This window comes from Filicampus tigris, chromosome 4 (genome assembly GCF_054856515.1).
Source record: "Filicampus tigris isolate MCC_2025a chromosome 4, RoL_Ftig_1.0, whole genome shotgun sequence".
Classification (NCBI taxonomy): Eukaryota; Metazoa; Chordata; class Actinopteri; order Syngnathiformes; family Syngnathidae; genus Filicampus; species Filicampus tigris.
In genome coordinates, this window is record NC_141220.1 from 9735019 (window position 1) to 10201869 (window position 466851).

General features: G+C 40.8%; 4 protein-coding genes and 1 long non-coding RNA gene across 9 annotated transcripts; 2 read left to right on the plus strand and 3 right to left on the minus strand.

Moving 5' to 3' along the window:
- Positions 1 to 25672: 25672 nt before the first annotated feature.
- brsk2a (BR serine/threonine kinase 2a) lies at positions 25673 to 223644 on the plus strand. 4 transcript variants are annotated; one of them, XM_086027413.1, is made up of 21 exons: positions 25673 to 25822; positions 25919 to 26041; positions 140563 to 140657; positions 160879 to 160964; positions 164095 to 164235; positions 176790 to 176906; positions 184336 to 184369; positions 186671 to 186739; positions 187873 to 188019; positions 196652 to 196683; positions 199446 to 199610; positions 200783 to 200880; positions 202420 to 202570; positions 204511 to 204576; positions 208890 to 208950; positions 211039 to 211795; positions 211886 to 211934; positions 212920 to 213043; positions 214868 to 215048; positions 218007 to 218096; positions 221579 to 223644. In XM_086027413.1, the coding sequence occupies exons 2-21, from the start codon at positions 25948 to 25950 to the stop codon at positions 221713 to 221715; spliced, it is 2694 nt and encodes an 897-aa protein (XP_085883539.1). In that variant the 5' UTR covers positions 25673 to 25822; positions 25919 to 25947; the 3' UTR covers positions 221716 to 223644. The 4 variants fall into 4 exon arrangements, with proteins under 4 accessions (XP_085883539.1, XP_085883543.1, XP_085883541.1 ...); XM_086027417.1 differs by lacking the exon at positions 204511 to 204576 and adding an exon at positions 61810 to 61886 and having other exon boundaries at positions 25673 to 26041; XM_086027415.1 differs by having other exon boundaries at positions 25673 to 26041; positions 221825 to 223644.
- A 467-nt stretch (positions 223645 to 224111) lies between these two features.
- On the minus strand, positions 224112 to 266707 carry abtb2b (ankyrin repeat and BTB (POZ) domain containing 2b). The gene is made up of 17 exons (XM_086027412.1): positions 265313 to 266707; positions 239293 to 239442; positions 235148 to 235358; positions 231196 to 231348; positions 230792 to 230957; positions 230570 to 230659; positions 229896 to 229997; positions 229579 to 229675; positions 228557 to 228692; positions 226951 to 227228; positions 226346 to 226524; positions 226168 to 226273; positions 225667 to 225769; positions 225494 to 225581; positions 225341 to 225409; positions 225075 to 225188; positions 224112 to 224961 (listed from the first exon to the last, which is right to left on the minus strand). The coding sequence occupies exons 1-17, from the start codon at positions 266202 to 266204 to the stop codon at positions 224737 to 224739; spliced, it is 3159 nt and encodes a 1052-aa protein (XP_085883538.1). The 5' UTR covers positions 266205 to 266707; the 3' UTR covers positions 224112 to 224736.
- Positions 266708 to 268883: 2176 nt separating this feature from the next.
- On the minus strand, positions 268884 to 442000 carry b4galnt4a (beta-1,4-N-acetyl-galactosaminyl transferase 4a). Its single transcript, XM_086028668.1, has 20 exons — positions 440727 to 442000; positions 368934 to 369046; positions 331131 to 331229; positions 318432 to 318527; positions 317437 to 317527; positions 316629 to 316729; positions 310153 to 310220; positions 292548 to 292626; positions 283110 to 283176; positions 279625 to 279789; positions 278972 to 279081; positions 278503 to 278603; positions 277244 to 277317; positions 275686 to 277168; positions 273662 to 274041; positions 273306 to 273459; positions 273130 to 273202; positions 271620 to 271773; positions 271343 to 271469; positions 268884 to 270826 (listed from the first exon to the last, which is right to left on the minus strand). Exons 1-20 carry the CDS (start codon positions 440866 to 440868, stop codon positions 270712 to 270714), a joined length of 3792 nt encoding a protein of 1263 aa, XP_085884794.1. The 5' UTR covers positions 440869 to 442000; the 3' UTR covers positions 268884 to 270711.
- LOC147148427 (uncharacterized) lies at positions 379445 to 384308 on the plus strand. 2 transcript variants are annotated; one of them, XM_086028825.1, is made up of 4 exons: positions 379445 to 379906; positions 382493 to 382642; positions 382735 to 382814; positions 383340 to 384308. In XM_086028825.1, the coding sequence occupies exons 1-4, from the start codon at positions 379863 to 379865 to the stop codon at positions 383483 to 383485; spliced, it is 420 nt and encodes a 139-aa protein (XP_085884951.1). In that variant the 5' UTR covers positions 379445 to 379862; the 3' UTR covers positions 383486 to 384308. The 2 variants fall into 2 exon arrangements, with proteins under 2 accessions (XP_085884951.1, XP_085884952.1); XM_086028826.1 differs by having other exon boundaries at positions 382514 to 382642.
- On the minus strand, positions 420415 to 422727 carry LOC147148428 (uncharacterized). The gene is made up of 2 exons (XR_015086531.1): positions 422682 to 422727; positions 420415 to 420577 (listed from the first exon to the last, which is right to left on the minus strand). It is a non-coding gene; the product is annotated as an uncharacterized LOC147148428 (long non-coding RNA).
- Positions 442001 to 466851: the final 24851 nt, after the last annotated feature.

A 466851-nucleotide genomic window follows, 5' to 3' on the forward strand; every position in this document is an offset into this window, starting at 1 on the left:
TTCGTGTACTAGTATATTGTCTGTCGTTACTAGAAAGACACGTCAGCATGCCATAAATATTGCGTTTGTGGAATAAGAGTTAATCCACTAGACATCTCTGGGGCGGCTATTTTGTCACTTCTGTCTACTGAAACTGACATCACAGTTGCTTAGGGCTCAGGTCACCTGTTTTCTGAAGCTGAGCCGTAATTGGTCGTTACCTGAGCCTTGAGCAGTAGTGATGTCATTTTCAGTCAAGACAAGTGACAAAATGGGCGCCCCCTGAGATGGCTAAAAAGGGGTGGATTTTGCTGCTTAACTCATATCCCACAAATGCAATATTAATCAGGGAATCAACTAGTGGGCCTGCATAGAACATATTCTTAAAGAAATATGGTTGGGTTGACATCTCCTTTAAGTGTGAATGCCATCCATCCATTATCTGTACCGCTTATCCTCACAAGGGTCGCGGGGCGTGCTGGAGCCTATCCCAGCTGTCTTTGGGCAGTAGGCGGGGGACACCCTGAATTGGTTTAAGTATGAATGTAAATATAAATAGTTGTTTGTCTAAATGTTCTATATGAGCCATGGCGATCAGCCCAGGGTGTACTCTGCTACTCTGATAGATCTCTGATAGATAGATAGATAGATAGATAGATAGATAGATAGATAGATAGATAGATAGATAGATAGATAGATAGATAGATAGATAATGTGAGCCTATCAACCAATTGATCAGTACAAGCAACTTGCCAGCAGATGGTGGTATCGTAAAGGTAACAGAGAATATAGCTGTTCAAATGTAGTGTGATGATGCTTTCATTGATTGGAGAGCTTGTAAAAACTAACAGCAGAAAGAAGAATCCGTATAAACCTTTGCCAAAGCTATGATTATTCGTTTCTTTTCTAAGTTGGCCTAAATTCTGCAATAATAGCTGGATTCTGATATACTATAAATGCTTGCATTTTTTTGGTCGCATTTCCTCGACCTTTGAATGTTGCCGCTCTATTTGTCGTAGTAGTTGGCCACAATCCTTCACTTGCTTACCTTTTATCATGGTCAGACCCGTCACCAAGGGTGGGACATAGGAGGCCTTGCCTGCCTATCAAGATGCTCGTGGGCCCCCTATTTAAGGCATGGATTTCTAAAAATAAATAATTTATTATTTTTTTATTTGACCACAGTAGCTATTTTTGCATTGTGAAATACTAACGTTGAGTTTCTTATCAATAAGACATTAAGAATATAAAGACAAAGTGCTGTCATTTTTGTTTGTTGACGGCTAGTCTTATCTGCAACAGCCAATCACGGATTTACTGAAAATAATGTTCGGTACGCAGGCGTATATGCGGCGAATATGTCAATGTTTGCATGCGAGAGTCCTGCACATTTTTCAAAGTTTGGCATTGTGTAATTTGGCTAGGTATGTATGTAAAAAATATATTTGTAAATAACGAGAGGCGAGGATACTGAGACTGGTACTTGGGGCGGCAGTCTGAAACATAAAAAAAATGAAAAAAAGTCAGCTTAATATGTCAGAAAACTTCAACAACTCGTCCCCAAGATGTACGTGCAGCTCTGTACTTACGGCCACATCAACCTCTAAAAATATTTTGTGTTTTATGGGCGACATGTTTCTCTCGACAAAGGTTTTGTGTAGTGAAAAGGAAAACGGCATAAAATCAGTAATACTTGGGCGATCATTCTAATTTTCAGAGGTTGATGGTAAGTAGAGATGTTCACATTTTGGTGGCTATTGATCGGAATTTTCGCACATTAGGCGGCGTTTAGATTTCTACACTAAGCGTTTGGACTGTCGTGGTGAGTTGGTGTACGGCAAGTGGGGAGGGACATATTTCATTAGTTATTTACGATTGCGTTAATATTTTAATCATTGTCTTTTATCATTCACACACATAACTTTCTTACAGATGCGGCTTTGTGCAATGCTGTATAAATAAAGTCGAGTTCATTTTTAGCCTAACCATTACTGATAAAGCTATTGGCACTAATCACTCCACCAACAATCATTGCCTCTCTTATGCCAGCCGAAGAGCGAAAAGTGTAGTCTTCACTGTAGCCTGTCTGTAATGTGTTTGAGAAAGCAATGTTTAAGTGCAAAAATCCACCATAATTGTTCTTATCCATGTGGCCCGGGCTCCACGATCTCTTCTTGAAATATATTGAAGTGACTTCAATTTCCTGGACTCTCTCCTTGCTACTTGTCTTAATTTTCTTCCGCCTCCATCTGGAATGTGGGACAATTCTATCCCTACTAGCCTTGCGGGACAACAAACACTAGTTTGTCATGTTAGCACCTCCACTCACTCCACAGGGTCAACACTTTGCTATTGCACGAAACATTGGGACTACAGTGTGTCTGCTTGGGAGTGATAGTAAGCACCCCTCGCAGCTTGCTGTAGACCACACAGCAATCTAATCACCTCCACACACCTGCCTCCTCTGTTTAGAAATGGGGGCAATGAACACAGAGCCATCAATCATGTGACGCCCAACTCACGATGCATACTGTTTGCGGTTTCTTGATTAATTTGTCTCACTCCTCTTCTAGTCCTCCTTATCTCACCTTCCTTCCCATCTCCTCCACCTTCCTCACTCCCTCTTTTTTGGGCCCTAACGCTCTGCTTGCAATTGATAACATCCCCGCTGGAGCTCCTTTTATTAGCCACCCACAGCCAGATTAAGTGGGGTAATAATACAGCAATCAACAGCAATTACACACTGATAAGCCCAGGGAGAGGTCTGCTGTGTACAGCAACAAAAGTGACACTTTTACACGAATTGGATGTGTTTTAATGTAGGATGAAAGGGTGTGTGACTGTACATATATTTGCATGTGTTAGGCAAGTAGGGCAAATTCGTTGTACCTTGTTTTGCCTGCAGTCCCAATCCCTTCCTTATTATCACCACTAGCATAAAACCCAAGTTCCCTGCAGGTCATAATTAGGTGCTAATTAAAGCCCCGATTGGACAGATTGTATCCACATCTGTGAAGTTATTATTGAAAAATATGAGCAGCAGTGAAGTATAGCAGAGCAACTGAATGATGATGAAACATATCCAGTCCTGTGATCTTGTCACTGGTGGAGTCACAATAACTTTAATCTATGGGTGCAGGACAGCTGCGGCCTAACTTGCTTGGATCGCTTGTACTGAAGAGAATCTATTGCGTATCACATGCATAACTTTTAACAGGAGTGTGAGCCTCTTTGGAAAGTCAGTCAGCCTAACCTTCAAACCACCTTTCTATAACAAAAAGGTCATCAGGTCAAGGCAAGATGAATAGGTGTTTCCTTTCAAAAATGAGAAAAGACTACAGTGTTTAGAATGAGTAATTGTGATGTCATTTTCACTTGACAGAAAGTGACAAAATGGCAGACACTGAGGTGGCTACAAACGAGCAGATTTTGATGCTTTACTCATATTCCACAAATTAGGCTAGTGAAAGCGCATTGAACATATTATTGCAAATAATTTTGGGGGGTTGACTTCCTCTTTAACAAATTTAAAGTTACTATACACTTTAGGCTACTTCTATTTTGTTGTAGTTCTGATCTTGGTCACAGAAAGGCACTACCATAATTTAAATCGTAAGATATTAATTTCAGCAGAAATGTATTTATTTATTGCAAAATGTTCCATAACAGCAGAGATAACTGTGCTATCACTGTTCTGTTTCATACAGTAACTTGTAGAAGTTATTTCAGTCTTAATAAAGTGTTCACAAATTGATCAATAACCTAATATTCAACTGATAATAAAAATGTGCCTTTATTGGGACGAATAAGTGATCGTCTGCCTTTACAGTTCTGAGGTTTGACGCTCAAAACTGGGCTCCGACCTTCCTGCATAGAGTTGGTGGTTGAGTTGGTTTTCTGCGGGTACTCGGCCTTCCCCCCACATTCCAAAAACATGCATGTTAGGCTGATAAACAGTTGTTTGTCTCCGCACGTGCCCTGTGATTGACTGACGAGCAGTGAAGGTTGTACACCGCCTTTTGCTCCAAGTCAGCTGAGATGTAGAGTCCAGGTCACCTGAGGCTGTGACCTTAATAAAGACGCAGAAAAGAAATAAAAAGACAAATACATATCCATTTGAACAAATTTAAGTGCATTACTTTACTGCTAAATCCTCCCAAATTGTTGAGAGAAAACGCTGCCTCTCATGGTTCCGTGTTGTTAAAACACTTCAGTGACCATGTTGGCACTTGTTAGTGTCAGACTTAACAGCTGCCTGTGCCTGGCATTGTTACAGAGCAGCTACAGTACATGACGGTGAAAACGAGTGGAAACATTGATATGAGCTTCCAGCCTGTAGCCATTCACGCTCAACAGCCAAGTCGGATTTCAGGAACATCTGTGTGGTTTTGCTCTCAAAAAGCCCCACATCTGACCACACACAGCCTCCGCCCGCATCTTGTTTTTGGCCCCACATGTGAGCGCTAATTGAAAAGAACTGTACACACTAACCTGCGAACATGTGCTGACACAAACAGAAAACACACATTGGATCAGAGACCTTGGAGTAGGACGTCATTGGGCCGCTGGGTCCACCAGGCTCTTATATACGGGTTTAAAAATCATTGATGTAACTCAGCCTTTCTTTTGGAGCAGTTTCCATTCATGGGTAGCCATTTATTTACCAGAGTACATTGCTATTTTGTTGATGTTCAAGCATGCACACATTTTCTTCACGATAAGGTTTTAATTGTTCTTTGTTATGATAAATTATAACTATCTCTTGTTCTTCATTATTGATACACATACAGTATAGACAGTATACAGTATGTCTGTGTTATTAGCAATCATTGGCTAAGGCTGACATGCGACAATGACAACTTGTTGTGCCTAAGGGTATATCCTGAAAGTGTTTCCCACTTATTTCCTTGGAATACAATACAATACAATACAATTTTATTTATAAAGCGCATTTCATAACAGCTAGAGATGTAACAAAGCACTTTACAAACAATACAATAAATAGAACAAAAACAATAGATATAAAGCCCAAATAATGTGGTGAAGGTGAGGATGATAAACTGAATGGATTTCAAAAATAGTTGTACAGAGAAGGTTGATAGACTCCATTGCAGCTGGGACATGGTCAGTGTCTAAATTATTCAGCAATAGCAAGATTAAGAAATAGCAATTGAACAGAACAATCATGGCTCTGATGCAGCAATTTTGCAATTTTGATCTTTGTGCAAAAGAGACTATTCAAGCAATCAATTCAAATGGAAACAATTTTAGGAAATCTAATTACTGGATAACTTTTATGGTACATACAGTACAATATACAAAATCATAAGTAATTGGAGGATGCCATGAGGTACACAACATGGACATCTACAACATGTATTTTTTTGTTATTATTACCCCCCAAAAATGTCGAGTTTCCAGAATGTAAGGCCACCCACCATGTTTTATACATGGGTGGCCTTACATTCCTTTACGTATTGCTGGAGAAACTGAGTCCGGGGACCTTAACACCTGTGATTGATATGAGGCGAGTGGTATATCCATGGTCGGTGTGTGTGTGTGTGTGTGCGGGTGCGCTGGTGTGTGTGTGTGTGTGTGCGGGTGCGCGGGTGTGTGTGCGTGTGTGTGTTGTGTGCATGAAGGGGTAAGGTTAATTGAAGTTGTTAGAGTGAAAATGATTCCCTCTGGGAGGATAACGGGCGGGGGCGATGGGTGGGTTCAGCAGTGGGTGACCACAGGAGAAGGGATGGGGTAGTGAGGAAAACCGAAAAGAGGGGGAGGAGTGGGCAAGGGAATTGCCCCTTTCCCCTTATTGCTTCGAGGCAGTGACACATGATGATGGAGAGGCGAATGATTCATCTAAAGGTCAGGTGCGTCCATCCCTTCATCCATCAGCACTGTTTTGTATGTTTCTTTACTTGTTTTTCTTCAACTGAATGTGATTGTTTTGTGATTCCGTTTGAGGGGTCCTCTCATCCTCCTCACGTTGTCCCTTACTGCGTCTGTTCAGCTTTCGGCTGCTCGTCCCCTCTCGCGGCCTTTCCCCTCTTCTCCCATTCTCACTTTCATTGTCACAGATGACAGGTTGGCTCACTGTTTAGTCCAACAGATGCCGGGGCGAGCAGGCCTCACCAACTGTTTTAACTCCAATCAGCTTTTATTGCTCTCCTGAGGAACACCCACAACCCTTTGGCAGCCTGACATTTTCAGAGGGGGAGAGGAAAACACAGGAAAGGAGATACAAACATGGTTGCAAATATACACAGATAAATGTGTGAGAAATACTCAAAGTAAAAGTACTGATTTAGCTGCTGTACTTAAAGCGGAAGTCAAACCAAACATATTTTTTTTCAAGATTATGTTCCCAGTAGGCCCACTAGTTGAAACATGGCATTCTGATTAATTTTGCGTTTGTGGAATATAAGTTAAGCGTTGCCCGTTGTGAGCAGTTGTGATGTCATTTTCAGTCGGCAGAAGACAAAATGGCCGCCCCCAGAGATGGCTAAAAACTAGTGCATTTTGCTGCTTAACTTATATTCCACAAACGCAAAATTAATCAGAATGCCGTGTTTCAACTAGTGGGCCTGCTGGGAACATAATCTTGTAAAAAAAAAATGTTTGGGTTGACTTCCGCTTTAAGTAAGTAAAAAAGTAACAATTATGTTTTAATATCAGTTATATACAGTACAGTCATCCCTCACTATATTGCGGTTCGCTTTTAGTGGATTCGTTGCATCAACGTTTTTCCACACGGCATTTGCAGGTTCATGTAGCGATAAGCATGAGGCAAGAGGAAACAGAGTGTCCAAAGTTTGGGATCATTTCACACTCGATAAAAAAAAGCGAAAGTGCAATGTGCCTCCTGCAAAGCACAACTGCATATCTATGGTAAAGTAAAGATTGTTGTCTAATTTAATATAGCCTATCACTGCTAGTTAGAACCAACAGTAATCCATGACGGGTGGTAAGAATAGAGGGAGGATAGATACAGGTGGTGTTCTTTCAATTGAATGAACAAATGGTAATAAAATCCAGTAAAAACAAGCACATTTAGCCGACCTGCAGATCGTCTCGACTGACGCCATCACTCTACACACACACAACAGCTCAAGCCTTAACCAGTTAACAGCTGGCCAAATGCACATTCTCATTTGCTCACTTCAGCATCACTCAAGAGGCCAGGCATGCCTTTTAAAGGCAGTCATACTTTCAGCGTCATAGATACCACACTGCAGAAAGTGAAGATGGCGACCTCAAGTGGACAAAAACAATACCAGCACCTGACATGCATATGTTGGTCTTTATATGCATGAAAATTAAAAATATATAAAAATAATATATTAAATATTTGGTTGCTACTTAGTGGATTTCGTCTATTGCGTAACCACTGTGATTAAAAAAGGTACTGTATTACTGTACCTGTTTGGATAGAAACAAAATAGTGGGCACAAAATTGTTTCCTTTTATCCCCAGGCATATGTATTCAAACTCACAGTACAATTTTGTTTAAGAACTACAGTACCTACCGTTGGCTTGACTTTACTATGAAAACAACATGCATACCAGCATGTATATTTGTCAGATTAGACAGAATTTTTGAACACTAGAAGCCAATAGTTTCTAAGATGGCACAAGATGCAAAGCATTTGCCACGAGTCATTCTTGGATCCGGCACCACATCAAACAATTCTCTTAAAAAAGGCCAGGGATGGGTACGATCTTGCTTCTCTTGACTCTTTTTCGTTGTGAATGCTCCCTGGTTGACATTCCTCCATATCGCTGCAATCCCTATTTTTTCCTTCTTATAAATCCCCAAGATCTTGATTAATCAAGATCTCAACCACGGTTGACTACACCTCTCCCTGTCTTTTTTTTTTTTTTTTACTTTGAGTTGTCATCCTCTGAGGTTCAAAAACGCAAGGAGCCTGATTTGACAAAGTGAAGGCTTAAAAGTACAGAGGGTTTTGAAATGTAGGGAGTAAAGGTCAAAAGTCATCTCAAAAGGAAATAGTAATTAAAGTACAGACCTGAAAAATCCACTTAAGGGCATTGGTGAAGTATTTGTACTACACTGCTTGTGTATCAGTGTGTGCATTGTGCGTTGATTAAGGCAGCGGACTAATGGTGAAAACGGCGGACGGTCATTATGTCCTGTGCCTGGTGAGGGGCCAACTGCTGGCTTCAATCAACTGAGATGGCATGCGAGTGTGATTGCGTGTGCGACAGCGAGCGTGCGAGAGCGGGGTCCCAGCGGGGATGGAGACGTAATGTTAAGGCCGGCAGGTGATGCATCTGCCGCTGTCGCTTTCTGCCGACAGCCTGAGCCGCCCCCGCTTGGCCCACGTCTGTCGCCTCCTTCCCGTTCTCCATCCATCTCTGCTGCGGCATCTCACCTCCCGGCACGTCCCCCGCCTCCGTCCGTCCAACCCCTCCGAGGCAATGCCAAAAACGCTGCTAAAATTGATCACTGTATAATTTTAGAGTCACTGTTTGTGTAAGGTTACAATGCAGTGCTGTTGGCGTCTTCACGTGGAACTTTTTTCTTTTCTGAAATGTCATTGGGCTTAATTGCCGAATACGAAACATTACCTCAAGTAGCAAGAACATGAGTGATCACAGCTGTTACAGGTTTTCACTCAAATGTAAAGCTTTTATGCATCTTGGTGGAATTGTGTGAGACAGTAGTTTTGGGGTTCTAATCGCGCCAAGTTTGTACTGTCTTGTTCTCTCTGTGCTCATTCTCAAGCTTCCTCCCACATTCCAAATATATTCATGGTAGGCTAATTGAAGACTAAATTGTCCATCAGTGTGAATGATTGTTTGTGTGTTGTGTACCCTGCGATTGGCTGATGACCAGTCTCGGATGTACCCAATACTTCATGATTAAATCAACTGGCAGTTCTTATCATGAGAACACATCACATCTATATCACATCTCGTCACATTTGATGTATATTAATCAATCAAGTGCTTTGCTTTTTCTTTTGTGTAATCATCAAAACAAAATGAGAAAATGTGAATTAAGTACTTCATTGTCATCATGAAAACATTTTAAGTCACATTTTACTTGTACTAGATGTCATACAAATAATACAATTGGACACTGTAAAATAAAACTGTGATTAGATAATCTAATCTAATCAAATCACATTTGCACTCACACCTTACTGAAACGCTTTCATGTTAATGTAAATACAATTTCTGGTTTTGTCTTTATCATCACATTTTCCCCCCTTTATTATCGCTGGCCCCTTCTGTGGTGACATCACATAACCACCTGCAAAATCAAAGAAAATGAAAACGTAGTGGTTGGGTCACAACACTGAAGTCTCACAAGATGTGCCAACATCTCACATGATGTCTCATGATGATGGTCCTCCAAATTCATCAGTTCGTTCATTTGCAACAGCGCTTGTCCTCATTAAAGGGACGGGGGCCATCTCAATGTTCTCTCTTCACACGTAACGCTCTCACAGGGCTGATGAGACCTAAGCCCATGACAAGGTAATCATTGGGCATTGATCACATTAACCTTTCCGCAGTGAACAGCAGTGGCGTGCCATTAGGTCCTTCAATGCCTTTAATGCTGGCCTAAACATTATCAAAAGCATTGACCTGCTTTTAAAACTTTGTATAAATTTGTACAATATTATATACATTTATGTCCAGCAGTTTTTTGTCTTCATTTGATAGCGTGCGTTTTGGCTGCACAGTTTACAGTCGTTTGTGGGTGCCCATTATCATTTTTTGTCCAATCAGATTTCAGCTTCTATGTTTTGCTATATCAGCGTAAACTACCCAAGGCCTTTAGACAGAGGATTACTGGCCCGTACAACTGAAACAACACAATAGATGTTTTTTTTAAAGAATCGGAATCAATCAGAATTCATTCATCGGGGGACATCGAGACTTTTCCATCCTCTGTTCTGAGCAACTCAAGTGGAATTCATTGCGTGGAGTCGGGAGCGGAAAACTGTATATGACTGAAAATTCATTTTGAAGGTGGAACTTAAAAAACAAAATAGATGAAAAACTGGATATTGTGAGGATAAGTTGGGCAATGCTTGTAGCTTTACTGGGTCAAGGATTGTTTCGCCACTTTCACAGAGGTAACACAACGCCGCTAGCAAAAGAGGAGGGCGTTTGTTTATAAATGATAAACATCTCTGATGAGTACAATGTATTTTATTTTATATATACTTATGACATTCTAATTCAAACAGCGTGTCATAAGAGTACAGTTCACAATAATTTGTCAAATAACCTACTTGATAAATTATTGTGAACTGTTATGCTATAGTCTGGGAGTTGAACGTTGAACTCAGCATTTTGACCAGACAGAATTTAAGATACAAATTATTTCTTTATTTATTTTGTTTTGGTCCTGAGCAAACATTCTACCGATCCAAGTACTAAAGTATTTTCCACAAAAGCAAAAATAATGTTATGACTGGTTGTTTACGTGTTGTATCAGTTGCTCTGCAGATGTTATGGTCATTTTATTCTTTGTGCTTTATGATGTCGTATAGGCCTGAAGTCTTAGTTTAAAAGTTTGAGTTAAACACTGACACATTTGTCAGTACGTCAAACCTTCTTTGTGTGAGGAGGCAAACTCTCTTCCAGTCCTGATCTCTGTTGTTACTTTGTATTTTTGTTGATAAAGACTTTTTACTCTTCAACTTCTGTGTCATAACTGCGTATGGGTCCAAATCCCGATCCTCACATGAGGAATAATCTCTATTGATGGTGAAAAAATGAACATGCTGTACTGTGTAAAGGTCATGTAAGACAGCACAATTCATCATATTCCAGACTGATTCTGTAATTTATGAGATATGTAGGTTTTATGGCCTACATTCAACAAACATGATTTACACTCTCTAGACACAAATCTAATGAGATCCAACAGTGTATCTAGAAGTCTGCCTTTATAAAAATAGCAATGCCTTCTTTATTATTGTGATTGAATTTACCTTTTCATTGAGCTGTCATTACGTAGCAGTGTAGGTCGACTACAGTGCAAACCGTTCATCCATTTTTTATTGTATTTCTTCTCCTCTTCAGGGCTGCAGGGAGCTGGAGAACGTCCTTGCTGACATGAACTAACAATTCCCTGGATCGTCAGTCAGTCAGGGCACATAGAGAAATGGATAAGCGACCATTCACATTCACCGCATCACGGCGAGTGGGAACTGAACACACGCTCCCTGCTCTGAAGCCAAGCCGGCCCAAGGCATAAGTCAACTACGCACATGCTTAGGTGCGCAACCACGAGGGGGCCTTTAAGTGCGATTAACAGTCAACGGTGTTAGGAGTAGCATTTTTTATTTTTGTTTTTTTTTAGGGGGTCGGGGGGTATAGTATTGAGGAAAAACAGACTATCATGAACAAATTCAATGTTTTTCAATATGCAAGTTCATTTGATTGCTTTTTTTTTCTTTTTAAGGAAAGATTTGCACATTTTTAAGACCCGTCTAAATGGTCTTAGACTGGCTAAGTCAATCACCGAACCTTAATCAAATAGTGCATGCATTTTGCCTCTTGAAGTAGAGACGGAAGGAAGGAACCCCCATAAACAAATAAGATCTGACAGAGGCTACAGTAAAGATCTGGAAAAGCATTTCAAACGAAGAATGCAACAGTCTGGTGAAGTCAATAGGTCACATGCTTGATGCACTTATTACAAGTAAGGGTTATGCCACCAAATATTAATTGTTATTCACTCTTAGTTAATTTAATAATGTCAAGTCGAATTTAATTATACAGCCCTTAATGACAGAAAAGTTGACAAACCCCCAGGAGGGAAAGGAAAAGCTAAAATAAAGCCTATCTGGTGCGGCAGATGGGGGAATCCCCCTTCCACGATGACCAGGCTGCAATGGATTTTGAGTGGGCAACATTTAACACAACATGGTGCTACACAATATCCGTTCCAATATTTTTGCTCACTTGAAAAGTGGGTAACTTCAAACAAACGGTGCTGTGTCATGAGTTGTTGAACACATCTAGGTGTAATAATTGAACTTTTTGTCTCATATTCATAGTCATCACCAAATGTCTTCAGTACAACAAAAACAAAGGAATTGATATTGCCGTTCCAACACTTTTGGAGCGGACTACATCCACTGAGATTCAAAGCAGGATTATTTCCAACTGGCCAGAGAGGAAGGCTTGCATTAGAATTGGTGTGAGTCACTTTCAAGGTAGCCCGCAGTTGTGTGACTGAGTCTGAGTTAAAGGTCATCCCTGTTGCCAGTTGCACCTGCACACAAACTGTTGTGAGAAAAAGGCTGTTTATCAGGAATTTACATACTCTTCATACTGTATACAGTAGTGCCCAGATATTATGTTTATGTTAAAACAAGATAAGAATGGGTGCTTCTTCTTATGAGTTACTGTAGTGTTGCTTGACTGCACCAAAAGTTGGTTGACTGGAGACCAGTCCAGAGTTTGTGGTCTAGTCAGGACAGCTTTGCTGGAGGAAATTCTGATCCCGAACAATGCCTGAAAGAAAAATAACGGGTTCAAAAAACTAGTATGAAAAAAGTCTGCTGAAAAAAATTGTGGGAAACCACGCTGTTATTGAAAGTAAAGGCCATACTGACGCTATTGAACATAAAAAGATGAGTGCTTGGGCTTCCATTTGTAATGATGTCAATGCAAATGAAAATGTAACCACAAGAATGGTACAGCAACTGCCGGTGACATTTTTGTTATGATCTATATATCACAAAGTTTTGTGACACTGCCTGCATTGAAAGATATCTGTCTTTATAGACAGTGTGGAAGAACATCAAATTAGATTTGGGGGCGGGAGGAAAGTAATGCCGAGACGAGAAGAGAGAGATTTACTACCGGTGGTGAACCCCCACCAAGTAAAGACAAGACAGATGAGTTTGCTGACTTGTTGGGTGGAATAAAAGAGGACCAGCAACCTTTGGGTGGTAAACCAGATGATGACCATTTGGAGAGTGGACAAACACAATTAATACAAAAACAAGCCATAATCAATTATTTCATGGTTAGAAAAATCTTTTTTCTAACTGAAGTGCTGCAACATAAAAGCAGTTCTGAATGCAAGTGCTCGGTTATTTTCTGCTGCCACCGATTTCTGCTAGGACCGTTTTGCTGCTTCAGGAAGTTGTGCAGCACAGCTGTAGCAATGATCACCTTGCAACATCTTCTTGGCTCAAAACGAAGTGTATTACGTAAACATTGGGATCCATTTTTTCACACTCCAAATAGAAATTATCATGTACACACAACAATATGGTGGATAACTAGTTTTAAAATCAGAAGCCAGTAAATGGTTTGTTCAACTCTTTTTAATTTATCAGAAGTGAAGACAATTTGAAATAAACATGCCAAGTCAAATGTCCACTGATAGTGTAGTGGTACACATGCCTGAGTTGTGTGCGGGCAGCGTGGGATCGATTCCCGCTCAGTGACAGTGTCTATGTGTGCCCTGCGACTGGCTGGCGACCAGTTCGGGGTGTAGTCTGCCTTTGCCCGTTGACGGCTGGGATAGGCTCCAGCAACTCCCCGCGACCCTATATAGGATAAGCGGTTTGGAAGATGACATGACATGACATGTCAAGTCAACACATGACTCGCCTTTGCGGGCCACATAAAATGATGTCGCAGGCCGGATTGGGCCCCCAGATCTTGAGTTTGACACGTGCTCTTGAGTGAATATGGGCTCTGTTGTATCTTTGCTGCTCAGTTTAAATTGCACTGCAAACTTTGTGAACTATTCTACCCCCCCCCCCCCCCCACACACACACACACACACTGTTGCTTCACTGACACCACACAAATCACCAGTTTCCAGATGAAACGTTCCAGATGCCAAGAATCTCAAAGTGATCAGAACTTGGAGAAAAGTGGGGACAGGCCTTCCTCTTTGCAACATGGAGGAAAGTTTTGGCTCAGGTAGTGCAATTATGTACAGTACATCTTCTTTGTACATACAAAAGTGATCTCTGAAAGTTATTTTGTGAAATTGATTCAAAGGATTACTCCTATCCACAAGTAATTGCCTGGCTAGCCTCTGTAGTGTGTGTTGTTGTTCATTTAGCTATTCCAAATACTCCATGCTCCCAAACTATCTGTGCTCGCTTTTACAAACAGTTGAAGATGAACTAACCCTACCCTAACCCAGATGAAGTTAACCCTGCCTCTTTGCACGGTTAATAGAAACTTAATTTTAGTCCTAGAGTAGCTATAATCCACATTCTTGCAATTGGCATTGCTTAAACCAGAACAGGCTAACTCTATGACTATTTTAAGATACACCTGTGCAAGTGACTTAAAATTAGGCCAGCTCAAGCAGCATTTTAGTCCAGGACTGGATCAAAGTGGAAATCAACTCAACATTTTTTTTTTCAAGAATATATTCGATGCAAGCCCACAAGTTGAAACAAGGCATTCTGATAAATATTGCGTTTGTGGAATAAGTGTTAATCCACTCGATTTTAACCATCTCCGGGGGCGGCCATTTTGTCTTCTGTCGACTGAAAATGACATCACAACTGCTCACAACGACCAATCACGGCTCAGATTCAGAAAACAGCTCAGCCGTGATTGGTCGTTGTGAGCAGTCGTGATGTCATTTTCAGTCGACAGAAGACAAAATGGTTGCCCCTAGAGATGGCTACAAACTAGTGCATTTTGCTGCTTAACTTATGTCCCACAAACGCAAAATTAATCAGAATGCCATGTTTCAACTAGTGGGCCTGCTGGGAACATATTCTTGAAAAAAATATATTTGGGTTGACTTCTTTAAGCGTTTTCTGCGGCCTATATCCAGTAAAATAAAGAAAATGGATGGACGGATGTTTCTCCTCACAACAGGCCTAATAATAATGGCACGAGAGAGAGAAAGCACTGGTTATGCATGCATAATTAGTGGCCAGCAACGTAAATTACAGCTTCTGTAAATGTAGTTGTCTTAATCCAATGTACCACACGAGTGTTTTATCTTTCAGTGATTAGTGAGAAGTGCAATTAGCCTTGCCAACCTAATTGCCCAACGACATCAGTCCATCCCCATGATTACCAACTCTGCATTGTTTAACGTTATATTTATATAAGGTATTATACAAATGATCTTTTACATCCGGCAGAATCAAAGGTGACTGCTAGCTGCATTATGCAGAACCATTCTACATGTATTTAAATTAAAAAGGATATTTTACTGGGGTTGTTGAGGCAAAGCTTTGCTCTGCGGCAAATGGAACCAATTTTCTGTCTTATGACTCACGCGAGGATAGAGATGTCTATTTTACATATTTGGCTGTGAAGCGACGGTATGGGTGCACAACTTGAGAGCTGCGTAAAACACATGCAAAGTGGGTCAGATGAGAGCACGAAGAGATTTCATCATGCCAGTGGTGCTGCAGGAGCTAGCGTTAGTCGACAGAATGCTTGCTTCGCAACAACTGGATCAACTCATGCAATGACCATGTCTCCAGATGCTATTATTAAAAAACCTCTGATGTAATGGGGGGAGGGGGGGGGGGTGTTGGGGAATGATGCAGCCCAGCAGGCGGCAGTGTTGTGCTAAAGCGTCTTGGCTTGTGATTTGTGTGCGTTTGTCTTGATGATGTCCTCCAGTACATTTCCATACTGGAGAGGCTTGTTACTAATAGTTGGTGAGGGAGTCACACTCATTTACATACAGATGCCTGGTGGATCAAATGTACAGTAGGCTACTATACATCAAAGGGTTTTTTTTTTCATTCTCAGATATGCAGAAGTATCCTCAAGTGTAGGGATAATAATAATAATAATAGTAATAAGCTTCATGCCTGTGTGCAATGGCCTCTTTTGCGTATTTCAGCTTCCCAATTGCTTAGGAACAACTCGACTGATCAACATGTGCTGTGAACTGCATGAGAAAAGATAGACATGAGATCCACTGTAGAGCAGACTTACCGTCTTCTATATGACTCTTGAATAGATGAAGGTGACTGAGAGAGCATCATGTCATGTACTGTTGCCTGGAGTGTGCCCCTCTTACACCCCTTGCAAGCACACACAAACCATTTTGTGTCTGCTGTAGGCTACAACAGATGTCTTGAGAAATAGTGTCACCTGAAATCATCAAAGAGGATTTTTCCTCTCATCCATTTTTTACCACCCTCTTACATTCCTTCGCTTCTGTGAAACGCTGTATGACCCTAAAATGTTACAGACAGAGGTCAAACTGCACCGTGATCCATTTTTCATTCGACCCTTTCCCTCCAGTTTTGTAAATGTTTGCAGGTGAACACTGATAGCCTCCACTGTATGCGGATGACACGCAAATTAATCAAGCACACCATGCTGGCCAAACCACTAACCGCCGACAGCTTGCAGCTTTTAGCTAACTGCTCAATTTTGTACAACCCTGAAGGGCTGAGAGTTCATGTGCATCTGTTCTTCCTGGATAGACTTTCAGTATTGTAAAACAAGACGTTTGAGTGTGTTCGTGTCCGTGCGTACGTATGCATCATTGTGGCGGTGCATTTTGTAAGGTGACATCTAAAGTGACTTAGATTTTACCTGGTCAGATGCTGAGATTATTCCATTCATAGCAACACAGTGCACCGTGTACTTTTGGGATGTTTATTTCTTCCTGTCGATCCAAGTGATATAAAAAACATCAATTGTAATGAATTTATATTTTTTACATCATCATCTGCATTTAACCCATCACAGTAGTGAACATTGAGCCGCTTCATGTAAAGTATTCCATTTATGAATTCATTTTTCACTACATATGATAAATCAGACTGTAACTATCTCTGTTAATTTACACTGCAGTTGCACTTACAGACCAGATTTGTATCCACATATTTTTCTGCCTACATTGCCATGACACATATCGTAACTGGGTCACACAAGAGACAAAAAGCCTCAACCACGTAGTGTAAATCCAGCCTAAATCAGCATTCTCACTGTACTTAACACTGAGCCTCCTCCGGGTTTTTTTTTTGTGACTTTAAGACTTGTTTTATAGACTCTGATAATTTAGCATTTTGATTCTTCCCAGTGCGCATTGTTTTTTGAAAATAAATGATTTCTATGATATGCATACTTACATGCATTTGAGTCCTCTATCACTGAAAAATTTGCTGTTGAATTTATTATTATCATTTTATGACTATTTTATTCATTCAGGTGGTTGCATTGAATATTATCATCATGGATCCTGATGCATTTTTTAAGTAGATCTATAGTCTACTTGAAAAATGTATCTGGATCCAGATGATTTTACTTTCTGCAACCACCTGATGAAATAAAATTCAGTCAAATTCAACACACCATTTTTTTCAGTGTACCTTTTGCCACAACACCACACCAACCTGTCTACCCACTTTTGTGACAGAATGAACAGATAAGGCGAATGAAATAATGCTTTAGTGGGAGTTTGTAGATCTCAAATCTATCTCCAGTCTTCCATCTCATTACATGTCATTAAAGCGAAAGTCAACCCAAACATATTTTTTCTCAAGAATATGCTCCCAGCAGGCCCACTAGTTGAAACAGGGTATTCTGATAAATATTGCGTTTGTGGAATACGTGTTAATCCACTCGCTTTTAGCCATCTCCGGGGGCGGCCATTTTGTCTTCTGTCGACTGAAAATGACATCACAACTGCTCACAACGACCAATCACGGCTGAGCTGTTTTCTGAATCTGAGTCGTGATTGGTCGTTGTGAGCAGTTGTGATGTCATTTTCAGTCGACAGAAGACAAAATGGCCGCCCCCGGAGATGGCTAAAATCGAGTGGATTAACACTTATTCCACAAACGTAATATTATCAGAATGCCCTGTTTCAACTAGTGGGCTTGCATAGAACATATTCTTGAAAACAATGTTTGCGTTGACGTCCCTTTTAAAGAATAAACGGGAAAATAATTTGTGCTGTGCGAACAGTCCATGATTAATGGAAAGGCTCATTATAGCGCTGTTTGGTTATTGAGAAAATAGCATTAGCATTAGAGCCTGACCTGGAATTATGGACAGTTGTTGTTAGACTGTTGTTAAATAGGTCTCATCTGAGAGTATTCTCTCAAACATCCAGAAGGAATTATAAATTCTTTGTCCTGCATATTGAAAATCTAAATAATGTATTTTAAACATGCTCACGTTGAACTCCAAACACATACAAGCGGCACTTTTCATTGATTTCTTTACAGAGGGGTGGGATAGGGGGGTGTCAGCGGGGAAGCGGGGAGGTACAGACGAGCTGATTAAAAACTCAAGCTACAGATGTTCTTGGAGCACTTCAAAGTCGTACTCCTGCCAGCACCATTGCCAGCCGTGATGCATTATTGAAAAGATGCCCACCTGCTTGCACCTGGCACTGAAATCACATGCCCGGTCCACCTGCTATCAAGCAGTCACCTGTATGGCACTTTGGGTCACACCCCCCCAAAACGACCCGCTCATGGTGTGATGAAGGGCAGCAGGGGAAACGACACACACTCACATCATGGACCTCAAAGGCGCTCAACTGGGGCATGTACTTGTGAACTTTACAAATGAAAGGCTCAGAGAAGGAAATGTTCTTGTCGTCAAGCACCGCGATTGCATTTCCTCACTCACTCAAGGAAATATATGCACATAGAAATATTTTCCCACAATTTCAAACAGATAACCCATATCTAAATTAAAGATTTTTGACAATCAAAATACACAGTGGATAACCATCCACTTGTAACACATGCTTTCTGTCTGTCTAGTGTAAACGGGCCCCTGCTCTTCTGCCCCTGCTCCACTTTGTACAAGGCTGGGGGCGCACCAATGGCAGTTCAACTAGATGAACAACTACAAGTATGTAATATTTCTCAAACCGCCCTGGGCCTGAAGAGAAAATCGAGCAGAAAAACAGCAGCGGCAGTGGAGGAATACAGAAATTTTCGCTCATGGAGGCAGCACTTCATCACCAAGTTGCCAAAAAACTTTTCAATTAGTGAGACACGTGGCACATGCGCAGGACACATTGTGAACACAAATACCCCAGCAGCTTAATTTACCTTTAGGCTTTGCATGATATTGCTTCCGTCTAGTTTGACTTGAAAATTGTAGCTTTTTGCCCAGCCTAGCTGCTAGGAAAATGGGCGGAGAAGCTTGGTGTGTGGGTAGTTATAACGTAAATTAGCTGCACCACTACATCACACTCTGATGAAATTCAAAATGCCTCACTCCAAGACACATTTTCAGAACTAGGAAGCTAACGAAAGGCCTTCTTTGTTCATTAATTTCCCACTTAATAGGTGGGCAGGCACTCCAGATCCCCAACTACTTACAGACAAGCAAAATCAAAAAACAAAAAAAAAGGTGTTGTTTTCATAATATGTCCCCTTTAAATACTGTATATTCAGACCTGTGCTAAAGTCATTGTGGACCTCTCATGTTTTATTTAGGGTTTGCTTTTTGGATCATTAGGACACACAAACCCCTGATAGGGTTATGCCTCAAGGAGGGGTATTGTACTGTATTGGATTTATTTATTTAATTTATTTGTTTGTTTGGTTTTATGACTGTATAACCATCCATCACTTTCCTTTTCTACTTGTCCTATTCAGGCTCACAAAGAACTGAAGCCTGTCCTTTGTCAGGTCTGCTGTCTCTACACCCTGAGTTTATGTGTTTGCGTGTGCATGATTTTAACTTTTCAGGTGTGGCGCGTTGGACTGATCCAGCAGCTGGTCCTCATCTTCATCTTCAACTGTCCTACTTTAACCAGCCTTGGACTCCACAATGCTGCCAGATTGTGAATACTGTGATGAGTTTATACATTCAGAATGTTGTTACGTTGTTGCTTGGGAATTTTGATTACCCATCCTTACCAAATTTGATTTTCCAGTATTACGAAAAAATGACAAAAATATTGGATCCTCCCATGACTGGATCCCTGACAATCCCAACAGGGATAAGGTGACCTGATTTTGTATATTTGTTGGCTATGAATAATATTTTTAAATGAATGTCATTATTGTCAGTGTTGTGAATATGTGTTGCTGTTGTGATTTGGGTCATATATCACTTTAGCAAAATGAATTTAACACACATAGGGCACTATTCCTACACGTTCAGTACATGTGTGTGTACACCCACGCCCACACACACCCACACAGATCTAAAAACAAACAGTACTATGCATAATTGTTTTTTATTACAGGCACAATTTACAAACAGGCTAGTTAGCTGAAAGTATTAGCTAATGCTGGCCCTTTTAATCTCTTTGTCTGTAGATAACTTACTCCTGCTTTTGCAAACAAAGGAGCAAATTGTTGTGTGTGTCGAGTGTGCACGGTAAAGAGAGGATTTCTAGGGAAATTCTACATGAAAAGAAAATGGCTTCGTACTTGGGGAAATGGCATCACAAACTATACAAATGACTTTAAATCCAGACAGAGAGCACTTGAGATCGCCTCCTTAACCACCTTAAGTTTTTAATCTCAATAGGACATTCTTGATTAAAGAAAGAAGTTAAGTAAATAAATAAATGAATAAATATATAAATAAACAATTGAATCAACTAACTAAAGGGTCCACATATGCCAAGTCTATTATTAAGAAATGTATTCTTATAGTATAGAGTTAGAATTCCCACTATTGCTCCCACTTCTAACCTACATTTGTGAAATGCAATGAGTTATACTTCTGGAACACTGACGGCTGTTTATTCTCTTTGGAACGTCCTTTGTTTTGAGGGATATGACTTTGTGTTAATGATGCAATTCTTCCTACTTGCCATTTCAGACACTCTTAACTTTGTCCTCTGTTTAAGAAGACTTGGAGGTCAAATTGCACATTTGTGTATGAAAAAGCGGGCGTGTATGTGTGTCTCTCGCATGTGTCCCCTGACATCTGTGCCCTCTCGGGGTGCGAGCAACAGACAGAGGCCAGAGCCACACTCACAGGTCTCAGACCAGTGGGGTGTGAAATGAATTGGAAGTCCAACACACGCTCCACCCTGCTACACTCACACAATCACTTGAGTCTTTGTGTTGAGTGAGTGTGTGTGTGTGTGTGTGTGTGTTTGCAGAAGTGAGGTAAAAAAGCAGAGCACAGGGAGCAGACAATGACAGAGACAAGAAACACTTTACCAACAGTATAAATATTTATAAACACCTTTGACAGATGCAATGTTCAATAGTTGGTTCACTATTTTTTTTTTTCCAAGGCTGGATTCTCAAGCACAAACTCAAAGGCCAAAATACTTTTAAATCTCTCAAAGAATGTTCCACATGATGTGTTTAGTACTACTACGATTGATTTTTTTTTTTTTGGCAACATATAACTATAGTTATATGAAAGTTAAGTACAGAACATTCCTGTATGTTTAGCAGGAATGGAATTAAGATACATGCACAGTACACCCACTCGGTTTAATTTGTCACTGTTGTTAGCCAACATTGACATTACATCATGTGCCCACTAAGTATGACACGAGCTAAAATACAGACCTTAGAGTTCTTCAGACATCAGACAATAAAATATCCATATCACAATGAACGGTTTCTCCAAATGATGCATCCCACTCCACTGAGCGGCGAAGGTTTGCAAGTGTTTGCGAACGTAGTCAATGTTGATTTTTCGTCAGGGTTCGTTCAAGGTTGCAACAGTTGCAAAGATGTTCGCCGGACATCCGCCAACAGTTTTAATGGTTGCAAATAGTTTTTCTTGTTGCATTCTTCTCTCAGTGGGTTACGGGCTTTATCTGTTGACAATCAGCAATTGCTGTGTGTGGCCGAAAAAGTGGCGTTGCATTAGTTTAAAATAAAATAATATAGTGATGTAATGTAAATAATATAGCTAAGGCACACATGCTTCACTTGTATCACATTTCCTCCTGCTTCATATTATAAGCAAAACAACGTTTTTCCGTTGTGACAGTGACAAATAAATACTGTCGAGCTGTGGCCTATCTTATATCCAAACCAGTGGGAAAAGGCATCAATCTACTTCTTGTTTGGTCGCTTAGCAACCAAGGCCAATTATGGGCAAGCTTGTGCCATACCCTGTGTCGTCCCGCGACCTCCACTGCGGTGGCCGCTGCAAAAACTATGTGCAGTGTATAAGTGCCACAACAATATTTCCACTGACAATCGAGAGTTTCCTTTCCTGTAACCAGATCTCTGTTGTAGAACCAGGACAGACCTGTGAGCGGCAGCATGGTGCCAGATGGGCATTCAGACTGACTTAAAATACAAAGAAGAAAGAGTAGTAGTATAAGAAGAATGAGAAGACATTAGGAAACTAAGTGGGCACCATTAGTTGCCTGAAGTAGTTCAAAATGTTACTCAATTTGGAAACATAATCAATGCATGAAATCATGGACGTGTCGGTGGATGTCTTTCATACTTAAACCGGTAGTTTTGCTGAGTCTGAGTATCCAATTTTATTGCAAAAACCCACACTAAACATTGTGCCTTTTCTTCAAACATAGCTCTATTTTTGGGGGCCATAGTGTTTATTGATTTGTCAGAGATGTCGAGTGCTGTCATTGCAACAATCATTACCTCTCTCACTCCTCAAGCTAATTTGAGGCTTTGTGCTCGGCGCATCTCACAGTAGCGTGTACGTGCATCCATCCATCCATCCATTATCTATACCGCTTCTCCTCACAAGGGTCGCGGGGAGTGCTGCAGCCTATACCAGCAGTCTTCGGGCAGTAGGCGGGGGACACCCTGAATTGGTTGCCAGCCAATCGGAGGGCACACAGAGACAAACAAACATCCGCACTCACAATCACACCTGGATTTGCTTTTTATTTATATATATTTAATTCATATTCCACAAACGCAATATTAATCAGAATGCTGTATTTCAACTAGTGGGTCTGCATAGAACATATTCTTGGGTTGACTTCCTTCTTTAAGGCTTTTAAGGACTAGATTCAGCCCATTCTGTGGCTCCCTGTTAATAGTAAGATTCTGTGAAACATTTTAACAGGTAATAACTGAGCCCTCAATGGTCATGCTCCTCCATATTTGGTGGATGTCGTCGTGATTATGACGACAATTTCGGTCCGCAATGGATCGGCCGTTCGGGAATCTCCCAAATCTCTCCATGGCCACCAATATTGTTTGGAGGGACAACAAATAGATTATATAGATTTCAATACATTATTATACCATATCATTTAATTTGAAATAGGGCATGCCTTGATATGGGACTAGACAATCCATTTTTAAAGACACAACATTTAAAGCTAAAATAATTACTCTTCCCAACTTCAGCTTTGGTAGGATTAAAAACTGATATGACTGAAGTATCAACATAAATGTAACATTCCTGCGTGCATGCAGCATTTCAGGGTCTCTAATGTTCTTTTTTCATGAGGAGTACAGGTGAGGCAAGACAGCCTCTGCAATATGTTTGCGACTTGAAAGCGCATACCTCAAGTCAGACGTTTCTACCATGTCAATAAATCAGTGCTTTTGTGAGGTATAAATGGGCACCATGTCTTTGCCAATGTTCAGCGAGATTAACTGTGATTGACTTCCACCAGGCTCCTTTCTCGTCATATGGAAAACAGTGCAAATGATTGTTCTTTTTGTGCTGTAAATTTCTTAGTGTGCATTAAAATCTTGTTGCTTTTTTGAAAAATAGTCACTACAGAAGTTGATAAAGTTGCTAAATTTCGCAACCAAATCATTAAGTTGGCAACACTGAGTCTGCTTTTGTAAATTAGCTCCTCTCTGTTTCGCAGCTGTGTTGTTAGTGGAAGGACTGCACCTCAGCTAGTGACAATGCATTAATAGTTTCATTCTCTTGGACAGGTTATGATTATTTAGGTTGAAGTTGAAATAGATTTAGGTGGGGTGGCAGTAGCTCCTCTGTCACGGTTTGGAACCAGTGGATCATGGTTAGAGTCCCTAAATAACTATGGTTACAAAACTTGTTTCTTAGGGTTCGTTTTCAGTGTGAAAACTGGTAGCAAGATTTGAACGTTGCCTCACTTCACTAATCCCTCTCTCCTGAGTCTCTGATCAAAGCCGCGCCCCTCACTAATGTGCAAGAGACATGCGCTGTACAGTACATTACGCGCACAAGCCGTGATCCACAGCTGCAACATTGGAAGCATGACTCGTTCATAAGTGTTCCATTTTGTTTGATGTTTACTATTTTGGTAGGTGCAATCAATTAACAATAGAGATGAGGTGTTAAACTTAACTGACATGCAGAAATGTTGCTAATGCCGCGTCGCTTCTAATCCTCTCAGATGCTTGAAGTCCCGCCACCTCTAAAAGGAAACTCTGGCTTCACCCCCGTTTTGTCTTAATATCTGTCCAATTTCTTTGTTTTGTTGCTTTTTTTCTGCTTCCTGTTTGCTAGTCTTATACTCTGTTGAGATGTGATTTATTCAATTTTCCAGAAGTGGAAAATGGTTCAGCAAAGTTCCTTAAGTCCAAGGTTACAGATCAACAGGAAGATGTGGGGACCGGGTATATTGGCTTTGAGTGTGCCTGCAAGTACACAACAGGGGCGGAGCCAGAACGTGGCTAATGGGTGGGCCTGGAAAAATCAGTGTGGGCCTGAATATTTCTCTCACTTTGCACAATCCTCCTGTCCCGACACATCGTATATTCAAATAAAATGACAAACCGAATAATATGAAGTTCAGATCTTCCTTTGACAACAACAATTATGCCATTCTTAATATTCAATTAAAAAAAACACAAATAATTTCATATAATTTACTAAAAATGTAAAAGCATATATTTTTTCATGAATCTCACTGGGTGTGCAGTCTCTCAATGGCCCACCCATGGCTCTGCCTTTCCTGTTTTTTTCACTCTATTTTTTCAAAATCAAACTAGTGATACAAGATGGGGCCTGATGGGGCAGATTTTTCTTCCAGTCTTTTCTTCATAATGCCGGCATCGGGTGGAATCCTCGTACCGCCAAAATAATCACTTTTCAAGAGATCGCAAAAACGCCATATTTCTTCAAGCATTAACATTGCATCCTCATAGAGAGCCAGCCATTTTCAAACACTTTAGATTGATCGATTTGTAAAAAACAACAGTCACACGTGTGCGCTGACCAGTAGTATAGATTTGTGAAAAAATATCAAATTTACCAATGTGACATAGGAGGTTCCGGCCCGACGCCAGCCATATACTACTGTCAGGTCATACTGCCAGTTTTGAGAACTATGACAAGACATGATTCTGGAGGGCGAAATTACAAACTCCCCCATTGACTGAAAACTTTAAATTGTCCCATGTGTTAATGTGAGTGTGTACGCTCGCCCAAAGTCAGCTGGGATAGGGTCCAGGTTACCTACGATCCTCTTATGCAGTAGAAAGCGGTTGGATGAATGGATGGATGTACATTTTGCAATTTTGGGTTTTATATGTGAAGATTACTTTCACAGTTGGTACGTATTTATTAATTTATTTATGTATTTATTTATGTATTTATTTATCTATCTATTTATTTCTTGAGTGGAATTCTTATTTTCCCCATTTTATTTGTCAGGTATTAAATAAAATATATTCAAACGCCTCTGCCTGGATGCAAAAACTTTGAGAACCCCTGGTGTTTTAAATATGGTCCAACGACACAAATATGTTGGGGCTAAAAGACAAAGTCACCTCTCTGATTGGATAGGACAACCGCCAATCATCTTTCACGCCTCCGCAGCACCTCCCACAGTCGCTCGGAGGCAGCGCAGCACGCTCTGACAATGCTTTGAAGGCACTTGGCGCTGGTCTTCGGTGATTGGAGAGCTGAGGAGAGAGAAAGGGACAACCTCGCCTCCTCAAACAACGAGCGAGGTTGTGGGCAAAGGAGGCAGAAAGCGGCAGAAGAAGGGGAGCCACAAGAAGAGGAGGTGACGTTGGTGGAGTTTTTAAAAGCAAGACCTCAAAGCGGCTCGGACCTCCGAGGAGGAGGAGTGCTTTTCATCGCCCGCTCTTCTTCGTTCTAGAAAGTAACTGATCTCCAGCCGCATTCGTCATGTCATCGTCCGGCAAAGACAACAGCGGAGCCCCGCATGCCAATTACGTGGGACCGTACCGTTTGGAGAAGACGCTGGGCAAAGGACAGACAGGTTAGTGGGCAGGTTAGCGGCTTGCTCCGTGCACCGGTTGTTATTGCGCCCATCATTTGGGGGAGAGCTCGCGCAGTCATTTAAGTGTTTAGTTCGAAACCCCCTCTCGCGGCTCCTTGTGCTCTGCTGTTTCCCACTGAGCTGACTGTCATTGTTCACGCAGTGGGACAGCGGAGTGCATGGGGAGGGCTGTTGTGGATTGAGGTGATGCTGTTTTACATTGGCTGCCTTGGACAGCGAGTTTGTGCACGCGCGTGAGCGCTCATCCCCAGCGGACTGCTAGAATAAACTTTTGGGGTTATTCCTTATTCCCCTGTATGTGTGTGTGTGTGCGTGTTCAGGTTGGAGCACAGCACCGTTAATCCCTATTTGCCCGATGCATTGATCTATTCTTAGTCTCTAGGCAAGGCAAGGCAAGGCAAGGCAAGCAGTCAGTCAGGCGGTTCTCCTCTAGGCTGTGGCTGCATGACGTGGGTTTCCGCCAACATGGTGCCGTGGGTACCACCCTGACAGGTGCTGGGAAATAAGAGCTACATGAATCTGTCTTCATACACCTTGGGCATGTTAGTGGTCTCCCTGAAAAAGCGGCCCATATCTCACTATTGACTCCAATGACACTGCAGTTTGTTGTTGCTCAAGGTAATTCATGATAGAAACAGGAATTCTCTCAATCATATTTGATTTGAGGGAATGTTTGGTGATGCTAAGTGTGGATCCTGTGAGGTGAGGTATGTGCTGCCACTGGAACCATGGAAGGAAAAGAAGCTCTGATGCAGTGCATGTGACCCTCTCAAAAACCCATGTTTCTGCTGAGAGATTTTCCTCCCATCTGTTGTCTAAAACGCAGCAAATAGGCATTACTTGTTCTACCTGGCCCAGCTGGTCGTGCCGAGCAGCCATGTATGCGTGTAAATTGCATTTTCTCTGCCAGTTTTTTCTTCAAATATGCCTCTGGTCTGTTCATTTCCCAATTGTTCGCTTCTAGGGATTTCCTCAACCCTGGTATGTGCCGTGTTTCACCTTTCCCCAAACTTTCAAAAGCTATTTGAAATTCCTCATCAAATTTCAATATCAAGCTCCTACAGAAACTTAACATTCACAAGCAACAATAGCACCAGGTGCACAAGCGCAATTGAGCTACATCAAAAAGTCCAAGATCCGATAATAACTACGCTTTCTTTTGCAAAGTACTTATCAATATGCGGATTATCGTGGTTTTCTTTTCCAGTGCTGTTGAATTGCACTGCTTCATAAAGTGACGATTAAAAAAAAAAAACCCAACTAAAATCACAAAATAAGATAGCCAGTGTAAAACAGTGCGTTGCACAACTAAACAACAAACATATTGTTACATTAACTTCTCTGACTCAGAACTAGTCCATTGTAATCCTATTAATGACAATTCAATTTAGTTAGTCACAGTAATGTTCCAGTCAGGTACCCTGATCAGGCTTGCATTTCCATTCAAAGGATGTGAAGGCAGAATGACCATACAGTATATCTACTGTATTTCATGCTAGCATTTGCTGACACAAAACAACATAGAATTAACCTAATAATCAAACATAGAAAATGAACGTAATACAACACAGTGTAGTAGTTTGCTGATGGTAGCTATTAACAAGGAAACCTCTTTGAATAAACTTTGTTCTAATCTATATTACCGGTATCTTTTCTTTCCATCCATTTTCTATACCGCTTGTCCTCATTAGGGTGGTGGGGGAGCGGAATCTTATCTCAGTTAACATGGTGTTGAGAGGCAGGTTACACTGGTCATCAGCCAATCACAGGGCACACACACACACGCAAACCAGAACCATTCACACCAGTCGGTAATTTACAGTCTTCAAATGACCTCTATGTTTTTGAGTGCGGGAGGAAGCTGGAGTACTCAGTGAAAACCCCCACAAGCATGATGAGAACATGCAAAGTCCACAAAAGAAGGCGAGATGGAAACCTAGAACCTCTTTGCTAACCGCAAGGTTCCACCATGTTGCCTGTTTTCTATTTCTACTCCAAGTGTGTGACGTAGAGCCGTTGTGTTCGGCTTTGCAAAGGAATAACACGCCGTATGAACTGAACGGAACTGTACCGCTTTATGGAACCAAAGCTCAAGTGTTGCACAAGTGTCCCATATATATTGTGGTTAGCTTGTGCATAATAAACAAATGATATGATATCTGCTGCAGAATCCTACAGTAGAAATAAATGTTGCATGGTGTTTTCCACCAAAGATTCATTTTGAATAGATCACCACAAGTACCTGTGCTCTCCCTCCTCTCCTCATAAGCGTCACTCGCAGAACGACCCAGTTCAGTTTGCTCTCTGGAGAGGCTTTGCTGGTGGTGTGCTGCTAGCGCAGTGGTCTGCTGGGTACAGACTGGTAATGATACGGTGTCGCCTGGATCATCCGTGCCTCATGATGCATTAATGAGTGGATTTTGTCCCAATTTCTGGCAAGGCTTGTTTGTCAGACTCATGTAAGGATAGATAAACTCAAGTGTCAGATTAGCATCCTGAGCTGTCTGTGTTGACATTTCAACGGGAAAATTCAGAGTTTTGCTGAGACAATCATGACATAATTAATTTGAATGTGACCACTTTTGTCCTGCAATTTGAAATGACATTTACTTGTGATGAAGTAAAAGGCTCTCACATGGTTTGTGTATTCTGTTTGAAAAACAATTACATAACCGGTGCCCATGGAGCTAATCCACGCTAGACCTATTTAGATTAATGACATGCATAATATCCCATTTGACCGTTGATGAAATATGTCAGCTCTCTCAGCCAGGTCTTTCGGAAAGGGTCAGCCTGCAAATGTGCATGCCTCACGCACCGGGCCCAGTCATGAGTGACAGTAGGCACCTTCCACTGGGCTAAAGCTACAGTGGTTGGGCAGTATTATTAGAGGAGAGGAGTATGTGCTCTGGTTCAGCTGAGCAGTGGTGCTCTTCCCTGTTCATTAAGTGATTAGTCCTGACACAAACACACACACACCACCACCAAAGTGGTTCTGGTTTGGCTTCCTGATTTAATCCCTTACGTAGCCAAAGTCCCCAGCCACTGACACAATCACGTGGCCCAATGGGGAGGCCGGCTCGAGCTTAGCGACATAGCTCTTGCATGTTGGCAAATGCATACTCGTTGCACAGACTGCATTTTCTGTTCTGTAAACTGAAACATAATCATGTTTTTTATGGTCTAGTAACAACAGATGGAGATGACATTTGCTTGCACAAGCAGTTTTTGCCTGTCTTTGCTTCCATTTTCGCTGTCTTTCCTTGGGTTTTATTGCTTTCTATCAAGTGTGTGCACCCTTTCCGGGCCAGAACAGGGTCCTCTAATAAGTTGTGTCTGCATGGGCGACTGCTCATTAGGGCTGGAGTCACAGAGGCATGGAAGACAATCTTAAACCAGTGACAGTTATTGTGCTTGAGTGTTGGGAGCGAGTGAGACCTGTGTGTCTGCTAGGTAATCATTGCCGTCCTCCCTCATGTGAGAATATGTCCAAAAACATGCTTCTGTGTGGATGGATGTTCCACTGCGATATTGCCATTCCCATTTAAGAATGGAGTCAACAGCGCTTGCTCTTTGTGTATTAAATATCGATGGTATGGACACTTAAAAACATTTACACACTTGCACAACATGCAGATTGTGAGTTAAATAGCATATTCCTTGTATGTCTTATATTTTCTGAAACTTTAAGAAAGGTAAAACCTCTTCTTTTGTTTTGGCTTCAGAGTAGCTGAATCATCCTCAACTTTAGATAAAAAATAAAATCAAATCTTTCTTTCTTTCTTTCTTTCTTTCTTTCTTTCTTTCTTTCTTTCTTTCTTTCTTTCTTTCTTTCTTTCTTTCTTTCTTTCTTTCTTTCTTTCTTTCTTTCTTTCTTTCTTTCTTTCTCTCTCCTTCCCTCCCTCCTGTAGGTGCTTGATTAGTGGAATACATTTTCTTTTACTTAATGCTCTTGGTACTTGATTAGTGGAATAAATGCCGCCTATTGTTTGGCTAAAACAGCCTCTTAATCCAGTGTAAATCCTTGTTCTTGCTAGATTTAGGTATTGACAAGCTGTGAGCTAGGGGTTGTGTAGGCTCCTTGATTCCTCGATGGACATTTAGAGAGTGAAATCATCAGCTTTAAGGGCCTTTATATTGACATACGCACCCGACAAAATGCTCCCTTTGATGCGTTGTTGGTCTGTATCTCAGTTTGTATATCTGCTAAGGTGTTCCCTTTCTGTGTTGGCTGCATTTATTCCAGAATTTAGCGGTTGCCTTTATCTTTGTGTCAGCACTGCTCCCGTTGTGGTTCATACAAGGACTTTACAGTGCATGACTATGCAAGAATGAGCAAAATGTTATATCTACCCTTGCACACACACAGTCACGTGGGTTAGACTGCTACGGCATTGTGGTAGATGCCATGATAATGAAAAACCGTTAATTTGGTTTTGATTGATTGCTGCTGAGTTGGGGCGGTTCATTGAGATCAATTTCAAAGATTTCCTGTCTGGTGGAAGCAATCCATAGTGTTTCACACTACATGATATTCCTCACTGATGATGACAAGTGAGGAGGGATGTTCACACGATGCTGTCAATGGAAACCCCTTGGCCACAGCACGAAAACGCTTCCGTCACCTGTTGCCGATCGATTGAAGCCATGCTGGGCTTGAACTAGAGGTAAGATCGGGCCTTAAAAAATCCAGCCCAACCTGGCCCAGGCCCACGTGTATTAAAGCCCGACCCGGCCCGAGCCCGACGAATTAACTTGATTTGCGGGCCCGAGCCCGAAGCAAACCAGGAATGTTATATTTTATTTGTGACGACTCAAGATGAGGAGGAAAGGGAGGGGACGCGTCAGTCAGACCTGGACCGAGCAACGCTCCGGGAAAAGGGATTGGTTGCAATTTGTGTGATCGCAATTCAATATTCAATAAACATTGAAATCTTTTATATTTGTGTGTCTATTGTATCAAGTGTGATAGTTCATGCTTCATTTCGTTGGCAAAATGCAGCAGCCCATTTGACATTTATATTAATTTCTTTGAGTTGGCATAAAAAAAAACCCACAAGATTTCTTAATGTTAAAATAATCTACATATTTTTATGATCATTATAAATGCATTTACACAATGAAATAACACTGGAAAGGTTTGTTAAAGATATTTCTGTGTATGACTGTACGTCCATACCGTTACGCCACAGTCCCTTATATAAATATATATTTGTTTAAAAAAAAAAAAAAGCCCGCGAGAGAGATGCCCGGGCCCGACCCGACCCAACCCAACCCTATCGTAATAATTGACATTTTGGGCTATTTGGGCCAGGTCGGACTCTGACTCGGGCTCGGGCTTAAGATCTTACCTCTAGCTTGAACACGAGTTGTAACACCCACCCCAAGTGTTCACAAAATGACTCAGAATTTGTTGTGAGACTTTACCTTAGCCTGCTGAATAAGAAATAAATGGTAAATTAATGGTTTTGTGGGTTAGTTCAGCGAGTGTTACTCCTAGCTGGAAGGCTAAGTATGTTAGCACTCTGGAACCCAAGAGCGCCACAGGAAGCCAAGCCTGTCTGGGCCCAGCTGTTTGATTCTCAGGCCAAAGCCAAAGCGCAGGGCTCATCTTTCAGCTCTGAAATGGACCTTAAATGTTAGGATGCTAGTGCATGTTCACGTGTGCTTCATCTGATCCGCATGTTCCGACTTTGACTTGGATTACTTTATGATGACAATTTCCATCATAGGGCACACCTCCTCTCCCATTCCCTCTTGGCTTCCCCTGGCCAGTTGAGATTCATATAGGGATTCAACCATGTGGTAAATCAGACAAGACCTTGGTAGAATTGCATCGATTGGGAAGAATGTATGTAGCCAACGATTTTCAGAGATTAATGATGAGGCAAGAGGTGGAGAAGCATTGGGGAGTATAGTGAAGGATGAAGGCGAAGAGGAGTGGTAGTAGCAGTAGTAGAAGAAAATAATGGGCCTTGAATAGAAACACATAAAGAGGTTTTGATAGTTGTAAGTGCAGTGAAATGATTAAGTAAAGCAAACTATTGATCATTCTCTTCATTACGCTATGGCCTGGCTTTTTTCATTTCTCTATTGCTGACCTCCATAAGCGGCAAGGGCGTGATCTTTAGATTGGGAGGTCAGTGAATTAGTGAAGCGTTGCTGAAAGTCTCTCGCACTACAAAATTCTCGTATTCTACAATTAGGATGAAATTCCTCCGAGTCAAATACAACATTCTACATACATGAACACATACATGAACTTGCACATACAACGGTCTTTCTTACTTTTCCACAAAGTGGTCCGGATTTGTCCAGCTCTGTGGGCAGATCGCTTGTCACTGCGTCAGTTATGTAAGCGGTGTAACATCATACCGGGGCACTACAGTATAACTTTCTGAAGAAGAGGAATGTAACTGTATGTAAATATATGATCAGTGTTGGAAATGAAGTTGTTTTTATATATCTATATTTGTTCCATGGTTCATTAAGAAGACTTGCAACATAGTGATATTCACATTTGAAAATTGTCGCACAGAAGTTGTCTATAGCTCCATACAAGAATTCCAATGGCAGGGTTTCAAGGCTAGGCCAGTGCTGTATTTTTATCGGTGCAATTTTTAGCTGAAATGTAATATTTTATGATTATACACCTTTCTAGCTTGTTTTAAAAGGACATAGGCCTACATGAAAAGATTAAACAAATCTAAATTTTATGGGTGCTCGAATTCAATATAGCGGTGCTGAGAACCCCAAAAATGAGCTAGAAATGCCCATGGCTAACTATGAAAGGGTTCTGGGAAGGTACAGGTTATACATATTGGGAATTAACAATGGAAACACCACAAGTAATTAAAGCAGCAATTAAAACAACACATGTTTTTCTCCCTACTAGTGATTCATACAGTCCTCTGCATGCTATTCTTTTTTGTTTCATGCTCTCATGCCGTTTAGAATTTCATGGTGATTGTCCTCTAGTGAAGTGGAGAGTGTGTACATCACTTCTTCCCCCCCTGCTCCTCCAAATTGTTACAATAATACAGTATATCTAGTTTCATGTTCTAGCGACGGTCTAAATGCTCTTTGTTATTGTCACTTGCTGTGTTTTGCCTTGTTTGGACAGTCATTATAAGTCAGCTAGCATGTCTTTTGTGTCCGTTCAAATTAACCCTTGCTTAGCTGCCCGTCTGACTAAAACTGCGTGAACGCTGGGTCGGCTGCCAACATTGGTTGTCTGGTTGTCATGGTTTCTCTGCTTCTTGCTGGGTCTCAGTCTGCCTTCATGAAGAACGGAAGGGATTGCTCTCTCTTCTTCCACCTACTCGCTCTTCTTTTTCTTCTGCCTCTCCCACTCTCAAACTCTGCGAGCGGCTGCAATCTGAAATCAGCATCATAATATCTGAAGATTGCCTGCATGTTTTTCCGTGCGTGTTAGTTTAACTTATTCATACTGAGTGCATTATTTTCACCTTTTGTTCGGCTTTGTTGCTGCTGTATGTGATGTATGGTTCACATGTGCTTGTGCAGGCTGCATGCGCTTTGCGTGTACTCAGACATACGGCCATGGATCAGACAGGCTTGTCCTGCTCTTTGCTCTGCGCTCTGTTCTGTGTTCCCATTTTAAATCTGTGAGATTAGCACATGTGGGGAGCCTCGGCTTTAGTGGCTGTCGGCTCAGCTTGCCTTGGCAGGATGTCCTGTGATTGGGGGGAGCGCCGTCCTCATCCCCCCAGTGCTGGCTGTCCTACTCTACTTCATCCATTAACAAATAGATAGGTAGGCCATTGACCTTGACTTTGGTACAGTTTTCTCACTGCACCACCCTTACACATCCCACACTGCTCCAGAATCCATCATCGGCCCTCTATATAGGCCATTAATCAAAGCAATATGGTAATTGGAAGAATATTCTCATTTCCATCGATAATCATTGCATTACTATTATGCATAACTCAGAAAGATCAGTATAAAATTTACGGTGAGTTCATGCATGAGCTCAGACGATATGGATTTTTGTACTCATATATTTTATTTTCATTTGATTGTATTCCGTACTTAAAAGAGATGGTCATATGACTTAATTCTTTGATCGCCTTTGCCGGAAGATTCACGGCCATTTTATCAATTAATTGTCCATCCATCCATTCATCCAGATTATTTCCTGTACTATTTAACCTTACGTAGGGTCATGGCATGGTTGGGCTGGCGCCGATAGTCTTGCTGACATTGACGTCACGCATCTCACAATGCAATGTCAGGAGCAACTGGGGGTTCAGTATCTTGCTCAAAGATACTTCAACAAGGTCACAACGGCCAGGGATCGAACCCACAACCTCTGGGTTGGGAGACAACCACTCTACCACATGTCGCCCCTGGTAACCAGCCAGTTGTAGTGCACATAACAACAAACAACCATTCACATGGAGGTTGACACTAATGGCCAAGTTAGTCTTCAATTAACCTACCATGAGTCTTTAATTAACCTGAGAGTTGTCTTTGCATGTGAGGTGAAACCAAATTGCCCAAGTGGACACAGTGGATGAGCATCAAAAACCAGCAACCTGCGTTGAATGCGCGTGATTGTCTTTGTTACAACCTTGGTTGGACTAGCCAGAATCAATTCAATGATGGCTATTTTGATCCATGCCATATAAGTACTTTACACTGTCTTTTGTTAATGTAAGATAAGTGCCACTTTTACTTTTGAGTGCACTATCATTGCGTCACTGACTACGTTTACATGCAGTCAATATTCGGGTTAAGGTCAAAATTCCCATTTCTAAGTCATTCGGAATAACCCGTTTGCATGGATTGAGCAGGGAGAGTTACCCACACATTTAAATAACCCGACGCACGGACAGCATCACGCAATTTACGTCATCTCCGCTTGTTACTTGCTTCTGTCAATAAAACACATTATATTCATGTCACTCGCCGCACGAATGAGGCGGACGCTTTCCTCCTCGCTTTAAAAGTGTGGTGTCGTACTTACTTTTGCTTTCGCCATGTTTTGTTTATCACTAAATGTGTATTTCCGGTGGGTTGCGCGTCAAACAGCGCACATACAAGCACTTCCTGTACTACAAAGACCAAGATTCCTTGCGGTTGAGCATGCACAGAGTGTCCTGTGCATTCGGCATATTCCGGTCGCCGTATACATGCACGCATATTCGGGTTGGAAAGGGAGCAACCCAGGCATGATATCTGGAATTTTAAACACCGGAATAAGGGCATATTCAGGTTATTGCGCGCGTTTACATGTCTTTTAAAAACCCGAATACCGCCAATATTCGGCTTTTAAAAGGTTTATTGGCTGCATGTAAACGCAGTCACTGTACTCTCAGTCGTATCTATTTCCCTTACATTCTTTATGTGGTTTAAAGTCACTGTTACCAGCAGTACGGATCGAGCGGCAAAGCAACAAAGTAATATAATGTAAAAAAGGAACATTGCTGCTTCTTCATTCCAGATGGTTACTTTTTTATTCTAGGCATAAAGCTGCTTATTCACGACGGTGTTGGATGTTCGTGACGTACTTGTGAGTGAAGGTTTGTGTCTGTGCACTGCATCCTCCTCCTTCACATCAGTCTGATGATCCATAACAGTGCCAGAGAGGCATAAATCACAGGAGTTTTAGCACATGAGACAGGCGAGTGGACTCAGTGCATGCTCAAAAGAGGAGGAGGTTTCTGAGTGGGACAAAAAAAAACCTCAGCGCAGTAAAGCACCTCTCAGGGTCAGCGCCTCTATTATCATTCAAATCCAGGACACAGCATGGGTCTCTATCTCTCTCTCTCTCTCTCTTTCTCTCTGTTTCTCTCTCTCTCTCTCTCGCTCTTTGTCGCTCTCTCTCTCACACACCTCCCCTCTCACCCCCCCCCCCCCCACTACAATGAGAACTCTCTACATTCACACAATATTGTGGGAGAGAGGAATCCCAGCTATCCATTTGACTTCAGCAGGGATGTGACGTCGTAATGGACAAAATGCAGCCGCAGCAGGAAGGGCTGTACAAACGTTGCGCCTGGGGGATAAGGACACTCGCCTCTTAATTAATTGATCAACCAGGGCTAGGCCACATAGTTCAACCTGATTCTCAGTTATTTATTGCAGACAATTTCATGCTTTTGACTTTGTGGGGACAGTTTGGAGAAGGCACCTATATATGCCAACATGCCACGGTGCGCAGGGCAGGATGCATCAAAGCACAGCAAGATGCGTTGTGGTGTGGAAGAACAAAAATCTCTGATAGTCTCAAAAACCTTTGGGATGAGCTAAAACAGAGATTTCAATGCCACCAGGCCAACTGACCCAATACATGTTCTTCTGGATGAATGGACAGAAAGTCTAACAGATACACTCCAAAAACCTACACTGTAAAAAGCCCTCCCAGAAGAGTGGAAGCTCTACATGTTGTTCACTTTGTGCTTTTTAGTTTTGTCTTTCAAGTGTACACATTTCAGGAGGTTGTCCCTCGGCTTTGCAACCTTGTCCTCTGTTTCCCCTGAAACACTTTTACCTGTCATTGTTAGCAAGCATAATGTGACTCTGTTGAGTAGATAGGGACTTGGACGTGTGAGTGTATATTTGGCTTTTTAGTGGCAGTGTCTATTTTGATGTGAAGAGTTTGTTACTATAGCAACGTCGTTATACGTGACTGTGGCCATCCTTGAGCAAGTCATTTTTTTTGTTGGTCTGTTTTATTGCTGTCCTCAGCTCTACTTTGGTGTATTACAGTTTGCATAATGGGAGCATAAATAAATGCATGCCAGTAGTGGCCATTGGGCCATTTGTTTGTGCCTGTATTGGTTTAAACAAAACTGAAAACTTGCAGGTCAACAACGCGTGGTAGAGCATTACACTTGTGAGTGACTTGTGTTTGGAATGACCATTGTTTTTTTTGTTGTTGTTTTTTTTCAATTTTGGTTTAGATATTAATTGATCCCTTATTCTGTTTTAGTTCTGAGCTGTTCTTTTTATCTTGATTCGTCTGATTCTGATTTTGAATAAAAATATTGTGACACTTAACCATTTTTACCTGAAAAACTTGAATAACAAAAAAAATTAAATACCATATCAGGTCGGATTAGATATAAATTTAGGAGTGTCCATCCGTTCTCTCTAGCGCTTATCTTCAGCCTCAACCTATCCCAGCTGACTTTGGGCGAGAGGCGGGGCACACCCTGAACTGCTTGCCAACCAGTCGCAGGGCACAAATGGACAAGCAGTCATTCATTTCGAGTCGTCAATTAACTTACCATGCATGTCTGTAGAATAAAAAGGGCAAACAAAGGACCTGATGAAAACCGACACAGGGATGGGAAGAACTTGCAAAGACCTTCCACACAGGAAGACTGGAGCCCGGATTTGAACCCACATTCTATGCACTGTGAGGGAGATATCCCAATCAGTCGTGGTGTCTGTTGGCTTTTTTTTTGTAGATTCACTCGGAAAAAAAACAGCGGGTTAACAAAGTTGGTGAAGGTTAAGTACTGGAATTTACCATGCAAATTAATGTGATGCAGCAGCCATTTCACTGTCAAATCTCAGCTACAGTGCAGTACTAGTGCTAACTTGAGTAGGCTTAGGTATAACTAGTTCTGTCTTTATTTCTGTATTCATTGCTTTCTTTTCTTTCCTTCATGTCTTATCACCCCCTTTCTTCTCGACCTTTGCTCCTCCCGCTCCTTCATTTCCTCGCTTCATGCCTAATGGATATTTCCCTGCAGCCTCCAGACCTTACATTACCGTTCTGCTCAGGTAGGTCTCATTTCATGCGGAGGTGATTAGATCTCACCGGAAGCAATTCTGGTCTGATAAGCTGCAGTCTGGTGGACTCGTACAACAGCAGAAAGAATTAAGTTCAACCATTACTTATGCTCTCTTGCAAGGATACACCTGCCAATCATAAGGCTGGTAACTCATACTCATGTCCATGCATTAAGTGAACTTGACTACAAAAAGTCTAGTCCACACCTATTATAAATCCAAGTTTATCTGGGGGACTTAATAACAGAGAAACCATGTGTAAAGTGTTTACCCATTTATTACACTGTTCCATCTTTCCCGCTGCGACAAAGAGGAGAAAACAAAACGGTTATTCGAATAAATATTACAACTGTCACACATAACCATGTGCAAGCATGCGTATAAATGGGTTAATTTGATGCGGAGGCAGACTAATGGAAGAGGAACATACTGTGTTGTCTTTTAATGGGCCTGTGCTTGTGAATACTGAATTGAATACAGTAGAATGTATCATCATGCTTCATGTTACAAGCCACGGGGGTAAAAATAACAAATAGGTGGTCATACACTAATTGTAAAGCTTTCCACTGGAATAGATTAAGATCAAATATTTTTATGTGCTCCAACGGTGTGTTTTTGGGGTTGTTTTACAACGTGAGCTGTATTGTATTTTTAACCAGAATTATTCATTATTCTGATTCTGTTCTTGGTAGACTGATACTGAGTCACACAGAAATGCTATACAGTAAAGCCTTATTTAGGAGATACTCAAGAGTTAAAAGGAGTCTTTTAATAGAGGTGTACATCTCTCCAGTAAAGGATGATTCGATGCGTATCTCGATACATGGTGTCAGCAACGTCAAACCGATTTTATGCCTGGCATGCATCGCTCATGAAAGACAATGCGATTAATTTCTCAATACATGGGGTGCGATCGGATTCAAGGATGGTACAGTTTAAAATGTAAAAACATTTGATTATGTTTGGTTAAATCAACGAAATTTAAAATTCAAATCGGTTTTCAGTACACCTCGAGTATTTAGTAACCATCGTTGTTACCATTAATGTTTGGAACTAATACGCTAAAGCCAGTGGGTGTGCCTAAAACCTGGCCTGATTAGGTTGACAATAGCCAGAATTTATTACTCTGTCTTCCCCAGCGTCCCTCCACTGCAATTTTATTAGATTCTCTACCTAATGAGACTCGATTAAATATTCCAACCTGGACCTGGAGGAGCTGTACATTTGTTTGTATAGTACTTGTATATACCATTTTCATTCTGACAGCTAAAGTGAGTATGACAAGCTACAGACACACAGAAAAAGAAACACCTGACAGGAATTGGTATGATTCCAGTCAGCATAAAAACGTGTGGTATTCCATAATTTGCCAGATTCCTGGAGACTCATTAATCCCCAGAAAGACACGCTTGTAGGCTGGATGTGTGTATATTATCTTAGCTCATAGCTCGTGTGTAGCTCGCTCTAAAAACGAGCTGTCTTACCCATAAAAAGACATGTTTTATTTGCTCTTAAAACACTATCAACTGGGCATTGATGCAAACACAATGTCCACTCAGGATACACAGCATCTCCTCCTTTTCCATAGCATTTCATTTATATTATTATACGTCAAATCCCGGCGCTGAAAGAGAGGCTAAAGAACGTAACATCATTTCTGATGTGCTGAACGCTCCCATTTGTCCAAGAGTGGTGGTTAATGTCCCTCTCATTGTTTTGGGCTTTAAGAAAAGGTCCTCCCTCCTCATGCTCTTGTATCTTTTCAAGCTCTCTTGACTGAAGTGCTCTTTATTGTCAATTATACAACCGTGTCACGTAGAAATCACGTAAGTCATGTATGAAGGCAAGAAGAAAGATGAGCTCACAGAGGATCCCTCCTGGGGTCCGAGCGATGTGTCCATCCTTGGAAGTGATTCATTAGGCAGCCCCCAGGACGAGCGCCAGGCCTCTTGTGGTCAGGACACACTCCGTGCTTAACACGTTCCTCTTTTTGGTGCTCTCTCTACTGGAATCTTTCACACAGAGGGTGAGAATGATGGAGTGGCCATGCAGCACAAAATGTCTGTACATATATAGGCAGTTTTGCATCAAGTGCTTACTGCACTGCCTTTGGGCGCTTTCTCGGTAAAATAACAAAAGAACACAAATGGTGTTCATTAAGAAGAGCTTGTAGGTAGGCAATTTAGTGCCATTTTTATTTGAGTTTGTATGAGAATTTAGTGTAAGGAGCAGCGAGGTAGGGTTGTTTGTTTGTTTGAACACAAATATAGGTCTACATTCATTTCTTTAAATCTCAGTACTGAGACGGAATTACATAGTCAGGCCCATAAATATTGGGACATGGACACAGTTCTCATTTTTTCAGCTCTAAAGACCACTACAATGGATTTGAAATTGAACGAAAAGGATGTGCTTTAACTGTAGACGTTCAGCTTTAATTTGAGGATATTTACATTCAAGTGAAAGTTGTACTCATTACACTCATTACATTTTTTCAATTGACCCCTTGTCAGAAGTTGTAACGGGTGTTGAAATAACCATACAACTTTGGGGCATCTTTTGTTGGTGTACAAAACTACCACGGTATGTTCATGGTGGATTGCAGCTTGGCACATTCTGATCCAACTGCTTTTGCTATCCTGTCTCCATTTTTCTGCTGTGATACGGTTTCCAGGTCATGTCTTAATGTTCCTGAACTTTACCGCTTTTTGTTTGGCTTATGAATTCATTTGTAACCGACCAAGAATTTAATTTGGCTTTTAACTAACTTTCATGTTATTTAACATTTCTTATCTCAGCTTCCATTTTGCTTATTTATTATATCTTTATCTTTTATCATACAGCTTCTATATTTTTAGGTCTGCAACATATGTTTAAATTATTGCATTTTTTTTACAGTTTTAGTGCTGCTATGGTTTTAAATCATTTTAGGTACCTTGCCTTTACTGATCAATATCTTTGAGCAATGCTTTATTATTGCCAGTGCTTTCTTAGAGCGAGCCCTCTGCATGTTCTGTGTCCAATCTCAGGTTCTTTTTGGTCATTCTTTTTGGTCGTTACTGGACGATTTTTAAGAAATATGTGTGTGAGTATATGTCTTAGGTTGCTACGGGATCATTTTTAAGTTAGCAGAATGTGTATTCTTGTGGACAAGTGGTAGGAGGGGTTGATTTTCATTCATGTCAAACACTTTGTTTGAGTTGCATTTTATGAATGAAAAGAGCTATACAAATAAAGTATGACTGATTGATTTACAGATTGGTCTGTAAAGCAGTTGTGTCCAAACTACAGCTGGGGGGCCATTTGTGCCCCGCCATCCATTTTTCAGTGGCCCGCTGCATATACTAAAAATGACATTTGTCATGGCCCAAAAGGCCAAAAAACGTTAGAGGAAAGCAGAGATGCCACAACTATTAATAAAGAGGTTCACATACTGTACAGCTTTTCTAGATTTGCAAACATAGAAATAAACTATTTATAACTAAAATAAAAACAATTTCTCTTAAAAATACTAATGAATAAAGATCATTTAATTTTAGAAGCAAAAATGGTTTCTTCCACATTATGCAATGTCAAGATCCAGTTGATGACAAAGGTTGATGATTAATCTGATATGTTCATAATCACATTAATCATCCTCAAGTAAGTGTTTTAAAAATGGTCAGCTTACTACAGTTTGCTCTTGTTTTGCTTCTGAATGTGGAGTTGGGATTCGGCAGTACAGGGTTGGATCTCGACTAGTAGGATACATGGGCCGTTGGCCACCCCAAAATCTTAAAAAAAATCCTAAACAATTGTCTTATCACCTTTAACAGAAAGCTGTTCTGTAATAGTTTCCCAAAATAACTAGAAAATATAAACAATATACAATTGCTTGCTTGACAGATTTTTCTTCAAGTGTGCACATGTGCATGTATACATACCACAGTTCACTTGTATGTGATTAATCTCCGTGTATAAGAGGTGATAGGGTCGGTGTGGAGGTGCCTGTTGAAATGACAGTGATTAAGATAGGAGTTGGTGGGCTCTGACCTTCATTAGGCTTCCTCCCTAAAACACTACCCCCCAAGACATGCGTAACCTTATCACAGATGAGATGAGCGGAGTGCTGGGAGGGAAAACTAGCCGACTCACTCCACCTGTATTGAGCTGGCAGCTAGTGCAAGGAAGAACCAACACTTGCAAATAATTTGATTGGAATTATTAGGGGTGTGCATCCCTCCACAAAAGACAATTTGATATGGTTTTTGATATGTTGGGTGCAAAACGATTCAAGGACAGTTCGATTCGAAAGTGGAGCTATTCGGTTCGACTCAATGAGATTACGATTCGATTCGATATTGTATGGCTCAGCTCGATAGTGTATGACACAATTAACTTTGTTTTTGTTGTTATTTCACACAAATTTGAATGAATTTGTCAGTACTGAACAATGTGACAATTCCTTCTAAGATATATCGCTCCAATAAAAGACGATTTGATATGTATCTCGATACATTTCAAAGTGGAACGATTTGATTCGGTTCGACTCAATGCACTCGCACCTTTTAAATCAAAAAACGGTTTTCCGGCTCAAACCGGTTTTTGTTACACCCCTAGGAATTATCATCGTACTGATTTGCGATTGGCTTGATGTGGAAAGTCGAATGTTCCTGGAGTCATAAAATTCTATACTAGAACAAAATACGCAGGGGAAATTAGGACCGTAGTTACACAGACCTGAGTGTGTCGCATTTTCTTTGGCCTTTATCACTTCAAAAATATGGACTGCCTTCATGCATGATGCCATGCAAAAGGTTTTATTTTGTGTGTGTATGATGGAAGAGGTTCGACTGTAGTAGTACGATAAATTCACGTTTTAATATGTTTAAGAAGTATTTTATGGTACATAAAGCCCATGATAACTATTAACATTCGTCACTTGGATGAACAAATCTTATTCTTGCTACACAAATAATGGTGGGCACTTCATTCATTCAGTCTGTAATTAAAATTAGGTTAATTAAAAGCCAAGCAACTTACGCCTTTGCAGTATTAACAGATTCAAATAGCTTTTAAATTGCCTCAATGCTTACATAGTCCTTCTCCAAAATGACAAATCAATTGTATCATCTCTAAATCACCCTGCTCTCTGCTTTAAAGTGGCTTCCTCAAATTTCCCAAGCCTTTCTTGATATGAGCTGAATCCATATCTAAAATCCTGTGCTGAAGTGAGTCTTCCTTGAGAGGGGCCCCTTTTAATGACTTTTTATTCACGTCATTTGTTATCAAAGGTACTTATTTTCTGCTCAGCTTCTCCCCTTTCCACCAGCATCGCCCCTCTTTTCCCCTGCCGCGCCTTTCCCTGCCACCCCTCTTCACATAGCTTCCAGTTTCGCCCTTTTAATTGTCTCGTCTTCTGTCTCTGTATTCCTGCTGTCTCTTGTCTAATAAGATCACCACTGACCATGCCCCCCTCTCTGGCTTAGCTCTTCACTATATTCTCACTTATTGCTTGAAGTTAATGAAATCGAGTAACCTTTCTTCCACCCCCCATGCTCTTATTAATACCTTGCTCCTCCCATTTCTACGTGACGTTCAATCATTATTGCATGAGGTGCATGAAAATACCTTTTTTCCCCTTTGACTGCTGAATCTTCTTTCCACATACAATAATTAATATGGCTGTAAAGGTGTTTCCTTGTTTTTTATCAGAGTTGTTAAGTCACATAATTCTCTTTAAATGCGCATAACACAGTATTACATTATACAATAAGTGTAAATTTACACTAGCTTGCTCGTTAATGCAATGTAATGTATCCCATACAATAAACAATACATAGTGTGATTGACAAACCAATAATACTCCTTTCCCATATACAATAGTAGAATATACAAGGTGTGTCAGTAAGGTTCCACAATGTGGGTTCCCTTAATAACACCCTTTAGCTCTGGATAAAGGAAACAAACGCATAGAGTCAGATGAACTGACTCGAGAGGTTGCTCCTGTTGATGTTCTTCTTGGCCAGGAACTGTAGGATGCTCAGAGTTTTGTGAGCAGGTGTGATGTCATGGTCAAACAGCCATGAGTTTCCTTGCCACAACTCTGGCCTCTTCTTGTGCCCAAAACAAAGCAAACCCTGTAGAATCTCTTTGTAGACATGGTTGATTGCCGGGCCTTGTGGTATGAACTTGTTGTGGACGATGGCCTTCAGATTGAAAAAGGCAATCAGTATGACTTTGATATTGGATTACGACTGTATTGCGTTCTTTAGACTTTGGCGATGTCATACTTGAAAATCCGTGACTCATCCCAGTGATGAATCTCCGTAGCAAGTCCGGTGTCATGGTGTCATCATCACTCACTCCGCTCATTGCTTGACCACCCGACACAAAATTTCCCACAGAAATTGGCCCACTGTGATTGGTGGCCGAACAAAATTTGCATCGTTTCAGCAGCAATAGTGGCCACAGGAAATAATACAATAGATTGCAAGGAGGACAACGGGGTATGCACCCATTGTATATCTTCAACACACTAGAATAATCTACATTTGCATGTACTGTACACATTCAAGAAGGCAAAGCTGAAGTGCTATTACATATAAAGCGGCCATTAATATCGGAGTTGAATTTTCATCAAAGAAGACCTTCATACGAGAAACAAACACATTGCACTAAATTTAAAAAAAAAAAATAAATAAATAAATATTGTCTACGTGTTAACTGTGCAAGAGCAACACTTTAATGCTCACATGTTAACAATGTCATGAAAATGAGATTTTATTTTTAGTCCCGCATACCGATAAGAGCGCATTTAAAACTTACCGCACATTTGCGCACCAACTTCTCCTGGTCACATCAAACGCATTTTTCTAGAATAGTGTTCTGTCTCCGCTGATCACTGGAAATGTGTACGTCATTATCTTGTGTGACATGCGTGTAAGCAACGACCCTCTGTTCTTCCATTTATAACTGATTGTTATGTTCTCGTGCACCTGCCCCTCGTCCGTTTCAGAAAAGGTGTGGCTATCAGCAGGACCAGTCACACATAAAGAGAGAACAAAATGTCACATTTTTTCATATTTATTGGAAACGTTTTTGTGTAAACACCCCCTAAATCTTCAGTGTTTAATTTTGATGCACAATTAGTAAAGTCTTTACATTTAACATCCAGGAAGGAACTTTTTTTGCATGAGTTAAGGTGTCCTGGAATGATTCGATTAAATAAGCATAAGGGATGAGTGCAAAGTAGTGCATCATTGTGTACAAATTTGTTGTTACTTAGAACAATCCAAAAGAAAACACAAACAAGAACAAGAAAGTGTGAATACGGATGGAATGAGAGAATAGATGGATAGATAGCTTTATAGAAAAAGATTTAGGCTAGCTGCTGGGATTTAATCTCTCTCTGGCTCGGACCAGAGAGATTACTTGCAGAAAAATGCTACAAGATTAGGAATACACACACGTGATTGCACACACGCGGTGCCTTTACACACGCAGACAAACACACACACTAACAATGTGGTGTGTTAGGCCTCACGACTGACCCCAGGCCCAGGGTGAAGCAGATGGCTTGCTCTTTGGGTTGTTACGTAAACTAAATGACTAAATGTGGTATCTTGCCACATGTGCAAACTGTTGTTAGACTCTTTGCACTTCGTCTATAAACAATATAAATGTTTACTCACAAGTCTATGGAAATGAGAGAATCGGGGTGGAGTCCAATGCTGACAACCTGGATTTTAAAGGTAGAATGTGTGCTTGAGCCACTAAAAGTAGAAGTGTAGAAAGAAGACAGACGGATCGTCAAGAAGTGGGAGGGCAGTGGAATGGTGCCAGGGAGGACTAATGAGTTGCCAGATAAGCATCCACGCAGGCAGGCACACACACCAGTGACATCACTCGGGGTGGAGTCCAATGCTGACAACCTGGATTTTAAAGATAGAACGTGTGCTTGAGCCGAATAAAAGTAGAAGTGTAGAAAGAAGACAGACGGATTGTCAAGAAGTGGGAGGGCAGTGGAATGGTGCCAGGGAGGACTAATGAGTTGCCAGATAAGCATCCAGTCAGGCAGGCACACACACCAGTGACATCAGTCAGCCCCGTTGGCATGGCGACCCTCCCATCACTTTGTGCGGTCACCTTGTCTTGTCCCGGCGCCCTATACTCTGTGAGTGTGTGTGATGGAGTAACCCTTGACAAGCTGACAAGCTGAAATTAAGAATGAGTTTACTGTTGGGGGCTGTTGCAGGGCAAAACATCATTCAGTGTTGGCTCTTTATACTGGTATTAACCACCGCAAAATGTGCCTCTTGGTTGTTATGGGAAATAATTTACTCATCACATCCTCACTGGTCATTTCACTTGTCTAACCCAAGTAGAATTTGACAGTGACTCTGACTTGCTTTGTTTTAGCCTCACCCTGCTCATCCAAACACGGCTCATCATTAACAGGTATTGAGGCTAACAATGACTTAATGATATATTCCAGCCCTCCTCCCATAAGGTTGAAACTTCAGCCAGTAAAGGCAAGTAATTTTTCTCACTTATCACAGGCTTACATTAACCACATAGTGACTGTTGTGATCAAACAAACCGCCTTGGGTCTTAGCATCGGTCTTAGGAACGTGTCATTTTTGAAAATAATTGGTCTTTGAGTGACACACAGCCTATCATGTTATTCTACTGTAATCCCACTGTATATTCTGATGCTGTTTACATCATAACTTACTCTTTTCAGAGAATCATACCTCTCCTGATGCATTTCCATCAATGACCCTCGAAATTCAATTACAATTACACTCCACGAGGTCTATAAAGTGGCTCTTTTGCATGACACAGGAACCCCCCCATAAGAAATAAAAATAAATCTAAATAAAATAAAATAAAATAATGAGAACAAATGATCTGATTTCAAGAGGTCTGTAAATAGGAGGATGAAAGGATGGAGGCACAAACCTGTCATCATTTAAATGGGAAAATAGCGATACCTGCGGCTCAGAAGTAGAAATATGTATGGCATCTCAACTTTGGTGTATCGTTAAAGCCCTGATAGATACTTTATTCATCTACAAAGCTGTGCCATCAGTGTCGAATTTCCATTGCACTTTAACTCTTCCGTTTTATGGAAGCATGCACCATCACCAATCTGTGAATGACTGAACGAGGAATGAGTCTTAAAAGCACTTTGTGCAATTTGAAGGTAGGAAGGCACTATAGTCCAATCTATTGTTTGCCTTCGAATCTGTACCACCAGATAGGGTTTTTTTGGTGTATTACAACAGTGCATAGTATATCCATTACAGGGCTTTGTTTTTAATGAGAAACAACGGGTTTGTTTATTGAAGGATACTGTTGATGTTGACTTGATAACTTTGTTGATTATAGGGCATCATGCATTTTAAGACGTGTCTTGACAACATGTAGTATTTCATAGAATCTGAAATGTTTTTCTTTCCATTCTGAAGTGGAGGAAGGCACCAAAATTGTCCGGGTTTGAGCTGTTTAGTCTAATGATATCAGTCTTTATTTGTATCCTCGCACTAGTTATTGACAGCACAAACACACCAGCCTTTACATAGCATGTTTTCCTTTGTGTAGTGCTCAAATTTAAGAACTAATCTGGAATGAAAGTTAAATGAATCCACTATGCGTGAGGGTTCAGTGTTAAAGCAACACTGTGTCATATGTCAGATTTTGTTGATTATGACGGCGCGATGTGGACAAAAGCGCTAGTGTTTTGACAAAAATCAACCACATTTCGCATGCGTGCTAGCGCGTAGTGTCGTGAAATCCTGAGCCGTCCTTATAGCGAAAGGAGGAAGTGAGTATGCCGTAAAGCAATTCAGGACATTTGTATTTTTTGGTGTGCCAGGGTTAATCCCATCCTCCTCAAAGTTGCTTTGTGCCAGTAAAAACGATAAAGAACCCCTCAGGGCATGAAGTCCCATTCAACTACTGTACTTGTACTGTATTTTCCGGACTATAAATCACAGTTTTTTTCATAGTTTGGCGGGTGCGATTTATACTCTGGAGCGACTTATGTGTGAAATTATTAACACATTATATTGTATAAATAAAATTGTATTGTATTGTATTGTATCTCTTTCCTTTTCAACGTCAACAAACAATACACCAAACAACCACAGGAGGGCGTTCTAAGGCTGGATATAAACCTGCATTACATATTGACTTTACAAAGTGCAGAATAACATGTATACTATTGTATATCATTTCACATCTTATTGTAACCCACATAAAGAAACATAACGATAAATCCTAAAACCTATTAAAATGCATGAATAATTTAAACGGTTAAAATCTAACATTTTGATAAATAAGTAATTAAAATAGTATGATAAAGACAATTTGACTGTATCAATATATATCTAGACAAAATAGTGTACTGTTGCTTTAAGACACTGGCTGGGGTCTTGCATCAGCCACACGTACGGAGCTGAGAGCGAGGAAGAGAACGAAGAGATAATTACGACCGAATAGATAAACACGTTTGGAGACTTGGAGACATTCTACACGGTCGGGGATAAATAAAAGACTTATTTAATCGACCTACAACCGTTTTGGTGAGTTTAAAGTTATCTTACCGTAACTTTCTTGTATGCTACATGTGTGAATGTTAACTAAATGTTACCATCGTAGCTCGGTGGAAATGATGTGTACTAAGAGCACAATTAATTTTCTCCAAAAATGCGACTTATACTCCAGTGCGACTTATATATGTTTTTTTCCTACTTTATTATGCATTTTATGGCTGGTGCTACTTGTACTACGGAGCGACCTATAGTACGGAAAATACGGTGTTTCATCAAAAGAGTTGTGAAAAAAATGTATTAAGGTCGATGTCTTGCACAGTGCTGCTTTAAGATTGTAGTCGTGTCAAGTAAGTTGTCGAACAAAGGGCCTGAGTAGCAGGGAACCCGTGAAGACATTGTTGCAGCAAAGGTTACACGAAGGTTAGCTCATACTACAACTTGTCTGTGAGAGTTCTCCTGGGAAACAAGCATTCAGCAGAACCCCCCCCCAAGCAAAGCCTCCCCCCCTCCTCACTCTGACTCACTCTATACCCAGGCTGACTATTGACTACCGTGGGTGTCTGCTTAGAGTTCATTTCTTATTTATGTATACATAACGTGCATACTTATGATGTAGTACCACTAATGTGGAGGTATCTGGGGTTCACATTACTTGACTTGGAACCTGAGGCAGTCAAGCGGCAGGGTCGTGTTTGAAATCGGGGTGACAAGCTCAAACAGAAATGTACACTCATGCACTAAAGTGCCCATCATAGTGGAGCCTGCATTTGATTTTGGTGATCATTAGTGTCAATAGTGCAATCTAACCAACTTTTTCTTCATTATGTTTTTAATGCTCTTCCCCATGTGACTGGCGAATCCCTGACACATGATAAGAGGGTCCCCACCCCCCGCCCCCCATAGTTGGCCTGCCCCCCATGGCTGCCTGTCAACCGGGACCATGGCACAATTTGCCTTTTAAATAGGCAGCACTGCTTCTCGCTCTCGCCCTCTCTCTTGCTCTCTTTCTCACCCTCTTTCTCCCTCCACTTGTCTCTATCTGTCTGTCCGTCCGTCCGATTTCAGTGTCTTGATAATTTACAAAATTAAGAGATCTTTATTGTTAGTGTATTTTTTATTCTGGTGTAATTCCTAATATCACCCGAATGGTTCACTTTTATTTATTTTTTCCCAAAAATGTATCATTTACATGTCATCTTTTCAAAATAAACATATTTTTTTAGAAAAATCTGTTTTTTGTACCGAAAACATACCGAACCGAAGTTTCCCAAAAAACGAACCGAACCGAAATGTGATTTAGCGTACCGTTACATCCCTAGTATGTATATAAATGTGCGTGCCTCCCTCTCTCTGCCTCTCTCTCTCTCCCCCTCTCTTTTCCACTCTCTCTCTCTCTTCCCATGTCTCTCGCTCCCTCTCCCTCACTTTCTTTCTCTGACCCCCCCCCCCCCCCCCCCCCCTATGTTGTACAATTTGCTTATGGATCTTCTCATTCATCCAGGTCATTTCATTCTGAAGGCACTGAATCGATTGCAACTGGACTGCTCCGTTTGTGTTAGAATCCGTGTCGGCTTCATCAGTTCATGCAGGGAGTTTCCACCCAATGGCAACGACTTGATGACAGACAGAGGCCTCTCTGCAAGGCATCTTAACAACTGTCATTTGGTATTCCAAAAGTATGATACTAGGGGTGGGCGATATGGGCAAAAAAAAAATATCTCGATATTTTTTCAAAAACTCAATAACGATAATTTGACGATATTCTATAAAAAATATTTTAAATCTGTATTTGCTTCACAGACCAATTGTGGATGGACAGCGTTTGTGAACATTTATTTTAAATGGCTAAATACAGCTTCTGCAAAACAATGATTTTTCTACGACAATATCTAACATCCCTCCATCGATTATCTCTACCGCTTCTCCTCACAAGGGTCGCGGGGCGTGCTGGAGCCTATCCCAGCTGTCTTCGGGCAGTAGGCAGGGGACACTCTGAATTGGTTGCCAGCCAATCGCAGGGCACACAAAGACAAACATCCGCACTCACAATCACACCTAGGGGCAATTTAGACAGTCCAATCAACTTACCATGCATGTTTTTGGAATGTGGGAGGAAACCGGAGTACCCGGAGAAAACCCAAGCAGGCACGGGGAGAACATGCAAACTCCACACAGGGAGGCTGGGGCCGGGATTGAACCCACGACCTCCGGACGTGCTAACCAGTCGTCCACCGTGCCGCCTAATATTTAACAATAAAGAACCAAAAATTATATATAGACTTACATTGATTTTTGGGAATATTTATGTCATTGAAATGTCTCTGCTGTTATTCCATAATGATGTGACATTTTGAGCTGCAGTAGGTACTGGTGTACCACTGCCAACTACTAGAGCAATCAGAATGAGAAAAAGGTGTTAACTACAGCAATCAGAATGAGAAAAAATGTATTTGATATGTGACGTGTGACGAAGTGTCACCCAGCAAGAGGAAAAAAAAAAAAAGACGTTGTCATGACAACACCCGAAAAGTGCATTTTCCCACACATTCATCGATGTGATATGTAGACTTGTGACTTTATTCATGTTTGGGTGTATGCTGGTGTCACACTAATAAGCCGTCGTAGTTTGTGCAACAACATGCCTCGGGAATACAGGCTAGTTATGAATGATGCGGACTACAAGCGTATAAACTGAATGTTAACCGATCATCCAGGATGTCACGTTTGACTTGCTCGCTAAAGTACTGAGTGTGTGCGTGCGTGTGTTTATATTTTTTGGTTCAACTCGGCCACTGTTTTCTGAGTGTGTGTTTAAGCTTTTGTTTAGCGTGCTTGCGCGGTCGCAAAGTTTTCCGCTGCAGTGCGGACAGAGTCACGTGACCAGGTTCTGCCCGCTGATTCTGCGAATGATTATCACTTCCTCCTCCTCTGCCGTCAATGCACACTGATTTTTCAGCATTTCCTCCAACTCTGCGGCCGTCAGCTGACTCGCTTCGAGGCAGTATTAATACTCGAAAATGTAAAGTTACACATCGTGAAAGCAAGATTGATGATGATATCGATAAAGATATATATCGCCCACCTCTATATGATACCATTCGTACTTGGGGCGATCATTTCAGTGCCCTGAGAAAGCCGTCTCATTTGGTTAAACAGAGACTTTAGACAGGAAACATGCCAGCAGAGTCTTTCTCATCAATTAAAAAAAAATTGTCATGACTGACAAAGTTAAGAAGAACAACTTGGATGAAATTCGATCGGAGACTTGTTCACGTTGAATTTCAGCAAATTCATTTGAAGTAGTGCAACGGCTACGCTTAAAGTGAAAGGGGAAACATAAAGGTTGACAGGCATCCACCATTAACAGCACCAGACTTCATTCAGGGAGATAGAATTATATTTAAAAGGTCACTTGGGTTGAGCAAGGTACAGCTTCAGCTTTGATGCGCATGCTCTTAGTAACATATGCCAGACCTGTGGGTGTGTGCGTGCGCGTGTGTGAGCGTGAGAGAGAATGTGTCTGTAGGTACATGCGCTACCATGGGCTTCTTAAGGCTGAACGCTGCTCTGCATCAGGACTGAGGACCGCTTTAGGCTGGTTCTTGAGCGTTCGCCCCAGGCTCGTCTTCCTGAGTGGTCCCTGTGTGCTCCTCAAACTGACACCACTCATGCACGCTCACGTTCAAGCACTTACACTCGGGGGTTGACATGTCTGTGGAAATGCGCACACGGTGTGTAGACTATGCCAATACACAGGATAAATGTAGAGTTCTTGTCATGCCGCATGTACTGTACAACACACGTGTAAGTGTACATATGTGGACCCAGACATTAAAGATCTGGTTGTTGCATGGGAGAGCTCATCTCAGGTCATGCCTTTCAACAACAAAATGCTTAGACCTAAAAAATATCAAGACAAATAAATTATTAAAATAAATAAGTAAATTCCTTATGGACCAAACAAAATATATACAATTTGTTATTATAAAATAACAAATGTATAAATTCAAGTATTTTATTTTTATGTATTTTCAAGTAAATTCCATGTCCAAACAAACATAGTGTGTTGGATATAAATGAATACAAATAATCATGTTTTATGATTATGCCAATTTTGTAATCGTCGTGTGTAATAATCGTAATTTTAGTTCAATTTCGATGAATTTCACAGCCCTACCTCGAAGTGAGTTGATTCCTCTAAACCTCACTAAGATGTGGAACTTTGTTAACATTTCTTTTTTTATTTATTTTTATTTTTTATTTTTTTTATGGTAACAGAACACTTTATTCGTGTTGTGTTCAGTTGTTACCCATTCATTCCAAAGGGAATAATTTCAGTGTATTGATGTTAAATTTTTACATTTAAAATGTTTTATTAAACTGTATCGAGGATTGTGTTTAAAGAGCCATTTTCTCCAGGAGGTGGGCCTTTTTCCGCCACAGTGTCTGTTAATAATAAGAATATATACAGTAGTTCACATCTACTGTGTCTGTAGAAGTTGATACATTGCTTATCGTTTTTAATGTTTCATGATAATAATGTTTCAGCCAGGATAAAGCGAATCTGAGAAGAGGGGGAAAATCTGAAAGGCAAACTTGTTTTGAAAAATGATGACATTATTTGTTTTTTTCTGTTTATTGAAGAGGAAAAGATTTTAATCAGAAATGAGATTCTTTGGAAAAAAAGCTAATTGAATTTTAAAGCCATATCGCTCAGCGCTCCCTCAAGAGTGTTCACATTTAAAGTTTTCACTGTACAGGTTTAGCATGACTCTCAAAGGCTGAAATTTTCGGTTGGAAAGACCACAGAGCAGTATCCTTTCTTCACTGATGAATCAGCATGACACGGAATAATGACAATCTTTGATTTAACTGAACGAGGAGCCTCTGCAATTCAATTTCCATTAGCTTAAGCAAGAACTTTCAAAACAACTTTGTCCCTGTTTCTTGTGTTGGATTCCACTTTCTCATAAAGTGCAACATTCATTTCTCATCTACTCCTTCAGACAGATAGTAAACGTAGTGTGTGTGTGTGTGTGTGTGTGTGGCTTCATGCATGCACATGTGCCACTGGACCTGATGATTGTACAAGAGATGAGATATGATGTGTGTAGAAGTAAATCTGATGGGAGAGACCGAGCCATCAAAGTATAAAAGGGAGTCGCAAAAAATAGATTGGATGGCGAGGGTGTGGTGTTGCTATGGGTGATTGGCAGGGCAGATGGTTTGTGACTTGTGACGCATGTGTGTGGATGGCAGAAGTGTGTGTGTGTGTGTGTGTGTGTGCGCGCGCGTCTCTGTAAGACAGGGAGACGAGCAGAGCGGCAGCAGGAGCAGGATAGACAGGAGGTCAGTTTGATCTCATCGGCCTCTGCTGATTGAAGCTTTAAGATTGGAAAGAAACGTGCGCGTGTGTCCGTGTGTCTTTTGTTCGGTTGTGTACTTGGAGTCCCATGAAAGTAGGAGGTGGCAGGGGAATGGCGGACTTGTCACTTAAGAGGTCCGTATGTGATGTCAGTGATGGCGAACGCAGGTTTGGGAGCCGGCCCACATCACTGGTCCACTTTGACAAAGGCATCCTGTTGTTTGTGTGGGGGTGTGCGTGTGCGTGTGACCATCATGCATATTGCATACGTGTTTCACAAGTCTGTGTATTAATGTGACATTTTACATCCGGCTGCTACAGCAAGATTTAAATGATAATGGCTCCATTGACCCTGAAAATGCTGCAGTAGCGGGAGTACTATGCATGCACGCGTGTGTGCGTTTGTGTGGGTGTGTGTGTGTGTGTGGGAGGGTGGGGGGTTCTCGTCGGGAGCCTGTGCATTTGCTGTCGGTGCGTTTAGTCCTTTTTCCAAATTAAAATGGGCTTTGCTGTGAAATTGAGATGAACATCGGGCACCGATCATGATCGGACGATTTGCGTGAAAGATGACGTGATCGGAATATTCGATCAAAGCCTTTCATTGCCGATCAAAACATCCGATCACCCGCAGCTCATGCTTGGCTGCCGTGAGACGAAATGGCAAAAAAAGTTTGTTTATTACGCGACGACGTCCCTCCGTGCAAAAGCATCACTCGCGCCGCCCTGTACGCAACCGAGGCCGCCCAGCCGCCCGCGCGAGCTACATTGACTCCAATTGAAACGCGTCGCCAGACAGGCTCCCTAACGCAGCCGCGCCTCCGCTGCTCATTTTATAATTCACAAAAAGATTAACAGACTGACTGATAGTTTGTCTATGCACAAGACAATAAAGTTCCTGAGTCCTTTCAATTTAGGAACTCATTGAATAGTTTATTCAAGTGAAGCCTGCATGCGACTATTTTTTCTACTTTGATTATATTCTGAACCATGCAATGTTTATTTGACTTTTTGCATAATTAAGTCTTTTGAGACTGCTGATTATTTTAATCTGTTAAAAACTGTTACTAAAAGCTGGTAAATTTCTGTTTTTCAGTTATCTTTTTGACTGAGTAATTGTTGTATTGTGCCAGCAACGGTTTTGTATTTCTTCATGCCTTTGAAAATATATATAAATTTTTGTCAAAATGGCGGCAATAATATGGCTGTTTTTTTTTTCAGATAATATTGCATAATAGCAGCCACCATAAATAAATGGAAAAATATCCAGATTCCACGTGGTCGGAATCGGTATCGGTATCGGCCGATCTCACTCATGCATGATCGGTATCGTATCGGTGTCACAAAACCTGATCGGAACATCCCTACTTTGTGTTTGTTGAAAACATGTTTCTGCTTTTGACTGTCAACACTTTCTATCCACACGCACACGCGCGCACACACGCAAGCGCACAAACTTTTTTATTGGAGTAAAACACCCTTCAACCAGCTAGCTGCAGGACAGACGCAAACATAAACGAAACACTTATCTCTTAATATATTTGCCCCTCCCCTTGTGTGTGTGCATTTGTGCTATTTTGTGTGTGTTTGTCACACAGCAAGACACTCCAAGGTCAAAGTGTTTTTTTTTTCTCCCCCCCCACTTGCCACTTTTTTCCCCACTTTCCCATTTCACGTAGTTTCTGTCAATCTGCTCATTTCTATCTACTGCATGTTCTTATTTTCTTTATTACTTCTTTTCCCCTTTGTGGGTCTGCGCTACGTAATCTGTTGATAGATATTGCACTGTTCCCCCGCCCCCCTTTCTCCAGAATGGGTTGATCCGGCCTCCTTCCCAGCTGTGCCCTCCTGTCCAAATGATGCATTAATCCAGGTTACCCCAGCCTGTTGTTTATGCCACACAATGGCCTCGCACGCGCACGCATATTTGCTCACAAAGGCTGCCCTTGTTTTAGCCGTCACAACAGGCGTGACACGTAGCGGGCACAGAACAAAAAGTCCATTGGGCCACTCTGTGTTGTACGTAATCCCAAATCCTTAGGCGCAGGCGTCACTTACAATACATCGTTTCTAGTCATAGTCGATAGGAATGTCTGTAATTCTGTATTTTCGTGATCCATTATTGTCGGCGTGTTTCGGTGACCTCTCTGCTACTCAGTGCATCGATCTTGCCGTTATCATCCTTAAATTGTCTCCAAGATGCCTTGCTGCTGCTATTTGCTCATTTTACATCCTCTGATCTGTTGCCATACATGTCAGTTTTTATTTTCCCCCAGTCCCGATTGGGATTATACATGACTGTTGTGATTAAGCGTGATAAAGGTCATATGGATAAGAGACTGTGTGCTGCTTGATCAGGTATTGAATCATCCTTAATTAATATTCAAATTTAGGCTCCAGGGTATTTAGAAATCAGTTGAAATTATATTATTATTTGCAAGAGTGATTAATTTCCTTTGGAGCTTTGGAATTGAGCGTTTGCTTTTGTTGTTGAATGGCTCGATTGCTGAAACGACAACTTCATACGCTCGCCACTGAGATGCGGAGCTTCAGTATACCGAGATCAGAATGGGACCTCAAATGAAATTGTGTTCTCTTCATGTCAAGCGGCATGGGAATTTTACACCGCTCTTATGCGCTGCCATTTTGCCGTGAGTTAGGAAGGAGAAGACATGAACGTTACAGTGATAAGGTGACTATGAAGTGAGTAACCGCCTTATCGCTGTGTGTGGATAGTGGAGTAGCTCCCAAAATATATAGGCAGTGTGGCAATGCGTGTTCTGGAACGCTGTCTGAAATCACTCAGCTTTAAAAAAAAAAAAAAAGATATAAGCCGCATCTTTACATAAGACGCACCTATCTGTGATGACAAATTCTATACTTACTGCATTTACAGAACAATTTTGAATTTTGAACTGTAAATTTACATGTATGTACCTGAACAGAATCTTTCCTAACAGTGCCTTTTAACACAGCAGCAACTTTGCCGATTAAAACGGAACAGAACCAAGAGAAAATAATCGGTACTGATCTTCATTTCACTTCCCGCTGCCGCCTCCAACATCTCACCATAGATTCATTGACGCTACGCTTGCGTGCAGCAGCGCTGTTTCCTTTCTGGATTGTAAAATCAATGGCCTTCACCTTAAAACTTGCATCATACGAACTTCTTCGCGTGGGTCCCATGATGAAGGGGCAAGGATTTGAAAATAATTAACTGTAATATGTCATCCGTGTTCTAGAAAGAAAAAGTAGCGTATTTTTCTTTGCATTGATTTTTTTTTTCCAAGTTTTGTTTCTAATTCCAGTTTGAGCACCTCTAGCGGTGGAAGAAAAATCTACAGAATAGCCACACCTTTATATAAGCCGCATGCTTCAAAATCTAGGAAAAAAGTAGCATCTTATTGTCCAGAATACACAGTAATCATGATTATTTTGGAAATAATTGAAATCACGATTGTTCTAACGATCATTTCTTTTTTTGGTACAAAACGAAAAAAATATAAGGACAAATAAATGTAAATAAGTTCCTTTTGGACCAACCAAATTTATAAAATTTGTCATTATAAAATAAAAAAAAAAAGGTGCAAATGTATGATTTTCTTGTGTAAACTCACATAGTGTATCGGATATAAATGAATATTGATCATCTTTTTTTTATGATTATGCCAATTTTGTATTAGTGGAGTGTAATATCCATCCATTATCTATACCGCTTATCCTCACAAGGGCGTGCTGGAGCCTATCCCAGTTGTCTTCGAGCAGACGGCCCTGAATTGGTTGCCAGCCAATTGCAGGGCACACAGAGACAAACAAACGTCCGCACTCACAATCACACCTAGAGGCAATTTAGAGAGTCCAATCAACCTACGATGCATGTTTTTGGAATGTGGGAGGTAACCGGAGTACCCGGAGAAAACCCACGCAGGCACGGGGAGAACATCCAAACTCCACACAGGAAGGCCGGAGCCGGGATCGAACCCGCGACCTCTGAACTGTGAGGTGGACGTGCTAACCAGTCGTCCACCGTGCCCGCCCTTGGAGTGTAATAATTGTAATCAAATTTCAATTAATTGCACAGCCCTAGGGTGAACTGCATAATAGTCATAAATTCTGGATCAAAAATAGTCACGACAGTATTTCCTCTGTCCTTTCATGCCTGTGGGAAAGGTGGCAATGAAGTCAGAGACTGGAAGGACATCATTTCTGTTCATACATTTGCTTACATTTGTGCTCACCCCATCACATTCCACCCACCCACACACGCACACACGTGAACAAGGACACACGTTTCCTTTGGGCCCCGTTGCACTTTTAGCCGCAAGTCAGTCCTTACGAAACACTCTGAAACTATTTCTTCGCTTCATCCTCTTTTAGAATCAGTGCACACATTTTAAATGAAGTGCGATCTGACCTGACTACTTAAAGAAATTTGTGCAACTTTCTTTCTGTAGTCAGTGGAATATCAATATCAAAGTTGCTTCGGCAAAAGTTGGGCTCCAGCTGCTTCACATGAGTGCAGCCGACGCAGCTCTCAAATATGTTTGTCTAACGTTCTGATGATTTCACGGTGTCTCTGAACCAATTTTCCATCGCTTCCTTCAAGCGTGGGATGCTCCTATTATTCTGTTTTGCGAGCCAATCAATTCAGCGGTGCCATGGCCATGTTTTCTGCTCCAGCTGATATTAGAGATTCCACTACATCCATTTATGCTTCATTGTCCAATATAGTGCATGTCACTCCCCATCACTGCTCCTACGAAGCGCATCTTACAATTGCGTTCGCTCAGCCCGACAACACACCCCGAACACGTTTGTGATTATTTTTCCCAGGCTTCCTGCATACCTTGACAACTCCCTCGCTTAATTAGCTCCTCACATTCAGGCGAGCATCCCGATGTGGTCGTGCCTCAATGGAGGGATAAACAAAGTGATAATAGGGAATGAAAAGGGCTCTCAACGTGTGCATCACCCACTAAAGGAAATTGAAGGCTAATAATGACTGCACGTCTGTTCCACGCGTCTCTCAGGGGGCACGGTTCTTGGCGAGCGCTGGCAAAGCAGCCGAAAGGATCAGTAGTCCCTTTTAGTGCCACAGTTGACCGAGCCCCTGTAAGAAAATACAAGTCTCTTAACTTAATGGGCCCTACTGCCTCTCTTTTCATTGCTGCACTCACTCATTCTTTGCGAGCGCCGTTGTCGGGAGCCAAGCGCCGTTTTCGTCAAAGCAATAACACACCTGAAAAGGCCGTTCTGTGTCCATCACGAGCTCCCTAACCTGCCATGTCCCAAACCGGTTTTATCACGGCCTCTCAGATCGACAAAAGTGCGGAGTGTCATAAAGCTTGGATTAAACAAACAAACAAAAATGAAATGATCTTGTACTCCAGTTTCCTTTGTAAAGCATACCGCACATGGACGGAATGTTTCTTTGTGATGCTACTGCATTTCTGTTTCTATTTGCCCGTTGGATATAAAAGTGTTTGGTAAAAGAGATTTCAGAAGATTGATTTCAATAGGGAATTGTTTTTTTAACCTGAATAGTTTCCTTCATAAACACATGAGTGGCATTAGTACAAGTTGGAGTGGCATTAGTACATTTTCGAAAACATCGGCGCATTGGATACAGCACATTGGACGATTCGACAAATGTGCTGTCACCTTTAATACAGCCCAGGATGAACAGCGACTCGCTGATTAAACAACAGAGCGTTAAATTGTTTGTTTGTTGCCAAAGACAAGTGGGAAAAATCCTTTCATGAAAAAAAGAGTGCTCCTCTCAACTCTTCTTTCAATGAAGAAATGCCATCAAGTTTTTCAAAGAACGGCTGCAATGACACTGACGCATTCTTACATTCCTTCCTCAAAATTCAAAATAGGGCTGCTCGATTGTGGGGGGGAAAAAAAATATTCCTCATGATTGTTTTGATAATAATTCGTTATTCAAACAATCATTTATTTTTTTGGGTACAAAACAATAAGATGTTTAAATGTAAAAATATACAAATAAATGTAAGTAAGTTACTTTTGGACCAAGCAAAATATATGACATTAGTTATTATTTAAAAAAAAAAGGAAAAAAGGGGCAAATGTATGATTTCATTGTGTCAACAAACAGTGCGTTGGATATAAATGAATATTAATAATCTTTTTTTACGATTATGCCAATTTTGTAATCGTGGAGTGTAATACTCATAATTGTAATTGAATTTCGATCAATTGCTCAATGCACAGCCCTAATTCAAAATATTGGAAATTGCATCTACTAGATATTGACTCCTCCAAAGGCTGCCTTTTTGTTGTACTGTCATTTCATGTTATAAGCTGTAAAATGGATTTTGAATGGCTTTTACAGAGAATTGGCAAAAATTGCAAAACATCACAGGGGCATGTTATATTCCTGGGAACGTACGTACATTACTGGCACTACTCTGCTCAGTGTTGCACGAAACAGGCCTTCAAGAGAGAAATGACAGTGTGGCTGCAGCAGGAGATCCAGAAACAGCTCAGCATGTCCCCTTAGTACGACGAGCCTTTCTTTGATCATTACAACAGACCTTCTCTCTGGTCTAATTTGTAGCCATCCTACCTGCAACCAGAGGCTGGAGATCACTCTGGGTGGCAGTGCAAGGAAACATAGCACCTTTTGAACATATTGAAATGAGGGGAGGAACAGGCATGAAAGACCAAAACGAGATGGATACTCATCACCGTCTCGCTATGTAATGAAGATATTTGGTCAACCTTACGTTTTATCGAATAAAATCCGCTCACAATAATAATCACCATGTGCCTTGACGCTTTTGCTGAAGCCAAAACCTCCGCTTTAGCGTAAAAGCAGCCTATCCTTGTTAATGAGACGTCAGTTTGCATTAAACTGCTTGCTAATGTAATAGCGTATGGTTTATTCATCAGGCATTATTATTCAGCTGTCAGAAGCCATTGATTGCCACAATCCACCCATCATCCTGCTTGATGGGCTGCGAAGCACTTGACCCACCAGGAGTCAGGCTGATGTCACGCGAGCGCCGAGGAACTGCTGTCTTTTCGGACTGACCACGTTTCTTTTGTACGGCATATCACAGAATCAATCAAGCGAAAGCACACACACGCTTCTTTAAGAGCTCGGAGAGTGAGTGCTGTGAAGAAACGGGAGAATTTAGGGGGAAATCTTACCCACATATTATGAATTCAAACCGGATTATTTTTCCGTGACACGCTGTCGCTGTGCCTGCGCCAGCTCTGTACAAATTCCCGCAGCGACTCGCTAGAAAACAAAGGTGAGGCCTGCCATCCCATACTTGGGAGACGAGCTTGATTGAAATGCTACCATTTGACTCACCTGAATTTTAAAACTTAAGATCGCATAGCTCTGGGTTGATATAGTTGTTAAAAAAAAAACATACCCGAAACAATCTGTATGCACACACCCACTAAAATATACAAGAAATGCAAGTGACAACATTTGAGTGCGAAAAGACAGAAGTAAATAAACATTATTATATACGACATGATGATTACATTTGCTTGGGTGCTCATGTGTTCATGTCAGTAAACTGCAATCGCAGTGACTTGATTGGGATCTAAAATGGGCCACATTTTAAAAAAAATGTGACTTGAAACGTGTGCATATTATTTTCATTTAAGCTTTTTAAGTAACCTTCCAGTTCCATCGGTTTTATGTAATGAATGAAATGAATGAATGAACGTATTTGAACAGGTACATGTAGACAACACAAGGCATCATCAAGAAAAAAACCACAGCATCAAGGCTGTTCATCAAAAGCAAAACAAAAACCAAAATCACGTTTTACAGTCAATTGTCAATTAACATGTTCATTTCACTAATGAAATCTGACTAAATTCCAGTGATGACAGTCAGGATTGAGATGATAAGAGGAAGAGAAGCGATAGGAACCAAGGGTCAAATTTGAGTTCATTTTAAAGGCCATTTTTTTCCTCAAGGGACCATGTAGGAAAGAAAGAAAAGACAAGACTGTTTTTCACACACTGGGGGAAATGTAATTTTTTTTAAAGACAAGAAACACATAACTGTCCTTTTTTTTTTTTTTTTTTAGCCTGACCCAGCCAAGAACAAGACAGAGAATCATGTTTGCATCACTGGACACCGCCCGGTCTCCAACTTGAAAGAAATGTAAACCAATTAAGTATCATTGATGATCCCCTGTCATGCTGTCTGCGGATGCATCGTGCGTGACGACGTGTGTGAAAAGGTCACCGGGGTCACTGTGAGTCGGCGCTAACAAACGGCCGGCAACTTGTAAAGAGCATGAAAGGAGGACGAGATCGCCACTGACCTGCGGAGACGAATATTCAAAAACACATCAGTGACATATTTGTTCAGTCCTTCTCATTTGCTTTGGCATTTCTCTTGTGAATATAGATTGAATTTACCGAGGGAGGCAGCGGCGGGGTTACGGTGTACAGGTGCTTGAGAGAAAGGTGCTTTACTCTTAGATGGACCTCATGCAATTTTGAGCAGGGCCCACAGATGAGACAAGCTAGGTGGAGGCCAAAACCTATTTGCACCTTAATACAGGAAGTGCCTTATCATTCCAAAAGGGTTCATTTATTTATTTATTTATTTGTGCAGCAGCAGTGGCGTACTTCCTCTCTCTTCCCTTCAAAGCAAGAACGCATGTCAAGCGTGACGTCGGAAGTTGAACATCTCCACGGATGTCTTGATGTCTCCACGGTGCACATTTTCCAAACGGAAATCATATTAAGTGAAATGAATGCATTTAAACTATCGGAATCTCAAAAGCTTTATTGACTGTTCAGTGAATCTTTTTTACCCACAGCCAATTTATTGATGAGATAGGTTGTACAGTACTAAAGTTTTTGAGGCATGTTTTCCTCTAAATATTTTGTGAAAGGACTTTAGGGGTGTTTGATTTTGGAGGGTCCACTCTATGCAATCGAATTTAGTATTTGTATTGAGTAGGGATAGATCGGGATTATCGGCCGGGCCGATTGTCGGCACCGATATTCAGCGTTTTGACAAATATCTGCATCAGGCTTTTTTAAAAATCTGATGGACAATATTAAATCACTTAAAAAAACTGTGTTAACTTCAAGGAACTATTCCTTCAAAAAACTTTATAACAGCTTTTACACTCCCTGGGAACACTATGCACATTTTTTTTTTTGGTGTGAAATCAAAACAAAGATAAGCAAAATTTGAACATTTCTCTCAATTTGAAATTTTGGAGGACTTTATTTACAGTAGAAAACTACATGGAGCTATTGTTTCAGCTTTCATGGAACTTTTGAAGACACATGCTGAAGCTCCCTTTTTGTTAGACTTTTACAACAAAGATGTATAGTGGCAAAATGATAAAAAAATCAGTATGCAAATCTGAGAAAATGTTCAATAAACATTGTTAAAGACGTTTCAACAAAGTTAAGAATTTTCTTTTTCTTTTCTTTTTTTTTTTAGATTTTGACGCCAATATTTTCCTTTTTGCTGAAAATGAATAACAGCTTCAAAAATCGGTGATCCGTCTTCATGACTACAAATAATCTGTATCGGTATCGGGCCTAAAAAAAACATCGGCCTATCTCTAGTATTGAGCACATGTCTAAGTTCTCTTAATTAGAGTGTCAATATTTTGCACCTCTTCCTGACTGGCTTGCAGCTGTGTGAGGATCACATTTGATCAATGCTCTCCCATTACTTTCGAACAACGGCATGTGTGGATAAACGCGTCGGAGCTCTACGTATGCGTTTCCCCCAAATCTTTATGCTGCAGAATAGTTGCCTCCAAGCAAATATTTGTTTTTACCTGTCTGATGTAATCTTGACATATTTCAACACCATTGCTGTTTGATTCTGAGCTGTGCTGACAAATTCACATCCCTCAGCTTTAATATCGGCAGCATCAGCAGAATACTCCAGACTAGACCTTCTGGACCTGTGAGTGCAACACAGACTTCATGTGCAATTTACATGTTAATATGTGCTTACAGTGCTTTTATGATGGTGGGTATTTGTGACCACGTATGAAAGGGAAACCTTAATTAGTTGTGTAGCTGTGCAAAAATCTCCAAGCTTTTGTTCATTCCTGTTTTCTCCTTCCTGGTTTGCCGTTAGCAGCAAATACTTGCTTGGTTCTGCTTCGCCCGCCTTACAGATTTTTTCAGCCGTTACGCTGTGGATTTATGCCGTGATTTAGATTGCTGAGGGGAACGTAGCTGGAATTTGACCTGCTATAACTTGACACCACAGGCTCAGCATGTCTTGTAAGGCTGCAGCTTAGTAAGTATTCGCCATTTGGCTTTTTTGTGCCATCTGAAAAGTATACCAGTGATAGAAGAAAATATTGGCAAAAAGCTCAGTACAGAAAGTCAAAGTGGACAAACATGACAATTCTTACATAAGATATTGCAGCTGTGCAACTATTAAATGATTTATCATGACAGCAATTTGTAAACAATTACTTTTACTTCCGCTATTCCCGGTAGTCGAAAAATGTGCTGCCTAATTTCAAATAGTTTTGGTGGTAGACCAGCAACCTGAAAGGGATTGTATTTAAGCATGATAAATCAATATCATATTTCTCTTTTCTGTTCTCCTTTATTCTCACTTTGAAAGTAGGCCATTGTCATCCAACAGCGGTAATTGTCACACACGTACGCACGCGTACGCGCATGCACATGCACACACGCGCCGCCTCAAGGTCACAGTCCGCGCCTCTCCCCTTGGCTTGTCCCCATTTATCCAGTATATAATGGGAAGTGCTGACTGGTTTAGGACATGCTTAACAGCGCTGTGACTTGAAAATGTAACCTTGTCCATTGAAAGCTTTGCATCCAGTGTCGACTGACGCCAAAGATAATTCAATTGAAACCTTCAGCAGCTGATATGTTGGTGCCGATGCAATTATCCCACTGTGAGGTATTTAGAAGTTTTCATCATCTCGTAACTACAACGTCTGCTTTTGTGTGAACCAACGCGGTATTCTATGGAAACTCACCCTGGTATTGCGAGCAAGGTCTGAGGTAGAACATGGAGGTCAATAGTAGCGGTGGATGCACTTCAATTGGTTTGCCTCCTCCTTACTCCTTTTTCTTTATTAGCTGTGTGCGGCTGCATTAGGATTTCCCCGCGGGAGGAGGGAAAGAAATTAAAAATGGGTAGAGTCAGTGGACCTGACCGACATTCATATTTATTGTGCCTTCCTGGACTCAAGCTGCATTGCTGTGTGTGCGGGTGTGTGTGTGTGTGTGGATGTGGCGCGCAAATATAAGGTAACAACTCTGAAGCCCCTGGGTCTATAGCTGCTGTAACCCTGACAGTTAGTGAGGCCAGGTAATTACCTTAGAATGACAGGTCTGCAGGGCATTGTGTGTGTGTGTGTGTGTGTGCATGAAAATAGATGTTTGCAGGTTTGAGTCTGCATCCTCTCTTTATATATGCAGGATAGGCGCAAGTGTGTGTGTATTTTGGGGGGGTTGTGAGAGATAAGAGATAGATGGTGAACCGCAGCTTTTCCTCTTCAATTCAATTAGACAGGATAAATTGACGTGTGCAGAGGACCACCTGCTTGCGTATGCAAAGTGCACAGCGAGGGGCTCGGCTTGACATCCCCAGACCAAATGCAACCCGGTAAGCGCATATACAGTCCTGTAGTGTGTGGGAAGGTAATGTTTTCCTCCAAACAATCCTCATTCTATTTTTAGTGTCATCACTCACACTGCTTAGGTGAATGCACTGGAACCTGTGCATGATCTTTAATGACATACATTAGTTCCTACATGGGGATCTCTGTGTTAATTAAAACAATTCTGTTTTTTTTCTGTTTAATGTTTCCTTTGATGTGCATAATTAAACAGAAGAAAACGAGTGTGACTGACGTGCTTATATTAATGATCAGGGGCACTTCGTTGACAACCTCTATATGTATATCTCCACAGGCCATTTCTTTTCCCTCAATGCTGGATGCTCAACTCATTCATCAACTATTTTTATATCTTTTTTCTGCTTTTGTGGCTTGTCTCTAAATGTGTGTGTGTGTGTGTGTTTGTGTGTGAAGACTCAAAGCAGAGGATTTAAGCTTCTCAGCCCTCGTCATGGTTCCACTGAGGTGGGATTTGTCCAAGTATGTGTTCAAAATGACGCCTCCAGCACTGCACATTATAACACCTTAATCCATAGTGGTTTATACAGAGGAGGAGTAGAAGAGGAGAGGACAGAACGGGCAAGGATAAAAGACACAGCGGAAAAGGAAGGAATTTTCAAGGTCATGCAGAATTAGAAAGAAGGACGTAGAGGAGTTGATTAATTTAATATTCACTGTAGAAGTGCAACAATTAATCGACAGCTAATCAATTCTTGAATTATCGATAATTATTTTGATAACACTGGTCAACACGTTTTTACAACATTTTTTCATCAGCGATGCAAGTACCGGTACACTTTTCTTGATTATTTTTTTCGCTTTAATTTTGAAACTTCCCTCATCTTTCCCCGAACACATCAGGTTTTCACAATCATAATAATAATAATAATAATCATATATCTAGTAATATTTATGAATTAAGGTTTAGGTTCAGCAACAGGAGGATTTTTTTTTTCTGAAATGTCATATATCATATAAATGTCAAATGTCATATAAATTGCATGTTCAAATCCTTTTTGCGCAAGTTTTATAGGTCAAATTTCAAAACAAACAATAAAAATATCTCAAAAACGTGCTAGAAAAGAAAGAAAGGCACGTTCAAAATCAGCATCAAAAATGCTTTTAGGGACACAAAAAGCCATCTCTGATTCAAAATTTGCTGTTGATCAATGTACTCGATTAATTGCTTAGAGACCTTGTTTGAATTAAAATTGTCCAAATCCTCAAAATTTCAGCTTCTCACCAGTACATAATCTTTGATTTCTGTAATCCTCCATGAAAACAGACTCTATTATCTTTGTGTTTTTTCAAAATAAGACATTTATAAACATCCGCCTTAACTTAAAAGTGGAAGTCTACCCAAACATATTTTTTCAACAATATGTCCTATGCAAGCCTCATTAGTTGAAACAAGGCATTCTGATAAATACTGTACTGCATTTGTGGAATAAGAGTTAATCCACCTGTTTTTAGCCATCTCTGGGGGCGGCCATTTTGTCACTCAGGCTGACCGGAGCCGTGATTGGTCGTTACCTGAGCCCTAGCAGTTGTGATGTCATTTTCAGTCGACAGAAGTGACAAAATGGCCGCCCCCTGTGATGGCTACAAACGTGTGGATTTTGCTGCTTAACTCATATTCAACAAACTTAATATTGATCAGAATGACTAGTGGGCCAGCTGGGAACATGTTCTTGAAAAAAATATGTTTGAGTTGATTTCGCTTTAAGAAAACAATTATCAATATTTTTGCAGATTTCCTGATGGATGTTACGTACCAAACCCATAATTGAATCCTAATTTACGTTTGTCGTGTTTTTTCTGCACTCTCAATTTGAAGTACGGTAATGTCCTGATTTTCAATAAAGAGATGGAATTCAAAGTGTTTTTAAAATCAGATTAATCGAATAATCAACACATTAATCAATTTTAAGTAATCGTTAGCTGCCGCCCTAATACGCTATATGTATACAACTCATGGTATAGTAACTTGCAGTTTACCACTACCAGTAACAACAACCACAATAAACAGAGTGTTCTATGATACATCTCTTGTATTGGAGGCATTAGGTTATACAGCTGTACCTATGTTGTGATTAGTGAGTGTGCTAAATTATTTATTTCCACAAGCAATAACAATTAACAATAATGGCTTTTATATGCTAGCTTGCATTATACATTCATGGCGTCTGATTCAGACAGGACCTAGTGCATCTTGTTGACTCTTCGGTTATTGCCAAGGTAACAAGTCAATGGCAGTTGTTTCTGCAGCTGACTTAACTGACTTTGTGTGTATGTGTTCTCGCGGCCGTAATGTTTAAGTGTGTGTGGATGCCACTGGCAGAAACAGAGCAATGAAGGGGTGGTGAACTAGCTCATCCTGAAAGTCATTTTTTATAGGAATACATCAGGTAGCATTTCTCTCTCTCATAAAACACACAGTGATGTATACATTTTATAGATGATTTAAAGCGTATCCTATAAGATGGTGGTCCAATAGTAAATATGGCGTTGTTTTGTCAAATCGTGATCCATCCATTAGAGCTGGACGATATGGTTGAAAATATTACCACAATATTAGTATTTCATATCAGTGGATATCAGTAAACCCTTAACAATAATAATAAGAACAAATATTCATTGGACGCCCATTTTGCTGACAAATGACGGGAAACTCTAAAAAACTGACGACAGAGCAGTTTTTGCGATCCAGTGACTACATTTATATCCCATCAATATTCGCGTTAAGGTGAAAATTCCACTTTCTGAAACGTTCCAAATAACTGCATGCGTGAGCCGACACATTTACTACCGTATACATGGTGATTGTGATCAATTGGGATATCCTCATCTAATCTACAATGTACACACAACACCATAAGATAAGATAAGATAAGATAAGATAAGAAGGCCTTTATTGATCCCACAGTGGGGAAATTTTCAGTGTTACAGCAGCAATGATCGCAGAGGTCACACAGAGACGGCGGCATAATGTTGCCATTAATGTATAACATTAACGGCAAACATTCAGAATCAAACCTATGTAAATATACGCAGTAACTATGTGTATATACGCATGTATATACACACCAACATACATCTACATATTAAGTATGAAGAAACACTCATTTTAGCCTGTACATACTACAGAGGAAAAATACTCTAAGTAAGTGACAGTGCTGCAGTGAAACATAAACAACAGCATTGGATAAAAATAAAACTAGACTAACAGTAGTGGGGAATGTTGAGTATTGCACGGTATTACAGTAGTGGGGAATATTGGGTATTGCACGATATGAGCTCAGGTGCAGGACTGCACAATTGCACTAATGTCCGCCAGTTTGTAGAGACTATACAATGTTCTTGTTATAGAGTCTGACAGCAGCAGGCAAGAAGGAGCGGCGGAATCTCTCCTTTGCACAGCGAGGGTGTAACAGTCTGTCACTGAAGGAGCTGTGGAGTGCTGTTAGGGTGCCCTGGATGGGGTGGTCCGGGTTGTCCAGCATTGATGACAGCTTGGCCAACATCCTCCTGTCCCCCACCGAGTCCACAGAGTCCAGGGAGCAGCCCAGGACAGAACTGACCAGTTTGTCCAGCCGCTTCTTGTCCCGGGCCGAGACGCCGCCTGCCCAGGTGACCACTCCCTTGAAAATGACCGATGCAACCACCGAGTCATAAAGGTTCCTGAGGAGTGTCCCCTGAACCCCAAAAGACCTCAGTCTCCTGAGTAGGAAGAGTCTGCTCTGACCCTTCCTATAGAGAGCGTCTGTGCTGTCGCTCCAGTCCAGTTTATTGTTCAGGGAGAGTGGAGGAGGTAGATGATGGCATCATCCACACTGATGCCAGGCTGGTATGCGAACTGGAGTGGGTCAATTGAGGAGCTCACCAGGAGGCGCAGGTGGACGAGGCCCAGTCTTTCCAGGGTCTTCATCAGGTGAGACGTCAGCGCCACTGGTCCGAAGCTGTTGAGCTCCTTCGGGTGGGGGGCCATGACGCTAATAGCCGGTTCCGGTTCTTACATTCTCCCATTTAATAAAAGACAATTCAATTAAATTCAAGTCAATACACTCAGCAGATATGCCAACTTCCTCGCTCCTCATTCTCAACGCCAGCTCTTTTTGGGCTTGGTCCTCTCAAACCGCATTGTTTTTATTTCAACAAGTTGTGTGTCTGTCTGTGCTTGGGCTGCTGTGTGCGGCGTAGTAAGAGGAGCAGCTCCACATCGTAGCAGCATGAGTAGCCAGCCGAAGCTCGTCACAAGCTAGCTGGTGCGACCTAAGTAGCTACTCGAGCCTCAACCTCCTGACTACCCACAGTAGAAGTGGTGAGAGATGCGTGTGCGTGCGTCCAGCCAAGTGGAAACTCTTTTGGGACCGCGGTTGATTCTCAGTTTTGCTATTCAGTGTGTTTTGATAGGTGCAAAATGTCGCAAACTGAGATGCGAAACATTGTTTTGAATTCTTGACAGCTGCTTATTGTGGACCTGACCCCATACAATGAACTTAATTATTCAATTTCTTTAATTATCCCCCTCCCCCTTAAAGCAGGAAGTCAACCCCAACATTTTCTTTACAATAATATGTTCTATACAGCCCCACTAATCTAAACATGGTATTCTGATTACTATTTCTTTTGTGGATTATGAATTAAGCAGCAAAATCCACCTGTTTTTTTATCCAACTCAGGGGGCGGCCATTTTGTCACTTTCTGTCGGTTTAAAATCAAATCACAATTGCAGAATGCTCGGGTAATGACCAGTCACGGTCCATCTTCAGAAAACAGATTAGCCGTGATTGGTCAATACCCGAGCGAAGAGCAACCTTAATGTCAATTTCAGTCGGCTCAAGTGACAAAATGGTTGCCGCCTGAGATGTATAAAAATGGGTGGATTTTGCTGCTTTATTTTTCATTTTCCACAAATGTTTTATTAATTACAATGCCGTGTTAGGACTAGTGGGGCTGTGTAGAACATATAATTGTAAAGAAAATGTTTTTGGTTGGCTTCCACTTTAAAGCACTAACCTTGGCCATAAGCCACCGCAATATCACTGGGCATCCACCTCTTTTTCATGACACTGTTTAATATAAATACTATAAAGTTAGTTCCGCTAAACAGCCAGGTACTAATAATAAAGAAACACTCAAATAACTTCTTAGTTCTTGAAATTATTCCATAAGCTCTAGTTCTTAATTCTTATTTTAAATCCACATTGCAACTGTATTTAAAGCTATTAACTACATGCAAATTGTCCCAGAAATGTGATGTTTCTAGTGGACAGAATGGTTTTATTTTCCTCTTCAGCTGTGCCTTCTCCTCCTACATACTGTATCCCCCCCAGTCCGTCATCCCCCCAAGATTCGCTCTTCACCTCATATCCTCTTTATTGCCTGTTGAATTCTTTCAAAACTTATCGCTCCTGGCCACACCATCATGGTGCACTTTTCAAGCAGCTTCTCCTTTGGAATATGTGCAGAAATTCCTCCTGGGTGTGAACATTTTTTGTGCTTACTGACTGTTTGTGTTCCACCTTTTTGTCCTACACTCACTCTAAAGAAAAACTCAATTCAAGGGCTTTTTATGTGTAATCTTTTAAGCTACACCTCTACTCCATAATACCTCTCCTGTGGGTTGCCTGTGTGGGGCTACTTATGATCGTTTTTTTTTTACTTAAATATTTCATAATCGCTATGATCTTGTTTCATGGGCTTAGAATTCTTGCATTCAACTGAGCCTCAGATGGATGAAACAGTAGGCTTTTGTATTGAGGTTTAAAACTGTGACCTCGCTTTTGGAAACGTACTAAATAATAACAAATGTGCCAGGTGGCAGCATAACAGCACCAATAGTTAACATTTTATTTATTATACATAGCTTTGAAACAGTCCTCGGAACCCCAACCCAAATGTTTTGAAACTAGGCCACACTCAAGATTTATTGTGTTTTATTGCAGATGAACGTGTCCACCATGTTTGTGAGGTGTTTTGCTGCATGGTTTTGGGTAGGCGGACACAGCTTCTCGTATAGACACCATGGCGCTATGTTACGGAAAGGTCATTTGCGGTAGTCGACGTTATCATATTGATGCATTGTGATTCCTTCGGGGGCAGGATGTTAGGTTTGGCAATTCGATCCACCTCATGATTCGAGTCTATTCATTTACGATTCAAAGGGCTACGATTTGATTTGATGAACATGATCATAAATTGAAGCATACGGTTTTTGTTTATTGGAGTTTTTTGTTTCTGATTCTATGCCTGCAAACCGTGTGACTTCTTATTACTTACCTTTTATTGAAACAAAATGGAAAGAAGTATATAAATTACAATGTAACATGGAGGCACGGTGGTCGACTGGTTAGCACGTCCGCCTCACAGTTCAGAGGTCGTGGGTTCGATCCCGGCTCCGGCCTCCCTGTGTGGAGTTTGCATGTTCTCCCCGTGCCTGTGTGGGTTTCCTCCGGGTACTCCGGTTTCCTCCCACATTCCAAAAACATGCATGGTAAGTTGATTGGACTGTCTAAATTGCCCCTAAGTGTGATTGTGAGTGCGGATGTTTGTCTCTGTGTGCCCTGCGATTGGCTGGCAACCAATTCAGGGTGTCCCCCGCCTACTGCCCAAAGACAGCTGGGATAGGCTCCAGCACGCCCGCGACCCTTGTGAGGATAAGCAGTATGGATAATGAATGAATGAATGTAACATATGCCAACAGAAGTTTGCCAGCATTGGAAAAAGTCAACCGAAAGCAAAAATCTGTGCCTATGGAACATGAAGTATCCTTGTTGTAGCATGAATTAACAGACAGCTATCATCTCTCAAGTTTTCATTGTCTAGATCATCTTTTAAATCCAGGTTTGGATTTAAACACACACACGCACGCAGACAGACACCCACACACCCCCACTATACACTGTAAAAACATTGGGGTCCAAAATAACTCAATTTGGGTCAAAGAAGGACTGATCCACTAATTGGGTCAATTCGACCCACCATCTTGTTTTTTTGGTACAAAACATTCCAGTATTTTGGGGTTCATTTGTATGAAACAATGCATTTTTGGGTCGTTTTCTGCAAAAAAAACAAAAAAAAACAACCGAGAAAGTTGGGTCAAATTGACCCAAGTAGTGGGTCGGTCCATTTTTGACCCACATTGGGTTATTTTTATTTCTTCTTGGCATTTAAATGTGTTAAATTCTGTAATTATGTGAAGCACATTGAGTTACCTTATGTCTGAAAAGCTCTATATAAATAAATAAAGCTGCCTTGCCTAAGGAAGGTTTGACGTCTGCAATGGGAAGTTGCGCTACGTCCGCGCAGGCCCCCGCTATAGCAAGTCCCCCAGACAGCTTTGTTCTGCTTAATACTAATCTTTCACGTACAGAAAGAATGCTTCCATTGTTGCTATAAACGGGGGCATTAGGATCATTATCATCCTCTTCTATTACTTGTGGCAAATAATGAGAACAGTAATGTAGGTTGCATTACACATGCCCCCTCTACTGCAGAATGACTCACCCCTCGTCCCCCACTAAGTATATATGGGAGATGTGCTAAAAAGAAAGAGTGAAACGCTTTTATTTTTATTTTGACAGGAAAGAGGGGCTCTAATTCAGACTGAGAGTATCTCCCCTCCCCCCTCGCTCACTGCTGTTTCCCCAGAAAGATTACTGAGCTTTGAAGGCACCCGACTTTCAAAATGGGGGCTGCTGGATTGGATGGAGGGGAAATTCTGTGAGGGAGATGAGAATTGTTGCTGCAGTGTGTTGGGGGCTGAGATGGGGGTAGGGGAGGCGTGTCACACAGGGACTAGGGACTACCACAACGAATAGTCTGAGTCTTTATGTTCTGGAAGCACATGTGCTTTTATATTTGTGGGCATGGTCACACTCATCCATCGCTCTTTGCCTGCTGCTCCTCTGTATTATAATCACTCAGACATATTTTTCAATTCTTTCTATTTTCATGCTGGAACTCACCCACACACTCCCATTAAATCACTCCCGCATGCTGTCTATATTTTTCTTTTTCCCCAAGAGAGCACCACTTTCTCTTTATGAACTGCTGTATTTAAGGCAGCCATGATGGGAATCGGCGGTTGTTCTTTTTCATGATGCCTAGCTGTGTCTTCACTGGTATGCATATGATTCTGATTGTGTGTGTTGAGTAGGGCTGAACGGTTTCAGGAAAATTTTGAATGGGGATTTTTCTGACAGAAATTGCGATTTTGATTTGATTTACAATTTGTATTTATTATTATTTATTATTATTATTTATTCATATTCATCAAGCATCAGGGCAATATTCACTACGTCATTAACATGTACAAATATGACAGAAACTGACATCATACCATTTTATGATTACACCCATGGTACGGACGGGGAGACGAAAGAGGCTGTCTAAAAGTGGCTTTCTGATTAATATTGTGTTTGTGGAATATGAGTTAAGAAGCGAAATCCACCCGTTTTTATCCATCTAAGGGGGTGGCCATTTTGTCACTTCTGTCAACTGAAAATGACATCACACATGCTCGGGGCTCAGGTAACGATCCATCACTGTTTACCTGTTTTCTGAAGCTGAGCCATGATTGGTCGTTATCTGAACACCGGGCAACTGTGATGTCAGTTGACAGCAAGTGACAAAATGGCCGGACAGAAACGGGTGCTTAACTCATATTCCATAAACGCAATATTAATTTTAGAATGCCGTGTTTTGACTTGTTGGCCTGCATAGAACATATTCTTGTAAAGAAAATGTGTGTGTTGACTTCCACTTTAAACACAGTACAAGCCAAACTTCTGTGAAAAGTGTAATTTACCCTGAAGCAGTTTTTCAGGTGCTTGGTGACACAGTATTAGCTTAGCAATTAGCATTAACTTCTTGTGCTTTCTCTGTCGTGTTGCTTCTCCACCTTTAGTGATAACGATGTTTATTAGACGTGTATCTTAGTTGCTGCCGCAGAGCCAAGGATTAGTTACTTAGCGGAGAAGACCTGCACTCGGAAGGATGATGTTTAGTCTCGCAAGCTAGCAAACGCAGCTCGTAGCTTGTGCCTCAAAGTATTCACCCCAGTTCACGAGCAGTAGCTCGGAGTTGCTTGGTTTGCATGACCTGTCACAAGTAACATTCCGCTTGTGACTGGTGAGCTTGGCGGGAGAGGAAGGAGACCGCGTTTATGTGTGAGATCGTTGATACAACAGATCCGGGCAATTCAGGATCGCGAGAAAACGAAGCTGTGACCTTCACCTGAACGTGTTGTCTGGAATTGCGATTTTGATCCCCCTCCAAAAAAACGTTCAACCCTAGTTTTGAGCCAGATAAGTGTGTCAAGATGTATAAATGAAGCATCTACAGGTCATTGTGGTGGCTTCTTCTTCACTGTTCCTTCCCCAGACTAGAACTATAGAGTGTGATGTCAATAGGAGTAACTATGTCACGATTGGAGCAACATGTTTGTTTCCTACCAGTCATCACATTCTGTTTACATTGTCCATTCTAGTTACTTTTCCTCTTCATTTGTCCATTACCCATTCATTAATGCTGACTGACTAAAAACTAAATACCAAGGTCTTCCCTCCAGAGTGAACTGCACCTCCCAGGCGTGAGAATACCCACAATGCAACACATTGTTAATCCTATTGGCTGCTGACGAATCATTACCATTCTGCAGTATGCGTCACTGTTGAGAAGAGAGCCAGAACCAGACAAGGCTAAATGCTTAACTGCTGCTTAAGCTTGTCAGATATGAATGAGCGGGAGAAGCAACTAGGGCTTAGATTAGTTCCATTTTGTTTGCATGCACAAATGAAATGTGTGTGGTTCTCTTGCTTGTGTGTACGTGTCTGTGTGTCTACACTATTGCAATGTTTTGGTTCGTTTGAGGGGACCGCCACTCTCCTCCGGTGAAGTTAAATTAGTAGAGCTTATGGAATAATTTCAAGTTAATACTTGCAAATGCAGTTCCTTAATCTGCCATGATTCCCTGTGCAGCATGGACTTACTCACTTAAGAATACCCTGATTACTCTTCTATCGCATACATTAACTTTTGCTCCCCTCTTGAGTTAAAAGCGGGGGCCTAATTTATTTCCACTTGTATGGTAACGTGGGTGCTGCGGGGCGGTGTTCGGGGTGACGAACAAGAAAACGGGGGTAGAGGGGAAGGAGGAACATTCAGGGCCCAGGATTTAATTTCCGCTTTGCACCATGAGATAAGTCAAGTTTAATGAGCTGACAGAGTGAGATGGGCGAGGCAGGCGGGCAACAAGAGAGCCGGGGCCCACAGAACAGGGCAAGGGAGAGGAAGAATGTTAAACAGGAGAGTGAAAGACGGTGTGAAGAAGGGATATCCTGCAGATATATCTGGTACAAGGGTGAGGTGTTCACACTCATGTCAATTTGAATGGTTTAACATTTTCATTTTTACACACACACACCGTTCGCGCGTGTGTGTGTATATACCGGCGGCGTGCGGTCAGGGCCTTCTAGGCTTTCTCTGCTGGCCTAAACACTATCAGAAGCACTGACCTCCATTTATAACATTTCATTTCCTACAGTCTTCATTTCATAGCGTGTCTTGGCTGCCCAGCCTCCAGTGGTGTTAGATAATTTTGTCCAATGAGATTTCAGATTCTGTTTGTTGCCACTTTCATGGAGTCTTCCCTGGCACTTCAAACTCATGAATTCCACCCCAGACACATACACAGTTAAAACAATGGCTGTTTTAATTTAAAACATTTTTTTTTAGCCAGTCAGAGTTCAGATTCAGCAAATAGGGCTTTCTAGCAGGCTTAGAGTAAGGTCAGCATTTTCCGTCCTCTGATTGGTTGAGCTAAATAGCTTCACTCTACTGTAGGGCCATCAAAGGTTGACGTCGGCCACGGTAGTTTGTCGGCTTTGTGTAGTCATACGTTTATGGGGGAAGACGAATGTCAGACATGATTAAAAATTCATTTTCAAGCGGACTTTTCAAGAAAACCGTTGCTGGCTGGAGGATTTTTACCACACTTTCAGGGCCCTATTTTCGTTCCAGGCACAGGTCTAGCGCAAAGCGTCGTCTAACTTTCGCGTGTGGATTGATTTTTTTTTTTCTTTTGGTATTTTGCCTTTGCGCTGGTAAAAATGGATGTAACGGGGCATCTGCGCCTTTGTGCGCCATTGTGGTCTGATTCGCTTGCCCTCCATTGGTGTTTCCCTTTATTGACAGGTAGTTTGAAATATTAAAAAATGACAAGTAAGCATACCCAGTGCATTCGTACAAATGGAATGGCAGAGCTTTTCCATGTCTTTTGAAACAATTTGTAGCACAAGCCTACTTCCCTCGGTTCATGTTTCTTTGCTCTAAATATTGACGAGATGTTGAACTTCCCTTATCCATGTGCAAACTACCCTGCTGTCCTCCATTGTTGTTTCCATTTCACCGCACCACCGGTGTAGGCTGCAGGCAATGGTCCGTGTGTTTGTGTGTTTTTAATCCCAGCGTTGTCATTCATACAACAATGTTCACCTCTTGTATTTTTTGCACACACATGCCACAGTATATGAACGATCTGTCTCTCTTGTTGGACCTTTTCTTTAATTGAGTAACTATTCTTTCATCTAACTCCACTTTTTACTTGACTGCCTGTCCTGTGCAGGCATAAGTAGCTGAAACGGTTGGAAAACACCATATTTTCCTCTGTTTTCAGAGACTGTAAGTATATGGTGTCCTCACCAAAGCAGTAATAAAGAAATGATTACATATCTATGAAAAAAATATTGATCCTAAATATAAACCAGTGAAATGAAAAGCAGTAACTAGGGGGTAACTGAGCTTACCTCATTGTGCAACGTAACAACATTTTCTGAGGCTGCTGAACAAACTAGTTCATTGCACCTTTATTGTCACCTCAAAATGTCAAAATGTCGGGTGGTACCCCTATGCCAGTGACTCAAAATAAGACTTGAAAAAGCTTAGTTTCATCTGTGTCGTATCAAGCCAAACACTGGACTAAATTCATTCTAGGATTATGAATGCAGCATTTCATATGTGCCACTACAATTGATGTCTACCTGGAATACGGTGAGCTTGACCCCTGTAAGGGTTATATTCCGGTTGAAAGAGGGTGAAAGGTCACTCAGGGAGATTCAGGAGCTGTCCTAACTGTGGTGATTGCGTAAGCAGCCGGAGGGAGCTCTCCTTGGTGCTGAAAGTAGCATTGCTGCCTCCACTCGCTGTTGCTTTCTTTCTTTCCCTCTTAAAGACAGTTTGGAGTTGTATTGACAACGTTTCACATTATGGCAAGGTGCCAATAAATCCTCCCTTTATTAAACCCTGCGTATTGATCCCTTTTCTGTCCCCTCAGACCTCTAATTCTATCTGCCCATCTCTGATTAATCCCTGTTTTTCCCCTTTCTGCTGCCTCTTGCTTTTTCATTCAGAGCAAAATGTCAGGCTCTATCTCTGTCTCTTCGCTGACTGCTCTGTGGAGGAGGGGGTTGGTTTCATGAACCCATTTTGGTAGTTTCAGGTCAGTTTTTGGACTAAATACCATCAAGTCAGTGTTGGTGGCATCAATACCACTGAGACAAAGGTAATAATGTTTGCTTTTTTGTCACTGTGGTCTTATCACAGAAAGAGATCCAACCAAATCATGCAGGCCCACACCATTGATAGTTTGTGTTTGGGGTTCATATCTCTTCAAACACATTCATCTGAATGAATTATTTCCTTTGTCTTACTTGATACTGATACGATGTTACATTTAGACAGTATCAGGAAATGCTTAACAGGTGGAAGGTAAGCTTGAGTGATTTCCCACACGACATTGTGTTTGTGTACTGTGTGCACACCTGCGATAAAGTTCCCGAGAGATGTGACTTCTGATGTGTGATGACACGTCTAAGTGTGTGCGTGTGTGTATGATGGTGTGGCTGTGATGGTAATCTGGCTGTCACGCTAAGACCGAGTCCTGCAGGGAAAATCAAATGTCCTGTCTGGGGTTCTCCATAGGCCTTTCCAGAATGACTGCTTTCTTTCTATTTTCCTTTTGTTCACCTCTTCTTACCGCTACACAAACCTGGTGGTTAAAGATAAACTGGTACCTTGACTTATGAGTTTGATTTGTTCTGTGACCAAGCTTGTAACTCAATTTATGCAATCCGTCAAAAAATGGCAAAATATTTTTTTCCTAAAATCATTCAGCTCTATCCCAAGCCCAAAGCCCATCATAACAAACCACAATTACTCTTCTGTTTTTGATCAGTGGCAGGTACATAAAATAAACAATACTGAGGTTTGTTTTTTGGTGGCGTACAGCACAACAAATTACAGATGGGGCAAAAGTATGCTTTGCTAACGTTAAGAATTTGACTGTACTGTAGCAACTTGACAAATGCTTGTTCAGGGGATGAGCAGATCATACAACTTCAGTAAATATGTACTTCTAGAGCATGTAAGGTAAAACCCAACATCATAAATGCTAAACAGAATACATCAAGCATGACATCTGTTTATTACCTGTAATTACATCACCATCAAAACGTTTAAGGCCAAACCTGATTAGTTTTCTTGTTTCATCATGGTCGGGCTGAGCTGATTTTGTTTGTTCTGTACCTGACTTAAATGATCTGTTCACACTTGACTAAACAAACCCAGATAATGATTCAAAACATAACAACAGCAATTCTCTTACCTAAATTAATTGAAACGCTCTTTGCCAAATGTGTATCCGCTTGAAAGTTAATAAATTAGCTTAGCACATTTTACTCAACGCATGACCCAATGCAAGACTTTATTATACATTGGTGCCTTGAAATACGAGTCTCTTGAGCTCAGAATTTTTCAATATACGAGCTGTTTTTCAGCCGACTTCTTTGCTTTCACTGATTTTTGGCGAGTAAAATATTGAGATACAAGCACTACTGTATATGTTGGCGGCGAACTCAAGAGAACTCGCCTCTCCAAGCAGCCTTTTGGAAACCTGTGAACATTTCTTCCAAAGAAGCACAATGCACATTGAACTGAAAAAATTGTGGCATCTTAATTTATTGGTACACTGTATAGTTTTTTTGTTTTTTGGTTCAATATCAAAAGGTGCTATATTTCTTATTTAAAAACACATTACAATCATTTTTGTGGTCCACCTGACAACTACTAGTACTAATAAATTCAACTCATAGAGCTCTTCTAGAGATGCAACGAAATTATTTACATCTAAAATAGTAACGTTTCTCTTTTTAATTAAGATAAATGAATTTATAAATTAAATAAGTTGCTCAAGTAAACGCTACGCCTCAAGGAAAGGCTGCTTAAAGAAATTGTCATCTTCTTACCAATACTCTTGATTTGGTTCTGAATGTGGAGACCTGCTCAGGGCAGGTGTGTATCTATTCTATTCTATAGGGGTGTGGGCCACCCGCAAATCATGAAAAATCCTGAACTATTTGCCTTATTACCTTTAACAGGTGTTAAACACATACACACATGCAAACACAGACACACACTAAAATAACTATAATAGATGGATAACTGCATGACTAAATGGTTTGACATGTTTAAGGAAGTCGGACAATGACAAAGTGGCCCTTTGATTTTTCTGTATGTGGGCCTCGAAGGAAAAACAGTTTGAAATGCCACAGCATAATACTGGATAAAGGATCATTGTTGTTGTCATTGCATACTGTACATTGTAAGGCAATGACTGGTAATGTATTGATAAATGCTAACAATTAGAAATTGTCACTATCCACGTTGAACTGGATCAATAACAGGTAAATAACAGGTAAATGAGTAGCAATATTGTGAAATGAATACTAAGAAAGTACAGAGAAGAAACCATAGTCAACAGCTTCAATCGGTACCCTTTTCACACGGTATAGCTGTTCACACTGTGCATATCTGTACACCCCCCCTGCAGAGCCCAGAGGGGTGGTTGTCAATTGGACAACCTGGGCTTCACGGGCGGCTCAAACCAGAACTCACACACGTGAACACACTTGCACTCAGTATATTCTGTAAACACACACACAAACGCCGGCCTTAGGGCAGTCATTTGTCTTCTGTTATCCATTAGTGTAGATGGACAGAGAGAAACCGGAAGCCACAAATGAGAGGAAGTCCTACAGAAATATAGTTTGTGGGTTGCTGCGGGTTAGAAAAAGTATGGGAGACAGAGGAGAGATGTCTGCAGGAGTATGTGTGCAGCACAGTCTCCCCCGTGCGCCTTCCCTGCGTTGAAGTGAGTCGTAACAGACAGCAAGACCCAGTGTTGCAAAGGCCAGAAAGCTCTCGGCATTTGCATTATCAGTTGTCCGCTTGTATCTTCTTCACAGCTGTCAGGGTTACGCTCTACAGGGCAGATGCTGGCATTTCTGACTGTCCAGTTAGCCCTGAACACACACACACACACCCATGCCCGCACGAGCATATACACGCACACTCTGTTGCAAGCATGTACAAATGATCGCCTGTTTTGCTCTGTTTAAGAGTACATGGTACTCGATACACACATTGAGGTCCAACTATGGTTCCATCCGTTTCCATAGCACTCATCCCATTAGGGTCGTGTGTAAGATGGCTCCTATCTCACTTGACTACGGGAAAGAGGTTGGTTGGGTGCACCATGGACTGGTCGCAGGACTATCGCAGGACATTGAATGCGATTAGATTGCTATCTCCTTGTTTTCCATGGAAAAACGACAACCTCTGATTTTAGAAAATGGAAGATTAGGAAAACGGGTGGGAAATACCAAGACCATCCTTATCAAACAATAAGCTGTTTCATTCCCTAGAGTACTTTCTCTTTCAGTGCCCGTGCGTTCACGAGTGGGTATGAGGGAGTGAGTGATGAGACAAGCGGTTTTCAGTTGGATGTTAATCACACTCCATCTTTGACAGAAGCACTATGCTGCGGCCACCGCTGAGCTCTCCACCTCCACTGCTCCCCACTCGAGGCTGCTCTCCTGCCCATCTCCTCATTCACCAGATCTCCTTGAGCACATCACATCAACAGTCCTAATGATAATTTCCTCTTAAATCTGTCTTGGCCCATTCTTCTTGCTGTCTTCTTACACCTGCTTGCATTAAAGATTTGAGATGTGAATCATCCCCCGTAGAGCCCAAAGATGAATGGTTCATTTTGCATGTTCCTGTTGCTAAGCATAATCACCATAATTACTGTCATATCATTGCTCCAGCTAATCAAAGGTAGGTCTCCCTCATATGAATAATTGTATCAGTGAAACCTGTATAGTACAAGTCAGATAAAGGTAAAAGTATAGGGACACTTGGCCATTACACCTGTAGGAGTTGGAGAAGAAAATGTGCATTAATTATCTTTGCTATGGTTCCTTCCCTACAGGAAGATTTATATTGTAGTGCATCTGTGTAAGTTTCTTTCTATTAATCCAGATTCCAGAGCAGCGGTGTCCAAACATTTTACAGCGAGGGCCACGAAGATGTGGGTGCTACGTTAATATTGTTTACCTTTTGTTTATTGAATGTGATTAAAAAAACAATATATCGTCAAGCAAGATATGTTCAAAGATGTGACACACACGTCTTGGGTGTAAAAACCGGCGCATCTTAACTCTGACTGAGGGCTTTATTTATTTATTATTTTTATTTTTTTTACATGCCTCTACATGTTAGACCAGCTGAAAGCAGGTCTAAGTTGTGGCGCAGGTGGTTTAGCATGAGTTTGGTGGATTCGATCAAGGTGCGGGCAGACAGATTCTGTGCTCCGCACCGTGGCCCAGGAGATCTTCTTGGAGTTATAAACGTACTCTGCGCACGTCAATCTCCTGCATGGACTCCAGCGAGTCATTTTATGCTACCGCCATGTCGATCACGCTCCTCTCCTGAGCTGAATTTAAAGTGAATGAGAGGAGCCACTTCCACTGTTGGAGAAGCAAGTCATGCATGTTCACTCCCGCAATGGTGCAAACACTAACTGCACAATTAGACTGCACTGGGCATGAATATTGGCCCCACAATTTCTGTTCTAGTTCATCTTGAAGGTATTTGATGAGCACTCATGTTTTTCTACACCCATATCATCCAAGCCTGCTTTTATGGAGCTTACGTTGTGCCCTAGGACAGTCATGCTGGAACAGAAAACCCTTTTCCTAAACTGTTCTCACAAAATTGGACACATACAATTGCCCATAATGTCTGGATTTAATTAAAAACAATGTCAGACTTGTTACAGGGATTCCTCAGTTTACTTTGTAAGCAAGTCGGAATGCACTTAGGTCTATCACCAACATACGCAACCACAGTAGTAAAGTCATAACTGCATGAAATCTTTGCATGAAAAACACTGAAAAACTGAAACGGAATAAATGGAAAAACAATAATTACATGGGTAACTGATTAAGCTTTCTTGTGACGCGTGATGACATATTCTTAAATTGTATGTAAATGAGTTCATTGCTAGTCGTTAGTAACCTCAAAACGTCCTTTGTGGTTGTTACTGTGCAGATGTCAGTGTCTGACCCCAAAACAGCCCTGACGTGAAACCAAACACATCTACACTTTACTTCACTGACTCAAGATCCCACACTAGTCTTCCTGGGGGACTACAAGGTGTTAACGTGACATCTGCCTGGGCTCCATATGGCGCTGAGAAACACATGAACAGCGACACAGAGGGAGGGACGCACATATCGATGGCGAGGGAACACACATCGAGTTGCTCGCAGCGATGGCTGGGAGTCTATGTAAGGCTGATCCAACCTGATGGCTGACCTTCTTACCAAATAGCTACATGCCTGAAATATTTTTCCTCGTGGGCTCATTTGTAAAAAGGAGACTAAACATTATCTGATGTCACGAAAAGGTTGCTGTGACATCTTTTCTCGAAATAGTTTTCCAATGTGGCTCTTTATTTCAAAATAGAAAGTTTAGCGTAGTAGTTTAGTAGTCCACTCTAACTTTCAGTGAACTCCAGCATTTCTTTCCTCCTCCACCCTTTTAGCCGGCGGCTTCTCTTCCGTACCAGATGGTGTAGCCCATCCCTTTTAACAGGCAGAGACTGTGGAAAGAAGTAAGAGAGGTAGGAATTTCCAGGGAGGGGAGTGAATGTATTATTAATTGTGAGTAATAGGGGCATTGTATGGCTGTATACATTAGTGAGGGCACGTTCTTCTGAGGGCAATTAAGCTGAAGTGGCACTTGACTTAATAGATGGGGACATAGTCACATTTACCAACTGACAAGTTAAAGTTTACACGTGTTTATAACATGCTGCATTCAGACACCGCATAGAACAAAGATTCAAACGGAGTTGTCAATCCATGAAATGAATTACAAACCCCAATTCCAATGACGTTGGGATGTTGAATAAAATGTACAGTAAATAAAACCAGAATACAAAGGTCTGAAAAAGACAAGATATTTCAGTTTCCAACTGATGGACATTGCTAGATGTTTTTTTTTTTTTTTGCAAATATTTACTCATTTTGAATTTGCTGGCTGCAACACATTCCCAAAAAGCTGGGACAGAGGCATGTTTACCACTGCGTTATATCACCTGTCCTTTTAACAGCTCTCAATAAGCATTTGATAATGAGGACACTAATGGTTGACACTTTGGAGGTAGAATTCTTTCCCATTCTTGCTTGATGTACAATATAGTTGCTCAACAGTCCGGGGTTTCTATTTTTGTATTTTGTGCTGCATAATGCGCCACACATTTTCAATGGGAGACAGCACTCTTTTACTAGGATGCCACACTGTCATAACACATGCAAAATGTGGCTTGGCATTGCCTTGCTGAAAGAATCAGGGACATCCCTGAAAAAGGAGATCCTTGGATGGCAGTATATGTTGCTCCAAAACCGGTATGCACCTTTCACAATTAATAGTGCCTTCACTGATGTGTATGTTACCCATGCCATCGGCACTAAAACACAAGCTGACGTAGCAGCCAACCAGAAAGTAAAAAAAAAAAAAAAAAGACTCTTTTCCGAATGATTTAGTCAAGAAGTAGAGTGCACTTTGCCAAAATGTGTCTTTCATTGTTACTAATCTAAGCCCAGTCCGTCCTCATTTAAGGAGGAGCAAGAGGCGACAAGATGTATTTTTCATTGTTAATTCAGTAAATGCACTGTATTTATCAAGGCTAAGGCTTCCCTCCATTGCCCTCATGCCGTTACGTGTAAATAAATCTGCCAAAATAGCAGTAAATCACTCTCCTCTCCTATTTGCGCCACGACAGCCTCGCTCTAAAATAGAATATGTTTTAATTCCAGGTGACTTGCTGTCACAGAAGACGTCTGAGCCGCACAGCATCGTCCGGCACAGCTCCATTCCGTTGTCACCACCCCTCAACACATACACAATGAATGGGCTTGACAATGGTGCGCTGCAAAGTTCAGAGCTTTAAAGCGGAAGTCAACCCAAACATATTTTTTTCCCAGAAAATGTTCTACGCAGGCCCACTACTTCAAACGCGGCATTCTGATTAATATTGCGTTTGTGGAATATGAGAAATCCACCCGTTTTTAGCTAGCTCAGGGGGCGGCCATTTTGTCACTTTTGTGACAAAGATGACATCGAAGTTGCTCAGGGCTTAGATAATGACCGATTATTGGTCGATAATGACCGATTATTGGTTGATATCTGAGCTCTGAGCAACATCGATGTCATCTTCAGTTGACAGAATGTATAAAAAGCCACCTCCACCCGCCACCCTCCCGAGGTGGCTAAAAGTGGGTGCATTTTGCTGCTTAACTTATATTCCACAAACACAATATTAATCAGAATGCCGTATTTCAACTAGTGGGCCCGCATAGAAAATATTCTGGAAAAAAATATGTTTGGGTTGACTTACCCTTTAAGAACCGCATGAAACCAGGTCAAGAGCCGCAGTTTTGCCCAGGTATGGTCTAGGGCAGCGGTCACCAACTCCGGTCCTCGAGGGCACCTGCCCTGCAGCTTTTCCATCCATCCCTGCTGCAACACACCTGTTAAAATGATCAGCTCATCAGCAAGCTCTTGAGAAGCCTGATCCTGATCATTTTAACAGTTGTGTTACAGGAGGGAGAGATGGAAAACCTGCAAGACAGGTGCCCTCGAGGACCGGAGTTGGTGACCCTTGGTCTAGGGCATAGTCTTCCTTTTGGCTTAGGTCAGCTAGGATAGGTTTTGGCTTCCCTGGATGCCCTCAATCAGGATGAGCGATTGAAAATAAAATTAGCACGTAAAATTTGCATCTCAATTAAAGATAATCAAATTCCTCAAATTAACCTTCACTAACACGTGAAGGTTGCCAGTCATCAAGGTCAGGCTATCCAAGTGTTGAATTAGAAAAAGACAATTAACCTTAGCTAGACTTTGTAGCCTAAATGTTGAGTCATGTCAGTCATTTGTCAACACTTGAATTAATAACTATAGACTTGAGTGAAATACGCTTTCTCACAGATTACTCGCTGAGGTTTTTGGTATTTCCATTTCCGTTTTTGTCACCGTGGCAAGAAGTCTGTCCAAGGGGTGTTACCGCACAAATTTAGCTGCAGATTTAAGTCAACTCAAAAATTGTCTTTACAATATGTTTTATGCACCTCCACAAATCTAATCACGGCATTCTGATTAATATTGTGTTAGTGGAATATGAGTTCAGCAGTAAAATCCACCCGTGTTCATTTATCTCAGGGGGCAGCCATTTTGCCACTTGCTGTCGACTGAAAATGGCATCACAGTTGCTCAGATAACGACATGGCTCAGCTTCAGAAAACAGGTGAGCCGTGATTGGTTGGTTGTTTACCCCTGACATTTTCAGGATTAATTGCACTTGGGACAATGCACATTGAGCAGCGACGTTGCAACGTCAACTCTCCATTCTTCGCGAGTCTCCAGCGTAACCACTCAAACCAAGAAGAACCAAACTTTTACAATCACGACTCACCTGTTTTCTGAAGCTGACCTGTGATTGGTCATTATCTGAGACTTGAGAGTGTGTGATGTCATTTTCAGTCAACAGAAGTGACAAAATGGCATGGCTAAAAACGGGTGGCTTTTGTTGCTTAACTCATATTCCACAAACACAATATTAATCACTGCTGTGTTTCAACTAGTGGTCCTGCATCGAACATATTCTTAAAAAAATACATCTTTGGGTTGACTTCTACTTTAAGCGTGGAGCTTTTCGATAGTGCAGTTTTTAAATATTCAGGTACGGGGCCAGTTTAATACTGGGCCTTGGTGCCCAACCCTATTCATACTTAGGCTATAGCCTCACACCAATGTTCACATGTAACATCCTGATGTTTCTGTTTACTCTTATTATTCATATTTCTCTGCTTGAATGGGCAGTGACACCTACAAAGAATGTGGTATTGTGTGCTCATTGCACAAGAAAAAAAGCACACGTTCAGGGCTGTGCCTTTCATCTGGAGAAAACGAGATCTTTATATGCGACTCAGCGCCCTGTTGAACGGTAATAATAATCTGTCATATTTACTGTTTGGTACAATCTGTTTGCCGTTCACGTTGTCTGCTTTTAATACCTTTCACTGCACAGATCAAATCTGATATTAACGGTGTTGATTTCTAGGCCTGTTTTGCATGCAGTACCGGTTTTCTTCCCGTTTCTTATGAACCCATTCGAAAACACCCTGTTATAGACAATCCGATATAGAGTTTGTGGAAAGTGTTTGCTGTTGCATGAGTAATCTCGTATCAGCAGACTTCACATACACACACACACACACACTAAGCTGTGCGCAGCTAGGATGTGTGTGAATGTTGCTCTGGGGAGGGTGGTGTGTCAGGATCCTCTCAGCTTGCTGGGAGATGCCGTCATTGGAAAGAACTGTATCACTATGCATTTACATTATTAGACCTACTGGAGATTAAACTCTCGGCAAGTGCATGCTTGACTCCTTGGAATTTCACCGTAGACCCCACGCTTAAAACACACACATGCACATGCGCACACACACATGTGGTAGCCATGCTCCAGCGTTAATCTAGGACACACTCACCAGGAGACATTTCTCTGTCTGGACCACTTTTCTAATCGAGTTTCACAACAAGTCAATGGTGTTTTTATAATATTTAGTTTGCCGCCATCCACGGTTTTGCAAATTAATTGTTTTTTTTTCTTTTTGCCATAATTTGTTTTTAATCAACCCAAGTTGCCCTGGGAGTTCTTTAAAATGGAAACTTCAACAAGAACCAGCATTAATTTGTCATTTTCTTCCCAGAATGTTTTTCTTAAAGCAGAATCATCTTATACACAAATTGTGTAGCATAGTATTATGGTATGTGTGGAGGTCTCCACAGTAAGAAGGCATTTCTTACAGTTTTAACATGATGTACAATTACTTGTTATACAGTATTGTGGGCTCCAAGCTAGGGCTGTGCAATTAATCGAACTTCAATTAAAATTACGATCATTACACTCCATGATTACAAAATTGGCATAATTGTAAAAAAAATGATTATTAATATACATTTATATCCATTTATCGTGTTTCAAAGAAATGTGTCTCTATATTTTTTAGGTTTAAACATTTTCTTGTTTTGTACCCAAAAATAAATGATCGTTTGAATAACCATTTCAATTTTTACCAAAATAATCGTGATGAATATTATTTTCTTACAACCTTACTCCAAGCAGTGATAAACAGTCGATTACATAAACATTGGACTCTCACTAGCCTTAAAACTAGCGATTAATAAACAATGTATAAATAAATGCTTGTGGTTAGATTGTGCATAATTTCCGTAAAGAATTAGGTGAATATATGTTGACGTTACAACTAGGCATGTTTGAAGTAGCATGTCGTTCAACACTTTTTTCCAATAAGTCTCTGCACATGTTCATGTTTTCCAAAAAATGTCCTATACAACATTCCTATGAAATCAAAAAGTTCCATCACTGGTGAGCTACATTTGATATACTGTAGGCCATCTAGCATCCACAGTGTTGTCGAGTGACTTTATAATAAAATCAGAGGAACATGGAGGACCAGAGCAGAAGACAGTAATCTCAGAATTGGCTTTCTTGAATGTGCTACTGAGAGCTAAGAGTCAGAGTGATAGCAATCACTGTGGGTTCTTGTGATTTCATGGATGAGGAACTGCGAGAAAACAAGATCAGCATGAGGATACTCAGAGGGTCGCGGTCGGGCGATACATATCAGGATCTGAAACGTGTTCTACCGTGTCTGGTCATAGATGCACGGCGAGATGAAACTGAGAAAGCGGCAAGCACACAGGTCGCAGAGCATGAGCATGGAGAGGTGAAGAAAGGGCAGCAGAAGACATTTTAGTGCTTACTCTCAGTAGGAGCATTGGGTGCAGGGATCAGCGCTCGACATAAATGTCAAGGACTCAGCACGTTATACGGCTCAATGGAGAACAAAGCAGTTGGTCTCAGGCACATCGGTCTAATCTGCTTTCTGCAACTTCCACCCCATGTTTCTGTATCATGTAAAATATTCAAAGCAATGTGAAGGGAAATGAAGCGCAATAACACAGACGTTTAAATGCAAAGCCTGGCAACGAAAGTGTTCTAACCATGCATTCTAAAAACGAGTCCTACATCTTATTGCCGTCTTAAAAATGTCCAAACGGAATCATGGAAAAATCCATGCATTTCTCATTAAACACTGTTTTATGTTATGCATCATTGTTCAAGTAAGTGTGTGACACCTCGCATCTGCCGTAGTGTGAAATCAATCAAGCCGGCAACGTTTGATTGCTGCTTTGAGTTGTTGTGCTGTTGTTGAGATGCTGCGATAGTCTGCTGGCATCCATCCATCTATTCAGCCACGCCTCCTCCCTGTCATCCATCTCTGACCTTTTAAAAGGTGAGGAGGGACATTTCTTACTGGTTACTTCGTCCTCACCATTGAACTTGTCCATAGAAACCAAAATCATTATTTCGGATGACTATGTTGTGATCTTTAAGATCCTGCAAAGTCAATAATTTAACCTTTAGACTAAACCTAGTTTGACTTGCAAAGGTAAGCTACCCTTACCAAATAAACGCTGCATTATTTAATCAGCAGAAGCTTAACTTGATGCAAACCGATCAGGGCAAATTTCGAGAGCAGTGGGAAAATGTTCCTCAGCTCATAATGCTCCGTTTTACATTGACACTGAATGAGATGAGATGTATTACTTGAATATTTACTATTGTTGTTTGCAATGACCTACAGTAGAACTACACTTCATCGTATTGAAATGGTTGCAGTATGTTTTCCTTATGCTAGTGCACAATAAGATATATTGCATCTTTTCTAATGCAGGGCAAGATTTGAATACAGGCATTTACAGCTCAAGCGCGGCACCAAACCTTTTATTTCCACTCTAAGCCAGTGGGAGACATTGCCGGGTATCTCCCTGACACTTCATCACTGTTATTCCCAGTCTGTTGCCCCTGGAGACCAGTGGCATGTAGCTGCAGGTGGGTGTTGATGACGTTCAAGAACAAGGTCTGAAGATCACATGCTGATGCCTCCCTTGTTTGACAACCGGAGCCACAGACCCTGAAATATTGCCGAATAGAACTGAAATATGATCTCAATATAACCACAGATGTCATCAACTTTTTTTTTTTTCTTTTTGTTTTTCTCATTTCCACCTGTAACCGTGCCTCGTTGTTCCAATTACTCATGAGATTGTGTGTGTGTGTGTGTGTGTGTGTGATCATGTTACTAAGCAGAAGTCTCTTCTCAGACTCTTCATTGGTGGAGCTCCTCTTTGGCTGCTTTTACGTAACTGCTCTCTTCTCATCTGATCCTCATAAGCGGGAGCATAACTTTGCAGAGAAATCGGCAGTCGACATTTCGAGTGAGGCCAATCATTAGTTTTGATCAAATGTACTGTATTTTAGTACATGTTGTTAAAGAAAGCAGCGAGTTAATGGAGGAAGGAATTATACATACAGGCATTTGGATAAAATTACTCTCTTGTAGTATTTTATTGGGTCGGCTCAACTTTAGGCATCCCAACTCCTTAAATTGCAAAGTGGGGCTGTGACCTAGCTCCTGTGAGATTTGTTTGCTAATTAGCTATTGAGCTTGTGATCCGACTCTCATGCCGCTCGGACCAGACGCCCGTTTGGAAGGAAAAGAAGGCAACAAACATGCAAAGCTTTTAGTGCTGCTTTATCTACCTCTTTCTGTGCTTGTGTGTGTGGCTGTCAGGTGTGTGAACCAGCCTTAAAAGCACAGAAGCCTTAAGGCAGGAGGTGCATGTCACATCAGACAGACAGCTCCTTCAAAGCACTTCATAGTGGAGGGAAGCCCACACTAAATACAGGTTGACAAATCCATCAATACAAGCATGAGCTGTATACTGTAAAGACTTTGTGACTGGCCTAGCCTGATGCACATTCTTAGTTTAAAAGGTCCAACTTTAACGAGAGTTGACCTGATTTAATCCTGAATGTGCACCAAGATCTCAGTTTCTTAGGTTGTTTCAACCCAGCTTTTGTCTCAATTAAGGCCCTGTCTAACCCGTACGTCTTCCTCTGCGCTTCAGACAACGCGTACAGTCTCCTCGTCCCCTCCCTCTTCTTTTCCTTGTAGAAGCCTTTGAAGAATAATAGGTGTGCGCTGGGAGAGCTATTGATTTGGTCTTGTCGTGTTCAGGGGGGAAAAAAGGGAGCTTTATTTTCTCCAAAACACTGAGCCAAAAGCCCCCTAAAAAAAGTGTTTTAGAAAGTGCTCTCAAATCCAATTTGTGTCTGCTTTTCTTACATTTTTTTTTTTTGCCGTTTTCCTTGTTTGCCCAAGCACTTCGTCTTCCACATTGCTTTGTCCTTTCCCCTCACCTCTGTCTTATAATATAATTTATTTCATAGCTTGTTAGCTATCCAGTGTTCATTCACAAGGCCAAGTGCCTCATGATGACAATGGATGCACAGCGCTTGCATTTTGAATGGAGAATATATAAAATGTATTCTATATTTGAGTATTAACAGTCATAGTGGACATGTTTAGACTGAGAACCACTATTACCACTAGGACCTGACATAAAAAAATGTTTGTTGATATGCAGAAAAATGTCAACTATTATTTTATTTATCAGTTGTTCAATCATGTTAATGCTATGTTGACTTGCCACCTACTCAATTAAATTATCAAGGAATAAGTACCGGTAGTACTGGTAGAATGTGCTGTCTCAACTAGTTTGCATGTAAAAGAAGAAGATACCCCAAGTAAACATGAAGAAAGCAAAGCCAAGTTTGCTTTGGACGCATTTCAAGTTGAAATGAAGTTCACGGCAGCTATTTTATATTTACAGTTATTTGGGTTGCATGTACTGGTGAATGATTTTGAAAAATAATCTAACTGGGATGAGAGGTATGAAAATGTATTCATAATATTAATATTGATAATAATAATTTAAAAAAACGATTACATAAATTCAAGGATTGGTGATTGGGTCCCATTATTATAGGAATTAGGACAGTAGGATTATTGTTTGTTGGACTCATACAGTACATTGCACTTAAATGTACATTGTTGGGATAAGCCGAAACATACTCTTGTTAATGACACCGCATATACACATGCACGCAGGCACAACCGCACGCACACACGCGCACCCGCATGCAGTGCCTTTATACGTAAACCTGTGTCCTTACTGATGCAGCCTTTAGGTGTTCCAAAGTATTTTTGTTCATTTTTTTTTTTTTTCTGCTTGGTAATATGCTTCAGGCAGGATAACACGCCATTAATACAAACACACGAAATGCGAACAGTGCCACACAAATGCAAAATCGCACTGTGTTGTCCACCTCAGGCTCTCCTTTAAGCTACTGCTAAAGCTTTGAGCAAAGTCTTACCCATTGGGACAGAATGCGGCCAACTGTGCTAAATGAAATGGTTTTTAGATGGAAGATTAAAAAAATGTTAAGGTGAACAAGCTTGAGCATTGAGGTCGCAGGTTAAGTAAAAGAGAATATTTCGAGAGAGCAGTTTATACGATTCGGCACTGGAACTGTATTAGTATGTACTGATCCATGCATCTACACTCAGCAACCCCAAAATTAGTCATACCTACATTAAACAATGTTCATTTTTAGCCGCTTATTTATAGACTATGTCGATGTGTGTATAGATTTATTTTTGCTACATACAATACTCCTTTGCCCGTTTGCCATTCATATCCGCATGTATAGACTTTATTGTTCATGAACACTTGCCACATACACTGCACACTCTCACACATTCTCATGACCTGAAAATGGAAAGGGTTTCTTTTGTGATAGTCTTGTTCATATGTGCTGTTACTGTTCACTTTGCTACTCTGAAACTGGCATTTTTCCATTACAAGAGTAATAAAGTGTTATTAAACATCAATTTTATTATACGCAGTTGCTGTTCTGCCTTTGTTGTCTCTGGTGCTAACTCTGAAGGTGAAAATTTGCCAGGTCGACAGAGACCTCCCCAAAACGCACGTCAGTGTCATATATACAGAACAGCAACACAGAAAAGGGAAGAAATACTTTTTTTTTTTAAACAAACAGAGCGAAAGTAGCAAGTAGTTGCAGCGCAAAACTCATTGGAAACTGAAAATGAAATAAGAGCCATTAAAGTGTTGGTTAGTGCATGTTGAGCAGCATAAAGAAGTTGCAACCTCATCTCCTGCAGGCATCAATTTGATGCCTTCCTCCTCAAACTGAGCTTTCTCAACTCCTCATCATTGATTGTTCATCGTATCCTTTATTTTCCACCCCCTTCTCACTCATTGTCTTTGCAAATGACAGACAGACGTGTGATTGTGAAATCAGTTGTGTTGTGATCTATAACGTGCGACCGCCATACAGTGCGAGTGTGCCAGACAGTCAATATTGCGTAGATATGTGCACCGCTGTTAGATTTAACCTCATTCCCAAGTCCCATTTGTATGCACCTCCTGGCTCAGCCTGACACAACAGTACCAAAAATACTGCGAGTCAGAATGAAGAGCAACGTGGAGGCGGATTCAGTCATGAAGAGGGTGTTTTATTTATTTATTTATTTCCTTTTTGCTGAGAACTGTTTTATATGCGGCTACTTTCATCATTGCTCTGATTAAGTTGCATAAGCGAATTCAAGCATGGCCTCAATTTGTTCCCCCGAGACAGGCAACATGTGGAAAAGGTTCTGCAAAAAGAACAAGGTGGAGAAAGGGAAAACAAGGTGTTCTTGTGATCACATTGTACTACTTGGGAATCTTTCATCATTCCTTTGGTCAGCAGTTGAAAGGCTTTCAGAGCGCGTGATGGCAGACAGTTCTATAAATGGAGAATGTATTTAGTGCGACAACTTTGCAGTGCGGCCCTTTGCTGGAAGGAACTAACCTGGCCCCATGTTGTCTGAATTTGCACCTTGATTAAAAATGAGCGCCCCTTGGTGAGGTTGCCTCTGGGGGTGACTCGGGCATTGGAACGAATGCTGGAGACAAAACAAAGCGCATCGATCATAAAGATGTCTGATAATAATCGAGCGTTATAAACCTTAACCTCCATAGTAACATTTTTATTGGCACTTGTGTTGTGGAGAGCGACATTTGATATGGTTTACAGTGCAGCCCAGCTTGCAAATTGATAGCTTCCCATTTACATCTACCCCAGTTAAAGAGCAATGCTATCATTGCGATCAGCAGGTAGTGTGCAGTTACGTTTTAAACCTCTTTTAGTGTTATTGGATATATGATTTACATTTTACTTGGCCTGGCACCACAGTACTTGAATGCTCTTTTGATGTTTAAACCCTCCCTGTAGTCCAGTCTGTTGTAAACATCAATGCTCTGTCTCACTAGCCTGTTCTTCACACAGCTTGTTGTTATTGCTCAGGAGTGTTTGATACAACAGAAGGTCATTTCACATCAGGAGAGCCGCAGACTCGGAGGAGGTATGGTTCAGTATACAGCGCCTGCGCAGCATTTGACTCAGGGGTGTATCTAATATTGAGATTGAACCTCGGGGAGGGGTGGGGTTAAATTCGAGAAACCATTCGTAGCATTATGCGATACGGTTCAACACAACTTCAAACCAAACCCACACGAAAAATCGGCCTCACGTTCGATTCTAAGTAAAGAAAAGTAAAAGGGCCCAAAAATGTAAAAGACAAAAATAGCCTCAAAGGTCGAACAATGTTTCAAATTCAAATATCTCATAATACTGGAGACATTGTTTCACTGAGCACTAGATGACATTTTCGTCTTTGTAATGCCTCTGAAAACGTTTGAATGTTTGTGGTTTTATTTAGTTTTGTTATAAAGTGTTTAACTTCTGTTTATACTCTTATGACAGTTATGGATGTTCATACTGTATTGTTCAAATATTGCCTATACACAACAAAGGCTTTGTGATGGTGACAGTTTTGAATCTGGGATGAATGAATTGATTTCCTTTGAGGAAAAGCGGCATAGAATTCAAGCATGTCTTCGAGTTGCTTGTTGGTGTCCCTAGTGCCTTGCTTCTTAGTTTGTCCATTCAGTTCACTCAATTGAATTAACACGCGCCTTTGACCGACGCATGAGCAGATGATCTCCATTCCCTCTGCTGTGATGCCGCTTTCAGATAATCATAAATGGACAGCAGAAAGAGGCCGCATCGGCTGACCCTTTGACAGGATATTGCACTACCGTGCATTCAACGCTATGCATTAAGACACTTGGCCGAAGGCTAGTCTGCTTTGAATCTTTCACGTTAAAGCTGTATTTACGCACATAACGCACGCAAGTAGGACCGCTTGGGAACTCTATATTTAGCCAGACATGCAGTGAATGAGAAAGCAGTTTCCAGTTTGAAAATTCTGACGTGCATGGGCATCCATCCCCAGAAGACCTGGCTCATCTGCAGCCTGAATAGCACCGCACGCAGCAAAGAGTCAGCTCGCTGTCTAATGGTGATGGAAGCAACTTACAGTCCATGATGAGACACAGCGGCATTTCCAAGCCGCAGCAAATGAGGACACAAGTGTGTTGGCATTTGCTGTATTCGCATGCAGGAAGAAGCTTCCGTGGGTCTACTTTGATTAAGAATGGATGAATAGGAGTTGCTGGTCTATGCCTCAGTCTTTCTTTCATGCTTTCTGCGGAATTTCTGACGCAGAGATGTCAGAAAGGAAAACATGGAGCGGGTGACAAGAAACGATGACGCGTGAAAGCTGCTGAGCCTAGAGGGGAGGATAGATTGATGTTTAAAAAAAAAGAAGAAGAGCGACTGCTCTAATTTTCCACGTGTTAATGTTGGATTTCTAAGCCTTCTGCTGATGATAAGCAACTATGGATGCGCTGTTATACGACCCCCAGCCTCCCCCGCAAACCTCCATCTTATTATTCTTCTCTTAGCCAATCATCACACCACACTGCTGTATTTGGGTCACTGCAACATGTTGCTGCTGTCTCCACTGGCAGATTCATTGTACTGTAATCTCCCCAAAAAATAGAGTGGGAGAAAGTGGGGAAAGGACAATGACGGAACAGGAAGCTTTCTCTTTTCAAAAATGAACCTCCGTGTATTGAATTAAAAAAAAGCCACACATTTGTGACGGAACATTTTACTGCATCAATAATCCATCCGGTTTCTTTGCCGCTTGCACTCATTAAGGTCGTGGGTGAGTTGATTATACCTTATAACTTACAGTATAAAAAAAGTGATTCTCAGTTTTGCTATTCAATATGTTTTCATGAGGCGCAAAATACTTGACTTTCAAACTGTGACACGAAACCGCTTATTTCGAGGTGTGCCACTCACTGCATTTTTTTCCTCCTTTTTTATTCATGAGCTCATTCACTCGTGTACAAATCCTAAATAAAATCCTCTCACATTTCCTGCACTTGAGTATATCTTATAATTAGTTATTTAAATAATTAAATGTGTCTGAAAAGCAGAGCTGGGCAGTCCGTCCCTGTTAACGTTAAAGCTGTATTTAAATATGGCCGGAGGCCCATTTTTGGGGCGGATGGGTGGGGGTTGACAAATTTTTAAAAATGGCTGGACTAAGCATGGCCGGAAGTGGATTTTAGTCTGGCCCACTAATCGGCACTCGTGCGTGTGACGTGCTCGCGAGGCGGCCAAATTTAATCTCAGCCTACTCGGTTAAAGGCTTCTTTTTAGGCTTCTTTCAAAACAACTTGTGTCCGGGAGTATATTCAAGCTGCGCGCAGCACTCAAGTATGGCACATCATGCACTTTCCTACTTCCGGAAATACGCCGCAACAAAACTGCTGTGTAGTGGTTTGCTGGCTTGCTTTTATTTTGAAGGCCGGGAAGTGTGAAGGAGGGGAAGTGTGAAAAATAAGTAACTTGTTGAATGCTTGCAGACTTGTCGTCTGTTGGACCCAAATAATTATATAATACGACAAAACCAACCCCAGGGCTCGCAATGGAAGTTAGTACACGCAGCTGGATAAGTATGTGAGTAAGTGGCGCGTTTGAAGCGTGTCCACAGCGGATTTGAATAGTAAGTCAGCCTGCTAATTGTCTTTAAATAAAACTCTTCCGTTAGCATCCCTCCCGCGGGGGCATCATGCACGTTTTTTTTTTGTTTTTTGTGTTTTTTTGGGGCGGGAGCCAGGGGTTGGAACGGGGCGGGGGCCGACAATGTTTATGAATATGGCCGGGAGGGTACCCAGGTCAAGGGTGGAGGGTCGCAGCTGGACTGGCAAAAAAGTGTCAAGTGCCCAGCTCTGCTGAAAAGCATTTGCAGTTGAAGAGCAGCAGCAGCAGCAGCAGATTTCACGTTGACTCAAAGGCACATAGACGGAACCTGCTGTTGAGGGGAAACTTTATTTACGTCTCACACAGAGGCCTTCAACATCAGTGACTGAATGCTATGGATGAGTAAATAGGCACTATGCAAATGCATGCTGAGCTAGGGCTGCCAAGATTAGTCGACTAATCACGACGACGTCGACGATCAAAATTGTCGACAATTAAATTTGATGGTCGACCCGTCGTTTATTTATATATTTATTTATTTGGCCGATTGTGTTTCTCTCGAAACTGCCTCTTCTCGCACTTCTCCCGCTGGCTGTTTTCCCTGTCTGCAACGCACATGCGCAGTAGTGATAATCCGGGTCATTTGTGATGTAAACAGAAGCATTGTGGGTAAAGCAGTGTAAGGGCTAATTTCTGCTGGCAACATTTCACCAATGCAAACCTGCCTTTCATGGCAGCACGATGGGGATGCCCGATCATTTAAAAAAAGGAAGCAAGTTGTGTCTTATGCCTGATTTCATTTCTGACATAGGCACAGTCGTGTTTAGAAGCTAGCTGCAGTTACATACACACGTTACGGTGTGTTTGATGAAATGTTGTAACACAATGTCCTATTTGGAATGCTAACATATGGTAGCATCTACTATGGATTAAGCAGCAATTAGTCAGTGAACTCACGTTTATTAACAACCAAGGCAGTGTGCGTTTATGCCCGTGGTGGACATCGAACCAGGAAGAGCTTGCTTGCTTGCTCTCTCTTTCTCTTTAACTCACTCTCTTGCCAGAACAGAGTGATGCATTCATGAACTGGGAAATATCAGCACTCAACACAAAAATGACGTATTTGCCACTCATCTGCATCACATAACAATAACACTGATAATTAAGTTTGTTGCAATATACTATGTTATACTGCCAAAAAAAAACAACCTTATTCCTTGTTTTGTTCCAGGTGCTTACCACATTTTGATTGTGTAGATGAATTTATTACTTTTAAATTATGCATACTAGTGAAGGAAAACACAACCTTTTGGATAAAGGTTAAACTAAGACAAAATTAAAAACCGATACCGATAAGTGTTTATTTTAGTTTTCTTTAGCACAGTGCATTTTCCCAATTTAGCCCTCTGATTTCACTACCTTCTACTGTATTTAAAAAAAAAAAAGTCTTGGTGCCCACAAAGCATGAAATATGTATACAAGCATTTCTTTTTGTATTTATAGATCATTTCACTGTATTAGTGCAACTCTGCCTAATGTATAGTTTTGTTTCCATTTTAAAATGCACTATTGAATCACAGCTAAAAATGTTAAGGCCAGAGTATCGCCATCAATTTAAGTTGCTCCCTCATTTATAAACACGTCAGGAATGATGGCTTAAGTTGCAAAGTTTAATACAAGTTGAATGTACTATCATCTTAATTGTCTTTACGATTAGCTTGTTCCGAAAGAATTCAATCAGTAAGCAATTGATGGTTATTATGAGAGCAGCAGCTAGCTGCTGCAATTGATATATTATCCGATTAGTCGACTAATCGCGACTAGTGTTAGTGATTAGTCGACTAGCAAAATGTCACGTTTGTGGCAGCCTTAATGCTGACCATAGCGAACAAAACCCCTCACATTTTCTCTCTCCTCTCTCTCTCTCACTTTCATGTCTTTTTAGTCAACAAAAAGAAAACTGCAATCGATGGACCCGTCCATCCATTTTTGACCCCTTATTTTCTTGGGCCACAGGTCCGCTACAGCCGATCCCACTTTCAGAAAATGCGGTGCACCCTGGACATTGTCCATTGTGTCTATTGGCAGGAAACCAATAGACACACCAGTCACACCTATGGGAAACATCGTGTGCATCTAACCAAGGGTGTGTATTGTTTTGGAATGTGGCAGGAAGTGGGAGCACCTGGAGAAAACCCACACAAGCACGGGGAGAATATGCAAACTCCCCACCGCAAACTCGGATCCTTTTGACTGTGGTGCAGACGTACTAAGCAAATGTTCCACCGCGCCCCACATTATCATCACATCCTAAAAATATTATCAAAGAGAGTCGGATTCTCCAGGCTTCCCTTCAACCAGCCTTACCCACAATGCTTTGCTCCATTTAACCTCTCTGTGCACTGTCAGCAACACAGACGTCATCACATAACTCTGCGACACGATATAAGACTTTGCCAAACTTAACTTTGTCAAAGCTGTTTCTTCTAATAGGGTCATGAGTCACAAAGCGTTCAGAGTGAGGTTTGTGTGTCTCTTGTCTAACGTGGGCTTTGTGTGTGTTCGTGGGGAAGAAACGAGTGTTTGCCCGAAGGCTCCTTCTCGCAGGTTTTACACATCAGTCCCATAGTGACTGATGACTCCTATCCCCCCACCTTCTCTCACCTCCCTCTCCTCCTCCGCCTGTTCATGCTTGCTCCCTCAATCCCACCTTTCCCCATCCTCCCTCCCAGCAGCAGTAACAGCCGGGCGCTCTCTGCCCTGTATGATAATTTCCTCTCTTCAACATCCTCCCCTGCTGTATGTCTCACTCTGCTTGCTAGTGGGGTGTGGGAGGTGGGGGACCGCCTCACTGCTTTTCCTGCATCATTGCTATCTGGTGGCCACGATAATGACAACAGAAGAGCAGAGCAGAGGAACGGAGTGGTGGGAGAGAGGGAAGCGCAGTGCCTTCCACAGTGCCTGCCAATGACTGCATTAAGTAACCCACAAATGCTGCAAAGGGTCTGATCGGCGTTTTTTTTTTTTTTTGTCCCACCCCTCACTCCTCCCCATACACATGCAAACACAAGCACAGTTGTAAAAGTAGTCACACTCTACTTAAGTAGAAGTACAGATTAGGGATGCTCCGATCGATCGGGCACCGATCATGATTGGCCGATTTTCGTGAAAAATTACGTGATCGGAATATTCGATCAAAGCCTTTTATTGCCGGTCAAAACATCCGATCACCCGCAGCTCATGTTTGGCTGCCGTGAGAGCAATTGGGAGACTATGGTGAGTTTACGAGGCTCACTGCGTTGAATAAATTCAAGGCGGGCACGCCGCAGTATAAGTAGCATTATGCCACAAGGTAGAGCTGTTCGATTTTGCCTAATAAGAAAATCCAGATTATTTTCTCTCAAACCCGATTTTACGATTACGATTTCTTTTTAAAATATGAAATAATGAAAAATGAAATATTTTGAATGTCTTTTATTTCATCTGAATTTTTCTTCCTTTGAACTCAAAATGCCAGTCAATTTAACTTAAAACACACAGAACATTTTACTTACACAATAGATTTCAGATCTGTTCTTAATTAAACCAATAATGAAAGAAGAAAGTGAAACGAAATCATCAACATGAGAGAAAGTAGACAGTCAAGTCTGTAAACCAAACAGTCTGTCAGCAAGTCATTTTGCCAACCAGCTAGTGACTAGCCTTTCACCTTTCTCCCTGGTCTTACTTAAACATAAATCAATGATTAGTGCAAAACTGTCACTCAATAACACAATGCACTGTCAACCTTAAGTACAGATGCATAGTCATGACCAGAGGTCCGTTGTAGAGGAGAAAAAAAGTGACGCCTTTCAGACGTTGAGTTAATTGCACATGGGTTGTATTGTACATGCGGGGCACACACTGCACTACAGATCGATATTTGCCCGATTTATTAACTAAACGCTCACTTGCCTGAGCAAATAGCGGAATCGCTGGTAGCCATGGATGGTGTCGTTGTTTCGGACTGCGCGCTCGTGGGAGGAGGCGGAAATGCAGAGGAAACAACGGTGGCTTAGATACACCAAAAATAAAAACAATCGAACGTGCCGATTTTAACGTTTTTAACATCGTTTTATCCAGAATATTTGGTTACGGTTCAAAATCTCTTAATCGAGCAGCCCTACCACAGGGAGACGCATTGTAGGTCACTTGTGGGCAACAGACCCACTATATCATTTTGTAATTCACAAAAAGATTAACGGTGACTTTTTTCTCGTTGACAAAGGCACAAGATAGTTTGTCTATGCACAAGACAATAAAGTTCCTGAGTCATTTCAATTTAGGAACTCATTGAATAGTTTATTCAAGTGAAGCCTGCATGTGACTATTTTTTCTACTTTGGTTTTATTCTGAGCCATGCAATGTTTAGGTGGCATGTTATTTTTTTGACTTTTTGCATAATTAAGTCTTTTGAGACTGCTGATTATTTTAATCTGTTAAAAACTGTGTTGCTAAAAGCTGGTAAATTTAAGTTTTTCAGTTATCTTTGTGACTGAGTAATTGTTGTATTGTGCCAGCAACGGTTTTGTATTTCTTCATGCTTTTGAAAATATATAGAGATTTTTGTCAAAATGACGGTAATAATATGGCTGGGTTTTTTTTCAGATAATATTGCATAATAGCAGTCACCATAAATAAATGGAAAAATATACAGATATTCCATGTGATCGGAATCGGTATCGGTCTCGGCCGATCTCACTCATGCATGATCGGCATCGGTATCGGTGTCATAAAACCAGATCGGAACGTCCTTAGTACAGATACTTGTATAGAAAAGGACTGGGAACTATAGAAGTACTGACTCCTTTACTGAAAAAGTAAACAGTAAGAAACTACTCTGAAATGTATTCAAGTCTGTCAGTCAGTCACTTTCACGTCATCATCCGTGGAGGTTTAAAAAAAAGTCACAAACATATTTTGATAAGGGAAGGAGTAGAAACTACAAATGACTTTTCAAATTTCAGGTGTAAAAGTAAAAATTTGCGTGTAGAGTGCATATAGCAGCAAAATCTACTTAAAGCGGAAGTCAACCCAAACATATATTTTTTAAGAATATGTTCCGAGGAGGTCCACTAGTTGAAACACGGCATTCTGATTAATTTTGCGTTTGTGGAATATGAGTTAAGCAGCAAAATTCACCCCTTATTAGCCATCTCTGGGGGCGGCCATTTTGTCACTTTTGTCGACTGAAAATGACATCACAACTGCTCACAACGACCAATCACGGCTCAGATTCAGAAAACAGATCAGCCGTGATTGGTCCTTGTGAGCATTTGTGATGTCATTTTCAGTCGACAGAAGACAAAATGGCCGGCCCCAGAGATGCTAAAAATGAATGGATTAACACTTATTCCACCAAAAGCAATATCGATCAGAATGCCCTGTTTCAACTAATGGGCTTGCATAGAACATATTCTTGAAAAAAAAATGTTTGCGTTGACTTCCCCCTTTAAGTTGAGTTGCATCGCCGCACACGAGAAGAAAAATAGCTTTGGAAATCCTATTTGTTCACTGATGTGGATCACTACTACATGTTGGCCACTGAAAGGGGAAATCAACCCAAACACATTGTTTTTTTCAAAAATATGGTCCCAGCCGGCCCACTAATTGAGACAAGGCATTCTGATTAAGAGGGCTTCCAATTGTGTGGGCATGTGTAGGCGTATTCAAATTCACATGGTAATGCACCACAAAATGGGAGAACTTTTTTCCCAGATGTCGTTGCTCAGGGCGCCCCGAGCGCCCAGCAGTATTCTCCCAATGCTGCTTAACCTCTAGGATCCCGAGGTGACTCCGCCCCCTCGGGTTCATCCATTCCAGTATGCACAATCTGGCGTCCTTGTGTCCAATCCAAAATGTTGCAGTGGTAGTGTGCAAGAAGGTGCTTGACCCCATTTGACTGGGAAATGCTGCTGGCCTTGGGGTCAAGAGTGGAAATAGTTACTGCCAGGTTTGTTATTTATTTTTTTGCGCAATGGCGACAAGTGCTTGTTGCAATCATGATTTACAAGCTCTGCAATCCAGCATCCTCCCCCTCTCTCCTTTTCCTATCTGTTAGTTTTTCAGTAGTTGCAGCAGTTTGGGGAATGTTAACACAAGTGCAGGATCAAATTATTCATTTCACTGGTCTGTTTGAATATCATCGCATGTCTGTCTCATTTTCAGTTTGCATTTGGATATGGGAGAGCAGTAGAAGGAACGGAGCAAAAATGTGACAAGCAGATGAAGATGATGGGTGTTGTATTCGTGTCATAGCAGCGCTGGAGATATTTTTGAATTAGTGGGCATTGTTTTTTTGCCTTCTGTTGCTATTTGTTTTTCTCCTCGGGCTGCAAAGGCATCTGTTGTGTAATTTTATTGAAGCAACATTAGACAGCTAAAGAACAGGAAAAACAAGATGAGATTAATTAAGTCCACAGTGATTGCACTCCTTATTGTATGAGGTTTTTCGCACATCATTTATTAATTGATGGAAAGCTAGCATATCGCTACCAGCCTGTTTTCTCTTCTCTCCCCTCTCTGTGTCTCCTAGCACCCTATTAGTGCAGCTGCTTCATTCCTTATATTTCTCTTTTTAGGCTGAATATGCACCCTTTATCCTCAGCAGCCACAATTTTTCACAAGTGGATTGTGTGTGAATTTTGGCTTTGTAACAGCTCAATCTCTCCCAAAAATACTATTTCTTTTGATAAAGTCATTATATTGTCATCATAAGATTTAATGTTAATAACTTGATTTTAGCTGTAAGTGATGGTGATGTGTCCATTTGAGATTAGGAGCAAGACTGTCAGCTATTTGTGTTTGCAAGAGAGGTGGACAGCATGCGGTGAAAAAGCAATATATCAAATCATTTTGAACTGCTGCACCTCTTATTATTTTTGTTTTTGTTAAGGTTTATGGTTTTCATGCAGTATCATAAAAGAATCTCAGGGTACTTTGGGATACATTTTGGTTGTCTACAATTGCCACCTTTCAAAAGAGTTCCCTTATTTCATCTGTCTCCACTTCTTGTCGATATAAATGCGCTGTACATCTTCGGTGTCTTTGTGTATTCTTCTGATTTGACCTTAGCTTATTCTCTCTGCATCCCCTTGGCCCTTTCATTGGCTGACCTGGCTTTTGCTCAAACAGCATGGAAGCGTTTACAGAGCTGCTCAAGTTTGAACTACTTGATCCGGCTTTGGTTAACACAGCACAGATTTTGATTTCTTAGGTGTTTGGCTCTAAGAGTGTGACCATTCCATCCACAATCCCAGCCTCAATGACTGAGCGCAGGTTGAGGAAAATACATCACGTTTAATGCAACAAAGTCAAAGGAATGAAAACAATGAAGGAACAGAATGTGCAATTTGTTTCCATAGTGGCAGTCTTGTAGCATATGACTGCACGGGGAATAATGAGGTGGATGGATGAGCTGTTTGCTAAACATCAGGTGGGACCGCTTGGATCACATCTGCTATGTAGCAATTTTAAGCACATCAACAACAGCACTCTGTTAGCAATTGATTTTTATCTTCTGTGCTGGTTTTCTCTTGGCGCCGACACCTGTTTTCTTTATCTTCACATCAAAGCTCTTCCTTACGTTAGGTAGGAAATGTAATGTTAAAGTACCGTACACACATTTTTTTCCCCATTATATCATTATGTAACAAGGATAATAGCAACTGTCATTGCAATAGTGACTCTAAATCTCCTTATTTAGAGGTTTATCATATCCGTGAGCTAACCCAGAGTCCTCTCTTGTGTTAGTGTTGCATCAGTATGTGTTACTGCTGGTGACTTTAGAGAGTTCTGTTGCATATCTGTTCACTAGCCAATATTAAGCTCAGTTCGCATTTGTCAGCTTGAAAATATACCTCTTTTTTAATTTACCACAGTGGTTTTATTTTACATCTTTGTATTGCAAATACCATTGCCAATTGTCTGATTGCCCGCAATGATTACAACATGTGTGAAAGAATCGATGTGACCATGTTAAATTAAACTTGGGTGCTTTTGCTTCCTCCGGTCTAAATCAGTTGATGGGTTTGCAAATATTGTCTGTATGATTTAAATAAATATATGGACAATCTAGCTGGCTGCAATACGCCAGCTCATAGCGGAGTAGACATTAAACGCACGACCAAAGCACATTGCCTTTGTTTACCTGGCGAAAAGCTGTTTATGCTGCTATCAATCGTCGAAGCAAAACAAGGCAGCAATTATTGAGCATGGATGCAAACACGGTAAGACAAATACAAGTCTGTCAAGTCAACTGTCTAATCTGTTTACACGCAACCTAAAGTTACGTTACAAGTATGTTTTGATTTTCAATCATGGCACCTCACTTCATCCTGTTAGCTGCCGATGCTGTCGCTAACGTCGTTGCGCTACTGTTCGCACGCTGCATCACAGCATGCAGAGGTTATGGAGCCATTTAATTAATGTCCTGATATGATGATGTACAGTATGTTGGATGGCTTTAACGTCCCCTGTGAACCACATCGAGATTGTTTCATTACATATCCAACTATCCACCAGAGTTTATGTTCACACTTGTCCAGTGTCACTCGCTTGTCCACTTTTTCATTTTGAAATAACAAATTCCTGCCCTTTAACTGAGTTTGTGTTCACGACTGTGTGCAACAGGCCCACAGGTGGCGTTCTCTAATTAATTCCAAGGGGTCATGCTCAAAGTTGAGAGGTTTTGGACCACGTCCATATGATTTTGATTTACTACAGTCATTCTGTGTCCTGGGAAACAGCCAAAACCTAACCACATGCCCATCAGATGGAGTCTGCTCGGTGCCAAATAGACACTTTACTTTCACCATGTCCTCAAAGCTAAATTTAGCTTGCGTGGTTTATTGTGCAGTTTGGATGGAGTTGGGAAGCAGTCCTACAATATTTTCATCTGTGTTGACTAATTTATGAATTGAAAACGCGTTGAGTTTAATTAAGTGAAGTCATTTAGTTGCAGCAACATCATTCTTTGTGACTTTCAAAAGAGATTCAAAAGGCCCCCTTTAATCAAAACTTACTGTATTTTCCAACAATATATTATCTATTTCAAAGGGAAACAATGGTTAAAGACCGGAGATGTCAAATTGGCAGGCAATGCATAATGGTAGCCCATAAAAAAAACATTGCTAGGGAATGGAAAGTACAATAGTCACTATCACTAACCGTTATGTAAAGTATAATTAGTTGTTGAAATACCAGTGACAAACTTCTCAACCCTCGTGGCCACATCATTCTTACAGTGGTGCATGAATAGTTAATTTCTTTTGTAAAGTACCTTTCTCCTTTCAAGGTACTCGGCGCATTTTAAATGACCTCACTCCCATTCATACCGGCTCTGAATTTCAGAGGAGACGGTGAGAATGGAAAGATGGAGAAAACATCTTTATACTCGGTTCTTACATGAACGATAATTTGCGCAGATGTTTTAGGCTATCATGCATTTATTGAATAAATGCTGTCAGTTCTAAAAACATGATTGATTTCTGTGTTTTAAAATAGACAAGTAGACAGGCAGAATAAATACTGTAAATAGTAGGGATAGGTCAAGGGATCGGTTGCCTTGCTCGCGTGATGGCTTAGTGATGTGTATGCTTTTGTGCATTGTCTGTGTATGTGGACTCATTTGTATTGGACAACCCCCGTCGACCACCGTCTGGATGTACATAATTTCATTCATTCAATTCAATCATTGATTTCTGGCGGGACCGTTTGTCACCCACTTACTCAAGTCAAATTAGAAAGCACTCTTTGTAGGATCCACAATTCAATTGATTTGAATCGGGAAACCACTCCCAAATCAACACAATGAAAAGAATGCTTACTGGGAGGGAAAGCCATCATGGATTGTGCCTATTTGCCTGGAATTAATGGGAAATTTCCAGCTTGGTAAAGCATGAGTTATCCACCATGTGAGGAGATAGAAGGGAGGAGATGCACAGAACTGGTTGGTGTATTTTACATTAGTTCCAGTCACTTATTCTAAAAACACTCTGGAGATGTACTGCATTGATCTCAAACATTCGTGCAGAGACGGCAGTTAAAAGGTATTATATTCTGGAATTTGCTCCCACAAGTTATCAATCCTATTTATAGTGTGATTTTATACAAGAAATGTTAATAGTCCACTCAGCATTTGTCTAAAATCACAAAGTGTGTAAATATATAAAGAAAAATAATAACAATTACTGTAATTGACTGCACCAGTTAATTGCCTTGGTCAATTACAGCGATTACCTTTGAGTTGGCGTGTGTTTTGGCTCAGTGACTACATTAACTTTTCTGAGATAGATGTCATTTTATTTTGCTTATTTTTATGGTCTGTTGTCATTGAACACAGTCAATTATGAACCAGTGGAGCAGAAGTGTTTTTTTTAAACAAATTATATGCTTCAACAGTTTCAAATAATGATATGATCTGTGAGATATTTAAAAAGCTTCATATTCTTCACAATGATATAATCTCCCCCTAATGTTTATGATCTAAAATGTTATCTTGTGAACGACCGAAGCTTGAAGTATTGTTACTGTAACAGTCAATATAGACTCAGTTGGCCTGACTGACAACAATAGCTAGAAACACATTTTGGAGAGTCTGTTCATTTCTTAGGAGTCTACTTCCTGGTTTAATTGATGCCAATGTGACTCCATGCATCCATATTTCCTTTTTTTTATTGGATCATCAAGGTCTGGGTCGAGGGGACAGCGGTACTTAAGCATTTTAGAGTCTACAAGTGAGGGAAGGATGCAGCACAAAATCCTCAGACAGATCTGTGCAGCATCCCCAGTGTAAATTCTCACCATCATCAGGATCCCCACCCAAATAATGGTATCTTCCTTTGCCCATTGGCTACTTCTCGCCAAAGGTTTGTGTAATTTCACATAGCGACGCGGCATCCCATCCATCTATCCATCCATCCATCTGTCCTTCCTTCCATCCATCCATCCATCGCGCTTGTCCTCGTGAGCGTCACGGGTTGGCTGGAGTTGATCCCCGCTGACTTCTCAGAGACACTGGACTGATCACCAGTCAGTCGCAGGGCACATACAGTAGAGACAAATAATGATTCACACTCACATTCACGTCTATGGACAATATACAAACTTCAATTAACCTCACGTGCATGTTTTTAGAATGTGCATGCAGCCATATCACCCGGAGAAATCCCACACAAGCATGTGGAGAACACAGCTTCACACAGAAAGGCCGACACCGAATCCCACACTTGAATGGTTGGTGCAGCATGGTTGGTGTATAGCACCCGGTGAAACGTATACTATACAGGAAGTCCTCATTTTACAAACGAGTTCCGTTCTGACACTGGTGATGTAACACGAATTTCCACATATGTCGGATTTCACCGTTAAAGTCGAAATTTACGCCAAAATACTTTATATAAAAAAATTAAAATACATTAAAATAAAAAGCATAAGATGCTGTACTTAGCATTACTGCTGAGAAGTGGTTGGAGAAAGAGGAGAGGAGGGCGAAAAAGACAAAGATACTGCCGCCGTACACAGACGACGATCGTGGCACTCTGCGCATGCTCATTGCTCAACCGCAAGGAATGCTGGTCTTTGTAGTACAGGAAGTGCTTGTATGCGGAAGTGCGTTATTTGGCACGCAACCAACTACAAATACACAAGCAGAGGAAAACAATCTCAGAGACGCGGCACAAAAGAACACTTTTGGAGCAAAGAGGAAACCGGCTGCTTCATTCATGTGGTGAATGAAGCAGTCGAATATCAAGTGTTTTATTGACAGTTGAAAGTCACAAGCGGAAATGACGTCCATTTGAGTCATGACGCAGTGTGTCGTCATACGTTATTGAAATGCCGGGGCAACTCTGTCCGCTCAATCATGTAAACGGGATATTCAGAATGTTTCAGAAATCAGAATTTTGACTTTAAACTGCATGTAAACGTAGTCACTATAGTGTTGGTGACGAAATGGAGGAGGGGGCACGGGCGTCGTAAAGTCGAAAGGTCGTAGGTTGCGTACGTTGTAATTCGAGGACTGCCTGTATTTGTCAAACAGCAACAATGGCTTTCAACACAAAAGGAGAAAGAGAAGAGTGAGTCTCGAGTGTTGAACCTAAAAGAGTGCTGGCTTTTAGGGGCAGTGTGAAAGTAGCAATAGGGACACTCGTACTCACTCCTACAACATGAAAGTGAAAAGCAGTAGTAATGAACACCTTTCATGCAGTGGTCTTTGGGAAGGTGCCAAACACGGTCCCCATCTCCCACAAATCCATCCACCTCCTTCACAGGATCCCATTACTGCCAATTAGCTCAGCTCTCACAGCCCTAATGGACTGTGCCAAACACAACACACACCACTACTGGACAATTGGGGACATGGAAACCTACATTTAGCTGTGGAGCTATAAGGCTGGGACCAAAATAGTAGTGTAACATCATAACATGAATCAAAATTATATTAGAGACCTTTGTGTTAGAGAAGTAGTATGACTTTTTCCTTGAGATTTCTTCACAGGTGTGCTCTATGGTTATAACTTTATTTTCCTCTCCTAGAGTCATCAAACACTCATTGCACCTATGCCTCACAAATGTAAAGTAAGTCAAAAAATATTCAAGATGATGGCAGGACCCCCTTTGCACATCTCGCATACACATTTTTTTCAGAAATGGTCTCGCTGTGAGCTTATCCAGATGCCAGTTTCTCTAATTAAGAAGTCACACAAGCAAAAGGAAAGCAAGCAGTTTAAGGCCATGAAGTAGCATTTTAGCAAAGCATCTAGGAAGACTGACTGAAAGACTGAGAGACGAGCGAGAATGTAAAACAAGTCTTGAGAGGAGCAGATGAGCTGGACAAGGTCAGTACAACAGTTAAACATTGGAAAACTATAACGGCAGTAAAACTGTGATGGACGGGGATCGTCAACCATTTTTACGATGTGTGTTTGTGGCTAATCCAGACACAAAGCTGTGCACATGACCTTCACTCTTTGATATGCAAGTATCACTTGATAACCGCCCATTAAAATTGAAATGTTCTATAGATGAACAATTCACTGGGTGTTGCTCTGTGCTAAAATAAGAACACATTCAACTGAATACAGTCGAATACAGGATTGGAATAGTAGATGAGATACTGTAACATTTTGCACACCTTTTCTATCAAATTATTAGCAAGTTGTAATGCTATTCAGCCTGCGGTGTTTTGGATTGCTGGATTTCATATCAATACATTTGAGCTTCACAGTTAACCTCGGTTTATTGCAGGGGATACTTTCCAGAACCCCCTGTAAAAGGTGAAAATCTGCCATATAGAAAGACGTTTTAAAACAAGTTTTTTCCTCCCTTCCGAATGCTTCCTGTCATGGAAGTCTGCTGGTTTTATGCTAACTTAATATGAAACACCATAGGGCTAACATGAATTTGCTGGAATGTTATGGCAATTATAAACCTTCAAACATTTGCTGCTTAAATACACACGGTGCATCAACACATCCAAAGAGAGCATACACCAATACTCAAAGGTATTCATTCTCTCTGCTTTGTATTAACAACGGATATTACTGTTGCATAGTACAGGACATTCTCTGCCTCGTCTTCCTGCTTTTAATTGCATGCTGCATCTACAACCAGTAGAGCTCAGTATGCCGTAGCACGTGGTACTGCACTCAAGACACGCAACTCTAAATTCAAACTTGCCTGAATACTATAAAATCCCTTCAACGATTGCTTAAAAATCTCTTTACGTACCGGGGGCAAAAACAATCAACCAGAATAGCAGTGGCTCACTTTTCTGGTTTTAACAATAACTAGGTTATCCTCACAGATGATCAGAGCTGCACAGAGATTATGCGCTGTCATATAGGAACATTTACACTATTGACTTGTCGTAGTTCGTTTGCATTTCAATTAGTTGGGCATCATGCTGAACATTGTGTTAAGTGCTCAAAAGATTCATCCCACGACTGTTCTGTACTGACAGCCGCTGACCTCCCTTCATGACAGGCAAGGAAAGCACGTTACAGGCTAGGAGTCAGAGGCATAATCAGATGTTTCGAGAAATTCACAGCAAACCTGGAAGTGGAGAAGAAGCTTGAGAGATGTCCAGTTGCATCAAATCTTACCCAATCAGAAATGGGGGTACAAAGTCAATTTTAGCTCCCAATTAAACTTCCACTGATCTTGTCACTGTATTCAGCGTTACATGTTGTTGGTAGCATTACAGAACTTAAACATTCTGTTGCCGTTTGTTCTATACTTCATTACGGGAGCAATTTGGTGAGCCCCTCTCGACAGGCTTGTGCTTTTGATGCAAATCAAATTGCACGTGAACACCACCATTCTTTATTATCTCACATCATCAATACATTGATTTATAGTGGCCAACCCTCATTCTCATGCCCGAGCAGGTTGTTTAAACCATATCGGCAGATCCTCGTTGAGTGGTTGTGGTCAGACATTTCACAGCGCTGCTTGTTTCCCTTATTTTGGATTAGAGCGTGACGTCCAAGGCTAGGGTTGGATTAATCTCTAGAGATACAAGACTCATTTGGATTATGCGCCAACACGAACACATAACCATCAAACCCTGCCTGTGTACACATTTCTTGTTCGATACTCAAATATGCAGACATATACGGCCAGGGTCCACAGTCTTGCATATGTCCACTCCTTCTGTCTTTTCTATGTTGAATCCTTTTCGTGCACTCTTTTAGTCTGATAGCATCTTTTCAGAAGTTTAAGGGTAATGACAGTTGTGTTGCAAAAACCTCTAATACTGCAATTAGCCGCTGAAGGAAGGTTCCAGCCAAAACCGTTGCTGTTCTTGTGCCTACGAAACAGCAGCCCACATCCTGGCAGTGTTTTTCTGAATATTCACTGGGTGAAGCAAAACTCACTTTTAGGGCAGGAATAATCAAAGCTGGCCCAGTTTCACTCTGACAGAATCCTAACATTCACCAGCAGTCCCATTTAGCCACTTGCAGTGGTTTCACTGTTTTTTTTTGTTTTTTTTACCAACTCTGATATATAAATATATATATAAACATATTAGGGTGTATCTTGTTGTTTGTGCTGTTTCCTGTAACCGTTTTCAGAATGACAAACATTGTAAAACATTCCTTGACACATAAACTTTAAGCACCACATCACTGTCAATGACACAAATTTACAGGGCCGGGCTGACATCTGAACTCCCAACCTTCTCTCCGTCTCTTAATCTTATCAAGAACCTTATCGATCTGAAATAATCTTACACACGATGACAAATATAAATGAGATCAGGAATAATCAGTAGGGGTTGTTTTCAGCTCTGTAAGTGGTACCATTGAAGCCTATCTTAAAAAAAAAACCTATTATTAACCCGGTTGATTTTGAAGTGATGTCCGACAGTGTCAGTGACAGGACAGTTGAAATTGTCTTTCTTGACACCTCTCTTCCTGTTACAATCAATCACGTTGAAGCAGTCGGTTTTATTTTTCATTGAATATGATTGATTGTAACATGAAGAGCAATGTCCAACCTCTATCTGTTAAAACCAATCATCTCGAAGCAGTCCGGTTTCTTTTTGGCTGAGTAAGAAGACTTGTGATATTGAATATATGATGGAGAAAATACCTGACTCAAGATGTTTAGCTATCGTCAAAAGGAAATATCAGTTCAAATCATCTTTCTGTTCATTCTGTTGTCCTGTCTTTCTTTGCATACTTATTTATAGATTTCATCATGCTGATTCAACAAATGCCTTTTAGGTGCATCTTCTGATTGCCTTTCCTCTTGTGAGGAACTGAAGCAGAAAGTTTTCACGAGGCGACAGATTAAACTTCCTCATGATCATGGTGACAAGAAATATGGATGGGGGTGGGTGTGAGCGGGGTTTAGTTTTTGGTGGAAGGTGCCACATCGTGCTGTGCATGGTGGAAAAAAGACGAAAATCTCTCACATGAAATCAGGATTCTTAAAAAAAAAAAAAGAAGACAGCAACATCTGTGCCAGAACATCAAACAGCCTTTTGAAAGGCAAAATGTGATTCCATTAGGGATTCTTCGGCTTGGTAAACAGCAAGGTTTTGTTTGTCAGTTGGTTTGTCAGTGTGTGTGTCCAGAGTAGGGTATACAGTACTAGGTTTGATGACAGGTGACTCTAAGGTTTTCATTTTCTCAGATTCACACGAGGGCGCGCAAAATTGTATGTTCGCTTCAACACATAGATGGTTCTTGAACTTTTTTACACCAAGTGGGCCTACCACTTCAAAAAATACTGAGCTCTCGAAGTACCACCGTAGTGACCAACAATACAATACAATACAATACAATACAATACAATTTTATTTATATAGCGCATTTCATAACAGCTAGAGCTGTGTGGTTAAGCCAGCAACCACATGACCTTGTTTTGTTTGACAAACTCCAGTTCCATTGAAGTTGGCACCCTGTGTAAAACAATTAAAAAGACAATACAGTAATTTGCAAATCCTTTTCAACCGATATTCAATTGAACACGACAAAAACAAGACATATAATGTTCGAATCGATAATCATTATTGTTGTTTTGCAAATATCCATTTTGTACATCAATGGTTATATTCTTAATTTGATGCCCTTATTTACATTTTACATAAAATTGCAACTTTATAATTGTTCGTACTAGGGCTGAGATGATACACTTTTGTCCCAATCCGATACGGATCCCAATACTTGGTTTGCGCGCCAAGACATCTTGCGATACTAAAATATTACACAAATTTTTATTAAATAGAAAGAAAAAATGGAGGTATGTGTTTCCAAAGTTCTAAATTAAGTGCCATTTGACTTTTATTCAAGTTTCACGATTGAAAAGTGCATAAACTGTTCCAGTAACTGTTCCTGATACACAGAAGTGCAATTAAAAAAAATCCATTCACAAACCTTAACTTTCAGGACTTCAAATGTTCCAAAAGTATGTTATAGAATGTGCAAAACATAACAGAACATAACATATTGAAAGTAGTGATACTTCATCAATGTATCAATACTTGGTATCGGCATAAAAAGTATCACGATACAACGCGATACGATATTTTTTCCCAGCCCTAGTTAGTACTGTATTTAACTCGCCCTGAGTGCATGGTAATTGGATGTGCCCAAAGTTGATGTCAAAAGGAGTTTTGTCACAAGTGATGTGGCATGACTCCTGAGTCCTGACTGTCAGCCCTTAGATAATTTAGAAGCTCCGAAACATTTTTTTTTTGCATTTCCAAAATATTTATACAAGCTGAAAAGATCCATATTCCTGTCACTTCCCATTTTGCCTGCACTATGCTGGCTCAGCTTTACACGCTGGTTTGCACCTGCCTTTCAGATGTGTTAATTAAAGATGCAAAATCATCCATCACAATTCGTCTCAGGTTTGATGAAAAATATTGCGTATTCAAAGTTTAGTGATTTAATCTTTTCTAATTCTTCTCCCACAACCCGTAAACTCCATAGCCATTTTGTGTTTGACACATGCAGTCGTAATTTCGCTTTGTTAGTGGATCAGCTTCTGTATCTCTGTCCTTGTGCAATGATGATTGTTTCCGGTTTTGCATGTGCAAACCTGTTGTAAATCAGGCCCTAAAAAGAGAAGAGTCGCACAGTTAAAGGATGACAAATCCAAAAGCGACAACATGGTAAAATCTCAAAATTCTCTATTAATGAAGATACAATCTCTCTCTCCTATCTTTTTTTTTTTTAAGTTAGCCGGCTTCTTCTTTGTTCGGACAGTACCATTTTACTTTTTGAGTGGCCCTACGAAGGTTAAAATGCTCTGTTTTGTTCAACAGTCCAACTGGTTTTAATGAAACAATATATCTCTTAGCGTGGTTGTCATATTTAGTGAGACCATTGTAATTTACTGAGGGGTGAAAAAAAAGTAGAAAACATTCACCTCTCAACATTTTTTACAGATTTAAATTGATGTTATCTTCTTTGTAAACTATTAAAATATTCTGCATGATTGTTTCACTAACATTGCTTGTGTATTTTTCTGTTCTCTCTTTCTATGCCTGTCTCCGCTGGATATAATTACTACATGCATTCTACCACCCTCTACTATTAGGTAAGACAACAAAATGTTATATACATTTACATACATACATACATACATACATATATATATATATATTATATGTATATATATATATTATATGTATATATATATATATATATTATATGTATATATATATATTATATGTATATATATATATATATATTATATTATATATATATATATATATATATATATATATATTATATATATAATATATATATATATTATATATATAATATATATATATATATATATATATATATTATATATATAATATATATATATATTATATATATAATATATATATATATATTATGTATATAATATATATATAGCTATTATATATATAATATATATATATATATATATATATATATATTATATGTATATCTGTGCATTATACATAGGCAAATATGAATACCTGGAGATGTGGATGTTAACCACATTGATCTTATGAAGAAAAATAATGAGAGCATGCAAGCTCCTGTCTGCTATTATGTCATACTCTATTACAGCATGCAGTACAACAGAACAGAACCATTGATTGTTATCAAGGAATGTTTCATCACAACCCTCCCATCGTTAATGACTCTCATCAGCATCTTATAAAATGTTTATGTTCCTTCTCTTCACTCCCATTTTACTATTCCCATTCTGTCCTCCATTGTTCTTGTTTGATTATGACTGTGTGCGTGTATGTGTGCGTATGTGGAGCAAGGTTCTGTGGTGAGGCATTACATGTGAAATTCATTCTAGCGATTGGTTGGTAGGGTAGGGTAGGGTGATATAGGTGCTTTTCCCACAATGTCGTTGTCCTCTAATCGACAAGAGCAGCCTCTGTGTAGCAAGTCCCCCCTCACCTACATCTTCCCTCTGTGCAAATGTCTCTCTCCATCAATCGTCATGCCTCTCCACTTCAATCACCCCCCGTATCACCTCTCTTCTCTCGTAGCAACAAAAGTTAACCATCACGAGTATCGGGAGCGCAGAGTCGGATGTACCAGGTGTGCCTGTTTGTCCATGTTTGTGTTATTGGTGAATGATTAATGTTTTATACCTGGAAAATACCATTGTCAAATACAATGAATTAGTTTTTGATCAAACCCTGTTTCTGTGTCTCTTCTTTTGGCTGTCAAGCACTTTTGGCCAGTGCTCTTTTCCTCTCTGTCTCAGCAGTAAACTAACAATCTGGGCAGTATTGTAGCGCTTGCAAAAATAGCAAACATTAGAAGAGAAAGACAGAATGGGGCTAAGATTGAAAGTAAAAAAAAAATGGGTGGGGAGGCAAAAAGGCAAATGATGGTCTAGGAGCATCAAATACGCCGTTCCAAAGAAAATGTAGAGGTTTCCTTCTCAATAAATGAGCATTATTCTATAAATGAGAGCATGAAGGCAGGAGAACTTGGTCGTACTCAAGTAGTCGGCTGGAGCTGGTGCAGGTACGCCTCTCTTTGCCTGCCTTTCTCCTTGCCCTCAGATCTCTTACACTTTAAAGGGTTATAGATGATGCTCATGCAGATTAGTGGTAATCTCCATTTCGCCTCATGGCCTTTACTGCTTTGTGTTTATGTACTGTTTGTGAGACTCTATGCATTAAGGAAGTTGCAACTCCTCAGATATCGCTGGCCTTTTCTGTCTTGGTACTCTCTCTCTCCCTTTTTACTTCCTCATTAGCTGCACTTAATGGCTGCACCGAGCCCGAGTTATAAGGTGAATAGCGTCATCAGCTCCAGGCTGAGTGTGCTTGTGTGTGTTTGGGTTTTTGGCTGTCCGAGCATTTGACCTGAGTTTTTCCACACACAAGGTTTCAGCGTGTTTTCCGTTTTCAATTTTTAGAGGACACCATCATAAATAAGTACACACTTATATTGCAAGCATCACTTCAAGAGTTATTACCGTGACCTATCATTTTATAGAGTTAAGTGTCACGCAAGAGCATCTACAGTTCAACCACTACTTGCACAACTTTAGCATTTGATTTACAAATCAACCATTTACCCAATTAAACCCATTCTTAATTGATGACCAACTAAAAATGGAACCTTGGAAGTTGGGACCACACAGTTTCCATCGCTCCATATTTTAAAAATATGACCTCAAATGTTAACCGTAGTCTTTACTTTGAATGTATGAAATCTTGTGAATGGACTTTTGCAAGGGTGGCGTGTGGGTTACATGTGTGCCTCGGAGTCCAAGGTTCTGTGTTTGAATTGCTGCCTTTTCTTTTTGCCGTTTGTATGTTCTTCCCGTGCTATTGCGTTTTTTATTCTTGTTACTTCGGTTTCCGCGTTCTTGCAAAATATGCATGCTAGGTTACTGTATTGTCTATTGGTGTCAATGTGAATGACTGTGATTGTAAGTGATCTATTGACTGGTCACAATCCTCTTGGCTCAGCTTACCCATGACCGAGGGCAGCGGTGCTCACACTTTTTCAGCATGCGAGCTACTTATAAAATGACCAAGTCACAATGATCTACCTTCCAGATAGAGTATGTTTTGCATATTTGTAGTGGGTAGGTCCTACCCGCAACAAAAATGCAATACATATTTATTTTGAAATATATTGAGGATTCTTTATTTACAATGTATGTTGATGTACCTTGCATAACCGCATGAACCAATGTTGCACAATCATGATAGACAATGCAAAATAGTGCTGACCACTTTGGCCTGCTTTCAAACAACAGCAGTCTTCTCCCAGAGATATTCCTTACTGTCAAAAATGTGAAGCTTCAAAAAACTTGTTAGACTAACTTTGTATATTCACTCGGCTTTGGCAAAGCGAGGAATGATGAGGAAAAAGTAAGCAACACGCATGGTGAATGCCGCTATAAGTGCTTCTCAGTTTCTGCCTAAAGCGTAAGGTGATTCTGTAACATGCAACTTCCGGTATGACATTTTCAAAATAAAGGCATCGCATTTCAAAATACAGATAGCGGCCATTACAAATGTCATGCTTTGCGATCGACTGGTAGATCGCGATTGCGGTATTGAGCACCCCTGACCTAGGGTATGATAAACAACCAGCATCTGAAAAAGACCTAAGCAAAATGTAATCTTGTCTCCAACAGTCGTTTCCTTGACTTCTTTTCAGCTACTATGTATGTCATTTGGTCTGTTGATCAGATTTGCCAACAATATTTCTGTAAGTATAGCTAACCATCCAGCTAGCAAGATAGACTCTGGCGAAGAAAAGCTGCACGTTGCTCATGGTGTGACTATGCAGACAGATTTATGCCACAACGAACCATTTTCCCTATGCCTTGTTACCATAGCAGTGCTATAGCAACCATCTGCTGACCCATTCAGCTACAAGCAGAGCCCTTGACATGAACTCAAACCATTCCCATTGCCCTCACAACAAACCTCTTCATTTGTCATCAGGGACTGAGAGTACTGTCAATCCTCAACGCTGCCAAGTGAATTGCCCAAACATGCATGCAGGTTGATCTCTATTCATGGACAAGCATTGAGCATAGAAGATGATTTTTCCTTAAGGTTATTTCTGGTTCCTTAGCAAAAATTATGAAAATATGTCTCTTGCCATGACCCAACAATTGAATCGGCGGTTGGAGTGTCTCAGTGATGTCGTAAGCCCTGAATGGCCTTACGGAGATCCATCACAGAAATGCATCATGGATCATGGCATTGTGGCAGTCTCATTTATAGCCTTTAAGCAGGACACATCCATGTCTGGTGATGTATAGCATGTGATAAGATAAGCATGTCTGTGAGACCTACTGCATCTGAAAGGCACCTGTGACAGGTTCATGTGCATTACCAAGCTATATAAAAACTATCATCATATCTTACCTAACACTGGTACCCTTCTGCGATGGAATCACAACATAATAAGCCAAATACATTTGCATTAATCCTTTTGAGCAGAACTTCGCAAAGTATGGCCCGGGGGCCACATCTGGCCCGCCCACTGTCTCTGACCGGCCCTCACACTGACCATGAAGTCAAAGTTAAATATAGAATAAAATGCTATGACTTTTGTCTGCAATGTAGCCAATTTTCTAAAAACGAGACTCGCAAAAATGACATCAGTTGTCCTAATGCTTGCAACGTTCTTGTTTCCTGCACGGGCGGAGGGAAGAGGACCAAGATTTGGCCTGGTAACACTGTACACAAATCTACAGTGTCATACATATATCACTGGCAAAATTATTATACTTCCCGCTTACTGATATATTTGTATTTATATTTAGGAACGGCTAATATGAGTTGGCGGTTGGTGTACAAAATTAATGTTGTAATTTTTAAAGCTGAAAGATCAGCTTTCAAGTCAAATGTATTTATATAGCCCTTAATCACAGGAAAGTCTCAAAGAGTTTCACATATGCACCAGATCATATACATGACATCCCCTGATCCTAACCCCCAGGAGGGCAAGGAAAAACTCAAAAAAACCCATCTGGGGAAAAGTGAGAAACCTTGAGAAGGGACCACAGATGGGTGAATCCCCCTTCCAGGATGATCAGGCTGCAATGGATGCCGAGTGGGCAATACTTCGATAGTCTCAGAAGCTTGACTTACAACATACGGTTTATAAGTGATTGTTTTTATAAATTCCAACTCACCGTGTGCTAGTTAATTGTCTGTAACAAAAAGTAAAAGCTAATGAGTAGGGCTTACACTCTACGGCACGACTGAGAACCACGACTTGATCGCTCATACTATACATTTGAGTCATTGCTAATACTTTTAAAACCTCCATATGTTGGTAGCATGCTTTTGAACAGTTCCCGATTGTTTGAAAAAAATCATAAAGGAATTGCATGTGCCTGCGTCTGTGCCTATACAATGAGACAAGCATGTAAAGATTTTAGTTAGCTGTTCACTTATTGCAGGGTTGGGAACGTGAAAATCCAGTTGTAACTTCATTTCAGCTGTACAAAATTACTGTTGGGATCAGGGTTATTATAGTTTTGGAATTTTAATTATAGTTTTTTTTTTGTTTTGAGTTTTGTTTTTTAAACTGACATAGTATTATTGCCCTGCAATTGGCTGGCAACCAGTTCAGGGTGTACCCCGCCTGCTGCTCGAAGACAGCTGGGATAGGCTCCTGCACGCCTGCGACCCTAGTGAGGATAAGCGGTGTGGATAATGGATGGACTTAGTTTTATAGCGGTAAAGGGAGCGTGTGCAATTTCTCCACTGTGTGTGTGTGTTCATGCGTTTGTATTTGTGTGCGTCTGTGATTTGTGCATGTGTAGAGTGTAGTTTTTGTCTCTCTGTGTGTGCCCTCTCCAGCGGTCTTATATTTCGTGACAGGGAAACATCGTAGTAAAAGCCCCTGGAAGTCATGTTGAGTAGATGTCTCTGCGCTCTCTCGGTTATGCCAGTGGTGGAACACTCGGACACTACGCTCTTATCTCTTTTCTCACTTTCCATTCTGTCGCTCTCTCTTCTTTCCCTTTTATTACCGCCCTTTTGCTTGTGTTGAGTAACCTCTCCACATCCTTTTTATTCATGGTATCTTTTTTTGCTTTTCCCATTCAGCCAGTGTCTTGCTTTCACTCACACATCAGTCTTTGTTCAGTTAAAAGGCCAGTTGAAATTGACTCCTGGTGAAGTGCCCTTGTACCTCTGTTTCACAGACTTATTTATTTTTTGGGGTCAAGTTGTTTTCTCTTTGTGATGTATGTGTTTATTCTCTGTAGTTACTGGAGCCCTTTCTTTGATAAAGCAGACAGTCTTCAGCAGACTACTTCATTTCCATTTAGTTGTGCGTTGTTGCACCATGATATATTTGTGTATGTGACAAGCAAATACACATGCACACATACGCACACACACGCATACACGGAAACTTATGTCTTGTCAACTAAGCAACATTTTGCCTGATTTACAAAGATTACAATTGGCAAGCACTAAATTGCGTTAATTGTACGTGCTGTCTATTGGTGGGCGTTTTGCACGTGATTTTTAAGATTGAGATCTTTTACTAAGATCCCAAATAGCAGGCACTAAATTGCATGTTAACTCACGCTAGCAGTTTGCACACAATGCTGATAACAGGTAAAAGTGGAGGAGAGCATGTTAAAAGGGAATTTTGCTCCCGACACACACACACACTTTTGGATTTGGATGTATGTGCCCATCCTGCATATCATTGCATTTAACCCATTAGGGACGGGAACGCATAACCGCTTTCCTACCACTAAAGCCGGGAGCGTTGTTGCGTGTTTCTCCCTTTAAAGCCGGAGAGCGTATAAGTCTTTTTTTTTTTTGATCCAATTCCCGTTCTCTTAGCCAATGAAATGCATCAGAATATACATGTGATGGTGTCGTGAGTTGTTGGAGCATATCCGTAATTTTTTTGAGGAGTAATGGCGGACGCCGTCGTTCGCGGGTGCTCTTCTATAAGTGATATAGACGACATGCTCGCGGACTTTAAAGCCGTGAAACCATCCAAACGTGATGTATGGTTAAGATAAATGTTCGTAGACAGTGACGATTTCAACGTCTTTGTAAGAGAATACAACATGGTAATTACCACTTGATTTTTAATCAAAAATAGTGCTTCACTTGCATCGATTGAAACAGTAAAGATGAATAAACTCGTGCCTGTGTAAAAGCCACATGTCTAAGCCCTCAAATTCTTTTAGAATTATGTTTCTATCTGCTACAGGGGCTGAGATATTCATTATTTTGTAGGTGGCCAAAATGTCAGGTTTTCAAGGGTGACTCCAAAGACGACTGTAGGTTTTAGAGAGATGTGTCTGAGGGGCATCAGGTTTTAATGGGTTAAAACTTGGACCAACACACTTGCTCTGGGAGGGTCCAGCACCATTTGTTGTAGTGTCGTGAAATGACTTAGATGCAAGGAAATGTAGAGTTGAAATGAGTTGAGTCACAAGTGGTTTGGCATGACTCCTTCTTGTGACTGGCTTCAAATTAGCCCTTAGATCATTCAGACGTTCCAAAATGATATTGCTCAATTGATATGTCATGATTATTCTTCTTTCTTGCATTTCATAACTTTTTCAAGTCAGCCTCTCATTCTACCTGCACAACACTGGCACCATAAGGCCTGCCAGTTTTGAACTGCCTTTCAGACGCGGTACTTAAAGAAGCAAAATCAGCCATTGCAACTCGTCCCAGGTATGATAAATAACATTGCGTGTGCAAAATTAATCTATTTCCATGTACTCCTCCCAGAAAACGTCAAATGAATGATGCGGCAATATTGCCTGTTTGACAGACGTAATCCTGGGTGCACCAATTAGTAGATCAACTTCCACAATTCGTTTGCCTGCGCAATTTGTATACGTTTTTGCACGTGTAAAGCAGTAGTAAATCAGACCCATAGTTACTCTGTCCTTACAAAAGAGCTGTTTTTACTGAAGCCATTGAGGGTATGGTAATATTGCATGATGCAACCACAGAGGCATCTCACTCGATGTCCCATGGTGAGAAATGTGGACTGTAGCAGACCTCAATGAAGACAAGAAACGAATGTGCAAAGGACTGAATTAATGTGAAGGAAATAAGTACCGATAGCGGAGGGAATGAAGCTTAGGTCCCTCCAAAAAGAGAGAAGTGTAAAGAAAGAGAGATATAGTTTTAAGTAGCAAATAGAAATTCTCTTGTTGCCTCGTTGAGATGCAGTGGTGGCTTGCCTATTGAGGTAGCTGCCGCTGATGCATTGATTTAACCAGAGGACTTGCTCAAATTAACCCACTCTCTGAGAGAGATGTCAACAACCTCACCAATAGCTGCTGCAATGATTACCAACACATCCTCCCATCCTAAATACCTCCAGCTGCACTCATTTCTTTCTTAGCCTCTGTTGGCAAGCATCAAATAATGATTTAGAGCAAATGATTGACTGTGAAGTATGTAAAAAAGTTTATTCCTAATGGTGTAGTACTGTGCAAGCAGATTCTGCAGCCAATTATTTACACAAGTTGGCAAAATTCTTGGTTCCCTAAGATTAAAGTAAGAAACCCCCACAATTGTCAAATGATAACCTCAAAAAGTTGTGTGAAAACTCATCATCACCATCAATGGTGTCCAGCTCAGTGATTTTATTTATTTTATTTTTTAAAAATAATTCTGTTGGGCCACAAATCAAAGGGATGCCAATCAAACGCAGAGGGCACACATGAATCATTCACTTGCAGTTTCACACCAATGGACGATTCAGATTACTTTGCACGTAGGCCTGCTTTTGGAATGTGGGTGGAAAGCATATTTAGACAAAGAAAATTCAGGAACTGAGGTCCGATCCCACATTCTGTTTGTTGTGGATGTGCTAACTATGAGTCCTACTCTGTGTTGCCCCAATGTAATTCCATTTATGAATAATGAATGTCATCCTTTCGTTTCACAAATATTTTATCATGATAAATACTCGCTCCAAATATAATTACGCTCAGGCATTTGCAAGTGAACATGTACTTCCTTACTGTTAATACTTTGGCGAAAAACACGTTTTGGTTTCACGGATCAATTAATTTTAATGTGGAACACCTGCACATTACAATTTAATGAGGTCTGACACAGGAGGTGTATTATAATTCAATAAAGCTAATAAGCGAACAAGGGTTGTTGGACCTCCGTTCGGTATGTTGCAGGTAACACTTCAAACATGCTAACATCACCCCGATACAGTTACGGGGGGTCGAAAAAAGAAAGCCGCTCAACACCAACAACTTATCTCCGCTACTTTTAAGCAGCCTGGAGAAGTGAAAGCAGACAGAGCCAACAATATTCGTAATTACTGATGCAATCGGCATATACATATCTATGCGTCCATATGCTTTAGTCGAGGAGCCGGCCTTCAAACGTTTATTAAACATTCTGGAGCCCTGTTGCAATGTTCCTTCCCGGGCACATATTAGCAAGACTGCGCTCCCTGTCATATACAATCGCTCAAGAGCCGTGGTGGAGCATGAGCTATCCTCTGCTGCGCCCTAACTCTTAGAACGAAGTTGAAAGTGACTAGTTGGCAAGTGCTACCTGACTTTATCTGCAACCTGATTGTATCCATACAAGAAAGGAGGGTTTCCTGTGTTTAGTTATTATTATTATTACAAGTTTTTATATTATTTTGTGCTTTTATGAAAGGGAATGGTTTTATAGAAAATTGAATTGTAACTTGCTCTCTGTTAAAACAAAAAAAAAAAAAAAAAACTAGTCTTATGCATTTGAGACTTCTATGTATGTATATATATATGTATATATATGTACATATATATGTATATATGTATATATGTGTATATATGTATATATGTGTATATATGTATATATATGTGTACATATATGTATGTATATATATGTGTATATATGTATATGTATGTATATGTATGTATATATGTATATATATGTGTATATATGTGTATATATATATATGTGTATATATATGTATATATATGTATATATATATGTATATATGTATATGTATATATATGTATATATATATATATATATATATATATGTATATGTATATATATGTATATATGTATATATATATATATGTATATATATATATATGTATATATGTATATATATATATATATGTATATGTATATATATGTATATATGTACATATATATATATGCATATGTATATATATATGTATATATATATATATATATATATATATATATATATATATATATATATATATATATATATATATATATATATATATATATATATATATATATATCACCCTGTAGCTCCGCCCGTGCAAAAAGTAATACCTATTTTTTATGTTTGAAACATTACTCTAAATAACTATTGGATGTCACATGACTAAATACATACGGTACATACTGTAAATAATTGTATCGTATCAAATGTGGTATACCGTGCTTATCTCTGTAGTGTTTTTGAAGCTAAAGGGATATTACAGTTTACTTTTTTAAAATTCTTGCGTAAGTGGGCAGCAACCTCATTATCAAATAAAAGTTAATCAACAAACGGAGATAGAGTGAGACATTGGATAGCATCCAATATACTCTCCCATGCTCAAACTTGTGTTTGCGAGCCACAAATTAGCTTACAAATGAAGTCTGTGATCATGTGAGGAGACGAGCTGCCAGATAACAACTAAGTAACATCCTGCCTGCGTCTTGATGTGTCATTCCAACTTGGATCAAGCCTCCTGTCTGCTCTTGATGTGCAGTGAGTCCGATTTTGTGGTCATTTCCAGTACTAATCGGAAGTTGTCTCATTGGACTTTCCTGATGGAGCCATGCTTGATAATGAATGTGTATCTACTCCCCACAAAAACTTTTAATTAAAGAAGTAACTTGGGGTCTCTTCTCTTTTCTTTTGTACACAAAAGACTTTTTGATGTTTTTTTATTAAATAAGAAATTGTCGCTATGGAGTACACAGTATTAACAACACATGAGAGGCAGACATCCTTTGTTGCAAGGTGTTCCTCTCACTCATTCTGGCATAAAGTCATAGCCGAGGCACCAGCCCTTAGTTAGCCCTTGATTTGACTCCTTTCTCCCTTGAGGAACTCTCACATATGAGTACAAATTGAACATGCACACACACACACGCACACACACCCCCACAGACACACACGTGAACAACTCGTAGCCTTGTATCTATGGCTGTCCTTCCTTTCTCTGCATATACTGTAAAGGAACGTGTGTGTATGTCCACGTGCGTATGCATGTGTTTGTCCCATCAGCTGCGGTCTCTGCAGTGCGCCTGGTGTGGCTAATTAAAAGATGCCGGCTTGTATTATTCATGAGGCTGTAATTATACATTCCTTTTGCCGATCCCCAGTCAGTGGCATTAAAAATAGATCTGAGTGCCTCGTCCTCCTCTGCCTGGCTTTCTCTCTGTGTTTTGACTCCGTCTCCCCTGTATCGTTGTTTATCTACAGTTACCAGTGCGTCGCCCTCTCCTCGCACCGGCCACATGGTCATGCAATACCTCTCGGCCCTCTCATCTCTCCATTATCTGCCGTCCTGTTTGCTCTGATTTTCCCGTTTTGGGATTTTCACAGTACATCCCTCTGACAGTGTCACTGCCGCTCGACTCTGGTCTGAGCCTCCTATCACTTCAGGCCGGAAGTCAGAGAGGAATATTTTGAATTTGCTACGACATCTAGGCAATGAGATTTCAAAGAGAAGCGATATCGCTGACTATGATCAAGTTAATGGGGGAGATTGCATCCTCAAAAGAGACAGGCAGTATTTCAAACACTTGACCTAAAAATTGGAGACGCACTTACTCATTTCATTGAATATATGTTCACCATGATCTACGATTGAGCGGCAATCAGTCCAGGGTGTATCCGGCTTCTCGCCCAAGGTCAGTTGGGATACGCTCCAGCTCAACCACGACCCTAATGAGGATAAGCAGTATGGGAAATGGATGGATATAGAGTGTACATTTTGTATTTGCAGCTGTAGTAGGCGAATAGCCACTTGGAGCTCACAATGTCTTTTGCTCACTTTATTTCCATTTCAGAATTATATTGCCACCGAGCAAGGATATAAAGACATACCATCAAACCAACATAAAAGTCTGTGATAAATGATGTCTCTTCACCATCCATCCATCAATCCATCCATCAATTATCTACGATAAATAGATATAATTGATATCATAACTATAGTTTATATTACTTTTAGTAATTCATTAATAGTGTTGTGGTTTACGTGACTGACTTTGGTGCAGGTAGTGTGGATTAAGTTCCCACTCAGTGACGGTGTGAATGGTTGTCTGTCTCTGTATGTGTCCTGCAATGAATTGCGACCAATCCAGGGCATAGTCTGCCTTTTGCCTGAAGTGATCTGAGATTGGCTCCAGCTTCTCGCAAAAATATACATGAACAAACAAGTAGTATGGAAAATGGATGACTGTATGAAGTTTTCAATGAAATTTTACATTCACAAGGGAAGACACCACTGTGATGTTAGGTTTTATCATATTGGTGTTGAGCACTTTGGACTCTCATCAGTATATACATGGTACACAGCTCTTCACTTTTCTAGCTGTGCGTATTCTTCACCAGGTACGTACTCTGAGTGGGGCGACACTAAAATGTAGGCGTTCCTTGTGAAATCTGGCCCTCTGTGCATACTGCACGCATTCTCCTTTGGTTTAAGCACTTTTCCTCTTCTGCACTCCAAAGGTTGTAGTAAGTCTAGCGCCCTGTGAAGGTGAAACATCTGATTACAAGTTTTGATTCAGTTAACTGCCTGGCGATGGCCCAGCGACGACTGACTGATGATGATGGTGCGTTACACACCTGGCCCATAATTCTCACCATGCTCACCATGTGCTCACGGCCGACCGTCAACATATTATATCATATTAACTGGCAAAATAATTACGCGCTAAGGGAATTTTTTCACCTCTGCAAATTGCAACGCTTTTATTTTTCAATCTTGCTGCTCTGAGATTTTTGTAAGCCTTTTTTTCTTTTATATATTTTAGAAACGCACTTTTATTACTTTACTTTTAAAAAATAGTTTTAAAATTTTCTGTTAATGTGTTTAAATGTTGTCAACGTACATTCTGGTAATTTTTTCTCTGCTTTGCTTTTGAATGTTGTTAACTATTGTTTGTAAATGCTTGTAAGTGTTGTGTCTTTCCTTGTGTGAAGCACATTGAGTTGCCTTGTGTATGAAATGTGCTATATAATTAAAACTGCCTTGCCTTGCCACAAGGGCTCATTATTACAACAACTACAGTCATTGTAATGATGCAATGTTTATTTTTTTACGTTAAAGTGACACACCACCTCAGGGGTGCAAAGAAGGTTGCAGGGCACAGCTGATCTAAAGAACTGCAGGCACACACCCTTTTTTTACTGATAGACATCCAAACAAGTATTCAGTCATAAGCACAGTATTCCGAGTAAATTACTTTTATTGAATATATTTCATAGAAAATAAAAAAAAACATGCTCTCCTTCCAAGTGTAGTGTGTTTGACAAAGCAGTGCGCACGGTTCAATGGCGACGACACACCAGCTATGGAAGGTAGTTTCATATTTGAACTGTACTTTATTTTCCAAATGGATTTCTCTGACATTCACAAGTCTCAGTAAAACTCCATCCTCCCTGATTTATAGGCAGCTTCCAGGTTATGCATGGTGGGTGTGTCAGAGGTCTGGAAGGGAGAATGCACATAGATGAAAAGTGCGCAAGCCCAAAAGTGCACCCAAAAAATAAATAAATGAATTAATTAATTAATAAAGACACACAAACATGACATTATGGCCCTTTATGACTAGGTTCTCTGACTTTAAGTGGCATTACACTTCACCTTTCCTATTCGGACGTTTCCTGAAACGCAGCATTAGCAACCATTCAAAATGGCCAAAGTTAGAGTGCCTTTCTTTTTCTCCCTATATTTATTTGGGATATTGGCTAGTTGTCTTAAAAAAGTGAAATCTGGTTTAATGTGCTGATTGCTAACCTGGGACAGACCTACCGGTATTTATTGGCATGTTGACTAGTGTTTAACTTTTTGTCATTTTGGCTTTCCTGGTCAGCCATGAGACATAACTGCGGTTTGTATTTAGCAAAAATTGCATTCAAGAAATTTTTCCCCTTATAAAAGAATGCTATTTTGTGCTGTGCAGCCATGCATTCACTTACTGGGTCACCCCCGGCAATATTTTCTTTACTCCAAGACTTCCATGCACACGGTAAGCTTTTTAAGGAAGTGTTTGCCCATGTATTTGCATGTTGGTGAGATAAATGTAGACAGGGATAGGGAGATTCTGAGATCTGCCAATCAAAGAGCTTGTAAGATTAGTGTATCATTCATTCACAGTCCCTTGGCAATAGAGTTCATCATTTTCTTCTTGTTTTTGAAAAAAAAAAACAAAAAAAAGACAGATATCGTGAGAACGCATAGTGGCTTCATCTTTTACCACATTTTCTTGTGTTTCAATTATGTTTTGTAAATACAATTTGGCATTCCTGTGTTCATACTCTTCTAAAAGCTGAGTTCAAGAATTCAATCTGTAGGTGTACTTTAATTGCCATGAAAAATGGCAGAAAAAAAACATTATTATTTGTCAGGAGTCCTCTTTTACTAATGTTTTATTTTAAGCAGGCCAAGTAAACAGTTTCTGTATGCATGCGTCAGTGTGCCTCCAGCACTCTAGGGCCAAGTTGCTCTTCCTGCTTTTGAAGCTTTTTTGTTGGTCTGGGCTGCTGTTGCTCCTGATGTTTTTGCTTCGCCTGGTAGGCTTCAGAGCTTTACATGGAGACTAACAGGGTAGGCTATCATCATGCTTGGCTGCACATAGGAAAGGGGAGAGAGTTAAATGGAACCTCTAGCGCTTTTTAGAAATTAGAATTTAGAATGTACTCAAGAGCAGAGCTCCTTTTGCTTTGAACTTTTTTTTTTAGTTGTTTCTTGCCATTGTATCAAATAAACTGTCAAATCGTAGAAGAGTGTACTTATTGGAATAACTGTTGATGAGAAACAAGTAAAAAGGCCCAAGGACACACAAGACAGGAAAAAACATGACCCACAATCTAAATGGATGAACGAAGCAGTGAGTTAATCAAACAAGAGATACATCATATCAGTCACAAACAAACACCATAACAACAGCATCGTACTTAAGATTTTGCTTGCAACAATACAATCCCAGTCTCTCAGGCTGTCTTTATATAGTATATATTTGAAGCATTCAGAATCAGAAGGTTTTAAACAGAGATGGGAACATTCTTCTAACAAATTTTATCCAAATAAGGCAGAATTTATGATCATAGAGCATGAGCACCTGCCAAACAAACTTCCAGTTGAATGAACTGCCACAGGCACCGATTAATCCTGTTTGCATACACATTGGTGCCTACGCCAGTAAAGTTACCTGAACCAGAAGTCAGGATCCCTACATCGTACAGTCCCATCTGATATGAGGCAATTGAACTATTTAGCAAACCGACACAAACATCTCATCATTAGACCACAATGCAAGTGCATCTTGCACCGACAAATGACATCATTACATCTTTACATACAATAAGTACTTGGTTTCATCACCGCTGCATGAATGGAAATGCTCATTAAACCTGTTCTGAAATGGAATGGACTGATAGAAATGGATGGATGAAGGAAATGGTGAAGGACGGTGTGTTTCTTATGAAATTACTGAAAACAATTTAAAACATTGAAATACTTTGCAGTAGGGTAACTTACTGTTTGATTGGTAATTGGTGTCATGTACAATATGGACAGTGGAGCTGGCAGGCACACAGGGATGTTGTGGTTAATGATTGGTCTTAACTCCTGTCCTTTGGCCTGAAGCATGGGATTCCCACGCCCTACTCTGAGGGCTTTCCATCCGGTCAGAAAAAACTGAAGTAATAAGCCCAGTTTGCGCAATTTGTTTCCTTTCAAACTCTGATCCCAGGGCAGAGCTGTAGACCTCACGTCAAGTATTTGGGGTTAGAGCGTAGCAGTAAAAAAACAGCTCACAGATCTGTGTCTAAGGGCATTGAGCTTCTCTGAGCCAGCGCCTCTTGGGGAGAGAAAGCTAAGCCATCATAAGCTACTACCATCTGCCAGCATTGGCTTAGGGCTTCTCAAAGATCAGGATTCAAAGCAGCAGAGGTGCACAAGTGGAGCTTTTTCATTTGTCCTGCTCCTCTAGGTTGCAGTTACTTTCAGATGAAAATTAAGCTGTCCAATAATGATCCTAAAAAGCACATTAATAATTTTGTGGTGACTGCCTATATACAAGTTGTGTGCATGTGTTTGTTTGTGAAGCTCATAATGAACATCTCACAGTTTAGACATGTAAAATGATTTTGCCATTGTCCTGCTGTGCATAACCTCTTCATGTAAATCAGTGGCTACGTTTACATGGACATATTTGTTCTGATTAAATTCCTGATTGGAATAAAAGTGCTTCATGTAGACACGCCATTTGGAATATTCTGACACGGTCTAGCCCATTCCGATCAAGATTTTATTACGAACGTTAGGGTGGTTTATGTCAATTGTTAATCCGATCGGCGCGCATGAAAACACTTATTTCGATATTTTGGAACAAACCTTGTTTACCGCGCATGTCTGTGACGTCAGAATACACGTTTCTGTTAAGTTAGTAGAAACTGAGCGAGCACAAAGACATGGAGGGCGCGAGGCTGAACTGGTGCATTTGCAGCTCCAGGAGGAAGTGTTAACTCGACGTAACAGCGCAAATGGGAAAAATATGCGAAATAACACCAACGTTTAAAGTAGAAAGGGATGGAGCGATATTTTGTTGACACATAAGTCGTTACGGCTTCTTCTACTACTACTCCTTCCGGTATATTTGGTCAATCTGTGCATGTCAAAATAATTAGTTCCAATTGAAAGTGTGAGGCATGAACACACAAATCCTAAACAGATCAATATTTTTAGTGTCCACGAAAACTGTGCAACCGATCATGATTTTAATTCGAACTCTGACCGGATTAAAGAAATGTTATCCCTGTAAACGTAGCCATTGGCTGGACTCGTCCACTCCTCTGTGGATGTTCAACAACAAATCGACCGTTCCATTTCATTTATCTATTTATTCACTTATTTATTTATTTATTTATTTATTCACTAAAGCTGCAAAGAAAAAAGCTTTCATAAATTCACACAATGATTAAGAAACTTTTATCTCCTGGACTTGGGCTTTCCCTCCTCTTCTGTATTTAGCAGGAAAAAACAGAACCAACACAACTCCCACAGCAATCTAACAGATTGAAATTATTACCGGTATATTGTTACCAGAAAAGCCTTGCCCAATTTTTGTCTCAGTTCACAAGTATGTCATTAGAATGTAAATTAGCTTGAAGAAGCATTTTCCTGATAAAAGTTCAGCAGTGCAAGAATTGAATGAGACTCAGCAGCCTTTTCTTCCTTAGCTGTAAAGTTAGATGTTGCACAGTTGTGTTGCTCAGTGAGCTGTGGATCCAAGATCTCCTCCTCCCTTACTCCAATAGCCCCTCCACACACACACCATTCATCATAGAGGCGCACAGAAAGGAAGGCGTGCAGTGCTGGGATGAGGATGAGGGTCAGTCGATGGTGGCCTCTTCAGCCCACAAGTCCCAGGCTGGTGCCATTATTCTGACTTTGTGCATGAAGCCAAGGGCTTTTGATTCTATTGATTTGGGAGGAGGGTGAAGGAGGGGAGAGATTGATGCACTTGCTGATTCAGTGGAGTTGCAAACCCAGGTCAGCCTCTCTGTGTATTGTTCCTATGGTTGTAAATAAAGCTATGGAAGCGTAGTGCGTGACAGTGCCTGTCTGTGTGCATGTTTGCCCCCGGCTGTGTTTATACCAAACTGAGACGTTCAAGCGCAACATGAATAAGTGGGTTTTTTTCCTCCCCAGAGAGAATTCAGACACCGCTATGCCAACACTTTAACAATACAAAGAAACCACTTAAACAACAGGGTGCACTCATATGCTTGTGCAAATATGCAAGTTTGATTCATGCATTTCTCAATGAATAGCAAAAGAAGCCAACAGCATAAGAACAAATTCAAGCGAAAATAACTGCGTATTCTCTGCCAGAAAGGTCCCAGCGACAGAGCACTCAGCAACAATCAGAAGTTGCAATGTACATAATATCAGTAGGATTAACCTTTTTAAACTACTTCAAGGTAATGGTTCATTTAGCTTTCATCTGCTGTCTTAAATCATTGGTAAATTTGTGTTTCAAAGACAGCTAGGATTCTAATTAGTGATGCACCGATTATTTTTTTTCGGCAGTTACTGAAACAAGTACATTGCACTGGCTAAACAGTGTGTAAACCTCGGTCTCTGTCGTGACTGGTAAGCATGGACTGGGACATCATAGGGCACTGCCTTGGAGCTCGGCGTAAGTTTAGACTTAGAAGAGAAAGTGATGGAATGGGGGGGCCAAAAGATCTGGCCGGGGGTAACGGTGCGCCACGCCACTGTGGCCGCCCATGGTGCACCTTGGTTAGCCACACATGCGGCAACGTACTGCTGAACTGATCCGACATGGGTGGCAGGGAAATTACCCGCCGCCATTGGCCTGGGACGAGAAGGCTGCCTGGTCGCCGAGGATTGCCCCTCTGGGGGCCGTGACAGTGTGGGCATCGGTTGGAACCAGAGGGCTTTTACTTTACTGTTTTAAAAATTTGTGCAGAAAATAATCTAGCTGAGGATATTGTTTTTTTTTATTTTTTTTTTAGGTTTTTAAGGTATTATAATTTCTTTCGGTGTTTCCATTTTCAGCGTCTGTTTCTTAATTTTTGGTTTTCGGTTTTGGCCAAGAATTGTTGGTTTCGGTACATCGCTACTTCTGATTCTACTATTTGTGCTGGCTGTGATGTTTCCGAAAAAGCGAGTAGATGAAATTGAACATGCAGACACTCTGGTACCGAAGCTTTGTGTTTGGTTCATACAGTATTTACTTCAAACTTAAACAAACCACACCATAAGACATCATTTAAATGGAAAACAAACATCCAAACATCCATTATGCAATCCGCTTATCATGAAGTACAAACACTCCTTAAAGAGTGCACAGTGTGTATTCCATCCATCCTCTGCTTATCCGGGGTTGGGTCTTTGGGGCAGCAGACCAGACAGAGAAAGGCCAGATTTCCCTCTCCCTGGCCACTTTGTCCAGCTCCTCTGGGGGAATCCAGTGATGTTCCTACGGGCCTCCTTCCAAACATCTCACCAGGGAGGCGTCGGGGTGCATCCTCATCAGATGCCGGAGACAGCTCATCTGACTCTTGATGATGGATGACAGAGCTTCTCACCCTTTCTTTAAGAGAGAACACAGACACCCTGTGGGTGGGAAATCACTTCAACTGCTTGTGTCTATGATCTTCTTCTTTTTCTTGAGGTCACTAGCCACAACCCGTGACCATTGGTTGGGAGCGGTAAAGCAAGAGCTTTCCGTTTTGGCACAGCTCCTTCTTCACCATTACAGACAGATGCAGTATATGCATCACTGCTGATGCCGTAGACATCCTTGTTACGATCTTCACTGCATTCCATCAAGGCACCAAACCCGTCTCAGCTAATGGATGCTGTCATTGTTTGAGCACCCCATCACTCTGACATTTCTCCTTGAATACCTGCATGTGTGTGGTCTTCCTTATCAGCATATTGTACAATTAATATTGGCCTACATACTGTATTTTCCGGACTATAAGTCACTCCGGAGTCGCACCAACCATAAAATGCATAATAAAGTAGAAAAAAAACATATATGTCGCACTGTAGTATAAGTCGCATTTTTAAAGAAAGTTTATTTGATAAAATCCAACATCAAGAACAGACATGACATTTAAAATTTAGATAACGAACAATTTAAAATAAAAATAGAATAGAGACAACAGGCTGAACGGTATGCTTACGTTACATTGCACAACGCCCCCCTTCCACCACCCGGAAGCCAAGTTGCCTCCGTCGCGTAACGCTGATAAATGTGTCCATATAAATCAAAATAATAAAATTGTGCGCTAAGTACACATTTCCACTGAGCTATGATGGTAACATTTAGCTTACATTCACTATATGTGAATTTGGGGGGATTCACCGGAGCGTCTCATCCAAACAGTCACTTGAATCAAAGAGTGTGACCGGACACAGTGATAGGGAGCAATGTGGCTTCAGTTAGTACTCCAATCCATTCCACAGAATCAACAACTCGCTCAATCCCATACACGACGACGAAGAGGCGCGCATCTGCCGCTAGCCGCTAACGGCTAACAGACTCCACACGTCTCTCTTTAGGACCCCTTAGCTGTCCAACAATATGCCCGACATAAATCAACGTAAAGAAAGGACCCATTGGCTGCCCGAAAACATGTCTGGTGTAAAACACACAAGTAATACAGTAAACCAATGCCTGTATAAACAAAGGAGGAATTTACAAAAGGTATGTCAGAAAGACTGGTCGTAACCAAAGTTTAGTTCCGCCTTGGTGTGGAATCAATTGCTCTATACTACCCGCTCCAGCCAGTGTAAATTCTCTAAATTAATGTGGACAACACTACAAGGTAAAATAACTTTAAACTCACCAAAACAGTCGTAGATCGATTAAATAAGTCTTTTATTCATCGCCGACCATGTAGAATGTCTCCAAGTCTCCAAAAGTATTTATGTATTCGGTCGTAATTATTTCTTTGTTGTAGTCCGTTTGTGTAAGACCACAGGCAAAGCAAGTAGATGTATTGATAGTCAAATTGCCTTTTATCATACTAGGCTCTAGCACTCCCCGCGACCCTTGTGAGGATAAGTGGTATAGATAATGGATGGATGGATGGGTATTTTAATTACTTATTTAACAAAATAAGTTTGTTTAAATTATCCATGCATTTTGATAGCGTTAAGGATTTATCTTTATTTTTCTTTATGTGAAATGATATTACAGGTCTGCCCAGCTCTGCACTACAGGTATATTCTGCCCGTTGTAAAGTCAATATGTAATGCAGGTTTATATGCAGCCTCGGAACACCCTCCTGTGGTTGTTTGGTGTATTGTTTGCTGACCTTGAAAAGAAAAGGGATACAATAGAATAATGTGTTAATAATTTCACACATAAGTCGCTCCGGAGTATACGTCGCACCCCCGGACAAACTATTAAAAAAAACAAAAAAAAACGCGACTTATAGTCTGGAAAATACGGCATATAAAATTGCTGCCGACGGATTTAAATGTGTAATACATAAATGAAATTACATTGACACGAATATCCAGCCAGAACCCCCTTGACCTCGTACACCAGTTCACATCCCTCTTGCCCCAGAGTTTGCAGTTAAGGTTCAGGGTTCAGACTGCCTATGTTACCGCCTTTGCCCAACACTCAGCTCCCACTGCCATTCCCAAAGGTGGTGAGCCCATGGGAAGAGATGACCCACGTTGTCTCTTATTGAATGAGAGCAGAATCACTTGATGGTGGTTTGACTAATCAAATAATTACAACTACATGTAACCGTGTAGTATGTCATGGTTGATCCAGTCAAAGAGTTAATGATTTTCACAACATGGATGTCCAATGGGATGAATTTGTCATGTCCTTGAAAAACATGCATTTATAATGTATTTTCTGGACTGCACCTTTATAAAAGCCGAATCCACTCTATTCAAAAAAATAATAATAATGAAACAAGCGATATATAAGTTGCGCCGGGTTATAAGCCGTACCTATCTGTGTTGAAAAATTAGATATTTACTGCATTTACAGAACGACTTAGAACTGAAAATTTGCATGTATGTACCTGAACAGATTCTTTCCTAACTGCCTTTTAACACAGCAGCAACTTTGCTGATTAAAATGAACAGAACCAAGACAAAATAATCAGTACTTATCTTCATTGCACTTCCCGCTGCCGCCTCCAATGTCTCAGCATGGATTATTTGATGCTAAGATTGCATGCAGCAGCACAGTTTCCTTCCTTGATAGCAAGATCGATGGCCTTCAACTTAAAACTTGCATCATACGAACCTCTTCCCGTCGGTTACAGGGGCGAGGATTTGAAAATAATTAACTGTAATTTGCCATCCATCTTCTATCAGATAAAGAAAAAGTAGCGTATTCTTCTTTGCGTAGATTTTCTTTCTTAGTTTTGATTCTAATTCCGGTTAGAGCGTCCCTAGTGGTGGAAGAAAAATCCACAGAATAGCCGCACCTTTATACTGTATAAGCCACATGGTTTAAAACAAAAAAAAAGTTGCAGTTTATAGTCCGGAAAATACGATAGTTTTTAAATTTAATGTGAAAATGTTGCCTACTTATTTAAAGGAGTTTATTTGAATATACTAACAGGATCTTTTTGAAATCAGAGTGGATTTTCTGTGCAGACGTTTCTCACAAAAGGAAACATTAGATTTTAGAAGATGGATAGTCAGGCAATAATCTTGTTTGCTCCATGAATTTTCGGGAAGACATTTTGTCTTTAATGATTTTATCGTGACTCACATGAGCTTCTTTGGCACCCATTAGCATATGATCATCATCACAGGGCTAATGGTTTTGACTGCTGTTCCACGTCTTGATCAAGTGCCTTCTGCTCTCACCCGAATCTTCAAAGTTTTTATAAGATCCTCATCCTGAACTCTTCTCTCTCTTTCTCCTCCTCAAGCAGCTTCATCTCCAGCCTTGTGAACCCTTGACAAAAAGCCAGAGCCTCATTATTAGACAATGCTCGCCATTATTCCTCAGTGAATGCACTTTCTCAGACAATCAATATCTTCAAGCCTTTCACCTTTGTCTACCAGAGAATCTTTTGGATATACTTAATATTTTCTCCTACGTACACTTGTCCCTATGTCATTTTTCTTGTTCAAGCTTCAGTGAATTCAACGACCACCTTGAAACTCGTTGCCTATCAGGTTATTCAGCTTTGTAAATGGCTGACAAGATTGAGCCACAAGAAACAGCAGTAACAGGAAATCAAAACAATGCGATTGGCTGACGACTAGAACAGAGTGTAGCCTGCCTCCCACCTCCCAAATTCTGCTAGGATAGGCTCAGGCTGACCTGCGACCTGAATGAGGACCAGCGCTATAGAAAATTTGTGGATTGAGTAAACAATTATTTTCAAATCATGAGATGCTAGGTCCAAATCCCAAAATTCCAAAACCTTTAAAATATAATGTCACTGCCTGTAGGCGCCGTAATTGAGTGTTATGTCATGTGGTGTTTTAATTGCTATGGTAACGGGCTGGTGCTTGGGTCACATCTCGTAAGTGGTGAATGCCGGGTCATTTAAATAGCCGTGCTTACCAGCTGCATGGTAGAGAGACAGGCTGGGTAGCCGTATTTTTTGTTGACCGCTTCGCTTCGCTTTGCTATACGCTTCACTACTTCACTACGCTACAGTTTCATTTTGCCGTATTGTGCTACCATCAAACCATCCAAAGTGTATCTGTGAAAGCCACTGTTTTATTAAAACCGATCAAAGCGCATTTAAGACTCAAGTGTTTCAAGCCACCGTAACAGCAGCGCCTCAGACAAGTACCCAACGCACCCTCATTCTCTCAGAAGCGACAAGGCTGCTTGGAGTCGTTACACTGCCATTTTCAGAAAAAATACCTCATAAGTTGCGCATAATTGCCAACTTGCATGAAGTCATAGGCTAACTTATTCAAGTGAGTTTAAAAGGATTGCGTCTGTATGTGTTCTGTGGTCGTATTGTCTTTTTGTTACAATTTTTCAACACAAATAGGAGAAAATAAATAAATATAAATGCAGCAGATTGACAGTCTAAGCAGTAAAACTCCAGCAGCATCATAAGCGTCATCACCCGTTACCAAAGTTAGGTCATGCTTCTACATTTTTAGGATCGGTTTTTTTTTTGTCTTTGCATTACTATCATCATCAACTTTTTAGGCTTGTGTAACAAATTAAAAACTTTAAAATTTGAGATACTCACGTGTGTCACAATTACCTTTGCCTAATTCTATGACATTATCATCAGTATGAGCGAGTTTTTATTTCTATTTACTATTAACAGTGATTTACTTCTAAGTCGAGTCACTAATGGTGGATTGGTTCTATTGCCTGCCTTCTGTGCAGTTCCACTCAGTGACATTATCATAAATATGCTAGTGATTGCTTTTCTGTCTCTATGCCTGTGATTGACAGGCCACCAGACCAGGGTGTAGTCTGCCCCTGAATAGATGGACAGTAACTTTCTCATTCTTACATGACTGGATGACTGTAAACAATTCTGTATTTGACTGGAAAAGTCATCTGTAAAGTTGATTCTCAACAGAAAAATGAATGGATTGTTGAATGGCTGTTCATGGATTCTTGATTCAGACAAATGCACACTCATAATATGGCTACAATGTATTTACTTATCCATACTTGTTCTCCACTTTGCCATTGTTTGATGGCGTAACTAAGAACATCAGGAGACATTTATTAAGGTAGAGCGGACAGCCTTGAATTTTCATTGTGCAGTGAATCACAGGATTTAGTAGTACGGTAGTTTGCAATGCCATGTCAATAGTGGTAACAGTGTGGAATTGCTTTGGAACACCTGCTGAGAACAATTCACGTCTTCTCAAGTGAAGCCTTTTTTCTGTGTTGCATAATCCTTGAAGTGTTTTCATCACCTATTCTTCTATTTTTGTCTTTCTTTTCATAAATGTACGCATTCCAGATTTGTGATAGACTCTTTGGCTGGTTCTGTGTGTGCCCTTTGACTCTAAAGTTACTTGTGTTGTAGCTAACCCAGCACAACTGCATTGCAGCTATAGCACATTGTAGCAATCAATAACACAAATGGCCCACTCTCTTACTGTTTTTATGATTCAAATAAACCCCGGAGAGCAATTCAAGGAAGTGTCACTACACTTATATAGTCAATAACAGCATTATGGACTTAAAGTCACAAGCCATTTTACATCAGTGTGGTCAGTAAACAGTTTCTTCACAGTTCACTGATCATGATACATCACATTTAATTCAGCATACACAGGCCCATCAAAATCTCAGCAGACTCCCATAGTACAGGTACTTTGTTTTTATTGCCTGGACACCCACTGCCATGTCCAGTGGCCTTTCATTTGGTAAGAGGGCCTTCAGTTGGGATTTATCTGACTTAATTCACATTGCAAACATATAAACCCATCAACATTATGACCACATGATATTTGAGTTTGCATATTTTCTAAATTTCTGTTTCCTTCTGTCAAGATGGGGTGCTGTGTGTACATTAATGAGAAATAAAATGAACCTTTTGGATTTTGCGAAATGGCTGCAATGACACAGAAAATGAAACATTTCAAGGGGTCTGAATACTTTCCGTACCCACTGTAACTTTGCCACATACAGCATCTGGAGCAGTTAAGAATCTATGTATATATTTCTAATAACATGATGGAAACATAATAAAATAAATCTCAGTCACAACAAGTGCTGATTTTTAAATGCATACATATTTGCAGATCTCTCCAGACGGGTTTTGCGAGTTGAAGTTGGCTGTAACAATTTTTGTTCTGACAATCCATTAGAAGATGGTAAAATGCTGATGTCACTGAGGGTCATCTTGAAGGCCTTGTCAGGATGTATATGCAAAGTGGTTGCATATACCTTTTGCTAATCACGTTTAAGTTAGTGCTTGACATACTGTAGGTTGACACGACAGCACATACTGACGCTGAAATATGACATACATGTACACAGACTGGAAGCAGTGCAGCCAAAAGAAATGCAATGCCATGAGGATAATCGACCTTTGGCAACAAATTGATACAATTTCATGAGGAAAAAATATAATGGCGGTTGTATGCAGGTTAGGGCTGCACAATATATCAAAAAAATATGGATATTGCGACAGTGGCCCATGCAATATGCATATTGCAAAGACATGCAATAAGTTCCTTATGGAATTGTAAGCTTTTGTCTGAATTTGACCAGTCAGACGCAAACTGAAATGTCCATCGCCATTCAATAGTTGATCATAATCTATAACAATTAAGTAGCTACTACAATTAGCTAATAGATTGAGCTCATTTTTGTTGCATGAATAAAATTCAATTCTTCTTTAGGTGCATGTTAAATATTGCAATAATATCGATATTGCTATATTCAACAATATCGCATATGGCGTGTTTTTCCAATATCGTGCGGCCCTAATCCCGGTCATTTTTTCTGCTAGAGTGTAGACCAGCAGAGTAAGTCTTGCTGGCCCTAACGGCTCACCTCTAGACCAGTCTTTATGTTCAATGCAACCATTCAACATTTGCAGAGTTCAAACTGTTTTACTCATTGAGGTGTTTGATTTGTTTTGTAGGATTGGTCAAGCTTGGAGTTCACTGTGTAACATGCCAGAAAGTCGCCATAAAGATCGTCAATCGTGAGAAACTCAGCGAGTCAGTACTAATGAAGGTAAGTCGCAGACGTTCTTTATTAACGTTCAGTCTGCTGTGTTCGACTCCGTGAATGTCAACATGTTTGGTTTGCGTGTGGCTATGGAAACATTGTGATACAACATGGAGGGAAGAGAGGCAGGATCGCCGGTCTCAATTTATGCATAAGCAAGCATAGTTTATTTGTTTTCCAAAGTAGCTCTATCCTGACTTATAGCTCTCTTAACCTTTGAGAGTAGATTTTATTTTACTGAGTTTTCTTGGTAGTTTGCACATCCTGCGAAACTTGTCATAGCTTGAAGCGCGTAGTTAAGGTTCCTAGTTGCTTCTAAAAATATTTATGTCAACTGCCAGACTGCGGAGATGATGTGGAGATCAGAAGGCTATGTCCTCTATTGCAGGACGCCTTGTTCTTCTCCTCTTTTGAGGATAGTTCTTTATGACTGGCTGCGTGTCGCTTGTCACTCTGCAGAATAAATTTGGGATGATCAGACGCCTCCATCATGCCTCCCCGATGGTTATGCAATCATGCCCTTCTCAATACTGAGACAATGTGCAAACCTGCTGCTTGTGAGCAGGCACGACAGGCAAGTCCTTGGAGCTCGAGGCTAAAACAACGTGTGAAAGTGTGGCAAAAACACTCTCCCCAGACAACCAATGGTTATGTTACAACAACTCAGGCTGAACCTCCCGAAAAGGCCCGATGATGATTTCATCAAGTTTCAGAGAGAAAGAATTGAAAGGAATATCTGCAAAACAGGCAGCTTGGTAATTTAAATATGACATAGTGGGTTTGTGTTTTTCAATTATGTGTTTACTGTGATCTCATCACAACTTGATAGCCATGATGATAGTCCTATAAGAACTTTAGGGTTTGTTTATAGAGGTCATTAGTGAGTTTATTGGGCTTTGTGGGGAATAATGTGATGATGTGTATTGTTTTTAAAATTTTACTGTAGAGTTGAAGTGTGTAAAGAGCTTTGTGGTCCCACTCATAAGAAGCATTTGTTTTGTAGAGTATCTTGGGTTTTGATGGCGAAAAGAAAGTTGATGTTGTTTATTTGTCATTAGGCAGATGGTAATATAATGGTAATGAATGCTGGTTGATGGCCCTCCCTTGGGAAATATTGCTCGGGACTTCCCAAAACACACTAATGTACGTTAAATATTTCTGTAGCTCGACTTTAGACATTAGACTGCTTGAATGACTAATCCTGTTAAGATACTGCATATGAAGCTGTTATAGCATAGTAACATCTTGAAACTGGGATTTGTCATGTTTTTTTTTCTCACTGTTTTTATTCCAATGTAACATTGATGGCTATGGTCAGAGCTTTTACATATACAGTATTACAAGTTTTGCCTGCAAACTCTTTTTACTTGTCAGGTTTCCTGCTAAGCAGTCCAGTTGACTTGCTTTTCAAAATTGCCATGTTGCAAAATTTGCCCTTGTTTTGATGGGATACTTGGGGATGGAGAACAAGTTACTGCCACCACAAAATTGCCTTAAAAGGACACTCGCTGAGGCCACACTGTAATTGTTTGCTTAAGAGATTGAAAGGGTGCAGAGTTGCTTACACTACACATTCTGCAAATGGAAAATAAATTCCTTCATTTGCATCTTGTGAATCCTTCACTCTCTCAATGGAATGCCATCGCTGCTCTGATAGTGGTGTTTGATAAGCAGTCGCTATTAATAATCCTCTCAGTTCAACAAGGTGTTCCTAGTTCTCTCACTACGCTTACACTGAAGGCATCGTCTTTTACTTGTTGTTATAGTTAGTTTACAAAGGTCATGCAATATCTCCATACGGTGTACCGCGTAAAACGTTTTGTCATGCAGCACCAGAAGGGACTTTCAGTTACCGCCCTACTTAGACATTTTCATTTAATTGTTTTATATCTTTGATTTAGAAGTGTTCTTAAATACAAATATTTATTTTTATTTGGATTACATCGCTGCTGTAGAATCAGAGCACCTATGTTTGATTCTATTTGTGATCGATATTTTCACTGGAAAAATAAATAATGGCATACCAATTCCATGGCTCCATTGTTGTGGTAACAGGTTGAGGAACGTGTTTTTCAGTTCCAGAATGTCTTGGGTCCAAGTGCCGAAAAAAAGTGGTTAGATTAGTTCGGTGTGGAACAATGTGACACAGCACCATGACCTCAACCCTTTCAAACACCATTGGTTTGCAGAAAGTCTACCCAGAAGGGTGGTAAATGTTAAACAGCAAATCCCTGTTCCTTGTAGAAGATATACGTTCTAGACCCACCTGCAATAGGTGAAATTCCATGATGCCGAGAGACCGTACTAAGGATTGCTTTAGATTTCAGATGTAGTATTTTACAGTATCTTACTTTTACTTATAAAAATTGTAAAATACCGTTAAAGATCCATACGACATGTAAAATAACAGTTAATGCTTGGTTGTGAATAACACACTGTAATTGAACAATATAAAACAGTATTTTCTGTCAAGCGGTGGATATAGGCACCGCATTCCAGTCTCCACTGCTTGACAGAAAATGCATTCCACTTCTTTATTAATCGCCTTGCATTAAAATCAACCATGGGGACTATGGCGAATACAAGGCTAGACACAACGATGGGAACACCAGGTATTTATCAAAATTTACAATATTGCTCCATTTCCCCATCATTACCTCGAAATGGGCCGTTGGGATTACACTATGAGGTATGGATGGACATGAGTCCAAATTGACTTGCTAATCACTCCAGAATTTCAAAAACTGTGAGCAAATACTTTTTCAATTTATGGGATTTTATAGAAATTAAATGCAAAATATGGGGCGGCCCTTGGCTCAGGAGTTAGAGCGTGTCATCCATTAACCGAAGGTTCCGCTGTTCAAGTCCCGCTCTGTCCATGCATGTGTGTGTATTGTGTGTGTCAGGTGAGAAAAATGGTAACACATGGAAAATACACTGACAGGTTTCCGACCAGACCAAACCAATGCTTTTGCTGAAGCTGCACTTTGGAGGCAATTACTGAACTCAGCCATTGTCACTCTCCTCTCCTCTTCTGGCCTCTAGCGCGTCTGTGGACATGAATCTTTGCACACAACCTCTAAGAGGGAGCTCTGCTGTCTGTTGGGACGCAGCTCCACATAGTTTGCAGAATTTGAAAATCTCTGGTGCAAACTTTCATTGAAGTATGAGAGTTTTCGAACATAAAGTGTGTTGATGGGCATGGCACGCAATTATGATGTCATGTTCCATTTAAAGATATAAAACACAACTTCTTTAATCTAGAAACAACTTTTTTTTCTGCGTTTATGCGTTGCTCACTGCCTACCAGAAGGTGAGCGCGATCAGGTCACATTTTCAGATGTCATGTTTTCTGTCTTCCCCTTGCCCCCATGCCCTCCGCCTGACTGCTCTTGGAAATTGGCAGTCCATACACAGGACGAGACAAGTTGAATACATTTTTTCAATCTTTTGAGTTGTGGCTGCACACAATTTATTGTCTAACTAATATTGAACTGCATCACTTATAGTATATTAGTGGTACATTCACCTGACTTTGGTGCAGGCATAGCTGTAGCAAAGCAGGATTGCATTCCAGTCTGAACTTTTTCTACAGAAATTGAGCTTTGACAAGAAGAACGAAGAAAGAATGCACACAAGTGCAGGTTTGATGAATCTTCCTTTTTCTTCAAGAATAAACCGTTTTTTGATACTGATGGGCAAATGTTTAAAGACATACTCCTAGTGCATATGATTTGTTTAAGTGTGCCATAGGGGTTGACTGAGAAAGGAATCAAAAATGTTTTAGGGACAAAATGGACATTGGTGAGGTCTTGGTACTCACCCCATCCCATTCTTGAATCTCACTGACTGTGAGTGTTTGTTACTTTATTTTTGCCTCTCTTGTTGCGTTAAAGTTATTTAGTCGAGTTCATGCTACTGAATCATCATATTATCACACACCTCATCACATTGACCATATAAGATGCAAACTACTTGAGCATTGATTTCCAATTTAGAACTGTTTACTAAAAATGTTTCTATTATTCAAAGATGTACTTACGGATTTACCAATTTACCCCCGAAAAAAATCTGTTTCCCCCGGCTGCTGGAGACATCATACCCCACTTCTTCCCTTTTATATCGTCTTCGATTACTGAAGTTCACCATGGTCACTTCTTTGCAAAACTTTGTTGATATAATGAATGCACCCATTTCGGCGGATCATTAATCGCTTACAATACGTGTTAAATTGTAGCGAATAATGCACTGAAAACCACACTGACAAATACTGCCACTCTTCTCTTCTACTAGCTTCCAAGAATAACAGAAACGCATATACTGTACTTACGTCACAAACATGCAATAAAGACAGTTTGTTCCGCAATTTGAGAATACGTGTTTTTGTGCGCGCCAGTCAGATTATCAATCAGCATAAACCACCACTCTCGTTTGGAATAAAATCTTAATCGGAATGGGTTTGATCGGTTCAGAATATTCCAAACGTGAAGCATTTTTATTCCGATAAGGCTTTTAATACGAATAAATGTGTCCATGTAAACGTAGCCAGTGATTACTTTGAAGAGATTTCTTTCTCTCATGCTGTCTGCCCTAGGTCTTATAAGTCACGTGTATTGTGTTTCCCAAAAATATATATATTTTATTCTTGCCCCTGTGTGAATATTTTTACGCCATCACGGACTGGCTGCCACAATGTTACAAATCAGAATTGACGAACCTCCAATAATACTGATTGTTATACTGATTACGATTGTGTGGAGAAAATAGAGACTAGAATCCCATTCCTGTTAACTACACTCTGACAAGCTTTACCAATGAAATCAGAGGCTTCTCTGTATCATTACAAGGAATAGATCTGTGACTTTAATCCACCCTTTAGTTTCAGGGCAGGTTAAATTGTTGCAAGCCACAAGCTCTAACATCTAGCTGGGAGCCCAGAATATCTTTAGAGTGCAGCAGTGTGTGTTTGCTGTTGATATTTTCCTCATATCTACCTCTGAGGTAGCAAGCTGGTAGCGACTGATGCTGCCACTGCTGTTGTGATAGGAACTACTAATTAGCCCAAGTGACTCGCTCTGGTCCTCAAGCTGTACAACTTCAAAGTCCCTCTGCGGTACCGAATCAGGATAGCAAAAGGAGGAGAGGTTGGGGGGGAATTGAGCGAAGGATGGTGCTACAGACTGAGGAGGAGTTTGAAAGGGATATCTCAAGCAGATGGTGGCGGTTGCTGTGCACTTGAGCCCAGTCATGGTCCTTGTTTGCAGACCCCTGATGTCTGCCATGTTCCGTGGTTTTACAATTGAAGAGAGTAGAAGACAAAGAAGAATTCCCGCCTGTAGACTGAGCTGAAGGAAAGCTTGCTGCAATACCTGTAGCTGGACCCTGAAATACTCAAGAATGGATCAATAGTCTTTTCCACGTGAAGTGTTCATTAACCGAATCAATAATGGTTTTAATTCGACACCATGCACTTTTCCACGAGAAAGAGTCCTGCATTTCACTTCTTTTAGGACACCGCATGTTAATTTACCGGTGTTTATACGTCTGTATCACAACGTTTTGTTACAGATGATAGTTGGATCAATGGCTTTGCTTGAATACACCTCATCTAAACTAACTAATGGACTAAAGATGCAGAGCAAAGCACGTGATGAAGTAGCGGCAGATATTACAGTGGGCGGCCAAGGCACAAAATGTCTGAGGCGAAGATGAATCGCACTTGCCTTAATCTTGTTATCCCGACATTTCAGTGACACCACTGTAGCTTTCTTTTTTTCTGCCATCTCTACCTGCCCCCCTAACGATTACAGATTGACCATTCCCTCCCATCTCTGTTGTGCCGCAGGTGGAGTGGATATAGAAATGCTTCCAACACACACATTTGGTCTCACAATTTCTATCACTGTATGTTGAGTGTGTGTGTTTGTGTGTCTATACTGCAGATTTAATGCAGACATGCAGTAAAATGAATGGCTTTCATATGTTGCGGCCTTTCACGTAGATCCATCAGTTTGGGTCAGTGCAAAGCCAGAAGCCAGAGTTTTGCACACTATTTATACCTATCAGGATGGAAGCACAGAATGATGATTTTGAGAATTGTGCTGGGTGCTTTCTAGGTGCAGGAACAGCTTCAAGTCATACAATAAAACGTATTGGAGTTCATTCGCTGCAAGATTACATGCATCGATTGTCTTGACATACCGCTCTCCCGTCCACGATTCTCTTTCCCTGTCTAAATTTAGTGACAAATAATTATTGACAAATAATGACTGTTACACTTGTTTTTATCATGATCTGAACTCATTAAAATCTTGGTAAAGCTTTATTGTCTGTGTCGGACAATGTTTGCAATTTTTAACAGCCTCATTGTGGTTTTAAATATGGAAGAACCCAAACATATGTCATGTTAAATGTTATCATAAATGGTTGAAAAGATCTCCAAATCTAAAATTTTGAAAAGCTTAGTGAAACATGTAAAAGATTCTCATTGGCAAAGGTTTGCCCCCGTCAGGTCGGCCAAGCATGATCTTTTCCGGTATTGGCTAAAAGCAGATCCTCAAAAACATGATTACAGACAATTGCATGCTAGGGCTTCATGTCACACGTTTGGTGTGGTTCCAGGTAGCAGGTGCAGGAACTTGTAGTTACCGTGCTCTTTTTCAATATGAAAACTCTGATCCACTCATGATGGCAGGCATTACAAAGCACCACATTACGGTGTCCACTGAAAACACTACTAAATATCTTGTTGTTTCCTTCCTGCTGTAAGTCTCCAGGAGATACCAAGCACAATTTAAAGATACAAGGGCAATTACTGGGACATAGGCCACAACTTTTCTTATTGGCCTTTAAATTCGCCTGTTTACATCTTCATCAGTGTCATCTGCGGTGGCTGTTGGAGAAGCTGCTTTAATATGACTTTAGCATTCCTTAAGCTTATGGAATGTTATAAGGATAAATATATAATTCGAATACACTTAAACCATATACTATATAAAGTCGTAAAACGGAAGCTGTAAAGGAAATGGGTAAGCACTGTGTTTTGTTTTATGTACCTGCATGTTCATTGGTCAATGCCACTCATTGAAAAGTGCATAGAATGCATTTTTGTTGTAACTGTTGTTGTTGAATGCGCACCAATAATTTGAAATGATAATTTGTCCATGATATAACACAGCTGTAAAATAAAGAAAATCATGAAAAAATAGTTTTGCTCTTCCACTAAAATGTGTGTACATTAGGGATGTAACGATATTTAAATCTCACGGTTCTGTTTTGTCACGGTATTAAACTAATGCCGTGATAATTATTGCGATATTACCGTAAAGCTCACAGTATTGCAGTAAAACTCACGGTACTTACTGCAGGAAGGTCCATGGTACAGGTGAGACAAAGAGATGTGTAGTAGATCAGAAAGGCCGCTCTTTTTCTTAATGGCTGAGTCCTTCTTGATAAGCTTTAGTAGTTTCTATGCATTTCCCTACAACTCATGTGAAAAAGGCATCTTCAAATCATATGTGTATTAAAGGAAGGCTTCATTAATTTTACATGTGTGGCTTGATAGTAATAAATGAGTTGAGCTTTGGAAAACGCTGAAAAATACACCTCTATATTGATGTTTCGCTTTTATGGCAACATTCTCAGCACACAGGTACGTCCATATTGGGTCCAACTAGACGGTAACATATGTTATTTACTGCTGGATAATAGACACGCATTGGACAACATGGACGAGACATAGAAAAACAATGCCATAATGCATAGCAAACATTTTCAAAGGGTCAACCAGAAACAACAAACAAGGTGCACACTGGAATGTTATTCCACAATTTTTATAAAAAGTGTACTTTTTCGAGCCCCCGCGTCCACAAGATCAGGCAGGCACGTGCACGTGCAGCAAACATTTCAGCGAAGGGGAGTCGTTACCGAGTACTTTTAACGAGAAAGGGATCTGTGCTTCCTGTGATTCTCAACACTTTGCGATCCCCGCAGGCGGCAGCGGCTTGTAAGTCGTTATGTTCCTCATGCGAGTGGCGCCGCGCTCGTAAATTAAGCCGCCGAGACACCGGACCAAAGCAGCACTGTTCATCTTAAGGTAGGACAACATAGTGTATTAATTCCAGCATTGTCCATGCGTGTGTAGCTGGCAAATGAGCACCGAGTCTGCTCCACCTCCTGGTCCCACTTGTTCTCCAAAGTGTATTTTGTGCCTTCAAGAACATCCATCGCAGCATCTTTCACGTCAAAAGTGGAATCTCACTCCATAGATCTATTTCATAGTATTGGTTGGAAACGATATGGCTTCATTCTTTCAGGGTTAATGCTCTCCGTTCATTGTGCTGTCTCGTCCAAAGTTGACACACGTTACAGTTGCCTATGATGTGTTCAATGGACATGGCAGACTGCTACATTATATTTCTAATCATTTTTATTAATACATGTAGATGAAAAATAATGAAGTTGTCAAAGTAATTATAGCCAAAAATGAACTTTTTACTGCTGAAAGTGGCGTATATATGTGAAGTATCCATTTTACGTGCCTGTCTGTCCCCGTCCATCCATTGTTTACATTCGTATACCTCCACTGCTATTACTGATGCAGTAGTCATCATTGTATACCCACAATAACAAAAGTGTCCACTGAGAAATTCTGTTTACTGTACTAATTTGTTGACAATTTATTGTCATATTTTTGATTCATAACGTTAGAAATTGGATACTGTCTATTAATGGTGGTTCCTTTGGCTAAGTCTAAAAATTCAAGTCGAGTCAGACATACATGAACCCTCTTAAAAGTAACATAGAAAAAGAAAAGCCAAGTAACAATAAATAAAATAATCATGGGAATCCTTGTTACTTTCTTTTTCTCCGCGTTGTGCTATGCTTAAAAGTGTGTTTGTGTGTGGGGGGATCATCTCATCTGATCTGATATCGTACGCGAGGGTTTTGGCGTGAGAGTGACTGTCGCGAGCTGAGATGAGGGCTGTGCGAAACCGAAGTCTAAGTGCATCCTTAACCAGCCCGATCTAGATGCATCAATGCCAGGGGTCTGTGCTTGATGAGACCCCATTGCAGCTGGTGTTTTGTCGACATTAATTCAAGTGCTGCATTTCAGTCATGTGGACCAGTCAGTCAATCATCAGTGTATTTCTTGTGATGTGGTCACATTGTTTACGTGGTGAATCAGGTGCCAGTATACTGTAACAAGGAAGGAACCGAGCTCTGTTGCGTGCTTGCGTATTGCTGAACCCAAAAAACGAACATGTCATTATTTTATGCAGAAACAAGACCACAACGATATCTTTTAATACCCCAAGATCGTGGTATCATATACCGTGCCATCACTAGTGTACATATATTGTTCATATGTCAGGAAACGTGTTGCTGAATGCCACTTTTGTGTGCGTGTGTAAATGAATAACACTTGTTTCATAACCTGTCGGGGAATGAGGCCCATTGTTCCTAAATCGATATCCACTTCTCTCTCTGTTTGAATTTTGATGCTGCTCTGTGAAAAGGAGGAAATAGATTTTACCCGCAGGACACAAGCTGTGGGGATTGAAAACCCACTTGACCTATATACCATTTGGTTTCATGCGAAATAAACTTGACTGAGGTTGAACATGTGGTTGTTTTTATGGTTCTGGTGACACATCTCATCGAACGCATGAAGTGTTGTTTGGCTGATTCCGAAGATAAAGCAGAAATGGATTGAAGGCACGGAAATGAAACGGAGCAAGACAAGTCAAGATGTAAAGGGATCCCCCATTGAGCTCAACAGGAGACCTACAGACTTTTCAATTGATTTCATGGGCTTCTCCTCTTAAAACGCAACTATTGCTGTTTTGCCACGTAGATGAGATAGTCTTCACATCTGTGTCTGTTGTTTCAGACTTTCCTTTAAGATGGTGTGACACTTTTCATCCAGTCGCTCAGCCCTCAAGTGGCTTGAAGTTTTCATCAAGTTTACCCTTCATTTCCTTTTCATGTTGCTATTGTTTAATTTTTGATTGGACTTGTTGACCCACTTAAGTGTTGTGTACCCATGTGCACCACTTACCGTTGAACGTTTGTGATGCATTCTCTTTTACACTAGTTGAGTCATTTCACATGTTTTATTGTATAAGGATCATCTTCAGTTTTCGGCAGTTGTTATAATGCGTTTATTTTAGGGATGTTTTGATCAGGTTTTATGACACCCATACTGATCATGCATGAGTGAGATTGGCCGATACCGATTCCGATCACTTGGAATATCTGTATATTTTTCCATTTATTTATCCAAAATTATCTGAAAAAAAACAGCTATATTATTGCCGGATTTAAGGACAAAAATCTATATATATTTTCAAAAGCATGGAGAAATACAAAACCGTTGCTGGCACAATACAACAATCAGTCACAAAGATAACTGAAAAACTTAAATTTACCAGCTTTTAGTAACACAGTTTTTAACAGATCAAAATAATCAGCAGTCTCAAAAGACTTAATTATGCAAAAAGTCGAATAAATAACATGCCACCTAAACATCGCATGGTTCAGAATATAATCAAAGTAGAAAAAAATAGTCACATGCAGGCTTCACTTGAATAAATTATTCTATGAGTTCCTAAATTGAAATGACTCAGGAACTTTGTCTTGTGCATAAACAAACTACGTTGTGCATTTGTCACCGAGAAAAAAAGTCACTATTAATCTTGTAATCTCCCTGTGGCAATAATGCCACTTATACTGCGCTGTGTCCGCCTAGACTTTATTCAATGCAGTCGGATTAAGTTGGTTGTGTTGAAACTTTTGGCCATGCCCGCGCGAGGTACCTTTTCATGGCATATACCGTACGGTATTACAAGACGCAAATTCCACACACACAGCAGACAATGCTATGTTCACACCAACTGCGGTGGTCGGAATATTCGAATAAAGCCTTTTATTGACGATCAAAACATCCGATCACCCGCAGCTCATGCTTCGCAGCCTTGTGTTGCGTCCCTCCCCTCTGCTCGCAGCGGAGGCGCGGCTGCATTAGGGAGGCGGCACGTTTCATTTGGAGTCAATGTAGCTCGGGCGCGAGTGATGCTTTTGGACGGAGGGACGTCGTCGCGTATTAAACAACTTTTTTGCCATTTCGTCTCGCGGCAACCAAGCATGAGCTGCGGGTGATCGGATGTCTTGATCGGCAATAAAAGGCTTTGATCAAATATTCCGATCACGTAATTTTTCACAAAAATCAGCCGATCATAATTGGTGCCCGATCGATCTGAGCATCCCTAGTTTTGTTAGGGAGCGCATTATCATACAAGGGCAGTCAAAAAAGTAATGAGACCAATTTAACTAAACCTACTAATAATTGAATTGATTAAAAAGAAAAAAAACAGTTTGTTGTTTGAATACGTATTCAAGCCTTTCCTCTTCCTGTCAGACATGGCATCATTGTTGGATACACAACAGAAGATGAGAACTGCGACTGAATGTATTTGTTCATAGCGTGGTAGGGTTACAATACTTCCAATGAATGCTCTTTTCCACTCAGGTTCATAATGAACCACGTCTCATTCCCAGTCACTATACGCTTGAGAAAAGACTAAATCATCTCCTTTCAAACAAGCTTCAAAACGGGACTCCTTGTGCACGTCTGTGAACCAAAATCTTGCAAAGCTAACTCTTTTACCACGTTTGCAGCACTTCCAACGCTTATTCCCAGAAATTCAGCAATGTCATTAATGGTGGATCGATGATATTTTCTGATCAGTGCCTCAAAACTTTCATTAGTCGCAGCCCAGGATTGACCACTGAAGATGTTCTGCCACTCCTTTAGTCACAGAGGTCACTGAAAGCAGGCGCTTGTTGTTCGCCGTTGATCCTGGACGCCCACTTTTTGACTGTGCCGTGGCCTATTGCAGCGTCTCCATCCACAGTTTGCAACCTTTTGACAATGTTGAGTGGCACTTCCCCTTCCAACGCAAGAATTTCAATCACAGCTCTCTGCTTCTTACGGGCAGAAGCAATAATGTCATTTCCAAAATGTCTGACGGGAAAAGGACAGGAAAAAATGGATTTGTCGGTTAAATTAAATTGGGCTCATTCCTTTTTTTCTGCGCCTTGTATAATAATGCAATATTAAGATTTCAGTTGATTGTGTGGAATCATTTGAGGATGGTTGATCATTTTCTACTTGAAACGGTTGAGGTAAAATTGATTGCGCTGGTTGTCTGAAAGGACTCAAGGATTAAAAAAAAATGCTCAATGCTGTATATATCAGGGACATAGAGGACAATCAAAATGCTGTTTTTATCTAGTAAAACACGCACTGTATGAGAAAAAAAGTCTTAATATTGAATATTTCTGACAAAAATATATAAAATGACATAGAAAACGTAGTTATGTACGAAGTGCAACAGTTCCATATTGTATTTACCGGTAGATATGGAGTGAAGTGCAAACTATTAGCAAGCAGAGGCTATGTTGGTTTAATCCTAGTTGAAGAAGAATATGACCTGCTATATCCACACAGACCTCTGGTCATGGCACAATTCCTTCGGGGCGCATACTTCTGCTCAGTGTGACACTGTCATGGTAAATTTGAGTGATTTGTCTTCTTCCCTTTATGCATACAATGTGTATTTTCAACATGATATTTCAGTAAAATGATTCCTATCCCTAGTTCGTATCCCTAATTGTTTTCATTGAGTCTTCCAAGTGTTGTTGAAATAGTCAGTAGCAGGGAGCGTAGGTTCAGTTTGGACTAGTTTCTGTGTCATTCAGACGTTGAGGAAATTGAGCTGCTCATGTCTCGTAGGATAAGGTTTGTTTCAGTGGATGCGTGTGCGTGAAAGGGAGACACCATAGAGCATTGCAATACAATAACTGATGAGCAATGAAGTCATGTGATACGTGTCATTTTGCTGGTAACAGCAATGTTGCGATATGTCCATTCCAATACAGGACCTTGCCAACACTGTAACTGGCACCAGGCGCGATATGACAGCTTCTGGCACTATGCGCGATATGACAGCTTCTGGATCATTATGTGCATTCAGTGCATTCATGACACAGGCAGAAACACAAGTCCCTCTTGAATGCTCACTTGTACAGTCTGTGATCGTCACAGGTCACATCAGACATTCAGGGCTGTGGGTTGAATAATAACCTGTGGGCAAGAAAGCCTTCGAGGGAACTTAATAACGCATGACCTTATCAATAAATTCATAGTACCAAAATGTAGCTATGACCAGATACCTGTTATGAAAAGTAATGCACACAATAGTATATAGCACAGCAAGGTTTGTATAATAAGTCAAGTTATGACTCGACTTGTACAAGTTCAAGACAATGATCAAGACAATGATTCACTTTTGAAGGCGATTGTAAAAATCGGCTGTGAATGTTGGTGTGCCGAAGCTGAATTAAATCCCCAATGACTTTTCTCTTCATTACGTTTCAGCGTAATCGGGTCATCTCAGCTGACCAGTCTTACATTGCTTAGCTGCCGTTATTGAGTCCAGTGCACAACCGGTATTGAACAGACTCAGGTGTCAATGACCAGGCTCTTTATTAATGTTCAGAGATAATTAGTGAGCTGAGTGGGCCACCGTCGGGTCATCACCACTGTCTGCTTGAATTTCTAAACCAAATAAGAATTGCTTTCTTTGTTTGGTTTGTTTTCTCCCTGCTTTAGTAGGTGAGTTTTTTTTTCGCACACCACGGGAAGTTTTAACCATGCGAGGTGAAAAGAATCAAGCATGCCGTAGCTGCGGCAGCGTTAGCTTAGCGTTCGGTGAATCGCCTCCCACCTCCGCTGTCAATAAAGAAATGACCATTTAAACCGCAGCCTTCACAATTACATAACCACACTTTCTGAAATCGCGATTATATTGCAAATGCAATTAATCGTTCAGCCCTAGTACTAAGCATAATTAACTTGCCGCTTATAATTTGAACACATCGCTGAAAATATATAGAGTGGACTCCCTCAATTTTGAAAAATCTTTAAAAAAAACGTTTGTTTGTTTGGGTTTTAATTTGTATTGAATCATCATTTTCTGAAAAATTGGGGGGGGGGGGGGGGGGGGCGAGTTATAACATTTAAATCCTCCAGTCCACCTGCAACTCTAGTGAGGATAAGTGGTACAGGGAAAAAAATAACTTTCTGGCAGACTTGTGAATAGTTTAGTCTTCATTGACTGTTCTGGCAAATGTGCCATGAAGTGTGAAGAAAATGCACCTCCCCAAAATATCTCTCAAAACCATGCTTGAAAGTTGCAAGAAGTTTTCATTTATAAAGTTTATCAAAATGGTATCAAAAGGTATGACCTAATCCTAAATCCCAAATGTCTTTGAAAGACAAAATGTGTGAAAAATGTGACTGCAGCGATTGTGAATTGTTTGACTGAAGGACCTCAGGTTTTGCACATATTACATTCATGTTACTGTATGGTATACTAGTTCAATTTGAATTGTGTGATTATTTCAGAGAGGCTTTTTTAACCAAGGTTCCTCGTTATTATTAGTGACTATTTTATGTGGACTTCCAACTGTTGGTATTGGCACCAGTTGTCAAAATTTTCAGGTATTTTTAGACATTATTGCATGACATACTATAATACCACACTTGTTTAAAACCGTAACACTAGAAAATGAATATAGTGTGGATTAAATTTGTATCTTTTCCATCAGATGCCATCGTAGCATTTTACTTTCTGTTTTTATTTCCCATCTCTATCAATTCAAGGTCACCTTATCAGTCCTGTTGAGTAAATTATCTGTGCAAAAAGAGGGAGAGACTGAAAAGCTGACAAAAAAGACATTTCAGATGAGTGACACACCAACCTAACAAAGCCTTACGCTGCCTGCCTGTCAATGATAAATCACTCCTGTGGGTGGCTTGTGCACATGCCCGTCCACACAAACCTTGGCCTGTTGCACTCCGTCCTAAGAAACTGTGCTGGAGTTCCAAAAGATTCATGATCACAGCCTTTGACTTGGGGATCTGACAGGCCTCTCCCATTAGACTTTATCATGACCAAGGTTGTCCATGGGCACATCTGTTAGTGTGAAATAATGTAGTCTGCCAGCGATGTAAGTTGCAGCCCGATTCATCTATCAGCATGCCAGACCTGGGTAGAAACAAAGAATGAAGGTTTGACAGAAAAAAAGGGGCTATTGTTTATAGGTGAAGGATTTCGGTAAGGAAGAATGGAGAGGGATAATGAGCAAGATTTGAACGGGTGTTAGATGGATGAAGGAGAAGGACTAGCACAGACACTGTCAATATTGATGTACATGTCTCTGGCATTGATCAAACCACCCCGTGTGAGGAATTTACCTCCTTGTCACAAAAGATTACTGATCCAATCGTTATCGGAGAATCTTGCAGCATGCCTCTTTTGCCAACAATGCAGTAGTGCTAAATAGTTAAAGTTACTTTTAAATGTGAATTTAGTGGTTTATTGGGAACGGAAGCTGGCCCATTGTGGAGTTCTCAGTAGGACAAGCCCAGTAGGGAGAAACATGACTGTTGAGCAAAAAGTAGCAACGTTTGTTGCTGGAGCACCTTTAATATCATGTAAACACACCACACGGTTTACTTGTAGCAGAGTGTGAAAGAGGACACAATAGTTTCATTTGTCCTTGAAACTGATGTCAGCCATGGCTTACACTTTAACTTTAACATTGCAGCGCAACACATTTACATGTACAGTATGTAATCAAATACTGGGGACACACACGCACGCACACACACACACACGCATCAGTACACATCATCTTGGCTGCCCAGACTTCTGGTGTAGCTCTGTGATTTTGCCTCACTGGCTCACTGACTGACATACGGTACTGTATGCACTGTGTCAGTGGATATATGAACGGATGGCTGGGGGTGACTCATAGCTGGCTGGCAGTGATGGGTATGCATTAGTGTGTGTGTGTGTGTACAATATGCGAATGTGTCCACATGCCAAAAGCACGGATGGATGACGAAGCGACTGTTTCTGTCAAGGAGACCAAGCTGTACTGTTGCCTCTCGTTCTGCTCACTGATAGTTGAACACTCAGCTGCCATAACTCTTCTTCTCCTTCATACCTACGTTCTCTGTAGTCTGCTGTTTAGTATACAATATGCTCAATATTTCCCTTGTTGTGTATGTTGCGTAGGATATCATATGTTATATAAAAATATATGTATGTAAATTAATCCCACAGTCTGAGATGCAGACCTGCCCGCTTTTTGACACATTTTCTGAAAAAAAAAGAAGCAGGTAATTACTTGGTTGTTTAATTTCACACTTGGTGGGTGCCCAGGCAGTCCTGTCACCCATCTATTTGTATACAAACAATTTAAAAGGGAACTTTCCATATATATGTGATTTTAACACCATGGTGGAATGCTTTTCATGGTATCCATTTTATCACGATGCTTTGTGGAACTTTCATGTACTAATGTTTCACTCTGGCGAACTGATGCATGGCACAGCTAACAGGCTGATGCTTTATGTCTTGTGTTGATTAGCTACAAATAGGCAGCAAGACAAAAGGTGAGGGTGAGGAGGTCGTGGTACGGTTAGCAAGCTGGCACAGCCAGCGTGCTCTATAATCTTTCTTTCACTTTGGCATTTGCCATTTAGCCTTCTCCTTTACTCTGGATATGCTTCACTCCGTTCACATTCCATCTTTTGTTTTATATCGCTGGGACTCCCATGCAAGCGAAGCCACCCTTGTGTTTTTAATATCTGACACACATGACTGCCTGGTTGACTTTGATCCCCAGATTTTAGCATCAAGGGACCTTTCAATTGTCTGCCTTGGGGGGGATGACAGAAATGTCTGTGTTTTCCCTCTCGGTGCATGAGAGAGACGAGTGGACCAAAGGGTACAATATGCAATAAGCGGCGAGTGTGAGATGACAGAACTTGTGATCCAGTATTTTCCTCTCTGAAGTTTCGGGCCAGCCTCTGGATTCCTGTGACAACACGTATCTAATGTCTTTGCATCTTTGTTGCTGCCTGCCTGCCTGTCTGTCATCCTCCTCTCACTGAACTCCGAGCGCCATGATGTTGATGTTCTCCATTATTTGTTTGATCATCCATTGTGAGGCAGACCCATGATTTAAATAATCCATATACTGCTGATGGAGCATTGCAAAGCAGGCTTTCATCTTTTTGGAACTGAGTGACATTGATGACCACCAGTGCATGCGGCTTCTTATTTGTCCCATTTGTCCAGGTCCCAGAAGGCACCATCTTCCTGGTCACCCTCTGACACATGAGCTAACATGTAATTTTTCACTTCATGAATCACATAGTAAATGATGTTGACTGACTAATGCCTGCATTGTGAAAGAATCAACTAATCAGAAGTCCTGTTTGTTACAATTGTTATAAATAATACTTTTCTTCTGTCACCTCATTCAATACAATATCGCAGTCTACAGCCTCTAAACTGCGCACAGACACATAGACTAGCCAATGATTGTATAAACAGTGAGTGAGATGCCTGCCAGTAATGGCAGAGGCTCCTTCCTGTACAAGACGGCAGGACCCAAAGACAAATATGAGTCAGCACACGGGAAGAATATGTGCTGACTTGGGTAATATAACCCTGGATGATTTGAAAAGCCTATCAGGTAACGTTTTAGGACATGTCCAGGAAAATGGTGTGTGGTCTGCCGAATTTAAACATCAATTGTACAGCATGTTTTCTCCCCTTCGTGATTGCTTTTCTGCTCGCAACAACAGCATCCATCGCCGTGGTTGTAGTTAACGCAGCAATCCTCATCTGTGCTGGAGCTTATTGATCCTTTTAATGCGGCAGGATATGAAGCTGATGCGTTCCCTGTGGATCGAAGTGTTGCCAATCAGCCCATCTTGACGGGCTCCTGTTCTGACATGTTCATCAAATGATGCCCAGCCAAGAACAATCACCACATACTTAACAAGACAAATGATTTCGCTGCCAAATAAGCACTTTGGCTTTTACAATCATGTGATCTGACCTCAGTGTATGGATGTGCAACCTATTCTTCCTCTTGAGAAGCTTATTAGTTCTTCGTTAAGATAATCAATGAGTTGGATCAAGTGCAAGAATTGCTCTATATAAATAAAGTTGTATTGTATTGTAGTGTAAAACTACAGTATGTGCATGGGTGCATGCCTTTGCACTGACGGAAGCCTTAACTTGATTCGCAGGTGCGCCTGAGTGTGGTTTGCAGCTCATTTCTACCATAAGCTAGAAAGCGCATGTGGAGCCCCAAAAGACTCACCTTCATGAGTTAATGAACATCTTAAATCTTGCAATAATCAGGCGGTTTTACAGTTAAGTCTCCACATTAACTTAAGCCTCATGCTTTGTATTTCAATTAATGAAGAGTGGGTGGCTAGAGGTAGCTTAACAAGCCCGCTGCAAGCTTTGTAGCATTTCGACAGCTCATCTCGCCTTGAATCCCGTGTAGCATTAGTCTCTCTGCGGGAATCCCGGCTGCCAGCGAGAGAGGTGCTGTCAGCGCGGTCTTATCCACGCAGCACAGTGCCAGGTGAAAGTGGCATGATGCACTGCTGCTCGTAATGCTCATTAGTCGCGATTAGCCCTGATTAACCAAGCAGTTTCTCCCACTGAAGCCCAATTCACAGCTGTATGACCAGTTTAAAGATGAAAGGTAACAGGTGCTCTCCGTTCAACAAGTGGACACATAATCAGGACAAACGCAGCATGTGTGCTCTTAAAAATAACTCACGGTACATGACACAAAGGAAAGTGACGTTGATAGTGAGGCGATCGAGACATGGGAGAGCAATCGTCCCATCTCCTTCATTTGTCAAATCCACACAAAAGTGATGGAGGAAGGAACAGAGAAGAGGGGAGAGCACATGGCTGTTAACCCGGCCGGGCAGCGCCAGGGCTCTCGATAAAATTTGACCAAGTAGGCTCCGTGCTGACATTCAGTTGCAGCTTTTCATGTTGACTCCAGCTTCCAGAGATACAAGTCCAAACTCATCTTGATTTTAGCGAAAGCCAGTGCTTGCTGTTCTCCTGAAACACTGTAGAAGCCTCTCAGCATTTCTTCAAGCAAAGAAAGAAACTTAGAAACCTGTGTGGAGTCAGCGGTTAGCTCACGGTGGACGTGATACTGTTTTTGTACGGTTACTATCACAGACAGGGCGACCATCCAAACAAATATGTAATCTCCACCACAAGTACAAACACATGCTGTAGTGTGTTTGAGTGTGGGGGAATCAGATGGTCCCGCTTTTCTCTCCTTTCCAACATCTCTGGAAGGGAGCTTTGCTTTTAAATCCACGTTAAAAATGATGCTTTCCCCCCCCCCATGCCTATGGTAGATGTCTTGTAAAGGTTTTTTAAAACGGTTTTATTGCACTGTAAGTTCTTTTAGTAAATGTAGTATCTCTAGTAAAATGTATTTCATATCATAATTTTGTTTCAAATGCTTTTAAAAACAAAATAATTATTTTATTAACTACAGTTCTATTATTTGAAGCACATTGAGTTACCTTGTGTATGAAATAATAATAATAATAATAATAATGATAATACATTTCTTTTTATAAAATTAGAAATACATTTCTTTATTTCTTTTGTTATAAAATTAGCAGAAAATTGTAAAGTAATGTAATATTTTGTTGAAATGGAGATAAAAGTGGTAGGAACATAAAAGTATACATATATTTCTTCCTACTCCTTTTTGAACATGTAATGTACGTCTGTCTTTTTTTTATGCACTTTAAATGACCTTTTTTTTTTTTTATTTATTATTTTGTTAAATGTTCAAAATAAAGCAAGAAAAAAAAAGAAAATAAATAAATAAATAGAGCTTGCGCCTTGTGCTCTGTGAAACAGAAGATCCAAAACGTTTTCAACTCAAGATACAAATTAGAAATATGGAAAAATTCCTTGAACTGCATTGACATACCATCCTACTGTTCATATAAACGTGACATGCTCGCCGTCACCAATTAGTTTATCACTGTGGCGGCCTCGTGGATTTGACTGCCAATTCTTTCATCGGCCATTGAGTGTGAAGGATTTTCCACCATTAATTCTGCCTAGCAACATGTGGCTGTGCCAACGTGATGAGATAAACATTATCCAAACCATTCTGTGTGATTGCTGCTATTACATTATATCCAGTATGTTGACTTACCACTAATCAAATTCCCTTTTCTCTACCTTCCTTTCCCTTACCTTCCCCTTTGCTCCTATTTCCATTTTCTTTCATCCAGGTGGAGCGAGAAATAGCCATTCTGAAGCTCATAGAACACCCGCATGTATTAAAGCTACATGACGTCTATGAAAATAAAAAATACTTGTAAGTATCATCTTTGGATTTATTGCAAATATTCCACCACCAAGCTATTTTCTTTTAAATATTGTCTGCAAAGGTTTGTTTGTTGATTGCTGAGGTGTGTTTTTCCCCACAAATCTCAAATATGATTTTGTTGGCCCAAAGGAGTAGTTTTAATTGGCTTGGAATGATTTGAGGACAACAATGTAGCCTTAGAGGGGTCAACGTTCCATTAGTATTGGCATGAGGCATTTAATTTAGTTGCTCATGCTTGGGGAATGCTAATAGGGAGAGAAAGTATCTCTAATGTAAACAACATGACACATTCATCAGCCGCCGAACCATTTGCAGTAGGATACATTAACCATGGAGAGTGGCAGCTGTATTACACACGGACACGCATGCAGACACATTCATAAAGCTATTTGCTAACTTGGCCTGTGGTGAGTGACAAGCCCATCGGTCATTTGCAGCAGCCTCTTGATCCACGGAGGATAATTTGTCAACTAAATTCAATTAGCTCTCATCTTGAGTTTTACAGCTCAAATGGGATAAGGCACGCTGCACTTACATGCTTTAAGATTTTAAAAGGAGCAGAGTAAACTAAATATTTACATTTGCAATACAAGCGGATTATTTGAATCAGATTTTGAGCCATTTATCGTTGAGAGTTGGCCACAAGTATCATGGCCCGGTGACTAAAGCGCTCATACTAACACTGTCAGTTTGCACTTAAGGTGTCTTAAGTGAAAGCTATCAAATGAAAGCTAAACAGTGTAACAGTGCCAGCTGTCCAACAGGGAAAGATTTGTGAGGCTTTTGGCATAAATCCACAGCAAGTGGTTTCCTGTGTGTGATGATAGGTGAGAAGCACATGGAAGTTGAGTTGATACACTGTCGCATCAATATTCTATTACGGAATGCTTCATTGCCGCAAGTGAATGATCGCATCATACTGTTGATATACATGATACCTCTAAGACGAATACTGGCCATAACTGTGCAGCCAAAGATAACATAATGCAGATGTGTAAACGTGATTTAGAATACACTGGCTGAAAAGTCTTCATTTTAATCTTCGCTGTCAGTGCTGAAAGACTTCACACCATCTTTTTACATTTACAAAGGTCCCAGCAACATTTTCTTCTGGATCACATTAAAGTGCCTCATAAAATTTACAGACTTCATTTTCATGCTAGCGCAAGACTAGTCAGGCACGTTTGGGGCCGCGTTGTTCCTGCCTGGGCGTGCCGGCGCACGAAGCAGCCTCGCCCCCGACGCACCTGATAATTTGGTGACAGAAAGTAGTTTGCGCTCGGCGTAAAAAATCTTGATTTTCGTGCCAAGGCAATGGTCTAGTAGGCCAACGTGTTTGTGAATTTGGTAGACGTGCTATGCCTCACTTATTTCCGCGCACCTGAGCACATCTCACAATTTGTTGATAAAAAGTAGACTACATTTGAGACTGGCTAAAAGTTGGTCTATTTTGCAACGCTAGGTGGTCTAACACAGTTTTAGTGTATTTAATCATTATCATCTCAAAAATACTTGAATAGCACCTCCGTTACTATTGGGGAGGTAAAGGGGTCACACACGGACGCACAATCGGTAGGTGTAAGGCGGTCTCCAATTTACGACGTCACACACACGGCCGACTAAATTATCCGAAAGCACTCAGGCGTGTGCTCCGTACCGCCCTGATTTTGATGCAAATTAGGGATGCTGTGAGGATCGGTCGAGAAAACACTGTGTTCCATCCCACAATGGTGCACAAAGGCACAAATGCCCCATTGCATCCAATTCTACCGGCGCAAAGTCTAGCAAAATACCAAAAGTAATAAAACTGCACGCATGTGCGCAGTCAGACTGCGCTTGGCACTAGACTTGCACACCAAACGAAAATAGGGCCTATTGTAAATAGAAATCATCCTTTCTAGAGTCTAACTGTTCTCGGAACGTCATTAACGGTACAGTTATATTGTTTAATTTCTTTCTTAATCGTAATACAAGCAGAAAAAATAAGTTGAACTGTTGAACTTTTGAAGTAAAACATTCAATGATAGAACAAACTAAATACAACTGCTGGAGTCTTACTGCATACAGTATCACTTTTGGTGTCCATTCATTCCCTTCATGCATTCTGTTCCTTAGTTTGAAATATTTAATTTAACATCACAAACATTCTTCTGCGCTAATGGACAATTCCCATAGACACACTCCAACATCTTGTTCAGTCTTCCCCAGAAGAGTGGCACTTGTTGAGGCTGGAGGGGAAATCAACTCCATATTTTCTTTTACAGTACATGTTTTTTCCTCTTGTAGGTGTCCCATTACTTTTTCCCATACAGTTTATGGGGAGTGAGCAGGTGTATATTTCACCTGCTGTCTGACATTCCGTTTGTGCTGTAGTGAAGATAAAGGGAGGTTGAGCACAGAATAAATGAGGGGAGGCCAGTTGAGAGCAGGACAGGGCACCGGTGGCTGTCGGCCCATGGCCCGTTTCATGCGGGCCTCAGCGGAGATTCATTTCCTCATGTCCCCTTGGAGCACGGGAGCATGGCCGTGCAGTCATGATGACAGACTGCCACCAACCTCACGTGCTCCACCTAAGTAGTGGCTAAAAAATACGATCGGAGGAAATGCTCTGTGTGCGCTTCTTCTCAAAATCATTCATATTCCGCTAAACTCTACATCTAACAATAACCACGCAAAGGATTTCCCTTAAGTCTTTTTCACGTGATTAAGTGAACCAGACTGTCAGATTATAAGGTCCTTGACGTCTAAGTGTAATGCTACTGTGTCATCCTTCTGATGCCTCCCACAGGAAGGCAGTTTGTAAGAACTCTTCACATTTAAGTGCACTGGGGATAGTTTGAAGATTAAAAAACTAAACATAAAAACAAACAGTCAAAGTGACCTTTGGGATAGAACATTATTGAGTTTGGACATTTACATTGAATGACAAACGCTCACACATTACTTCATCTCATTGCAGCCTCTGGGGTGATGAGCTATTCACTTTCTTTGTGAGGTTCTTTCTTGGTGACTTTGATAAAGAAATATGAATACTGTATTTCTTTGCTCTCATCTTATAAATGTTTTTTTTTCTTTTTTTGCACTTTCCCTGATTCCCACTGCCTGCCATTCTTTTTAGGTACCTTGTACTAGAACATGTGTCTGGGGGAGAACTCTTTGACTATTTGGTGAAGAAAGGCAGATTAACACCTAAAGAGGCCAGAAAATTCTTCAGACAGATCATGTCTGCGCTGGATTTTTGTCACAGTCATTCCATATGGTAAGTGTCTGCTAATGAGTGTTTGTGTAATTTGTGTTGTGAGCAAATGAGTTGAACTTGTTTGTTACACTTGCATGGCAGATTTTGGACGTTTGTTTGCTGAAAGTAATCTGAGTTGCCAGTAGGCCCCATTGACTGTAGCGGGTGTTGTGAGATTTAAGTGTCCATCTGCTGTTTGTCCGTGGCTCTGATGCGGATTTTACCAAGAGCAATGATGAGAAAATTAAACAGGTAGCAACGCATTGCAAGAACAGCTAGATGCAAATCTGACTACTTCATTATCGCGGTAGTTGGCAATGTTCAAAAAGTAAAATTCAATTCAAAATGAAGTTTCTGAATGATTTTCATTCATGAAAGGTGAAAAAACATTTTTTTTTTATTAACATTTCTGCCCCTATGTGGGAAAAGTAATTATATACACTGAGCAATTATGTAAACATTTTCTGAATTTAAAGATTTAAACACCACGTGATGTGCTGGGTGCTCACTAAGACAGATTTATTCTAAAAAACACTTGTCATATAGTACACTTCAAATCAGCAAGCCCAGTGGAACAGGGTCTACTATGACTCATACATAATCCAAAGTTTAGCCATCTGTCACGTGCGCATACCAACTGGTGGCAACACACATGAAAAGAACCCACTCATTTGTTAAAGCACAGTCACAGTACAGCAAACAAGTGGGACACTGCCTGAAGCAAAGGTGAAGTGAAAATGCATTACACAGTGGCGTGTTATCACAAAAGCGTGTGTACGTAGAGAGAACGATGTTGCCACAAGCTTTCACTTCCATGGCCAACAATTTGGGCAAACCGGAAAGAGTCTACAAGCTAAAGTCTGTGAAACCACACAGTCAACAGGAGTAAGGCTGTGCAATTAATCGAAATTCAATTACAATTTCAATTATTACACTCCACGATTACAAAATTGGCATATCGTAAAAAAAGGATTATTAATACTAATTTTGAGTTGTTTTGAGGCATGCGCACACGAGTTACTCCGCCGCACCGCCATCTCCAAGCCAGCCAGCCAGCCAGCCCGCACCCCACAAGTCACACTGCACACGCTCCTAGTCGTTTTAACAGAGTAACAGACCTAAAAATGGCACAAGACCCGCCACAGGAACGACTTGTAAACAATCAAGGCAAGTCGAAATCGCTTATTTGGTTACATTTTGGGTTTGCCGTGGAAGACGGCAAGCAAAGACTTATAAAGTGCAAGTTGTCTCTGCATCCACCGGCAACACAACAAATCTATTCAACCATCGTTTGGTTTACGATGATGTTATGATACACCAACGCAAGAAAAAAACGAGTTAGATTTGGCGTCGTCCGCAATCGGCACGGGGGATTTATTTTAAATAACATATGTTATGCAAATATACACTACTTTCACTAGTACAAAAATAGAAACCATGCTAAACATTATTACTGTGACTTGAAGTTAAATTTCTTGTGTGGTCTATAATATGAAGTCAATTTTTTTGTGTCCATTTTTGTTTCAAATTGCTTCAAATGCAATTTGCAAACATATTATTGGTCATTATATTGTAATACAGTTTATATATGGCCTACTGTAATTTAGAAGTATTGTATGGATTACATACTAGTATGTAACAGTCAACATTTAAATTGGTTTGAACCAATCAGCATATTAAATGTATAATTTATCAGAAGCAAATTACTTTAACTTTGTTTAATATGTGTGAATATTACTTTAAAAACAAAACAAAAAAGGCTTCAGACAAAGGTCTAAACGTATAGGTGAATAGCATGTCTGTTATTCTGTCAAAATTGGCATTTTACTCCAAGCAGTTTACTACTTTCACAATTTATAAGTGCATAGCAAGTTAACTCCAATGCACTGTTTGTTTATACAAGGAAACTATAAACTTTAATTTATACATTTGCACAAAAATAATTAATTTAATATACATTGCTGGGTCCAAAAGGAACTTAAATTATTATAGTGTTTCAAAGAATATTGTCTTAATATTTTTTTACATGATTAAATCTGTTCTTGTTTTGTAGAGAAAATAAATAATCGTTTGATTAATCGTGATTTCAATTATTACCAAAATAATCGTGATTAATATTTTTTTTATAATCAAGCAGCCCAAAACAGGAGGGAAGAGTTTGACGAAGAGTTTAGAAGAGCACAAGTTTGCAATGTTGCACATTTACCTTCAAACTGAAGTGTTAACTCTCTGTGCAATCACTGTCCCCATCATATCTTGCAGATTATGTCGGTATCCAACACCTTCAATCCAAACCATGTTCATACTATTGACATTGCACCGGTCTTTTGAACAATCTCCTCATCCTGAAGTGTGCTCACCACACTCACTGCCATTTTCTAGACAACTGCATATTTTGATCATGTCATAGCCTATTGCGATGGGCCGTTAAAGTAAAAATCTTTACTTTTGGCCAAATCTATACATCATCATACCACTTAAACTCTTTATACCTCGCACCCTTATGTCAAATTAATATATATGTATCCCACCCATCCATCCATCCATTATCCGAACCACTTATCCTCACGAGTGTCTGTCACAATATTTACCATATTGACTTATCGTTCCATGAATAAAATGGACAGGATTTTTTGTTTTGGACTCAATAAATTGTCATTTACATACGTGTTTATTTACATATGCCATCAACTTTCAGTCGAGCTGTTTGTTCCTTCTCCTGTCAGTCACCAGGCTCGCCACTGTGGGAGTATGAATACTGAAAAAAATGATCTTGTCTCAATTTAGACACACATTTTCTTTCTCAGTGTAAAATCTGGGCGTGTTTAATTGAACACAAAGCTGATGTGTTTACAGGGGACCATGACTGTTGGATGAATGACAACAGGATAATTGCACCTTCTGCCATGCAATGGAAGATCATTTGATTTTTCTGCCTGTCACTACACACCGCTTGCATAAGTAGAAAAAGCCTTACATTGATGAATACAATTTTAAAAAAAATACACTCAATCATCAACAACAAAAATACAAATAATCCGTCCATTATCCGGATCGCTTGTCCTATTACTTACTACTACTACTATTACTACTACTACTAATAATAATACTGCTGTGAACATACTTCACTTTTAAACTAAAATTTTCAGACTTTTTATATTCAAACGAAATTTACAAAACAGCCATCGCAGCCTTGTGCAACCAGGTGAAAGAGGACATTCTGAAGAAGATGAAAGACATCTCATTTTACTCTGCCGCCACAAATATGTGGTTGTCTGTGTTGGGTTAATAATTTGTTGAAGTGCATTTTTCTTAAGAGAGCCAGAGTCATTTTTTAGTATTTACATTTTTTATCCATCCATCCATTATCTATACCGCTTCTCCTCACAAGGGTCGCGGGGCATGCTGGAGCCTATCCCAGCTGTCTTCGGGCAGTAGGCGGGGGACACCCTGAATTGGTTGCCAGCCAATTGCAGGGCACACAGAGACAAACATCCGCGCTCACAATCACACCTAGGGGCAATTTAGAGAGTCCAATCAACTTACCATGCATGTTTTTGGAATGTGGGAGGAAACCGGAGTACCCGGAGAAAACCCACGCAGGCACAGGGAGAACATGCAAACTCCACACAGGGAGGCCGGGGCCGGGATCGAACCCACGACCTCCGAACTGTGAGGCGGACGTGCTAACCAGTCGTCCACCGTGCCGCTTACATTTTTTAATCTTTTTTAATTTTTATTTTTTTTAATCTTACTGTTCTACATTTCAATGCAAATATTCATTATTGTTGAGAACGATAATTGCTCTTAAAAAGGATATACTGTAATAATTATTTTGCTCTAATATCATCACTATATCAGTGGCAGAAACCAATACCGTAAAACGAAAAGATCTGCTATTGTTTATCCTGATAGTTTCTAGGAAATGATCTCGTTGTTATTGTGACAGACCTAGATGTACCGTATGTTTGGATCATGCCAAGATGAGCATCATAATGTGCTTCCTTTCATCAGTGTGCCTGCTGTTGCGAGAGGAAAAGTTGCACGGGCTGGGGAAGCCGGTGCTGTGCACTAAATGACCAGGAGATAGATTTGCATATTTTTGTTTGTCACTGGGGCAGTTAAAAGGGAACACTGTAATTGCATTGTTTTTCAAGTGAGTATGCAGAGTTGAATTCATATTTGAATATGTGCAGGTGACTTGTTTGATATGCTTAGTTTGCACACTTCATTTATTGTGAAAGCAATTATGTTCTGGCTGCTGCTATTTAATAATTAAAGCTATGCGGGAGCTGTTCTATACAGCAAAAGCCTCTGCAAGAGGATTTATCTTACATGTTACATGTTACTTTGGTTATTGTGCAGGTTGGGTAGATTAAAGTCTTACATCATAAATAATTAAGAATTGAATTAAGATTTAAGGCTTTTGTTCTACTGATCTGTCTTGCCTTAGGCAAAGAAAGTCCAAAGTGACTAATTAGTGGGGGCAGTACGGATTAATCCAATTAGGGTAAAGCACCTGACATCTAGTGCATGCACACATGCAGATTATCACGGAGCTTTTCTGGTGAGATTCACCTGCAGATTTACTTGCCATCGTCTTTTTTTTCACTGGCTGCTCAAACCCGCCCGCTCACACTCGTGGAAAAGGATTCCTTGTAAGTCATCGTGAGGTGGATTGTCCCTCATTCTCCTTCCATCCTCAATTAGAGGAAAACACACATGCAGTCACAAGGAGCCCTCCTCACCTCGCTCGCCATCGCGGCTAATGAGATCCCAGCAACCCCTCAATAAAAAAGCATTTCCGCAATCATTTCTTCCATTTCTTCTTGACTGCACAGGAGACGTATGCAGACCATTAGAACTGCTGCCGTTCCTGCGTGACTCACCATGCGAAGGGTGGGGGGTAGAGATTGCTAAACACATGCCGCCTAGAACAGCATTTGCACACCTGCCTTGGCCTCGTGCTTCCAAATATCGATTGCCATTGATGGATCCACAGCAGCATTTGCATACAAGAACAATTGAGTGAATTTAAGTGTATTTGTCAGAGAGTTTGCAATGTTTGATTTGTTAAAATTTACCAAACGGCAGTTCACATCGAAGATGAGTTATTTGGACTACATCCTTCATTCAAAGAATGTTTTTTTTGCGATGTGGTCCTTGTATTTCTTCCTCTGATTTAAAACAAACATAGCAAATGTTGCTATGCAAGTGCAGCACATCAAGAATAAGGACATAGGCTGAGAAAACATGAATTATTTGTTTATCCAGATCTGGTGTTCAAAGGCAGTCTCTCCCCTCTTGATTTGATTCGACACAATATATGAATCTGCAGCTCAGTTGCACAATGTCCGACTGAGATACATGCCAATGTGGGGATCAGCATTCATACGTAGACGCCTCACAAACGGAATTTTCTCCTTTGCAAGTGATCATAGGGAGTCCAAGGTCAAGGTCAGCTGCTTCACTTTAAGTTTGCTGCTCACGGTCCCAATACCAGGATTTTCACGGCTCGGCTTCAGCAAACAGGTCAGCCGTGATTGGTCGTTCCCTGAGCCCTGAGCAGTTGTGATGTCATTTTCAGACAACAGAAGTGAAAAAATGGCCACCCCCGGAGATGGCTAAAAATCGGTGCATTGGCTTTTATTCCAAAAACACAAGATTTATCAGAATGCCTTATTTCAACTAGTGGGCTTGCATAGAACATATTCTTGAAAAAATATGTTTGGGTTGACTTCCCTTTAAGGTAAATATGCTGTTGATATTTCACTATCTATGGCACAACAAATCTTCCTATACAAACCTGCACTATTGCTACGAATGAAATTCCAGTCTGGCACTCAGCATCAGATTGAAGATGAGCCCGCAGCCTTTTTTTTGGAGTGCACAATTCCAATTGGGTCAAAAGAAACCCAAACTCTTTGAGATGAAATTTAAAGCTGGATTCAGGAGGATGACAGAAAGGTGTGCTGTAGGCTAAACGGGTGCATTTCAAGTCACAATGATGTTAAAAGCTCCACTTCAGTACCAGCATGGTTTCAGCTTTCAGTGTTATCTTCAATTGTTCTTTTATTTCTGATTATGCACTCATTTCAGAATACCTTTTATTTGGGGGGAAAAAATAAATGCAACTATAATTACATCATTTCTCCGGGTACTCCGGTTTCCTCCCACATTCCAAAAACATGTATGGTACGTTGATTGGACACTCTAAATTGCCCCTAGGTGTGATTGTGAGTGTGGATGTTTGTTTGTCAGAGTGTGCCCTGCGATTGGCTGGCAACCAATTCAGGGTGTCCCCCGCCTACTGCCGGAAGACAGCTGGGATAGGCTCCAGCACGCCCCGCGACCCTTGTGAGGAGAAGCGGTATCGATAATGGATGGATGTATAATTACATCATTTGTCAAAGACACCAATATGTCTTCCATTTGGCTAAAGAGCAAACATTTTGAAAACTCTAATACAATCATAAGTATGGCAGAATTGTTTAGTGAATGAGCTCCATGAGGGCGAGGCCAATATAGGTGTCTGTAGTGCAGAACAAATCAGCACGGTGTGTGCATGCACATGATCACAGGCAATTAAACACTTGGTGTTAGATCGCATCAATTATAGCTAACAGATCCACTGGGATGTTAAACTTGCTCAGACTGCATGTACTGTAGATATACAGTACAATGCAACTGGTACAACTCACCGTAGAGCTCTGTTCTTGAATCCAATCGTCATCAAACATGAACATGTCTTTTTTTCCTGTGCTGTGTTCAGTTTATTACCATCATATTTCATTTTGCGCAGGTGTGTTTGAAATGTATTTTTTAGGCATTATTATTATATCTTTTTGAGTAGGCTTACATATTTCTGGTACAACAGTCAATAGTTTTCTATTGAGCTGAGGCAGCATGTTTGTGCAAGGCCTGCTGTGTAGGTGAGATTACAGGACAAAGGTGCAGTTGTGACACTTTAATGTCCCATTATGGAGACACTTAATCACATTATCGCATTATAGAGACCCGCCAACCAATAATTCGCCTCCCTTGTGATGTGATTTGTTCTCTGAAACTGTCAGTAAATGATTTCATTTGTGCCTCGTTGCTTGTTTGGATTCACCTCTTGAGGTTACTTTGCATATGTTTTCACACACTGAATGAAGCAATGTTTACAGATCTTCTAGATCATAATTTAGTCTGCTTGTTTGTGTCTTGAACTGATGGTCAGAGAGTGCTTAGAAATTCATGAGCTATTTTGATGTGCGTTATAAGCACTGAAGAACTTTGGCTACCTTGGGCAATAAAACCATCAAAGCTCATTTAAACTACAGCCGTCAAACATGGATGTTTTATGATAAATACTTTAAGAGAAGAGAAAACAAACAAGCAAAAATCTATTAGCCAAAATCTAAATCAGCAGGTAGTTTTGCAAAAAAAAAAAAAAATAGCTCAGGCTTGGGCAAACTTTAGTGCCCAAAAGCCACATTTGATTTTTAAAACAGGCAGATCATGGTCATTCAAAGATGAGGTAAAGAAAAAGGAAAATATTTAGTTTATTTTAATAAAATTGTAAATCAGTTTTGTTATTGTATTTTTTAAAATAAATGTAATTTTAATTAACTTACCAATTTAATACAATAATAGTAATAATACATGTTAAGTGTAAATTGTTTTATCTTACTTATAGTTTTAATTCTGTTATTTCTAATAAACTAATTAGCCAACTATGATCATTAGATAAATGAATACAAATGAATAAAACAATTACAGTCCAACTCAATTTAATTGTTTATTTTACTTTGCTCATATAAATAACCCGTTTTAGGAAAACCGGTAAATTGATGCACAGTGGGCTGATTTAAAGAATGTAGGAGGCCGTAAGTGGCCCACAGCTCACAGTTTGCCTTGGGATGTTTTTTTAAAACACTTTTTATATTTCCCGTGATACTAGTTGCATTCTATATAGTCAAAATAACATTCTTCCCAGATAATAATAGCATATTTTCATCATTTTGACAGTACACAACATTAGTTTTCTCTCTATTTATCTGAAAATAGAATTAAGAGTTGTGCTTGACATTTTTGTAAGGAAGCCAAAGCTAAATAGTAAACATTAAAGCTCAAGAAGAAGCCTGCAGTAGATTTTCAATTTGAACATTTGCCTGCCATTTTGCCACTTGCTATCGACTGAAAATGAGTGCCTCGGGGCTCAGGTGACGACCAATCATGGCTCACCTTTTTTCTTGGTTTGGTCATGTGACATTCACATCCTGAATCCTAAGGCACTGTGATGTCATTTCCTGTCGACAGCAAGTGGCCAAATGGCTACCCCCTGAGATGTTTGAAATCGGGTGGATTTTGCTGCTTAATTCATATTCCACATATTCCACGCAATATTAATCAGAATGCGACGTTTATACTAGTGCAGCTGCATAGAGCATTTTATTGTAAAGAGTTTTTTTGCCCTCTTTACTTTTCCTCTTTATGACTGGAGGGGACAAACGACTAAACTGTGGGATGAGCCAATTTACACTTAATGCAGTATGAAAGCGGCTATAGAGTGCCAGTGTGATGCTAACCCACCTGACAGCTAATCCCTCAGGATAGGAAACAAGCTGTACAGCAGCTGATGCCATATTAGGTTAAATGTCTATTGTGATGTTACAATGTCCATAGGCCAATGTGTCCAGATGTTCTGCCTCTTATGTCATTAGTTTCAAGTGGCGAAAGTCTACTTTGTCACATTCTGATGAATTTCTGTAAATTTACATCTCATTGCACAAAGTGTAAAGGTTGGTTGTTGATACAGTATTGAGAGATTTGTGGGGATCTTACTTGGCTCTGGGTGGACCTGCTCTCTGCACCTCGTAGAGGTCTGGGTTGGTTAGCACTGTTGTGGGTAACACATCATAAAAGTAAGGCGTTACAGTAATAGGGGGAAACAAAATAATATGATGAATTCATCTCAATTTTTTTTGCAAAATTATGCAAAACTCTGATTGGCTGTTGGCTAGCAAATGGAAATCAGTCTGCCTCTGAGTTGAAGGCCGCCACTGAGCAATGACGTCACGCTACGGCAACTCCGATTGGGCAAACTGCATCGTGCCCCATTAAATAAGAGTCTCATGTGCTCGTTTATTATTTCCGTTTGATCATTCAATTCACCTCGAACCCTCGTGTCCATGTTGTTAAGAGAATTACAACTAACTGAACTATTTTTTACTAACTTTTTTTTTTTTTTTTAAGAAAAAGGAAAAAATTTACTCAGGTCAGATGTAGTTTAAATACACATTTCCTATCTATCTATTTATCGATCAATCTATCTATCTATCCCTCTTGTTGGACCAATTACCAATTATACTTCAGTACACCCCCCCCAAAAAACAAAACAAAAACGAAACAGTCTTATTTATAATAGGTACATATATTGGCAATATACTTTCTTACTTACTCGTGTGCCAATTTGAGTATGGTTATGATTGTATTTATGGTGTACAGTCTGGGATTATTTATTTATTGGATAAAATATCAGTTCCAATTAGTCCTGCACAATGTATCTTTTGTGATGTTATGAGTCAAATTTGTCCCATCAGTGAATACTGGCTGTTTAAAAGCTGTGGGTTGCTCTGTGGATCAAATATGGCTCAACATGCTCCACAATAGACAGACAGAGAGACAGACAGATGGAGACACACATACACACACACACACACACCCACACACACACACACACACACACACACACCAACATGCGCACACGCATTCTCGTAAATTATTGTTACACACCCACTCACACGTACACAAAGGCCATCTTCACCCCATGTGAACTCAAGCTTTCTTGCAGCATATTGATATATTTTGAATAAAAATAAACATTGGCATATACAAGCAGGGTTTCGATGAGATATTATCAGTTGCGTTCTGTTGTAGCTGTAGTCTACATGAGCAAGAGGTGTACAGTTTATGAGGGGCTGGATCATATCTTTGGTCAGTGATACTGGAGACAGAGAGGAAAGGCAAGCTGAGGAGGATGTGGATGAGGACAGGGTTCAGTTTGACCCTGAACAAGACCATACATCTGATGAGGATGACCCAGATTTCACAGATGCTGAAAGAGAGGTCATGCAGTCAAGGAAATATGACATTCCGTGGTCATCAAGCCCTCTGGACACCCAATAAAGGGCACCAGAAGAGAACAACCTCAAAATGATTCCAGGGCCTATTAGAAACGCTATGTCGCGTGACCAAGACATCAAGTCCATGTTTGCTGTTGGTTTCCGCAACCTCTTCAGAAGATCCTGCTTGAGCTGACCAACATGGAAGGGGGAAGAGTGTTTGGTGATAGCTGGATGGCATAGGAACTAGGCAGGGAATTTCAGAGGGAACAAGAGAAAGAGGTGACAGTCCTGCCCCTCCAACAAGGACAGGAAAACCATTGCCACTTGCCACACATGCAAGAAATGCATTTGAGTGAAATGCAAGGAGCACATGTCTATAACCATACTCTGATTCATGCATGTAAGAAACACACACACACACACGTTTTCAATTTATGGCTTGATTTTCATTTGCATTTGCAATTCTGTTTAAAATGAAGTTGTTTTTATGAGAGAGAAATGACTTTTTGTCTTTATGCTACCATAAATCTATACGGGTCAGTGTTGACCCCTAACACCACAGATGTCACTATTGTTAATTATTTTAAATATAAAAATTAAATATAAAAAATAAATAAACAAAATAATTTTGCAGTAGGGTTACTCTAATATTAGTTTATGTGGATAATATAATTACTCATTTTATCACTATAGGAAACATAATTAGTGAATTTAAACAGATTTTGTAATTGAACATGAGTGGTACATAAAATTTCTGCGGAGACAAAAAATACCATTTTAAAACATTGTTTCCGTGGATATGAATACATACTAAGTTAGCTATAAGTTGAAAAACAATATTGAATGATAACTAATGTTTTTATGAATTTTCAGGCTGAGTTAAATCATGGGTCAAATTTGACCCGCAAACACTATAGACGTGTTCAGCTTTCTAACACATTACAAAGGTTAAAGATCCTCATTACAAGTTAACTTTACTAGCTATGGTTGCAAATTTTGCATTTTCCTTTTAAAATGATGACAGCATTAATACATCAGTTAAGCACAGATTAAAAAAATAAACCCAAAAGTAATGAGTATCTTATTGATCCACACAGACGATCATATTATAAATAAACATATTACTTTAAAATGCAAAAAGTAACTAGTAATATAGAATTATTACATTTTGGAAGTAACTAGCCGACACTGTTGGTTAGCCATTCATAGAGGGCTAGCCTAGCTCACGGACATACAGTACATTCACATAGTAGGTTAAAGTTTCTTTTGCAAAAGGTTGCAAAGACATTCACAAACAGTTTTAATGATCACAAACGTTTTTTCTTGTCGCCATCAAATTTTGAACATGTTCCAATTTTTTTGCAACAAGACGAACCGTTTGCGAACGTTAAAACTGTTTACCGAATGTCTGGCAAACGTCTTCGCTTCCTTTTGCATCCTTGAACGAACCCTGACGAAAAAACAACATTGGGGCCGTCCGCAAACGCTCGCAAACCTTTCCTGCTGAGTGGACTCAAATTCCAGTGAAAGATGGTGTACACTAATACATAAGGCCAAACACCTGATTGCACTTGCATTTAAGTCAGTCGGTACGACTTAGTGGTGATTAAAACATCTTTGTACCAAATGTGGGATGACAACTTTGCTATTCAGAGGCTCTCTTGAGGGGACACCCCGAATTGGTTGCCAGCAGGGCACACAGAGACAAACAAACATTTACACTCACAATCACACCTAGAGGCAATTTAGAGTGTCCAATCAACTTACCATACATGTTTTTGGAATGTGGGAGGAAACCGTAGTAATAATAATAATAAACAATAACATTTTGATTAAAGGCCTTCATTTGTACCTGTGTGTAAGAGGTGGTTTGTTAACCTCTGCATATAAGGCCAGGTTAGTGGGCCTTTTACAATGTACAGTAAGTCCTATAATAACAGATGTCCATTCCAACACAGCAATGTACTACTCAAGCATCACAATCCATTTTTTTTCCGGTGGTCTCTTTAAAGAAAGGTAATAGGTAACCCCCTTGCTGTGTTTAATGATAATAAATGGCAGCTAATGAACTCCACCTCTGTGGCGAGCTCCCCTCGATGTGCTTTATTCAGCCAGTTTGCTGGTGGATGTCTGCGAGGTGAGAGGAATGGGATTAGTGGAGGAGTGGGAAGGGAAATGGGAGAAGAAAAGGGCACAGTAGGGGGCTGTCACACCGTGGAGCATTTCAGCGTTGAGGTGGGAGCCACTGGTTTCAGCATGAGTTAGATGAAAGGAGGAGGCCTTGCAGCAAGCAGGGGTCCATGCGCGAAAGGGTGAAGGTGCTGAGTTGCAGAAATGGAGGTGACCGTCAGGTGTTTGAGCAACCAGATTCGTCCCTTCACCTTCATTTACTTTATAGAACACGTGTGCATTGTGTTCATATCTCATTAACTTCAAAATGCTTTTCTATCCGTCCTGTTTCAGCCACAGGGATCTGAAGCCTGAGAACCTGTTGCTAGATGAAAAGAATAACATCAGGATAGCAGATTTCGGCATGGCCTCTCTTCAGGTTGGAGATAGTCTTTTGGAAACCAGCTGCGGGTGAGTACTAATATTCTCATGCATGCTCCCAAACGAATTTAAGAGGGTAGCAAAGGCACAAACTAGTCACAGATGTGCGGATGTGCCCGTATATTGTACCTTCTGCCTGGTGCCCTGCCCTCAAAGCCTCTGTTGTGGCTGGTTGAGCGCTTGAGGATGGACAGACGGTCTGTCTCACAGTGTGTGCCATGGCTGCGGGCAGGGCCAGGGCCATGGCCACACATTACGGTCTCCTCGCATCAGTTGCGGGTTTTATGACGCGCTAGTCACGACCATGCTGGGCCCATCAATCCCACAATGACTGCAATGAAGTGGAAAAGTCACTTTCAAAGTGGGAGGAGTACACACAAGTTTTATTGAACCCTGAAGTATAGTGACAAGTGTGCAAACACTGGTTTACTTTCACATGTTTGGTACATAAAGGAGCTGAATTGCTATGACGATAACATATACACATATATACTGGATGTAGTATTTCTTTTTGCTCATTTACTGTATGTTCTATATGATGGAGCTGAAGCAAACCACCTACTTGCATATATAGTGATATACAGAACAGGTACATGAACAGTTGTCACTCTACGTTTCAACACAATCAGTTGCAGGATGCGAGTCAAACTCTTGAGTGCAAGGAGACGCACGAGCATTCACACCGTCACTGAATGGGACCTGAGCCCACATTCCCTGCTAAGATGTCTAGCGTGTAAACTATGACACTGTTAGTATTGCAACGCTTTATGAACATTGGAATATTATCAACATTGTTAAGAATACGCATTATTTGCTATTAAATAAACATTTCAAAAATATATAACACAGACTCTTAGAAGTGACATACCTTGCACGTGTCATACACGTGTACAAAGTAAACAATAGTGTAGCTGTAGTCTGTCGATATCTTCTTGACAAATGCATTTTATGAATGTCAATCATCTCACTCATTTACCTTCTGAACTGTCACAATGTAAATGACTAGGTTAATGACTGTTAATACTGTACCTGTGGTAAGAAGTTAACAAATAAAACACTACCTTAAAGCGGAAGTCAACCCAAACATATTTTTTTCGAAAATAGGTTCTATGCAAGCCCACTAGTTGAAACAGGGCATTCTGATAAATATTGTGTTTGTGTAATAAGTGTTAATCCACTCGTTTTTAGCCATCTCTGGGGGCCAATCACGGCTGACCTTTTTTCTGAACCTGAGCCGCGATTGCTCGTTGTGAACAGTTGTGATGTCATTTTCAGTCGACACAAGACAAAATGGCTGCCCTGAGGGATGGCTAAAAACGAGTGCATTTTGCTGCTTAATTTATACTCCACAAATGCAAAATTAATCAGAATGCCGTGTTCCAACTAGTGGGCCTGCTGGGAACATATTCTTGAAAAAAAATCAGTTTGGGTTGACTTCCGTTTTGACTTTAATAAGTCATGACACATTTTTATTTTCACTAGTGTAATTTTTCACTGTATTCTGTTTATTTTCATATGCACAGTGGATATAAAAAGTCTTCACACACCCTTTTTCAAGTGTCAGATTTGCTATATAAATAAAAAAAACAAGATTAATGTGACCTAGAACCTGTCTAATTCAATTAAAAAAATTAAGTATTTTCAAGAGTAAATAAAATAAGGATAAAAAATAAAAATAAACAACTGCTAAAATATAGTTGCACAACGATCTTCAACCCTACTGTAACTGAGTATGTGGCTTTGTTCAGACTTAACCAATCACATTGAAATTCATGTTAAATGAGGGTCAGCACACACTTGCCACCATTTAAAGTTCTGCTGATTAATTCTAGTAGTTTCTTTTCTCCTTGTAATCCATTCAAGCCAAGCTACATTTCACAGTAACACACATGAAATCCCCCACATGTGTGGAACATGTTGTAGTTCGACGAAACCAAGGCTGAACTTTTTGGCCATGATTTCAAAGCGAATGTTTGGCTGTTTGGCGTAAGCACAACACTGGTAATCGCCAAGAGAACAAAATGGCTACAGTGAAGCATGGTGGTGGCAGCATCATACTTTGGGGCAGTTTTTCTTCAGATGGATTTAGGGCCTTAGACAAGGTAGAGGGAATTTTGAACATCTCCCAAAAACATTTTGTGACAGTACAACCAGAAAGGAATCTATAGGAAAGCAAAAAAAAAATCAGGGAAAACCCATTTGAACATTGGAGCTTGATTTAAGGGTAAATCAGAGGCACTTTAAACGGTGGCAGGTGTTTGCCTGACTTCCGATTAACATGAGTTTTTATGTGATTGGTTAATTCTGAACACAGTCACATCCCTCGTTTTAACATGATTTGCACACTTTTTGCTTTTAACTTCACCTCGATCAAAGATTTCTTTTTTTTCCAGTTGAGTAGTACAGTTTATAGGTCACAATGCTGGAAAAGTTTGAAATTATTTATCTTGGTCTCTTGATGTATATCACAAAAACCTGACATTTGAACATGGGTGTGTCGACTTTTTCCCCCTAATGCACATGCTATGCTCTATTGTACATACATATATTGCTCCTCTGCTCTTATGTTCTTCTTTAAATGCATGCTGGTCTTTTCGTTGGAATACACATTGAAAGAAAGCCACAAAATGCGGAAGAAATAACATCAGATATGTGATCAAAATGGGTGTTGAGGGTTAACTGAGGTTTCGTGCACAGATGACAGCCATTTGGTGTGGCATTAGAAACATTGTCTCAACACTTTGATCAAATTCCAGTTTGAATGACCTCAGTTACAGTGTACCCTGAATATTATGGTTGCACTACATGTAAACCACAATTGCCTGATGAGGAGGAACATTCTCTCAGTGGTTACATCACGTGACACCAAGCATGCAAGCCCAGTGGCATCTGTCCCCAACTCAGCCCTAATTCTGCCCAGATTATACCGCATACTGTAACTAGACACTCTCAAACACACGCAACACAAAAACATGCGAGGGTACTGAAAATGTTTTGCTTGTTCATCCCTGACCTATGCTTGTATATGTCTAAACTCGGACCACCTCTCTCCTGACAGAGAACATACATATATGTACAGTGCTGTGAAAGAGTATTTGCCTCCTTGTCAAATTATTATTCAAATTTACCTGCCCCTGTGTGAAAATGTAATTTCCCTATTTGTTAAATCATGAATTAACCGGCTCATCAATCACATTTTTGGGAAAGATGAGTTCATACTCACTGACCGCACCCAAGCCAAAACTGATTTCCTTCAGACCTGTTCAATCAAAAAAAACAATTAAACAAACTGTTTTCACAAAATGAAGTTGGCCAAAAGATTTTTTAAAAAGTGCAACAGAAATGCCATGATTCAAAGAAATTCAGGAACAGATGAGAAATATGTTACTACAGTAAGAATTCTTATCCACATCTGAAGAAAACAGGAACCATGGCAAACAGCAAGCCAACAGAAATGACCCAAAGAGCACAGTGACGACTCATCCAGGAGATCACAAAGAAACCCAGGATAACATATAAAGAACTGCAGGCCACTCTTGCCTCAGTTAAGGTTCATTACTCAACAATAAGGTAGACACCAATAAGGTAGCAAAAATGACACCAATGGCAGACTTGCAAGGCAAAATCCACTGCTGAACAAAAAGAACATAAAGGCTAGTCTTTTGCGGAAAAAAAACAGGCATACACACTGGGGGTGTAACGGTACGCTAAATCACATTTCGGTTCAGTTAGTTTTTTTTTTAAACTTCGGTTCGGTATCTTTTCGGTACAAAAAACAGATTTTTTTTTTAAAATGTTTATTTTGAAAAGATGACAAGTAAACGGTATATTCTTTAAAAGTAAATAAATAAATAAATAAAAGTGAACTATTTGGGTGATATTCTAAGAAATTACACCAGAATAAAACAATACCAAAATGAAAATAGTTGGATACACTGGCTGATTGAACATTGGATTTTTGTGCCTGTCACTTACCTGTAAACCACTGTCATAGATGTAAAAAGATGTATTACTAATTAATAAAAAAATAGTTTAAAAACATAAATAGCAATAATAATGATCATGATAATCCTGTGAACATAATTCCTCGGATTATTCTTTTGCTTTTAATTTAACTGCAGACATGATAGGCAGCACAACTCTCAGATGTCGATTTCCCAAACAGCCTTGTGCAACCAGGTGAAAGAGGACATTTTGAAGGAGATAAAAGACATCTCATTTTACTCTGCCACTATAGATAGTCTATGGTTATACGTATGTGTTGTATTATTTGGTGAAGTGCACATTTTCAGCAGGGCCTTTTTTTTCTAAGATATTTTATTATTCTACCTTTTAATGCAAATGTTCAATTTTCTTGAGAAATAAAAAATAATTGCTCCTAAAAATGTACTTTCATTGTTTTTGCTCTAATATATCACTACATCAGTGGCATAACATAAAATGAAAACAAAAATACTATTATTTATCAGGATAGTTTCTGGGAAAATAGATTGTGCTGAAAAATGTGTCATTGTGACAGGCCTACACGTGCACACAGGTGTTCACACTGCATAGTTCCTTGTTGGCTTAATCTCTTATGACTCTACTGTGGATTGTGCAAACACAGAGATGTGCGTCCAAAGCGAGTCCTTTTCCTAGAAAGGGCACAAAACCGTTATGACTTCTGTAAGTCACATGAAGACAACTGAAATCCCTACAGAACAGCATCAGATTAGTCTCTTGTATACACATTTACAAAACGTTCGATGCAAGTCGGAATGCAGACGTGCCATGTGATTCAGCACCATCAGTCCGTCTGCGGATGGTCCACGCATCCTATACCTTTTATTGATTGCCCATGCTTCCCTGACTGTCTCATCTCTAAGTGGAGACATGACATGTTTTAATGAACCCATTAAGGATGGGAGCGCATAACCCGTTCCTACCATTAGAGCCAGGAGCGCTGTTGCGTCTTTCTACCCTTAAAGCCGGGAGAGCATATATGTCATTTTCTATTTATTATTTAATTCTCGGTCTCTTAACCAATGAAATGCATCAGAATATACACGTGACAGTGAGGTAAACCCGCGGAGGATGTTCCGAAATTCTTTCGGGTAACAATGGCGTACGCCGCAGTGGCGGGAGCTCTTAAATGAGTAACGGCAGTGATATAGACGATGCACTTATGGACCTTGAACCGGTAGAACCACTCAGACGTGATATATGGTTAAGATATATGTTTGTAGACAATGACGATATCGACGCCTTTGTAACTGAATAGAGGATTGTAGTTACCACTCGATTTTTAAAAATTAAAAATAGTGCTTCTCTTACACTGACAATTTATTTTTACCTCTTTGATTGACACAGTAAAGGTGAATAAACTCGGGTCTGTGTAAAAGCCACATGTCTACGCTCAAATTATTTTGGAATTATGTTTCTGTCTGCTTCAGGGGCTGAGATATTAATTATTTTGTAGGTGTTGAATTTCAGGTTTTCAAAGGTAATTCCAAAGACGACCTAAGGTTTTGGGGAGCTGTTGAGCCAGGCGCTTTAAGCCTTAATGGGTTCAACACAGTCATCTTGCCTTCTGATGCCATTCAGCAGCCTGGCTCAAATGTATTACATTTTCCACTGGTAATGGAGATGACTGTAGATTTGAAGGCGTCTGCAAGCACATACATTTATACACATAGACACTAGATGAGCAGAAGCATTGCCAAGTGCATCCATACAGTATATGCTTGCATTTGCTTGTCTGCACAGGCCCAGCTGTGAGTTCATCAGTGCTTGCTGTTTGTTTAGTTGCATTAAATGATGGATGGAAATTGAGATTTAAGCATCAAGAAGCTGTACACATTTGGATGGAAAATAAGCTTGTGCAAATGACCTTCGCCAGCTACTTTCTATTAATATATTTTTTTTCCTATGCATGGCATGCTAGGTTAAACTCAAAATGCAAACACTGAAAAGAGATGAGCTTTACATTAATAAATGTTTCCACATTTCACATCACTTGGGAAATGTATCTTACAGCTTAAGTCTATTCATATTATATTTTATGCCAGGACTAAACTAACATGTGGATCCCATTTTTACATCATGATGGTCATGGGAATCTACAATGTGGAAGATCGATACTGATTGGACTGAACAATTGACGCAGGGGTCTCAAACCTCAGTCCTCGAGGGCCACTTTCCTGCATGTTTAGCGCGTTTACCTCCGCCAACACACATGATTCAAATGTTCAGCTGGTGACGATTTGAATCATGTGATCATCTGATGATCACATATCGTAAGCATGACACCATAAAAAAAGACAACAAAAAAAAGATCTCTAATTGTATTTTTTATTCATGCCTTTCCAAGTACGACTTACGTGTCTGTGGAAAACGCCATAGCTACAGCAGATCGCGGGCTTGTTTTACCCACACTCATCTGCATAATGCACTGAGACACTTGCAATGAGGCTGAATTTGAATGGGCTCATCTGTAGACTTCCCCATTGACATGATGATGGTGGTGGTGTTGTAATGGGCCGATATTTTGACAGCAAGAGGGAGCGGGGACGCCAGGCATGCTACACATGGGTAAACACATAAACAGGCCCGCTAATGGGAGCCATGTTTACACACACTACTCTTATTATTGCTATTAAATGAGACTGGAGGAAATGAAAGCTGAGGAAGCATTTGCTTTCTTTGTCTGTTTGTAAAATGTCTCCTAAAAATGATAAAGGTGATTTCATAGTTATTCACCGACAAGGCACGCCTTTACAATCTAGTGATCTAGTACAAGCCTTTACAAACATAAAAATGCACAGTTCTGATAAACACCTTGCCATATTTACTGAGTAAAAAATATTACCAGCACTAACATCTCTCAGTAAACACAACTTAAAAGACAGACTTTTTGCAAAACAGTTCTTGTATTTACATTGGGTGTATACATGCAGTACATACAGGTGTCTGGTGAGTGTCCTCTGTATAATGCGTGTATTATGCGCTCGATCACATTTTAACATTGCAAGTAACTCGGCAGCCGCTCCACTCACCCGTGGAGCAAACGCTGCAAGGTAGCTCAGTAAATCTAAACGGAATTTTCATGTGTCAATCTCAAAATTGGCTTTACTGTCAGCAGATGCAGGAACTGTAAAGATTAGTGGCTCTGCTCACCTTCCGCTTCAAGATGATGCCCTTGCTAGAGAGAATAGGATGACTTAGGATGGTCCAAACTTCCTGAAGCATATCTTGATCGTGTTCATTTAAGACATTTATTGCCTGTACAAATTGTTCTTCCCCCAGTTTTATGCATAGGCCATTTTTAATGCGTCATGACTTCATGAAGTCAAGTCACGACGCTGTATGGCTGCAGAGCCTCAGGTGTCAGAAACAGAATGAAATGTCATCAAGTTGTCTATTTCCTCTGATTTTCGGTGAGTTTGCTCATTCATTCTTTGTGTGTCTTCTATCCTAACAGCTCTCCACACTACGCATGTCCAGAGGTCATCAGGGTGAGTCAACACGCTTCTCACTGGCGATCCATTACCCATTTTCTGTTTCTTCCTAAGTGGACTTACAGCGCATATAATAAGTCTACATATACATACCCCCCTGTTCAAATGTGTTGTGACATTAATCATTTCAAAACGTTGTCCTCTATTAATGTGGCCTGGCCTATAACTGGTAAAAAACGTTTTCACTTCAAGAGGGGTGTCAAAATAAACAACTTAAATACTATGGTTTTACAAGTGTGCACACCTTATAACTGGGATGAGGGTGTGTTCAGAATCAACGTGTCGCAGGTAAGAGTACAACCTAAACGCAGTGCACTAAACCATAGCACTAAACCCTGATGTGTCCGTTTCTAAGAAAATGGGTGAGTCGGAACACAGTTCAGTAACAAGGCCAAGAGTCTCTGTGAGCTTCAGAAGTAGTCCGGGTCCTGGATGTGTAATGCTCAGCAATCCACTAGTAGCACAACGATACTAGCACTGCAATGTCATTGCAGAGCAACACCAAACAGCCACGGGGACAGGCAAACAGAAAGCAGGAAGGGCAGAACTCGGCAGAACTTAGAGTCAAGGGCAGAAGCTTAGTGATGTATCAAAATGTGCCGAGGCTTCGAAGCGTGACGAGCAAACACAAAGATATACATCCCACAAAGACATACGCAAACACACGCACGCACGCATGCACACAGACACAAAAACACAGCCTCATAAACTATGTTAAAAAGAGATGGTGAAGCACAGAGAGACCATATGAGGAAAAATCACCCAAGGAGAGCTCATCCATGCTGAGGGGGATGACAGCCCACGGCCACAGGGAGCAGCGCCATCACAGAGACCCCCGACCCAGATTGACCGGGGTAGACCCTACAGACGGGGCTTAAAGCAGCCTCCAGGAGGACGCCCCCCATGAGAAAGACCCCCATGAGGAAATACTGGAGATAATAAAACCACAGAATGTACAAGTTAAAAGCTAAAAGACATTGCGGCTAAGAGACAAAACAACAAAAGAAGCTAAGAACTAAAAGACAATAAGATTACGGTAGATAAAAATCGGCCTGGATTAAAAGAGTAAAAGAAATCATTCAAAAGCCTCCTTTTAAGAATATCAACAGTCTCTGCGGAACTGATGTCCTCGGGCAGGCCATTGGTTCACGTGTTCGTAATCATCAGCAAGCTCTGAGAAACCTAATCACAATCCTGATCATTTGAATCAGGTGTGTTGTAAGAGGGAGACATCGAAAACGGACTGGATAGGGGCTCCCCACTTGGGCACCACTGATAGTGTGGCCATTAAGGCAAAGCCTGAGAGCACACAAGTAAAACGATGGAGTCACATTTTGAAACAACTAATCACCTTCAAACTCATCTTAAATGTGAGTCAGCACACACCTGCCACTATTTAAAGTGCCTCTGATTAACCATCAATATGTTTAGAAGTTCTAGTCGGCTTTTGCTGGTACTTTTTTCCCTTCCAAGCGGAAGCTTGAAGATTTTATGCTAACACTGAGTCCTATTTTGAAATGTTCATAATAATGAGACTAACAGCCCCAAAGCGTGATGCTTCCACCACCTTGCTTCACTGAAGGTATGGCATTCTTTTTGTGATGAGATGTGTTGTGTTTGCACCAAACATTACGTACTTACAATTATGGCCAAAAAGTTGAGCTTTGTTTTCCCAAATGTGTTTGGGATATTTTCTAACCATTAGCATAATTTCATGTGTCCCCATGGATGGAAAAGCAAATCTTGGAAATTCTGTCACCAATTGCACACTTGTGAAACTGCATCATCTCAGTTGTTTATTATAACTCCCACTTGAGTTGTACAGGTTATAGGTCACACTATTTGCAGAACACGTTTTGAAATGATTTGTCTTGGCCTGATCTTTTTTTAATCACAAAAACCTGAAATTTGAACAGGGGTGAGTTGATAACATAATGAAAACTCACTGTATTTTCATTTGGGATAAAAATACTGTATGTCAGAAAGTATCACTCAGCACTCAGCACTTTTGAGATGTTAATGGGTCGAACAAACTGACACCGGTGACATGCTGTAAGCCGTAGATGCACATAGACATTGGCTATTCAAAATAAAGGAGACTTTTAGGAGTTGTGGATCATGCAGAGCTATTGCAAAGGATTGCCAGCGTAAAAACGCAGAGTTATAAATGTGAATAATCTCTCCCCTTTGATATTGTTTTGCTTCTCTTTGCCGTACATCATATGCACTTTTACAAGGCTTCCTCTCCAGCCCTCTGTCTTGTTTTACTAATGCTAACATTCACACTCTCATCCTCAGGGGGAAAAGTATGATGGGAGGAAAGCGGACGTCTGGAGCTGTGGCGTTATTCTTTTTGCCCTATTGGTGGTGAGTGTGTCAACTTGTTCTTTACTAACTGCTGTCTGGATGCGACGCTTCGAACAATATTGTGGAACAGTTATGGTGGACTTTCTTGACTTGAGGTTGACTTAAGTTGGACAAGAGGACGTGCCTTCAGAGAGTCAATGTCCCATTTTTGACACACCCTCTAGTTAATTTTGCATCCACAGACACATTACAGGATTCATAAAAGTGCCTTTTTGTCCAACTTCATTTTGTATGTGATTTCCCAGACATTTAGCCTCACAGATTTGTTTCATCAACAGCTGGGCTTTAGTTCCTGCTCACTCCTTCTGCATGAATAATTAATACAGTCAAACTGCAGAAGGACAGCTCAAAATGAAGACCATTGCCAACAGAGTTACTCTGGCCAGAGGCGGTCTTTGTTTTTTGGCTTTCTTCTCCTCATTTGTGCGTACACGTGTCTCACCCCTGCGTTGGATTAAGCTTGTAGAAGCGAACATTGTCTTCAAGTTTTCAGCCATCACTTGCTCTCTTCCTTTTATCCATCGTGGCTGCAAATTGCAACGTTTGTGTGTACTTTATGTACGTGGCTCTCTCCAGTCGTTAGACCCAGATCAGATCATGGCTTACGCAAGCACGCGCTTATTCTGTTACTCCGCCACTCCACATATCGCTGTGTTTCTTTTAATTTTCTTCAATTTTTCACCCCCATCTCATCACCCTGCGGAGGTTACCATTCATCACAAAGTCACATCTGTGAGATGTCAGCTTGTTCTGATAAATGACCCTGATAATGCTGAATTAACAAGCTAAATGTCAAAGTGGGGTAATTATTAGAAATGCCCTTGTTTTTATGTTGCTGCTGCTAATTATTCATTTTTGCATCATTGCTGAGAGCATATTGTTCCCATTAGAGAATTTAGAAGTGGAAAGAGAGCGACAGAGACAGACTGTGTTAAATTGCATGGGATTTAAAGTGGAATTATGTTTTTATTTCTCAGAGCCAACCTTGTAGTTGTTCATGTTTTTTTTTCTGATGCCCCCTTTCACCCCAATTAAATCTGCCATTACTTCAAGTGAGAATATATTCTTCTGCACCATTGCTTTGATTCATCCACACATCCAATGTCTTTCTCTTGCTGCCTTTCTATTGTCAGGGAGCGCTGCCATTTGATGACGACAACCTGAGGAATCTGCTGGAGAAAGTGAAGTTAGGAGTGTTTCACATGCCCCACTTTATCCCTCCCGACTGTCAGAACCTCCTGCGGGGCATGATAGAAGTGGATGCCTCCAAAAGACTAACGGTCAGTGAAGTGAAAAGGCTATGCCGCTTGAGCACCTTTGCTTTGGGCTGCTGTTTATCTGTCAGCCAATGGCATGTTTATATACAAAAAGATGGTAGCGCACAGAGCAGGAAAACTTCAGGACTTTCTCTTACAACCTGATGCACTTCAATATTTTTACCCAAATCAAGGGCAATGTTATGCACGAACATGAATATAATCTTCCCAACAGTTTTATTTATTTATGTATTTATGTAATACTTAATCTAGCAACCACAATGATGTGGCTCAGCAGAATTTGGTATTATTTTCTGGTCACGTAATATGTTTGTGCAGCCGCTTGTCGCTAAGCAGAGTTCACTGGGCTCACTCACACCTGCACAAAAGACCAATGATAAAAGTGAGGATATTACTGCTAAAACATCCTAAAATGATAATGAGACAATTTATTGCGCTATTTAATTTTGCAATTGAGTCTCTACCTTATACAAAGAAGGTATGTAGAAGGCAAATTGTGTCAATAGGTGGGGCGCTGCTTTCACCTATTGCAGCATCAACCACCTTCCAGCTGTGCGGCAGATTTATTTCAATTGATTTTATTTCAAGTCATTTTACTACGACTGGACAGTAGCTACCCCTCGAATGTTGGAATGTTTTCAGAACATGAGCAATGGTGTCCAAACATTTCACTGTCTTTCCTATATATATTTACAATACCTCTCAATTAATTAACAGACAAAAAAAAAAACATTTCAAACAAATCTTAATAATAATAATAATAATAATATAGAACATGCAAAACGCACACAGACTCATTAGACATAAACTGAAGCTGTTACTGCTCCATTTGACAAGATATTTACAGTTTTGGATTATTTTCTCACTTTGGGACCTAAATAATATCCGAAAATTCAATCAGCTGTAAACCACCTGATCAGATTGAGACATCCCTACTACTAAACATTTGAAGTTGCAGCTGTCAAAAAAAACCCTCATTGATACCATGAAGAATGCATTCCATAATCATCAACTGGCTACCGACACACAAGTGATTTTTCTGCTATGATTACAAGCTCTTTAGCATGCTATTGCAATTATAGAATCATGTCTGAGTATGTGCTGTTGGTGAGGTGTGATGTCCTCAGCTGAGCAATCTTCTTCTGATGAAGTCTGAAGGCAGAGACGGACACGTGTTCCAATGTTCTTTGGCTGCCTTTCAGATATAGACAAGTCTGTCCATGTGCATTTTGTTGACTGGAAATGTATTTATTAACAGTACATTTGCTGCCCGGTTGTCTGTGTTTGTGCTACTGGCATTCAGTAATTTGCAGATATTTTGATGCTTCATCCTCTTTTGGAATGAGCAATCCAACTTCATTAGTCTGTCTATCATGCATTTACTGTAATTACATGGCTGTGTAGTATACAATTATAGTACAACTGCTCTAGAGTTTTATCCTCTTTGCTGATTCATGTTCATAGAGATTACTTTCACACAATTGCCCCACTGCAAGGGGAAGATGCCACCATTTTGGTATCCTTGTTTGCATGACCAAAACTGCTCCTTTTCAGGAGTGCCACAAAAATCGTTGAGCGCCGTTTAACGGTGTGCAATGTGGTTGCATAATCAGAAACATGAAAGGCGCCACTTCTTTAGTATGCTGCATGGGCACTAGAAGTTGTATTTATTTATTTTTTGTCTGTGCTAGACAAGCACAGGTCACCTTGAGGACCCTTTAGTTATGTCAGCCAGTTCACTACAAAGTGCTGCACACAGGCCGAGCCGCTGGGAGAGAATATGCTACCTGTCTCCCCTCCCACCCCATCTCTCTCGTGCAGGAGAGGTCTAAACAGCTCCGGGGATGTGTTGTGACCTCGCATAAAGTCAAATAGCCCGACTCGATGAAGTGTTCTTGCTGTTCTGTGTTTAGAGCACAATCCGCAATGGGAAGCAGTCGGAATGACAACCCAAAAGATTATGTTGACGTTCATGGTAGAATTAAAGCGACAGGGCGTTGAGAGCCAAACTACTGCTGTGCTCCATGCTAAGCTCACCGCACTCTAATGCCTAAACAGCATTTTAATTAAAGAATCAATCAGCGGTTGGCCTGGATCTCCTTCCACTGCCCCACCCCAATTTGAGTTGTTTTGCTTAAACAAACATTTTGGTGCTAGGCTGTATAATTGTATGCTTTCAACTTTGTGGGAACAATTTGTGGAACACTTTATTATGAATGCACACTTAAACACATTAAACACACACTTTTTAAAGTATGCCTTCGTGCCTATTCTCACTCTCACTCATGCATATAAGAAGCAAAGCATCCTTGCTTCAAGGTGTTGTCACTCCCAGTTGAAATTTATTGTAAAACTGACACATAATGCAAAACAGAATTAAATATTGTATATTTAAACACCTGTCAAGGAGAACATGTTTACCATTTTGTAGCCAAAAGCAAGGACAAGAGACAATACAATTGAATAAAAACTTGAATGCAAGGAGATAGTTCAACCTTACAACCTTAAGTGTCCGTCCATTTTGCTTTAGGCAATGTCACATACACATGAGTGGGCAGATATCATCTGCCTCATGAAACTGGCCTCCCAACCACAGATATCTTGCTTTGTCTCACAGCAAAATGGTAATACAATATCAGCGAGAGAAAGAGACACAAGGTATACGTACTTGTCCTCACACTAAACCAAAAGCTTATATGAGGCTATAATTAACATAAAACACATTTTGTAAGTACAAAGAAATATATTTAACTTTCAAACAAACCCTGTAATTTCTTCTAACCAATGGAAGATAAGCTGTTCGTAAAATGAATTAATTAATGAATAAAACTATCAGATGACATTAAAGCACTACATTCATACACACCTGGAATGTTCGGCATGGCTCACTGGTTGTAGAGTGGTTGTCTCCTAACCGTGTGGTTGTGGGTTTGATCCCCGGCCCATATGACCCAAGTGTCCTCCAGCAAGATACAGAACCCCCAGTTGCTCCTGATGTTGCATCATCAGTAGCTGAAAGATGTGTCAGTGCGAAGCGGTTTGAGTGTCTTGTAGGTGGAAAAGTGCTATACAATTGAAAGCCCAACAGACGGAGGTGGGCATCTCACTAAAGTTTGCTGGTCCGTCATTCGTCATCCGTCAGCAGCCTGGGTACCCGTCCGCGATGCGTCAATCCATCATTTTTAAGCCGAACCAAACTGTAATCGTCTGTCGCTCAGTCCAGTTATTTTTAACCACACTTGCGTCAGTAAACATCAAAGGTGCACCAATCTGTCAATCTGGAAAAAATAAAAAAACGGTCCAACAAATAAATCCATCCATCCATCCATCCATCCATCCATCCATCCATCAAAGGTACTGTCCTGGTGGACTAAAATGCTTCCTAGTCCAAACAGAAATGCAAACAGAAATAAAGTTGCCATTACAATAAATGAGTGTTATTTTCTTTAAATGCATCTTCTTCTTCTGTCTTTTAGTGGTGGACAAACAATTTTGGGTGTATCACTGCCACCTTCTGAAATGGAGTGTGGGCCTGCAAAACACTGTTTCACAAGCTCCCAACCCTATTCCTGCCAAAAATAAAAATAGAAATGTGAAACATAACTCACAAGAACTTCTCTGTAAGATTGTCTTTGTCCCTATTACTTCTTAGCTCATTCGTCAGCCTGCCTAACTCATGATTCGCTCTTTGGTACATACGGCCACCCACTGTACAAATACAGTCACTACAGTCTGGGTCACGTTACCGTCTCTCGTCAGCAAAACGGGAGTCCGTCAATGATGAACTGTGAGGTCCGATTTGACTTGACCAGGTTGGTGATGATTACGCAGAAGGACGGAAATCCACTTCTGTCTGTTCGTCTTTATTTTAATTTCCCGTCTATTGTCTAGCGTCAGCAAAATGGGCGTCCGTCAGTGACGGACAGACAGACCGGTCTGTCGGTCACACGGAATGCCCACCTCTGCAAACAGAGAGTACAGAGAGTACAACCTGCTCAACTGCGGGAATAAAAACTACTATTGGAGCAATTCGGGACCTTCTCTTCATCTTCTTCTTACTGGTAATCTCTCTCTCCAGTATACCTCACTGTTGTCTGTCTTTGTTGCAGCACAACTTAGTACTACATTGAGGGTGCGCAGCTCAAAATTGCCTGTATACTTTATAAACGCTCACGAAAAATGACCGCATCGAAATCTGCAATCTAGCGTGGGTGCACTGTACAGTAGCTGAAAATGGGCAATATTGTCTTTTCTCTGTAACTGCTGGAACCATATAATGCTCAGGTGTTCCAATCCTATGCCCACATTGTGTACCTTGGCTAAAGAGTCCGAGCTAAGTGAAAGCTACCATGTCTGTAAGAGGTGGTGCCGTGTTCTCTTCTTCACTTGTCACACACAGACATCAGGCAATCCCTCGCTAATCAATAGGCTAGGCTAGTTCATTATATCAAAGAGCATATTATCATAGCCACACACACGTCAGATCCTCATGGGGCCAGGCAGCTCAGTGATTAGAATAGAAATACTGAGTACAATAATATAACTACACACTCCTCAGTGTTTTTTCTTTCTTCTTCTTTGATTTTTTCTTTTCTTACATGATCGCTGCCCTCAAACCACTTACTATATTTTTGCCCTGTACGTCCTTTTAAAAGACTCATTAACTACTCTTTGCCTTTCTGTCGAACAAAGGGCTCATCAAAGATATTTGTTTTGATGTGTCAGCAAAGGTTCCCCGTTGCTCATCGACCCTCATGCTTCTCGTTCAGCCCCAATACATACTCTGTTTTTGACTTAATTGCTATGTAACTTAATATAGAACAAACATCTTTAGCTCCTTAAAGTGGAAATCAACCCAAACATTTTTTTCAAGAATATGTTTCCAGCAGGCCTACTAGTTGAAAAACGGCATTCTGATTAATATTGCGTTTGTGGAATAAGAGTTAATCCACACGTTTATTGCCATCTCTGGGGGCGGCCATTTTGTCATTTCTGCCGACTTCTCGCAACTGGTCAGGGCTCAGGTAACGACTAATCAGCTTCAGAAAACAAGTCAGCCGTCAGGATTGGACTATGAATCAGAAATATCGGACGATGAGAACCCAGATTATTGATGGCGTTGGCCTTCCACCTGAAAACCTAAATCACTACATTCCAGTGGACTGTAGCAGCTCTTTGCGTCGATAAAACAGTGTTGTGTTTAACTGGTGCAAACTCTTCATTCTTCTGTTTCTTGAGCAACATGAACACAGCAAAGTTCATAATATAGTAGTACAAAGTAGATAATTGTGTTTAATAAATCAATTTAGGGTTGAACAATTAATTGCATTTACAATATAATCACAATTTGAGAGCGGAGAGGAGAAGGGGATTCCCTGAACGCTAAACTAGTGCTGTCCCATTCGCTTTCATCCATGCTAGCATTTAGCTTTCTAACATGTTTGATCCTTTTCAGGTTGCATGGTTAAAATCTCCCTTGTATGGGGGAAAAAAAAACTCATATCGCAATCCCAATTTTTAGGAAAAAAAATCGCAATTAGATTATTTTCCATAATCATTCAATCAATTCACGTCAATCTATTGCATGCACATGCATTAAATGCAACAAAACACACACCAACTGACACATACCTGTCTTCCCCCAACAAGCGTGCAAAACTCCTTCCCATGTGTAATTTATGAACAACAGCCGAGCAGTGTCGACCATCCAATGTTGAACCAACTGCACTCTGTAATAAACATGCTCCCATAAATGTCACGTTTCATGTAAGACACAAATGGAATGAACAACTACACACTTACACTATGCTTCTTTCATCCCGCCCATAACCTGCTCGCGAACCTGGGGCCGACGCTAAATTGTGTAGTGAAACGGGCGTGTGGCAAAACATGGCGTGGAACACCTGGCGTGTGATGGCAGCTTCTTTATTCATGCAGTTTTCAGGCCATGCGACCAACCCCAGAACATGAATATGACATGACCCGCTCCACCGGCCACTTTTGTTGCAAATTTTAAGTACGTTAAAAATAAAAACATTTCCAATGTTAAAACAGACTTTTGTGGACCAAAATGTAACACGTACAAATGATTATTCTGAGCCAAAATGGCACAAAAACACAGTGATTCTGATATAGGCCATTTTTTACCAACTTGTGGATAAGTATAGGGTAGTCCATTCACTCCATCTAAGTGTTAAATTACAATCTCACAATTCATCGTTTAGTGGCAGAGGTTCCAGTCTGAGAGTCAGGACTTTAGTTGACTTTGAATTAGGGCTGCTCGATTAAGTGATTTTGAACCAAAACCAAATTTTCTGGTTAAAACGATGTTAAAAATGTTCGATTCGGCATATTCGCTTCATTTATTTTTGGTGTTTCTTAGCCACCGTAGTTTCCTCTGCATTTCCGCTTCCTCCCACGAGCGCGCAGTCCGGAAAACTACAACAACACCGGCGCTACCGGCGATTCTGCTATTTGCTCAGGCAAGTGAGTGTTTAGTTAATAAATCGGGCATATATAAATCTGTACAATCGCATGTACAGTACAACCCGTGAGCAAGTAACTCAACGTCTGAAAGGCGTCACTCTTTTTCTCCTCTACAATTTCTCCTTACTTGCTGACAGACTGTTTGGTTTACAGACTTGACTGTCTACCTTCTCTCATGTTGATGATTTCATTTCAGATGGTATGTGCACTTTCTTCTTTCATTATTGGTTTAATTAAGAACAGATCTGAAATCTATTGTGTAAGTAAAAGGCTATTAATCCCAATGGATTGTTCTGTGTGTTTTAAGTTAAATTGACTGGCATTTTGAGTTCAAAGAAAGAAAAATTAAGATTAAATAAACGACATTCTAAATACTTCATTTTTCATTATTTCTTATGTTACAAATAAATCGTAACCGTAAAATCAGGTTTGAGAGAAAATAATCGGGGTTTTCTTGTTAGGCAAAATCCAACAGCCCTACTTTGAATTGTTTTGAGGTCAAGCTGGTGACCCAAAGAGCATTTGAGGATGAAAATGATGAATAAAGCAATCGCAAGTTTAGCCTCGCAGATTTGGAGGGGCAGAGTTAGGAATCCTTTTTAAACCTGTCCAGAACATGTTACGGTCTATTAGATTGTTAATCCAAACTTCTTGTCTCATAAGTAAACATTTTTTCTTGTCATGTAGTGGTTCACATCGCTGCCTTTCACATAGCTTGCCAAGGTTAAGTAGCCTAATCCTTAACGATTGCCCTGTGATTGGTTGCTGATCAGTCCATTGTTGCCTCTCACCCTGAGTCAGCTGGGATAGTTTTTAGACACCGAACAAGAGAAGCGTTATAGAAAATGGATGGATGTTTTTCTGTTTCTTTGAATAACAGATTCACATTGCTGGTGTTCACAGTGTGAAATTGTTTTATTTGAATGGATCATTTGGAGACTTTGAATGGTTTGGGTAATAGCAGGCCTGCAAATACTCTGAGCAAAAGCTTAAAGCACACCGTTGCAAATAAACATGCAAGGATGCACACTTTGCAGGGCCAGTAACAATCTTCCATTAAACGTGTCTGCAATTGTGCTGTCACATCCACTGACTGAATGGTGAGATATCGCTCTTGAAACCACGTCTCTTTCAGCCCGAGTATGATATTGCTTCATAGCCTGAAAGCCCTTCAATAAAAGTGGGAGAGAGTAGGTCACATTCTTGCTTGTGTCCGATTGTCACAGTATTTGTCAATACGCCGACCAATGTGGTGACCTCTGTGGAACCAGACTTGAACCACCTACCTCTTAGCGCCACCAATGGAGCAATATTGCATGAGGTTGCATCTCCGGGGTAGTGGAATTATCAAGACGCCGATGGAGGCGCACAGGCGAGAGAATGCCTGTGAATGATTGGCAATAATTAGAGCTGTTTCGTGTGGCTCCCGTGGTCCCTCAGCAGCAGCAGCAGCAGCAGCAGCAACAAATGGAAGTCCCAGCAGATACATTGATCCTTTGGCCAGTTGAAGCACAGCACAGTCATTTGGGCAGACATCTGCTTTTGTCGCCAATTTAACTGGCACTTTCTCTCTGGGTCTGGATGTCGGCCTGAATAAAAGAGCCTGTTGATAGTGTCGGCATGGAAGCACGTTAAAATTGTGATGAGAAAGAATGTGTGTGAGCTGCAAAGAGAATGAGAACTGGTGATTCCCTTTAGACCTGCAGGGCTTGTCCAGGTCAGCAGTGTGTATGAAGGAGATAATATTCTGTTTATAGCTCAGTTATTGTCTCTCTCTCTCTCTCTCTCTCTCTCTCTCTCTCTCTCTCTCTCTCTCTCTCTCCAACATGCCAACGCGTCTTCTCCTTATTTCCACTTTTATTTTTCCATTCTTCCATTGGCACTATTAATATTTGAGAGCCTCATTTTATCCTTCCGCATTTCAATCGTCCTTTATGTGGCCCAATCACATTTCTATTAGTACACTGAGCTTACTGAGGCCATACAGCATTCACCTCAATTCGATTTCCTTTCATTGTTTACCCAGCAGTCAACCACTTGATTTTGTTTGGATGTGAAGAAAACAAATGCAATTGAAAGGTTACTTTACAAAGGAAGCCATTGCAGACTGTATTCTCACCTGCTGTCTGTCTCCTTTTCTGTTTTCCAGCTAGAACAAATCCAGAAGCACACATGGTATATGTAAGTATCGCCTCGTTTACTCTCTCCTCCACTGCTGAAGTTGTTGTCCTTTGAGTAGCCATTATGTGATAAATGAGACATAAGGCATGTGCAGCAGACTACATTGGAGCAGGCCATGACTCCCCTCTTGGGGATTTGGGGGTAAATTGATGGTGCTTGAAAAAGGACACAGAGCCAATGTAAGCACCGGGGAGGGGAAGCAGCCGGTTGGGTTGGGGTGGGGATGGGGGGCGCTGGGGGGTGGATGGCGGAGACAGGTGTTCACTCACTTTAAGTTTTACGGCACCTGGTTTGGCCTTTTTGAAACAAATGTGCGGTTTGTAGTTGCCATTTACAGTATTTTGTTGGATTAAAGGAACACTGCCAGTTTTTAATCAAATTGCCTTGCTGTTTTTGGGCAAGCAAAGATGAATTATGGTAGTCGGGATGAGCGGTATAGAAGACCGGATGGGTGGATGGCTTGTGAATTATTGTCCCTGTCAGAAAAAGTCCATGCAATCGCACAGTGACTCTGAAGTGAAACAACAGAAGAAGACGAAGAAGAAAAGCACCAAATGTAAATCAGCGGCAGTGAGCACATTAATCTTTGCACAATTTAGGATAGCTTGTCTCTGACTTACTATAAGTCGTACAAGCTACATGTGGTGCTGAATGGAGCGCTCATTTACACTATTGTGGATATTGATGGTAATGTATTTACCTTTTTTAAATTTGCACACTACAACAAACAGAAACATATTAGTGAGATGAGTTTAAGATGCAATATATTCAAAAGTTCCGTTTTTTCATTCATATATTTATAAATTCATCAAATTATGAAATCATAAATCAATAATAAATTAATGACAAAAAAAGTAATGAATTAATTCCAGCTGGCTATATTCAAGTTTTTCAAGAAAATTTTGGGCTTTTAGACTTTTAGCAAGGCATTATTTATTCCTGCTTGAAGCTTGAGAGTTAAATCAAGTATACACTACGTCCCTTCACAACGCATTCAATATTTTACTTTGCTGTTCGCCATTTAACCACCGTATTTTCCGGACTATAAGTCGTCCCGCACCAGCGACTATTAGTCGCACCAGCCATAAAATGCATAATAAAGAAGAAAAAAACGTATATAAGTCGCACTGGAGTATAAGTCCCATTTTTGGAGTAAATTAATTGTGCTCTTAGTACAGATCATTTCCACCGAGCTACGATGGTAACATTTAGCTAACATTCACACATGTAGCATACAAGAAAGTTACGGTAAGATAACTTTAAACTCACCAAAACGTTTGTAGATCGATTAAATACGTTTTTTATTTATCCCCGACCGTGTAGAATGTTTCCAAGTCTCCAAAACTATTTATGTATTCTCTTTGTTCTCTTCCCCGCTCTCAGCTCCGTACGTGTGGCTGATGCAAGACCCCAGCCAGTGCCTTAAAGCAACCGTACACTATTTTGTATGGATGTATATTGATAGACAGTCAACTTGTCTTTATCATACTATTTTAATTACTTGTTTATCAAAATGTTAGATTTTAACCGTTTGAATTATTCATGCATTTTCATAGCTTTTAGGATTATCTTTATGTTTCTTTGTGGGTTACAATAAGATGTGAAATGACATACACTATACATGTTTTCCTGCCTGTTGTAAAGTCAATATGTAATGCAGGTTTATATGCAGCCTTACAACGCCCTCCTGTGGTTGTTTGGTGTATTGTTTGTTGACGTTGAAAAGGAAAGAGATACAATATAATGTGTTAAAAATGATCACACATAAGTCGCACCAGAGTATAAGTTGCACCCCCGGCTAAACTCTGGAAAAAAAACTTCGACTTATAGTCCGGAAAATGGCTCTGTTATACGTAGGTAGTTATTTTTGAAATACTTTGCAAACACTTCTTTATTTTTAGTTGGGCACCTACTGTACTTTACAGCAGCCAACAATCCACAGCTCTGCATCATTTTGAGAAATTTACCACCCTGCTTTCTCTGAATTCTATACTACAAGGAGCCTTGTCTTCCTGTCAATCCTCCACTGGAATTTTCCATCACGCTGCTGTTTGCTGTCAAGCCAGCCAGCCGGTCAGCTATCAGCTTACGGGCAACACCGGCTACTCCTATGCTAACATTGCGCCGTAGAAGGAGCAGGTTGTTTGGGTGGCATTATTGGCTGTTACAGAAATTAGTGATTTGAATGGTGATTCGCGAATCGGTGGGTTTCACTGCGTATATATCGATGACGCTGAACCTGAATTTGCATACACGTCGACATTGTAAATGAGAAACTGTTCTCAGTTTCCTTAAGGAAATAATTTATTATTTTATAATCATTACCGTTACTTGAAGAAGGGAACACAATTCTAGCATATGGGGTGTTGACCAGAATTCCATAATGAGATTCCATTGTATTTGGTTCTCTGAAAATACACAAAGAAACAATTAGCAGAGATGATTTAGGACAAAATCAACCCATGAAAGTTGCAAACTCATAGCTCAGCGCTACATATAACGTTCACTAAGGTGAAATATATTCACAATTGGGGAAACATGGGAAAAATGCAAAATGCCATTGGGAAATGCAAAGTTGGCTTAAAGGCATGTGAATGCTGCTTTGCTTACGCCATAGTGTGGACTAATCTAGTCAGGGTCTGTATTTAACATTCCTACTCTAAAAATACGATAACGCTCAATTTTGTCAATGTCAAAGAGGTATGTCCAATAATTGATCAACTTGTAGAGATGCTCCAACTCATGTCATTGTGCATTCTCAGAGGGGGTAAGAACGAGCCCGAGCCTGAGCAGCCTGTGCCGCGGAAGGTGACCATACGCAGCCTCCCGTCTGCAGACGACATCGACCCCGACGTCCTGGACAGCATGCACTCTCTGGGCTGCTTCAGAGACAAGAACAAACTGCTGAAAGACCTCCTCTCGGATGAGTGAGTGCACTTTCAAACGCTAACACTGCGGTAGGGGAAAATGGCAGAGAATTTGACAAAAGCAAAAGTCAAAGAGGGTGATTTTTTTTTTTTCTTAAATGATCAACACCAAAAGCTATAGGTATTTAATCACTCCTGACGTCAGAATCCAAGGATCAAGTCACTCTCATCACAAAGTGCTTACACTCGTACCCACTTGATACTTACCTCCTATGGGATCCCGACTGCATCACAAAAAAGACTCAAGGGTTACAATTCACATTCTGCTTGTAATGCTTGTACAAATGGACATAGAGTGTGCAGCATAAATGAGCTTGAAAAATGTTATTCATTTCATTTATTCATTTAACCATTAAGTGCAAACAAATTGTGACACTCATCACACACACACACACACACATGCCAGTGCCTTGTTCATTCCACGCTCTTAATAACGTTGGCTATATTCAAGCAAGAACGCCTCCGGAATCCCTCCGGCTGGGGAGAGGGAAGTCTGCGTTTCCCTGTTGAAGCTACTGCCTCCCTGACCCGACCTTGGATAAGCGGTAGATAATGGATGGATGGATGGATATCGCGTTAAAAGTCCTGATCCTTTAGAAAATACGGGCCAATGACACAATTAATACGAAGGAACACAACTATCAACCTTCTTCCTAACGCCTCCGTCCACTCTCCCAGGCAAACGCAGTAATCGTGAAGGACAGGGGGAAAATGTGCTGTCTGCATTGCTTGCTCCTGCTTCATTCGAGCTGAAACTGCAGGTCCTCTTCTCTTTGCCTCCTGCTGCTCTGCAGTCTGCTTATATTACAAGGCCAAACTCTTGCTGCTCTACATTGCAAATAGAAGTGGCCCACAGGCAAAAAAGATATCTCATGTTACGATTCACTGAAAAAGACACTTTTACAATGTTTTCATACTTTCTTACACCTGCATACCAACTCTGTTCTGTAATGTGTACAACTTCAGCTGATGATCTATACACACGCACACACACACACACACATATATATATATATATATATATAGTATGTTAACAGTGCCATGACAAAAACGTGTGCCACTTGAGAACAAGCAATTGCCATTGTGTTACCTGAACCATGTGTCGTAAATGCAGTGTAAATCCAGCCCAAGAGTACTTTACAGCAGCCTTTTTTTATGTCCCCTTTCTGCAGTGACAACCAAGAAAAGATGATCTATTTCCTGTTATTGGACCGTAAAGAGAGGTACCCCAGTCAAGAGGACCAGAACCTTCCCCCTCGCAATGAGATTGGTGAGGCTCGAACACAAAAGACAAAAAGTGGTGATAAATAATGCAACTCAGCAGTCGGTACATGAGACCACAGCCATAGAAAATTCACTAAATAATCGTGTGTTTCAACAATTCCACTCCATGACAATGACTGTTGGTTACTTTCCAGCCTGTCATTATCAGATCATTGCTTCGGCTACACTCAAAATTTTGAATTCTCCTGGTGTAGTCTGACACACTTGTCATCCTCCCTCTGAAGAAATTGGATCTGCTTCCCACAGTGGTGTATAGGCCCAACAGTAGATATTGTTTTGTTGATTTCTTTCTTACCAACAGACGCAAACTCTGGATACATATTGTTGCAGGAGAAAACCTTGTAAATAGGGCAGGGTTTTTTTTCTTTTGGAAAACTTACTGGCGTAGATCCCATCTTGAAAAAGAAACCAACACATCACATTTCCTGACATGCCACTGTTATTTTTGGGGTCTGTAGCCAAGCCTGACTGACAATTTAAACATATCACATATTCTTTTAACTGGTAGTGTATAATGTGACTGTTGGTCCACTTACATAAACATTTAATCCAAACAGCTGTCCATTCATATACTGTACATGAGGTAAAAAAGTCTGCTCATTCACACACGCACATATCTATCTGTCCAGTCCCGTACGCATAATTTGATCATCTGTCTACTGCACACGCAACGTGCTCTCTCAGCAGGTGCACCAGCAGGTTTAGAAACACCTGTCTGTCCATTCACATACAGTACACATAATATAAACATCCGTCTGCTCATTCACACATGCACAGATTAAATGTCTGTCAGTTTACAGACACATGATATAAATGTGTGTCCACTTTTGAGGGGTCAAAATTAATTGATTAATCAACAACAAATCATTTATCAAATTAATCAACTATTTCAATAATCACACAATCGTTTTAAGACATTGTTTAACTTAAAATATGCTAAATCATGAACCCTGGAATAAGACTTTTGTTTCCATCAATTAAAACATTGGCAAACATCAGGTTTTATTTTGGAAAACAATGATCAAACCTGTAACTAAATCAGCTTCAAAAAGTTGGTGAGTACATCTATCCCTTTCATATAATATTGCTTAATTGTTGTTTTAGTGTTTGTTTTCACTAAACCATACCCCTCAAAAAACAACAATAATTGGTTAATAAACAGTAATCAGGAAAGAAATGGTTTTGTAATACCCTTTATTTATCATGCAATTGCATGTAATGAAAATGCGAGTCTGAGACGGAAAACGATGCAAAGGCTTGCTACATCTTAGCTGACTATGGCCATGGTAACTTGCATTTGTTAAATTGTGACATTTTGATTAATACAGCCCCTCCTTGCTGAGCGTGATACAGCCAATAGTGTGCTCATTAGTTTAAGGCCTGAGAGGAAAGCAATACTTATCACCATTAGTGAGGGTTAATGCACTAAATATCACTCCAGCAACATTCAGAAATGGGCTCAAACCTGCATGTTGTTGCTTGAGGGATGATCCTGACTACAAGGGTTCTGCTGTTTGTCACGCAGATCCTCCAAAGAAACGAGTCGACTCTCCCATGTTGAATCGACACGGCAAACGGAGACCAGAGAGGAAGTCGATGGAGGTCCTCAGTGTCACAGACGGAGGTTCACCAGTGCCGGCCAGGAGGGCCATCGACATGACCCAGCACGGCCAACGGTATGCATTACATATTATTTAGCTTTCTGCTAGGACATCATAGGATTATTTGCTCTGACACAAGATGACTGAGGTAACTGAGGTCAAAGTGGAAAGGGTGGATCATGTCAAATTAAATCCATGGACTGGATTTACACTGCAGGTCTAAGTGCCCAATTCCGAATGAATGACGGTATCAGAAATTAAATGTCTAGTTACGTGTGCATTTCAAGTGACGTGGGGGCGAATAGCAAACCTTCACGTAATGCCCCTGTTCATTTTCAGAAACCAATTGCTACACCACGCACACAACCAAACCCGTGCCCATTAATCAGTGGTGGAAAAAGGATAAACCTTCACGTGTAGATATGACTTTCACAACGTTCAGAGTCCTCAGCCTTGATGTTGAAGGAATGTTTACAACAAAATCAGAAATCATAGCTATCTTAGATGCTGACTTCTGCCTCCAAAAGACTCACAAGGATCTTGTGCTCCCAAAAATACCTGGCATGCACCTCATCGTCATCATCATCACCCCAGTCCGGTACATGGAAATGCGATTTACATGCGCAACAAGTCAGTGATCAAGACACTCACCCCATCCATTGGTGGTTAAGAGATTCTCCAGGTCGACACTGATCACCTTACCATGGCCTCAGTGTACACAGACAACTCCATTCACCTGGCCATACGTGCCACAGTGACTATATTGGCAGCTTAAACAGCCATAGCACTAGCATAGCCACGTTCACTATTTGAAGAATAACAGGGAGTGAGACTTAAGTCTCATGAAAGCTTTTTAACCGTAAAGGAAATAGAACCAATCCGGGATGGAACCATGGCGGGAGGATGACGGCTAGCGAATCCGATCCTATCCTTCAAGAATGCCAATCGGGTTCTCGTTGCTCTGTTGAAGGAAGCAAACATTATTGCCTCACATTGGGTGAAGTTTTGGTACGACAAGTTATGATGATGATGATGGTGATAATGATGACGATGATGACGATGATGAGCTGTAGCCTTTCCGATCTGACTTTGTGGCTGGTTGACCGCCGATCACAGGGCACGTACAAATAAACAGGCATTGACAGTACTCACATTCACACCTATTGACAATTTAGTGTCTTCAGTTGAACCTAACATGCATCTTTATAGAATGTGAAACAGTGCTACATGGTTGTGTGGTTTGTCTTCCCACATTGGGTTAAGTGAAGTTCACCTCTGCAACACACCACTGGCTGCCGTCCACAATTATTCTGCTTATTAAACAATCGACACACCATTAGTATACCATATTTAGAGCAGAATTAATTGTCTAAGTTGTTGCTGTGGTTTAGCTGTACAGTGGGTGGTTTTTTTTGTGTTGTTTGGGTAGTTGCAGCGCGTGTATTGCAGTGACATCAAACTTGCACTAAACCAGGTATATCCAATCAGTGCGTTCAGGCTGCAGTCACATTGGCAGATATGTGATACATATTGGCTTTTTATCCAGATGACTGATTCTGATGTGAAGATATCCGATTTCATGCGTTTGTTTCCATTTACGCTGCCTTGACTCGTATCCGAATCGTGCCACTTGAGAGCAAACAATCGTATTTGTCTCACTTGAACCATGCAGTGTGAATCGAGCTTTAAGGATTTGAAAAGGTATCTGAGGGCCTCGTTGTTTATTTTTTTGTTTGAGGGAGAGCTGTGTTCATTTTTTTGTAATTGATATTTGGACATGTTTCTTGTCCTGTCAGCCCTCTGCTGCTTGCAGCTGCCAAATGATCTCTGTGACCACATCCCAGGGATGCGGCTGCACTCTTTTTGTGTTGTTTGTGACACCAATCTGAAGTGGAAGCGTCTTGATGTCTGTGTGTGTTAGGCTAGAGGTCTCTAGGCAGGTGTGAGAGCAGGTTTAGCAAACACCTGACCATTAGTGTGACCGTCTGCTCGCTCTGTCTCCTGTCTCACCATAGTAAGTCAGTATACAGTAAAAGCTTGGATATTCCAGACGCCAGGACAAAATGCAGCAAAGAAGAAAGGTATTCACTACTCACTGTTCTTCTTTTTTGCTCCCAGACCCAAGGAGATGTCCATGGGCGGAGAAAGATGCAGAAGTGTGCTCATTAAAAGAACAATTGATAAAAAAATAATACAAATTTGAATCAAAACAATAAAATAGGAGCTATCCGTCTGTGCCCAAAACTTTGTGAATTTGAACGTTAAAGTTAATTTTCCTTCCGAAGATGTGCAATGCAGAGCTTAAATATCCAACTCCAACCCTGCCCCCTTTTCCGGTATGAGCTTAATTATCTTCTCTTGAATGCATTGATAATCACTTCCTCCCGTGCTGTGCCCCACTTTCTCCTGAGATGCAGAGGGTTCCTTCTACTTTGGAAAAGTGGAGCCTGAGCCATAACCCCACAGGGCGTAGGCGGCTGATTTAAAATCTATTTGCACATTTTATTTCATCCACCAGTATATCATCACGGCACACATTTCTGCTCGGTGCCAGTGACGTTTGTGACAGCGGAGAAGATGGACTGTGAGTTAGCGTGATCAGCCTAATGACAGAGTGCTGCTTTGCAGGGGAACGGACACGAATGCAGAGCCAAGCGAGTCATATAATATATCCTCGCGATCGAGATTTGTGAACTCATCCCAACGTCAGATTTATTAATAACTCCTCACTCCAGCAGTTTGGCAACAAGTGCACATCAAGAATTCATTTCATGCTGCTTTAAGTTTCCATCCACAAGACACTTTGGAAGGAGTAGAGCCATTTCCGCAGCTCCCACCTTTTAAGATGTCCATTTTTGAATTCATCTGCTTGTCTAGCCCCTCTGCTCCACTCCGTCATCCCTTCAGGCCATCCGAGCCTTTAGTTACAGGGCTTTCTCCGCCATTTGGCTTGGTTACATCAGATACATTAAAAGACAACAGTTTACCTTTGTGTTGATAATGCGCAACATTGTATATCATGTCAAATTTTGGGTTCGTGCTCACCTTGGTCAAATCAAGAATTAAGGTTTGAGATGAGCCAAGAGGTTTAGTCCAACCCCGATTGTTCAATAGGAGACGTGTCCATCCACTTTAGTATTCATCAAAAGAAGCTCTGCTGCATCTTTCCTCCCTCTTCTGTAAATTAGATTTTTTTTTTCCTTTGTATTTCGCTCCATATAAATGTCAACTGTGGACTCCTCCCTGCATTTTTATATCCCCTGTCTGTCTCATTGACTGTCTTTGCTTCCCTTTTGTGTCGCTCATCCTCAGTCGCAGTTGCGGCCCTCTGTTAGTGTGGCATCGCTTCACTAACGTACAAATGCGGCTAGATTGTCTACGGTGCTGATCTGGTTGCTGGTTTTATACGCTGCATCTTCAGTGTATGTTTCTCTCCCTCCAGTCTCTTGTTATATGCTTCTACGGCAAAAAATAATGTGTTGTTAACCAGGGATCTGAGAAGCTACATTTTGAACTTTTCCAACCTTTTTTTTTCTGCCTGAAGTCAGCCTTATTTGACCCTAAAAACAGTACAGCAGATTGATAAAACGTACAGGAAGCATTCAAGGTGGACAAATTTTGATAGGATGCGTTCACGTCAGTGTGAATCATAGGGGAGAGAAGGTTATACGTGAAATTAAAATTGCCCGATACATTAATGCTCCTTTGTCATAATTTTCCTCCTACCGTTTACTGCATATCTCATATTAACAGTTGCAGTCCGCCGAGGTCACATTTTCTGACTCGTAATGTGTTGCCCGATGCACAACAGTCAAATAATGTCACTAAAGACGATGGCAACGGTGTTGCAAGCATTTTGATCATGATGCAAGAAATCCCATTGCTTTCATTTCAAATCCTAACAGTGTGCAAAAAGAAATGAAGGCAGGCAAATGAGATGGAAATGAAAGTGCGACACTGTGAGTCATAACTTATTAAATTATTTTCATTTATGTTGTTTTTTTTTTTTTTCCTTTTTACTTCTCTGACCGGCTCCCATCGCTTGATGCCGTTTAAATGAGTTAGGTTAGTGGAGCAATTTTAATAAGTCCTATGGTTGATGCTAATTATCGACCCCAAGTTTTTAAAGATACTCAAAGAAAATATGTTTGCTACAGATCTCTTCAGCAGAAGCTGCAGGGGTCTTATTGCATCTTGAAACTTGAAGAGCTGAGCTGTGGATATTAATTTAGTCGATCTCCAGGGAGTTTCTCCAGCCTAGGGACAGGAAATGACTTTAAATAGTGTGCTGATTGATATGACTATCTACTTCACAGAGAGGAGACACTTCTGAAATAGAGTCAAAGGAGGAGGAACGAGGAGTCTGATTGTGTTTGGGCTTTGGCGTGGTTACTCCTGGCACCACCCGCCATATTTTGTATCAGTTTCATTTTATTTCAGTCCATTCCCTTCTCTCAAATCTGTCCGTCTTATTCCATCCCACACAATCTCTCATCAGAACCCCCCGGGTGCTTTGGAGGGATCTCTGACAAAGCCTCTGGTCTCACACACCAGGACATAGCACTTTGTTGGAAACTATTTGTCAAAAATAGAAAGAGCAGTACATTAGGCGCATTTGATTAAAGAGTGAAATTACTTAAATTAATTATGTAATTAAGGACATTACTGTATTGTGTGGCACTGCTATACAGTAAATGTCTTTGAAAAAAAATAAGGAAAGAATCTGCAATCGCTATATGCGTGTTTCCTACTTATTTTCTGTAGTGCTTTACATCAAAATGTTGCAAGATGTATCCAAACATAAGATTGAGCCCATGTTGCCCATTCAATTAGTCATATATAATGAATGAGGGGTTTTGAATTTTAGCAATGAGGCCTTGAAAAAAGTCCTACATTTAGGGTTACTTATTGAAACCTACATAATGCCTACTGTGTGTATATAATGGGATTTAAATGAGTAAATATTCGAATGTATGATTACAGGAGAATTTTGTGTTGTGCGCTGCTGTTTGCACAAAACGACCAAGAATTCATTCAAGTCATTATTTATTGTCATCTTGCAGCAAGGGGGCCTCTTTGATGAGCCGCATTGCCATCTGTATTATTAGCTCTGCAGACCTGCTGGTCCAACACTAACAGATGCAGCGTGCCCGACAATATGCTCATAATGGGCCGAGGAGGCCGAGTGTGTCTGTGTTGTCATGAGGTGCAACTGGCTATGTGGGCACGTCTCCGTGAACTGCAGGCCTTCAATTGAACCGTCTGGTCAGCTGCTCGCACAAACAAGCCTGAGCCCATTTGTTCTCAGCCTCACCCACTCATGTGCGCGCATTACAGTGTGCAATCACCACGGAGGTATTTATAAAAATAACTTGTGTGTGGGAGTGCTATCTTTTCACTGTAGCAGTTACTCTTTTTTATTTTTATGTCTCAGGAGGAAGAGATTTCTTCACACAGTTATGAATTACAGGCTTCTCGCTTTGACATGAACGCTAAGTCACACTTTTTATGGCAGTGTCCATCTATTACGCTTGTTCTTTTTTTGTTTTTAGTCAGCAGTTATGTTTCCATTTCTGGAAACAACAATGAGACCAAGCCAACATTGGCATCGGCATCATTCTCCATTACTACAGCAGCGTTCTTAGATCTCCGGGGAAAACTCACATTTTACCGTTTCCTTTTGATTTTGCGAGGCAGGCAAAAATGTATAGGCCATGCCCACATGTTTGTAAATTCATTAGCGCTTGAGTGGAAAAGAAGGAGAATGTTTTTTTAAAACGAATGACAAAAACAAGCAGCGTTGTGACAGTAAGCAGCTGGCGTCTTGTCTTGTGTTGTGTGCACGTGCGGTGTGCGTGATGGAGACAGATTGTCCCGTGATTGTTCAATTTGGAGCTCGCCTCGCCTCACAATGGTATTGACGGCATCTGCATGGAAATGTAAAATGAATGGCACACTACCAAATGCCCCACTTCATTTCCCCCTCAAGATATCTGCTACTGATCCGCTGCACACAGACTAAAAAGTCGTCATGTTTTATTTATTAGCAAAGTGGAGGCTGAGCAACGACGAAAAAGCTAATTTGAATGCTAATGTTTAGAAAAATACTGAGAGATTTCCAGGTGAGTACGCAATCAAGTCAACACAATTGACATTATCGCTGTGAGCCACAGCTAAATAATGTGTGCTGACAAATGAGGGCTTGCACTGTGTGCTGTAGCGCTTCCACCCCTCGTCGTAGCCGCTCGCTGTGCGCTTGGCGTGATGGCGCCATATGCTCTAGTGCTACCCAGCGCAACATTTGACCTCCAAGCTTAGTGACCTCTTCCTTTGTGGAACAGCTTTGCATGTTCAGCTCACCATTGACTTCTTCCCTTGCGTGTTTGGTCCACAGGTCGCGGTCAATTAGCGGAGCCTCCTCAGGCCTCACCACCAGCCCGCTCAGCAGCCCACGGGTAAGTCAAGACCTTCTATACCCTTACAAATACACACACGTATGTGATATTACACCTCTTGGCCCACTTGTCAGGTTTCCATGTAGTTGGTTCCCCTGTGGGATGACAATCTAACTACTGCTGATCTCTTCTTATCCTTGTCAGTGTTTCGCAACCAGGGGTATGTGTACCCTCGGGGTATGTGAGCACATTGCAGGGGGTAAAAGAAAACATGTAATGTTTTTTTTTTTTCCTCAGATCAATAACTGATGGCACAGCTGTGCCAAAATCACAAAATTCCCATGTCAACTCAAATGTCTCATTAAAGCTCAGATGAAAAGACAGTAAAACTGCTATAGTGGGTCTGAACACGATTCTTGCTCAGTGTTTTGTTCCTGATGTTTTGAAGTTTTGGTGCCTTTTTAGAGGGGCCTTATTCAAAGGAGCTCCAGATTTTTATTGTAAATGTTACAAGTGATGAATAACAAAGGCAGGTTTAGTCTTTTTTAGTGGCGGACTTGTACCTCAAATTTGTGATCGCTGTCGTTTAAGCATTTGACCACCAAATCCATTCGAACACATTACTAATTGTACTTTTGCCGAGAAACATTTCATAGATAGTCTAAAAAATGAAACATCCAATTTTATCATTATGGTAAATTATCGATAATTGGGGAGTTTATAAGTGCTTTATCTACAGCCTGTGTTGTCCAAAATGCATTGCCAAGCCTCAAATGCACTTATTTGGAAAACATCTTGAGTGTACGCCGTTTACTTTAAGATATGTACTTACTTTAACCGCCGGGATCTCCCGCCATACACTGTGGAACGCTACAACCAAGCATGTGCTTCCATCCATCCATTTTCTGAAGCGCTGATCCTTTTGGATCAATTTTAAATCCATGTGATTGTCATACAAGCTGCTATCTAGCATTGAGCTAACCTGTGTATTTTGGTGTCCTCTCCGGTGTGAAAGTGGCCACACCCTTTTTATCTGCCGCTGTGACGGCGAGAGGCAAGCAATGAAGTAACAAAAACAGAGGGATTGATAAACTGTAGAGCTGGGCGTCATTGACTGCTTAACAGTTGAATGTAACGTTCAATAGCCGGCCAAAATATTCCCATGCACGCACACGCCTCCGTGTTCTGTTCTCGAATGTAGTGGGGTGTCACACAGTACACACTTCTCCCACATGCATAAGTCACACATAAATGTGCGATGCAGTAGAAAATAATGGATGACCTTTAACAAACAATTAAAGCAATATCGCTGATATTACTGCAAATGTCACATTGCTTAATGTTTGTTGAATTTGTCATGATATGCGGGATTATTTTCACAAACAATTGTATAGTGATTCTCTGCTCAATTTTGTATCATTTATTGGATGCTAGTGGGAACACACAAGGAGAAAGGTTGAGCACCGTTTTCTCTCAAATACAAAAGCATCTCCTTGCCCATTCTGCTCGGCTTATAATAGCTTACTGTGTTTTCGGCAGCCTTAGCACGTGGAAATCCAGCTCAGGGAATTATTTGCAAAATCCTACTTTTCTAGCTTGGATCGGATAGGCTAGGAGCGAATGTATCCAGCTGACTAACCTTGAGAAGACTCAGGGTTATCCAAGATCCTCAAACAAGCTGCTCATGCCACAGCTCAGCTGAAAGGGAAATTGATTTCAAAGGCCAGAAATATCTGAGCTATTCTGCCCATATTCGTTGTTTTTCCCAATGTGGCTGCAGTTTCAAGGTTAAAAAGCAATAATAGGTCAAGTGCAGTTGTGGTCCTTTTTAAAATCTGTCTTCTTAGCTCGTTGGTTTTTTTCCATGTATGTCGGTTATGCTCTTGTGACACCGCACAGTTGTTATATTTTGATTGTTTTGTTGTGTTTCTTTGGATCTTCTGTGCGTCTTTGCTTGCTCATCTTATTGACTTATTCCTATTATATCACGTTACTTTGTTTTCTAACTGCATGGTCTTTTCCCTTTTTTCTTTCCAATCTTTGTGCACGTACTTTTGGCTTACGTCCTCGTCACCTGGCTGCTTGGTGGTTGTATTTACTTCATTCCGCTGTTTGTATTCCTTCACCCATATGTTTTGAATCACAAAGCCTGTTAGAAAGTTTGGGGTTCCCCCCCAATCCCCTGACCTACCACAGTCCCCAAACATCAGCCCCAGTCCATCCCCTGAGCCACTTCCAAATCGTACAGGTCCCCGTATGTCCACACCTAACTCGCTGGCCCCGAGCACCGAGGCCCTGCCGACAACCCTCAACAAGACTCAGACGCTCCCGACCAAGCCTAAACTTGCGCCCAAGCCTCTTCACGCGACACGATCCAACCCGCTCCCCGAAGCTTCGTTAGATGCAGCGTCCTTGTCCGAGTCCTCGGCTTCCTGCCGTATCCCATCACACCCTCCATCAGCCTCCATGCCCCCCACACGCACCTCCCCGCTTTCACCAACCTCCCCATGCCCAGTTGCTTCCGTCCTTAATAGCCCGCAAGTCCGTCGCTCCCATTTTGCTGCCAACCCTCAACTCTCTGTGCCGTTCAGCCCGGTGGTGCCTCCCTCCCTCATTAGGCTGCACCACTTTCACCCCGTGACACCCACGCATTCTTCATACACTGACCACCTACCTAAATCTATCCCCCTCATACAGGTTACCCCCCACCCTTCCCCTCGAGGCAGTCCCCTACCCACTCCAAAGGGCACCCCGGTGCACACGCCCAAGGACAGCCCGGCCGGGACTCCCACCCCGACCCCACCTCCCAGCCCCTCCATTGGCGGTATGCCATGGAGGACGCGCCTCAATTCCATCAAGAACAGTTTTCTGGGCTCACCACGCTTCCACCGCAGGAAACTCCAAGGTCTGTGTACGCTTGTATATGACCAATTTTTTGATTCATGTTTTCATTGCGCCCGAAAAAAAAAAAAAAAAAAATCGAATGTGTCCACAGTTCCCACACAAGACGAGATGTCCAGCCTCACTCCAGAGTCTTCCCCAGAGTAAGTAAATGTTACACTTTTACAATCCTCATGATGTATAACCAGTCATATCTCAAAGCCACCTCCTCAGACAGGCCTGCGCGTTTAAAATTATGATTAAGATTTTTTCCTGCTGAGCTTCTTGCACTGACCTTGTCTTTAGAACGGGGTGGCTGGTTATGAGGAATGGTGGGCTACCTGTGCGATGCTGCTCAGACTCCTGAAGGGTGATTACTTAACTTTTGGCCAATGTGTGTGTGCCTGTTTGGTTGGCTGGCTGATCATTTCCACCTGGCCGGGAAACATCAGGGTTGATTGGAGCGCTTCCCGTTGAAGAGCTTCTCTTAAGTAGATTGCAGTCAAACACCAGCAGCATACTGTATGTTTTATCAGTGACAGGGATTAATAATGACGTTTCTTTTAGGGTAGAGAAAATACAAATACTGCAGTTTATCATGTCATTATCTCTAGTATTGCGACAATATGTAACAGTCAGTAATTGATATTGATCACTTAACACTTTTTGTATGTGGATAATTCTTTTTGGGCTCCTTGCAGAGGCACTCCCTGAATTATCGAGGCAGCTTTTACCGTGGTCACAATAACAAACACATGATTAAACATATCACTTACCATTATGCTTTAACAAGCCACAACACAGCATGTTGTAAGGCGCCACATACGTAGCTGGCCGGCTCCAAACAATTAAGCGTTTCTGTTTCACTGTTGCTTTTTTACACTTGTGATTTTTATTCCATTTGAAGGTAGACTTGTATATTTTGCAAGTGACTGTGCTACCCATAGCTACTGATGTCAATTTTGCCTGTAGGTACTGTAGGCGGTGGCCTGACACAGCAGCAGCGTACTGGCCCTGGGCCACCGGGCCACCGTTAATGTCAAATCTTGTATTACATCCCCTGTGTACTCTTGCAACTGTGACTCACACAAAACACATCCAGTACTCTTTACGTGCATTGAATACATTTCTTCTGTTCTATCTCCACAGACTTGCCAAAAAATCCTGGTTTGGTAACTTCATCAACCTGGAAAAAGAGGAGCAGATCTTCATTGTCATCAGGGACAAACCTCTCAGCTCCATCAAGGCCGACATCGTTCAAGCATTTCTCTCGGTAACGCCAACCACATTTATTATTTATATTCCTTGTCGACACAGCTCAGAGTCTGGCCCTTGATACAGCTTCATAGTATATGCCACTTTTCTACCGGCAAAACTAGTACCTGGTTAGCTTAGGTTCAGAGGATGCTGAGCCAATGTCATATTGGTCTTCATGACGTACTTCTGTGTTGTTGTGAACCGCTTTTTTACAAGTTGAAAACAGTGAAGAAAATATAGAATAGCCCATAAAAACATATCTCCATTTTCCTTAGGGCAGTTTACATTCTTCAGTGAACCTAACATGATTTTTTTGGGGGGTATGTGGGAGGAAGTCAGAATACGCGCGCATGGGGAGAACATGCAAATCTCACGCAGAAAGACCGCGTTCGAACCACCAACCTCATCAGTGTGAGACAAATGCGCTAACCACTATTCACTGTGCCGTCCCTTTGAAATCTTATACCTATTTTTATGAATAATATAATTCCATTTTCAAAGTGCGTTGCAGAGCACCTTACTAAACTACAGATGAACATAACTTGATGAAAAATAAATAGCATTTTTTATTTGTTATGGCTCCATCTGAAGAGCCAAAACACAAATCCTGTTGCTCTTCCTTTGTTTTGTACACTACAGTGTGACACGCTACAGCCTTGCTGCAGTGGTCCTTTGTCTCCTCTTTGATAAAATGTGTCTGCATACCGCTGCCATCAGCCACTTGTCTATAAGTAAATACAGCAGGCATTCCTCCTCCTCCATTGTTTTTTTTTTTCCTCTCGTAACGACTGATGCGTTTAATACATTGTGGCCGAGCAGAGCGAGTGCTGTGCAATGTAAAAAAAGAGCTTTAGTTCTCTTCTTTATGTCCCTCCTCCCAAAGTCTTCTCACATCGCATCACCCTCCTGTGCCCTACTGAGTGTGGCAGAGGTAACTCTATTTGCTGGCTTTCTAATAGCAGGCTGGATATGCCTCTCATGAGCCTGTGGCAGGCGCAAGGTCTGCTAACATGTTTCAGATTTATGTAGCAATTCAGCCAACTGCTTTTGTTCATCGCTTCTATTTTCCCCCTGACTGCAGACTCAATGGAGGTCAATACAAAAACTACAGAAGGCATCCGTGATCCGACTCTCCAGTAGATGCTTCCCCCTCGGTTTTACAAAAGTATATAGTGAGAGTGTATTTTTGTCAATGTGGTATGTATATATAACTAGGATAAATACTCAGCTATATGTGGAAATGCAGGTTGCATTAGCATCTAGAATGTAATCACCACACAATCAAGTAGAGCATTCGGAACCTATGCTCACCCCGGTTAAATTTTAACACAGTTGCAAAGTAAATGCAAGCAAGCTGGGCCTGTCTTCTTGAGGTCAATGTCAAATATGTTCCCCCATCCCTACAAGTAGCTATTATGCCTCTCGGGCTGTGCTAGCTGGTATTTCCGACAGGAGATTGGCACCTGAATCGGTGGAATTATGCCTTGAAGCACACTCACATTAATGGAATGTCAACACAGCCACAGCACTATGACGGAACGTGACAATTTTACAACTCACCTGTTCATTGGGCATACAAATTCATTTTAGGGTGGAGAGTGCAATGTTGTTGGATGACTGAAGACTACATTAGCTTAAGTCCATCGCATGCATGGCTACTCCCCAAGGTATTCATTTACTTCGAGTTTGGCTCTGGCTCATATTTTATGGAGAGTTTTTCATTGAGGGTTGTCTTTTTTAGGATGTGGGAGAAAAATTAAACCTCACCATTCCCTATGTTTAATTCCATCACTCACATTTCTTTTTTTCTTCTTGTTATCCATTTAATCTTTGCTTCCAGATCCCAAGCCTGAGCCACAGCGTCATTTCACAGACTAGTTTCCGTGCAGAATATAAATCCACGGCCGGCCCGACAGTCTTCCAGAAGCCGGTCAAATTCCAGGTGGACATCACCTACACGGAGAGCACAGCTGCCACCAAGGAGAATGGCATCTACTCCGTCACCTTCACCCTGATCTCAGGTGAGGATGCTCCTGCATGTGGTTATCCATCCAATCAGTCTCTGGAAATATTATTCCATCACAGGGTTGCACCCATACCACATACCAACTACCTACACTACTTGTCATGTATTGAATCCAGACAAGTAAATAGCATACAATATTGAAAAAAGTATATACTCCTGATAAAATTTACAGTTTGGGCGGTATGCATATATCCTATAACGAAAAAAAAAAACATTCATGGAACAAACATCCACTATGTGACTTCTCCCAGCATGTCAATGAAGAAAAACACTAATAATAATATGTACATTGGTGACATTTACTCACCTTATAATGGTACTGTATATTGTTACATACGTGATGATGATGATGATACGCAAATTAACGCAGCAAAAATATTCTGATTGAACCCTAAACAGAAGCACAATGATTTAGTGGTTAGCATTTCTATACAACATAGATGTTCTGCGTTCGAATCTCTATTCAGGATTTCTGCCTATGCGGACTTTACATGTTCCCCCCATCATTTTGTGAGTTTTCTCTGAAAGCTGCTTTGGTAAATTAGCACCTCGCAAGTTGTTTTTCCTGTCACAGAGAGAAGTTCGATTCAGTTCAGTCCAGTACAGCCCTCCGAATAGACTTTTGGGGGCTTTGCACAAATGCCTACTCTAAGAGTTTGGTGTTTTCATCAGTGCTGGTAGTTGCAGGCCTTAGGCTGCGTGGTTGGTCAAGAAGTGACTGTTTCGAGAAAGTGGTCATGATTAGTGTAACTTGCATTTGGGCTTGAAAGCAGTGTGAAAAACCTCCGTAAAACTCCTCACAGTGGCGCAGCAATTTTGTAACAATGTTCCAATGTCAACTGGCACACCATAGGGAAGGGAATACATTAGTCTTATGTTTTCAGAAATACAAAAAAAAAAAAATTGGAACATGGTTTCACTCAAATATAACACTTAAGAGTAAGGTCATGACATTACTGACATTCTAACATCCCACTAAATATTTGTGTAAGTTTTGCCACACATTTCACTCAAATGCAGTCTGTAAAACAAGGCATTTCAGTTGGAAAGCTGTTAGCAGGAGAACTGAAGTGATACTTTACCACACCGTCGCTTACTTTTTTAAAAATTTGGCATGCCACCAACGTGCAGTGCGTCGTGTGGTCTTGCAGCAGCAGGCCATCCAGCAAGCACTAACTTTTTAAAGCTCTCCTCCACGCTGCGCGGCTTCAGGGCAGCTTGTGTTGTCATCCATGTTAAACTTAAAGTAACTCCACCAGGCTGACACGGCTCCTATTCTACCAGCGTGGGAGGCAGTGTATATGTCAGCCTGGAAAAGTATTATCTCTGTCGCAATATTGCAGCTTTTTTTTCCCCTGAGTGAGTGTAGGAGTGCAGACATTGAATATTGATATTGATACTGTTACTGGTATTGGTATCTGTGCATCCCTACTTGAAAGGGACCTAGTGAGGCATTGATCTGTAATGAAATAGTGTATGTAGGAGAAAACATTTTGGGACATTGCTAATATCTTGTATTCAAATTGTCAATGCTGTTCTACTTCCGTCCTAAAGATGGTAATAATGTAAATCATAAACAATGGACACGGAGTTTCATTTACCATATTTTCCGGACTATAAGTCTTTTTTTTTTTTTTCATAGTTTAGCCGGGGTTTTACTCATTTGCTAGCTTGTGCATTTAATATTAGCGTTACGCAACGGAGACAACTTGGCATCCAGGGGGTGGGGGGCGGAGTGTCATGTAAGGTAAGCATACCGTTCAGCCTGTTGTTGCCTCTGTTCTATTTTTATTTCAAAATTGTTCGTCATTTAAATTTTAAATGGCATGTCTGTTCTTGGTGTTGGATTTTATCAACTACGTGTCTACTAAAAATGCGACTTATACTCCAGTGCGACTTATGTTTTTTCCTCCTTTATTGTGCATTTTATGGCTTGTGCGATTGTATTCCGATCGATTTATAGTCCGGACAATACGGTAAATTGTTGAATAATCCTGCAAACAGAAAAACTGAGCAATATTATCTTTGTAAAGGCCACATTTTTGATGCATTGTTTTTTTTAATCTCATTGTGCAGTTTGAACTAATATTGTGGCCACTGATTGTATCTAGCAAACGTGAAGAGGTTATCAGATGTGCTGCCATAAGAGGTTTTCCTGTAGCACAAACGCACACACACACACAAACACACAAATGTAGGTATTGGTGCTATCCAGGGTGAATTAGTTATTACATTATTTTGCAGTTTACACATTCAAACAGACCCAGTATATATATTGTTTCACTTAACACTTTTATTAGCTAATCTGCTATTTAACTAATGTTAATAAATGATGTGCAGTAAACCTTCTGATTCATTGTGAGACTGGGACAAATTGGCATCGCTACTTTCAACAGATACCCCTTCCCATTTACCACTGTCACATTTGCTCTTTTTTTGTTTTGTTTTGTTTTTTCCTTTCCCTGAGTGATGAATTGGCTTCATTTGGTTGTCAGTGTGTTTGATAACCAGCCTGCTAATCGGTGTCGCCATTTTAGAGATTTCCGAATCCTAACCCGTCATTGCAGTGTCTTTGGGAGTTCCAGTTGTGTCATTGATATGGCGCAATATCAGCGGTCTCTAAGGACGGGACCCAATGCGAGGGATTCCTGACATGTTGCCGTTGCAGCGTCCAAACCAGCGGCATTGTTTTGTCGTTGATTTGGGCGAATGCCAGCCGTCCCTGGGGACCCCCTTGAGCTCGGTGCCCTCGGCAATTCCCAAAGTTGCGCCATCTCTGCCCCACAGTAGCATACCGCTCACGCCATTTGGTCCTACTCTCTGTTCACTGGCCCTGCAATTGGCTGGGGACCAGTATGTCACCCAAAGTCGGCTGAGATACGCTCCAGCTCAAGAGTGTTTTCCCAAAAGACAACTGTGTGTTCTTCCTCTGGTTTGTGTGTCTGCGTTATAGGACCCAGTCGCCGTTTCAAGCGGGTAGTGGAGACCATTCAGAGCCAGTTGTTAAGCACACATGACCAGCCTGGAGTCCAGCAGTTGTCTGGTGAGTAGGATCGCCTCGTTGCACCCCCTCATCTTACCCCACCCCAGCTCACCTCAGCATTACTGCCACTCTCGGCCTCTCCAAGCGCCACGCTCTGCTTTGCAGGCTTGCCCTCGCAAGCATTCTCCCAGGGTCAAAACGTTGTCTGGTTGTGAAAATTACAGGGAAGCTATGGAAAGGCCATTCGCATTCTTATGGAGGCTTTGTCACCATGGCAACACCACAGCGACACCGGACTCGGGCAAACGTGCTGTGCGTTTGACTCCGCAGTCGATGGTTGGAGAGCATGTTCTGCTCAACGTGGGATTTGGCGTTATGTGTCTCATTAGCAAAGTTTTTGATTCTGAGTAGCTGAATCATTCGTCATCTTCTCTCAAAACAGAAACAATCTTCTGCTATAAGCTTCTCCCTTGAAGCCTTTCGTGCGTCTCACTTGTCATCCTTGTTACAATGGCTCTCCCTGCTGGTGAGATAGGGAAACACATTAGCACCCTCTATTTATTTTCTACCAGTATTTGCCAACCTGTATCCAGAGCCAAGGCACATATTTTTAGAAAATTGCTTTGGAATTTCTGGAATGTAAAAATAATGCCGTAATTTTATAATATTAATTTATGTTTTATCCAAGTGCGACTCCTCGCCAGCGTGCTCGCCCATGTGTCGTCTAATCCTCCCCGTTAAACCGATGGCTAATATTTTTCCGTATGAACGATACATTTTACAGTCTACACGCGCACGGCCGCAATCAGGCTTTTAATTGGTTCAACAGTCACGGGCAGCTGTAAGGATTAGCTGTGATATTTGAAAATTAATAGACTACGGCCTTGGTACAAATGAGAAACGCCTCCGTAAGATCATGTTCGGCAATTAGTAGCAGTGGAAACACACGTTCTAAGCATGATGGCGAGGCTATTGCAAAATAATAAAGAGCACGACTGCTCCTTTGACATGTTAGTCCAAGATTTATCGAAATGACTTAACATCTTAATGGGGTCAATATGCACAGAGCAATAACTCAGACTCACATTAAAATCATCCCGTTGGGCTCCCAACACACCTTTTAAGCTTCCCCGCCAGGGGCCTTAAAAATAAAATAACAGCTGTTCATAGGAGGAACACAAAGTGGTTTTGCACGTCATCTTTTCAAACAAAAGGCCTCGTCGGTCTTGTCATTATGTTCTTAAAGGGTTACTTCACAAACATACGCCATTTGCAGCAGTAAAAAGTTCATGGGGTTTTTTTTTTATAATTAATTTGATAAGCTAATTGTTTTTCATGTACATGTAATCACTTTAAAAACGATTTATGATATAGCTGACCGGCATGCTCATTACACTCGTCACTAAAAAACCGTCCCGTAAACGTTGGACTAGACTGCACAATGATAGAATATGTACACACAGCTCGGCCACATATACAACGTTAATCCTAAAAGAATTAAGCCGGTTCCAGCCAATACTATGAAATAAGTTGACCGAGTGAGATTCACTTTTGATGTGATAGATAACTAATTAATTATCACCAATCAAAGCCACACATTCCTTTAACCTCCAGAGATGATCTGGAGTGGACGCGGATAAAAAGCTATAGGCAGGGCAACATGTGGAAGAATGTGATAATCAAACTAAAAGCTCACAGAGGAGATGCAATTAGCTTTGTAATTACTTAACTGCTGTTTTTAAAAAGAGGAGGTTCAGGTGGAATTAAGTATGTCCATTTTTCATTCCATTCACCATATGCAGAGTGAAATACTGTGTGCTGGTCACTATATCTTTTCAGAGTTCAAATATCTCTTTTAGTGACCACCTGAAGCGGTAATGCCAGTCGTACGTACATGTCATAAATCTTCACAACTCAGGGTGGACAACAGCTCTGGTAAAGCCCACAATCACTCTGATTGGTTTTCATTGTGATGTCTCACACCTTTTCATGGAAACCTTGTTGCTAGGCAGAAATCCTGGCGCACAATCAGTAGGAAAAGTCAGCAGCTAAAAGGTTTTCACTGCAGTGTTGCTGCAGCCTCGCTTACCTCCATCTCGCTTCTTTAGCCAGCAAGACTATTTTGCGACTCAGTCAGCAGCTCCCGCAGCTGTTTCAGACGAGCAGTGCCAGACGTTTTGCCTCATTTTCTTCATGGAATGAAATCATCCATCCATGCATCCATCCATGTTGTATAGTGTTTGTCCTCATTCGGGTGGCCAGTGAGCTTTTTCAGTCGGGTGGCCAGGGTGACACAACATCAGATTAGCTGAGTTTCCATTTCATTTTTTTTTTTTTTGCAAACTAAAAGCAATAAAAACTTTTTTTTAACGATATTTGAGAGTTAGTTATTTATTTATTTTTTTTCAAAATTTCTGTTTCATTTACCAATTTGCCATTGCGCAATTTGCATTTGGCGGATTTCTGAGAGCAGCTGAGGAGTGGCCACAAGCGTTCGCACATTTGCCTGCTCGTAACTGAGGAGTCATTGTTTATCATACCATCCATAGTCAGAGTTCCATGCAAGAAAATGAACACATATCCAGAGCCTTGCTCAACACATTTATAATATAAGCAGGATCAAGTCCAATTAAAAGCAACCTTTTGCTGAGCTTAATTTACCAGGTTTGTGTAGAAGTCTACTTCTATCTGATGCATTGATTTACTAGCTAACAGCCAAACGGAGTGACCAAATGTCACGACTTACGACACCGATTCAACATGCTGAAACGCCCACCAGACGCTTATGACGGTGTCCGCTACATCAATCAGATGGCGCAATCCAACGTCGAACTGGTGTATCTTGGCCTATAGACAAACAACTGTCAAATTCATACCTCACAGTGGGAGTTTGGGTTCATGTGTGAGCTTTTCTGTTGTTGTTTGAGTTTTGTTCATTTGTTTGTTTATGTGAGTGTGAGACATACAGTATTTGGGGGGGGGGGGGTGTTTTATGAGTCAGAGGTTTCTGAATGAGAGTTTGTTTTAATTATGTGAGAGTTTTTGGGTGTGAGCAAGATGTTTCTGACCCCATTTTTGTGTACATGGGTGTTTATGTATGTGAATTTTTTGAGTGAGTTTTTTGTGTAAGATTATAGGGGAGAATGAAATGTTTTGTAAGAGTGATTTTTTGTGTTCATGGGAGTTTTTTTTAGGTGAGAGAGGGTTTTATTTTTTTTTTCCTTTTTTGTGCGAGTGAGTGAGTTTCTTGGTGAATATGATTGGTTTTCTTGCGTGAGTGTGAGAGTTTTTTTTTTTTTTTTTTTGTGGATAGCATGAGAGCCATTTTATTTTCAAGTGTAATACACCCGACATTGTAAGCATGACTCCACCGTCTTGATCCACATCAATTAAACTTGCGGACATGATCAGTGCAGCATTTGCAGCTCACTGTTCCCCATCTCCTCCCCCGTGTTCCCTTTCCTTCCCCGGCACGCTCGCCCCCGTGTGCCCCGTCGGCACCTCGAGTAACGTGTCTGCCGTGATCCGACGCCTCTTTTCAGACGAGAAGAACGGCCAGGTACCGTCCAAGCGCTGCCCCTCGCCCGCGCACGCCCGCAGGCAGGAGCAGGAAAACAATGCCGCCAAATGTCCGCTCGTCAAGTTGACGCTACAAGAGGAGTCGCTAGACCCAAACTAGTTTGGGACCACCATCACCATCACCTCCTCACCCCTCCTTCGCACCATCTCACGCCCTTTCTTCGTGCTGCTAAAGTGTGTGTGCTAACCTCACTTGTCTTCTATCCCAGGACTTATCCAGAAAACCTATTAAGTGTCAACCCCCCCGTCCCTCCCCACCGACCCCCGCCCCCGAAGCGTCCCACCCCAGAGGCGGACGTGCACATGGAAGACTGCTTTCGAGAGGTTTGGGTTACCATGGAAACAGATCCTTCATGCAGACCTGTACCTTAATCTCTCCCAACCCGGTGTGCTGTGGCAGTAGAAGTAGAGGGCAATTCCTTTGGTGTTCCTGAACAAACCCCCGCCCGCCAACCCCCCCCCCCCTGCCCCCTCCATACACACTGGGCACGTTTGCCTCAGAAAACAAGCATTTTGCTAAGAGACTCAACATGCATACCAGCACATTTCCAGTATGCACACTAAACTCTGGGATGTATAACCAAGAAAAAGAAGACACAAGCAGGAGGCGGTGGAGAGCCGACATGGACGCTCGTTGGATTGTATTTTTGTTTTTGTTTTTGTTTTCCTTTAATGTGCTTTCTTTGAGATGAACTACTTGTAAAATTCAGACTTTACCTGAACTACCCGCTACTGCTGCAAATCAACTGGAACTGCGGTTTCAGAGAGAAGCTGGGGGATCGTAACAAAGTGGACGGGTGGGTGGTTAGATGAAAAAGGAATGATTTATTCTGTTGTACAGACTGCCGTCATTTCTGATGTACAAAGTCAAAGAGTTGTCTCGTTGTGACACAATGTTTTGGTAGCCAATAGGAGAAATCATCGGTGTATATTTGGTCACATGATCATTTTTGTCTTTCATGTTCTCTGCAGCACTTTGTCTTCAGTTCTCCATTCAGACCTCTCTCTCACGTACTTACCAGCAGTAGAAAAAGAAGAACAAACAAACAATGTGATACATGTGCTTATTTTTGTATTTTTGGCCCTTATTTATTCATCTCATGGTGTCATTTCCTAATTTATTGACTATTTATATGAACAAAGCTGTTAGGTCAGTTGAATGTTATTTATTATTACCCTCTTGTGTGTTTGTAAATGGGGCGTCATTTGAAGAAAACAAGATCTAATTTTAGCTGAATGATGAATCTTTTCCTCAACGATGAGTGAAAAGAGAACTTGTGAAAACAAGCAAACAAAAAAAAAAAATACATACCAGTCATTTAAGAATGTAGACTTAGCCTCTTTTTGGAGAGAGGGAATGCTCTTTTATTGATATTTGTCAGTTTCTATATTATTCTTTGCGTAGGCTGGGCCTGAGAAGGACAACATTGATCGACAGATGTTCGCTTTGTAAATAGACGGTTCAAAAATGGGGTTGATTGTCTTCTTCACCATGCTGGGGATTCCTGCTCTATACGTTTAGCTTGTATTGCTGTGTGCATGTCAAACATGAGCTTTTCTTTGCATGGCTTTTGGTGTAAATGTTCCACGCTGATCAGTCGCCACAAAAGTAACTTTTACGTTGGCCGACCCTCCCTCTCTTTTTACCTTGGCTTATATTTCTGTATTTTTATTTATTTTTTCCTTTTAATCTCCCCTCTCACGCTGATATTTTCCCCCCTCCTCTGTTTCTTGCGCAAACGTTTTTGAGCAATGCCTCTCACTCTGTGCCACTCCCCGGAGGACTCGGACGTCTGAGCTGTCTTATGTGGGTGTAGAGAAGGCACAGGGAGAGCATATCAATACTAATACAAAGCAATACCCTCATGTCAACTCTCCTTTGTTTTCTACAAATGGACAGCAAGCAGCTCAGAGGACAGTCAGTGATTCAGAGAGCCGGAGCAGGAACTAAACAGGCTGATGTAATCCCCATATAACATAACTACTGTGAGCATCATCATGCTGAGAAAATAAAATCATTCCGTTATGGTGTCCATCTTTTTCTTCCGTGTTGAGTCCCCAGCATGTGTTGTTGCTGTAGATTTTAGGCAAGGGGTCACCAACCTTTTTGAAACGGAAAAAGCTACTTCTTGTGAGTCATGTGAAGGGCTACCGGTTTGATGCACACTTATGAAATAACAAATTAGGTTGAATTATATGTTAATGACATTCATCTATATGTATCATCTATAAATAACAATGAAGACATTATTTTTTACATTACCGACAATGATTCAGCAAGATAAGAAACAGATGAAATAAGTGTTTTCGAATGATTTCCATACAATTCCTAGGAAATCACAATGACTCGTGACCGGTGAGCTATTTCCAGAACAGGCGCCAAGGTCTACTGTATATTAAGTTTGTTGATCTTTCCCTGAGTCACCTGAGACCCATGGCAACATTACAATTTAGTACTTAAAGTTATGTATTACTGAATTCCAAAAAGACAACTAATGGATACCAAGTGTATATTTATTATAAAATGTTCAAGACAACTTTTCAAAATCCCATATGATTCTGTTGCTACAAAGCATTCAGTCTCAGCATAGCTAAGCTTAAGTGACTGTTAAGAGTGAACAGTGAAAATAAAAACTATTTGGATTTTTAAAAAATGAATAAAAGGAAGGACCCTGTTAAATACTCTCGCATATTATTTTCTCATTAAATAGAAACTCAGAAAGTATGAATTATGTGGTCGTTTTGGAGTGGAAAATGAAAAGAATCTCGCATGTCACTGACCTCGCATTTTGCGTTAAGTTAGTTCAAATGGGACAAGGCCACAAGTCCAGCATGGCCACGTGTGCTTCAGTCTGGGGAGCCACTGGTTCCAAGGAGGTTATTTACTGTTTTGCCCACTAGAGGGCAGCAGTGGCTCACAGTTCAACTTGCGTTTCCGCAGTCACTTTTTGCCCCCCCCAGAAGCTTCCTGAGCCCTTTCTCTGCAAACATTCTGCACACCACAAATAAGTCAAGGTGGTGTGCTCGGCATACTACATCAGTCACTTTGAATGTCCTACGTCACACACGTCTTGCCAAAGGGAAACAATGTCTATGTTTCTTGCATGTGGTCCTGGTGTCCTCACACTCTGGATGTAACGTAGAGTGAGCGTAGCCGACGGGCCAGAGTGACCTCGAGCTCCTCCACGGGTGATTCGCCATGGTTGAGGGCCAACGTCGAGGTGGAGCTGCTGCCTTGTCGGCATCCCAGCAGCAGACACCTGAAGGTCTCTCGCTCCATCAACGCAGGCATCTGCTGCAGGAAGTAGCTTTCACAGAACGAGCTCAGCTCCACTGACCCGTGAGCCTGAGACAAAACACCATTGCATGATCTTTTTTCTCTACAAAAAGAATGTCATACACCAAGCAGCTGTCTATACTGCAAGTGATAGTGTGTGTGTGTGTGTGTGTGTGTGTTACCTTGGCAGTCTTGTAGATGCTAACTGCATTATCCAGGTTGATGTGCTGAGAGCAGATGAGCTCGCAATGTCTTTGCAGAGCCCCCAGCTGGAACACACACGCGGCTGACAATAGCTGAAAGAAACAACATTTAAAAAGACATTTTCAATCAAATTGACCCTGAGAAGGTCAACGAGTGAAATCTTAAAAGGACATGTAGCTATGTTGAGGCCTGATGTTAATTAAGGGGAAATGAGATCAATTTATAATGTTAAAATAATTCTCACCTCCAACAAATCAGGCACCCTGGTTTTAAGTGACTCCGTTCCTCCGCAGTACAGGTATGACATCATCATCTGCAGACATGTCAAAGCCACTCATTATGCCAGATTGAAAATGACATACAATATTCTTGTATGTAACATTACAATTGGACTTACCTGGAAAACGTTATATTTGACATCACTGATCTCAATCTTCTTGTTGGCAGTTGGATCAGAACCAGAGGAGGCCAGCAGAGATTTGAATCTAAAAGAGAGAGAAAATCATCTTATTAGAATATTGAAGACAAACATGCTGATTAAGGAGTGCGCACAGACACGACTGCACTGACTTGTCAGAAGCCGTGATGAGCAGGACTCTGTGGCCGTAGAAGGGCTTGCCTTCCACCAAGAAAGTTACATCTGACATCTCCTGGTTATTCAGGAAGTGAGGATCTGTAGGGAAAGATCACAACTTTGCAAACGCAGTGGTGACGAGTGACAACCCGTGCCAAAGATTTCAAATAGAAACAGAAAATGACATCATGACCTCTAGTTTGCAATCACAAATTCTGTCAGCTGAAAGACTGTAAAACATGTTTCATACTTATTTTATATCCATCTAGCCTATTCTAACTCCGGCTGTAAACTGGCAATGTATAAATGCAATCGATCCGGCTTGGTCTCTCACTAGGATACACAATAATCATCATAATAACCTCGTACTTCTTTTAACAACGTCACTATCTTTGTAAAGAGTTATTGTATTGGATATAATTAGACTGGGCAGGTGTACCTATCTTTTTATGTTGTTTTTTTTTTTTTTTTTTTTAAACGAAGAGTAGAGCTCGTACCCAACTGCGCGGAGAGAGTTGCCTTCATCTCTGGGACAGCAGGAAGAGGAGCTGGGCCAAAACAGTGGCTAAAAATATGTGACAACTGTTGGATGATGGCATCACTCTGCAAAGAAACATGAACAAATAATCAGATGACGTCGATTGTGCGTGTTGAAGTAAAAAGGTTGCGGCCTACCTTGGCGCTGCGCAGAATGTTGAACATGAGGGGCAGGCCCACGGTGAGCAGCTCCTCGCAGTAATCTTCCTCTCTGATGGAGGTGAACTCCCTGAGGAGGGACAAGGTGACACCCACCCTGGACTGCTGCTGGGCGCACCGCAGGGACTCGAGCCACACGTGAAGCTTCCACTGAACGCCTAGCGACAGCCAGGAAGGGGGGGGCGTTAGGCTTGCAAAATTACCGGAACTCTACACGTTGCGAACTTTCTATATTCTTTATAGTGTAACAAAAACGAATGAAATAACTAAAGTTGAAAAAACATTTCCCTTAATGAAATAAAATAAAACTGAAAAAAAAAAAATATATATATATATATATATATATATATATATATTAAAAAAAAATAATACTAAAACGAAACGAAACATTTTACCCCAAATAAAAACAAAAATAAACTAACAAAGTTGCTAAAATTTTTTTTTTAAAAAACGCATTAAAAGTGTCTGAATTTCAAAAAACATATTGAAAACAAAATAAAAACTAACTATATTGCGAAATCCAAAACAACTCTAACCCCGGCACACACACACTTAGAGTTGAATAGCCGTGTTGTGTTAGCTACCCAGCGCTCGCAGCTCCATGGTGACGTCCAGGTATCCATGTTCGGCGCTGTAGTAGCTGGCCTCCTGCAACGCCTTCATCCTGGCCTTGCATAGTCTGGCTAAGCCTCCCTCCGGTACTGCCCCCGGGCCAGAGGACGTGTTGGGCGGGGTGGAAAGAGGGAGCAAAGGGCAGATCATGGCCTCCTCCCCCTCCACGCCCTCAGCCAGTATCTCCTCCAGGGACAGGACGTCCTCTTGAACCTTCTGGGGCTGAGTCAGGAGCTTTCTCAGCACGTTCCTGACGTGATAACGGAAAGGAAGCCGGTGTTAGCGACCAGGACGCGGAGGAGAGGCGACGAGGAGCAGGGGGAGGCGCCGAGAGATTTATTGGCAGCGGTGTCGCAGCGCATCCATCCGCGTCCGCGACCCTGCCGCCTCCCGCTTGTCTCGCTCATAGCGGAATGTGACGTGTTGAGTCTATATTGTGTTCACACGTAGGCTGAGAGAGCAGGTGCAGAGATTTATGCTACCAGCTGCTGCTTACAGACAAATGGATGGTAAGAGCAAAAGGTTGTTCATACTGCAAACCAAAAGTAGTCACGAAACAAGTTAGACACAGGTGATATTTCTCGTAGGACTTGAATGTGTTAATTCCCACTCATTATTACCCTACAAAAACAAACAAACGTGTTTTAATCACATGTTTCTAACCTTGACGCGAGCTACGTTGCAGTGAGCGCAGACAACACCAAATTAAGGCAAGGCTTAGTCCGAAAGTGGAGGAGCAACAAGACTTTGACTTTGGCTAATCGGGTTTTTAGCACTAAAAGACACTAACCTGCTGGTCACATTAAATCACATTCTGACCTACAAGGCCACAACAATTTTTGCAAAGAGCTTGAAAGTGCGACAAGTCCTTTAAAAGCTTGACTTTACAGCCTGGTTCACAAATATTTAGAATATGTCTGCAACTCACGACTATTTTAATAATCAACCATTCTGTTGATTGTATTTTCAATTAATTGGATAAAAAAAAAATTTTAAAAAGAGTTTGAATTTCCATCCCTTTATTAAAAAACAGGACATTACTTCAAATTGACATTGTAGAAATGCACCAATTTATTTATGATTCACTTACTGGTCTGGTCCATAACATATCAGACAAAAACGTTGATTTTTTTTTACAAAGTAAAAGCAAATGTTTTATTTTGATTCAACACAAAGATAATCAGATTGCTTTCATGGAAGACTACGGAAAATATTTACAAACTGAAACTCGAGGATTTAGGCGACTTTACATTTAAAAAGAAGGTAACTAAACAATCAATCGTCAGAAAATTATTTTGATAATGAATTAGTGATTAATCGTTGCACCTCTCATTTCGAACAGGGTTAAAATGCAATTCATTACAAAGCCTCCAATGAATTCATTTTGTTTTCAAGCATGTCCCACCACTTCAATTTCCATTGAAGTCAAAGTTGAAGGCTTTACAAGTCAAAACTCTTGCACTCAATTAATGATTCGGTGTGCAAGTGTCCAATTACGGTGTAAAAAAAAAAATCAATCAATCAATTCACATCCCTTGTTTTTATACGAGTGTTTCTCTCCAGCGGGCGGACGATTACCTGTGGCCGTGTGCCGCAGCGTGACTGAAGCAGTTCATGTCTTCGTAGAGGGACGCCGTCAGGGCGTTGGCGTCGCGGGCCTTTGATAATGGGTCAGCACCTCTTGCCAGCAGCAAGGTCACCATCTCATAGTTGCCTGCACACAATGTACAGTAGTTGCGATCAGTTACATGCATTCTACACAGCTATGAACAATAAACAAAATGCAACACTTGCAAACATATTCACGTTTTTTGTTGAAACTAGTAAAGTAGCGGAATCGTCGAACTACATACTGTATTCAGTGCTGATTGCTTCAAATTAAAAGTGCTTGCATTATGATAGGATGTTTATAAAATTCTGTTGCACAAGAGCAGAGGAGAGTACCATGCTTTGTCTCATGAACACATACCTTGTTTTTTTTTTTTTTTACATCTAACAGGAAAACTCTTCTATTCGGGTATCTATTTGTTGTGAATTCAATAGAATTGAAAAGCGGATGGCGAGGCAAGATTTGAAGAATTTCAAGCAAAACGCTATGGCCACTTGATGCAAAGCCGAACAATATTTGTAAACAAAAGTCTTGTATTCAATCTGATGATGGTTATAGTAGTCATCATGTTGTGGTCTGAAGCCGCAAACACAGTCACGTCGTCTATTGGACTCTTCGCACGCTGTCAGTGTGGTTATGCGAAGCATTCCTGTCTTCTCCTGCAGCCCTCGTGTGCCTCTCAAATGATCCCACAGAGGAATGTCGCCCCAAGCTTACAAACAGCCGCAGGCAGCGCTCCTCTTCAATTGCTAAGCCTCCATTTAGCCTTTGATTTTCTCTGTCCACTTTTACAATAGCGTACTCGCCCTCTGTGATGGCGCACAACTATGCGCGTGATTGATGATGAAACGCTCAGTTGTTTGCCGGAAAACATTGGCTCTCGTTTGGTTATCTAGTGAAACATGGTAAATTGTTGACCAGCGCGTCGAATGACAGTTTGGGCTTACAAAGTCTGATTTACGAGTGCGTGCGCGCGCGTGTGTGTGGCAACCTGCTGCCGAAGCCAGCTGCAGTGGCGTGTCCGCCGAGTTCTCCTGTCCATTACGAACTGCCGCTCCCTCCACGCTGGCCCCGGCATCCAACAGGAGCTGCAGAGACACACCGCGTCACGTGTGTTCCATTCGACAATGCCGGACATCCACCTCGTCGTTCTGGGACCGACCGCATTTGTCACTGCGCTTTTGAAAGGCCATCGCGTGTGCAGTTCGTGAAGGTTACTCTCGACTTTCTAATGTGGGTTGTGCGGCTCAAACCCGGGATGGCCAATCTGCCGCCTAAGCCATGCGAATGTGTGTGTTTGTTTCGCACCTGCACGACCGAGATGTGCCCGTGCAGCACGGCGAAGGTGAGCGCCGCCCAGTGGCGGCTGTCAGGATGCACAGACGGGTGCTTCGGGGAGCACGGCGGAACCTGTCAAATCAGAGTTACAAAAAAAAAACGATCATGAAAATCGAAGACCGGCCTCATAATCAGGACCACAACATATAAACATATTCATGCTATCTACGGACAGTCGTTTAAAATAAAGTGCCGTGTTAGTGTTGCTGCTGCTGTTATTTTATAGTGATGTGATTTGTTTTCTATGGCAAGGCGGAGCATGTGGTTAGCGCGTCTGCCTCGCAATAAATCTCTTCGCGGGCCTCTCTGTGTAGATTTTGCCAGTTCTGCCCGTGCTTGCCTGTGTATTCCCATTTCCTCCCACAATCCCAAAACATTACACAGTAGGTTCATGAAAGACACCAAATTGTGATGGGTGTTCATTTGAGTGCGAAAGGCTGTTTGTTTATGTGGCCTGCAATTAACTGGCGACCAGTGCAGGGGTGCATCTCGCCTCTAGTTCAAAGTCTTCCGGGATAGGCTCCAGCTCACCCGTGGACATTCTTAATCTTGTGTGGAGTTCAACAATTTGAAAGTGCTGTCGTTTGTTTCCATGTAAACATCGCATAAGGTTGAAGAAGGGATACTTGTCGAAGAATATTTACCGCCACATCAGGGTTGGCGCCAGCATCAATCAGCATCTGGACGAGGGCCTCATCTCCAGCGGCGCAGGCGTACATCAGAGGGGTCATCCCCTGAAGGATGAAGAGAGGGGCCAAGAAAAGAAGCAAATCGATGACGACCAGGGTGGTGTCCTCTGTGCGTGCCGCTGCCCTCGCAGTGCGTCTGGCGTCTTAAAACCACAAGAAAAGAAGGCCGGTCCGCACCTGGTCATCCATGCTGTTGACGCCATCGGGCCCCAGCAGGTCGATGGCTTGGCCGATGAGATCCGTGCGGCCGCAGTTGAGCATCCGGAAGCCCAAGTCGAGGTGGAACTTGTCCGTGGCCGCTTTGGAGTCCAAACGCTTGAAGGAGCTGAAGCAGCATTCGGGCCTGACGAGGAGTCAAACAAAGAGGCAATTTGTCAGCTCATTTTAACATTTAACATTTTAACAGGCAAGCTTATCACAAAGATACTGTTTGGGATGTATTTGCTTCGATGTTCACAAGTAGTGCATTCCAAGTAGGATATCGGGCGCAATATTGCTGTGTAAGGTCATGTGACCAGGTGCAGCGTAGACATTCCGCAGAGTGGATGCGTGTGTGTGTGTGTGTGTGTGTTGAGACGTACTTAAGCTGTCTGGGTTCACAGTCCAGTCCGGGCAGGAGCAGCCTGGCAGTCTGTCTGACATCATCAGTGTCCACCAGCAGACTCTTCCGATGTTCGGCATGAACTATGGCCACTCGGATCCACTCCATCAGAGGCGGCAGCAACAGGAAGGGCCTGTCGGGCAAAATAGATCAACAATGACCTATGGTGCTTTGGACTTCAGTTGTGACACAATTTTAGTACTGACTTCTGGGCTCCCAAACTGGTTTTATCATGTTTTGCTTCTGTATCAAGACAATGCTGGAGGAGGTTTTGCTCACTGATCATGATTCACACCCATTCAGAAGAAACTCATCAACCATCTTCAACCATGACGTATGTGTGTCTGGCAGCTCTTTCCCTGAACCCTGACTCAACTTTTACAGCTTCTGCTTCCTCCCATACAGACATTTACCGTTCACCTTTTAAATGAGCAAAGATTCAAACACATGACTGTACCAGACGCCAATGATAAAGAAAATATAATCGACTGCATCTAAAAAGGAAGTCAAAAGTATACAAATAGATCTGACAGACCAAAAAGGGATCCGGAGCTGACAGCAGTTGAAGAAAGCGGCTTTGATGACAGAGAAGAACAAGAATACACAGCAGTCGAGAAGTGGAGTAGGGAATGTGCCCGTTCGCACGATTTGATTGACTAATCACCTCTGGCCTTTGTTTCTCTCCCCACTGTCCGTCACACTTCTTCAAAAAGCTTGAGAAATTGACCATGTCTTGTCTTGTTATCTTTTATCAGTCCCTTCTGCTCTCTATTCCTTGTGTCCCCCCCCCCATCTAGTGTCTATTTAAACAATGGCCAACACCGTGAGAGACTTTCTTGTTTGCTTTTGATCTGGCTAAGCAGTCAGATAGAATGGTAATCACTGTTTGAACAGTGTTATCGTGACTCACTAGGATGCATTACCTCTGCTGGGATGTGATTCTGAGCAACAGCTTCAACATTCTTTTGGGGAGATGGTAACAACCCCAATGCATACAACGAATACAAAGCATGATCGCATGTGTCACTGTTGTGCAGATGCTGCAGCTAACAGCATTACTATTCAGAAGTAACGGTGCTGTACTGCCATTTGATGTTCTCGGTGATGTTTTTGCTTTGCTCATTCATATTGTGCATTCAAGTCAATATAAAGTGGTTTTACCCAGTCAAAATTCTCAGAGCATTGAAGGTATGTGGTAAGAACTTCTTGCTGAAAGCCATTTCACTTAGCAAGGGGGAGGATAATACAGTGTCCCCACATGGTGCATTTAAGGGCTTAAATTGTCTTTCATTTAGCTATTTAGAGCTCCTCCAGGCTGTAATGTTAACGATCAGGCGGGTGGCAGAAGCAAGATAAGTAGAGATGGATGGTCAAATGGGGTGTTGGGTCGGGAGCCTGCAGGGATTGCCTGAGTGCTTGGAGGCAGGTGTTGGTAAACCTATATTAAGAAATGGGAGTGGGTGGTCATTTTGCTAAAAGTGCCATTGGTGTAGAGTGATAAGAAAGTCATGTTTCCAGGGAAGAGATGCAAAGCAGAACAGCCCAGAATCAATGTCAACCCTCTTTTAATGGAATCCTCTCAACACGTATCGGCCGTCTGTACGCTTGCGCACAATTATCTGTCCTCCTCAGGGCAGCTCAGTCTTATTTCCTAACACATAAAAAACATGCTGGAGGACTGATGCAAAGCCAATGCATGACACTTGGAATACTTGATACATCCGTTGATCAATCATTCATTTTGTCAATTGATACTTGAGTGTGTAAAAGTAACAAACTCAGTTCAACTCACTTCTGACCCACCATTACAGATTGAAGTCTGGACCAATACTCCTTGCTGCTCTCAAGCATCTATTTAAACAACAACAACAACATATAATCCTCTCTACCTCTGCCTTCCTTAGTATTTGAACAACCGACACCTGACTTGAGGTCTGGGTTATGCCCTACAGCCTGAAACACTAAACCCAGCTTTGCCAAAAGCCGTTGCATCATTCAAGTCTGGATGGCTGTTAACAGTGAAAGCGGATAGCCCTGATGGCTAGCTGACTGACCCAATGTGCTCAGGCTCCATGCTGAGAACAGCACGATAGACTAACTTTCACCCACGTGTTCGGACAGAAATATTAGCTCTGAGTCATGGCGCCTTCTTCACTACAACCTGGCCGGCTCTAATTTGGCAGGATACTCATTTTCTTCAGCTATGTTGGAAACGTTCAGATAATTTACTCATCAGCAGAGCTGGGCAGTCCGTCTTGGAATATGATTACTCTTGTTAGGAAACCATCGAAGGAGTGTAACAGCATCTGATGTCTAGCAATGATACATCACTGCACCCACATCTATCCTTTGGCTCCCCTGTATGGAGGAACGTGTGTGTATTACGTAGAGGACAGATAACTAGGTTTGACTGAGTGATTTGCACTTTTCAGTTAATCTTCCGCAAAATAAACGCTAAATGTCAATATCATACAATATAAGCAAATTAATCCAACACTACAAATACAATACTAACAGTAATAAAAACTAAACAAATATATCAAGAAAAAAACGGATTAAAGTTGAAGTAATGACTTACATGTGACTTGATCGTTACTGATAGTTGGTAGCTTAGTACTATGTTGAATACAAAAAAAAATTGGAGACAATATGATGTGTAAACTGGCTAGAATTCCAGTTCTTAGAAAAGCATCTCCCTTTTCCATACGATTCGGCAATTAGAACACTGACCGCATAATACTTGATGATGTGGCCCACACATATTTGGTGGTTTGGGGGTTTCCAGCAGAGTCCAGAAAGGGAGCCGCTGAAGTTGAACGGGCAATCGTCTGTATAGTTGTCATGTGCTTGGATTGTAATCACAACCCTGCCCCGATGTGCCCTCTCACCTGGGCTGTCTATGCTAACATCACAAGCACTAAGTGAATGAATGGAAGCGAATGAAGCAGATGTCACAGAATGTAGATTTGCTTCCTCATGCACATATAAGCTGAACTCCACCTAACACCTAAAACTCCTCAATGCTCAATGGACATGCTAAAAGAAGTAAAGGTACAGCAGGAGTGTTTATTTGCGGCAGTGCTTTCCTTTCTGAGTAATGAGAGGCCTTTTCTCACTAGCACTGCGTTTGGTCATCATTACTTGCAATTCTGGGAGCCAGCTGGCTTTTTGGACAGGTTTATGCGTGATAGCTGATTTAATCACAAAAACTTAACATGGATGAGCCCATATATGTGATATCCTCATCAAAATCCATGTGCTGCTAAATGTCACTTTGGCGGCCTTTGCACATGAGAAATGGGTTTAGTTACTTTGGAAGTGTATCACACAGCTGCATTGGATGCCTACATGTGCATTTAATTTTATAATGCTCACTCAATTATAAGCACTGTAGTACAGTTACTTTAACTGACTCCCCCTAAAGCATGTCATTATAGCTACACTTTTTTCATTTAAGTTACAACTATGAAACAATAATAAGAAATAATAAAGTCTCAGCACTGTAAAAAACAAAACAACAACAACACTAAATGAACAGTAAGTATTCTGCAAAGCCAAACAACAAACAACATCTCAGGCATACCTAAAAGAATTATATGCTATTAGCGCCTCCAAAAATCCTTGAAACCAGCCAGCTGTTTTTGCCCTACTTTGACCTCAAAGTTGCAGTTCGCCCAGCTATAACATCAACATTAACACCTAGATGTTCATGCTTACTTGTCAATTACCCTCAGAACACTTTTTAAAGTTCAAATTTCAAACAAGGATTGCGGGATGAAGAGTACTCTGCTGCTAAATGACACTTTTTGGCAGTGGTTAATTTGCTTTAATTAATATTGTGAGTCAAGATAAATAATAAAAAAACATGACAAAAGAAGTCTGAATTGCACTGTATCTGTGATCTAACGTTGTTAGGAAACTAAAGCTCTCACCTCTCTTTGCTCAGTGCCATACGTGGGGGATCTAAATTGGGATTCTCCATGGACTCCATTTGCGGGCAGCGCAGGAAGTAGTAGAGGGTGTGGAGGGCGTCAGGCGACCAGGACACAGACTGCTGCGGGCGTGAATGGCGAGCTGGACTGAGTCCGGGACGCACTGAGCTCAGGCGTTGCATGTGGTGCATTGCGCGAGATACCAGGTCACCTGCCAAAAACAAATTGGACATGTTGACATGACATGAGTGAGAAGATCTCCATCCAGTGTGTACTGTCCTGAGCAAAATAAAGTTGACTTGTTCAGTACAGCCCCAGCATCGATACTGGGCCGGCCGGTGTTGTTCAGGCCCTTCACAGATGCAAGAACAGATGCATGATATCAGCGTAAACCTTGTGGGTTTCCAATCTAACCGGAATTCCCCTTTTCCTAAGCCACTTACATTTAACACTCCTGCCCTTATTACTCTCCCACCCTGCCTTGCCTTTAGCGGTATCCGTCTTTAGCGGTGCCGTTAGTGCTAAGAACAGCCAGGCGGCAAGGAGAAATTGTCATTTATCTTTAATGGCTAGAACTATCTTTAATCACTGAAGGAGTTAATACAGTACTGTGACAGATAAGTAGATCACTGGCCCCAACAAAGCATTTATCGACTCAGACATGATGGTATGTAATGACTGCATTCCCCCTATGCTATAATCGGTGGGTTTATTAAATTACTTCGGGATCGCTGGCGAAATTGAATGCAAGCGGAACATTTTGAGACACATTAGCATCTCACTTGAAATGGTAAACAGTGTTTTAATGAGCTCGTACTGGGAATATGCATAGATTTGGCAATCTCTGCAATAAAAGCAAGTTATCCTCTCGAGCGTAACTTTACGTTAGCATTACATTAACTACATCAATCTTCATTTAGAGGGAAATGCTTGAGATGTTGTTATCCTAGAGAGCTTGTGCCTGAGTATCAGATAAAAAGAGCAGTGGCTAGACTATCAGCCATCAAAGGAAGGCGATGAGGAGGGGGCAGTCGGGGAAGAAAGAACAAGGGTGAATAAAACAAGTCCATTTGAACTTGGTATAATATAGCGCTCATTTAGTATGATTACTGCAGGGCTAATTTCTAACCGGATTAGCATAAGTGGTGGAGCACAGGGGTTGGGGCTTTGGGGGTTGGCCAGTGTGTATGGGCACATTAAAGGGTTTGGGTTAGATAGGGTTAGCTCTCCTTAAACAGCCCACACTTCAAGCTGAAGGACCTCCTTTGTGTTAACCACTAACAGCATTCGACCCAGGAGGTCTCCTTGGAATTCTTAGCCAAGATGGAGAGTCTTCCTATGGCTTTACAGCCCATATTGTGCCCAGGGGCCTGAACTAGCTGTCAAGGGTCAGATGCATATGAAAAGGTCTATTTCATTCTTAGATGACTTATTAAATCCTTTCTAGACCTCTGTGAGGTTATAGGGGGACAAAACACACAGTCTTCGACAGTAGATTGAGAAAAGCTACCATCTACTCCCCCCCCTCTAAAACATAATTACAAAAAGTGTACTCTGGACTTGGTCTGTAAGTATGTTTATTTACTTCAAAGACCCTGTAAAGTGAATTCAGTGCTTTGTTTTCTAAATACATGTTACATGTTTGACCATAGCTGCTGAAAACGTGCAAAGACTGACAATTGTGTAGTATTTGAAATTTGACAATTTGGGGAGCTACAGCGTTGAACTGTTTTTCACCATATCAGTTTTCCCGTGTTTTAGGGCATGGCTAAAGCAACGCAAAGTGACACACTTGGGCATCTAGTAGGAGTCAGCCCTCATACACATACACATACGAACACACACACACACCCCCCCACACACACACACACATACACACATGCACACAGTTGGTGGAGGACCACCACTGAACCGCAGTTAAAATATTTAACCATGTTTAAATGTACTTAAACATGGTTAAATAAAGTGACACACTTGGGCATCTAGTAGGAGTCAGCCCTCATACACACACACACGCACACATGCACACAGTTGGTGGAGGACCACCACTGAACCGCAGATAAAATATTTAACCATGTTTAAATGTACTTTTACAGCTACTCCAATCCCGTATTTCCAGCCGTTTTGCAAATTTTGCTGAAATCCAGTACCCTGCCATCCAGATTCCATCTTGTTTAAGTATGTTTTATAAATGGCTGGCCAAACCCACTGTGAAGATCCAACAGGACTGAGCAGTCCATTTCAGAAACACCTGTGAGTGTATGGTCTCCCTGGCCTCAGATTATTATCGTGCCAAGGCCTCTATATTTTGGTTGCATGTACGATTATCAGTGAACACGTTGCCTGTGTGCCTGTTTGTCTTTGTAGGCACGGAAGGGTGTGAAGCATGCCAGCCCTGCCCAGAGCAACTCAGATTCATACCACTAAAGTGGTGTGACACAAAGAGCCCACTGAGCAAGTGGGAGAAAGACTGTGTGTGTTACAGAGCGTGTGTTCACTTTCTTAATGTCCAGCTAACGACGGCGGTGTATGAAGGTGGCCTTGTGCTTGAGGAACAAATGGCAAAGTGTTAACTCGTTTGGGTGGGGGAAACCTAACCTGCATTCGCACCAACACTGATCTCTATGACCTGATTGCCCTCCCCCTTTCACAACAACTTTTCCATCTTTTACCCAGAGCAAAACCTTCCTTTATCCAGTATGTACACAATCCTTCTCTACCTTCCATCAAGCCTGTTTATTCCTGCAGATGGACGACCCTTTAAATAGAACTTTTAAATACTTTGAGTCCACTTTCATCCACTGTCACATGGCATCAGTTTTAGCAGACCGCATGTAAAATCGAGTCCATTTACAATATGTTTTGACTTAATGTGCACATGATACATCTCACAAAGACTGGGGTGAAGCTTCGAATAGGATCAGCATATTCACAACCTGACTGAGATCACAAACAGGTTGATCTGAGATGATGCTTTACCTAACAACGTACCAGAGCATATATTCCAGACCCACCCACAATAAGTGAAAATCTACTCTACAGAGAGACCCTAAAAAAAACATTAACACACTTTACAGGATTAACACACATACAGGACAAACACAAATTGGCCCAAAGACTGGAGTTCCCCGTCTTTGACGTGCTCGCGATAGAGTTACCCATGTCCGACTCTCGGCATCGCAGTCAAGTCAATATCAGGCAAGTAAAATATGAACGGACTACGACAATACAGTAATGACTCTGCTAAAATGATAAAGTAGTCTTAAGACGGCTGGTCAATGCTAATTCATACACTGCAAGAGAGTATTACTGTAGTTCACTAAACTTACATTGTATGAACATTGAAAGATGGCTAATGTAAGTATATCAACAATATTGCTTTGGAGTAGCATCTAATGCAAATAAGCTTTTACAATGCACTGGTGGAGGTGAAACTGCACATTGCACTAGATAACGATGTACACAAAAATAGTTCATTGTCTCCTTTAAATAGGTTAAAAAATAAATAATTGTTGTGTTGACTGATATGGAATACTTTAATTGTGAAATATTTTTCAGCAATAACACGCAGCCCTACTGAGCACATTAAAGGAGTTCATTTCATCTTTATATTAAACAGTTTATTACACTCCTTCAAAGTTATTTTGACCTCTTATTAAATGTTAGGTATTATGTTAAAATAAAATAAAATAAATTCAGCCTTTTTCCTCCGGATCCTTAATTTTCAATAGTAAAAAAAAAGGAAAAAATGCAATATTGTCCTGCAATATCAACCAATATTTTGATATACCTTTCAGTCATATTGCCCAACCCTAGTACTTATTGTAAAAATGAACGAAACAAACCACAAATGTAGATATAACAGGAATACCCATGATAGAGGAGTAGTTAAATTCCACCAAAAAAAATGATGTAGCGGGGCCGTAGTAAGTGAATTGCAATGTAGCAGAGTACAAAGCAATAGAAAAAGTTGCATCTGATAGTATTATCTTTCAGATCAAAGACTTCCTTTCTTTCCTTAGTTCAACTCTTTACAATTTTCAGTATTTAGGACACATGAAATAGCTGGTGACATTTGTAATGCTTTGCAACGGGTCTTTGTTCAACTTCAAAGAGGATCAGTATGCAAAGTAGATGTGACTTACTGAGTTCAGAGATGCTGCCCACACAGGTGGCTAGCAGTGACTGTTCCAGCGTCCTGAGCTCCAGTTGGGCATAGGCATCCTCCCGGCAGTCGACAGACGTCTGATGATTCTCTGTGTAAGGACTGAAATGAGCCGGCAGTGACAAAACACCTATGACAGGAAAAACAGGGAGAAGAGAAAGTGATGATGGGTACTTAATATTGAGAAAAGTCAACAAATTGCAAACAGTATTGTCCGCCATAGGAAAATTGCTATTGGTATTTGAGAGTGGAGGTGTACGCCTGGTATGCGTAACCACACATGAATGAGCGACAATGACTTTCGGAAACACAGCAATTTCCACACCTAATCTGATTACAGGAGATGGGGACAATAAAAGGTAATGTCAAGGCACACAAGGAGTCAAACCCGCCAGCACCTTAGCACACTCACTCAAACTTTTTCTTAACACTAAGATCCACACCAAGAAACTAAACTAATTCACACAATAATATGTAAGATTTGCAGTTTATTTTTACAAGACAATATATTTTCCAGAGCTGGGCATTTTACTAAAAATTCCCGGTCCATTTATCGCCTTTCGCCTGCAGCCTGGGTACCCTTCCGCCGTCTGTCTATCTGGTTGTTTGTCACGCCGGACCAAATAGTAATCGCCTATAGGCCGGTCCATCTATCATTTTAAAGGGCCTTCCGTTAGCGTTTCCGTCTACCAACTCAGACCAACTTCCACTAAATCCACCCACCCGCTGAGGGAAATTTGAAACAAAAGACTCACAGTGGCATGCAAGCCTCACTACCGTCGGACTAAATTTGTCGGCTTTTAGGACCCAGAAGCTGTCAAAAAGCCTCAGCCGCGGCCAACTGGAAACTGAAGCCCCAACGCAAAAATAGACGAGGCGATTACAAACACGGAAAAAAGGCACTTCCGACTATGCTTAGTCCCTCTATTTTATTAGGTTTTTTAAAGTTTCCTGTTGCCTACAAAATGGGCATCCGTCATAGGCGGAATGACGGACCGGTCCGTCGGATAGGCGGAACGCCCAGCTCTGATATTTTACAAACATGTTATTCATTGTAACAATGAACTTTAGACAGAGATCAAATTGTAATACTCTCAAATCCTTAAACATTTAATGCTGTGAGCCAGTGGTGGCAAAGGACTGGTTCTCAAGAGTTTATTCATGGCAATGGAACAGGACAAAATAATGAATTATAATACTACGTCACTTGGATATGCTGAAATAAGCGTGAGGCTCATTAAGGGATTACCTTTTCCTTTAGATGATGTTATCCTCTCCCCAACAAAGAGAGTACATGTTATCTGAGAAAGTACATATTTTAAAATGCACTGGAGTACAGATTAAGTAGCTAAAAAGTCACTATATTAGATTATACTAATGCACCCCCTGTGGCACCTTTTCCGTCTGAAGTGAATTAAAATAGTACGTAATGATGCAAATCGAGCGTGCACTTGATTTGCTGTGGCGACCCCTGAGGGGAAAAGCCAAAAGGATAACAACAACAACAACAACAATTGGGTTTGGCTGCTCCAAAACTGTCAGCAGCAGCAAGCTGACAGCAAGCACTTGCTTCTTTCACCAAATATTGTTCAATCAGACTGATTAACAATTTTAAGGTATCAGGTCAACTTTTGGAAATACAGGTTAACTAAATTGATACACTATGATGTAATCAAGTCCTGTGACATTGTTCCTGTGACATTTGCGACAATGTTCAGATCTGTCATATAATGAGGCTACGTAATATACTGACGCCAAAGTGAACAAAAACTTTTGAGTCAGAGGTCATGAGTAGGAAAAAGCTAATGAATTTTAAGGAACTGTGATATCAGCAGCATTTGTTCATAAGTGGTGATATTAAAGGTGTTCTTGTTGGGAAATGGGTTGTATTGTGAGTAGTTTGTCTCTATGTGAATTTTCCCATGGTGCTCAGTTTATGGTTTGTTTGGTTTTATGACCTAATACAAACACACCCTGCTAAAGCACACGCATACTCATCAACAAGTATGACAGCCTTAAACAGTAACATGATGTCATGTAGACTACCTCCACCATGAGCACATCTCTTTATTTCTCCATAAAAGATAGGTCAGCGGTGAGATAAAGTCAAGTGTGTACTAGACGGTGACATGGGAGTGAATTTTGGTTCCAAAATATCTTAAATACCTGTTGGGCTAGAAAAAAGTAAAGATGTTTTTTTAAATCAGCATCAAAAATGTTTCGGGATGCCTTAAGCCATCTCTGATGAAAATTTGCTGTTGACAAAATCTATAAGTGGTGGTCATAATTCATTTGTGGCAGCCCGCCACTGGTAAATGTGAACGTGGAAAAGACTGCAGTTGTAGTAACTCATTTCGTGGAGCCAATCAATGACGTCATTAATTGGACTGGCAAATTAAGACAATACATCTGATCACAAAAGGTGCATAAACTGCAAGGTGTTTGGCCGATCCGATACAGCGATCAGATCGGTGTAAAGTCTGTCGGAGTAACACTGACTAATGGAACGAGGTCTCCTATAGAAGTGTTACTTCAGCTCTCTGTGTGTGCCTCTTACTCGCACTTTCTATGCACAATCCAATGTGTGTATGTGCTGACTCCCCATTCCAAAACAAAGGAAAAGGCTGTCTCTGGCAGAGCGCTACCACCACAAAGAACATGTCAGTCAGACAAAAAAAAACCACCTTCCTGTGCACAAAACAACCACAAATACTGAGCACGTTTGTAATTCTTCTCTGTTACTTGGATATTTGTTTTCCACTTTTAAACCACAACAAACACACATACATGTTACTAAAGCATCTACACCTCTGACATGCTTCTTTGTCTATCTGTGCTTTCAGTAATAGACTGATTCGATTTGAAAAATCCCCACGCACTGTAGACTCATCTGTACCGCTTAACCCTTTAATGAAATAAGTACATCACTTTAAAAATGTATTGTAATTTATTGAAAGGGATCACTTAAGAGATTGCCACTCATTTGCATGGGTAAAAGTGTGTGTAAGACGAAAATGTGATTTTGATGTGCAAGAATATCCATTGATGCAAGGGAGCAGATAATGACACATGAATTCACTTGTCTTGCAAATAAATGCAAAGAGTATTCAAGGAGATACAATTCTTTCATTGAGAGTATGCCCTTTTATTGTGATAGGATAAGAGCAAAATGATGATCCTTAATACTAAAATAAACTACCGTCCATCGCATTCTCAAAGGTTCCCACAGTCCCACCCATATTTTACCACTAAAGCAGAGCGTGCGTCATCAGGACCTGACAGAGGTTTACAATCCAAGCAGAGCCTCTCCCCACTTCCAACACTATTAGAGGACTATCAACAAACAGAACACTGCAATACACAAGGCAGTGAAACCTCTGTGGCTGTTACGGTTTAATTATTGAGGTTTGACCCCAAAATGCCATGTGGGAATCAGGCCTACAAATCATACCTCAAACATACCACAAACTCATGGTACTGACCACACATCAAAGTATCTCTGAAAAAAAAACAGTACATTTCAGACAAGCTGTCACTCACAGCACAGTCAGGCAACTTCACAAACTAAGGCCAAAAGGCAACATGTTTTTATGTTTTGATTTGGCTAAAGCACTTTGAGCTGCATTTTCACGTATGAAAAGTGCGATATAAATCAAATGTGATTGATAAATGTTTTGGCTTCAAATGCTGTAAAGCAGCACAAATATGGTGCTTTGATGTGTTGTGTCAAATTTGCGGCAAAAATTTCAACATGGATTTAATTTTCTCATGTTGACCTTGACTCTTTCATTTCTTGTATGTTCCCCTCAGCTCTGAAGAAAGTGCTGCACATCCTTGGACCAACTGCTGTGCGCTAATTTGTTTTGTCTACCGCAAAGAATGTGTGAATGAAAAAAGGACATATTAGCTTTGCTCAAAGAATATATGTGTGTATTTTTGCTCGCCTATTTGCGTGTGTACAAAACACACAACTGTCTGTCTTGCAACCTGAACAGCCTCTTCATTCACTACAGGGTGGATCAGAGAGCCAGGAAAAGGGGGCTTCAAAGTCACTTCCCCTAGTGCGAATGTGGCAGTTATTTAGGACAAGGAGGCTTTAAGCTTGCTCCTGTGTGAAAGGTGGACGACGGAGAATGGAAAATCCCTCAGCAGTACAATGTTTAAAAGACCTGTTATTCAATGTGCTTTAACCCCAGCATGAGCAGGAGCTGACATCCTTGGTGTTTTCACAAGAGAAAATTATATATAAACACACACACTTCACGCTTCCCTTCAATAAAGGCTCCAACCACCTGTTTTATACACTTTCAATGTCATCCATAGCGCTGTGTTATCAGTGTGCTCTCTCATAAATCCTTTACCGGAGGCACATTTTAAGAGCGTAAACAAATGGAGTGTGAAATGCGGGTATGTTCTCTATGTGGTTACATGTGGGATCTATGAAGTAGCGCTATTCGTTTTGCTTCAACTACACAGTTGTAAATAGAAGGATTCACCAAGTAGGGTGAAAAAAAAAAAAAAAAAAAAAAAAGTGTTTGCTTGGCCTGGTGGGTCCTCCTTATGATCCTTATCTAAACAGACTTCAAATGGGACAGAGGGGCATTTACAGTAAGAAGCCTACGTGGTCTATTAGTGTTTGGGCTAAAAATATAATCGTCCGTTTGAAAAGTAAGCACGTCTACAAACTAAACCTCCCTTTCTGGATACAGAGAAGCATTCATGCATTGAATTACCTTCCACTTTCAGTTTGGATTGAAATGGCAGGCACCTTTACGGCCCTGCTTGTCATGTACGAGCACCCACGCAAATGTGTTCAAGATGAGGATGATACCAGGTCTGCACAATGTTCCCAGACACCTCGAGTGACAGGGGTCATGGGTCAGCGGCGGTGAGCAGCTGAAGCTAAAAACACAAGTGACCTTATCAGCTATGAAGCTTTGGGGATGTTTCCCCAAGTCACTAAGTTAACGACCTACTCACGTTGCCAATCATTGAATGGCGTCAATTAACAGGAAGTTGAAAAATAAGCGGTTCGTGAATTTGGTCATTGAGAAAGAAATACTGATTACAAATATGAAAAGTGTGGTTCATAAATTGGGGTTCCATAAGCAGATATGTCCACATAAGTGGGGCGCATGAGTACTGGGAATTGATAATTGCATACAACTTCAAGTGTTCAACCATTTTGCAGTAGAGGGGCTCGAGCTAGGTTGTGTCATTCACGAAATACATTATTTGTTCCTTTCTCAGTTCAGTTGAGTGGGTTCGAGCTATGTTGTGTCACTCACGAAATACAGTATTTGTTCCTTTCTCAGTTCAGTTGAGTTCAGCCTCGAGCATGCCGCACAAGAACTTGCCCCACAAATGACGACACGTGTTTGGGGAACGGAGCACAAATTGCCCTACTCCCTCCACCATGGAGCAAATAAGAATGCTGCTAACATGAGGACTACAGTTGATAGTGGCGTTATTTGTTTGTTTGTTTGTTTTTCATAAAATCGTAATTAGAATGGTCGGGGAAGTCACTAAATCCATTGACAATGTATCTCTAAGTTGGCAAAACAGAAGCCAAGTCGTTGCTCATGTTCGCTTGCACTGCAGACACATGTGCACGTCAAAATAAAACCAGCAGACACTGATCGTTTTACGTTGACTTCACAAAGTCTGCATGGGCCGCTCAGAGACGGTGGACATACAGTAAGGGCCTGATGTGTCCCGTTCGGCCCTACTTTGCCCAGATGTGCTGTAAGGCTTTTAAGTTCATCCATTATAGGTCAGTGGGTTGGGGGAAATAAATTAGCACCAAACAACAACCTCTGGCGCGCATTGCATTTTAGAACTAGATCAAAAGTGGTATGTGCACACGGCCCTGAACATAAGTTGGGATACGATACAGCCAACGTTGACCCTGAACAAGATGAATGGCGATGGATGGCGTAACAGGGCGGGGGCCGACAACGTTTATGAATATGGCCGGAGGGTCGCGGCCGGAAGGGTACCCAGGTCAAGGGTGGAGGGCCGTGGCCGGACCGGCAAAAAAGGGTCAAGTGCCCAGCTCTGGAAATTAGTTAAACTGTGCCAAATGCAACATAGACTGCCAAAAAACCTGAAAAACATGCTCGCACGCACGCGTGCGCGCATACAGGATAAGATTGGATTTGCCATGCCTGGCTTTGGTTTCCCACAGTCCTGAAAAATATCATATAAGCTCCTCAGCACAACTAACCCTAATCCTAAACATGACTTCAAAATCCCTTCTCCAAGCCCTACCTTCTCATTCTTCCAGACCTCTGTGTCCCCCTCTTTTTCTCTCTAATCATGTTTTATACAGTTTACATTCCAGGCCAACTGTGGTGCCTGTGGCGATCTGGTCTCATTCAAGAGTCCCTGTCTGGTTCCGTGTGTGATGCCACTTCACATTGCATGCAGCAAAGGGACAGCATAGCGCCATTATAAGATCAAATAGTTTGATAGGCTTTGCTAGTTTATTGTCTGGCAAGTGGGGATAAAAATATACATCAGGCTGGTTTTGTTTCCCCTCATGGTGACTATTACAACCACCCAGCAGTTCAAAAGCACATACACATTTAACCTCAAACCCACTCCCATAACAATCCGCTTTTAATGGTGAGATGATGTCATCATGCAAAATGCTGCCAAGAGCTGAGCTTGACCAATAAAAATACAATTAAAATAGAAAATAACTGACAAGAACATTCAATAATCAAAGTGTGCCTTTTTAAGAGATAGTTGTTTTAAGTGCCCTTTCAAGAACAAGCTGTGCTCCATTTATCTCTTAACGGACTGTGGGGTAGGCACAAAGTGTAATTTGTCTGTGAGCAATTTGTTCCCATTCTGTCAGTGATCCACTCCTTCTCAGTCTGATCGTCAACAGAGACAACAGATAAACGCTGCAGCCTCATTGCATCAGATTCTATTTTCATCCGTTTCTTGGTCTCGCTTCCTTGAAATTCAGCATTGGCATGGTACGGCAGGTGACTTTGCACACGCTGTTTATTTCCGTACTCCGGTAAATCAGTTCACAAAGATCAACTCAAGGCACATCACAATGAATCCGTTCCAACTTTCACAGCCATCTATAAACTCAGTTGTTCTGCTTTAGTTCCCATAAACCAGTGAGCAGTTTTGATGCAGTCTTAGAATTTGATGTTTCAAAGAACTGAGATCCAACATCGCAGCTGAAAATCTAAAGCAGCTTTCTGCTGATTAACATTCCAATGTTGGGCACTGTAGAAAGCAAAATCATGACGCAGAGTCAAATGAGGAAAAGAAACTGCGGCTACTGGGTCTGGTGGAGGCCAGAGGGGCATGTGTAAGGATCATGACTCCCCTTTTTAAATACCTCTTTGCTTCTTTTCCGTACTGCTCTCTCAAAATAATATTTGGAATCACTTTTAACTCCAGAGCGGAAAAGAACCTCAGGAAAAAACGTCAATCATAGGGTTGTCCATTCACACAATCAAACATACTCCTCAGCACTACTGTGCATTTAAGATTGAATGGGCTTTGTAATTTATATATTCGATCACGGGTCATCTAATGGGGTGAGTGTGCAATATTTCGCAAGAAGCACACAATAAATGGACAAGGTATTGCTTGGAAAGTTTTTTTTTTGTCTGCTGTAACAAAATGGGGCCGGTCCGTATACGTCACATGTACCCTATCATCCCAATGCCATTGTTAACAAAAGCAGTGTGCATTGTGAAATAAAGAAATCACACAATACTAGCGGATGCACATATATCATAACATTGGTTCGGTGGGCAAGGCTCCTCGGATAATTTGTCTTGAAATCAATGCCACTGATTGAACGTGAAAGAAACCACACAAGTGGCTATAAATAAATGGACCACCCAACCTCGGACGTAAAAACGTACCCCACTTATGCACTGGTCACTAAAGTGTCATCCAATGCATAAATCATGTGGACGTGTCAGTGTGGCTGATGACAGCAAAGTACAACTCTCAACAGTGTGTCTGTGTGTGTTTTTGTCTGGGAGACAGTGAGTGACCTGCTTGTGTATAAGAGGTGTAGTATGTAGTAGGTGTAGTGCCGCTCATTCAGCAGCCTGCAACACCCATTTGACACCCAGGGGGGTTTAGAGTTCACAACCCTGACCCTCTCACACACACCCCCTGCCAACCACACGCACACACGCACACAAGAAGGGGGAGTTTCTACACGTCAAAAGGATCTTGATAACAAGGACAGTGCTCTAAGCAGATTTGTCCCATGCTGACCCTAAAACAATCACATCCAGCGCACAGCAAAACACATTTATTGGAGCCTATTCTGAGAAAATAGGGGGCATGTGTTGATTACTTAAACTCATCAAAGGCACTAAAATGTTAACAAAGCACTATTGTCTCACGGCGCACCCACGCTACAACAGCACAACAAAAAGTTGCAGTGACGGAGGTGGTAAAGTGTGTTACTGACTGTCTATGGGTCCATGTATCAACCCCGCTTCCACCCAGTGGGGTCCAACTTCCCTGCGATAACTGACAAGGATAAGGGAATAAACGAACTAAATGGATGGAGCGAAAGCTGTCCTTTAACCGATTCCTCACTATAACATATAAAGAAAAAAAACAATTGGTTTACATTTTTTGAGCATCGTTTTAGGATCATTTCTATCACTTCTATGGACAACACAAATGGGCTCTCAGTGGTTACAAAAACAATGGCGTCTTCATCTGGAACAAACAGGTGAAATTATCACTGTCCCTTCATTGAGTTTCCTGCGGAAATGTGAAGGTCTGGACTTGATTGTGAAGCACAATGAAAGAGAAGGAAGACTTAACACTGAAACAACAAAAGCACAAAGGAGAGAAGTGCCCACTTGTGAAAATGTATCATGAGGACTTTAATGGCCTTCCGTGCTGACTTGGCATGTAGGAGATGGGTCTCAAAAATGTTCTGTCTGATGGACTCTGCTTGCTGAGTGTATCGACTGCCTAAATAAATGTGTACCATGAGCCCGTTATGGCAAATATGAATCAATAGTTTGTCAAAAGTTGTAGTGGCGGGAAGGCGTCTTTGCCTTTTTAGTACCTTGTCATCTTGGCTCATAATAACTACGTCACTGTCCTCAACGCAAACACAAATGTGCTGTGACTGTAATTCCACATGTAAGTAAACATGTAATGTACAGAGTGAGAGGCGTATGTGTTTCCTCTTCTCTGCAGGGTGCACCTCACCACGCATTCCACAGCCCATGCTCGGAAGCGGCACAAACACGACTGAGGGAGGGAAGCGTATGTGTGTGTACATACTGTGTGTGTACAAGACTGTGTTTGTTGCTGTGTGTTCCCAGCTGTCGCCCTTCTAAGTGCTAAAGGCAAGTTTGTCATTCAAATACTGTATTTTGTAAGGCCATCATCACACAAATTTGAGGAAGGGTTCATCTTTGGTCGATTTTTTTTTGTAACCCTACTCGTGCCTCCATGTTTGATCACTAGCGTACTGTGTGACTCATTTCCACAAGTATCTATGGACCACCCACTTAATACTTCATCAGCAGATGGAAAACAACAGCCAAGGCGCACAGATGACACAAGATACTATCTCCGGTACTACCTGTCTACATCTGTGGTTCTCTCTCTTCTTGTTTGTTTTAACTAAAGAATTGTTTAGCTCCTCAAGAATTGCACGGAATGTCAAACCATTTGCCCTTCAAAAGATCAAAACTCGGTGAACTTTTGTGTTAATGCATTTCTTCCTGAATACGGGAAAAGACACAGTGAATTTACTTGAACCAGTATTTCCCACAATGCTCGCCAAAGCCACAGTGGTTAAATAATTGCTGAGGGTAAAGCGCTTTCAAAAACAAACAAATGCATGCCCTGGCACATGGACATTGACTACACATTGTAGAAAGGCCCCATTGTATATTATCAAGCCCACCCTGTACAGAAATAATTAGAGTTAGAGAGGGAAGTGCTGATCGATCATGGCCACACACCACTTAAGCTTGCCTGTGTTCCAACACAGACGGGAGATCGTGGAAAAGTTTACATATTTTTAAGCTGTGCAGTAAACCCACTCTTGACTAATACATGCTCAGTCCCTGCGCTAACCACCATATTGTCAGTAAATCAAGGCTAGTGAGAAGTGCTAACCACATCCTGACTATATACACACACACGCACACACCTACACGCACACACACTTGAACACACAAGTCTTTATCTTACCCAGAGGAACCGGACAACCAAGCAGATATCCTTTAAAGGAGTGGTGAGTTTTCTTTCTTTTTTTTTTTTTATGTGTGCATGTATAACAGATTGGGGGGAGAACTATTCTAGCACACGGTCACATGGCTCTTGTACAAACAGTACATTGAGTGACAAGTGTTTTTTCATTATTCCTCTCCCACTGTTGGCTCTGTCTGGGCGTGATGATGGCTGAGCATGTGTTGCAGTCATCACTCTCTTCATCTGCAACCATACTGGCCTCCAAGGTTGGGCACAACGTGTTTATTTATTTATTATGTATTTTTTTCTGGCCGTTCTGACTTTAAGATGGAACAATGGAACTAATTGTATTGCTCAGGAAAACCATGTGACCAGGAAGGGTTACGCGGATAGGAAAGGCTCCTTGGAAATGTTGTTTAACTGCATTCCAACTTATCATATTTTGCATAGTTTCCCTACCCTAGGTAACATTTGCCCCATCAGTCTGTCAAGCTAAAGGGGTTTACAGAAAAAGCACAGCCTTACCTGTTAAGATTCTCCGTCCTCGGTTCAATAGGCCCTGCAGCTGTCTTCACAACAAGTACCCTGAGATTACAGTGTACTGTATATCTAAAACCGGGCTGTGTTTATGTGTGGATAATGATGCCTTCCCCAGCTGTGTAAGAGCTTTCCAGGCAGCAGTAGCCTTGTGCCGGAAGTCTATGGCTGAGCCTTGGCCACTGGAGGCCTGGCAGCGTGCAGCAAGATGAGTGCATAGTTGAACTCAGGAGAGAAGACAGAACCGAGTAGGGGAACGACAGTTTGGAAAAAGGCAGGTCCTCCTGCGATTTCATTTGGAGACTGAAAAACATTTTCACAAACAACATACAAAGAAAAAGATGGTGGATATGCACATGCCTATGCATGAATAGACATGACCTCGTTGCACGAGCCAGCAAACCGCTGACCTCACTTTGTAGCTCCCATCACCAGTTGGTGTAATTATAGGCTTGAAGAGCAGAAATCCACTCCAGCCAAGAACCACAAGGCAGGTTCACAACTTTGCTCTGTGCCTATTCGGAATTCTTTGCTGCCTCTTTGTTACTTCCCATTATAAATACTTATAGGAAATAATTAGGTATGAGAGTAGATACTGGAGTATCTGCTTCTAAAAGGAGGAACGTGGGTATCTACCATGGCCTTTGGGAAAAGAAAATGGGTGTTTTGCAATGGGGGGGGGGCTGGGGGGGAGCTGGATTCATCAATTGATTATAAAAAAAAACATTTGTCAATATTGTGTAGACATTAGTGGTGTAACAGTACACGTGGGTGTATTAATACGTTTCGGTATGGCACGCTCAGTTCGGTCCACTTATAAGCGCGAGCTTACGCACGGGCGCTATTGACTGTTGCATGCAGGAGACGAGAGTGGCGGCACAACAGTGAAAGCCAGAAAAGAGCCAGAGCTCGAAGGTCCCCCCCGTACACTGCGGTCTCCTGTTTGGGAACATTCTGGCTGTCCTGTTAAAATCGACGATGGGGAAAGATACGTGGTTAAGCCGAAAGTTGTGTGCAGGCATTGCTACATGAGATGGGCGGCAGGTAGCACGTAACATGCACGGCATCATCCGACTGTGAATGTTGCTAGGACGAGGGAGCAAAAAAACGTCAAACTTAAATAGCGAGATTTATCATATTGTAGCGTCTTTCAGGAACACGCCGTCAGACGTAGTTTAACTATCACATCTTTATTAATCCAAGTACAACTGCACGCGCACTTCTTTCTCCGCTGCTCCACTCACTTGCCATACGATGCATTCATGAACCTCGGAAACATCACAACTCAGCAACATCCGACCACAACACAGATAACCCAATTCGTTACAATATGCTGTTCAACATTCAACAATTTCAATGCCTAAAACGTGTATATAATTTTATAAAGACTTTTTAAAGTTACTGTATTTTTTTCATTATAAAAAAGTTTTAATATAGTTAGCAATAATTGTAACTGTTATTGTATGTATTTTTTCATCACAAAAAGTGTATATATGTACTGTAATGACAACTTGGCTTTAACTTGAATACTTAGGTGTGTCATAGGCTGTTGCTGCTGAGTGTTTAAAGATTTCAGTGTCCTAATAATTTACAAAATGAAGAGATCTTTATGGGGCGGCACGGTGGTCGACTGGTTAGCACATCCGCCTCACAGTTCAGAGGTCGTGGGTTTGATCCCGGCTCCGGCCTACCTGTGTGGGGTTTGCATGTTCTCCCCGTGCCTGCATGGGTTTTTCCGGGAACTCCGGTTTCCTCCCACATTCCAAAAACATGCAGGGTAGGTTGACTGGACACTCTAAATTGCCCCTAGGTGTGATTGTGAGTGTGGATGTTTGTTTGTCTCTGTGTGCCCTGCGATTGGCTGGCAACCGGTTCAGGGTGTCCCCCGCCTACTGCCCGATGACAGCTGGGATAGGCTCCAACACGCCCGCGACCCTTGTGAGGATAAGCGGCATAAGTAATGGATGGATGGAAGAGATCTTTATTGTTAGTGTATTTTTTATTCTGGTGTAAGTTCTAAGAATATCACCCGAATGGTTCGCTTTTATTTATTTTTTCGAAAAAAGTACAGTTTACTTGACATCTTTTCAAAATAAAAAATAAAAAATTAAAAAATCCGTTTTTTTGTACCGAAAATATACCGAACCGAAGTTTCCAAAGAATCGAACCGAACCGAAACGTGATCTAGAGTACCGTTACACCCCTAGTAGACACAGTCCACAGGGTTAAACAAACATTGATCTAGTGTTCCCTCAGTGGGAAATGCTATTTAAAGACACATGTTCTAAACTGTGAGAAAACAACAGCACATTGTGGAAGGCAATAATAACAGGCGGAGAGTGGACAGGGAGCAGAGTGTTTCTGAGGGATATTTTCACAAGGTCAAGACAAGAGAAACGGTCTCTATTATAGTGAGTTCCTGGAGGTGGGAACTATCAATCCAGGCATTGTGATTATCAGGAACGGTGATTCCCCCATTTCTCTTTGTCACTAACAACAGACAACGCATTGAGGTTGTGAAACAGAGCTTGTCCACCTACATCCTGGAAAACGGCCTGTTAAAATGCTGATAGTACGCATTTAGATGGTGTAAATTCCTCTCCATCTTTGACTGTTACTTATCAGTGTGTCTCTATCTTGTTTTATTGTTTGTGGATACCCACAGTGCTATCTGAGTCTATTCAGTACACCTTCAATGTTATCCCAACTATATGGAGATAAATGAAGACACCTGCTGAAGTTTTTCAAATATGGCCTGGTCTATCTTTCTGTGTTGGCCCCACATATCAGTACACTGGATCCTGTCTGCACACTGTGGCACCTAGCAAAGATTTCAATTGAAAAGCAGAATAAAATACTATGCTGAAATGTTTCTGTGAGATGAGTGAAGACTGTACAAGCAAGACACATTTCCATCTTATCTGGGGTCTCCATTTTAACCAGTTGGGTGGGTGTTGTAGAATTTATGGCCTCCAGCGTGACCTCTCCCCTCCCCTCTGACCACCGTATACTCTTGACACATCTGCCCTCTTTACCCCGCCAACACATACACACACTAACTTAGCTGTGTTGGATGCGTGAAAGCTCCATCTGGGATGGAATCAATTGGGAACTTCCCAAAAGCTAACTACTAACGGTGAACAAAGCAAAGAATTGTTGTTAGGTTTGCATAATAGCAGGAAGTTGTAAAGCTTGTATGTTCTTCTCACCTCTCTTCTCACCAAAGCTAGTCCCAATACAACACCTTATGAAACAGCCCATAAGGCCCTGTCATTTATAGTGCACGCGTCACTCGGTGTAACGTACACGTCACCTCTCTGTGAAACACCTCGAATATAATGAACATGTACGTTCAATAAAAAAAAAGTCACATATAGATCTAGAGGGAATTTCGGTGGAAACATGTTTCAGTGTAATGTATCCTCTCATCCTGGCTCAGGAAGCAGAGTAATGGAAATGCTGCTGGCCACTATCTTGGGTGTAGGAAAGGGTACACAAGTATTGAGGGGCTCTTTAGCCCTGCTTAATTTAACTGCTGTCTGACTAACTTCCACTGCACTTTCCTCTTAGACCAGCACAAACTCATCTGAGATAATAATAGACACTACTGCATATATTATCAGTCTGGTCAAATATGACTTGGGCCCTTTTCAGAAAGTCAGACCTCCAAAACTTTATGCCATCTTTTCTTATCATTTGTTCAATTACGTCATTGGGCCAAGTAGTGATGAAAAGGTGCATTATTTCGACCATTGGTAAGGACAGGAAGTGTTTGAAAGAATTTGATTCCACTTTTCCAAACTGAGGCCAGTGAGCAACGGCAAGTATTGCTGAGGTAGGTCTCTGGCTTGAAGACCTTAGCTGCAAATTATTAGCTTAATAATAAAATGCAAGTATCCTGAAAACAAATGACAGAAACTACATGCGTAAAGTGTTTCTACGGTGATTCAAAAAATATATAGGAGATACTAATTGTTTTGGTGAAGAATCCCCTGAATTGCCAATTCTCAAACAAAGTATGAACATATGTTTATGGTTTTGTTTATTTCTGTATGGAGCCACAGATTTCCTTTTGTTTGAAAATACATTGCTTGGCTTCGTTAACTAACCTTGTGACCCAAACAAGAAAAAAGAAAAAAGAATATTGGCTACATGTCATAAACCATGTCGTAAACCACCTCAACTCATCTGTTGAAATGCCAATCAAAAATCACTCATTTGCATTTTTGAAAAATCTAAGACCACATATGAAAGCAACCCAGGTCGGATTTGAAAAAAAATCGGAATTGAGCCGTTCAGATCAGATCCAGGTCGCACATGGCCAAAAAAAATCAGATCTGGGTCGCATTTGACTGCGGTGTGAACCTAGCTTTAGACACTTCACGTGTGTATTTTTTTATGTCATTTTGCCACTGATTGTATTGCATGTCACCCCATGGTGATTGTGTTTGGAGGTGCTGTTTTCTGAATAAATATTACTTAAAACAAGTCTCGAGCCTTCTTGCTTTTTCTGTCCTCTCATTTGAAATGTCTCTCACACATGTTTCTGTTTGTGTTTACATCTGTTTTTTCTGTATACGTAATAATGTTAGTCTTATCATTATCGATGCAAATGTGTATGTTCACATTGCTACTGAGACTATTATTGAGGCATGTTCATTTAGATACTTTTCAGTACTTTAAAAATATATTTTTTTAAATGTGTTTTGTTTTTTTAAGTCTCTCGCATGAAATTCTCAAACATCTTTGCATATACTGTAAACTTTGTCAGTGGTCTGTTGCTTTAAAGATCGATGCTGTAAAGAATTGTGGGTAATGTACAGTATCTCTTTTCCATTCGTAACGGTAGGTCAGAAGTAACCTTTGCTAAATGTGGCTTACATGTTGCATATAGGCCGTTAAAATATTGAGAATCCGAAGCGGGCCATGGTCTTTTAGGAAAAAAAAAAAGGTCCATCTTCACAATGAGTTATCTGTCAGACAAGAAACGCAACAAGAGAAATGACTGTTTCTCTGGACACCCACAAACAAGGCATCCTTTCAACTGTGTGAAATTCCAGCACATACTGAATCGCCAATACAGTACTTTTTTCAAGATTCTCCCTCCACCCGTCTACATTACGACTCACTGGCTAGATTATTTCAAAGCTAAGATAGTAAATGTGGCCACCCATATCTGATAATAAAATAATAGCGATAGCACAAATGGCTGAGGGGACAAAGCACACAATTTCTAACTTGTGGTCACACAAAAGCATTAATACAGAAGAATTAGAAAAAACAAAAGACCATAGCCCTCATATGTTTTATATTACATTTTTATAAGAAGAAATGCGCGTTTCAAGTCAACAAAGAGTTTTTTTTTTTTAGGTCACACCTTCCTTCTTAACATGTATGATGTTGCTAACTTTCTCTGAAAATATGATCATCACTCTGTAACCAATGGGTTATGTGTTTATAAGTGTTTATTTTGGTTTGAGCAAGGTAACCACATGAGGTGGATATGCAGAGCAGAGCACATCAGCAAAGAGACGTGGAGCTTTGGCTGAGGCTGTCACGTCTGTTTTCCTGTGGCCACATATGTTCTCCATATGCAGGTGCTCTAAATATGCCCCTTCCCTCCACTAACCACATCGGAATTCATGAAAGTTTCACTGTACCGTACATGGTTCTGGTCTAATTGTGCTGTGTGCAATGCTGTGGCTCTTTTAATTAATATGTGCCTATCTGGTTGACGTTGACTTAACAGGTGATGTTTTTGAGAGGTCTTACTGGTTTGCAGTGAAGCGCATGAACACAGTTATGGGAAACTCTAGAGGGATTTGGGAAGTTGGGAATGCCCAGGTGTAAAAGCACAACAAGAGAGCAATTGCATTACGGGCACATTACTTTCATGTCGATGTTAGAACTCGTGTAACAAATAGAATTGAAACAAAACCGCTTAGCCATGTCGTTACAGATACTTGCCTTTTCAAAACAAAATACAGTTCACTGTGTGTGTATGGAGATAGCAATGGCTGTGCAGCATGAGACAACAGATAAGAAAGACATCTTTGAATAATGATCGTATTGTGGCAAGGATAGCTCCTTAAGTGACATTGCATCTGTTTGATCCACAAGGTTGCATTACAAGGTCGGAATGCTGTGGGGAAAAACTGTTAGAGAAAACAGAGCTGCAATGTCCTCATGTGTCCCCTTGAGCCATATCTGGCATCAAAAATTGTACAGGGTGATCCAGCTCTAAGCCCTTGAGCTGTGGTCAAAATATGTCTGCAGTTTAAAACTGGATCTGTGCATTAGAACGCGTGGCAGTAATAATACTACCTAGATGAATGGTTCTGCAGGACTACAGTGCATGCCGCTCGACGTCCCAAAATTGTTAATGATACTGTATAAGTGTACTGTACTCTAAGTACCATGAAAGCTGTTTAGATTTCACATAAAAAAAAGATGATGAAACTAGGCAATATTTCACTAAAATCGTGGAAAGACTTTTTTTTTTTTGGCCCATGTTATAAAGCGCTGCAACTAAAACACATACGTCAATGTGCTCCAAATAAAACTGTGGCCGGTGTTCTGTGCACAAAAAAAAAAAAAAATGCACCCAATACAGTTTATAGAACTATAAATACAACGTGCACCCTGGGTTTCCACACTCGTAACAATCCAATCCTATCATCCAAGTAAAAGCACATACTAGAAATGCCAATGGCAGTGGCGACTGAAACGTACACACACAACTACGCACATACTGTACAAACTTTACAGATTGCCAAATTTACCAACAAGTTAACATTTAACAGTTTGACTCATCTGCTTGCTTGTTTGTGTTTTCTCTCCCTGCGTCTCATTCCCAAATCTCCTTGTGGAAAATCAATTTGCAAGCATTTTCAGTTGCGGAGGAAATGGCCTTTAATCTTCATGTAAACAAGCTATTACTACAACTTGCAATTATTCCACAAAGTACTCAGCAGGTATAAAAAAATGGACCATCTCTACTTCCCAAGATAAAAAATAATAATGATTTTGCCCTTTTCATCAATGTAATTTTCACTTTTGCCTTGCACAATAGTACAAAGTGTGTTTACTGCTGGGGAGGAAGGAAAAAATATTTTTTACACTATTCTTTTGTTATACCACCACCATGCATGTCAGTATTTCAACATTTTCATGGTTCGTTTTAATGTATCTTGTCTAATAACAGAAAGTGAGATAGGTTGTTAATATTTGGAATCCAAATACTGTAAAATCACATGAATAACACTATTTAATTTTTTTTTTTTTTAAATCCCGAACCGAGGGGGGGAGCATTATACAAGGGGTTTAATGAGAAATTCCGACATTAACCAGTGTCTAGGCAGTACCTATGGGTTGCAAAAAAATAAAAGGGAAAAAAAATATGATCGCTGACAAAGTGCATTATATCACAACATAACTCTGCATACTTCATACCTGTAATTAGAAGTACAACATTTAAAATCAGTTACAAACAGAGTAAAAGAGATTTAAAAGCAATGTAAATAAATAAAAAAATAGCTTCGTAAAATTACTAAAAGAGAGTACAGTGCAAGAACCATGCTTTTCAAAGTACTTTGACATTATTCACTCTGATAAATAAAGGATGCCAGCAAATCAGGGTATTACACATAAATAAAAAGAGAAAAAAAAAGGTTATTAAAGGTTGATTTGGAGGGTGGTATATTATACACGGGAGCATGGTATCCAAAGGATTTTACAGAAATACAGTCGAGTGTAATCAATGTCAGCATATAGGTCCCCCGTGTGTACATGAGCATATGCTAATGAATGTTATTGTATGTAATGGGATCAGAAAAGGAGTGGGCCATGTGTCGAACAGTGTTGCTACAGAGGAGTGTGTTTACTTTAGCAGTGCAACACATCTGAGTTGTTCTGCCTTAGAACACTGCCTCTCTGATTCCTCTGAACAAAGAAGTCTCTGACTGACAGCATCACAAATGCTCTCTATTGCAAAGATCTTAAAAAAAATAACAAAAAAGGTAATTGGGAAAGAAATCACTTCTCCCACTTGGCTGATAAACCTCCAGAAGTGTGTGTGCTTATTATGGCATTGGGAGGCATGAGAGTGACCACAGCACACACAAGGACGCACACAGCTCCATAAATCCAACCTGGAGAGAATAATCTGGGGTCGCTGCTGTATCTCTCCCTCAAGTGCATCCTGTCGCCGCAGCTTCTTATAGCAGAGTCAGTATGACTCCAACAGATTTCACCAGAGAGCACAGCAAGGGGTTATTACATCCAGTTCTCGGTCAGACAAATGTGTTTCCACTTAAACTATAAACCCTGTGCCACCCCCCACCCCAACCTCTTCACTTCCCTTTCGTCTGACCAAATGATCTGTTTGTATAGTTAACGGGTTCTGCACCGACTATAACTGACTTCAGATTTGCAGATGCATACATGCAGAGAACCTTGCAAGCAAAGGCCAATAAAACCTTGATGACCGACGTTGGCTTTTGTTTTCTTGTGGTACAAGACAATACAGCATTGCCGGTTTTTAAATGATCAATGCACGTTTAAAAAGGTGGATTTGAATGAAAAGTGCTAAACAGAAGCATACATATGATCCGTCCACCCATTTCCTAAACCGCTCATCCTAGGTAGGCGGGTACACACGGAACTGGTCGCCAGCCAATCGCAGGCTACAGATGATCATCACGCTAACCACACGCCACAATGCAAATGAAGCTATCTCTGAGGGAAATGACTGGGTGTAGCTGTCATTTATAAAGAAATGACAGTTTTTACGTTAACCGAGCGCATTTAGTTTATGACATGTGAAAGGTTCGTTCTGCCTATTTGTGCAACTGGATTGGTCCCTTACGCATTGTACGTTGAGTTTTAAGTTAATAGACAGCCCTCTTTGTTATATATTGGCATTACAGATTTGACTTTTTTGTGTGAACAATGTTGACACCATTATTGATGATTGCCATCAAAAAAGATGCCAAACTGTGCCAACTAAGGTAGGGAGAAAAAAAAAAAAAAATCAAACCAACCATGAGGCAAACAAGTACTCGTTGGACAGTTTTTGTGTTGATCATGTGATTCGGCCGAAACTTCGCAGAGATACTGCACATGCCTCCCAAGGAGGACTGGATGAAAATACATGTTTTTATACTGTGGTGTAACACAGTATACCGTGAATGTAAAAACAAATTGTGTGTGCAAAATGGAATGTCGTATAGTTGACATGTTGCAGCTGCTCGACCCAGCATTGTGAAAAATTTGAGCGAGAAAGTGAGATACTGTGTGTTAGCACAGGCCATATGCGTGAAATCATAGAAAGGAGGTAGTACTTTCTCATAAGCACTGCAACCCTTTTTGCCCAATTTGAAAGCCACGATTCCTGACCTCTGACACGCAATGGTTTCCTGTGAACGACTCTAGTTTGCAGAGTTATTATGACCAATCCAGATGACAACACAGGTGCACGAAGCATTGCAGTCCCCGGGTCACCCTCCAACCGTCTGGTTCTAACCCTTGTTTTCCTATTAGCTACCCAGGCTGAAAATTCATTCCACTGGGCTGGACATATTGCCTTAAGAGCCGTAGCCAGGATGCTGTGGTAATGTGCACTAGCTGCACAGTTTCCAATTCAAACAAGAAAAGGAAGCCCAAAACCAATGTGGGCTACACAGAATAAAATTCAGTTCACTGTCATCCAAGAATTTGTCATGAAGGGCTTAATCAAGATGTATATCTAGGGGCGCTTTTGAGACTGTTGCCACAATTTCTGTTCCTCTATTTGTGTCCATTGCATTTCTGTACCTGTCATTGTCAGCTTTATTCTTCCGCCCTCGTAATGATTTACTGTAAACTATGCTGTGAAGTTTGTGACCCATGACTCATTTAGCTGAAATGTGTTGCAAGTAGGCGTAATGTCATCAAAAGACTGACATTTGCTAGAGACCAGAGGAGCAAGTAACGTTGGGATGAGCCTTGAAGATATACAAATACTTCACAAGATAAAAGACCAAAGAGTTGAGGATAAATTAAGAGGACTTTCCTGAATCCATGTCATTGTCATCGGTTCTGTCATAGCTCAACAAATCGCATGTGTTGTTATATCCCTGAAAGCTTTCTCTGTCTTCCAAGAATAGTCTGATGCCACACAAATAACCACAAATGAGCACAATAAAACACATGTGCAAAACAGCAATCCAATGAGTCTGTGTTGTTACAGCTGGGCCAAGACAAGAAGCCAGGGATAGCAATGACATGCATCATTCAGTGTGTGCTGGTGGCTGTGTGACTTACGAGATCAACATAACCAGCACAGAGCCTGTGCATCGACAGGCTAATAAACTGCAGCATCTTAGGAGGACTAACCTCATATTAGTCACGAAAGCCATATAACTTGAAACCTGTGTGTAGTTATTCAAGCCAAATACTGGATTGCTGTCCTGTCAAATTTGAAGCGTGTTGAACAAGCACGCATCATACAATGGCTATGTCACCATTATATTAAAGCCATGACATGTTTTCCAAAACTGCATCTGATCCTGATTCCATATGTGCAGAGTAGGGCAGTGTATTTTCAGAGTGCTGGTTTCCCCATCTGTGTGACCACAGTGCTGGGATGTTCTCCCTACCTCATTCTCCACACAGTTCCCACGCCGCCTTCTGGGCTAAATACATACTTTGGAAAAGCACGCAGCACAACATACACACAGCTATCCTGCACCCCAAAATCCATTACTCATTGCCTTCTTATTACCTTTATAATTCTGGAGGAGAAACAATTTTTGTTAGTACCGAACCAAACCAAAGTTTATTTATCCGGGTCAATGTTGCATGCACTGAATACAGTACTCCCTTTCAGTGAGGTCCCGCCTCATGTACTGCAACACACACACACACACCCACACACATCTGAGCCTCCCACAGGTGGAGAATTGGCTCAAGGCAGAGGGCAGTGCAGCATGTGACACTGCTTGCAGTTGCCAGTTGACATCACCTTTCAAATGCAATTTGATATATGACTAGTCTGTTGTGTCTACAGCAACTGACTGTAAAAAGGCATGAGTAGGAGCATAAAATTGCAAAAACTATTTCAGGTGTGCTTACCGTTTGCCTTTGGAAGAACAGCAGGAAAGAAAATACGATAACATTGTGACACATAACACTTAATTCGATTTCAAATGCAAACACACACCCAGTAATGCTTGCATTTGAGTGAGGTGACACTGCATTATTGCTTTTAAGTACATGGTGAGACAATCAACTAAGATACAGTATAAACGCTGTAACAGCCAATAATGAGTTTATTAGATGTTTGCATGATCACAAAGATCAATGCTTCCCTTTCCACTGTCCATTAGTGAAGCTATTTCCATTGCAAAATGGCCCATAGTGCAGCCCGGACATGCTACGGCAGAAAGAGCTTTTTATGCTTGTGGGGAGAGCTGAATGTCAAATGGATTCTTTACTACAATCGCGCTGCACAATGAGTCCAAACTGTGCCGTGGAGCCATTTGAACGCAGATAAAAGGCAGACTAAACAAGTTCAGGGTCAACATGTGTACAACAAGCGCATGCATGAGTAATGAATAGGATCCTGGCACATCCCAAACAAGTTGCACTCCCTTTAGACAAGAAGAAATAAACAGTTAAAGATGACATGGATGTGGATGTGGATGCATGAGCAAAGAATACAAAAAAAAGAGGATAGAACCAAGCACAAGAGAGGCAAGAGGGGAGTTTTCAGAATTGTTATTGGAGCCCTGCAAGTCATTGCTTTCTTAAGGACTTCCAGATGTGAGCTTGCGCCTGAGAAAGAGTTGGCAAAATGAAGAGAAATCAAGAGCAAGGGAGGAGTGTTTTTCTGAATGTGGCCTTCCGAGTGATCAGCAGCCTACCACTACCCTCCCATTCATGAATTATCATGTTGAAGGCCAGAAAGTAGATATTTGCTTTTATAAATAATGACTGCTGTGGGGACATCAGCAAAAGCAGAAGAGGAAGGCTGAGGTCTGACTGTTCGGGTGTGGGGTGTCAGGTGGTAAGGTGGTAGAAGGCCATGCGGCTAGAAGAACCCACTCATGGACCTATAAAAAGCTGGGGTGGTCAGAATAATGGTCTGTTGTTACAACATATGTGGACACAGACACACAGAGACACACATGCGCACGCACACTGGACTGAACCAACCAAAATAGGAGAATGCAAAGTAACCCAACCAAAAGACATCTGCCTAAATGCTGGAGACAGAGGCTGCTTTAACTTATTCTGTGATTAAATAATAATTACTTACAGCAGGAAGTACTGATGAAATAAACATGCATGCGTATGCGTTTGTGGTGCCTGACTGTGTAATGGCAGAAGATAGTTTATTGCCAATCGATTGAGCAATTAGAACGTGGGCAGCATTCGCGTCCTTCCTACTCTCATCGTGCATGGATGGCATGCATCCTTGCATTGAAAGATGCTCTAATTCAGGGGTCGGCAATCTTTTACACGGAAAAGAATACATTGGGAGCCGCAAACACTTTTTGACATTTGAAATGAAGATATTAGCCTATTTGTCGCTAACCGCGTCTATAAAGTGTATGATAAAATGAAACGGATTGACCTCACGACACACGATTGAGTAGTATTTTTGGAAATGAAGCATCACATCGATCCATATTAAACAAGCCAACGTAATCCACTGAAGCTTACTATTTTCATTTGTTTTTGTCAAAAATAAATAAAAGGAAAACAAAACACTACTCGGGGCGGCCATTACGCCACACGGCTTCCGCATTCCACAGACGGAGGACACGTCATTGTGTCGCACACACCTCCACCACAAACACATAAATTGCAGCCAAGAGCGGCCGTGGAATTGTGCTTTATTTGAGTATTTCCTATTTTCACCTCTTTAAATTGGCTAGAATTGTATAAAAAAATACAGACAAAGTAGGGACGGACCATTAGAATGAATTTGACCATATTTGGACCGACAGCGACGATATATAATTTAATTTTAATATTTCAAGATCAATAAAATACTTTGCTCAGATATTGTGCAGTTTTGGTATCGTTGGCAGCAGGCGTGTCTGCAGGCAGCTGCGCATGCCTCCTGACAATCAAGTGCTGTCAAAGGTCTCTGAAGAAGGTGAATGGTGATCACTGAAATTGCACAAGGTCTGAAGACAGAAGTTAAAAAGCGATTTCATAAGAAGACATGATACACGTTTTTGAGACAAATAACATACTGTAACCAATTGGGTTATCTGTGTTGTGCGAACATTTGTGTTTTGCTAAGTTGTGTTGTTAAAAGGCTCCAGAATGTATCACGCGACTCGCTGGATGGGAGGGGTGTGCGAGAGAGGAGTGAGCGGATGGCGAGAAGGATGAGACATCCGTGTGTACTGCCGGAACTGTTATTGCACTGTAGTTGGCGTCGGATACGGCCCACAGCAGCCTTGTTGGAATAATAAAAAGAGAGATAACTAAGCTAAGGTTGACGTCGTGTCTTTAGAAGACGTTACAATACACTTCAATCGGACACTTAAAATTTATTTTCCCAAGCCACGCAGAGCTGCAACAAAAAAGAAAAACAAAAAAAAAACTAAAATGAAAGAGCCGCGTGCGGATCCGGAGCCACGGGTTGCCGACCACTGCTCCAGCCTGATAGCATCTTCTAATTGCAGCCCTACAGTAACAGCTCTGTCAAGTAAATGCCCCTCCCCCTCTTTGTGCTGTATGTGAGTGTCCTAAGCCCATGTGCCCAGCTTTTCCAGCATTTGTTTCACTCCCTCTTGGCTAAAAGCCGGACAATCACACAACAAAAGGCCATTGTAGTGCAATAGAAAAAGATTTGCCCCACTGAGCTTGTAGTAGGCCACAAAAGGAAAGGCTATAAATTGACTCAACACTGGGTTACCCAAAGCACCCAGAAAAGAGAGCCAAGAGAAATTTGTTAAATATAGTGGCAGAGAAGAAACCACTAGGGACCGAGTAAGGGAGAAGAGGGACAACTAATAGTGCAGTTATTCCTAAAAATCCGGAAAGGGGGAAAAAAAAAAAACGATAAAATTGTACAGAAACTATGTAACGTGATGTACTTGCAGATTGCACGGGATGTCAAACGTTATGATATGAGCATCTGGCTGGCTGCTCCAAGCAATTTGTCCTTTGATGCAATGTACACCAATAGAAACAGAAAATTTGAGAGTACATTATAAAATCTGCTGTTTTGCTGGAATGTGAAAAGACCCATTTCCAAGTCATCACTGTGTCTGCCTCCATCACACAACATCAGAATTAACTCATTTACTGCCAATGACATATGCAGTATATCAAACTTATAAAGCACTATACAAGTGCACTCTATTTAACATTTACTTGAATGACAGTTAAGAAAGAGTAAGAATCAACTTGTGCAAAGCAATCCTGTCTCAATCTCCCTAAAAGGTTATGGGTGTCATCAGAGGTAGAAGTAGTATAGTGTCTCACTATAAGAGGTGTAACTTCTTTTTACACTTGTACTTTGTATGACAGGTAAGTTCATCAGAATGTGATTTACAAACCTTACCTGCATAGTAAAAAAAGGTTATATCAAAACGACAGTTTGACTTAGAAAGACGTCATTTCAATAAAGGGAGAATTTGACTGGGGGAATCTGTGTTTTCTGTGCCTTGGTCATCGCTAAGAAAGAAACTGGCAACATCCCCATTTGTGTACAGCCCAACCATTTAGAGAGCATGAAACAGCTGACGGAACACTAGCGCAGCAAGAGTATGAGAGGGAGTGCGAACAGGAAAAACTCCTATCTGTACTCCCAAAACACAACATGATTACCCGCACAACATGGCGGTCTGACATGAGAATGAGTGTGGGAGATTAGAGAAATCACTGAAATACAATCAAATTGAGCTATTAGTAACAAAGACCTGCCATTTCTTCTCACAGGAAACTCTATGAAAGAAAAATACTTCCTTTGTTCTGTCATATAGCTCGGCACTGTTATTTTCCTATTTCTGTCAGGTCAAATTAGAAACAGTCCATCAAATGTCTGCACAAAGGGCTGCTATTGTATCCAGCCAGGACCTAATTTAAGTGTTTCCACACGGAATGGAAGGTGAACGAGTGGAAATTGGTGAGCACAACTCTGAAGGGAGACGCTATGAGAGGAAAACGTTAGGTAGATGTTGGATGTCATCACACAGCAACACACACTGAAGGCTCCCATTCATTCACTCGAACGAGCTTACCGCTTGCGTTCTTCCCACAGATCAGGTGTTCGTAGTGCTGCAGGACTCCCCAGAACTCTGCTTCGTTGTTCACCACTCCCTCCAAGGCCTCAGCACTCACCGGGCCATACGATGAGCCCGAATCTGTCCCCGGGTGACCCCTTTCGGACATCAGCACCCGGGCAGCGATCTCTTCCACCAGAGCTTCCATGCAGGCGGTCAAGCATATCGCGGCGTACTCGTGGATACGCACAGATATGCGAGTGTCCACCATCCAGCGGAAGAAACGTCCCACGGAGAAGGTCAGGCCGCAGCGGGCCGACTTGCCCTTCCTCAGCATCTCGCCGGCACTCATGCTGTACATGGAGATGGCTTTGACCGTGGCCGAGACGCAGTAGTCGGCCAGGGCCCAACTGAGCACCAGCCTGATGGCGCTCTGCACCTCGAAGCGTGTGCAGCGGCAGTGCATAACGCTCAGCCGCTGAGCCTCCCTAGAGATGCGGATGAGAGCCTTTCGGAGCAGGGCGGACAACCGGCGCACGGCCTCAGAGGTGAACACAGGTGCGGGGCCGCCCTTCGTCGTGCCACTCTCGGCTACTTTACGCAGGATACGGGCCACTTCGTCCTCCGTCCAGGGGAACTCTTCCAATTCAGGCAAGCGGGGACATTTGGAGAAAATGTCCTCTGGGTCTTCGGGAAGGACCGTGTTGACAGTGTCCCAGCTGTTGTTCCTACTGTTCATGGAGCCCGAGTAGTACCACCAGTTGCCCCGGTGAGGGGTCGTCATGAAGGCCTGGGAGTTCGATTTGGAGGAGGACAGGCTGAGGGATTTGCACGAGTCTCCCGCTCCATAGCCCGAGTCCAAAGTCAAGTCCTCCAGGGTTTTCATGTGGGCATTACTCACTCCAGCCATGATGGTGAAACGTCTCCGTTTATCTTCTTTGGGGGAGCTGCGCTTGTCCGCGGCGCGTCGCCTGGAAGTCAAAATACCTCGAAACTTCCAGCCGAGCCGGATGAACAGGTTACACCATTTGTCAGACAAGCCACTCGATAAAGGTTCACAGCTATGCACGAGCGTGTATTAATGGACGAATGTTGGTGAAATGTGACGTACGTTGTCCATTTCTAACTTGGAAGTCGGGGAGATGCAAGTCCCGACTCACCTTTCTCCCAGGCAGCGCAGATTTCAACTTTCCTCCAAACAGCGTATCCGTGCCGAAGTGCTTCCTCGCGTTTTGAACTCTATGCCAAGTTCTCCCACACCAAAACAAAACCCTCGACAACCCGCCAAAACGCGTCTTTTTTATTGAATAACTGACCGGGGGAAACCACGTTAGCTCATCACGCTTGCCTTCAGGGTGACAAAACGTGCAAGTGCGAGAGAGACTCCACAACTGCTCGTGGGCTCGCGGAGGCGGGGCTACTGGAGAATGACAACACGGAAGTAACTAACGGACCAATCAGGAGACGACTGAACGTGAGAGAGCCGATCAGAGCACATTACTGTTGTCCCAAATGTTGCAGTGCATACTTAGATGCAGGACCTTCGTGTGTCTCTTATCAGTTGCCACAAATTACAATTATATGACAGAGCCCCGTTAGGGGAATTCTTGTAGATTAAAAATAAATGATCAGATAAATTATCTGACTGAGTTTGTCATATTGACTAAGGGGGCGTTAAGTTGCCTTCATTTGACTCCTCTGTCATTTTTCTCTTTGAAAAAGTGGCCTTGGAAGCTTTTGTAATGACGTAAGAGGTCTATGGAGTCATTTGTCTACATGGGTATGTATTCTTCAGAGAACTGAATACATGCCTTGCTAAATTCAGTAGATATTATAATCATCAATCATTCTTACTTTATAACACGGAGTTGCAAGTGTTGTTTCAGGTCATATGCTATAAAATTAGGTGAAACAAAAAGTCTACACTTACACGCAGATTGTGCCTCTAGGGTTAGAGTTTGAGCAAAACATCTACATGAAGGTGAGGTGACAATGGGTATTTCGTTTCTAGACTAAGTTACTGGGAGCATGATCTATTTATTAAAGCATAAATCAACCCAAACATGTTTTTTCATAGAATATGTTCCAAGCAGGCCCACTAGATGAAACACAGCATTCTGATTAATATTGCGGTTGTGAAATATGAGTTAAGCAGCAAAATCCACCCCTTTTTGGCCATCTCAGAGGGTGGCCATTTTGTCACCTCTGTCAACTGAAAATGACATCACAACTGCTCAGGGCTCAGGTAACGACCAATCACGGCTCAGCTTCAGAAAACAGGTCAGCCGTGATTCGTCATTACCTGAGCCCTGATCAGTTGTGATGTAATTTTCAGTCAACAGAAGTGACAATACGGCCACCCCAGAGATGACTAAAACCGGATGGATTAACTCTTATTCCACAAACGGAATATTTATCAGATGCCTTGTTTCAACTAGTGGGCTTGCATAGAATATATTCTTGAAAAAAATTTTGGGTTGACTTCCGCTTTGATTTGAATCAAATAGGCCGTGATGTTGGAAGGACAAGGCCGCTGAGACCATTACAGGAGGTTGATACTTGCTTCATCCAGACTGCAAGTAACTGTGGTGAGGACATCACTTAATTGTATCATGTCATACGGGTGTTCACTCAGAGGAAAACGCTTATGAAAAAATAATGATGAAATGAAATTTATGTCAGTCAGAATGGGAATTACTGAGTCTAACTTTGCTGGTTATAAAGGTTCTGTTAAAACCTCAGGTAAACATGAGCATGCTTTTACTGTAGTGCCATAATATATTTATTTAAAAACATCTCCTAAACAGATTTATATTTAAGTCAAATAGGTTGTGATAAGATGAGAGGAAAGTGCAAGGCCGCTGAGACCATCACAGGAGGTTAATACTTGCTTCATGCATGTAACTGTGGTGAGGACATCACTTAATTGTATCATGTCATGCTGTTGTTTACTCAGAGGAAAACATCAAATAATTATCACCCTGAGCAATGTTGACAGGGTTGTCCAACAATTTCATACAGTCTGAAAATGATTAAATTTTACACAATTACGCATTATCTCCTCTGCATATTACTCTCATCTGTTTTCTACACCATGGCTAATGACAAACAATGATAAAATTACATTTATGTAAGTCAAAATGGGAATTACAGGGTCCAACTTTGCTGGTTATAAACGTTCTGTTAAAACCTCAGGTCAACATTAGCATATTTTACTGTGTACCCATAAATATATTTATTTTAAAGCATCTCCTAAAAATATTCTAATGCAAATTTCGTTACGTTTTTAAAGAACTTAAGGCACTTAACATTGCGCCACTAGATGATGTCATCAATTTGTATGCATGTGGTTGCTCTCGAGACTCACTGAGCGAAGACTCACGTGTTGGTGACGTGATTTAAACGTCTTCATAATTTCCCCGGGTTGCCCAACTCTTAAACATGAGGCAACATTATCACATGACTTGCGTATGTGAATGGAACGCCCCCACGTGGTTAGACGTGGGACACACCACGCGTCCTGTCTTGTTAGTGACTGGCACGTGTAAACACAGACCAAAAACAATTATAATAACCACAGAAAATGATGTGGGCGTAAGCATACAATTTTATATCCAAATCAAACAAATAAAAGTACAATACATTCTTAAAACCTTTTCTCTACAAAACAATTTCACAGAAATTACCTTGGAATGTATATACCTATTTTCCATCAATCTCCTTCTTAAATATATATGTAGGATAGCATTATAGTGTTTCTTCCGCTTTTTGAATCGCCCCTTGTGAATGTTAAATGACCTTATGTATTTTCGACCTTTTCCAGGAAAGAGGCAAAGAGAGGGCATTTAACAATCATACAGTCAACAACAGATCATAAACTATTACTCACACGAGTCCAGCCTGGAGCCCACTAGCCACTCCTGATCTTAAGTACCATGCTGTATAAAGAGGCATTAGGAACCCGCCCGCTAGGTTAAGCTAATGGGAGCCGCTGGGGCCTTGCTGGACTGCAGCTGCCAGCGAGTCTCCATTACACCCTATGGTCCTGCTCAGTATTCCATTAGTTTGCAACAACACATTCAATGCACTACTACAACAAACACACATAGATGTCTGTAATCCATTGTAAAGGACCGTCGCTCCCTCAGTGACACGGGAACGGAAATTATAGTAACTTTACAGCCCGTTTGTAAATCATTTTTGACAGTCCTATTCCTCTTGTGTCAGTAATATACGACCATATAAAAACTGCCTGCAGCCCAACTCAGATGAAGGCACACATTTGAGAGAAAGTAAATGTTCTCACTTCTGTTGAGTTTCAGGTAAGCGTCATCTACAGATAAATATTTTGAAACCTTTAAATCCCAAATTTTCAACACAAAATGCTCAAAGCAACAACAAAACTACCAGCCCTCTTTCTTCCCTCAGAGTTTTATGTTCCATTTGAGGTTAGAGATCTGGAGGGAATGGAGGCTAGAAATATTAAAAGGTGTAAACGCTTCACAAACCAGTGTTTTAGAAAAAAAAAAAAAAAAAAAAACACTACAGTTAGTGCGTCCATATTCAGTCACCATAAACAAAAACTCTACGGAAGGCATCTAAAAGCAGAGCAAATGCAGTTAATGAGACAAGACATGTCATAAATGGCAAAGAGCAATTTGATGGTAAAATGCCTGTTACAGTGTACAAAACAGCAGAGCTTTATAGAAAGTTTCAACTGCACAAAACAATATGACACTGAAAGCAGACTGAGGAAGTTTGAGGCAGAAGTACATTAGAAATAAATAAAACAAAATATATGAAAAGGACAAGAGTGACAGGGCATGTAAAGATGATGCATATACAGTATATCTATGTAGGGTTCATAATATTAGGTATCAGGAGAACCTCAGCACCCTGCCATACTGGCCACTTACACTAGTATATCCAGTGAGTAGATGATTTATTTAGCAATATGCCTATGATGGACCCTATTGGGTTGTGATGACGCACATTCACATTAGACTGTCATGTGCGCACATCCTAGGAAAAAAAGATCTTAGGGTAGCATCACCTTATCAGAAAAAAGGTGCTTTCTTAATCTTCCATCCACACACACATATATACATGTGCACATTCGTACATACAGAAAAACAGCTGCTTTCCAGTTCTTCTGAAAACATTGCACTAGTATCGGGAAACGAGAAGGAGAGAAAAAAAAAATCCCTTCCCTCAAGTACTCCAGTTGTTGATTCAAAGTTACTCAGGATTATCTGTGTAAACAGCTCACTTCCAAAGTTCACATCTGGACTTTGTTCCCTCAATCAGACAAGCCTGCAAAGGATGCTGAAACCTTGACCATCAGTGAGCAAGCTCTCTCAGCTCTCTCTCACACACACACAGTGTATCTGCAGGTAGATTAGTATTCAGGTGCGGCATTATCCCTTTGCAGTTTTCTTGTTTTGGGCATTCCACATTCCACGTTTGGAGTGGTAGTAGTGAAAGAAGTTTCTTAAGCGTAGTCTCTCTACTTCCAAACCATTCTGCAATACCCTGTAGATATCAGGAAAGAGAAACAAATGACTTATCAGATACATTCATTCTAAAAGTGAGCCTTTTAAAAAATAAGATAAATATGTAAATATAAATATGTATTGTCATGATGTGTGGAGGCTTTCATCAAACATGGCCTATGACCCTTACTATAAACCCAACTTCTAATGTGAGATGCTTTCAATAGTTTGATAAAAACAAACTATTAAAATACATACATATACAAACGGATTTTTTGGCCATCAAAGAATGGGAAACACTGTATGCTTTCAGACACACAGTTATATGTACTATCCCAGCCCCTAGTATTTGGGAGGTAAAAACGGAAATTAGTAAAGTATTTACCTTAAACTGAACATGGTTGGTGCTACAGAAAATACATGGATTGCACATAATACATTTACAACGCACAATGTATCAATACATGGAGATTTGTAGTGGTGTTACGGAGACAAAGATGACTAACGGAAGCAAAATCAAATCTTCAAACATTTCATTTTCTTTTAGCCGAGTTACCTGTCCAGAAGCTCCCAGTCTTCTCCACCCCAACGGTCTTTGAATTCTTCTGTGTTCATCCCGCCAATTTTATCAAAATCAGACTTGTAGATCCCAAACAGACCAAAGCCATTTACCTCCCAATAACCTGTGAAAAAGTAAACACTCGTATCAAAAAATGAGGAACATTACCAGTAAACACTCACAAAAAAATGAGCTTGTGTCAAAAATCAAAGTGAATGTGATTGCGTTCATGTCTGATATTTGAAACCGTTGAGTGGTGATTTATGCGTGTTACCGTCAGGCTCCTGTGGCGAACTCCCGCAGCCAAGTCTCATAACAATAGGAGCGAAAGCAAGGCGTCCTTCAACACAGTGCTTCCTGATGCTCTCCAAGATGTTTGGAGGGAAATGAATGTGGAGGTCACATAGGAACACAATGCTGTGGCTATCCTGCCGGAAGGAAAACAAACAGTAATTTTAACTGCAGTACAGTATTGTGTTGTGGGTATGAATTCGCACCATTTTGGGTAAGAATTTGTGAATAATCAAGTAAACTAGGATCCAGATATACAGGCATAATTTTAACACCCTGGTCTTGTAGGAATGCTTTCAGCAAGATTTTGGTCTGTGGGAATTTTGGTCCATTCAGCCAGAGGAGTATTGGTGAGGGCTGAGGTCACAGATGTTGGATTAAAGGACCTGATCCACAAGAGCTCAGTGCTGTTAAGTTACTCAACACCAAACACGTCCAATTATTCACTTACTGTTAGAAGCATAGCAATGTTCAAATTGGTGCTAGCCTAATCAATTGATTACTTAAAGCGGAAGTCAACCCAAACATATTTTTTTCAAGAATATGTTCCCAGCAGGCCCACTAGTTGAAACACAGCATTCTGACTAATTTTGCGTTTGTGGAACATAAATTAAGTAGCAAAATGCACTTGTTTTTAGCCATCTCTGGGGGTGGCCATTTTGTCTTCTGTCGACTGAAAATGACATCACAACTGCTTACAACGACCACTCACAGCTGACCTGTTCTCTGAATCTGACCCGTGATTGGTCGTTGTGAGCAGTTGCGATGTCATTTTCAGTCGACAGAAGACAAAATGGCCGCCCCCAGGGATGGCTAAAAATGGGTGGATTAACACTTATTCCATTTATCAGAATGCCCTGTTTCAACTAGTGGGCTTGCATAAAACATATTCTTGAAAAAAATGTGTTTGCGTTGACTTCCGCTTTAAGACAACACCAACACCACCAACAAGAATAAGAAGAATAACAATAATAACAATAATGATAATAATAATAATAGTAATAATAATAATAATAATAAGAAGAAGAAGAAGAAGATGAAGAAGAACCAACAGCAACAATTCCTAGCATCTGTGACCTGCCAGCAGTGAATGACAGGCCTGTCATTGCACTTTGACAGCACTGACACTCAACTGCCAGATCAACGCCCATCTAAAAATGGACAGCCTCTCATCATTGGGTGGGGGGGAGAGTGCATAAATGCATGTGTGATTGAGACCCATTCAGGGAGCCAAATAAGGGACAGCCATGACAGAATTGCATCTAACTGTTGGATCAACTTCCTGCCATCTAAGACTGGGGTCAGTGTGAAGCATACAAGAAAGCGGGATGAGTGCTAAACACTCAAGGACATAGATTCATTATGCACAAGGCATTTTTCCCCCAGTGCCTATCAGCCAATAAAGGCCATATGGACAGTGTCAGACAGTCAGTGAGTGCCTTTTTCCTGCTCACACCCACATACTGCTATCCCTTTGTGTTTGTCTATCTCACCTCAATGGTATTCACTCCAATCTGTAGTCCTGCTGAGCGCTCAAAGTTCCCTTCTCTCCTTAGATACTCATATCTAAACAAATGAAAGCAAACAATTGCTACGTCAACTGTTAAACTGCACTGGGAGATCTACTGCATGAGCTATCCATGTCGGTTGCATAAGATGCATGATGCACCTTGGAACACTGCTGTCTCTAAGCGCCTGCTCCACATCCATGTCTTCACTCTCAAAGTCAACAATGATGATGCTGAAGTTGTCGTCATTGGTTTGATGATGAAGATTTTCCATGTCAGAAATAAACTGTTGGACCCAGCGAGCTTGGTTCTTCACTGAAAGACAGGAACAAAAGAACTAGGATGAACAGCAAGTCCATCTGAACTGCAGTTTGTGTATGACTGCACAGTATTTAGTATTGACTCAATATTGTCATATCTCTGAGATCTCTATATGTCTGGACGAGAGAAGATGAACAATGAATTCATGACGGTTGATTCCTTAGAGATTATTCCAACTGCCGCTTTTCTGACTGACCTGGTATCACAAAGTGCACCATCACATCTTTCCGCCACTGCAGCATGACTGGCTGGCAGAGCAGAGGTTTCGCAAAGGCTGTGCTCCAGGCTGTGGCTGCAGGCCGTGAGGGAGATTTGGTGGGGGGCAGCTGTGGAGCGGTGCTGAGGTTGGACGTGGCAGCAGAGGGGCCCAAGGCCGGGGCAGAGGCCGGAGCGGTCTCGGTGTTCTCAAGGCTTTCGTCGACTTGCCTGCCCCGGTGGAGAAGCAGATAGATGTATTCGGACAGTCGCACCACACTGCGGCCCCTCTCCATCAGCTCCAGTTCCACCAGGTAGCGATTCCCCCGGGCAGAGTCTCGCCGCTTCTCGACATTGATGATTCGCAGCAGGGTATAAATCCTGAGTTCCGGATACAGACAATTGATAAAACAAATAAAAACACACTGGATTTTCAATACAGACAAATGATGTCGTTTAACTTTGTGCGGACCACCACTAATCAACCACTCGAAAGAAAAGGTGCTTTATTAGGTACAGTAAATCTTCACAATACAATTAGAAGTAAAACAAAAGGTAATATTCAGTTACGACTAAAATAAGGAGGGGAAAAGTCGCTTCTGGTAGTGGTTCTAATATTTTGCTCTCTTTCCTGCAGTTAATTATGTTTTTTTTTTTTTTTGGGGGGGGGAGTCTCAATATGAATCTGTCAGAATAAATCACAATTGAACAGCATTGTATTCTACTATGGGATACATTGTAGATGTCCATTCCGTTTTGTGACTTTATATGCCTAGATAGACCAAACAAGGCATTTATGTTTAATTGCTGACGTTACAAACCTTTTTTTCCTTTTTTTAAAACTTAAATTCAATGTCAGTTGATTCATATGAGCTGACCGTATTACTATAACTTCTTTATTTTGTTTGTTTGTTTTTTTATAATTTTGTTGTACAACTTTGTTCATAATGCCGTACTCATTATGGACGACGAGGTACATTTGTGAAGGCAACATTATTCGACACATCTCTACAATAATATGTACTTACAGTTTGTGGTGGCATACAATTAAAATGCATCACACTGAAAGGCAATTTCTAATACTTAAGTATTTAGCCATATGCAAAATTTAAATAAACCCAACATCACGTGACCGTTATGTGCAAGGTTATGACAATCACAATCACAACTGTGCTTTCTCATCTTATCTTATTGGAAATGGCCCTCATTATTATGCATTAAGTTCTACACCACTATAAACTACAACCAAAATAATACATTGTCTTTGACAAGGTCAATAAAAACAAAGCATTATTATCTTCACAAAGACCGTGTTTAAAACATCTGTACTGTATTTGATTAGATTGCAGGTGAACCCACTGCCGCAGCCTGTGAGCACACAAGGCACACTAAAGAGGGGAAAATTAATGTTTGGAAGTGGTAATGAACAGACGGGGGACTACTAACATGAACTTAGCGCAGCAGGGCATGACTCATTTGTTCTTGGAATTGCAATGCATACTGCACCGTTTTAATAAAACTGCAGGTTACCAAGAAGAAGTATTCCACACTTGGTTGCCCAACGATCCTTAAAGTGGAAGTCAAACAAAACATATTTTTTTCAAGAATAAGTTCCCAGCAGGCCCACTTGTTGAAACACGGCATTCTGATTAATTTTGAGTTTGTGAAACCTAAATTAAGCAGCAAAATGCACTTGTTTTTAGCCATCTCTGGGGACAACCCTTCTGTCTTCTGTCAACTGAAAATGACATCACAACTGCTCACGACAACCAATCACGGCTGACCTGTTTTCTGAATCTGAGCCGCGATTGGTCGTTGTGAGCAGTTGCGATGTCATTTTCAGTGGACAGAAGACAAAATGGCCACCCCGAGAGATGGCTGAAAACGGGTGGATTGACTCTCATTCCACAAACGCAATATTTATCAGAATGCCTTGTTTCAACTGGTGGGCTTGCATAGAACATATTCTTGAAAAAAATATGTTTGGGTTGACTTCCGCTTTAAGCATTCAAGTGTTGTTCTTACCCGCCGTTGCGTTCGTTGAGCTTCTCCATGTACTGAGCCAGCACATCCACCACCTCGCTCTCCGCCAGCTGGAGGTTACCCGACACATTGCAGCGGAGGTCATTCCAGTCGGAGCGCAGAAGCTCAAAGTCCATCGGGTTCACCGAGAAGGTCCTCTGCCAGTTGATGCTCTCCTCTCCCCAACCTGGCCGCGCCTCCACCTCCTCGTAGCTGTACTCCGACATCTCGCCCTCCTCAGGTTCGTGTTCCGGGTCAGGATTAGAGCGGTTTGCGTCTTGCTCCAGCTCTGCCAGGTTGCGGTCCGGTTGCGACTCTGTGATCTCGGTGGTCCTGAGGTAAGAGGTGACTCGCAATTGACCTTGGAGGTTTTCAGTGGAGTTCAGCCAGTGAGGAGAATGCTTGGTGGGGTCTTGCTGATGAGACCGTGAGATTAGAGGGTGTGATTTGCTGGGAGGACCGGTAGTGGCACTCATCTTTGAAGTGAGGTTGTCCCCTTTGCTCTGGCTCTCATCTGGCTGTATTCGAGCCGTTGCCCTGCCGGCAGACTTTCGAACACCTTCATTTGGAATGTCGATGCTTTGATTGTGAAGAGATGCCTTAGCCCCTCTTGTGGGTGGATTGGGCCACAGCTGAGGGGAGCTAACTGGACTCCTTCCTCCACTTCTAATACCCCCAACATGCCCTTTGTCCCCAAGTTTGACCAGTCTTGTGGTTTTCCCACTTTGGTAGAGAAAGACCCCAGGGAATAGCTCTCGTGGGTGGCGAGATAACCACTCCTCCCTCCCCTCTCGACGCCGCTCCCTCTCCTTCTCTCGCCCCCTGTTAGGCCGAGGCCTGGTAATGTAGATCTTATTCTCCTCCGTCTTTTCTTTCTTGCTTCCAGCGATCTTACCGTTATTGTCATGGACATTGTCAGTGTGGGCAGAGTTGGTCAGGATCTGTTTAGCCCGACTAGCAAGACCAGGGACGGAGGACTTTTTGGGAAAAAGGAGCGATCTAGTCAATTTAGGTGGAGCCTCAACCTCCTTCTCTCCTCCTCCTTTACTGGCCGGGCTGAGCCTTGCGGGACTATTACGGCTCCAAGACAGAGAGCGGCCAGGGATCACGCTATCTGTGTCAGATAATGCATGCATCCTGGATTGGAGTTCTGACAAGCCCTCTTTAGTATCATGACTCCTGTTAGCCTTTGGTAGAGCTCCTCTCCAGTTTCGGTCCCTGTCCATTTCCTCATCTCTGTTGGCCAAGTGTCTCCGCTCTCTGCGGTTTATAATACTATTGATTGCACGATCTTCCTTCTCATCAGGATCCTCCTCTTCATCCTCTACCTCTTTACCTGCAAACGTAGGTCTAAGTTGAGGGTGTTGATGGGACGGCTTGGACACATGGCTTGTTTGACTGAGGTGAAGATGCTTCTTGGGTGCCTGTGTGCCAACAATCTCTGCCTCGTCTTCCACATCCACCACTTCATCTTCCTCTAGGAAATCTGGAAACAAATAAAGGAGGCATACAGTGAGAAATGGTGATGTTGGTCTTACAGTAAGTGTTAGCAGTAAGTTACCATCAGGATTGGGAAAGAAGAATGGCCTGTCGTCTTCCTCCTCATCCATCTTCATGTACTTGTAGAAGCCGAACCTTGAAGACAGAAGCATTACAACTTTAAAAACATGCCGTCAAAGTGCTCTTTTGAATCTTAGGGTTTAAAATGTGGGAGGCCATGTGATTAAATGAAGAGATGTGTGTTTGGACTACCAATAAATGGCAAGCGCACATAGCCCCAAAGTGCTACAGAAAATGATAGTTCATGCTTTGCAGGGTGTGTTGGTATCATTGCCATCATGCTCTAATACAGACCGAGGCAAAGTATGTCCCGTGGTTCCAGCCCACTGACAGTCTCTGAAAGGCCCTCACAGTGACCATGAAGTCAAAGTAAAGTGCTTTGATTCGGAAAGTTATGCTTTTATTTTATGTGCACACATGTGGATGCTAGTACAAGCGAAGTAGCGTGCAAGAGCTACAACTTGTGTCTGCTGTGTTGCCAACATTTTCACTATATTTACTGACTTTTCTGACTCTAGCAACTATCTTTCCCAAAAAAGAGAATAGGAAGAATGAGAACAGTGGTACTAATGTCAGCAACATTCTTATTTCCTGCACATTGGAGGGAAGAGGTCCATGAAGATTTGGCCTGATAATAATGTACGCAAAAATACATTTTCATATACTGTATATATTTGCTGTATAATAAGTCATCACTATATCATTAGTCATCTCATCTCATGTCAATAATATTATACCCTCCCACTTATCTATATATTTGGACGTCCTGACTAGGAACAGGTGATATTAGTTGGTGTTTGGCCCACAAAATTAATGTTATAATTTTCTAAGTGTAAAGATGGATTTTAATGATGGATTATAATTTGGTTTGTGTCTAGTAATTATAACTACATACTATTATCGACACATGCTGATATTTGTTGAACAAAGACAAAGTGCTTTTTCCAAATACATTAAAAATAATGTAGACAAAGTTGAGGGTAGCACATTGGCCTGGCCCTCGGCAAGTGTTTCTGCCTGATTACAATCTTTGGTAACACATATAGATGTTGCATTTCCACTTTTAAAAAATTGTAAAGTGTACCAAAAAAAAAAAAAAAAAAAAAAAAAAGGACTGAGCTGAACATGCACCTTTTCTTAACTGTGTCATGTTCCCCCCCTTTGTTGAGCTCATTGAGTCATGGTGGTATAATCACTTTTTTTGTTTTACATCGCTGGATGTGTGAAGCTGAAGAGAAGATTCCCTTTTGATCAACATACTTCTCTAAGTAGATGGGGGACTCTCTGTAGAAGCACTTGTTCTCTCGTTCCATGTGTGTGAGGCGGGTGAAATCATTTGGGTAAACGAATGACAGATAAACCTGGAAAACAGTACATGTTATGGCAGAACATAATATAACCATTATGCTAATCAAATGAAATTGAACTTTTCTGTAATACTGATGTAGTAAGTTATATTTTATGACAGGGGGCAGCAGCGCTCCAGATTGGCTGCAACTTACTAAAGTTCGGCAATGAGAGAAGTAGGTGAATTCATGTTAACCTCTCTCCCAGTCTCTACTTTTTTCACAGGTTAAAAGTCATCAACATAAGCCTGCTAAAATTGGATGCACTACTGATGACCCACAGAGATGATTTTAGCAACCGTTCCATCCAATTAAAACAGCATTACACATGGTGAGTAACATCCATAGTGGTCCAGAGGGAAGATGATTGAGAGGGCACTTACAAACTGCAGGCCCTGGTATCTGGCAATGGGGAAATCTTTGACGACGTAGGTGGGAGAGTAAAGACAAGCAGGCAGAACATTTTCCAGACGCGAGGGGTCGATCATGGGAGCTGAAAGAGGAGAAAACAGATGACATTAGATGACATTATCTAGTCAGAAAGATATGTTTAAAAACAGAAAAAAAGGTAAATACTGTAACAATAAGAAATGCAGTGCTTTATAAATGTTAGACCACCACCTAATGTAAGGTTTATGTTATTTCATGTTTCTGTAATGATTAATATACTCAAGTATGTTGACGCTCCTTATTATCCTTGTTATCCATTAATTAAAAAAAAAAAAGTAATGGTTTGAAAAAAGCAACAAAATAATACAGCACTTTTATTAGTCCTTTCATACGATCTATAACTATAGTTATGGTTGAATGTCACGCTTGTTTTCTGAATTAAAATGCTGAAATATTGAGAGCTCACTAAAATTAAAAGAATCTGCATTAAAGCTCTCTATGGATGGTCTCTGAGACAATTAGTCTCAATGGTCTAAAAGCTCAGAAATTTGATTAGCAAAATACACAAATGAAACACAGATTAAACTATGAGACCTAATTGTGAATACAAAATATCCAGACAGTCTGAACTGATGGACAGATTTACTGCTATAGAAGGTGTCCCTCGGGTCTGGCTTCAGCATATCTGCTCCATGTTGCGGGGTGCCAACTTCTTGCACCTTTGGGAGGAGAGAGTCCTCTGGAAGGCGAACGTGACTGGCAAAGGTCTGAGGGATGTGGTCGACGCTGTTCATCTTGAGGCTGGACTCGTCTGAAAGATTCAGAGAGCAAAAACGTGGCTGAGAAGGGGTGGAGACACATTACGTAATTCACACATATTAGAAGGACAAACATATGCATTTTTTCATCCTGTGACCATCACTCGTGGGAAGCCTCAAAAATGTATCTGGAAGGAGTGAGAGACACAATCACTTCAAGACCCGCACAATCTAATGAGACAATAGTGGAAGCTGGATCAAAAATCTAGCGGTGCAGGACAATTAACTGCACAGGCAATGTTACTGTTTAAAGTAACATTTTACCATTCTAATAACTGCTGCTTAAGTGAAATTGGATCATTTCAACCCCTGATGATCTCTCATGGTACTGCTATAGAAGGTGTCCCTCGGGTGCCACTGGCACCCTAGTTGGGAATCACTGGTCAAGTGGACTCCACTACATGGCTTTGTATCAGCATTTCAGCAAAACAAGCAAGGATTCAAGATTCTCTATTCCTCAGTCAACTCCTGGCTCATCTCCAACTTGGAGATTACAATGTTAGAAATTAACCAATTAACTAGTGCCGTTTTAACTTTTCACTAATTTTGCAGGTGTGCACAAGGTTATGGATTGACTGTAGTGTAGAAGCTGTAACAGAGGTAAAAATTGAGAAACAAAATAGAGAAGAGAAAGTTGGAAGCAGGGCTGTTCGATTTTTCCTAATAGGAAAATCCTGATTATTTTCTCTCAAACCCGATTTTACGATTACAATTTCTTTGTAAAATAAACAATAATGAAAAATGAAGTATTTTGAAAGTCTTTTATTTAAACTTATTTTTTCTTTCTTTGAACTCAAAATGCCGACTCAACGTAATACACACAGAACAATCCATTGGGATTAACAGCATTTTACTTACACAATAGATTTAAGATCTGTTCTGAATTAAACCAATAATGAAAGAAGAAAGTGCATATGCCATCTGAAATGAAATCTTCAACATGTGAGAAGGTAGACAGTCAGGTCTGCAAACCAAACAGTCTGTCAGCAAGTCATTTTGCCAACGAGCTAGTGACTAGCCTTTCATCTTTCTCCCTGGTCTTACTTAAACATAAATCAGTGATTAGTGCAAAATTGTCACTCAATAACACAATGCACTGTCAAGTTTAAGTACGGATGCATAGTCCGGCTGGACCAGAGGTCCGTTGTAGAGGAGAAAAAAAAAGGGACGACTTTCAGACGTTGAGTTACGTGCTCACGGGTTGTATTGTATTGAGCAGCCCTAGTTGGAAGAAAAACAATATAGTGCAGAAGAGAATCATAATTACACCAATCAATAGGGTAGAGGGAGGAGGAGGCATGTGTGATTAATGGCATGTCAGGTGCAAGGCCTGAAGGGAGAAATGCCATGTAATTAACAGGGTGGTCAGCAACATTTTTATCCGTTAAGAATTAAGATTGGTGGTGCAAAGGCACAGTGTGCACACATATTAAACAAGGGGCAACACTTTTTATATTTATTTCCAGGGCCAAAAGACATACCTGCTTTCCATGAAGACAACACCTGGTCAAACCTATTTAAATCTGCTGTCTCCCATTGAGGAATATGTTCTATTTCTGTATAGTACAGGGTATGGTCTTGGTTTGCTATGTCCACATCTCTGGTGGGTCCATCTCATCAATATTTCACAGATCATTGACCCAAGGAGGTCAAGAACTACCGGTACATCTAACACAAGAAGTTAAAGGTCAAATCATAAGTAATTTATAGCTACACTGAAAATCAACTACCAAAGCGACGTCTCAGATTACGCCGCCAGTGTGCATGACCCCAATCTTCCCTATGAGGCCTTTTAGCATCCAGTCTGTCTGTCAATAACAGTTAGTCCTGATATAGGGGCTGCGTGTACTCACAAGTGTCATACTGCAGCCATGTGCGAGTACTTCCACCTCACAGAAAATCAATAAGCCAGTTCACAAGGACTTGCAGCTATTCCTGACATTTATAAAATTGACCATACCAATGGGGGACTCTCTGTAGAAATATGATATGTATGATATATACATATGATATATTATATACATATATATGATATGTGATATACATATATATATATATATATATACATACATATGATATACATATATATATACATTTAAATATATATATATATGATTATAGATAGATAGACAGATAGACAGATAGACAGATAGATAGATAGATAGATAGATAGATAGATAGAGCAAGAAAGCGAGCGAGAGAGCAAGAGAGGGATTGCGAGCTGGGCGCTCCGCCTATGTGATGGACCGGGGGGTGGTGCTCGTGAAAGTTTAGTCAGAATTGCAGATGGACGCCCATTTAAAGTTAGAGGCGGACCGGCCTGTAGTATATACTATTTATTTTGTCCGGTGGGACCAATATAGTAATCGCCTATAGCATGGGCGGGCAATTCCGGTCCTCGAGGATCCAGCTTCTGCAGACCTTGCTGATCATATGATCATTTGAAGCAGGTGTGTTGCAGCAGGGGGAGAACAGTCAGGACACCGGCCCTCAAGGACTGAAATTGCCCACCCCTGGCCTGTAGGCCGGTCCGCCTATCATTATAAACGGGCTTCCATTAGCGTTTCTGACTACAAACTTCGACAAACTAGCACTGTTGCCTCACACAAGACCAGTCTGGGTTCAAATTAGTATCATTTTTCATGTTCTGATACAAAGTCCCTGTGACCCACTCCTATTCTTAGTGCCCCAGGTTACTTCAACAACAAGAGCATCCAAGTTTGCCACAAAGTACCCCTTTAGCAAAGAAATCCAGTAGAGAAATCCTCTGTACTCTTTCTAACACACAATCTAACAAGTGGTATTTTCCCTCCAAAAAGGAACATTCTGTTTTAGCCAAATATATAGACGTTGTGAACGGGTTTAAAACCAATTAAGGGACAACAAAGAAGCGCACAAACGCTTGATTCTAATGGACAGCCTCGCAATTTAGCTTCCAGAGCTAAGCTAACATAAAATAAAATACTTATACAGTGCCCTGCGATTGGCTGGTGACCAATTCAAGGTGTACCCTGCCTCTCGCCCAGTCAGCTGGGATAGGCTCCAGGTCTCCGTGACCCTAGTAAGGACAAATGGTACAGAAATTGATGGATGGATAAGATAAAATTAAAGTCCTCTACCATTTCTTTTAATGTTTACATTTAAATGATTTTTGCTTCTTCATGTATGTATTTATGTACAATAAACTCGGGTTAATAACTATGCCACTCTCTGCTCCCTTAACTGCCCTGCAGGTATACAAGTTTTTGAATTTGAAAAAGTCCTACCTGAAAAGCTCACATTTGCAATTCAAAATCAAAAATCAAACTTTTACCTGCATACAATGAGATGAAGGCCGAGTCTATCACTTCGTATTTCAGGCCAGGGAGGAATGGACGCCACTGTGTGTGTGAAAAGAAGAGAGGACAATAATAAAGAATGGAGTGAGAAAAGCAAACGTGCAAGCAAATAGAGACACATGAATCTTATATCACAGTTTATACTCCACACTGACAGTCAGTGTTATTGATTTGAACAACTTCATAAGATCGATGAGCTTCTGGGGTTTTGTACCAACACATTAGGCCAAGTACGGAAGGAAAACAGAAACTCGTTCACTTAGGGCATTAGGAAAGTAAAAAATAGCATGAAATATATGAAATAGACATGAAAATAAGCAATAAACAGTGACAATCAGAGATTTAAATCAACACAATGATCTGACAACAGAGAGAAACGCAGAGAGGAGTGAAGCGCGCACAAGAGAGGGAACGACAGGCTACAATTCTTTTAAATAGATTTAACAATTAACAAGTCACTTTGTGTTATCTTGGCTGTAATTACAGGAGACAGGCCAATTTTTGCTGTGCCTTCTTGAGGACACAAATAGAAGCACCCTCCTCCAAATCATGCAAATGGCTACGCGCGCACATCTGCACACACACATTCAAATAAATAAAACAGACGCTGTTATGTGATTGTGTTTTTTTTTCCCGCTTCCAGTTCAAATGCATGCTAACCATAACGAAGCAAAAAGCACACGTACTGTATTTGACTGACAAAAGAGGTTAGTGCAACCTCATGCTGTGTTGCAGCAGGAGGTGATTGACAGGCCCCGCAAGGTTTTAGTATAATGCCATTGGTTTGCTCGACTGCCCGCAAGGTCAGCTAGGGCGGGTGGCACATGTGTTATGCAGAATGAAAAAACATTAGAAGAATGTTACCGGTAGAAGTACAAGAGTGTACTAGAAGTACAAGAGTGTAATTACGGAGAAATGAGCCGGATCCAAATTACACATTGCGAAATGTCAGCAAGCATGGGCTAGGAAAAGGTCATGATGGCACACGTGCTGTATGTATGCTTTTCCTGAGTTAGCAATCTTTTTGTAATTACAGTGTGTGTGTGCGTGAAGTCGTAAGAGTTTCACTTCACTGCTTCCGGTGTGATTACACTTATTTCGGTTAGGAATTAAACATTTACAGAAAAAATACTGCAAGTTATGAAAATACAGTCACATGACATTTTGCTAGCAGATAATAGAACACTATGAAGAGCGACAAAGGAGGTGGATATGATTTTGAATATGACCTAATTGAATATATTATGTCTTTTAGACATTTTGGGGGACTTGAGATGAGTATCCAGTACAACTAATGTATATCATGATGACATCAACATTTGAAGACATAACAGTTCCAATGCACAAAAAAAGTCTGTTGGATTTACAAAAAAAACAAAAAACGTATGTGATTGTATTTTGTGCATTTTGTCTCTTCAGTTTTGTGTTCATTTGAAATGCCTTGTACAACTAAAGGTACCAGTACAATTGTTTTGACCAAGATATGAACTCAATCACTGCCATGGGATTATAAATGTATAATATTAAATGCAATTATAGAGATATATACCTCACAGAAATGACTGTGAAACGGTATACCTCTGGAATCTACTGAGCAGAGTTTCTTTGAAACCATTAGAAACTATCCAAACAAAAAGAGAAACGAATGCCTTTTAATATTTATTTGTGTAGGTTTTATTTTTTAGTCAGTGCAACTTTTTTTATAATCAAGCTTGATCAGCTGTTTAAATGTGTTGTAACAATAAACTTTACTTGTGTGGCAGGCATTTGAATGGTTGTTTGTGGTGGTCCATGGCCTATTGTAAAGTTTTTTTGGGGGGGACCACATCTGGCCTTGCGGATGGGTTAAAAAGGCGCATTTGTTCTTATCATTTCCCTTTCGTTTTTTTTTTTTTATTCCCCATTTATTTTCACTTTATTTATTGTAGACATTTAAATATTCTGTGCATTTTATTTTTAATCAACTGATTGCAACGTTTTGCTTGTCAGTTTTCGTGCTCCCCTTTAATCGTTGAGCGTGATGCAAATTCATCTTGAAACCGGGGAAAAGTAAGAATGACAAATGCATGTGTTTGACAGCTGCCGAACTTGAGTTGACTCTTAACAGAGTTATACCGATTAAAAAGCAAGTAGTATCAATTTTACTTTTACAATGAAAGGAGACACACTTTATACTTTATTGACTACCTCCAGGTGGTACAGACCACTTACTGATTTATGGTGAGGTGGGAAATGCGAGGCAGATGTTGAGCGGAGATGTTTGTGCGTGTACGTGTGAGAGACTGTCTTTCCTTGCGTGTGAGTTTCCAAGGAGTAGGTGAGTGTGCGCACAGAATGTCGTGTGTATTAATTGGTAGACGGTCAGAGACTTGTCCTGGCAGGAGCGATAAAAGAGGAACATTACAGGCCTGAATTTAAATCCTGCACCTTTGCTGCCACCACTAATTAAGTCACGACTTTCTTCTTTTCCTTGTCTTTCCTCTCAGCGGAACCATTTAATGACCATTGCTTTGCTTTATGCGGATAACAACTGACACTTTCTAATAGGTCAGCGTGTTTCTCAGACAACAAGAAAGCAATTCAACAAATTCAAGACCCATGATGCCTAACATCCGACTAGGTAACACCTAGCCTTTCATGCAGATGCCCTTCCACCTCAGCTATTATCCTTCTATGAAAGGGGTGGGCAATTAATTTTCCAAAGGGGCCATGCGAGAAACTGGAACGAGGGCCACGCCTACCCGCTAACCTCAATTATGTTCCACATTAGTTCAATGTATTTATAAAAAGCATTCAGTTGTATTTTTTTCAATGAACTGTTTCTTGGTGAACGGTGTTATAATTAGCAAATAAAAACATGAAATTAAATTCTAAGCAGCCAGTAAAGGGCTACAAGAAGAAATGTTTTTGGCATGCATGTTAAAACAGTGTGCCGTAGATGACCTGAATTCCTCTTGTACTTCTCATTTCATTTAAAATACTTATTTTAAAACTTGTCACGCTGTGACAAGAACAAATTATCAGAGACGGTAGAGACAGGAGGCGTGACCGTGGGGTGTGTCCATACACACTCGGGCGCGCAGCCTCTCTGTGTCGACTCATCAGGAATAACCAGCAGCTTCAGTTTCCTTTAACTCGCGTTAGCAACAAAATTTAAGAAGAAGGAATTAATTGGACATCTCTCAAGACAATACAAGGGTATCAAGTAGGTGTGTGTATCCCACCAATAAAAGATGAGTTGATACACATATCGATACAATGTACGCACGGTTGCATGCGGGAGACGAGAGTGGCGGCACAAAAGAGAGAGCCAGAAAAGAGACAGAGCCCGAGGTTCCCCGCGTACACTGCAGTCTCCTGTTTGGAAACATTCTGGCTTTCCTGTTCCCCATCGCCGATGGGGAAAGGTGCGTGGATAAGTCCGAAGGTTGTGTGCCGACATTGCTACATGAAATCGGCGGCTATGTTGCGGCTGGCAGGTCTAACATGCACGGCATCATCCGACTGTGAATGTTTCTTAGATGAGGAAGCTATTTGTGTATGAAGAGACAGACAGCAGTGTGCGTTCAAGCGTGTCTGTATTTTCTTGTGTTCACATCACGTAACCCGCGCCTCCCACCTGCTACTGGAGCATACCATTACAAGAGGGGGGGCAATACCATAAGATAAGATAAGATCATTTAAGATAAGATAAGATAAGATAAGAAGGTCTTTATTGATTCCACAGTTGGGAAATTTTCAGTGTCACAGCAGCAAAGATATAGGTCACACAGAGACGGCGGCATAATGTAGCCATTAATGTATAACATTAACGGCAAACATTCAGAATCAAACCTATGTAAATATACGCAGTAACAATGTGTATATACACATGTATATACACACCAACATACATCTATATAGACGACAGAAGCAAGCAGTCTTTTTAGCCCAAAACAAACTTACATTTATCATATTATATTTAGATTTATCATATTGTAGCGTCTTCCAGGAACACGCCATCAGACGTAGTTTAATTATCATGTTTTTATTAATCCAAGTACAACTGCTCGCGCTCTTCTTTCTCCACTGCTCCAGTCCACTCGCTTGCCGTACGATGCATTCATGAACCTCGGAAACATCATAACTCAGCAACACACAAATCCGACCACAACACAGATAACCCATTTCGTTACAATATGCTGTTGAACATCCAATGATTTCAATGCCTAAAAAGTGTATACAATTTCATAAAGACTTTTTAAAGTTACTGTATTTTTATTCATTATAAAAAGAGTTTTAATATAGTTAACAATAATTGTAACTGTTATTGTGTGTATTTTTTTCATGTACTGTAATGACAACTTGTCATTGAATACTTGTCATTGAATACTTGAATACTTAGATGTGTCATAGGCTGTTGCTGCTGGGTGTTTAAAGATTTCAGTGCCTTAATAACTTACAAAATTAAGAGATCTTTATTGTTAGTGTATTTTTTATTCTGTTGTAATTTCTTAGAATATCACCCGAATGGTTCGCTTTTATGTATTTTTTCTAAAAAAAAAATGTACCATTTCATCTTGTCATCTTTTCAAAATAAACATATTTTAAAAAAAAAAAGAATGTTTTTTTGTACCGAAAATATACCGAACTGAAGTTTCCAAAAATCCGAACCGAACAGACAGACAGACAGAAATAAAGAAATGTATACTAAACTGGACATGGTGGTGGCGTTTTTCGCAGCAAAGTGACAATATACACATATATATAATTACTCGAATCATTAATTATTACTCTGTATTAAATATAATATATGTATATAGTAAGAAAGTAAAACAGCCAAATTTGATGAAGTTTGCCCCCCTGCCCTTCTCTAATGCAGAGTGGCCACTGCTTCATTGCACTTAATAAAAGATGGAAAGAGAACTGTTTCATTCCCGCACAAGTGCTGCTCTGGGATATGACGTGACATTTCCAGTCCAGGCTCAGCATAATAGAGAGGTTGTGTCACTGCATAACTGCTAACTTGCTTACTCAAGCTAAAAAACAACAAGCTACTCATTCATGGGTCTGGTGCTCTCTACAACAAATAGTTTCCATTCCTTTTGGGATGCAGAGTATTCAGAACCTGCTTCCTCCTGTGCCTTCCTTCACACAATAGAAAAGAAATGAGGCAGTCATAAAAGAGCAAGATTTCATTTCTTTCTCAAAGATAAGAATGCACCTTTGTATTCTTTATAACAAGTGTTGCAAAACAAATACATTCCCACAGGAACAGCTCACCTTTGACCACACAATCACAGCCTGGCATACAGCACAGGAAAAAAGCTGTGAATCCAGGCTATGCTCCACAACAAATGAGTGTCTTCTTTTATGTGGATTTATGTGAGCTCTGTGCTTATGCTGTTGTGGGACACTTGCAATAAATCTGCTATTTTTGTAGCGGTGTGAAATGTATTTCCTGTTAAATCTCAAAAGGGGCACATAATAACAGAGTGTAATGTACATCGCACATTACACGCACACCCACACGCACGCGCACACGCAATTGTAATTTGCTACACGCCCTTCATAACTTTCATTAAATTGTTTCTACGAGTATAAACCTCTCTGATGGCCTCAGAGATGGATGGGAGGGACTCATATTACTTTATACGTTGTATTAGGCTAATTTACAACAATAAATAAATTATGTGGATGAGAAAAAACTGGGGAACTTGAAAAGAGGTAGTCGTAAAATAGCAAAATACATTTTATAATAAGGTATTTGTTTTAGCTGCATGCACACATGAATATACTCCAAAGAGAGTGGAATGTCAACGTTTTTTGGAGGTCAAGTTCCACTTTTGGCCAAAAGATTGAAGGACTGCCAAGATCCATTTTTAAGCAATAAACAGTTGTTATGTATGAAATGATTTTTATGTATCATACATTACTCATTACCAGTGGGAATGACATTGCATGTAATTTAAATCATGTTTAAGTTAAAATTAATCAGTTTTGTTTCTATGAAAGGAGTTCTTTTTTCAAACTTTGCTCAATACAAACAAAGCTGAACATAAGATTGACCCACATTTTTTCCCTCAAGTCTCTCTATTGACAGCATATGACGGCACACCTGGCCTGACACAGCTCTACTCACCGCAAACATTTTTTTCTCTGGCAACCAGGTAACCCAATAGGTAAATACACCACTGCTGGTTGCTCCTTGGTCAAGCAGCATTGCCATTGCATAATGCTTCACAGTGTCAACAGTGCTGCAGTTTCCTTGCTGTTTTTCTTGTAGTCACAAGCTGACAAGCAAAGTCAGAAATTCAGTGGAAAACAGGCTGCTCAAAACTGAGGCCAGTAGAGTTCATCCAACCTGGTACCATTCAGAGGAAAAAGGGGATAAGGTACCTGTAACAAGAAGGGCACAATAGAAATGTAGCCACCTGACATTTTTGCTCTTCTTTTATGCTATACTGCTGTTATATTAATAGTAATACACCCACCACCATTGAACCACAACAACAGTCCTTGCCTGAGTATTTAACAAACAGACCATAAGTCTATGTTCACAATGCAGGTCAGTTCATTTTTTATTTTTTTTCTGTTTTTGCATTTATACAGGATGACCTAGTGTTGCACGGGATACCATGATTTGTCGGCATCAAAAACGGCTCGATACAATTTGATTTTATTTATTCTTATTTTATTTATTTAAAAAAAAAGCACACGTAGCTCACCAACTCTGTCTTAAAGGCAAGTATACATACGCTAAAGGCACCTGTCTACCATCATGTGTGAAACGCTGGCATGTCTCCACTGCATGTGAGGAAAATGGCCTCAAGCATTGAAGCGCTGGCTGCCCCTCCGCTCCTCATTGAAAAGCATGACGCGCTTAATGTCTTATATGGAACTTGTTTGCTTCGATGGCCGTCAGCCATGGCAAGCCGACCAACGAGACAAAGCCCGTCTGTAAGGCTTGTTTTAAAACTACCGTGGCTCGAGGTGGGACCACGTCCAATCTGGCCTAGCACGTGTGTTCTAATTAGAAGTCACATTAGTTTTTGTAATGCGAATGACTTATTAATTAAAAAACAAAATTGGGCATCAGACCCTGCAGTGTGAATGTAACCTAAAACTACATGGCGAGAAAGTGTGAAGATACACGCCTAGTCCTCCTAGCCCACACACAGTCATCTTCTTGCAAACAGTCTCTGACTATGTGTTTATACGGCATCCTCCAGGCAGCCCACAGCATCTGGTCAACACCTCGCAAAAAACATGGCATACACAAGCATACTGCCATGATGTCTTAAAATTGATCAATAAATTGAAACGACAGAATATACAGACAGGAAAGGTAAAGTTGGAGGGGGCAGGGTTTGAATTACTGGTGGTACAAAAAAATACGACAAGACAGTTAAGAACATTAAGACGCAGGGAAATCTACGAAGGTGTAATGGAAGGATCAAAATATAGAAAGACATAACCAGTCAGAGAGAGGGAGCTGGTGGGGATTGGCAACACAGTGACAAAGAAAGGCACTGTGAAAGAAAGAAGCAGATCCAGTAATATCGGTCACCATGACGATGATAACCTGAGGCTTGTATTAAATAAATAAATAAATAAATAAATTAAAAAAAATCCGTATACACACAGAGATGATCTCTTTTCATCATCATCATGTGCCCTCCCACTCCAAGTCGGAGCACACAGGAGGTATTTGAAAATTCAGCTTGAAATAAAGTGCCACTCATGTCTAAGCTTTGCCTGAGGTGCTGAACACCACTACGGCGAGAGAAATGATGCAGGGAAAAGTCAGGGAAAATAGAAAATAGGACATTATAGCTGGACAAGGAGACCCCCCTCCTACCCATACGCACAAAAAAATAGCTTAAACAATTCAACTAGGCTTTATACAATCAGTGTTTTTAGGGTCATTCAGCAATCAGAGAGTTTGAAAAAAAACGATACTCGATCACAGTTACGATCAGAAGATAGAGCATTACTATATATCTATTTAAACAACTTAACTTATTCAACTATATTTACTCTACAGTCGATCCCCACCATAGCAAAATTGCATTGACAAAAAAAAAAAAAATTAAACCCACACACATTAAGTTTAACATGTAATGTTTCCATGTTTACAACATCTTCTCTGACACTAATGAAAAAAAATGCATTAGCATCGCCAGTCATTCAGGTGGCTGGGACTTTTGCTAAAATGATTATTATCTTGGTTCAACAGTTGTAAACAAGTCCATACACTTACTTACCAGCTACGCCAAGTAGCCTACGCCTGCTCCATTTTGGCTCATCTTGGAAGCTGGCTGTGTTGTACAAGTCCCGGTGCCCACAGACCCAAATGATTATTTTATCCGACATCGTTTGTCCACTTTTTGCCTGGCGTGTATGTGACGTGGTAAGCATATTCTTGAAGCCAATTGGCTCTGGTGTAGCTGTAGAGATACGTCCCTATCTACATAAACGGTATTGACCTTATATGTAATCGCGTCACGAGAATAGCTCAACTCGGGTTTGGTACGACCGCAGTATAGCTCGTATTCTGGTTTAGCAAAAGTTTAGTGTATCTTGTTAACGGCGGACCTATTTTCATGTTTGTTGAAACAGCACGCCTGCCTGCTTGTTGCATTTGTGATTGGCTGAATGTGCGTGGCCGGATGTTCATCTAACTTATGCATATACTTATGCTGAGTGATGGAAAAACATTTTTAATTAGAGATGTTGAAATTGAATTAATTGTTTTTATGTAAATCAAATGGTTTTCTGACTTTTTACCAGTCAAAAAACAAACAAAAAAAAACTATACGAACGCTATTACTTTCTGATTGGATGGTCGGGGCATGGAGATGTAATTTTCGCCTCCCAGGACAAAAGGCTTTCCGCTCACAAGACAAGTGACAGGGCTAAAAATAGATTAGCTTCCGGACTCACATATAGACAATGGTAGAACAGAACGACCGAATGAGGTTGTGTTTGCTGTAATGTCTTATTTCGCAGATCCGATCAATGACATTATTGATAGATGGCGCAAATTATGACATTACAGTCAATCAGCAGTTTTGCATTAAATGCAAAATGTCATCCGATTTCAATCCACTCGATCAGATCAAGGTAAACACTAATTTCACTAATTTAAGTCTAAGTTCATGCTTATCACAGTCTGGAAAAACAGACATTCCTTCCAAAAGTATTGAAAAATGGAGGAATGAGGATTGAGGGATCAATGGGGATGAATTTGTTGTATGCCAAGCACGTCATTCCACACGCTTATCACTGCAAAGTGTCACTGAGAGCAAAATGCACATTTTCAAAGCAAATGCAAAACAATGCAGCTGCAAGTCATCCCATATGCAGAGGTGAAGAAAAGACGTCCGATGCCAAGAAGAGATGAATGAATGTGTCTTCTCATTTTCACTCACCCCAACCTCCACGTGATCCGAGCCCTTGTCATCCTGCTTGTGCAGAATCTCAAAGTAGTAGCGTCTAGATGACATCAGGCTGAGGGGAGAGAGACAGTGTTTCTTACTTACTCGACACAGAAAATGAAATGTCACATGTGAAAATATCAACTTAGAATACAACTAAAGGCACAGCAGGGACGCAGTGGAATGTGTGTATGTATGTATTTATGTGTGTATTTTGAAAAATGAGAGGTACATGCGCGCGCACTCACAAGCGCACAAAGGCGCGCATACACACCCACACACACGTTGAAGATCAAAGTAAATCCCAAATCAATAAAATTTCAATAAAACAATAAAAATGAAAAGAAAAGTGTTTGAAAGAATAAACGCTTCTTGTTCCCTCTTAATGTTCCCTACATTATGGTGATTCCGTTTTTTAAAAATACAAAATTTTGTCAGAGGATCTTAGTTACAGTGTTTTCTTTTAATCGATGCTCTTTTGGGCAAAGATAACAATTATGTATCTGTAAACAATCCGGTACGTAAAGATGATCCTTTCACATCATCTATTGGTATCAAGTCTTACAATCTTCGGAGCAGCTAGCAGTGTCACATTTCTAAAGGCTAGTTTATTAGCATGTGGTCATCAACTGGTGTTTTGGACAAGTCATTTTATGTCAAGGATACTCCAATTATTATATCATAAATCAATAATCTGTGTCTTGAAGCAATAGAAAGCACAAGGGATTTCAAAATGTACCAGGAGTTTCTTGTCTACACTCAAAAGAGGAACTAAGATGGAAAAAAAAAAAGAAAAACTGTTCAGTGGGGGACCATTTTTAAGGAATTTTGAGAAAACCATTTTGAAAACAAACTGCAGCTATTCCAAGGCCAAAGCGATATTGCAGGTGAAAAACAAACTTGAAGCTTCTAAGATATTTTGTCCATAGGTTTCTAAATTATCAGTCTAACTCATGGCTCAAGGAGGATTACACTGAATATTACAAATACACAGAGATGTGTTGTCAACATTGTTAATTGCAATGAGGTAATCATTTGCGACCTTAACTGTAGTCAGATTACTTCACTGAGAAAAGTAAAACTAGTCATTACTGGGAAAAAAAATGACAAATTAGAGTAATGCACTACTGGCGTCACTGGTCACAATTTTAAATATTTCCCCCACATTTCAAGGAATATAGTTGATACTTCACTGTTGTTTGCTTCTCCATTTCTATGTGATTCCTCATCTGTCTCCTATCTGAAACTAATAACCAGCTCATCTTTGATGAACTGTGTTTTGGATTTGGAGGCAGTACCAGAAAATGCTTGAGAAAAAAAAAAAGAATAATAATATACTCCACAAAAAAACAAAGCTTTTAAAAAACAATTATTTTGTTCGAGCTTGACTAATGCATTGTTTTAGATGCATTCACTGTATTTTTTTTTTTTTTTTTTTTTTACGAGACCAAAGACAAATGCCCTTGGGTAAGGCAGACACTAATCTGCAAGAGACTAGGAAACTCCCAAACAAAATCAAATCTGCATGATAACCAATGCCACGTTATGAGGCCAGTAAGGAGAAAAACAACATATCCTTTTCATCAAGGAAATCAAGTGTTACTGATTGTTACAAGATTGCAATGTCTTCTCACTCCCATTACTTCTAATTTGGTATGCATGTAGGTGTCCCTTGAATGTTTTCAATGGATTGGTAACATTGATTTGGGATATTACACACACAGACTAAACTGTTGGTGCCCTTATGTTAAAGGAAGAAAAATCCATATAGAGCCCTTTCCGTCCTACTTCATCAAAAGCTGCATGCGCGTTTTGGGTGCAAAAGAATGGAAGACGTGTGGCTGGGAAGATTCGGTTTTTTTAGTGTGACGTTACAGTCTTTGAAAATAACATGTCTTGCTGTCTTGCTGTTGTGTGTACACATGTATGAATTAACTCCTTCCTGTTGACAATGACCCAAGCTGGGTTGCAGTTTCTCTCCACATTAAAAGTAGGTTTCTCCACTAAATAAAGATGAGTATTGGCTCACTTTGTAACATCTTTCTCCCACTCCCACTGTAATTCCATTAGGATTGGAAAATTGCTTTTCATCTGGCAATGTTAGTTTTTTAAAGTAGTTTTCAAGATCCTTTAGAGTAAGTCGGTTTGTGTACATATTAACGTACCCCGCCGTCCTTTCTGCACCAGCAGTACATGCGCGTCCTGATTACGTCATCATTGTTTACAAACTTGGAAATGGGTCTACTGGTCACTGAAATAACTTCAAATAGGCAAAAAAAAAAAGGCCTTTTAAAAAGAACTTAAGATTGAACAAAATTGGGCATTGCTTTAGAATCATGGCACAACAACATAATACAAATAATATGATGACAACTACTACTACAACTAATTATTATTATTATTAGTATTATTATAACTATCATCATTAATGTTATTATTGTTGCTACAACAAGAAGAAGAAGAACAACAACAACAACCATACCTGTCAAGTTGTACACTTTCGGCGTAATTTGTACAGGTAGAAACACACTTTCAAACATGTGCGCCGTACATGTACGCTGATTTCTGTTTATGTGACAGCAGCCATTTGAAAATAATGTGTAATGTCTCATATTATTATACAGAGATGTAAGGGCAAATGACAACTTTCGTAAGATTCAGTACACCCTGAGGTTGACAGGTAGGAATCCTGAAGTCTGAATTGGTCTACTCTGAGATAGGAAACGCTGTGTTTCTGGTTCCAGAATAGCTGATTTGAATCAGTTTATTCAACTCGGAGTACCTTCATCAGGAGTTAAGCGCGTGCACCACAGCTATGAAAAGACAGCCCATGAATGGAGCCCGGATTCGCCGAGTCACCATGGTAACGAGGGAGGGGCGTGGGAGAACATTGCTGCTTGGGTCAATATATGCGGACGTTTCAAGTCCTTTGCAATCACAATAATATTACAGAGAAAAACTGCTTGCTTCCGCCTCTTAATTTATTTCATTTAGGTGCAATCTCACGGGGGAGAACTGCGCTTAACTGATGACAAAATATAAAAACAACTTCAAACAGTTAAAACCTCGGCATAATCTCATGGGGTACACTGAAACAAATTTTGGTTGAATTTACTCAATTATATTTTGTCCTGGATTCCTGGACTCAAATGATTAAATGAGTGCATAAATTTGTAAAGCCATCAAATGATATAACTCTCAATTATACTTGTGCACCAATCCATGGGAATTTTGGCCCACTACTTGTGTGTGAATTTCTCCAACTGTCTCAGTCTGAATGGTGCCTTTTCCAGACTACATATTTCAGTTCCTTCAACAAATATTTAATGGGACCATATTTCAGTCTCCTCCACATTTAAATAGAAACAACGTTGTTTTCTTTGTATGCTTCATTTTTCATCTGTAAAGCTTTCTCCCTGCACAAAGGATTGCAGAAGGTTTGGGGACTGTCAATATGCATTTTGACAAATTCCAGTTTCATTAAATTCAAGTTGTTTAGGTAACCATTGTCAGTTTTCACTTTCTTTCATGGAAGGATATGTGTCGCGGGTAGAAAATAACTATTTCCTGCATGGAGGAGGAGGCTTGGTTATGTTGCGGAACTACTTTGCTCCATCTGGAACAGGGGTGTCTGTCTGAATCTCTAGAGACTGTGGATTGAAATATTCTTCTCAGTGGCAGAGAACTTTGTCTCAACAACAGGTCTTGGATCATCCAACAGGATAATGCCTGGAACAAAAGCTAAAAAAAAAAAAAAAAAAAAACAAGAATGGCAGAGAACACAGCTGAATATTTTGAAGTGGCCTTCTATGAACCCTGATCCAAATCATATTGAACGCCCTTTAATCATGAGACAGGCGGAGCAGTTTGCACAAAATGAGAGGGCCTAAACACAGCTACACAATTGTGTATATTCGGGAAGTCAAAACGTGCTAATTTTTAATTGTTTATCAGCAGCTGGATTGGTGAGAATCCTTGTAGGTGTGTTAGAAAAGTTACTGGTGTCACAAAAGATCTATTTCACACCCATAATATGAGTTCCCCCCATCAATGTGGAAGCAGGAGGCTGGTTAGTGTGTAAAATTCCAGGGGGATTATTTCCAATTTATAGTTGGGATTTGAAAAATAACTTTTGAGACACCAGTCCTGGAACTTTTCTACATCTCACACCTGGATTCACACCAATCTAGCTGCCTTATAAATAATAATTTAAAAAATGCAAAATTTGTCATTGTTTTTTTTTTTTTTTTAAATGACCGATGGTGCCGATTATCAATACTGTGGAAAAAGTCTCAGAAGAACCTTTTTCACACAAGTGATTTTCACAAACAGTACAGGAGGACCAAAATAGATAAATACAGCAGGATCACGAGGAAAATTGTACCAACCCAATTTCCACAAAACCTTGTAAAAGGGCGGTGGATGGGCCAAGGATATATAATGTCTTTTTCCCTGGTGTAGGAGACAGAGTTAAATGAAAAGGGCAAAGGCTGCAGGAGGAGGGTCACGTTTATCCCATGTGCACACGCTGTCATCGTTTGGTGTGTGATAAATCACAGAAGGTGCGTAAGAGGCTAAGCCTCTCATGACGACTGCTCATCCCTCAGAGTGGCCAGCCAGCACAAGTACCCTTTTCAGCACTGGCCACCCTGACTGACCTTTTCCAAATGATGCCAATTTCACACCATTTGAGCTGCTAGCTTACAAAATGGAAACTTTGACAAAGACTAATTAATAATAATCAGATAGAAAACATTAATATATATGTATATTCAATTTTTAATTAACACAAATGAGTAATTATGATAATCCCAATTAGGTAATGCGTGGTCGGCTGGGAACTGAATTGAATTGAGGAGTGTATGGGTGGTAGTGTCGGCAGAGGCCGTGATGCATGACGACAGCCCGGTACATTGGACCTTCAATGCTGCTCTCTGTACCTTCTTTGGTTCACTACACAGAACGAAGGCAGTGTGGATACATGACAAACACACATGTACAGATGAAGGCGGAAAGAAATTAATGTAAAAGTACAAGCTTATCAATGTTGGCAAAAACTATTATATAAAATCAGTCATTTATCTCTCATTCGGCTGTCATTATTATTATTATCATCATTGATATTATTATTATTATTATTATTATTATTATTATTATTAGTGGACCTGTAAAGATTCATTGTCTGTAAGATAATGAATTTAATAATTTCATATTTGTAAATAGGCAACAACGTGGGCTGAGATTATCTGGAAATAATGCTGAACAACACTGAGGAAAATATAATAAGAAATGCAGAGTGGTGATTGGGCCATACATTACAGATAGGGATTTTTTTTGATTTTTTTTAACTTTTTTTTAATATCTAAAATATTATCATGCAGAAATATAATGATCCAGTTGTGTGTGTATGCGTGTGTTATAATGGTGCGTGTGCGTGGGGGTGTGCGCACGTGTGTGTGTGTGAAAAGAACGGTTTCACCAATCCTCCAGTGACGGTTAACGCAGAGAGCTTGGGTTGAATATAATGAAGACACTTAAACGGGTGGCAAGAAAGATGAAGGAGTGGTGAAGATGAATGGCAGAAACAAAGAAAGAACTTAAAATGAATAAATCTCACTGAGACACGATTTGATTCACAGCTCTGTGCTAGAGAAGGAAGACAGAAAAGAACAAATGAAGGGCAAGTGAAAGACGAGAGAGGAAAAGAATAGCTATTCACATGTGACCATAGATCAGAAGAGGACACAGAACAAAAGTCTAATTTTCCGAGTAATTTGCTTAATTTGGAGGGTTTCTTCATTCATTCATGATGTATTCCACAAAAGTAGGAAATGGGAATTTCAGAACTAAGTGGACTAGGTGTCACATGGTGGAAAACTGCAATGAATTATACTGCTTGGAGTCAGTCCTACTCACAGCGGTGGATCAAATCTACAGTTTTGTTCAGAATAATAGCTGGGTTTGACTTAAAACACACAAAAAATCAAAATCCGCATCATAGCTTTTGTTCCGATTATGCAAATGAAGTGACAGGGACACTGACTAAACATGACATTCAAAATCAAAGAAAGAAAACATATCTAATGTGTTATCCCCAGTGATAAAGTAACATGCTGCCCTAAAAGTAGTACTATCTGCATTTTTATAACTAAAAAGCTAAAACACTTGAACATTTTGTTTTCTCATTTATTATATAATCACTGTTTCTAAAAGTGGCTTCACATTTGTGTTGTATGGGGATCCATTTCTGGCACTTATGAAATGGTATTGCAGCCCAGCACCATTGGACTACATTCTGTAATCCATTTGGATTCCTTGAAGATGGCTATGTGAAGCCAAGCTACTGGCAAGAAGCCCCGCAAAGTTACACTGTTAAAAAAAAAATTAAATTTGCTGAAGAGCCGTCACACATGTCGTCTGGTATATTTTTGAACTGAAATGCTTAGAGGTTGGATCTTGTAAGCCTTCCTATCCTCCTGAGGTCTCGAATGCCGTATTAAACGGAGGATAAAAATATGGACAAAGAGCTGACCCACAAGCGAAGTCCAAGGTATTTTTCCCTAAAGTATGGATGTTTTTAGCTGAGAAAAATGTTAAAGACCGCATTTGGACTGCTACTTCCAAAGATACAAAACCCAGAGCACAGGTCATGAGGACACTTTGATCCACAGTGACAAACACACACATGCACACACTATGCATCACCAAACGAGAGCAGTAGAGAAGACAGCACAGCAGAGTGCTGGGTGAGACAAGACACTTTCTGCCCTTGCAACAACAACAACAAAAAAAAGACACCAGCTGCCTTTTCGTGCTCTCCCTGTCACCACACATCTCCAATGTGTCCTCCGGCGTCGGCAATTTCCTCATTTTCTAATTAATGCTATCTGACTTGCCACCCCAGCACTTGATTTTGCCTCCTCCTCCTGACGACAGTAATGACTGCAGTGTTTGTACCTGCCCCAAGGAGATGCACAAACTTCACTTTTCTTTTCCTTGTGCTCTCACTGTGTCTGGAATCCATTTCTCATGCGTTGCTTTAATCCCGAGTACTGCTCATGCTGCTCTCCCCTGCAGCTTCCATATATCTTTGCTGCTCCGTCCCCTCCCTTCACTTCATCCTCACCCGTATCTTGTCCGTGCCTTCTCTCAATGTGGCTCTTGTACATTCCTGTCTGCCAGTATCAACTACTATGGATCCAATTTGCCAAAACATTATCATCCAAGGAGAGCATTACAAAACCGTGTTTCAACACACCTCCGATTCAGCTTTTCTCACTTTGGTTTTGGATTCCTGGCCAAAATGCATGCTAGTATGACTGCCTTTATCACCAGGGGGGTTTGCATATGTGAGAAGAAATATGATCAAGTGCTACTACAACCATAGCAATGTATCAAGGTCACTGGAAAGGAGAATTCATCAATAAGACTGAGTCTCATGCTAATATACCTCTGACGACACTTAATGAAAATCTGAATTATCATTACAGCAGAGCTATTGTTCTCCTTAAAACAAATGAACCATTTGTAACTGTCTTACAATTCTTCAATGTGCAGGTGTGTGTTTAGCCCTTTTAGCTTGTTGCTTCTGAAATTTGTGCAAGATGAATACACGAAGAACAAGAGCTCAGCGTACCCTTTTGCTCTACCCCAAGAAATAACTCTGTGCATTTTTGTTTTTTCTTTGGACCTTTTGTGAGACTCATTCTAAAAGAAAGGAGAGCCTTGACAAACAATATTAATATCCAAATCAGTAAGAGTAGTGCCATCATATTGTACATGTCATCAAATGATATCAAAGTTAAGGAAGATTGTTGTCGTTATAGTTGCTAATGTCACTTTACACTTGTGTGAAAAGTATGAATGTTAAAATCATACTTACATTGTGCCTGTACAGTTACTTAGGAATAGATTATTTTTATGGTACAAAAAGAAAAAAAAAATCACAACATGATAACATGCAGAATTATTACACATGTTATTCAATATACTAATTCTGAAATCATTTCTAAATATACAACCACATACAGTATGACTAAGAATATGATTGAAGTATCCTGTATTGTAGGCAGCTTGTAGGCTGCAACTTTATATAAAATAATCCTGGTTGAACAATCTTCAGTGATTTGTAAATGAAAAAAACTATTGATATTTGTTTTTGTTTGTTTGTTTTTTTGAGTATTATAAATTGTATTTGTAGTGATGTCCCGATCCCAATCTTTGGGACAGGCGACAGAGCTCTGTACAGTGTGGCTCGTGCTGACCTGAAGAAAACCTGATTGTCTCGCTGGCAGAGGAACAGGACTACTTCTTTGCCCGCTTTGACTCACCTCAAACACCCCTCCCTGCCACCCCAGAACCCAACATCCCCCCACTAACTGTCAAGGAACACGAGGTGAGGCGTGTGCTCCTGGCAGTGGACCCCAGGAAGGCTGCGGGTCCTGACGGAGTACCCGGCAAGGTGCTCAAAGCCCACCAGCTGTCACACGTTTTCTGCAGGATCTTCAACCTCTCACTGTCATCCCGCCCCTGTCTGAAATCCTCCCCCATCATCCCAGTCCCCAAGTGGACACCAACATCCACCCTCAATGACTACCGCCCTGTTGCCTTCACACCCATAATTATGAAGTGCTTGGAGAGACCGGTTCTCTAGCACATCACGGGCTGACACCACCCTACACTAGACCCCCACTAGTTTGCAAACAGATCAACTGAGGATGCCATAAACACTGCTCTGCATGATGTGCTGAGCCACCTTGGCAGACAGCAGACCAATGCCAGGATGCTCTTCGTGGATTACAGCTCAGCATTCAATACTATCATCCCGGTCATCCGTATCCCCAAACTGGTCACCCCGGGTCTCGCCCCTGTCACATCCGCCTGAATCAAGGACTTTTTGACTAACAGGCCACAGGCTGTGAGACTCGGCCCCCACCTCTCTTCCACCCGAACACTGGATCACCCCAGGGATGCGTGCTGAGCCCCCTCCTGTACTGTTTCTACACCTACAACTGCAGTCCAGTCTGTGGAAATAACACTATCGTCAAATTTGCGGACGATACCACAGTGGTCGGCCTCATCTCAAAAGGTGATGGGACTAACAACCTGGAGTAAGGACAACAACCTGGAACTGAACACTGCAAAAACAAAGTCGTCATCGATTTCAGGAGGAACAAGACCGAACCATCCCCCCTCTACATCAATGGCGTGTGTGTAGAGAGGGTCCACACATTCTGGTTCTTGGGAGTCCAGATCTCGGATGACGTCTCCAAGACCCACAACATCACAGCAGTGACAACGAAGGCTCAGCAGCATCTGCATTTCCTAAGGGTCCTCAGGAAATATAACCTGGGCAGGAAGCTTCTGCTGGACTTCTACCACTCGTCCATTGAGAGCCTGCTCACATACTGTCTCTCGACCTGGTACAGCAGCTGCACTGAAGCAGACAGGGTGAGGCTTCAGAGGACAGTCAAAGCAGCGCAGAGGATTATTGGCTGCCCTCTCCCCTCCCTGTCGGACATTTACACCACCCGGTGCCTGAGCAGACCTCGGAACATCATCAAGGACAGCACACGCTCTGGTTCTCAGCTCATCGACCTGTTGCCCTCTGGCAGGCACTTCAGGTGCATCAAAGCATGGACAAACAGACTAAAAAACAGCTTCTACCCGAACGCCATCAGCATGCTGAACTCTCACACATGACTGCCTCTACCACCAACAACTGTGATCTCACTATGAGCACCTTACCTATATTATCCCCAGAGCCCTACTGCACATTTGAACAGGTTTATTTTATTCTATTTTATGTTATTGTTGTTTATCTGTTGCACCGAAGAGGGGAAGCGACCCAATCTCGTTGTACACTGAGCACAATGACAATAAAGGTATTCGTAAACAATACATTTACATGGTTATTTATTGGCATTTGCAGACTAAAATGACAAGTCTACATATACATAGTTCATGGGTATGACTGTGACTTCTCTCACCTACAAACAGCACTTATTGATTTATGACCTTGTTAAATGCAACCAGTGGGGAACAAGCTTGCTTGTCACTAAATAATTTACACCTGTGAAACTTCTATTTAAAGTTAGGTTGTTTAGACACGTCACAATTGCTAACCTGTCTGTCACACTCTCAAGCTCTTATGCCATTCAGTGAGGTGGCTTTATTTCAGACAAGGCAGACTTAGGCTATTTCCAAAGTATAGTTTGATCAACCCTGACTGTTTTCACATCCTTTGTGTGTCCTTGTTGCTCCAAACAATTTACGCTCTACTGCAGCGCGGAAGGAAAGTACTGTGCACAAGCAGACGTGCATGAGTGTGTGTGTGTGTTGGGGGGCGGTGTGGCTGGGGTGGTTGGGTCGTAGTGTGGCTCGTACTGCTACTCTGACCACAAACCCTCCAAAAAACCTGGGCAAGAATTTGACCTTGATAAAAATCACAACTGGTTTGATGAAACATTGACTTATAAGTAGTTGAATGGGACTATTGTCATGCCCTGGAGGGGTCTGTGTCATTTTTATTGGCATTAAGCAACTTTGAGGAGGATGGTAGCAACCCAGCCACACAAAAAAAATACAAATGTCCTGAATTGTTTTACGGCATACTCACCTCCTCCTTTCGCTATAAGGACGGAAGTCGATTCGAACGTCTACACGCTATTACTGATGTCATGGCAGAAGCCCCAAAACAAACAAAAAAAACAAAAGTATTGTTTGAACAAAGTCAGATTAATTACCTGATCGCTATTCATCTTTCACACAGTCACTGGAAATAGAAATATAATTCAGTCCAACTTGCAGGCCAGCGAGAGCTCAGGATTTCACGACACTACGCGCACGGTAAATGTGGTTGATTTTTGTCAAAACACTACCGCTTTTGTCCATATGGCGCTGCCATAATCAACAAAAACTGACATATTACACAGTGTTGCTTTAAGCTATTACAGCTCCATTTGAAAAGATATTCATAGCTTTGGTCATTTTGTGACCTATAAAATTTGAGAAAATGAAGAAAACCAATCGTTTTTCCTCCATCCCCAATCAGCTGAGGACGAAAGTGATCAGCCCCGATTTCTGTTTATGTGATCGGATTAGGCCATACCAATTTATTTGTATACTTGCGTATGTATACAGGTCTAGTTGTACCACATCCTGATGCCACCTCAGTCCTTCAGAGATAATTCCTTAATTGCGTACACGGCCACGTGTAATTTGCTTTAAGAAAAGTGACTTACCACTATCATTCCTGTTTCTGATCACATCTGGCCAGAAGAACTTGCGTTAATGTGTATTAATGTAACGCTCATACATTACTGCCAACCAGACGTCACGCAGTCTTTCACATCTTAAAAAGATGCATATCAACAGCCACGAGACATTCTGATTGCACCCAAGCAACTATGAATATTGCCTAAATGTCACACACAGTGAAATGCGTCATCAGACTCGTATCATGTGCCATAACTTACAGGCAATGAACAAAGTCCTCCTTTAAGTTTCACTCACTGTTGCTGACTGGGCTTACTGACAGAATAAAGAAGACTTTCAGTCTATTTAACAGATGACTTTGAATGGAACAATGTTCGAAACAGAATGGTGAAGGAAGTTCACAAAGGTACATCGCTATTGACAATTGTAGAAAAAGTTAAATCATTTTAGTTGTTCAATTGAAAAAGATTCATAACACACTTCAATTAATAGAAAATACTGTTCAAAAGGCACATTTTTATATAATTTCTATATTTAAAACATTTGTATTGTTTTCTTTTGTAAGCTAGCTTTGCTATCTAGCGCTAAAAGCTGACAAAAAAAATACATAAATAGGACACGTCTCATACTGTATGGTCATTCCTGTGTATGCATTCTGATGTCAACAAACATTTTAAGAGATTAAATGTATTTTGTATACATATAACACAAAGTGTTCACAGTCATACTGTACTGATGCTTATTCTGGTTAATAATTGTCATTTGTGTTGTGCTTTTAAAATAATAGCTGAATCTTTTATTGTTCTTGCTAAAATAAATCATTGAGTAATAGGAGACAGTTGTATTAGACTTTTCCGATTTCCACAATAAAATTATTGAGAAAGTGTATTATTATATAAGTATAACAATTAATGTATGTAATATTTCAGCGATTAAGGTGTTACTGCAAACTCCATCAGTATTCTGATGACAGCCCATGAAGGCATTGCTCTGTTCTCTCCATGCTCGATTCTTCACAGCAGCTAATGTGCACTAGTGCTTAAAGGATTTCCCAGTGTAGATAGTAAGATCTCACAGAGAGGCATCCTACTTTAAGTTTCACTCGCTGATGCTGACTGGGCCAAAAGCTCTCCATCAATCTATCACCGGAAGATTTTCTAAAACATGAGCCTTAAGAAAAGAAATCTCAAGTTTTCAGGAAACAAAATTGTTTGGGAGAACACGATGATAGGAGAAGAAAGTAAGGCAGAGGAGTTTCAAGAGTGCACCCACACGCACCCACACACACACACGTGCGTGCACACAACCAACCACACGCCCACACGCTTGAGCTTTTTACTGCATTAAATATAAGTGACTTTGAGTGGATTAATCAATTAATCCGTTATTTTACCCTTTACTATGCCGAATTCATTAGTAATTTGTCGTACAAGACGACTTTGAGAATTTTGTTTTATTTGTTTCATCTTTGTGGGAATAGTTTGGGAACGGTCTTTTTCTGTCCCACATGACTGTGTGCTAGTGCACGTAGCACGCTCCATAAAGGAATGCCTGGATGAATGAAAAATCTACAGCAGGAATGTCCACACTGTTTCAGCATGCTAGCTACTTATAAAATGACCATGTCCATAAAAATATAGTTTGAATTTTTTTGTACGTACGAGATATATACTGGTATGCTTCGCATAACTGCATGAACTCATAAAAAAGAGAGTGATTTATACGAGGTGACGCATGCTACAGGCGTATGAATGTCTGCCCTGTATGTCAGTCAACACATTTCACAGTGGATGATAGGTGCGGTCTACTTTTTTTTTTTTTAACTCATTCACTGCCGTTGACAGGCAGCTATATATCAATAGCATACAACTGGGAGGGCTGGCAGAGATTGAGTTAATGCCATGAGAGCTAACGACAAATCCCTTCACGAGCTACGAGTAGCTCAAGATCTACTTAATGGGTATCCCTGATCGGCAGTATTTTCACTTAATGTACACCTACTGGCAATACTCTCCATATAGTGTTTCATCGTCATTTATTTTGTGCCTATAATTTGACCCTTGCCTCTGTGGTTTACAGATACAGAATAATGGCAATTCCATGTTTGAGTAGTGAATTTAAATTGAGTTTGACACTTCCGATGGGCTGTGTCCTTTTTGCCTTTGTGTCCTTGGAGTAGGCTTTACAAGTCCAATGTGGTACAGATGGAGAAGTGCAATAAGTTAGGGAGATGTGGTCATGCACACCACCTGGTTGGAACCTCTGGAGGAATGACTTGAGTGTAGAGGATGCATCATTTTATGCTCATTTACATATAGGTTGGATCATCTTTAACCAGTTTCTTTACTTAAAGCGGAAGTCAACCCAAACATATTTTTTTCAAGAATATGTTCCCAGCATGCCGACTAGTTGAAACACGGCATTCTGATTAATTTTGCGTTTGTGGAATATAAGTTAAGCAGCAAAATGCGTTTATTTTTAGCCATCTGTGAGGCCGGCCATTTTGTCTTCTGTCGACTGAAAATCACAACTGCTCACAAGGCCCAATTGCGGCTCAGATTCAGAAAACAGTTCAGCCGTGATTGGTCGTTGTGAGCAGTTGTGATGTCATTTTCAGTCGACAGAAGACAAAATGGCCGGCCCCACAAATGGCTAAAAACGAGTGCATTTTGCTGCTTAACTTATATTCCACAAACGCAAAATTAATCAGAATGCCGTGTTTCAACTAGTGGGCCTGCTGGGAACATATTCTTAAAAATATATATGTTTGGTTTGACTTCCGCTTTAAGAGAGGGGGAAATTATTCCATCTCTCATTAAGAGGTCGTTGCAAACGCCACAAGTTTACAGCATGTAGAACCTGCTACTGTGGTAGGCACAGAATATAGACAGGTTGCTCCATTTGGCAAAGTTTGTATGTCCTCTCCTTAAACCAAATCTGCACCAAAATCAGAGTAAAGTGAAACAGTCAAACAGCAATGAAACATACACACAGTAAGCTCCTGGTAAGAGGAAATTCATGGAGGAAAAGAAGATCTTCTTAAAAGCAGAATTTTTGCTATGTCTCTTCCAAGGAATTGAGAAGAGAAGAACAATGTTTTATCTGAAAGCATGCATTAATAAGATGGTTCCTTTGCTGTTTTTGTGATTCAGTCAGTGACTGCGAAGTGAAGTGATAGCTTAGCAGTGTCTGCTAGGGTTTACAGGTGACACTTTAGCAGTCAGATGAGGAACCCAGTGAAGTCAGACAATACTATCGCTGTTCTCTGACACAGCAGTTGGAGCCTTGAGCTTTGTAGACAGGATTGACTGTTAGCTGAAAATTGTATATGTGAATATACTGTGCTGAACACTAACTTTGCATGTGCTTCTTTATTTATGCAACATGGTGGGATGAGAGTGACAATTAGCCGCAGATCAGAGGGAATATTTTGTGAAACATACTGGAAAGCAATTAGCATTCACTGAATCCTGAGCCACAGTTAAGGGGGAAAAATGATGTTCACGCATGTTCGCCTTCAAGAAGCGAGACAGAAAAGCGGGAGCTGACTTTAGACAGTGGCGTGCTGAGGAGCAACAGCAGAAGAGCATTCCAAGGTTATCTGTGACGCTGCAGCTGGCATTTTGGAGGGAGTCTACTAACTGGGAGAAATGGCATTTACGCCCGAACCTTTTCAGACATGTGGGCGATGATGTGACTTCTTCCCTTCCTGGAGTTTGTGTGAGTGTGTGTGTGTGTGGGGGGGTGGGTGTGTACGTGTGTGGGGGTGTGCGCGTGCGTGCGCGACTGCGCGTGTGTGGTGTTGCAGGGCGCAGGGGGTGGCAAGGGTTCAACACCTCCAGACTCCATCTATGAGCCTTCTGACAAGCAAGTGAATTGTTTCTAGTGAAGCCCTCAACCACACTGTGCTTCATTCCCTGACAATATGATTCAGGCCTACAGAAGCCATTAGTCACTGTTGGCTTAACTGCAGCTGCTGTGCAGCTCCAATGATCCGTGACATAAATAACCATGCTGCAAAGCATAAAAAAAAGAAACAGAAAACCTAACAGATAAGTGGTGAGGTTTTTTCCTAACTACAAGTACATCAATGAATGCAGCTCACTGCTCGTCTGTGTTCTTGTGTGACCCACACTCAGCTTGTTGTTTTTTGTTTTGTTTTTGTTTTTAGGTTGTTTTTTTATGCTAATTCAGTCTTCCAGTGAAATCTGATCTAGAATTACAAGGCATAAACTGAGAGGCTTGGTAAAGGCTGTGTGTTTAATGGAGCCTGTACACAGCCTCTAATGGTCTTGAACCCTCAGTATGTATGTCTTACAATAATACACTGTACATCTACAACATCAGAAATCAGTGAAGAGCAGACTTCTGCCACGGTTGAACTGATAAAGAAATTAAAACAAAAATATGGCATGACAATTTTATGTTTGACAATCTGTTTCTTGGTGTGACGGCTACTTTGTAGGTCATGGTGCATGGCAAATATATCTTGGAGGTTGGACTGTTCCATTCATGCCATACTGACTGAATATAAATAGACCTTATTCAGATCCTCACCAAAAGTGAAGAATTCAGACGCAGCACTAACTATAAAGGAGTACACACTAAGAGCGTTGTAATAAAACCTTCATTTTTCATTCCGATTAAACGTTTTTTTTAATGGCCTGTTATATTCTCCAAAATACTCCCACAAATGTGGGCCAATGATTACAAATGAGATTTATGTGCACACAGTAAAATCAACTAAATAATTGAACGTAATACTGCTATGTTGCAAAACTGAGTACATGACTGTAAATTATGAATTTTAGATCAGAAAAACACAGGTGAGTTTAAAAATGTACTTGTGAACCTTTCAACGGGGGTGTACTCATTTATGTTCAACACAGAAGAATGGTTTCTAAATGTCTCTCAATAGTACAATCTAATATTGCAATAAGGCAATGATACAACTATGAAGAAATGGATGTGGTTCTGAAAGCATATTACTTTATCAAAAGGATTGGGACTATGCACCGGTGACCAAATGTCAGCATCAAAGTCATGCATGCTGAACAAAGTTCTTGAAATGGGTAAACAGATGCAAATAATACAATGAGAATGAAAGATGCTGGTATGGTCACTGCCCTTTGTGTCACGGAGACACAAAATCATTCCTGACCTTATCAAATACAGTTGTTGACCTTTCTCATATTCCTTTAAATGTGAACGGTGGCAGTTGGGAAGGAGGCAGCAAACTCAAAACTCAGACACATCTATTACCAACACGGCTGCTTTTGTGATATTATGGCCTCAAAAGAATGTATTTGTTAACAAGCACACATTTGCTTGTGCGGGAAAAGCATGAATATGTGCTCTGGGACACACGCCCACAAAGAAGAACATCAAACAAGACGTTGCCTAATTATGTTCAGATCGACTTTCACAGTGTCGTTTGATGACGTTCCCCTCAAGCATGTGAGCATTCACTCTGAGACAAATTCAACTTAAGTCACTTCCACCCTGACCTGCAGCCCTAAAAACAATTTCTCAAGGCCGTTTCAGGCTGTGGCACATGATATTTGGTGACATGACAGTGGAATCACTTTGGACTTGCTGATATTAAAGGATGGGTGGGTTGGTACAGAGCAGCGGGGTAGCGAGCCCCCTTCTCAGCCGTGTCATCTCCCACCATAGATTTCCAAAGGGCTCTATTTTACAAAAAATATTAGCCAAAAATGCATGCGCATGTTCTGCTGTTAGTGGAACTACTCGGAAGAATGACTTTGGTGGTTATGCAAGGTGCCGCAGGAACACTCCTAAAAAAACGTTCACTGTATAAGCAGCGTAATTAAGTACGTCATGTACAAATTGACTGCACAACACAGTAAGGCCATTTAACTGGCATTTAACTTGGTAAAATATGTGTAGTCTATTCCAAAATTGATAAACCTCTGTATTGAAGCTCATTAAATTGTGCAATAAATATATTGGTGGGTGAGTGCATGTGTGCCCCAAAGACAACCAACTAAAGTGACTAGAAAGGTATGCATCAAATGTAAAATATAGTGTTCCACACAACAACACTTCACAAATAATTGAAACAAAGCAAACTTAAGTCATAACAGTCTGTTGTAAGACAAATGGCATCATAATTGTGCAACCTAAGTTTGTCCTAAATAGTGCAACATGAATTTAAACAGTAAACTTTGAATCTGACAGCGTCGTGGAAGCAGTCCTCAAAATAAAAAAAGGAAAACAAATCTACCAAGGTGTGTGCCAACTATTTTCTACTTTTGACAATGGAGGGTGCTGTTGATACGAAGCAAAGGTTAACATTTTGTTGCTTTACAGGGAGAGTAAATTGGTCCCTTAGAAAAGTGAGCATGTCACAGGTACTTACTGCACAGACTTTGAGGACTGGGACCTGAACTTGTTGAACTCGCCTGGAGCGGTCCACTCGGTACCCAACTGCAAGAGACAAGCCAAGACATAAGAATCAGGGGTGATAGTCGACAACAAAGGAGGGGATATGACAAATAGAGGAAATATGGAGAGGCAGAGTACAACTCGGTGGATAGCAAGGAATACAGTAACACTGCTAAGCATCAATAATACAGTACAATATTACTTTCAATCTAAGTTGCACCATCGTTTATAAACATGTCGGAAATTCTGGCACAAGATGCAAAGTTGAATCAAAGTTGAATGCACTATCATCTTAAATGTTATTATTAATCTGTACATACCTTAACAAATTCAGGCAGTAAAATAATGATGGTTATATAAAAGCATCTGCTTGCTGGTGCAATGTGCTGCTGATTTACATGATCTGATTACTCGACGAATTGCAATTGCAATCGGTGACTAGTCGACTAGCAAAATAATTGTTTGGGTATCAATTTGGGGTGTAACGGTTTTTGTATTTGTCCCGAACTGTCTCGGTACGAGCTTCACGGTTCGGTGCACAAAGTCATACGACGACTACGTCTGATGCGAGGAAAAAAAAAGTCAACGCCTGAGACCAAGCGACCGCCACATTTGTTGTTTTAAGAAGAAATAGATCAAAACAAATGTAGAAGAAAAATGGTGAGTGAGGGAGAAAGCATGAAGCTGGAGGAGCCGTCTGCACTATACAAAGCGTATATATAGTATACTCAGCCGGGAACATTTCGGCTTCCGTACGGCGGCGATGGAGTGCAGGGCTGAGAGCGGTGGAGTGAACAAGAACTGTGCGTCGGCGTTGTTGGATCTCCGTTCGGTATGTTGCAGGTAACACTACAAACATGCTAACATCACCCCGATACAGTTACTGGGGGTCGAAAAAGGAAACCCGCTCAACACCAACAACTTATCCACGTTACTTTTAAGCAGCCTGGAGAAGTGAAAGCAGACAGAGCCAACGATATTCGTAAATTACTTAAGCAATCGGCATATACATAGCAAAGGGGGGGTGTTATGTGTTAATTATTATTATTATTCTTATTAATGAACAACTCTAATACGCAAGTGTTTATTCTATTTTGTGCTTTTGTAACAGGGAATGTTTTTTGGTTTATAAAAAAATTGAATTGTAACTTATTCTCTGTTAAAATAAAATAAATAAATAAATAAATAAATAAACTAGTCTTATGTGTTTGAGACTTATTGCTGCACCGAACCCGTACCGAACCGTGAGCCCCCATTAAAATGTTTGTGCACCTGCAATATTTACATGCAAGCACGCATGATTTCCTTCAGTATGAGTCACTACTTACTGAGAGCAGCGTCCTTACACTAGAGTAGGCAGGAGGTAAATTAAAAGGCAAGCAGACAGGAATTGTGAGAGCAAAAGACTAAACGATGTGCATCCACAGAGGTTTTTTTTTTTTAATTTGACCAATATTTTCATGAAAAATATGAGTCTAAACTCATGTAGTAATCCTTATTTTGCCTAATGTGCATACAGGTGAGTACACTTTTGTTGCTTTTACCTTTTGCGAGTAGATGAAACATTTACTTGCACTGTATCAAATCTTAGGAGCAAAATGCCACCATTTAGGGGCAGTCTGGACCCCCTGACACAACGTTCCCTCAAAGCTGCGCGAGTGAGCGACAGGTGTGATACTGCCTGTCTGATGTTGCTCAACGTGGCCCAAGGAATGCTCAGGGAATTTGTGTGAATCCTCAGACGCAGGGAAAATTAGAGGGAACATTGCCCCTTAGCTAAGGATTAAAAAGCGTAGCTTGCAGTCATTGTCGCCAAAATGTCTGTGAGCAATGCACCCTGGTATAGTCTGTTGAATGGGGGTGATGCAGAATCTCAAAATATCCACATTCTCTCCTTTATTCTCATTCACGTCGACTTTCTGGGACAACCTGCTTCTTCCTTGATTACAGCTATTTTTTCATGGTTTATTAATTGCGATAAAGTACAATATACTATATGTGCAGCCTCAAAATCTTATGCAGGCTCACGACTCATTCCCAACATGACGATATATCGCCAACTATCAATCACAGGAAAGTTGTTTTGGATATTCAATTTAAGGAGAACAGCAAACCAATCAGAGCAAAGACTATTTACATATCAAAAATTGATGACAAATCCACTCGCTCAAGATGCTAAGCATTTTTGACCAAATAGAATAGATTGAGAAAGGGCATCGTGGGCATTTCCATCTTGCAAACACAATAAAAGAACAAGAATACAATTTTACAAAGATTTTTTTTTAAAAAGTGTCACGGGACCTTACAAACGCCAAATAGATCCAGGCTTTCCTGCAAGATGAATGTAAAATATTGACAGTGCTGACCTGAGATGGAGAAATCACTATTGTTGTGTTCAACTGAGTTCAACTTTCACCTCAATCTTTGTTCAACATGCTCACTGCACCATCGCAATACTGCTGTCCTTAAATGTATGCATGCACACACATTTTATAAAATGAATGTACATTTTCTTTTCAGTTGATATTAGTTTAACATACAAAACAATTGTGTGGAACCAGTTGATGAGAACATTTTAATTAAAGCAGTCATTTTTTTGGAGTGTGTAGGAGCAAAAAAGACACAATGGGTGCTGAAAGTCTGAGGGTTTTTCCTCTCTACTGCCCTCAAAAATGCAATTACACTTTTATCTGGACAAAGAAACTAATCCGCAGAAGGACAAGCCACTCGACTGGTCCAAATGTTGCACATGCTTTGACTGACAGGCCGCTCTGACAAGCTCCACGGGAGCAGTATGGATATTCGGACTGTGTGAGCAAAAATAGCCATTATATCATTGTTGGATAATTAATATATGATGGTCCCATTAAATATTCTCTCAGATATTGTTTTGAGTAAAAATAAGGACTGTAAAAAATGTATAGTTTGATTTGTGAGTTTGTGTTGTCTCTTATAGTGCTTGTCCATGGAAAGCACAGTACTTGCACTTACCGGTCACAGCATTAGGTAGACCCCCACATTCTAATTAGAACCAATACTGAATGTAACATGCAACTCAGAGAGAAACAGTACTGTCATTTTTTTAAATATAATTTATCAGCAAGACATCCATCCACTCTCTGTGCTGTAAATCCTCACGAGGGTCACAGGTGCACTGGAGCCTATCCCAGCTGTCATTTAGCAATAGCGGGGTACACCCTCAACTGGTTGTCGGTCAATCGCAGGGCACACATAGATGAATAACCACTCACACTCACAATCACACCTAGGGACAATTTAAAGTGTTCAGTTAAGCCTACCATGCATGTTTTTGGAATGTGGGACGAAACCGCAGTAGCCGGAGGAAGCGCACAAAAGTAGGGTGAGAAAACGCAAACTCCACAACAGGAAGGCCGAAGCCCAGATTTGAACCCACAACCTCTGAACTGTGAAGCAAGTGTGTGTGCTAGCCAGTACATCAGTATGCCGCCCAGAGAGATAGTATTTTCGCAATATCTGTTACTTTGTGTGTTCATTATGATGATGTTGAAATGCCCTGCATCATACGGAATAACTAGAAATTGTCAAATTGATACCACTGTGACAGTTTCATACAAAATGACAGATTATTTTTCTTTGCAAAGGCAAAAAGTTCTTGCATTGGAAGCTTACAAATTGTACAGGCAAACCTAATGTTGCGGTAGGACATCATGACAAAACGGTGAATTGTAATTTTCTTTAATATAATTAGGTGATAGGCGGAAGCTTGCATATTTAGCTTTACAGTATGTAAGAATACAAATAGACTGTTTATTTGGACTCACGTTTCATTCTTTATTTGATTCAAAGACTGATTCTCAGGTCTGCATGTAAACAAAACACTGTGGGTAAACATTAAGTCCAATAATGACTAATTCAGAAGCCTATTCAGCAGCCATTCAAATTCAAGGCTACGACATCTTTATATAGCATCCAAGGTCAAGTAAAGGGGAAACACTTTACTCTGTATAGATGACAGAATATATTCAAGATTGCACACTTGTACAAAATGCCTCAATTCAGTAACATTAAAAAAAAACTTTACTATACATTCTCAAAGGCAGATGGGTGACAAAATGAGGACAGGAGTATGGATTAAGAAGGTGATGTCTCAGAAGACAAGATAAGAAGGGTGTGACAGCCTCTGCAAAATGAATGATCCCTGGCCACAGCTCCCCCAACATTACCTCCATCAGATTTATCCACTGTTAAATGCCACATCAATATTCACTACCTGCTAATTAATCTCAGCTCCCATGGAACCTGGTGACATGTCACATCTTGTTGGAATGCAGATTATTCCATAGCTGGACCTCTGCTCTCTCGCTCATCACTCCTATTGTGACTGCGTTTACGTGTGACGAGGATATTGTATTGGTGAAGGTCGGCAAGCGCTGAGAGGTTGCTGGATGCAAAATAGGGGGCGAATAACGATTCTTCACAAGGAAATTTGTGTTGGAGGTTAGTCATTTGACGTGAGGTGAGTATCAGATTAGCTACGACGAACAAGGTTAAGATGCCCTGTTTCCTCCCTGTTTATTGTGTATGCCTGAGCATTGGCAAAAGAACAGATGATATTCCATATTCAAGGGACATGGTCAGTCAAACTGAAGCTGCGGAAGCTCCACAAATTCACCCAAAACATCTACGAGTGCTCTTTCTTCCATACAATCGAATCCATAGATGCCATTCAGAATCATGTCACATTTGTCCAAATGTTAAAACAAACCATCAAGCCTCAGCTTTTCTGAAAAGTACAAAAAAGTGCAAAAACACTTGCTTGGTCATGATTGAAGAGTTTGTTTCAGTTCTTGCAGTGGGAAAACATTGCTAGGCAACAGCAATTCAAACAAAGAACAATTTAGACTCAGAGGATTCGCTTAAGAGTAGGGATGTTCAATATTAGGCCGGGGGGGAAAAAAGGCAACCAACTCGGTTGTGTCGACCACAAATATTGGACGACACAAAAATTCATGCCTCGAAACTGTTTTAAGTAATTTTAAAAAACAATGTTGCTGACAGATGCACTCCTCCATTAGCAAAGCTAGATGTCTATGATTTGTAGTCGCTTTAGACTGAAAAGGGACAAATATAACGTTTTATGTATTACTGCAAAGCGGAGCTGGCGGAGATTTCAGACTTGAACACGGGAATGTGACCCGCAAGACGACAAGTCTGCGACTGCTCAGTGTATGCCTGCTGCTCGAGGTAACTACAGCGCAGCTTTAAATTTGTGTTTTTAAGTGAATGAACACCGAACAAACTTAACTTTCATCACACTAGGCCCCATCACTACTTCACGGGGGCCAAGCGCCTTCCACTCAATTGTCATGACCACTCGGTACGTGTTAAAGCCTCTCCAGCTAATTTAGCTTAGCATAGCTTACTCTGCCTGTGTCTCATCACCAAGCGATGAGCAGTGATGAGTGTGAGTGTAAAGTGACGTGTTTAATCTTGGGAAATGGGAACGGAAAATAAATAAAGAGCAGGCAAGCGTGACAGTCGCAACTCTATCTTTTATTGTAGTTTTATTTATTTATTTTTAAAATAAGCCCTCACATCCACTACTGGCCATCAGAGCAGCCTTAACAGCCACGTGAGGCATTTTTCCGGCGAGACAGAGAGAGCCCAACAGCAGACATTGGCTTATATGAAAACTAATACGAAAATATTGTTTATTTTTAAGTAAGAAAAGTGTTAATTATACATCAACCTTGACAAACTTTAAGTGGTATTTGTAAATGTGTACTTATCACTGTCAAATATATGAAAGTAAAATTAGCGTGTGTGTGGGGGGGGCTGAATTACTCAAGTAATCGATGGAGTAATCGATAGGATAATCAATTATGCTGTTTGTGGCATCCCTACCGATATCTCTGCCGGCCATACAGAAATCGTGTTATCCAATAAACATATACATTTTTGTAGCAACACTAATAGTGCACTGTAAACATTGATATAAGCATTATAAACATCCATATAGTTACACAAATTGCATCTTCACAAGCATTTGAGAGGATTGACATGGATGCAGTTCACTTTGAAAACTGTTCTGTCAGCCACACATGCCATTTACTTCCTGATAGTAAAATGGCCACAAGAGGGCAACAGTGACGAGAACTCACTACCTTGATATAAGGCCGTTATCGGCAAAATGCCTACACCTGGTATCAGTACTCACCCAACCCAACTTAGGAGAGAATAACGGATGCAGATGGTAAATGATAATGGTAACTGGTCACTTCAACAAAAGTTACTTCATTCGCCTACTGATGACACAGCATCAGGAGAAAGTGGAGTTAAGTACTGACATTGTCGCAGGGCAACTGGGGATCAGACAACTACTCGACCAACTAAGCCTGGCTGGCCTTAAATAACTCAAATAACTGTGATTGAGATGTTTACATGCATGTGTGACAGTTGATTGCTTACCTGTCCGACATAGACCAGCAGCCTGGAGTTGAGAGGACTTTCATCAGGACTTAACCAGAACTCTGAATTATCATCAGATGAGACTGAAAACTGGAAATCCCCTGAAAAAAATATAATAGAAAAAATAACAGCTGTCAGAAAATTAAATGTACTGAACTGGAAACTGCTGTGAAAAAATGGGCGGACGCTTGAACTTTGACCATTACAACATGACCTTCATGAGTGAGAGAGCTTTCAAAATGAATAATATTCCAGCCAAAATATCAGATAATAATCCTATTTTCATGTACGTAGCACATAAACCAATACCAAACCCGATTTTTAACACCTGGGTTTTTACTTTTATTTAATATAATACATTGTAGATACCATACTGAGAGGTGTATGACATTTCGGTGACTTCATTTAGATATGTATCTCCAAAAAGATAAGGCATCTTACTGCAAACACACTTTTATTGACCATTATCCCTATGCTTCACTGAGGCACTTGTTCTTGACTCCAAAGGCAGAGAACTTTAACCATCCAAGACCAAAAAGGACAAAACAAATAGCATAATATGCAGCATACTCATCAACTAGGATTTTGATGCTTCTCTGTTGCCGTAGTAACAGCAGTAAAGCAGATACTGCAGAGAGATTACGTTCAAAGGGCACTACCAATGGTGAAGATCGTTTATACAGTAGTTGTGATCCCGAATCACACGGTATTTTACAGCTGTGGGGATGGTCTATATCAATTTGAAGGACACTTGCTCGAAGGCTGACAGCAACAGACCACGGACTAGCTAATAAGACGAGCTGCTTACCATCTCGATAAGGGTGAAGAAATCCAAAGATTCTCAGGCCGTAATTCTTCCACTTCGGCGCCACGGCCAGCTTCTTCAAAGTCGTTCTTGTCTGTAGCAGGAAGCAGAAATCGAAGCGAAAGCATTAACAGTCTTGTGAGTGAACCCAAGGTGAGCGACCGACCGGGTGCTAAACTCCTCCAATCAGCAGGCAGTGTCCAGTCAGAGCTTAGTAACCGTAACAAGCAATGGAGTTCAACCTACGTTGAAGTGGAGCGCTCCGGACACAAGTTAGACTGGATTCTCGATATAAAGTGATATATTCGAAGACTGCCTTTGCACCAGGCTCCTAGTTAGTTTGATAGTAAGTGTCGGGAAATGGTCATTTAACATACAGGATATGTCTATCGGGATATTTTCTTTTATCACTATATTGTTTTGTAATGCAGGCATCCAGTAAGTGTCGTTTTATGCGGTAAAATCACAATTACAATATAGTTTTTACACGATATGTATTTGATGAAAATGTCTGCTCATATGAAAGGTGGAAAACAGAAAATGTTTTATTTAACGTTACTAGGATAGAGTAGTTAGCAGCGGTGATTTTGACAATCTTTGGCTATGCTGCACATCATGCTGCTGGCAGCCCGCAGTAGATGTCATGAGTTTTAATCTCCTCATATGGGAATCCCAAGGCCATGAAATAAAATCCCATCATCCACATCTTGAAGTATTTTCAGCAAAAAGATCAAACTGCCTAGAATTACCCAACAACCTATTTGGACTAAGTTGTCCCTTGGGGTAAGCAAGTGACACTTGCAAATCCAAAGGCAAATGTTAACTTGGTAATTCAGGAAGGGATTTACAAGACACTTGCATTTTTTCCTGAAAGTGATCAGTACAAAAGCATTATACCGCATATCTTGCCATTGCATTAATTCTTGAAATACCCCACACACACACACACACACAAACGCTGTATTATTAGAAGAGGCAGTATGCTTCTTGCTACTTACATGAGGGTAAAGAGGGAAGTGTAGGTTCTTTCTGAGTTGGGCTACAGAGGAGCCACACCAGTCCTCGAACACATGGAGGTTGGCTTGACCCTTATACTGCAAACAAGACAACATCAAACAGAAAGAATTGTTACTGTTGACAGTAACAAGACGGCAAAAGCATCATGCAAGTTCCACACGGTAGCGCTAAAGGTACACCGGAAAGTGCTCCATTGACTCTAACTGCAAAAACACCCGAGTAATCATAAACTGTGCTTTTACACCGACAGGATGTGACGAAAATATGGCCTCGGTCCCACTTTGTATCGTCAGTAGACGTTTGGCAAGATTTTGACCTGGCTGACAATATCTTGCTCTTGTTCATCCAAAAAGGTTTTGATGGTCATGCGGTCAGAACTCTGCAAGTTCTTTACACGCCAAGCTCATCCAAACATGTCCCTGTGGGCCTAGCTTTCCACACTATGGAACACAAAATGTTCAGAATGTATGTAAGATGACAAAGAGTCAGGTGTAACTCAGGTGACTCGTTCAACCACAAACTGATCATCAAATTAATTATAAGGTACATCCCAATCATTTTGTTTATGTTACGTGTTGGTACGTTGGATCATGGGCAACTCTTTGTGTCCCTTGACAATAGACAAACATACACAAGAGAAAAAATAAAAGAACCCATTGTGTTGCTCATATGATCCCAATTAGAGGATGTTGACTAAGCATACCCGCAATGTCATGGGAGAGCTTCAAATATCCAGCAATTAGTCAAAGCCCATCCCCCGACCATACGCTGACATTTGTCTGCATTAAACATGGAGCACACAGGAAACAGCGAGAATAAATGAATTTTTGTTTTGCCTTTGAGGGAATAGTTTATAGGCACACACACACTAACAAAAACATCTTATATGTACAGCTAGCAAACGACTGGAAGAGTATGTTGTACTGGTTAAACAATTTCACATTTTTAGTCAACATACTGTAAATGTGATGAAAGTCGTCTTGGCATCAATTCCTTGATAACTTTATTGATATTTTTTCAGTGGCATACAAAATTGTAATTAAAAAAAAACACAGGAGGAGGGAATGCTTTGCAATAACCACATACAATAGACAACTCATACACAAAAGTTAGACAGAACATAAATGTTTGAAAACAATCGGATTGACATGGTTCACCTGCTATGAAGTGATGATGAAATAAAAATCCTCTCGCTCAGTGTGCTTACATCTGACACAGCAAAGTAACACAACTGGGCCAAATGGGGAAACTTTTCCTTGTTCTGGGCTCATCACAGCAGAGAGTTCTGCATGTAAGAAATTCGCGACACTTTGATAATGTGTCATACTGTTTACATGGTTTTTAAACACACAGCAAGGTGCGGGGGCGTGGAGGCCATCAGGAATTTCGAGGGAAATCTTGAATGGCCGATCCATTCCAGGCCGACTTGAGCCGCTGTTTTTTTTTTTATTTATTCATTTTTTGTCGGCTCTAGTTCCTATATATTTTACATAACACATAACGGTCTTTTAATAAAATATGTAATATGTATATGTACAACCTACTATTAACACTAGGACTACGAGAGCTGTCATTTTGACTCTTTCCAAACTTTATATATGTGTTATTACTCTGCGTAGACATAAGATACCCCTGGCCTTTTGACTTTTCCTAATTCTGTATACAGTATATTCCATTCCCATGATGCAATGTTATGGTATTAAACAATATAAAATAGTACGCATCAGTGCTCATTTAACTCCTCCGTGCGCGTCAATTTGACGGCTCTACTTAATCTTACGCACGTTGCGATGGGACGGCACCGCCGGGTTTCCATAGCAACCACCGGCTGCATTGATAAAGGTAGCTGATCCGTAAAAAATCTGATAGAGATAGAAGAAGGCATTACATCTTGTTCAAAATATTGACGAATATGATGATGAATTTCTTGGCTGACACACAGCGAGTCCGAATAAAAAAGTGCCCCTGCGCTGGCCAAGAGAAGCCATGTTTTGTGTAGTACAAAAGGCTGGTCATGACATTGTGGGCAGTACATGCTAGACAATCGAAATCAATACAATAATGATCTTATGTGGTGTTTGTTGGCATAATTCCTCCAAGGGAAAAAAAAAAAAAAGTTCCCGGGTGCGCTCGGCACATTGTTTTGGGTGCTGTACTTCTAATTTCTTTCCTTCTCTTCGAAGTGAAGCGCAGTAAAGTCATTTGCAACACGCGTCTCCTTTCCTTCGGCTCCAAATCAGCTGTATTTTATAACAGCTGACCCCCACACACAACGCAGGAGCCGGGCGCTCCATCAACTATTTATCATTCATTATCATTCATTAGGACATAATTTACATTCAAAGATACTCACAACAGAAGCTTAGTAAACAAAATACCTTTACACACTCGGGCAGCGAGTAATAATCATTTTAATCGATGACATCATTGTCAGAGCGCAACAGCACAATCCATCAAAATGACGGCTCTTGTAGCTCGAGTACTTTCAAAATCCCGTATTGTTAAACAAGTACTGGTCAATTTATGCTATAGGTTTGCCAGTAGGCTATAATATCTTTAATGTCAGCAAAGCCACATCAACCACAATGGCCGCGCGGCCACACGGCTGACCAGTAACTCACGCAAGAGCATCGGACTGTCGCTATTGTTTGACCAATAATTTAGGGTAAGCAGCAGACTACAAAGCCTGAGCGCTAGTCAAGAGTAACACTTTAAACATCATTGTGGTAGTAAAGTAGACTACCCTTAGTGTGTTGTCCACTCAAACGTACGGAATTACAATGGCTACTTCAAAAAACAAACTCGACAACGTTGCTTTCACTTTTTGGGGGGCTTTGGCAGAGGTCTGCCATTTATTAAATGCCATGGTGCTGTTTAATCTCTTTAGATGTTCACTGGCAACTGTGATCCATCCATCCATCCATGAGGTCAACGTGACCTTAATGGCATTAGGCCAAAAAAGACAAAAAACATGCTGCACTTCCATCCTGAGAGCTGAGCTTAGTAAGAGTTCTCTATCAGGTCAGATAAATGCCTTTCTATTTTGGACTCAAATGCCATTTCTCAATTTAAAGCAGAAATATGTTGACAGTAGGTGTCACACTCCTACATTATCACACAGACATTTCAACGAATGGCCTCACCTGAAGGGGAGCCTCGTATTTCTCCAGCTGCTCGGTACGGTCATTGAGGATTTGAGCATACCCACAGCAGCACAGCGATTACACTCATGCATTAAACAAGAGTTAAAGAAAAACAAAAAAAACCACACAAAAAAACAAAATGTGTCAGTTCAGCTGAGCCACAATTGTTGTTAATGTTTGTGTCTAAAACATGTTGGAAATGGAAAAATCAGGAAACCATGAGGGTTGACATATTCCAATCATCTCCCAGCGAGGTGTCAGAAAGTTGAATGTCTGATGTGTGAAAGGGAGTTCATGGCAGCAAGCAGAGTCAGATAGAGGTTAGCAGGATTTAGGAGACGGAGCGAGGCCTTGTGTAAAGGAGTCTTATTAACAGATTTCTAGAGGGTTTCACGGCTTGGCCCCCTGCTAACAGCTCTTCTTGTTCACGAGGCACCATTAAAAGTCAACGATTACACGCTCAGTGTGGAGAGGCCATGGGTTGTAAACTTTCTTGGGAGGGGGGTGAAGGCTAATTGGTTACAGGATACATGTGGAATTGCGAACAACTTGAAAACCATCCCCTAGATATTAGGGGCTAAGAAAAAAAACAATTGGATTTGGTTTTGATTTCAAAGATAAAAGTGTGTCGAACTGAATTGAATCAAACCGTTCCACTTTAAAATATACTGAGATATGTACCAAATAGTCATTTAATGGAAAGAGATATCTTGAAGGAAAATGCCACATTTACAGAAACCTACTGACTTGCAAGCGTCACATGAGCAAACACATCTTTTTATCTTTTAAAAAAAAAAAAAAAAAAAAAAGGAAATCAACCATCTCAGCCATCTCAGTGGGCGGCCATTTAGTCACTTCTGTCGACTGAAAATGACATCACAACTACTCAGGGCTCAGGTAACGACTCAGCTTCAGAAAACAGGTCAGCCGTGATTGGTTGTTACCTGAGCCCTAAGCATTTGTGATGTCATTTTCAGTCAACAGAATTGACAATAGACAAGAATAGACAAGATGGCTAAAACGTGTGTATTAACTCTTAACCCATTAAGGCCTGAAGCGCCTTTCTAAACATCTCTCTAAAACCTAAGGTCGTCTTTGGAATCACCCTCGAAAACCTGGAAGTTTTCCCGGAAATTCAATACTTAGAAAATAATTAATATCTCAGCTCCTGTAGCAGAAGGACATTGAAAGCTTAGACATGTGGCTTTCAAACTGGCCCAAGTTTATTTTTTTTTATCAGTGCAAGAAAAGCACTTTTTTTAACTTTAAAAAAAATCGAGTGAGTCAAAGACATCGATATCATCATCTACAAACATATCTTAACCATATATCACGTTAGACTGGTTCCACTAGTTCAAAGTTCGCAAGCGCATCGTCTTTTTCACTTCGACGGTGTCCGCCATTACCGACATCCTCCGAGGAGTCGCGACACCGCCGCGTGTATATTCCGATTCATTTTATTGGCTAGGAGACTGATTAAAAAAAGATAATGACGTGTACGCTCTCCCGGCTTTAAAGGTGGAAACATGCATCAGAGCTCCCGGCTTTAGTGGTAAAGACGCGGATATGCACTCCTGGCTTTAAAGAGTTAATCCACAAACGCAATATTTATCAGAATGCCTTGTTTCAACTAGTGGGCTTGCATAGAACATATTCTTGAAAAAAAATATATTTGGGTTGACTTCTACTTTAAAGACACTGAAAGTAAAATGTCAAATACCAATATTTCGTTGCAGTGGCTCTCTGATATAACAAGACACATATAGTAGTTATGACTGACATTAACTGAGGTAGGAGGAGAAGCTGGCAGTTAATCCCATCTGTCGGATAAATAGCATAAAAGTCACAAAGGAGCAAATGATAACATACAGCAAAGACTACTTGACGAATGTGTTAGATATAAAATACTGCTAAACAAAAGCTGAAATGTTAACAGTTTCCTCCTTCATTTGTCTCGGCGTATCTCCCTGTGAGCTGCTGCCCAAAATCTCCACTCCCTCCCACCCATCTGGTTGCAATATCAAGAGGAGCACAAATCAGACACTTGCTCTCCTCCAAGCCTGGTGCAGCTTGCTGCATTCATGCTGGCAGGGAATACTGACAAATGGCCGCTCAGCGCACCCACTGACGAGGAATCGCACCATCTGACACTCTGAATCCCATTTGGATAAGGAAAGTGAGACATGATGTTCCTGGCAAAAGGTACACCGGGATAAAGAGAATAGCGCTCAGCACAAAGCCCACAGGTTGGTTAAGTGCATCACATTATGTGCTGCAGTTTTACAGACTTCAAATGTGACGATCAAATTGTGTGATTCCCTATGTGACCATACTGGAGTTGTTTTGTAAACACTCAAGATTCTATGCTTACCACTGACACCTGTCTTTCTATTACAATGTCAAAATATATAAAGACTGTGACAGTCAGGCAGGTGGGAGGGGTGGTAAAAGATGTGGCTTGAAAGAAGCGCAAATTACATCAGGAGACATCATCTACAAAAGAGAAGAGGATCAGAAATAGAAGACAGACAATGTTCATACATTTACATCGCAGCCTCATCAACTTCTGTAATGGTGGTTTGGGTAAAATAATCTACAATCTGCTCAGTGATCACATCAATTTTGACATGGAGAGAGAGCATAGCACACGAACAAGTGCAAGATGACTTTTCTCTGTCCATCAGTGCACCTATTGCAATAAGACACTTTTGACAAAATAAGACTCCTGTAATCTGCTTTTCTTTTCCTTCTAGTATTTGGGTGGACCGACCAGACACAGACAAGCAGAAGAATAAAAAAAAATATTGCCATCACCACCTCTTGTCCTCTCCTTTAGTCACACTTGCATGTTGAGTAGTGCCTCATGCTTTGCAGCTTTATGCAGTGTTATTACATCCATAAAAACATGAGTGTGCTTGTCCAACAGCAGCAAGGCTTCTTCCGTCTAACCTGTGTATGCCTAACAAGACTGTATTGGGAACGAGCGTCAATATGTGGTTGACATTATTGAATAGTAATTACCGTTGTGCATTAAAACGCTGGTATCTGATCGGCCGGTACTAACAATTAAAACGCCGATGCCAGTTATCAATAATGGTATCATTATTTGAACGCAGCGCGCATATTTGAGAGCCTCATGCGGAAGGAAAATACGAGGAGAAGCCTTATCCATTATTAGCGTTATTGGTTATCGGTCTACTTATGTCTAGTTTGGTGAAAAAGGTCGCTATAAGGACACACATCGGAGGCAGTTGCTTGGGGGGACTTTGATAATATCAAGAGCCTGCAATTACTTTGGGGGCATGTCGGCTGGATCTTTGTCTCGTAGCAAAGTATGTTGCTTTCGTTTGACACAGTACATCGATCACTGGTTTAATGGTGTAAAACGTCTCTCATGAAATGGTTTGTGTCCAGATAAACTCGTCTTTATGACCCGTCGAAGCTTTTTCGAGCTCGCCCTAGCTTGCTGACTGCTAACAAAGTGACGAGTTTGTTTACAACACATCGCTTATTAACCATTTTTAGAAACACATAACGGACTGTTATCTCACTCACTCGACCGCCTGCCCCTCTGGCAGCATACAAATGTAATGTCACGCATTGGGGGGTCGGTTAGAATCACTGAATATATTTTAGAAGTACAAATGCTGCACTTTGCTTTATTACAAATGTACATTCATGTGAATACAGTATGTATCCCATGTCTCACTCTCACAAGCACGAAGATCTATGAAAATAGGCTGTTTATTCAACATATGTATTTTGTGTGTATATGTCACTACAGATACTTCGCATGTGATGATTTAAATATGAATAGAGCGCAATTCTTTAGAATTACAAAAGAAATTGCGATTATTTTGGATTTTTTTCAAACGGTGAGGTATCGGTACAGTATCGGCATCGGCCAATACTGCACAGCCAGGTAGCGGAATCGGTATCGGGGCCAAAAAGTGGTATCGGAACAACACTAATAGTTATACAGCATTTAGACTTACGGTTTGATTATGTTTAACTTCTTAAAAATAGGTTTGCTATGTTTTTTTTGATAACATCAACTCTGGGTAATCTGTGATGTAAACAGAAGCTTTGTGGGTAATGCAGTGTTATTGCTAACTTGTGTTCGCAACAGAGTTTTGAAAGTTACGGTGCATTTCACCCCAAAAACTTAATACGATGCAAACCTGTAGCTGTATGAGTTTAAACTGAGAATTATGAGAATTTTATGTCATCACATTACCGACTGCAATAACATTCAGTCCACTCACAACATTGTTTCTCCCGCCAAGTGCATTGTTTACAAGAAAGCTGTTAATTTAAATATTCCCTTTAGACACACTTACAATTTATTTACTTATGCAGAATATTTTTTTTCATCCCGCCGACTAAAATTTCTCTAAAAATGTGATGATTCAGAGGGGAGAGTGCAGAGGAAGGTTAACATGGCACACAAGCACATACTGGTACTTGATTAAAGCAGGCTGAAAAGCTTACAGATTCTCCCTGATCTACAGTAAAAGTCACAGCTCAGTAGCCTTGTCTGCCATCCTTTAATGGATTTTGATGAAATATCATTCCAGTGCAATCATTCAACAGGCATGTACACATTTTCTATAAAAAGAGCACAGATGTGAATGATTAACTGTCTTTCTAACATGAAGTAAAGAAAAGTAGCACATTTTCAGTAAATCATATTTCACAAAAGGAAAATATGTCCTGCAATGATAACGACATGCTTTAGTATCTCCTTCCTTTGTTGGAGTCCTTGGCATGCCTGTGGCTTTGACATTCATCTCCACTGGATGAGTTCACCACTTGGAGACATAATTAAAGCCCACACCATAGGTCATCAATATAATTTTGAAAACAAAATCAATAAACATGTGTACAGATGTGAGTTAATGTCAGTATTGTGTATGAATGCCTTGTTTGGTAATAGCTGTGTCAGTGTGCATGTGGCTTGTACGAATGCCATTGCATGCCTGTGTGACCCCTGTCAAGCGGTGACAGCTGGCATATGGCCCCGCTCTACCTCCGCCAGCCACAGAGTACACCTCGGACCTCTGCCGTTTTGGCTGTGCACCAGGAAAACAAGTTAGTGTCAGTAATTAGGACAGATAGTGAGCAGAGAGAGCAGAGGAAGATGTGCTGTGCATGTGCTCCATTATGTCTGACGGACGGGAATTTTAAGGGATTCATTGATTATTTATTTGCAAAGTCCTCCGAGTTGAATACTGAGGAATGTTGTCACCAAGCTCCATTGGCAATAAAGTAGTGTAAAATGTGTTCTGTTGAGCCAACTGGTATACAATATAAGTCACACCCGCAAATTTTATAAAAAACATTCCGCCCCTGTCTCCCGAACACATTAACTTTATAAACTGAATGTACAGTATTTCACATAGTGTGCCATCTCCTCTGGTGTGCACTCCTTAGGTTGATGGTGGTAATAGTGAGACATAGGTAAGAGTGGATTAATGGCTTCCAAGATGTACACATTCTGCAAACTAAACAAAAGCTTGCTTTCGTTCTTCTGATTATTTTTTGGGGGGGAATACTCTTTTTACCTGTGCGTACTGTTGGATGTACTATTTGAATGTTACTGCCAAAAATATCAACTTTTTTAAATGATCTTAATAGCGATGCTAATTTCCCATTGTACTGTATGTTAGCATGCAGTTAATGATAGCGGCAGTAATGCTGTGTTGAAAGCACTTTGAGTGAACATGTATGACTATTAAACAGTTTGAAGCAAGAAGACTTTGCACCTCATTTAGAGACTTGTTCACCATCTTCCAAAATAAACATTGCAATGTTTAGGAATCGATTGTATTGAGAGTAAACCTGAACTGACAACCATAGGAAATAAACAAGGGGGAACAGCAAAAAGTGAAACAGAAGCAAAAATGATGCTAAAGCTGCAAAAAAACATTAACAGCCAAAATAAGGTCCAGAATCTCTTTTGATTTAGCTGCTTGATTGTGTGTTTCCATGGTCAGGTCCATCGCGTTCAACCTGAAAGCTGCACTGTCGGCATTATGTCCAATTTTGGGCATGATGAGGGTGTGCGGTTAAGAAGAAGAAGCTAAGAATGAACAAGGGCGTGATGCTCCTGATCGGGAAAATACAAATAAAAGCAGCCGTAAATTGGGGCTTACAGTCTGAACTTTACAGCATGAGTCAAAGAAACTATAAATATACACTCACCTGCCACAACATTAATGTCCCTTACACAGTCTAATGAGACCGGATGCAAAAATTAAATGAAAAGTGTTGTCTTTAAAAACACAGCTACTGTAAGACGCACAAAACATACAGCTTCACAGCATAGACCAACGGTGTTTTATTTCATTAATGCCTCACACTTTTAGAAAACATCACAAAACACCTGGACTCTAGACACAAACATATACATTTTATTCATGGACTTCTCCTCTGCTTTTAATACTGTAAACATCAATCAGAAACTTGCTGCACCGCCTGACAGACCATCACTGCAAAAATCAGCTATCTAACCTAGACTTAGAATCTTATGTCAAGCCAAAAAGTGTTTTTGATCTTGTTTTGAGAATAATATACTATGCAAGAGCAGAATTTGTGAGATTATTCATTCAAGATGTGTCTTTTATTTCTTACTTAGTTTGTATATAATACAATTGATTCATTTACATGCAAAATAAGAAATTATTGACAAAGTCTCAGTTTGATGTTTTCAGAGAATCTTTAAAAACTTGTTTCAAGAACCTCCTAGTAACTACTAACTGGTGTACCAATATCAACACACTTCATTCACACTTTTTGTGCACTCCAGGGCGGCACGGTAGTTAACTGGTTAGCACGTCCGCCTCACAGCATAGATAGAGGTTGTGGGTTCGAATCTGGCCCGGGCCTTTCTGTGTGGAGTTTGCATGTTCTCCCTGTACCTGTGTGGGTTTTCTCCGGGTACTCTGCTCCCGCGCCAATCCAAAAACATGCATGATAGGTTAGTTTCAACTTTATTGTACCTAATATAGTGCTTGGAATTTGTGTTTCACCACTCATTTTGAGATAGTTCTCTCTTTTCAAAAGCCAAGAAAATCTTTCTTATTTCAAGAAATCAAGAAAGTGTAATTATCTTACTGCACTGGCAGATCATTTCACTTGTTTTTAGTCTGAATCCTCTCAAAACAACTATTTATTTCTTAAATTTAGATTTAATCAATTTAATTGCATTTTTGCAGTGACACCCAACACTGCATTTATGGATTTATAGGACACACCACAACAGGAGCTTGGTGAATGGTTTTAAATCAAGCAAACTGGTTTTAAACACAGAGCTTCCTCAAGGTTGTGTTTTATCTCCCCTCCTCTTCTCCGCATACACTAACAACATCTCTTGCAGCAGTGAAGGAATGACACTTTTTAAATAGATGACATGGCATTGGTGGCCCACATGACTGGTTCTGATGCTCTGACTCAGTACCAGCAGACAGTCAGCAACCTGTTCCAAACCTTCAGTGAGAACTCACTGGAGCTCAACGTCACCAGAACAAAAGCAGCACCGGATTTAAAAGAGGATTTTGTGCTTTAGCTAAATCCGATGGTTTTCACCACAGAAAATTTGAAGGAATTGAAAGTGTGGAAGAGGCAAACAAACTTATTACCAAGTTACAATAAATAAATCTGTCACTTTCCATTTCTTTTTTATTTATTTATCATTATTATTTTTTTAACATGCCCCAAGTGCATGTAAATTGGATGTATGTGCCCATCCTACTTAGCACAGCATTTAAAACTTGGGACAGAACAAAAACTTTTCTGGGAGAGGCCAGATCCAACTGTCACAGTTAGCTGAAACAACCAAGAGACAGAGGAAATGCAGTGTTGAAAGAAGTGATGTCATTGGCAGAGATGGGCATTCGGTCCCAGGGACAAAACGGCCTGTCGGTCCTTCCTGGACAGACGCCCATTTTGTGGACGGATAGACGGACACAGGACAAGAAGTCTTTTAAAAAGAAAGGACGGAAGTTGGTTTTCGTACGTCCCTCTACTCGTCCCTAACAGGGTCAAGTACCGACTGACGTGTTGTCTTGGGTTCTTTTCAAAAGAAAGACCACAGTCTTCTTCTGCGATACCACAGAGCCGTCTTTATCTGCTTGCACAACACTTTTCATGTGCGTTCCGAGCCCATTTCAGTGACTGATAGAAACACGTCCAGTCAATCTTGTGTGTGTAATCTGTGATAAGGTATGTATTGGTGTAGGAAAAAGGTGGATAGCAATTTTGTTTTTCTTTGTTAATTAACTGTTAACATTGTCTGTTCACAAACAAAGCAAATATTAGTTTATCATGCGCCACAGAAATAGCTTTTGTTGACATTCCACTTCCCTCAGATGGGACATTTTGAAGTAGGAATTAAAAAGATTAAGGTTTGGAAAGAAAAAAATATATAAGCTGTCATGACACTTCATGCAATCATGTTCCATTAAAACATTCTGTATTTGGAATTTGTGCAATGCCATGCTTGGCTGAGTGGCAGATCTAATAATTACAAAATTAAATATATATTTGGACAGAATTTGTGAAAACAGAAGATTGCTCTGCATTGTCAAATGTACAGTAGCTGTGACATTGCTGCTGCTGAATTCATTTACAATGTAAACTAAATACATCAATAAAGGCCTTATGTTTGGCTTGGGAAACCAAACATCTGTCCATTTTTCACAAATATGAGAATATAACATGACAAAAAGAAAACGACATCAAGCTAATACCTCTGTTTACGTTTTTGTCAACATATTCGGCACTCTTGATTTGTTCTCCATTTTGCCATGTCCCATATGTGAAAGTGATTGAATGTAGCTATATGACAGTTTAAACGGAGAATTATGAGAATTTTATGTCATCAGATTACAGACTGAAATAATATTGAGTCCACTCACAATATTCAGTTTCTCCTGCAAAGTGCATTGTTTACAAGAAAGATGTAAATGTAAATATTCGCTTTAGACACATTTAAAGACAATGTATTAATTTATACAGATTTCTTTTTTTTTTTTAATCCCACCTGACTAAAATTTCTCTAAAAACACTGTGGTGAATCATAGGGGAGAATGCAGCGGAAGGTTCCCACATACAGAACTGGTAGTTGATTAACTACAGTAAAAGCCACAGCTCAGTAGCCCTGTCTGCCATCCTTTAATGGGTTTTGATGAAATATCATTCCAATGCAATAATTTACGAGGCATGTACATATTTTCTATAAAAAGAGCTCATATGTGAATGATTAAATGTCTTTGTCGCATGAAGTCAAGAAAAGTAGCACATTTTCAGTTAAATCATATTTCAAAAAGGAAAATGTCTTCTGGAATGATAACGACATGCTTTCTGGTTAAGGTTAGTTGCTAAAATTTTAATGCGTGCACACTATGAGTCACCAAACCTCGGTGATGAGTCATGTAAAATGGAGAAAGCAACAGGACCTGTGCCTAAAAGATAGCAGGCCCTCACAACAAGTACTCAAGGCTAATTGAGGATACAAAAAAGGAGAAAAGTAATTACCTCTGGTTTCCATGGCAATTTCTTATGGTGCTCTGTAAGAAACTTGCGGATGTGGGAGTGGCCTCTGCTGTTGGAAACTCCTGTAATTGGCTCGTCATCCTTGAAGAGAAGGAAATTAAAAACACTTATTCCCCTCAAATTACAAGACAATTCATGCTAAAGAGACACTTATGCAAGGAAAACCTGATTCTAAGTCAACGGTTTAATCCTGCTATCGACTCACACATCCATCTACGCGCAGAGGCGCAAAATCCATCCATCATCATGAATACTCTCAATAACAGAGATGAAGTACCATCATTAGCTCAAGCCGCAGGCCTGTCTCATTGATGGGAGTGCTAGAAGCTTAAACTGTCCATTATGCTCAGCACACACACTCGTGCTGAGGGTTATTCCCCTTGTTAAAACCTCTGTGGAACTCTCGTCAACACTCATTCTCACTTCGGCCTTAAAGTATTTTACACTGCACCATTTTTAACTGAAAACATACAAAAACTGCAGTAGTCTGACTTAATCTCAAATCCACCACTTTTGGGTGGTCTTATTTCAAAATGAGACCTACAGGATTTGGGATTTACTCTCAAGGCCCGTCTATTAGGCTTGTCAAAAATATCGATACTTCGGTACTTACTCGATACTAAACATTTTGAACGGATACAATACTAGCTTGCTGTGGCATCGATATTACCGATACCAAACCACTGACTTCGATTCCAACAGCGCTTTGCCAACGTCTGCTCCTAATGGTCTGCTGCTCCCGCACACACTGCCGAAGCCTGCCCCGTGCGCCCGCCCCTCCCTCCCTGCTCTGCCGAGTGCAGACTGCTCGTCGACTCCCTAGTTAGCCGCGCGCATGAGCTACAAACGAAGAACTACCGATTAGAAAAAAAAGTGTGCGCCCCGGGCTCCTGCAGCCAAAGCTGTGTCGCAATAGCACGGAAGCTTGCCCCCACTCGAGCTGCCGTGGTCCTTTCGGTCAGCGACTTTGGAGAGTGCGCCCGGCCCTTCCCACGGATCTCTCCAGTAGCCGCCGCGGTGGCAGCGGTCGCCCTTCGCGGGGTCGCTGATCCTGCTCGGGCCGGGCCGGCCCAGCTGGCTCATTCGGCCGACGCGGAGCCATAGAATGGGTAGGGCTCATGACCCAAAGTCAGAATCGGCTAAGTACGTCTAATGGCAACATTAAACCAACAAGTTCAAAACGCAAATGCACATATTCAGCTAATATTTATTTTATAGCATACGCAGCTATAGCATATCGTCGCTGTCCTGTGAAAAACACGTATCTCCAATTTTGGAAACTTTTTTAATTTTCACATTAATGCGATGTCTCTAACACGGAAACAACATTCTTGAAAAAATAAGAAAAATGAAGAAAATGGAGATAAGTGTTTTTCACATGACAGCGACGATATACAGAAACACTGTACACACATATGCATCATATGTTTACATAGACTGCTTAGATTGGATAGACTTCCTTGCTTGCCCATAAAATGCAGCGTTGTGTTTGTCCTATATATTTTCTTTCTAAAGCAAGACAAGGTTAGCCAAGTGTTCAATAGCATGTTTTCAGTAACAGCTGCATTATTGTATTGTCTTGAACTTCTCAAACATAAAGCTCTTGTGAAAAATAATTCTAGATAATAATGCAAAAAAAAATGTATTAAAATAAATACTGGTTTAAAACAGCCCTTTGAGTAATCCATGGTAAAGTTCACAAATAGTAAAAAGTTCATGAAATTGAAGAACAGTGAAGTTTATGTGATTTGTCCAAACAATTTTTTTCGTTAAAAATCGAGGGCTGAGTCGTCGTTGTTCGGGGGCGATGTGCTGGCCAGGGGTGAATCCAGTGGTGGTGTTTGGCCCAGCAGATGGGTCTGATGAGGAAATATCAATCTGTTCTGGAGGGAGTGGTGTGGGGGGATTGGGTTTCAACGTGTGCATGATGGTCCTTCAGAGTTGAGGCAGATTCTCGTCTTATCTGTTGTTGCGGGTAAACATGGCCTTTGTTGTGAGAACGTGCCGCTCCGTGATGCACGCTTTGGACAATGTTGGCAGTCAGTAATTTGATCCCCTTCTTATTAAGATAAATCCCATCGCGTTGGAAAAAATGGTAACGTTCCCAAAAAATGGAAAAATTGTCAATAAAATTAGCAGAATGAGAAGCACAGATGCTTCTCAGCCTTGACAGGGACATTATCCGGCTGAAACGCTCATCCCCTTGTCGGATTGTAGGCAGGGGTCTGCTTAAAAATACCTCTGCGTTCAGAGATTGCATTTTTTGTAGAAGGTCAACAAAGTCTTACTTCAGTATCTCTGATTGTTTTTTCAGCACATCAAATGCTCCTGTGTGAATTATGATCGATCTGACAGTCAAATGCTCAGCAGCAACCTTCTCGACTTTTTCAGAAATATCAGAAACCATGTCATTAGCAAAACACAGAACCTTTGTGTGCTTTCTGCTGCAGTGTCGTTTGACGCCAAATAAGGCTTTGTCGCCTATTATCAGTGTTTGTGACCCAGTAGCTGATCTCTCGTGGTGAGAGGGTCCACTTTCATACATTTCATTGGTGCATTGGTGATCCACTGAAGCTTGCTGGTCAGATGACAGTAGGGCAAACCTGTTTCTCAGTTTGATGCCCGTGTTTTGTTTTCCTTGTCCGTAAGATGGTTTCCTTTTTCTTGCCGGTGCCAAAGTCCAAGACTGATTTCTTGGTGTTGATGCGACCTCTTGGATGAGAACAATTTGTTCGCGAGCAGATCTGGCTGTTGGGCGAAAACTCCTCATTTTTGGCTTTGCTCCCTGCAAATTCCAGGGAGGCCTGGTGGATGGAGCTAGCTGTCTGTTAGCATGCTCGTGTCCACTGTTTGGAGACACTTGGGAGCGTGGTATCATTGATTTTCCATTCACCTCCACATATACTTCGAGGCGATGCATTTTTGCCTTCAGCCCCGCCATCTTCTGAAGGAGTTTGTGGTAGTCTTCTGTGGGGACGGGAAGCATCTCGCTTCTAGCCTCGTTGCTACTAGATGTCTTGTAGGACGTAGTAGTATTAGTGGTATTGTAGTATTGTAAGTTTGTAGTATTAGCAGGCCGTGCTGACGTTATCGTGAGGAGGTAACGAAACATGTTGAAAAAATGTCCCGGCAAGCTGTCTTAAAAATGAAAAAATAATACAGCCACACATATATAAAACGTATCCAGGAGAAGGGCAGAGAGAGAAAAAACAAAAAACAAAGCAGTTATCAGCAAAAAAAAAATGCAAGCAAAGCAGGTGCTGAGCTGCAAGCGTCTACACACTACGAAGATGGAAGCTTGCGCGTCTTATCTCCTTGGGCAGGTTGTTCGAAAGTCGAGGCGGCCATATGAAGAATACTGGTAGTTTTACGCCTGAGATGGCTAAACATGGGAGGATTTTGCTACTTAACTTAGATTCCACAAACACAATATTAATCAGAATGTCATATTTAGACAGCAGTGGAGGAGCATAGAACATATTTTTGCAAATATTTTTGGGAGGTTGACTTCCACTTTAATCTCATGTACACCACCAACTTCACAGTTTTTTCTGAAAGTGTGCCAAAAACATGTTTCCTCAAACACTTTGTATGTATTGTATGTCCAAAAGTAAGCAAAGGCAAACACTTGTAAGAGGTGCGTGAGTTATGGAGTCTGCACGCGGTTTCACAGATGACTCCAACACAGAGATTATGTGTCAAAGAATGAACGATGCACGCGGACAAGAAAGGGTCGGTGTGAATTTGTGAGGACCTATTAGCTGCCCGTAATGTCAGGGGTTGTACTTATTTTTAAGGGGACTTCTGTTGAAAACGGGAGGGTTGGCATCTTTACCATCCATGTCTTAAAACCGACACTTTTCTTCAAGACCATAAACATGACAGATTGCCACACTGCCACAATTTGGCACTAAAGTTGTTGCAGTCCCTGTCTCAGCACCATTGTAGAGGCTTTTTAGTCGAGGGAGCATTATAATGAGACCTCATCATGCACACGTACCACCCACAGAATGCCCTGTGTTTCATATTTCTCAAATCCAGCCAAGCACTTCTTGCTTTCCCGTTGACGTTTACTTGATGGCAACTAGCCATTCACATTTCTTATGTACAGTATGTGAGTTTACCTTTGTAAGAGAGGTTACATTTGTAGCTTATTGTATGCCATTACAAATATGACAAACAGTATGTTATGATTTTAAAAAGCAGTTGCAAACATAACCATGCAAGCCTTAACTTGGTCTTGATCAAGAGTTGATCTTGCCGTGGTTGTATGTTTACATTTACTGTGACTTACCAAGTTTTAGGGTAGAAGTTTGTGAGCATGATACAGTTATCATTTTTGTTTAGGTATGCACGACCCCTTTCGCAATTCACCTATCAAAGCCTGAAGCCCCTCATCAGACATCTCTCTAAAGCCTACGGTCGTCTTTGGAGTCACCCTTGAAAAACCTAACATTTTCGCCACCTACAAAATAATTAATATCTCGGCCCCTGTAGCAGATAGAAACATAATTCCAAAATAATTTGAGATTTTAGACATGGCTTTCACACAGGCCCGAGTTTATTAATCTTTACTGTTTCAATCGAAGACGCAAGTGAAGTAATATTTTTAATTAAGTGGTAATTACCATGCTGTACTCTCTTACAAATACGTTGAAATTGTCATTGTCTACGAACATAATTCTTAACCATACATCACATTTGGATGGTTTTACGGCTTTAAAGTTCGCGAGCGTGTTGTCTGTATCACTGCCGTGACTTATTGCAGAGATCCGCGATCGACTGTGCCGCCATTACTCCTAGAAAAAATTCTGGATATCCTCCAACAACTCACGACACCGTCACATGTATATTCTGATGCATTTCATTGGCTAAGAGACCAAGAATGGGATTAAAAAAAGAAAATGACGTATACGCTCTCCCGGCTTTAAAGGGAGAAACACGCAACAGCGCTCCCGGCTTTAGTGGTAGAAATGCGGTTATGTGCTCACATGCTTAATGAGTTAAAACAATGGTGGATCACAATGTGCTTATAAGGCTTCTTCACTTTGTCAAATTCTTAACTTACTGTACATAGACAATGATGATGATTATTTCAACAACATATTTTGTATAAGACCAAGGAGTACAAGCAGCTTGTTTACATATGCAAAGTGTGTTGTTTTGCTGACATCACTAATTACTTCTTCACAGGTTTGTTAAACTTGTTTTGACAACGAAAGAAAAACAAAACAAAAAAAACATTCACTAAAGAACACTTGTCCGTTTCCACATTGTTTCCACCCATTCCATCCACACTAGTATCCAGGTAGCACTCTCACCTAACAATCTCAAAATAAAGAAGAAAAACGTATTGCTTGAATTGCCTTTTTTCAAATGAATTACAACAAAAACAGGACAATCACAAACATAATCTGGTATAGGAACCAGGTTGAGGTAGGAAAGTAAGGATGCACCTCAAAGTGCACTATTCAACATGCAAAACATTGAAAGTTAAGTAGCCAAGTACATACCAGTACACACCTGTTAAAATGATCGGGATCGTTATCAGTCTTCTCAAGAGCTTGCTGATGAGCTGATCATTTTAACAGGTGTGTTACAGCAGGGAGAGATTGAAAACCTGCAGGACAGGTGCCCTCGAGGACCGGAATTGGTGACACCTGTACCTGTATATATGATTGGATTATCAAAAAGCCACTCGCGGCTGAAACCAGAGCAAGGCCATCTTATGTTGTTACTTTTACTGACAATTTATGGTATTTTCTTCGCTGAAATGCTGTTATCGGTGCAATTTATATGCCAGCATCGTTGTATGGAGTGATGTGAGCCTGTCAAAGAATGAACATCACTGTTTGCATCAAACATTCAGAGCATATTATCTCAGTATTGTGATCTGTGACTGACAGAGGCTAGTTTTACAATTCGCAGTGAATTTTGTCCAGAAGGGCTTTCTTTTAATTCATTGTTGATGGTTCTGACAACATGATGCAGATGAATCTTTGAGTAGCACTCAGAGATATGCCTTTTAAGAACATTTAAAATCACATTCTTACCGATGAAATGTGCATGTCGTACTTCTCCCAAATTTATTGGTACAACCGTGTGCCGTACACAGAGAAATTTTCACCGTAAAGACAGAAAATAAAGTGAAAACGCCACAGAGAAATCAATGCATTCAAGTTAGGCGGGCTTCATGAAAGGCAATGTAAGATGGTCACCGGTGGCTTTACTTTACCTGACGGCATGTAAGCGGCATAGTTATTAGTCCATTCACATGGCATCACATTTTGATGACGCATGTGCGGTGTGACTGTTGGTGCCCGCGGTTGCCAAATAATGGCGTTTTATGCCAAATTAAGGCTTGTTTACATTTTGTTAGCCGGGTTTTCTGTCAAGAAAACCTGGCACTCTTGAAGAAAAATGAACTACCATTGAAAAAACGTTCATTGGCCCCAGAATGAGCTCGTTCATAAAAATATTCACGAAGTAAAAATACACTACGTTCAGTTCACGTTCGCCCTATATATGAATGAGTGAACGAACTTTCTTTTATGGAACTTGTTCAGGTACAATGCTGTCTTTTGTGATCATCCACCCTGCTGCCAAGGACCTCCTCCCCAAAGACCGCAATATCTCCACAAATGTACTATGCAACGAGAGCGCTGAAAGCTTTAATATGCTATGAGGCATATTAAAGTTAACGCGGTCATGTGAAGGGCAGGACGGACCAGTGGGGAGCAAAAAGTTCTCAGCAGTGAAGAGATAAAAGTCTGCTGCTCCAATGGTAGGACCAGGGGAGCAGCACTGTTAAATAAGTGGTGAAGCATCTTCCATTTAGCAGAGATTTAAAATATGCGTACCTCCCCTGTGACAAGTTTGAGGGGTTTTCGGCACCGCACAACTGAGGGTATTTGGAGAGAAGGTGCCAGTTTTTGCAAAATATTTTTGGGAGCAGAAGAAGTGATTTGACAGCCGACTAATGCTGAGTCTTTGATTACTTTTTTAACTTCCAAGGGAGCGAGATGAAGGAGGGCAGAGAAGGTAATGATGAAAAAGTATGACAACAGGCTTCCCTCCTGTCAGCTACCAGAGTAACTAAAAGAGCCCGATGTGTGTCGTTAACACTCACATTCTGACCTTTATCACCAAGTCACATGCTGAAACCGTTGTGAAGGCAATTTCCTCACTTGGTATGGTACGGAAATTAAAATGGAAGAGACATGTTGAAATAACTGCACACATGAGGATGATGATGATGAGGATTATGATGATGATGACGATAATAAGCAGTTCAGATAATGGATGTATAGATGATAATAATAATAATAATAATAAGGCGTGGTCGACTGGTTAGCACGTCCGCCTCACAGTTCAGAGGTCGTGGGTTCGATTCCGGCGCCGGCCTCCCTGTGTGGAGTTTGCACGTACTGCCCATGCCTGCGTGGGTTTTCTCCGGTGCTTCGGTTTCCTCCCACATTCCAAAAACATGCATGGTAAATTGTTTGGACACTCTAAATTGCCCCTAGGTGTGATTGTGAGTGCTGATGATTGTTTGTCTCTGTGTGCCCTGTGATTGGCTGGCAACTAATTCAGGGTGTCCCCCGCCTACTGCCCGAAGACAGCTGGGATAGGCTCCAGCACTACCTGCGACCCTTGTGAGGATAAGCGGTATAGATAAAGGATGGATGGATAATAATAACAACAACAATAATAATAATAATAATCTAAAGCTTTCAAATGTGTTGATGTCATATTATAATCCTCAATCAGATGGCATCTGAATTTTATGACAAAAAAAAACTATTTTTACACTAAAGACATTTAATATGTATCAGATTTTCTTTTCACTGTAGGACAAGGTGTGCCCAATAAGTGCAATAATCAAATGTGCAATTGACTGTTTATTACGGTATCTGGAGGCAACTGTGGCAAAACAGTGCGCACTACTTGACTGCAACCAGCAGGGGCCCTTTGAACAGTCTCAACAGAGCTTGTGGCTTGAAGTAGAACAACATGACATCAGCCAAAGCTTACGTTCCCATTCTGACCATGACACGGCCATTCCAAAGCAGTGTAATTCAGCTTAGTGCAACACTGGCATGAAAACAGACGTTCTGAACATTGCAAGAATGAATGTCTCATACTTTGATTCAAACTCTAAATTAAGATGAACAGAGTAAGTTTAACTTGGCTAGTGAAGTTATTTATTTGACCATTTGATTCATAATGACATAAGTGGAAATGTCCACTCCACAGAACCACAAAGTCAACTCCCGTCTCCTCCATAAACCATGTAGTAAGCAAACTAATCGACGGGCAAACCAACTCCATCACAATGGTGTGCTATTCTTTATTTCTTTTTTCACTTTTGTTAACAGTTCAGCCTTGGCAAAGATTTATTTGCAGAGTACATGGTCATTATAGAACTGCCAAAACAGTGAATCTAATTGTGGCCCAAGACTTATCATACACTGACAAAAGCCTATTTAAGAATGATTCTGGAAAAAAAACATTACGTGATGACTTCTTGCAAAAGTTGCTGTGACACTGGCAAACCATGAGGATGCATGCGAGAAGACAATTGAGCTGACAGCTAATCAGCTTTCATTATCAGGCCTACCGGACTATACTATGATGGCTGTATAGCAGATGATTATCCTGGAAAAGTAATGATCTTGTCCATTCAGTTTATAAAAATGCTTGCTCGGCTCAATCGACCCAAAGTCTTCTTATCGATGAAACTACAAAGCCTCAGTTTAAGTTGTTGACCTAAGGTTGCACCACAGTCTTGCCTCTATAACTGAGTATCGACTTGATGATGCCAAGCTCTTGTCATCACTTATCGCAAACTACAAGCATCGAAGATTTCTCAGTCTCTAAATTAGAAGCAGACTTAATTTTTCCTGGCGCGGAGGCCAAAACCTGTATCATCATGTTTCTGTTGTTGTTAAGGAGCCTGTTAAACTGTCTCATGTATTAAAAATTACATAACAGCAGAACATGGGAAAACAAATCACGCTAGTGAAAGCAACTGTTTATCAAATCTTTATAATGATATCAGTCAGTAGGACGATACATGATTTAAAGCGAATTAAGAACATTCAAGCTCACGGGACTTTTTGATACCAGTAGAGGTTGTTGCGTGCGTTGTCATGCATGCATCCAAACGAGCACATCATTGATATGCAGCCTGACTCATCGAACCATCGTACCACTGCGCTGGGAGTTACAGTAGCTGTTCCCTCCTTGCATGTTCACACAATACATACACCCATACACATGTGTCCTTGCTGATTGGAGCAAAGAGAAAGAGGGAGTGTGTCCTAGAATAACAATGAGTCTAATGAATCTCACTTATTAAACACAAACAAGCACAGGTCTGCAAGGGGGGAGTCCAAGTGCTAGACAGAGGGAAAGGGATGAAGTAGAGCACAAATCTGGGGCGCCGCACATACATGGCTTCATCACCCTCCCACCAGGATCACCCGTGCACATTAGTTCAATGATTCTATGTCCACACACACTTTGAGCAGAGAACAAAAACAAACATGGAATGGTGAAAGTTTGAGCAGCATCCAGTTTTGAAATAATGCATTCCAGGGTCATACTGGCTCCATTCTTAACCCAGTATTAACATTTTATAGGCAAGTCTTCAGTATCATTTTAACATTCATTGGCATTTGACAAGTGCAAACGTTAATCCTCTCATATTAAAATAAAATTACTCAACTTGGATGATGAGGGTAATGTTAAGGTGATTGTCTATTGATTTCGCCAAATGTCACTTTCAAACGTGTTTAACTCATTCACTGCCAGACATTTTCAGACCCTCTGACTTTTACCCTAAAATTTAAAAAAGAAAATAGAAAAATAATATAAATAAGTTCCGGGGATTCAATGGGTGGACTGTGAAAAGACAATAAATACCAGTATGTATTTGGCAGTGAATGAGTTAAAGGGGGAAGTCTACCCAAACATATTTTTTCCCAGGATAAGTTCAATGCAGCCCCACTAGTCTAAACATGGCATTTTGATTAATATTGTGTTAGTGGAATATGATTTAAAGCAGCAAAATCCTGCTGTTTTTGTCAACCTCAGGGGGTGGCCATTTTGACACTTGCTGTCAACTAAAAATGACATCATCAGTTTAAATATCACAAAAAATGTGAAGTTAACCATTGTTTACATAACAACAATAACACTTTCTATAATCGCTTCGTTTGCAACTGCTACTGCTATGTGAAGTGCAGAGATGAGCAATTTACCCTTTTTTGCCGGACCATCCTCCGTCCCCGACCTGGGTAGTACCCTTCTGTCCTCGTCCCTCCGTCTTTGTTCATAAAAATAATCATCTTCCGACCCTATCCGTCCTCGTCCTTTTAAAGCGCTCCTGTCCTTCCATTCCATCTGCCACACAGAGTTACATCTCTAACGCTTGCTAAAGTGAAGTGTGTGGACTTGTGTGGCATCATGCACAGAACTGGTTTGACAGAAGCATGTATCGCACACTATAGTGGCGGACTTTAGAGTTACACGACCTCAGAGGTGTTCAACTTTAGAGGTTCCACTGCAAAAGGGTGGGCTGTCTCTCTGCTTTAAGATTTGATAGGCACATTATTGGACCTGTCTCTGGAATATCACTGTTGAAATGGGGCAGCTTCTAATGCATCAACGTCATGAAAAGAGTCACAGAAACTGACAAGAGAAAATGAAGCAATAGACTGTGGTAGACAAGAAAGAAAGAATGAGCAAAATGAGAGTTGGCAATAAAGAGAGCAACTTGGACATAAAGCGCTCAGAACAGTGAACAATTGGAGGCTGTTAAAATCTTAACACCCACAATTTTCTCGGGAAAAAGGCTGCTTTTGCTTGAACACTGCTGCTAAACAGTGAGCACAGCAAAAGTCATGCTCACGAGCACTGATTTGTACTCACAACAGCCCTCGACAATAGACACAAACTAATTGGAATGTTTCCATCCTCAGCTTTTCAACTGACAAGTACGCTCATATTTTATAATGCACAAAAAGTATCTCTCTAATGAAGTAGAAAGTAGCACAGTAAAAACAAAAACTTTAAACAGAAAATAAAAAAGTAGAAGTCAATATCTGATGTGAATTCCAATTTATCATGTCGCACATTTGCATTCCCACTTGGTACGAGGCAGATTTCATGGCTCAAACATTAAAGCCCCACAGACTGAAATGCAAATGTTGCCATGTGCCAGTCACGTCCTATTGGCCATATGAATGACAAAGGCTAACAAATCTAATAAATACATACATTGACCTATATAGATTATAGGCTTGTGGACGTTCTCATTCATCCAGGTCATAGCTTTCTGAGTGTATTCAACCCATTAAGGACGGGAGCGCATAACCGTCTTTCTACCACTAGAGCAGGGAGCGCTGTTGCGTCTTTCTACCCTTAAAGCCGGCCGGGAGAGTGTACACGTCATTTTCTTTTTATTATTTAATTATCGGTCTCTTAAACCAATGAAATGCATCAGAATATACACGTGACTTGCGAGTCATAATGGCAGTCGCCCGTCGATCGCGGGAGCTCTGAAATGAGTAACAGCAGTGATAAAGACGACACAATTGTGGACTTTGAACCAGTAGAACCAGTCAAACGTGATATATAGTTAAGACATGTTTGTAGACAATATCGACATCTTTGTAACAGAATAGATGATGGTAATTACCACTCGATTTTTTACGTTAAAAATACATCTTCGATTGAAACAGTAAATAATAATAAACTCTACCTGTGTGAAAGCCACATGTCTAAGCTCTCAAATTCTTTTGGAATTATGTTTCTGTCTGCTCTCATCTGAGAAGGATTCATCAGTTCATGCAACAAGGCTTGGGTAGGACAGACCAAGCCTGAGATGGTGTGGAAACCCCAACTCTTTATGCTCCATGTTGGTTGTATAGATTAAAGAGGAAATGCATTTTATATTCTGTAATGAACGAATGGTTTCTCTATTATAACTATGGAAAAAAAACAGTCAGATATTTCACTTTGTAGTGATTCACTCGCTTTACATCTGTGCAAACAGCATGGGGTCAGTTCACACTGTGTGGCAGTGTGAATGCAAGTGTGAATGGTCGTCTGTCTCTATGATTGACTGGCAAACAGTCCAGGATGTATGACCTGCCTTTTTCACAGTTTTCTGGAATAGTGTCAAGCTATGCGCATCCCTATACTGGATAAGTAATGTAACTCAACCATAGTATAAGGCCCTGCCCCACTGGAAAGTTACTACAGTTAAACGTACTGTCAAATAACTAACACTGAGAGACTATGATCTTTAAATCACTTGGTTTCCTACCACGGTGAAGCCACTGTAGTCACCCCTGCATATACAAGTAGAATGTGACTGAATTAGGCTGCTTCTTAAGACACTATGCACTTTAAATGTCATAACAACACTGCATGTGGAAGAGAAAAACAGGGATTTAACAGAGTGGGTGCCAAAATGATCCCAGTCACCTCAGATAGCCATGACAATCTAGTGACTGGCTCAGGCACAATAAATTACTCAGAGGAGAATTAAAACCCGTTGCCATTCCAACCACCCACGGGTGGTTTTGCGGGTCGTGCACGCAGGACATTCACTACATACTGAACAATTTCAAAGCATTCCTGGGTATGTTACATATGGTTAGAAAACTGAGTTTTCGCAGATTCGAATGATACCAAACATTATAAGATACAATCATATCTGCAGGCTCGGCGAGCATTTAAGTCAAAACAATGCTAACACACATAAAATGTGCAACTCACCATTTCATCCTCAAATGTCCGACACAATTTCATAATCCATCATCAATGATCATATTACGTCGACAAGAGTCCAGTAAAAGTATTCCAGTAATATAGTTAGTCCACAACAAGCCTGACATCCATAAAGCCACGTTATTAGCTGCTGCAACCGTTAACAGGTTGCTGTCAGATACATATAAATATTACATATGTACATATTTTCCATCAGTTACCTTCGACGGATTTAGACACACAAGCTTTCAAAATATAGGATGGACCTTAGTTTGATTGATTGCTTACTTGATCCAATAAACTAATGTTTCCCATGTCAGAGTTCAACAACAGCCAATGAACATATTCCATGCGTAAATAGTACCACCCGTGCACATGGATGATTCGTCAGTTATGCTTGCAGTCACAACCAAACTTGTTAAGCTGGTGATTGACTCATTCAACGGCCAATAAAATTCTTTAAAAAAAAACATGGAAACAAAAACACCGGGCGTAACTTGCGTAACACACACTTTCAAAGTCCAGCGACATCAGGGCTGTGCGTCAGAGCGCACGTCATATTGCGTCATCTTTGATTTTCTGAGTTTTTTTTAAATCTGGATGTAGGATATGATGGCGCCAGGTCTTACTTTTCATTAGAACTCATGATTGTTGAAGCATTCCACAATAGCAGCCTTTCCCCTACGTATGTGAAGATGGTTACAATGGGATCACCCACATGGCATACTTTTGGTTCGCCTGGACATCCCCTTAGTAAAACCTGTGTAAAATGCTCATTTACTGTCATATTATAGTCAAATTTGAAATGGAATTGGAGGAGCCTTTGAGCTGTAATCCTGTTGTGTTATTTTAGTCCACCACCTAACACAACATTTTCCAGGCAGATTTTTGGAAAAAAAAAATGAGCGGACATAAAATCCGCCTTCTCTTATGTATTCAAACTTCCATAATTCAGTGCCAGTCGCACTAAAAAAGATTCTGACAATTCAAAGTGTTATCTTCAAAAAGCGACCAAAACTATGCTGATACTCCAAATGGTTCAAGTACAGCTTCAGTTTTACTTAGGGTGCACCTTTTTAGGCTTTCAGGTAAAAATACCAGGGGAGTGGCAAGGGGTTTTAAGAGCATCGGAGTCATGATCTTGCAATTAGGCGTTTTAGTCTGCTCAGTATCAATACTACTTTGTGAGCCACAATACCTTCACATCCAAATTCTAATTTTCTTTAAGTGTCTGTCAAACAAAACCCCAAAACTATTCAGTTACAACTATTCATTTGAACTCTTGCAGAATTTCGAGCCATGAGAAAATCAGTACTTCTATTTTTGTCCGCCGCCTGCATTATTCATACAAGACATTACATGACGGTCACTGAGACAACAGCAGAGTGGCTGAGTGAGGAAGAGCGGTAAATGAAAAATGGAACATAAATAAGAGAAGACTGCAGCAGTCGATAATGGGAGTGATAGAGTCTGCGGCTTCAATTCATTGTTTGGAAGATTAATGGCCACTGCCAAGATGAGAGAAGAAGGAGAAGGAGAACACTTTTTTTTTTCTTTTTTTTTTTTGGAAACACACTATTTACGAACAAAAAGAAAAAATGACATTGAGAAAACATTACTAAGACAAACTAATCGCACCAAGAATTGCATTTGACCTTCAGCTTTTTTTTGTTGGGACACACTGCATAAAATTCCCTCGTAACTCAGAATTTCCAAACAAAATATAGCCTTGTAGAAGCAAAACTCCAGTTTCAACCTCTCTGTCTCGTTACACTTCCACAAGGCCACCGCATTCAAGTTAGGGCTCTGTTCAGCACAAGGTAAGGAGGACATACTGCATTACTTTCCGCATTGTGCACCCGTGCATAGCTGGCAAATGAGCCGTGTCTGCTATACTTCCTGGTCTCCTGTTTCTTCAAAGTACATTTTGCGTCAGTAAAAGACCATCCGGCGCTGCATCTTTCACATCAAAAGTGGAATCTCACTCGGTAGACCTATTTCATAGTATTTGGCTGGAAACGAAATGGCTTATTTATATCAGAATAAATGTCATAGATGCAGTCCGGTCGTCAAAGCTGTGTGTATGTGATTGTGCTGTCTAGTCCAGCGTACACACACGTGACTGTTGTCTGCATGTTTAATGTAGTTGGTGTTATTTTTAAAATTGTTTTTAAGGTTATTAAACGTACAAATATGAAAATTAAAGACAAAATATTAACATCTCATCTGGAACATCCAAATAACAGTGATTATCATGTTTATGTATGATGACAAACAAGCTTTAAAAATCAACATGAGAGTTATTGATTTATACCTGTGAGATGTATAATGTCAACAGGATCAAAAGAGAAAGTATTCAATTTTTTTGTTGTATACACTAAATATTTATGCACTTTAAAGACACTTTATCCAAATACAGTAATTTCCTTAAGCTTTTTCATTAAGCCTTGTTGTGATAAACTCTCACTCTGGCTACCAAGTAGCTCTTAAATGCAAAGTGGGAAAAAATTATCTGCAGGTAAATAAAACAAAGTGAATATTTAAGAGGATGTTGTTTCAGTGCAAGCAAAACGCATTGCCTTCATAAGAACAGTCTCACTTCAAGATCAACTACAAGAGAGAGCTTCATACAAGATTGTAATCTTTTGACAAAGTAATTAAAATGATCAATGATGTGTTTCAGTACAGCCTCGCAAACATACTCGAAGAGAGTACGCCAAAGCTGCCTTTAATCATAACGTAAGTAGAGCTTACATGTTGGATTAGTAGGAGAGGAGAAAGTTGAAAGTGATACAGGAGTATAACAGAGTCAGGATAACAATGTGCATGACTCTGTTTTCTGGACAAGTGGTTTCGAACCAAAGCGAAATAACCAGCAGCCGCTTGCCATCTGTGTGAGGCTTATGCTTTCAATCCAGGGTGATTACTTGTGATGGGATGTGACAAAGGGCAGCAAGCAAACAACAGCTGACACTCATCTTGGACCTTCTTGTTGTTGGTTTTCACCTAATCACTCAGTCTGCTGCAAGAAACAGAGGTACCTGGAAAAAAACTGACCATGTACTCAGGAATAATGCACATTCCTTGCAAAGGTGTGCTGACCTTTAAGGAGTAGTATCTTTACTTCTTCGACTTAGAATAGGCTTACAAACCACACTGATATTACACTACCCAGTACTTTTAGGAATGTCCAACATTCTATGGTACAAGAGGCTGCTTTCCTGGGTTTTTAACGATCTAAACTTTTGAGACTATTGTTTGTCCATTTTTTAATTTGTTTTTTTTTTGTTTTGTTTTGTTTTGTTTGTTTGCACCTGGAGTTTGGCGATTTCCTTGAAATGAAAGCTGAGAAAGAGCCAAGGACATGTAATGAAAAAAAAAAATCAATATGGGGATAAAGGTATTAGGCCACCTACACATTACACCTACAGGATCTTTTATGACATGGCTTTCTAAATCCATAGGCACAGTCGTGCAGCGTGGGTTGTCAAGCGCGTGGGACGAGTCAAGTACTTACATCCCCAAAAACCATGGCTACAGCATGTAGCACTCCCTGGGTCTCTTCCACCAGTCCAGTATTAAGATGATTTTAGCCCAATATTAACACCTCTATATCTGCACAAAAATAACACAAGTTTTGCGAGAGATAGGGAAACGTAGCAGTCTTTCAGTCTGTGAAAAATATGTCATAAAAAAGAGAATATCAGAATATCCATCCATCCATTATCTATACCGCTTATCCTCACAAGGGTATCGTTTCTTTTTTTTTTTTTTTTTTTAAATCAAGACAACATTGGGATTAAATTCTATAAATTACCACCACAATACACATTATACCAATTGTATAGTTATTGATCATGACAGTAAAGACAGGCATTCACCTTTTCAACATTAGAAAGTAAAATGTACTATTCTTATTTATTTGCTATTAATATATTGCTATTATCATTATGTACCATATATTTTCTGTAAACACAAATGACAAAAACTATAAGTGGAAAAAAAAATCAAACAATTGGATCTTGAGATTAAAAACTGTTTTTTTTTCCCAGTTAGTTGGACTTGTTTTTAAGTTTCAGACAGGACAGGGATAGGCCACAACACCCACATGCATACAAATAAGATGTATCTTCAGCAAGACAAAAATGCATGTTGAATTTTCTTTAATACATGTTTTTTTTTTGCTCGTCTTGGCAAACCATATGAACATGTAGACAAAAACAAAAGGCGAAGTCAACAACATCGCGTCACGTCTGTTCATTTAAATGCACATATGATTCAAGTTTCCAACTGAGATGCAATAAAATTACTGGCCCTTTGAACACTGACAGCCATGACAATGAGACAATCTCAAGACCACATTCCCTGCACCACTGCACAGGCATTAATATGCCTTTGTTCAAAGGCATGGTTCTTCCTGTAAAAAGTTTCCACACCCCAATAACACGACTTTAAGATGACGATGAACTAGGTAGGAACGAATACATTTTATTAACTGTCCTAGTGCACCCTGCGGAGGAAACTAATTTAGGCCAGATCTTGTTCTTTCGGTCAAGACCCGCAGCTTGTGACCATAGTTGACGGTAGGAAAAAAGCTTGACTGGTAATTCAAGAGCTTCACCTTTCAGCTGAGCTCCTTCACCACAACAGACCAACACAGAGTCGTGTATGACTGCAGAGGTCAATTTGCCTGTCAATCTCCTGCCCATTCTTTCCACACTCGTGAACGAGACCCCAAGATTCTTGAGCTCCGCCAGTCAGGAAGGATTTCATCCCTGACCCGGAGAGGGAATTTTAGTAAATTTTGCTTTTCCGTCATTCATCATTCATCAGTGGCCAGGATTCCCGTCCATCAATCGTCAGTCTCTCATTTTTCATGACGAGCTGAATTTTAAGTCTGTCAGTTTAGTCTGTCAGTTAGTTTGTCAGAAGTCCGTTGGTCCGTCAGTCAGTCCCCACAAAAAACTTCAGAAAGACCGTCACTAATGGACACAGTTAGTGATGATTACAATGACGTGAAAACCACTTTACGTCATTCGTCCTTTTGAAAGGTGTCCCGTCATTCGTCAGCAAAACAGGCGTCCAACAGTGGCGGACTGACAGACCGGCCGGTCAGTCTGACGGAATGCCGTCACACCTCTGTGTGTGTGTGTATGTTGCTGGAGCCAATACCATCTGACTATGGGTAAAAAGAAGACTACAACCTTAACTGGTCGCCAGCCAGTCGCAGGACACACACAGACACATGCTGGCCGCATAAAACGCAGGCGAGTGTACCACTACACCATTAGCGTCTTTTACAGCGACCGGGATAAGCCTCAAATTGTTAGTTTTCAGCTAACTTTTGACTCATCTGCTAACATCCGTGTTTGTTTCTCGCCGCTGAATTTGAATCTATTCAAACTAGCAGTGATCAGGGCCGAGTCAAGCCATTAGCTCTCAGCTAACTTTGGACTCGTCTGCTAGCTTCTACAGCTATGCATTATGTCACCAAAGCCAACGCGGAAGCAGTGTGATGTCAAACATAGATCGCCTTTTTGTGCAATGTGCCCCATGATTAATATATTTTTTTAATATCCGGAACACCATATGTCCTGGCCGTAATGACCACCATCCGCGGCCCCTGATCAAGATTTCTCAGTTTTCCCCAAATGTTTTTTGAGGAGTTTTTCCTTGCCCTCCTGGGAGTTAAGATGAGAGGATGTTGAGAGGATGTTGATAATATTTATCAAAGTGGGCATGGGAACGCCTTTGTGACTTTTCTGTAATTGAGAGCTATATAAATAAATTTGACTTGACTGGCTAACTAGTTACTAGCAAGGTAGTTATAATAGCCAGTTCTATCTATGATGAAGCTTCAAGTTACAAACTAGCTGGTTGGTAGTTATATAATGCTTAAAAAGTCTTATAAACCTCAAGGTATTACCCTGTCACCGCTCAAAAAACTAGCTGACACGGCTCTCATGGCTCCTGGTTTGGATGTAATGTGAGGTAACTGATTTGAAAAGGCCATTCTTTAAATCTGTATCTCGCTGAGCGATAAGGGTTGGTGAGTGTTTGCGCATGGCCCGAATGTTTTAACATGTTCAAAATTTCACTGCCACTAGAAAAACTGTGAGCGTTAAAAAAACGTTTATGACCGTCTTTGCGTCCTTGAACGAACGCTGATGGAAAAACAACATTCGGTACATGCGCACACACGCGCAAATCCGGGCCGCTCGGTGAGATTCAGGCTTTACTGGTTGAAATCTCATGCTATCTTGGATGACTAATAGATGTAACTGCAATGCTTAAATCCTTGCAGAAAATTGTAAACGTTTTTTCAAGAAAAATGTGTCACTCCGATGACAATTCTATATGTGTGTGTGCATAGTTACGCCTCAATTGTCATGCTAAGGGTAAACTGTGGATTTATAAACTTAAAGTCTATTTCATTGGATTCCTTGGCCCCAAAATGTATACTTTGACAACAAATGTGTCATTATAGTGATAGCAGAAGCAAAAACATATGGGCTCCAGAGTATTTTTGAATCAGCAGCCATTTTGGAAAAAAAATCTATTTCTAATGCAAAGTGTGATCTCACTTGCATTAGTGTACATCGTATTTGTATGACCCTAAGGTATTCCCATACCAAAGGGGACCTTTGCATCATGACTTCAAGTCAAAGTCCGACAGTATTTTCAGGTCTTAAACTCTCTACTGTGTAGGAGAATTGCCACTTTTGTCTTCAGTAAGTTACTTATCTTACGGTATCAACATTATTAACATTAACATTCATCATGCTGAGCTTTATCCCCCACACAGTAATAAATTTCACAATAATCGTGGGCATGTCTTCTTGTTCATTTGCATAAAAAGGTCTGTGTTTTATCAGTAGTGGGCTGCATGATTTGGATGGCGATTTTCATAATCCCATGTCTACATGACCAAATGAAAAACTTCCCCACACTGATCAAAATGTGTGTACCAGCATCTTTGTCCACACGCCGGTTTCCTGCAGTCATTAGTATTACAACAAGTGTAGCAACACTATGATTAAGATCATATCAGCCACTTTTTGGGAACATTGGGTAATGGAGCATGACAGTACAAGATTAAACGAGAAGGATTTGTAGTCTGTTAAAATTAAGTGGCCGACTTTATGAGTGTTTAAGTGACATGTCAGTCTCACACAAAATATAAAATATTAATCTCTGTCACGCATTTAACACCTCACTGCTTCACTCATCTAAAAGCAGTAATTCACATGCATTCACGTCCCTATACTGTACAGAGTATAGCAACAATATACAGAATAGTTTATTCAAATCAGACAAATTAAAATATTCGAGGTCAAGTGAAGCATGAAAGGATCTCTATGTTCTTAGGAGGTGTTGGGCATTGGATACTGTGCATTGAAACTCAATAGAAATATTAGGAATAGAATTTCCCGTATTGCTATGAATGCATTCCATCCAGTGAAGCTCCTATTAATACTGCTGAATTTATCACAAAGCTGAAATATTCAACATACAAGATAAGCTGTATTAACCCTTTCATGCAAAGTGGTCACTACAGTGGACAGCTATTTAAAAGTTGCTTTCGCTTATATTAATTAATCTAAAAAATATATTTATAATTTAAATAATAACACTAAATCATAATTAATGCATGAAAGGGTTAAACATATTTTTTAAAATTTAGATTAATTTAGGCAAAAGCAACTTTTAAAATAGCTGTCCACTGTAGCATGAAAGGGTTAAAAGGAGGAAAACATCAAACATTCGGCTTGGGAGGAAATTAGACTGTGCTGCACCGACGTTGTGAGACTTCGTTTGCTGATCATGAATCAATTACAGGCCGATTCATGTTATAACATTAAAATATTTGCATCAGAAAATGCAGAGCCCCAAATGCTGTGAACCACATGATAGTTTTGTAGGATAAATCCTAAACATGCTTCCTTTTCAATAGTATGATGTAACAAGCTTTTTTTAAAGCCCTCTGCCACATGTACATGTAGTGTCTACTGTTCTCAGCAGCCAGACACAAAAGGCTATTCTGACACAAACATGCTTTGCTAGAGCAGGATCGCACAATTTTTCAGCTCTAGATTTGACATTTCTGCAATAAGACCCAAACCATGCAACAAAAAAACAGTCTGCAAGATCTAGACAGGCATATGTGATCATTTGTTACAACAATTATGAATTCAATGCATGTGTCAAGAAAGTTTGTGTCCTTCTGTTTTTCAATAAAATAATATCATATCACCTTTTATGCTGACAGTCTAACCAAGCCTGGACACATTTTCTTGGCTAAAGATTTGAGAGTTGGAGGTTTTTTGTGCAGCTTGGCATGAAAGCCAGGATTACACTGGCCACGAGACAGAAAACACATTCGGTCCAACCAGTTGCTTTAATTCTATGTTAGGCATGCTAACAAAAAACGATAATTATTGAGCAACGAGAGGGTCAGTGATTCATCCATCCATTGCCCCGGAGGGATAAACATTTTTCTGAATCTGAATGCAGCCACTTGTGGATTCATGAAATCTCTGGACTTTTGGAAGTTCTAGAAAAATGTCATTTATAGCGCTGAGACTTTATACCTGCGCGCCCACATTGTTATGTTGCCTCCGTCAATATTAACGCGTAGGTGGGTTGCAATTTCATCCACCTGCAAGCCTCCTGCCATATGATAGATGACATGTCCTGTTATACAATTCAGAGTTCTCTTGAAGAAATCGTACAACTTACTGCCCACGTAAACGCCACAAAGCTTTGGAAAGGTTCTGACATTTTACAATCACTCTTACAAACAGATGCCTTGTTTGAGTGTTCTGTAAACAATGCATCATTTGATACACCAGATGCTTCTCATTACTATATTTCGAAGCAAATGTCATGTAATTCATGTTGTTCTTGGTTGGTACTACAATGAAACCTTTGTATTGCTCCTTTGGGCCAAATTTCAAATAGACTACTGTTGCTTTGTTACTGTCTCCTCTGTTTCCAATCCATTCTCATACTGATTCTCTTTGCTGTCTCTCATCTGACAACATTAGAACATCTAACACCAATTTGACAGAATAATGATACATTCTGATATGGAAAAAGACAAAATATTGAATCTATTAAAACAAAGTTTCATGTCACAACCCACATTCAGTAATGTGGAAGACCAGAAAGGATCTAGAAAAAAAATGAGCCGCCATAAACGGTTGATTGCATTTATACTAGTAGAGGCAGCAACCGCTGAATTACACTTGTCAATTAGTGTAGCAGTGTAGCGTATGACACTGCCAAACACAAATACCCTAGAGGTTTAACTGACAAGTTGACTAGTGCATTTGTCGACTTCACTACCCCAAAAATCATGTTTAGAGTGTCACGTCAACTCGTGGTCAATCAAATGCTTTGGACTTGGTCCCTTCTCAAGGTTTCTCATTTTTCCCCAGATAGGTTTTTATGGGTTTTTCCTTGCCCTCCAGTGGGTTAAGATCAGGGGATGTCATTTATATGCTGTCAGCTATGGGCATGTGAAGCCCTTTGAGACTTTTCTGTGATTAAGGGCTATAGAAATAAAGTTGACTTGACTTGAGGAGGCAGAGCCGCTGCTAGCAACAGTGACTGCATTGAATAAAATAAGTCACCTTAATTGATTTAAAAGGTCCTCCAAATTGGAAGCCTGTTCACAGTCTGGTCCCTCACTGAAATCTGTCACTCAAGCAACAACTACGCACTATTTTCCTCCCTGCCTCGCCACAAAAAATAGACAAATGACGGACTACTGACGAATGGCTGACTAAAAAAAAGGGGCTTCCGTCAATGCTTAGTCGGTCTATTTTTTTTTTTCCCCGTCAATCGTCAGCAAAACGGGCGTCCGTCAGTGACGGACAGACGGACCGGTCCGTCACGTAGGCGGAGCACCCAGCTCTGCAATTATTTGCATACAGTATCAACAAATGTAAGTCCTTTTATTCATATGTCCACTTTAAATCATGACCCCAACCTCCACTGTGAAACAAGAAAAACACAATTCTTTATATTCCCACAGTGGTAAAATTTGAAAAGTCCAGTAGACACTTAAGGGAAAATCAGACTTAACAAGCTTATGGGTGAAACTGAATTGCATTTAAGGATATTCCCATCCACTTTATTTGACACCAAAACAATTTGATACTGAATACTGCAAAGCTTTTATTTCCTACCACTAGAAAGTGCGAGTCTTGAACACAGAATAGATAAAGACACCCTCACAAAGACTGCACCATTGATTACTTCTTTCAATTAACAGAGTTGTTCCTGTCCACTCAGCCCCAAGTTGAAAACGCCAATAAAAATTGGTTTTCCTGAGCCAGTTGCCATCTCACAAGAGCCTAGAGCTGCCTCTCTGGATCCAACCATGCCTTCCAGACATTAACTTCCACCAGTGTGTCAATACATCCGCAAACTTTTACTGGCTCTAGCGAGAAAATTCAAGGCGCTAGTGTGTTTAATGACGGAATAAATCTACCAAGACATTTATAGGAATTGATATTCTGACAAACACAACAGAGGCAACCAGAGGGCTTCAGCAGTTGTAGACAAGACAGACTTGGTCAGCCTGTTCAAGCAGTGTGAAGTAAAGGATTAAATTAAATCTTGCACGTTAACAAAAACTGTGTAGTTTGATGCAACATATGCCACAGACCGCTTTTACTGATGTAATACCTATTTTCTAAGCATAACACGTCCAGCCAGATTTGCTGTGTTGTGGTGAAAGCCTCCTGCTGATAAAAGGAATGTATCAATGTACGGTATGTATGTGTCACGACACTGACAGACATTTGCACTGTGTGTATGCGCATGCACAAACATGTTTAGTTTGAATGTTTGTTTGCAGTATATCACTGGCGTCACATGGAAGCCTTGTACCTCCAAATTCAATCTCTTTTCAGGAGACAAAAAAAAAAAAAACATGTTCACCCTTAATATTGGATTGACGTTTTGTCATAGGTGATATAGCATGACCCCTCCTTTGTTACTGGTTCAAATCAGCCCTAACGTTATTTGGAAGCTCCAAAGTGGCACTGCTGAATAGATGATAGGTAGCAATAATTTTCATTTCTGACATTTCAAAAATGTTTACATGAGCGGGGAAAAAAAGCCCTCTACTTGTTGCCTCTCATTTTTACTTTGCCACCTCCTTGCCGGAGTATCGCAGTAATTGTTATGCACAGTTGTGCCAATTTGCAATTGCCTTACAGACGTGGAATTTTAAGATGCAAAATCAGCCAACACATTCTGTCTCAAGATAAATGAATTACACTGCGTGTCCTAAGTTAATATGTATATGCTTCTCTCAGAATGTGCAAAATCGACTGTGCAGCAATTTTGCCCTTTTGGCATCTGAAATCCTCGGTGCACCTGGATAGTTGATCAGCTTCCACATTGGTTTTGGAGTGAAAAATAAATTTTGCAACTAATTTTGCACAGGCAAACCTTTAGCAGACAACAAAGTAGGTCAAATATTTTAATTTCACATCTTAAGAAAAGGAAAATGTGTGTTTTTATTAGACTTTACACCATTCTCTCTGGGGTCATTCTGAGCTGACATAGTTGTCAGCCGAAAGCTAATCTATTTGTGTCGTGAAGCCTTTGCGCTGGCAGGCGGAAGGAAGTTCTGCCTCCGCGCCCCTGACCATCCAATCACAAAATAATAGTGTTTGCGGGGTTTTTTTTGGACTGGCGAAAAGTCTGAAAAACATTTTATTTACATCAAAAAAAGAACAAGCTGCAGTATGTGTGTTATGTGTTTAATTTGAACATCTCTTTAATTCAAACTAGCTTTCATCATTCAGCCTAAGTTATATGAACCTCCGGCCATGCACGCTCATCCAATCACAGATACGACCAGCAGGCAAGTGTGTTGTTTGAACAAGTATGGAAATAGCTCCATTGTTGACAAGATGCATTAAACATTTGCAAAACAAGGATACATATAAAGTCAATGAAGTGCGTAGATAGGGGCGAATCTGTACAGCTGCACTGGAGGTAAACAGCTTCAAGAATGTGCTACTTCGTCACATACACGGCAGGTAAAAAGTGGACACTATATGACAAAATAATCGTTGTGGTCTGTGGTCACCGGGACTTGTACAATACAGCCAGCTTCCAATATGAGCGAAAAAGGAGCAGGTGTAGGCTACTTGGTGTAGCTGGTAAGTAAGTGTGTGGAATGTTTACAGCTGCTTAACCAAGACAAGGCAATCGTTTTAGGAAAAGCCCCAGCCACCTGAATTACTGGTAATGCTCATGCATTTTTTGTTTCATTAATATCAGAGAAGGAGATTTTGTAAACATGTTAACATTACGTTCTTTTAATGTTTATCGGGGTTTTTTTCTTTTAATATATATTTTTGGAGTTTAAATGATTCTTTTTTTTTCCCAATCCATTTTCGTTATGGTGAGTGTTGACAGTAGATTAAATATACAAGTTGTTTGAATAGATATCAAATTTTCTGATCACTGATAGACTTCAAAAAGCTTGATCAGATGAAGCTTGTTTGAAGTTTGTTTTTTTTCGGGCATAGCCACAGCAGTACGATTTGTAGCTGTCATCATTATGATCACACCATTAATCAATTGTGACAGAGACTCTCAAAGGAATCTATTAGATTCATGATGAGAAGTTGTTAGCATGGGAAAAAAAGGTGCACACAGTTCATGTCCTCATGTCAGAGTAATGCATAACATATTATAAATGACCAAAGTCTAAGAATGCTCAATTCGACAGATGTATTACCTGTATTAATAAATGTACTGTATTATCACCATAACTTTAATTGCCATTTCTTGTGGTGTGTCAGGTCCGCCATACAGTAGTTCAGTGAGTCTCAAAATGTGGTACTCGTACCACTTGTGATACTTGGGCTCACTCGTATGGTAATTGAAATAATCACTGCTTATGTACAGTTCAATTGTATTAAAATATTTTGTGCAATTTTCATATATTTAGGGACAGTGTTAATGATATACTGTAGTTTACACCTGTGGGTTGCAAACAAGTACCAAGTACTAAGTACCAACTCAAAAATACTTTGTTCTCCCAGTACCACAATAACGGCTGCATGCATCAGTCTTATTTCTTGTGTTATGCATAATTAAATCAGAACTTAATTACAGTACTTCCTAAAGTAAACACAAAAAAGTAGTTTGGATTTATTATTTACAACAAATCGAACAACCAAGTATTTATTAAGCTTAATGACTTAAAAAAAAACATGAGATTCGGAGGATCAAAATAACTGTTTCGTTGCATATCACCTAAATGTATTTTAAGGACAGTAATGATAATCAAAGAAAAAAAGTCCCAAAAAGAAGCAGTGCTAACCTATTCAAGGTACACCATAGCCAAAGACGTGTGGAGAAGACAGCGATGGTGCGCAGCGAAACAGTCGATAGATCACGAAGAGATCAATCAACAGGCTCCCAGAGACCGGCCTCTGTCCGGACAGTGTGGGGACAGCAGAAATCAATGACGAGTATGAGTCACGGGCAAGCTCACCGCAGGCACCGATACATCATTGCAAGAGATGGACAGACAAGGACAACAGATGAGGGCATCTGCGAAATCTGAGGACACAAATTCTTTTACAAAAGGAGAAACACACCAGAGAAACAAAATATAATTCAACGGTACTGGAAGATGAAATGGCGGTGATGAAAGGAAAAATGACAAGCAAGTGTTTTGGAAAGAAAAACAATCACGACACAAGATCTGCGTCTTATTTTCTTGAAAACCACACAAACCAATTCTGATTCAGTGTCTCAGTATTGTATCCGTCCATAAATTCACTCCATGCATCCACGACTAATGATGCTTTTAGATCCTCGCTCCGTATTTGTCTGGGGGGAAAAAAAATTCTGTCTAAGATTTGGCAGGAGACGCTTTTCTTTTCCAGGTCCAAATTTATACGTGGGTCTTATCCTTCCTTGCTTCTATTGTCAACTTCTTTGTGCAGAAGAAGAACAATGGAGGTGTTCACGGTCTTTGTTTTCCTGTATCAAGCGGCAACAGGAGCAGGATGTGCTTAATCTGGCAGAGGCGCTTAGAAGTTTAGATGAGCGCACACCACACACAACATTTTAAATAGCAATCTTTTCTTCCAATGGGTCAAAGGTCCATTTATTGAGGTCAATCAGGCCACAAGAAATAATAGTATATTCAAAGCAAAATGTTCTGTCATGATCTGTTTTGTATAGATTATATTTAGTTTTGTTTCATGTTATGTCTTTTTTTTTGTGGTTTGTTTCCATGTGTTCTCCTCAATCTGGTCCCTTGTGTTTACCCGTCAGTTTCCTTAGCCACTCGTGGATTGTCCAAGTGTTCCACGTTGTCGCGTCAGTTTTCTTCCATTTAGTTCCTTGGTTTCTTTCAGTCCTTTTCAGTTCACAGTTTGCTGTTTCCGTCTGGTCCTGCTCCCAGTTGTGGTGAATACATTTCCAATTTGGGTTTGTTACTTTGTATCTTGTTTTTTGGACTTCTGTTAATTTAGTACTTTAGATTCCAAGCGTGTTGTTTGCCATTTTGTTTTGGGAAAATTCAGCGGTAGCTCACTATTTCGCTGTTAAGTGATTGCAGCTCTTCACACTATTGCGTGGTTATAATTTGTGGCCACAACTTGTACATTGCGGGGTTTACCTCAGGTTGTACCTTGATATTGACTCAAGTCAAGTCATATGGCTCGAGTCCCAACTCTCTCACACATCACTACTGGGGTGAGGCAAGCTTGACAAATGCCTGAGAGCTGATTGAGTGACTGAAAGTAAAGAAATGCCCACAGGAAAACCAATTCTAGAGTGAACCCTTCAACTGACTCATAACAGAGCTGTAAACACCCCAGAGCTTGAAAAATGATGAGGGAGAACTCACTGTTTGATGATTGCATCCACTAACAGCTGGGTTTGTTTCTTAACCAAGCTCTTTGAAGTTTAATTTTACACATTCAAAGAAATACAGTACATTAATTACCACTGGCATATGCCTTTCTATTAAAGTGTAAACATAAGATAAATGCTGAAAGCAGCTGTTTTCACACTGCATGTCTGGGCTTAATCCGTAGGCTACAACTCTACACTTGGTGCAAAATTATGAACACGATTCATGCAAAACAATGTGTAGAACTCAAATAGATCAAACACGAATGCTATACATTTAATATTTTCCCCATTCAATGCAATTCGCGACTCTAAACACTCAGCTCTTTAACCCCTGCCAAGAAATTGAGATTATCATCCACCCAGCCTTATCCCAGTGAATAATTAGAACAACAAAATTTTGATTTTTCACATTTTTTTGTCTGGCTTCGCATGACAACTATGTTATGTACAGTTACACTTAATTCTGCATGTGCACATTTCATTTTGTTATTTTACCACCTCACTAGCTGTGTCACTGGTCGCTGCAAGGGGGAAAAAAAAAACAAATCATCGCGTCTAAGGACCCACAGGTGGGAATTTGTTTTACATTTGCAGCATTGAAGTGATCTTTTTCACAAGGGGGTCAAACAATGTCTTTGAGGTTGACACGTTGGACCAGTGAATGTCAAAGTCTAAAATGCATATCTGCTATGCAAAATACATTCCCGGTTGGCAGCTTTGTAAATAGTGTCCAATGGCTTGTCAAAACTATTTATTCCCAGTTGTATATCTTTGTGGCTGCTTTTCCTTTGAGTCCACCACCATGGCCTTATTTTTTAAGTCCCAATTAATGTGTCTCCTCGAATTGGATGAAACCTTTGACAGGCGTTCAAGGAAAGAACTGTTGTTTGTTGGTCGGCTGTAGTTCATCACTGAAGTCATAAAAGCATTCCAGTTCTTTTGATAAAGAGGAGTGATACTGCAAATGAGAGGAAATTGGCAGGCAAACTGTGTGCAAGATGCAGACTTCCACAAGAGAGGCAGTTGGGCTGACGGACCGAACGCCTCATGGGACATCCATTTCCACTTGGCTGGCTGCAGATCCAATCATCAACCAACCAGCAGGGGAGAGAGAGATCTGCCACCGAACTGATTTTTCAGAGCATGACAGTATTTTAAATGCAAAAGGGACGTGGTACCTGCAGAAATGAGCCCTGTTGTTCATCCCTAAGGTCATTTGGAAGCCAAGCAATTACATTATCATGCCAATTCTGTGTAACCTAGCAGTGTATCAAGGGTACACTGTGTGTTTATTTACTAATCAGTTTAGGCTGGCTGCCCCTCGCCAGGCTCAGGGTCTGTCACAGACTACCGCTACGTCCCATCTCCCATAAACTATCGACAAGGCCAGGGAGATATGTTGTGGTCATATTTACAGCCCTGAAAGCAACTGGAGGTTAACAAAGTGGCATGGCTTCTGTAGTTTATGTGCCGCTGTAAAATTGCCACGATGATTAAAATCCCTGCCCGTTGAGAGACAATAGTGAAGAAGTTTCTTTCATTAGTGTTTAGAAAATGATGCTATTGTTCTCCCCTCTCTCAACTGCCATCTCCTTGTGACCTTAGTTGCAGACCTTGACCTTGGATGATCGCCCTGGGTGTTGTTAACATGGAAGGATGCTCGCCTTCACTTTGTATGTAACACAGACTACTTTTCATAATGTGTTGCACATGATTTATCATCATAAAAAAAATATGTGTTTATCTTCAGTGATTAAGTGCGTGAAATATTGTAAAATGTAAAACAGGGAGTGGGTGTGTTTGTAATTTATAAAATGTTGAACACCAAACATTTTCTTCCAGCCTACTCCTAAAACACTAACCTCCTCCAAAAGCCACCAGTGGCCGTGCACACGTCAACTGTATATTTAGTGTCGAATTCACAAAGAATGAACTGCGGCCTCTGATAGCACCTTCAACTGCACTTCATTTACACTGGCAGTTTGCTCCGTCTTACTATTCACCGGTTACTATTCACAAAATGTATTGCGCAAATGACAGACCAGAGCGAATGCGCCGACATAATGTAGTTTGGCAGCAGAATGCAGTTTGCTCCTGATTTCCCCTTGGTTACAATAAGTCACACGTGGCACAGTATAAATGCTGGCTTGGCACCGAGAACACCGTTGGAGAACAATGGAAGTTAGGAAGAGAAAGATGACATTTTCAGAACGCGAGTGCGGTCCTGATCGAGGTGCAAAGTTGACTGCCAGAAAACTTTTATCAATCGTCACCAGAATTCAAATACACATCTCTACTCATGCCCACGCAAATCTGTGAAAATATAAAAACAATCGCCCCAGTATTTTGAAGTTACATACGTACGTCATTTTGGATGAAGCATTCCCCCACATTGGTCAAGTATCGCAAGTCCCTTCGTGAAAAATGGTGCTTCCCACAATGGATGGGCCCATAGGTACAGTACAGTAGGGAGGGGCGGTTCTGCCTGGCATGACGATGGCTTCTCCGTACATTCTGCTTCGCACAGTTAATGAAGCATTTCCATCATCTGCGCATGCTTTGTGAATTAGACGCTCTTTGCTCCATTTTTAGCAGTTAGAACCGCGAAAAGGCCACACAATACTTTTGTGAACTCTGCTCTTAATATTGTTAAGATAAGCAACTTGTATGGCAGAGGAGGCCAAGTCCGATCCTCGAGAGCCCCCATCCAGCCTGTTTTCAATGTCTCCCTCTTCTAACACAGCTGATTCTACGTCGGATTGGTGTATCTAGGCCTTTATGAGCAACAGTTATGAGGCGAGTAGCAGCATTTTGGACCAACTGGAGACGCTTGAGAAAGGACTGGCTGTTCTCAAAACAAAGTGCATTACAGTAATCCAGTGAGCCGAGATGTAACAAAGGCATGGATTGCTGTTTCTAAGTATTGTTGGGAAAGGAGAGACTTTTCCTTAGATAGCCCCCTAAGATGAAAAAAGTTGGATTTAACAACAACACCAATTTGCAGGTCCAATTTAAAACCCAAGTTCTAGAATGTTGGCTTTAGATAAGAAGCCAGTGGGCCCAGGTCAACAGGGTGGAATCAATGTACAAGAGTTGAAACACTATAACTACCTTGTGTGTCATCCATAGGTGAGCTTGGCGAAGCCCCCTCAAAAGCTGGAGAACAACCGAGCGTCGGAGAAGGTCTGAGAATAGTTTAAGTGCTCTATTAAAAATTTGCTAATACTTAATGGTAAGCTAATCTTAAAATTACAATCATTTTTTATCCAAATCGGTTGGCAAAATAAAAGTAGAAATGGACATTGGTCTTCATAATTATTTGAAAACAGCATCTTCAATAGTGTGTATAGTCTTAGCATGTTTGGCTAGTCACTTTGCTTTTGTACGATTTACTTTCAGCATTTGTGTACAGTCCGCTGATAGTGTAGTGGTACACACGCCTGAGTTGTGTGCGGGCAGCATGGGATCGATTCCCGCTCAGTGACAGTGTCTATGTGTGCCCTGCGACTGGCTGGCGACCAGTTCGGGGTGTGGTCTGCCTTCGCCCATTGACGGCTGGGATAGGCTCCAGCAACTCCCCGCGACCCTATATAGGATAAGCGGTTTGGAAGATGACATGACATTTGTGTACATGTATGTAGCTTGACCTTAAAGTGGAAGTCAACCCAAACATATTTTTCTCCAGAATATGTTCTATGCAGGCCCACTAGTTGACATATGGCATTCTGGTTAATATTGCGTTTATGCAATTTATAAGTGTCAAACTGCACCCGCTTTTAGTCACCTCAGCGGGCGGCCATTTTGTCAATTCTGTCGACTGAAGATGACATTGAAGTTGCTCAGGGCTCAGATAACGACCAATCATAGCTCACCTCTTTTTTGAAGCTGAGCCATGAATGGTCGTTATCTGAGCCCTGAGCAACTTCAATGTCATCTTCAGTCGACAGAAGTGACAAAATTGCCACCTCCTGAGATAGCAAAAAACGGGTAGATTTCTCATATTCCACAAGCACAATATTAACCAGAATGCCTTGTTTCAACAAGTGGGCCTGCATAGAACATATTCTGGAAAAAATATGTTTGGGTTGACTTCTTCTTTAAAAGGTGTAAAGAAATAGATTGATTATTCATGTTCACTTCATCAGTGTATATTTATCCTTTGGGACATAATCGGACTCCCACTATTAACCAAGATAAAGCTCGTAATATGCATTACTAGACCGAAGTGCACGGGAGGGAGCCTCAGGCTTAGGGCTGCAACATCCAATTTCCGGCATGAACACCTGACTCCCTCTCTGTTTTTACTTGTTTCAGCATGGGGGTGTCATCCAATGTGCACTTCGGCAAGAGAATGAATTTCTCCTCTTCATTTTGTGGGCCAAACTATAGAGGCGTTTCAACATGGATGACAATTACAGTTAATCGTTATAAGGAAAAAAATTGCCATCTATCAGATACTGAGCATAAAGTTTTAAGATGACCAGTGACAACAGTATGTGATGAAATTATGTTAAACTGAGTCTAACTGATGCACACCGGTCAAAATCAAGTCAGTGAAATGGACATTAAACATTAGGAAGTTGGTGTTTGATTGATTGCATTGGTACTCCTTAGTCATAGGAGGTCATTATTTCAATGCTATTTGAATCCTGGTCACAATTGTAGTGAAAGGGAGTTCTAATTGTTATGACTGAAACATACACAAGAAACTGGCAAAAGAAAGTAAGACATTAAAGATGATCAAATTTGTATTTTTCATTGTTTTTAAATTTTGGAAAACCATGCATACCTATAACATTTTTGAGGAAACGATCTTTTGCAGCACACAACAGGATTCTGGGAACTTGTAGCACGTTCTAGACAGGTATCACCATCCGTTTTGAAACTCATCTATTTTTGGGGTACTGAATATGAAAGACTACCAGATTGGTAAACACTTGTAAAATTAATTTCATTTTATTTTACCTGTATATTGTACACTTTATGATGGTCTAAGTGGTCTAAGATTATGGTTAATAATCTTGAACGACATAACCCTGATATGATTTATTCGTCAGATGGAGAAAAGATTAAATGGCTTTTTTATTTTTATGTTTTTTCCAATTGTAAATTGTACCTAAAGCTTGGAAAAGACAACCAGATAGTGTTTTTGACATACATTTCTGTTGCTTTTTTTTTTTTGCTTTCGGTCCTGGTGCCGGGTCATCCTGATTGTTTGAACATAGAACATATTCTTGAAAAAAATATGTTTGGGTTGACTTCCACTTTGTTCTTCTACAAGATTCCTATGAAATTCCGATTTTATTAACCTATTTAAGAACTGGCCCGCAGGCTACTCATGCAGTCCCTGGGGGCTACCTCGTTACCAAGAACGCCATGTTGGTGACCACTGATCAAAATTAAAAGAAAAATAATTATACGAAAAATAGCTGCAACTGATGTCACTCACTGAGCACATATAGAAACAAGCAACCATTCACACATTCACAACTACAGGAGGTTAAGCCAGTGTAAGACAGTGGAAGGAATAAAAACTAAATATCTAAAATATAGTCCCTTTTGACACTTTCATGTGCAATTTCTAGCTAAAAGATATCCATCCATTTTTTGTGGTACCACTTACCCTTCACCAAACACAAATTTAGTTTAATTGAAAATATGGCAAGGTCATGTTCAATATTGGCCTTGGCTGTACATAAAACAGTGATGACGATGTGGAAAATAAATCAATATCCATTATTTGTATTTTTATATAAAATACTTTACTTCGGTCTGAAATGGTTTTGTCTTGCCCTTAAAAAAATGAAAAAATGTGAGAGCGCAAGTGTGTTCTTGGAACTTCGTAGTTTCAAAGCACAAAGGCTCAGTCATGAAGCCAAATCCTTATAGTGCTACTGAAGTTCTTGAGATATATGAAGGGGAAAAGAAGTCTCAATAACACTTCCACCGAGGGATTTTTTTTTTTTTTAAATAGTATCATAATATTGCTGAATAGTTTCAAAGGAAGCATATAAACAAAATGTGGCCTATTTTGAGAGTCACTGACAGAGCTGGAGCTATGAAAACATGGCTGACTAACACGGTAAACACTTGTTCAGGGTAAAATGAGGGTCTTCTTGGTGACACTAAAATTAGCAGCACTAAATTTATCATTGGGCCGCGTTCACAGAGCTGCTGTGCAACCTATTCACAGTCTAACATCAGTGGTACCAAAGGTGATGTTTTCTTCACTTATTTTAATTACAGCTACAACAAACAGCTTTCACAGATCTTTAGATGTGCACAATGCTACGCTGTGTAACAACTGACATTTCAGGTGAAAACAAGTACATTTCCCAAGGTTCCACAAAAGTAAAAATCGTAAAAAAATACTTTCCAGATCAAGGCCCTAAATGATTTAGATTAGAATTATAAGTATGAGATTAAATCACAGTGAGTCAGAAATTTAGTTTAGCATTTGAAAAAAATATCTAATAAAATATCATCTAATTGGATTAAAATGTACACTATGTATGCAGGGTCAGAAGACATTTAAATTGAGTCCGAGCTATTTACAATATTATACTGTATGTTTTATGAAACAATTTAATGTGTTTAGACACAAAAGAGGAAGTCAACCTACAAAACATGCTATACAAAAAATGTTCTACGCAGGCCCACTAAGTCAATGTATGTATTCATTCCAAGTGTGGACAAACAGACATTTTACTATTCTCATCCATGCGAAGGTGATTCCATTGTGTTTGATGTCGACCATGAGTTATTAGTGTGGCACACTAAAAGAAATATAACAGAGCAGACGAATAAGGAATAGGGGGCTCTGTCCCCCTAATTCCTCGCCTTGTGCCTCTCACTCCTTTAGAGACAAACACATGCACACATTAACACACACACAATTGGTGTCTGACATTCAGGGCCCAGAATGTGAACAGCTTTGACCTTTGGCAGTGACATTTTGAAGAAAAAAAAAAAACGGACCGCTCTCACGGGAATACTGTAATAGTTAGTTTCATCCTCTGGACGATGTTACTATGTGAGATGCCAACCAGAGAGAATTGTAAAGTATGCATCATAGTTCATGTGCACAAGCAAACACGCACATTAAGAGTCGAAATGTTTGTGGTGAATGAGTATCAAGGGGGTTGTAGTTGTGGAGTGAATACATTGTTTAAGTTTAGCAAACAGATATTCCGCAGGCACATTAGGAAACGTAAATATTGTTGCTTACAGTGGAAAGACGAAATGAAATTAATGGGACGCTGGTCAAGCTCGATTCAATTTAAATGTTTTCATGGTAAATAATGTAAATTCAAATAATCACTTCCACAGTCAGTGTGTCATCAAAAAGAAAAGTCAAGATGAGTGATCCTGTATGCAGAGAAATATTGCATAAATATTATGCTCTTTTTATCATTTAAAACAGTTCTCAGGTGTTTTAATACTATGTCTGTGACATTCATCAAAATATACAGAGTATTTCAATGGTACAATTTACACACGCTATTTTTGACTTGCTGTCTCATATGCGGCTGGGTCACTGGCAAGTATTGATGGCAATGACAGCATGGGTTTCTAGATTTTCCCTCATGGAGCAGCAGTTCATCACCACACTGCTGAATTAAACTTGTCAATTAGTCTTGTGAATCCTTTCATGTAGTGGGGTGGCATGGCTCAGTGGTAGAGAGTGGTCATTTCCCAACCCGCAGGTCGTGGGCTCGATCCCCGGCCATGGTGACCATGTCGAAGTATACTTGAGCAAGATACTGAACCCCCAGTTGCTCCTGATGCTGCGTCATCAGTAGGTAGATGAGGTACAGTGTTTGAGTACCCAAGGTAGAAAAGCGCTATATAAGTGACAGCCCATTTCATGTGGCGCAGGCAGAGGACACACACACACAGAAAAACAAATAACCCCCACCATCACTGCTTCGACCAATCTAACAACTCAACTCAACTTTATTTATATAGCTGTTTAAAAACAACCATCACTGCATATAATGTGCAATACATGGAGGTAAAATCAGACATCAGAGAAGGGGCCTGTCTAAAACCTGGTACCCACGGCAAGATGTTAAAATTGTCTGCAGACTTCCAAAACCTGAGAGATGATGATAACAAAAAATCATGGGTCTCATAGTTTTGAACGTGCAGTGTGTGGTGTGCAGCCACATGGCACAATCAAAACATCACAACAGGGGCATGGTGGCCATTAGGAATTTCGTGAAAATGTCTTGATTTTCCAGAACGGCCGGTCTATTTCTGGGCTAGTTCAGGTGCATCAGAGTTGCGGTGCCAATTTTATCGTTTTATGTAGAAATTTTAAAATCCGTAAATGTCATACAAGTGAACCATGATAAACAGAAGTAAGGAGAGTGAAGAACTTAAGGTGCGCATGAATCACACTTTTGAACAATTTAAAACAGGTATAGAAAGTGTTTAAACGTGTTAAAACAGTACATTGCCAATGCAGCGAAAGTTGACTGACAAAAGTGAGGAAGATCATTCTCTTTAAATTCAATAAGCAGAGCTGACTTTTCTTAGTAACAACCATTCCTTCAGCTGGCAAAGATGCGCGGCATGGTTGTGCATTGTGTAAAATCTAAGAATCAGCCCCCCAGTAATCATTATCTGAGGCAGCCATTCAGGAAACAAATGACAAAGTGACACATTTAAAATGGTTAAGTATACGTTAGCTTTCAGGCACATTTTAGTGACTTCAGCAAAATTCTTACAGCATAGAGGAATTTCTCAGTTTGGTCACACAAGACTGACTCATCTTGAACACCGCTATCCATTTGGGCGTCACTGAGGCAAAACCGGAGTGCTATCACGCGGATTTAACGCTACACTCTCAAGTATCCCTTCATGACTCTTATCTCTTCAACATATTTCCTCAAGTGTTCTTTCAAATTGATTTTGAAGACTGATACATTTCACAAAAGAAAATGCAGCCCAGTATATGACATCCTCAGCACTTGGCATTCAGCTTAAACTGTGTCATGCTACTGTTTGTTTGTGGCCAACAACAAATTGTTACATGAAGATGGTGTTGCATTTGGTTAATTGAAAGGACGATACACTGAACCACATTGTAAGATGCACGGAATATACTGTATCAGCAGCTGACTGTTAAATCACAGCCCCCTTTGGACCCATTTGCACAGACTAGGTTGACAAAAAGAAAGACTTCTAACACAACGCCTCCTACACGGCCTAGCAATTCGGTTTTATGTGTGTACTTGCAACTGCCGTACCTCACTTCTTAGCCAAAGGCAGCTCGAAGAGGCTACGGCTCAACTGCTACCCTAATGAGGACAAGCGCTATAGAAAATGGAGGGAAGGATGAAAGGTGTTGTACTTACAGCTTAAAGTGCAAGAAAAGAGGGAATGAAAAGGAAAATAGTTTTGATGCTTAAGATAATACAGTACATGCAAGAAACAGCAAGACACTCAAGACACGGAATATATCTGGTTGCTTACACATCTTTTGACACTGAATTACATTTGAAAAGATAACACTTGAATGTATGAATATGACAAGTCTTGATCAAAGATGGGTAATGTGAATCTCCATCAGTGGCAATAATTTAAGACACTTTCATGTGATTGAAGGTTGGTGGGCAGCACTAGTGTTTGGCACGATCGCTCCACAATTTTTAACTTTGGGGCTTGAATCTCTGTTTCAGAATTAATGTCTGGAGTTTGCATGTGTACCCCAACGCTCATAGACTACTCCGGCTTCCTCCCACATTCTTAAAACATGCATGTTAGGTTCATTCAAGACTCTCACATTCAGGGTTACATAATGTACTACTACATACATCACTGGTGACCAGTCCAGGGTCTAACCTTCGTCTTGCCGAAGGTCAGATGGGATAGGCTCCAGCTTCCCGATGACTCTGAACAGGATAAGCAGTACAGAAAATGGATGAGTGGATAAAAACTGCATAGCATACCAAAATCGAACCTCCATCCATCGATTGATCGAGCTGCTTTCTGTACCTTTTGTCCTAATCAGGGTTGCAGGTGTGCTGGAACCTATCCCAGTTGACAGTGAAAAGAAAAGACCACAAGCTAATTCACACGAGAGAGACTCACCGCCGCTTCATCCTCCCTACTATCGCTGGTGTCCTCACTCTTGTGGTGGCTAGTTGAATAGCGACTGTCCCTCTTGCGGCCGTTGTCCGAGCCCTCCGTCTGCCTCTCTCCATCTAGAGAAAAAACATGGACAATGCTCAAAAAGCTGGCAAAAATGGCTGCCATCCATTTAATCATTTTAGCATAATGATGATGGTAATGAAGATAAAGGATGTTATCTGCATTATCATCATTTTTATGGTCAATAATAGATTCAAGCAAATACTTTTTTCTTTTTTTTTACTTGGTGACTTTACACTGTAATCTAAGTCATATAAATTCAAGGAGTAAACAATGGGTAGGGTGGCAGTACAGTACAATTCTCTCACTTAAAATTTGTGCATACTAGTGTGTCACTGTATTCGCATTGCTGTGGAAGATGAAATCAAAGCAAAAAGACGAAATGTTTGAGCAGGTCAATACAGCACATGACACAATGGCCAAAACTTGCGCCTATGCGTATTTGGAGCAAAAAAAAAAAAAAAAAAAGCAGTGGGTACTCATAAGGGTTTGTGTAAGGTCACAAAATAAAAAAATCCATACCCTATTCACTCTCATCCTTTGTATTTGGATTGCGCTCTATTTGATCCCATTTGTCTGACAGTGCCGTTGCTGTTCAGATGGGATGCAATAAAAGGCGGGGCCTTCATTACAAGCATGGGTTGAGGTTGGGGGTGTGTGTTTGTGCGTGTGTGTGTGTGTGCGGAGGGGGGTTATGGGGGGTTCTGGCATTGGCCATGCATTACACAGAGTAGTTCACACACACCAGGGGACAGGTTGCGATTAAAAGACAATGTGGGGAGGGCGGATAGCTATAAAGCATAATGAAAGCTAAAGGTTTTCCAATATGTCCCCTTAAGAAAAAGTCTGACTAGACCGAATTGAAGGGAGGAAGTCGTGTGTATGTGTGCATCAAAGAGAAAACAGAACCACAATGGCACTTGATAGAGCGCAGACCTCCAACAAGACAGCATAATCCAGTTTGCATCAGCATCAAACGTACAGCATACAGTGAAATCTGTTTACAACAGATGTTACTGTTGTATAATAATGATTGGAGAGTAAACATGATGTATTAAGTGTTTCACAGTGGTATGTATAACAGGAAAAGTTGGATTCTTGGAAGACTTTAATTCTATTCCATTATTTCTCACAGCGGTCATTGATGGTTTCACTTGTAAAACATACCAGACCCTAAGTTTTACATGGATATTCCTAAAAATGTATTGTATTCTTCCACGGTTCATGCACAGCTCACCCACAAGGACAAACGCATATATGAGTGTGCTTTTTTGAGCCTGCTAACAAACACCATTTTAATGAAAAAATTACCCCCTACATCAGAGGTTCAGTAATTAAACATTTTGCAAGCAAAGTGAACATCCCAGAAAGGCTCCAGCATGCATAACTTTGGTCGATAATTTGTGTTCCCTCCTACAATGAACACTGTCATGCCCGTCTAGCACTCTTTGCAATTTCATTGATTCAAGCAAACTATAGAAACTGTGATTTGATCTGAAACATTTGACTAACTTCCTGAATAAATGGGAAGGCGGAGGAAATTGCCATGCTCAGATTGCATTCTCTTTCAAACTGCTAGACCATCATTCTCTCCGATTGTTTGAGGATATATTGTGTTCTGACTTTCACCCAGCCAGGAAATGAAAGTCAAGGTAGCATTCAATGACAGCAACTTTCAAGGGGGCTCCAGCGACATGAGCCATGCTGTTAAAGTTGCAAGTTTGTAGTCCAACTGGTCACGGTTTGTTTCAGTGAAGCCTCCAGGCTCCTTCAAAGCTCAACCAGATCAAAGGGAAGCTCTATCCAACTATGTCTGATACCTGGTCCCATTTGTTGAGCAGCAGGACACTTCTAACCTGTCTTCTAGGAGGGTGAAAAAAAAGCTATCGACAGGAACTACACTTGTGTTAACAGCCAATTTGGCTAGTAATGCTACAGGGAGGCTTTATATGGGATGTTTTCAGATCCCAACCAGGCTTTTCATAACATTCCAGGGGATGTGGGAAACTGCATTTGGCAGCTTTCTAATTTGAATCTATTTTTATTTATTTTTTGTGTGCAAAATCAAGTATAGTAGATTAGTGGTTAGCCTGTCTGACTCACAGTCGAGACTTTATGGGTTTAAATCTCAGCTCAGACTAGGGCTATGCAATTAATTGAAATTCAATTACAATTCCGATTATCACACTCCACAATTACAAAATTGGCATAATCATAAAATGCGATTATTAATATGAGGCGGCACAGTGGGCGACTGGGTAGCACGTCCACCTCACAGTTCAGAGGTCGTGGGTTCAATCCCGGCTCCGGCCTCCCTGTGTGGAGTTTGCATGTTCTCCCCGTGCCTGCGTGGGTTTCCTCCGGGTACTCCGGTATCCTCCCACATTCCAAAAACATGCATGGTAAGTTGATTGGACTCTCTAAATTGCCCCTAGGTGTGATTGTGAGTGCGGATGTTTGTCTCTGTGTGCCCTGCGATTGTCTGGCAACCAATTCAGGGTGTCCCCCGCCTACTGCCTGAAGACAGCTGGGATAGGCTCCAGCACGCCCCGCGACCCTTGTGAGGAGAAGCGGTATAGATAATGGATGGATGGATAATTTGATCAATTTTGTTTGGTCCAAAGTGACAAGACAGTCCATCTCAATTGAATCTAAGAGTATTAAAGGCAACACGTGCAGAATGCAAGAAAGATAAGCCACCCACTGAAGTTCATTCATCTGGAAAGCGCAGAGTTGTCCACCAGGCATTTCCATTCATAGGCCATTCCCGAAGTGTAGCGCACAGGTAGGCGCGAGAGGTGGTGAACTTCAGCGAGTGCGGAGGAGTCCGTACCAACTGCTGGACTGTGACGGGACTTCCTCAAGCTTCCATTCTGCCTCTAATGAAGTAATGAATAGCTGACTGGCAGGTTAATAGAAGCCAATCGACTACGAGTTGTGCCAGCAGCAGCAAGCCATGTGGAATACTGATCACTTAGCAGCTTTTTCGCTGTTGTTCTGCCTAATCTGGTTGTGTCCCACAGACCAAAAGCAGCAGCAGCAGCAGCAGCATAAATGATCACCTGGCTCACCGCTGTTATAATTCTTCTTAGAGAAATATATTCATTTTATTGCTAGTTAAAAACAAGCTCTGAGAGGTGTAAGGTGCAAAATAACTTTCATATAGCCAAAATAAATCATAAATTAATTTGAGTAATTTCTCCAAGATGATTAACAGAACCATTAAGGGTGGAGATGATTGATACTCCAGTTTTGTAAAATTCAGCCCAGAGGCCAGTTTAATACCGCACTTCAGTCCTAACCCCTAAAGCCCAATCCCAATGAATAGCGAAGTTTTGAGAGTTTTAGCGCACGGCCACATTCATTCATTCAAGGTCACAAAGATATTTGCCATACATTCACCAACAGTTTTAATGGTCGCTAACAGTTTTTCTTGTCGCAAGGACGTTTTAAACATGTTCAAAATGTCTTGGAGACAAGAAAACTGTTTGAAGGGCCTTACCACAAAGTTCCAGTATTGTCTCGTATCTCCGTAGGACACTCTCCCCAAATCTTTTGTAACTTGTCAACACGCAGTTTGGCATATACCACTCTCGCCTAATTTATTTTCAACATTGGTGTCCTCCATGGTTATCTCTCATGTAGCCTACTTTAGCTCAAACAACGATGGATGGTGCAATCTGACACTAATTTAACTTGACATTGGAACTCAGCTTTGGAGGTTGTTCTAGGCTTGTTTGTTACAATTCATATATTCATCTCTGCAATTTTTCATCAATTGTCCTCCTGCAGCAACGACCAAGGAGCTTCGCTACAGTCCCGTAGATCTTAAATTTCTAAACACTACAGGCATGTGGAACTATAGTCACAGGAACATAAAGCTGATTGGAGTCCGTCAGAAGGAGAGGCATCTGAAATCCTTGAACTATCACAAAATTTGATAGGCCTCCAAAATATGATCTTGTTAAAAGTCGCACTGGTAAACAAGGGGAAATTACATTTAAAGGCATGATCACAAACTCTGTGCAAGTATTATCAAGAGGATGCTACGGGGTCTCATTAAATCCTTTCACACTTCCACTCACACACAGTATAAAAAAATGCTATAGAAATAGAACACATGAATACAATTATATATAAACACTCATTACATAAAAAAGTACATAAAAAGGGAACTACCGTATTTTCCGGACTATAAGTCATGTTTTTTCCATAGTTTGGTCGGGGGTGCGACTTATACTCCGGAGCGACTAATGTGTGAAATTATTAACACATTACTACCTGTATATCATTTCACCTGTGATTTTTAACCCTGTCAGGGAATTCCGCTCAGAAGATCGAGACAAGCCTTGTTTGAGGACTGTAAAAAGCGACTCAGACCAGCCAAGACTGACTTTTCATGCTCGCGAGGGACAGACTGTTGCCCTCCGTGTCCTCTCATTTGGCTTTTTATACAGCACATGCATTTCAAAATCCAGACACACAAAACAAGCCATACTTCCTTTTTTCTGAACATTGCACCGGTTTGTGGGCTGACAGTCTTCTATCACAGACATCCTGTTTCACAATTTAAGCATACATTTTTAATGCTGACAGAAACTTTGTGGGTGAGTTCAACAAAAGGTCACAACAGGCGTATCAAAGAAATAAACTTTTAAACATGATATCATTGTCGATTTCTCTTACAAACCCACATAAAGAACACAAAGATAAATCCTAAACGTTATTAAAATGCACGATTCATTTAAACGGTTAAAATTCAATATTGTGTTAAAATAAGTAATTAAAATAGTATGAAAAGACAAAATAAAAATTTGACGTCTATCAATCCATCTATACAAAATAGTATACTGTTCCTTTAAAAGGCGCCGTGCCTGGCAGTGCATGGTCTTGCATCATCAGCCAGCCACACACACACACACACACATGAGAGCGGAGGAGAGAACAGATAATTACAACCGAATACAAAAATACTTTTGGGGACTTGGAAACATTTTACATGGTTGGCGATAAATAAAAGAGTTATTTTATCGATCTACGACCATTTTGGTGAGTTTAAAGTTATCTTAACGTAACCTTCTTGTAATGCTACATGTGTGGATGTTAGCTAAATGTTACCATCATAGCTCGGTGGAAATGATGTGTACTAAGTGCAAAATTTTACTAATTTGATTTATATGGACACATTTGCGTTATGCAACAGAGACAACTTGGATGCTGGTGGGGGGGTGGGGGGGGCTTATGGCGACGTATGTTTTTTCCGGCTGTATTATGCATTTTATGGCTGGTGCGACTTGTACTCCGGAGCGATGTATAGTCCGGAAAATACGGTACATGAACGGCCTTAAGCAGGGTGCAGTGCAGTTTTACAAAAATACAAACTATAACAACAATAACAATCATTGTTAAATTACTACCTCACTGATGGTACAAACCAAAACTGAACCCAACTATCTCAATAAAATTAGCCTGTCATGTAGCTAAGCATAACTATCACAATAATAACCAAAATATGTATTATAAATCCAAAGAACAAAATGTTCCCCATTTTCCCCTTCAATGTGGGCTGGACAATCAACAAGCAACCTACCAAGACATTAGAATTCGTGACATTTGCTTCATTCAGTGTACGAGAAGAAGTGAGGGTTGCGGCAGGACAACTTGTGGCTGTTTCATCGTGACAACGCGCCTGCTCACAATGCCTTAAGCATTCAACAGTTACTGGCTGAGAAGATTGATGTGCTGGGGCAACTTTGCTCAACCAACTTGGCTTCATGTGATTTTTTTTCCCATGTTTTGCAGAATTGTTCATACAGCTCTTGTACTGGCTCTCATGACATTGTGTCAGTTTTTTTTGTGGCTGGTCAGTGTATGCTTCATGGCTACCAATCCAAAGGGAGATTCAAGTTTACGTTCAAACTGCATAGCATCATGTCCAATTGACATTTTTTGTTAAATCCGATTGTTTTACGTAGTCGTTTCCATTATAAAAACATATGTGACTTCTAATGTGAAAGGAATGTTTCAACGAAGTGACACACATGCAGACAAAACAGGACATCATGGAGATACAGTAAATTACAGAGCTGGGCATTTTACTAATATTTCATGGTCCGTTTTCGCCTTCCGCCTGCAGTCGGGATACCCTTCCGCTGTCCGTCTATCCGCCTTTTTGTCCGGCCGAAACAAATAGTAATTGTCAGAGCTGGGTATTCGGTCTATGGTGACGGACCGGTCCGTCTATCCGTCATCCGTCCCGTTTTGCTGACGAATGACAGGAAAAGTTTAAAATAGACGGAATAAGCGTAGTCGGAAGCCCATGTATTTAATCCGTCTCTCGTCTGTAGTCCGTCTTTAGTCTATTTTTCAGGGCGAGGCTTTGATGGCTGCGGCAAGGAACAATAGTGAGTTGTTGTTGCTTGGGAGACAAATTTGACTGAGGGATCCAGCTGTGAACAAGCTTCCATGGCGCAGTGAGTCACACTTTCTGTTCAAATATCAGCCTATTGAAGTTTGCAGTCGGAATCGCTGACAGAAGCCCGTTTAAAATCAGAGGCGGACTGGCTTAAACGTGGGTACAATTTCCCCTCCACGAAAAAAAGGAGAATGACGGACGATGGAAGGGTACCCACGCTGTAGACGGATGACGAATAACGGACACTCATTTTTTTGTAAAATACCCAGCTCTGGTAATTGCCTATAGGCCGGTCCGCCTATTATTTTAAACCGTTACCAATTCCACTTCCAGCTAACTCTTGTTCACCAATCAATCAGCGTGTGTTCCCATTTCTTCTTCGACTCCTAAACACTGCAATGACAATTTCACTACACCCACCTACAGGCCAATCGCAGCTGCTCACAGTACCACCACCCTCACTAACTCTCCCTGCAGATCATTACCACCACCGGACAGCTTTTCCATTAAAACCATCACCGGCAGACGCTGGAATGGAATGCCCAGATCTGCTTTTACATAATGCAATTTTGAAATAAAAAAAAATAGTTTAAGCGATGAAAAAGGTAGACGTTTGACCAACTGAACCATTACTGTTCCGTACTTTTGTCTCAATCTACCTGAGCGAGTTTGGACTCATTTTGCAACAGCGGACTACATACAGGTAAAAAAAATAAAAATAAATGGAAAAATTTGAAACTGACCTGCAGAGTGAACATAGCCAATGTGTCATGTTTGCATGTGTTCCCATTCAGACTAAGAAATAAAAACACTTCACCTCTGACCTCTCTCACTGTCAAAATGCTTTGCCGGCTTCAAAGACAATTTTGGGTTAGACCCCGGTGGGACATTGTGTTCAGAAATGCTGCTGTAACCACTGGCACTGCAAGAATTATACCTCACTTACGACATCATTAAAAGCTTCTTATTAGTCATGCTGTTTTTAATGTCTTGAGCAGTAAATGAACCTCTTGGGAAGTTCCTGATAGCAACGTGTTATAATTTGCCTTGTGTGAGAGCACGCAGGCCAATCTTCTGTGACCACAATGTCTGAGTAAAGTTAGTTTGAAAGTATGCTGGCGGGGAAAAGGAGAAACATCTTCCAGAGAGAAAACGGGTACACAAAGAGTATACTTTATATAAATATAAATTATTGACAAGGCCGATCTCCTCTTGCCCTCAGCTATACCACACTGTGACTTCATCTCACTGACGTAGGCTGCGCTCCTGCTTAAAGGCCTAAATACACCAAACCGACGTCCGAGGTTGTGAAGCGTCTGAGTGCGCCTTCTGATTGGTGTAGTGACCACCGTTGTAGTGTCGTAACTCGTCAGTAAGCGTCTTGGGCGCGTTTACGCATGTTGAATCGGCGTCGCCAGTCGTGACAATTGATCCCTCTGATTGGCTGTTAGCTAGCAAATCAGCGCTCGGAGCACCAGCGGGAAGTGACAAATGCGGATAAACAGTGAGCACACCTTCGCTGCTGTAATCTTCTTACAAGTACAAGAGCGAGGGTTGACAATAGTATTTCACAATACCGTGTCAAGAACTTGGATGGTTTACTTCGCGTGGGAGTTCATCGTGAGCGATGAATATAGCTGAATGCATTGTTTACGTGTTTATAATTCGCCCCCAGCCAACAGCTCTCCGGTTGGATTTTTTCTAACAATGAGAAATAGTGACTACCTCCGCAGATGGTCTGGAAGGGTAATACATCTCACGCATGCGCAGAAGGTACTTTAATGGTCGGCTTCCCTGTCTGTCGTTGCGGTGTATTCCTCCAGCGTGACGTGCCGACAGCCGACCGGACGCCACAGGGGGGTAAGCGTCTGTCACTGTTGGCCAACGTTTTTTTGGTCTATCTAGGCCTTAACACTAACTGCCTTCTCTTCCTTTCCGACTTAGAAACATGATTTAAGACGTACCGTATTTTCCGGACTATACGTCGCTCCAGCTATAAGTTGCACCAGCCATAAAATGCATAATACAGATGAAAAAAACATAAGTCGCACTGGAGTATAAGTAAGTATAAGTAAATTAAATTTGTAAATAAATTGCATTGTAAATAAGTTTGCATTCAGATCAATTGTATATTCATTCTTTAAATATCAGTTAATATAAATAACGTGTGGTAGAGTATCAATGGGTCTAAGAAAACTGCATCCATGTGAAAATGGCAGAAAAATACAGCAGCAAATTTTCCCCAAGGTGTTGGGGGTGGCCAGTGGTGTGCCCACAGAGTGACAACACATGGCTACCCTTGGCCATCTAGCTCCGCCCCTGTGAAACAGATGCTGCCCCCCCCACCCCTGATATTTCCATAACTTATTATTCAATCTTAATATTGAGTCCTTCATTCTCCCCCTGCTGTCTTTTACAATGTACTGATTTTAACAGACCAAGAGCTCAAAGTCTTACAAGGCTAAAGGCTTATTTCATAGCAATCAGGCACGACCCAAAGTGAGATGTCAAACTGAAATCCTGTGTAGATGCTGTAATGGCTTTTGTAGGTCCAACAGTCATAGGTCCATGAACATAAACAGGCACAAACAAACAGCATAGGGTAGTGCTGGCCAAACAAGGATGGCTAATTATAGCAAATAAACTGCACTGATGTGTGCCATTAGCCAAGCAATAATGAAGCCAAGTGGAGGCCTGCCGTGACACTGATGAATGGGCACGCCTCTTTCTGGCCATACAGTTCACACAACCTCTTGAGAAAAGTGAGAGCACTTGGAAGATAAGTGACAGCAAGCTGTGGAAGTTGGACGAAAACAAAGAATAAGAGTCATTTAATGTGGAGCTGTGCAATAGAAGGTGTTTGTAGACTGAGGGCGTGCAGAGCAGAAAAAGAGATGCCTTGATGATGGAGGCCAATGACGTCCCACCATCCAAGGCTCCTCTCCAATGTTATGCATTGCACTAATAACTCACTAAAGCTGCCACTTAGGGAGCATTCAAATATCAAAAAAGGGAAAAAATGCTTTGGTTGAAGACAACTATACGATCAAAGCCCCAAGGCGCAGTGCACTCAACGATTAATAGGCAGCCAGAGACAAAGAAGAATGACCTGATTGCATTGATGGAGCACAACCACAACACAAAGTGGGAGAGAGAGAGTATTGCTTTAGAGCTCATCTAATAAATACAATCAATAACATTTGCATTAGAGCATTAACAAACATTCAGGTACTACATTCAGACTAAAAGCCTGTGTGTAAAAAGCTCCTTGTGATACATTTACAAGATTGCGGCTCAATAGTTAGTTTTCCGTTAATCCATCTTTACTACTACTGCAAACATGAAGAGCGAAGTTGAGCAATCAAATGCACCAAAGGTTTAGATTTAGACCAACCCGCATTTCTTGTCTACCGAGAGACTGAGTGCATTTTATATTTCATGGTAACACAAAGACTGTGCGAATTGCATGAGGCCATAAACAAAGTGACTGATTAGCAATGAGGGAATCTGTAAAAATGTAAATCTGGTATTTGAGCTCAGTGTACCAAAGCATCTTAGTCCAGATATTATTACAAAATCCAGAGGGCTATTAAGAAATAATCATACAATAAGTCGTGGATAACGGTGCTAGCACAGGTCTTGGTTGTTTAGGAAGCACTTGGTGAACCTCTCTTCCCTCTGCACTGTATACACTATTATACTGTATTGAAGTGATCATCCAGGGATGGTCCATTTTCAATAAGATTTTTTTTTTGTTTGTTTGTTATTGTTGTTTTTTTTAAATCAGGAAATTTACATTAGCTTGAACTTTAACTTTTATCAATTTGTTTTGGAGAAATCAGTACAAAACTAACAAGTTCAGAACCGCCCCCAAAAAATTAGCAATTTGGCCACACCCTCCTACCCTCCCTCCATGTCTTGGTGTGACGTCACAGCCGGGACCAATCACATTTGTCCATTCAAAGTCATTGTAAATAACGTCGCTAATAATGTCAAAATAACAGGGATTAATCTGCCCCAATATACAGATCTGGGTATCTTACTACAAATTGAGCGTCCGTTATTCGTCGTCCGTCATCCACCTTTTTTTCCGGGGGGGAAAAAAATAGTATATACTATAGGCCGGTCCAGCTCAAATTTTAAACGGGCGTCCATCCGCAATTCCGACTAAACTTTCACAGGAGCTCCAGTAAACGTAAGGCTCCTGGCTGCATGAGCGGCGGTAGCCAACACCGCAGATGACGGACACGGACCTTCTTGGCTGCCTGGACGGCGGCTCTCCATGAAACTGAGCCCCATGTCTTTTCAAAGTTTATCCATCCATCCATCCATTTTCTCGAACCGGCCACTTATTAGCGAGCACCCGCCGCGCCGCGCCGCCGAGCTGAATATATGGCAGGACAGCCGGCTACTGGCCGACTGGTGGCGGCGTGGAGCTACTACTACTCGAGTGCATGAGCGGGCAGGTGTCCGAGACACGGAACCCCATGTATAGACGGTAAGAAGCTGATCTCCTTCTGCTAACTTTGACTGTTTCGCAATCGAAAGCTAATTCTGCCTCAACAAGCCACGGGAGCTAGCGGGAGCTAACAGCCACTGCTGCCTGTCAGTCTGACTATGGGTATAAAACTAAACATTAGCATTGCTAAATGTCCGAGAACTACGACCAATCGCCATAAAATTCATATGCATATTCCTGGTGCTGTCCACTCCAACCTGTAAAAATAAAGAAAAACGATCAGCACAATATTTTTGATTTCATGGAGGTGATCGTGGCTTTTCCTCATAGGAGCTTACAATTGATGTAAATAACAAAATATTGTGCAGCCCGCTTTTATATTTTCACAGGTTGAAATGGACGAGTAGAAGTGTGCATATGAATTACGCTAGCAAGTAATCACTGTTTCAGACACTGATAACAGATCATGACAAACCAAACCAGGAAACAACACGCATAACTATGGTTGCCTCCCCGTTATGACAAACAGCTTGCGATGGAAAAAAAAACCCAAACCACGCACCAAAAGGGGTCATGCCAATCTGAGGCTTTAGTCATAACAAAAAAGCCCATAAACCACTACAGATTCTTTTGAGGAAGGGGGTGGATTTTAGTGCTGACATTTTTACATACAGACCTATTATATAAGTGCCGATGTTCATCCCAATCAAGTGTTCCTTTAATGTGCTTACACACATACAATGGGTCCATTTTCAGTGTGCTCCTTGCCATTTCTTTTTTTCTTTCCTGGAACCACTATCACTGCTGAATCAATTAAAAAAATAAAGATCATCTAATCCCATCTAGAAAATGTACCATGACGGAAACAAAAAAGTGTAGTGTTTCATTTCCTCTGCACGATATCGACTCGGCTTTACTCTTTTTAATATGAATGCTTGAAATTACATGTTGGCAACAACGTCAACATGCTAAAGTTATCTTACCATTTTTCTTTAATCGTTTAATTACGACAATAAAAAGATTTACCAAAAGCACTTCTCTTAAAAAAAAAAGTAAACTAAGGTTCGATACTTTTTACTGTTTTGCATTTTTAACAAATCAACAAATTTTAACTTTGAGAAATTATTAAAAGTTACTTGCAAGACTTCTTTTTGCACCTGTATGACAAGTAACATTGTTAAAATGTTACCCAAAATACTGCCTGTACAGTATTTCTTAGTTGTGTGATGGTACAAGTTTGACTGAATTAGGTTATCTATTTTATTTTTTTTGCATTTCTAAAAGTCTTAAATAATCAAGGGCCATACAGCCTTCTACAATGGATCTAATTTAGGAATCAAAACATATTTTTCAAACACCACAAGATCTCTTTGGGGATAAAAGGTATTTTTTATTGCAATACGCCGTTGCCATAGAGACAAGACAGGAAAAAGAAAACATACCCCATGAGTGCTACAATATCTAAAACAAGGCAGTTAGAGAAAGGAGAATGGAGGTACGGGGCAAATATGTCTCCAAGGTATTCATTGTGAATCCACATGCAAGCACATGGACACTGTGTGAACACAGAGCACATCCTAGTGACACCCAGAGGAGGCTAGTCCAATCCCAGCTGCTGAGATAAGGAGCCCACAACCACCATCACAGCTCCTGTGTCAGCAGGGAAGCATTAAGCGAGAGCACAAAGAGGCTACATGAATCCAGAGAACCCTCTCTCATTTGCATACATTTGTAAACACTGACACAAAGCCAACATAATGCGCCGGCACACCGTTAGCTCAATCGGGAGCAGAACGGAGCATCCAAATGAGGCGAGGGCGCTAGCCGTAACCTTTCTGTGATACTTCATCCATCACGTGGACTCCTCACGTCCGAGTCACAGCACAAGAAACAGAATGTGGGCACCAAAATCATCCTTTCAGGCAGCATACGACAGTTAAACTTGAATGACATACTTCTTAAGGGAGCAACGAGAAAGAAAAACTAGGTGCAGGAATATCGAAGAAAAACTGGAAAAATTAGATTTGCCTGACTTGAAGATATACAAATATCAATAAAGCCTCAACATACTTAAGACTGAACTTGAAATAACCTTACTCTGTTTACATCCCCCTCTCGCTTTTTTGTTTCGTTGTGTGGTTGTACTCTTGCTAGTGTAGTTCTCTGCTTCTTTGTCATATTTGTACTTCCAAAATCACGCGCCTTCTCAGACCAACTCATTTGTTCTCCTCTTTTATGTCATCTTCCTTTCAATCATATCCCTGCAGCTCATTAATATTGGACTATTGTTCCCTTGCAAGGCCACAGAGGGGTCATTATCTGATCATCATCCCTGAGAATCATTACACTCTAGATCATATTGTCTGTGCACCGAGAGATGGATGAAAAAAAGAGGTGAGGGTAGGAGGATGAGTTAAAAAAAAAAAAAGTGCAAAAACAGTAAAGACGAGGACAGCGATGGTAAGGCTTTACAGCATGAAAACAACAGATAAGAGGACACGAGGGGTGGAAAGGAGGACAAGAAAAATATGAGGGGAGAAAAGAAGAAGCTGATGTGCTGCATACAAAGAGAAGGAAGGCAGAAGAGGACAGAAACAATAATAGCCTTGTCTTATCACTGCGCAGTGATGAATTCCCTTCTCACAGGAGTCTGTCGGCCCGGACCGTGCCTGATGACAAACCCCCTCCAACTCTCACTGCACCCATTGCTATTTATGACGGCCACTCTTCCACTGGCAGCCATGAAGGAGCCAGCTGGGCTTCATTTCATCTCAGGTCAGTGTCGTCACTCCTGGGACCTGATGACAGCGTCAAACGGCGCCTCCCTGGTCACGTCCTCACTGCCCGCCTGTCTTCACATGTTGCAGGTCTTTCAGCACATCAACTGCTGATTACCACGGATCAGCGACCTCACTGTTACCTGATACTTATGACAGCGACCATGGAGGTATAATACGGTGAATACAATGAAAAGTTGGACTCTGGCTGTTCTACCACTCATCGCTTCTCAATGCACAAAAATGACATCATTACACAATAGCCCAATTATCAACATTGAAGAAGGAACTGCCTGCTCGGCATGTATCGAAAGAGAGGTCCAGCAAGCGGGATCATGCTCAACCAAATCCAACAGATGGGGATGTAGCTTGTGTGCTTTCTTTGCTTCCAATTTATATTTTCTGTGTAATGCCGTGACGGTGATCCAATTTCTAAGTTAATTTGTGTGTTATAAGGAACTGCTTTAATAAGTGTGTAACTTGTATTACCCTAACCTCATGCCATTTTCTCCCAGCTCTCTATAATTCTCCAATAACAATCTCAGCCCCAATAAGCACTATAAGAACTTGGCCAGGCAATTAATCCATGCAATCTGCTGCAATTGTCTGCATTTTGTATGTAGTATCTGTTTACCCGTTCAAGTATTCCTGCCTGGAATCAATTATTCATGGGTGTTACTTTTTGTACCCTCCAGCGACAGCACAGGCTGGTCACAAACGAGAAGCCGAGCCATTGATCGACACCTCTAACGACACTTTGGAAATGAGAAGGAGATGTGAAGAAGCAGGTTCAGCACTAGGACAAATTTGCCACACACACACACACAGGAAGCAGAAATAGGGAAGATCAGGGACGAATTTAGTACGTGAAGGAGCATAGAATGGTGGAGGCAAACGTAAAAAGTTGGTTTATGACAGCAAATGGTGATGATAGTAAATAACTTGAGGTTAAGGGGCGGCATCTAAAACACATGCTCACTGAAAATATGATGGGAATATTGAAAAATGTAAGCATCTTCTCTTTTTAATAGTTTTAGCATTTACTGTGCTATAGCTCACCCTCAGAGGAAGGCTAGATTTATTTATGATAGATAGGTCACATGATGAAGCGTTCAAAAAAGGGTTAACTCTTTTGTAAACACACACGCACACAGCTGTCACATATTTAGCCAACTCAACTCTTTCGGAAACGGTTTCCTGTACTTAGAAAAAACACTACAAATGAATGACCTAACCGATGTGAAAAAAGATGAGACTGTCAAGTTAAAAGGGAGCATGTTATTCAGTAATTGGCAAAGGATAGTGAAAGCTCCACTTCGGTAGTGAAAGAATTGTCAGGGGAAGAAGGGGCGAAACAACATGTTTTTAATCTGCTTAATGGAACAGGTGCCTGGCTGGCTTACTGTTCTTTGAGAGCCCACAGTCCAAATCACACTGTGTCCAACACGGGTGTGGAAATAACTGTGCCTTGGATGTAACGCTGCTTGGCAACCTCCTTAACAGTAATGAGCACATCCTATGCTGCGACAGGTGCAGTGTTTGCTCGAACTGCTTCCCAATCCATCTTCTGTGAAGTTATAGCGGATATAAGTTTACACACCCATGTTCAAATGTCAAGTGTTTGTAATTCAAACAAATCGGGACCTATATATATATATATATATATATATATATATATATATATATATATATATATATATATATATTTATTTATTTTTTTTTTTTTTAAATCTACCATTAATTTGACCTATACATCCTGTACAACATAATTGAAAAAATAGAACATTTTAAAGACGGAAAGTACTGTATTTTTGAGACTATAAATCACTCCGGAGTATGCTATTACCATATTATTACTATTAAATTATTACTTGAGAAAAAAGACAAGACTAGAAAACTAGTTTGTTAGTTAATTTAAATGTGTCTAGAGGAAAGGCAATGAAGAGTGCAACAAGAATGTTATTTATTCTGTGTGTCATTGTTTTCCCACGCAGCTTTCTTTCTTGCCTTTTGTCTAACGTTTTTTTGAGCATCTACTGTAATTCCCGACACTGATCTCCTCTAATCACCCAATTAGTTTCCCCCATACTCTATTTTGGTTTTCCATTACTAGTGTTAATTGCTTGGAGATGGATGTTTCAGATTAAATAATAACATGTTTTCTTTTTAGTGAAATAGATCACAAGTTGCCTGAATAAAATATCTAAAAGGAATAACTAACCTTGAGGATTTTTAAAAATCCTTTCATTTTAAAATCATGGCATTATTTCAGTGCTACATGAATAAAAAAGAAGGAACAGTAAAACCATTTACACCGCAGAATGCTCAAACAAAGAGTAATTTTCTCATTGAGTGGAACGGAAAGCCAGAAGAGGAGAGCTTCTGACAACAATAAGATTATACCTCCGCTCTCTTTTGTGGTACACCAGAGGCTGGCATGCGCTTCCCTGGGCAACGAATCATTCTCCCAGTAAAATGATTCATGTTCAAAGTTAAAACTATCATTGGGGACAGCCAGGATGCCCTGGATATAAGTTGAAAAGGAAACAGATCAAGTCAGTCAGGTCAGTCGCACACGGCATTCCTCTGCCACAAGCTATATGCACACCGAATATAATGTTGAAATTAACCAGTCTTATATTCAACTTACATTCATAAGCTTCATGTTTTTATACCAGATTTATAAACATTTTGGCCCCTAATAAACGAAATGTATTACAATCAGTGCTGGGAGTAGGGCATTACAAAAGCAATGTGTTACTCCAAGTGTAATATATTACATTTAGACAGTAACAAACGAGTGACTCATTATATTTTTGTCAAATTACAGTTATCGAGTCCCATAATGCGTTACAATTTTGGGACAACAAGACAAAATTAATCACCAAAAGTGCACGAGAAAGCATATCATTAGATCATTTACAAGTTAACTGAATCAATTCCCATTCATTTCTTACTTACCTTTAGATGTGTACCGGTACATAGTCCAGAAAAATCTGTCTTGCCAACATTTTACTTATTTTTTACACGATTGTCAGCATCTTACATGGCTGTGACGCCATTGTTTGTGAGAGCAATCACTGTCATGTTTTCATGAAATAAACAAAGCATATTAAAATTATAGACAGGAACAAACTAAAGTAAAATCAGCCTTTAGAATTGTGAAAAAGAAACAGACATTTTTCAGATATGATTTGAATGAATGTGCCAATAATTGCAGTAATCAAAACGATGATCACTCTTGACTTGCTCTGGGCTAGGAAAATGTAAATCATTCCGCTTCTGGGCGGAAGAACGCCGCTGGCCGATGAAGTCACGCTACAGAAACTCCAATTGAACAAACTACATTACGCACTGTTAAAAAGGTACTCACCCCCAAATCAATTTATTTTTTGCTATTTAAGTACCCCCAAATCAATTTATTTTTTGCTATTTAACTGTATAAACGTGTGACTATTTGACTAGCAGGGAATCCTGACGTCACTTCCGTAATCTTGACGTATGGTGGTTCTGCCACCGTGGGGTATGTAAGCAGCTCAGGCTCGTACCCGACTCCGTAGCGAGTTGGAGTTGGAGTTGGAATTGGAATTGGAATAGTAACGTTTGCCAACAGCTATACAGTATATCGAGTTTCAGGTTAGCAATTCTTTTCTATTGTGCATTTTTTCATAATTGAAAACAGATGCAAGGTACCTTTTCAAAATGTCTGTGAAATGCTCTTCTCAAAATACCCCAAGAATCAAGAATTACATATTTATACAATATATTTCTTCCATACAATATATTTTCTTCATGCTAAAATGAGCTCTTTTTAGGGGTGGATCTGTCTCATGGTGTGTGAGCCAGCACTCATCCGCTACATTTGATGCTGGGCCAAAAGCAACCCAGGCTTTTGTTACCAAGATAAATAACGGGTTGGATCTCGCTGGGTGAGTGTGTGTGTTCTGGCAAGCGTTTAGCCGGCAGTCTTCCCTTCTGCGTCGCTCGACACCAAGCGTGCGCTGTGACCGGCTGCTTAATTCTACTTGCGGAAGGCGAGCCCAAAGTGTGGAAATCAAGCATTTGAACTCGTGGATGGGCCGCCACCGCATCGACAATTTCACAGAGCAATCAAGTCAGTGCTGCTTATGAGAAGCTAATGCTTTTAGCTAACAATCCGTGTGCTCAGCAAAATAATGTTGCTCTGATAATCTTGCGTGAAGCCACCACCCGCAAACAGGAAACAGTTTGGGGAAATTCTAAAGAACCAGCCTTTGTCTCACCTCTCTAAAGTCAATAAGGTGGACGAAAATTGATTTTAAAAACATTTTTCACATTAAACTTGCAGTTTAAGCTGATTAGTGACAGTCACAGGGTAACTTCATAAGTAAGAGGTGTCATAGCGTGTCTTTTGAGTTTGGTTTTTGACTTCAGTTTCATGTTTTTCTTTGTGTTCCTTTGTCTGTCTCTCATTAAGTTATTGAGTCCACCTGTGCTTGTCATCCCGGTCCTTTGTGTTAGTCAACAAGCTCCCTCCTACCCCGTTTCTTATCCAGGTGTTCCTCGTTGTATGGTCAACTTGTCTGTATTTAGTTCCCCGCTTTCTTTTACTCCTTGTCAATTTGTTGTCATTTGTCAATGGTCTGCTGTCTGTTATCAAGTCAAGTCCTAGTGTTTGTTTAGTTTCCTTTTGATCCTGTTGGCCTTTTTGTTTTCTTTTAATTAAATACGTTAGACTGCACTTGATTTTTGCCTCTTGCTTTTGGGTCCTCCTCCACGCATATCATGACAAGAGGTATCATTCACGCGCTTTGACACGCTTATAAAGAGCAATAAACATTTTAACATGCTCACTGCAACCCAGGTATGCAGGTGTAAACTAGTGTCATCAATTTTATTTCTAAAAAACAATGGCCAAGTCAAGCAGTCAACGATAACCAATGAATGAGGTTATAGTATATTGTGTTTCCAAATCATATAACAGGTGCACAACAGTGTCAGGGATCAATTTATCTTTACGTGATGAGTTCTATTCTGGAAAAATGTTAAAGAAAACATTTTACGCTTTGTGTTGAGCAGCAACATAAACCTTATCTCAAATGTGCTTCAAGCTGCCATTGCTTTCATAACCGCGATAAGCACCATGTCTGTTTTATGACAGACTGTTCGAGCTGAATTGTAAACAACACTACGAAGTCCTAAGTCAAAATGACATCTTTCATTTCCCTTTTTAAAGCGAATATTTTCCCAAGATGGATCCTTTAGAAGTTTCTGAGGAGCTATTAATATTTTCAACTTGCGGTGGATGACCTGGGCTGAATAAATAAAGAGAAGAACCAATATTTTGTATTCATGTGACAGCAATGGGATAGGTGTTCAGTTATAAGTTCGCAAAAGCAGCAGAAGTGCACACTCAAGTGTCTGTGTTGCCCTGCTGACCAGCAAACTGTTTGATCTTGTGGGGTTCAGTTCTTTTCCACAATGTGTGAGGAATGAGCTTTTAGACCTGCTTCTAAATGTTAAGTGTTTTGTGTGATTCCTGTTGTGTGATATTAAAACATATTGACCTATACCCATAATGCTGTATGCTTTCATCCTGTGGTTCCGCGAGCCCAATATGTTGTTACTATTACAGGATACTACGTTTTTTAGCAAATATATAATAAGCTGATCTTGTAAATCATCAACAATGTTGAGTGAGTTTTGAAATTTTTCATTGTGTGTTCACACTGAGCCATTGAATTCTTTTAACAGGATAAAAAGTTGTTATTTTTTTATCGCAGAACAAACAAAGCAGGGACACGTATAGCACAAAGGTGCCCAAGTTGAAGATGTGTGTAGGGGAGGTGTGTCCTATGTAATATAATTAGCAATTACTAGACCTACAATTATATAAAAAAATGTACGTTAATGTGATAGGACATTTTTGTATAGTATTGCAATAAATAGCGCGTTTTTAAAATGAACATTGAAAAACAGCTAACCATTGTACTCAATGTCCCTTTAAAGTTTTGTCTATGCTTAGCAGCAAGCATATCTACTGACTAAAATAATGATTAATGACGTCAAAAGCTAATGGTGTAAATCTACAATATCTGCTTGATAAGTTATCAAGAAGGTTTCCAACGAAGCCCAAATAATGAGCAATGTTAGTGAAATGATGTTCAGCCCAAAAGGATACAGAGGCATGTCTGACTTATTTGTCCAAACGAAATTAGAAACAGAACTTGGGTCTGTTGTTGACACAAATTTTAGCATGTCCAACAGAAAATGAGCAGAGAGAGGCTCAGGCTGAGAGACAAAGGCCAACCAAGAAACAAGACAACAGGAGCAACGAGTAGTGATGAATGCTAGGAGACAGATAAAGGAGCGTGTGTGGATGACAGACAGGATGAGAGAAGTGCTGCAAAAGTAATGAGACGAGAAAGTGGATGACCTTAATCAGTCACTCTCAAGCATGTGCATGCACACGGACACACACAAACGCTTACCAACCTGCCTCGCGTGCGCGATTGCACAGTGATGCTCTCGGTTTCATTACGGGCCCATTTCCTCTGCCTAATAACCCCACAGAAGCCGGTGATAAGCAATGGGCACTCTCTCCTCTGTGCACAACATCTCATTTGAGCAGAGGAAATTGGAAAGAAAAGAGAGTGCAGAGGTGAGAAGAGCAGAAGATGAGGACTGAAAGGAGTGGACGGAGGAGATGAGGATGGTGGCGAGGAATGGATGTTTGGCAGCAGAGCCCAGATAAGCCGCATCCACCACTCAAAGGTAAAAGGTGTGCTTCTGTGATTAAGGAAGGGAAGAGTGGTGATTGGGTGAAGCAAAATGTTAACAAATGCAAAAAATAAGCAGCAGAGTTATTCAATTTTTTTTTCCTTTCTTTTTTTTTTGCAAGCAAGCAGCAGGACAGCAAATATGGGAATGAATACAGCAGGAGGGAAGTACAATCACAGCTCGGTAGAGCACAGACCTCAACAGAGGCAGAACAATTCGAAAATGCACCAAAGCACCAAATTGAACACTTACTCCTCCACATGCCTGCCTTTTGTCAGCAAGACTCATGCATTATTCAGTGAAAAGAATTTGGGAGAATGCTCATAAAATATCATACATCTAGTCTCAAGGTTGTAAATTCTTGACAAAAGTCTAGTTTGTTGCCAGCCCTAGGCCCTCATATTGCCGGGGTTGGGGGGGTGTAGTGGCATACCACATATGTGTTTGTTTGTCAGGGTTTACTTCCTGCTTCACAGAGAATGATGAAGACAACAGGACCTTATCAGTTTTGTTGTGTTTATGATGAGGGGGATGGTTCCATTGTGACTGATGTGTTGTTTTTTGTTCCACTGTGACTCAAACTGTAAAAGGAGAAATATGTTTGATCTGCATTTTTTCACAGATCTGCACAAGAGGTTAGTGGGCCACAAAGTTTCAAGAGTTTGGCAAAATTCTGCTGACTAGCAAAAAAAACAACAAACATCGATCAAAATGAATATGATGCAAAGGTAAAACTGCTGAATGCTGAAGACATTACCTTAAAGAAAACAAGCTTGTCAACTAGTCGATACTGTCCATTTTTAAGGGCACATTAATAATGTGGTATTTGACAGACGCCAAAAGTGAATGTTAGAGTACGCCAAGTTGACCTCAGCATCAATGAAAACAATACAAAAAAAAGTTACAGCACAAACACATGAAGCTCACATTTTAGGACAAAAAGTCATGAGCAGTCACGCTGAACTGGTGTTTCAAGGACAACATTGGTGTGTGGGCTGGCAATATGAATTATCAGACAAAAATCATATGGTTCAAATCTGGGGTGTGTCAGAGGCAGAAGTGACTAAAACCCAGCACCAGCCTGCTAAAAAAAAAAAAAAAAAAAAGAAAAACCAGCATAGACCAGTTTGTTGGTTTTGTTGTGTTAGACCAACAGCAAAAGCAAAACAAAACAGCCAAGACTCGAACAGCCAAATCTTTGGTCACTGATTAAACCACTCTACAATCTGACGTCAAACGACGGAAGTTCCTTCTGAAAGGACAGTATTTGGCTGACTACTGCCGCTTAGAGGCTTGGCATGCGTTTGAAATCGCACTTCCGCTGTGTAGTGAGGATGTGTATTCCAAATCTGAGCAATGGGGGAGAAATATTAGGTTGTTTCAAAAAGGCCTGGCTACGTGTAGACAAGGCCTAAGTGACCTTTACAGATAGCATATTATTGTATCTTAATCTAAGTTTAATATTGGTTAACTTTAAAATATACAATCGATATTCAAATGTGTCAACATGAAAATAAGGCAGTTGAAAACTATTCTTATTTGCAATGTCATCCAGGCTGCAAACAGTCTTTGAGGCAGGGATTTATATATTTTTTTTCCATGAAAAAGTTGTTCCCTAAAACACATAATAGTTTAACCTATTTGTAGCTTGTCATTGAAATAATAAGTACGTAATATATAGCTTGTGAGTATATCAGGTTTTTATATGAGTATATGTATTTGCTTTTATTTTGCCATGTTTTAATCTGCTGTCTGTAGCCTGGTCAGCATTGCAAATACCGTACCTGGCTAAGTAAAAGATAAATAAATGAAATAAATACATGGTTTCATTGACAGCTCTTATGAAGTTTTTAATTACAAGAGTGTGAAGTAAGTTTTTGAAAAAAAAATGATACATTGCGACTTTTTATTTGTGCACATTGAAAGACAAAATAAACACAGCCAGAAAGCCGGGCTGAATTTTATAGTCTTGCACCCGGACCAACTCGGTATCGGTCGCAACTTGGAAAAGTGTCTGGCTTGCCACACGTCATTTCACGCAAAAAGAAACTATCAGGATCCTCAATTTGACCACACAAACACACATCTCGGATACAGCTTAAAAACAAAGTCCAATAATTAATCATACTTGATATCACTTGGTGAGGGATTTTTTTTACATTAATATAATCAGAGACATAATTATACATACTTAATTCTCATTCTTGCTGTGTAAAGTGCTGCTCTCTTCCAACAAGCAATGTTATAAACAACAGAAAATGACATGATAAAACAACTAAACAAAAATGGTATAAAGCTGATGCAAAAACATAGCTTAATAATACGGTAGTATTTTTTTCATAGGTCTCAATCATGTGGTAATGTGAGAGAAATTAATTACATTAATATCATGTTTAAAAGTTTTATTTCTCTGATAGTCCTGTTGTGACATTTTGATGAACTCACCCACACAGTTTCCATTCGCAGTAGAATGTGCCGTGTAAAAGTGAAACAGGATGCCGTTAGCAGTAAACTGTTAGCCACAAACAGGTGCAATGTGCAAGACAAGAGGAAGTATCGCTATTACCGAGTGTCTGTATCTTTGAAGCACATGTTGCTTGAACTCAATAAAAGGCCACAGAGGCTGACAGTCTGGAAGAACAACCACCTCACGTGTGGCCTCTTCTGCCCCTCCAATATGCACTGTCAATTTTTTGGCATTCACTAGGATTGGACAATTATGGGAAAAATAATTATGATTTTGATTGAGATTACGATGAATAAAACAATTATTCATTGACTTTAAAATTGTGTATTTATTCAACTACTATAACTCAAAAAAGGGTGTCCCCCGCCTACTGCCCGAAGACAGCTGGGATAGGCTCCAGCATGCCCGCGACCCTTGTGAGGATAAGCGGTATGGATAATGAATATAACTCAAAAACTACTCTTACTACTTTCACAGCCTCATGCCAATTCATGTTAAACACTTTCTTTCACATTCTTGAGTTCCCTATTGATTTGTCAAGTTCAAAATGACCTTGTAATTATCATGTGAAAGCCTCTTACATTTCCATTCTGTTAGATCCACACCTTTGATGCCTTGCATCTTTGCACACATTCAAACTGAGTAAGTTAAGCAATAAAGAGGAAAAAGGGATCCCTTATCTCTTCATCATGTTTATTCTATGTTGTGTTATTGTTTTGCCTTTATTTTCACAAGTCTTGGGACTTACTGGACTAACCTGGGACCCCGATTATCGTATTTTGCGCCATATCTTTTAGAAATGTGTGTTATAACAAAAACAAAAAAAAAGCCCTTGGATCTTTGCATCACTGAATTTTGAGTGAAGTCAGATTGCTTGAATCCTTGAAAACTCTACTTAAAATATAACTTGAAAGGACAAGAAAGTAAAATAAAAATATTCTAAATAACAGCAATGAATAAACGAATACAAAATTGCAGATAATGGATTGATGGAAAAAACATGTTCTTGCTGCGCACGTTAGCCTCTTATGCCGATGTCAGACTACACGAATATAACCCGATTTTGGGCCGACAGACGTGTCGCACACAACTATCGTGTCTCATAGCTGATTTTGAGTCATCTTGACGCATCATAGCCCGTGCAGTGTGATTTACTCAGTGATTGGTCGTCTAGGATGCTTCACGACCACCACCACGAAAATCTGGCATGTCACCGCATAGTGTGACGTGTCCTATGTTACCATTCGATTGGTTCTTCAGCATTGACCAGTGCCTTTCTACTAATGATGAGAGACTGGACGTAACGCGCACATATAAACAATCAAAATGACGAAAAAAGGAACGGACAGCAGGGGGGAAACAATGCAAAGTATACATAGCATTTTCACTCATGCTACATTTGCTAACTGCAAAGCCAGTAGCTGATTAGCAAACTTGGTGTGAGTCATTATACAAATTACCTTAAGTTCTTTTTGTAGAATAGACAGTTAGCATTTGAAGGGGATTTTACACTGACATTAGCATTAGCACTGCCAATGTTTTTAAAACAAAATATTTCACTTAAATACAGTGAGTGTATTTTTGTTGTACAGTAAACTCCAACTAGGGTTCTTAGGGTTGGCAGTTTCACATACTGGCTCCACCCTCAGTCATCATGATAACAAAAATCCAACTTTCCATTCATCTAGCAATGTAAAGGGCGGGAAACAGGGCCCCTAAAAACTGGCTAATTTAGGCGAGAATGAAATATTGTGTGTAATGTGTGCTATTATACTTGATCTCCAGGGTATTTTGGCAAAAGTGCACGTGCAACAGATGTGATATTAAAATCCAGGGGAACGGATTTAAATGGCAAAAAACAAAAAAAACAAAAAAGTCCCCTTAAAAAAACATAATGGACAAAAACACAGTCACCACCACAGTGTAAAACATTTTTCTTGAAGGAAAATAATGCAGATCAGACTGTATGCCCACAAACAAGCCAAACCCAGAGCAGCCTCCACCCATCTGCTGCACAAAGCAAGGCATCCATCACACAGCCTGATGATGGACTGGTGCTGTCAAATACTTACTGCTCATGAATGCGGCGCACACTCACCACCCCAGACCATAGTGGCGCCTGGCACCAGAAAACAGGTCAAGTGGACAAAGCGTGGACAGAGCCACGAAGTAGACGCACAGAATATATGAAATTGACATGCAGGTTAGCACACGCATGCATACACACACAAACAGTCCACCACTGTCACTTATAATGCACTTAAAAATGCAAGGACACAGGTAAATGGTGACTTGTTGTGGAGGAAGTGATTCCTCTTTTTGATTTTCTATTGATGCCCGATAGTGCTGTGAGACGCCGCCCTCCAGCATCTTTGTCATTGAACTGATAACATCTTGCTAAGATGTCTTTAGAAAATCTGGAATTGGAGAGGCACTGTTATTATCAGAGCTCCAAGGCATGATTACTGTCTGACAAGACTAATTGCACTGAAGCGAAGATTGACACCATTCAGTAAACAAAGATGCACAATTGGCCGACTGCTGTCAGACAACTTAAACGGTTATTTTGAGAAAGGCAAAACGGGGAAGCGAGGAAATTATTCAGAATGTCATCTATGAATTATACATGAAAATTCATCCCTTGTATTCTTGCAATCATAAAGCAAGCAGAAAGAAAGGAAACAAACACTACTTTTAGTCCTGATGCAATATGCAGACCAAGAAGTATACCGGGCTCACCCAAAGTCAACTGGGATTGGCTCCAGCTACCCTGAAATGTTAACGACGACACACATGATGACTTCAGAAAACAGATGGAAGGACACAACATACTATATAAACTAATTTATTGCAGATTTAGGCGGCACGGTGGACGACTGGTTAGCACGTCCGCCTCACAGTTCAGAGGTCGTGGGTTTGATCCCGGCTCTGGCCTCCCTGTGTGGAGTTTGCATGTTCTCCCCGTGCCTGCGTGGGTTTCCTCCGGGTACTCCGGTTTCCTCCCACAATCCAAAAACATGCATGGTAAGTTGATCGGACACTCTAAATTGCCCCTAAGTGTGATTGTGCGTGCAGGTGTTTGTCTCTGTGTGCCCTTTGGCTGGCAACCAATTCAGGGTGTCCCCCGCCTACTGAACGAAGACAGCTGGGATAGGCTCCAGCATGCCCGCGACCCTTGTGAGGATAAGCGGCATAGATGATGGATGGATGGATATTTCAGACTTAAAGTACCATTGTCATTAAACCTTTATTGACTGTACACAAAACACATAAGGACAAACTAACAGGGAAGCATGAATGATACAGTCGCCTATGTCATTCCATAGATACTGTTAAATCACGGAAAACAGAAAAAACTCTGTTACACATTAAAAACAAACTGTTGTTACATCCAATTCACTGTAATGCTTCTATCGTATTTGACAGCAAGACCCTTTATTGTTTCACAACAAGTTCCAATTCGGGTTCTATGGTCTTTTTTGCACTTATCCTCTCTGCCATCATTGGTTATGGCAAGCCCTTTAACATCTAACAGAGATTGCAAGTGTGTCGCAAATATCTGTAATTCAGTTTTGCTAAGTCTAGCCTAGTTGGGCAGCTGTGGCTCAGGCGGTAGAGCAGGTCGTCCAGTGAGAAAAGGGTTGTTGGTTCAAATCAAGGCCCTGACTGTCCACTGTTGAAGTGTCCTAAGGCAGGACACTGAACTCTGATTTGCTCCCCATGGGCCGGGCAGCACCTAGCATGGCAGCAGCCACCCATTGATGAGTGAACATGTGCGCGATTGGGTGAATATGAGCTTCTGTAAAGCACTTTGGGCACTGTATAAAGATAATGCCACTCCATTTACCATTCAACATTCAATACCATTCATCATCCAACACTATATTCTTCCTATCCACAATTGTGATTTTAGTTTTGACTAGACAAAACTGGACTACAGATATCTCTGTCCTTGGAACCAGGCACAATTCCGTTCGATATTCTGAATAATTACAAGATCAAATTGTAATCACGACTAGCCAGAAAGACATTGTTGATATTTACAATGTTAATTCCAAATAGTCAAACTCAGCGTTTTCATGCTTAACCCGCTTGCCATATAACAGGTAACCTTACACAGTATGGTGACACCCTAAATAGGACAAAGAAATTGTGCTCAGTAAAGAGATATCAAGACTAGGGGTATCTGACCACTTACTTGATATCTGCTACTGTATGTCTGTCATCTTCAGTCAGACATTATTACAATTGCTTGGAATTCTTGCTAATACTTTAAGGCTACATAATTTCCCTATATAATTATAGACAATAATGGGCCGTTGCATTCAGGGCATAAGAACACATGCATGGGCACGCGCACACACATTTTAAAAGATGTTGACTTCAAGAAGGTCTGACTAGGAGCCAGAACGAGGCTCTCAGGGCACCATGTTTCTTTTCACAAACATACACAAAAGGCGACTTTACAGGGAGCCCTGGGAGGTTCTGTCTAATCCTGCTCAGACTCTCCCAATGCCACTCAAAGCTATTGTTCAATCATGAAAAGCACCACCAATCTCCACAAACCCAAGTGTACGTGTTAGAGGGGTCAGTGGCGTGTGCTCGTTTCCGTGAAGAATGAAACTACAGCTGCATACAGCTGTGTCGTGCACACATCCAGATACATTATCTTGACATATTGGTTTGGACATTTTTACAGTATAATCTCATTATAGAGAACATTTTCACATTTCATCAGCCCACTTTCTTGCCCACGTGTATACAAGGCTTGTGATGCAAACAATAAATCATCACCTGTTAAGGCAAGGCAAGGAAAGTTTATTTGTATAGCACATTTCCTGCACAAGACAATTCAAAGTGCTTCACATAAAACATCAAAATCATTGCAGAAAGAGAAATACAACATTAAGAATTACAAAAATCAAAATCATGTGAAATAATTCGATTAAAATCAAATTTAAAAAAATGAAATTAAAAAAATATTGTGCAGATTTCATGCATAGGCGCATGAGAACAGAAATGTTTTTAACCTAGATTTAAAAGTGTCTACATTTGGTGAAAATGTATCTCCACTGGCAGTTTGTTCCACTCTTTTGCAGCATAACAGCTAAATGCTGCCTCCCCATGTTTGGTTTGGACTCTGGTCTGGACTATCTGCCCTGACTCCTTGGATCTGAGGGCCCTGCTGGGTTTACATCCTTTGAACAAAGCATAGATGTATTCTGGGTCTAAACCGCTCTGGGATTTGTAAACAATAATTTGAGTTTTAAAAACTATTCCGCAAGTGACAGGAAGCCAGTGTAGAGACTTTAAAACTAGTGTGATGTGTTCAGATCTCGTAGTCCTCTTTAGAACTCTAGCAGCAGCGTTCTGGATGAGCTGCAGCAAGTTTGCTCTTTTTGGGAAGTTCTGTGAAAAGGCAGTTACAGTAATCCAGAGATACTAGAGATGAATGCATGGATGAGTTTCTCCTGGTCTTTCTGTGAGAGAAAACTTAATTCTGTTGTTTTTCAAAGGGTAAAAAGTTGATTTGGTGACAGTTTAGATGTGGCTCTTAAAAGCCAGATCTGAGTCTTTTATCACTTCAAGGCTATGGACGTGGTCGGTGGTTTTAGGAGTCTGAATCTCATACTGACCCTCTTCTCTTGACTGCCAAACAGAATAATTTCAGTTTTGTCTTCATTTATTTGTAGAAAATTATATCTCTTCCATGTGTGTATTTGCTCCAGACACTGACACAGTAAGTTTATAGGGCTACAGTTGTCTGGTGACACAGACACATAAAGTTGTGTATCATCTATATAGCTGTGATAATAAATGTTTAAGTTCTGTATTATTTGACTCAGAGGGAGCATAGGTTGAACAAAAGAGGACCAAGAACTGACCCCTGGGGCACACCAATGGATCAAATTCCTAACTGCCAATAGTAACAATATAACTACGGCCTTCTAAATAGGACCTAAACCAATGAAGGACTGTTCCAGAATGACCAAGCCAGTTTTCCAGCCTATCCAACATGACGTTGTGATCTACGGTATCAAATGCAGCACTGAGGTCCAGGAGAACCAGAACTGATACTTGACCAGAATCAGTGTTCAGCCTAATGTCATTTAACACTTTGACCAGTGTTGTCTCAGTGCTGTGATGTGCTCGGAAGCCTGACTGAAATTTATCAAGAATTTCACTTTTATTCAGAAAGTCGCTAAGCTGGTTAAATACGACTTTCTCAATAACCTTGGATATAAAAGAGAGGTTAGAAACAGGTCTATAGTTGATCATCAGAGAGGCATCGAGAGTCATTTACTTTAGGAGTGGCTTAATGGCAGCTATCTTTAGTGACTTTGGAAAAATACCTGATGCCAGTGAGCTATTAACTACCTGTCGCAAAATAGTCTACTGCACAAATTATTCAGAGAAGATTGTGTACATAATAGTATGTATGTATGTGTATATATATATATATATATTTATTTTTATTTATTTTTTTACGGGGCGTTTTACACCTATTTTAATAATTTCCTCATTTATCATAAACTATAATGTGTTATCAAATGAGTGAAGATCTCAATGTGTAAAATACCATATTTTAAGCCGCTATTTTTTCCTAGGTTTTGTACCATGCAGCTTATATAAAGGTGCGGCTATTCTGTTAATTTTTCTTCCACCGCACGGAATTAGAATCAAAACTAAGAAAAAAAATCAATGCAAAGAAGAATAGCAGACGACAAACAGTTGCTGTTATTTTCAAATCTTCGCCCTTCATCATGGAACCTGTTATGTACCGATGACATTAACGGGATGTGACTGCAGGTGGAGAAATTCAAGGGGCGAAGGCACTATGCATGTGGACCCATTAAGGATGGGAGCGCATAACCGCATTTCTACCACTAAAGCCGGCAGCGCTGTTGTGTGTTTCTCCCTTTAAAGTCGGAGAGCGTATATGACATTTTCTTTTTTTAATCCAATTCTCGGTCTCTTAGCCAATTAAATGCATCAGAATATACATCTGACGGTGTCGTGAGCTCTCGCAGGATATCCGGAATTTTTTCGAGGAGTAACGGAGGCACAGTCAATCGTGGCAGCTCTGCTATAAGTCACGGCAGTGATATAGACGACACAACACGCTCGCGGACTTTAAAGCGGTGAAACCATCCAAGCGTGATGTATGGTTAAGATATATGTTCGTAGACAATGATTTCAACGTCTTTAACAGTGCTTCACTTGCATCTTCGATTGAACCAGTCAAGATTAATAAACTCGTGCCTGTGTGAAAGCCACGTCTAAGCTCTCAAATTCTTTTGGATTTATGTTTCTATCTGCTACAGGGGCTGAGATATAAATTATTTTGTAGGTGGCGAAAATGTCATGTTTTCAAGGGTGACTCCAAAGACGACCGTAGGTTTTAGAGATTTAAGTTTAAGTTTAAGAACTAGGCATTGCATTGGATGGTATGTGAAAGTAGAGGTGGATGTTAACTGACAAACTGGAGTGTGTTCAGTAATTAAATGTGGGTCAAAATCCAACACAACCCACACGAAGAAGTTTGTATGACGCAAGTTTTAAGTTGAAGGCCACCGATCTTGCTATCCAGGAAGTAAACCGTGCTGCTGCATGCAAGCGTAGCGTCAATGAATCTATGGTGAGACGTTGGAGGCGGCAGCGGGAAGTGAAATAAAGATAAGTACTGGTTATTTTGTCTTGGTTCTGTTCTGTTTTAATCAGCAAAGTTTGCTGCCGTGTTAAAAGGCCCAGTTAAGAAAGAATCTGTTCAGGTACATACATGTACATTTTCAGTTCAAGATCATTCTGTAAATTATTCCTGGTATTACATAACAGAAAATAATTGAGAAGCACTGGATTAAGCAAGTGGTAATGATGGGGGTTTTAAGATTAAGAAGTAAAAACAACAGTTCAACGTCATGTGCATTGTTTTTCCTCATTCCCAATCTTCTAAACAACTTACTCTGACCTCAGTTTGTGCAAGTTGATTGTTAATCACAGAGCCACAGTGAAAAAAAACACCAAATCATGTTCTGCATTTGTTTTTAAGAATAGACAAAAATGTCTCACAGGTGTCTTACAATGTAAACACATCAAAGTGGACATGCTGTGCTCAAAGAGAAGAGGAGATTTGCTGCCTTTTACTATCATCCCTTAGGAAATAAGTTTGTGAAGCAGTGTGTGTGACAAACGGACACAAGAGGACACAGAACAAAGTCCTGGAGCATCAAAGACGAGACATCAGACTCTGCACAGCTTAATCATATTGGCATGCAAGATTTGAACTGGGTGTGTTCCACAGTCCACTGCTTCATTGCTTCCTATTTTCAGATGACCAACAATCAGTAAGATTTCTATGAGGTCATGGTTAAGTAATTGGCTTGGCACGATCACCAAGCTGGAGAGCGATAATAAAATGTGAGACATACCACAGCATATTTAAAGTTCATACTCTCATGGGGAAAGGTGCGGATGTCTATTAAATATTGTAGGTCTCATTAGAGAAAATTGCAGCGTGAGGTGAACCAGCTGTGTATTTCTCTGATGGGCAGTATTTCATTAAACACCTTGCAGCCATCAAAGCTTTCCTTAAATGCCATTGATTGGACACACCAACTGCTCCCCAGAAATTGGGAGACAAAGTGCCAGAACACAAAGACAAGTCCACTCCATTGATTCCCAGTTGGCATGAAAGAAATATTGGCACACATACAGTGGATATAAAGTCATCCACCTGTACATCCTTTTAAGAGTGGGAATGTGCATGGTCGTGTTCAGAAATAACGTGTTACATTCCATTTCATGCTAAATAGTAGTAAGTATGCACCTGCCAATGATTAAAGTGAACCTGCTTGACCCAAAATAAAGTTCTGCATATTGATTTCTGCATATTGATTTCTTGACATTTAGTAAGCTTTACAGTCCCTCTCTCAGGAATCCATAACAGGATTAGTTACAGTAAGAGTGTAATAAAATGTCAGCGTGGATGTCAAATATGTTTTGATGAAGGCATGATGTCATAAATGATAGTCTCAATTTTTGTCTTTTATTTTTTATCTTTGGGTTCTGTATCAGAGTACAGTTCAGAAAGCTTATCTGGTGTGTTGTCAGCTCACAAGTAAATAAAAAGTGGGACGCTGTGACCAGACACTTTGCAACAGTTGACAACAAAAGTGCCAAAAATTGCAAACCCTTCCAAACCGTACTTCTTGGTCAAGTAAAATATGTAGTCCCTTTGTGTGCTTTCTGATATAAACCCTTTGATTCTTACAGAAGCTAGATGTTGAGTTAACTATCAAAACTGATTAAACAAAGAAAAAGGAAAAAAAAAACAGTCATGGAAGCTGCCAAGATGCTTCCATCAACATTAAAGGCCCTGGAATTTCTGGCAAGTACTGGTTGTGAACTACATGTGACAACAATCTGTCATATTCCTCCATAAAGCAAGCTACATTTCATGGTCGCAAGACTCAAGGAAGTCTTTCATTTAAAAATCAGGCGAGCTAAATGTTTCAACAGAAAGCATCTGGTGATCATGGGCATAGGAGAGCCCCTCACAATCTGGCAGATTTAGAAAGCTTTTCCAGGAGGAAGTAGGGACATGCTGCAAATATGCAATTCTGATTAAATTTAAAAACATGTGGTCAAAAAAGTTTTAACGAGTGAACACGTTTATGCCTTATTGTAAAATGTAAATTGTATGTTAGGACTGGTTGTTACGTGATGTTATCAGTTGCTATGCAGTTGCTATGGTCCTTTTATGATTTGTCCTTTAATATGTCACATAGGACTGATGTCCTAACAGTTTACTCAGTGATACGTTGTCAGTATGTCAAACCTTCGAGTGAGGATGCAAACTCTCTTCCAGTCCTGATCTCTGGTGTTACTTTGTATTTTTGTTGATAAAGATTTTTTACTCTACAACTTCAGTGTCATGTCTGCATATGGGTCCAAATCCCAATCCTGACGTGACATTGTAGGCTTTGTCATGATAAGTGTGAAGAAAGCTCATTCGTGTGTCTTCAATGGTCTGTAAAGATTTCTGAATACCCACTGTTGTGTGACATTAGGACAGTCGACCCTTCCCCTCATCAGGTGGAATTACCAATTGACCTGACGAGCCTAACAAGTGCCAGCAGAATCACACCATGCACTTCTCTCATCTTGGCTGAGACCAAAACAAATATTTTTCAGACTAATCGTGTAGCCGCCCTCCACTGGGTGAATTCAGTCTTGAAAGACAACCAGCAGTGCAACGGCAAGGGAGAGAATGAATCAACATGCCGGGCTACATTTTAATGCATCTGTGGTGATTAAAAATCAAGCACACACAAGTCTGGCATGCAGGAGAGACTAATGATTTCCAATCCGCAGTTCAAATACGATGAACTGAGACACAGACTTCCCATTTATTTTCTTTAAGCAAGTCAGCTGAAGTCGATAAGAGTGTGTTGTCCCAGCAAAGTGAGGAAAACAGGTACTAGTAATGAAGCATTGACAAATGTGGCTGTGTGACATTTGGCCCTTGTAACAATGTACAATGTAACAAAAGTGAGTACACACCTAAGGGAAAACGTCCAATTTGTGAGATATTGTATCTTCGGTCATTTTCGATTGCAAATCTGCATAGTGTAAGATCAGTTGAAAGCTGTTCTAGTAGACAGCTTTCCTTTTTTAATAATTGTAACTTTTTATTATGTAATACCTCGAATCATCCATCTCTCATACCTGTCAACCCCCGGGCTGTGCTGAATCTTAGAAAAGTTGTAACAAAGTTTGCAGTCGGAATCGCTAACGGACGCTCCGGATTAGAGACAAAATGGGGAAGATATTTTAACAAAAAAATGTATTTCTTTTTTCCCGTACAAAAATTGTTATACGGCGTACACAATTTGAAGTGATCAAAAAGCGTATAAAATACGGTGAAAACGTACAAGTTGACTGGTACGATCTCTTTTCTACACAGTTTATCGTTATTAGGGTGAGCTGGAGCCTATCGCAGATGACTGGGCAAGAGAAGGCATAGACCCTGGACTAGTCAGTCAATCGCAGTTCATGCAAAACCTGACAAAAAAGATGCCAAAATGTTCACTTCACATGCAGGTGCACAAGAAGACACGCCTCCAGATCAAGAAAAAAATAAAATAAAATTAACTGACAACACGCGCACAGCGTCAAAACAATATGGGGCACGTCATTGTGTCTGTGGGACCAAAAGGTATCCAACACTGTTTGCTTTTTTTATTTTTTTTATTTATTTGGCTGTGTGTCAGGAGTGCAGCACCAGTGTGTGACATGGTACCGGTAAGTCTTTTCTCAACACCGTTTGGCTGACTCGGACCAACCAGGCGGCCCTGAAATACAGATGAGTACTAACAGATGGACTAAAGCACTGACAAATGCCCACCTCTTATTACATATCTAATGTTATATATTATGTAACTACATACTAGTACCATACATATGCATTTGTAATATGCAACTACACATTATTTTAACAGCATCATGAAAGTAGGACTTGGTAATACCAAAATTCCCTTTTTCTTTTTTTCACAAAAATCAGATTCCCATTTCAATCTATTGTTCCCCTCTGCTTATAGAAAACAATTAGAATGACATTATTCAGAGTTCAGACCAAGTTTAGCTTTTTGTTTACCCTTATTTTGCTTTTTCTCCTGACATCAAACAAACATCGAAACATCTTTTACGTTTTTTTTCCTCTACCGTTCATTTGCATCATCCTGCACAGCGATAATCCAAATGAATCACTGTGAAATACAATCAATTAAAAAACAAACAACATTCTGACAAATGAATTCCAACTACCGGTCATTTTCAAACTTGATTAATCAGTATCCCTATCAGGAATGAAAGCAGCATGATGTTTTATATCAAGAAGTAGTACCCTACGGTTTGTCCTTTCATAAAATGGGAAGAATTAACCTACAGTGGATCAGCTTCTACATTAATCATTTGTGGTTCAATATGACACCCTGCAACCTCCCACCTACCAATGAGTGCCAGTCCATGAGGCAAGTATGTTAATTGACAATGAGGACAGTACTCATGCAAGCAATATTGACTGGTCAGATGGCCTGACATTACACAACACTGTGTTTACCTCAAATAAAATAACATGTAACATTTATAATAATATATGTTGAATTACTGATGTCTGCACTCCCACCACTGGTCACAACCAAAACAAAAATGGAGGAAGAGCGGGGTATTCTCTCTAGACACTACATTTGTGCACCAGCAGTCGCATAACCTACATCCGTCAAATCAATCACCCTCACATATAGGCCACCAAAGAGTATTCCAAAGATACGTTTCAGCTAAGTCAGGGGAGGAGTCACAGTTGATAAACGGCCAACAAATTATATTGCCATTTAGTGGCCTGACATGAATATCACAGCACTTTCAGTTTTCCGTCAGTTTCCTGGACTGTGGGTGCGGAAACAAGATAGTGATGGTTTGGAATTCAAAACAATATCTTTTGGATTATAATGTGAGAAAAGAAAGCAATGAGATCACTGTCATTGTCTCATCGTGCTACCCATCAACCCGCAGTTACATCATCAGAGTTTCCTTCCCCTGGCCTTGCAGCGTCTGTGTACCACTCAGTGCGCGTGTGGGGGTGGTGACGGCAAAGCGCCACAGAGGGCACACCCGGCGGGAGAACTCAGAGCTCTCTCTGTGCGAGTCAATGTCACGCTTGTGCACTCATGAACGGATGCCAGGACGTCGGAGTTCCGAGCCAAGGAATCGAGTCAGAGCCACAGAGTGTTTTCTGGAGGAGCAGTCCAACTTTGGAGAGCCATGGAACATAGCGACTCAGTCAATGTGTTAAAAATGTGGCACATTAAGGATTAGCTTGAATTGCTTTGCTGCAGACATTTTATGGAGAAAAAAAAAAGAAAAACTCTGAAATACAAAAAGTCCAAGACCTTGAAGCAGTCACTCCTGCTATAGCAAAAAATGCTGCCTGAAAATAAAGTTGTTTTTTTTAAACCAACGGCTCATTCGACACTCAGAGCAGCCAAGTCTGCAAAAGCTCTCACCCCTTCTGCTCACACTCATTGATGGTCCACACATCAGTGCACATAGCCCCTGATGCTGTACTGTGCCCAACTTGTCAGGCAAGTAGAAAAGGGAAACTATCAATTTGGAGTTAAAGTTTCGCTCCAGATAACACTAGATGGAAGTTTTGGATTAATAGGGAAGGGAAAAAAAGAGAATAATGTCCAACATGAATAAAAAATGCGAATCTGAATGATATTGTAATAGGACTCTTTTCCATTCCCCTTCAATTATGGAAGACAAAAGGGGCAATCATACTGTACCTTCCTAACATCACAGCACTATTTCCCACCACCAGTTACACGGCGGTGTGTGTACACATGATGACACCACACAAGGTGGCAACCTTTTCATCAGACATCCAAGCCCCCCTTGTAAGTCTGGTGGTGCTATTGCTCCAAGTCCCATTAACCACTGTTTTGTGTGGTTGTTTGTTTCAACAGAACTCATACGGGATGTTTACATAAACTGAACATTGATCGCAATTTTATGACATTGAGCGACGTGATTGATTGATTGATTGCATTGTCATCCGATCAGAATTCTCGCTATGTCTTGCAAAGAGCTTTTTGCCTTGGCAGAAAGACTGCTGACTCTGGTCCCGCCCACCAGAACTTTGTAAAAGCATTTGATTGGATGAACAACGATCAGGGTGAAGGCCCACGTCTCGTAGGCACAGCATGGAGGTGCACGCCACTGTTGACATGACATGGAAGTGGTAACAAAATAGTTTGAAGTAGTTTGGTTCAACTGATGATGTAGGCGCTCCCACAGGTGTGAGCGCAGCAGCGGCAGCTCACATGGTTTTGTTTGCAGCTTTGTGTTAAAAAAAAAAAAAATAATAAATGAATAAATAATGTCACTTCCGGCATCGATATGGGATCGGTATCGCCATATTTGGTCCAGTATCACTTGGTATCGGATTGAATCCTAAATCACTCGTACCGCCTATCCCTATTTGTAAGCTGCAACAACTGGCAATCTCACATTGTTTCAGTCCATCTCAAATGATATAACGTGGACTCGCAAAACACTGGTTTCAGTTCATGCCGGAAGTCACAGACAAAATAAATTCAAAGGTTGATGGGGCATAGGAACAAGGTGGATAAGAGTGTCTTTAGTATAGAACATTTGCTTCTTGAGATCAATTTCAATTAAATTCATTATTTTCACACCCTAGCACACAAAACATGGCTGAGGCGTCGTTGTTTATCATGCTCTCCAGTCATGCTTTCTTGAAATAAAATGAACACATATCCAGAAACTTGCTCAACACATTTGTAAGATAACGTACAATGAGGAAGAAACCTAAGTAAAAAAAAGGAGTGTTTAGAATTGAGAAGAATTAAGTTTTTTGTCTCATTGTGCTTTTAAATTGGAAGTGAACCCAAACAACTTCAGAACTTCAGCAAAAATACGGTTTATACACCTTTACTAGTCTAAACATGACATTCTGATTAATAATGCATTTGGGAGTTAGGCAGCAAAATCCACCCGTTTTTAGCTATCTCAGGGAGCGTCCATTTTGCCACTTGTCGACAGGACTGAAAATGACATCACAGTTGCTCGGTACTCGGGTAACGACCAATCACGGCACACCTGTTTTCTGAAGCTGAGCCATGGTTTGTCGTTATCTGAGCCCTGAGCAATTGTGATGTCATTTTCAGTCGACAGCAAGTGACACAATGGCTGAAACCTAAGATGGACAAAAACGGGTGGATTTTACCGCTTAACCCATATTCCACAAACGCAATATGAATCAGAAAGCAATGTTTAAACTAGTGGCCAATATAGAACATAATCTTGTGAAGATATTTTCTGGGGTTAACTTCCACTTTACGATATGATTTAAATGAATGAGCCATTAATCACTGTGCACAAAACTGGGTGTTAGCTAGAAAATGCTTGAGAGAAGTACACCATAAGCAAAGCAAGGACAAATAAAATGACATTCTCTTGAAAATTCAAAACATTGCTTTTTCCTTTTACTCGATCTTGCTTGTATTATGAGTGTGTTGAGCAAAATTAAGGATATTGTGCACATTTTATTAAAGCAAAAACCCTGACTGAATGGTGTGACAAACAATGACTCCTCAGTTAAAGAAGGGGTTGTGAGCGTGCTCTAGGTCAAAACGCCAGGGCCGTTTTTTCAAAATGCCAGGGCTGTTTTTCTGCTGCGCCCATGTCAATCTTTCAACTGTCACAATGTAACAATAAGCGAAAATTACATAATAGTGCTCTCACACAGAGTTTCTCAGCCCATTACTTGGCAGATAGGCTGTGCAAAAAGATCTCCTATTTCCAAGTGATTGTTGGACTTCACCGAAAAAACACATTAGTCATGTCAAAGATAAAAGCTAAGAAGTGCCACAGAAATTAGCATTAGCTAACAGTGGTAAGGGGCACAAACTTGAATGTTTATCGAAGTTGTCAACGTGAGGGAGGAAAAGTAGTTGCGGTTGGCAATGTGACTGCTGCATGTGACACATGCACATTTTTGCTACACTAATTTTGTAATTAGTTTTATAATGCAAGTGTGATGCAATTCTGCTTGGGATAATACGACAAGCATGTCACCACCCTTTATTGTGACACCTGGGAACTGTTTTAAATTGTGAAGAGTTATGCTCATGAGCTGGTGGGAGGACAACAGCAAGGCACACTGACACAATTTGCTCTTCCATTGTTGATTTGAATTCTATTTGCATGTTTAATCATGCTGAGCACTTTGAAAACTTACTTAAGGTGGTACATTTGTGTGAAATGTGAGTATGAATGTTTGTTTATCTTGTTTGTTTGTCTTAAATGCGCTTGACTGGCAACCAGTCCTTGGTGATCAAGGTCACCTGTAACCCTGAGAATTATGAGAGAGATTATATGTATGGCATGTATGTTTTGTCACATATTAAACCAATGTCCTATATTTCCGTCACATTGTTGTTTTTGAATGATCACCGTTAATCCAAGCCAATCAATGCCTTTAGAAATTTATTTCTAAATTACTGAGCAAATGACCTTCAATATTTCTATTAGCTCAAAATGATGGTATTAGAGTGTATCTAATTTGATCAGAATAACTGTTTGAACTCACTGCTACAACCCCTGCTGTGCTGGGTGCATCTGTCTGCAAGGGGTGTTTCTGCTACTACGCCCTGAAGTGCTACGAGGATGAAAGCGGTAGCTGGTTGTGGGAATGTGTTGCATTCTTTAACTTGAAAATCATGAGCCATGTACATTGTGATGCTGACACACAAACGAGGAGAAGACTCAACATCCAAAATATTATTGGAAATAGAATAAGATGGTTGCATCGTAAGGTACTTTGTTGTAAAGGCTGGTACGGGTGAGTCATTGTCATTGTGCTAGAAGGTATAATTAAACTAATTACATAGTTTTTATTTCACAATGATGATAAGGTCTGTGGAGAGTTGCGTAATTTCTAGAAATATTGTTACAAAATCTACTGCATTGCCTTAAATTACTGTGCGAAATGTTGGAGGAGCGTGTTTGCTCGTAGTGGAACATTTGAAAAGTAAATTGTGAAACGCTCGAGAGTAATGCTGCCATTTTTTTTAGGAACAATTAATTCAGTACCACACATTTTCAGACCCTCTTTTACCCTAATGTTTGAAAAAAATTGAAAAAAGTTCATTCCTGGGATTGAATGGCTGGATTGTGAAAAGACATAAATATGGCTTTGTAATTCATCCATGCATTACCTATACTGCTTATCCTCACAAGGGTTGCCGGAAGTGCTGGAGCCTATCCCAGCAGTCTTCGGGCAGTAGGCGGGGGACACCCTGAATTGGTTGCCAGCCAATCGCAGGGGGCACAGAGACAAACATCCGCACTCACAATCACACCTAGGGGCAATTTTAGGTACCCGGAGAAAACCCACTCAGGCACGGGGAGAACATGCAAACTCCACACAGGGAGGCCGTGGCCAGGATCGAACCCATGACCTCTGAACTGTGAGGCGGACGTGCTAACCAGTCGACCACCGTCTTTGCAATTGAATGAGTTAAAAAAAAAAAAACTCTTACCAGTAACAGCATCTTCATTCAGTAACAGCATCTTCATTGGACAGCAGCATTGTGTTTCATGTGAGTACTGGTTAGGTACAAGCATACTTGTTCAAGTTTAGTGGAGCTTGAAAATGTCGAAACACAATAAGGTTGTTAAGAGTCTGACGTGACAATGCTGGAGCTAGACTCCTGCTTGTCAGGATGACGAACGCGGGTGGTGCTGTGCACTTGAACAAATGTGCAGATGTAGTCTGCATGGCAGAGTGCTTGATATCTTTTATAATTATTCACAGGAAAAAACACCCATTTCACCCTTTTCACAGAGACTGAACTGGACAACTTTAGTTTGTTGTTCATATGAATATTCAAGAAGGACTGTATGGGAAAAATCTTGAGACACACCACTATAAATAGTACAGTAATCATCTTGGGGTTTGAGTGCAATTTCCCTTAATCTGAATCATTCATTTTACCAACACATTTTCAGCAATTCTATGCTTCCAACATGTACAGTAAGGAACAGTTTAGGAGTGGCCCCAGTGCACAATGAAAGGTACATTAGCTAAGATTGGATACGTTTGGTGGGGAAGAACTTTAGAACCCTGACTCCAACCCCCTCAACAATTCTCCTGCAACATCAGTGAACTATCGTCTCACAAGTTTTCTTTCTGATGGACAGAGAAATTCACAAACTCCTAACTTTTGTAGAAAGTGAAAGACCAAAGTCAAAACCGCAAATGCTGAAAAGAAATTGCTCACAGACACCAATAACAATGCTAAGGATAGGATCGGACCACATCTTCAATGCACTTTATCTGATCATCTTTTTACATTTCGAGAATGAAAAAGCAAAAGAAGCACATTGTTTTTCAGCAGCATTACAGCCTAATATGCACAAAAGCGTTAAAGTGGAAGTCAACGCAAACATTTTTTTTTCAAGAATATGTTCCATGCAAGGCGGCACGGTGGACGACTGGTTAGCACGTCTGCCTCACAGTTCAGAGGTCGTGGGTTTGATCCCGGCTCCGGCCTCCCTGTGTGGAGTTTGCATGTTCTCCCCGTGCCTGCGTGGGTTTCCTCCGGGTACTCCGGTTTCCTCCCACATTCCAAAAACATGGCAGGTTAATTGGACACTCTAAATAGCCCCTAGGTGTGATTGTGACTGTGAATGTTTGTTTGTCTCTCTGTGCCCTGCGATTGGCTGGCAACCAATTCAGGGTGTCCCCCGCCTGCTGCCCGAAGACAGCTGGGATAGGCTTCAGCACGCCCCGCGACCCTTGTGAGGATAAGCGGTATCGATAATGGATGGATGGATGCTCCATGCAAGCCCACTACTTGAAATAAGGCACTCTGATAAATAGTGCGTTTGTGGAATAAGTGTTGATCCACTCGTTTTTAGCCATCTGTGGGGGCGGCCATTTTGTCGTCTGTCGACTGAAAATGACATCACAACTGCTCACAACGACCAATCACGGCTCAGATTCAGAAAACAGGTCAGACGTGATTGGTTGTTGTGAGCAGTTGTGATGTCATTTTCAGTCGACAGAAGACTAAATGGCCGCCCCCAGAGATGGCTAGAAACTAGTGCATTTTGCTGCTTAATTTCTATTCCGCAAAGGCAAAATTAATCAGAATGCCGTATTTTAACTAGTGGGCCTGCTGGGAACATATTCTTGAAAAAAATATGTTTGGGTTGACTTCCGCTTTAAGACAAGTTAGTGCATGCCTCATCTTGGATGCCTCATTTCAAAGTGGGGCAGCTGTTTTATTTCTCCTACCTTTGCTAAACAGCTAACATTTGGTACAATAGTTATTAGCACATCCTTTTTCTTCAATCTTAGTAATGACAACACATACTGTATAATCGCATTTTCTCCCTCCATTCGAAAGTGATTCAAAATATACAATTACCTTATGATTTCTTTTATCCGTAACAAGTACGTTTGTTGAAAGGCTTGAAAAGTAACGTTAATGACAGTAATTAAAGAAAAAGTGTTCACCCCTGGGAACATTTCCATATATAGCCACCGGCACACACTCACACAGTCTAATTACATTCCTGCTGCAAATACATCTTGACGTTTTAACTCCCAGAAGGCCCAGAAGAGTTAACACATAGTTGCGTGATTGCGTGCAGCAACGACATGGCCACACTGCCCCCGAAGCCCTCCTGACACCCCAATCTCCCAATCAGTGATTCATGGCTATTATAAAAAAGACATTCCCCAAGGTATGCTGAGAGAGACAGCGAGAGGAAAAGACAAAATAGTTTTACCAGAAAACACTGGAGGGCACAATGGTGTCGATCTGCCCACTGGCCTATTTTGTGGATGATCACTTTGTCAAACGTATTTTTAGCGCTACTTTAATATTTATCCCGGATTTTAACTTTTTATTTATTTATTTGCCTTTTTTTGACAACCATGATTCACAATCATGTTCGAGTTTTCTGATTCTTTCTCTGCCGCTCCTATTTGATGACGAAATTTGATTCAGCAATGATATTGTGCGGGACAGTTGTCTGGCAGCTAAAGTGTACATGAGAATTTATAGTTCACAATCTCAAAAGGGGACATCATAACCAAGGTCCATTGTCAATCCAAAATTTACGGACCACAAGCAGAGATTTCCTCACCTTCCTACAAATATTTGCGATGTAGGAAATCATAGATTCAATATAAACAATGGTAGATAGTCAAGTGGTTACAACCAGATACAAATGAACATTGGGCTAAGAGGTGTGTCATAAAAGTTCTAGGATTAGCGTAGTCAAAAAATATATTCCAAAGCCAAAGTACAACGTTTAGTTTTCACTATCAACACGAGTCAGATGATTACCATGATAACGCACTAGGTCGCAATGCCATAGACCCCAGAGGGAGGTCTTTAGAGAGGGAAAACTTGTAGTTTGGATATTAAATATTTCTTCTGGGACACCAGCCCGGGAACTTTGATGGCTACTTCAGTCTCATTAGTTCCGGTCCTAATTTCTAATTGCAACTGCACTAGGGATGCTCCGATCGATCGGGCACCGATAATGATCAGCCGATTTTCGCGAAAAATGACATGATCGGCACATTCGATCAAAGCATTCTATTGCCGATCAAAAAATCAGATCACGCGCAGCTCATGCTTCGCAGCCTGCATGCAGTGTTGCGCCCCCACCCCCTCCCCTCTGCTGAGGAGGCGCACAGCAATAACAAACATGTCAGTGCTGCTAACTGCCATGTGTAATTTGCGTCTTGTAATATATGCCACGAAAGTTTCAACACGACCAAGACTATGGTGAGTTTACGAGGCTCACTGCATTGACGAGGCTCACTGCATTGAAGCAGCAGCAACCATCAACATGCTGACCAACTCAAACCCATATCAGCGCGACAGGGAAAAGGCAACGCAAATAACCAGGAAAATAATGAAATTTATCGGACTTGATGACCAACAATTCTCGGTGGTGGAAGACACCGGATTACGCCGTCTGCCCGCCCACTTCAAGCCTCGCTAGCTGCGTGCTACCGGGATGCAAATAATTCAGACATAGCTCCACCAGAGAGTGTATTGTCGCATTGAAAGTTTCCTAAAAGAAGGCCTATTATCCTGTTTAAGTTTTACAAGTGTTAAATGGAGCTCGGATGTCAGTCCTGTGTCGATGTTGAGTCTAACAAGGGAGTTTGTCGCTTGCGTATTGCTTTTAATGACAATGTTCGAACGAGGCATATGTACTCCAAAAGACAAAATACACGTGGTATTGAGCTATAATGCGCGGAACATGCGGAAAGCTATGACATGATAATTTTGTATTTCTTCATGCTTTCGAAAATATATATAGATTTTTGTCAAAATTACAACAATATGGCTGTTTTTTTTTTTTCCAGATAATATTGCATAATAGCAGTCACCATAAATAAATGCAAAAATATACAGGTATCCCATGTGATCGGAATCGGTATCGGCCGATCTCATTCATGCATTATCGGTATCTGTATCGGTGTCATAAAACTGATCGGAACATCCCTAAACTGCTGTATTTGAAAAACTCAAACCTGTTGTGCCTTCATCACCTTCTTTCGCACAGGTTTGTCCTTGAAGCATCTCTTTTTCTTATTCTTTTCCCATTGTTAAATTTCTCTAATAGCGGAAGTCAACCCAGACATATTTTTTTCAAGAATATGTTCCCAGCATGCCCACTAGTTGCAACACGGCATTCTGATTCATTTTCCATTTGTGTAATGAATTAAGCAGCAAAATGCACTAGTTTCTAGCCATCTCTGTGGGCGGCCATCTTATCTCCTGTCGACTGAAAATGACATCACAACTGCTCACAACGACCAATCACGCCTGACTTTTTTTCTGAATCTGAGCCGTGATTGGTTATTGTGAGCAGTTGTGATGTCATTTTCAGTCGAAAGAAGACAGAATGTCCGCCCCCAGAGATGGCTGTTTTCAAGGTTTAAACTACATGCCTGCCATGCACCACATGCACAATCTAATGAAATCCAATAGAAGAGATCCATCAAAATGGCTACCTTGGAAAACATATAATAATAATGATCAGTTTTGTTAAATTAGGCAACCAAAATATTAGAAACATTTATCTGGATGATGCCGTTCAGTCTGACACCAGTGTAAACGACTCCCACAATAATAAACTACTGCAATAATCTTGAAAACTATTCTGACACAGTCAAAGTTGAGCATTATTCATAACCTTTTTAAAGACTGAATTTGTCACACAGCTCTTGCAATACACCTCATTAGGTTGTGCAGGTGGTCATACGGTTGTGGCTGATACACAGGTCATTTTTCAATTTCTACAACGCTGGTATTTGGTATTTTAAAAACAATCTCAAAGAGTATGGCCTCATTCATGGGCAGAATAAAACATTTTTAACAATATACAGAATATTTTCCAATCCAGGGAGATATGCTTGGTTTATTTTTGGAGCTGACAGAGCTGTTATTTAACATTGTGGACATTCAAACCTCAGTGGAGGAGAGCGTCTTCTTGATATGAAGGACGTGTTGATGTTGCTGAGGGCAGCAGAGAGTTGTCATGCGCCCGCGAAAACAGATTGTCAGAGATTCTCTGTCAAGTGCAAGTTTGTGTATGCATGGATGTGTGCGTGCATGCGTGCGTCCACGTGAGATTTGCCGACTCACACGCAGCTGCGAATCAAGCTGCTGACAGGTGAATGCCACGGTGGAACACTGACTTCAGGTGGTTTCACTGTCAATTGTATGACGGCTTCAGTGCAAAGAAATCATGCATGCTACTCACAAATGCACTTGCCATGGCTTCATTTATACAAAACTAGACTGAAGTTCAGCACGTCTATGCACTGATGTTCACACGTTCTTACACTGGTAGCTGACATCATTAACGGGCATATAAAAAGATTGTGGTAGAGAAACAATGTGTTCTGGTTGGAAAGCAATGGAGTTGCATTGTGCAATGTCATATGGTATTACAAAGTATCCCATTTTTAAAACTTTTCGAGTGACAACTAAAGCCTGATAATTTTGCCATTTCCTATTTTTAAGATTTCTGTAAGATTTCCTCCCGGATTTGCAAAGGAACAAGTTTGGTGCAGTCCTGCACATTTGACTGCTTCCAAGCGCCATAACAGCTGAAACGGGAGATATTCACACAAGAAATTGTGTGTGCATGCACGCATGCGTATGTGCGCGTGTGTGTGTGCGGTCGTCACAGGTGCAGATTGACACTACCCCGGAAGGAATAGAATGAAGGCAGCAAATAAGGATTCTCTTGTAGCATATGAATGAGCAGAAAGAGCTTGAATGAGAGGGGTGTGCCAGCATGCCTGCGTGTGTTACCAGTTACCGGGGGGGGTGCGGCCCGCAGTGGGGCACAAGTGCTACATTCTACATGCACATCACAAGCAGAGGAAGAATTACAACTGCAGCATAGACAATGATTGGTGGCATGGAGCGTAAAAGGTGGGACCAACGTAAGGGGGGAAAAAAGGGAGCACTGCTTTCACACCAACCAAACCGACGGCAACAAATAAATCATCTTGAAATAAAGGATGTCATTACAGAGAACATTACTTTGTCAATTGGAATTTTAATTCACATTCTATTCCCTGATTGCTGTAAAAAAAAGGAATGTTCTGACTGACTGGTCCATCCAGTCTGGAAAGAGAATTGAAGCTTTCAAAATAGTGGATCATTAAGAATTATTCTAATTTTGAGGAATTGGTTGTTTGCTGAGCTGGGCATGTTACAAGAGTTTCCCAGTCCATTTATCGCCTTCTGCCTGCAGCCGGGGCACCCTTCCACCGTCCGTCTTTCAGTTTAACCCATTAAAGCCTAAAGTGCCTGGCTCAACAGCTCCCCAAAACCCAAAAAGGTCATCTTAGGTCACAAGGTCACAAACTCTTGGAGTTCCATCCTTTTTCATGACGGGGACAATTGGTGTAGCCCACTCACTGGTGCTTACTGGTTGCAGGACCCCACGCTTCACCAATCTGTCCAATTCTGATTCAACTTTCAGTTTGATGGCATATGGGACAGGCCTAGCTTTTAGACACCTTGGGGAGCTCCCAGGTTTAACAGTCAGTGTAACAGTAATGTCTTTCATGCTCCCAAGCTCACCATCACAAACCTAGGGATGCTTTTTCAAGATCTCCCGTAAGCGGTTTGTTTCTCCATCTCTGATCATGAACACATGTTGCCAATCCAATTTGATCTTTAGCCACTGACGGCCCATCAAAGCTGGATGATTCCCTGAAACAACGTACAAGGGAAGAGTCCTTTTTTGTTCATTATGTTAAAGTGTCATATGCACAACTCCTAACACTGGGACAGGCGCACCCCTTGTACGTCCTTAACTTCACTCTCGTCTTTTGGAGGACAAGGTGTTGGAATTTATCTTTATAAACAACTTTGGGTACCATGGACACATGAGTACCAGTGTCCACCTGCATCCGGACTGGCTTGTTCTCAAGTAATGGTGTGACCCAGTATCCATCATCATTGTCATCAACAAAAGACAAGATATGTACTGTGTCTTCCTCTGACTCACAATCGCAATGCTCATCCTCTTCATGTTCTATCTTATTTACATATTTCTTCGGGTTACACCACCTCTCTGTCTCTCATTATACTGTTTCTAGGACTGACTCTTTTTACTGCTACAGACACGTTCAATGTGGCCGCTTTTACCACAGTTCCTACAGTCCAAGTCCTTACACCAGCACTCTGGTGCCTGGTGCCCTGTTTTTCCACAACGATAGCATTGTTGGCTTGGTACTGTTTTCTTGGCAGACTCAAACATCTTATGCACTTGGGTGGATGTACTTAACAACTGTGCTTCTTTTGCAGCCATCTCCATTGATGTGCTAATTTCAATTGCCTTCTCCAGTCGCAGGTTGGCTTCTGTTAATAGTCTTTTTTTAATAGCTTCAGAGCGCAGACCACACACCAGCCGGTCATGAATAGTGTCATTTAGTGAAAGTCCAAATTCACAATGTTCAGATAACTGTTTTAATACAGCAACAAATTGTGAAACCGATTCCCCCTCTTCCTGATTCATTTTATGGAATCTGAACATCTCTGCAATGACCACTGGCTTTGGTGCATAGTGATCCTTTAATATAGTCACAATTTCCACATAAGCCTTGTTTCCTGGCCTGTCAGGTTGAACAAGACAACGCAGGAGGTTAAATGTCTTTCTTCCCATAATACTTAGAAAAGTTGGTACGACAACATCCTCTTCCATCTTGTTAGCAAGGATAAAATACTCAAAACTTCTCGGTGTATGAAGACCATTGCTCTGCATTTTCGTCAAATGGCCCCATATGTCCGACAAGAGCGGCCATCCTCGATGACATTTCTCGAACAATTAGTCCCGCAGAATGTTCTCTTTCCACTGTCGAGACGTCTCCTCCTCCCGTCGCGGCGAAGCTCGCCGTCAAAGTACGAAGCCGGCGGCCATTAGCTCACACGGCTAGACTGTTGGCCACGACGTTTCGTCGCGCAGCCGCGGAAAAAAATTAACTCTGCAACGTTGGGACTCCCGGACGAAAATAATAAACGTGGGGTCGTACCTCATCGCCAGTTTGTTATAACCTTGGATGAATGTTATAACAAAGTATAACCTTGGATGAATGTTATAACAAAGAATAAGGACACTGAAGACGGGGAGCAATTGCACCGGCCTTTGTATTTTCGTTCCACTTCGAACAAGAATGTTACTTCATCAACACAGATTACCCAGGGGGCATCCCGGCATTTTGCCAACTATCATAAGCAATCAATACAGTTACAGTTATTTATTCATCAATTTCCTTTTCAGTTTGAGTGACCTGGAACTTATCCCAGCAGACTCTGGGCAAGATGCTTGAGTACACACTGGGTTGGTCACATGGCACATATAAACAAATACCATTCACACTCCCATTCACATCCATGGACAACTGAGTGTCCTCAGTGAATACATCACACATGTTGGAAAGTGGGAGGACGCCGGAGTACTGGAAAAATTAGAACACACAAAGTCCAATCCGGAACCCTCAATCTTTAGAACTCTGACCTTAAGATATTGTTGTCATGGTTGTTAGTATTGTCATTATTATTATATTACACACTATACCGGCAGAGGCTCTCTTCCTCCACGGCAAGTTTCAACTTTTACAAGCCATGTTAAGCAACACTAGAAAAAACTTTTTTCCTGTTTTCAATCACCCCCATGGCACAACAAAAGTTACTTCCTAAAGATTCATGATTCAGCAAAAGTGCAACGTAATGGGACCCACTCTGGGCGTGTAAATCACCATCTAAACAGCGGCTTTCATTTCCTTCATTCTCAGCTGAGGTGTTGATTGTCCCAAAAGGGAAGAGTCAGTATTACCGCTTCTAGGACCAGCTCTGATTAGGGAGGGTGGAGGGGGGTATGTGGCAGCCAGTTAAACAATAAAATTAGCTTGGCAGGCAGAATCTGCAGTTGTATTGCTAATTGTTCTGGCACCTGAATGCGAGAAAATAATTTTTTAAAATTAGTCATTCGGGCACACGGAGTAGCCCATGAGATTACGTTTGATTCTATTGACATAAAAACAACAGAACGCTTTTGAGATAGCAAGAGTGGAAACCGGTTATCACAACAGTGTTTTTAGAGTGGTTTGTTTCACAGGAGGGAACGCTGATAATCAGAAGGTGCTGCAGTTGGCAGCATGGTTTGAAACAAAGTACAGCCACTAGCGCTGGTGTACTGCAAAGATAAACGAAAAAGGGTGAAAAACAAGCAAAACGGGAAGAAACTGACAAAGATACTTTGCTGAGCTACATCTTTTCATTTTGCGACTTTGCAAAGTCTGGCAACACTATACAGAAAGTCCTGTAGAAAGTCTATGACGTTTCGAATTTACAACGCCCGTGCCTCCTCCTCCATTTTGTCCCCAGCACCATAGTGACTATGTTTATATGCTGTCAATATTCGGGTTAAGGTCAAAATTCAGAGTTATGAGAGTAACCCCTTTACATGATTGAGCGGACAGAGTTTCCCCGGCATTTGAATAACGTATGGCGACACACGGCATCATGACTCAAATGGAAAAAAAACACTTGATATTTATGTCACCCACCACAGAAATGAAGTAGCCGGTTTCCTCCTCACTCCAAAAGTGTGCTTTTGTGCTCTAAGACTATTTACCTCTTGCTTATTTGTGATGCGTTTCACATCAATCACCCTACTTCCGCATACAAGCACTTCCTGTACTACAAAGACCACATTCCTTGCGGTTGAGCATGCGCAGAGTCTCTCAATCGTGCCTGAGTGCCGGCATTATCTTTGCCTTTTTCGCCCTCCTCTCATCCTTCTCCATCCACTTCTTAGCAGTAATGCTAAGTACAGCATCTTCATCATGTGTCATCTTCCAAACCACTTATCCTGTAAAGGGTCGCGGGGAGGTGCTGGAGCCTATCCCAACTGACTATGGGCGAGAGGCAGACTACACGCCGAACTGGTCGCCAGCCAGTCGCTGGGCACACACACAGACACCGTAAATGAGCGGGAACCGATCCCACGCTGCCCGCACACAACCCAGGCGTGTGCACTACTACACCATCAGTGACTCCCCAAGTACAGCATCTTATGCCTTTTATTTTGATGTATTTTCGTTTTTTTATAACAAATATTTTGACGTGAATTTCGACTAATGGTGTAATCCGACACGCATTGAAATTCGTGTTACATCTCCAGTGTACGAATGGAACTCGTTCATAAATTGAGGACTTCCTGTACGTTTTTTCCCCTCAATCTCATTTGCGTCAAAGTGCATGCGTGAGATGCACGTAGCTGGTATCTCGCCTGCCGAATGTAATCTGTTCAATCGCCACCTTCGGACAAGCCCTTTATCATAGGCGCAACAGTGTGCTCATATTTCGAAGTGCTGACGGAGCAGCCAACCAGGAAGTAAAAAGTGAGGCTTTTCCTACTGGTTTACAAAATGTATCTTTCCTTGAGCCAAGTCTCTGCTCATTTTAAAAAAGAAAAATCAAGAGGAGACAACATGTATCTTTCAGTGTTAATACAATGTACTTTATCAAGGATTCCTCCATTGTCCTCGTGCCGTGACTTGTAAATAAGTCCACCAAAAATGTTGTGTAGCAGCGCGCAGATGTTTAAGGAGCAATCGAGAGCAAAAAGAATAATCTTGAGTTGAGTTTAAAGAGCATAGGGAACGAGTGCCATAAATACAGCCACCTCTGCAGTTCGAGCCACGTCTCTCTGTTGTTTGGTGACTGACTCACCATCGCTGGCAACGGAAGACAGGACAGAAAGTTCAGCCATGGAGCACTGTCCCCTCACGGACTTGTATATAAATCTGTGCATCCCTGCGTCTCCCCAACACGTAACAAACTGGTTTCCAAAGACAGCACTGATGCGTGGTGAAGCTTGTAAGCAAATTTTCAAGGTTCTGGAACGCTACTATGTAAGTATCTGCGTTCTGCATTGTTTGGGGGAAAAAAGGTAACAATGTTTAAGGTAAATAAGTGTTTTAAAAATTCATGTGTGTGACCTCTTTCTTTGCAAATATCGTAGGTTACAATGTAGAGACGCATGGCTATTAATATCAAGAGGCCATATGTATGTATATATGGTTCAACCAGCCATTGTTCACCCCCTCTCAAGGAGTGTTGCCTGCCAGACGGACATATTACCCACACGTTGTGTAGGGACTCAGCTGGCTTTGAGAACACTGCAGGCTCACTTCAGAAGTAAAGGTTTGAACAACGTCCAGTCTCCTTTAGAATGTTAAGATCACAAAGCAAATAATCTTATTTGTGTTCAAGCAATGAAAGCAGGAGTGCTTCTCGGATGTTTGTAGTTTTCTCAAAAATGTCTCTTTGGTGCTCTTCAGTGGAGGGATCAACGCAGGACTCAAAAAAAAAACTAGAAACTGAGGCACTCAGTTATTTTGAATTAAAAGGCCTTTATTTTAACATGGCAAGTTGGAGAACATGCCTACGTGTTTCAGTTGTGGTAGGCCTCCATCACTCAAGCTTGCCCAGATCTTTTATTGAACCGGCAGTTATTCATCACTTGAAAGTCCAGCAGGATGAGATTCTGCAGCGGCTGTGTGAAGAAGGCAAAGTTATGCTTGGCGGTGACATGAGGGCTGACTCCCCAGGTATTATGTTACTGGAATATTGCAAATATATGAAGACTGGAGACCGAAGTTAAAAAGTGCACATTAATTTCAATATTCGAACAAACTATTTTAACAGGTCACTCAGCAAAGTATGGGAGTTAAACCATGGTGGATCTCAAGACAAACACAGTTGTGGACTTGAAACAGGTCCAGGTGAGATTTACAAAAGTGTTAACCTTGTTGAGTGGATTGACCTTTGAAAATCAAAGTCCATTTTGTATTTTCTCATAATCTGTTTTTTCTATGTTGCCAGAGCAATGGGGTTGATGGTAGCTACCATATTGAGACACTACTATGATGTCTGGCATATGTATATTTATTTTGATTTTCTGTCTGTTGATAGCACCTCAGGTTTCCCCTCCTCACAACTTAAAAGGTCTTGGTAACATCCTTGACAGCACTTTATAATTCCAAAAAGACATCAATAACACCACCCACTCAGCCCATTTAACTTAAATCTAATTTTTTCCAAATGGTCCAGAACTCTGCCACCGATATCCTTACCCAAACTCCATCCTACATGGAAGTGCAAAAATGGCTTGTTATTTTACTAAATGGATTGTATGTTTCTCTCACTGTAGGAATTGCAAAGAAACTGGATGTGATCAGCAAGATGAAGGGCTGCGAAAAACTCAAAAAGTGGATGAAGAGCATCAACAACCACATCTACTGGACTGCAGCTTCCTCTCCATCTGGTCCAGAGAGAATTGCAAGGTGCAATGCGATTCTGAACCATGTGCGAAACATTCATACACATGAGGATCCTCTTAACCCAATTTGTGAGCATGAAATCCGCAAGACAACAGACAAAAACAAATGGCTCCAAGCAGTTATATTACCAATGCAGACAACTACACAGCTACAGTGAATTTCAAAAATGATGTTTCCATGTCAAGTTGATTGGATACTCTAAATTCTTGTTGCCATTGTATTTTGAACATGTTCAAAATTCCTTTGCGACAACAAAAGCTGTTTGTGACCGTTAAAACTATTTGTGAATGAATAGTGAAGGTCTTTGCAACTTTGAACGAACCCTGGTGAAAAACCAACATTGGGGATGTGCGCAAACCCTCCCCTCTCAGTGAGATTTGGTTTTAGATGATACAAAGGGTTAGATCACTGATGACATTTGAGCATCTTGAATCAAATATTCTAAATGACTGCCCTTCCTCAGAGAATCACCGAGAACAGTTGTATATCATGGCTAATAGAGAGCTGACAGGTAGGTCTACTATTACAAATACACTCCATCTACAATTACAGGATCATCAGCATACAGTATAACTGCTGATATAAACTGCCTGGATTCAATGCACTGTTCACGGTTTTGTCACAGGGCAAGAACACACCAAAATGACGGCAAAGAAATAGCAGCAAGCGAGGCCAACTATGGTGTGACCTCATGTCTCCTGTGCCTGAGCCAGAAAGTTGCACTTGAACACACCACGGCAGATGGTTGACTCCCATGTCCAGTACATTCTATGCTCACATGAGAGGAAATAAATGTGTGCCAATGGGTTGTGGACATTTTGTTCATCAAAAAGAAACACTAACATTTTGAAGAAAAACATGTTTAATAATCAATCTCAAGCTCATTCTTGCTGCTTGGCTTGTTTCTCATCAGTGAACCCTGATGCCCAGTTTGTATGATTTAGTTATATTATTGAAAGAGTGATACTAGTTGTCGATAAATAAAAAGTACAAATTAAAAAAATCTGTCCAAATATGATTATCTGATCCGCCTTCACAGGCCCATTAGGTCAGATTAGACTTAAAACGTTATGCATTTAGTTTTTGTGTGCATGTCATACGGCTCAACGGTGTTTGGGCGTATCTCAAATGGATAAAAGAACAAACATCATCTTATGGCAATGAAGGTGAAATATTAACATGGTGTTTGTCATGTGAGGATTGGGATTTGGACCCATAGGCAGACATGACATGGAAATTTTAGAGTAAAAAGTCTTTATCAACGACAATACAAAGTAACAACAGAGAGCTGGAATGGAAAAGAGTTTGCATACTCACTTGAAGAAGGTTTGCCGCACTGACAACATGGCTGAGTAACTCAAGCTTATTAACTGTTAAGACATCAGGCCTATATGACATCATAAAGGACAAAAAAATAAAAGGACCATAGCAACTGCATAGCAACTGACACATCACATAACAACCAGTCATAACAGTAACGGTATGAAACCGATAATTACAGTGGTAAAATGACTATGGGGAGAGTAGTGCAAAAAACTATTCAGAGGAAAACATTAATTAAAAACATTTAAAAGCACAGGAATAATGCCAAAACTGTACATTTCCTACCAACTTCCTGTACTGCATTTGTTTTATGACCCACCTTGTTCTGTTGGCTGCATTGTGAGCAGGCAACTGCACTAAGCTCTCAAAACATTTGATTTTCTAGCAACTGTGTTTGGGTAGCTGTAAGAACCATTAAAAATCCGAGTGCGTTCGTAGTAAATCTAAAGAAAGCCTGTACAGTTTATGCAGTAGATGTTGCACTTTTAATCAGCGTAATTATTGAATATGATCTTGACATTCAGTGTGCACTTTGGAAGTCAGTATGCACAGTTGGACAAGTACACACACACAAACACACAAACACACGACACACATTCACCTCATCTGCTACGGAATCTTCTTTGATGAAGTGGATGGAGAAAAACTGTAATGTAGCAGTTTAACAGAGAAAATTCAACAGAAAAATAAGCATGATTCATATTTGAGTTGCCTCCAAAAGGGGAGTCCTGTGAGAAGCGGCAATCTTTTCCTATTATTATTGTAGTCATAAAACAGTAGAGATGGCAGAGAAACATCAAATATTTTTGATCAGAGATTCAAATTCAGCAGGGTTTTGCTTTGACAAAGATGAATAAGTTCAAGGACCATTTGAAATGATGTGATGATTTAAAAACGTGAACACTTTTGAAACTATACTGTCTGTCTTAAAATATCAATTGAACCACACATATAGCTCCACAATTATCACATTTTTATTCAGGTAGGATAAATCATGGAGGGGAATATAGTTTGTTTGTTTTTTTAAGTGAGACCTACAGCATTTGGAATACTAGGACAGCCATGTTATGGTCCATGGAATTTCTCAATCAGTGTCTACTTTACACATGAGAATACCGGTAAAAGGAAACTCAGCAAAGCTGATTCCAACTTAACTGATCTCCACTGTAAAAAAAATGAGGTGGTTCAACATAAAAGTCTTTGTTGAGAATTCGCCATGATGTGCTAAGTTCCTTGCACATACCAGTGTATGTTTAATCAAATGAGTTCTACATTGTACATAACTTACAAATAGTTACAACATAACAGTACGAGTTCTAGCCACTGAACATGTTGTGTTGTGTAAACTGGTGTTACTTCTTCATATTAATGCCAGTGTGTATGTTTTTTTTTAACACATCCAACTAAGTTGAAATGCTTTTTAACTAACGTCCCGGGGCCGGACCGGTCGGACCCTTCTGCCCGGTTGGATGCCCATTTTTGGGGCGGGGGGTGAGGGCTAACAATTTTTATTAACCGGCTCGACTAAGACGGAAGCGGATTTTAGTCCAGCGCACTTATCGGCCCTCATGCGTGTGACGTAGTCGCGAGGCGGCCAGATTTCATCTCAGCCTACTCAGTGAAAGGCTTCTTTTTAGGCTTCTTTCTACTCCCGCGTCGGCGCGAGCAACAACTGCCGCATTGATTCAGATGACCGACGCATTGTGCAGTTGGGGACAGGTCTGCAACACATGCCACGCACACATCAGGAATTCTTGCTGCTCTGATCGGTCCATTATGTCACATGTTGCGATGACATACAGTTTGCCACACGAAGGGGAGGATGCACCACACAGCTCGTTGCTGCTGCAAAGCAAACTAGTTTGGCAGCGGCGTGGGTGTGATGTCACGTATGTTTGTGTAAAGAAGCTTTTCACCCACATTCCCCCTTTGCAGCCACCTTCCAGACCGTTTTCGCAATACAATTAAATGCATCGTCTCGTCATCTCGGTCCCTTTATGGTTGTAGCAGGCACGATATCCATTGTTGTCGGTGTCTTTTTGCAGCGACGCCCACAGAGTTCGAACTGTTTCAAAACAACTTGTGTTCACGAGTATAGTCAAGCTGCGCGCAGCACTCAAGGATGACGCCGGCATATCAAGGTGGAGTTCATGCACTTCTTCTGTCTCGTCTTCCCTACTTCCGGAAATACGAAGTAGCAAACCTGCTGTGTATAGTGGTTTACTGGTATGCTTTTATTTTGAAGGCCGAGATGTGTGAAGGAGGGGAAGTGTGGAAAATAAATAAGTAACTTGTTGACTGCGACTTCAGGCTTTCTGTTGGACCCAAATAATTATACAATACGACAAAACCAACCCCGGGGCTCGCAATGGAAGTAAGCACGTGCAGTTTGGTAAGTACTAGTGGTGCGTTTGAAGCGTCTCCACAGCGGGTTTGAATAGTAAATTAGCCAGCTAATCATCTTTAAATAAACCTCTGCCGTTAGCATCTCTCCCTCGGCGGCGCCATGCAAGTTTTGTTTTTTTTTTGGGCCGGGGGGCAGAAGGTGATAATTTCTATGAAGGGCGCGGGGTCAAGGCCGGAAGGGTACCAAGGTAAAGGGTGGAGGGTTGCGGCCGGACTGGCAAAAAAGGGTCAAGTGCCCAACTCTGCTAACAGCCTTCTGTTAGAACACAGCATTTTGGTCTCTGACGACGTAGTAGCTTATGTTGGATCATTTCTGAACTAATACTACTCTTAGAAGTCAGCATTGCCTCAAACAGACATGACCTTTTTCTATTAACCACGAGCCAAGAAAGTTCATTGAGAAAAACAGGAAGCACATACACTCAGACTTTTTGGATGATTGATTGAAATCCGCCAAGCTGTGAATCGCTTACAGAAAAGCAACACCAGAGCTGATAGCGCCCGGCGCTGCACACGGACCCCATGAAAGAAAATCCCCCCGCAGAGCTGAGGAGTAAAGAGCACGGGCGAGCTAAAGCACAGGGAAGCTGACAAATCCCATCACGATCAGGATCATGCCCGTCCGCAGTCAATATTCTTACCACAATTCTGCCTCTCTGACACTTCTTACCGCCTCTCTCACTCTGACGTTATTTTTCAGCATCTACACTTTCTGCTTAGTAATTAACACCCATCTCCTCTTGATCCCTCAAGCAGGGTCTGTCTAAAGTGTGCAAGTTTAATGAATTTCTTCTGAATGGTTTTACAGTAGTCTTTCCTTGATTATATTGTTGAACATTATGATTGGGCAGTTATCTATTTCATATTAATTATGTAAAAAGCTGCAATAAGCTTAGTCTGGTCTGAAAATTTTGTGAACAAGTCTATTGCATTCCACTGGAAGAGCCCAGGGAATAAAACTGGATTTATACCACTGCCACCACAGATATGAATTTGCAAACAAAATTTAGGTTTATGTCTTGTTTATCAATGTCAAAATCTGTTGTAATGGTACATTTGTTTCAAGAGAGAAGGATTGTGGAAATTGTGTAAAAAGTGCAACTCTATGATTACTAATTACCGATATTTATTTATGCAAATTGTCAAATAGTTAACTGTATATTTTTCATATTTTGATATTTTTCATTTTGCTAAAGTTGTTTCATTTATGTAATTGCACTAAACTGACTTTGACTTGTTTTGGGGGCGGTACAACAAACCCTGTGTTAGCAAGCCTAATGTCTAGGATAACACTTAATAATGTACTAATTCTAGTAAAAGTCTAATCATCAAAAATCTTGAAATGTTTCCCGTGTTTAATAAGGAATTGATCACAATCTTACATTTGAAAGTGTGTACAAATCTTTGCTGCACACTGTATGTTGCCATTGTCTTCCAGGGGTGTCCAAACTTTTTGCAAAGGGGTCCAGATTTGGTGTGGTAATAATGTGGTGGGCCGACCTTGGCTGAGGTTCTTTACGTACAACAACAATATATTTAAACAAATTTTAGCAAGCGATTCTGTTTCACATTTGCTTTTTTATTAGAATTTCAACAGCATGTGTTTTGGTTCATTTGAAACACGCATATCACATGCAGTTGAATATTCAATTATTCACTTAACTTTTTATTTTCTGAAACGGAAGTAATTTTACTCTTGAGTGCAAATTACTTTTGAAACATAAAATATATCACCATGGCAGTTCAATGTTCACAGAACATTTGAATAATAATAATAAATGACATAACTAATTGTAAATGTCAAATGACTTGCCTGCATTAATGTGACGGGTGATATTGAGATCTGGACTCCAGCACAAAGGCCAGGTCTGGCTCAAAGGCAGTGGTATTGATGCGCAAGATATCTCGCAAGTGAGAGTCCGTTAGCCGTGTCCTCACATGACTCATATTTAAGTTCATAACCGAGAATGTCTTCTCACACAAATACGTCGACTCAAACAAGCTGAGCATTCCCTTAGCAAATGCTCGAATCTCTCGAAACCGGTCCTTATCCAGCTGTCGGTAAAAGTTGGCGAGAGAAAGCTGCTGGTGCCGACTGCTACATTCACACCAAACGCAGATGATGCGTTTTTGGCGGCGCGTTTATATTGAGTCAATGTAGTTCACGTAGTTCGCGGGCGGGCGTAGTTGCGTGCAGGGCGGTGCAAATGATGCGTTTGGAGTGGTGGGATGTGGAGCGAAGCACCGTCGCGTTAAACGAGTCAACTTTTTGCCACTCCGCCTCGTGGCAGCCAATCAGCATCGGACATACTGCAGCAGCCAATCAGCATCGGGCATACTAGTCTCACACACAGCCAAACAGCGTCCTGATCACTCGGCGGATTTTTTTTTTTTTTTTATCTTACAGTTCTTGAACTTTACCAAGACAACAGTATTGTTAGCATTAGCATAGTGTGTCGGCCATTTGATTGTGATGTTGAAAAATGCTGTCGTAGTCTACTACCAAGCGAAGCCCCTCCCCTCTCCGCTATAAATTAAATGAGCGGCTGCAGCATTCAAGATTCAAATTTCCCGCGGTCAAATGCGAGCGAATCAAGCGACTCGGAACGCTTCATTCGCATTTGGTATGAACGTAGCATCAGAGTGATGCTGCCCTCTAGTGGGTAAATGAAGAACAGCATGTAGTGTAAGCTACTTCATATGCTGCTCAATTTATTAAGTCTATGTGCGGGCCAGACATTATGGGTTTTATGACAGAGGCTGCGGGCTGGATGAAATTTGACCACTGGCCACATTTGGCCCCCCAGGCCGGACTTTGGACATGTCTGCAAGTTTAGCGCATTTCAGACCACAGGGACTAATTCGGGAACTTCCGTATCTACCCTGGTAGTTTGCGTTACACTCGTGTTCACACACAAAAAAGGTTCCGGGGCTGGACAGTTCCACCAGGAAGTGTCTTGAGTCGCACATGTTACTGTTAGCTGCTTCAATAAAATCCACAGCATCTTATATTTGTACAACCATACACCCATGAGCCAGTGACTACAGTTGGTATAAATGATTATTTAGCAGTCCAAGAACTAAAACAGGAATTACAGTAGTTATTGAAGCTATTTTTAATAATGCAACCATGTAAAAAAATTCATCACAAGCAAGACTAATCTACCCCCACTACGCTACATCACAATCTGATTGTTTACTCCAGGAAACGTCCCAAGGTAAAGCCGTTTACATTACATACTTCTTGAGTGTATTGCTCATATCAGACCAATATCAGAATATGGCTCTGCATTTACACCTAGTCCTTGACTGTGTAAGACCTTCCAAGAGTTAATTACAAGCCACAGCTATATCCTCTCCTGACGCATCATGCTCAGTTCTGTGAGAAACAGGCATCCCATCATCAGTGCTGTTCTACTCCCTCTGTGCAGGGCGCATGCCAGCAGGCACACAGTGCCAACATTAAGCTGCTTCCGCTGCTGCTCACCCAAAAGGCTGAGGCCTACGTGCAGAAGGACAGAGAAGCGCATAAAAAAATAAAAAATAAAAATTCACTCCAATAAGGTAGAGTTGTTATCTTGTCGGTGACAGGGATGTAACAATATCCAAACTTTGCGATATTTTCACGATATGAACCTCACGATATGGTAATTGTCACGATATTGTGAGGAAGTTGGTGATATAAAAACGTATGATATTGTAAAATAAAATAACAAATTTAAAGCTCATAATATTGAGGGAAAAAACCCACAATATTGTGTTTTTGGACATAGTAACAGCAGTGACAAAGAAATAGTCTTGGCCATTCCTTTCAAAGTAATGCGGGCAAAAAGTAATGTTTTTTTTGACAAAGATATGCTACTTTTGATATCGTGACATGACGACAACGATGTGTCATGTGTCATCTTCCTAACCGCTTAACCTGTACAGCGTCACGGGGAGGTGCTGGAACCTATCCCAGCTGACAATGGGCGAACGGCAGACTACACCCTGAACTGGTCGCCAGCCAGTTACAGGGGAAACACAGACTCCGTCACTGAGCGGGAACCGATCCCACGCTGCCCGTACACAACTCAGGCGTATGTACCACTACACCATCAGTGACGACGATATTATGGCAATTTTAATATCCCAATATCGCCTTTATAGGTACATCACCAGTCGATGGCTTATGAGCCAGGCTGAGGCAAAATTCATTAACAAAACGTTTAACAAGTGCTGTGCTAGATCATACACCTTTGGACTTAAACTCCCGTTCTAATATTGGCATAATTTATATATATGTGAATCAAAGTGTGATGATAAACATGATAAACAAGACACAGAAAGCAAAGAAATTACGGGACAATTGTTTGCTTGTTCTTCTCAGACTAAAATTGGAAGGCACTACCAATAGTTGGTCCCCTCAATGCCCATTCTTATGGGAAGCTGTCAGTAGTAAGTGATGTGAGTCCACAATGTTGGAAGCACAGAAATTTGGAAAATGTTTCAGTATGCCAGCACATTAAGAGTATGAAGAACTAAGGGGTGTAAGTCCCCGATAAAGTGTTTCATGATTTATGTACACATAGTGTTATGAAATAATAAACGCATATTATAGCAGACAATTCCTCTTAATCCCTGGCTTGTCTCCACTTGAGTCGGGCAGCTCAGCCGTCCAAGCGCAGTAAGGATGCAGCGTCAGTTGGTAAATGAGATTCCTTCATCCTCACGGCGGAATCACCCACAGAGGAATTGACCGTGTGGGTCAGATAAGCCGTGGTGTAGATATTGTTGAGTCAATGACAGGCTTCACCATCACCACCACTGCTATTGCACTTCAATCCAATCGAACATTGGGCGGACATCCCTCATGCTGATTTATGACAATGACCTTGTAACCGAATGAGACCTATGAGATTTAGCTGCTTCTGATTGAATTGACCTATTCCACATACAGTATAATGCATTTTCTATGATTAGGTCACATTAGAGGCCTCCCCACAATCTGAATATAAAGGATTTGGCAGAGGCTCTCTCGGTCCACATCTGTTATCCTTCCGTTTGATGCAACAATGTTGTTTTCTGAACGCTCGGTGAAGAGTAAACTAAACTCTCAGTGGAGTGGTTGCTTCATGTGTAGATACCTCCTTTAATGTGAAGTTCATTGAAGACCACAAAGGAGGGAAAAATCATTACAATTTTATCACTTGGACCATGTAGCCTAAGAATTTCAAAGCCGTCAGTAGCCCACCTAAAATATAAAACATGACTTTCCAGGAAATTGCTTTTCACTGAACACTTCAGTTGTTTTGTTCTGTTCTCGTCTTTCCAATTTACCGCTGTTCTTTTTCATCATATGGAAACTAGGTTCCTTCTCTTTTAAGAAAGTCACTTTCTTGGAACAATAGAGTACTTCCAATGGTTCTTAACACTACCAGACAACTCTTCCACGCAAGCAGCTTTTTATTTGACCAAATCTTTCCTTTCCTAATGGTAAACATGTCTCAGGTTTACTTTTCCCAAAGCAAAGACAAAACTCCACAAGAACTGATACCCTCTTAACAAGTTTGACTGTAAGTAAAACTGCTTCTGCTATGACATTAGAAATTCCAGTTGAAGAAAATGTAAGTTTGCAATGTTTGTATCTGAGTCTATTAGTACAACGTGCAATCAAAATAAGACTTTCTAAAGGAAACCGATTTGTTTTCAATTGCCATCATCACCCTCTTGTATGTCATTGCTAGAAATCATTTAGAGTTGACATAAATCTTGCAGCTAACTATTTACTGTAAATAAGTCAGTTTAAGTGTAACACCAAAACAAAAGTGCATGAATGATTACCATCACTGGGCATGTGATATATTTACCAACCCTAAAAACAAATACGTGCTTGTGGCTCAAGAGAAGAGATTTGTTCTGCTCGCCTCTGGTGTTACAGCAGCTGTATTAAGTGTCATGGGAGTGAACTGTAATTCATATTTCACAGCAAAAGGCAGAAATGTTATCAAAGAAAATTGCATCATCATGTTTGATGTTGAGGGTCAAAAAGTAGCCTCTACATAACCAAACATGGATGATGAGGTGCTGGGAAAGTATTAAGGAGTTAATTTAGCATTAGACAAACACAATGCTTTAGGTTGAGGTAAAGCTGACCAACCGTGAAAGCCACAAAGAGCTAAAATTAGGGAAGGTGACCTCAGAGGGCATGGTTGCCATGACAGCAAGGCAGCCAGCGGGGATTGCTGCTGCGATACAACAACTTAAATTGCAACGAGATTAATTGCTGGAAAGATGTGTGTGTTTTTGTGCAAACGAGATGTTTGTAAATCAGTTTTATACTGATCTGCAAAATACAGCTGCATTTTATATTATTATATTTCATGATGTTCTATAAACCCTGTAAATGACTCAGCTGTGGTAAAAGAAATAATCTTCCCATATGTTCTATTTCTCCCTGCGCAACCAAGCACACTTCATCTACGTTAAATGAGTCATGTTTTACTATATAATATTTTATGTTTTTGTGTGTTAACTTCTATATGTGATAGTTAATCAATGGCAGCCTGTTTGAGGCATTCACAGCCACCCTCCTCCTCCTCAGAGGACTTGTTGATGCTGGGAGACAGGGGGGCTGTTGTGCAGCTGGGTGGTCACATAAATGTGCCACTCATCTAATATGCACTGCTGTGCTGCCTGCCAACACATTCCTCATTTAAATTCAGATTAAACAGAAGGACAGTGGAGCTAGCGCACATTCAGAAAACTATGTTGATATACTTAAAAGGCTTCACCAATCCAAATAGATTGGAGTATTTTATGAAAATAAACTAAAATAAGCACAAAGACCCTTTTTCAAATTGCTCAGTACTCTTAAAATTCCACTTCCCTAAGCTCTGCAGGGGCCTGGTAAAGAGCCTGAACATTTGAATCAGGTGTGTTGGAGGAGGGAAACATCTCAAACATGCAGGATAGCGGCCCTTGAGGACCGGAGTTTGACATCTGTGCTCTAAAGGATTTGGTACAACTTTGCATTGAAACACTGCTAGGTTTGGAATCACATTCTGAAGCCTCAATGTGTACTATGAGCAGTCCAAGATTGGAGTTTCACAGAAGAGATTGACTTCTCTCTCATCTGACCATAAATGCCCATGACTTTATTCCCGTGTCAAATAGATCTTGTAGTTTGTAAGGGCACATGCTCTGATGGATAAAAACTTAGTTGTGCTGAGCATGACTTCTGAATTTCAATCACTATAATTTCACGCAAATTTCACAACTCTGCACTCTTGTTTGTAAAGGCAATATTTCGGCTAGATCAAAATAAAAATGGTATGTGTACTCCATATTTGAAAACTTGCTTGGCAAAAAAGAGGGAACACTTTAAATGCTAAATGTGATGAGGATGAAAATATGTTGCCATTTTCCATGTGTGTCAACTTAGAGGAATAAACACACTCACAGTTTGCTTTGAGTGAAAAGGTTTGCCATGAAAACTTAATCCGCAGAGAGCAAGAAGGCCTCCTCTCAAAGTTTGTGCCCTCTGCGATGTTGTTGACTAAGCTAAACCACAAATCTGCGCACAGGTGAAATGTGACTCACTTCAGACTGTGGACAAAAACAACTTCCTCAGACATGTTTTTCCATCCAAATAAACACAGATTTGTCCACCCCCCCCCCAAAATAAAATTCAATGAATATGAATTATGCCCTCACATAACTAAAAGGTTGTACAATTACATCCCTGGGCTTGGTATAATTTCCCTAAAAGTAACTTGAAACACATGTTTGTAGACAACCAAAAATCATCCCACTAAAGTGCCTAAATTATTTACTATAATATCGAAAAATGCACTTTCAATATGCATGCTATTTGATTTTACTTCAGGCTCTCATTACTACCCTACACAACTACGGTAGGTTGTAATGAAGCTGAATTTAAGATGCAAGATGATTAAAAATTAGAAATCCTTGTTTCCAATCTTCAAGTCATAATAGAAATTGGGGCATCAACAGCTCGCCGACGACCAGTGATTTCCATCCCTAGTGCCGCCGCACCCTTATATGCCATGAGAGAGCATGAGGGGTGCCAAAGGAAATTATCCAATCACTTAATTTGTCCAAAGAATGTTTATTCAGTATCTTTGTTCATCTAGATATGCTAGTGACACATAGTTAAAGGCACAACAATTAAATGCTGATCCATTAGATGGCAGAAGTTACAATAAACCTGAATATCCAGCAGTTGCCATTCATAAAAACAGAATTCCGCAAGTATATCAGATTTCTGTTTAATTAAACTGGCCCAGACTTCACACTGAAAAGGTTAAATTATGAGTAAACTGAGACAAGAACATCATTATTTCAAGATTGGCCGGGAGATTTGCCTTTTTTAAATTGGTCGTCTTGGCTGAACAAAGGTTGGGAAACTCCAAGCTAGAGAGTCCAATGACTCCACAGACGCCAACAGCAGAGAACCAAACCACTGACATGCAGATTTGTGCAGGAGTGGGAACAGTGGAATCTTGACTAACGTATGTAAAGCTGTCACCTCTACATTCAAATACGAGAAAGGAAGTTCATTATTTCCTCTCGCCAAGTCAGGCACCAATGAATACGCATGTGAAGAGACTGCAAACAGCCTGATATGAATATTTACACGCTTCTTATAGCCCCATTTCCCGTAATGGCTACATCTCACTTAGAAAACCCTCGGTGCAAGAGGGGACATGTTATTCGTAGGAGGTTAAGTGAGTTGACCTGCTCAGATGCCATCTTAATGGAAGACGGCAAATTAGACACACACGGACCTGCAGTGCACAAAAAGCTCCTCCATTGACAGACGGTTTCACCGGACGTTTCAGAGAGACGTTAACAACCAGGAGATAATGGGTATGATTTATGTAGTACCTTTAAATGTAGAACTCTTTCTACTACTACTACTTCTGTAGAGTTTTGAATTACAAACTGCCGTCATTCTAAATCCGTAGACAACTGCAAAACTTCAGGCAACATAATGACACAACTTTTTAAACTTATTTTGCTGTTTGTGTTCCAAAAAAAAGGGTTGATGTATATGAACCCTATAATTTATACATTATTTATGTTTATATTTATTAATACATGTACCACAGCCTTTTATTGTTTTTGTTTTATTTATTGTATTGTAAAGTGCTTTGTTACAGCCCTAGCTGTTATGAATTGCGCTGTATGAATAATATTGTATTGTATAATGGCTCATACCCACTGCAATTCTTTTTTCAAATGCAACTATTTAGTCAGCCGTTGGGGGAATCCAGCGAGATCAGAAGTAACACAGGGAAATGATCATGTGTGTCGGTGCCTGTGTGTTTGCGTGCACTCAAGGACATCTTAATCATCGTGTATCACTTTACACCAACAGCTGCACTAGATGTGCTCCATGTTAAATGTGTAATATGAGTGGGTAGGGTACATTATATATTTATCATTAACTACCGGCAGCAGCAGCAGCCTCTATTCCACACTGCATGACATCAATCCTCGGTCAAAAGAACCAGCAGGTTAAAGATGGAACCTTCAAACTCGCCCACACTGAATGGCATGCTTGCTGCAGTCACCACATCATAGAAGATCAGATTATTTTGTTTCAAGTCAGTGGTTTGTCATTGCTGTTTGATGGAAAAAAAAAAAAAAAAGATGTTCATTTATGAGATGTCTCCTACATTCTTCTGATGTTATATATTCACTTTTTCTGATATTTGTGTGATGACAAGCCTGTCAAACATCTATTGATTGTATAACTGTAGTGAATTTTGACAACACCTGCAATCAATTCACTTCTATAATCCTACCGCATACACTTCCATTTACCGTACATATACTGAAACTGAATAGAGGAGCCAGCCCATTATGAGCACATCTAATGGGATCCAACAATAAGAGATGTTTTCAAAATTTGGATTTGAATGATTTGGAAAGAATTATTTGAATTGAAAATAATGATTTTAAAAGAATATCAAGTCAAAACTGTTCTTTACAATAATCTGTTTTATGCACCACCACTAGTGTAAACAAGGCATTCTGATTAATATTGCATTTGTGGAATAAGAATTAAGCAGCAAAATCGAGCTGCTTTCTCCATCTCCAGGGGTGGCCATTTTCTCACTCTGTCAACAGAAAATGACATCACAGTGCCTATAAGGGCTCAGGTAACAACCAATCACGGCTCACCTCTTTTGTGGGTTTGGTCGTGACGGTCGCAAGCTGAGCCCTTGAGCGATGTGAGTGTCATTTTCAGTTGAGCAAGAAGCAAAATGGCCACTCCTTGTGATTGAGAAAAATGGTTGGATTTTGCTGCTTGAGAAAAATGGGTGGATTTTGGGTTAGGGTAACCCTAACCCCAACCACCAAGCGCACTGGGATATCTCAACAGGCAGGGCAGGAAGGAATTTTAGAACACCAGTGACGGGGATCTGGCTGCGTGCTGCATGCGCACACACAACATTTCCTATTGGTCACCCTTCTGCACAGCAAATTCAGCATCGAAATGAAACACAAGCATTTGCAAAACCAAATGATTCTGGGACAACCAGAATGTTATACTCCCGGTGCTGCTCAATTTTTGTAGCGTTACTTTTTCTTAGTGTGAAAAATTAAAGCAAAGCAGAAATGCGTGAGACTCGCGCTCAGTGTTGACTGCTCTATGTTGAATAGAAATTCAAAATTAGGAATGCCAAACTCATTTTGGTCAAGGGCCACTCATGTTTATGGTTTCCATTGAAGATCTGTTGTGAATCTGTAAACTATGTAAATAAATAATTTTTTGTACTCTAAAAACAGTTGGGTTAAAAATGACACAATTTGGGGTAAAAAAAAAAAATAAAATCTACCAATACACAAATTGGCTCAATTTGACCCACTTTCTTGCATTGTTTTGTACAAAGCGTCCCATTTTCTGGAGTTGTTTTGTACAAAACTACCCATTTTTGGGGTTGTTTTCTGCAAAAACAACCAAGAATGTTGGGCCAAAAAGACCCAAGTTGTGGATCGGTCCATTTTTGACACAAAATTGTGTTATTTTTAACCCAACTGTTTTTAGAGTGACAATTCCCCCTGCATTTGATTGTTTCTTTTGTGTTTATCATACAAGAACATCCACCCACTCAGTAACCACATCTTCAGTCCGGCCTTATTGAATATAACACACAGCATGAACCAAACAAAATCTGAGTTTTTTTTCACTGTACATCGGAGGATTTCCAAGACACACACACACACAAAACATCCAGATTGTTGTCAGAGCCGGCAAGCGCTGAAGGCAGAAGAGAGGCAGGATGCTAAAGCGGGGATGTCGCTCTGACGTGCTAGCCTTGCTAAGGAAGGACCCGTACAAACCTCCTCTGCTGAGTATGTTTATCACCAACACTCGGTCCAAAACCCACAAAACGGATGAGATGAATCAGACATGGAAATGGCTATCCACAAGACTTTTGTGTTTCCATTATACCAGAAACATAGCTAGTTCCAGATGTCTATACAGCTAGCACGTCACTGCCTGTATCGGTGGGGCCTCACCAAAAACTCTAGGAAGATCAGACAGGGTGGTTTGTCCATGTATACGCACAATGACATCCACAAATAACATACTGTAATTGCGCACAGACACACAGTTCACCAGACATAGAGCACATCTGTGTTAAATCACAGCCAGTCTAATTGCCCAGAGAGCAGCTGTGCTAACCACCGCTGTTTACATACCACCCCATGCCAACACTAACGTCATACCGTCCGTTGCTAGTACTAAGTCTGACCAGTACCATCACCACAAAGCCCAAGGACACACTCCTTCAAGTATAGGACTGTTTCTCACAGACTGAGTGGTGTGCCCCTTGAACACATCACTGCCCTAGCCTGTCTGCAGTTCTGCACTGGGATTGTAGCTGTAGACAAATGCATCTGGGTGTGTAGTAGTGTTGTCACAATAAGAATTTTTTAACCTCAATTCGATGCTAGCAAAAACTACTCAATACCAAAAATCACCTTACAATTGAACATTTTTTAGGTCCAATTTTTAAATAGGTAATGCTCATGAACTCAACAATCAAGATATCTTTGTAACAGTGCAAACAAATGCAATTTGATGTTCTTACGTTTTTGTAAACATTCACTCATTCACTGCCAGACATTTTTAGACCCGTCTTTAACCCTAATGTTTGAAAAATATTGAAAAAAATATAAATAAATTCCTGGGATTGAATGGCTGGACTGTGAAATTGGAACAAATTGTAACTCTATTTGTGGAGCAAGCTTCATTTGTGGATGTACTGCTTTATCAGACCATGTGTAATGCGTCTTTAAACTTATCCATGTGGGCTTGTCTCTGTCTGATAACAGCCCACTACTTGTAAAATGGAGCCAAATAAGCTTTGCTAAAAGATGGATGTAAAAATAGACGAAACTAACCGTTAGCTTTAGTGTTATGGATATTTTCTATGGTAGCATTTAGCGCCAGCTTAGCCAAGCAGTTACTATATTTGTTGGTGCAACCCGGCATAAGCGCACTAGTAACCAGCCCCGATAGACGTAAAAATAGACTGAGCTAACTGTTAGCTGTAGTGTTGTGGATATTTTCTCAAGTGGCGTTTAGCGCCAACATCGCCAAGCAGCCTGCAGACCGGCCAGTCACAGTTTGTTGGCTTTCCCTGCGATTGGCTGGCAAACAGTTCAGGGTGTACCCCGCCTACTGATTGAAGGCAGCACCCCCGCGACCCTCGTGAGGATAAAGCGGTTCAGATAATGGATGGATGGATGATATTTCAATTGGTGACCTTTATTTCACATGTAGTTTATGTTGGACGTGATATAGTGCATTACAGCAGAGGGCGGTGTTGAACATTGTGTGAAAAATGACTGTTGGCAAAGTGAACCAGAGAGCAAGAATGTCCCTGGGCGGACAAAAATAAAAGAGGACAAGACTGAAGAAAGAAAAAGGCGCGCGGTGCTGTAGCGATATGGCTGGTAGAAGTACTGTACTGTGTATTTCCTCTGTTAAGAGCCATAAAAGTTTGAGCTTGTTCCACAGCATACTGTGAGTGGTGTAATTAACACTAACATTAAGCCCTGAGAAATTGCCATCAAACAGAACAGCTTTATTATTCGAAATATAAAGCAGCATATTTTGTAACAATAAATAACAGACTTTAAACTGTTAATCTTGCAGAAGGTGTGCATATTCTAGGTTTTTGTGTGAGGAAAGAAGTAATCTACATGCTCTGCGGGAATTTTATATATAGCGTCACTGTGCAACTTTCAAATTGCCTTCACTTTTAACAACACTGAGATATAAGATATTGCAAGATTTTTTGGTTACTAACCCCCACTTTAAAATAAACCGGCTTCTGATTTCAACACCACTTATCTATCAATTTGTTGTGTATATGTGATAATAAAAGCCGATCTTACATGCATATGGGTTCACAGTCATAACGGCCCTCCGACGGCAACCATACCGACGGCAACCATAACTATGATGTGGTCCGCGACAAAAATGAGTTTGACGCCCCTGCTCTACAGGGTCAAGGCCAAGAAAGCTCCCAGGCCTGACGGGATCCCTGGGAGGGTGCTCAGGGCCTGCGCCAAGCATCTTGCACATGTCTTCACCACCATCTTTAACTTGTCCCTGTCACAGGCCAACATCCCAGCCTGCTTGACGTATGCCATGACTAACTCCATACAAAAGAAAACCACCACTGCCAGCCTCATGGACTACCGCCCAGTTGCACTAACCCCAAATATTACCAAGTGTCTGGCGCGCCTAGTACGCCTCCATCTTTTAACCCCCATCAGTTTTCCTGCATAGCAAATACATCGACCGAGAATGCAATCGCCATTTCACGCCACACCACACTGAGCCACTGGGACAACTACATCAGGATGTTCTTCATTGACTTCAGCCTAACGTTCAACACAATCATCACTGAGGTCCTAGTCAGAAAGTTGTCTGACTTGAGACTCCCCCTCCTCACCTGCTATTGAATTTAAGACTTTCTACTACTTTCTTCTTTTTTCTCTTAGCGAATCCTCATTTGCCTCCTCGCTGAAACGCTACTTTTTAGTAGGGTAGTTTATTTGTCACAGATCAGCATCACGCAGCTCCTTGCTGCTGCTGCGCACGGACTTACATAAGTTCAAAATAAAGTCTGCGCTGCCAAGCAGCCGCAAAAGAAATGACTATCGGGCGTGTGGGTGACAGCGGGAGCGTGACAAGGACAAGGTTCTTTTTTTAACCATTTCGGCGGTGATTAGTGTGACTCGTCCACAGTAGCATGCCGCTGATTGGTAAGCGTGGTGGATAATATCCGTTTAACTTATTTGATGTCTTCATCATTTTAAATCATTTTTTTATAATCTACTATTACACCCCCAACATCACACACAACCTTCATACATTTTTTGTTTTTTGGCATCAAAGTAGTTTTTTTTAGAATTGTTATTGGGTTTTTAAATAAGAAAAGTACTGTTTATATATCTGAGGACTCATACAAGCAAAATATTGGGGTCAAAGTTGAAATGTATAAGTTTATAGTTTATATATAAGTCTTCACAAAACCCTTGATTTCTCAGGTGTTTTTTTTCTAGAAACAGGATTTTCAGTGAAACTTGCCTATGTTCTACTTCAGATTACTCCAGAATGACAAATTCTAGAAATAAAAAAAAAAATCTTATGAAAGAAGAGAGTCTAATCTTTCTTTTGGTAGGTCCCAGGTCTATATAGTCATAAAACACAATATTTTGTGGGCCTTCAAAGATGGGTCAAAATCATTGAAAATGGCTGGCACTGAGGAGCTTAGCTGCGCTGCGAATGGCTGGCATTGAATGAGATAAACACTTTTACTTTTCAACTTCCGTGTCACGTCTGCTATTGGGTCCAATTTTCTTAAATTGAAATTTAGGAGTTAGAGATTGGGACAGCCACATCCCAATAGGAAGTGTCATATAAAAGATGAGTTTTTAGATATTCAGTTTAATAGTCTTGTGATAAAATAGATCATAACAAGATCTTACTAAATATGTAAAGTATGAACAGGTCATTGTTTTTTCAAATTTGATTTTCATTGTGGGACAGCAATTTCAACCAATTCGGTAGAATGGCTCATAACTCAGAATTTCTGGAAATCTTGGGAAGTAGTATTTTCCAACTTGCAGCAATTTCCACAATCCCCAAATGCCAGACTATTCACAACATTTTTTTCAAAATTAAAAAGTAATTTACACATGTCCTCCTTTTTCCATTATTCTTGACCAATTCACACAATTCTAACTTCAAAACAGTCAGCTCATTCAAGACATCTTCCGTGGGAACAAGGTATGACATTCCCCAAGGTCCCAATTTTTCGGAAAAAAATAAAAAGCCCTATATTAAGATTTCGAGGCGTTTAAAATATCCACCGTGAAATCTCACGTTCTCAAAATCAACAATGCAATTCATTCCACAGCATTTCATTTCTGCGTCAGCTCTTCAACGATCACAATTTATACGGAAATTGCATTATATTAAATGAATAGCGTTCTGCCCGTTTCCAAAACAATTGAGCATGAGTTCGAAAAGGCGAAGTTGTTGAAGCCGTTCTTGTCTTTAATGTCATAAAACTGTGTAAGTTGATTCGATCCTACCTTTTCCGTAGTTAAAGTGAAGTTTGATGGTCTTGCCCTGGTGTATGTGCAGGTAGGTGAACCACACGGCAGAGGTGAGCAGGACCAGTAGCAGCAGCAGCTTAAACTGCTTCCGGATCTTCTTCACGGGAATGCGCAGCATCCTGACTCCAACATCCTCCGGGTAGCTGCCCGGGAGAGAGTAACAACGGATCCAGGGGAGAGTGTGGATCGATCAGCTCGGGCGCGATGTCCAAGGTGGCTTTACACTCCGCGAGCCATTATTGCCTTCGTCGTGGGAACAACAGCGTGGAGTGGTGTTCTCATTCCCCTCCGCAGCGACAGCGCTATATGAGACCGCACAGGGATGCAACCACGCCTGCGGCTGTCATGTTCCAAAACCCCACGACCGTTTTTTTTTTTTTTAATTCTGACCTTGCGTGGGCCAGCGGGGAAAAGGCAGCTGGTTAAAAGCCGCTAAGTTCGCTTAGGAGTGTGACCCTGGGAACAAAATAGCAGTCTGGCGATAATCTACACAAATCCCCCCGGTGGCTCAAGCCTTCACTGATTATTGCAGGATCATCTGTGTGGAAATGTCACGGAGCAGATGACAGTTTGGTGCCATACACTTGCAGAGCAGATGTCCCACGTTGGAGTAAGAGGAGAAGGTAACCTGATGGGGAGAGGTGTCAACATGTCACAGGCTCCATCTTGAGTGTGGGAAAGCTTGTGAAAGTGAGATCGGAGCACGAGCGCGTCGTTTTATTCAAGTCCCGTGAGAGGAGGGGCACTCAGCTGTCACCGTGCCCGGCTCCAAACTCAACACTTCACACATGCGCCACAACAACTGGGCATGTGCCATCGCGTTTCAAGAAAAACATTCAGTTCGCATTGTCTGATTTAAAATCCACGGTGAAGCCTGCATTGTGCTCCAACGAGTCCGATCCGCGGCAGGTGCATACCACCCATGACTCTAAAGGCAACCGCGTTGTCCCTTGAGATAACGGTAAAGGAAGCACATCAGTGCCGAAGAGTGAAAAGGGGATTTGGAGCTACTGTAGACGTGCAGCGTCTGTTCTTGGTAAAAATGTCATGAAGCGGATAGCGTCGTCCAAATCCGCTGGCCACAGCGTGTCGCGAAGAAAAAAAAATGACGAGCTTCGTGGGGGGGTGGAACGGCAGCAAGTAAGCTTTACAAGCTAGACACAGCGTGGTTTTGTTTAGTTTTAATAAAACGCGTAAACGTACCCACACCAAGCTCGGGACGCCCATCAATTGAGCATCTGAAAGGTGCAGAGCAACCTACCCTAGGAAGATGAAGAGTGACACGTCCAACAGCCAATTAAAACGCGGCAAATTGATCAAAGAGGAGGAGCTACGAGGTCAGTTATCACCATTGTTGTTTGTTTGTTGTTTGTTTTCTTAGTAGTGCGGTTAATCATCCAATATCTGAACGCACTGAATGAAACCCTTACTCTGACATCAATACATATGGATTTTTATTCCAATAAAATGCATTTCTGCGTTTTATGACTACATTGTATGTTTTATTAAATGTAAAATGCGACGTATTTAAAACTTGTACAGTATGTCACTCATTAATTTCCCCATATAATATATAACACAAATCTTTGCCATTCTAGTATACATTAGTAATTCAAGCAACGGCTAAAATTATTGCACCACTTTGCAACTCATTAAGCTGCTCGTTAAAGGTAATTACATACGAGGTAGTGAGTGGGGGGTGAGTGGATTGGAAAACTCATGCGGATGCGCTCAGGTTGTGTGCTCACTGCTGCTCCCATCTGGCCAAACTGTAGTAAACAAGTGATTAAGATGAATCAGGAAACGTTTGGCTCCAAAAAAATGTATTTATGAGACAGGCCAGACCTGTGTGGGAGAGAGCCATTCAGTATGGGTTAAGAGCACTTGTAAGTATACGTTGTTTTTCTTGACACATGCACCACTCATAAAAAGTTTCTCAACTTCCTGGATGAACCTCAAACTATTAACTAGAAATTATTTGACTTTCTCGAAACTTGCACATCCAAATGTGCAACTTTTAATAATTTCCAGGACTTTTTGCACAACTTGCTGTTCTCTAACAGGGAGTTGAGTGGCAAAATTCAAAGGTGTTTGATCCATGAATCTACCATTACATTTCCGGACATTTCCACTTCTGTGCCTTTCTGTGACCCTTCCAGTCTCCCTGTATCTCGACTGCAATCTGCTGGTGACAATCTGTGACACTTTAAGTCAGAAACCAGAAACTTCCCTGAGGGAGCATCCTATTTGAAGCATTGCAACTCTTTGGTGCTGTCATGTTCTCATGATGTCAAAATGTGAAGAGCATGAAAAAGACGGCTTTTAATGCCTAATCCGAATGAACCAGGAAATGTTTATGTCCATCCAGGGATCAGTGAATTTTGCCATTCAGCTTCCTCTTCGAAAGCAGCAAGTTGTGCAAAAAGTGCAAAACATTCAAACATTCATTACCAGATGCCTGAGACAAATCTTACATATATCAGTTTGGTTTGACAAAATGACCAATGTAGATCTTTGTAAGAAACAAAATCAAGACCCCATAGAAACTCAAACCAAGAGAAGAAAATGGGGGGGGGCAAGTCACACACTTGTGAAACAAACATCAAACCTATATAGCACGTCTGGCAGTAAGGTGAAATCTACAAGGAAAGCGAGGTTGAGGAAGACCAAAGACAACATCCATCCATCTATTATCCAAACCGCTCATCCTCACAAGGGTCGCATGGAGCAGATAAATACAACAAGAAGCTCAGCAACTGGGCCTTGAGTGATGTGGAGGAACCTCATTGGCCACCAATGCCCCACATGAGGTGGGCACAACATTATGACTATCAGTACCGGAGCTGTAGCGATAATGACACTGTCTCAAATAAGGCAGCAAAAGATTCTAAACCAATAACCGCTAATACTAAACATATCATTAAATATCTCTCTGATAGTGTCAATCAAAACTGACCATTGTTACCTTTCTAAAGTCATAAATATTTATTCAGCTCATCTAGAGGCTCATTTGATTGTGCAAACATAATAACACTGTCCCCTATTTGTGAATAGCATATCTAGAGGAAATATATATATATATATATATATATATATGTATATATATATATATATAGAGAGAGAGAGAGAGAGAGAGAGAGAGGGAGCGAGAGAGAGACTGTATATAACGTATTGGCCGGAATATAAGACAGTGTTTTTTGCATTGAAATAAGACTGAAAAAGTGGGGGTAGTCTTATATTCGGGGTCTAGACATTATACCCATTCACGACGCTTGATGGCGCCAGATATCATTGAACGAATGCTGAACTTGACTCCGCAGGACAAAGCAACCCTTGTCCCGTGAGGATGACGTGCTATGGGAGGAGCCAGAGGATGGGATTAAGGAGAGCGACACTGAGCACAGCGAGGCAGATAATTGTTTGTGAAGTAATGTTCTGTCATGATAGATCTCAGCTACTCTCAAGTTAAACCAGTTTGCATTATTTTATTGCAATGTTTTTCCTTATTCAGATTTGTTTCAAGATTACAGTTAGTTAGACTTCACTTTGATGGTTAATGCAGTTATTGAAATTTTGTTGTTTCATCAGAATAGATTGGTTTATTTACATGCCTTTTCTCTCAAATATATTGTTATAATCATTTGTTCCAGATGTACTGTGATTATTTTCTGTATAAAAATTAATTTGGTGTTGCAAAAAACTTTTTCAAACTTGAGTCTTGATAAAGAGGGGGTCGTTTTATAATCAGGGCCGTCTTATATTTGGGCCAATACGGTATATACAGTACTGTATATGAAAAAAAAATCATCCATCACAAATTGACACTGCGTTTCCTGATTTTATTTTCATGCATCTTATGGTAACGGGCAGGTTACGTCCTTAATTGATCAGCAGACTGTCACCGATGTTTTTGGGGGTTTTTTTCGTCACAAAAGAAAGGCAGAGTTCTGGAGATCCCACCTAAGCATAAGGAGAACATGCAATGCCCGTCCCCAGCCTGCATGTTCAAATCTTCTTGCTGTAAAGTGACCACAAACCACTGTAACAGTATACCACTCGTGAGAGAATGCTAAATAATTTAAACAACTTCCTGGTTAATGTTGACATTGAAAGAACAAAAAAATAACAAATACAATAAAAAATTCAGCATGCATATCGGTAAAACTGTGTGACGTAAAATTGTGTGAAGTTTTCCTGGCCATGTTACACCATGCATGTGGTTTATCCTTTATCCAAACAACCTTTTGCAGCAATGCTAAGACAGCGGTGCCTTTATAAATCCAGACAAAGGATATAAGGACGCTAACCTGTCTTTGAAGAATATGACCTCAATTTGTCCCAGATGTGCCTTCCCTATCAACCATAATCCTTGATCTGTGTGGATTAATATTGTAATCTTCGGTGCAAACACTGCACAGATGAAAAGCGTTGCAATTCATCTGGTCTGTATTGAAAAAAAAATACATATTGCATGACCTCAATGGGACATTGATTATGCCTGAGCTTAAGCGAGACAGTGTTAACCTCGCGATGGCCCTTGTGAAAACAGACTTCCGGTAAATTAAATGACAAAAACACAAAACCTATCTGAAAGTCATTCAGATATTTGTTCATTCTCTCAATACACTACCACTAGATTGTGATTCACTTTTTAGCGCCCGATGTTTATTGGGTTGTTTCCTCAATTACTTATTCCGTTTTAACCAAGGACAGACAACTGAGGCAAGCATCACAATCAGCAGGGGAGCGTCTCTTTGTTTTAAGTTTCATGAAATCTGGACACAGTGCCGCAGCCATGAACATTTGTTTGTGCGCCAACACAACATTGCTGCCTAATTCTCATTCCTTAGATACATTTAGCGTGATGACCTACCCTCAGCTGAAAAACGCAGGGGGCTGTGGCGTGTCGCCATGGTCAGAATTGGTGTGGAGAACACAAGAATGCAAGTAAAGAGGCTACAGCATTAAAGGGGAAGCCAATCCCTCCAAAAATCTTTGCAATAATATGTTCTATGCGCATTCACTAAACTTAGCATTCTGATTTCTATTGCGTTTATGCGAATATGAGTTAAGCAGCAAAATCCACCCGTTTTTAGCCATCTCAGGGAGCAGCCATTTTGTCACTTCTGTCGACTGAAAATGACATCACAGTTGCTCAGGACTCAGGTAACGACCAATCATGGGTCACCTGTTTTGTGAAGCTGAGCCATGATACAATACAATACAACAGTGCATTTCACAACAGCTAAGGCTGTAACAAAGCACTTTACGTTACAACGACAAAATAGCAATAATATAACAAGTGAAAGCAATAAATGACACACAAAATACTATATACAGTAGACACCGCAAAAAAAACAGAAAACTGTCAGTCTCACGTCGGATCAAATGCTAAAGAATAGAAATGTGTCTTGACGATTGGTCGTTATCTGAGCCCTGAACAACTGTGATGTCATTTTCAGTCGACAGCAAGTGGCCAAATGACTGCCCCCTGAGATGGATATTACTGCTTGACTCATATTTGTAATATTAATCATCAATATTAAGCATCTCGTTTTTGTCTCTCAAAACCTCTCATCTTCCTTTTACACAGGGTGCTAGTGCTTTGATGGGAGGCCCGAGTTGAAGGTCATGGAGTTTCAGAGGAAGTTTTCCCTCCTGCATCCCAGCAGACCACCTGTACTTTTTGTTGGACGTGCCATACCTTTTGAATTTGCCTCCAGGGAAACTGCTTTCTTCCACATAAGAGGAAAGGAAGACGTTAAGAGTACAAAGTACTTCGGGGTGAGCACTGAGTGGGCTCCAGACAAAAAAGGAAGTTACCCTTCATCCATTTCAACATAATGCATTCCTTACCTTCTTATGAATTCCACATATAATGTGTTTTAAAAATGAATGAAATCAATTGTACAATCTGCTTGGACCCACCAACTTTTATATGGGCACCAAACAGACACATGGACATGTGAGCAGCTGTTCCCCACAAAAACATTTGGACAGATCTGAAAATGATGTCTCCTGAGAAGTGCTGTTTGCAGCTGCTTCAATAAGAAGCAGTGTTTCATAGTTACCACCGATTCTGGAATCATCAAGATTTCATTGAGTGTGCTTTATTTGCATGTGTTTCAATACACCAGTAAAATGGAATTTATTTTTTGTCTCCGTTAATCGACTGCTTGGAGTATTGTTACTCGACAAGTGTGGCATGGATGATTCTCTCTGTTGTCATTTCTAAACTAAATGATAACCCCTGTATTGTCTCTTACACAGAAACAGAGATCGCAGCCTCAAGTGACAAAATCCCTCCTCGCTTTCATTCTGATCTGTGATATGAATGTGAGAGAGAAATGTAGGTCACTTCTCCATCATTAGTATGCCACAGCCAGGTGTAGCACAGAGGATTAGAGGAGAGCACTTTCAATGGGGTGCTCTGTCTATCGCTTATTTCTCGACGCACATAGGCCTCTCTCTGTTGCCCAGCGGTAACACTGCATCAGTGCAGAACACGTTTGTTTACGACTGAATTGATTGTAGTTAGAGTATTGTTATCTCCTGACTATTTTTGACATACGTCTTGTGTTATTTTCGTTTTATGCTGTGGCTGTTTAATTTGAAAATCATTTGAATTGCAGTAGTTGTAGTAGCCTGTCTTTGTTGGGATTGTCTTTGTTACTGTAGTAAATTGTTACTGCACTTCATGCTCTACATGTTGACTAGAGATTTGACAAGGTTTTATTGTGTGTGTGACTATTGTTAAAGTGCATCTACCTCAAGATATGATGAGACGGACTAATTCCAGCCTTTATTGTGAGCTCCTCTTGCAGGGGCGGAGCTATGGGTGGGCCTGGGTGTGCACATTAACGCTACATTGTAGTTCATTAACGCTACATTGTAAAGCGTTCCTGGCATCACTGCTGACCAGTGGGAGATATTAGTTGGACTCATCTAGCTCATAACACCATAAGTTATTCAGATCACTGCCATATTTGTGTAAACTTGATTAGTCTGTGTGCCCAGCAGTAGATCATGTACAAAAAGAAGAAGAGGAGAGTAAGCCAACAGGACTCTGGGAAGCAAAATATGGCTTCCCGTATAGGAGGTGCTCTTTTACAGCCTCTGCTAGAAAAACACTCGTACAAATGATCATCCTTCCCTTGCTGTCTATAGATCCGCATGCAAGAGTTTACTACAGAAGCTTGATGGTCTTTATTACTCTGCTATCTGCTTTATAACAAATGCTACCTTCAGGACTTACTGCACTTAATATTCATCTGTAAATTGGCTTTCATTGAGTACGCGACGGACAACTCAGTGGTTCTTGTATGTATGTATAAAACACTCCTTGGTCTATCTCTACCCTTACCTGTGTCAATTGTTGCATATCTCATCCCCTGCTTGCAATACTTGCACAGCTAACCGGATTCTTTTGAATGTTCCGAATACAATTTCTGCACTGGGTCTGTCTGCATTTGATGCTGCTGCAGCTACAACCTGGAATGATTTGCAGAAATCATTAAAACTGCAATGTGCCATGATCAAGGACTTGCTTCAAGATGAGTGCAGGTGTTCCCTGGGCAGTTAGCTATTTGGTTTTGTTGCTCCTTGGCACATGATTGACCTTGTGTGTATGTTTGGAGCTGTCTTGTTAATTTTATTTTTTTTTTCGTTGTTTTAATTGGTTTTGCTTACATATTTTCCTTTTCTCAAGAGGCTTTGTCTCTTGTCAGGCCACAGCTGTAAATAAGAATTTTGTTCGTAATCTGTTTTGCCTGGCTCAATAAAGGTTGTTTAAAAAAAAAAAAAAAAAAGGGAGCAGTATGGATGTGGACTAAGTACATCAGTTATATTTTTAGCAGGAAGTAGCCGAGCAAACAACCTTTGGAAACCTGCCTGCTATTACAAGTAAATTGGTCTTTTTTCTCAAATAATAGTACCAGTGAAAGAAAGAGAGGCGCTGTAATTTGCCATTATGGATACTGTAAAAGCGAGGGTAGGTTGATACAGCGATTAAGGACACTGGAGAAAAAGGAAACCGAGATGTTGCTTTTTCTGTGAGACAATAACTTATTTAGCACGTTTTACCTTCTCTAGTCTATTGAAGTTCATACAACAATTGTGTTCTGACACCATTTATGAAAAACAATTCCCCATAGCGACCCGGTTATGATTAATTTACCACTACTGGATAGCGGCTGTCACTGATTAATGTTGTTTTCCAGTCTCTGACCACAACATTAGGTACACAACATGCAAACTCCAGACTCTAAAAACAGCTGGGTTAAAAAGAACACAATTTTGGGTAAAAAAATAGACCGATCCACTAAATTGGGTCAATTTGACCCACGTTCTTGAGTTTTTTTGTACAAAACAGCCCAATTTTTTGGGTTGTTCTAAACAAAACTACAGATTTTTGGGGTTGTTTTCTACAAAAGCAAAACATTTTTGTCGCAAAATTGTGTTATTTTTTGTCATGTGAGGAGCGGGATTTGGTCCCATACGCAGATATGACACGGAAGTTGAAGAGTAAAAAGTCTGTATCAACAAAAATACAAAGTAACAACAGAGATCAGGACTGGAAGAAAGTTCGCGTCCTCACTCAAAGAAGTTTTTGACTACTGACAATGTGTCAGTGTATAACTCAAAGATTTAAACTGTAAGACTTCCAGCCTATATGACATCATGAAGGGCAAAGCATAAAAGGACCATAGCAACTGCAGAGCAACTGATACATCACGTAAACAACCAATTAGAACAATTTTTAACCCAATTTTTTTTAGAGTGCAAACAGGAAGGCCGGGGCCGGATTTGAGCCCACAACCTATGTACCGTGAGGCGGATGTGCTAACGAGTCTCCCCTATGCAGTCTAATGGCTTTCAATATAACAAATGATGCTACAAATGCGCTCTTTTTATTGACATTGTCAGAGAGGTATTCATTTAACAATTTGTTTATTATTGCGTTTGTCACTTGACTATACTGAGAGTAAATATTAGAGACACCTCTCAACATAATGTAGTGTAATTTTACAATACAATAAACTCATACCATGATCAGAAATATTCCCAAATTAACATTTTACACCATCATATCATGTGCCCTGCGACTGGCTGGCGACCAGTTCGGGGTGTAGTCTGCCTTCGCCCATTGACGGCTGGGATAGGCTCCAGCAACTCCCCGCGACCCTATATAGGATAAGCGGTTTGGAAGATGACATGACATGACCATCATATCAGTCAAAACAGAACATTGCTGTCATTAAATAGGAAGTCAACCCAAACATTTTCTTTACAAGAATATGTTGTCTGTGCCCCCATTAGTCTAAACATGTCCTTATGATTAATATTGCATTTGTGGAATAAAGCAGCAAAATCCACCTGTCTTTTATTTATCTCAGGGGGCGGCCATTTTGCCACTTGCTGTCCACTGAAAATGACGTCACAGTTGTTCGAGGCTCACGTAATGACCAATCACGGCTCAGCTTCACAAAACAGGTGAGCCGTGATTGGTGGTTGATGTAGTACCTAACTGCGTACAGAATATACTATTAACTGTACTTTTGATGTTTATCAAAACACAGTTTGAGATTTATCAAAACAATGTTTCATAAGAGTGCAATACAGACACATTTTAATTACCTAGAAGGGGCTTGACACCTGCAGATCATTCACATTTAACATCAATAATGTGACTTATCTTCCTTCTGCTATACTGCAAATGTGCATGTGTGATATATGCAGGCAGAGGTAAAACCGACTCTGATTGAAACATCCATATTTAACATGAGAGAGAAAGAGCACAAAAAGAGGTAAACACACTGCTCTATCTCACACAGCAGGTGTAAGGATTATTGTTTTCATTGGTTCATGTTTGCGGAAGTCTGACAAGCAAAGTGCTATTGTAGTGCTGGCTGAAAAGTTGCAGGTTGCGCAGAGTAAGGATCGAGAATGAGCAGAAAAGGGGAAGTACATTTTCAAGTAAATAGGAAGTAAATCATTTTATGGTACATACCGCTAAACACAATTAATTCGGAGGGAAATGTGTGCAAAATTTAAGCATACCCTTGTGCATGCGCTTTGGGAATATAAAAATAATGGGTGATGCCAAAAACAATCTCTGATGCCTCTTGTTTGACTCCTGCGACCATTGCTGTGGACAATTTTGTATCTTCAATTAACCTACCCTGTGTGTCATACAACTCCACATAGGAGAGCCCGGGCTCAGACAACTTTTGTGGTCTACTTATATGGCACTATAGTGGTATCGTTTACGCCAAAGTACTGCCCCTGGAAGCAAAATCCAGATTTAAAAACACATCCATCCGTCCTTTATCTAAACCGCTTATCCTCACAAGCGTCGCGAGCGTGCTAGACCTAGCCCAGCAGTCTACGGGCAGTAGGCGGGGTACACCCTGAACTGGTTGCCAGCAAATCGCAGGGCACACAGAGACAAACAAACATTCACACTCACAATCACACTTAGGGACAATTTAGAGTGTTCACTTAACCTACCATGCATGTTTTTGGAATGTGGGAGGAAACCGGAGTACCCGGAGAAAACCCACGCAGGCACGGAGAGAATGTGCAAACTGATCCATACAAGAAGGCCAGGGCCGGATTCAAACCCACAACCTCTGCTATTTGAAAAACAATCAAATAAAAAGTGGTTTTGGAGACCGTCACTCATTTGAAGCCTCTGTTCCCATCGCTATTTGTGACTTCATAGTGCCAGACATCATTTTAATAAAACCCAACCACCCGCTTTGCAGCAAAGATTCTCAGGCCGTCTTCAGCTGTCTTCAATATAAACGTCTTCCTCCACCTTCAGTTCCTCCAAAAGGTCTCTGCGAAAGGTCTCTCAAGGCTTGCCTAGGACCATGGATGGTAAGCATCTTGAGAAAGGGAATTTACCTCAACTCTTTCCACCTAATTATCTGAAGCTCCTGCCAGAATTAAACCCAGGGATACTTTTTAGTATTGTTTTACGTCCCTATAAAATGTCCGTCATTCTTCATTACACAGAACTGGCGTGCATCGGAAGACATCATTGTAGTGCAGACCTTAAATCAGGTACAGTGAAAAAAATGGTGTTAAATTTACTGAATTTTATTTTGTCAAGCGGTTTCACAAACAAAAATCATCTGAATCTAGATATACTTTTAAGTTGATTGTATGTCTACTTAAAAAAATATGTCTAAATCCAGATGACTCCATTGTGTGCCACCACTTGACAACATAAAATTGAGTAAATTGAACACACCATTTTTTTCCCCCCAGTGTACAGAGGTCACCGCACATCCCAGAGGGAGAGTCTGTCCTGGATTTTGAGGAAAAACTACACCAAATTATTGTCCAAGAGGTGAGGTGCTTCGGTCATCATCAAGTCAATTGAAACATCTCATTGTTTCTTTTGTATCACTGCTTTCCAGCAACTGTGAGCTCTTGAGTTAGTGAAGTCTAATATAGGCTAGCATTCAATTACAGTAGTTTAACTCCACAGGGACATGTTGTATGTTATAGTAGAAAACGCAACTCAAGAGAATAAATTATTTCTGGACGAAAGTGTTTAAAATCCACTCTCTATTGACCGATATTCAAGCCTTGCACAGTCATTGACTTCTCCCTAAAGAACATCAACTGCCTCGTTCTTGTTAGACTGAACACAAAAACTGCAGCTTGTCACTGTGATCGGAACCCCACAGAATCTTTTCTTTTGTCAGCAGTTGAAGATATTGAAGATATTTATTATTTTTTTGCCATGATTTATTGACTATTTGCTGTATGTTTGTTTGATTTATCAAATTGTCACAGTTTTGCGCATCATGTAAAATTAGTTTGTTATTTTTTCTATTATTCTGTTTTCATGGTTAATTTGGCTTTTACATATTTAATGTCAGGAGAATATTAATATAACTTTGAATTAAGATTTTATATTACTGGAAGGTAAATTCACACATCTCCTTTTTTTCTTTTTCTTTTTTATAAATATATAGCATTGCCTTCATTAAGGTGTCGGGTGAGCTATCGAAACTCATGCGGTACAGCCAGAACTGGTTGCCAGTCAATCACAGGACACATATTGATCAACCATTCACACTCTCATGGAATGGAAAATGTTGAATCTTCATTAAACAAGTATGTATATTTTGGAAATGTGAAACGAAGTGCCGCATAAGCACGGGGATAGCACAGAAACTTCACACAGAAAGGTCCAGATTCAAACCCCGAACCTCAAAATTGTGAGGCCGGGATATTAAAACCACTTGTGCTCCTAGCAAACCAACAGAGATACACGTTTTTTAAATTGTGGTGGTACATAGCAACTTGGTGCCGTCAAATGACAGCATATACGATGCATCAGGATGAGAAGTAGATAGAAAGTAACCACTGATCCCTTTATCTGTAACTACTCCAAAGTTGATTTAGCCCTCTCTCTGTCCCGGCCAGAGATCTTAAGTGAAGCTTAAATAGCCACTATAAAGCAATTAACTTGTGCCTGGTGACATATGCATCTTCCTCTACCATCTGCCCCTCGGCGGAGGAGAGAGATGACTGCATGTTCAAAGATGGAGATCTTAAAAGTCACCAGTACATTACCGGCACTGCACTGCCATCTGCAGACATAAATAAGTACTGCAATGAGCAGCTTTAGAAATGAAAGCGAAATGAGCTCAGTGGTACTACGGTAATTGTAAGGAATCAATGATACGTACTTCCTTGCATTTCAGATCAAAAGTCTGACCCAGGAAGATGCAGATGTCTATAAGTGCATTGTCTATAATGAGCACGAAAGTCATTTTTATCTTAGCAACCCTTGTGAGTATATAAGCGGATTGGATAATGGATGGATATCTCTATTACCGAAAGTGAGTGCAACCATACCATTTAATAATAGTACACAGTGTGAACCGTAATTCAGTAGATTGCTTTTATTTTTGTTCTCAGATACAGCACGAGACTTTTAAAAGATGCTAAAGAAACGGTAGGTTGTCTTTTACAAGTCTTCACACTCCCAGAATCTGTCAACATTCAACGCTCTTTTATCCTCCTCCACATTTTTTGTTCCCTTTGCACATCCATAAATATCCACAGGATGGGATCTAAAGACCGCACTTTGCAATAGTGCTGTGACAGCAGCAGAGGAAGAGGCCTTAGACTGAGCTGTCATCTCTCCTATGTAGTATGCACGCGCACACATCAGCACACACAAACATGCAGCTTGCACACTATTATGATATATAACATATGATTACAATGCATATTTGCAACCAGCAGCCACAACAGGTACAGCTGCACGGCTTCACAGACTTCAGAGGCATCCTGAAAAAGCTATATTCATCAGATGATGGCTGTTTAGATGTTGAGTGGTCTTGCAGAGTCTTTGGGCTACCTTCAAAATTACATGTCAGCAAAACAGACTGAATATGGACACAAAACAACGAATGTGCTACATACCACTAGTCCATGGTTATAATTTTCAGTACAGTATTTTTAAAAATGTAGAAATAAAAATACATAAACTATGATTACTACACTCTAAAAACACTTGGTTTAAAAATAACACAATTGTGGGTCAAAAATGGACCGATCCACTACTTGGGTCAAATCGACCCAACTTCCTGGGTTGTTTTCTGCAAAAACAGCCCCAAAAATGGGTAGTTTTGTACAAAACAACCCCCCAAATTGGGCTGTTTTGTACAAAACAACGCAAGAACGTGTGACTAATTGACCCAAATTAGTGGTTCGGTCGATTTTTGAACCAAAATTGTGTTATTTTTAACCCAACTGTTTTTAGAGTGTACATTATGCAATACATGTCCGCTGATAGTGTAGTGGTACACACGCCTGAGTTGTGTGCGGGCAGCGTGGGATCGATTCCCGCTCAGTGACAGTGTCTATGTGTGCCCTGCGACTGGCTGGCGACCAGTTCGGGGTGTGGTCTGCCTTCGCCCATTGACGGCTGGGATAGGCTCCAGCAACTCCCCGCGACCCTATATAGGATAAGCGGTTTGGAAGATGACATGACATGATGACATTATGCAATACTTTAGAAGTATGTAGCTATAAATAATAACTACAACAGTTATGAATATTACAAACAATTATAAAGGGGTGAAAAATCTGATGTGTTGCTGTCTGAAGATGGTTTTACTTCCACGTTGAAGTTTAAAGATGTGAAATTGGCGATATAGGAGATTACACCATCAGCATTGGGGAACGCTCTGCAACTGTGCCTAAATTTCACGTTAATGCGATATCTGTCACGTGGAAACTCCATTCACGTAAACGTTTTTGAAAAGAATGGGCGTAAGTGTTTTTCACAGGACAGTGACCATATGTTTTATTGCATTAAGAATCCATCGTTGCCAAGAACACAAGATCCAGAATCCAGAAAATGCACTGCTACATTTCATCTGAAGATTAGAGTTTTTGGTCTTCAATAACAAAAACTTCGAAAAACTTTCAAATGAAATAGCATGATATAAATGTTTTCCCTGAGTTGAAAGAAATCCAACAAGGTCCCCACTCACAACTAGCACATTTATTATAGTGCCATGCAACAAGTGCTTACTTGTCAAAGATGCAAGCTGGGGCATGTAAATATCTTCACAAGCACATTTGTCCTTTGGGGCTGAAGAGAGGAAAGAACAGTAATTAGGGTTGTGTTAATTAGTCAGAGTCGAAATCCTTAGTTGTTATTTTACCTCTATAATGAGGATACACTTCATGGGTACATAATAAATTCTGCTGTTCTCTTTGTTTCAACCAGACTCACCATGGATGGTAAATGCTCTTTGTCTTCCTGCAGCTGCCAGGTTGTAAGGGTTATGTAACGCTGTAATGTCCTAACATTGAGCTATGGCCTTTTTGTCCATTAATTGTTGATAAGTGCCAGCTTCTTCTGTTATATTGTCAGAATGCTTTGCCTCAGTTAAGTGTGGGCTGTCAGACATTCAATGACCTACAGACAGTCCTGCAGAACTCTGCATTGTTCTTGATGATGAAAATGTGGATGGAGTGTGGCTAAAAGATGAACTGGAGGTATACCACAAGTTCGCCAGCTATAAAACAGTAAATGAATCATTAACAATAATAATTACAGTTTATGATACAAAATCCAATTCTGCTTGAAGAGCTTCCACACATGTGTTACTCAGATACATAAGAAATGATTTTTCAATTAAAATGCCCACTGCTGTGGCATAACCCTTACCCTTATATTGCTTGTTGATGTAATAAACCACTACTTTGTACTGTAATTTGTTAAGACCGTGGGAGTACCTAGAAACAATCTACATTTCACTCGTCAAGATCCAATCTGAAATTTATTTTAACCACTTAATAACAAACTCATGGCCATTCATAGTTATGCAGTCATTGACAGATGATCAGTCCGAGTTGAAATAGTATTGAAAATTGATATGGTCTTTCACTTGTATAGAGCTTTTCCAGCTATTAAGGCACTCAAAGCACTTCACACTGGTATCATATCTACCTACTAATCAGTATCAGGAGCAACTGGGGGTTCAGTATCTTGCTCAAGGACACTTTGACATGGTCGCAACATCCAGGGATCGAACCCACAACCTCTGGGTTGGGAAGCGAGCCCTTTAGCACTAAGCCATGCCATGTCTCAATATTTATATAGATTCCTATACTATAATTCTATACAGACTACTATATTCAAGTACTGGAGAGAGAAAAAAATGAAAAACTCTGCTCCGGATATTTTTCTCCTCGACTGTTGACTTTGTGTGATGTTGGCCAGATAAGAAAACAGAGGGGAGTTCAGAAGGTCAAACAGGGAGCTGCTGACAAGCTGGTCTTTTTCGGATGTGACTGATGTTCATGAGGGAAAATACACCTTTAGAGCCAAGGGGGTAGAGAGTGAAGCAATGCTTATTATTGCAAGTGAGCGTGCATGCGTGCGTGTGCGTGTGTGTGTGTGCGCGTGGGGCTGTGCATGAGTGTGTTTTTGACAGCAAATTTATTTTCACTGTCAGAAATCCTGGGGAAAAAAATCATAAACTCTTTTACCCAGACCCTCCGAAGATCGATGTCTCTGTGTTGGACATGTTGACAAGCTGGTCCGTAACAGTGAAGGTTGGCCACACTGCCACCATTAAGATCCCCTTCAGAGAGAAGCCACCTCCCTAGGTCACATGGTACAAGGACAGTGTAGAGAGGTTGTGGAGGATGAGAGGATGTAATTGGAGCAGACAGCAGAAAGCACAGCAAGGGTGATCAACAGGTGGGTGGCACCCACTCGGATATTGAAAGACCTTCACGCCCTGCTAACCACTTTAAACCCCAGTGTGCAACATACACTACCTGTACTCACAAAAACATTAAGGACATTTGGCTTTCGGATGAAATTTTCAGGATGAACCTAAAATGCACTACAGTGAATCTACCCTTCATAATTAACCAATTATGCGCTCACGTCACCTATGTGTGGTTAGTGGGAGGTCGATGCAAGCTTGGTGATACTTGCGCCGCACCAGCTAGCTAGCAACGAGTTTTGGCAGATCACCACGGATTTATACAGTATATGAATGGACAAACAATGCCAGTTACTCACTGTAGCAAGAGGTGACACCACAGGCAGCCAACTTACGTTGTCGTTTGCTAAGTGCGACAACTCGAATACGTAAATTGATTTCTCTGCGTCGTTTTCACATTATTTTCTGTCTCTACCGTGAAAATGCAGCAGTGTGTGGTTTTATCAAATGGAAATGGAAATATGTAAACATACTGAGATAATATACTCTGAATGGTCGTTGCAAACAGTGAGGTTTGTTCGTTGAGAGGCTCTCATCCATACAGGGATACTGGTGTAAAACGCCCACTGATAACAGTGTTGTCAGTAACGGTAGCAAAGTAAGATGCCCGCCCTCTGTCTGCAGTCGCAAGGGGCCAACTATCATATATATTATATAAATCCATGCAGGTTACTAGTGAGGCTAAGATTTAAGAAAGTTCTTAAAGGCTGACAAGGAGATGCTTATCTTGTACGCCATGTCATGACACATGCACTTGAGTTGGCCACAAGCGTTTTGCATGCAAGTGCTGTTTGCATCACTTCACCCAAACATACGCATCTGCTCTTTTGATTTCTGCCAATTTGCGTGACTTGCTTTGACGCTGGCAATGCAATAAATGGGCACTAGAGGTCAGCCTGTTACTTTTTTAAAAGCAACTTTCCACATGAGCAGTGTGGCCTTTGTGCATGCAGTCCAACAACCTGTCCAGTACAAAAAAATGAGCACTAGAGGTCCGCCTCTTTCTTTTTTATAAGCCACCTTTCACATGAGCAGTGTGGCCTTTGTGCATGAAGTCCAACAACCTGTACAGTACAATACAGTACAGTACAGTTAAATGGAGGGAAATGAAGCTGAATAGCAATATAGTCAAAGAAAAAAGAATACTACATAATAATGATGTTTTAGTATTTCAAGAGTCATAATCTAGTACTTGGGGGGGGCAAGGCAGAGTGAGAGGCGAGTGGCATACTAAGTGTGGTTTAACTATATACGGCAGGGTGGAAATAAGTCTTAAATTGAGATTTTAATATTTCTACAGATGTACTATTGCTGTACTAATTCCCACGGGTAGAACATTCCAGAGTACTGGAGCCCAAATAGAAAATGCTCTAGAGCCTGCTCATTTCCTTTTAGTTCTCAGAGTCACCAAAACAACAGCTTGTTGTGTGAGACAGTGTAAGGCTCCAGATGCAACATAACATACCGCTAAGTCAGCAAGATAGGAAGGTACTAAGCCATGCAATACAGTATTTTAAGTATCAAAATTATATTTCAAGTGACCTGTGAGCCAGTACGAGTTGGCCTGTATAAGGGTAATATGATCAAACTTTCTAGTCCCGGTTAAAAGTCTTGCTGTAGCATTTTGTACTAACAGCAGGCTTTTAATATTAGAAATGGGAAGAGCATAAAGTAGAACTTTACAAAAATAAAGTTGAGACAAAACAAATGTACCAACTGTCGTCTCATATGGGGTATCCTCTCAATATTGTGAAAATGAAAAAAAAAAAAAACAAGTTCGATGTTTCAGTAGTTTTTTCACAACCCGCTTGCTTACAGGGAACTGAATGGCAAAGCAGATGTTTGATTCATTTCCAAGGATGTCCAATGCCAGCTTTCTGTGACTCTTCCAGTCAATGTTGATCTCCGTTGCAATCTACTGATGGCACTCTATGACTCCCGAAGCCCAGTAGCCACTTGTCTCTGAGAACGTCCCATCTGAAGCCTCGCAATGGTGAATCGTTTGGTGTTATCTTGGTCCCATGATGTGAACAGTATAAGAGGACGACTGTTTTGTAACGCGGAAATGTACTCGTCGTTGAACTTAACACCTGTTGTGTTCAGCTTCTTGTTAGAGTACAACAAATGGTGCCAGAAAGCCCTAACCTTTTGTGAAAAGTGTACTTCAGTTCCTTTGTGCATTAAAAGTTGGGGAACGTCTGGGACACGGGAGTAATGGAAATTGCAAAATGTATTCTGGCACTGACAGCAGTGGGTGACAGCTTGTGTTAGGTCACAGAGGCCTGACAGCCGAGGTGCGTGACATTCTGCGTGTGAGTGAGTGAGTGGTGCTCGAGTGTGTTCTGGTTACCAGCTTCCATTGAGTCTGAGGGGAGCTGAAACTGATCTCTAGACGTCATCATGCTGGCTCACACAAACGCGGTGTCAATAAACGCAAGTGTCAGGTTGCCTAGTTTCAATCAATTGAGCACCCACGGGCTGTAAAGTGATGTCATTGCTTTCTTTACTGCTCACTTAAAACACAATGAAGTGGAAGTGGGCTGCAAGGCTGCACAGTCAATCTCACAGAATGTAATTGAAAATGAAGGCTGCTGCTCCAAAGGGAGCAAACTGGTCTAGCATTTCTGATTAGTTGGTGTTGCTTGAGTGCATTGCGTTCAAGTGACTAAATTGCACTTCATTTATTTCCATACTTTTTAACACACAGAAAAACTGCAGAAAATCTAAAAGGCCCAAGAAGTATTGATGTGGCCTTGTCTTATAATTCACTGTAAAATTATCAGATACCTGTAAACAGAGACAGACGCCCATTTTGGGGACGCAGGACGAGAGGTTTTTAACTCATTCAGTGCCAAGGACATATTTACATGTCTTGACAGATAAATGTGTCTTTGGGATTGAATGAGTTAATCAATATTTATTTAACTCATTCATTGCTAAGGAGGCATTTCTGTGTCCTTTCACAGTCCAGTCATTATATCCCAGGAATTTATTTATATATTTTTCAAAATATTTTTCAAACGTTAGGGTAAAAGTGGGTCTGAAAATGTCTGGCACAGAATGAGTTAAAAAGGACGAAGTAAGCAAGGGCGGAAGTGGGTTTTCGTCCGTCCCTGTCAAGTACCGACTGACGTGCTGTGTTGAGTTCTATTAAAAAAGCAAGACCATTGTTCTCTTCTGCGTTACCACGGAGCCGCCTTTGTTAACTGCCTGCCGTAACTATACAATGTGCGTTCCCTGCAGTAACATTGTACACGCAGGCTTAGTCTGCCCTCTAGTGGATCAACATATGTAATACTATGGATTACGCCACAAGATGCCCATTTCACTGACGATTGACAGAAATACACCCTGCCTGTCTTGCGTGTGTAATTCGGGATAAGGTATGTATGGGGCGTAGGAAAACAGGTGGAAAGAAAATGCGTTGTTTTGCTTTGTTAACTAAGTCTTAACATTTGCACATACCTTACCCCTTTGCATGCAAAGTATGTCCTTGTCTGGGACATCTCTAGAGCGTAAAAATCTCTGCCAGCGCCGCCATACACTTAAAAGCTATGACCCGGAAGTGGAAGTCTTTCGTTTTCCTCCTAAAATAACATCATGTTATTTTGCAATCATTATTTTATTGTGAAATAATGCAGTTAAAAACGGAAAACTTATTGCAATAAAACCTAATAGTATTGCCTTATAACGCAATTTTAAATATTCTTGTGATGTCCCCTGGCATTCTCCACAGTCTGGAGATGGGTGGTTGTGTTGGTAGCTAAATGCTATCTTGGTTGAACAGTTGTAAACAATTCAATCTACTCACGATACTCCCAGAATGTAAGGACAGACGCGCTTTTAAAGGACGAGGACGGACGGGGTTGAAGGATGATTATTTTTATGAATAAGGACGGGGGGACGATGACGGAAGGGTGCCCAGGTCATGGCCGGAGGACGGACCGGCAAAATAGGATAAAGTGCCCATCTCTACCTGTACATGCAGTACTTGTGTGCGCAACGTGCAATGAAGTGAACCCCAGAAACCGTCTTAAAACACTTGACTTAAAACACTGAGTGCCAAAGTAGCACAATTGCAATGAGCAACATTTACAATATGTATTTGTCTGAAACCATTTTAAAGCTACAACCTTTTGAAATATCAAAACTAAATATTTTATTGGAAAAAAACCCCTATCACATACAGGGTTAAGACTACATGACAAATCTAACGATTGTCTAAATTAGGGGTCACCAATGTGGTAGCCCCCAAGGACCACATAAGTAGCCCGTGGGCCAGTTTATCAGTGACGGGACATTGTGACTTTCTACGAATGTTGTAGAAGTGATCATTTGAAAAGGTGAAAACCGGCAGATTTATAAGAATAAAGTGCTGCATAATGATATTAATCTGTTTCCTAATTGTTGTGAGAAAAGGGCATCTGTTGTATGCCTTGTAAAGATGATCTCTGAGTCTTTCATGTAAAATTTTAATACAGTTTGAATAAAAAATTGATGAATTGCTACAGTATTATACAGCTAAGTCAATGCTGCTGATTTCCTTTCATGGATTTGAGGTTTTCTGTTTGAAAAAAAAAATTGAGTTCACAGATGCCTCATTTTAGCTGAAGAATTGAGCTCTTTGATGGTAGGAGCTTGGCAGTGAGTGAATGACACACATTTTCAGACAAAAAGGCCAATTTGTGTGTATTGAAAAAGTGAGGGGAAAAGAGGCGAATGAAAGAGGTTAAGAGGAAAAAGAGGAAGAGGGAGCTTGAAAGCAGTCTGGGTGGCCTTCCACAGGGCTTCCCGCCTCAGCCAGACTACAAAATGTAGCAATAACTAAAACAGAGCTGTGTGTGCAGTTCCTTCTACCATAACCACAATAAAAGCTGCTGAGGGCCTGTTGACACACTAAACAATTATACATGTTAGCTAACATTTGGATTCTGGCACTTTACCACTGGCAGCAGGAAACACGCAGGGACACAGTGTTTTTTTGAAGTTGCATTGCAATTGCATTTATTTCTCTAATAGATATTCACATTCATAGCAGTTTCACTACAGCAAAGGAACTATTTTGTCTATACAGTCTTGAAAGAAATAATAAATCACAAGTGAAAACTAAGGACAATAAGGGAAAATATACAGTATCATAGCATAGAAATACAGGGACACATTTTTTCCATTAAATAAAGTTAAATTATACATGGCCATCTGAAGTGGGAAAGAGCATGCTTTTTTTTGTATTATGATTTCAGAAGAACACAGATGGGTTTGAAAACCACTTTCAAAACAATAAATGCCTTGAACTAAAAATCCTCACTTACACATTATTGTGCTTCAACAATCATCAGTAAAACCTTTTCTTTTCATCTCATTGCTACAAGGGTTACATTATAATAGCAGCACAAACCGTTGAGTCGGTTTAACATTTCATGAGAGCGATTGCATTGTTTTTACATCAAGTCAAGATGGCCGAGTTTTAAGTTAAAGTGAATTTGTATCTGTTGAATTGTCATCTTTTGGCTGGAAATCACACGAAAGTACAGTAAGAAACATTTTCTTTTCTTTTTCCTTCTGGAAATTGTCTACTCTTTGAGAAAATACAATTTCGACCACTCTACAATTACAAAAATGATTCTAGTGGTAGCCTCTCACACCGCGATTTAAACATTGGATATAAATTGATTGCCAAACTTTATTACTTACTTTTATTCATTTTGTCAAGTATAAACAAAATAGAATATCTTCACTCAGCAGCTTTCTTCTTTCGTCTCCAGCTAAAATTATTCAACAAATACATCTGGCCAGGTTTTAACCTAACCATACGTTTTACCTTCATAGGGATGTTGGAAGTCTGCCAGTCTTACAATGAAAAATTAAAACAATGCAAAACAAAAAAAACACACAAACACAAGGTCTGCACTTCATCCTTGGAGATGAGTGTTGACATCGCGGATTCATTTCAGCCTACGTTTTCATGCACGTGTGAAAGATACAGATTTATGTTCTGAAGGTCAGTGTGACAAGAGACGCAAGATGCAAGGCTTCCAAAATGTGAACTCAAAGAGAGAAACGGCAACGTTCAAGTGAAAATCTAGAACGCCATCAGACGCTAGCTACTGGTTCTGCATCATTACAACACTTGTGGACGGACAGAAACGGGCTCCTACGGCTGTCACGGGTTCTTTTGGTCTGCTTGCATAATGCTCAGAACAACCAGACTATTGACAGGCTGTGGTGGAGTGGCTTTCCTGTCTGTCTGACAGGCTGATGGATAGGGACTATTTCACCTCATTTTAATTCCAGTAACATTATTATTAATCAACAACAACTTCCTTCCCGATTGAAAAGACGGTATAGGACACTAGCAGCACGGCCAAATTTCATTGCCTGAATGGAATTGGAGCGGTTTGCTTCGGTTCTTTGTGTGGACGTCTGATGCAAACAGCAGTTTGATAGGAAGGATAACTTGCAGCTTTATGATTCAATCCACAGAATAGCAACTTCAGCGTACACGACTTTCTCGAGTGTGGGTTGCCCAACAAAAATAACTAGCAACTGTTCATTTTGTCTTTTGCATTGAAGCCAAGAGGACAGAACAAGAAAAATCCTCATTCCTTTTTGGGGAAAAGGGCGAAAGGGCTGCTTACATAAATTGCCCACAGATGAGTACAACCGCTTGACTCAGTCTTCTTCTTCATGGTTCGACCTGAAGCTCAAGACAAAACAAGAAGACAAATGCATAGATGAGGAAGAATTCCGTGTGGGTCTATGCCAAAATGCCGGGTGGGCAGATTAAGAAGACATGGTCACGCTGATGGAACTGACTGACAAAGCGATTACTGACAACCATGCTGACAGGCCAAAAGCAGACTGAGGAACTATCCAGCGAAACAACAGCCACAAATATAGTCTTGACTTATTTCCACTCCTGTTGATGTCAGTAAAATGAAAAAAAGCTCAGTCATCACTCTGCTCTGCCTGCAGATTCGTTATGGTGGAATGGAAACAACAACAGTGGGTGTAAAGATTTCTTGCCCATGTGTGGGTGAATTGAGTCCACGTGTTGACCAAGCAGAAACCCCAAATACAGGTCAGATTATTTCCTATAGCAGTTTGTTTTGTATGCTGGGCAGTACATGTCAATTCTCTACCAAAACGGACTAAACACAACCCATTACTACGACTTGCAGAAAACTGCAAGTGTAAGTTTGCATCCGGAAATACGCTGCTTCACTGGCACAAAAGTCCAAATTTTTAAACCAATGTCATGCATGACGTCAAGCGAGACATCACTGTATCATGTGAGGCCTCAGTCTTGAGGGAGTCGGGGGGTGGGTTTTTTTGTTTGTTTGGGTTTTAACAGCAATTATCCAAGACTGGCCAGTCTCCCTAAGATAACCTTACCCTAACCCCTAAGAAGAATCTACACTCCCATTTTTAAATGTCAGATTTTTCTGATATAAAGAAAAACGAGTCTACGATAAACCAGATGAAAACTATTTTCACCATTAATATGAGCTACAACCTGTACAAACCAAATAATTTAGAGCAGGGAAGAAACTAAACAACAGTGATAAGGTGGTTGCATTCGTGTGCACACCCTCTTATAACTGGGGATGTAGCTGTGTTCAGAATGAACCAGTCACATTCAACAAACAATCAAAGCACACACCCAAATCCACAGAAGAATGGCTGGAACAGAGGATTCTGGTTTTGGAATGGGCCAGCTAGAGTCCGGACCCGAATCCGATCAAACAGCTGTCGAGTGGTCTGATGAGGGGTGTGCACAGGAGGTGCCTTTGCAAACTCAGATTTGGAGCATTTTTGCAGAAGAGTGGGCAAATATTGCCACATCAAGATATGCCACGTTGATAGATTCCCACCCAAAAAGACTGCATGCTGTAATAAAATTGAGTTGTACAGGTTGTATGTCACATTAAATAAAGAAAGAAATTTTGACATGATTTATCTCTGTCGTATATTTTTTACATCACAACATTGCATTTGAAAAGGGGAGTACATACTTTTGATATCCACGGTACAAGAGAAGTTGAATCCTAAATGGGGTCACTACCGGGGCATGTTTAATCGCATGGAAAGCACATGAATCTATATTATCCACTGGTGTGATGGTGACTCTATTCTGTGATGGGTCCAAGCATGTTTGGCCTTAAGCAGGTTCTGACGCGCAAAGAGTAGATGTTGACTTGAACATTCACAACTTGGCAATACATGCACACCAAAGCATACATTTACAGTAGTGTATGTGGGTGTCCGTGTGGACAGCTGAAGAAAGATGTAATAGTCTATTATAGTCGACACTTCATTCTAACAGTAAAATGATGATGGTGTGGGAGTGAAACATGAAAGGTGGGATAGCTACAAGGTAAACTACAGTAAATGTTACACAGTAGAGCACGGCCCTCTGCGAAGGCTGAACTGTTTTAACAAAAGAAAAATATTTGTTTGTCCATCATTTTGTCAGTTTTAGGCTACTACTTCCTGATACAGGGAGGGTGACATACAGTCCCCTGCAAAAGTATTGAAACGGCAAGGTCAATTCTTTTGTTTTTCTTTACTCAAGGCATTTGGGTTTCAGATCAAAAGAGGAATATGAGATAAAAGTTTAGAATTCTAGCTTTTATTTCATGGTATTCACAGCCAAATGTGTTAAACAACTCACAACAGAGCACCTTTTCTTTGAAACCACGCACTTTTCAAGTGAGCAAAAGTACTGGAACAGACTTTATTAAATTACCTTAGAGTGAATCACATTTAGTATTTGGTGGCATAACCCTTACTTGCAAAACTGCATCAAGCTTGCGACCCATTGACCTCACCAGGCTGTTGCATTGTTCATTTCAAATGCTTTTCCAGGCCTTTACTGCAACAGTATTCATTTGTTTTGGGGGGGTTCTCCCTTCAGCCGCCTCTTCAGGAGTCACCAGAGAAGTCCTTTGGCGGACTTTTTCTGTTTGGTGCGGTTCGTATTCAATTCACGCATTACTTTTTGCAAGTGAACAATATTCGGTAAACATATTGAGCCATGTGACCATCGGTGCGCCCATAAGTACACCATTTACTTCGGGCTATTTTTTCCAACGATGGCTAGTAACGTTTCCTTAAGACCAAAAAGGCTCATGTGTCCTGTCGTTGGTGGGGATCGAGACCGCCTCAAAAAGTGGGTCGCGGTCCGGTTGTTTGATCGGCACCAGGATTCATTTGTGTGTATCTACACCTGCATAAAAGGTCTGGACCAGCGTGGGAAACGAAGAGTGGTTAAAGTGGACCAAACAGTTGACGTGTGAATACACCCGAAGACCTTCCACTTTCTCCCCTGAAGAAGTCCTTTGTTGTGTTTGCAGTGTGCTTTGTGTCATTGTTTTGTTGTATGATGAAGAGTCACCCAATTAGTTTGGATGCAGTTTTTAGTAAACTGCCTGACAAAATGGTTTTGTAGACTTCAGAAACCTTTCTGCTGCTACCATCATGAGTTAAATCAACAATAAAGACTTGTGAGCACATTCCAGAAGCAGTCAGGCAAACCCAAGCCATTAAGCTTCATGCTTCACAGATGAGCTTAAGCAAATCCTTTCTTTCTCCATACTTGGGCCTTTCCCTCACTTTAGGTAGAGGTTAATCTTGGTCTCATCAGTCCTTAAAACTTTGTTCTAAAACTTTTTTGGCTCATCTGTGTATTTCTTTGCAAAATCTAATCTGGCCTTCCGATTCTTTTTGCTGACGAGTGGTGTGGATCTTGCGGTATGTCCTGTATATTTTTTCTCTCTTCAAATAGTGAATTGTGATAGCATCAACCCTGCCCCGTGGAG

Coding starts and splice junctions, on each gene's coding strand:
- brsk2a (XM_086027413.1), top strand. CDS start 25,948: ATGTCATCGTCCGGCAAAGACAACAGCGGAGCCCCGCATGCCAATTAC. Junction 160,965..164,094: donor TATGAAAATAAAAAATACTT/GTAAGTATCATC, acceptor CATTCTTTTTAG/GTACCTTGTACTAGAACATG. Junction 202,571..204,510: donor ATGACCCAGCACGGCCAACG/GTATGCATTACA, acceptor GTCTCACCATAG/TAAGTCAGTATACAGTAAAA.
- LOC147148427 (XM_086028825.1), top strand. CDS start 379,863: ATGAGCGGGCAGGTGTCCGAGACACGGAACCCCATGTATAGACG. Junction 379,907..382,492: donor CGGAACCCCATGTATAGACG/GTAAGAAGCTGA, acceptor ATCACTGCGCAG/TGATGAATTCCCTTCTCACA. Junction 382,815..383,339: donor TTATGACAGCGACCATGGAG/GTATAATACGGT, acceptor TGTACCCTCCAG/CGACAGCACAGGCTGGTCAC.
- abtb2b (XM_086027412.1), bottom strand. CDS start 266,204: ATGGCTGGAGTGAGTAATGCCCACATGAAAACCCTGGAGGACTTGACT. Junction 227,229..228,556: donor GCTGCGGCACACGGCCACAG/GTAATCGTCCGC, acceptor TTATCACGTCAG/GAACGTGCTGAGAAAGCTCC. Junction 225,410..225,493: donor TCAAATATAACGTTTTCCAG/GTAAGTCCAATT, acceptor ACATGTCTGCAG/ATGATGATGTCATACCTGTA.
- b4galnt4a (XM_086028668.1), bottom strand. CDS start 440,868: ATGCTGCGCATTCCCGTGAAGAAGATCCGGAAGCAGTTTAAGCTGCTG. Junction 277,318..278,502: donor TCCCCCATCTACTTAGAGAA/GTATGTTGATCA, acceptor TCTGTCTTCAAG/GTTCGGCTTCTACAAGTACA. Junction 271,470..271,619: donor TTCGCCACAGGAGCCTGACG/GTAACACGCATA, acceptor ACTTTTTCACAG/GTTATTGGGAGGTAAATGGC.